Source organism: Podarcis filfolensis, assembly GCF_964270895.1.
Source record: "Podarcis filfolensis genome assembly, chromosome: 1".
In the NCBI taxonomy this organism is placed as follows: Eukaryota; Metazoa; Chordata; class Lepidosauria; order Squamata; family Lacertidae; genus Podarcis; species Podarcis filfolensis.
The window spans coordinates 119,063,011-119,479,058 of NC_139604.1; the positions used below are offsets into that span (position 1 = coordinate 119,063,011).

The following is a 416,048-nucleotide window of genomic DNA, read 5'->3' on the forward strand; positions in this document are numbered from 1 at the left end:
AGGATTCTATTCATCTTTGTTTGTTGTAGACATCCATCTGTCTCAAGAAGTCACTGAAGTGACCTCCCTGGGGTGCAAGCCTTGGCAGTGTGTGCGGAGTTCCTGGGATGCTCAGATAACCTCCCTCTTGGCCTCACTGATGTGGTCCAAAGGGAAGCAGAGCAATACGCTTAGCACCAGCTTGGCTGCAGGAGTTGCCAGGAAGGAGGTGTACAAGGTGCCACCCAACTGTCTTAAAGACTCCACTCTGGATTTGTGTTGGGTTTACTCCTTAGCCCTCTCCTCTCCCGAAGATATCCTGCAACACAGGAGAGGTTTGAAACCAGAGTTTTCCTTCTCCTAAATGGGCTACCTTCCCAGGTTGCCAAGCCCCATCTGCCCCTCATTTCCCTCTACAGCATGTGCAGAAACCACCTTCTTAACTGTTGGACCCACTGTTGGTCTCATCCTCTCAATCTGCCAGAGCCTCTCTTCACATGCAGGGGAAGTCCCTAACTCACCAAGGGTTTAAGGCCTATTGGCTACCCTCACCTGGTTTAGCTGTCCAGTTTAAGCTGTTCTGGGGTGTGGTTGCTGTCACATGCTGACAGCTTCTAGAAGCCACAGGTGAGAGCCAGGTGGAGACCAAAGGTGGATAAACTACCTCAGAAGGAGCACGATGTGTTCCCCATCAGAGGTTCTGTCCCTCCCTTAAAACACCATATACCCCCAATGCATCTTAAAAAGCAGAGACATCACCTTGCCAACAAAGGTCCGTATAAGTTAAAGCTATGGTTTTCCCAGTAGTGATGTATGGAAGTGAGAGCTGGTAGTGATGTATGGAAGTGAGAGCTGGACCATCAAGAAGGCTGATCGCCGAAGAATTGATGCTTTTGAATTATGGTGCTGAAGGAGACTCTTGAGAGTCCCATGGACTGTAAGAAGATCAAACCGATCCATTCTGAAGGAAATCAGCCCTGAGTGCTCACTGGAAGGACAGATCCTGAAGCTGAGGCTCCAATACTTTGGCCACCTCATGAGAAGAGAAGACTCCCTGGAAAAGACCCTGATGTTGGGAAAGACTGAGGGCACAAGGAGAAGGGGATGACAGAGGACGAGATGGTTGGATAGTGTTCTCGAAGCTACCAGCATGAGTTTGACCAAACTGCGGGAGGCAGTGGAAGACAGGAGGGCCTGGCGTGCTCTGGTCCACGGGGTCACGAAGAGTTGGACACTACTAAACAACTAAACAACAACAACAACAACAACAAAACCATGCCAGAGATGTGAAGAGCAAGGTTGAAATCAGTAGGTCCAAGCTATTTGCTAACTGCCTTGTGTATTTAGAAAGGTGGTATACAAATTAAATTAAATGGTCAGGTATGTGGTCCTCTTGCTGTTGGACTCCAACTCCCATCTGCCCCAACCACTATGGCCAATGGTCACATGTAATAGGAACTGCAGTCCAACAATATCTAGGGACCCACAGGCTCTCCATCTCTCCTGTGGCTTTCTCTTGTATCCGATAATCAAGGCAGAAGTAAATCATACTTTATCCTGGAATCTGCAGTGAGTGCCCAGCGCTGCTCAGGAATTTGTAGAAACCAAAACATATTTTGATTTTAAAATGGATAGTATAAATTGTGAGTTTGGGCCCTTCAGGCCCCAAATCGGGCAAAGTCACACCAAGGCCACGTTTCTGCCTGCCATCTTGATTCAAAATGGCACCCGGTGTCCAGGTGTCTGCAAAGACTGCTGCTCCCACTTTGGGAATCCTTGTGCCACGTTTGACAGCAGTATCTCAAGCAGTGGCTGAACTCATAGAGAACAGACAGACAGACCACTTTCCATAATAAATAATAGATAAAAGTAATGGGGTACCTCGGGTTACAGACGCTTCAGGTTACAGACTCCACTAACCCAGAAATAGTACCTCGGGTTAAGAACTTTGCTTCAGGATGAGAACAGAAATCGTGCAGCAGCAGCTAAAGTGGTGCCTCAGGTTAAGAATGGTTTCAGGTTAAGAACGGACCTCCAGAACGAATTAAATTCTTAACTCGAGGTACCACTGTAACAACCATACTAACACTGAACTAGTATGTCTGGGCTTCGCAATTCTGCACTGTGACTTCCCATCTTTTTTTAAAGGCTGACTCCTTTTTGCTATTACTTTCAGCTGTTTTAAAAGAAGACTTGAAAGGAAACACCATATTGAATCACCAGAGTTTTCTTCATCCGTGTTAGACAGCACACACCTATCTTTGTAGCTGTATCCTATTGCAAACTTAGGAGATGCGGAAGAATGACTTTTATGCTCGACCTTTGAGCTGTATTGTTCTAATTCTCAGTTACTGTGATTGCCTTCCGTTGAGGTTGCATTGCACCTGGTTAACCATTTCTTAGTGACCCACCTTTGGACAGGAAAAGGGAATGAAGAAAACATAAGCATTTTTATGGCATTTACTCCCACATGGGGTAGTGACGGCCATCAACTTGCATTGCTTTAAATGAGGACTAGGCAATATCATGGAGGATAAGATCATCAGTGGCTGCTAGCCATTATGGCTATGTCCTACTTCTACTGTTGGAAGCATTATGCCTTGTTGGCTACCAGTTGCTGAGAGCCATAGATGGGAAGAGAGCTGTTGTGGTCAGATTCTGTTTGCGGGAATCCCATGGGCATCTGGTTGGCTCCTGCAAGACAGGATACTGGACTAGATGTGGATACTCAGTCCTCACTGGCTTGGTTGACACATTTTTCAACTTCATCTTTCTTTCTTTCTTCCTTCCTTCCTTCCTTCCTTCCTTCCCCCCAGGGGGAAGAGGGCGGGGGTGCAGACTCCCCCCCCCCGGAAAAAAACACTCCAGTGTCTCCAAGAACCAATTCTTCTTCTAGCAGGGAAAGAAAGGGAGATTCCTGGTTGAGGATTTCCCCCCTTGCTTTGGGAGGTTGGGCTGGGGAGAGAAGTTCCTTTGGACCTGCTCCCAAGCAAGGCGGGCACTCGGGGCTGCTCTCACCCTTTCCTCACTATCCTCCGCACACCCCTCCTCCTCCTCAGTTGGGGCTACTGCACATGGGGAGGTAGGGAAGGTGACCTAGATGATCAGAGGTCTGGAAGCCAAGCCTTATGAGGAACGGTTGAAGGAGCTGGGTATGTTTAGCCTGGATAAGAGCAGACTGATAGGAGATTGCCATCTTCAAATATCTCAAGGGCTGTCACATGGAAGAGGGGAAAAGCTTCTTTTCTCCTGCACTGAAGTAGGGTTGCCATGTCTTGAAGAGCAAGAAAGGGCACAGCCTGAGCTGCTGCCAGCCCAAGCTGGGGAAAGAGGCCCTGCCATGCCCGTGTGCCTCTTTCGCCGGCTCGAGCTGGCAGCAGCTGCAGCGTGCAGAGCAGCCTGCACCTGAGCCAAACAAAAATAAAACATACCTACCCAACCCTGACAGTTCGTTTAAAATGGTTGGGCATGCTGGTCCCCCCCCAAAAAGACATGTCCAAGATTTCCCGGATGTATGGCAACCCTACTCTGGAGGATAGGACTTGAACCAATGGCTTCAAGTTACAAGAAAGGAGATTTTGACTAAATATTCGGGGGGGGGATTCTGACAGTAAGAGCTGTTTGGCAGTGGAATGGTCTCGCTCGGGAGGTTGTGGACTCTCCTTCCTTGGAGGTTTCTAAGCAGCGGTTGGAGGGCCATCTGTCATGGATGCTTTAGCTGCGATTACTGCATTGCAGTGGGATTGGACTCGATGACCTTCAGGGTGCCTTCCAATTCTACGATTCTTTGATTCTATGTTCCGACTGGGTGCTTTGGCATTGTACCAACTCCTAAAATTAAATCCTTTGGTCTTCCGAATGGACCATCATTTGGTCCTTCTGACTCAATCTGATTGCAGGGACTGTATGTTTAAGTAAAGGTTCCTCCTCCTGCATCCCAGCCTGGCTCCTCCCAAACTCAAAAGGGATTTATTGCCAAAGCAACAACTCCAGGACTCCAATCTCCAAGGCAGAGTCATTCAAACTTTGGAGGCTTGGCATTGCAGCTTTCTGGCTCAAGCTCCTGGCTGTCATGGATGAGCCAGAGGTGATCTGGGGCTTGCTGCGCATTTTGCTCGTGGTGGCCCTTCTGGCTTTTGGCCTTTATTGCTGCTACATAAAATCAATCCACATGAAGTATGATCATATCCCTGGCGCCCCAAGGGTGAGGTAAGAGGCTGGTGGGGTTGTGATACTTAATGGGAGATGCCACAGGGAGGGGGCTGCTAATTCTCTTGGACCTTCGTATCGTAATGTACAAATGTGTGTCTTGTGTGTCTTGTGGCCAGACTTTGACAGGAGGAGGGGGCAGGGTTGGCAGGGCATTCCTGCACAGGAGGAAGGAGGTGGTGGTGGGCTTTTCGCCTCAGGTGGCAGAACTTCCTGACCCTGGTGTTGCTGGTTGTAGTATCTGGAATAATAATTTTAAAAATGAACAGGCATGCAAGTTTACGATGTCCCCTTTGTCGCAGTGGGATGGGTCATGGGCTGTTATTTCTGGGATGGGTAATGCATGTTCCTTGGAGATTCGTGTGAATGAATGAACTTTATTACGGTCACAGACCAGGATAAAAAACAACAACATATAAATAAAATAGCAGTTAGGATTTTTTTAAACTGATATATGTTGGAGCAAATAAGGACAAAGAAACAAGCATAGGATAAAACATCTGAATAAAGTTTAAACACGGATAATGGATGGATAAAAACTGATAATTAAAGCAGATAAGAACTAAAAACAAATAAAAACATGCAGTTAAAACAACTGTAAGAGGCTGCAGAGTAGAAGCCTCTGAAATAGATGACACTCACAGCATTAGAAACTGATGTGCAAATATGGTTAAAACAGGCAATTAAAACAATGTACAACAATAAATTTAGAAACAATGTGCAACAATAAACTATCCCAGGGAGTTGACTCAGAGTCACCCATGGAACCGAGTTTGGGGATTTTCATGGCGGACTATTTTGAGTTGAGCGATGGTTCTGCACCTACAGATTTGTACACAGAATCTGGCGACCATCCAGGTCTTCTTCTTATCTTTGCCTAACAGCAAAAGGTCAAATTTTTGCTTTTGCGGGAGGTCGGCGAGCCCCACCAGTAGGGGATCAATGAACTTACTACGTGCCTCTTCGTAAAAGGGACATTTAAAGAACAAGTGTTCTGGGCTTCCTATCTCTCCCAGTGGACAGGTGCAAAGTCTCTGGGCATAGGGGACTTTACTAAAGGCTCCATCCAGGACCGGCGATGGAAGAGCCGTGCTTCTGGCGAGTGTAAAGGCCCTTCTTGCATTTCTAGATACGAGAAAGAAGAGGTATGCTGCTGGTGCGGCTATATATCTCTCAATTTCTCCAATTTTATAGTCGGGGCACCTTGCGCAGTCCTGTTGTCTCTCGGTATCTAATATTCTTTGCCTGACCGTGGCTTTTGCCTGGCCCAAGCCCAGACTTAGAAGGGCTTGAGGGGCAAAACCCAGTTTCTGGAGGGTGTTCAGAACTGCAGTCTGCCAGCCTGACTGGAGTTGATCGCAGAGGATCAGTGGGGCTATCCCTCGGGGGGAGCAGATTCAATGTCAGCCATTTGTAAATTGATGTTAATCAAATGCTAGCCTCCACTCTCATCATCCCCATTTCCAATCTCACCCATGAGTTTGAGACACATCTGGGGACTTGGAGGAGAGCTCTAAGAAGTCTAGATTGAACTCTCTCAAGGGGGGAGAAAGCAGAGGAAGGCGGACCCAAAAAGGAACCATACAGGAGTAGTGCCAAAGTTTTGGCCTTGTATAATTTTAGAGCTGCGGGGACGAAGAAGCCCCCTTGTGCTCTGAAGAATTTAAGAATACAATTTGCGGTTTTTCCCGCTGAGCTCCCGATGGAGTTTATGTGTAGTTTGTTGGTTCCTGAGGCCTGTACCACCATTCCTATATACGTGTAGTTTGTTGCTTGTTCTAATTTATGGCCTTGGAATTCCCAGCTTCTAAGCTTTGGTTTTTTCCCAAAAGCAAGTATCTTGGTCTTTTGATAGTTGAATTGGAGACATTCAGATTCACAGTATGCTGCGAGCTTTCTTAGTGCTCTTTTGAGTCCAATGGGGGTTCTAAATAGAATTACCGCATCATCGGCATATAGCAGGACCGAAATATGCCGATTTGCAAGCTTCGGCGGGTGGAGTTCTGAGCCACTGAGTGAAGATACTAAGTTACTTAGATAGAAATTAAATAGTAGAGGGGCCAATAGGCATCTTTGCCTGACTCCTTTGAAGGTTTTAATAGGGTCCGTTAGGTGTCCTGACTCTAAGAGCCATGTTTGCGTGCAGGCGGACATTTAGCCAGTTGTTCTATATTATAATAGTGGAGGTTCAGCGTCCTCGTACAAAGATTGGAAGAATGAGACCCACAGGCTAGGGGGAATTTGTGAGGTTAAGGGGAAAATAGCTTTATGGGTGCCAGAAGTTACCAGTTTCCAGAATAGTGTCTGATCTTTTGCTTTTGCCGCACTAATTAATTCTAGCCAACATTTTCTGGTATGGGCATTCTTTTGGTGGAGTATTAGGTCTTTATACTCTTTTTTTAGGGCACGGACAGCAAGATAGGCTTGATGTCTAACAGAATTTTCGGCTGTCAGGGCAGCTTTGTAAGCATTTTGCAGGGCTTTCTTTGCCTCAAAGCAGGTGTTATCAAACCAGGGTTTATTTGATGTTATTGGTTTAGTTGGCCTTTTCTCTGTGGTATTAAAAAGATAGGGTTTCAATTGTTGGAGCAGGCTCTCATACTTGGAAACTGGGTCCTCAGGCCTAGGATTATTCCCAAAGCCAGTAAAAATTGTACGGGGTTTTTCAGAGGTTAGAATCTTCTTCAGTTTGGAATCAAGTGCAGGGGTCCATTTGACTCAGCAACCAGGTCGCTCTTATGCGGCGATCTCTGCAGGGTATATATTTGTTCTCAGGAAGGGTGACTTGTTTAACGGAGACACCTGGAGGTGCAAAGAGAAATGGTCCCCCTCTATGATTGGGAGCACTTTTAAATTCAATATTTTTGTTAGCAATTCGCTGTCCACCAACATATAATCAATTGTGCTGGATCTTACCCCAGACATGAATGTATATTCCCCGGGGATGTCACCCCTAGTGCAACCATTTAGGATATGAAGACTTCGCTGCCTAGAGAGTTTGAGGAGGCAGGCTCCAGCAAAATTTGAATGTTGATCCTTTGACTGCCTTGGTAGTTGTAAAGCCTCCAGGCCAAAGTCGTCAGGGTACCCTATTTTTTGCCTGTATTTGGTTTCTAAACTGAGGTCATCAGGACCTAACCTTGCGTTTAGGTCACCCACCAGCAGGACCTTTGCTCCCAGACAGTTTGTTATCACTAACCTAACGTAAGAGTCCAGTCTATTCCAGATGCCCTCAATATCGGGGTTTTTTTGCTTGTTGGGGGGATATAAGCATTGATAATTAGTAAACTGCAGTTTCCCCGGGATATGAGAAGGGCCGTTGCTAGGTGGTCTAGGGGGGACAGCTCATTACAGGTGGCGTTTAGGTAGAGTGAGATTAGGATGCATAATCCCCCCTTGAGCCTCCCTGGTCCTCTGCCTGCAACCGCTCCCACTGCATATGTATAGTATCCTTCCAATGATGGGTTTTCAGCCGCCCACGTCTCTTGGAGAGCGATGATGTTAAAGTTTTGATGCTAGAAGGGAATGTCTGTAGAGTGGGAGAGGCATCTGGACCAGCCTGCAACATTCCAGGAGATGATGTTTAGGGCAGCAGTTGATTCTTGGGTTTTTAGATTCCAGGCACTCATAGCTGTTTTCTGCTGCTGATTCCTCAGGTCCTTTGAATTTGGCTCGATTGAGCCGCAATGTGGAGGAATGGGGAAGCCTTTTGAGGGAAAGACTAATTTGGGGGTATTAATTTGACCTTATTTCATTCCTCTGCATGAATAGCTTCTAGGATTCCCAGGCAGTCCATGAAGATTGAGCCAATTCCTGGCGCTGGCACCACTAGTTTGACTTGTTGTGTTTTGGATTGGGCTATTGGAGGGGGTGCAGGAGAGCCCATTTCTTCTGGAGACAGATATCAACAAGTTGTCCATTCCTCGTTGGTTAAAGGCTTTGATTTGCAATTGATGTAATTAAATTCCATGGGAGGAGGCGGGGACTTCCTTATGGTCGAAAGTCTTTCAATTAGTGCATCCTGGGAAAGTAGGATCTGCTTGAGGTAGGTTGTTAGGAGTTGTTCATCCTTTGAGGAGAAATCCTTTTCTAGCTTATTTGGCGAGGGCGGGGTTTTGTACAACCTGCCAGATTGTTTAAGATTGCCAGCCTCTGGGTAGAGCAGCTTACCGTTTCCGACACTGTTGGATTCTGCAGTGCTGGTTTTGGTTTTTGATCTGGCTGGCCTATGTGCTCCTAGAAGTGGTAAAGGGTCTTCGATGTTTTCGAAGAAACGGTGCACAAGCAAGCCAGCCCTCAGGAAATTGTCTTTATTTGAAAGGGTCTGTTTAGTTGAGAGCCCGTCCTTAAAAGTCACTATAGCCCTATTTGGGGCCGTATCATGAGGGAGGAATTTTACCTTGATGATATTTTCTGCTGTCACGAGGCCCCTGGTGACTATTCCGATTTTTTCGGGAATATTTACTTTTCTTTGAGCATATGATGGGTGTCCTCTATTTGTGGGAAGTATTGTGAAGGCAAGTTTGTGATTATTTAACGTTAGCTTCCAACAAGTCTGCGTTGTTTTATCTTGATCCTTTCTTGTTATGTTAGGGTACACGGGATTTCTTTGCGATGTCAAGAGAAGGCTTGGTTGCATGGGAGCCAGAATTTCCTTTGGTTTTCCTATTTCCCCACTAGAGGGCGGTGTGTGATCCGCTGGGGCGTGGGGCTTTTCCTCAGAGTGCTTTGTTGGCATGCATGAGTTTGTGATTTTCTTTTGGGTTGTAGGAGCAGAGTTCTTTGTTGTTGTATTCTCCAGCAGCTTAAAGAATTTCTGGAAATTCATTTTTTTAGTCCGGCAGATCGGCGTTCCCTTTTGGCCTCTCAATTTGATGTTTTTGGTCTTCTTCATTTTTTGTGTTGAGCATTTTCTCTTTAAAGGTCGGTTTCTTGGGAGCAAGGGACCCTCCCTCCTGCACTGAATTGTTTCTGTTTGTTTTTTTTGTAATCGAGTCCCGGTTTAGTTTCACCTCCATTAGTCCTAGTCCCAGATGTCATGTGAGGGAAAGCGACCTCATGGTTCTTAATCAATTCAGTTAGGGTGGTAAGCAGGTTCATTTATTTTTTTTAAATAATTTTTTTATTAATTTTCCACATATATCAAAACACAACACAACTGACAATACACAAACAAACAAACATACAAACACGTATAATTTCATAACCTCTTTTTCTTAAACCTTATTTCAACGACTTCCCCATACCTCCCTTTTCTGCATCCCTATTTTAAACTTTTCCAGCAACCCCTAATTTCAATTACTTATAATTCACTTTCTTTAATCCTTTTTCTCTTACTCAATTATTTGTCACTGCAATTCTGTTTTAGGTGGTAAGCAGGTTCAAGCTTTCCGAAAGGAAATTTTTAATTGGCTCAAGTTCTTTGCTTATCTGTGTGAAATGAGTTTTGAGTAACTCTTTGAACATCCCTGACAAGTAGAAGATAAGGTTGTCCGGGTACTGTACCCTTAAGCTGTTTGGCCATTTGTCTGTCTCAGTCGGCTCAGTCAGGGAAGGGCACCTTAAATTCTCTCCTGATAGGGAGGGGAGGCTTGTTTGACATGGCTTCTAGGTTTTCCAGGAATAGCTCCTGTTCTAAACTTGCTTCAAGTCCCTCTTTGGCTAGCTCAGCTTGTTTTAGTTCTGTTGCCAGGTCCACTCCCTCACCTCCAACGTTAGATTTTTCCTCCCTTCCATTCCAGGTGTGGTCAATAGACCATTCATGAGAATGGAGGTTTCCAGGATTATTTGCTTGATCAGCCTTGGGATGGAAGTAGGTTGAAATTTTGGCCTGTTTTTTCTTTGGGGGAGTTGTTACAGGTTGTGTGGGTGAAATCCCCAGTTCTTTGCAACATTGTCTTGTAAGTACCATCTTTGTACTCAGAAATAAATGGGGCTATTTTATCCAGTCCACAGCTTTATGGGCTTTTCAAGGGAGGTGGTTCAAAGTTGATTTAAGTAGCTTTAAAAGGGAGGGGAGGTTTAAAAGTCCACCCGACAGCTCCCGGAGTCTTTTACTGGTAAAAGTAGGCAGATATTTTCATAGGTTGAGGCTTTTTATCAGGGTAATTTGATCATTAGAGCTTCTACTCATGCAGCAGAGACTCAGTTGAGGCTTGATCCGGCGCCATCTTCCCCCCACCAATTGGTGTGTGAAATCACATAGGCACTCCTGAATTGATTTCAATGCAAAATACTGTATGATGTTCTTCATATGGTTTCATATCCTGTTTCTTTTTTTAAAAAAAATGCAGCTTTTTTCTTGGACATGGGCCACTCATTTGGAAAATGGTTAAAAACCAGGAGCCATTGGGTGATCTCTTTCTGCAGTGGTAAGTTACTTTCAATTTTTCAGAGAGCTTGGTATAAGAGGCTATGTACAGGGGTCAGCAACCTTTTTCAGGCGTGGGCCGGACTATATTTTGAAAAAAAAAAAATGAACGAATTCCTATGCCCAACAAATAACCCAGAGATGCATTTTAAATAAAAGCACACATTCTACTCATGTAAAAACACCAGGCAGGCCCCACAAATAACCTAGAGACACATTTTAAATAACAGGACACATTCTACTCATGTAAAAACACGCTGATTCCCGGACCGTCCGTGGGCCGGATTGAGAAGGCGATTGGGCTGCATCTGGCCCCTGGGCCTTAGGTTGCCTACCCCTGGGCTATGAGCTTCAATGCAAATTCAGACCAACAATCTATGTAGCCAAGAACCTTTTCCCCAGCTGGACATGTTAGGGGAAACATAAGTCACTACTCACAGAATGGGAAAGTGAATAGGAAATTGTAATGGTTATAGGGGTTGCTCGTGCATAAGTTGCCGCCACTCCTGGCTAGGTTGCCTGGTTAAACCTTTTCTGTCTGGACAGCCCTTCACTTCGTGGCTGCTTCAGTCGCTAGCAGAATCCGTCAGTGGGCGTTTCTTGAACCTCTTCCAGCATAGAAGTTCTTTGACGCCAAGTCTCCGCCTACTCTCCCTGCGCGGAAGTCTTCTGCGCAGGGTGGGTGTGGGCAGCGGAGGACCCGTGCTCTCCCCGCTGGTCTCCGGCGAGGAGTCCTGGAGCCCTCTCACCGATTCCCCCATCTGCCCCCCTTTCTCCCTGGTGTCATGCTGATTTCCTTCCCCAGCCGATGAGCTGCCTCTCTCCCTGCTGGGCCCTTCTCCAGCATCGCTTTGGAGCCTTGCCTCCGCCTCTAGCTCCAATGGCAGTTCCCTGACAGAAATGTAGTCCCAGTCTGTGCAAAACAGAGTGCCCTATGGTTTGCCAGAGTGCCCTATGGTTTGCCATAAAATTGGAGGGATGGGGAATTAAGAAAGGAATGTGCAGCCATCTACACAACTCTTATGTAGCACGAACCCAACCCAATATGTACATTTCCATTAACTCTCTTGAGTAAAGGGAAGGTGGGGTATAAAATCTAGAAATCATCAACTACGTCCTTGAAAGTTTATTTTGCTTGTTAGTAATTTACAAGAGTTTTCTACAGCAAGGGCAAAGTTGAAAATTTCTACTTCCAGTCCATGAATGACTTCAGATATGAAATATTTTCCATATACAGTGGTACCTCTGGATGCGAACGGGATCTGTTCCAGAGCCCCGTTCTCATCCAGAAGCAAACGCAACCTGCATCCGCGCATGCACAGGTCGTGATTCGCAACATTCCATATAACTTGCTGGTTGTTTATCTCTGGCAAGCGTTCCCTTTCCTTTTTAAATACTTTGGGTGACTTTCTCTTCATAGGGCTGAAGAATATGGACCAGTCGTGCGTTTTAATGTACTTCACAAAGCTGTGGTCTTAGTATTAAGCCCCGACGGAGTGAAGGTACTGTCACAATTCTACAACTTCAGAGGTGCAATAGTTTATCTAGGGCTTTTATTCCCTTTGAATGGTTACTGGAGATTCACCTGAATTTTGAGACCTATGGTTTATTTGTGCACATGTGCAGGCTGACCACAGGTGAGGAAGTTCCAAAGCGTAAGCTGCTCTGATAGACACTACATCACCGCTAGGCTTCTAATACCTTTGGCGCTTCCAATAAATCCCATAGCTCTCACTTTTTCCTTAGACCCCCTCCCTCTAAAATGGCCTTCCCCAGCTTTGTGTCCTCCAAATGTTTTGGACTACAGTTCCCATCAGCCCCAGCCAGCATGTCCTGAACATCTGGAGGACACCAAGGTTAAGCACAGAAAACTGGTCCAGGTCCCAACATAATCCGTGATAAGGTCATGGAACAGCCTATAGTCACAGGAAATTCAACAAGGTCATAAAGGAAGTGGTTGCCTTCAGCCACCACCATTAGGCCTAAGGAACCAGAGACTTGTCTTGTTTCTAGCAACTGGAAGGCTCAAGAGGAAGTGCTTATCCATACTGGTCTTCTAACCACAGGTGCTCGTCCTGAAGGAGTTCCAGGGATAGCTTCATCATGACAACTCTGGGTTCATACATGTATACTATGTTCTTGCTCTCGGACCTGGACCTTTTTTGGCACCGCGGTTCTCAAGGACAAGCGGTGGTGGTGACTCCACCTCCTTCTCTGACAGCCCTAGAGGTTCTTCAGCAGGTCCCAGATGGTCCCTCCAGTGGATCCTCAGGATTGGTTTCAGGGGACCCTGCCTGCTCCTCAAGGTCCTTGACCTGTAGGGTATCTTGTTTGTCCCCTGTGGGTTCCATGTCAGGTACCAGATCAAGCATGTCTCCAAGTTGCTTCCCCTACCATGTGGGGCTGACCCATCTGCCAAGCAACATCCTGTGCAAAAGATCCACCAAATTTAAGCAAAGTATTCTGAAATAACTACCCTCAATTGCACCCCCTGTTTTTAAAGGCAGAAGGAAGGTACCCTCCCGCCCCATCCTCAAATTTGAGCCCAGCACACTGATGTTAGAAATCAGTTCTCCTAAATTTAGCACTTGCTATTCTTAGTAATGAGATTAACCGAATTTCAGAAAACTGACCAAAGGATTTAATTTTAGGAGTGCCTGTTGTCATCACAGTACCCAAAAGACCAAGAATATGAACGTACTTGTAATATATTTGGAGAAAGGTGAGTTAATATAAAAGTAAGTTACAATCAATAAGTAAGATGAAATGACAGCCAATTTCCAGCAAATTTGTTGGGTTCTACTGGACAGATGCTACTGCTGTATGGGAATTCCGTTAAAGGAATCCAGGGTGTTACGTACTGAGTTGAATAAGATCCAAAATACAGTAGTGTGATTGGTCCTAGAACAATAGGATCCAGAATGCAGCAGTCTGATTGGTCCTAGAACAATAGGATCCAGAATGCAGCAGTCTGATTGGTCCACAGGAGCCACCCAATCCCGCTCCAGGTGGAAGTGAATCCGCAACCTGATTGGCCTGCAGGAGAATCCCGGAATTAGCCAATCACGTGGGGCCCAGTGTGTTAATAATGTATATAAAGCAGACATTCTGGGGGAACTTCCACTCCTCCTCACCACTATGAGCTGAATAAAGAGCATGAAATCCACTCTCAGCTCCGAGTATATTTCACAGGGGCTTGCCATTCTTTCGTCCGTACCCCTGAATGGGGCTTAGGGCCGCGCAAGCCCCTGGGAGCATGCGGGGAGGGGGGAGGGTCTGGTGCCCGGCTCCATGCTCTCCCCAATATTGTTTTCCCTTACTGGCTTTCACTGGAATCCGGAAGTCAGTTCTGTCCCGGGGTGGGGGGACAGATAGTCGGAACCAACGCCTAAGCAACCACTCACATGTGTGTATTTTAATAAAGTTATGGCCAAAATTATGCCAAAAACCTTAAACAAAAATTATGTGTGAATTGTGAATTATTATGGGGGGGGGCTTGGGGGACCTCCACATGCAACTCCAAGCTGCTACACAGCCTTTTACCTAGTTAGCTGTGGAAGTCTTCCTGAATACGCCATGCAAACCATAGCATAAGCAAGAACAGCCCCAAAGTGGCTCAGAACAGAAATGGTTGACTAGGTACGCAGCATGCTCAGTAGATAGAAACACCATGTGGCTCAAAGGTTAACAACTGACAACCATGTGGCTCAAAGGTTAACAACTGACAAATATTTATGCTGCAGTTTAAGGGTGGATACATAAACTTTTTCCCCACCTGCCTGGCTTCTGGTAACCTGTGATCCCAGAGAGGTGACTTTTGCAGCTGGGTAAAAAGTGAGTGGAGAATGCACTGCCTCTTTCCTCCCCTACAGACGGTGACTTTTAAAGGTGTTTCATGGAGACTGTTTGCAGACCTAGCTGCCCATTATGCATAAGACCAGCCTCAATTTGTGACCCACTAAATTATATGTAGCCCAAGAGATTTCTATGGGGGTCTGCCAGAGCCTTGATAAACTCCCTGTTCTTTTTGACTGCCTGGAGGCTGCATAAAGTAAGGATGTCTGGCACCTTGCATGTCACAATCAGTGGGTGGGTGGTACACATTTGGTTGCAGCCTTTCTCAAACTTGGGTCCCCAGATGTTGTTTGACTACAACCCCTATCATCCCTAGCTACCAGGACCAGTGGTCAGGGATGATGGGAGTTGTAGTACAACAACATCTGGGGACTCAAGATTGAGAAAGGCTGGGTAGGGCACAAGTTGTGCATGCCTGGCAGAGATGTGGACAGACTTGGACAAACAGTGGTACCTCAGTTTTCAGGCGTCTCTGTTGCCGAAAACCCAGAAGTAAATGCTTCCGTTTTCAAACACGCTTCGGAAGTCAAACAGCTTCCACTGTGTGTATCTGTTGTTTTTCACAATTTCCTCTATTGAATTGGCAGACCGTCCTTTGCACCTTGGTTTTTGAACATTTCGGAAGTCGAATGGTCTTCCGGAACGGATTACCTTTGAAAACTGAGATTCCACTGTATTTTGGATCCCTGTCTGGAGAACCGTGAGGTTAGGAGGAATATTTAGCAATGAAAACTTAGTGGGTAGCATTTATTTAAAATGTCAAATTGTACCATATTAAGAAAAGGCAGACATGTGAAAATTAAAGAGGGGGAGTTGATAAAATAAGAGTTTATGTTCACACATCTAAGGCTCAGTTCCGGTAATCCTTCAGAACAAGGTTTGAAATATTGGAAACATGCTGTTAGAATCATGTACTCCCTTCTTTCTTCTTTCATGCACGCCAATCTCTTCCTTTTTCTGGTTTCTTCTAACCACTGTTTACCACGACTTCTGAATCAGGCAAACAATGACCAGAATTTATTCCAAAGCCTGCTTTTGCAAAACCAGCTTCAAATGCATTAGTGTGTATTTTGTCAAGTTCCAACATCATGGCAAACAAAGGTGGGAAACAAAAAATGAAGAAAGAACTCCATGGAAGTCTGTGGCACATTCCTGATTCTCCACACTAGATTAGAATATGACATCTGACATATGCATCTGACATGACATATGCAGGGTATAATGTTTTTCTCAATTTTCCGCAGATTTTTAGGGAATGGCTTAGTAAGTGACCTCGACCATGCCCGCTGGTACAAACAGCGGAGAATTATGGATGTGGCTTTCAGTCGAAGGTAAGGCAGAGAACATAGGCATAGCCTGATGCTATGACCAGTGGTCCATCTTGCTCAGCATTCATCTACAGTGGCTTGCCGCAGTTCTCCAGTGCTTCAGATAGGAGTCGTTCCCACCCTCCCAAGAGGAACCAGAGACTGAATTTGGGGCCTTCTTCATCTACTTTGTGCACAGAAAGTCCTGGATTCAGTCTCTCCAGTTAGGGCTGGAAAAGACTCCCTTGGGACTCAGCTACACAGCTGCAAAACACAGCTGTTCTAAATGTGTTGCGAAGTGCAATATACAAATGTGACGCTAGATGGCGAAAGTGAGCTATGCCAAATTCAATGTATTTTTCAAAACGTTTTTAGAAATCGCATTTTCACAGCGTTTTTTTATATGTGTGTTGATTCCAGCACTGAGAGTCACTGCCATTTGGTGTAGACAGTGCTGAGCCATATGGACCAGAGGTATGACTGGATAAAATGGCTTCATATGTTCCTATGGATTTTATAAAAGAAATTCTGAAGGATTATTATGCATGATCTTATATCTCATTAATATAAGAAATTCAGGTTAGGGACAACCTCCCAGCACAAAAAAATTGGATTGTTGTTGGTGATGGTGGTGGTGTGTTGGGAAAGTCCTAGATTTCTCATTTTGGCAAGCAGCAGCCACTGCCTTAATTGTAGCTCTGTGAACACTTTCCAAAGCTGCACAACTGTTAAACTTGTGAATTGATCTGCATATTCATCAGCTTTTCTTTTTTTAAAAAAAAAATCAAACTGTATTATGAACAAACATAGCAAATTTTAATCCTTTTTCAGAGCAGCTTTCCTCTATTTGCTGTGAGTGTGTGTGTGTATCCATTGAAGAAAAAAATGAGTTTAGTCCATGAAAGGCTAGACATATCATGCTGTGCAGTTTCCAACCTCACTCTCCATCAGTGAAAAATATTGGCAGAAAAAGAGAACCACACCATGTAATAATTCCATGGGATGCCATTCTGCATGGTGAGTGTGAAGTGTGGCGTTAGCAAACCATCGCCAAAGCCAGCAGGTTCCTTTGCACTGATATTAGTGCATGGATTGCCAACACGCCTGGACATTGGAAGGCTGCCCTCCCCCCAAGTCTAATTGCACCAGGGTCACCACTGAGGGGTAACTCTTCCTTCCTCATCTGCAGTTGGCTTCAAAAACCTGGAATTGTTTCTTTGAGCCTAATTGTTGCTGTTTGTGTGTGAGCGAGAGATTGCAGCTTGGTAGAAAAGGTTTGTCGTATGCTGAAGAAATGTGCATTGCCCCTGGCCTTTGAAACTTGAGATGGATATTTTAGGACCCACTATTATTATTGTGATTGTAATTTGTTTTTGACTGTGTTTAATGGATGCTCAATTGTTGTGACCTGCCCCTGGGACCTTCAGGTGAAGGGTGGATAAGTAGTAGTAGTAGTAGTAATTGTCAGATCATGTCTGGGCGGGCAAATGCTCTCTCTGGGCGTCTTCCTGATGAAGCGCAGCCCGGGACCTTCATAAATCTTCAGTCCTGGTGCGCACCAGCGACACATATCTTGAGATATGTGCACACTCAATCAGCAGAGTATAGCAGAAACGATGTGGAGCTTAGGTGTGTGCATTCCAAGTAATTTATTAAGCAATATATACAGGACAAAGCAATCATGGCGTCCCTTCACATCTTCTCCAAAAGAGAGAGAGAAAAGTAAAGTACAAAAGTACAATACAGCGGAAGAGATAAGACTGACTTCTGTTCTCACACTTTCCAATAATAATAATAATAATAATAATAATAATAATAATAATAATAATAATTTGGACAGTTACCTCACTCACTTGATGGGAACCTTCAACGACCAAGCAGACAAGCTTATGGAGCAGCTGGAGGGAAAAGCTGATGGAAAAACTGAAGTTGATATGTTGAGCCTGCTGAGTCGAGTGACCCTGGACATCATTGCAAAGGTACATGCTAGATTAATTTCCTGTTCTTGGACTCCAACTCCCATCATCCCTGATTTTGCTCTGCTGGCTGGGGCAGATGGGAGTTGGAGTCCAGCAACAGTGACCAAGCCACAGATTCCCCATTCCCTGTTTTAAATGTTATGCCTGCTGAGTTCAGCTCCACCACAGAGAATTCCTCTTTATTTCCCATTTTTCTTTTTATTGTTAAAGTACAGATCATGACAATAAATTATCAGGTTTTGTCAAATTAAAGTATAATACTAATGTCATACAGATTATTATTATTAAACCATTTGTAAATAAAATAACTTAAATTACTTACCATAATTACAAAAAACAACAACAGACTAGTTCATGGTTCTTTTAATTTATTTTATTAATTCAAAATGTCTTACGTGCTCTTTATTGTAACAATCCCAGAACAAAGTACATAAGGAGTTTTAAAATATAACACACAAAACACAAAAATACACAACTGCCACATCCACACTGTACGTTTTAAACACTATTATGCTACTTTAAAAGTCATGGCTTCCCCCAAAGAATCTTGGGAACTGTAATTTGTTATGGATTCTAGGAATTCCAACTACTCTCAGGACTCACTTGACAAAGGAAGCCACTACTGTTAAAGCAGTATAATAGTGTCTTAATTGAATTGCGTGTGCAGTAACACTAGTAATTTGAAGGCATTTCCTTGCAGGAGACATTGGGATAGAAGTTTGGAGAAAATCCCTGGAGAATGGTGTGAGGGAGTGGAAAGTGGCTAGCTGGAAGGGCTCCTCCAGCAGAAAACTAGTGTTTGTTGCAACTGCTACTTAATAAAACAACCGTGTTAACTATGGTCTCAGGTTATTGAACCCAAAGGTATTTGTGGACGTGGCCAATCTTAACAAACAGTAAAACAATAGTTAAACAAACTTGCTCCGGCCTGAAAGCTCGATAAACACCTGAACAAACAAGCATAGTTGGCACTGAAAACTAATTACGGTTGGCACAAGCTGCACTGGAAAGAGGAGGGAGCTCCCTAACTGGGGTGCCACCACCGAGAAGGCCCTCTCAAGGATTGCTGCATAACATGTTACAGACAGCTGCGGCACCGCTTTGTAAGCCCCCAAACGGGAACGGAAATGATTCCTGCAAATGGCTCCCAAGGAAGAAGTTCAAGCAGGGGTAGGGAACTGTACCCAATCAGTGGGCAGGATCCATAACTGTCGGTCACCTGAAGCTTAGGGAAGTTTTAAAGGTTTGATGTTTTATTCTGTTTTTAATCTGTTGGGAGCCATCCAGAGTGGCTGGGGAAACTCAGCCAGATGGGCGGGGTTTAAATAATGATGATGATGATGATGATGATGATGATGATGATGATGATGATGTTATGTAAGTGGCAGCGCCCCCAGAGTCACAAGGGTGACTATAAGGCACTCCCACTGCACCAGCCACTCCTGTGCATTAACATGGCAATAGAAGGGTTTCTACAGCAGCTCCTTCCCAGACCCTCAGACTTTTGACCAACCTTCTCATTTTTCTTTTTTTCTTTTTTAATAGATTTTTATTGATTTTACAACATATATTAAAACACAATACAACTAACAATTAACGACACATAAACAAACAAACATATAAACACATATAATTTCTTGACCTCTCTTTCTTGAACCTTGTTTCAACGACTTCCCCATACCTCCCTTTTCTGCATCCCTGTTTTAAACTTTTCCAGCAACCCCTAATTTCAATACTTGTAATTCAGTTTCTAATCTTTTTCCTCTTACCCAATTATTTATCACTGCAATTCCGTTTTACATTACCCATGACATTTTAGCACTCATTAATTTTACAACAGTTCTTAAGATAAACTTTAAATTTCTTCCAATCTTCTTCCACCGTCTCTTTCCTTTGGTCACGGATTCTGCCAGTCATCTCGGCCAGTCCCATATAGTCAATCACCTTCGTCTGCCACTCTTCCAGCATGGGTAGTTCTTGTGTCTTCCAATACTTTGCTGAAAGAACTCTTGCTGCTGTTGTAGCATACATAAAGAACGTCCTATCTTTCCTTGACACCAGTTGGCCTACCATGCCCAGGAGAAAGGCCTCTGGTTTCTTATGAAAAGTACACTTAAGTACCTTCTTAATTTCATTATAGATCATTTCCCAGAAGGCCTTGATCCTTGGGCACGTCCACCAAAGGTGGTAGAAAGTACCTTCAGTTTCCTTACATTTCCAGCATTTATTATTGGGCGTATGATAGATTTTTGCAAGCTTGACTGGGGTCATGTACCACCTATAAATCATTTTCATAATGTTCTCTCTTAAGGCATTGCATGCCGTAAACTTTATACCGGTAGTCCATAACTGTTCCCAGTCAGCAAACATAATGTCATGACCGATGTCTTGTGCCCATTTAATCATAGCTGATTTAACCGTCTCATCCTGTGTATTCCATTTCAACAGCAAGTTATACATTCTTGACAAATTCTTAGTATTGGGTTCCAACAGTTCTGTTTCTAGTTTTGATCTCTCCACCTGGAAACCAATTTTCCTAACCTTCTCATTTTTCTGAATGTTATCAGGTGGCTTTTGGCTTAGAACTGAACACTGTCTATGATGACCAGACGCCTTTTCCATGTGCCATATACATGAGCCTACAAGGACTATCCAAATCCCGCATTCCTTTTTTCAAGGTGAGTGCAGACATTTATTTATTTCCGTGTGAACTTGCCCTGTGCAAAGATTTTGCTTGTAAAGCTTATTCAGGGGGTCTCCAAAATCCTAGAATTACGCCTGTCTTGCAGGAATGTTTGTAACTGGGACTGTCTTGTCTTCAGAGAGGACGGACAAGAATTTGGATTCAGACTATTCGTTGCCCGGGGAAGGAATTTTAAAGACTGGAGAGTAGGATTCTTGGTGGGTGATAATGTGATATTGAGCTCTCCTGTTGAGGGACTGGGCCAAGGGGCAGGGGGCTTTGCAAGCCTCAGTTCAGCACCCCTTATGAGGGGAGAGAGACTTTCTGTTCTTCATCAGGCAACGACACTTCCATCTGCCTTGGCTCACCTAGCCTCTCCCAGACTTTGACTTTGAGAACAGCAGCTGGGAAGAGAGGAGTTCAGGGATATGTTTCAAAAATAGTTTCACAAGTTGTGCTTCTTTGTTTCTCAATTTGATCCTTTTACATGGTTTTGTACATTTTGTGGTATTTTATGCATTGTGATTTGCTGTTACTTCTGCTGATTATAGACTGCTAATTCTTTATTGTGTTCGAAGTGTTTAATTATTATCTGCTGGTGTTTAATTTTACTGTTTGCTATTAGATTCAGATGGATTGTTGAATGTTGCTTTGTTTGATGTAAGTTGTTTATTTTAAAGTTATTGTGACTTTTATACTGGATCAGATGGTTACTATTAATGTTTGATGTTTTATTATGCTTTTATGTCTTGGAACCCGCACAGAGTGGCTTGGCAACCCAGCTAGATGGGCGGGGTATAAATGAAATATTGTTGTTTTTGTTGGAGGGGCAAGGATGTGGTGTGGCAGTGGTCCACAAATATTCCATCATTCTCACCAGGAGGCCAGTGCTTCTGGCAATTGGATGTGAGGTTTGTATTTGGCAACCTTATCCGAGGGTGGGCCGGTCGACGCTACGTCCATCGGAGGGTGGGCCGGAGCGTGTGCGCATGCGCACTCTTCCGAATCAGAGGAGCACATGTGCACACTATTTCCGGTGCTCCTCCTACCCACATGTGCACTGGAAATAGGGTGTGCGCATGCGCGCTTCTCCGTCCCGCACGCGTGCGCACACACTATTTCCAGCGCACATCTGGGTCAGAGGAGTGCCCATGCACATGCGCACAGGCCCCATCAACCCGGATGTCGGTCCCCGCACTGCACCATGCCAGTAAGAGCAGGTGGCGGGGGCAGCAGGGGTCGCCATGGGCCGGTTAGACAAGCCCTGTGGGCCGCTACCGGCCCATGGGCCTTAGGTTGCTGACCCCTGGTATTTGGTGTTGGGGGGCAGAGACAGAATAGGGATCTTGCTGGTATACAATCCACCCCACAGCCCAACCATCTCCCTGACTGAGATCGCAAACACATTCTCTGGTGCAGTATTGCAGATTCCAAGGACATCAGTTCTGGGGCTCTGCGCATTCTGTGCAGCCATTTCGCTGCAGTCAGAATCAGAGGAGCCTGGAGTGTATAGAAATAGTGTATAGAAATTTGTGGACAGCTGGTCAATCCCCAGCCTCTAATGTAGGGTTATGCATATTCTTGCTAACTAGCATGAGAAGGGTTTAAGTCCACAGAGCTGTATTGCTGATAGGCAGTGTTCAGACCATACAAATACTGTTGGTAGAGAGGACTCTGTGTGATGTCATTTCCTCTCCTCTCCTGGAGAGGAAGGAGCATATATTACTTCCTGCCCCCCCCTTCCACCATCATTGGATGCAGACATGTCTCTGCCTGCTGCAATTATATATATATATATATATATATATATATATATATATATATATATATTCAATTTTTCAGAAATATTTTGACATAAATACAATCCAATATTTTCCAACAAATAGATGCTTGTGAAGCTGGTTATACTGTTAAATATAAGTATTTTAGCTGCCTTTGCTGTGAACCAATGCATGATTATAAAGCAAGTAAATCTTATTTTTAAACTTACTGTACAAATTGTTGCCTGATTCTTTCTTAAGTGGGGTAAGAAGGGGGAAGCCAGCTTACTTAATAGCTGGACTTGCTCAAAACAAGGTTTTACAGTCTGATTCCTATGCTTTTCATTTTGCCGCCAAGGATGGGATTCTGAAACTCTGTTTAACCCACACACGTGGGTGCCTGGAGGGATAAATTGCAATCAATATATATCCTCTCCTACCCAAAGGAGTTTGACCGATGTACAAATTCTGGGCTTCTTTTCAGCCAAGCCAGTCCTCAAGGAAGCATGCAAAGAGAAAAACCAAATACCCCACTATTATTAAGCCAGCAAATATATAATGGGCAATTCAAACTTGTTGTCTGTTTTATAGTACATGCCATGGAACAGAAAAGAAGTGAAAGGTGTTCAGGAGAGCATAAGGCTGCTACGTCGTACTGGGAAGGAGTGTATTGAACAGAGGCGTAAGGACATGCAGGATGGAGAAGAGATCCCATTGGATATTCTCACTCAGATACTGAAGGGTGCAGGTAGACTGTGGTCTTTTGTACTTACCACACATGAGTGTGGTCTCCATGTGGACCCCACACGTTCATCTTTAGCCGCACAAAGTGGTTTACAGCCCTTCGTTTCAGCCGAACATGCTAGTTGCAAAAACATCTTAATTAGTCACTATTACTACTACTACTGTGGGTTAAACCACAGAGCCTAGGACTTGCCAATCAGAAGGTCGGTGGTTCGAATCCCTGCGATGGGATGAGCTCCCGTTGCTCGGTCCCTGCTCCTGCCAACCTAGCAGTTCGAAAGCACGTCAAAGTGCAAGTAGATAAATAGGTACCGCTCTGGTGGGAAGGTAAATGGTGTTTCTGTGCGCTGCTCTGGTTTGCCAGAAGCGGTTTAGTCATGCTGGCCACATGACCCGGAAGCTGTACGCCGGTTCCCTCGGCTAATGAAGCGAGATGAGTGCCGCAACCCCAGAGTCGGCCACGACTGGACCTAATGCTCAGGGGTCCCTTTACCTTACTACTACAGTCATACCCCAGGGTAAATGTGCTTCAAGTTAAGTATTTTTGGGTTGCGCTCCATGGCGACCCAGAAGTAATGGAGCGTGTTACCTCCGTGTTTCGCCACGTGCGCATGCGCAGACAGTCAAAATGACGTCACGCGCATGTGCGAAAGAGGCGAAACACGACCCGCGCACGCGCAGGTTGTGTTCACTTCAGGATGTGAATGGGACTCCGGAACAGATTGGGTTCGCATTCTGAGGTACCACTGTACTACTAGTAACTGAGTATGCAGCCTTCTTTGTAATTTCCCTTAGATGTTCCTAAGCAAAAGGGGGATATTTTCTCTGTACTGCAGCTAGTAGTACAAGAAGCAATGACGTTTAATTCTAAAGAACCGAGTTTGGTTTGCTTGTTAGGGAAACCACCATAAACAGATAGCATCAAAATGTGTTACAGAAGGTGATCATCTGGCTGCTTCATCCTAAATTGATGGAAATCTCCAAGTAGACTCATCAACAGCATAATGCAATAAGCTAACTTGGACTTAACTAGCTATGAAAAACCAGGTCCAATACCTTCCCGCCAACTTCTTGCTATTGTTAGAACAGTCCAGAATTTACACTTCTGTCCAGAAAGTTATGTCAGATTTTGCTCTTTGTTTTCCATTACAGCACAGGAAGAGGGCTGCAACGATGAACTGATGTTGGACAATTTTGTCACCTTCTTCGTTGCAGGTTTGTAGGTCTGTTGTTCTTTAGATATAATTAAGAAGATCAGCCACCCAGAACAGACTTCTGGCATGTATAACCAACACAGATAAAAATAGTATTGAGATTAATATCCACACACAGATTTTTTTTTCTGGGGCTAACTGTACCAACTGGATTCATGTCTTGACGTGAATAATAATAATAATACCTATTTCTATCCAGGGTCAGTAGCTGTTGTGCCTGACAAGTTTGTAAGAAGCAACTTTGAAACTTTGCATTGCTTCCAACCTTGGCGAACTGCATTCATGCGTTGAGGGCTGTGCTGCTTTCAGATTCACCACTCACTCAACTTTAGCTTTTTACCAGATGCACTGAAAGTTGGTTTTATTAGCTGGTGGAGGAAGCTGGCCAGCACTGGAGATGTGCTGGTTGCAGAGATGCTTACCTAACCATAGACTACATGGGCTTGGCAGAAATGACGAGCAGAATCCGAAACCAGGGAAGAGAAGCAGCGCAAGAAGAATGGAAAAAATTTAAAGACTATTTAAAGAAATACTACAAAATTAATGAAAGTTAGAATGATGTTGGACTGGAAAGTAAATGGTTACTATTAGCTATGGTTAAGACAAGGAGAATAAGGAAGACTAGTCTAAATTTAAATTAAAATAAGGGAAGATTTGCTGAACAATCGATAAGAATTTGGAATACAGAAAAGGGAGGCATGAGGAAGTCGGGGAAGAAAGGTATAAGAAATTAGGATATGAAATGATACATGTTTTTTGTTCTGTTTTTGTCTTTGTATGTTTATGTATGTTGTGTTTATATGGAAAAAATAAAAATATTATAAAAAAAAAAGAGATGCTTACCTAACCTCCCAGTAGGTGAGTCGTTGCTGCTTACAGGGAGGGGTGAGGTGATGACAAGGTCAGCAAGCTGCAAAAGCACCAGTGGAGCCAATATGGTGCTCCTGCTGGTGGATTTGCACTGTGTTGCTCTGTCCAGTGCCTTGCCCCATCTCTTCCAGGTAAGCAGCAACAGCTCACCTGCCAGGAGGTCAGGTAAGCATCTTCACTCCACCACCCTTGAGCTGCTCACACAGCAGCACACTAAACTATCACTTGGATTCCACCAGGAGACACTGTTCCATCTCCAGAATTCAGCTTTTGGAAAAAGAAAATATAATATATTTCCTAATCTCATATTTTGCTGCTTGTTTCTGTTGGAAATTAAGTTTCTGCCATTATGCACGAGCCACATTAATCTACTATCTTTTATCGGAAGACTAATTCCAATCTATAGTTTGATTCCTAACCACACTCTGTCATGTTCTGTGGTGTAGAGCCAGTGTGGTGTAGTGGTTAAGAGCGGTGGACTTGTAATCTGGTGAACCAGGTTCGCGTCTCCGCTCCTCCACATGCAGCTGTGGGTGACCTTGGGCTAGTCACACTTCTCTGAAGTCTCTCAGCCTCACTCACCTCACAGAGTGTTTGTTGTGGGGGAGGAAGGGAAAAGGAGATTGTTAGCCGCTTTGAGACTCCTTAGGGTAGTGATAAAGCAGATTATCAAATCCAAATTCTTATTCTTTTTTATCCTGCAGGTCACGACACCACTACTACCCAGTTAAGTTTCACCATAATGGAGCTGTCACGAAACCCTGTGGTAGTTGCAAAGTAGGTGAACTGTTTGTCTCTCTACTTGTCCATGCTGGTAGTTTTAGGAAGTGGTAGCTTTTCACTTTTTAGAATATTTGAGACTTTGGAGGCCAGTTCACACAATTTTTTCATTCAGACCAGCACTCACGGCACGTGAACGAATGTAATGTGAGGAAACCGTGGATATAGAGTTGTGGATGTAGAGGTGAAGTACTTAATATCTACTAAAAAGCTGGGGATCTTGACTATATTGGCAAGTACCCAAGTTCAGGTGCATAAGATGTTTGGGTAAAGATATGGTCCTAAGGCATGGCCATAAGGTGTTACATAGTCTATGTACGAATTTGTACAAATGCCCCATGCAGACCAGTGTTCTATTTTTCCGACTGCAAAGGAGCGGATGCCAATGAAATCTTCTGATTTGTAGACTTCAGGCTGAAGTGGATGACATCATTGGTGTGAAGAGAGACATCGCCTATGAAGATCTTGGGAAGCTCCAGTACTTATCTCAGGTACACTTGGAGAAAAAATGCGATGAAAAATTGTATTTAAAAAAGAAAAGGAAGAAAGAGGAAAGGCACAGGTAACCCAACGCTGCTCTCAACCCTTTTGGCTCAGCAGTCACTGGTGAGATTAAGGACTCCTTCTGACGATCTGTTTATTCAGCATTTATCCAGATTTGTCTGAACAAAGCTTATGGGGCAGTTCGGTTTTTATTGAGCATACGTTCCAATTTGTTTACAGGGTGGTTCTATGCCAGTGAGCATTCATCCTGAATTGCTTGCAGGGTGTTTACCTGTCTTCCCGTTAATCATTCATTCCAGACTTTCAATACATTTGTCTGTAACTTTCCAAACCAAAGGTGAGTTCCTGGTCAAAGGCAGCAAGCCCACAGCAGGGCTGTCACATGGCCTCCCTGAGGAGGAGGAGCCACACCCAGGCTTGAGGTCAGTGCCCTGGAGGCTCTAACTTGCACTGACCTCTCCCCATCCTCAGCCTCCCATCCTATTTGTTTCTCCTTTCCTGCCCTGGCAACTGGCAGCAGAAGGAGCAGGGCAGTGTCAGGAAGCCAGCCCACCATGGTACCCACCACCTGAGAGGTGCTGGAGCTATGCTCAGGCTGAAAAAAACAAACCCTGGTTTGAAATGCAGATGTGGCTGTGGTCGTGCAAAAGGCATTTCTTCCAGTTCTCAAGAGTTATAAGAGGCTTTTCTTACTGGTGGGGAACTAAGGCTAAGGGAAATATATTTGCTGAAAACCATCAAGCTGGTTTGAGCATGAGCTGGAGACGAAACTCAAAAGTGATGGTTTCCACCTGAAAGCCCACCCTTCCTCTCTCTCAAATCACCGTGGCTGTTAAGTAAAGAAGTCCCTTTACCAGCATTGTGGAATTGTGGCTCAAGCTGTTGTTATTATCCCAGGTTCTCAAGGAAGCCTTGCGCTTATACTCTCCGGTTCCCACTGTTCCTCGCTGGACATTGAAGGAAACTGTCTTTGAAGGTGTCAGAATTCCAGCAAACACAACTCTGATGGTGAGTCTGTCGAATGGACTGCGGTGAATGGTTCTCTCAGAAATATTGGCCTTTAGCACCAAACCTCCCAGATCCCCCGATGACATGTCTGCGTTAGTTTTTGTTTAAGTAAATCTGGGGCAGTGTTATGTGCCATAGTTATGCGGGAAGAACACAAGGAAGCTGCAGACGTCTAGTAGAAGCAGTCGCAAAACTTAGCATGCTCAGAATCTCAGCTTGAACTTTCCCCCTTTTCTACCTAAAAAACAACAACTTCTAAGCCCTTACAATGGCAAAGATATGCTTAAAACTGGGTGGTCCAGTGGAAATCACAGAAGCCAGAGGGGGTGGCTGAGGTGACTAAGAATTCCAGGCACCAGAAAGCAAGTTTAAGTCTGGGTGCTCTGGGTAGTCTTGTGTCCTTGCCCACATGCCTACCAAATCCATATTTTTTTCGGTTGGCATTCGTCTGTCTCAAGATACAATGGAGTGCGCCTCAAGGGGTGAAGCCAAACTGCTGCGTTAGTAGCACAAAAGTGACCTCCCTGGGGCCAAAGCCTGGGCAGTGTGTATGGAGGTCCTGGGCTGCCCAGACAAGAAGACTCCCCTCTCAGCCTCACTGATGTGCTGCAAATGATAGCAGATAAATATGTTTAGCATCAGCTTAGCTGCAGGAGTTGCCAGAAGGAGGTACACAAGAGAGCCAGTGTGGTGTAGTGGTTAAGAGGGGTGGACTCGTAATCTGGTGAACTGGGTTCGCTTCCCCACTCCTCCACATGCAGCTTCTGGGTGACCTTGGGCTAGTCACACTTCTTTGAAGTCTCTCAGCCCCACTCACCTCACAGAGTGTTTGTTGTGGGGGAGGAAGGGAAAGGAGATTGTTGGCCGCTTTGAGACTCCTTAAAGGGAGAGAAAGGAGTCCTATCTCCTCTTCTACAAGGCACCATCCAACCGACTTAGGGACTCCAGATTTGTGTAGGGTTTAATCTTTAGCCTTTTCTTCTCCCTAAGATATCCCACAAGGCAGTGGAAGTTTAGGAGCAGAGTTTTCCTTCTCCTAGATGGGCTACCTTCCCAGGTTGACAAGCCGCAATTGCTCCTAACTTCCCTCTACAGCAGATTATTATATGTGGAATCAAATCAAATGATTATACAGTGGTACCTCTGGCTACGTACTTAATTCGTTCTGGAGGTCCGTTCTCAACCTGAAACTGTTCTTAACCTGAAGCACCACTTTAGCTAATGGGGCCTCCTGCTGCCGCCGCACAGTTTCTGTTCTCATCCTGCAGCAAAGTTCTTAACCCGAGGTACTATTTCTGGGTTAGCGGAGTCTGTAACCTGAAGCGCCTGTAACCTGAAGCGTATGTAACCCGAAATACCACTGTAATGTATGTCGGCTACACCAGTAAGATGAAACAATAACTGACTGTATTTCTTAGTTTCTGTTATGACGTTTTCACTCTAGCATCCGTCTTAGAACCATTCCTAAAAAATAAAAATAACAGGCCTTAAGCATCTACATACAAATTTTATAAAGAAACACTTTTGCCTTTGGGCCGCTAGGTGGCAACCACATAAACATATCTTTATAATAAAGAATATGATCTCAAATCCTCACCAAGCGTTTCATTCCGAAAAGTAATATAAAAGCCCCCACTCAATTTCAATAAGCATGTTCTCGAACAAGATGCTTTTCCTTGATTGGGTACAATATGTTGACTAATAAATTATGGCACGTCCCATATTCTAAAAACAACAGCGCTATTAAGATAGAAGATGTGAGGATTCTTTCCCCCAGTAAACAGGTGTTGACATATCAGCTGAGATCCAAAGGACAAGGATCATTTCTGTATCCACATTGTAAACACGTTTTCAACAAAATTAAGAGTATATTTATCAGATTCATTTCTAATTCGTAACCTGAGATTTCTTTAATGCATTCCACCACTGAACACCAGGCATTTTGAATTTTATGGTACTTTTGAAAAATATTTAAATATTTTTACTTACTTAATTAATACACCCCGCCCCTCATCTGAAGATCACAGGGTGGTTTACAACATAAAAATACAAAATGAAAACACAAAATACATAAATAGTCTTGCATGTGGGTGCTTTAGTTTAGAGGTGCTCAGATGCCATTGGAGGATGAATGCAAGATCTAAATAATTCCCTTTCAGATTCATAGATATCAGTGTTTTGTTTTATCTCCAAACATTTGCTTTCTGCTTTCTCCAACACACACCTGTGACTGTTTCAGCCATGTGTCAAACAGCCTAACAGCACCATGAGTTCAATTTTATATTAGGGATTGAATTAAATTTAAAAACATTTCCAGCTAATGCTGATATAAATGTAGTAGATGTGACTTCAGGGTGTGTGGAGGAACGGCCAGGAAGTGATAACATCATTTCATTAAAACCCTGTGATATGAGGTTGTGATGTGCAGCTGCCTCTTGCTGTGAATGACAAATGTTTTTGCAGCTTGCTTTGCATTTACAAGTGCAAATGACTGTCTCCTCTCTTGCCAGTTTAGTCAATATGTCATGGGACGCATGAAAAGGTTTTTCAAAGACCCGTTTATCTTCAATCCTGACCGGTTTAGCAAAGACCAAACAATGTAAGTTTCTGTTGCTGCATTTTTAGGGAAATTGTGCTAAACGTTCTTTCATTTGTTTGCTTTGGGCTGTATCCAACAGATGTATCCTGTCAGTTCAAGGAATTTCACTTTTTTGCAGTGGGACTAGGTTTAGTGGATGCACAGAGGGAGAAGAAGCAGGGAAAGTTGGTTGGTACAATTAGAAATCCTTGTTTTGAGAGGGCACAGTATTTAATGCTATGCTGGATACAACTCTCTAATACAATGCATATTGTCTAGTCAATGTTAGAAACTTGGTAAATGTTGACATTTACTGGTAATTCTTAGGATTTTAGGAGACAAGCTGGAAAATGTAAAAACAAATTGTAACATGAAGCTCATTTGAATGGTCTGTATGGATAACATATTGGGAATACAAATGACTTTGGAACATGCAGTTGAAGTGGCCAGTTGGCATTAAATTTACTCCTAAATTGAAAGGTATCTTTTGACATTTCCTCCTGGATTTATTAATAGAGGATTACCAGCAAATGTCAATATTCACACAATTCTGATGCTATGATAACTTGGTTCCCAGAAGAAAAATTGACTGCTTTTTTACTTTAATGGTAGCTTGGTCTGCAGAAATTAACATGTGGAGCTTTTCACAACATAGAGTATTATCAATCGGTCTCTGTGTTAAGCTACTTTTAAGCACACAGGAACCCAAGACGCTGCCTGGGCAAGACATATAATGTAGGAATACAAGTGAATAGTAAAGAAAACCTGCACAAGCGACGCTGACACAAAACCCCACACATACACTAAGTAGAATACAGTGGTACGTCGGGTTAAGAACTTAATTCATTCTGGATGTCCGTTCTTAACCTGAAACTGTTCTTAACCTGAAGCACCACTTTAGCTAATGGGGCCTCCTGCTGCTGCCGCGCCGCCGCTGCGCGATTTCTGTTCTCATCCTGAAGCAAAGTTCTTAAGCCGAGGTACTATTTCTGGGTTAGCGGAGTCTGTAACCTGAAGCATCTGTAACCTGAAGCGTATGTAACCCGAGGTACCACTGTAGAAGCATTGCCACCCCACCTCACTCACCATCCCCCCTCCACCTCTTTCCCCCTTTTCTTCCTAATGTAACACTAATGTGTCAACAAATGAAACTGATCTGTAGAAAGTGTAACTTGAAGAAAGTGTACTTTTGTAAACCAAGACATCTTTAATAAAAAATGTGTTAAAAAAGGGGGAAAGGGGGGGCAAAGAAATGGAAAAAGGAAGCTATAAAAATGATTACAGTGGTACCTCGGGATGCGAACGGGATCTGTTCCGGAGCCCTGTTCGCATCCTGAATAGAACGCAAGACGCGACGGCACGTCTGTGCGTGTGCGGGTCGCGTTTTGCCGCTTCCGCGCGTGACGTCATTTCGAGCGTCTGCGCATGTGCATGCGCGAGCGGCGAAACCCGGAAGTAACGGACTCCATTACTTCTGGGTTGCCACGGAGCACAACCCGAAAGCGCTCAACCTGAAGCACATTCAACCCGAGGTATGACTGTACCATTGTTGTACCGAAAGAGTGGATCAGGTACACTCCTAAGCAGGTGGAGTGAGTTCAAGGTTGCAACGAAGCCATTGCTAAGGACGCTGTCTATGCAAAGCAATTTCAATAACTCTTATCTTGAGATTCCTGCATTGCAATTCTATGATTTTCTCTTTCTCTATTATTTTTTTAGACCATACTTTACCTACTTCCCATTTTCCCTGGGAGGTCATACCTGTATCGGGCAGCTATTTTCACAGGTAAGGCAGTGGCCATTAGGATTTCCAAGTCCCCGCTTAAGTGGCACCTGTCCTTTTAAAAAGCCCATCTTGGAGGTCTCTAAGCAGAGGTTAGATGGCCATCTGTCATGGATGCTTTAGCACTGCAGGGGGGCTGGACTAGATGACCCTCGGGGTCCCTTCCAACTCTACAATATTCTGTGATTCTACCTTGCTGATCCAGGAGCCTGGGCAAAAGGACTGGTGGAACAGCAGGGTGGGGTGTGTAATAGCTTCAGGGATGGTGCGCCATAGCCGAGTCTTCCCCAGCTGTGGGTTCTCCAATATTATATTTATTTAAAATATATAGATCTCGCAGTCAGGCTCTGGGCCTCGGCAAGGCAGAACTCAGGCTTCATTCAGAGTGAGGTTTAGGCCATGTTCACATCATACAATTAAAGTGCTATGATATCACTGTAAACATGAACGGCTTCCCTCAAAGAAACTATAATTAGTTAAGAGTTCCTTGCCAAGAGGACTTGATTGTTAGACTATAGTTCTTTGTTATAGTTCTGTAGACTATAGTTCTTTGTGAGGGCCATAAAGGTCTCAGTAGCAGAATGATGGTTGGAAATTATATATAGATTTTTTTTAAAAGTCTGTATCACTTATGGACCTGTATTTTTAGATGAGTCAAATAAAAACAAATCCAAACTATTAATTTTTTTCAGCGCTCTCGATTTCTTAGACCGCTAGATTTTTATTTCTTTATTTAATGGCTGAATCTAATCCTGTAGTTTGAACAAGCCTAGAATAAGCATTTGCACTTATCTGGAGATAGTGTTCAACTGCGTCAAAATGGCAAGAGCCAGTTTACCATTCATTCATTCATTCATTCATTGTTTTTATCACAGATGGAGGCTAAAGTGGTGATGGCCAAATTTCTCCAGAGGTTTGAATTCCAGCTGGTCCCACCTCAGAGCTTTAAAATTATGGAGACAGCATCGCTGAAGCCATTAGATGGCTTAGTATGCAGACTGAGACCACGACGCCACCTTCGCTGTGAAAGGGATTAAATAACCGGCAGTAGGACATTGTCATTTGCAGCTTGAATTCCTACTGGAACCCGCTTAAAAGTTCCATTTCCCGGCGGGTTGGAGGAGGAGAGAGCTCATTTTGGAGTTGGGGCCATTTTGCAATCATAGTTGATGGGTTTTTAAAAAAAATTATTTAATCATTTTTTCAATACAAACAACTGCAAAAGACACTACAACAAATAGCATAATAACAATAACACAATTTGACAATTCAGATTTAAATACACTGATATACCTATGACTGCACCTTTTAAACAATATTTTCCCACCTCTCTCTCCTCCCCCCACTTCCCACCACTATCATAGTTGATTTGTGTTTATGTGTGTTTGCCTAAAGCAGGCATCCCCAACCTTTGGCCCTCCAGATGTTTTGGACTACAATTCCCATCATCCCTGACCACTGGTGCTGTTAGCTAGGGATCATGGGAGTTGTAGGCCAAAACATCTGGAGGGCCGCAGGTTGGGGATGCCTGGCCTAAAGGGTTATCTGTTGGGGGCTTTGCGGTGTTTGTCATCATAATTGACTTGTACAGGTTTGCCTATTAAGAGGTCTATGATTGTAGGGAGATATTTGTAAGACGTAAGGTAAGGTCTAGTACACAGCAGCAGTGAGAGAGGGCTGGGACGATGGGGTGTATCCCGTGCTGAATAATAATAATAATAATAATAATAATAATAATAATAGTAATAATAATAATTTTATTATTTATATGCCGCCTATCTGACTGGGTTGCCCCAGCCACCCTGAGCGGCTCCCAAGAAAATATTAAAAACACAATGCAACATCAACCATTAAAAACTTCCCTAAACAGGGCTGCCTTCAGATGTTTCCTAAAAGTCAAATAGTTGTTTGTCTGTTTGGCATCTGATGGGAGGGTGTTCTGCAGGTACAGTGCCACTGCCAAGAAGGCCCTCTGCCTGGTTCCCTGTAGCTTCACTTTTCGCAGTGAGGGAACCGCCAGAAGGACCTCGAAGTGGACCTCAGTGTCCGGGCTGAATGATGGAGGTGGAGACACTCCTTCAGGCCAGCACCAGGACTATGGATTGCGCTTGGAAATATACTGGGAGCCAATGTAGATCCTTTAGGACCAGTGATTGGTTGAGGGTGAAGTGTGACAGAACAGGTGGGGGGGACAGGAAAAGGGGGGGAGGATGCTAGGTCTGCATGAGGAATAGGGTTATAAACCACAAAATATCCAAGCACTGTTATGGAAAGCAAAACATGTAAGAATGTGTCATAACCAGCTTTTTACTATAATAATAAAGTTTTGTTTGTTCAAACCATGTCTCATATTTGGCCAAAGTATTCATGTCTATATGGTGGCAGCAAAATACCGATACGTAGTTAGAAGATGGATCAAGGTATTAAAGCCTAGAGCAGGCTTCCTCAACCTCGGCCCTCCAGATGTTTTTGGCCTACAACTCCCATGATCCCTAGGTAGCAGGACCAGTGGTCAGGGATTATGGGAATTGTAATCTCAAAGCATCTGGAGGGCCGACTTTGAGGAAGACTGGCCTAGAGCTTAGAACTCCATAACGCAAATTGGAACCCGGGGCAGGGGATCAGAGAACCTTTACCAAGGAAAAGTGATTTTTGATTTAAATTAAAGTATCTTCTTACTCCTAAATGGTAGGCTTGGACAGGGGAGTGTACATCAGGCTTCCTGATGATAGTGGCGCCGTGCAATGCCACATCTAAAAATTGACAACCCATGTGGATTATTATTATTATTACAGTGGACGCTCGGGTTGCGAACATGATCCGTGCAGAAGGCACATTCGCAACCTGCAGCATTTGCAACCTGCAGTGCTGCGTCTGCGCATGCGAGGGTTGCGATTCGGCACTTCTGCGCATGCACAAAGTGCGATTTAGCACTTCTGCGCATGCGCGACTGCCGAAACCCGGAAGTAACCCGTTCCGGTACTTCCGGGTTTCAGTGGGTCCATAACCCAAAAAAACGCAACCTGAAGTGTCTGTAACCCGAGATATGACTGTATTGCAAATTCATGTGGAAATGTTGAGAACTTAATTCCCCCCCCCCATTTTTTTTTAGTGATTTTCCAGATTTCTCACACAGAAATTTAAGGTCAGAAACATGGGTCAAGAAATATAATTATGGCATGCTAATCACAGTGGCTTTTACATTTTTATGCGCCTAACGGAACTCCTGGAACTTTCCACTGCAGATACTTTTACTGCTGAAGATACAATCTGCTCTCTCTCTTTGCCATGTGATCAAAGCTTCTGAGAAACCTTTCTCAGTTTTCAGCTAGACCTCAGAAAGCATCCAGAAATGCAGCCCTGACCACAGTTTAAGATCTTACCCTAGTGATTCCATGCTTCCGAACGCAACAGTTTCTTTCCGTGGTTAACTGTATAGTGGTACCTCTGGTTATATACACTTCAGGTTACATACGCTTCAGGTTACAGACTCCGCTAACCCAGAAGTAGTACCTCAGGTTAAGAACTTTGCTTCAGGATGAGAACAGAAATCGCACGGTGGCAGCAGGAGGCCCCATTAGCTAAAGTGGTGCTTCAGGTTAAGAACGGACCCCCGGAACGAATTAAGTACTTAACCTGAGGTACCACTGTATATTGTGAATGAATCATTCAGCTCCATTTTTCTTCTTCTGTGCACGTGTGGCATGTCCTATGAAGGAAACCACTAGCATATTGGGCTCTGCATTGGCAGGGTTTCAGGCAGGAGACATTCCCAGCCCTACGTAGAGACCCCTGGAATCGAACCCAGGAACCTGCATATAAGCAGATACTAAACTACTAAGCCCAAATTCTGATGCCTGGATAGGAAGTTATCTTGGTTAGAGCGTGATGCTGTTAACGCCGAGGGATTAGGTTCGATCCCCCCGCCTATTCCTGCGTTGCAGCGGGGTTGGACTAGATGATGCTCAGGGGTCCCTTCCAACTCTACCATTCTAGGAGAATCCCTCTGTTTTCTTCGCCTCCCGATTGGAGAAATGAGGCTCTCCAGGGGAGCTAGGCGGCGGCTTGCTGCAGCAGACACGCCTCTGGGGAGGAACCTGACCCGGTTTCCCACGCGAGGCAGAATCGAAACGCGGCACTGGACGGTCGCCTGTTCGGAGGTTGGGTCATGCGCTGCTGCCCGGGCTCCGCTCTGCCGGCGAGGTCCGGGGCGCTCCTCGCGCTCCTGGCCGCCCCTGCTCTGCTCGCTTTGGCCCTCGTTGTCTCGGGCCCTTGGCAGCTGCTGGAGTCCCCAATGCCCCCGAGCCTGATGCGGGAGCTGGAGCAGCGGGAGGCGGATCTGCGGCTCTTGGCTGCGTCCGCCCGGGCGGCTTGCGCCTTTTCTCCCGCCGCGGGCGCGCTGGGTTGCGCGGAGCTGAGCGGCGCGACGGGCGTGCGCTTGGTGGGCTCCGGGATCACCAAGCTGGTGCAGAGGGCTGCCCTGCCCCGCGGAGGAGGCCACGAGGTCGCCCTGAAGTCCGTGCACGCGGCCGGCCGCGACGTGAGCCGCTGCGCGCAACGCTACGCGCACCCGAGCGGCTGCTACCGCCTGGCCGCTTACAAGCTGCTCAAGGAGATGGTTCTGCTGCAGAGCTTGGAGCATCCCGGCGTCGTCAAGGCACGTAGCACCGGGCTTGGGCAGGCAGGGGAAGGCCGACCTCATCGGGAACTCCGCAGGATGGAATAATCTGGGGGAGTAGCCCGGCGCGCGCCTTCGTGGAGCGATCCTATCTTGTTAGGATTGCAACCCGCATTGCAGGGGGTTGGAGTAGTTGACCCACGGGGTCCCTTCCAATTTATGATTCTATGCTATGAATCTTCACTGAAATCAGTTTGCACTGGGATTAAGGCTGCTTTCCTGTGCGCACTTTCCGGCGAGGAAGCCCCACCGAGCAGAATGGAAACTGCTTCTGAGGAAGCGAATAGTAGATTGTGGCAGGGGCCTAAGTGGAAATCGTACTTTAAACTCCCCACCGCCGTAATATCACTTGCGGTGGGTGACCTGTGATAACTTACTGGGAAGGAAACGTCAGTCTGTGCATGCTTAACTGTACTGTTATTTATTGTCCACGTGGCCCAGGACTTGAACTGTCACACTAAGAAATGTTATGGGACTGGGTGCTGCTCTAGCCTCAAACTTAACTGCACATTCCTTGGCATGTTTACTCGGATGCAATTGCCATTCTGTTCAATGGGGCTTACTCGCAGATTTACATGGCAGCAAATCCCAAGTTCTGTGCATCTTACTTTCAAGGGTTGTAGCTTGAATACATGGGTTCAATCATATTTTGCTGCAATGCTTTGCACTATTTCTGCATTTATTTATTTACATATTTATTTCATTCCTACACCACCTTTGTCTCCCAAGGGTCACAATGTGGTGTACATGACTCTCCTCCCCATTTCATGTCATCGTCACAACAATCCTATGAGGTAGGTTAGGTCAGTGTTTCCCAACCTTGGGTCCCCAGCTGTTTTTTTGGACTACAATTCCCATCATCCCTAGCTAGCAAGACCAGCAGTCATGGATGATGGGAACTGTAGTCCGGAAACAGCTGGAGACCAAAGTTTGGGAAATACTGGGTTAGGCTAAGAGTTGGTGACCGGCCCAAGGAGCTTCATGGCTTGAGTGGTGATTCGAACCCTGCTTCTCCCAGGTCCCAGTCCAACACTCTTTGACCATTACGCCTTTAAATTGATTGCAACTGGATCCTAAATAGTTTGATCTTATATAGAACGAAGCAGTGTATACTTTTTAATTTTTTAAAAAATGTGTTTAATTAGAAGAAGTGTTTTTTTGCTTTCCTCTAAGGCAGGCATGGCCAAACTTGGCTCTCCAGCAGTTTTGGGACTACAACTCCCATCATCCCTAGCTAACAGGACCAGTGGTCAGGGATGATGGGAACTGTAGTCGCAAAGTGGCTGGAGGGCCAGGTTTGGCCACCGCTGCTCTAAGCAAAAGCGATTGTGATTGCAGTCTAAGCTGATGTAATTCCAAGTATTTCTGCCAGCTGAGTTTTGGAGTTGTTAAGTAGTGTTTCTCCCATCAAAGCACCTATACTGGCTTCAGCTGCTGTTGAAGGGTGTGTTCTCTCTTTTAAGTGAGATAAGCCTGTGATAATTGCTTATGGAGGTTATGAAGACTATGTTGCCTCCTGTGATCTGCCGCTTCCCTTGTTCCTCCTTAGTGCTCCACTTCCTGGTTGTTTCTTCGCCAATTTGTACTTCATTAAAGAGGAACAAACCTTCCCATGAATTACTGTCTTGAAATGTCTAGACTTAGATTGCCTTTCTTCCGGGCCACTTTCCTCTTTCTCCCAGGGTAAGTAGAAGGCAGATCTGGATCTGCTGACAGATCTCTGTGTGCATTGGAGTAGATCACCAAAGCTACTTGACTCCTAATAGTTGAACAATAATGTTGTTCAACTGCACACTTAATGGCTTCTCTTGGATTTGCAGGAGTTGACAGAGGGAAAATCCTTCTGAAACAGTGGTTCCCAAACCACCACCGCTTGAAAATTGCCGAAGATCTCGGCGGACCTCTTAATGGGTTTTCTGCCTGTTATAATGACATCTGGTAACGCGTTTTGTTAAGTACAGCACGATTTTGAATGGCGTTTCCCACAATTTTTATTTTATTGTGTTCCAATCCTGTAGAATATCAAACACAATAAGAAAGAATGAAATGCAATATGAGAAGTTAAAAGAAGCAATGGAAACACAATTAAAAATCAAGAGGAATATTTAATGTGCTGCACCCGCCATTCGTAGCGGCTGCTGTTCTTCACAGACACACCATTGACCACACCACCAAATGACGCTCACCACTCGTGGTCCATGGACCACAGTTTGGGAACACCTATTTCATACTCTTCAAACCTTAGTAGTAGTTGCCAACTTACGGAATTCAGTTGATGATCACTAGCTGCAATCCTAAACCCATTTACCTGGGAATAAGCCCCACTGACTTGGTTAGGCTTGCAGCCTTAAATGGCGTTGTGTATTCCTCCAGCCTTTCTGCCCAAAGAGATATTTGCCTAAAAGAAAGGGTGGGGACAGCGAAACTCTTACGGGGAAAATGGGAAATGTTTAATCACAAACATACCTTAGATAAGTGAAGCTCTTACATCTGCATCCTGTAAACTCTTTCTTGGTTCAATTATTGTTAATGACCTGACAGAGCTCATTAGGGGGCGGGGAGGGAAAAGCCATAGAAAAGGTACCGGTACCTCTTTGGAATTGAAATTAGTCTTGGCTAGGTTAATGGTAAATAAACATCAATGGGAATGCACTGTTCTTTGGGCAGTATAAACATTCAACTTCAAAATGCAGACTAATTAATGTTATGGTTTCCTATCCAGTACTATCAGCATGCTTGAAACCACAACCACATAGGAATATTCCCACTGTGGAATCTCCTAAGATCTGTTGAGGGTGTCCCTCCAACCCACTGCAAAGATCTGCATTGCCAGTTCTGCAAAACACACACAGATCTTATCTTTCATTCAGCTGATTTCAGCATATAATGGCAATCTGTGCATTTCCTCTTTTGACAGTTGCGTGGTCAGTGCTATGATCCTAGCTTAGTTCCTGAAATGAAGGTGGTCACCGTTTTGGAGTTGGGTGTTCCCCTGGAGATGATTCAACTTCTGCAGACCCCCTGGGAGGAGAGATTTAAAGTAAGAAAACAAAAACAAAGAGAGCTCATTTCATTCAAAGACCTTAGGACTCTGGCTGAGGGTGGATGGAATTGATACTGATCATCTTCTCTGTTTGCTGATGAAACTTGCTCTGGTATTATTATTTTTTTAATTGCAATTCACCTGTATCCCACATCACTGATGATGGTCTTAAAGGTAAAGGTAAAGTCTTAAAAAGTCTCAAATAGTTTGATAAAATGAACCTGGGAATGGCTGTTTGACCTTAAACTATAATGCAAGAAAATGACCTTCACCCAGATTTGCTATTAAACCAACCCTCCCCTCACTGACCAGAGTAAAAGTGTCCTTTTACTCCTTATAGGAAGCTGCAGTGTGTGGACTATTTGTCCATTTAGCTTCAGTATTACCTACTCTGACTGGCAACAGCTCTCCAGGATCTTGGGCAGAGACATTGTACAGAATAAGATGGGGGAAGAAGAAGAGGGGGAGAAGGGGGAGAGGGGGTTGGGGTGGTAATTTTTAATACGTTTGTGGGGTTTTATGCCAGTGTCACTTGAGTAGGTTCTCTACTCATTTATGTTATATGTATATGTATATACACACATACACAAATAATAATAATAACAACAACAACAATAATAAATTTTATTTATACCCCGCCCTCCCCGGTCAGAGCTGGGTTCTAGGTGGCTGACACCAATAAAATCACAGTAATAACATAATGGGGGGGGACCCAATTTAAAATACAGGTTAAAATGCAGCCTCATTTTAAAAGTAGCCGATAGATCAAGACCATAAGGGGAGGGAAACATAAGGGTCAGACTGAGTCCAAACCACAGGCCAGGTGTAACAGCTCTGCCTTGCAGGCCCTGCAGAAAGATGTCAAGTCCCGCAGGGCCCTAGTCTCTTGTGGCAGAGCGTTCCACCAAGTCGGGGCCAGTACTGAAAAGGCCCTGGCCCTAGTTGAGACCAATCTAACCACCTTGTGACTTGGGACCTCCAAAATGTTGTCATTTGTGGACCTTAAGGTCCTCCGCGGGGCATACCAGGAGAGGTATCTTTCTTGGTAGTGAGAAAGGTTGGGGAGGTAGGGCGTGGTTGGGCATCTTTAGGTGGCTTCAGTGTTTGTGGGGTCTGGTGTCATGACCATCAGGCCATCTGCGAAGAGCCCTGATTTATAGGTTTTGCCTTTTATTACCACTCCCTTGAAGTCAGGGGCTGCCCGGATTTGGATTGCTAGGGGTTCAAGGGCCAGGAAGAATAGAAAGGGGGAAGAATGGGCACTCTTGTTTTGTGCCTCTTCGTATTGCTATGGTATTAGAGTCCGTACCATTGACCCTACATTTTGCTGAAGCTTGGGAGTAAATTTGTTTAAGGGTTTGTAGGAAGTTGGGGCCAAATTCCATGTTGGTTAATACTGCTAAGAGGAATTCCCATTCTAAACAATCAAAGGCTTTAAGGGTGTCCAGGGACATAATCATCAGTGGGAGTTTGGTTGTTTTTGCTGTGTTCGATCAGGACTTAGTGATTTCCTGATGTGGCCAGGGAGATAAAGGTAAAGGGACCCCTGACCATTAGGTCCAGTCGTTACCGACTCTGAGGTTGCGGCGCTCATCTCGCTTTATTGCTCAAGGGAGCCGGCGTACAGCTTCCAGGTCATGTGCCCAGCATGACGAAGCTGCTTCTGGCGAACCAGAGCAGCGCATGGAAACGCCGTTTACCTTCCCGCCAGAGTGGTACCTATTTATCTACTTGCACTTTGACGTCCTTCGAACTGCTAGGTTGACAGGAGCAGGGACCGAGCAACGGGAGCTCACCCCGCCGCGGGGATTCAGACTGCCGACCTTCTGATTGGCAAGTCCTAGGCTCTGTGGTTTAACCCACAGCGCCACCCACGTCCCGAAGGAGATAGATTTTATGAAATAAATAATGTTAGCCATCCCTTTTCCATTTATTCGGATGCTCCCAACCAATAAAAGTGTATTCACCTTCTCTTTCAGCTTTGCCTGGAGCTGGCTGAGCTGCTCCATTACTTGGCCAAGTCACCTCTGGGTTCCCTGGCCCTCCTGGATTTCCAGCCCAGGCAGTTTGTCATGGTGAACGGGGTCCTCAAAGTCGCAGACCTGGATGACGTGAGCACTGAGGAGTTGTCCTGCGAAGGGGATGGGGGCTGCACCCTGGAATTCCCCACCAAAAGCTTCTCTCTCAGGTGTTCTGCGCAGGGGAAGTGTGAAGGAATAAATGAGAAAAGGAACCTCTTCAATGCTTACCGGTACGTGGGGTGATTTTATTTTACTTTTAAATGCCCCCCAAAACCAGCATCCTGAATTTCACAGTGCTGCTATGTTTTAACGATTGTGTGATTTGTGCCTTCTTTTTATTGAGAATCCACTTTGGACAACTCCTTTTAGGAGGCAAAAAGTTAGGGTTAATAGCATTTAATTGCATGTAATTATTTAACTGCTAAAGCATGACTCGAACGAAAGAGCCGTATCCACATGTACCAAAGTTTCTGTGTGCTCATCAAGGCATCTCCTAACTTCCCACCCAATTGCAAACAAATGTGTGTGGGGAACTCCTAGGGGACTTTACAACCTCTTTCTCCCATGACTGCCTTTACTAGGAAGCAACATGCAGAGGTTGCATCAGGCAGATGAGTCTAGAAATGCCACTTTCATTCATAAGAATGAGTGAGACAAAAGAGAATAAAAGGCTACACTCCCAATAAGGCCTGCTTCCGAGTTTAAAGTAGGTGGAGCTCAGCACACAAAGGAAGGCTTCGGAGCTCCATTCTTCTGGGACTGGATTTAACCAGGAATCAGTGCAAAGCAAAAAATTATACACTGGTACCTTGGGTTACAGACGCTTCAGGTTACAGACTCCGCTAACCCGGAAGTAGTACCTCGGGTTAAGAACTTTGCTTCAGGATGAGAACAGAAATCGTTCTCCGGCGGCGCGGCAGCAGCAGGAGGTCCCATTAGCTAAAGTGGTGCTTCAGGTTAAGAACAGTTTCAGGTTAAGAACGGACCTCCAGAACGAATTAAGTACTTAACCTGAGGTACCACTGTATGGTCATTTGTGGGTCATTTATTTTTCCATGAGAGGCAGAGGCTGAGCCCCAAACTACCCAACCCAGTGAATGACTGAGGCAGATTAAGATAAATGTACCAGTTACACTAAAGCCATCTATTGTAGTGCACAAATGTCCAGTAATAATAAATTAATAATTTTTATTTATACCCCGCCCTCCCCGGCCAGAGTCAGGCTCAGGGCTGCTCACAGCAGTAAAATTACAATAAAAACATAATAGGGGTGGGAGAAAGCAATTTAAAACACAGCTTAAAATACAATTTAAAATGCAGCCTCATTTTAATAGTAGGCCATAGATCAAAACCGTAAGGGGAGGGAAACATAAGGATCAGACTGAGTCCAAACCAAAGGTCAGGCAGAACAGCTCTGTCTTGCAGGCCCTGCGGAAAGATGTCAACTCCCGCAGGGCCCTAGTCTCTTGTGACAGAGCGTTCCACCAAGTCGGGGCCAGTACTGAAAAGGCCCTGGCCCTAGTTGAGACCAATCTAACCACTTGCGACTTGGGACCTCCAAAGTGTTGTCATTTGTGGACCTTAAGGTCCTCCGTTGGGCATACCAGGAGAGGTGGTCCTGTAGGTACGTGGGTCCTAGGCCGCAGTAATCAGGGTCTGGATGCTTCCCTCTGCTCAGGGACTCAAGGCTTTCCGAGCCAGCAGGCACCAGGCTTTGCAGCTGCTGACCATCACATGAGCACCAGCATTTGCAAAAACCACTTTTGGTAAGGAGTCGTGCTTGCATCTGCCCCACAAGTAACATCATACGTGATGTTGGTTGTTGGACAGGTGGTGTCAGGGACTGGCTAGATGACAAGGAACAGTGGGAGGTACCAGCTGGGGAAGCCACAGAGGAGGAAGGCTCAGAGTCCAGGGGTTGTTGGTGGGACGCTAAGGAGAGGTCAAGGGGAGAAGCAGGAGAGGAATGGTTGAATGGTGAAGCGACAGGCTTTAGTGAGCATGGGGAGCCTGTGACAGGCAGCAGCTTAGACTCAGAGGCTGAAGGGGGGGGCAAAGAGGCTGCAGGAAAATCCCAGGTGTTTGCCTGTCCTACTGCAACAAGCTGCCCTCCCAAGCACACACAGGGCGATGCGTAGGGCAAAGCAGAGATTACAGGTACCCTGATGTCATTTGAGGCTGCTTGGGAAACCTAGAGGAAGTAGAAGGCAGGGACAATCACTCCTGGCAACAGCTCTAGAGGAGCAAGTCCAGTCAGGAGGTATTGATGAGTTTCACGATGCCAAACTCTGCACCTCGTGTGCTGACCTGCCTCTGAACCAGCTTTGACAGGTGGGCATGACTTGGCCAAAAACAGCCTCATAGGCCACATGGGGAAGCCTATGTTGGCCAATTGCCAAGGAAACAGGGGCAATTGGCAGGCCCCCAGCTGGCTCCAGCCCACCGGCCGGTGCGCCAGACGTACTCTGGTCCTTGGTCCAGCATAGATCTGCGGCCCAAACTTCAGAAGACTGAGCACGCTATTCAGCACAGAAAACGCCGCGCAAACAGAAGTGGCACGAGAGGCTGTGTGAGCATATTTACAAGCAGGTTTATTCAGCATAGATCAGGACAAAAGGAAACATGTCTGATCTCCTTCGTATCCAAAGCAAAACAGCAAAGCTATACACAAACGGAAATTCCCAGCATACTGTGCTGGAATGTAAACAGACATGTGACATGCAACAATTCCACATGTCTGTCCCTTAAGGCGGAACGGAATTCTCAACAGCCTAGTGGACCTAATGGAAGTTCCCTATGCCTGCCATAGCACTTCCGTGTTACTACACTGTGTATCTGCCTCCATCTCCCCAGACAGGGTACAATTGGAAGAGGCTAATTTTGTCTATTGCTGCTGGAAGAGGGCATGTGCTAGTCAGAAGCTCCATATGGCCAGCACCTGAGAAACAGTGTAAATCTGAAGAGCAGATTTCAGCAGATTCGAAGGGAAGTGAACCTTAAGTCAAGGACTAAATTTGATCAGTCAGACAACCTGATTCTGTTCTGCCAGAGGTTAGTTCGTGTTCCACTACAGTAACCAGATGCAGGAGAGGACGGTGATCCTGCAACTTCAATATTTTCCATGCAAGCTGCATCTGCTGTAATTGCTTCTTCAGTGCAGCTATTATATTTGCAGGGGCCTCACCCTCTGCAATTATTAGAGGTACATCTGGCCAGCCTAGGAATTTTTTTGCTTGCTTTCAGGTCATAAACCAAGTCTTCAACAATGGGAGAGATGAGATTCAAAACGTGTAGGATTTTAACAACACATGACTCTTAATTGCCTTGTGCTGTAGAAATAGTTACACATGGAAGATCTTTGACACAGAATTTTAATATTTTAAAATAGATGTATTTATCTGCAGATATTTCTTCACTTATCTCCTGCCACATACTGCACCCTTCGCTTTGCAACCCATTCTGAAGGATATCCTAAATGCCACAGGTACATTCTAATGGGAATTGGGTTTTTTTTAAAAAAAAGTTTTAAGTAAGAGCTGCTCTTAATCGCCTTCCTTCTTTAAATCATTCCCCCTCCCCTCTTCTGTAATTGTAGGTGATTTGCGATACGGAACAAATGAAACCCTGAGAGCTTTTCAGAGAGTTTTGCATTTATACAAGTCCGGACTTTATCTGCAGAAAAAGCCTTCTCAATTGAAAGGTACATTATTTTGCACAATATACTCTTACGGGCTTTACATAATGGTTGGATCTCAGTGGGGGAACAGCAGTTCAGTGGGGTGCCAGCACAACTCACATTCCTTGCCTGTGGGGTGGGGCGGAGTTGCTTGGTGATTGGCATTGTCCTCTAAGAGAAGGACAGTATGTTCCGGGCTGCCTTTCTGTTGAGATGAGATTCGCAGCTGATCTGCTAGGGTAGAGCACTAAGAAAGACACTGTTTCCTCTTTCTCCCGCTGATTGCCAAATCCGAAATATCTCTCCAGCTGCGTACATAATCGTATCATCTTGTCTCTTCCCCTTTCCAAGACTACATTGCCTTAAAGGGCTTCCACAGCAGGGATACGGAGGACTACAAGTGCTGGCCATCCTATCGCCACTTGGGGTGCATGCTCTCTGTTCACAACGAAGAGGAAGCTGCTGCCATTTGCAATTCCCATCCTCAGTGCCAACATTTCTTCATCACTCTGCAGACAACGTGGACAGGTGAGAGGAAGTGACATAATATTGCTAACAAGCGCCAATCATCTCCCCCACCCCAACTTCTTCTTTAAAAAAAAGAATAAAAAGAAAAATGCCATAATTATTCTAGAACACAGGATCCAGTAACCTGTTCTAGGTGACACATTCAAGATTCACTTAAAATACAGGTAAGCTTCCTTGCAGTTCCCTTTAAGTTACCTGTTATACCTTCTTCGGTGTTTGTGCAGTTGTTCAAATTAAAGCTCTGCCTGTCCTCGTTGTTTTATTTATTTTTTTAATTTGCAGGCTGCTTTTCCGTGTGAATATGATGAAAGCAGCTCACAGCAGTGCTAAGCAGTGGATCATTACAGCAGCAATAAAATACTAAATAATTTTGAAACATAAAGGGGCGACTCTACAGATAACTCCATTTTAAAGCTTATATTGGGTTATTTTTTTCTTCGCATACCTCTAATCCAGAGTTGCATCTCTTTCCAATTACCGTACTTTTCTCTCTATAACACGCAGATTTTTTCTCCTAAAAAGTAAGGGGAAATGTCTGTGCGTGTTATTGAGTGAATGTATGGTGCCTGGAGCCGACCCTCCCGAGCGCAGAGGCAAAAATCAGGCAAAAATCCAATCGTGCACGTCAGGGAGAAGGGAGCTCCGTGAGAGAGGAAGCTGTTGCTTTCCTGCATTCTGCCTCAAGGTCTTACTGCCCACCCTTTTCTGTTTCGGTTGCTATTTGCTCAAACGGAACAAATAGCAGGCAAATCCCCTCCCCTCCAGGCAAGCAGAGGGGAAAGGAAAGGATCCTCCTTCCTTCTAATTCCTCTCCGTGCTCCGGTGCTGCTGCGTTTTAGGGACTCGCAGGCAGCCGGAAAACATGCAGGTGGGAGAGAGAGGGGGGGGGCTGGCTTGGGTGGGTGTGGGGGGGAAAACTTTTGCCTTCCTTTCCTCCCTCCCATTAAACCCCTCTCCTGCATTCTTAGCCAGCTGCTTCTCTGCACACCCCTCTCGTGCTCCTTGTCCCTTCTGTGTTTTTCCTTCCCTCCCCACTTAAAACGTGGTTACAAAGCACGGATCCACATGGATCCTCAAGATCTTTGCATTGGGTCACCCCAAATTCACCATCAGATCACATTACATGTCCATGGCTACAGCCTGCACCAAAAAAATCACGCACCCACTGTTGCCTGGGGCCGCAGTGGTGCAAAAACGTGGTTACAAAGCACAGATCCACAGGGATTCTCAGGATTTTTGCATTGGGCTACCCCAAACTCACCATCAGATCATATGTCTGTGGCCACAGCATGAGGCACAAAAATGATACATCCACTGTTTCATTCAGAATTTTCCCCCCTTGTTTTCCTCCTCTAAAAACAATGTGCGTGTTATGGTCAGGTGTGTGTTATAGAGCGAAAAATACGGTATTTTTGATCCGGATCTTCATCGTTAAACAGCTTCTATATCTTCCAACCAGTGACAGGGTGAAGTAATCCGCTTGTTATGCATCGGCTCTTGTCTGAATACCTCGGGGGTATTTCGAGATGAAAGAGCACTGCTCTTTTAATTACAACAATGATATTTAGGATATTCTTTTTATCTACCTATATCCCCAGACCAACATATTTTCCCAAATGCCCTGTAATTAGCACTGATTATAGCCTTTCATTGAAGGCAGCTAGTGGGTGCGTGTGCAACCAGGCAGATATATCTTATACCATCAATTATCCTGTTTTAGCTGACACATCTGCAGCCATCTAAGCTATTACCCTTAATGTGAATAATGAAGGATGCAGATTGAAGCAAACCAGCCATCCATTGTAGTTAAGGATAGAGGGGGGAACAGCTACTGTTTGCAAGTCTCCGAAGTGTGGAATGCCCCACTCCCAATTTTACGTGCCCCTACTTCTTGTTGTTGTTTAGTCATTTAGTCGTGTCCGACTCTTCGTGACCCCGTGGACCAGAGCACGCCAGGCACTCCTGTCTTCCACTGCCTCCCGCAGTTTGGTCAAACTCATGTTTGTAGCTTCGAGAACACTGTCCAACCATCTCGTCCTCTGTTGTCCCCTTCTCCTTGTGCCCTCCATCTTTCCCAACATGAGGGTCTTTTCCAGGGAGTCTTCTCTTCTCATGAGGTGGCCAAAGTATTGGAGCCTCAGCTTCAGGATCTGTCCTTCCAGTGAGCACTCAGGGCTGATTTCCTTCAGAATGGATAGGTTTGATCTTCTTGCAGTCCATGGGACTCTCAAGAGTCTCCTCCAGCACTATAATTCAAAGGCATCAATTCTTCGGCGATCAGCCTTCCCTACTAGCTCTTCCTTTTGGATGCCCCCCCATGCATACAGTACAAATAGCTGTGGGCAAGGAGCTTGCACAATGAGGGCTTTGGATCTTATGGACGTATTTGCATAGAATCATAGAGTTGAATGGGACCGCAAGGGTCATCTAGTCCAACCCTCTGCAATGCAGGAATCTCTGCTCAAGCAATCCATGGCCACCCAACCTCTGTTTATAAACCTCCAAGGAAAGAGAATCTACCACCTACCAAGAGAAACCATTCCATTTCTGAACAGCTGTTACTGTCCGAAAGTTTTTCCAAATGTTTAGTTGGAATCTCCTTTCTTGTAACTTGAAGCCATTGGTTCGGGTCCTAGCCTCCAGAGCAGGAGGGGGGGAAAGCTTGTTCCATCTTCCATGTGACAGCCCTTAAGATATTTACCTTTTTTACCACTTTTCCAGGCTAAGCGTACCCAGCTCCTTCAACCATTCCTCATAAGGCCTGGTTTCCAGACCCTTGATCATCTTGGTTGTCCTCCTCTGCACACGTTCCATGCACATAATAATAATAATAATAATAATAATAATAATAATTTATTATTTGTACCCCGCCCATCTGGCTGGGTTTCCCCAGCCACTCTGGGCGGCTTCCATAGAAACTAAAAATACACTAAAATATCACACATTAAAAACTTCCCTGAACAGGGCTGCCTTAAGATGTCTTCTGAATGTCAGGTAGTTATTTATCGCTTTGACATCTGATGGGAGGGCGTTCCACAAGGCGGGCGCCACTACCGAGAAGGCCCTCTGCCTGGTTCCCTGTAGCTTTGCTTCTCGCAATGAGGGAACCGCCAGAAGGCCCTCGGCGCTGGACCTCAGCGTCCGGGCACAATGATGGGGGTGGAGACGCTCCTTCAGGGAAAACATCCTTCCCTGCAGTTGTTCACCCTGTGCGCATAAATGCTAGGAGACTGAGAACACAGCACAGCCCTGCTCACCTGTTGGGTATTACCTGGGAGTGGAACACCTGAGTATATTGATTGATTCAATTTATATCCAGCCCTTCCTCCCCCAAGGAGCCCAAGGCAACCAATATATACAATTTAAAAGCAGAAATGGAGCAAAAAAATAATAATAAAAGGCATTCTAAAGCAATTACACTAAAAAAAATGCTTCCACCCAATGATCTCGAGGTTGCCAGGAACAGTATTCTTCAGCCACCAAATGCCTGGGAAAACAGGAGTGTTTTCAAACTCCTCTTGAAAGTTAGTAATGATGGAGACAGTGCATTTCATCATGGTGGGCATTCCACAACTAGGGAAACACCACTGCGAAGGCTTTCAGCACCACCAACAAGACCTCGCCTGCTGAACGTAGGGTCTGAGATGGTTGGGTGCTTCAATCCCAAGCCATTTAGGGCTTTCTATGTCAGTACTTGTACCTTGAATTGGTCCCAATAGTTCACTGACAGCCAGTCCAGTGCTTTCAGAGCTATAGTCCTATCAGGCTGCCCCACTCATCAAGCTAACAGGTGCATTCTATGCTAACTATAGATAGCTGCCACTTTGAGATTTGTCACTGATGGTGGTGATCTATACCAGGGGTCAGCAAAATTTTTCAGCAGGGGGCCGGTCCACTGTCCCTCGGACCTTGTGGGGGGCCAGACTATATTTTGCAGGGGGAAATGAATTCCTATGCCCCACAAATAACTCAGAGATGCATTTTAAATAAAAGCACCCATTCTACTCATGTAAAAACACCAGGCAGGCTCCACAAATAACCCAGAGATGCATTTTAAATAAAAGGACACATTCTACTCATGTAAAAACACGCTGATTCCTGGACCGTCCACGGGCAGGATTTAGAAGGCGATTGGGCTGGATCCGGCTCCCAGGTCTTAGCTTGCCTACCCATGAGCTATACAGTCAATATGGAACACACCTTGATGAGGACAGGTTCCAGTCGCCATGGGAGAGGATTGCAGCGAATGCGACATGGACATTGGCTTGTCATAGTAGAGGCTGCGGGAGATGTTCCAGGAATTCCTTACATCTTAGATTGGATGTCTTGTTTTCTCTTTCTGGGATGCTTTTACATTTCCAGTGTTATCATTTTACCTCAGCCCATGCTGCAACTTTTACAGATCTTGATTTGTTCTCCCACCCCCCAACCCCCTCTCAAAATTATTTTCTCCTTCAGGAAGGCCACTTGCTTTGTTTCGAAGCAACTTGACCGAATTAATTCCAGGCGGCAACAGAGTGGTTTATGTTAAGCGATCTGCAACGTCAAAGACAAGCCTCTTACAAGGAGACTGGGAGAATACAGAGCTCTCGGACAAGGAATAATCTCTGGGACTAACTTCATCCACTCAAGAGCTGATGATGTGCTTCATTTCTGCTTCTGGATCTTTCTCTGGGACTTCTCAAGTTAATGGGTGGTGTTTGAATGATCAAAGCAAACCTTCCTTTTTCGTAAGGTGGAATAACCTGGACAAGTTGTTTACATGGTCCCATGCACAATGGTCAGAAATGTGCACAACTTGATTTAAAGCACCACTAAAACCTTTTAATGGATTGGCAGCAGCTGTGTCAGCCAAGCAGTAGTTGCTACCATGAAAATACCTTGTTGTGCCAGCTCTATGTGGTTGTATCAGTCCAGCTGGGAACAGGCATAGATGGAAGCAGGCTGTTATGCACACAGTTCCTGTCCCAGATAACAGTTTTTGTTCCCAACAGACCGGCAAGTAGGTAAATCCATCCTCATGGTCCCCTCTGAAATGACTGATCAGCACTGTTCAGCTCTTTTAGGTTTCCTGGCTGCCATCTTCTTCTGGATGTAGGGATCATTGCAGACTCAGGGTGTGTCCAAGTGTCTTAAAGTTTATTTACAAGTATACAGGTCCACCTAGGCTCAAACACTCCCAGCAGCAAATTCTACTGTTTCACAACAGATTTCCTGCGAGAAAGCTCAACTCCCAGTGCTTTCCAGAACTCAAAAGTCTGCAAAATTCTCCCTGTCTTCCTCTCCATCTGAAATTCCTAAATCTAGTGTGTCCTTTTTCGCAGACACACATATGCAGATCTAGATTACATCAAGGGAGAGGTATGCCTTCTGCCAAGATGTCTGTGCCCTGACATTCTTGACTAGTTATGAACTATTGATCTCTTAATTTCCCTGACAAGAAATGCCTGTCTTAAAGGAATGTTACAGTAGCCTTTGTGACTCCATTAACTTCCCAACACATGCATACACACCCCTTTCTTAAATACAACAGTATATCTGACAAATGATTGTTTCACTATAGCCAGTAAAGAGGAAAGAAAAAGGGACATGTATTTCATTTTTGGATACAGAGTCTCTGCTGGTGGTTCTGGTTTGACGTACAGCTTTTATTTTTAAGTATCAACCTTGAAGGTTTTTTCAGTGTTACTTTCAGTGAAAGAAATCCTGCTGAGCAAAATGTTCAAACTAATTATGTATAAAAAGCATGTTTTATATAAAGGGTTTGCTTTTTTCTTCCCTCTGAAAACAGATTACAATTCGTTTCCTTTTTTAATGGTTATCATATCTTATGTTAAAAAGCTACTATGAAGTGTTGGCCAAAAGCCTATCCTCACAAGTTATTGGCTGACTTGCCATGATGTCATGGAATGTCCATGAACATTCTGACTTCTTAAGAAATAAATCAGGTCTGTTTCACTTGTTAGTGTCTCAGGTCAGGGATTTGTACATCCTGACTATCTACACACCAAGGATGGAATGAAGGTAGATCAGGATCATTTGGTAGAACACTAGTCTTAATTTCCCTTGGCTGCTGAAGAGCAGTCTAAAATGTGTCATGGCTGCCAGAGAGCCGCTCCCTGCCAGGTGGCCCAAATCCTTGACCTGTGCGAGACTTTGCAGGAGGTAAGCAATAATTTTGGACTCTTTGAGTAGTTTAACAATGGCATCAACAAAATGAGTCTCTACCTTAAGTAATACTACTGAAAAATGAAGAAAACTTGGGGTAGCCGGAAGAGGATCATAAACTCTATTCAGTTCTGGTACATGAAACAATTCCCATGCTCAGATTTCTTTAATTCTAAACCCGTCCCTTTTGCACAATGTTCTAGTAAAACAAAATTTTAAAAGCCTGAAGTGTATCCATCTCCTGCTGAAGTCAAAGGGACCTCCCTCTGAGTGAACAGAAATAGGCTTATACTGTAAGGAAAGCAAAGTGCTTAGCTGTTGTCGGCATTGAAAGCAGCCTGAAATGATTGTGGGCACATTTCGGTGGTTGCTATGCTTTCACATGCAGAATGGTTCCTTGCAATACCGGTCAAGCGTAGGGGTGTCCATGTAGCCTTTGTAAGGTGGGTGAGACGTCCGGATGCTTGCTTGGAATGAGGAGGAAATTGAACACATTGCCATCTTCTAACCACCCCATTTTTCAGGCAAAAAGAACACTGGCAACATGGCATAAAAACACAATCATACCATATGCGATAATGCCGGCAATGAACTACTTCATGAGAGTTTAAAGCTAAATTATAATATTACTGGAGCAGGCACATACACACTACAAAATGCAGAGAACAGGAATATAATTATCCTCCACAGCATGGTCCCACAACCAATTATATCAGCCATGGAGCAATACTTAAAGTATAAGTCATACAGAGTAGACCCATTGAAATCAATGGGCTTGAATGTTATGGCCAGCTTAAGACTTTAGCTTTCAGTGGGTCTAATGTAAGCAACGGGCTTGAGCCACATTTCAACCATACATTTAAAGCACTATGACACAGCTTTAAACTACCATGGCTACCCTCAATGAATTCTGAGAGCTGAGTGTCGCAGAGCTACAGTTCCCAATGTGGTTTAACGATCAGTCCCTCTTCATAGGGGAATTGCATAAAGGAATCTGTGAGGGGGAATAGGGGGTCTCCTAGCAACCTACAGCTCCCAGAATTCTGTGGGGGAAGCCATGACTGTGGTGCCATAGTGCTTAAATGTATGGTATGAATGTGGCCTTAGCTAAAGATTTTAGCGTTTACATCGTTCTTTCAGAGCAGCGCAAGCATTTGGAGGTTTGGGGCTGAATATACACCTTATTCAGCCTTATTCGGGACACGGGTGGTACTGTGGGTTAAACCACAGAGCCTAGGACTTGCCGATCAGAAGGTCGGCAGTTCGAATCCCCGCGACGGAGTGAGCTCCCGTTGTTCGGTCCCTGCTCCTGCCAACCTAGCAGTTTGAAAGCACGTCAAAGTGCAGGTAGATAAATAGGTACTGCTCCGGCGGGAAGGTAAACGGCATTTCCGTGCACTGCTCTGGTTCGCCAGAAGCGGCTTACTCATGCTGGCCACATGACCCAGAAGCTGTATGCGGACAAACGCCTGCTCCCTTGGCCAATAAAGCGAGATGAGCACCGCAACCCCAAAGTCGGTCATGACTGGACCTAATGGTCAGGGGTCCCTTTACCTTTACCTTTATACACCTTACATGCCCCAATGTTCTCATCTCCACTCCTCTGTGGTGGTGAGAAAGTACAGATGTTCCTACCCAAATGGGTGGGAAAAATCAGCTGGGGGTGATTTTGATAAGCAATAACAGGACCCGCTCAAAGCTGCTTTCTCTTCGGCCGAATGTCTTAATTTGGCAATCCAGAGGCAACCGCCGGTGACTTCATGGCTGAGGCAAACTTTGAACCAAGAACTTTGCAGCTCACAGTTAAGACAGGCCCACCTACGCTCTTTTCACAGTGGCCAGCCACTTTTAACCCCAGATGCTGTGTTGACCTGTCCGCATGACTATAGGAGTAGGGGAAACTTTTTCAAGAAATTCATCTGGAAAGGTCTTAAGATGGCATCCTGTGGAGTTACATAGCTATGAAGGTTTCAGCAATGCCTTGTTTGGACAGAGCGCTTAAATATTTGCCACTGTGCTGATGGCTAATGCAGCTGAGAGAACTTTTGCTGATAAGGCCTCATTAACACTCAGCCGGGGGTCTTATCCCTTGCCATTGTTATGCAGTTGGCCTCAACTCAAATGCACAGCAGAAACCACTTTTCCTGGAGAAGAATCCATTAATGGCTATAGCCTATTTAACACAAGGATGATCCTTAGACTTAGATGGAAGAGGAGAGATTCTACCAGGGCTCAGCGCCTTTTGGCCTTTGTGATTCTGACTACTGCAGGTTATGAAGAGATAATGAATTATCTTCCACACCTTTCAGTCCTGGGAGATAAAAGAACAACAACATGCTTCTCAAAAGAGAAAGAGAAAATGGAAGGTCAGTTCCTGGCTTCTTATCAGTCAAACTGAGGAGATGAAGCCTAACCTAAGTCCTAAGCAAGTTTGTGAAGTAATATGTTCCACAGATTTCAGGAAATATTCCTCCATGTAAATATGTCCTGAAGGCCTCTGTTTTCGAAGCTCAGTTTTGTAGTTGTTTTGCATTCAAAGGTGAAATTTAACAATATTTTCTAGACCTAACTTCATCAACATTATCACTTTTAATTTGTATACAGTCTTTCTATCTTACAATACTCAAGGCGCTTTACAAGTTGAAGAAACAAAGAGTGTACACCTTAATCTAATGCAATACAAAAATGTAATAATAAAACATAGCTTTAAAATAAACAACCTACATCAAATCAAGTAACATTTAACAATCATTAGAATAATATAGAATAATAATATCAGCATATAAAAATTAAACAGAAATCCACTCTTAACAATTACCATAAATAATTTCAAAACTACAATCAATAAAACAACAGCAAGCCACAGTGCATAAAATCAAAATATCTATTAGCTTTTTTTTTTTAAGTAAGATGTGTTGGTGCATGAGAAAACTCTTAACACCCATGTTAGGTTTTTCTTTAGGCCAACCAAAATGTCACAAAATAGCATTCAAGTTTTTGAGTCCTGTAGATTATTCATTTAAAAAAAAAATATCTATCCCTTTTCCCCTTCTCCCATCTTCTCTGTCCCATCTCTTTCCAACTTCTCCCCTACTCTGTTTTGCACAGCCTCTCATTCTTAAAACGGGAACAAACTTGTGGCCCTGCAGATAGATGATGTTGTGACTTCAAGTCCCATCAACTCCAGCTAGCATAGCCAATGGTCATGGGGGTGATGGGATCTGTAGTCCAACAACATTGGGAGGGCCGCAGGTTCTCCACCATTGTCTTAAAAACAACAGCCCCTCAAGTAAGACAGTGAAAAGAGTAATGGTGGTAACCAGTGGAGTGAGCCAGTTTATGTTGGGGTACCGGCCAGCTGTGGGTCTCACACTATCAGACTAATGATGTAGGGAACAGAGTTATTTTACATATCACAATTAAGAAGCTAGTGGTGGTTTTGTCTTTCGAATAACCTTGTTGCTTGGCTCCAACATGACACAACGGCTGGAGTCAGTTTTCTCTCCATGCTATCAACTTATCAGCTGTCCCAAGAGCCACCTTTGGAGATGAGTTTAGCATGGTGTTTGGAAACCACAGGGGACCAGCTGCAATGGAAACCATGTGTGGCTGGAAGAACAGTATTTCTATACAAAGTGCATCTTTGGAAAGATGTTGCTATTAGAAGAAAAAGAATGGAGGGCTTTTAGGCAGCGGGGGCGGGGGGAACGACATGTTATTAAAACCAGTTTCCAAAAAAAATTAGTTCCAGATTACAGCAACAGAGATAAAGCAACACCAGCAAACAAAATACTGTGTGCTCCTAAACCCACGGAACTCTAAAAAGAAAAGGACAAGAACAGATTTAAAAGTATTTACGCTCTGGGGTCACAGAGATAAGTAAAATCAAGGTATTTAGAGGCAAGGTCCTCTATGATTGATTGATTGATTGTCCTGTTCAGCTTTACTGGAGAGGGTGGAGGATCAGCCAACCCCAAAACCAGGCTGCTGACTAGTCTCATGAACACACAGCCCCTAGCAGTGCCATTACATAATTTTGGACTCTGGATTTATACAAACACACACCCCCTATTCAGTCTTTCAATCAGTCGTGAGGAACCTTTGACCCTCCAGATGTTTCCCAATGACAACTCCCATTGGCCCCAGCAAGCATGGCCAGTAGCAAGGAATGATGGGAGTTTGAGTTCAGGAACATCTGGAGCGCCAGAGGTTCCCCTCACCTGCTTTAGATGAGCATTACTGTACTTGCTTCTGTTACCGGAAAAATCCGAGGGCTCCCTTGGACAAAAAGTAAAGACACCAACCAGAGTAAATTGAAGCAAATCAGCAGCCTGTAGGCTTGGTCTTTATTGAAGAAAGACTGTCGCGACAGGGTGCTCCCCTCACTTGCAGGTGAGAGGAAAGACCCAGAAAGATGGTGTGCAAGACCTTATAAAAACTTTTGAAATTCCCACCCTGTAGGTCAAGCCCACCCCCAGAAACATCATGCATACATTACAGAAAGGAGGGGTTGAGGGAGGAGTTGTGGTGGTAACCTGAGTGTCCTGTCACCTGGCTGATTCCCTTCTCTCCCCCTCCCCACGAGTCACTTCCAGGAGACAAAGGGGAGTTGGCAGTTTCCTGCCCCCAGAGGGAAGATCTGATCATTGTCCTTTGTTTCAGTCCATGCTGAATCCACTCCCATATGCAAGTTCTTTGTGATCTTGATTGTCTTCTGTCTAGGACCATCAGGGTTGGCATAGCAACTGGGCAGGGCTCCTGTGGATGTGCTGGGATGGTGAAGGGATTATGGCTGGCCTGTATCAAACCTTCCCCATTTTGTAGTCCTTCCTTCATGGAGTAAAATAAAAGTGGAACAGTGCAAATCCGATGTATGGTTGATTTTCTATGAATTTATAACAGAAGCGTAGCGTATGTAGTGTGTGAGTGTGAGCGTGTGTGAAGTTTGTACAAACTGAATGATGGGGGGGGGGGTTTCCTGCTACACTTCAAAATGTGGCATGCCAGGCTTCATGCTCATTTTGCTGAATGGGTCCCAGGACCTCTGCCGAAGAACTTTGGCCTACTAGCAGTCACTCACTACTCTCCCCGTCCTCCACATCTCTTGGGAGTAGCTATGCCTGCACAGTTACCAAAGCTCAGTTGCTCAGTGCCAGCACTGCCATTCTGGCTCCCCAATCTCGACATAAGAGCCAGGCCTACCAGGTCAATTGACAAACTGGATACCAGGTCAACTGGCAATGAGACAGCTTCTGATTTGAGATTCAGTGGCTGGGGCCCAGTGGATCAGGGTGGAGCCCTAGGATAGACCCACTAGCACCTGGTAGATCAGGGGAAGAGCCAAACTGGCCTGGTGAAAACGGGAGCAGAGTGTAAAACAAAAGTTCTCATCTGAGCAGAGAATCACCACCACCCACAGTTCCGACTGCTCACTCTGAAATTGCACTTCTTTTCTTGGAGATGTTGAAAGGATGCTGGAACTCTTAAGGCCTGGTATAATGCTTGTTGGAAGCAAGCCTCCTTATTTCTTACCCGAAGTACCATTTTGGACTCACAGCTGTCCATGGAGGCACAGGTCAATTCTGTATCCAGGGCAGCTGTCCACCAACTCCATCTGGTACTCAGGCTGAAACCCTACCTGTCCGTGGACTGTCTTGCCAGAGTGGTGCATGCTCTGGTTATCTCCCGCTTGGACTACTGCAATGCGCTCTATGTGGGGCTACCTTTGAAGGTGACCCGGAAACTACAACTAATCCAGAATGCGGCAGCTAGAGTGGTGACTGGGGGCGGCCACCGAGACCACATAACACTGGTCTTGAAAGACCTACATTGGCTCCCAGTACGTTTCTGAGCACAATTCAAAGTGTTGATGTTGACCTTTAAAGCCCTAAACAGCTTCGGTCCTGTATACCTGAAGGAGCGTCTCCACCCCCATCGTTCTGCCCGCACGCTGAGGTCCAGCACTGAGGGCCTTCTGGCGGTTCCCTCATTGCGAGAAATGAGGTTACAGGGAAGCAGGCAGAGGGCCTTCTCAGTAGTGGCGCCCGCCCTGTGGAACGCCCTCCCATCAGATGTCAAAGCGATAAACAACTACCTGACATTCAGAAGACATCTTAAGGCAGCCCTGTTCAGGGAAGTTTTTAATGTGTGACATTTTAGTGTATTTTTGGTCTCTGTGGAAGCCGCCCAGAGTGGCTGGGGAAACCCAGCCAGATGGGCGGGGTACAAATAATAAATTATTATTATTATTATTATTATTATTATTATTATTATTATTATTACCTCTCTGGGTCCTGCACTGACAAAAAGTGAGCTTTAGAGGTCCCCGTGAAAGCACAAGGGACTCTGATATATGTGAATGTATTCCCAATAATTCCATCGCTAATGCCATATAATGTTCTTATGGAGCAATTCATGTGTACCATTCTTTTCTACTCCTCCATGGCTGTGGCCCAGCTTCCTCCCACCCTTAGATAGGGCAACATTTTGGATTACAGTCTTAAATCTGCAGAACTCCCCCTCCTGCCCACCGTAAGGCAGTTTAAAATGGGCCTAATTACTTTTTCTTTCCCTTCACCCTCCCTTTTGCTTAGCGTCTGGCCAAGCTGGAGAGCTTGGAGAAACTTGTTCACTACTTTGAGATGTTTTGGTTGGTCCAAGAAAGTTATTACACTGCTGTGATTTAAAAGTCAGTACAAAATAATAATAATAATAATAATAATAATAATAATAATAATAATAATATGAACTTTTATGTTGTTGTTGTTGCTTAGTCATTTAGTCATGTCCGACTCTTCGTGACCCCATGGACCAGAGCACGCCAGGCACTTCTGTCCTCCACTGGCTCCCGCAGTTTGGTCAAACTCATACTGGTAGCTTCGAGAACACTATCCAACCATCTCATCCTCTGTCATCCCCTTCTCCTTGTGCCCTCCATCTTTCCCAACATCAGGGTCTTTTCCAGGGAGTCTTCTCTTCTCATGAGGTGGCCAAAGTATTGGAGCCTCGGCTTCACGATCTATCCTTCCAGTGTTTAATTTTTTAAAAAATGCTCCTGTCAAGTGTACAAGCTTTTGAAGGTATTTCTACTCATTTCTTTCTCCCTTTTAGTACAGAAGCCAATGAAACATACGGTAATCACAACCCCACTCTCTCTTATGCTGCATTTGCCATGGTTATGCTATTCTTGTTTTCTTCCATCCTTTTTTAGATCTGTGCCTGCCTTTAACCAAAGCCTGTAGTCTGGGACCCAATATCCCATATAACCATAAATGTTAAATCGTTTTCGATCTCTCCCCTCCCATCCTACTCTGAAGCCACTGAGCCAAACAATAAACAACAAAGATAAGTGATCGTTCCCATTAGTGCGACCTGCCTTAGGTCATCATGACCCAACAGTGAACAAGCAATGCATAAGCCAATTATTGCTTTGTGGGAGGACAGATGTAGTCACTTCGCATCTCTGAATCATCCAAACTTCCCCTTTGATACCAGTTTCTTCGGGATGTTTTGATCTACTGTGAGCTCTCTCCAGGGGCACCATTTTAGGAGCTGAAACATGGCTGGTCCAAACCAGCTCTTCAGAACTCTCAGCCTTTCTGGGGGTCAACAACTTTAGTGCTGGGTGTACAGTAGAAACTTTGAGGTCCTCCCTTCCTCCCCCCTCCCCCCGGGCAATGATGCTCAGACAGAGAAAACAAAGCTCCTTCCTTTTCTTCTTTGAAGATCAGAGAGAAAGTTTAGGAGCAGCCTGGAGATGGTTTATGGAGTTCAAAGTACAGTACCTAGTTATTAAAATGTGATTAAAGCTTTTCTGTCTCTTTAAATGCATAAATATGCAGATGAAAGGAGGCACGTGGTTTGGCAGGTAACAATCCTCTCTGTAGCCTACCCCCCCCCCAGCTTAATTATACCTTGCCAGAGCGGCTGCTTTCATAGCGATGAAAATGATTTAAGAGTTAGGGAAAAGCAGAGAAAGTGTGGTGTGGTCTATGTCTTAGAAGGGGCTTTCTGCTGCCTTATAAACTGCCTGTCAGCCTGGCCTGGCCTGGCCTGGCCTGGCTGTGAATCTGCCCATACAAGCTGGAGAGAAAGTGGATATGTTTTTCCAGCCATAGGGCTTGCATGCATTACGAGTAAAGTCTCTTTCTTCGGCCCCCACTCCCCAACCCCATCCGCTTACTAGAAATTGTGCCACAAGGTATTTTGCCAAGGCAAGCTAACCTACTTCCTATAGCAAACTAATCATGGAATTGTAGAGTTGGAAGGCACCAAGAGGATCATGCTGGGAACACCAAACTTTCCAAATGTACTGGATACGTGCAGGGGGGCCCTACAGGCCATGCAGTCCAGCAATTTGGCTTGATGTAGGAAATCTAGATCTCAAGCATGCTCAACAAATATCTGTCCATACTCAGCGGTTCAGCTGTTGCTTAAAGAACCCCATTGTTCAACCACTCTTCCAAGAAAGATTTTCCTAATGTTCATAAGACTATAGCCTGCTGGATCAGAATACCAGTTGCTGGAAACACTAGAACATGTGGACATCCAATGAATCTGAAAATATTGGAAGATTAAGGATAAAGGTAAAGGTAAAGGGACCCCTGACCATTAGGTCCAGTCGTGGCCGACTCGGGTTGCGGCGCTCATCTCGATTTATTGGCCGAGGGAGTCGGCCTACAGCTTCCGGGTCATGTGGCCAGCATGACTAAGCCGCTTCTGGCGAACCAGAGCAGCACACGGAAACGTCGTTTACCTTCCTGCCGGAGCAGTACCTATTTATCTACTTGCACTTTAACGTGCTTTCAAACTGCTAGGTTGGCAGGAGCTGGGACCGAGCAATGGGAGCTCACCCCGTTGTGGGGATTTGAACCGCTGACCTTCTGATCGGCAAGTCCTAGGCTCTGTGGTTTAACCCACAGCGCCATCCGCATCCCTAAGATTAAGGATAGATGAAAGCAAATACTTCACACAGCGCATAGTTAAACTACAGAATTCACACTTGAGTTTCATCCATGCTGCACCAGAGAGATGGTTAATACCAGTAACCTCCCTCCCTGAAACCACGGCAGTTCGTGGATCAAAAGCTTTCGTTTGATTTCTCCCCCATCTATGATTGGTGTGGGACTTTCTGTGCGATAATACCGAGCTCATTTCGTAAGGTTGATTGATGTTACGCTAGGGAGTTGTCAAGGCATGCCTGAACTGACTTTTTTCAGAAATGGGGTTGAAAGAACAGAGGCAAATAATCAGGACAAGGGATGAAGATCTTAGCATTACCAAGCTTACTAAAAACCAACAAATTGCTGGGTCCAGATGGCATCCTTAAAAAAACCTCAGATCTGAAATTGCTGAAGTTCCTTGGACCCTTCAGTCTTCATCTAAGGTTCTTCCCCAGATCCCTCTTCCAAGGAAATATTTGGAGGGTGGCAACAAGGGTCAGGATCAGCCCCAGTCAGCATGGTGATTAAGCCTGGATGAGGGGAGATAAGGTCCAGAAATACCTGGAGAACATCACGTTCGCTAACTTTGCCTTATGCTATCCTATTTTTTCTAGTTACAAGGCAGCCTTGCATTGCTCCACAGTGACATCCAAGCAGGTGCAAGGCAAATATTGTGGCAATGAGAATGAAGGATGGTACATGGTTGACAATATGCTCTGGTTATCTCCAGCTTGGATTACTGTAATGTGCTCTGTGTGGGGCTACCTTTGAAGGTGACTTGAAAACTATGACTAATCCAAAACACAGCAGCTAGACTGGTGACTGGGAGTGGCCGCTGAGACCATATAACACCGGTCCTAAATGATCTTCACTGGCTCCCAGTGCATTTCCAAGCACAATTCAAAGTGTTGGTACAGACCTTTAAAGTCCTACATGGCCTCGGCCCAGTATACCTGAAGGAGCATCTCCACCTCCATCATTCAACCTGGACCCTGAGGTCCAGTTCCAAGGGTCTTCTGGTGGTTTCCTCCCTGTGATAAATAAAGTTACAGGGAACCAGGCAGAGGGCCTTCTCTGCAGTGGCACCCTCCCTGTGGAATGCCCTCACATCAGATGTCAGGGAGATAAAGAATTACACAACTTTTAGAAACATCTGAAGGCAGCCCTGCTCGGGGAAGTTTTTAATGTATGACATTTTATTATTTTTTATATTTTGCTGGAAGCTGCCCAGAGTGGCTAGGGAAACCCAGCCAAATGAGTGGGGTATAAACAATAAAACAACAACAACAACAACAACATTTTATTTTAGTTTCTTGGGATCATCGAACCATTCAGCATTTATCAGCAGGCTGGAAGCTTATTAGTTATTAAGGTGATGGGCTCTGTATAGATGTGTAAACTGTATAGATGTAAAAACTGCATCTGAGAAGGGATGGCCTCCTGTCAGCAAATGACATGTATCATTAACACTGCTTGAGGAAGTACTCTCTCTGACTGATTTGCTTGCCCCAAGATCAGTCTTCAGCTCTGCAGCTTGTGCACCAGTGATGTGATCAAACAGCATTATCTGGGACTAAATTAGAGCGCCACACTGTCTTCATTAATCCAAATTAACCGGGTTTGATCAGCCTGTCACTACTTAATTTGTGAGAGAGAGAGACTTGGGAACATACAGCTGCTCGTAACATAGACTACATTATTAAAAGAGGGCAAACACAAACCTGAAATAATAATAATAATAATAATAATAATAATAATAATAATAATTTATTTATACGCTGCCCATCTGGCTGGGTTTCTCCAGCCATTCTGGATGGCTTCCAACAAAATATTAAAATACAGTGGTCTGTTAAACATTAAAAGCTTCCCTAAACAGTGCTGCCTTCAGATGTCTTCTAAAGGTCTGGTAGTTGTTTTTCTCTTTGACATCTGGTGGGAGGGCGTTCCACAGGGCGGGCGCCACTACCGAGAAGGCCCTCTGCCCGGTTCCCTGTAACTTGGCTTCTCGCAGGGAGGGAACCGCCAAAAGGCCCTCAGCGCTGGACCACAGTGTCCGGGCAGAACGATGGGGGTGGAGACGCTCCTTCAGGTAACTAAAGGGTGAATGTCCTCCTCTGCATGTGGCAGGCTGGCGATGGTGGTTGTGGGACAGGGCAGGGGGAGTCGTTGGTCATAAAAGGGTTGTTCCTACCTAAAGCCTGTGCGTGCATGGTTTGTGATCTGAATTTTCCTTGTTAACAAAGACCAGTTTATAATTGTGAAACCCAGCCAATGCTATGCTCCAAACAAACCATGCAAAACCTACCTACCGTATTTTTCGCTCGATAACACGCACCTGACCATAACACGCACATAGTTTTTAGAGGAGGAAAACAAGAAAAAAAAATTCTGAATGAAACAGTGGATGTATGATTTTTGTGCTTCATGCTGCGGCCACAGACATGTGATTTGACGGTGAGTTTGGGGTAGCCCAATGCAAAGATCCCGAGGATCCATGTGGATCCATGCTTTGTAACCACGTTTTTGCACCATTGCAGCCCCAGGCAACAGTGGGTGCGTGATTTTTTTGGTGCAGGCTGTAGCCATGGACATGCTATGTGATCTGAGGGTGAATTTGGGGTGACCCAATGCAAAGATCCTGAGGATCCATCTGGATCCATGCTTTGTAACCACGTTTTTGCACCATTGCAGCCCCAGGCAACAGTGGGTGTGTGATTTTTTTTGGTGCAGGCTGTAGCCATGGACATGCTATGTGATCTGATGGTGAATTTGGGGTGACCCAATGCAAAGATCCTGAGGATCCATGTGGATCCGTGCTTTGTAACCATGTTTTTGCAGCATTGCAGCCCTGTTTTTGCATCAGATCATTGCTATGTGATCTGATGGTGAATTTGGGGTGACTCAATGCAAAGATCCTGAGGATCCATGTGGATCCGTGATTGGAACCACGTTTTAAGTAGGGAGGGAAGGAAAAACATAGAAGCGACAAGGAGAGGGGTGTGCAGAGAAGCAGCTGGCTAAGAATGCAGGAGAGGGGTTTTACCGGAGGGAGGAAAGGAAGGCAAAAGTCCCCCCCCCCACAAGCCAACCAGCTCTCTCTCCCCCCCCCCCCCAACCTGCATGTTGCCTTCGAGTCCCAGACGCACGGAGAGGAATCTGTTTTCCACTCTGCTTGCCTGGAGGGGAGGGGTTTTCTCTGCTCTTTGTTCCGTCTGAGCAAACACAGTAAGGAAACAGAAGCGGGTGGGCAGTAAGACCCTGAGGCAGAATGCAGGAAAGCCGCAGCTTCCTCTTTCCTCCCTTCTCCGGACGATTTGATATTTGCCTGCTTTTTGCCTTCACTCACGCTTCTCAGCTCCAGGGACCACACATTCGCTCTATAACACGCACAGACATTTCCCCTTACTTTTTAGGAGAAAAAATCTGCGTGTAATAGAGGGAAAAATACGGTACCTATTAATTTAATTCCATTTATACCCCACCTTTCTTGCAACATGGAACCCAAGGCTGCATACATTATTATTATACAGTCACTCATCCAGGGACTGACCAGATCCAGACCTGCTTAGCTTTGACAAAGCGATGGTCTCGCGTGCCTTCAGACCATACATTGCTGCTTCTTTGACTATTCAGGTTGCTGCTGTTTTTGCTCCTGTGTTCCAGTTTAAACTGATTTCAATGTGATCTAAAGCTTGCTTCCTTTCCCACTCACAAATCAGCGCTGTTTCCCCACGTTTTTACTTCACTTGGCAGAAATGTGTGCTAAGGAGTTGCTGCAAACGGAATCCCTGATCCTTGAGCAGAGTAGAGATGAATTTGCTCTCCACCACAAAAACAAGTGACAAAGCTTTACTGCAGAACAGTCTTTAAAAAGTTACAAATAAACGTTACAAAATACAAATACGCATTGCTCTTAAACAAACAAGCGATGCTGCCTTCCTTTTAAGTACTTAATACAGTCCAAGAACCTTTCCTCTCTTTGGTCCTAGAGAGCAAAATCCTACTTGTTTATCATTGCAACTCAGGTTTCCAGGTTTCCATATACAGTGGTACCTCGGGTTACATACGCTTCAGGTTACATACGCTTCAGGTTACCCACTCCACTAACCCAGAAATAGTGCTTCAGGTTAAGAACTTTGCTTCAGGATAAGAACAGAAATCGGGCTCCAGTGGCGCGGCGGCAGCAGGAGGCCCCATTAGCTAAAGTGGTGCTTCAGGTTAAGAACAGTTTCAGGTTAAGAACGGACCTCCGGAACGAATTAAGTACTTAACCCGAGGTACCACTGTATCTTTAAATGCAATGCAGCCTGCCTAGTCACACCTAAGTTTTGCTCAGTTTCACTCAAAGTGTTTGGGATATGGATAAAATGAGTAATATGGGAAGTAGAATGCTTTTTTAAAAAAGCAACAAAACATAGACCTCCGCCCCCCCCCCCATTACATGATTTATTTTTATTTAAGATGCTGCAGCAAAGGAACATTGTTTCTGGCTCCCAGCTGCATAAGGACAGTTTTGGAGTGACACACTATGCTGAATAATAATAATAATAATAATAATAATAATAATTATTATTATTATTATTATTATTATTATTATTAATCTAAACCCTGCCCATCTGGTTTCCCCAGCCACTCTGGGCAGCTTCCAACAAAATATAAAAAACACAATATACATACAGTTGACTATATGTAAAGTCTTGATTCATAGCCAATGGGTACATGATTTTGATTTATCCTTTTTTTCCATACTGTATCTTTTGTTATTCTGTAAAGAAAAGAAAATTATATCTATATTTTTATCTATATTAAAGGGAATGCTTATGCAACAATAAATTTGTTAGTAATTTTAGAGGTAACAATATTATTCACTGCTGCCAACAGACTAATCTGAACATTCAAAGTGGTCCTGCATTTCTTCCAAGGAAGTTTCAAAACCGATTTTGGCTAATACTAGTCTGATTAGCCTTGCTGAGAAAAGAAGCTATTTCCTCTACTGCCACCTGGTGTATTTAGGGGGAACTTCCCCACCAGAAAATATGGTAAGCATGTGTACTGTAGTCAAAACAAAAAAAAAAATTTCCTTCCAGTAGCACCTTAAAGACATGCACACGAAAGCTCATACCAAGAACTAACTTAGTTGGTCTTTAAGGTGCTACTGGAAGGAAAAAAAATTTTTTGTTTTGACTATGGCAGACCAACACGGCTACCTATCTGTAATGTGTACTGTAGTTTGTTTGATTTGATGCAACACATTAAAGGGAGCAGTTTTGTTTTGTTTTTGTTTTTTAAATGTGATTGAGCTTCTAAAGAAAACTTCAAGGATTTGGCAAAGGCTGCACAGTGTTCCATAATCTGCTACGGTTTCATTTCCAGGTTTTCATGTGGGACAGCTTGTCCCCTATACAAATAGGGATGTAGCTCAATGATTAGGGTTGCTATACGTCCGGGATCTCAAAGGCGGAGTTGACGTCAATTGAAAAATCGTGGCTTTTTGGCATTTTTAGGTTTTCCTTTTTTTAAAAAAGTTCAACAACCTTTGGGGTGTCCTGGTTTTGAAATATGGCAACCCTATCAATGATACAGGGACGCGGGTGGCGCTGTGGGTTAAATCACAGAGCCTAGGACTTGCCGATCAGAAGGTCAGTGGTTCGAATCCCCACGATGGGGTGAGCTCTCGTTGCTCGGTCCCTGCTCCTGCCAACTTAGCAGTTCGAAAGCACATCAAAGTGCAAGTAGAAAAATAGGTACCGCTCCAGCGGGAAGATAAACAGCATTTCCGTGTGCTGCTCTGGTTCGCCAGAAGCGGCTTAGTCATGCTGGCCACATGACCCGGAAGCTGTACACTGGCTCCCTCGGCCAATAAAGCGAGATGAGCGCCGCGACCCCAGAGTCGGCCACGACTGGACCTAATGGTCAGGGGTCCCTTTACCTTTACCTATCAGTGATACAACCAGACAGCTCCAGGATTCACCTGGAACATAGGAAGGTATTTCTTATCTAGCCTAATATCTAGCTCTAACCAGCAGACCCCTCCACCTCAGGCCCAGTTGCCTGGGTTCTTGGATGCATCCTGATCACCTCCAGGGAAGGTGAGGGCAGTACATGAAAGCACCTGCCTGGATCGGGGCCTGGCTGAGAGCCAGGAAAGAGTGCATCTCCCAGCTCCTTTGTGGCTTTACTACTTCTTCTTTAGCGATCACTCGTAGCCGAGTAAGATTGCCTTCCATAAACGCGGTTTTAACAATGAGTCCGTAAGTGATTGTGGAGGTCAGTTCTGGATCCACACATCCTTCCACAGTGGGGACATTGGTTTCCAGGCAGGAGTTGATCACGGTGTGGATTTGCCAAGCGTGCCTTCCTCTTAGCACATTTCTCCCTTGCGTCATGGGTTCGAGTGCCTTCAAAGCACATGACACCTTTGGTAAAGGCTGTTCTCCAACTGGAGCTCTCACAGGCCAGTGTTTCCCAATTGTTGGTGTTTATACTACATTTTTAAAGATTTGCCTTGAGGCAGTCTTTAAACCTCTTTTGTTGACCACCAGCATTACGCTTTCCATTTTTAAGTTCGGAATAGAGTAGTTGCTCTGGAAGGCGATCATCAGGCATCTGCACAACATGACCAGTCCAACGAAGTTGATGTTGAAGAATCATTGCTTCAACACTGGTGATCTTTGCTTCTTCCAGTACACTGGTATTATTTCGCCTGTCTTCCCAAGTGATGTGTAAAAATTTTCGGAGACACTGTTGATTGAATCTTTTGAGGAGTTGGAGATGGCTTTTATAAGTGGTTCGTGTTTCACAAGCATATAGTAGGGTTGGTAGTACAATAGCTTTGTAAACAAGCATTTTGGTTTCCCTGCGAATGTCCCGGTCCTCAAACACTCTGCACTTCAATCGGGAGAAAGCCTCACTCCCAGAGCTCAGGCGATGCTGGATTTCGGCATTAATGTCGACCCTTGTGGAAAGATAACTGCCCAGGTAGGAAAAGTGAATGACATTTTCCAACGTTACACCACTGAGTTAAGCCTTCCTGACTCAAGGAAGGAGACAGCTCCCATTTCTTTGTCTCTCCCTTTACCCATCATTGAGCCTCACCAGATGCGCTTTTTATGTTTCATTCGTTATGATTTGCGCTCACTCCCGCTTTCAGTACTGCTGGTGGCCTGCAGAAGATTTGCGGATGGTGCCACTGTTTCATTATTTCCAACATCCCATAACAACAGCATTCTATAGCCACTGAGTATGCTCAGTCTTTGCTGCACTGTTACAAGTGCCACAGAATACCTGTTACGCCTTGGTAAGAACTCAGTCGTCTCGTGTTCAGTGTAGCAGCGCCTGCACTTTGGAACTCCCGGCCTCTTGAGATCAAGCAGGTGCCTTCGCTGTACTGTTTTTTGGCGCCTGCTAGAAACGTCCTTTTGGTGAAATTGACTGGCAGCTTCGCTTGCCCACGGAGCCCACACGCTTCCGCCTGCGTGTCTCTGTTCCCTCTGGGCAGCTCCAAACTGCAGTGTAGCAGAGCTTAGCACAGCGACAGAAGCAGAACCGATAATTGCCGTGTGTGCAGTAAATCAGTCAGACGCTCGGTGTCCTTCCTTATCTTACAAATAGCTTTATTCTCGTACAAAAACAACAAATCATAACTTTCCCGGCGACAGAGCGCTCATTTTGGCTGCTCTATGTTCCAGCACTAAGCTCACTCCCAGCTGGCGACAACAAAGGTCCGTATAGTTAAAGCTATGGTTTTCCCAGTAGTGATGTATGGAAGTGAGAGCTGGGCTATAAAGAAGGCTGATCGCCAAAGAATGGATGCTTTTGAATTATGGTGCTGGAGGAGACTCCTGAGAGTCCCATGGACTGCAAAAAGATCAAACCTATCCATTCTTAAGGAAATCAGCCCTGAGTGCTCACTGGAAGGACAGATCATGAAGCTGAGGCTCCAGTACTTTGGCCACCTCATGAGAAGAGAAGACTCCCTGGAAAAGACCCTGATGTTGGGAAAGATGGAGGGCACAAGGAGAAGGGGACGATAGAGGACGAGATGGTTGGATAGTGTTCTCGAAGCTAACAGCATGAGTTTGACTAAACTGCGGGAGGCAGTGGAAGACAGGAGTGCCTGGTGTGCTCTGGTCCATGGGGTCACGAAGAGTCGGACACGACTAAACGACTAAACAACAACAACAAAGAAACGTCCTTGCTTAGATGAGTGTACCCAGATGCTTAGAAAGTTGAGGTAATCTTAATCTGTTTTAGCATTTTAACTTTTGTACGTTTTAAAGTTTGTTTGCAAATTTTTCTTGATTTTCTTGTTTATGTAATCCGCTTTGAGGTTTGGGGTGGTTTTTTTGTTTTACAATCAAGCAACATATAAATTTCGTGAAATAAATTAATGAATAAATAAAAACCGGACCCTTTCCTCCCCCCACTGTCACCTGCTATTTTGTTTTTGTACTGCTTCAAACTTAAAAGCTTTCCTGAGCCTAATGATAATTCCCTTTTGGACACAGGTGATCATTTTGACTACTGAACAACTGGCACTAGCAGAAATTAATGTGCTGTTAGTATGATAATGATTACAGTAACATATCCTGATATTTTACAAACAGAAAAAACCCCGAATTAGATAGAAGGAATTCGGTGCCCTTTTTGGACCATCTTTGTGACATCAAATATTCATGTTTTTTTGCCACAGGATATGCAAATACTTGCCTTGAGGGAACAGGGTATTCCTACCAATAATTTAACACCACAAATTAACTGCTTCGCTTTCCTGATGTATCTTTTCCCCCCCGTCTCCCCAGACTCAATTTGTTCCACAACCTCTGATACCCTAACCAAGATCTATATCCCTGTGCATTTTGGGGAGACTCCTTGTGTATCCTGAAGCGTGATCTTTAATTATCCACATCACCATGCCATCCTGCAGCGCTGGAAATGTTATGCATGAGGGAAAAGGCAAGGCCTCTCTAGGAATAGGAATATTCATTTCATTGTAGGACAGTGTAATTATTCTTGCCATCAAAGGAGGGAGAGACTAATAAGAAGCTGGAGGGGTGATTCATCTCCCCTCCACTCCGTGGCTTCAAAGGCAACTTTTCAAAAGCATAATTAAACAGCTTGAGCGCTAAACCCGCCTTTCGGTTTTTATTTTTTATTTTATATAAAAAAGCTAATTTCTTTCTAATAGGGAGACATAAAGTAGACGGTAATCTCCCAGCACAGCCATACACACTTTCCTGTAATGAGCTAATGGAACATAGTTTCAATCTCCTCTTAAAAGTGCATTGACTTTCCTTTTGGCAAATCAGTGGTTGATTTGTTTGTGGGTTAATGATGTCTTCCTTTTAATTGCAGCAGTGGTTCAGACCACTGTCTTTGCATGGGACAGTTCATTACCGATGAAGAGGTTTGGCTTGAGAAGCGTGTAAATGAAAACTTACCTGGAACTGCAGCTGCAGTTTCATTTTGGGTCCTAACAGCTGTGCACTGATGCAACAAATGGCTGCTTCTAGCCAGCGATGGTTATTAGCACCCCTGTTGTAATAAAAGCCTTTCCAGGTGGTTTCTCATAGGAGTGTGCAACGAAGGGCAGGAATTGTCAAAGGAGCCCTTAATCGCAACCCAAAAGCACTCAAACCAGTTTAAAACAGTTGAAATCATTCTCTGTCTGCCTTGAAATGATTCAGTTGTGAAGAGCTGTATTTAATGATCAAATAAATCCGTCACATGCGGTGCCGGATTTACGTATAAGCTGAACAAGCTAGAGCTTTGGGCCCCACTCTCTTGGGGGCCCTCAAAAAATGTAAAGGAAAAAAAAACCTGGATGTACATTTCCAAAATATAAGATAAAAAATAAATAAAATAAAACCAACAGACAGCAACAGTGTTTTGTGTTGTGTAGGCTCCTGTGATGTAAAGTAATGGGCCCCGCCTGCTAGCCTGCTCCCTAAAATACCACTGGTTTGCTTATTTCTATATATAGGATGCCTACATTCTGCATGTGCAAATGGCTTTAGATTATGTCCATAAATTACCATATAGCATATATTCAACACAAAACACAGTGACAATTTGTTGTTGACAAAGGACAGCTGGACATATAAAGGGCCCCATTACCTTCAGTAGCTTAGGGCCTCATCAAACCTAAATCTGGCCCTGGTCACATGGTGTCAGAAGTGCTGGATGAAGAACGTGACACTCTCATCACCAACTCCACTGGGCCAGCCCTACCGTTAGGTCAAGTGCGGTAGCTGCCTTCAGCAGCAGATGCTGAGTGGCAGGAAGCGGAAGCAAAGTATCGGGAGGACAGAGCTTGTGTCTCCCATGGGTCCTGCCCTATATCCACTACTGCCTACCAGCTGACACTGCCCTGTTGGCAGTGCTGAAGTAAGATCCAGCTGCTAGTTCTGTATGTGAAATGAAGGTGGCGCGCGCCATCTTGTCCTTCACCTCAGGCAGCAACATATCTTGAGCGTCAACACTGTAGGTGCCCCCTGAAGGGAAACAACAGCTTGTAAAGTTCTCAGAATGGAAGAACCCCACTCCTCAATTGAATCAAAGTTATTCCAGAATAAGAACGGAGAGGAAATAGAGAGTCTGTGTTTGCCTTTATAAAGAAACAGCCTCTGGAAGAACACTGAGGGGATTTTGGGGGCTGAGACATTAAAGGGGTAGAGGCTTTGAAAAATATGAATGTTAACAGCTTTCTGGTTACTTTCGGGTGTGAAGTTCTTGGCTGCTTTTACTTAAACATCTTTGTTTTTTAAAATGCTATGTTGTAGTTATATTTTGGGCCGGATTCAACTAAATACTGTAGCTGTCCTAGCAGGAGCCAGGGCAAAATGGCTAGACCCATTTTGCTCCTGCTGCCACGCAAAATTGACCTAGGGGAAGGGAGATTGGGAGAATAGAAAGGGGGGGGGGACTGTATCATCTTTGCTCCCCTACCGCCGCTTTAGAACTGTAGCTCCTCAGTCTGCATCACAAACTGCTTTTGAGGGTTACCGATATTTTCAGACATAGTTTGTCATGTCGCAGAAGGGCAGATGGGCTGCTCTGCTACAAAAATAAAATAAAATCCACTAGGCATGCAGACTTATTCACGCAGTCCTCTGAAGTGCGGCTTAGGCTTGCAAATGTAACAGTGCGCAGGGAGGGTAAATCAAATGAGTGCCTTTATGATGAAGCGCATGTCTTCTTCTCCTTACACGAGAGACTCATTATCACAGTTAGACGTTTTCCTTCTGCAGTCAGAACTAGGCCAGCTAATTTTGATCGCGCTGCTATATCCTGCCTTTGGACAGAAAAGGCAGCTCTGGGGACCTGCGTGTTGAAGATGTGGAACACAAGCATACTTATATAGAATAAGAAGCAGAGGGGTTCTTTAAAGCTCTGGCCTCAGTCAGTACTCTTCACCAGAGCTCCTTGAAACATCACTCTAATACCAATTAGATTCTTCACCTTTGGGCCTTTGGGCACTCCAGAGAGAGAGAGAGAGAGAGAGAGAGAGAGAGAGAGAGAGAGATGAAGGAAGGGAAGGAGCTCTTCTTCCAATAGCCAGTAGGCAACTAGGCAGTCTAGGGCCCTATACAGCTCAGGACCAGGTTACTTGAGAGACCGCCTTACCCGTCGTAGCTGGGTGCTGCGATCTTTGGGAAAGTTTCTCCTGCAAGTTCCAAAGAGCGCAGAAGCCCAGCTCCTCCAAATGTTCCTATTTTCCAGGGACAATCCTAGATATACAGAAGCTGTCCCAGTTTCTGTCCCACTTTTCCTCATCAGAGAAATGTTGAAGAATACGGAGTTTTGCGTGTCGAGGCCCCCAGGGCCACCCCAATAACTCACACATCACACAGAATTTTTGTTTAAGATTTTTGGCATAATTTTGGCCACAACTTTATTAAAATACAAATTTGTGAATGGTTGCTTAGGCATTGGTTGCGACTATCTGCCCCCACCATGGGGGACAGACTGACATTCCGCACGATGCGAAAGTCAGAATAGGGGAATACACTTGGGGGTAGCGACGGAGCAGGGAACCTGCCCTCACCCCAAATGCAACCAGGAGCCCATTGCTATGGCCCGAGCCCCCTTGACAGAGTGGACAAGCAATAGTTAGCCCCTGATTCCTTTAACGGAACCCCTTGCAGCAGCAGCATTAGAGGGGCAGGCACAGCCAATCCATGCCCCTCAACCAACCAAACCATAAACCAATGCCTAACCGCAACCTTACAAGTTGTGACGATTTGCTACGCAGTAGGCAAAAACCAAATGGCCCCAGCCAATCAGCCAGATGGACAAAATTCCTACCGGGCCCCTGCCCCAAAGCAGACGACCCCATGACAGGCGTAGCAAGGTCAAAGCGAGCAACCCTATTCTAGGGAGGGGGGGACGGGCAATCCGATGCATGGGCGAAAAGAGGAAGCCCTAGCCTCGTGCAAGAAGTTTTAGCATTTCTGGCTGTCAATCAACAAATGGCAACATTAACTTCTTCCCAACAACAAGGGAAGCCCCAATCGCATCAGTGGCCAACGGTCAATTAGCCCGCCCCCAACTTTGGAGTGTCCTGGCGGCCCCAACCGCAACACGCACTCTCCGTGATGGAGAACACGCTATGTCACCTATGACCCAAGGAGATAAGTAATGATGCAACCTTTAGAAGACATCTGAAGGCAGCCCTGTATAGGGAAGTTTTTCTTACGTTTAATGTTTTATATATGTTGGAAACTGCCCAGAATGGCTGGGGCAACCCAGTCAGATGAGCAGCATATAATAAATTTTAAAAATGTTGTTGTTGTTGTTGAATAGGATGTTCCTGTTTTCATCAGAGAAATGCTGGAGGGTGTAGAAGCCTTATCTGCAGTAACTCAAAGCTCCAGCACTCTTTGGCTTTTGGCTTTTTTTTAAAGCACTGGTTGCATGTGCCATCTAATTTAAACCCATATTGTGTTTGGGTTCAGGGTTTGAATTCTGCATATTCCTAGATCAACTAGATGACCCTCAGGGTCTCTTCCATCTCTATGATTCTTTTACAGTGGTACCTCAGGTTACAGACGCTTCAGTTTACCGACTCCGCTAACCCAGAAATAGTACCTCAGGTTAAGAACTTTGCTTCAGGATGAGAACAGAAATCGCGTGGCAGCGGTGCAGCGGCAGAGGGAGGCCCCATTAGCTAAAGTGGTGCTTCAGGTTAAGCACAGTTTCAGGTTAAGAACGGACCTCCAGAACGAATTAAGTTCTTAACCTGAGGTACCACTGTACCATTTACTCAAGGGTGTTCAGTTTTGGAAAAAGAAAATAGAGGCAGTTACCTGCATAGTCCAACAGAGGGCAGTAATATATACTTGTGTGCACACAATAAATAGACTTTTATAATAATCCTTAAGAGACAGAGAAGGGGGAGGATTGAGGATTTTTAAAAGATACGGAAATCTGTAAGGATTGGCCTTACAGGTTCTCGAGACTATTTGTATAACTGCCTAGGGAGCTGGTGTCTGCTCCAGGGATGCACACACTCCAAAAGTAGAAATATAAAAAGCTCCCTTCTGCGGCACAAGAAAACTATTGGTCTACCTCTACCACGCAGAGGCTCTCCAGGGTCTCAGACAGGATTATTTCCCAGGACTCTCTTGAGATGAGGCCTGTCCCTGCTAAAATACTGTGATTATTCTTGTATGCTGTGGCGGTGGCTAGAACCCTGAATGCGAAAAATTGGGGGAAAAGAAATAATTCCAATAAAACAAGAATGGCAAGATAAATTATTTAGTTATGTTGAACTGGCAAGATTGACAGTGATCAGAGGTTATAGCAAACAAAAATTTCAAAAAGATTGGAAGAAATATAGCGATTACCAGAAAAAAGCAATGCCCGCAAATTACTACTTGGGACTTGTTTTAATTAACTTTTGCAAATGGATTTATGCTTAGAATAAAATATTTAAATAGAAATATAAAGAGAGTTAGTAAGAAGATAAACGGAAGCAGAAGCGTAGAGGATGAAGGAAGTCATCAAAGAAAATGGATCTGAAATTTGGTTAAAATATACAGTATTGTGCATTAGAGAAATTTTTAGGTATGCTTTTGTTTTTGTCATGGTTCTTTTTGTTAATATTGTTATTTCTTTTCTGTTTTTCCATTTCTTTTTCCATTTTTATTTCTTGTATAATGTATGTCTGTGTGTTATGTTTGTTTGTCTGCGCATAAAATAAATAAATAAATAAATAATACCTTGACTATTTTGCTACTATTTTTTTCCCTATTGGAGAGCTGCTGGGGCAAGCATTTTGGATTGCTAGATAGAATTAATCTCCCCTCTCCTCCCCTTTCATGTGCTGTCCTGGGTGTTCTCCCATTCCTCCCTCCACCAAGCCAATTTCAAGGGCAAGGGGCACGGGGGGGGGAGAGAGAAGGGGAGAACCCCATTGCACAAGCAGTAGTCCTTGCACAGGGTTTCTGCCAACAGAACCACTTAGTTGAATAGTCTCCTAAAGATTGTCATACCTAAGGACGCAGGTGGCGCTGTGGGTTAAACCACAGAGCCTAGGACTTGCCGATCAGAAGGTCGGCAGTTCGAATCCCTGCAACAGGGTGAGCTCCCATCGCTCTATCCCTGCTCCTGCCAACCTAGCAGTTCGAAAGCACGTCAAAGTGCAAGTAGATAAATAGGTACCGCTCCGGCGGGAAGGTAAACAGCGTTTCCGTGCGCTGCTCTGGTTCGCCAGAAGCGGCTTAGTCATGCTGGCCATATGACCTGTATGCCGGCTCCCTCAGCCAATAAAGCAAGGTGAGCGCCGCAACCCCAGAGCCGGTCACAACTGGACCTAATGGTCAGGGGTCCCCTTTACCCTTTTACCCCTTTACCCTTTACCTAGGAGTGCCCCTGAGGAAGATGTCCGAAATGTGTTTTTCTCAATAAACAAAGTCCTGTGCACTTAAAAACTTCACCACCACTCTTCTCCACATCCCTGCTGTGCTAATACTATTGTACATATTTATTTACAACGTTTGTATACCGCTGACAAACTATCTCTGGCCGATGACAATGTAAAATCCACAAAAGGTTTTTAAAGGAAGCAAAATGCCACAACCACAGCTGCAACAATACATATATGCTAGCCGGTTTTGCGGTTGAGCAACAATCTCTGGTGTTGGCTCCTGCCTGAGAGAGGATTTCTCCTTCGTGTGATCTGAGATGATCATCTGCCCAGAGGTTTGAATTAGCCACAGTTGAGCATTACAAGGCAAAGCAAAGGGAGTCTGCATCAGACTCACAATATAAATTTGTCTGGGTTGTATTAATGTAATTTTCGTGTAACATCTCCCCTTTCTGCTACATAAACACACACACACACACACATCTTTTTAGCAGCACTTAGGATAATGTGGAAGTTTTGTTGTTGTACTGTAAGGTGAAAGTCAACACAAATATTAATTGCAGTTCCATTTAACAGATTTGCATTGAACCAAGCAGTCGCCCAGCTTCATCCCTCCCTGACTCAAATGAAAAATGAATTAACACAACAAGAAAGGCCATTTCAAAGAAATGCTTTCAATCTTGACTCCCTATGGAATCAGCAGCTTGTTATCCTTTAATTGCACTGTTGTTGTTGTTATTATTATTATTATTAAATAATTTTTATTAACTGGCCAATCACATCAAATTAAATCACATCACATAAATTCCAAATTACAAAGCCAAATTTTTAAATTTTGTTGGGGGAACCCATACTTCAAGATCCAAAGGGGGATTCAGATCATCTTCTTATTACTGCGTTAATGTCCAAATCAGTCCCAATCAGTCCAAACAAAATTCATAATTCTATCCAGTCTTATCTTGGTGTTTCCACATCATATCTTGGTTGTTATTATTATTATTATTCCACCCACCTACCCACACAACTGATACAAGCGCATCATAGTGAGGCATCCATATAAGAAAACACAAGATCTGCCATGAGGACTTAGACAAATGGTCCATTCAGATCTGCATCTTGTCACTCAGGGATTAACTATGCTATTCTGTGCATGCTAATGGCCAATGGCATTCTTAAGGGAAAGCACTTATATTGTAGGAGGGAGGGTTTAAAAGTGAACTAGCAGTGGATGGTCCATGGGGTCACGAAGAGTCGGACACGACTAAACGACTAAACAACAACAAGCAGTGGATGGAGGGGATGCTTAACCCTTTCCCTGCCTTCTGTGTTTCCTCTCAAAATCTTCCTAGTGGCTTTCTCCTCCTCTTCCCGGAGAGCTTCAGACAGATGCTTTGCCCTCTAAATGTGGGTGCAGATATATTTATTTATTTGCAGATTTATAAACTGCCCCACAACCAAAATCTACCGTACACACAAAAGCAGCTTGCTTGCGCTAGCTTTGTGGCAGGTGGATTACTGTTGCTTGCTGCCTTTAAATATAACAGCTGAAAGTGAGATCTTTACTTGCTGGAGTCCAGAGGATGCACAGAAGAGCCTTGAAGGGCTATGCGTGACTTCTAAGCTGCATCTTCCCAGGTTTTGTTTACAGAGTGAAGCGCAGCAACAGCAGGAAGAATGGGAGGAAGGAAATTGCCTTAATATAAAGGAAACCCTGGCCTTCTAAAAAGATCAGCTCTTTGTATTCCTATATTAGCAGAATGCCCCTGATTTGATGCCCTCTTACCATTTGCTTTATTTCTGAGGCAGACCATCTCAGAAAAGGTTTAATCTCAATATGGTGTGATGGTTAAAGTGTTGTCTTAAGACCCAGGAGACCAGGGTTCACATCTCTTCTCCGTCTTTAATCCCTGCTCAGTCTTGAAGACGGTCTTAAAAGAGGTAGACAGATTCATGGAGAGTAAGGCTGGCTGGGTCCAGAAGGCTCTCCTTATGCTCTCTGGATGATATTGGGCCAGTCATTTTTTTTAAATAATTTTTTTATTAGTTTTTTGACATATCATTTTCAACAGTAATTAAACATACTTTAACACCAGTGTGTTAACACCAGTGTGTTTACTTTAACACCAATGTGGTGTAGTGGTTAAGAGCAGTGGACTCGTAATCTGGTGAACCGGGTTTGATTCCCTGCTCCTCCACCTGCAGCTGCTGGGTGACCTTGGGCCAGTCACACTTCTTTGAAGTCTCTCAGCCCCACTCACCTCACAGAGTGTTTGTTGTGGGGAAGGAAGGGAAAGGAGATTGTTAGCCGCTTTGAGACTCCTTCAGGTAGTGATAAAGCGGGATATCAAATCCAAACTCTTCTTCTTCTACTACTTTCATATCTTATACCATTTTTTTGACTTCCATCAATCACATCTGAAAATTTTCCAATCTATTCACTAAATATACATTTCTTACTTCCACAATTACATTTAACTCACAACTGATATCTCTATTCTTTCTCTACTTTGCAATGTTTCATACATTTCTCCTTACAAAACTTCTTGTAGTCCTACTAGCGTAATTTGTTGATTATAGTTGCTCCTCAAATGATTCATATATTTCTTCCAATCTTCTGTGAATCTCTGGTCCCGCAGGTTTTTAATCCTTCCTGTCATTTTATCTAATTCTGCGTAATCCATTAATTTTGTTTGCCATTCTTCTTTCGTCGGAATATCTTCTTTCTCCTGGAGCTGGAAAGGGGTTAGTTTTACCTCCGGTTTGCTAGTAAAACTGAATTACTGTGCCGCGAAATGATGCAAAGCTGAATTTCTGTGTTGCGAAATGATGCATATCTAAAAAGTGTGTCACCAACATGAAAAGTTTGGAAAGCTCTGCCCTAGAATATTAGTACAGTGGTATCTCAGTTTTTGAGCGTCTCGGAAGCCGATGGTTTCGGTTTTCGAACACCGAAAACCCAGAAGTAAATGCTTCCGTTTTTGAACGCACTTTGGAAGTCGAATGCTGTGTTTCCCCCCAAAATTTCTCCATTGACTTTGCCAACTGCACTTTGCACCTCAGTTGTCGAACGTTTCAGAATAAGAACGGTCTTTCAGAACGGATTGCATTCAACAACCGAGGGACCACTGTAAAAAACTCTGATGCAAGCCTGATATCTTGGGACTTGGAACTCTTGCAAGCAATGTTTTTTTCCCTTCCTTTCTCCAACTCTCAATCTAACTGGTAGTATCTTCCGGGATGTGATCGTCAGCCCAATCCTCCCTGCCTCCTGTTGTCCCTCTAAGGTTTAACAAAAGCAGGGACAGGAGACAGGCTCTGAGCAAAATAAGTAATAATAATAATGAGGACAGACTGTTTGGTGCCAATGGGGTAATGTGCAGGATAATTAAGAGGTATAGTGGCTGTCCAGGCTGTTAAGAGGCAGGTAGCCACTTCGCAACACTGAGCTTGATTAATAATGCCCGTTTGACCTTCTCCTCCATTGTGGGTTTTTACAGTTGCCATCAGTTAATTGTATTGAATGCTCACTGCTGGGACCCCACATGAAATGGATTCTAAATTCATTCAGCTTTACTGAGGCTGTCACTTCATTAGCGACTGGGCAGTTTTAGGACTTTTTTTAAAGCAGAAATGTGGAGGGGGGGATGGGTAAAGGCTTGGGTTAAATTAGCATTGGGTACCTTACAGGCTTTTATTATTCCTGTACGTTAAAAACAAACAAAAAAACCTTGTGATTATTGCAATTCAGTATCAACACATTGAAGAATGTGGGGGGGGGGGATTCTTTGTTATTTGGGAGCATAAAGTTAACTTGCTGAATAAAACTGCTTTTTTAAAAAATAATAATGACAATAACATTAAGTTCAGCGGGTTGTATATTGACTTGTTTGATTTGGTGCCATAGATCATCGTTCTAATTCAGTAGACTACTGCTGCCTCCCCTGATAGGAACTCCACTTCATGTTACTCCATGGTGTGCTGTGTTCCTATTAGTAATACAAATTTTAATTTCTCAGCTTTGAGCCCATAATGCACGGGTGCTGCATCTTGCCTCCTTTCTATTACAGAATGGAAATCCTCACTCAATCATCAGCAATTAGCTCCTGAAACACTCGTGGTCTATAGCCAACAGCTATGGCTTAAGACAGCTGAAAGCATAACACTGCCTTTCCTTAATTCCTCTAGGGAATCGCTTGCTCTTGAGCCCTTCATCAGTTAACCTTGCAGATCCAAGCCGTCTTGGGAGGTTATTGATTCTTTTCCTGGCCTCAGCTCCCTGCCCACTCAGGCTGCTTTGCGGAACATTTGGCAAAGGTAAGCAAGAAGCCCTGCAGAGTTGCAGTGGGGGCTGGCGTCTATAGGCAGGACAGAAGGCAAGGGGCACCATCTTTGGTGGAGCCCAACGACGTCCAGAGCCAGAGCCAATGATGTTGTTGTCGTTTAGTCGTTCAGTCGTGTCCGACTCTTCGTGACCCCATGGACCAGAGCACACCAGGCACTCCTGTCTTCCACTGCCTCCCACATTTTGGTCAAACTCATGTTTGTAGCTTCAAGAACACTGTCCAACCATCTCGTCCTCTGTCATCCCCTTCTCCTTGTGCCCTCCATCTTTCCCAACATCAGGGTTTTTTCCAGGGAGTCTTCTCTTCTCATGAGGTGGCCAAAGTATTGGAGTCTCAGCTTCACGATCTGTCCTTCCAGTGAGCACTCAGGGCTGATTTCCCTCAGAATGGATAGGTTTGATCTTCTTGCAGTCCATGGGACTCTCAAGAGTCTCCTCCAGCACCGTAATTCAAAAGCATCAATTCTTCGGCGATCAGCCTTCTTTATGGTCCAGCTCTCACTTCCATACATCACTACTGGGAAAACCATAGCTTTAACTATACGGACCTTTGTTGGCAAGGTGATGTCTCTGCTTTTTAAGATGCTGTCTAGGTTTGTCATTGGTTTTCTCCCAAGAAGCAGGCATCTTTTAATTTCGTGACTGCTGTCACCAATGCTAGGATTAGTTGCCTTGAGCCAATGATAGGTTGAGGCAACTAACCCTAGCATTTCCTCCCTGCTCCTCGTTGCTGAGTTCTGCAAGAGCAACGCTGAGACCAAGGAGGAGGGTGCTGATGGGCAGTGCTGTCCTCTAAACAAGTTACAAGTAAATGGGCAAGTGGGGGCTGACTGACCATAGATTGAGCTTGGTGGGGGCAGTGCCCCATTCGCCCCAATGGGCCAGTCTCCACTGCAGACCTCGTTCCCATTGGGAATTTGTGATCTTACATGAAGCATCTGTTGGAGTGCCTGACGTCATTGCTGTTTGGGGGTGAAGGGCTGTAGCTGCCTCCATGGATCCATCTCTCTGCTCAGCCAGGACTAAAAGATATTCACTGCTGTATTCGCTGCTTACCATAACAGACATATTGCAGAATATGTCAATCCGGACAAGGAGGGCAGATAAATGGGACAATCTATCTGAAGGTGGTTAAATATTATACATCATAGCAGATGCACTAAAAACCCCTGGGTGCTCATGACACTGGTCACTTGTGAATCCTTTGACTGCCTTGAATGGCCTCACCTGATGAACCTGCTTGTGGACACACTGCTAAATCCTATTTCTCAATTAAATAGCCCTATGAAGGCAGTGGTTTGGGTCAATCATGTTCATTCTGATTCTTTTCTTCTCTGATGGGGCACAAAGCAGGGTTTCGCCATTGCCCCTATTTTATTTGTCGTCTCCCTTGAACCCATGTTATTTGCTATATGCAACAGTCTGCTTTTGCAATGTTATATATATATATATATATATATATATATATATATATATATATATATTGGCAAGCAGCACACTAATAACAGACAACATAATCTCAGTCTATCAAAAGCCTGGGGGTAAAGATAGATCTTCCCCTGGTGCTGAAAATATGTAAATGAAAGTGCCAGGCAGGCCTTGCTGGGGAGCACATTCCACAAATGGGGAGCCACTACTGAAACATCCCTCTCCCTTGTTATTGCCCACTAAGCCTCCTTCAGAGAGGGGACCAGGAGAAGGGTCTCAGGTGATGATCTAAGGGAGCAGGTATGTTCATATAGGGAGAGGCATTCCAGAAGATATTGGGGTCATGAGCTGTAAAGTACTGCATATGTCAAGACCAGCAGTGATCCAGCTGTGGTTATGGGGAACACACATGGTAGAAGCCTGGTGGACAAAGAAACAGAAAACAAAGAAAACACAATGGTTGTGTGAATTGTTCACTGATGGTTTTTAATTTGGGCCACCCACCACTGTGCCTTATGCTTAACGAAGTTCAAAAGGACAGGTCCTTGTCCCAATCCGTGGATCAGTTTTAATTGTATAAGGAAATCTGGCATACTAGTCCCTTGCTCAATGGATCTATGTTTGTTGTATAAAAGTCAAATAACATAGGTGAGCTTTCACTCAGCGGCAAACAATTAGCATCATTCAACTCATATGTGGGAGCAGCAGTTATAATCGCTAAAAAAAGGCCTCGCTTCAATGGGAAAGTAAACTCCCCTTTTGAAGTCCAGCCTGCATTGATGCTTCAGTCTGTATGATGTAATTCCACATCAGACAGAACAATGAACCGTAGATAAATAAATAAATGCCCCCACACCTCTCAGCTGATTCACTTGTTCCTTTTCAAAAGAAAAACCCACTTCTAAGCCTTAGATCTTAGTTTATTTCGCAGCATATAAACCCACTTAGAAAAGCATGAAACATTTTATTTGTGATCCAGCCATATGACTGGTGAGATATAGCCATTCCTCGAGGTGGCTAGGATTTCTCCTGTTCCTTCCTTTGAACTGGCACAGTTAAACCCCGCACTACTGAATTGTTGTCATGGGGGCGGGGGTAGAGATGAAAGATTATCTTCCCTTAAGCAGGAGACATCAGAGGAATGGATGCAAAATAGTCCCATGTCTTATTCTTAAGCTATGAGCTTGGTCCTGAAAAGCAAAACTGAGAATGTGCCCCCACCCCACCCTAGCCCCTCTAGCATATCTAATGCCCTGATTTTGCAGTAGCAAAACAACAGTCAGCTCCCTTTCTGCTTCTGGTGGGATATTTGTTATGCTTTCAGATTCTTAAGACAACAGTTCAAAAATAAAGTGAGGGCACGATCCCCTAAGCACAGCCCCCACCCCAAGCAACCTTCCTTTTATGTTGGTGGATAGAAACAGTATTCAGCAGGTAAATGATATTTTTTCTCCATTTATAATCTTTCTAGTTCGTAGCAGGAAACAGAATTTGCACCAGCTTGCCTTGTGTCTTTTTAGACTGGTAGCAAACTCAAGGGCATGGAAAGGAGGGATACAAGCATTTAAACTGATGAATCAAATGTCACAGGAATGATCTATTGGATCAGACCAAATTTTGCACTTCTTGCAGGTCATTAAATACAGGCATTCCCCAAACCCCACTTACATGTGATCGACTCACGTGTGACTGTGATTCAAATCTGGAGGAGACCCTCCCTGGAGCCTGAAGAGGACATCATTGAGGGCAGAGCAAGCCCCAAAGAGATCACAAGTGCAGCAGGGCTTTGTTCAGGTCGGGGCGAACGAAGGCGTCGTGACACCCGGGGCAGGGCGTCGCTACATAGGGCGCATGTGCGGTGTTGCTACGTACGATGCATGCGCTGTACATAGCGCCACCACACATGTGCTGTACACAGCGGTTTGCCAGCAGTGCAGTGCTGTACGGACGGTGCCGGGATCCTTTGCTCACAGCTGCAGCTGCGAACGGAGGATCCCCCACATGCGGCTGCTGCGGCGCCTTCTTGTCACCCCCCCAGATGTGGAACCCGGGCGCACCCCCTCCCCCGTTGCGACGCCAATGGTTTAGGCTGATCAGCTTCCCCACCCAGATTGCGGGGTAGCGCAGCAGCAGCTTTCCTGCATGTCCTTCAGCCTCCTGCCGGCCCCACAATTCTAGTTGTGGATATTTTTGGATACAGTATTATAGGTCTAGATTGGAGAGAGAGTGTGTTTAAAGGATGATTAGAAGGTGTTCCCCACTTAAGCGATTTTCACGTATGCATGTGGGGCACTGGAACGTAACCACCATGTAATTGGGGTGATGTAAGAATGAAAGGACTTTAAGAGGTAAGGGAATGGGTGCTTTGCTTAGAGCAGAGCTTTCCAAACTTTGGTGACACACTTTTTAGACATGCATCATTAGTAAACCGGAGGTTAAACTAACCCCTATCCAACCCCAGGAGGAGCGTGGGGAGCGTTCGTGCGACACACCGACACACTGCAGCCAACACACTAATGTGTTGCAACACACAGTTTGGAAAGTTCTGCTTAGAGAGCAAGCTATTTGCTGCACATGCTTTTACATATACAGTGGTACCTCGGGTTAAGAACTTAATTTGTTCCAGAGGTCCGTTCTTAACCTGAAATGGTTCTTAACATGAGGCGTGCTTTCGCTAATGGGGCTTCCTGCTGCCGCTGCACCACTGGCATGCAATTTCCGTTCTTATCCTGGGGCAAAGTTCTTAACCTGAAGCAACCACTTCCTGGTTAGCAGAGTTTGTAACCCGAAGCATCTGTAACCTGAAGCGTCTGTAACCCGAGGTACCACTGTATTAACAACCGCCTAGGAATGGTATGTTAACTACTCTTGTTCTTTATATCTCTGAGCGCTCCTTATAGTAAAGTAAAGGTAAAGGGACCCCTGACCATTAGGTCCAGTCATGACCAACTCTAGGGTTGCAGCGCTCATCTCGCTTTATTGGCCGAGGGAGCCGGCGTACAGCTCCCGGGTCATGTGGCCAGCATGACTAAGCCGCTTCTGGCGAACCAGAGCAGCGCACGGAAATGCTGTTTACCTTCCTGCCAGAGTAGTACCTATTTATCTACTTGCACTTTGACGTGCTTTTGAACTGCTAGGTTGCCAGGAGCAAGGACCAAGCAACGGGAGCTCACCCCATCGCGGGGATTCGAACCGCCGACCTTCTGATCAGCAAGCCCTAGGCTCAGTGGTTTAACTCACAGCGCCACCCAAGTCCCTTATAAGCTCATATAAATAGAAAAAGACCCAAGCACATGCCATTTTTTATATCCCTCTCCACTTTCTTTTGATTTGCTATCTGGTCTAGCGACTCCCAGCAGAGCTAACATCTTCTTCTCCCTTGACCTGGGAAAGAAGTAGCAGTGCGGGGGGGGGCAGGGGAAGTGGGGGAGCAACTGAACTTGCATAAATCAGAAAGGATATATATATATATATATATATATATATATATATATATATATATCACTTTAAGCATGTGGTGTTTCTGATTGGGCCAGATAGTGGCTCCTACAGAGCTGCACATTTGAGCGCATACTTCAATCAAACAGAAAATTACACACGCAAGACTTCATTAACAAAAGCAATCACTCTGGGTGCCCTCTGTTGGGAAAGATAAATGCAGGCTGAGCGAGAACAATTCATCCCTCGTTCTAGGTCAGTGAAGTACGATTACTCCCAGGCACAATATTACTCCAGCTTTCAAATGAGAGCCAAGGATGTGGTGCAGTCCATCAGTGCAAATCTTGCATCGAACTTACATTAGTATAATTGCTTTAGGCAGCTCTGTTACCTTAGGCAGGGCGGAAGGAAAGGACCACGTGATGGTATGTAATGATGATACTGCCGCTATACCCCTGACTCCTTTTCTTTAAACCAGGAACCCCCCAGACTTTTACAAGAAAGGAAATTCCGACTATAAACATCAGGAAGAACTTGTTTCCTGTTTGGCACTGGAACGGACTCCCTTGGGAAGTTGTGGACTCTCCTTCCTTGGAGGTTTTTAAGCAGAGGTTGGATAGCCACCTGTCATGGATGCTTTCGCTGAGATTCCTTCATTGCAGGGGGTTGGACGAGATTATAATAATAATAATTTATTATTTATACCCCGCCCATCTGGCTGGGTTTGCCCAGCCACTCTGGGTGGCTTCCAACAGAATATTAAAATAACAACAATATATTAAACATTAAAAGCTTCCCTAAACAGGGCTGCCTTCAGATGTCTTCTAAAAGTCTGGTAGTTGTTTTTCTCTTTGACATCTGATGGGAGGGCGTTCCACAGGGTGGGTGCCACCACCAAGAAGGCCTGGTTCCCTGTAACCTCACTTCTCACAGTGAGGGAACCGCCAGAAGGCCCTCGGCACTGGACCTCAGTGTCCGGGCTGAACGATGGGGGTTGAGACGCTCCTTCAGGTATACAGTGGTACCTTCAGGTTACATACGCTTCAGGTTACAGACTCCGCTAACCCAGAAATAGTGCTTCAGGTTAGGAACTTTGCTTCAGGATGAGAACAAAAATTGTGCTCTGGCAGCGCGGCGGCAGCAGGAGGCCCCATTAGCTAAAGTGGTGCTTCAGGTTAAGAACAGTTTCGGGTTAAGTACGGACCTCCGGAACGAATTAAGTACTTAACCCGAGGTACCACTGTACTGGACCGAGGCCGTTTAGGGCTTTAAAGGTCAGCACCAACACTTTGACACTTGGGGTCCCTTACAACACTACGATTCTATGATTCTTTGAAAGTTATGTCCACACATATTGAGACCCCATGCAGTGAAGGGTTTTGGAACGATATCCTATGTCTGATGGGTCTTCTGCCATAAAGATGCCGCAATGACAATTTACTCATGAGTAGCCCGCTGACCTGGATGGCTTATCTGGACTGTTTGACAGTGTGTCTTCCACAGTCCCTGCTGCTTTGGAAGGTTCCATGTGGATCTCATTTTCAGCTGCAAGGTGGAGCTGGTAGCCTGAAGGTGGCTCTTCTCCGTCACTTCATGTCACCAGTGTAGCCAATTAGCAATAGACGGCATGCTTCTCTGCACCACATTTAACTAGCTTAGGGGATCTGATGCTGCAAAATTCAGCGGTGATCACTGGCTTAGATGACTTTAAAAGGAAATCAAACAAATTCATGGAGCACTTGTTGCTGGGGTTTTTTAGCCAGGATAGCTAAATGGAACCTACATATTCAGAGGCAGAGCATTTCTGAATACTAATTACTGGGGCTGGAGTTTGGCAATTGCCTCCATGTTCTGCTTGTATGCTTCCCAAAAATAATCTGCCTGGCCCTTAGCTGACAAGGTTTTCCCACACCTATGAACACTGAAGTGGGGGGGGGGGGAGAGAGAGAGAGACCTACTTTCAGTTTCTCTCAAGTACATGAATATTAGTCACATGTTATGCAACAAGGAATGCCCTGGAAACAAGACCCAGTTACAAGCTTCTCCACATCATAATTATTTCAGTGGGCACTTGAGCCTGGATTCCCACCGTAGTTCTTAAAAGCCTTTTTCATAAATATTCCATGGCCTTTTCGAGCCTGTAATGTGCCACAGTGACATTAAAGAGGAAGCTGTTCGAAGGGGAGGGATGTCAACAAATTTATCCACCAATAGCGTGCTCTTTTGGCACAAAAGCACATTCTTATCTTTACATCCCATAATGAGAAGGCAGAGCCAGAACTGGTTGCTGTGTAAACTCCTTGGGTACAGTTGAGAAGAAGAGAGAGAAAAAGAGAGAGAGAAAGAATTATTTCTCTTTGGCTAACATTTCTTCTGCGTGCCCTGACGGAGGAACGAGTTCTGCATTGGTGCTATTATTTTTCCCTGCGGTTTTTCCCCCTGAGAAGCATTAAAGGAAACTTCTTTTCACATGATGTCAGACTGCGAAGGGATAGCTGTGGGTAAGTGCCAGAATTATATTTACCACACTGTCCTGAAGTCTAGTTCACAGCCTCAGCTTTCAAAGGAGGCGGATGAGAAAAGCAGAACAATTGTAAGCCAAATGTTCACCCCTGTCAGTTCAGGCACAGCAAGGCTGCAAACAGTCAGAGTGTTTTAGTCTGATTTCCCCCTCCAAAACCAGCCAGGTTCTTGCATAGCTGTTGTTGGACATTTGCTGCAGAGGTTATGTGGGGTTTTAAAAATGTTTTTCTTTGCTTGAAGCTTTAAATAATAGATCTATTAAGGTTCTTATCTGATGTATTTTTAAAAAATCTAACTTCGTGCTTCTGGGGGAGGAATGCTATTAATAATTATATATGTATGAAAGGATATTGGGTGACAAACTGGTGAGAGCATGCAAAGTGACTAATTCTGTCAAAATGGCAGTGTCCAAATCTGTCCTTTAGAGCACTTGGAGAGGAATGTCTGGGAATGGGACCAGAAATAAGCATCCTGTTGTAACTTACTTGTGTCACTTCCTAACTGCAAAAGGGCGACAGAAATGGAGGTGGAAAGCAATAAATATTAATCCAATGTTGGGGCGGGAGACATAACTTCACTTCAGTTTCAAAACAAGCATAGCAAAGCTAAGCCCATTCCCTTGCCGCACTCCAGATCCAACAGTACAAGTTTTTATCCTTTTCCACGTAGCATAGTTTAAAGCGATCGCGGAACCGTTTTGTTTTGTGGACATGTCATGGAGCAATGCCCACTTTTGGAATACCAATTTGGGAGGCTAAGGAAGAGCGACTTTTCCCAGGCCACCCAATTTCCTTCATGGCTTAGCAGAGATTTGAACCGAGACCTGCCAAACACTTTGGTCCCCTGCACCATGAATATCCTCCAACATTTCTCTGATGAAATTAGGGATGTCTCATTCCATAATGATCATTTTACTTTTTATACCCCACACATCTTACTGGGTTGCCCTGGCTACTCTAGGCAGCTTCCAACATATGTAAAAACATAATAAAACATTAAAAAAACCTTCCCTATACAGGATTGCCTTCAGAAGGCTTGGGGGTCAGCTAACTCCATACCCTCCAACATGTCTCCAATGAAAATAGGTATGTCGTAAGTAAAAGCAGGACATCTATGTCCCCTTCACAATTTTCAGCCACGGCTGAAGAGGGCTAGTTCTGAATGAACTGAAAGCAGAGTTCTCACAGCTAGTAACTACAGAGGTTTAAAAAATTACAACTTGTGCTTAAGGCAAGTGGTGTTGGGGCTTGTTTTTTTTTGCCACCAGGTTTTTTGATTTTGTAGGTAAATTGACCAAACAGTTTGATTTGTTTGCTTGTTTTTATGACTGTGTGCCTTAATATGGTATCTTGTCTACTGCTCTGCAAATGTAAACAAGATGATCAAGAGCTCTGCAAGATGATCAAGAGCTCTCTTTGCAAATAAATGTGTGGCTGCAGAAACTGACTTAATGTGAGAACAAATTATTCTGTGCTCCGAACGTGTATTTCTGTATTGTAGAATCCACCTGGTTTCGTCTTATATGTATGGTGTCAGCAATCCTTTGCATTAGGGAAGAAGAGGGGAGAGGAGTATTTTTGCTTGCCTTATCAAAAGGCATGCTGTGCCGCTAGTAACCAGAGCAGGTTGCTTGGCCAGCAGAACAGGCCTCGGTTTTAGAATCTGGAAACGTGTTTGCTTGCTAAGCATAGCGAGTCATATCAAGGAAGTGGGAGAGGACAGGGACATGGGATTCAGATGACAGAGACAATATTTAATGCACAGCTAATATGAATGAATCTACAGTGATGGCTGTTCATTAAGTTATATTCCCCCCGTTGCAAAAGAAAATGGCTTTGAATGTAATTTCTTGCAGACAGAATGTGATATGACTGTTTTACTGCAGCATCACAATCTGGTTAAACCACTGACTATTCAGTTGATGCCAATCACATCTTGCTTCCCGGGGCCAATATCTTTGAGCGGACCAATTTTCATCATGGTCAAAGGGTTAAATATTCTCTCCCTGTGTGCCACAGGTGCGAATCCCACCCACCATCCCCACACAGTGGCTATTTAAAATTTCAAAGAAAGTGTGCCAACTGTTTTCACGTTAATTACCGTTAATATCAAGTTTGCCTGTCAGTATGGTACCTTATTGTACGGCTTCTAATTTCTATGCAAGGCCACAATACGTATTTTGTCTAACTGTTCTCTGTTTCCCCATGGAAGGAAAGGCAAGCTTGCTCCATGTTTATTGGAAATATCCTAAGATAGTGACATACTGGAAACGACAAAGGTTTGACCTAGGTAATATATATGAGGGGTTAAAAATTACTGCTACTGTTTTCTTTTTCTTTCTTTCTTTCTTTCTTTCGTTCTTTCTTTCTTTCTTTCTTTCTTTCTTTCTTTCTTTTAAACAACCATATTTTCTCATGTATAACAGATCCCCATGTATAAGATGACCCCTATTTTTTGGGACCACAACAAAAAAAAATTGGGAGATTGCCCAGAGTTGTTGAGCTTTTTTGGGGGGGTGGGTCACTGCATTGCTGCATTTTTTTGCAAATTATTTCTAAGGAAAAAATAAAAATATTGTCTTATACACAGAAAAATATGGTAGTACCAGAAGATTTCTAAATGTTGATCTAACAGCAGGTAGACGCACAATCTATGACTGAGTGACTGTGAAAGGTTTGGGATATGGTGTACATGGTGAAGAGTAACAGCAACAAACCACAGTTGATCATTACATGCATGAGTTGCAGCTAGCCGCAGGGCCATGTGTTTCCCCTTCCTCTTCCCCTTTCCTTTGTACTTGGAGGGAGGAAATCAGTAGCTTCCATTTGCAATCTGAAACAAACCACAGTTTGCTGTTCTATCTGAAAATGGTAAACTGCGGCTAGTGCGAACCATTGCTCACAAACCAGGATATTAATCAAAAATAAACACAGTAAAATCTGGAGGAGCAGAGTGCCGATATTTAAAGCATTCATATGTCACTGTGTGAGATGTACTAGTTCCTTGGAGCAAATGGGAGTTCGGGCTTTCTGTAGATGGGTGTTTGCTCCGATTCAGCAGTAAAGAGCAGGTTTTCACAGGGAAAGCAATGTGTGTGTGGCTGCTGTGAGTGCTGGAAGGAAGACTGCTCCTTGCTGCAAGACCCATTTCCACCTGGCCTAGGGGGCAGGGCCCACACTCGCATTGAACAACCAAAAGAGGCTCTGGGAGGCCAGAGGGACGTTGCTGGAACAACCCCTGTGTTGGGGCAACTTGCTAAAATGTTTCAAAATGTTTTAAACAGTTTTAATTTTGGTTTCTCCGTTTTGCTTTTGTTGAGTTGGAGTTGGTTAAATGTTTAGCTTGGGTTGGCATTTCTTTTAATTTGGGTATAATTGTAAATTGTTTGTTGTTGGTGTTGTTAGTTTCTATTGACTTATTAGTTTATTTATAGTCTGTATACTTTGTTTTTTAATGTTTGGTGTTTTATTATTATTTTTTTATAAGCTGTAAGCCACCCAGAGTGCCAGGGGAAACCCAGTCAGATGGGCTGGATATAAATGATAAAATTATGATTATGATTACTTGTTTTTCTTGGGGCAGACCTGTGCCTAGAAAGCGAGGGCAAAAGGTATGGATAAGCCTGTAGAATAAGCAGACACCATCATTTCTGTGCTGTGTGCAGCCTACAGAAGTATGGAGTCTGGGAACAGCTGCATAATTGTTCTTGCTAGATTGGGTAGGAGGGAAATGAAGGCAGGATACGGGGAGTTCTTCTGCCTATGACCTCCTCTTGAGTTACAGTAGCTAGATGTAAATTGGCCAATATTTCTTTCCCACAAGAAGCCTTAATTATACACAGCTCTTCAGATCTTAGCAGGCAACTTCACCAGTTTGAAAATGCTGGGCTTGTCCTCCTTCCTTTGAATGGAAAATTAAATGTGTTGCGGGATGAGATGACAAGAGCAGAAAATAAAGGGGGCAGAGAAGTGCATGCTGGGACTTAAAAAAACAAGCACCAGGGGGAGGCATATAATTATCATTAAATGCAATGCAAAAATTGTACGTAAATAATTTTTAAAACACATAAACAAAGTCACCAAATGCAAATCAGGAAACCAGTCGCATTAAATAGAGGGAATCCATGTGCTCGAAATGAATACTCTTAGCCAGTGCTTCCCCCCCCCTAAAAAAATGTTTAGGGGTACTGATTGATTGATTGACTGTATTTCTATGCCGCTTTTCAGTCAAATGAATCTCAAAGCGGCTTACAACCAACAAATAACCATAACATAATAAAACATAATAGCACATCATGAATACAGCATACATCGTATACAATAATTAACAGATCAATAAAACAGTTGCAATAAAAAAATAATTTAGAAAAACTTAACAAAACAGCAACTAAAAAATAAGCTAAACCTCACAGTTACGGCAAGTCACATGATTAATAAATCGATGCGGCATTTAGAATCTATAAAATATTAAAAACATTAACAAATTAGCGGCTTAAAAATATAAGCTAAGGACTAAGTTCATTCACACAATCTCTGCACCCCCATGACTCATACCCTCTCCCCTTTAAAACAAAATAAAACTATACAGCAAATCAACAAGACAATAAATTGAAATAATAAGAATTACATTTATACTAAAACTAAACTAATCCCCAGCCCTAACAAATGTCCATCCCACGCACAACAGCGCAAAAAAACAAAACAAGAAAAACATTTAAAACACCATAGATCAGGGGTCAGCAAACGTTTTCAGCAGGGGGCTGGTCCACTGTCCCTCAAACCTTGTGGGGGGGGCGGGACTATATTTTTTGGGGGGGAATGATGCAAGAGCCCCACTGGCTGCTTACCTGTGTCTTGCTAGCGGCAGGGGCTGGTGGCGGTGGAGGGATGATGAGCGGCGTGTGAAGGGGCTCCGGAGAGGGGCTACTTAAAATGGCGGCCGCTTGAGCGCTGCTGTTGCTGGCACCAACAAAGCCCAGCCCCCTTCCTCCTCTAGGCAGGGCAGGGAGAAGCCAGGAGGAGGGAGGGAGGGAGGCAGCGCCGCTGCCATGTGAGGGAGAGGAAGGAAGAGGGAAAGAACGTGCACGCTGACGATCCACACAGCGATTCCTGGACCGTCTACAGGCCGGATCCAGAAGCATAGCTGTCAACTTTTCCCTTTTCTTGTGAGGAATCCTATTTGGAATAAGGGAATTTCCCTTTTAAAAAGGGAAATGTTGACAGCTATGTCCAGAAGGCAACTGGGCCTGATCCGGCCCATGGGCCTTAGCTTGCCGACCCATGCCATAGATTAACAAGTATTTTAAACATTTAAAAACATTTTTGACATGCTCAGAGTAAGTGTGGGCCCCAACCCTTAGGCCAGGTGGCAATAGGCCTTGAAGCAGGGAACAGCTTTCCCTCCACCTTGACCAGCTGTCCGTATTCATTCAGCTGCTGCTTATGAATGTCAGGTTGCTGGAACATCATCAATCTGCCATTGAATTCTGAAAGAATCTGTGGCTGCCAACCTGGCTATTATTTCTGAGATCTGGCTGGATGAAGCTGAGAATCCCGAATCCACCCAGCTGGCTCCAGTTTCCTGCTTGGCAGGGGGTTGGACTCAATGGCCCTTGTGGTCTCTTCCAACTCTATGATTCTATGATTCAGTCAGGTGTTTAGCTTTGAACCAGCCTATGGAGGAAATCTGGTCAGTGCAGAAAAGATGTAGCATTTAGTATTTTCTCCCCTAGATCTCATGGAGCCATGATTCTCTCTGGTAGGTGGTGTTTTGGAAGAAGTGTCTCCTCTGGTTACTGAAGGAGGATCTTCAGGGTCCAAGCTGTCCTTCAAATCTACTTGTTCATCTGCGAGAACCTCTTCCAAATCACAACTCTGCTGCTTGAGGGTCAATATTCATTATTGGCTGTTCTTTATTTTTTTTTGGCCCTATCAGCATAGTGAAGGGTATTCAAAGTATCTTCGAAGTTCAAAGCTGCTGGGCTCACACATGCAAACATCAAGGTGTGGTTATTGCCTCCCAAGGAATCTTGCAAAAGGCGTGTTAACTTGCAGCCCCTATCATTGCCCTTATTGATTTCCTCCTCAAGAGCGCTGATGACATTCCCCAGGCATAGGAATGCTTCCTTGATGCTAATCCCTTCCCGCAGTCCAACACCTACTGCTTTGGTCTTGCTTTGCCTTTCTGAACCAGCAAGGTCTACGAAGTGCAGCTTGGAATGCAAAATGGTGTTTACTACTCCACATTTTCTGCTCAATGGTCACGGTGAAGATGGTGCGGGAGCGTGATGACAGAGTGTTCATGGCCATGGCAGCCACCGTTTGGGAGTTGTTCCCCTGCTCCGGGTGCTGGGTGATTTCTTTAGCAGGATTCACCACGTACTCAGCCCCACAACGTTAATAATAATAAATAATAATAATAATAATAATAATAATAATAATAATAATAATAATAAATTATTTATACCCCACCCATCTAGCTGGATTTCCCCAGCTACTCTCATCATCATCATCATTTGTATGCCGCCTTTCCACAGTTAAAACAATGCTCGGCAGCTTACAATATGAAAAGATTTACATAATTACAAACATAGCAAAGTAGTCATAAAAATAAATAAAACTACATAACCAAACCAAACAATTTCCACATAAAAATAAAGACACAAAATCAGCAACAGCAGATTAAAATCAGATTAAAAAATTAAAATAAAGATTAAAATCAGCAACAGCAGCAACTCCCAGTAAAACTTTCCCCAAAATACCCCAGTCCTCCTGGGCAGCAGCAGCTATTAAGATCCTGTCAAACCTCGCCCTAGGCCAGGCTTCCTCAACCTCGGCCCTCCAGATGCTTTGAGACTACAATTCCCATCATTCCTGACCGCTGGTCCTGCTAGCTAGGGATCATGGGAGTTGTAAGCCAAAAACATCTGGAGGGCCGAGGTTGAGGAAGCCTGCCCTAGGCCAGGTGGAGAGAGGCAGGAGCGGGGCCCTCAGGCACTCAAGCAGGCGAGTCTTCCTGGGTGGCAGCAGCAGTCCTTATGAGGCCCATCAGGCCCTGCCCTTGGCCAGGTGGAGAGAGGCAGGATGTCTCTCCTGGGATCTTCATGGATGCTGACTGAAGTTGTCTTCTTTTGTGTTGGTGCCAAGAGGTCTAAGATGAGATGACCCTGGCCTCTTCCTTTGACATTTTATAATGTTATATTCAATTACTCCTTCAGGTACTCTCATTTTCCTACTCATATTGAAATACTGCCCCTCAACGAGGCCAAACTTAGTTTCACAAAATGTTTAGGCGTATGCGTCCCCCCAGAAAAAACGCACGGCTCTTATCCATACAGCAGCCTTCACCAGCCTGGTACCTTCCAGGTGTTTGGGAACCATAACTCCCATCAACACCAGCCAGCATGCCGAGGCTGCCAGAGAGAGAGAAAATACAGCTGTACTTGGGTTTTCGAACAGCTTTGCTCTCGAACGTTTTGGCTTCTGAACGCCGCAAACTTGGAAGCGACTGTTCCGGTTTGCGACCTATTTTTGGAAGCCGAACGTCCGATGGGGCTTCCACGGCTTCCAATTAGCAATTGGGGAGCAATTGGGGAGGTGCCTGTATTATTAACTCTTGTCGCTTTACTCATGAAAGTGACCCAAACTGACTTACAACAGAAACACTAAAACCAAACACAACAAACATATCCTCTACCAATAGGTGCTCTACCAACAAGCCTTGAATATTACAAGGGACTGAAACTATCCAGGGTCTGTGATCTTCCCGAGTTTCAAAAATGGCACACAACTGCACACTCTGGAACTTTCACAGGCAGGCAACTTAAAGAAAGCAGGGCAAGCGTAATGTGATCGTAGCTGTGTAAAGCGACCAGACAAAAACATGCTGCAGTGCTCTGAATCAGCTGCGAGCGAGAGGGAAATGCTGTGCTACTGGGCATATCTCAGATGTCCTCATTACCTCGATGAGGCACTGTGACAAGGTCAACCCAAAGCAGACATGGATGCAGCTTGGTCTTTTAGCCCCAAGTCACTGACTCCAGTAATGAAAGTAGATTATATGGCTTTTTGAACTGCCCTACAGTTGTACCAGTACTCTGAGCTGAGTGAGGCATGCGGATGAGAAGTTTGGCCGGCGTTGTATTGTGTTTCCCCTGCATTCTGTATGTATCCTGATTTTGGGATCATTTTCCCCAGCTGGTTTCCAATTGGTGATCCAGTTGGCACATACCCGTCAACTGTCCAGGACATCCCGATTCCGGGGGCCATGCGCTCAAAAACACACAAGATCATGGCAGGACGTGTGTGTTGCATGAGATCGCGGTGCCCAAAAATGTGTGGTTTGGGGCACCAGGTCACAGGTCACAGGTTCACATTTGGGCAAGCCATTTCCCTTCATATAATGCATTGTTGTACAGTGGTACCTTGGGTTACATACGCTTCAGGGTACAGACGCTTCAGGTTACAGACTCCGCTAACCCAGAAATAGTACCTCGGGTTAAGAACTTTGCTTCAGGATGACAACAGAAATCGTGCAGTGGCGGCACGGCAGCAGCAGGAGGCCCCATTAGCTAAAGTGGTGCTTCAGGTTAAGAACAGTTTCAGGTTAAGAATGGACCTCCGGAACAAATTAAGTACTTAACCCGAGGTACCTTTGTATGCTGTTTCCCCTAATATGTTTATTTATTTCATAACATTCATACACCACTTGATTTATATTTTAAAAAAACAACAACACCTCAAAGCGGTTTACGGGAAAAAAATAAAACAACAAAATCAAGAAAAAATTAGAGCCCTACTTTAAAGCATACAAAACTTAGAACACTAAAACAGATTGAAATTGCCTCAGCTTTTATATGCACATGTTAACGTGTGTGGGTTTTTTGTACACATTCTTTGACTGGTGTTCACTGCACTGCAAAATGCAGAGAAACACGCCTTTTGCAGGATGGCTGCATTTCGATTCGCTTATTGTTTCAGAAAATGCGAATTATGTAGCTTTCCCTTTAAATGCGAACTGAACTGCGTATCTTCCCCATCCGTATCTGTGGGTAAAGAGAACTCTAAAGTCCATTCCCCAAGAGACACCTGTACCAACAGATTTTAAGTGCAAAAGCCATTTCCATCTCTTTGAGAAGACTGGGGTTTGCTTTGGCTTCTTTCCACAGTAGCAATTATATCGACATACTTGCACTATCCATTAGCAGAAAGTACATGGATGTTCCGACATCCCTACATGTAGATAAAAGCAAAACACTTCAATTATCTAAGTGCTTTCCCTAGTGTGTATTATTTTCCTTTTGTAAAGCAGTGGCTCTCAATTCCTATAGGGGCTTAGCTGATTTTGACGCATTCAGCATTTTGATTAGAAAACGTGCTCCCAGTGTAATCACCCCGATTCTTACTTACAGCCCCTTTGACTCCGGAATAAATCTGTGAAGTTGAGCAAAGGGTCTTCAAGTGTTGTAGCCTTACTCCTTCCCAAACCTGGTGCCCTCCAGATGCTGGAGACTACAGCTCCCATCAACTACTGGAACTGATGGGAGTTGTGGTCCAGAGGGCACCAGGTTGGCACTAGGCATGCTTACGGAATTCAGTCTTTGGGAACGTTGTTGTGAATTGAGCTAAGCTGCAGCCACACGCACACCATACATTCTTTTGGGGGAGCTGTGGCTGTTTAAGGTGGTATGAGGGGGATTTGAACACTCACAGGTTCCCTAAAGAATTCTGGGGGTTTTAGTTCTTCAGAGACCCTGATTCCCCTCACAGAGCTACAGTTGCTAGAGTTGTTTCTTCCTAGGGAACTCTGACAATTGCAGCTCCATACCCTTCATGTGTCCTTATTTTTCCCGGGACATAGGGGCCTCCTAACAACTCTCTCTGCCCTTTTAACAAACTACAGCTCCCAGGATTCTTTAGTGGAAGCCATAACTGTTTAAAGCAGTATCATAGCGCTTTATTGGTTTTCCCAGTAGTGATGTATGGAAGTGAGAGCTGGACCATAAAGAAGGCTGATCGCCGAAGAATTGATGCTTTTGAATTATGGTGCTGGAGGAGACTCCTGAGAGTCCCATGGTCTGCAAGAAGATCCAAACTATCCATTCTTAAGCAAATCAGCCCTGAGTGCTCACTGGAAGGACAGATCCTGAAGCTGAGGCTCCAATATTTTGGCCACCTCATGAGAAGAAAAGACTCCCTGGAAAAGACCCTGATGTTGGGAAAGATAGAGGGCACAAGGAGAAGGGGACGACAGAGGACGAGATGGTTGGACAGTGTTCTCGAAGCTACCAGCATGAGTTTGACCAAACTGCGGGAGGCAGTGGAAGACAGGAGTGCCTGGCATGCTCTGGTCCATGGGGTCACGAAGAGTCGGACACGACTAAACGACTAAACAACAACAGCGCTTTAAATGTAGGGTGTGAATGTGGCCTGCATCTCTCAGACTAAAGTGCGGATCGAAACTCAATGTGCAGATTGGAACTTATTATTCTGAGATAAAATTGCATTTAAAAACACATAATTGTGGATTTTTTTAAAAAAAGAATGCAGATCATTGCAGAAATGAGATTGAATGACATATGGGAAAGTGGCACATACTGAAGTAAGTCATTGTTCATCTGTACACGACACACATAAAGAGCCAAGAAAATGAATGATGAAGAGAACCTTTGCTTGGCATGTTGCTAAATGCTTGTTTGTGAACGGTGCCTTTTTCTTTCTTTTTTGCTGTGGTATTGATGAATTCAGATGTGACGAGATTAATATTGTTGGAGAGGGCCCTGCAGTTGAGCTACGGGAATGTCTCTACATTCATTTAATGGCCTTTTGCTGAGAAACTGAATTGCCTTTTCTAGCTCTGATGCAAGTAGGGCATAGATCTTAGGGTGGTTTACAACACAAAATCACAACAGAAAAAAACACAAAATACATAAACCTGATGTTTAGCCCTATATTAAGCAATATTTAAATAATTTGCAAATTTAATAAACCAAAGCCACCACCTATTGTTAGAAGAAAAGGTTGTACAGTGGTAACTCGGGTTAAGTACTTAATTCGTTCTGGAGGTCTGTTCTTAACCTGAAACTGTTCTTAACCTGAAGCACCAATTTAGCTAATGGGGCCTCCTGCTGCCGCCGCGCCACCAAACCACGATTTCTGTTCTCATCCTGAAGCAAAGTTCTTAACCTGAAGCACTATTTCAAGGTTAGTGAAGTCTGTAACCTGAAGCGTCTGTAACCTGAAGTGTATGTAACCTGAGGTACCACTGTATATAATGCTGACTTTTCATTTCTATTTTAGCAACACCACAGAGCCAAAATTATCTTAAAGAACTAGAAGGAGGTCCTTAATCTCACCTCTTACTGATTAAAATTTGCCATCATCAATAAGCAGTAGGTTCAGCTGAACAGTTTTAGTTGATTAGTTGATTCCAAAGCTCTGTAGTTGATTTAATCTGCTCATCAAAGTGATTAACCCTTGCACGCCACAATAGCTTCATGAAAATTATTCCAAGTCATGCAAAGATCTTTTATCAGAAGTCAAGGGACATGATAAACCTAATTCTCATTTTTAAAAAAGGATTGTTGGAAATTCTTAGCTCTCACCATGTTCCAGAGATGTTATCCATTTATTCACAGCAACATTTCAGATATGCTCTCGGTCTGGTCTATAGAGGTGACCCCTGCTCCTCATAGGTCAATTCCTCTATGTGCTGCATATTAAACCATCATTTAGCACAACAGGGGAGGAAGGGAGAAGAAGCTGTTTGTATCAGCCTCCTAGGTTTGAAACAAAACTACAAGTTCTATATCTTGCATCAACCCCACCACTAGTAAGCACCTGTGTTACAGATGATTCATTGGATCCCAGTTTGACTATCATAAGCGAGGTGGCAGGATAACAGCTGAATACTATTAAAAGCATAGATCAGGCTTTCCCAAACCTCTGAGCTCATTGACCCTCTAATAAACTTATCAAGCTGTCATCAACCCCACCCAACCCCAGTTCTTGGGAATGTGAGTCAACAAACATCAATGTATAATCAACATTTATCAAGCAACAATCCTTGGAGGTTTTCCAAAAGGCAGCTTGTTTTGATATCTTTGCATCTTTGGAAGAGAGAAAGAGGAGTGTTAGCATTATTCTTTGGCACAGTAGGAAATAATTGTTCTAAAAAGCAAGATGCGCCCTTTATTTCCGAGGCACGTAGTTCTCAGTTAATTTTTTTGTGCGATGCCTTATAAGCTTCTTTCCCTTCACCTGGCCCTTTTTAAAAACACTCTTTTGACCCCTAGGTCTTTATTCATCTCCTGCACAGTCCCATCTACCCCACAGGGGAGGGGCAATATCAACCACTTTGGGAAACAGATGTTTAATATATACTAAATCACTTCCTTCCCTTGCCACACCTCAGCAAATCCTGTGAATCAAAGGCAGTCCAAAGCGGTGCGTTAAATTAGCAGGAATTTGATGTGACAACAACCCCCTAGGCAGCAGGCCTGAAGATGATGAAAAGCAGGTAAGAGTCTCTGGCAAAAGAATGTGGATGTGTAGGAATAACATTATCCAAATGGGCTCACAAGCGATGCAAGAGAGTGGTCCTGCTGAGACACATGAATGAGAGCATGTCAGAAGTGTCCCCTTGCTGTGCACAGAACATTTTCAAGAGCACCCCCGCAATCCATGGACGTTGCAAGCAACAATAGATCACAAAGCGCCTGGATTCATGGAATGCAACCTACATCTGCGGCAGGAGGCCATTAGAGTAAAGAAAAGAAAAGAAAAAGATAGACGCCCCCTCCCCATAAGTAAAACATTTCCATGTTTCAGCCTTATTGAAGATTTTCAAGCCCTGGGTGCTCAAAGAGATAACGCTGCGGGAACTCTTTCTCTCTCTCTCTCTTTTAAAGAGGGGGGGATCTTCACTCTGTCTGAGATATTATGTTAGAACAAGGGAGCTTTTTGTCAGACCGAGATCTGAGCTGAGCTACTTGATAAATTAAATTACCCTGTCCTGAGAATGGAGAGGGAATATGGGGCTAGAATCTGCTGGAGCATTTTGCCATAGAAGACTGAGATGGTGAAATATACTCAGAGTCGCAAAGTGATTTCATGCTCTTTATTCAGCTCATAGTGGTGAGGAGGAATGAATGAAAGTCCCCTCAAAGTATCTGCTTTATATACATTATTTACACAATGGGCTACACATGATTGGCTAATTCCGGAATTCTACTGTAAGCCAATCAGGTTGTGGATTCACTTCTATCTGGAGCATGATTGGGTGGTTCCTGCCAACCAATCATACTGCTGCATTGTTCTAGGACCAATCAGACTGCTGCATTCTGAATCCTATTGTTCTAGGACCAATCAGACTGCTGCCTTTTGGATCCTATTGTTCTAGGACCAATCAGACTGCTGCAGTTTGGATCCTATTCAACTCAGTACATAACAGATGGTATGCTTTGTACCGGCTCTGCTGCTACTGTGGTAAAGTCAGATCCAGGCGAATGTGTTAGTCCTCTGAAATCACACCCAGAGGGGTGGTAAAAACAGTATTTATTAGGATGATAGTTACAGTAAACCAGCACTCATGGGGATCATACCGCGTATAATGTTCGTAGTAAAGGTAAAGGTAAAGGGACGCCTGACCGTTAGAACCAGTCGCGGATGACTCTGGGGTTGTGGCGCTCATCTCGCTTTATTGGCCGAGGGAGCCATGTGGCCAGCATGACTAAGCTGCTTCTGGCAAACCAGAGCAGCGCACGGAAACGCCGTTTACCTTCCCGCCGGAGCGGTACCTATTTATCTACTTGCACTTTGACGTGCTTTCGAACTGCTAGGTTGGCAGGAGCAGGGACCGAGCAACGGGAGCTCACCCTGTCGCAGGGATTCGAACCGCCAACCTTCTGATCGGCATTCCCTCCCACCCCATCCTCCTACCTTTGATATTTGTTGAGCACCCTGCCTGAGGAAGAGTTCTGCGTAACTCAGAACCTTGCACGCCACATTGTGTCTTTCGCCCTGGGATCACTAGACATAAGATGGGCCAGAAAATAAATAAATAACAGGCTCAGAGCCAAGACTGGTCATAATAGAGATATTGTTTTACTCTTCTTGTGAATTCTGCCTCATCTCCGTGGGTGTTTCTGCTGACTCTTTTGCTGTTAAATAGGTTGGGCACTTGCTCTGGGCAAGTGGAGGAGGAGGGGATGGTAGGTGGAACGATCACATGAGACCTTTTGGCTGCATTGCCCTTGAGTTTAGGAGACACAACTGCAGTTGCATTTGATGGTCTTATGTAAAACGTACAGTCAAATCTCGGTTCCCAAACGCCTCCGTTTTGGAACGCTTTAGCTCCCGAACGCCGAAAACCCAGAAGTAAGTGTTCTGATTTTTTAACGTTTTTCGGAAGCCGGCTATCAGACACAGCTTCCGCTTGAGTGCAGGAAGCTCCTGCAACCAATCAGAAGCAGCGCCTCAGTTGTCGGAACATTCCGGAAGCCGAACGGGCTTCCAGAACAATACATTTTGACTATTAATGTAAAAATGTGGCTATGGGCCCTTTGGCAATGAAGGAGGGTGCCTGTGTAAAGAGAGCTGTAGCAAGAATAATCTTAAAATAAAACTGGTTAGCAAATGGGAAGGACAGGGTAGGAATTTGTTTAACAAATGTGGTAATTTATTTAATGAATGAATTTATTTATTCCCATGATCATGGGTGAAATCCAACGATGTCCATCCACCCGTGAAATAGACTCTGTTGGCAGTAACAGATTCCCCCAGCATCCCCAAGTTTGCTCCAGGGGATAGGAGAGCCACCAGAGTCTATGCACCTGAACCCGCCAAGGAACTGAAGCTACCACTCCCCATTGCAAGTACAATACAGGCAAACGCAATGCCTCCAGGACCACTTCTCCCCATATAAACTGTGCTGCACTCTGTGTTCATCTTCTGAGGCCCTTGGTGCGCCTTCTCCATGTGGGGTCCAGAAGGTGGCAAAACGAGAACGGGCCTTTTCTGCAGTGGCTCCCCATTTGTGAAATGCTCTCCCCAGGGAGGTTCGCCAGGCGCCTTCTTAATAGATCTTTAGGCACCAGGAGAAAATGTTCCTCTTCAACTAGGCCTTTGGCTGATTAATATTCTACAGACTTTTAAATGTATTTGTTGGAAGGGGGGGTTATTGTTTTAATTTTTTACTTGTGTTTTTAACATTGTATTTTATTCTGTGAACTCTTTTCTTCTTTCTCCTCTTAATTTTAGCATTACTGGATTGTGGTCAGAAATAGTTTTTATTAAGGTGATTTCAGTTAAAAGAAATAAAGTGATACGGGGCGGGGGGGGGAGAGAAGGAAAAGTGAGAGGAAGAAAAACGACAGCTAAGATACATATAAAAATGAAAACATACCAAAAAAAGCAATATGCAGTGGTACCTCGGGTTAAGTACTTAATTTGTTCTGGAGGTCCGTTCTTAACCTGAAACTGTTCTTAACCTGAAGCACCACTTTAGCTAATGGGGCCTCCCGCTGCTGCCGTGCCACCACCGCACGATTTCTGTTCTCATCCTGAAGCAAAGCTCTTAACCCAAGGTAATATTTCTGGGTTAGCGGAGTCTGTAACCTGAAGCGTATGTAACCTGAAGTGTATGTAACCTGAAGGTACCACTGTACGACATTCCCATACATTCTTTTATAAATTGGTATAGTGTTATTGTCCTAGCGCTTATATAAATGCTAATAGCCTACTACATTTTGTATAAACTCATTCCAAATGTTACGGAGTTTGCACCTGTAAGCAGTGATGTCATATTGTCAGTCCATTGATTGAAGGGTTATCGTATCCTTATTTTTCCAATATCTCGATATCAAATCTCTTGGCCACCATTAGCGCATGGAAAATCCATTTCCGTTGTCCCGTTGATAATTTCCATACTGCAGATATATACAGTTCAATAAAATATTTTCCGCTGAAAGATTTAACCTTTTCTGCACAGTCATAGTTACACAATCCAGCACTTTCTCCCAAAACCTGTTAAGTAAAAGAACACTGTACAGACATGTGTTTCAGAGAGGCATTGTCCTTGCCACATCTCCAACACTGAGCTGCCTTAGGTAACCCTTAGCTAATCCTGCCTCCACTCCATGGCTGTTTCTGCTGACTCATTTGCTATTAAATAGGTTGGACACATGCTTCCTGAATTTACAGCAGTTTGTCCATGCTCTAAACACATCATTATACATATCCATCCACTCCTATTTCATTTCAGCTTATCTCCAGAGAAGCCTGCCTCAAATTCGCATAGATTTGAGTCTAAACAGGACCATGTCTGAGTACGAATGTTTGCTTCTTCTTCTTTTTAAAAGGGAATCTTTTTGAGTTACCAACATCAGAACTAATCCATCATGGGCAGTGGCCCATAATAATGAATAGAGGCAAGATCAGTACATCTGTCAATTCCAAGGGTTCCCCAAGTAAGCTCTTTTTGCTATTAATAGCAGACCAGCAAATACATTTGTGCTCGTATAGCTTTAACAATCAGGTTTGGAATATGATCTTCGGAAATATACAACAGTATATATTGGCACTATTTAATAACCCCACAGGGTATTTATTTATTTCATTCGCTTATCAGAAAGCGCCCCAAAGTGAGCTCACAATGAAAAACATCAACAATAGATACATATATAAAAACAATTTAAAGTCCAATACAGATGAAGGGTTGCATAAAAAAATCTCCAATTTAATTGGCATATTGGAAAAGGAAGAACTTAAGATAGGCACCAAAACGATAATAGAGATGGTGCCAGTTTGATTTGTAATGGAAGGGAGTTCCAGTGGGTTTGTGCCACCATACTAAAGGCCCAATTCCTAAATTGAACAGAATGGACTTCCTGGTATGACGCTGTTTTCAGGAAGCCCTCTTCTGCAGTATGCAGTGATTGGCTACAAACCCGACAACTGTCCCGGAAAAAACAGGACATCCCATTTTTTCCTGTGAGAGCATGGCAGCCATTTTGGACAGCTTGCTCTCACACAATTTTGGATTGAGATCTCACCCCAGAAAAACATTTCCCCTCCAGATCCATGATCTTCACACTGTGCCCTAAAATGTGCATTTTTGGGGTGCTGTTCCTAAAAAAGCACTTTTTCTAGGTCTGCGATCTTGCGTGTGTCATGTGACTCGAATGGGATTGTAGACCTGGAAGATGACATCCTGGATTTGGGCCGTGAAATATACTCAGAGTCGAGTGTGAATTTCATGCTCTTTATTCAGCTCATAGTAACAATGAATGAAACTTTCCCCAAAACATCTAGCAATATATACATGATTTACACAATGGGCCCTGTGTGATTGGCTAATTCCAGGCTGCTCCCATAGGCTAATCAGGTTGTAGATTCACTTGCTCCAGAAGCCTGAATGGCTGCTCCTTTAGGCCAATCAGGTTGCTGATTCACTTCATCCAGGAGCCTGATTGGCTGCTCCTGCAGGCCAATCAGGTCGCTGATTCACTTCCACCTGGAGCTGGATTGGGCGGCTCCTGCGGACCGATCAGACTTCTGCATTCTGGATCCTATTGTTCTAGGATTCAGCTCAGTACATAACAGGTCGCCATTGTGTTGGACGGTATGTGGTTAGGTATATCAGGAGCAAGATGATATTTAGAGGGCCCATTGGTCAGATACATCATGGTGGGTCATGGCTCTTTATATCTCTCCGTAGCTGGTACTTGTGTGCTTTATTTGGCCACTAGATGTCTCTGCATGTTACATGGAGCATCAAATCGGGGTAAGGTGAGTTGATGGAGATCTAGATATGTGGCAAACAGCTGAATGCTTGTTCTTCATACAGTTGTTGCGTTTCAGCAAGCAATGTTTCGTTTCTCAGTTGCACGGGCATTCCGCATAGCAGTCTGTCAATTTATACTGAAGACGAGCCATTACTCATTCTTCATCCTCGTCTCTTTATGGTTCTTTAGCTCATCAAGCTGTAACGTTCTGTAATGCAATACAATTTATGAATGGACAAAACGTACAGTGGTATGTCTTTGTACACAGAAGCTTAATAGTAATACTGCTGATTGTGGAAGCCAGACTGAGCTGTCTGGACATTCATGTGGAGTGAGCAGGAAAAAAATAGCTTTGAGCTGTGAGTGAATACGATAGGAAATATTTCTACTCATTATAGTCTTTCTCGACTATTAACTCAGCTACTAAAAGAGCTCATGTTTCGCTAACTGTATATTCCAAACCTATAATCCCATCAAGGGATCTGGTGACAACTGAGGAAAAACAACAGCAACACCAAACCACAATTGTGAAATGAAAGTGGGTTCTTTATTTCACTAGTATATCCCAAGAGGGAAATAGAGTCCTCTAATTATGCTCATTTATTGTATTTAATTTTATGGGGGGGAGAACTCTCATTCGGTCTAATTTCCAAGCTCTGCCAGAGATGGGTTCAAAGGTCCACCAGGAACTTTATATCAGAACAGGCTTCGTACAAAAATGACAAGGGAAACAGTATAATAAGGGCACATTTGGAGCAACGTGCCTAAATAGAGAGGCAGAGAAGTAGAGAGGCATGACAGATTTCTGTCATGTTTGAACTCAGTTCCTTCTCTGGGGAAGGTTGTGTGCCCACTGCTCCTTTAAAGCACATTTGAAACACATTCTTTTCCACAAAGAATTGTGGCCCTGTATTTTAGCCCTCACAGAATTATAATTCCCAGCAATGCTTAACAAACTAGTGCTCAGAATTCTCCAAGCCTTCCTTTTAAGTGGCTTCTGTGAAATGAGAGTGGTGTGGTTATCTTGTATATTTTTCACATTATTGTGGAATATCTGTTATCAGATACAAACAGCATCAGTGTGTCTATGTGCGTAATCTCCATAATCAGGACCAGCAAGATATGGCAAGCATCAGGTCATCAGAGATGGCTGTGTCTCCAGTTTTGTGTTATGCCATGATGCCCCACAGCAGCCATTTTGTGTAATACCACGCCCCCCTCCCCGGGGCCACCATTTTATGACTGGCGGTGAAGTGTAGGTGGGTTCAGGCATGACCCAAGACCGAGATTCAGCTAACAAAAGGACTATTGGAACATCAGGAACAAGAACGACAAACAGGGGCACTTGGCTCAGTATATATAGCTTAAGCCAGCCCAGGCAAATCACACGCCGCCTGTGATAGGTCACCTTAATATTGCAATTAGCGAATCACAACACTGGCCCTAGCTCAGCAGGGATTGGCTGCCTGCCAGCAACTAACAATGTCATTGGAGGGTTTAAGAATTCTCTCAGTCTTTTGTGATGCAGGTGAAGTTCCTGAGCTCCAGGAGGCCTGAAGGCCTAGGACTGCATTGCATGCATACAGCCAGGCTTTGGCCTACAATGCTTGCATACATAACAGGCGGACCCAGCACTCTCCCAAAATTCAAAATGTGCCCACTAGTCCGAAATGTTTGGTGACCCCAGTGCAGTGTGTACACTACCAAAGTAATTGCAAATGGTCTTGCTATTCCATAAGTTTCCATTTTACGGAGACATAGCCCAATACACAAAGTATCTGTGGTTTTCAAACCTGGCTCTCATTGGTACACTTTGGAGCCTTTGCTAAAAACAAAGTAGATCTGACAAGCTGGAAGCCAGTCCACCACTGATGTAGATGTCCAAAATAAAAACCCCATTCATATGTTACTAATGGTGGTGGTCTTCACATAATGAAAGAAATAGATGGCTGTCCTTTCTCTCTTCTCCACATGCACTTCAACAACATGTGAACTGGACTCTCAAATGTACAGAGAGCCCATTCATGTAATGTATCTCTCCCACCCCCCACCTTTTTGAGAATAAGGCATCTCTTTAACAAATTGGGTATTTGCGCTGCCCAAGCATCAAAGGGAAGATGTTCTTTGAAGTGAAAGGCATGTTGCATTAAGTCTCAGTGAACTGACTGTGCACTGTCCCATTAAACAGTAAACCACTTCAAGCGGTATCAGGGTTGCCATACATCCAGAATTTCCCAGACATAGCCAGGATTCGGCCATCGGAAACCGTGTCCAGGTGGGAATCGCTGAGATGTCCAGGTTCAGGAGAATCCGGACGTATGGCAAGCCACGTCGGAAGTGTAGATTTTGCCAAAAGCTCAACAACTTTTGTGTCGGATTTCCACCTTTCCAAATATGGCAACCCGAATATACATTTTGTTAAATTAATCCCAGCCTCCATAACCCTGCCGCCACCACCATGTATTCCCATGAGCTATGAGAAATCCTGCTTCAGGCCTGTATTAGGGGCCGTGCCAGAGATCTGTCTAGAAGGCTGTTAATAAGCCTGTCATTTTACTACCAGCACCTGAGTAGTTTCTCAGCCAGTAGCCAAGGTTTGGCAGAGAACAAAGAGAGGAGCGGTGTGTGTGTGTGTCATTCTCCCCCATGTGGGACTCACTGCCTTGCCAAAGCCCACAAAACAATGGCTGATGTAGAGGAAATGGTGGCTGGGTGCAGTGCCTCCAAATAGCCATTTTCCTTGTAGAAACACCAATCAACCACATCACATGGGAGGACCACTGCTCTGTTTCTCAACAGGACCACATCACTTGTTCCTAACCTGGTCTCCAATTCATATGTATGCAACATTTGCATATGCAAAGGAGGTGCTCTGCCTCTGATCTATGGCCTTGCCCTGTTGCCTTAACCCCTTGGCTCCTACCAATGGACTTCCGATATGGATCTTAACCCCCAACTTGCTGACTGCTCTTTTTTAAAATAATAATAATAATAATTGTATTTGTTTTCGCTTGTTCGATGTATTTTATTTGATTAGGCTTTCAAATTGTATTCAGCATCCACAGTTAATGCAGTTAATACATTTTTTATCTTAAACAAATCTGCTTCTAAAGCGTTTTGACAAGCAGAGCTTTCAAAGAATTGTGAGGATGCCAAACATTTCAGATAGAATGTCTGGGAATGGCAACCTTCAATTAAGAGTCTGTGTTGGAGAGACATGCCCTAAGATGGATATAACAGAGGGATGCAGATTCCTGGTCACTTTGAAATAGCTACTGACCTAAATTGAGTTAGGAATCTGGTTTTTTGTTTTGTTTTTAAAGAAATCTCACCAGAATGAGTCATGAAAATTCATATTGGTTTTTGTAAGGATTTCAGTTGTATTGTGATATTATTCAGGACATGTCCCTTTGTATCCTGACAGCGTCCTTTTAATCCCCTCTTTATAAGCCTGTTACAAGCTTCTGAGTATTACCAGACTGATTACAATTAGGAACATAGGATACTGCCCTATACTAATAGCTCAGTATTGTCCACACTGACTGGGAGCAGCTGGCCAGGGTTTTAGACTGAGGTCTCTCCCAATCCTATCTAGAGGTTCCAAAGATTGAACCTTCTGCATGTGTGTGTGCACCCTCCTTTGCCCCACTCCCAATTAACTTCCGTCTCCAGGACATTCCAGATAAACATCAGGAAGAACTTTCTGATGGTAAGAGCTGTTCAACAGTGGAACCGACTCCCTCGGGAGGTTGTGGACTCTCCTTCACTGGAGGTTGTTACGCAGAGATTGGATGGCTATCTGTCATGGATGATAGATAGATAGATGATAGATAATTTATTACGGTCAAAGACCAGCTTGCACAACACAATAAAAACAGCGTTCATAAAGATAAAAATATACAATCAGAGCAGATTGCAGCAATAGTTCATGTGTTAAAATTGAGATATATACATACACCCGTACAACAGAGATTTGGGCTACCATAAAAATTTACCCTGAGGCGCCCCAAAGGGTGACTTCAGCATTTCCCTAGTAAGCTGTTGTATTCTAGAGGATGATCTGTGCCTACAAATCTGGGCACAGAATCTGGCTACCAGCTAGGTCTTCTTGTGATCTTTGCCTAAGAGGAGAGAATTAAGTTTAAAATTAAGTCTGAAAGATCAGCGAGCCTCTTCAGCAAAGGATCAATGGTGTCTCTACGAATCTCAACATGAAAAGGACATTTAAAAAATATATGTTTGGGGCTTCCTATTTCCCCTAATGGTGGGCAGGTGCAAAGTCTCTGTGCGTACAGGACTCTTCTATAGGAGCCTTCCAGAACCGGTGAGGGCAAGGCGGACCTTCTAGCAAGAGTGAAAGCCCTTCTTGTGTTTCTGGATGCGAGGAAATAGAGAGATGTTGCTGGAGCGATGAATGCTTTAGTTTCCCGCATTGCAGGGGGTTGGACTAGATGATCTTCAGGGTCTCTTTCTGAAGAGCCCCATGGGTGCACTCCAGTACTTGTGGCGTTCCCATTGTAACTGAAGCTCCACTTGCAGTATCAAAGGTCACTTCAGGAGGAACCTTCCGACACACTCATTCTGAACCAGCTTTTCAGGGAACAGTTCAATGGGCTTTTATATGTGGGAAGCTGAGGTGAAAACCAGGGACTTGGAAGCCGCAGAGCAAATGCCATAAGCTTCTTTGCACCTATCCCATGCATTTCTCTATATTTAAAAGCAAGAAGAAAAGGAATTTCTTTACAGAAGGACAAAATAATTCCTTGTGTGAACCTTCCCTTGACAAAACCCCTCTCTCCGCATAGATAACGAAGGGTTGGCCAGGATTTAATTCTCAGCTCTGCGAATTAGTGTAAAGTAGGATAAAATGAAATCGGTCCCATTTCTGACATCCTTGTCATGCCAGACACTGTATATAAATTGGCAGTGTTCATTTCTTGATGCACAATACAGGTGCCTCGCAAGGAAGATGGATTCTATTTCATTTTCCTTTCATTAGCCCTCACAATAGCCGTGGCACCATTTTTCATCACTAGGACATTTCTGCAGTCTGGCTGGCAGAAAAGGACATGAAAATATTGTTTTCCTGCTGCAGTGGGCACACAGCGCATGAGAATAACCCAGGTTTTCCTTTTAATGGCTGGTTACTATACATTAAAGACAGGGATATGCAAATAGTTCAGTAATGAAGGCCAGCTACATGGGCATCCTTTAAACCAGGAGTGGCAAACCTGTAGCCCTCCAGTTAACAAGAACAAGAACAACTTTATTTTTTATACCCTGCCCATCTGGCTGGGTTGCCCCAGCCACTCTGGGCGGCTTCCAACTCATCTAAAAACATAATATAACATCAAACATTAAAAACTTCGTGATACAGGACTGCCTTCAGATGTCTTCCAAAAGTTGTGTAGCGCTTTTATCTCCTTTCCATCTGACAGGTGGGTGTTCCACAGGGCAGGTGCCACTACCGAGAAGTCCTCCTGCCTGGTTCCCTGCAGCTTCACTTCTTGCAGTGAGGGAACCACCAGAAGGCCCTTGGAGCTGGACCTCAGTGTCTGGGCTGGACGATGGGGGTGATGCTCCTTCAGGTATACAGGGCTGAAGTCGTTTAGGGCTTTAACGGTCAGCACCAGCACTTTGAATTGTGCTCGGTAACGTACTGGAAGCCAAGGTAGATCCTTTAGGACTATACTTCCCATCATCCCTGGCAGCTGGCCACCCTGACTAAGGCTGATGGGAGTGGGAGTCCACAACAGCCAGCGATTTAGGCTGGTTTTCACAAGGCCACACACACCAGGAGGGCTGACATTTTGCAGTAAGTGAAGTCATACACTTTACCATCCAAACAAGCCCCACTGCACAAGGTTAATCCCAGAGTCTAAAGTTACCTAACCGTACAATTAGCTATAACATTTGTCCTTTAGGATTGCCAGCTTTTCAACTGGCCACTGTGACTATGCCTTTAGAAGAGTAAGTCAGTGCAGTATTATTATTATTATTATTATTATTATTATTATTATTATTACTATAATATATTTGTATACTGCTCTATACCCATAGCTATAAGTGGACGACCATACTTTTATTAATCAGCGGGCATACTTTTAATCTAGCCCTTCAAAAAAGTCGTAACTAAGCATAGCTACCCACTTTGAATGCAGCAATTCCCCCATCCTTGTACTGACCTTTCGCTTGTATGTAGTGAGAACAAGAGCAATACATATAGGGATTCCAAAGGTGAAAACCCTGGCACTGGCGTTCATTGTTGGTGCCTCTGGCTTTTGCATCAGGGTGCCAGGATACACCATCACTGTGAACAGGTATGTACTGTAAAATAAAAGACCCCATTGTGAAACTTCCCTCTGCACTGGTGAACATGATACCGCTCTTTCAAATTACCTCACTGAGCCAGCCCCACTATTATAGATTGTAGAGGCTTAATCACCCACCGTTATAGAGGGACAAAGCTTCCTTTCTTAAAGCTTTTTATCCACATGAAATGTTCTGACTCACATCACCTCATGAGGTTCCGATTGCTCAGGGGAAAAACCAGCCCACCGTCTTTCTCTCCTCCCTCACCCTGTTCTCATCTCTGCTTTCAGCCAAAGGATATGCAAGGCATTATTCATTCCAGCTGACTCCATTTAGGCTAAAGTCACATCAGCTTAAGATTTACTCGCTGCTAATTTTGCTAAATGTGCCTTTACTGAAAGATCATAGAGATAATGCTCACATGGTCAGAATTAACCACAGAAACCCCCCACACTTAAAGCAGACATTTGCAGTTCATACTGGCAAACCTGAACATCTGCAACAGTCATTGCTTGAGTTCCCTGCCCCACCTTGTGTTTTAGCTAAATTCACAGTTAGATTATGATTCACACACCCCCAAACTTCCCTTAGGGCATCAGGCTCATCCCCTACTGGATAACATGCAGTTGCACCAGGGCTGGCCCAAGGCATTTTGGCACCTGAGGCAAACCACAATATGGCACCCACCGTCCCCACCAGGGAAGAAGGAGTGAGTGAAGATCTACATCAGGAACAAGGGGGCAATAAATATCTACATCTGGATCTGCTGCCCTTGTGAATCCTGCCACCCAAGGCAGTCACCTCACCTTACCTCATGGGTGGGCCAGCCCAGGGTTGCACCTTGGTAAATGCCTCCCCTCTCCAGGAAAATTCAGAGCTCTTCTGACTGGGTTTATTGAAAGAGATAAATTGCCTGTAACTGAGGACACTTCAAAACTGTCACTGTTATCGTAGAATCTTCGAGTTGGAAGGGTACCCAAGAGTTATCTAGTCCAACTAAATCAGAAACTCAACTAAAGCATCCATAACAGGTGGCCATCCAACCTCTGCTTAAAAACCTCCAAGGAAGGAGAGTCCACAACCTCCTGAAGGAGACTGTTGTCAAAAAGTTCTTCCTGGTGTTTATCTGGAATGTCCTGGAGACGGAAGTTAATTGGGAGTGGGCAAAGGAGGGTGCACACACACATGCAGAAGGTTCAGTCTCTGGTCCAGGTCCAACCCTCCAGAGCAGGAGAAATCAAACTTGCTCCATCTTCCATTTGACAGCCCTTTAGATAATTGAAAGTGGCTATCATATCTCCTCTCAGTCTCACCTTATCCAGGCTAAGCATACCCAACTCCCACTACTGATTATCATCTTGGGCTTCCTCCACTACACACATTCCAGCTTGCCAATATCTTTCTTAAATTGTGGGGACCCGAACTGGACACAGCACTCCCAAATGTGGGTCTGTGTCTGGCTCTGGGTGCCACAGGATACTGACAGGTAGGGTTCAGGTGGGATTCAACCACATACTGTCAAATTCAGGTTGTGTCGTTAATGCTGAACTGGTGCTCTTGGACAACAAACCATTTCACTGCAAATCATACTTTTCACGATAAGAAAGTGATAGGGAAAATGCACTTGAAAGTGTGAGATGACACCCGATGCACAATTGTGTAAGCTCCCCACAAACAAATAGGAATGAATGCTCCATAAATAGCCAACGTCATCTAAGGTCCCTGCAAACTTTGCGCGAACAAATCAGGATGAATGCTCACCAAACAGGTCATCCGGAAGCGACTTGCATCACCATTGCTGCAAAATTGCTGAAGAAGAAGAAATAGAAAAAGAAGATAAGGTGTAGGAGGAAGAAGGAATTTTAATTTAAATGCATTCAAAGATTTTACCATTGTGGTTTTTGTTTTGTTTTTTCTGGGTAAATAGAAAAATGAATGCAGCATTTCTGTGTTCCTGAAATATTAAGGGCCACATTATAGGTTTTGATCAGACTTGGTTATGCACGCAACTTTCTGAAAGATAAGCCTGATAATTAGATCTGGGAATCCAGCCTTTGCTCCTGTGATCACAGTTGAGCAACTTCCAACAAAATGCACATGAAACCTTCCAAAAAGCTCTTTCCGATAGCATACTGAGCACAGTCGTTCCGTTGCAACTGGCTGGCCCTCAAAAAATGATATAATTCCTCTTGCATTGTAAACATTACTTACACCCCCTCATGCTGGATGGAACACAGTTCCCTCTTGTAAAAAAAATGGCAATGACTAAGATCTTACTCATCTGTTATAATAACTAGCCGTTTTCGTGTGTAACCAGTTCGCTTTAATGGCCTAGTGATATAAACAATGTCAATGTAAGAGGAGGTAACGTGGAAGAATAACGTAGAAGCAACTTCTGTGGACGCAGAATATCCCTCCTGCTCGCAGTTGTTACTTCTGTGCTGTTCTATAGGTTCTTTCCCACAAAGACATGCTACTCACACAAACCACTTGCATGATTTACCTTGTTATAATGCACAGTAGTGCTACTGCAATGTGCTTTATGTGGGGCTGCCCTTGAAGATAGTCTGGAGAACCGTAGGCTAGCACAAAGTGCCTTTGCTAGGTTCGTGAGTGAGGCAGCCCAATGGAATGTGCTGGAAAGTGTTGCACTGGCTGCTAGTGAGCTCCCAGGCAATTCAAGTCATTAGCACTTGTCCACAAAGCCCTAAGCAGCTTGACACCCAAGTACCTAAAAGAGCACCTCTCCCAGTATCTCTTTCCCCCATACGGTTTTATTAAAGCTGCTTCTTAATACAATAAGATAAAAGAAGCTAATCTAAAAAAAAAGCAGGGAATGCAAGAGAAGAGAAAACACAGTCTCCTCTCTCCAAGGTTCACCGTTGTTTCACAGAGAAAGTGGTAGACCTTCCCAGCTCCTCTCACTTGAGAGCTTTCCTTTCCTCTCCCTGTCTTTCACCCTGGGAGGTCTTCTCTTCCCTGCTTCTCACTCAGGGTCCTTCCATCCCGGTCGGTGGTGCTGTGGGCTAAACCACCAAGCCTCTTGGGCTTGCCGATCAGAAGGTTGGCGGTTCGAAACCCCACGACGGTGGTGAGCTCCCATTGCTTTGTCCAGCTGCTGCCAACCTAGCAGTTCGAAAGCACACCAGTGCAAGTAGATGAATAGGTAACACTGTGGCAGGAAGCTAAACGGTGTTTCCATGTGCTCTGGTTTCCGTCACAGTGTTCTGTTGCTCCATATGCCATTTAGTCATGCTGGCCACATGACCCGGAAAGCTGTCTGTGGACAAACACTGGCTCCCTCAGCCTGAAAGCGAGATGAGCGCCGCACCCCATAGTCACCTTTGACTAGACGTAACTGTCCAGGGGTCCTTTACCTTTACAATGTAATCCTTGGACCCCAATAATGGCCCAGAGGAAAGGAAAGGGAAAGGGAAAAAGGGAAAAAGGGAAAGGGAAAGGGAAAGGGAAATAAAACAAAAAGGACTTCAAATTTCTGTCTGTCAAGGACTTTACCCAGTATCAAACATCATGGGCCTTATGATCATCAGAGGATGCATTGTTGGTGTTGCCGCCACTGGTTTTGTGAAAGGGAAGATTTAACTCTTCCATGTGCACTGGTTCTTAATCCTGATCCACCCCCTAAAGCTACTGTTTACTCCTCCGAGGGAAAACATACAGTGAAATACTTAAAGGCCTGTCTACACAAAAAAAGGTCTTCAAGAGATGTCTGAAAGTTAGAAGCAAGGGTGCCTTGTGAATCTCTGCTGGAAGAGCACACCTGACTTCTGGGTTGGAGGCAGCTGGGTTTCTGATGCATATTGGAAAACTGACAGCACTCCTTTGGACGATCCCAGAGATCAATCTTGGATGTCAGGTATCTGGGACTCACATTTTTCAGGGCACCCTGAACCTGGGCTGGTAGGATATGGGCAGCCAGTGCTTGCCATTTGATAATAAAGTCCTGGGATGACACAGGAAAAGTGGCATTGCAAAACTGTTCCCCCAAAAGCATTTATAAATTGACCCTCATCTGAGTAAGCAAGCAACAGCATAACTTTTAATCCATTTGGAGTGTTAGGCACCTGCTACCCGCTGCTTTCGCTCTCTCTTTTTTTTAGTCACCTGGATGGTCTAAAGTGGCAGCTTTGGAAGGGTGGGAATGGAAAAACCTGACCTTGCTCATTTGTTTTCATACATCAAACTATATGCAAAGTCAAAACCACTGTTGCCTAAAAATAAAATAAAATTAAAACCCAAGGTGTGGCAGGTAACCCAGCCTGTGTTAACATGAGCTGGAATTCAGTTTTATGCTAGGCGTTGTAGAACACAAACATATTGGGTCAACGTTTTAGATGTCTGTGACAACCGAGGGTCTTCCCACATTGCAAATTTGTGTTGTGCTGTGTCCTGTTGGCGTTGGGGTGGTGGAAATGCTCTGCGGCAGGGGGGAATGGGGGTGGTTGAGGAGGGTCAGTTGGGGGTGTGGAGTGAGAACGTCTCTATTTCGTCTGAGGAATGTTGAGAGTATGGTATAGATATGCCCAGGAATCAGTCCTTGGTGAGTGCTGGTGAGATCTGCGAAATCTAATGTACGCTGCATTGTACTCTGCTAAATGAGTATCTTTGAATGCCTGGAAAGGTTATGCCTTTTGAAGCTTTTAAGTTCAGGGAAAAGACAAGTAAGGTGGACACATGACAGAGGTGTATAAAATTGCACACAGGCTGTAGAAAAGAGAGTAGACAGAAAAACTCATGCACAAGGCTAGATCTTGGAGTCATCAGGTGAAGATCAGGACAGACGAAAGGAAGTTAAGGTCACATCTATACCATTCATTTCAAGCACATTTAATGCACAGGACTCCCCCCGTCCCCGTCATGGAAATGTAGTTTAACCCTCACTGAGCTACAATTCCCAGCACACTGAGCAAACTACAGTTCCCAGGATTTTTTGGTGGGAAGCCATGTGCTTTAAATGTGCTTCAAATGTATGGTGTTGTTGTGTCCTAGCGCTTCACACCGTGCATTGCAAAACTATGTAATTCTCTACCCTAAGACATGGTCCCAGCCACCTAGTTAGGCAGCTTTGAAAGAGGATTAGGCAAACCATACCTACTTGCACTGATAGGCAAAGCTGTGCATCTTTCCAGTCAGTACCACAGCAGTTTCCAAAGTTTTCACGTAGGCGGGAGGCAGCCAACGAAACGTCCTTCAGCCTGCAAATTGGTTTACTGCAGGCCTGGAATGTGTAGGGGAACTCTCCATTTCCAATGACCTTGGCATGGTAAGCTGCTTCTTACGACATCACCTTAATGCCATGGCTTAAAGGAGGCTCAGTTAATTTAGAGAAAGAGTGTGTGTGTGTGTTTTCAGCCCCACTGTCATTGCAACCTTTACATAAGTATAAAGCAGGAAAACGAGCCGGCCGTCTCTCATGCAAAGTTCTTTGAATACTGGGCACCCGCTGCCCCCAACCTCTGAAGCGTTGGGGACGAACATGAAATCTATTCCAGAAGAGCCGTTGCAGATGGATCACATTGGACCTTCTGACAGCTTGGCAGGTCTCTTCTTCTTTCTCTTAGTTATTCTGTATTGCATCTCTTCGTGGATTTGTTGCTAAGTCTGTTCATTTTGGGCTGGATGTTGGTTAAGGGGACTTTGGTCACTGGGCTAGGGATATTACATTGCAAGTTCAATTCCATTTCCTTGTTTCCACTGTTGGAATACAGAGTGGGAAAGAGAGAGAGGAAGGATCCGTTCCAAGTTAATATTATGTACTCCAGGAATGCATTTCGGACCCCCTGCCCACCGCAATGCATGAAAATATTTTGTCAGAATGGGTCACCCGTGCAACTTAACCCAAGGGTGATTTCATGAACTGGGACTATTTTGGACTTCCAGTGTGGCACATAGGGTCATCCCCAAGATAGCTATGTGAACAAAAACTTTATTTGAAATCACTTGATATGCAAGCATCCAAAATAACCCTCCCCTTGGCAGCAAAACCATTACGTCAGAAGAGCAGGCAGGGTGGGAAAGGGAATCAGAAAGAGGAGAAGCAGATATTTAGTAAAGTTGGTTTAATCTTTGCCATTGTGTTGAGGCGACAAAGCCGTTTCTCTTAAGTATTATCGTTTCAGAAGAAGGAACTCTTTTTTAGCTTGTACTGAAGGCAAGAAGAAGCTTTTCTGCTCCTTCAGGATAATTAGAAAAGCTGGACAGGTGGCTGTAGGGAAAAAAAGCCTGTAAATCCGAGCCAAGCTGTAATGGCATTAATGGCTTAATTCTGCCTAATAAGAAGGGTTTGCTTCAGCCACTGGTAGGGCTGTAAACAGCTGTACTTTTGAGTGGTAATGAGAAAAACAAAGCATTGGTTGTAGCTTTTTATTTTATTTTTAATGTGTCTCATTTCTGTTTATTGTATTAAGAGTGCAAAGCAAGAAACGTGTGTGTGTGTGTGTGGTTTCAGCAGCTAGTGAAGGAAATCTAATCTAGAGTCTTAGCCTCATTGAAAGGCCATAAAGGCTGGGTTTCGTGCTGTGACTAATCCATGCAAATTAAATAGCTCCATTGTCTTTCCCCATAAACTTATACTTGGAAAGGTAAAGCCTGACGATGAATTCTATATATAGAAGCAGATTTAGGAGGAGATGTGCACATGTTATCTGGCTGCCTTGCTGTTGATATGTATGAAATGCTAGCCGGGCTGTCCTTTCAAATACTGAGGGGAGCTGACTCTGACATTATTATCTAGTGCTATTAATTTAGATTAATGCCCCCAAAGGTTTAGAGTGGCTGATATTTCTGTATCTCATTTATCCCACTGTGGCATCTGCTACTGAATGGCTATAGCCACGGCGGCTCTGCTCTCCATCCAATGTGAGAAGTGGAATGTCTCTGAATACCAGTTGCTGAGAATCAGAAGCATAAAAGGTGAAGGTAAAGGGACCCCTGAGCATTAGGTCCAGTCGTGACCGACTCTGGGGTTGCGGCACTCATCTCGCTTTATTGGCCGAGGGAGCCGGCGTACAGCTTCCGGGTCATGTGGCCAGCATGTCTAAGCTGCTTCTGGCGAACCAGAGCAGTGCACGGAAACGCCATTTACCTTCCCGCCGGAGTGGTACCTATTTATCTACTTGCACTTTGACGTGCTTTCAAACTGCTAGGTTGGCAGGAGCAGGGACCGAGCAACGGGAGCTCGGCAAGTCCTAGGCTCTGTGGTTTAACCCACAGCACCACCCAATCAGAAGCATAGAGAGCACTAAAATTCTGCTTGCAGGTTTCCCATAGGCACCTGGTTGGCGATTGTGAAAACAAGATGTCGGACACTTCTGTTGCTCCATGCCACTCCTGGTACTTCACCCCTGAAAGGCTGCGCACAAGAGGATGTGGACCTCAGGCTGATGAAAATTCTTTGCCCCATGGCTAGCAGGATACAATACCTGGAGGAGAGGCACAGAGGGCATAGAATGTATTTTTGGCATGTTATTTACCCTAAATTAATGCATACCTAGTACAGTGGTACCTCAGGTTACATACGCTTCAGGTTACATACGCTTCAGGTTACAGACTCTGTTAACCCAGAAATAGTGCTTCAGGTTAAGAACTTTGCTTCAGGGAGAGAACAGAAATCGTGCTCTGGCGGCGCGGCAGCAGCGGGAGGCCCCATTAGCTAAAGTGGTGCTTCAGGTTAAGAACAGTTTCAGGTTAAGAACGGACTTCCGGAACGAATTACCGGTAAGTACTTAACCTGAGGTACCACTGTACATGTATTTATGCGCACAATTATTGGCTAGAGAACCGCATTGCAAAATTTCGGGAAGTGGTAATTTCGAAGGATGGCTTTGTTTTGGTTCACATGCTGCGAGTTAATTAGGTGAGCCTTTCGGCGTGAACAAAATTGAATTTCTCTCCCCACCCCTGGTAGCGAGAACTGAGGTGACTAAGGGCAGTAATTCAGAGAGGTAGAGCCTCATTTTGTGAGTGTCTCACCTGAGTCAAGAGTGAGCAGCGGGAAGGACTTTTGGACAAGGGGCCAGATAGGAACTGCGAGCAGGGCTTCCTCATTGCTAATGTACAACTTCATAAATGTTCGTGCTGATTGTGCAGGTGAGATCCTTGCAGCTTTTCTGACTGCCTTCTGTTTACAGCATGAACTAGAAACTCTGGGCACAATCCCTTCCAAGCAGTGCTTTTTTTCCTGGGGGGACGCAGGGGTACGCATACCCCTAAACATTTTGTGAATCTAAGTTTGGCCTCATTGAGGGGCGGTATTTCAACATGAGTAGGAAAATGAGAGTACCCCTAAACATTTTTTTTAAAGAAGAAAAAGCACTGCTTCCAAGACTATTTTGCAAGGAATTCTACGGCATTTCTCTAAGACAGCATCTCACATACTGCTGACTCAAAACAATATACTGTCTGAGTTGTTTTAAAAAAACACCAGCAACTCATTTGTCAGCAAATCCTGCCTGCGTTTTAGAGTTCATAACAAAAATCCCGAACCAAATGGGTTTTGCTGTAATTTATTGTCTTTAACAATGTTGCAAAAATGCTTTACAAATTAACCCTGTGTATAAGCCAACCTAGCGGTTCAAAAGCATGTCAAAGTGCAAATAGATAAATAGGTACTGCTCCGGTGGGAAGGTAAACGGCGTTTCCGTGCACTGCTCTGGTTCACCAGAAGCGGCTTAGTCATGCTGGCCACATGACCCGGAAGCTGTACGCTGATTCCCTCGGCCAATAAAGCGAGATGAGCGTGCAACCCCAGAGTCGATCACGACTGGACCTAATGGTCAGGGGTCCCTTTACCTTTACATAAGCCAGGGTTTGTATGTGATAATTTTGCATCAAAAAGCATATTATAATTATAATTTATTATTTATTATTTATTATTTATACCCCGCCCATCTGGCTGGGTTTCCCCAGCCACTCTGGGTAGCTTCCAACAGAATATTAAAATAACAACAACCTATTAAACATTAAAAGCTTCCCTAAACAGGGCTGCCTTCAGATGTCTTCTAAAAGTCTGGTAGCTGTTTTTCTCTTTGACATCTGGTGGAAGGGCGTTCCACAGGGTGGGTGCCACTACCGAGAAGGCCCTCTGCCTGGTTCCCTGTAACTTGGCTTCTTGCAGCAAGGGAACTGCCAGAAGGCCCTCAGTGCTGGACCTCAGTGTCCGGGCAGAACAATGGGGGTGGAGACGCTCCTTCAGGTATGGGTGGCCCTCTGCAATAACCACAAGTAGATTGGTGCATCCTTGCAATTACCGTATTTTTTGCACCATAACACTCACTTTTTTCCTCCCAGAAAGTAAGGGGAAATGTCTGTGCGTGTTATGGAGGGAATGCCTATGGGTGGCATGCCTATGGATTTTCCTTCTCTAAAAACTATGTGCGTGTTATGGTCGGGTGCGTGTTATAGAGCGGAAAATACGGTAACTAATAAAACAGGAGCGGTTGAAACTGGGACCTTCTGCATGCGAAGCAGGTGCTCTGTCCGTGAGCTATGGTCCTTCTGGCAATGTTTCATTGAAGCAGTTACTCAGGAACCAGGTTCGCATCTCCGCTCCTCTACATGCAATTGCTGGGTGACCTTGGGCCAGTCACACTTCTTTGAAGTCTCTCAGCCCCACTCACCTCACAGAGTGTTTGTTGTGGGGGAGGAAGGGAAAGGAGAATGTTAGCCGCTTTGAGACTCCTTCGGGTAGTGATAAAGCAGGATACCAAATCCAAACTCTTCTTCTTCTTCTTTACGTTTTGGCTTTTTTGGCAATGCACATCACCCCAAGGAAAAGGATACCAGTTTGCATCGAAATTGCGTACGCTCATTTTTAGATGCAAATTTGGAAAGAATTGCTCCCATTTAATACATTCACCCTAACAAGGAATAATATGACCAGGTGACCTATACAACCAAGTGCGTTAACGCCATCAGATTCCTGCGGAGATCTGCTCAGTTCTTCTTTGCTCCCTGCCCTCCCTCAGCCCCCAGTCTCACCCAACCTGTCAATCTGCTGTTCTTTGCACAGACTCCTTGCCTACATCCTCTCCAGCTGGGGCGGGGGGGGGGGATGGGGATAAGAAGGAAAAGGCCCCTTTCTCCAAAATGGCTTTCCTCTTCCAGAAGAAGTCTCTCCTCCTCATTCAGCGAAAGATGGTCTGCAATTAGTTGCTACTACATTAATTGCAAGGGACGCGGGTGGCGCTGTGGGTTAAACCACAGAGCCTAGGACTTGCCGATCAGAAGGTCAGCGGTTCGAATCCCCATGACGGGGTGAGCTCCCGTTGCTCGGTCCCTGCTCCTGCCAACCTAGCAGTTCGAAAGCACATCAAAGTGCAAGTGGATAAATAGGTACCGCTCCGGCGGGAAGGTAAACGGTGTTTCCGTGTGCTGCTCTGGTTCGCCAGAAGAGGCTTAGTCATGCTGGCCACTTGACCCGGAAGCTGTACGCCGGCTCCCTTGGCCAATAAAGCAAGATGAGCACCGCAACCCCAGAGTCGGCCACGACTGGACCTAATTGTCAGGGGTCCCTTTACCTTTTTACATTAATTGCTGTGACAATAGGATGTGCCTGAGTGAAAACTTCTTGGCAGGTTCAGGCCCAACCACCGTCTCTCAAACCAAGGAGATGCAAGGCATCCAGAGAGATCATAGAAATATGACTTCTATTGAGGGCTCAGCCGGACTTCCTTTTGCACTACACTTTCCAGGTTCTGTGTTCAAGCAGCGTTCTCTTTTTTTGCCCCACCGTTTTCCCCAGGAAAACCCACGGTTTACTGCTGAATGGGAGCAAACAGCAATTGGGCTTTCCGTGGATGGCCATTTATTCTGATTCAGCGGTGAACAGCAGGTTTTCCTGGGGACAGTGGCGGGACAAAAATAATAATGAAAGCTCGGACACAGATCTGGAAACTGTGCCTGGAATGTCTGGTGCACAAGGAAGTCTGGACAAACCCAGAGTCAGAGCCCAGAATCCCAGCCCTACCTGGAGATGCCAGGCATTGAATTTGGGACCTTCTGCATGCCAAGCAGGTGTTCTACCACTGACCTATGACCCTTCAGGGGATTCCGCACCAACTCCTGAAAATTGCACGAATGCTTTTTGTGTGTGTATGTTGTGTGTCTCAAGGCCATGATGTATTTTCCTGCTGTGGAATTACATCTCCCTTACATGTCCCCAATAAAGGTAAAGGTAAAGGGATCCCTGACCATTAGGTCCAGTCTTGACCGACTCTGGGGTTGCGGCACTCATCTCGCTTTATTGGCCAAGGGAGTCGGCATACAGCTTCCGGGTCATGTGACCAGCATGACTAAGCCGCTTCTGGCGAACCAGAGCAGCGCACGGAAACGCCGTTTACCTTCCCGCCGGAGTGGTACCTATTTATCTACTTGCACTTTGACTGCTTTCGAACTGCTAGGTTGGCAGGAGCAGGGACCGAGCAACGGGAGCTCACCCCGTCACGGGGATTCGAACCGCCGACCTTCTGATCGGCAAGTCCTAGGCTCTGTGGTTTAACCCACAGCGCCACCCGTGTCCCACATGTCCCCAATACTGCCTGGTAAAAGAAATGCATGGCATGTTATACCCAACATTTCTCCAAACCTTGCAAGTGATGGCCAATGAACTGGAGTGGGAATGGTGGAAATGATGAGCAGAATGATTTCACAGGGCATGTTTCTTTTACAAGACATTACCAGGGAGGCGCGAAGGGGACATGTTGGTTGGCAGTAGCTGTTCGGTTGGGCCCTTGCACAGCCTGAAATTAGTGCTTGAACTCTGAGATACACATAAAAATAAACATAGTCACTGATTTCCACTTTGCATTTGTTCTGCATTTGTTAAATATAAGGAGAAAAACTGAAATGATCGAAGAACAATGTGTCCAGGTCTGGGCTGTAATGGGATTTTCCAGAAAATCACGATTCCCAGAAGGTTTCCGTTTGTTCTGTTTTTCAACATATGGCCAGGGCTAATTTTTAATAACAGTCACAGCTGTAAGCAGATCCTTAGCAGGCAGCGGGTTGGATATTACTGTGTGCGCATGTGTATATTGAATGTTATCAAATTCCTCTCAATGCTATCATCATCTAGCACATCAATATTTTCACCACCCATACTTCTAAACATTAGCCCTCAACAGTGCTATCTCTCAACATCCTTGCCAAGCAGTGATTATTATGAATATGCATAAATCTCTTTCCTCATGCATTATTCACAAGGCATTCAAATATTTTAAGAAGTAGGCCAACCCACTGTGAATGCGAAATACAGAGGGAGGGTGGCAAGTGTGGAAAACCAGCTTTTCAGAGGGGAGTTTATCTAAATCTACACCCCCTCTCTTCAGTGCAATAATTGCTCACATGAAAAGCATTGCCTATTTCTTCCTCCTCTTCTGCTGCAAATGGACTTCTCTGATCCCTAGGATGCAGATCTTCCCAGTACAGGACTAATTTTTCACACACGGCGCTTTGGCTCTTTGAATATCAGTTGCTATGTTGTTTCTACAACAAGCAGTAATTGCAAAGGGTAAGATAAGCTACCTGAGTACAACCGCTGCCCTTGGTTATAACAGAGATGTGAGCTTGAATTGTCTTCCATTAATTGGCACCTTTGTGCCTAGAGTATTGTGCTCCAGGCATTCTACCAACACTAGAAAGGGTATGCATGTACATGGCTGCCAGTAGCTACCTGATTTCCCAATTCAACACAAATAATAAAGCAAAGCCATTTTCGTTTGCCAGGGAAAAGTTCAGTGACAACACAGCACAGTCCTAACCATGCCTACTCAGAAGTAAGTCCTAATTAAATCAATGGGGCTTACTTCGAGGTAAGTGGGGTTGTTGTTGTTTAGTCGTGTCTGACTCTTCGTGACCCCATGGACCAGAGCATGCAAGGTACTCCTGTCTTCCACTGCCTGCCGTAGTTTGGTCAAACTCATGTTAGTAGCTTTGAGAACACTGTCCAACCATCTTGCCCTCTGTCATTCCCTTATCCTTTTGCCTTCCATCTTTCCCAACATCAGGGTCTTTTCCAGGGAGTCGTCTCTTCTCATGAGGTGGCCAAAATATTGGAGCCTCAGCTTCAGGATCTGCCCTTCCAGTGAGCATTCAGGGCTGATTTCCTTCAGAATGGAGAGGTTTGATCTTCTTGCAGTCCATGGGACTCTCAAGAGTCTCCTCCAGCACCATAATTTAAAAGCATCAGTTCTTCTGCAATCAGCCTTCTGGGGTTAGGTTTGCAGCTTTAAAAACAATGGGACAGCCCTGGATTCCACCAGAACTTTATTTACCATGAATATGGTAATTCAGATGAATGAAAATGAGCTTTCTTGTGACAATTACATTCTCCAGCTAATTGACTCCAAGAGATTGCCTGGGAATATATAGGGGGGGCGGGGGAGGGAGATGACTGGCTATTTTGCATTCTGCATTGTGAGATTATCTGGATCCTAAAATACTTTGGGAGCATTTGTGGAAATTTGATTCGCAGGGTGCAGTGATCCAACGGAGGCATCTCAGTTTAAATGAAAGAATGCTGTCTTTGAAAATTAAACTTCTCGTAAATATCAGCATTAATTTGAGAGAAGGAATAGGTAGAGAATCCTGTTGAACTGGACACTTTTTCTGTGGTGTACTTATTTCTCTGAATGATTTATACAGTGGCATGGATTCTTTGGGTTAATCCACAGAGGCTGGCAGGAGGAAAGCCTGGCCTTAGGCAGGGAGTGGCGTTTGGTTATATTTGACCCATTCCCAACATATCCCAGCTCAAAAAAAACAGGGGAACTCCTACCAATTTATTATGAAATGTTTGAAATAAAAATAAAGCACAACTGCCCTTCATCGGACTGAAAACAGTTCACACATGCTATAAATACATGTTTAATATTCTCCCTCAAACCAATACCAACCTTAAGAACAAAAGAAAAGGCAAGCCAAAAACATAAAATTGAGGAAGAGTGGAAGCCGTTCCCACTAAAATTCCATCTATTATTTTGTTTACTTATAATTAATTGTATGAACATGAAGAGAGATGTCTAACCCCCCTAAAAAAAAAGAAGAAGACAGAATTATAGGCAAAAACAACAGCAAAGCCACTGATGGTTTTTTATATTCAGAATACTGTAAATCCATAATCTATATTTGGGACTTATTTCCTGATCCTGTTACGCTGAACAAAGTTTTATCCATTTCCTCATAAATATGTTCTCTCTCTCTCTCTCCTTCTCTACTTCTCATATAATAAGCTGTTTTTACCATTGTAGCAAATTCCCAGACCTTCTCCTACCATTCTCTGATAGGAGGCAAATACCCGCTTGCCTCCACTTTTTTCTTTTTTGCATATATTATCCTAGCAGCTGTTACCCATACAGGATGCTAACTCTCTATGCTCTCTCCTAAATTCCATCTAAAATTGTCATGCTGTTTTTTTTTAATGGGCTTACTTTATCACACATTTTTCATTGCGCATGTTTATTTTTATAGCGTTTGAAGGAACAGTTTCATTGTCTGCTTTAATCATGGGTGTTTGTATGTATTTTTGTCATTGGATTTTACACTTGTAAACTGCTTAGAATCCACTTTGGCAACTGAGTTGTATACTAGATAGATAGACAGATAGATAAATAGATAGATAGATGATAGATGATAGATAGATAGATAGATGATAGATAGATAGATAGATAGATAGATAGATAGATAGATAGATGATAGATAGATGATAGATAGATGATAGATAGATATAGATAGATGATAGATAGATAGATAGATAGATAGATAGATAGATAGATGATAGATAGATAGATAGATGATAGATAGATGATAGATAGATAGATAGATAGATAGATGATAGATAGATAGATAGATGATAGATAGATAGATAGATGGATGGATGGATGGCAGGCATATGCAAAAATAGCATGGAATGCTGAATTGAATGTTTCTCCTTGGGGAGAAATTCTTCAGCTAGGATCTTAAACTAGGAAAGGATTGATCCTGGTCTGAGATCCTAGTTAGTAAACCATAATTAAATCACACTTTCCCATTTTGGATATAAAAAGGAGCCATGGCTTATTATAACGGAAATTGCTGCACTGAAGTGAAGCTCCCTGAGACCTCCAGGTATAGGGCAATATATATATTCAACAAACAACAACAACAACAACAACAACAACAACGGGAGCATGTGGACCCAAAGCTCATTCACACCATTGTTTAGCAAGCCAGGATGGTTATGTCCAACAGTGGGCGTTGTGTTCAATTAAACATTGTTATTGGTGGGGATGTATTCTTATAGACACTGCTACATCTAAATTAATTATTTTAATTTTAAGTGGGACTCTTAAGTACTGTTCTGATAGAACCCTAAGGTTCAATAGAAACAGTGCTGTAAACACGAGTCTAATGAACCATTAGCTAAATAGCCTCCAAGGTAGACCCCGGGAAACTGTGGTTACAGGACAAGATGAGAGTGTGTCTCTATCCCTTTCCCCTTTTCCTATCACCCCATTGCTGTGAATGTAAATTATTGTAAGAAATCAAATAAATCTTAATTGTAAACTTGAAACTATTCTAACCTTCCGCCCCTGCACAGCTGGTAGCTATTTCTGTTTCAGCATGAAAGTAGAAGCACTGGTTACATTCTTATCTGGAGAGAAATTGTAAGTGTTTGTAACCTGTGCAGCAAGCAGAACAAATTCACTGTTTATTTTGTGATGGGTGGTGCAATATAAGTTTAAAATAGCCCCCCCCCCCAACAGTAGGTGACTTGACTGCATGATTTAGTCAAGGAAGAGCTGTTAGTTTCACGATGTAACCTCAAAACACCCCCTCTGTGGTTTGAACGCGCAACCACAATCCATGTATTGAACAGAATGCAGTTCAAAGCAAAACAGTTGGATCTAGTAAAAATCAGGGTTGGTTTTTGGTTGTGGGGGGGCTATAATTGACTTGCTTCCTGTTGAGATGCCAATGGGCACATTGCAAGGATGCCCCCAAATCGGCATCCATTATTTATGAGTCGGCAAGGCAAAATACAGTATTTTAAAAGATTAATGAAGCTCCCAGTTTGCACTAGAGTTTCGTGTTGCCGGGCAACAGTCCTGACGGCTGGTCATTTTGAGTTGGAGGAATACTTGTATAATCATATTGATGCCAAAGGGGCTCCGTTGTACCTTCTGCCACCAAACCCCATGGGAGGTGGGATCAGACAGCTTCCCTTGGCGACAGGCTCATGAAAAGGCCACACCAGGGAGTGCGGAACTTAAGCTGGAAAAGCAGTGGGGGGGGGGGAGTACGACTCAGCCTCACCCATGGGATATGAACCAAAAAAAGAGAAGAGACAGTTGCGCCATTCCAGTGCAGGAAGTGTTTCTTGGGTGAGAGAGGAGGCCAAACACAAAAATAAAGCACGGTTTTGATTGTAGGAGATTGTACTTTGTTGTTGTTGTTTAGTCGTTTAGTCGTGTCCGACTCTTTGTGACCCCATGGACCAGAGCACGCCAGGCACTCCTGTCTTCCACTGCCTCCCGCAGTTTGGTCAAACTCATGCTGGTAGCTCGAGAACACTATCCAAGCATCTCGTCCTCTGTCGTCCCCTTCTCGTTGTGCCTTCCATCTTTCCCAACATCAGGGTCTTTTCCAGGGAGTCTTCTCTTCTCATGAGGTGGCCAAAGTATTGGAGCCTCAGCTTCACGATCTGTCCTTCCAGTGAGCACTCAGGGCTGATTTCCTTAAGAATGGATAGGTTTGACCTTCTTGCAATCCATGGGACTCTCAAGAGTCTCCTCCAGCACCATAATTCAAAAGCATCAATTCTTTGGCAATCAGCCTTCTTTATGGTCCTTCTTTATTGTACTTAAAGAAGTACAAAAACGATGCAGAGGAGATCGATTAAAGGTGAACCTAGACAGTGCTCATCTGAGCATCCTTTTCATTGCAGATCTACATATCCTCTGTCATGGAAACCAGAAAGTGGTACTTAATTAAATGGATACACCAAAGTTGAGAAACCTTCTCAATGTCGTTCCCAGCATTCCTGGCCATTGGCCATTCTAGTTGCATTGGAGACCAGCAACATCTAGAGGTTCCCCACTTCTGACATGCCCCTTTATCTAAAGTGCCAGACCTACAGCACACAGACTTGCGTGTAAGATCCATAGGGCTGGCTCCAGAAAAACACATTTGGGGAGAAAACAGGTGACCAAAACTGTTGCTTGGGGAGCATGGGTGTGGAACAAATGGAGTAGTGGGCAATATATTGGTGGAGTTAATTCTGGGAGTCCCATTGAACACTTTTGATTATAGGTGCACAGAACTGGGAAGCACGTGTTCAGGGTTCAACTGAAGTCGCTAGAGGATGAGAAGAACGGGCCTGCGCTCAAATCTCTCTACCTTCCTTCTGTCTGTGCCCTTTGTAGCACACCCATGACACCACAGAAAGAATAACGGGTTATTTGGTTTATTAGCCATTTCCTGCAAAGAAGTCTCTCAGTGACCAGGGGAAAGGTTAAGAGCCATAAGGGCATTGCAGGATGTCAAAAATGCTTGTTCAGTGATGGCACAACCCCACCAATCTGCTATTCCCCACCTGCCTGCCTTCTGTCTTATAAGCAGTGAGTGTATGGCTATACCTGCCATTAGCAGTGATGAGATTCTTTTAGCCCTCCTGATAGTTTTTGGCTGGGTTATATGCCTGCTTTTCCTGCTCTTGTTATATTTGTGTATGTTCTAATTGTTGGTTTTAGCTGTTTGGGTGTGGGGTTCCTCCCCCCCACCCACCCCCACTTCCTAAGTTGCCTTGGGTGCCTTGGGACTAGGTGACTGTTATTTTCTAAGAGATCACTTTCTAATATTGGGTCTCCCCGAGTTTAACTTCCAGCACCCCCAGTTAAAAGGATCTCAGTGGGGTCTCAGGGCTGGGAAACACCTCTTCCTGAGACCTTGCAGAATCACTGTCAGTCAGAGAGGAGACAGTCCTAAGCCAGAATGGCTATTGGCCTGATTTAATATAAGACAGTGTGGTAAGAGTGGCAAGAGTGTTGGACTAGGACCAGGGAGTTGTTGTTGTTGTTTAGTCATTTAGTTGTGTCCGACTCTTCGTGACCCCATGGACCAGAGCACGCCAGGCACTCCTGTCTTCCACTGCCTCCCGCAGTTCCGTCAAATTCATGTCGATAGTTTCGTGAACACTGTCCAACCATCTTGTCCTCTGTCGTCTCCTTCTCCTTGTGCCCTCCATCTTTCCCAACATCAGGGTCCTTTCCGGGGAGTCTTCTCTTCTCATGAGGTGGCCAAAGTATTGGAGCCTCAGCTTCAGGATCTGTCCTTCCAGTGAGCACTCAGGGCTGATTTCCTTCAGAATGAATAGGTTTGATCTTCTTGCAGTCCACGGGACTCTCAAGAGTCTCCTCCAGCACCATAATTCAAAAGCATCAGTTCTTGGCAATCAGCCTTCTTTATGGTCCAGCTCTCACTGCCATACATCACTAAGAAAACCATAGCTTTAACTATACAGATTTTTATCAGCAAGGTGATGTCTCTGCTTTTTAAGATGCTGTCTAGGTTTGTCACTGCTTTTCTCCCAAGAAGCAGGTGTCTTTTAATTTCGTGACTGCAGTGATCATGGAGCCCAAGAAGGTAAAATCTGTCACTGCCTCCATTTCTTCATCTTCTATTTGCCAGGATGTGATGGGGCCAGTGGCCATGATCTTAGTTTTTTTTATGTTGGGCTTTAGACCATATTTTGCACCCTCCTCTTTCACTCTCATTAAGAGGTTCTTTAATTCCTTCTCACTTTCTGCCATCAAAGTTTTGTGATCTAGGACCAGGGAGATCAGGGTTCAAATCCTTGTTCAGCCATTGAACTCATTGGGTGACCTTGGGCCAGACACTCAGTCTCAGCTTAATCTACTTTACAGGGTTGTTGTCGTTGGGAGGAGGAGACTATGCATGTCACCTTGAACTCCTTAAAGGAAAGGTGGTATAAAAATGAAATAGAATAAATAAATGAAATAAAAGGCAGCTGGACTAGGATATCGGCCGTCTCTGAATTTGTGCATTGCTGCTGAAACATGCTGGTGTACAATTTGCCCAATGAGACTTTGAATGCTCTTTCTGTTCTTTCTGAATCATAGCCTCATAATTCCTATACATCACAATATTTCCCCATTGCCATAGTGACTGCTTGGTAGAAAGGCAAAAAACTTTGAGTTGTGGCAGGGTTTCAGCGCACCCAATACCACCCCCCTCCCAAAGACTGAAGCTTGGCTCGCATTATTTGTTTACATCATCAAGCTATTTATTGCTTCCATCACCTTCCTCAATGAGATCATTTAGTTAAGATGATGTTCTTTATTGGAGTAGCCTCAGCAAATTACAGAAGCATCTGTTTCTTTGGGGGAGGGGGGGATTTCTCTTAGTTGCTGGAACAAAACTAGCCAAAGAAAATTTTGTCACCCGAGGAAATAACCTTGCTTCAATACACTGCATTTAATATTATTATTTTTTTTTGCGGTTATGGTTTTCCCTCTTCTCCCTTGTCCTTTTCTTAAAAACAACAACTCCACAGACAAATAATGAAGGTGACGTATGCAGCTAAATATACAGAAATGAGAAAACAATATTAACAGATAGCAGGAATGACATGAAGCAATATGATGGTGCACGATCACACTGTTTTTCTTGTATTTATGAGTTTTGGCTGGCTTGATCACTGTGAATGTGTGGTCAGGGACAAAACTAAAATGTTAATTTTCACCTGCAGGGGGTAGGATCTGAAACAAATTATCTGCAAGGGAGGGGGCATGTGAAACACAGTAGTTTGGGGTTTGAATGGACAGAGAAAAATAGAACAGGAGAACTGAGAGTTATAGCTGGACTTAGCAGAAACCGAAGGTACAGACTTTCATAGGTCTCTGGAAATCTATTTGCTGTCTTTTTTTCTTTCCTTTTTAAAAGAAAACTGGTTTATTCCAATAGGCTCTCCTCGTTAATATTTGCAAATCTAGCAAATACTTCAAAGGGACCGTAAGTCCCCAGTGTTTTCATCCTGAAGAAACTAAAGAACAATTAATTAATATGTTATAATTATTATCATCATCATCATTGAGTCATTAATCATCTCAGGGGAGCACATGAAAAACAGCAGTTTGGGCTTTGAATGGACAGAGAAAGATAGAACAGAACTGAACTTGCATCTAGATTTAGTGGAAACTGAAGGTGCAGATTTCTGGGGGGTTTGTCTGCTTTCCTTTTTTGAAAGGAAACTGGTTTATTCCAATAGGCTCTGCTCGTTTATACTGGTAAACCTAGCAAATGCTTTGAAGCAAAGTCTCCAGTGTTTTCATCCTAAAGAAACTATTATTATTATTATTATTATTATTATTACACATAACACTTAATTAAATAATAATAATAATAATAATAATAATAATTCATTGTTGTCATCATTTATTTAGTAGTAACTTTCTATACAAGAGGGACGCGGGTGGCGCTGTGGGTTAAATCACAGAGCCCAGGACTTGCCGATCAGAAGGTTGGCGGTTCGAATCCCCGCAACGGGGTGAGCTCCCGTTGCTCAGTCCCTGCACCTGCTAACCTAGCAGTTTGAAAGCACATTAGAGTGCAAGTAGATAAATAGGTACCGCTTGGGCAGGAAGGTAAACGGTGTTTCCATGCAACTGCCTTAAGGGTGATATAGGAAAAGGTAGAGAGGAAAGACTGGATGAAATCTGAAATGTTTCCCAAAGGGGTTCAGTTTTTGCAAGTGTTCCAAGTATTCACCACCCGCTCCCCCAAGGCCCCAAACAAGTCAAGATGGCAACAGTGGGTGACCCCCAAAATCAAGCCCAAGAATCCCTGGCAGGAAACTGATGTAATGCACATCATTTCCACAGAGGGAAAAGTGTCCTGGGGCAGAGGAAAGTACAGATGGAGCCAGAACCCTACACAATCGAGACAAGCACAACGTTGCCAGCAGTCTACCTTGATCCTGCTCACAAGCATTCGGGCAGGCGTGCTCCTACCTGCCAACGTCCCTCTTTGAATGCTTGCAATGATGTCATTATAAATAATTGCTCAGAAATAGCTGCTTGTATCCTCATCTTTGACTTTACCTGTTCCAAGGCTTCCTTTGAAGGTATAATCATTTTCATGCCTGACGGCTTCATATTCAGCTTCAATTCTCTTCAGGCTTTTTTTTTGCTTCAGCGGCTGCTTGTTTTACGCGCCCTCCCACCTCCTCAACCTGGGTTCTTGGCATTTCTGCCACTGCCGTCTAGGAATTTAATGCATAGTCTCTGCTGTCTTACTCTCTGTCTCCTTCCCTCCCTCCTTACACTGAGCTGGTTTGCTTGCCGATTTGTATTTATAATGCTTGCATTCATACTTCTCTGGAATCAATTCCAGAGGATCACAGCGGTTCTTCCCGACACCTGTTTGCAGATGATTATCCGCACTTGTGAAACATAGATGAGCAGGATATTTTCGGTAAACTTCCTAATTTGGTTGCAGCCAAAGAGACAAGCGAAAGGTAGATGAGCTTGTTCTGCCGCCCAATTGTATCTTTTCCCTACAACGTCACACACTGTGACAATTGCAAATTGCGACTCACATTGGCCCTTTGTAATCATAAGACTTTACTTTATTCCTCAGTCTTGGATGGCAGCCAAGGGAAATGTAAAGCAGCAGAACTGTGAAACATGCCATTCACTGGAGTCTTCTGATGGGTGACCTCTTTGATACCCAGTGGTTGGTGAGCTGGGATGAGTGTCAAATTGGCACCATCCCCTCGGCTGGAAAAAAAAGGGCCTTTGCTTATTAAGCTGCTGATTTATGCTTCTGTTCATTGATGCACTGTTTGTTTGGTGCTAATTGTGTTGAGGCTAAGAAAACAATGGCCATTCTTCTGTGTTTGAAAATAGCATACGAAGGAACAAGAGACACTAGGAATGGGTCTGGGGCAGAACTAAAATTCAGGCCATTAGGAGCCCTTACCGCTTGTTCCAGGCTCACACCAGTTTTGTGTGCGAGAAAGATGGAACGCCAGGAGAACACAGGAATAAACAACCCGCGTATTAGGGGTCACATTGGAAGGGCCTAAAATAGTCACTGCCTGTATACCCTAATGAAAAGAAAATATGTCATACAGGAGTTTTGTGCAGTGTTTTTTTAAAAAACCTGACTGAAGTTTAGTTCATTATTTAAAATGTCTCCTTACTAAGAATAACGCCCGCTGCACCGGTGACAGAAGCTTTTGCAAATTCCCCACTGTCCCGCTACGTTGATTCTGCTACCACCACCCCGGTTTACAAAGCAAATCCCTGATTATGCAGCAAGCAATATCCCGAAGAATGCAAACGTTTATTGTTAGCAAACACAAAAAGACCACTGTTCTTGGTTCTGCTTCAGTGGTTGTCAGGCAGATATCAGAAAGTCGGACACTTGCAGAGTTCAGAATTGTCGTCGTTGATAGAGCTGAGCAGTTGTATACAGGCAGACCTTGTTTTATTATGCTTGGCATTATTGCACTTCACAGGTATTGCTCCTTACAAGGATGTGGGTGCAACTGCAGACAGGCCAGCCACTTCCAAGGGAAGGAAGCCCCCTGCAAGTGACACCCCTCTTCTGGCCATGGGAGAGCAGCTGGCTAGGGCTGGAGCTGGGGTTTTCCTCTCCTGCCCCTGCAGGCAGGGGGACCTGGCTTAATTGATGCAGGATTTCCCAAACTGGGGTCTCCAGCTGTTTTGGGGCTACAATTCCCATCATCCCTGACCACTGGTCCTGCTAGCTAGGGATGGAAACCCTGTACTACAGTGCAGTGTACACATAACTTTTATATGCACTGGGAAACAGCAACAACAACAACAACAACAACGTGTGATTCGCTTTATTGCAATTTTTGTTTTATTGTGGTGGTCTGGAACTGAACCCAAATATCTCCAAGGTCTGCCTGTATACCCTTCTCTGCCTTCTGCTCTGCCTACCTCCCGGTTTAACTAGGAAATTTTCCAGAACTAATTTCAGAATGGGAGCATATGCTGTTCACTGTAGTTTTCAGTTTGCGTCCTTTCCCCCACCCTCAGAGGTTCTCACCAGAAGGAGCACATATAATGCAATCTTAACTGTGTCTACTCACAAGTAAGTCCTCTTGAATTCATTGGGGTTAGGACAGCAGCCTTAGGTGCATCGCTAATAAACATCCAGACAAAAATGAATCCTGGTAGGATTACAGGAGCTGCTTCTTTTTGTGTGTGTTGTTTTAATTAATGCACCTGTGTTTCCACGTGTAAGAAATCTGTATGGAAGAAAGAGGTGATCATTGCAGATATTTTTGGCAGCTCAGCTATTACAACCATAATCGCCCCCTCATCTTACTTAATCCGAGATTTCCAGCTTGGAGGAGGGACGATGTCCACCTCCTTGCAAACCATCACCATAGCTGGAACCAGATGAAAGGAAGAAAGTGAGGAATCCATGGAGTGTTTCAGGGCTCAAGCTGGGGGAATAGATTTGGCTTTGAGCCAAGCCACTTCTCTCTCATTCTTATTTCGGAAGCCACTCAGCTTATTTCCGAGCCAACCTGTCAGAAACCAGGGTTCAGACTCACTGGACCAAATCCGATGATTCTTTAAAAAGTGGACAAACGAACAAGGAGACAAATTAGGATGGGAGAAACTTTCTTTGAAATTTTTGTTAATTCTCTAGTAGAAGATGGAACGGCTTCATTTCATACTTTGAATCCAGGTTCCTTGATAGAAATTCGGTATCCATGGGTGGAAAAGCTCATCATACCATTAAAATAAAAGAGCAAAGAGCAGTGTGGTTGTATATGCATGGATCAGAAGAGCACATGCGGCTGAAGCTTTCTTTGTTGATGGTGACACAGCAGTCCCCACCGCTGAAACAAACTGCTGCTCAATTCCCAAACGCCTCTTTGGCAGCAAAACCAGCTGTGGGACCAACATGAAACGAAGCTTTGGCTTGCGTGCACATATTGCTTGGATTTTGGCCAAATTTGAGAAGACAGAACACCCCTTTGCCACATGTTAACCAACCTGGCTGCGCAAACAAAAGGCGGACAGAAATACATGAGAGGGTTAACTAATCCACATTAATTCGCCCTGCGAATGCATCCTGATGTGCGGAAGACTAATTGTAAGCCATGCTTATAATTGCAAAGGTATAAAAGAAGATGGTGGGCTTTGTGGCACTGTTAATTGCAAATAAGTGAATCCTTAAGGTGGGGCGCTTCAGCCGCTGTACCAGCACAACCCTAGAAAAGATGGCATGATGCAAGGACAGGTAGGTTTCCCCAGCTTCCCAGGCGGGTACAAAGTGGCACAAATATCTAGGGTTCAAATGCTAGTGAGGAGAGGGAACTCGGTAAAAAATTTCAGGTGAAAATGATTAAAATCAAGGAAGGCAAAAAGCTGCTTCACACTGAGCTATACCATTGATTCACTCAGCTCAGTACTGTATTGTTTACACCAAGGTGAGGAACTTTTTCTCAGTTTGCATTTCTTAGTACAGTGGTACCTCGGGTTACGTACTTAATTTGTTCCGGAGGTCCGTTCTGAACCTGAAACTGTTCTTAACCTGAAGCACCACTTTAGCTAATGGGGCCTCCTGCTGCTGCCGTGCTGCTGCTGCGCAATTTCTGTTCTCATCCTGAAGCAAAGTTCTTAACCCGAGGTACTATTTCTGGGTTAGCGGAGTCTGTAACCTGAAACATATGTAACCCGAGGTACCACTGTACAGAAAGTATTGATCTGATGTGTAGAGATCTTTCCTATTCCAATTAATTCAAGAGGGTTCTGGATGCTTCTCTGTATGAAGGAAACAAGCAGAAGGTTCATGGTGTTTGGGTTATTCCTTCAGAGAAGCTGATTACAGCTGGTTTAAGCTGGTTCTGTTATCTCTTCGGTCAAGGTCATGGTGACTATAAAAGTAGGGCCAGAAGGAGCCTGGGCTTCACTCACTTTCCTCCTTCCTTCCTTCCTTCCTTCCTTCCTTCTGGTGTGGTGTTCTGCAAACAGTATGCTTAGTGTTAAGGTTTTGTTTTATTTTATTATAAGTACCGTAATTGTAAGTTTAAGTTAAGTCTGCTGCAACTGCATTTCCTATGGACAGTGCCAATCCTGAACATATTGGATTTGTGACCATTATGCTCATTTGCCTTCAGTAGCAGTAAAGCTCTGCTGGATGAAATACAATTGCCTCTGGTCTATTTTTGGGGAATCCTGCAGCAAGTTTAAGTTTTTACTCTGCTAACTATACATCGGAGTACTGCTCTGAATCATATCGACTAGAATTCCATGAGGGAAGGACCTCATTCCCTCATGGGCAAGCATCCAAGGCCCACATGCAATGAGTGGATGGAGCCAGAGTCACATCTGTTCCCTTAAAAGCAAGCAGCATGGCCTTGGACACTGTCTCCATTCCATACCCAACGTGTCATACATTGTGTCAGAACACTGGTCTCAAGTCTCCATCCTGAGTGTAGGTTAGACCTATACTCCATCAACATCAACTGCTCCATAAACTTCAACTTACCACAAATGCCCGACAGGAGGGAACCAGCAGTAAATCACCCTGAGCAAGTTGGAGTTAACTCTTTCCTAGCAAAAACAGGATCAGCACAGGACTGTTAGGCCTAAGGAGCACAGCAACTCATCTCCAGTAGGTCTTGCCCCCACGAAGCAGTTGCTGAGACCGAAGGCCCCTGTCTCCTGACAGTTGCCTAATTCCCTCCACCCTAGGGCTTTCCCCAAGCAATCTGAGACTGTGTCTTCATGAAGTTAACTTCTCCTCCACCTGCCCTCTTCATCCCTCTCCTGGTTCTGGGAGAGCAGCAGGGAGGGGAGCTTGTTGCAGCAGCAGGAGGAGACATTTGTGACTCTTCACCAGCCAGACCCATATCTGCCTCTTGGCCTCTCTCCTCTCCAGCCTCCGCTTCTGCCTCTGATTCTGGACGTCTCTCTGCCACAGACTTCCTCAGTTTACTAAACCCTGTTACCTCTTCAGCTTCTGACACCTCCTCTTCCCAATCTTCTCCCTCTGACTGCTCATCCTTCTCCCACCACCAGTCCCCTGGCTCTGAGCCTTCTTCCCTTGGGGGTTCCCCATCTGGTTCCTCCCACCATTCCTCTGCATCCAACCAGTCCAAAGAGATGGCCCTTTCTTCACTTATACAACAGAATGCACATTGCTTTGAGGGTGAGCCATGATGAAGGCAGCTAGCTCTACCCTTGTTGTAGGTAAAAGGTAAAGGTAAAGGACCTCTGGACAGTTGAGTTCAGTCAAAGGCGACTATGAGGTTGCGGTGCTCATCTTACTTTCAGGCCAAGGGAGCCAGCGTTTGTCCACAGACAGCTTTCTGGGTCATGTGGCCAGCATGACCAAACAGCTTCTGGCACAACGGAACACCGTGATGGAAACCAGAGTGCATGGAAATGCCATTTACCTTCCCGCTGCAGCAGTACCTATTTATCTACTTGCACTGGTGTGCTTTCGAACTGATAGGCTGGCAGGAGCTGGGACAGAGCAAGGGGAGCTCACCCCATCGTGGGGATTCAAACCGCCAACCTTCTGATCGGCAAGCCCAAGAGGCTCAGTGGTTTAGACCACAGCGCCACCCGTGTCTCTCACCCCTGTTGTGTACTATTCTAAGCTCTCTAGAGGGAAGAAAAATATATAAATAATATTTAAATTGTGAATATGATGAAATTATGCTCAAATTATTTTTTAAAAAGTGCTCACACTGTTGCATTTTCTCACAGCTAACCAAGAAAATATTGGTTTCTTTCCTTCTTGCTTTGACAGTGCCTCTGCTTCATTCGGTTCAGCTTGCTTTTTCTTTGCTTTAACCACAAGCCACGGAAATGTCGAGCCAAAGTTGCCACATTAAATAATGCATAAATCCAAGCAATTATGGAGAAGAATCATAAGCAGCAACTTTTAAATGCACATAGCAACGGATTTAAAAGAAAGAACATTCTTTTAGAGGCTGTTCCTCAATTATAATCCACTACATGCAAGTCATAATGGATTTACTGTTGTTTCACAATTGCCTCGGCAAAAATTGCCTCAGCTGTGTCCATGGGAAGTTTTACCTGCAGGCAAAGAGAAGTGGAACAGCTAATAGCAGAAAGGACGGCATCTCATTGACACCAAGGGAATAGAAAGATAAGGCCTCAAGGTCCATTTACCTTGTCGTGTTTTCTGTGTGGCACAACAGCCGTGATTCATTTTGTGGTACAAGGCTGACATCATCCATTTTCCTGTGGTTGCTCTTGAGACATTCCTTAATCCTGTGACAATGTTGTGGGTTGCCTTGATGGATGTTTCTGCCCACAGAAAGAGTCTCAAATATTCTGATTTCTCCAGTGTAGCTGGGAGCAGTTTAGAAGTTCTCCAACATAGCTGGAAATGCTTTGATGAAGTATCTGTACAATTCTTGTTAAGTGCTTGTACATTTCCAAGCACAATTCAAAGTGTTGGTGCTGACCTTTATAGGCCTCGGCCCAGTATACCTGAAGGAGCATCTCTACCCCCATCATTCTGCCTGGACACTGAGGTCCAGTGCTGAGGGCCTTCTGGCGGTTCCCTCACAGTGAGAAGTGAGATTACAGGGAACCAAGCAGAGGGCCTTCTTGGTAGTGGCGCCCGCCCTGTGGAATGCCCTCCCACCAGATATCAAGGAAATAAACAACTATCTGACTTTTAGAAGACATCTGAAGGCAGCCCTGTTTAGGGAAGTTTTTAATGTTTGATGTTTTATCGCTTTATTATTATTATTATTATTATTATTATTCTGTTGGGAGCCCCCCAGAGTGGCTGGGGAAACCCAGCCAGATGGGCAGGGTATAAATAATAAATTATTATTATATTATTATTATTACTAAGCAAAAACAGACATGCAAAAATCCGGATCTCTTTCTCAGGGGTGGGGAACCAATGGCTCTCCAGATGTTGTTGTACTCCCCAATGCCGATCGGCCCCAGCTAGCCAGACCAGTGGTCAGAGAAGATGGGAGATGCAATCCAAGAACATCAGGAGTATTATAGGGTCCCCGTCCTTAGCTGATGTTCACTGACTATGGTTAGCCCTGGTGCATTGCAAGTAAACACAATTCTGAATTCTAAGTTTCCGTGAGAAAATAACCCTCATACTACAATACCAACGGTCCCTCATTCTTCAACACAAATGATAGCTTGCTCTCACCGGGTGGATAATTTACAGCATATAAATGTACCCACGCGGTATTATTTATTGGCACTGATTGCTAATTTAACCAAACGTGCAGCTGTTCCCCGGAGATGGCCCTATTTACCTTAATTGCATTGTGCCCTAATGAGAAAATTATTTTACAATAACCTCAGGAAGCTGCAAAGTGGCACACGCTGGCTAGTCATAACCCTTTATATTGAGCTTGTGGGGCCTGCTTGCCAGGTGGGCAGAGAAATCCTGCGCTCACATTAGTCCAGGGGTAGAGATATGGGGAACGCCAAAGTCTGATCAGCCCTAGAAGGGGATGGGGGGGGGAAATACCCCACCAGCAGCAGAAGATATTAGCAAAGTGCTATAAAAACAACACGCACACCTTTAGAATCTCTGGAAACACAGTCAGGGACTGTAATAGCACCCGCTTGCTGCCCTCACACAGAAGGAAGCCTCTCTATTAAAAATGCCCAAAGTGGAGAACAACATTTAAAAAATGAATGCAATGAAAGAGAAACTGCAGAACCAGACAAAAAGAGCCAGGTCTCCCCATATATGGTGTTAACTGATGATTTCCCCCAAAGAATACTGGGAAGTATAGTTTGTTAAGGGTGCTGGGGAAAGTAGCTCTATTAAGGTAAACTACATTTCATAGGATTATTGGGGGGATAATGTGGTTTAAATGTATGGCATGTGTACAGCCTAAGCATAACTAAAATGAATACATATTCACACTGCTACATCTGGTTCCCTCACCTTCCTGTGTTGTCTCCGTGCTAAGTTTTAGACCAGGCATAGGCAAACTCGGCCCTCCAGATGTTTTGGGACTATAATTCCCATCATCCCTGACCACTGGTCCTGTTAGCTAGGGATGATGGGAGTTGTAGTCCCAAAACATCTGGAGGGCTGAGTTTGCCTATGCCTGTGGGGACCTGTTCTTTTGTACTTTGGTGAAGTGCCTGTTGATGGTGCCAGCTTTCGTATGCTTACGTGTCGCTGGTGAGACTATTCCATAATTGCGGCACTGCCGCTGTCAAATCCTTACTGTGCATTTTGAATGGGTGGCACTCAGAACAGCACTTCCTTGGCTGATCTCCGAGTCCAGCTTTGAGTTAACTTGCTGTCAAGAGTTCATAAAGGAGCCTGGCTTGAATACATTAAAATATATATTTGGCAGTTCCCACAGGTCCTCCCTTACTTACAGGAATGGTTGCATTTTATCAGATAGGCAGTGGAGCACCAGGTATGTAGATATATTGCCATATGCCTTTGTATCTAATTTGTTTCAGAGTAGCTATGGTAATAATGAAAGATATGAATCTAACTCGGAATGAATTACTTTGAAAACGCTGAATAAAAGTACAGCTCGTCTGAGGCACTTGCTCTAGACAGACTGTTTTTAAGTTGAACGCTCAAGGAAATGCTTGCTGAGCCTAGTTGTGTTTACTCTGAAGTAAGTCCAGTGTTCAAGTAAGTGTGGACAGGAGCACAGCAATTTGACATCCCCTTACTCAACTCTCTTTGAACTCAGTGGAGCTAATTTCTGTGTAAACATGTATAGGGCTGGGTGGGTTCGGTCTGTTTCCCATGCTGCTAAAGGCTAGTGATGAAATTTACGGCTAGGGAAATTTTATTTAAAAGGAAACCTACCTAATTCAAAAGGCTGATTTTGATTCATTGGAAAGATAACACTATGGCCCCCTTTGATCAATGGATAGAACATATGATAACCCTTGCAACATATGAACGGATTGCTTTTAGATGCAGATCGTGTATGGATAAATAGAACAATATTTGGTATGCATTTATAAAAAATATAATGACTTGTTAATCATTTTATACTTTTCAAAATGATAATATTGCTCATATACCCATATTTCGTATTGTAGTACAGTTTTTTATATATGAATATTTTAAAAACCCCATCCAATTCACACTGTCCAAAACACAATGCAAACTGAAACATGTGAGTCCTTCGGCGTATGAAGCTCTCCAAATTTTGGACTGCAGTTCTGCAATCAAGTAAGGTGTACAAAAATGCACGTACAAAAATGTGTGCATATAATGTATCTATAAATAAAAATAACATCCTATGCAAAAATGCAGTACAGTGGTACCTCTGGTTACAGACTTAATTCGTTCCAGAGGTCCATTCTTAAGCTGAAACCATTCTTATCCTGAGGCGCGCTTTCGCTAATGGGACCTCCCGCTGTGCGCACGCCTATGGCGCATGATTTCCATTCGCATCCTGGGGCAAAGTTTGCAACCAGGAGCAGCTACTTGCGGGTTAGTGGAGCTCATAACCTGAACTGCTCATAACCAGAGGTAGCACGGTATATTAAGGGAAACCAGCACTGAAATGCTGATAAATTTCCATGAGGACTTAAAAAAGAAAAAGAAAACTTATGTTTGAATGTGGAGAACTAAAAGATCGAAAGGAGGAGAAATTGTGAGAAACTGAGATTGACAGATTAATCCACCCTGTCTGAGATTAGCCCAGCTCAAAAGTTAGTGATTCGTAATCAATTCTGGATTTGAGCTGCAAACTTCATAAAGTTTACTACTGTGTAGATAGGGCCCATAAGGTCACCACTTCCTGCATGTCTTCCTCCCCACCCCTTACAAATGGACCTTGAGCTGCTTTGGAGGCCCTAGCAGAAAAGCATAGCTATCATATCATAAACTGTAGTTTCTTTCTACCTGGGACGCTCAAGCTCTTCAGGACGGAGTGAAGTGGGAAAGACCTGTCATGCCAACCAGTTAAGCTGAATCAAACTTGGAAATCCATGTGATAACAGGTACCGTAGCCAAACAGTTCTTGGGTACAGTATATCTTCTCCCATTGAGCTACGAGTAGCTTTTAGGGGGTGATTTATATTGGGGAAATAGCACGGGGGGGGGGGGGAGATTCGTCCTGCACTGCAGTCCTGAGCCAATCCTCCCCAGCTCCTACTGCTTTTATCTTTTGGAATCCAGCCTGCCTTGAGGGACTTCTTTCCTTCTTGTGTCTCAGCCTGGCTTCCAACCTGGGTATGCATATAAATTTTCACAAACCGCATTTTCATCTAAAATATTGCAAGGCAGCACACAACTTTAAAAAAACCCAGTCAAAAACATACTTTAAAAACCAAGAATGTCAGATACATCCGTAAAAGCCAATGGGCAAGGAATCTCAGGTTTGAAAGGCCTGTCTGAATAATAGTTCCCAGAAGATGTCAAAAAGCGAGCGGGAGCGGCCCCTACTGAACCTCTATTGGCAAGGAGTTCCACAGGACAGGGCCTGCTACTCTGGTGAAGGCCAGATGAACCTCGGGGGCATGTGGGATCACCACAAGTGCCCCATCACTGAGAATGCTTCAGTGCAGGGTTGGGGAGCCTGTAAGCTTCAAAATGTTCTTGGATTACTGCTGCCATCGTCCTTGACCACTGGTCATGCTGGCTGGGGCTAATGGGAGTTGGAGTCCAACAACATCTGGAGGGCCACAGATTCCACACACCTGCTTTAGTGGTCAGGTTGGGTGTTCTTTATAAGTCAGCAGGACCACCACCCTCCTCCCGGTGATTCTTTTAGTCCTCTCGATGGCTACATCATGCGCCCTGCCCAGTGATATCATTGATAATTTTGTTGTTGTTGTTTAGTCGTTTAGTCGTGTCCGACTCTTCGTGGACCAGAGCACGCCAGGCACTCCTGTCTTCCACTGCCTCCCACAGTTTGGTCAAACTCATGCTGGTAGCTTCAAGAAGACTATCTAACCATCTCGTCCCCTGTCGTCCCCTTCTCCTTGTGCCCTCCATCTTTCCCAACATCAGGGTCTTTTCCAGGGTCTTCTCTTCTCATGAGGTGGCCAAAGTATTGAAGTCTCAGCTTCAGGATCTGTCCTTCCAGTGAGCACTCAGGGCTGATTTCCTTAAGAATGGATAGGTTTGATCTTCTTGCAGTCCATGGGACTCTCAAGAGTCTCCTCCAGCACCATAATTCAAAAGCATCAATTCTTTGGCAATCAGCCTTCTTTATGGTCCAGCTTTCACACTGATAATTTTAGCAGCTGCCAAAATTGGTGGGAGAATTGGGATTTTAAAACAAAACACAAAACAACACCGTACCTAAATGCAGGCATATGAGCCACCCAGACTTGTTTGATTTTTGGTTTCAAATGGATTTTGTTGCGGGAAACTTGTTATGAATGACATGATGAAGATGTTTGTTGCATTGACTTCCAGGTATTTAAGCATTTTAAAAGATGTAATTTGCACTTGCAGCTTCATAACGGCGCACAGTGGAACTCCTTGCTCTTGAACTAAAATTACATATTTGTCGCAATTTCGTGTTACAATGCCTGTGGGGGATCCCAGAGATATGAATTACCATGCTTTTGATGTGGAAATGCTAAAGTGTATCTTTTGATACGCAGTACATAGTAGTTTTGTTAATCAGTCATCTTGCAACAAGGTTAGGGATAATGAGGGAATATGGGGAACAGCACACTCAATATCCAAATGCTCTTAACACCGAATTATGAAGGGGGTGGGGTGGGAGAAAAAATCCCTTTGCCTTAAAATCAGAATCAATTATGCGCTCGCATTAAGCTATGGAGACAATTCTTAATCATATTGTACCAGACTTTGCAGAAGCTCTTTGAATGGATAGAGAGGGCCTGGGCATTGTTTGCATTCTGATCCTTCGCGCTGAAAAAGTTTTAAGCTATGACATTTAACTGCTTATGTGTATACCTCAGAGGTTTCGACAAGACATGTTCATATTGGTCTATTCATAAGGCTTTCAACATACCATAGTTACAAAGCAGAGTTTCTCAGAATGGTTTTCCTCAGAGGTACAGTGGTACCTCGGGTTAAGAACTTAATTCGTTCTGGAGGTCCGTTCTTAACCTGAAACTGTCCTTAACCTGAGGTACCACTTTAGCTAATGGGGCCTCCCACTGCCACTGCGCCACCGCCGTGCGATTTCTGTTCTCATCCTGAAGCAAAGTTCTTAACCTGAGGTACTATTTCTGGGTTAGCAGAGTCCGTAACCTGAAGCATCTGTAACCTGAAGCGTCTGTAACCCAAGGTACCACTGTAATGTCACATTTTCTATAATTCCAAGGCATATGTTTACAGTCAGGTGGCTTCCAATTCTCTCTACCTCCTCACCCCCACTTAACTAATTTGGGCTTGTACAAATCTATCAGCTATGTCATTTACTGAACAATGGGTTACCCAAGGCTGTTTCAGTGATCTTTCCCTAGTTCTGAAAGATCCATTAAAGATGCTTTCAGATCTATCATACTGCTGTGCGCACTTGTGAGCAAATCATTTCTTCTTCTTCTCCTTCTTCTCCTTCTTCTTCTTCTTCTTCTTCTTCTTCTTTTCATTTTGTGCTTCACTAGCCTAACAAGATTGTAATGCATCAAGCAATTCATGCAATGCAATTATCCGACTGTTTCCCCTTTCCCTAGCCTTTGGTCCCTGAATATAATAGCATCATGGACCTGCATTCAGAGACTTAAACCTAAATCATCCTGGCCCAAACCATGGCACTGATTTGTGCAATGCACAGAAGTTCTCCTCTACGGAAGATTTCTGAAATAATTGGCTAAATCCCCACCACCACACACACATTGGCCAATGGTATAAGCCTTTAAGTGAACACTGTTATTCTGTAGTTGTTGTTTTTAAGGTGGCCAGCTGAAAGTCCACAGGCCAAATCTGACCCTGGAGACAATTCTATCTGGTGACCTTATCAAATTTGAATCAAGGTACAGTGAAAGAAAAAAGACTCGTGGAAAACAGAAAAAAAGGTTTCAAAAGTTCTAAGCAATAGAGGTTCTCCCCATTTACAGTGCAATTATTTACATTTCTACTTTGCCTCTCACTGAGTTCAATGTGATTTACTCCCCGGTAAGTGTGTTAAGGATTGCAACCTTAATGTCACCATTTCATTTTGCATGCAATATCTCCTATATGAGTCTTTTTTTAACCTTTGGCCCTCAGATGTTCCAGGACTACAACTCCCATAATCTCTCCATTAATACACTTATCAGACCTGAATTTGTTAGCTTCTGTAAGGAAGTTGCATCATGTGCCTTCAAACCACTCACTGAGCCCACATGAAAGCCAAACATTTGTGAGATACCACCCAATTCTAGTTCCAAACCTGTTCTGGTGTATAGATTATTAGCCCCTGAGAATACAAGTCAGCTACATCTTCTCCTCCAGTCTGAGCTGATCCTGTGTTGCACCATTCCGCCTCTCCTACTTTTCAGAATATGATGAAAAAAGCCTGTTTATTAGCAAAACTGCTGTAACCCTGGAATTCTACTGTGCTTGATCTCGGCAAGAGGGCATCTTTTACTAAAATGGTAATGTTTCTCAATGCAATGATTCATTAACCTCTCGCTGCAGTAGGATCTCCACTGGTACACACAGAAATTGTTTTGTCATCAAAATCAGACATGATAATGAGATTTTCATGGATTTATTCAAAAAGTGTTTGACATCTTAATGAAGTATAGATTACACGTGCATTGACATCTCACCAAGAGTGCTGTAATTATATTAAATCTTACTCTACTTAGTGGGAAATTATCCTACTTAACCATTTTGCAAGCAATAGAAAAATATCACCCCAATTCAGCTCTAGCAGTTTTAAAAAGATTTGTGTACATCGTACCAGGATGTGAACAGGGATGTGTGTTCAGATGTGCATTCCATTGAAATAAATTAAGTGAAGGCATCCACGTTCGAAAGCTCATTCAATTTGCACCTGTGGTTTCAGCGCCAGCCAGGTAGGCACCTTTTGCACAGATACCTCCTTAGCTGCACTGGGGAGATATTTAAAACCAGAAGGCCAAAATGAGCAGCTTTGTTTTCCATTAAGAGATTGATGACTGTGTATTAGAAGCAACAGAAGAAATTACAGCCCCTAACATCCTTGCAGTATGTATCATTTTATAACTACCCTGTCATACTTTAGCTTTTGTCATCTATGGCCGGCATCCAAACCATGTCACTGAGCAAATCTGCAGAACTGTGAATTATGCCTTTTTGTTAAGATGACATTGCTTTGACAAAAAGTTGTATGAACGACTTTTATTGGATTGTCAAATGAACGCTGGGGAAATTGGGGAGCACTTGTTTGTTCTTGCAAGTACTGCAGTCTGCAAAGCTCAGAAAGCTGGACTGAATAAGCAGCGATTTAAAATACAGTAAATATCACATTCACTTGTACACTTTCTGTCCTAATCCTGAATATTTGTGCCAGCAAATCTTCCAGCATCTCTGGCATAATGTTTTAGCAGTGCCAAGGCAACATCTTATTTTGCAAAAGCATCCTGGCACTGTTTTGGTGTAGCAGTTCACTCTAAAAACATATTTGCTGAAGTTAGGGTTGCAAGCTCTGGTGTGCGGGGTCAAGGAGCAGAGTCACTGCAAAGCTGAGAAGGGAAGCTGGGGGTCCAGGGGGTGGAGCTGGACCTAATAGGATGGGCTGTTGCTGGAGCACAACCTGGAGGGTCAGGGAAAAGCCAGTATGAGTGTGAGAGTTTATTGCAGGCGCAGGAGGAACTTTGAGCCTCTCTTGTGCTATTAAAGCCACATGTGACTATTGTTAATGCAGGCTGGAATGCACAAATAAATCTAATGCACATTGTCACCTATGTTTGTTTTGCATTCATGTTACAGATAAAGTGAAAGGCTCAAAACAGCTTATGGGTGAAAATGCTCAGAGTCTTGAGACGAAGGGTTTCACTTCCAGGGTAATCGCCACTGCCTCTCTGTTGTTGTCATGCTTGTGCAAGATGGAATATTTCTTCTATAAATCAGCCAGCTGGTCTCTATCTGCATGCAGCTGTTTGTTTCCCAAATGGCCTACCTTCCTCCTCTGAGAAACTAGGGTATTGCTTGCTTCCCTGCTTCACCAGGTGTCTTTCAGGACAAATAGTTCACAAACTGCCATAATAATAAAGTGATGATACATTTTTGAGCGCTTTGGACTTTTAGAAGTTGGAAGACAAAGCTGTGAGCTCCTGAGAGGCATCCGAAGGTTGTGGGTTCACACTTCACTGTATTCATAGATTATTTCTGAGTAGCTATGGTTAAGATTGCATGTGCATTGCCCCTAGATGTGCAACTGCTTTGGTTTTTGCCTAGTCGTAGTCTGTGTAACATAGGGAGGAACTTTTTATTATTATAAAGAAACCCAGACCTTCTGCCAGTGCTTTTACATGAGATCTCAGTAGTCTGTAGTTGCATTTAGACATTTCCAAGAACAAATCTAGCCTGCTCCCGGTCTTGCATCTTTCCCCCCTCCCTCTCCAATGTAGCAGTGAGACAGGAAGTTTCCAGTTTAGACTAACAGTAGTTTAGCATGCCATCAAAGCCCTAAACGGTGGCTAATTTTAACTACAGCTAGTAAGAACAAGCTACCGTCATAACCTAAGGTTTGATGTTGGCGTCTCCACTAACCATAGTTAAGATTAATCAGTTAGTCTGAGTTCAGATAAAATGGTTATAAAAAATAGAAGCGACTTCTTGCAGCTATATCAGAGGAATGCACAAACCTTGGCAAGTTTTCTGCACTCAAACAAATTCTGTGTATGTCAGTAACAGCCCAAAAGCTATTTGAACAGAAACTAGTTTCCTACTAGCACAAATTATCCAGGGCATAATAGACTACAGATATATTATGTTTGTTAATCAGCTTCCTGTGCTACTACTGTATAGTCTTCTTTGGGAGTTCATATAACATGATCCCTATTGCAATAGGGAATCCCTGCACGGAGATTCCCTGCATAATTTAGAACTCTGCACAGTCAGGAGGATCCAGAGGAGGAGATTGATGGGGCCAAATGATCCTGATCTTCCTTTTATGCAACAGGAATTGTGTGAGCTAAAAGCACCTGAACAGGGCATGTTTTCATGGGAAATGTGAAGGAAGAAAAGCTGTTTCTGCATTTCACATATAAAGGCACAAGGGTTTTCTCACCCACAGTTACGTTTGATATTTTGGAGACTCTTGCTTTAAATAAGAAATGTTAGGGATTGCTGTACTTTGCTTGTACAGCTCCAAGTCTCTCATCAAAATTGAAGCAAGCATTCTTGGCTGCATCGTCTCTTTTCATTAAAAACATTGCCTGAGGGCTGTAATCCAACCCTGGGACTAAGCCCAGTTTTAGGTCACTTATGCTGGCCTAAGTGTGTTGTTGATTCAGCACCACAGTGCCTTCCAAGTATGGTGACTGCACGGTATCTTCTGATGAGATAAAACTAAGACAAAGTCAGTAGTTCATTTTGTCATATACTAGAGACATGAGGACTCAAGCTGTACCCTCTGATGCAGAACCTTGTCCTTCAACCTTAGGGACATTGGTGCCCATTAAGTAAAGGTAAAGGGACCCCTGACCATTAGGTCCAGTTGTGACCGACTCTGGGGTTGCGGCGCTCATCTCGCTTTATTGGCCGAGGGAGCTGGCGTACAGCTTCCGGGTCATGTGGCCAGCATGACTAAGCCGCTTCTGGCAAACCAGAGCAGCGCATGGAAACGCCTATTTATCTACTTGCACTTTGACGTGCTTTAAAACTGCTAGGTTGGCAGGAGCAGGGACCGAGCAATGGGAGCTCACCCCGTTGTGGGGATCTGAACCGCCGACCTGCTGATCAGCAAATCCTAGGCTCTGTGGTTTAACCCACAGCGCCACCTGCGTCCCGCCCATTAGTAAGAGGAAAAGGTTTAGCACGTGCTCAGAAGCTATCTTTCTTACGCCATATGTTCCAGGACTGATATGTATCATTCAAAACAGGGCATGGCGTTTGCTATGCCTAAGCTATATAGCTCATCTGAACTTCATAACAGAACCACACCTTTCTGCTTTACATTACTGTGGAATTAAACTTCCATCCTTTCGTTTCTCTGTCCACATTCTTGTGGACTAGAACCCGCACTCCACAGACCCGTTGTACATTGAAAGAGTAAAATAGCTTCACCGGTTTAACTACCACTCTTGCATCAAAAGGTGTGGTTCAAGTGTGTGTCCTGATATCGAATAAACCTTAAGGCTGAGATGCAATGCTGCACACACTTACCTGGGAGGAAGCCCCACTGAATTACATGGGTTTATTGCTGGATAAATGTACCACACATGTGCTTAAACTGTGTACACGTTGCTGGCTTAAAACGCTGTTATGTCATTCTTTTCCTTACTTCGGATAGAAGCTGGTAATAGGGGAAAGCACATTAAAAAGCAGTATTTTGTAAGAAATGACAGGTTAGATACAGGACAGATATGTATTATGGCTGATATGTACACCACATCGCAAACCACAAATGGGATCTCACTGGATGCAGAATAAACAGGCTTTTGCACACTGACCGAAGCTATGCAGCCCAATCTTATGCATACTGCTTAATGAGGCTTATTGCAATTTTTTAGAGATCCTCTTTCCCCCTTTCCCCTTGTAATAGGCAGAATCAAACTTTGGAAGGGGGAAAAACTCATCAGCAGTACTTTCATCTTTATCTATGGAACAATAAATAAATTGCAGCATTCTTTTCTAAGTGAATAGGCAGTTTTATATTGTCTTGCAAATAAATAACCCACTCCGTTTTTGCTCCCTTTTCTTCAAACTCACGCCTCTGAGTCCACTCCCCTCAGTGGCTGCAGATGTCATTCCCAATATCAACTAAGGCTGTTTGTTAGTCCTAGACACGCCTACTCGGGAGTAAGGCCCATTGAACTCAGCAGGGCTAACTTGCAAATAAACACACTTGAGGTTGGATTGTATATTTGCAACCCTAGACGCGTTTACTTTGGAGGAAGATTCACTGTCTCAGCTGAGGTTTACTTAAGAGTAAATACGCAAGTAATTGATCTCCACCGGCTGAATAGCGTTTTTAAAATCCATGCCAGCCAAGCACTCCTCAACTCCACCCATTCCCCAGATCTATTTGTTTGGCTCTTCCTTCGGCAGATCTCTTTCCTCCTTTCACTTTCCTTCCTACTGGACTTCGCTCGGCCCTTCGGCGCCTCCCCATCCTCTCGCCCCCTTCTTCGCTCCAGATCCTCCCTCCCATGCCTGTATCTTGAAAGCGGGGTTGCAAATCACTTGCCCCGCACGGCTGGCGGGGTCGAAGGGAGGAGCCGCTCGGCTGAGGCTGAGCTCGATCGGGCCAAGGAGGGCGCGGCCAAAAAATGGGCTGTTCCTATTTCCTATAAGGAGGCCAGGATTTCTTTGGGAGGGAAGTCCGTGCATGTTGGAACCTACGTTTGCCGTTCTGGAAGTGCTACTCCTCGACGACATAAGACGTGCGCGTGTGATGATGGTGCGAAAAGGCACTCTGCGCGTGCTTGGGAGCGCGGTTTTCATTTTTCAGCGCGATTTCACGCCCAGCCGCCTCAGAGCAATTAGCGCAGGCTGCAAAGCTGAGTCGAATCCACACGCGGTCAGTACTCGTGGGATTATCGCGCGTCGTCCCTTGCTCTTGGCAGCCCAGGCTGGATCGTGACCCGTCTGGCAAAGTTGGGAAGTGCTTCCAAAGCACAGCTCAGTAGGCTTTCCGGGTAATTCGTGGAAGCCGGGCCCGTTCATACGAGCCCAAGACAGAGCACGTGTCTTGGGCTCGTGTGAACGGGCCCGGCTTCCCCCGCCCTTAATCACAGAGATAGAGAGCTGCCAACCTATTACGACTCCCATCGTCGCTTTCACCCCCGGCGACTTTTACCGGGCAGAGGAAAAGAAAAACGGAGAAAACCTCCTTACCCAGCCACGCTTGCATTTCTCCCCACCAGCTTCCAAAAAACACCGCCTTTTGGCCATTACCGGCCTTACCAATGCCCCCCCCCCCCAAAATCCCATTGTTTGGAGGGAAGCCCTCCTCCGCGCGCGCGCTCGGGGCTCCCTTTCCTTCGGCGTCATTCAAGAGTGATGAATGGGTTGCGCGGGCGAGGCAGCGTCTTCCTCTCCCTAGCGCCACCATGCTCACCTCAAACACCACCTCCCCAAAGGATGCGACCCCAAACCACAACATGGGCGCATCCCCCCCCCAATCAATAAAAATACATAGCAAACTGAGGTTTCCCCCCCCAAAAAAAATCCTGGCTACGCCCTTGCCTCCACAAAAAGGATTCCCACCGCCACCTTTTATTTTAGGTGGTCCCAAATTTCGGAAAGCTCAGTAGGCTGGAGAGAGAAAAAGCGCGTGCTTAAATATATACATATTAAAATTTCAGAGGAAAGCCGGCCGCCTGCCCCATCCTCTCTCCCCTCGCAGTGGAGGAGGAGGAGGAGGAGGAGGAGAAGCGGCGGCGGCGGCGGCGGCGGCCCAAGCCACGGTGGAGTGAATGCGTTGCCGTGGCAACCGGCGGAGGCAGGCGGGCAGGCCCCAGCCGCCTCGGCTTCTCCTCGGCGCGGGGTGTGTGTGTTGTGTATGTGTGGGTGGGCGAGCGAGCGAGCGAGAGGCAGGGAGCGGGAGAGGCGGCAGCGAGAGGCAGGGAGAGCGAGAGAGGAGCCGGGAGAAAAGGAGAAGGGAGGCCGGGGGCTGGGGGGCGACGACCCCTAAGTGGGGGGAAGACAAGGAGGGAGGAGGCGGCGGCTGAGCTGGCTTCAGGATGATGGAGGACGGCTTCTCCAGTTACAGCAGCCTCTATGACACCTCCTCGCTCCTGCAGTTCTGCAACGGTAAGAAAAACGGTGGAAAGGGGGGGGGAGAGAAGTGGGGTTTCTCTCTCAGATGCACACACGCCCAAGGATTTGGGGTGGGGGGGTATGTGTGGCAAAGAAGCCCCCGCCGTCCTGGCTCCGGTATGTTGCCTTGCATGCAAAGTCCTGCTGCTGCTGCCTCCGCCGCCTACTTCTGGCCAAGTAAGGTGGATTGTGTGGGGCGAGAGGAAGAAGCTACCCCACCAGCTCCCCAGTTATCCCAACCCGGGTGAAGCGCGGCGGGGCCTTTGCTCGGCTCGCCTATTCCCCCCCCCCCACGAAACTGGGGGACACGGGAAAAGAGGAAGGGAGGGAAGGACTTGGCTCCTCCAGAGCCACAACCCTGTTTTTGCCTGACAGCACAGCAGAGAAATAGTTTTCTGTTCCTGTGTGTGTGTATGCATGCACATATATATATATATCTTTGCATGCTTGGGAGAAAGCTCATGTCTGCTGTGCAGAACTCCCCCCCCCCTTCTGCTTTGCAGGAATGTGTAGACGTGTGTAGTGGAAGATGCAATACAGAGTTGGAAAAGAAAGTGAAAACTCCCCGTGTTGTGTGTTTGGGAAGGGATTCGTTTCCGCTTCTTCTGGGGTTGTCTTGTAGCGACCACCGCTTTGTGAACCGAAAGGCTTGTCTGGGGCGACCTCTTTTCTGGTTTTTTGCAGACCTTTTGGTTTTGAATGAGCGAGGGAAAAGCCTTCCAAAACCTCGGAGGAATGTGTATTTGCCAAACCATATTTTTCATATGAATCGTTGACGTTTTGTGTAATTCTGGTGATGGGTTCAGTTTGTTTCGAAGGCAGCACAGTGTGGAAGAGGTGTCGTTCCTAGTGAGGCTATTTTCAAAGTAAACAGAAGTCAGCTTTGAGATGGAAGAATGCCTGTTTCTAAGTTCTGTAGATTCTGGCATGTTTCTTTGGGATTATGTTAAGTCAGCTAAATTTACAGTAAACTTTTGCAGTAAAAATTTACAAGACAGGGAGAGTCACTTCCATTGGAGGAATTAATGTCCAGTAACTGGCTCTATATTATTTATGTGGATTGCCAATTAGACAACATCAATGGGATCATTTTTTTAAAAAAAGTAATCACCCTAATAAAATATTCTTACACTGAAGGAAAGCCTCTCTGAACTCAGTGGCAGTTGCCGCTGAGTAGTTCGGGCACTGTTAATTGCAGAGAGCTCTGGACTTGTGACTTTAGAGTTTGTTTCTCTCCCCCCACCCTAAACCATGAACACTAAATAGCAGCAGGTATCTCATAAATCTTAGTAAAATGTAGGTAATTTTTTATTGCTATATATAAATTGTGTGCCTGCTGTCTGGACAAGAAGATATGTGAAATACTGCATTTGTGTAGTATGTTATTAGATTCTATATCTTTCTCGGTGTAAGAAAACAGAGGAGAAGCAGATCTTCTAAGTCAGAGACAAAGGATGAGATTCCATAAATCAAGGTGCAGGCAAGACAGCTCCCTGTATCAATAGCATGGAAGCCCTGTTGCAGAATAAAAATTCTGGAATACATCTCTGTAGATGTGCTTCATGAAGTCTGCTGTTTTCTAAAAACACATTAGCTAATTAGCATTTTTTGATGGATCATTCTCCATGCCTATGGTTTTCCTCTCTCGCAGAGAGCGCAAATAGTCTGATTCACCCATGCCTTCCTCATGTGTGTTTGGTTACAACAGGATTAGCTTGTATGATAAGATGTTGCAGAACTGGACCCACAGGCACTACCCTGAAGAGATTGGATGATAGTGGTACACAGAGTCTGGTCCCTGACAAAACAAATCAGAGGTAATTTGTTACAGGGCTAGTTTAGAAGGAAAGTGGTTGACAGGTGGGAACTTTGGGAAGGTGTTCTAAGTATAGAGAATTGTGTGAAGGACAGTAGAAAGTTGTGAATGCAGAGTTAGGGATTACCCACAAAGCCTCTTGTCCCATTCCATCCCCGCCCTGGAAAATCACACTTTTGAGCAAACAGCAATTTGGGTTTTCTCCAGATTGATGTTTGTTCCGATATAGAGCAAAAGAGCAGGTTTTCCCTGGGAAAAATGTGGGGCAAAGGGGAAACTGCTCAGTGGGAGTGTGGACAAGCCCTTAGCTTCAGAGAGTTTTGTTATTTAGTATGAGGAAACAAGGGATGCTGGTGGCGCTGTGGGTTAAACCACAGAGCCTAGGACTTGCCGATCAGAAGGTCGGTGGTTTGAATCCCCGCGACGGGGTGAGCTCCCGTTGCTCAGTCCCTGCTTCTGCCAACCTAGCAGTTCGAAAGCACATCAAAGTGCAAGTAGATAAATAGGTACCGTTCCGGTGGGAAGGTAAACGGCGTTTCCGTGTGCTGCTCTGGTTTGCCAGAAGCGGCTTAGTCATGCTGGCCACATGACCCGGAAGCTGTACGCCGTCTCCCTCGGCCAATAAAGCGAGATGAGCGTCGCAACCCCAGAGTCGGTCACAACTGGACCTAATGGTCAGGGGACCCTTTACCTTTATGAGGAAACAGATTTGAGTGAAGCTTTTGCAGAGAATGATAACGTTTTTAGAAGCTGATGGAAAACAGCTGAAGGAGAATTCAGAAGGAAGTGAAGCTGAAGGCCCAGTTCAGACATCTCAGTTCAATAAACCATGGTTTATTGGACTAAGAACTATGGTAGCTTTGTGACCAGGTCCCAGGCTTGTGATTTGTTTAACCACAGCTTCCTGTAGTATCTGAACTAGGAAACTATGCATTAAGCACTACTTGTAAACTAGTATATGTGGGGTTATGTGGCAGGAAGAGGAAGGTCAACGGGTGGTGCACAGGCTATAGTTTATCAGACAAAGTTCCTTATATCTGAACTGGTTGTCTGTGGATCAGCAGTAGGACACAGAGAGATGTCGGCAAGTTTTTGTGTTGTGAACAAAAAAGGGAATATGCTTGAGCAATTCAGACTGAGGGAAAGAAAGCCATTAATACATTTTGATGGAGGATATTTTAATAGCAAGAATTATGAGGAAATGGAGAGAAGTTGGCTTTAAATCTTTAATGTTCAACAATCAATTTTCTTCCGTGTAGTGGGGTAATGTAATTGCATTCTTAGTATCATAGGTGGCCTATCCTCATGAGGTGTTTCCCCTAACATCTCAGTCTTGTCTGGCAGGTTTACAAAATACTTCATTCTACAAACCGTCCAGGATGGCAAAGCAAGCCTTTGTTTGTTTGCATTGAGTTCTAAAACGAAGACTCTTGGGAGTGTGTGTCAGGAGGCACAGTTTCCTACCCCCCCCCCCTGGGTTTTCTGTTGCTTTACAATTTTTCATTTGTCACTTAAGTAATCATTGTTCACTGTAGATTTATAAGCAGGATTATTTGACACTACTGTGACTACTCAGCTCTCATATTTTGGGTGGAAGGGGATAGGAAGACTTATTTTAAACCACACCAGCTTAATATTATGAATATTAGGGTGAATGTGGGTGATTCCTAATTGAATGTGCAGGTGAAAAATTACAAAGAGATTTATTGCAAAACAAAAATCCAAGTGGAATCTCGAATACAGACAGAAAACCAGATATATTCACGCTAGTCACCAAATGGCTCTTTAAACAAGGGTTACAGTTAGCAAAGTGGGAGGCCTAGTTGCCATTTTGGGGCCAAATGGCTCAAAAGCCGTATTTTTCAATACAGTACTACTTTTTGGTTCCTCAGATTCATTCTGATTGTGCAGATAAAATATATCCGATAGAATTTCTGCTCTCCCACCTTAAACTAGTAAATCTTGCGTTGTAAATCGACCATCCCTGTTCTTTTGAGAGAGGCACAGGAATGCTGCTGCACATGTATGTCTTGCTTGCCTGCCTTTGCCTGAGAATGCAACAGGTCCTCTGTGTGTCAGCTTTACTTTATAGTACCAGTACTGTGCAGGTGCTTTGCTGATAGTGACAGAGTGTAGCACTGAAAGTCAAGAATGCTGGCCAGAATTTCCACTGGTCATCAGTAATATGCTGTTCCGCTCATTGTGGAAGGAACAGCTGGTTGGGTCTCCTTCAGTAAGAGGGCCATCTCTTCTCTTGGTTGTGAGTCGAGGCCCCGTCCCCCGCTTTATGATGGAATAAGACACATGGACACAAGTATTTTAGGTTAATGGGCTAAAAAAGGCCACAACTTTATTGGTTACAGAATTTGCGTGGTATTGGCTTAGGCATTGGATCTGAACCGACTATACTTGACTCCTGCCCGCTCTGCAGGAAGTCACACAAGGGTTAACAACCTGTAGGGGGAGCTTGTTGATTGCCCTAGCCACCACCTGGGCTTCGGATAGGAACCACGACCACCGGATTCCTGTAACGGAATACCCTTCAAAGGGAGGGGTAGGTGATGGTTACAACCTCTCCTCCAACACACAACACATTTTCCAATGCCTAACCGCCAAACCTTAGAAAGTTGTGATGGTTTGCTATGAGGTAGGCGAAAAACCAAGTGGCTGGTGCCAATCTGCCAAGTGGAAAAAAATCCTACCAGGCCCCTTCAACAGGTGACCAACCCAGGTCCATATCAAGGTCAGGTATTGAATATACGAGAATGGAGGGAGGGAGGGAGATCCGTGCGTGCAGGAAACAAACAGGCTGAGCCACCGTCCTGCGCTCACTTAAGAGCGGCAACCCCCCCCCCCGGTAGCCGTATTGGCTGACTATGGGCATGACGTGGGCCAGGGACTCTCAGTGATGCAGGGGGCTTGTGTGCCAGCCATGCCCCCCTGCAAAGCATGGGAAGCGAGACCCGCTCACAACCCCTCCCCTCGGGGAAGAGGAGAGGCTTTGTCTTTTCAACCTGTGGCAATGAGTGGCAAGCTGCTGGGTAATTTTTTTTAAGTATCAACATTTTGGATCTTGAGGAACTGTCTTCCTCTCTGTACGAGGCAAGAAGATCCAAGATTCGGCATTCATTAAGGGATCATCCGCACTTCCGCTTGCCCCAGTGTTTCTGTCCAGGAAAACCTGCTGTTTACCGCTGAATCAGAGCAAAAGTCAATTTGGTTGGTGTTTGCTCTGATTTACAGTGGTACCTCGGGTTACAAACACCTCGGGTTACAAACACCTCATGTTACAATCACTTCGAGATACAGACTCCGCTAACCCGGAAGTAGTACCACGGGCTAAGAACTTTACCTCAGGATGAGAACAGAAATTGTGTGCCGGCGGCAGCGGGAGGCCCCATTCGCTAAAGTGGTAACTCAGGTTAAGAACAGTCTCAGGTTACGAATTAAGTTCGTAACCAGAGGTACCACTGTGTTTACGGACGGGATCCGTTCCGGAGGCCCGTCCGTAATGTGAAATGCCCGCAACTTGAAGCATTGTGTCTGTGCAGGCGCGCGGCACGATTTGGCGCTCCTGCACATGCGCGATTTAGCGCTTCTGCTCATACACGAGCAGCGAAACCCAGAAGTAACCCTTTCCAGTGCTTCTGGGTTACCCCGAGATGTAACGCAAAAAGACGCAACATGAAGCAGACGGAGCACGAGTTATGACTGTAGTTCTAATGAGCAGGTTTTCTAGGGGAAAGCAGTTACCTCAATGTTTTCTTCTGATGGCTGTATTGAAATAGCAGTGTTAAATGTGCTTCCAGATGGGAACTTAATTTGCAAATAGGCCGTTGAGATACTGCAACAGAATCAGCAAGGCTTTTTCCCCTTTTTATTTATCGGATTTTTCTTGTAAAAGGTCAGCTGAAGTTGGGGAATAATGGGCAGGCATTTTGATGCCAACAACATTGTATGAACACTGTGAAAAACTAGCGTGAGGAGCACTGATCCCACAGTAAACACCCATCTGGAAGCACTCTTGTGTGTTGGTATGCATAAACAATGCAGAGCTGTACATGGGAAAGAGGAAAACTGGAGAGAGAAGTGAAGATAAGTTGGTTGTTGCTGTAGTCAAGCCGTGAAAATGAAGAACATGAGCACAGAGGAGCATTACACCATTTTTTGTAATGACCTATATTTAGTTACTTATTAAAACATTTATGTGCTAGATTTTCTGCCCTTCACCTGGAGTCAATCCATGTATTCTTTACATAGCAAATGGTAAAGAAATATGTTCTTAACCAGAGGAGATGAATACAATCACTGACCAGCAATGCCACATGCAACAAATTCAGAAGTTACCAGAGTCAAATGTATAACTGCAGTACATGTGACAGTGGAACATTGATTAAATACTAAAGAGGGTCCAGGAAACCCAAGTTTTCCAAACGCTCCAAAATAAATGCAACACTGGAAAACGGATACGGTAGCAAGCAATGGTAGCAAGTACTTGAAGGCTTTTTTTCCTGGAATGACTCTTGTCAGGACTAGGCTGGAGATACTTGAATCTAGACCTGGAGCCTGTGGAGAAGCTGGAAGCAGCAGAAAACTGGAAACATCTGGAGTCTGAAGGTCAGCTAGCATTCCTCTGATGAACAAGTAAGGGCAGAAATCCACACTCCTAATATAGGAGATCTTCTCAATCCAGAGCTCTTGGTCTGCTTGCCAGGCACAGGGGCTGATGTTGCACATTTTCTGTAGACTCTTTCTGTACTGGAAGAGATCTCAGGTTTGAGTGCACAGCCTCACTTAATTAGAACAGCCTCTAACCAAGAGGTATCTTGTTTAAGCTCCATAGTCCTTGACAGTCCACAATGAATGGCTGAACACATCGTTTATTTGATAAGGCAAAACCCTCATATGAAGATGCCCCATATGGAAGCAAGAAGTGTGGCCTGGGAACATGCCAGGTATATGCAGAATGGGGTCATGAAAGACAAGACCTGACTCTTGTTTCAAAATAGAAACCACGCAGAGGCAGAGGCACATTTAAACTATTGGAAAAGTTTTGGTCACTTCCGGTACCAGGCCTGTGGGAGACTTTCTGATATCACACCAGGCAAATACATTGGTAAAATTTTGCATTTTTCTGTTGACATTCCTATCCCTTTTCCAAAACATGAATGTTATATAGCCTAAGAGTTGTATTCAGCGTAGCACTAAGAAGATGGTGCTGTCAGCGCAAGCATTTCTGCTTGACCCAACAGAACAATCGCCCCTCTTCTGCCCCTGCCCGCTGTTCTGGGGGTTCTCCCTATCCTCCAGAGAAGATTTGGGGAGAAGGGGAAGTCCCCTTGTGCTACTGGGAGTTGTCGTGATGGCTTCTCCTAGCATAACAGTTTAATTGAATGTAGTCCTAACAGCTTTTTCTTTAAAGTAACCCATCCATCATCGACTATCAGGTTCCACATAGGCAAGTGTGTGTGTGTTTAAAAAACTCAGTTTGTCTTGTGGAAGATTAGATATTTAGATCATTTTGGACTTTGACTTGGAGACGTTTCCTAAAGCTGGTATAACTTAAAATTATTATATACTGCATAGTATATATTCAGTTAACTGCCAGTGTTGCTGAATTATTTAGCGCAGTGGGGATCCAGAAGCTTCTCTCGGCATATAAAGTGGAGTGGAAGACGTGTCTTTATTGTTGGCTGCCAAAAAACTTGTAATTCAGCTTTTTCAGCAAATGTTGGTTTTGATATGGGAGGGGAGGTCTACCGCCCAAGCTGACCAAACACAAGAAATGTCTATTATCGTTGCCTGCTAGATTGTTGTCAGGCATTGCCGGGTTTCTTTTGTTTTTATATGGAAAGATTTCCTTGGTAGGAATCACAAACAGCATATTCTCTCTAAATGTTTACATTTTAGGGCCAAACTAGAGGCAATGCTAAATGCATCACTTGAATTTAAATAGGTAAAAAAATAACTAAAATGGTGTTGGATTGGAAATAAGTGGTATTAGTAACAAAATTAATAAGAATATGCAAAAATGACTTGATAATGGATGAAAATACTGAGTTATAAAATGTTAAGTTATAGAGATAAGATAAATGAAAGAGGGTAAGGATTTGCTGATTTGATTATTTAAATGGGAATACAAGAAGGGGAGGTGTGAGGAAGTCAAAGAAACAAGCAAATGAGTTTTAAGTTATGAAAAATAATTGTTTTTTAATTTTTCTTGTTTTTTCTGTATGTTTACTTATTTTTTATTTTTTTATTTTTTATTTTTTATTATGTGTTTTTGTATATTTGTCTTTGTAAAATCTTAATAAATATTTCTTAAAAAATAAATAAATGCATCACTTGAATTTGCATATTTGGTTGTTTGCGAATGTTTTTTTTTTACAGTTAGTAGCAGTTACAGGATATGGGATCATAGTGAAAATATTGACCTCTTTCTCCCCCATTGAAGTCTGAGGAATCCTTCAGTGTTGTGGCGGAAGAGGACAGGGATAACCAACCCAACCCTGTACACCATAACCCTGATAAAAACCATGTCCTCCCAAGGTTGCTATTAAGTATGAAAAACAAAAGCAAAAAACAAAGATGGAACTTCCAAGTGATGCGTTTAGCATTTTGTCTGGTTTGGTCTTAAGAACAGAATTCCACATACACGATTAAACCAAAGTAAAGTACTTTAATAGACTTGTTGCTTATATGGGGTGGCGAGGTGTGTGTGCTAAAAGCAGGTGTTTAACTCTTCTCTTGAAACTCATAGAAAAATGCTTAAGTCTGGCTACATCACATGTGATAATATTGCTGCATGGCGCCCTAATTTCCAAGCAGTACAAGATTTCCTTTTGGAAATGAGGCACAGCGGAGACCGTGGTATCCTTAATATACATGGTTTATTTACACATATATGCAATATATATATTCACAGAGAGAGAGAGAGACTTTGATAATTTGTTGCCCTGGGCAAGGACAAAATCTGGCCCTCCTTTCTTATTTTCAAGCTCTCCTCCTCCTTCTTGCCTTCTGTTTTGGACTCCATGGGCTTGTCGCCCTGTGCAGGGAAACCGCCTGCATTGCCCTAATTCTGGCTTTGGCTGCAGCCTTGGATTCAATCAGAAATCAAACAGAAATCAGACTCTCTGGCTTTCCAGCTTGCTGCTTTTTGCATCCAGCTTCTTACTCCCTTAACTCCCAGCTCTTCGTTTGTCTTCTAACTAACTCTGCATTGAAGGAGCCCCAAACATTTGTAATCTCTCACAGAGCCCCCTTTCCTTAATGGCCCATCAGGTAGGTGATCATCTGAACACACGAAGGTAGCCTGGCTTAAATAGCCTTTAACACGTACTGGAACCAGAGATTTAGAGGGATCTGGCACCCTCAAACTCTTAACAACATTTTGTGTATTTATATACATGTGTGAGTGTGTTTTCACTTTTGGGTATATTTTGTATAGTTAACTAAAACCCTTATACAGAAAACCCCAATATTTGATGACATACAAATAATTAAATGTTGGGGAGTGGAGGAAACAAGCCCCCCACAGCTAGTGAAATTCATTCATGTCTGTTAAATACTGCAGAAGAAATGTATGTAATGAAGGAATGCTACTACTACTCTAACTCATTCCTACATATTGATTACATTGCATTTAGAGTTCACTGCAGGTTTTTAAGAACAAACATGCTTTTGAGTGCTGTAGGCTAATATCATGCATCAACATGTGTGGGAATTTAATACTTAAGCTATCCTTCCCTCAGAAAACTAGTAGGAAAAAGATAAGCATTTTAGTTATGAATAAAGCAACATTCAGAATTCTAAATTAAACCATTGGATCTTCACTAGGAAATCATACTTTTGGCTGCTATTCAAGGGGCTCTTTAAATATTAATTGTACTTCATTATGACGGTAAGATATTTGTTACTTTCTAATTAAGTATGCCATGCTTCTGCCCCCTTCCCTTTTAAATAGTTTACATAAAAATCATATAGGCTCCACAGTTCACCCTTTCTATAGATTTAAATTTAATAGGGTTTTGTCGTTCTATTTTGATGTAGTCGGTATTTCTTAAGAGTGTGGCATGGGATACTCTCAGGAAAGGTATAAACTACCTTGCATGTCTTATTGGGAATAGGCCTTTCAAGAGCCAGGGCTTAAGGTTCCCCAAAATGCAAGTTGTGCCACCTTGGGAGTAGGAGTAGGTGACAAATTATGCAGCAGCAGGATGTGTAGAAGCTGGTTGGAGGGGGAGAATTAGCATAGTGGTTTTAGATGCGGCATTCAGTTTCTGAGTTGAGAGTTGGGGCATCTGATTTTGAAATGTTTGGGAAACAGTGGGCTAGGTGATATATCTTAAGTTTGATGTTGGCTTATGCACAAAGGTGTGTGCATGTGTATGTATTGCTTTGCTTTTTGGAGGAACAAACAGCAGTGTCTATTCAGAACTACATTTTTGCAAGCGGAAGTAACTAAAATCGTAACTAAAATCGTGTGTGTGTGTGTGTGTGTGTGTGTGTGTGTGTGTGTGTGTGTGTGTATTTGTACTCCTAACTTCTCTGTAGTCCTCCGAACACTGAAATACTTTCCTAAACAGTGGGATTCTTTGGCTCCCAAGGTGGCTTATAGCATTAGATGTGTATCTCAATATGACAAAAATCAAGACCAGCAATTAAAAATAATACATTAAGCCTGCATTTCAATGAGGTCTTTTAACAAACAATTTAAAAGCTGTTAAAGGTTTAGCGGCATAAAAAGACATTTGCTGCCCATCTAAAACCATCAAAGACAGTGTTAGTTGATCTTTCCTTGAGAGAAACCTCTCTAGCTTGGGTGCTGCCATAAAAAACCCCCACATATGTTTCATGTCAATGCCTAGTGTGCCTCTCTTGGCAGCAGAACACACAGCAGGGCTTCTTCTGATTTCCACAACTGATGGGCTGGTTCATATAAGAGGAGGTGGTCCTTCAAGTACCCAGGTCCTAAGCCATTTAGGGTTTCATAGCACCTTTAATTGGGCCTGGACCTAAACATGAAGCCCATGCAGATGGAAGAGGGTGGATGTAATGTGGTCTGAATAGTGAGCATCCAAAGACATTCTTCCCTTTTAAAGGCCTTCTTAATGTGTACATGAGTAACACTAGCCAAATAGCTGCTCTGTGTGGTGAAAAGCAGCTTCAAGAGAGGCTTAGAGCAGAGCCGCAGTAGGGGTGTATGTGTGAACAGAACAAAATGTTTGGATCCAACCCTTTGTATCTATACTATTTATCACTTTCAGCAGTGTGAACTTTGGGTGAAACGAAGCATTATGAGATACATAGCACTACAGCGGAAAATGTCAGCCCTAAAGTAAACTCCCTTCTCTCTAGCATCGGGATAGTAACACTGGATTTCCCTTCCCCCGTGAGTAGAAGTCACTGATGTGAAATGGGCGGTTAAAACATATCTGCCTGCTAACTGATTCCAGAAAGCTGCAGCAGCAACACTAAAGACCCAGATGAGTGCATTTCATGAGCGCTTAAAAACAGGGGCTGCAGACAATATTAGGAGAGACCTCCCCTGCAGAAAAACACCAGGCACCCTTGTTTAGAGAACCATTTTGTCCACACAGTCCATTGTGCCTACTTTCAGTGGTAACTGTTGGCTTCAGTGAGTCGTGGTAGCAGCAATGGGGAACCTATTGCCTTCTAGATGTTGATAGACTCCAGCTCTCATCAAATGCCAACTGTTCCATAACCCTTGAGTTGTAGGATGATACTGAGTATCCTACAAAAAGCCTGAGTTTCCACAGATGCCATAGTTCAGTCTCCTCCGTCTGCCTGTTATTGGGCCTGTGTAGCCATGAGTCCCGTTTTTGAAATGAGGCATCTTGGAATACTGTAAATATTCCACAGGTTTAGCTACTGCAGATATTAGTTTCCCGATGGCTGCTCAAAAAGTTTTCTCGCACTTGTGCTCTTTCTGCCTGCGCTGAACAGCACCGTATGCAGTTAAAATTTATCTTCCTGCTCAAATAGCAGTGGAAGATATTTCTTCTAAACTACCTTTCTTGGAAAGCCTTGATTTTATCTCCATTATATATAAGCTGGGCCTGCTTGTTGAGAGCACAGCCTTTGTTAGTATCACATTTCTGATACATCTTCATGCCCTGCTCAGTTCAGTGACAAGATGGCTTAAAATTGGAAGGTACTGTGGGGATGGATTAATCACCCTGTATTGTCCTGGAGAGAGTCATGCGGAATCTTTCCAGTGAGATCATGGATTAATTAGCAGGGAAAGAAAAGGAGCAGCATGATGAGCATTCCCATTTATACAGAACACTCTTTTGGGAACATATGGTCTTCAGCGATGAGCTAAATGTTAAGAGCGTGTGCTTTATGTCTGTGAAACAAAAGCCAGGAAATACTATTTTTAAAAAATTTGTCTAGGCAGTATTTAAATTGAAAAACTTTTTTTTTTTTAATGAAGACATTCTACAGCTATTGACAGCTTATATGGTGTATCCAGAGATACCTGGCACACCTCTCTAGTGGGTTTTTAAATAAACATGTGTCATTCTCAAACGTTATTTGAAGAATATTTCTTGCTATATTATTTATTGTTTACTAACTTGTGAATTGGCTGCCACTTAGATCTCCCAAGGCAATTTACAGACATACATCATATGACTCTTATCGTTCAGGCCTCAGTCCCAGACATACGTGTTGTTGAACACAGTTGGAATTCATTCCAAGGAAATATGTTGAATTCCTCCCAGCTTTGCTTGGAAATTGTCTTCTGGGGTGCTTAAAAATCTTTCTCCGAAGGAGAGCTTGATTCTAGGACCCATTATTTTTTTCCCCATTTTGGATTATGATCAGAGGATGCTTCCCTACCCATCTGCCATATCTTATCCCCAAAACAACCCTCCTCTTTTCCTGGAGTGGTGTGTGCAAAAAGTGGGGAGGATGTTCTTTCCCCCTGAACATCCTAGTGACTCACTTGTAGCAGTGCAACAGTGTGTCTGGACTTGGTGGCTCATTGGAGACATAGTTCCCTCAAAGGTTCCTGCAGTATGATGATGATGATGATGATGATAATAATAATAATAATAATAATAATAATAATAATAATGGTAATAAATTTATATCCCACCCATATTTGGCTTCCAACCGAATATGAAAAACAGCATTAAACATTCAAAACTTCCATAAACAGGGCTGCCTTCAGATGTCTCTTAAAAGTAAGATAGTTTTTTATTTCCTTGACATCTGATGGGAGGGCGTTCCACAGGGCGGGTGGCACTACCAAGAAGGCCCTCTGCCTGGTTCCCTGTAACCTCACTTCTCACAGCAAGGGAACCGCCAGAAGACCATCAGCGCTGGACCTCAGTGTCCAGGCTGAACAATGGGGGTGGAGACGCTCCCAAAGTATAGTTCTTCGGGGGAGGATTCCTAATGCATGCAAATCTAGGAGGAACGATGCACAAAGGTGAAACTTATGAAGATAAGTACAAGAACAGAAGGGAGGAGAAGGGATAGCGTTAAAATGTATTGGACAGGACTCAGACATAACCTGTATTGCTGTCTCATTGTTTTCAGTAGCTGCTGTCTGGCTTCAGTTCTTATAATAAATTTATTTCTCATTGTAGATCTGCATTTGCGCCGCGCCACCCTTAAAAAAGTAATATGTCTGCTGAGCCACCACCACAGCTTAACTTCGCGCTGGCACAACTTCTGTTCTGGGAATGAAAAATGTTGGATGCATGTGAGCTTCATGCCCACCCAAATATTTAGTATAAAGGGTTGACCTAGCACAAAGTACCGCCCGCCCCCCGTGTTGTCTTTTACCCCAGCCATTTTTGCAGAGGGTGTTGGCGTCAAGGAATTAGGGACGGGGGCTAAATTGACAATGCCGATGTAATTCATTTCAAAGTAAATTTTGAATCTAAACCATGTATGTGGCTTCAGCTTGTGTCTGTATTTTTGCTGTGGACAAGGAGAAGTGAAAGATGCGTTAGGAAGAGTCAAGTGCAGAGGGCTAGAATCACTGGCTGCATAGCTGTTGCACATAAGCTAGGACCACTATTGATGGAATTGCTGAAGTGGGGGGGGGCACCAAATTCATTGACTGGAACTATGTAAAGTCATATTGAATTTAGAAGGATGCTTGCTAAGTTGAGGTTTATGATGTTTTACATCCAGTCTGTGACGGGGTTGTCTGTCCAGTATGCTAATTCTTGTTACTTCCAGCTGAGTTAAAGTACAAGCTTATTAGATCAGTGTAGGCCTTATGTCTCTTCAAGGCATGCTTCATGTCTGTGGAATCTTATATGAATGCCAAAGTGCCTGTTAAATCTTAATTTTGGGATTAATACCTCATACAGCTATATTGCAAAATGATCTGCTGCTGAGCCCCATGGCGGTTTCTAAATGCAATTAGCTTTGGCTGAGGAATTTTCTTTTACTTCACATTTCAATCATTGGGGCCTGTTTTAGTATCAAACCATGATGACTAACTGGTGGTCAGTAAGGTTGCTCCATAATCTTACTATAACTGTTCCTATATAAAAATAGCCATGTTTTAATGTTTTGTTTGCATTTGTATTGAGCTCTTGAACATGTACTGTGTTGACTTTTGACCAAGGTGAAAAATACCTTGCTGTAAAGTTTTTCATTTCATTTTGTCATTTCATGTCATGCTGTAGATTTCCTGCTTTTACACCTTAAAAGAAAGAGAAGTGATGCTGGATTGACTTCTTTGTTACAATCTAGTTCTCCTTTGAAAATAAAAGTTCTGCATAGCAAAGTACGATACAATGAACAAAACTCTGGTTGATTTTGTAGGTTTTTAAGATCTAAAATTTAGCTTGGCTTCTAACAACTTGCTGCAATTGAATCCTAACATTGCTAATAGTGGGGAAATAGTTTGTATGTTTAGTAAAAGTTCTCAAATGACGATGTTTCCTTATATTTCATGACAAATTTCTAAAATAAAACCCCATCTTTCTAAAATATTCTTTTTAGATGACAGTGCCTCTGCTGCTAGCAGCATGGAGGTGACAGACCGCATTGCTTCGCTGGAGCAACGTGTTCAGATGCAGGAAGATGACATCCAGCTGCTCAAGTCTGCTCTGGCAGATGTTGTTAGGCGCTTGAACATTACTGAGGAGCAACAGGCCATGCAGAACAAGAAAGGACCTACCAAAGGTATCGATTTCAAACATTCCCTCTCAAATTCACTCAGACCTGAGCAAATGTTGCAATAATTTTGATATTTTTCGGACCAGTCAAGTATATTGAATCCTTGGAATTATCTGACAGCAGTTTGTGGTCTGAACTTTTCATGGTATACAGTTGATCAAACTTGCAGTTTGATTTTGAAGTGTTTAGTGTATCTGAAGCATGCTCTGGCTAGGAAAGTGTTCCTTTTCCTAAGGTACCCGACAGTGTCATGCATAGTGTATGAAGAGAGCTTGTTCAGCATTCCATATATGGAAAGACCTATGTATTTGTGGCTGCAGCACTCTTGAAGGTTGACCACATCATTTTTCTTCTTTTCTGATGTCTCAGAAGGTGAGGCATGAAATACTGATAATCTAGTATATATCCTGGTACATGCTTTGAAAAATGATTCATTTTCTAGATGAATCAGATCTATGAATGACAGTTCACTTAACAAAATTTTATTAGGTAAACTCTGTTCATTATTACTTTCTGAGGGACATGTTTGGGAGAAGAAACGACTAAGGAGTAAACCTTACACAAATCTTGTACACCTCCTTCTGGCAACTTTTGCCGCTAAGCAGATGTACTGTTCTGCTTTCCTTTGGACCACAACAGCGAGGCCGAAAGGGGTGTCTTGTTGTCTCCATACATACTGCCCAGGCTTGTGCCCCAGAGATTTTCAGTAGGAAAAGTCGGGCAGTTGCTTGAGAAATGAGCTGATCTCATTTACAAGGCTGGGACTGAAGGGGGCATGGCTGCTGTGTCCTTCTCATGCCATCCTGTCAGCCCTGAACCACTTTATGAGGCTGGGATGATCCAAGGACCGCATTGACAAGCTGGGCTTCACCTGCTAGGGCAGGCAGATGGCACAGTACAGCCCCGCTTGGTTCCAATCAGGGTGGCACTCTGGCAGTGATGAGGGTTGGGCTGGTGTGGCAGGCTTTGTTCATCCTCTGCTCCCCACCCACCCTGACGTGCATGTGCACCTGCCTGCCCTGGAATCTGGCAAACCATGCTATGCCACTGTCTAGAGCTGAGGTCTCCTGTGCAGCCCCCAGTCATAGCTGTCAACTTTTCCCTTTTCTTGCGAGGAATCCTATTTGGAATAAGGGAATTTCCCTTAAAAAAAGGGAAACAAAGGAAAGAAGTCAATATGTGTATATGTATGTAATGATTAGATTAGAATGATGACATGGTTATATTTGTAGATGTGTGTTTTGGTTTTTTGTCTTTTTGTTTTTTGTGTTCTTTTTTATTTTGTGTTTTTTCCCCTTGATTGTATTGTTTTATTTTGGATTCAATGCTTGTAATTTTTGTTGTAATTTTGCATTGAAAATTTAAAAAAAATTATTTTAAAAAAGGAAAACATTGACAGCTATGCCTCCAGTGAAGACCCACTCCACTTCCTGCTTTCTGTGCACAGAGCACGTAGGATTGCAGTTTAAAGTTTAGGAAGCAATTTCTAAGGCTACTGACTTATACCCTGATTGTAGACTGAAATAATCCTTATTTCTCATAATGCGGGAGAAGTGTCATAGCCCAATAGTAAAGGTTCTGCTTTGCATGCATAAGGTCCAAGGTTCAGTCGGCAGGTAGGGCTGGGAGAAACTTCTTGGCTGAAACCCTTGAGAGCTGCTGTCAGTCTCTGTAGACAGTACTGGGCTCGATAAACCAGTGGTCTAACTCAATGTGGGCAGCTTCAGCTATGAAGACACACAGAAACATTTGCAAACCCTTTATTTTTTTCATCAGACAGACTGTATACTTGTAATCCTCTATTTGATCATCTCTTTTTCTTTTTTTAACAGCAAGACCCCTTGTACAAACACTGCCTTTAAAGACTACTGTTAATAATGGAACTGTTCTACCAAAGAAACCCAGTGGCTCTCTACCTTCTCCATCAGGAACCAGAAAAGAAATTGTGTCACCAGCAGCAAAAAGGTATTCAGTATCTATCTATCTGGTGTATGTATACTACTGCCTGCCTTCAGCAGCTAAAACTGCTCCTCTGAGTATTTTTTGCTCTCTGGGTGAAACTTTCGAGATAAATTTCTAGATAATTAAGCCAAATTACAATTGGAAACCTTGTAGAAATATCTTCAACTTTATTCATGCTAGATTAATTAATCAGGATTAATGTTGTTGCAAGAATTCTAAAGGAGCGCATAATTAGGCTGTTATTTTCTTTCCTCTGTAATTTGAGGTTAAGAGCAGGAAATGTCTACTTAGGGATTTTGTAATCTATTCTGAAAATGAGTGCCTTTGTTTCTTTACCGAACCAACAAGAGTAGCAAATACGCTTGATAGGTAGCTCCTCCAGTAGTTTTCTTTCTACTGCCAAATTGTATAAAATTACAGTTCCTGTTCTTCCATTACTTTCATTTTCTGAAGTTTGCTTATTTTCATCCATGACAAGCAGTCAGCGAAGTCCCTCGACAGCATAGTGAAATCAAAATCCCAACCCTTTCTTCCCACTGTTCACATGTGTAAGGGTACTTTTTCAAGATCCTTTTGCAATTTCCAAAAGCACATATACTAAATTGGCACGTTGCTTGACTAGCCTCCGCCCAATATTTTAATCTGGAAATGTATATATATTTTTAAATAACGAATGATTTCTTTGAGTGGCAAGTGACTGTAATGTTCTTTGGTTCTTGTGCCAAGCCACTTGGCAATGTGGTCATGTTTTGAGCAGGGCTTCTTTTGGAATGACAGTAAGATATTCATAGATGAAGGATTCTCTGTGGTGGGGGGTGAGGTTAGGGTCTGGTATATTAACCAGAAAGTGAGCCTGCAATGTGCTGTAACAATTGCCCTGATGTAAAACGGGTGTGTGTGATTCCCCACAGGATTCAAGTTTCTTGCCAGCACAAAGGAACATGCATATGCATGTTGGTGCTTCCTTCTCTAATATGGCAGGAAATGGGAGGCAGATTCATAAGGCATGTTGTGTCTGTAAAAGCAGGTGTAGTGTTAACACACTGGACCCTCCCATCCAGTCTAACTTACCATGGGCAACGAAGTCAGATCGAGAATTCATCAGCGTAGTCATCGTGCACCTGCCATACTATGATAGAGCATGTTGCAAAGTCCACGTGAGCATTGATACTCCACAAATGATGAAATAATTTTGGTAACTAATGCAGGCGCAGGCAATGCTTACACTTTCAAATCCACCTGAATCCATTAGGAGTGAGTCTCTCTGTAACCTTGCCATCATCACTTGTTTGGTACATTTTTTTTCTGAGGCTCAGAACACTTTGTTAAAGAGGCAGATATAAGTGTATGCTAAGAACTTTAGAGATGCAGATGGCGCTGTGGGTTAAACCACAGAGCCTAGGACTTGCCGATCAGAAGGTCGGTGGTTCGAATCCCCGCGACGGGGTGAGCTCCCGTTGCTCGGACCCTGCTCCTGCCAACCTAGCAGTTCGAAAGCACGTCAAAGTACAAGTAGATAAATAGGTACCACTCCAGCGGGAAGGTAAACGGCGTTTCCATGCGCTTCACTGGTTCGCCAGAAGCGGCTTAGTCATGCTGGCCACATGACCCAGAAGCTGTACGCCAGCTCCCTCGGCCAATAAAGCGAGATGAGTGCCGCAACCCCAGAGTCGGTCACGACTGGACCTAATGGTCAGGGGTCCCTTTACTTTTACCTTAAGAACTTTAGTTTACAGTAGACTGTAAAATGGTGCCTTCCCATCAGCCCCAGCCAGGAAGGAGAACACCAGTTAAGAAAGGTTGGTTTAGAGCAGGGGTCAGCAAACTTTTTCAGCAGGGGCCCGGTCCACTGTCCCTCAGACTTGGGGGGGCAGACTATATTTTTTGGGGGGGTATGAATGAATTCCTATGCCCCACAAATAACCCAGAGATACATTTTAAATAAAAGGGCACATTCTACTCATGTAAAAACATGCTGATTCCTGGACCGTCCGCGAGCCGGATTTAGAAAGCAGTTGGGCTGGATCCGGCCCCCAGGCCTTAGTTTGCCTACCCATGGTTTAGAGGAATGATAGTAGAATATACAAATGCAAAACATGCATTTCAGAAAACAACAACTTATTTTTAACTTCAGTTTTATTTATGAAGTTGTGTGTTAGCCAATACACTATTCATAATATTTTGTGTGCGCGCAGTGGGATAGGAAATAGCTTCAAATGGTAATAGTAAAACAGAATTATTGACACTAACCTGGACAAATTCCTATAAATATCTACATCCATAAATAGCCTTTTTATATCTTAAAAACAAAGATTGGAAGGAAGAGTATGTTCACCTTGCTCTGACCCTCTGAGCAACAGCGAATGTCGTTTCCCCCTAAAACCTCTTTAAGAGTCAGGGAAGCTTCAGAGACTGCAGATTCAGCCATGGGGTGCAGAGCCAAAGCTAACAGCAACTCCCTGCAGCTTGTACAGATGGTGAAATAAACAAATGCATCCACTTTGCACATTTATAGGGCACACCAAGGGTAAATGCTCTGTGCCTGTTAATTTGTAATATATTACATGGTCCTCCAGAATTAAGACAGCCAAACTCCTTGTGCAAAGTCCTCCACAGTTGAAGCTTTGCTATAGATTGTAACATTGAGAATACTTCCATGTTTTCAATCTTGTCTATCACAAGATTTGGAGATGAGCTCAGTGGTAGAGTACCTTGCTTTAAATACAAAAGGTTCCAGGTTCACTTTTTCCCTGGGAAATACTTCTGGCTAAGGTGATGTTCACACAGCAGTTTAAAGCGTATTTGTGCATATGTGCTTTTTTTTTTTTTTTGCATTGCCCACACAATGTTGTCCTCATCCAAGTGGCAACCTGCTCTTCTCTCCCCCCCCCCCAATTTAATGTGGTAAAGGGGGGGGAGTACATCATAAACTTGCATGCTACTCAGTCGAAGCACATTGTGTGGCAAGCTTCTTCTTTTTTTTCATATGTGGTGACATTTTGCTGAGTGCCATCTGTCACCGCACCCCCTCCTTCTGCTGGCAAGGTGCTCCTTGGTTGGCTAGTGTTGGCCCTGGCACACACTACTTATGTTTTAATCAGCTGTTTTGTACAAGTCTGGCGCGCGCACACACACACATATATATGTGTGTGTGTGTGTGTGTGTAGTAATATATATATATAAACCTTGTATTAAAAACAGCACTGTACACAGGTCCGTGTGCTTGCCTACAATGGACCTCAGGTTTCTGGAATTCTGGGAGGGCGGAAGAGCAGTACAGTGGTACCTCTGGCTGCGAACGGGATCCGTTCCGGAGCCCCCTTCGCAACATGAGCAGAACGCAACCCGTGTCTGCGCGTGCGTGGGCCATTCGCCGCTTCTGCACATGCGCGTGACGTCATTTTGCGCGTCTGCGCATGCACGAGCTGCGAAACCCGGAAGTAACCCTTTCCAGTATTTCCGGGTCACCACGGGACACAACCTGAAAAGATTTTACCTGAAGCAAACGTAACAAGAGGTATGACTGTAATTGAGAAGCAGGGACAACAGCACGCAGTGCAAATGTATCCCATCAAGCGCAGCTTACCTGTGTGGATGGGAAACATTAAGGCAGAGTTCAACTGAAAGCACTTGTGTGGTCAGGCATGCACAAAAGAGCACACAGAAAAGAGCACACAGAAAAATCAGATAAGTGCAACCCAAATGTGCGCTAACAGTCTGGGAGTGTTGACGTTCCGAAACCCTGGAGTGTGGCTGATAGTACTTGTGTATACTGCTGCTGATATAGTAGTAAATAATAGTGAGGTAAACGGATCAACGGTCTGACTGAGTACAAGGCCGCTTCTTATCACAGCTGATATCATATACCGTGTTTTCACTTTTGAATAATTTATCTGAATAGAGGAATGGGGAGTTGAGAAGTGCCCCATGGGTAATAATGACACTTCCTGTCGTTCCTAAATCGTTGGCTCTAGGCAAGTGTTATTAACCTCGGCTTGAATCGATGCGGTGCTTTCATTTAGTCACCTTAGGCAGCGCAAAGGTAACTTGGCTAGAAAACATCATTAAATCAGCAGGGGGTGGTGGGGGAACCCTACAATATTTGGCGTGCTCATGCATTCTATGTGCACGGCAGTTTTTAAGTATTCAGTTCTTATTCAAAGCTATTTAAGTGATTATCGTTACAGGTTATAAATGTTTGCAATCACAACCATGCTTAATTACTCTGGGAGCAAGTGTGTAATGAGACAATGCTAAGCCTGTTTCCTTCTCTCTCTTTTGTGTGCTGTTTGCACACTCTTATGTGCTGTTCTGCGCTCTTAAGCACTTGGGCGTCCCTTCCCTTGTTCCATAGTCTTTTGCAGGGGTAGCCAACATGGTGCTTCCCGGACATTCTTGGACTACAATTCCTACCTTCCCCAGCCATCATGGCCAATATTCAGGGTTGATGGAAATTGTAGCCAACAACAACTGGAGGTCACTTGGCTGACCCACCTGTGGTCTATAACGGGACTAACGAAATGATGCTAAACTGCAGAGTTAATTGCAAAGAGATTACATCTGCGGGCACGTTGGAAATCTGAAAAACAGCTGTGGGTACCATTTCACAGAAGAAAAAGTGGGGGTGCTCAGAACCACTAGCACCGCCACCCCAAAACAGGCAAGGAAAAAACCCCTGCACCCACCACAAGACAAATTAAGTGGGGCGGGGGAGGGGGATTAGGAGGGGCGGGAAGACCAAGATGTCTCTGTTTAATATTTTAGCCTTCATTTTTTATTTCAGCCTCCTTCCAGGTTACTCAGAGTGGCATTTTAGTCTCTTAGCAATCTTGTGGGATGAGTTAACCTAAGAGATAGGGAGCTGATTAGGGTGAGCTTTGTTTGCTGCGTTCGGTTTGAATGTTTTGGGCTTGCACATAGGACATAGATTAGTAGAAATAGAAAATGCAGAATTTATGCATGTCACACAATCCAGCTTTAGAGTGGAAGTGGGGATTGCGGGGCAGGTAACAAAAAGTACATGCAGCCCTCTCTGTGATACATGTCTCTACTGCAGTTTCTTTGCCAGCACCCTACACACCCCATGAGTTTGTTAACCCAGTTGCAGAAAAACGCAAAACTGATCTTATTCTGGTTGCCCAAGTGTGAGGAAGAAAATCGAGGCTCCAACGTGGTGTCTTTACAGTATTCAAAATTATGAGTTTTGTGCTCTGTATCAGGAGTACGCGATTGCATGGGGCAGTCAGGTTGTGCAGTCTTGGGGTACCTGCTACTTTGATTGCACGTAGTTCAGGTTTCCTGAAGCATATGCATGCTCTCTCTCTCTCTCTCACACACACACACCCTAACTAGTATAGCAGCCACTTCCACATGGTGCAGTCCCAAACGTACCCACCACATTCACACACACACACACACATGCATGCACACTCTTCCATGGTTTGGGATCAAACTATGGGGAAGCATCTGCCAGCTGCTGTGACGGAGGGGGAGGAATTTGCATGATTATACTCCTCTTCACTTATTTAGAGTGCAAAATGGGAGGGTGGGAGATGGAACATCATGTATGCCAACTTTTACAGATCCAGCAGGTAGGATATGTAGTTTGAGCCTTCAGCACCCCAAGAAATCACTGGGTGGGTCAAATCTCCCCCGTCAATACCCTCAAGAGTGTGGCATGTGGCTCTTAGGGGAAACTAACAGGAGTATTGCCTAAACTGGGCCAGAAAGGAAAAAGGGACAGCACTGATAACTAGAGTGATCTTAAGGAAATAATATAACTAAAGTATTCAACATAAATATGAAAGAAATTGTTGTCTTCAAAGGAACCCCAAAATGTAAATAATTTCTTATGTATTTATACGAGGACAAAAATGTGTTGGTCCACAGAGGGTCAAACATAAAATCCCCAAAGTCATACAAATACAGCATTTGCCTCCCTCTTACTTGAATAATGCTAAATTCGAGAAGAGATGGTGGTTTATGTTCCTAGAAAACAGCACTGTCAACTGTCCCTTGATATGAACTATACTGATCATACAGAAATTTACTCAAGGTAGGGCAGATTTTCTCTTGGTTACAAAATGTTCCTCTTTTTTTATAAAAAAAAAAAAAACACCATGTCCCTGTGTGCTGTTGATTCTTTAAAAACTTACTCCTGTGTATAGTTGTCCCCTTTTTCATCTCATTTCCCCCGCAGTGACCTGAATTCTATCTTTAGCTGAAATGATTGGAGAGTATTTGCTTCCTTTCTTGCCTGACGTACTGTGAAGATATTTTGAATGTCTGGCATTTCAAATAATTATACACCACCATTCATTATTTCTATGTCTGTCTGTGTGTATAACTTATACTGTCCTTGTCTCTCCCCCAGCCCTTTACTGCTCTAGTATTGAGTTTCCTGTCTGTCCTCCATTGATTACTGCTGGCTGTATTCACCAGTTTTGTTGTTTTGTTTTTTTAACTTTTTAAACCAAAAGATCCTGAGATGTCTACATACAGAAAGCATTGCTTAATGTATAAAAGTGCTTTGCAAACTCTTTGTGGGGCTCTCAGAATCTTTTGCTCAAGGTGCTATGTTTATCGGTTAGCTTGAACAATCAAGGTAGCTGAACAAGGAACTTGTTAAATGATTCAGTTCCTTAATTCTGCTTCACATAATATGCAGGATTGTATATTGATTGCATGAAAAATGTATACGTCTTGTATTTTAACTTTTTTTATATGAATGTTCTCTGTCTGTACATTCTTATTTTTACTGCATTCACTTTTATTCTGCTTTGTTTATGCACTTCTCATTCATGGATTAAGCAGGTCTGTGAGTCTTCTCAATGCATGCAAACTGAAAAAAACTGCTCTAAGGTGAGGGAATTCTTACTAGTATTGTAATATGTCATTTTCGTTCGTCCATCTGTCTCCCATCATTCATAATGAAATTAGCAGTTTGCATTACCAGTAGTATGTATTTGTAGTAATAAGTAAAAGCTTGAGTAGTTAAAAGAAAGAAAAAGGAAGTTCCCATAACCAGCACTTTTCATATTACATTTTAAGGAGTATTAACTTTGTTTCCTCTGTTTCTGTACTAACATTTCTATACTAACGTTTCTTGCTTCTTGGTGAGGATTTCTTTCTGATCCGAATGCCTTTACATGCAAACATTTTATGTGCAATGAAACTGTGCTTGTTAACATAACAATATAAGAATAACCTGCAGGATCAGCCAGTGGCCCATCTAATCCACCATCTTGTTCTCACAATGGCCAACTCGATGCTTGGTGGGAAATCAGTGAGCAGAACATGATCCCAAGAGCACTCTTCCTTCCTGTGGTTTCCAGCAGCTGCTGTTTAGAAACATTGCTGTCTCCATTTGTGGAGGTAGAACAGCAGCCATCATGGCTGGTAGCCATTGATAGCCCTCTCCTACAGGAATTTGTGCTGCTGTTGGCTTTGAAGCCGCTTTGAATCTGTTTGCAGTTTTTTATCCAAGTCCTAGATGCAAATGTATGGGAGGTGTGGCGGCCTAATCGGAAAACCCAAAGGTGCCATTGATGAGCTATCCGACAAGGGCAAAACCCAGGGAAGCTCTCTGACCAATTCTGTAAAGGTTTATCTAGTTTATATAATCTTTATTTATACCATACGTAAGGCCTTCTCAGGGACGCGGGTGGCACTGTGGGTTAAACCACAGAGCCTAGGACTTGCCGATCAGAAGGTCGGCGGTTCGAATCCCTGCAACGGGGTGAGCTCCCGTTGCTCAGTCCCTGCTCCTGCCAACCTAGAAGTTCGAAAGCACCTCAAAGTGCAAGTAGATAAATAGGTACCGCTCCAGCGGGAAGGTAAATGGCGTTTCCATGCGCTGCTCTGGTTCGCCAGAAGCGGCTTAGTCATGCTGGCCACATGACCCGGAAGTTGTACGCCGGCTCCCTCGGCCAATAAAGCGAGATGAGCGCCGCAACCCCAGAGTCAGCCACGACTGGACTTAACAGTCAGGGGTCCCTTTACTTTTACCTTTACCTTTAAGGCCTTCTCAGTTCATTTGTCTGGAAACTTTTGGGTACCTGAAGAGGAATTTGACTACTACCAATCAGTATTGTGAATCGTTTTTGGAACTTCTCCCCATTTTCCAAACCAGTTTGCTAAAGGAAATAACCACTGTTCTCAAAACAGAAATCCAAAGTCCTACTGAGCTTGAAGAGTTTGTTGCATGGGTCACTGCATCGTGGTCTCAGTTGCCCTAATGAGAGCAATCGAAAGTGTTGATATATTTCAGCCAATTCACAATATGACTATGTTTCAGCGAAAAATATTGAACCATGACTGAAATATTTATGACCTTGAACTAAACCCAGTTAAATGACTTACGGCACAAAACATTTAACTTGAGTTTAGTTTCAGGTAAAAATACTTAGAAGCATAGATCCATATGTTATATGTTCTTACGTAACATGCCTGTTGACGTTGTATCGGCATGACTAGGGATGTCACCAAAAATGGCAGAAGTGAGTGCCCCTGTTCCATTGATTGCAAGTAGGTTTCAGGTGAGCTTGATTCAGTCTTCCTTTTAGTTCTAAACATATTAATAATAAACAACAAGACTGAAAGTACAAAACGTTCCAAAAGAGTCAAATCAGTTCTGTTATTTTTACAGACTACCTGTTAATGAAAAAGGCAAATGACCTGTTAAGACATGAAACAAAGTATGAAGGAAACCACTCCCCCCACCTCTATAACTTCCTTTCCTCAAAGAGCCAAGCAACATGTCTCTGGTGATGGGAAAGGTGATGATCAGTCCTCCAGATTGTTTGTGAGGCGTACTTTCTGAAGGTCTGGAACTGTGATAACAGATCCCAGCACCCCCAGTGGGAAAATGATGCCATGTGTATCAGTTTCTGCTGGGGAGAAGACCCTCTACACACTCACACGGATTCTACATTTTCCCCATGGAATTTTGGGGTGCTTGTGCATCCCCGAGAAGGACTGAGACCAGGATGTGGTCCTATATTTGCATTTATGTTTATAAATTATTTTTACTCTTGTTAAAAGTTACGCATCCTGAAACAGTGAAATATAAACCTCTGCATGTTTGCCCATGTTTCTTTCTTTTCTTCTTTTTTTTAAAGGATTAATAATTTCAGCTCACCATAGATTACTGTTTGGGGATTGTACTTCTGAAGAGCTTGACGTGTAGACTCAGACTAACTGTATTATTTTTTATAATTGGGTATGCTTCCTTTTCTATTAGCACTGTCAAAAGAACCAACTCAGCTGAGCGTGTATCTCCTGGAGGCCGAAGGGAAAGCTATGGAGATTCCAAAATCAGCCGCAATCGAGCTGGATCCACAAGCAGTTCATCTAGTGGTAAAAAGAACAGTGAAAGGTAGGGAAAGAGCTCTTGCTATATCCACTTGGCTCTTAAGGCTAGTCACAATGTTTGGTGGTGCTGCAGTTATTAAAATACTATTAAATCCCATGTGCATGGCACTTTACAGACTTGGCAAAAGCAAAAAGGCTGATTCCTTGTCACAAGAAAGTTGCAAACTACATGTTGAAAGTAGGAGGAGACAAAAACGTGGCATGGAATAAGTAGGGACAAATAGGGATGGGGGGAAATCTACTTTGGTTAGGATTTGCATTTCTCATATTTTTGTGATGTAGTTCTCCAGCTTAAAAGAAATGAAATTAAGGAACAAGTGTGCATAATAATATATTAGGGAAATAGCATGTAAAGTGCATTATATCAGGGGAGATTGCTTGCAAAAATGTCCATGTCAGGCAAAATGGCATAGAAAAATGGAGTACATTAGGAGAAATGTGCAATAAATGCTGATGAATTTTCATGAGGACTTTTTAAAAATTGCAAATGTGGATATCTGAACTGGAAAAAAGCAGAAACTGAGAGAACCAAAAACTGATGGATTTGTCCATTCTTAGTGAGAAATGAGGGGTTGGAGAAGGAATGGGAAGGGCAAGGATAACCAGAAGCAAACATAAACAAACACAGAAGAATGCAGTGCGGTGGGGGAGCCTGAATGAGCAGCAGCATTTTGCAGCATGCATAGCCCTGCGCAAACAAGCTGGCACCCCACTCCTGCCATCCTTGCTAGTCTTCCCTCCATCTTCAGGGAAAAGGGAAAGCCTTGCCTTGAGGAAGGGGGAGAGGGTAGCAGCTGATAGAGGGTTCCAGTGAACCCAGGAAAGGCCTGGCAGGCTCCTTTGCTGGTGGCAGATGATGATCTCATTGCATCTTTTTTGTTGTTGATGTTTGTAGCCAAGCAACTATTCTTGTCGAATGCTTGCAAAACCAATTGAATTGTTTTCCCTGAAAGGGCTCGATTGTTTTTCAGGGCAAGCACTTCAGTGCTTTCCCAACCCTAGTTACAGGCACCCAATCAGCAATCTTACGTGGTCTTTCATATTTAGTAGTGAACTTACCCCAGAGAAAATGTTTAGGCCACTGTTCTACAGCAAGAGGTGAAGTCAGATGCTTCAGAGATAGTTTCTGAGGAGGGAGCTGGAGAAAGATAGAAGTGGTACCATGCAGCTGTGTAGAGCTGAGTTCTAGGCATGTGGAGGTGCAGGGGTTGAAATTTAATAATGTAAGAGAGCAGGATATGTCTTGGCAGTTGCAGGGTGGTCCATTTGGAGAAAGGAAAGTCCCAGCCATGGATATCAAAGTGAAACGGGCAGAATTGCAGGCTGGGAAGAGTCCATGAAGAACTTCAGTAATAACAACAAAGTGCTTGCGTTAGATGCAGAAGAGGATGGGAAACCTTTGTTTGGGGTTGAGGAGAAGCGTCACGTGGTCTCTGTGATGAGAAATGTGAATGATTTTGGCAGCAGAGTTTTGAATGGAAGAGAAATCACTAGGAAGTGACAAGGGAAGTCGAGAGAGAACTTCAGTTGTCAAGGCAAGGGAGCGCAAGAGCATGAACCAGAGTTTTAGCTGAAATGATGGCGAGGAAGAAAAATATTTTTACAGTTTTGTGCACAGATGAGCAACATGACTTGGTATGATTTATAAGTTGTATTCGGTCATTCAGGGCCATGAGACTATAATCACACGAGGGAGGAGAGGAGGGCTGTGGAATTTGCCCTGCATGTGCCCGTCGCTCTTTTCGGTGAGCTGCAGACATGCTCCCCAGGGCTGAATTAGTGTTAGGGAGCGGAAAGGATGGAGGTTAAATTTGATTCAGTTCACATTTAAAGGTGAATGTACCTAATATGCACTTTCCAAATGAATATGTGAACCAAAACAGCCATTCTTAAAAAAAAAAGCAGTGCTTTTCTCCAGCCAAGAAAGATGTCAAAAATACATGTAAGCTGTACATAGAAAAGCATATGTTCAGTAAAATAGCATGTATTGTATTTGTGAAAATTGCTATGAAAAGAAGTTTAGATTTGACAAAATTGCATACAAAAACATGCATGTTAGGAGAAATTCACACTTAAAATGCTGGTGACATTTCATGATTTGTTTATTTTCAGTTGCACTGAGGTGGAAATGTTGAGGAGCAACGTTACGATTGGGAAAATGAGAAACTGAGAGGCACTGAAATTGCCAGATTTTTCCATCCCTAGGGAGGGGCCAGAGTGGGACACCGGGGATGGACGGGCATAGGACAAACATGTACAGCTCCATTCTCTTGCCTCATTCAATTATAGTTGCATTAATTTGAACGGTGCAGGGGGGCGGCTGGGTACACTTTGCATGGAGGGCAAAGCTGGCCAGGGGCCCTGCCTTAGTCATGCCAAGAATGCCCCATGCCTCCCAGCCATCCGGGGATTCCCACCCTGGGCCTCAGACAAGCTGTGCACGGGCCTGCCAGAATCAAAAACAAAGCCAGTACTTCATCCCTGCTGAACTGAATGGATGGCAATTTTGTTTTATTTGAGATGGATGGTCATGAAGGAGAGGGGGGCTTGGGAGGAAAGGTGGGCATGCAAGTCTTGTTAAAAGGATGTTTCTTGATTATTTTCACAGCAAGCCTAAGGAACCAATGTTCAGTGCAGGTAATTGTTTTGCGTTCTTTATTCTTATGTAAATGGTGTTTTCATGATGATACAGTGGTGCCTCGCAAGACGAAAAGAATCCGTTCCGCGAGTCTCTTCGTCTTGCGGTTTTATCGTCTTGCGAAGCAAGCCCATTAGCGGATTAGCGCTATTAGCGGCTTAGCGGGCTTAGCGATCAGCTGTTAAGCGGCTTAGCGGATCAGCTGTTAAGCGGCTTAGCGGCTTAGGGATCAGCTGATAAGCGGCTTAGCGGCTTGGGAAAAAGGGGGGGGGGGAGGAAAAAAACCCCGCAGGAACTCGCAAGACATTTTCATCTTGCGAAGCAAGCCCATAGGAAATTCGTTTTGCGAAGCACCTCCAAAACGGAAAACCCATTCGTCTAGCGGGTTTTCCATCTTGCGAGGCATCCGTCTTGCGGGGCACCACTGTATAACCTTTTTCTAAACATGGTTTGAATGTTTGTAGCTAGCTAGGCTTTCTACTGAGTTAACTGGTCAACAGAACTGTCAACAGAACTCTGACTGTTAATTTCCTAAAACACGGCCTAGTCCTACTTTACAGTGATTAACAAATGGTAATAAACAGTTTCACATTTTCTGGAAATGAACTTGATATGCTGGTTTTATCAGGTAATACTTTTCTTTTAATTTTATCTTTTTCAAGAAGCGTATGCAGTGTCCTTAATTCAGTAATTAATGATGAATTTGGGGGGGTTCATTTGGGATTCAGAGTAGCATCAAACATTTACTTGTGCCTCAGTTTTAATGATCCTCACTTTAGCATCTATTGGAGGGAAGGTGAAATACAAATATAACAAGTATATAAATCAAAAAGGTCTGCAGGTGTTGTTGTTTTTTGTAGGCAGGTTAATCCTCCCTTCCAATCCAGGCACACGGGAAAAAGCCTCATTTCCAGTTACACACCTGCCACACTTGACGAGAAGCAGCACACAGCAATATTTCTGATTTGTGACCTCTCACCCGACAAAACCAAAGCTCATAGGAGAAAATGGGGTTGAGGTGGAAAGGACAGTGTTAGAGCATGTGAATACTTTCCTTGAATCAAGCAGCATCATTCCCTAAATCAATGACAATGCCTTTTTTCTACTTCTTAGGAGCCAATATTGGGGGAGGGCATACTTGTTAACATACTTCCCTGTGTTTCCTATCTATTCTGCTTTTAAAAAGAGTACATGCTACTATTGTTGTATAGAAAGATTGGCCATTAAATGCATTCATTCTGTTGAGAGTAGCTACTAAGCCCCACACTAATGATCATTTTACTACATCCAACATGTGGTAAAATCTTCCTTACCTCTTGGCACAGTGAAGTAGATGTCTTTATATGAAGTCCTGATTATCTCAACTGTGAGCATCACATCTGCCGTTGCAAATAGAATAAGCAATAATACCCACAGTCCTCCACTTTCAGCCTCTCTTGCAAGAATGGTTGCATGATGATGTGGTTCAGGCAAACCATGGTTTATTGTGATACCTGAACCAGTACCATCCAAGAAACCATGTTTTGCAAGTGGCCTCCAGGCAAGAAGCATGGTTTGAAGCTGGTCGGCAAACTACAATTTGGGGAAAATATTCTGGGTTAAAAGAAAAATAGTTTGGGATATTCCTTCGCGTCCCCGTCCTCCCCAGCTACTATTTGGAATAGCATCCTGATATTGTTCTGGATGGTAGGAGATGATGGAAACCAAGTAAACCCATGGCTGGTCTGTACATCTCAAACACAACTTGTCATTTGCAGTCTAAATTGCAGTTAGTGCAAACAGCAACATGTGAATCAATCTAGGGTCATCCTGTTCACTGGTTGTCTGTGGAAGATTCAGACCGCTTGCATGAACCAAAAATGGTATTCCCTGAACAGGACATCAAAGAGGACGGTTGGGGAGTCCATAGAGCAGGGGTTTAGGTGAGCCTGACTGTTCTTGAATGCATCTTTATCTAGCCCTTCTATCTCTGTCTCTGTAACCACAAGGGAAGCGCCGTGTGACACATTGTAAAGGTAGGTAGGCCTCACTTCTGAAACCTCATAGCTCTCTAAGCAATCTTATTAACAGAGCCAAAGGAGTTTGTCTCCATTGAGGCAACATGTTTCTTCTACTGCTACAACGCTAAACAAGTTCGGTTTCTTCTGACCAAAGTTCTTGCAGGGCGCCTACTGGGTTGTAAGCCTTGTAGAATTTAATCCAAATGGATTTTCGCTTTGATTTTTAGTTGATCTGGTCAAATAAATGGCCAAGGAAAGAGACAAATGTTAGAGAGCTATATGGCAACACATGAATGTACCATTGTGTGATAATAGTTGCTTGGCACTTCAGCTGAGAAGCCATGTGATAGAGCCTGCACTATATAGTTTGTTTGGTTAGTCTCCTAATGTGTGCCTAAATAAGCATTTAGAGTGGCATTGCAGTGCTTGCTCACTTCCTTAATTGTCCCTGGTAAATCATAGACTTAACCTGAATTGCCAACGCGCATACAGCAGTGGCTAACAGATATTTCAGTGCTGTTAACGTATTAGGTTGTCTCCAGTTGTGTCCCTCTGCTTATGCAAAGACTGTTAGGTCCATTAGAGTCTTCTATGAATGGAAACAGGTGACAAGAAGCAATTTTTACTGATTTCCCCCCTTCTCTCTGCAGCTCCTTGCAAATCTGCGCTAGAGGGTTTGGGGAACTCCTCCAAACAGAGTGGGAGGTGGGCCGCAGGCCAAAGGGGAAATTGGTGAAAATCACCTCCCTCCTCCTTCCATTCATGGAAGCTTCCATTGGAGCAAAGAGCCTTCCATGAGCAGAGGGATACGGTTGGATATATATGAATGCCAAATTAGGGTTATTGAATGTATGATATTGGAAGTGCTTGCTGATAATTAACATTTAACCAAGTTTTAATCGATGCACAATTGTTTTCATTGTAGCTTGTGTAAACAGATTTGTGTTGCATTTGTACAAATGGTTTATTCCTAACTCCTCATTAATCCGCATCTCCTAAAAATTATGTGAGGCTAAGTTCTTAATCATGGTTGCTTCTATTCTCGTGGTTCATATTGTTCAACAAGCCGCATGTAACTAATTTTGCAGTCTCTCATGGAAGCAACTTGAGGCGTTGCTAGTTTCAACCTTTCTGCTCAGTTCTGTTTCCCAGCTGTTCCTGCAGTAGTATAAGAATACTGCAGGTGCTTTATCCAGCCTTGCTTTTAACAATTTAACAGTCTTTCACCTTTTTATATAGTGGCTTCACTTCCATTAGCCAGTATCTTCTCTTGCAGTCTGTTATTCTAAGACACTTGCCGTCTGTTGTTCTTTCTGTGTCTTTGAATACTAAAGCAAAAAAGGCTACATAAATATTTTAAGTGATGGTGGGCATGCCACTGTCTGAATTAGCCTATCAGTATCTATGTCTGCTGCCACACACCTGTTATGAACGGGTGGTCTGGACAATAAGTTTGGGTAGATGTTTGCCTGGAAAGGATTATTAATCATTCCTGGCGTGTGACTGATAGCAAGGTTGTTTTGAGTTAATTGTGTGTTCTGTGGACAAGAGTTTAGTACCGTACCTTGGTATTCGACCAGCTTAGTTCTCGAACGTTTTGGCTTCTGAATGACGCAAATCTGGAAGTGACTGTTCTGGTTTGCAAACTATTTTTGGAAGCCAAATGTCCAATGGGGCTTCCGATTGGCTGCAGGAGCTTCCTGCAGCCAATCAGAAGCCGCACTTTGGTTTCCAAACGTTTTGGAAGTCGAATGGACTTCCAGAACGGATTCCGTTCGACTTCCAAGGTACGACTGTACCCTGATTCTAAATGCTTGTACCCATAATGTGTAATGTAGTGATCTAGTGCTACAGTGATTGCTGCTTACCCATCTAAGCATTTACTTGCTTACATGGTAAATGTTAGGTTAGCACAGGTTCCCCAAAGGCAGCTGTCTCACAATGCTTGGATGCAATTAGTGGTTGTGTGCTTACGCTAACACATTTCAGAAGAACAATATGCTAGTAAGCATTAATTTAAAACCCACTCCTCACATTAGGTGGGTGCCATGCAAATGTAGTGCTGCCAGTGCCTGAGAACTTGGAAGCAGGGCATATACTACTACTCCTTCTTCCCAGTGCCAAGGCCCCCCCCCAAAAAAAATCTCCTGTTGGCACTAGGGAAGGAGTAGTCAAAGTGATGCCCTCCAGATCTTTTGGACAGCAATTCCCATTAGCCCCAGGAAGCACAGCCAGTAATAGTGTGTCATGGGAGTTGTAGTCCCAAACATCTTGTGTTTAAAACCCGATGAAGATAACCATGGTTCTTCTCACCTGGCTTCCTGATTAAGAGTGGAAGCCAGGTGAGCAGAATCAGGGTTGTCATGGTTTAGATGGGGGTTGAGGACCTCCATAAATTCACAGCATCCTGATTGTGCTTTGGAGATTGGCAGCATTCCATCAGCATTGGACTTTAACATTGGCTACCCGCATTATTTTCTGATAAGTGATCTTTTGAGCTTTTGATGTGTGCTACATAGTCCATGTTTAAGGACAGATGTGCTTAGTTTTGTTGTTGTAGGCCTAGAAATGTAGCTACCTGTAACTTTCCTGTACAGCTCAGGAACTGTCAAGTGTCCAGCTATTCATTGTGTACTTTGTTTTTCTATGTGCAGCTGTAAAGTACTGTAGCAACTTTTCATGCTTTGAAAGAATCCCTAGCAATATGTGCAAAGTACAGCTTTGTTAAGCTTGCAGTTATGTGTTCGCTTCAACGCGTTTTGTTGTTCTTCCTTAAAAAAAAGAGAAAAGAATTAGAAGGTGTCTAGTTAAGCTTCGGTTACATTCCATATGTGCATTGCGGGTTTTAAAAAAACACTAACCACTGCAACAACTGTTAAATTGTTATTGGCAAATAAGCTTATAACATGATATTGTTGTTCTGTGAATTCTGATTAAAACTACAATGACAACACATAAATTACCGTATTTTTCGCTCTATAAGACGCACCGGATCACAAGACGCACCTAGTTTTTGGAGGAGGAAAACAAGAAAAAAAATATTCTGAATCTCAGAAGAATATTCTGAATCTCAGAAGAATCTCAGCAAGAGGTATCGCTACGCAGTGAAAGCAGCAATCCCTCTTGCTGTTCTGGCTTCTGGGATAGCTGCGCAGCCTGCATTCGCTCCATAAGATGCACACACATTTCCCCTTACTTTTTAGGAGGGAAAAAGTGAGTCTTATAGAGCAAAAAATACGGTATGTTTGTCTACTAAAACAAAGCCCTCCTCCTTTAAACACTGGCTCTTTTTTTTAAAAAAATGGTGTTTGAAAATCCTTAGCAATGCTTTTAGTAGACCTAAAATTCTCTCACTGATTTACATAATGTTATTGCTTCTGCCCTTCCATTTTCTCTGTGCCCACAATTATTCCGTCTAGTAACTCTGCTGATGTCATTGACTCCAAAACTGCCCGATTTGGATGAGAACAAGGCTGGATCCCTTGATCTGCCGATGGAGCAACAGGAGGCAGCAAGTTCTGAACCTCGAAAAGCTTCACCAGCTGTTCGCAAGAAACCTCCTTTGGCTTTGCCATTTCCTAAAAGTCCTAGTCAGACTATCATGACATTTCCTAGATCACCTAGCTTTTTAAGCCCCATGAAGTCCCCAAGTCAGTACTTCCAGATCTGTTATTAAAGTTCCTCTGGCTTCATACTTCACTTAAAGCACCGTCGACTAGAGCATTTCTGGTGTTCAGGGTGTTTACTTAATGTCAGCAGAGTTCAGATCTGTCATTCTTTTATGTTTCTCTCTCCTTTCTCTGTGCTGTCATTGTTGCTGCTTCTGTTTTAAAGCTTAGCCTTCTTCTTTCTTACATGTACTTCAGCACAGATCTTTTACTAATTGCCTGTCCTCGTTGTGCTTCCAGTGTATCTCTAACAATATAAACCGAGTGCAAAGTTTGTCTTTACACTAAGATGCCATGAATGTTAAAAATTGTAGATGCTGAAACCCAGATGTGTAAATATCCAATAAAAATAAATAAAAGAATTTCATGTGGCATATTTTTTTTTTTTATTATTATTTTTGGTGTTAATTGTAATCTTTGGAGCTTCTTCTTCAGTATTGTAAAGAGATTTAAAGCAGAAGGGGACTTGGTGTGTATAACTGATTATTTCAAATTTTGCTAGCCAGGGTGGGGTGGGGAACATCATCCCCCCCAAAATGTAACTTCAACGTGTCATTAGGCAACATATTAGTGGGCTGGGATAGAAGAATGTTGAAGTACATGACTAATGGTGTATGTGTGTAATTCTTTCTGTCTTTTGACCTTTTTGTAGAGGAAGGATACGTTAAAATGTTTCTGCGTGGACGCCCTGTTACCATGTTCATGCCCAAAGATCAAGTGGAATCTTACAGTCTGGAAGCAAAAGCAGAACTACCAGCCAAGAGGCTAAAACTGGAATGGGTGTATCCTTTGCTTATGGCTGCATGTTAAACGTAGAAACTGCTCATTTCTTGGGTTCGGTTGTGTGTTGTTGTTTTTTTGTAATGTATCTTGGAAGGTTATTAAACATAGCGGGCATCTGGGATTTTTTTTGGAAGCAATTACCATTTCACTGATAAAACAATCAAATGAGTATTAATAATATGAAACTTCTGCTGCACATCTTTATCCCATTAAGCAGCTCCAGGAAGGCTTCAGCTGAATGTAGCCTGAAGGTTTATGTTTAAAACCAGTTAATTATCACACGGTTAAATTAGGCACATTGCAGAAAAGTAGGGCGCTATGGTTACTAATTATAATGTACTTAAACAGCTTTTCTCTTTTACTGGCATATCAAAGGGTATTTATATGTCTGCAGTTTTTAAGGAACAGAATTCTTAGAAAATACATTGTTATGTACTGAATTAAATAGGATTCAAACTGCAGCAGTCTGATTGGTCCTAGAACAATAGGATTCAGAATGCAGCAGTCTGATTGGTCCTAGAACAATGCAGCAGTATGATTGGTTGGCAGGAACCACCCAATCATGCTCCAGATAGAAGTGAATCCACAACCTGATTGGCTTACAGTAGAATTCCGGAATTAGCCAATCATGTGCAGCCCATTGTGTAAATAATGTATATAAAGCAGATACTTTGAGGGGACTTTCATTCCTTCCTCCTCACCACTACGAGCTGAATAAAGAGCATGAAATCACTTTGCGACTCTGAGTATATTTCATACATCATGATTTTGAGCACATCCATTTAGGCTGTATAAATACCGTCATTGCTTGGTCATATGCTACACAGAAAGACAGTTTATGCTGGTTCTCTTTTTATTTACTCCTAGAATTATTTTTCAGATTCTTTCTTAAGCACACTAGTCACTGTTGGCCAGTCTTTTGAAGACAAATCAGAAGTACTGTACAGGGCCTCTGTCTGTCTGTCTGTCTATCAATTTATCCATCCAAAGTTCATCTTGGCCTTCAATAAGCAAGAAACCATGTATGACAAAGCATGCTGCTGCATGATTTTAAATGTTAAATAGCATCATGTGCCAAATAGTACCATTTAACATATAGATTAATTCCCACGATTAGATTAGATCTGCCCATGATTGGCACTGGTGGTTGGAGAATGAGATTCACTGCTTCTGTATTGTTGTAGGCTCCTTCAGTTGCATCATTTAAATTATTTCAAGGCAAATCTGTACAACAGACCGAATACAGGGGAAGGCAGGTGAACTGTACATTGCAAAAGTCCTAAAGGGGAGGTATACTCATCTGTGTTGTGGTTTGGGTGATAAGTCTATAGGTACACTGTGCTAGCATTTCCCGAGGGGGTGGGCTTATACCTTCTTGCTTTGTGGCTGTGGAGTTGTCCCCAATGAAGAACAGCAGCAGGGTATTCCAGGTCTGAACTGCTTAAAGGTGAGGAGATCAGTTCACTGGGAAGGTCCCAGTCTCTTGTTTGAAATGGAGGTTGTCCTACCTGCAGGCTTGATGGGGGAGGGGGGAATCCTGTTTCAAATGGCGAGCTCTCCTTCTGCCACTTGAAACCAAACCCACCTCAACCAACATGGAGGGCTCCCAGGCAGCATACCTGATGTTGTACATCATGTCTGCTGAGATACAGCACAGAACATCTGAAAGGAAAGCCCATCGCTCCCCAAAAAAGAAATCTGCCTCCACCAGATTCACCAGGAAATGGAACAACGGTTAGTGAACTGCGTTCAGCATCTGGTGCAAATAAACTAGCGCAGTCATAGAGCCTTACAGTATGGACCCAAATTACCACATCAAATGGCGCTTGCAATTTTTGAACGGCCGCTTGCAAACTATTATGATCTTAACTAAGATGTCAGCTATGGCTACAGGGGTCGGGACTGCCGTAGTAACCTGTACCTCCTTCCGACGGGCGAAACCGTGTATTTCATTGCGTCTGTTGTTGTGTTGTACAATGTTGAAGAGCAACTGCAGCGGCATTACACCGCTCACAATGACGATGTTAAGTGGTAAGCTGTATAGGGCATCGATACCTTGGCAATAAAACAAGGTGGAAGAATTGGAACTATATAGCGTGTCCCATTTCTCATAAAGCAGGGGTGGGCAGAAAGTAGATTGGGATCTACTGGCAGATCTCTAGGTGGTTTGCAGAAATCTACAACAGTTTCTAACCCCTTAATAGTCTTAATAATGGCAGCAACTTAAAAGCCCTGCCCGTCCAGTTAGATTCCTTGTGATAGGACTTGAGAGTTTGGTTCTGGTACGGATCACAAATTGCTGGGCTGGGCATTTGTTCAAAGGTCCCATATTCTTTAATTCTTAGCATATGGCCATCTCGCTGAAGCACCATTTTGCACCTGGCTCTGGCTGGTAGATTTTGGTGTTCCAGTAAAAACAGAGTAGCCTGAAGTTTGCCCACGTCTTGTAAATACAGTCGTACCTTGGTTGACGAACGCCTTGGCACTCGTTTGGGCTTCTGAACGCCGCAAACCTGGAAGTGAGTGTTCTGGTTTGTGAACGTTCTTTGCAAGCCGAACGTCCGACGCAGCTTCTGCGGCTTCCGGTTGAGTGCAGGAAGCTCCTGCAGCCAATCAGAAGCCGCGCCTTGGTTGTCAAACCTTTTCAGAAGTCGAACGGGCGTCCAGAACAGATTCCATTTGACAGCCAAGGTACGACTATAATGTACAGCAGCAGAGCCAAATTTTAGGGGGGGCCAGACACAATACCCACATGGGCCTCCACCTGGTGATGTTGGTGATACTGGCACCTGCCTTGTCTTAATTTTCCAACAATGCAGTGCCTAGGTAGGAATGAGAGCACAAAAGTTAAGCCATTCATACTCCTTCCATTACTCATGGAACTGATGTTGTAATGAATGGGAGATTCCTGGCTAACAGCCCACAGTTGTAACTACTACCACCCTGGAGCTGGAGAGCAGGAAAGAATCACATTCTGGCTCCATGAGAAAGAAGACCTAGGATCACTATGAGGCTGCACTACTGCCTTCTAGGAATCAAGGCAAAAAGGAGACCAGCCTAACCTCATCCAGGGGCCAGAGAAGGAGCAGCTTCAGGGAACTCACTTCTTGCTTTCTTCCCTGAAATAACACACTGCTCTAACTCCTGTTGCCTTGCTGTTTTCTTAGTTTTAGATTTTATGATTTATGTGGAAATGGTTTTCCATTTGGTTATGTATGGCACTTTTTGATGTTTTATTTATTGCTCATGGCTTTTGCTATGTTGATAATTATGTAAATCTTGTCATGTTGTAAGCTTGAGCATTGTTTTAACTATGGAAATATGGCATACAAATAAAATGTTGGAATACAAATGATGGCATACAACTATGGCATACAAATGAAATGATGATGATGATGATGTTACAGATGTTGCAGAAGCATGGGGAGCCCCCCTTATCTTTTTAGTTTATAAGTCTGGTGCATGGCTTTTCCCCTTTCTTTTTCTTTGGGCCACTTTGGGAGACAGGCATCTGAAAAGCAGGACAACAATATAGGGTTGCAGCCAATTATTTTATTTTATTTTATTTTATTTTATTTTATTTATTTTATTTTATTTTATTTTATTTTATTTATTTTATTTTATTTTATTTTATTTTATTTTATTTTATTTTATTTTATTTATTTATTTATTTACTTATTTATTTATTTATTTATTTATTTCCCCCCACCCATCTGATTGGATTGCCCCAGCCACTCTGGGCAGCTTCCAACAGATATAAAAACAACTAACTTTTACTCAGAACTAGACCCATTCAAATTAATGGCCACAACTCACTTAAGTCAATAATTTCAAAAGGGAGTTGAAAGCGACCCATAGTAAATAATACCCCACATCAGTTCTCATCACCAGCTTTGCATGATTACAAGAAATGGAACAAGGAGCACTGATGCAGGCATAAATCTAGTCCTCAATAGTTCGTGCATTTAGTGTTAATATTGATTTGGTTATTGCAAGAGATTGCAGGTTGGGGACAGTGCAACTTTGAGCATTTGTCATGGGAATTAAATTATCAAATTTAAATAGTTTATGAAAAGCATGTGCAAAATACTGTAATTGTTTGCACCCTTCAGTGTCTTGCGATACTTGTCTTCACACATTAGACATGGCAAGGGCTGAAATGAGAATGTTTCCGTATGCATTGCAATAAATGTTTGGGAAACCATCCAGTCCAGGGTGTTCAGAATTCTTTTAGCTTGCATTGTGAGCAGTGTTTGTAATATGAGATTTGACAAAGGTTTTTTCCCTCCCTCCTTCAGCCTAGCTGTCCATCCTGACAGGATCACCATAGCAACTGGTCAGGTTGCAGGAACATCTAAGGATGGGAAAGTAAGTCGGCCTATTGATCATGTTCAGAATTTTGCTTGTTAGAAATCTGTTGTTTTTATGCTAACGTACTAATGTGCTAATATATTAATACTAATCAGGAGCAGGTGTGTTAAAAGTAAACCTCCAGGATTATATGTTGAAAGGAACTAGAGCTCCAATGTAGTGGAAATGATAGAAGAAATGATGTTAGTAGGGATATATAAATGAGGATGAGTTTGGTTCCTAGTTCAGTTTCCTTTCCAACCTAAAGCCATGTCATTCTTGGGTGCTTCGTGCTTGAGTATGCATTGATTGTGAAGTTTTGATTTGGATTCTTCATACAACACGGTCTGCTGGATGCATGTATGTAAATCTGGGGCAGCTGAATGTTTATTTTGTGTCCAAAACCCAATTCCTGTTGCATATAGCAGTTTCTGGTGTCAATCAATATCATTCCTGAGAACTTGCCACTTGAGAGCACGATGCGTCAAAATGAAGCCTTGAGTCAGATGTGGTGCTGTTTTACTTTGTTGGGCAATGTCTACCAGTTCTGTTGGTAAATGATTCACGGTAGTGACCTGGTCTTATTTTGAAGTGTTGTCTCAGTTTGAATGCCCTCCTTAAAGAAACACACTTTGCATTTTTTTCTTTAGCGCTCTGTTAAAACTTTCTCATTTGTCCCAGCATTTCAGATAATAACATTTACGAGAACTGCTTTTGTTCCTCAATTTTATGCTATTCATTCATTCATTCATTCATTCTGTTGCATTTTTAAAAATATTGCACCTGTGTTGTACAAATTGTTCTTTCACTTTAGTACAAACACTCTTCTGATGAAGGGTGGTTATTTATTCAGGCTGCCTCTGCACTTTTGAAACAAATAGGAAACTAGAAACTGCGAATAAGGCACCAGGAACTACTTCAGGATCATAAAATGTAAGGGCAGAATGAATGACATAAAAAAGCTGAACGCTTTGGAGAAAAGCATGAGCTTGATAGAGGAAATGTAATAAGAATACAAGGCCTTTCTAGCAATCCAGCTTCCTGTCTGTGTAGTGGGAAGCTTGCAAGGCTGTGGCAAACTTGCAAGCAGAACCCGAGTAAAGTGATACCTCGGGTTAAGTACTTAATTCGTTCCAGAGGTCCGTTCTTAACCTGAAACTGTTCTTAACCTGAAGCACCACTTTCGCTAATGGGGCCTCCTGCCGCCGGAGCCCGATTTCTGTTCTCATCCTGAAGCAAAGTTCTTAACCCGAGGTAATATTTCTGGGTTAGCGGCGTCTGTAACCTGAAGCGTATGTAACCCAAGGTACCACTGTACTTATAACTGTCAGGCATAAATGTCACCATTTGATGGTACTAAAATATAGAATCTCCTTTTCCATTAGCTTTCTAGTTATGATGGTTGTATACAACTCCAGGATCTGAGGCAGCATAGCCCCTGAATGCCAGTCACTGTGGGTGGAGCATCCAGAGAGAATCTTGCTGCCTGTCATTTCCCCATAGGCATCTGGTTGGCCACAGTAGGAAACAGAATGTTGCGCTAGATATGCCTTTGTTCTAATCTAGCAGGGCTCTTCTTACGCCCTTGCTAAAAACACTAAAACAAATATTACAGTTACCGTGGTTGTAATGGAAAGTGGGAAAGGATCTGTATGAAAGACTATCGACCTTAGCCATTTTTAATAAGAATATTTATTATTACTATTAAATACTTGAACTAGTAAGGTTCACTGGTTGCAGCTCTTTCTTTTTTTTATTGCTCATTAACGACTGCAGATAATGGAAATGCAATTCTTATTTTCTTGTTTATTTCAACGTGTTAAACCTCAAGTATAAAGTGATTTCTTTAAATCTTCCAAAGGATTCTCCCTGCAGAGATCTTTATTGATAAAAAGACCAAGAACAACTCTGGCTAATCCTTTTAGTATTTATTCAGACTTTGCGTGAATAGATTTTCTTGCTTATAGACAGAACTGCCTCTCTGCAACTTGGGACTGCAATCATCAATAGGCAAATACTGTCTGTCAGTTGGCCATGGCTTTTGCTATTTTAAAGATTTGCAAAGATTGCTCTCTAGCGTTCTAACTCTGCATTGCAGACGTTATATAATCCTGTCAAACTCCATTAGCTGTCATTGAAGGGAGCACCAAATGCAAGTTGGATAGGCTGTGCATTAGTTATAAATTGGAAGCGTTATAAGACCTGTCTGTTTCATCTGACTTTTAGAGGGCAGAGTGAAACTGTCAGAAGGTTAAATCTTTTTGTAATGTATTGGACCATTTTGGAAGTTTTGTATGGTTTTGTAGTTGAATCATACTCCTCACTTCTGGGAACAGCAAGCATGCCCCTTGCCCCCAATAATTCCAGGATGGGATCTCAAAAATGCTTCACGTGTACATAGGGAATTGATCTTTCCAGATTTTTCCCGGTATGACTTGACCTAATCCACATTTCCTAGACTAGTGTGCAGGTTGAACCACAGCTTTCTATTGGGTTTTGTACCTCTTTGTATGCTGTGACACAGTTCTTGGCTAAAAAATTATCAAAACACATTCAAAAATTATATATTTTAAGAGAAAATTAGAAAGGAGTAGAAACAGAATGGAAGGAACTTACACTTGCAAAAGTGACATGGACTAGAAATAGAGTAAAATGCCCATCTGCATATCATTGTCTCAGTAACCCCGACAACCACACTATACGTTAGACCACTATTACCCCTATATTGCAGATGAGAGGCAGAGGTTGAAAGAGAATTGGACCTTTTCTCCTGTATGTATGTGTTTCCATGAACGGAAGATGTTAAATATGGCTAAGATGCATTTGCAGGTATTTTCACATACTCTGATTATACAGTGGTACCTCAGGTTAAGTACTTAATTCGTTCCGGAGGTCTGTACTTAACCTGAAACTGTTCTTAACCTGAAGCACCACTTTAGCTAATGGGGCCTCCTGCTGCCTCCGCGCCGCCAGAGCACGATTTCTGTTCTCATCCTGAAGCAAAGTTCTTAACCCGAGGTACTATTTCTGGGTTAGCAGAGTCTGTAACCTGAAGCGTATGTAACCCGAGGTACCACTGTATTCAGATTCCTGCCCCACCCCACCCCCAAATCTAACTGCAGCTGTTGCTTATTGTTTGTTCCATTTCTGCAGCAACTCCTGCCCCATGTCCGCATTTGGGACTCTGTTACTCTGAACACGCTGCATGTCATTGGGATGGGGTTCTTTGACCGGGCTGTCACTTGCATTGCATTTTCCAAATCGGTAAGTGATATCTCTTTATGTATTGTTGATGCGCTTTTTGCTGTATTTACAGTTCTAAAATCTGTTGTCATAACTCAATGGGACAGCTTCCTCTGTAAGCAAATGCTATTCACTTCTGTGTTAGGTTGTCCCCAGTGGAATGCACCAAATATTATTTTACTGGATTCTAGTTTTGCTGAGATAGTTTTGCTTCAGTGAAATCTTTTTCTTAGGCAAGAAGGGTTTAAACAAACAAACAAACAAAAAAGAAATTCCCAAACATTTTTACTTCTTCTACAAGTGGAATTTTGATTTGTTTGCTGCAGATCTGTCTGTCTGAATTTGTGACCAAGAAGTCTGCTCATTCCTCCCCTTTCTCCCCTTAAAGTTTAGGGCCAAATTAGTTGTAATAAAACAGCAGAGGGCCTTCTTGTGATGCCCTCCCATCAGATGTCAAAGAGATAACCAATTGCATGACTTTCTGAAGACATCTGAAGGCAGCCCTGTATTAATAAGATTTTAATGCTTGATGTTTTGTTGTGTTTTTATGTTGGAAGCCACCCAGAGTAGCTGGGGCAACCCAGTCCGATGGGTTGGTTATAAATTTGTTGTTGTTGTTGTTGTTGTTGTTGTTGTTGTATTTTTGCTAAACAATTTTTTGTATATTTTCCTCAAACCTGCCAATAACACATCTTCTGTGTGGATGATGCTGTTTTGGTTTCATAAGGACTGGCTCGTAGAGAACTGCCTTTCCAATTAGAATCTGTGGTGATATTAAATCACTTTTTGGTGCATTCCTCCAGTGAGATATTTCATGTTCTATTTCAGAATGGAGGGAGTAACCTTTGTTCAGTGGATGACTCCAACGACCATGTGCTTTCAGTGTGGGACTGGCAGAGAGAAGAAAAGCTAGCAGATGTCAAGGTATTTTGCAGTGAGATTGCTTTTATGCTACTTGAGACCCACCAGGTTTGTTCCCTCGCTCCTACCCCATTGGTGCCATATTCAGTGTAACATCTTGTAAGAATTGCTGCTAGCCTCCAGTGTGGTCCAGCAGCCTCCCCTTATGTTCTTATTTGGCCTATATCTATACAGATTAATGTATTGCAAGGCACTTAACATCCCTCTGCAGCATATGAACTGACTATTGATGCTCTTAATGTTGTCTGTGGGCATTTTGACATGTCTGGTTTTTTTTGCAAATGTTGAAATAATTTTTCCCTCCTTCTAGTGCTCTAACGAAGCCGTATTTGCCGCTGATTTTCACCCTACAGACACTAATATAATAGTTACTTGTGGGAAATCACATCTTTATTTTTGGACGCTTGAAGGCAGTTCTCTCATTAAAAAGCAAGGCTTATTTGAGGTAAGAAGTGCTTATGTTCATGGGGGTTACATACGGAAGTTACATAGAGGAAGCCTATAGCCAAAGAATGGGCTGGCTGGTTCAAATCAATGTATGAACTTCACCCATCTTTCTCCCAGTGTTGTATCTCTGGTCTTGTTGTCCTCCTAGTGTCACCAGGTCACAGTGCTGAAGGAGAAGCTGCCCATGGCAGGATTTATCCAACAGGGTGTAGACCAGGGTTTCCCAAACTTGGGTCTCCAGCTGTTTTTGGACTACAGTTCCCATCATCCCTGACCACTGGTCCTGCTAGCTCAGGATGATGGGAGTTGTAGTCCAAAAACAGCTGGAGACTCAAATATGAGTTGTTGCTCTCCGTTCTTGGGTAAAAGCATCACGTTACCTACTATTGCAAATATGACTCTGATTCATCACACTTGCTCTTCCTTCTTCTAGTCAAAACTTGTATATCTTTCCAGCATCTTAGAATATTGGCTGTGATGTTATCTTTATGGTGCACAACCCAATATATACCCAAGATCTCCATAGAGCCAGTTCCACAGGTCCAGTGATACTTTGTGGCTTGTGTTTCTCAAACAGCTGCAGACTGCTACCATTGCTGTATTGCAAACTACCGTATTTTTCCATCTGTAAGACGCCCCCTATTTTGGGGGACTCAGATTTAAGAAAATGGGGAGAGATGTATCCATGTATAAGACGCCCCCTAATTTTTGACATTATTTTTTAGGGGGGAAACCTAGTCTTACACATGGAAAAATATGGTATTTGTCAAACTGAGAGTTCAAAAGCCACATGATTTTTAAAAGCGTTCAAAGGGAAGTGCTGAAGATCCACTGGTCATTTGCATGACTTTGGGTCTACCTATAGTTGACTGTTGAGTCCAGGCCAAGCATGTGGAATGTGATTTCTTTCCCCCATATTTTTAGGGTCACAATCTGGAATGTCACTACAACAAAACCTTACATTCCACAACCAGGTATTTTAAATGCAGTTTTGATTTAAAGGGATTTCTTCAGAAAGGAAGATAGCTTTGAATCCATTATTGAACAGGTGTATTATGGCATGGATAAGGCATATGTGCAATGTATTCTATTTAATATAGTTCAAGAATTTGTAAACATATGTTGATATAATCTGTAAAACTTGCAATCTCTTGAGTGTTACTTATTTCTCTTGATTTTTATCTTGTGGTAAGCATGCGGTTTTGAAATTATCTAAATTGAATAAATAAAAATATATCATAAATATGTTATTCCCCTGTGATTATTATAAATATATCAAATCTCTTACCATACAGAAACAAGAAAAGCCAAAATTTGTTTTGTGTGTGACGTTTTCTGAAAACGGTGATACGATTACTGGCGACTCAAGCGGAAATATCTTAGTATGGGGGAAAGGTAAGAAGAGTAAGCTTATAAAACAGTAAATGACTACGTATGACAGAGATTTAACAGTTATTTCTTCTGGATTTATGCAAGTGCTTATTTAATTTTCCCTGGAAATAAAATGAAATAGAATTTATTCAGAATCAATTGGGGGAGGGGTATATTCTGTGAGCGCTATTGCCCCTGCAAAAAGTATGCTACTTCTTAGTAATGGAAGGTTTGAGTGGAGCGAAAAATGTTTCCCTTTCTGAGGGAGGGAAGGAAGCACTGCCCTGACTCGAAAGCCATCTTGTGAAGTGGTTCTGGCTACGTGGCCTAATAATTACATCATGCTGGCTATGGGATTCCTGATTAGCTGGGATTATGTTGTCAGCCTTTTGATGGTGATTGGCAAAAATGGCGTTAAAATACCTGCCAAGAGGGGGTAGCGAACAGGCATGAAAAAAACAAGATGTGCAAGGAGCATTTCAGTCCCCCGGAAGCAGAAAATAATCACCTGCAAAACATTTGACATGGTCCTAGATTGATAGCAGACACCTTGCATGTTTCAATCTTTACTACAAATATGGTTTAACAAATTAAACAGCTGATTAAGTTCTGTGGCTACATTTAAGAAATAAGCGCCAAGACTCACTGCAGCCACAAATATCTACTGGCCAACTTAAACCTGTTGGTTTAGACGAAAGGTATCTTTCAGTTTCCACAATATTACTTATTTACTTACGTTTCTGTGGTTTATATACGGCCGTTTGCACAAGCCCCCAGGTTGGTTTACAACCAAATAAGAAAATCTTTATTAAAATACATAAAGGATATAAAACATTACAGTTCTTAAAATGCATAGCATAACAACTTTAAATAGCAGCTAATCCAATTATCTAATCAGGTCTTTCCTCCTCCAGACACCCTCTGAAAAAGGTGTGTCTTAAGCAGCTGCCTTAAACTACAGGGTGAGACCAGATGAACTTCAGTAGGGAGGGAGTTTCATATGTGACAAAACAGGCTTGCCATAATAAATAAATAACTGAATCACCAAATAAGATATACTGCTTGGTTAATAACTTGTTTTCTTCCCATATCTAGGTACCAACAGAATAAGCTCTGCAGTTCAAGGAGCCCACGAAGGTGGCATTTTTGCACTTTGTATGTTGCGAGACGGAACGCTTGTGTCTGGAGGTGGAAAAGACAGAAAGCTAATATCTTGGAATGGGAATTACCAAAAACTTCACAAAACAGAGGTGATGTCATCAATCCTTCAAAAGCGACATCTTAGCATTTCCTGTTTGAGAAGAGAATTGTTTTGCAGCTCGAATCCTGAAAAAGCTTTTCCCCACCCTGTCAACTTTTAAAAGACATCACTGTTTCTCATGGCTAATGCCTGTGTCCTCAGACTAAGAATATGAATATCAGAAGGGTCATACAATGCATAGATTTTGAATACATAGATACAGATCCCAGACATTTGCCCAGCATAGTTCTCTACCTTGAAATACATAACATTGCTTGAATCATGAGAGGGAAAGGAAACAAGAAAACCCTTCAATGCAACCTCTCCTTCTTGTTAACCTCACCAAGTTGATACCTTTATTTTTCTCTGCCTGCCTTCACTAAACAGCCCTGGACTGTAACTGGTCTCACATACTTCCAATACTTGGTAGAGTGGTATGGTACTTGAGTAGAAAGAATAATAGAGCCCCAAACTATCCCCAACAAAAAATACCCAATTACGCTTTTACTGAATAGTTTCGTAGAATAAGAAATTAAGCAGGTTTTGAGCAAATGGTTTTAAGTTACTCATAAGAGCAAATTGAAAAACCAGGTAGAGGAAAAAACTCACCCAACCTTGCGTATTCTGGACTGTTCCCTTAAATCAGCCGATATTTATCAGTTTGCACCCTTCCTGGTCATCTACTGGTTTCTTCCTTCCATAGTTCCCAACTGTGCTTTCTTTTTAGTATTCCAGCTCTCTTACAGCATTTAAGCCCCTTTTCTCTCTTTTGCAGCTCTTCAGGTGTCTGACTCCACAACCTTCTGTCTACCCCATTTTCTAGCTTATCTTAATACAAGCTAGGCTGTGTACACTCTCACCATTTTTATCAAAGATTCATAGGAACATGTATTATACTGAGCCCAGGCTATTGGTCCATCTGGTTCATTGTCAACACTTACCGACAGCAGATCTGCAGGGTTCCAGCCTGTCTGGAGATTCTGGGGATTGAACCCTAGGACATCCTGTATGCAACGCTGATGCTCTACCGTGGAGCTACAGCCATTCCCTGATTGCATCCAGCGTGCTCCAAACACTGGTTAGGGGAAGCAGTGTACACACAACTTCCGCCACCACCCATGCCTGTCCTGTTGTTTCTTACAGAATGCTGTGGTTTCCCCAACCTCAAACCAGCTTCGATCCAAATTGAGAAAAGGGGCAACCTGTCGTGTTTCAAGCTCATAATGTGTATGCAGCTTTAGCCAGTCTGTATTGTTTCAACCATGGGTCTCGCAACAGAGAACAAGGTGTAAAAAAAATAAATAGTAATGACAGCAAAGCAGAATATTGGCCTGGGGGGTGGGTAGCTCTGTGGGTAGAGCACGGGACGCTTAATCTCAGGGTCATAAACTCAAGCCCCATGTTAGGCAAAAGAATCAAGCTTTGCAGGGAGTTGGACTAGATGACCCTCATGGTCCCTTCCAACTCTATGATTCTGTGAAGAGGAACAAGGAGCAGGAACTGATGGCAAGCCCGCTGCTGAGTGACTCAAGTGTTCAGATGGATTACTGAATAAAAATGAAAACCACTACTTTTTTGCAACACTAGCATAAGACACTTCCCTTAATTGTCTCATTGGAGGAGGGAATGACACAACAACAAATCGTGCAAAGAAAACAATAGATATATTTTGTGGAATTGTAGAACTGGAAGGTACCCCGAAGGTCATCCCTTGTGATGCAGGAATCTCAGCTAATGTATCAATGACAGATAGCCATCCAACCTCTGCTTAAAAACCTCCAATGAGAGTCCACCACCTTCCGAGGACAGCACTGTAGAAAATGTACACTTGAGGGGGGAAACTACATGCCAGCTTGATTAACCAATATGCTTTTGAATTTTGAAAATAGATTCCAGAGCAATTTGGGCCAATAAGAACAATAGCAGAAGGGAAAGGTGACGTCGTGTTAATCGGCACCACTCGGAATTTTGTTCTACAAGGTTCCCTCTCGGGAGACTTTTCTCCCATTACCCAGGTAAGTACTTCTTTGAGCCCATTCCTTCTTAAGACCAAAGTTTTTGAAAGACAAAATCATAGTGTTCATTTTTTAAAAATCTGAATTATAAGAGGTTCCTTGATCTCTACTCCGGAGGAGCTGAGAGCTTGCTGAATGCGTAATTGCTGCTGTCACATGACATACGAAAGGGGAGCTGGACAGGACGCTGTCCCTCAAAGCTTACGAACTCAGTTTGGGTAGTAGAGAAGGAAAGGGGAGAGGAGAAGGGCAATGGGGCAAATATCAATAAGCGAAGTTACATCCGCAAAGGTTTCATTTCAGTTGCGGGTGAAAATATAAGAGTTAAGCAAAGCTATTAATGAAAAAGAGGGGAACCAGAAGTGGGATTTGAAGGAAGAGGGAGAAGGATTCTATATGTCCCGTCCCCCATTATTACCAATAAAATATTAGAGAAACTCACAGTGTTCTGTTGTTCATGTTCTGATGAAACATTGCTGTATTTATTAAGGGTCATACTGATGAGCTTTGGGGACTAACAGCCCATCCTTCCAAACCTCAGTTCTTCACTTGTGGGCAAGACAAACACATTACACTCTGGGATGCCATCAGTCACCGTCCGATCTGGAACAAAATTATAGAGGTATGATATCCTTTTTTCATAACCCCACCACCACCTTTAACAACCACAGTGGCAGTGTTCAGACATCAAGGTAAACTGTTGTTAACGGTTTACTGTGCACAAGCTGATCGCGCACGCCCCCTTCACTTCTTCTATTTTGCTAGTACTGGAGAGCAACATCTCAGTTCCTGATTTAGTTTAACCTCTGAAGCAGGGATCGTGGATGCTTTAGCTTGGATGTAACAGGAAGTCAGAGCTTGGGGGAGAAACAAACCATTAACAGTGTTTTAGCATGGCAAGGATACAGTTTTGCCTACAAAACCTACAAATGGGGATTTATACTGGTCCTTGAATGAGTAAAGGTAAAGGGACCCCTGACCATTAGGTCCAGTCGTGACCGACTCTGGGGTCGCGGCGCTCATCTCACTTTATTGGCCAAGGGAGCTGGTGTACAGCTTCCGGGTCATGTGGCCAGCACGACTAAGCCACTTCTGGCAAACCAGAGCAGCGCACGGAAACGCCGTTTACCTTCCCACCGGAGCAGTACCTATTTATCTACTTGCACTTTGACGTGCTTTCAAACTGCTAGGTTGGCAGGAGCAGGGACCGAGCAACGGGAGCTCACCCCGTCGCGGGGATTCGAACCGCCAACCTTCTGATCAGCAAGTCCTAGGCTCTGTGGCTTAACCCATACTGATTGACAAAAACTAAATAAGACTGATCTAAACTTGTAGAAAAGGTACTCTGATATTAAGGTCCTTTGGGAGAAGTGGAAATGGAATTAATGTTGCGGTATTGCTTAGGCTTGTCCATTCCCATTTAAGAGCTTACATCTTGCTTTTTGAACTTACTCTTCAGAATGCAGAATTATATTGGTTTTATACCAAGTTAATAGTCCTGACTTCCTCCAAAGAATCCTGAGAATGGTAGCTTGCTGATAATTTTCTATCACAAGCCTCTACTGCACCTTCTCACAGTTCGCTTAGCAAAGGGAATCTGTAGCTGAGCTGCCCCCTCAGCAATGTCGCTTGGTGTTAGAAAGACTGGAACGAGGTGGCTCATTTGTTTTCCCCAGCAATAATGGCTTCTGCCCCTGTCTGCTTGCGTAGTCTACTTGACCGCTTGGAGCAATAGCCAAACGCAGTTCAAGCAAATATCACATTACTGGCAGTGAGTCTGATGACACGGATGAGTTTTTATTTCAAGAATGGTATGCTTCAACTTGAGAGACTCTTAACATTTGAAATCCCATCCAGTGCAGCACTGTACAGGCATTCCGCCAAGCTGGATATACCTGCTGAGCCTTGGTCGTTTCTGAAGTTACATTTCAGCCCGCTAATGGTAAATTTCAGTTTGGCAAATCTCAGTTTATGCTGGTGAGGGTGACCTTCCATAGTCTATGAGGAATCAACTGCTTTTGCAGATGAGAAATTATCTGATCAATTATGGTTTGGTGCCTGGATGATAATAAATAGGTCTGCTCCAAAACTGATCTGTCTTGCACTGGGACAAAGCTGGGAATAATATTTCTGTTGTGAAATAATGGTGGTCATTAGGTATGGTGTTGTATCTCATGCTCACAGAACAAGCTCATTCCTCACTGGGCTGTTTTGAGGGTGGGGGCTGCCCCTGAAGTTTGTTTGTTTTCCTCCTGAACATATTTTGCACTTCTGTAAACCTTGGGGTTCCTGTGCATCTGCTGATCATATATACTTTAAATATTAAGTGGGCATGTTTTGGAGATAACCCAGCACATAAACACTGTCAGTACACTGATGGAACAACAATATAACAGAATAAAAGCTCTCAACTCTCAAGGTGTTGGGGGACAGAGCCATGGACATTGCAAGGATTCTTGTTTGGGGACGCAGGACTTTGTTGGGGGGCAGGACCGACATGTTCAGTCAGTTAAGTATTTCTATTGTTTTACTTGATGTTGGGGGGGGGGCAGCTGGTCCCCCTGGCCCCCCTTGGCTATGCTCATGAGCAGAGCTGGTGAGCGTGTTCCTAGTCCCCGCCATGTGAGTCTGACAAGAGGGCAGTTGAAGTCACTGGGTTTAAACAGGCTTACTCTGTCACACATTGTGGCCGTACATTTTCAAAGTGGAAAAATGCACTTCTCTTGTAGTGAATGGACATATACACAAGCAGGAAGAGATTAATATTTATTAACTCTTATTTCCCATTCCTCTTGATTATCACTTGTACCTCTCAGGTTGAGTTCACCTCTTACTCTATAAGAATAAATGCGCATTGACCGCTTTGTGAGCATGGTGCTGATGAAGGCAAATACAGTGGTACCTCAGGTTACATACGCTTCAGGTTACAGACTCCGCTAACCCAGAAATAGTGCTTCAGGTTAAGAACTTTGCTTCAGGATGAGAACAGAAATCGTGCTCCGGCAGCACGGGAGCAGCAGGAGGCCCCATTAGCTAAAGTGGTGCTTCAGGTTAAGAACAGACCTCTGGAACGAATTAAGTACTTAACCCTGAGGTACCACTGTACTTAATTTGCTCTGAGCAGCAGAAGCCAGTTTTGTGTGGCGGTCGGCCTGTTCTTTGTTAGGCATCACTTCACCTGAACATGAAAACTAGCACCTTCAGGAGCTACTGAGGTAGATTCCCATGTTCTCTCCCAAGCACTACTAGGGGTTCCCAAGACCTGCAGAGGTGGCTTTGTCTTAGATCCCTCCTAAGTATATTTCTGAAACCCAGGCACCTCCACTGCAGTCTGCTTCCCAAGTCAGTCACTTTTAAAAAGAAGGAAGCATTTCTTTTCTTAAATGGCAGATTTCCTGAATATGTTCTCATTTTTGAAAACAGTTCTACTACTATTACTATCACCAATAATGACCATAATATTCTGGTCGCTTTATGCAAAAGGATCTTAAGCGAATTAACAAAAGCAAAGCAATGAAATCAATTAAAATACACTACACTTTGTTGTTATTTCTAACAATTAAGATCTCCTGCCAGCCCTTCTCCATAACCTTCACCCAGGGCAGGTAACAACAACTAAAACAGTGCAATTTAAAACAAACTAAAGCCACCCAACTATTAGCCAAGGGCTCTTCATCCCAATGTATTACATATTGTGTATATTTCATATACACAGGCAGAGAGCCTTCTCGGTAGTGGCGCCCTCCCTGTGGAACGCCCTCCCTTCAGATATCAAAGAGATAAAGAATTACACAACTTTTAGAAGACATCATCATCATTATAATTGTTATTTATTTATTTATGTGTTTTTATTCATTTGGGCGATTTCTGTAGCACTTAATATCTGAAAATATCTCTGAGTGGTGTACAGAAAACTAAAACAGCAACAGCAAAATAGTACAAAAATGCAAGTTGGTAATGAATAAATACTAAGGCTAAATTCCTTCTTCCGACACATTTCCCCACTCAACATCTCTCAGTCTCCTGGCTCTCACCCTCAGGCTGTCCGCAGCTGTGTCCCACCAGCTGCATTGCACACACCCAGTTTCAGGCTACAGCAGGTTGGAAATTTTGTGAATTTACCAGGGGCTCCCAAATTGGACTCTCTTCCACTCTCAGTTCTTTCTCTGGCCTCTGCACAGGTCTCCTCACCCAGCTGCTTTTATATATATATCATGGATGCCACATCTGTGTATTTCTTTATATATCTAAAATATATTACATAAACCATTTCTGAGTGTGTGTTAAAAATATACATTGTACAATAATAATATTTCTTTACACCACCATATTTCGGTTTTAAAAAGTAGGTTAGGTTTTTGTTCAGATTCCCCATCCCAGAGGCAAAACAGCCTTTGGCATTTGACTTGGTAACACTGAGGCTCAGCTTCTGAATATAGCAAGGGTACAGACCATGCCTACTGTTGCATAAGGACATTGACAAACTGGAACGTGTCCAGAGGAGGGCAACCAAAATGGTCAAAGGCCTGGAAACGATGCCTTATGAGGAACGGCTAAGGGAGCTAGGCATGTTTAGCCTGGAGAAGAGGAGGTTAAGGGTTGATATGATAGCCATGTTCAAATATATAAAAGGATGTCACATAGAGGAGGGAGAAAGGTTGTTTTCTGCTGCTCCAGAGAAGCGGACACGGAGCAATGGATCCAAGCTACAAGAAAGAAGATTCCACCTAAACATTAGGAAGAACTTCCTGACAGTAAGAGCTGTTCGACAGTGGAATTTGCTGCCAAGGAGTGTGGTGGAGTCTCCTTCTTTGGAGGTCTTTAAGCAGAGGCTTGACAACCATATGTCAGGAGTGCTCTGATGGTGTTTCCTGCTTGGCAGGGGGTTGGACTCGATGGCCCTTGTGGTCTCTTCCAACTCTATGATTCTATGATAAGCCCCATTCCTTTCAAAGAGGACTCACAGGTGAAGTGCCTAGTACAGTGAGCTCTTTGAAACTTAACCATTCCAATGTGCATTATTGTTACAGATTGCTATAACTGTTGCTGTAAATATGCAATTTCTTTGAAACTTCGTAGGATCCAGCACAGTCTTCTGGTTTCCATCCTTCAGGGTCCGTGGTTGCAGTAGGAACCCTAACTGGAAGGTAAGAATAAGAAGAGCAGGGGCACTTGCTTTGGGTATAGTGGGCATTCGTAAACCCTGGATACGTATTCATATAACCCCCTCATGCAGTCGTGCAATGAAACTTTTCAAAGGGGAACAGTGAGAGCCAGATGCGCCAGCTTGCGAGCCAGATGGGACAGTGTCGCATGTGTGAACACCACGCCTCTCTTGCTAAACCAGGCAAAAGCTTCCTGGGCTTTGGGAAGGAGGCGCCAGGCTTTAATATTTTAATAATCTAATTTACCGGGAACATTTAGGGGACTAGCTTAGTTCCCCTAATCCACTGACTGCACACCACTGCCCTCATGGGGACAGCCTTCATAATTTTTCATCCGAAAAGTTCTCCTCTTCCTAATGTCCACCCACTACTTGAAGTGTTTTATTTCCTGGTGAAATATGCAAAGGATGGAGCAGAATGACTCAGAAACTGAGTTCCCATCGTCAAAGTCCACTTCCTGTCTGCCCCGTCTCCCTGGCGTCTTTCTTTCCAAAGGACCACATAAAACCAGTGATGTGGGTTTTCTGGGAAATTTTCCCATACAAATCTCCATAATTTGAAGAGGGTTCTTTGCATAAGACGTTTGCGATGCTTTGGAGAGTAATCTAGTATAGCATGCTTATGCTACATGTTTTTAGCAAGCAAGGCTAAAACTGCCAAGCTTCCCTAATATTGCATTTGGAAATTGACATATGCTCATTATATGAAGCACTGGAGACTTTTCCACCCCATTGGGTCTTAGTACAAGGTGCAAAGTGGTTTGCATTTGTAAAAGGCAAATATTCCACACCAGCAAAATATTTCCCATGCGTCAGATGTTGTTAATCCTGACTGTCTCAAAGCAGTAATGAGCTACGGTTTAGTAACATTTGATAATATATTGTGATGCTATAATGATGAAAACACTTCTCGTTTATCTTCTGCTTAATATTTGTCACAAACAAAGCCTTCTCGCCTTTCATTGTTCAGTTTCTGGTCCCCACACAAAGCTACTGTTCGGAAATGGAGAATGGTTTGGTGGGGGCAGTGGGCTAAGGGGTGGCATGATCAAGGTTTATAAAAGATGCACATGGTTTGCAGAAAGACAAGTTTTTCTCGCTTTTCATAATACTTGGAACTTGAGTTTGTTCAGTAAAATGTATGCACAATGGATTCAGGACAGGTATGGTGCTTGCTTATCCCATCATCCCTATCTCTGCCCACTCTAGCCTTCCTGCATAATTATTATTATTATTATTATTATTATTATTATTATTATTATTATTATTATTTATTTATACCCTGCCCATCTGGTTGGCTTCCCCAGCCACTCTGGGTGGCTTCCAACCAAATATTAAACTACAGTAATACATCAAACATTAAAAGCTTCACTAAACAGGGCTGCCTTCAGATGTCTTCTAAAAGTTTGGTAGTTGTTGTTCTCTTTGACATCTGGTGGGAGGGCGTTCCACAGGACAGGTGCCACTACCAAGAAGGCCCCCTGCCTGGTTCCCTGTAACTTGGCTTCTCGCAGTGAGAAAACCACCAGAAGGCCCTTGGCGCTGGACCTCAGTGTCCGGGTAGAATGATGGGGGTGAAGATGCTCCTTCAGATATACTGGACCGAGGCCATTTAGGACTTTAAAGGTCAGCACCAACACTTTGAATTGTGCTCGGAAATGTACTGGGAGCCAATGTAGGTCTTTCAAGACCGGTGTTATATGGTCTAGGTGGCCGCTCCCAATCACCAGTCTAGCTGCTGCATTCTGGATTAGTTGTAGTTTCTGGGTCACCTTCAAAGGTAGCCCTACGTAGAGGGCATTGCAGTAGTCCAAGCGAGAGATAACCAGAGCATGCACCACTCTGGTGAGGCAGTCTGCAGGCAGATAGGGTCTCAGCCTACGTACCAGATGGAGCTGGTAAACAGCTGCCCTGGACACAGAATTGACCTGTGCCTCCATGGACAGCTGTGAGTCCAAAATGACTCCCAGGCTGCGCACCTGGTCCTTCAGGGGCACAGTTATCCCATTCAGGACCAGGGAGTCCTCCACACCCGCCCGCATTGAAAGGGGCTTCTGCTGTTCAGCTGAACATGCTTAAATGCCTCTCGTTCGTTGGAAATTGTGAATTAGATCAGAATCAGAGATGGACCCTTTGTCTTATCCAGCAGGGTTGTTGCTATGTTTCTTTGTACTGGGATCCCTGACTGCCCCACTTCACCCCCTTGCCAGTTCTATCTTATACGGCTTGTTGACTTTTCCTTCCACTGTTTTCAACAGGTGGTTTGTGTTTGACACCGAAACAAAAGATTTGGTCACCGTACATACAGACGGAAATGAACAGCTCTCCACAATGCGTTACTCACCAGGTTTGGCATTCTTTGTTCAGCTGTTTGAACAAAAAAAGGGGGGGCACTGAATACTGTATAAAAAAGTGTTTGTCAATCCCTAAATATCACAGTCTTATATTTTATGCTTTTGCTGTCAGCGTATTTAATCAGTGGAGATAAAAAGGTGCATAGCTTAATGATGGATTCATTTTTAAATCTTCTCTTTCTTGAATAGAAAAATTGAAGCCTACTTTGGGCCAGCTCAAGTGACCTGTGGTTCCCTTAATTTGCCAATTTACAGGAACAGTTTTTAATATGGCAAAGGTGCCATGAGTTGACCTTTTCAGTCAGCTCGCTTAATTTTAGTGTGGTGCCAGGATGCAGCTCATGCATTGTGTTTAAGAATACATTTGAAAAGCATGTGAATCGTGTAGCGTGTCACAGTGTCAATGTACAGAATGAGAAATTTGTTTAAGGCTTCAGGGAAAAGTATTCCATCTTGTGCTATATTGTATGTTATTGTCACCAAAAGTATAAATTTATATTCTGCCTAATCGCCCTGACAGGGTCCTTAACACAAAATATGAATTAAAACTCCCATGTGTAAAACAGATCAAAACCCCAATTAAATAAATTTCATGGCTAATATTAGCAAAAAATAATAATCATAAAATGGCGGCATAGAACAAATTAATAATGTATTTAATGGGTTTTTTTAAAAAAATTGTGATCCACCTTGGAATTTTCTATGATAGGCAGTATTGAAACACTTTAATTAATTAATTAATTAATTAATTAATTAATTAATACATTAGTCACCTCAGCCCACTATTTGAAAGGCTTCCTGAAACAGCTTATATAGAGAATCCCACAACACAGATTCTGCCACTGAAAGAGTCCTGCTTTTTATAGATACTGGTATAAAGGCCAGGCTGTGGCACCTGAAACAGGGCTTTCTCAAATTCTTTCTTTTAACCCCATGTGGAGAGGTACATACGTGAAAGGGCAGCCTTGCCACTATCCTGGTCCATGTATTCCCCCCCCCAAATATCCTATAAAATTCATGTAAATACAAACATTTCAAGTGTTCCTTAAAATGCACTTGGTTGGGACCAGAAAGAGGACGTTTCTGTGGCTGGGCCTAGGCTCTGAAATTGCCTCCCAAGAGTGATATGCCACTCCTCTTTAAAGATCTTCTAGGATCTAGTGGAAACCTTATTTTAAGAAGGCTTTCCACTTGTAGATAGGTGTCTTACAATACTGGTTTTAACCAACCTCACCCAATCTGGTAACCCAAAATATCCAGAGGCCACAACTCCCATCCAACACAGTATGAGGCAATAGGAACTGTAGTCCAAACTTACTAATAATAACTTCTGATGCCACTAATACTGTATTGTTGATTTTCTAATGCTGCATATAGTATTTTAAATATTTTGGTAGCTGATGTTTTAGATTATTAATCTTTTGTTATTAGACTTTTGTGAGGAAATGTAGGGTGCGGATGTTTTCAGTCGGGGATAGGAAACGTGGTCCTTCAGAGGTTCTTGGATTCCAGCTTGCAATTCTGCAGCTGGAAGTTCAGAGCAGTAGCATTAAATACAGCAACATCTCTAGGTCCACAGGTTCTCCATCCCTGTTTTGAATAAATAAACAAATGAAGTAGTTTTGCATTTAATCTTATTACTGAAATTCTAGTCCAAGGGGCGTTGCTTCTTCCTAATCAGTGTGATTTCAGCCTTATGATAAAATATGTATTCTCTTTGTTTTGCAGATGGCAACTTCTTGGCAATAGGTTCTCATGACAATTGCATTTATATATACAGTGTTAATGACAATGGGAGGAAATACAGTAGAATTGGCAAATGCTCAGTAAGTGATCACATAATTGTTTAAAAATCATCTCCAGCCTTTCCTTTTTTTAAAAAAAAGATGTTTAACATTCTCTTCGTGATCTAATTTATTATCCCTAAAGGTTCGGAAATGGTAACAACCCTTTCAAAACATTTATAAAATAACTTTAACAATATTCTTTAGACACACTGCTCATTCTCCAATGCTAAATATTTATGCAAGCATAATTATTTCCAAAACTTGCACAATATATTCTTGTGGAAGACTATTGCGTGAGAAGTTTGGTAATATTGAAGACATCTTTTTAAATTTAAAAAAACAAAACAAAACAAAACAAAACAACAACAACAACAACAACAACAACAACAACAAAAATACACCATCTGGAAATGGATTTTGCCCTCCACCCAAAAGGATTGAGGTGGGAGAGAGTTGAGGAATACAGCATGGAAAAATTCTATCAAGGACCACACATTGGTCTGGATAGGAAACAGAAAAATACCTACAAAAGCCTAAGGCTAAAAAAGGGAGTGTGTGCAGCTCACATGCCATTCAGACAGATAGAAAAATCAGTTCTGGATGACCTGTTTGCAACATAAAACTCCTGTCTGGAAGCACCCTTCGTTGTTTTAGCTGCAAGCAGCTATCTCTCTGAGAGATGTGAACTGGTCTCAATTCCGTTCTAGTAAAATCACTAGCAACTGAGAGGTTGAACCTTTGACGCTTACCTACGGAGGCTTTCTTATTCAATATACCGTATTTTTCGCTCTATAAGATGCACCAGACCACAAGGCGCACCTAGTTTTTGGAGGAGGAAAACAAGGAAAAAAATATTCTGAATCTCAGAAGCCAGAACAGCAAGAGGGATCGCTGTGCAGTGAAAGTAGCCATCCCTCTTGCTGTTCTGGCTTCTGGGATAGCTGCGCAGCCTGCATTCGCTCCATAAGACGCACACACATTTCCCCTTACTTTTTAGGAGGGAAAAAGTGAGCCTTATAGAGCAAAAAATACGGTACTTAGTTTACAGTCAAGATGTCTACAAGGTGGATCTATATAACAGGCAGATAAAACCTTTCTTTGACATTGATAGAGAGTCTAGAAGCTCCCAGTTCCCCTGACAATTCCACCAGTGGAAGGATAGGTTGTTAGGGTTGTAAAAGGTAAAGGGACCCCTGACCATTAGGTCCAGTCGTGGCCAACTCTGGGGTTGCGGCGCTCATCTCACTTTATTGGCCGAGGGAGCCGTATCTAAATACTGATGCCTATTACCTTTTTGTGCTTTGATCTGTAGCTCAGACAGCATTTGAGCCACTACATCCTTCCCTCTGGTTATATTCCATGTGAACTGAACTTTGGGAGGCATGTGCCACTATTTTCTCCCAGCCCAAAGAGCACCTGGAACGTTGGACTGGAGCCTATGGTTCCAATATGGTGACCTGGGTTGCTACCAAACACAGGTCACCCACTGCTTTGAATGTAAACAAAGCTTCAGTATGCCTTTCCATGCAGCTTTTTAGATGTGCTCCAGTGTAATTCTATTAGGGGATGTTATGTCGCTGGAATTAATATAATGCATCTCTCTCCACAGGGTCATTCCAGCTTCATTACTCACTTGGACTGGTCTGTTAATTCTCAGTACCTTGTGTCTAATTCAGGGGACTATGAAATCCTATACTGTGAGTAACAAATAGTATTCTGCCCTTGGTACAGGGTTCATGCTTGGCTGCTAATAGATTCCTAATATGAATCACAAATCACTGCAGAGCAGACATTCGTTTTTGTCTCTTAAGTTTCTTTACTGTACAAGTTAATAATCGCTGTCACCCCCCCTCTTTCTCTCTCTTGTGCCCCTCCCCTTATTTTATAGGGGTTCCGTCAGCTTGTAAACAAGTAGTAAGTGTTGAGACCACTAGAGATATAGAATGGGTTACTTACACCTGTACTTTAGGATTCCATGTTTTTGGTAAGTATATAATAATAATAATAATATGTTATTGTTTGTACCATGCCCATCTGGCTGGGTTCCCCCAGCCACTCTGGGCGACTTCCAGCAAAATATTAAAAAATAATTAAATGTCAGACATTAAAAACTTCCTGATACAGAGCTGCCTTCAGATGTTTTCTAAAAGTTGTGTAATTCTTTATATCCCTGACATCTGATGGGAGGGCATTCCACAGGGAGGGCGCCACTGCCGAGAAGGCCCTCTGCCTGGTTCATTCCAAACATTTCAGTAAAGAAGTTCTCACTCTTGTTTCAGGTGTGTGGCCAGAAGGTTCAGATGGCACAGATATCAATGCTGTCTGCCGCTCGCAGGGGAGGAAACTGTTATCGACCGGTGATGACTTTGGCAAAGTACACCTCTTCTCTTATCCATGTTCACAGTTTAGGGTAAGGTACCAGCCACGTTATCCTTGCAGTTGTAAAAAGGATTATTTTGTAAATAGCCATCAAGTAAAAGGATTAATTGTTGTAATTTGTTTTTCTTGATGTTATTGCTGCTAACCATTTTATTGGAGATTTGAGGGGAAAGTTAATCTATAATAAAACATATAATCATCATAATTAAAACTTTCATGCAAGTTAACCTGAAGATTATTGACAAATTGCTTCTGATATACTGTATTTTTCCGTGTATTGGATGCCCCCATGTATGGGACGCCTCCTATTTTTGGGCACCCCAAATGAGGAAAATGGGGGAAATTGCCCTGACTTGTTGAAATTTGGGGGTGGGGGAGGATTGCCCAGAGGCTAACAGCCCCACGCATCTAACAGGCCACCTATCAGCTGTTCCCTCGCGGCAAATTTTTTTTTGGGGGGAAGAGTGGTGAAGCTTTTTCTTCAATTACTTTTAGCACTTCTCGCCTTTCCTGCAAAGCCTCCGTATAGTATTCTGCTTGCCTCCTCCCACTCTGCCCGCCCTACAGCTGGGAGGGAGGCTGTCGGCAGTACGTTTTTGCCGTGTGGTATCTTCGCGTGGCTCCATTTGTGCGCGTGCGGCACGACGTTACATAGGAGGAGCGCGGTGATTGAAGTAATATCCCCCCTCTGCGCCTTTAACATCAGCGAAACATCGCGCCTTATGCTCCTTCTGTGTAACGTTGCACCGCCGCACACAAATGGAGCCGTGCAAAGATGCCATACAGAAAAAACAGACCACACACGCAGCCTCCCCCATGCAGCCTCTGCCTGTAGGGTGGGCAGAGTGGGAGGAGGCAAGCAGACTGAGAATACTCCAAAGGGCATTGCTAGAGCAAGTTCCGTATTTATTTATATATTTAATTGCTATATTCCGTAGATAAGACGACCCACATTTTTAGACCTAAAAAATGGGGTGAATAATAATAATAATAATAATAATAATAATAATAATAATAATAATAATTAAATAATAAATAAATAAATAAAAATATTATTTATACCCCACCCATCTGGCTGAGTCTCCCCAGCCACTCTGGGCGGCTCCCAATCAAATGTTAAAAACGGTACAGCATTAAATATTAAAAACTTCCCTAAACAAGGCTGCCTTCAGATGTCTTTTAAAGATAGGATAACTGCTTATTTCCTTCACATCTGAAGGGAGGGTGTTCCACAGGGCGGGCGCCACTACCGAGAAGGCCCTCTGTCTGGTTCCCTGTAACATCACATCTCGCAATGAGGGAACCGCCAGAAGGCCCTCGGAGCTGGATCTCAGTGTCCGGGCTGAATGATGGGAGTGGAGACGCTCCTTCAGGTATACAGGGCCAAGGCCGTTTAGGGCTTTAAAAGTCAGCACCAACACTTTGAATTGTGCTCAGAAATGTACTGGGAGCCAATGCAGAAGACACCCTTGTCTTATAGATGGAAAAATACGGTACATGCCCCCCCTAACCAACTAAGCCCAATAAGACATTATCACTTCATGTGCCTGCTGCAAACAGCTGGATAAAATCTGTGAGCACCTTGTCAAAAACAGCACGGATTGCTGCCTGTACCGCCCCCAGTTAGACCACACAAAATGAGTGTTGTCCAAAGTGTCTTTGTTGGGAAGTGCAGTTAACAAACACAAGACAAATAGCTTTCTCTCCCCCCCCCCCCATATCGTGGTTTGATTGATTGAAGCAATGTGACATTACTTCTTTGTCACCTGGCATACAGCTATTGGTTACCGTAACTTCTTGTGTTGTCAGTGTTTAGACTTCCATTGCTAATGACCCTCTCTTTTCACAATGTCTTCCAGGCTCCAAGTCACGTGTATGGTGGACACAGTAGTCATGTAACCAACGTCGATTTTCTATATGAAGATACTCATCTCATTTCCACAGGTGGAAAAGATACCAGTATTATGCAGTGGCGAGTCATTTAGAGTAAACCCTGTATGAACGTACATGTGTAACCAAGGACTGGCTGTGAACCTAAGTTCTGTACGCACTGTATATGTAAGAGTTAACAAATGGTTGCCGTCTAGCCTAGTCACTGTGACTTTTAAGTTTCAAATCCTTACAAACCTCAGGAAAGCTAAGTTCTTGGCTGGCTGCCATACTTATTTCAGTAATTCATAAAGTATCACTTAAAAAGAAAAAACAGCAACAGCAGCAACACATCATTACTGCTCTTTTTGTTGTACAACATGTGAAGCAGTACAAGTCTAAAATGAAGTATTGACTTGGATGCTTATGCAATATATATGAACAGGACTTTTCTATTAAATAGTCACAAAAAAGCTTATTGTAATATTACATATATGTGCTTCACAGTTTCATTATTTATACTTTGTGCTGTCTAGCTGCGTAGTTAGAATATCTATAGTCGGAAAACTGATGGCATTCCCATAGATGGCAGCGGCAAAGAATTTGTATGGAAAGCTTAACCCAAGCTCGACAAAACAGAGTGAACACGCCACTCAGCGTGGCTGTTCCGTGGCAGTCATTTTAATGGGACTTGCGTAAGTTTGTCATATGAAATGAAACAGATGTTTCACTCAGCAGTACTCTTTCTGGGTTTTCTGGCTCCCATAGTAAAGAACTTGTTTAAATAATGTGAATGTTGGAATAGTCATTAACTTGCAATTTTTCCTGGCATAGCAAAATATTAAAAGTTCAAGGATACAATCTAGCAAAAGTTGGTTAAGACTTGACTTCCATAGAAAAACTGGAATGGGGTTTACTTGTAATCAACTTGAGTCTTAACTGGTTTCAGTGGAATAAGCATTTGCTAGATTGTACCAAGATATTTTCTCTCTCTCTTTGAAATCAAGCAATTTTAACTTGAATATCTCAGCAGGGATTACAGCTTCAGGTAATCTGTTTTCAAGGTGGAAGCTTTTCTCACATATATGTTCACAATTCCTTACTGAAAAATAACGAACCAATATGGCCACATCTCCGTTATTCAATTGATAGATAGTGAACCCTAATCTGTATATTGATCAGCATGAATGCAACTACCTTATACACGTGTAAAAAAATAAACAAATTAGCAATTCATAAGAAATAGTAAAGCATTCTAAGCTTTACTTGCCTGTTGCTTATGGATATTGTATATTCGTATTTTAAGGTCAAGTAGACAAAAATATAAAGGGATCCTTTGAACTGTACCACTAGCCTGCAGAGGAGAGATGGGGAAGTAAACACAAATAACTGCTAAGAAGACCAGCTGGACCGCACAAGCAACCCAAGTCTTCTCTTGGGGCTGCAGTGTTTTTAGGACTATCAACAAAGTAATGTGCAGGTCATGACATGTGTGCCCCAGGAGCCTTTGCAGTGTGGCAGAGGGTGCCTAACTTCAGATCATGTGCTGGTCATAAGAGTTGGATCTGCAATGGAGGGTGTGACCACAGCATCCCTGAGAGATGCCTGTCCACCTTTTGCTTGGATACTTCCAGCGAAGGAGAGGCCACCCACCTCCTGAGGCCATAGTTCCACCCTTGAGCAACTCTTGCTGTTAGGAAATTTCTCCTAACGATCAGCCAAAATCTGCTTTCCCGCAATTTCCACCCGTCGGTTCTAGTCCTTTCCTCTGGCGAAGCAGATAGCAAGCTTGCTCCATCTTCTGATGCAGCCATTTGGGACAGCAAAACGTGGGGGGGTGCCCATCACCGCAGTGCATAAGTTCCACCATACCCCCCCTGTGTGTTTTGCATGGACCAATATTTATAGTATGAAATAAATTGTGTTTTGCAATGAAGTAAGAGAGGAGGTGGCATAAAATAGTTAAGAAGGCCTTATTCGTTTTGATTGTGACACAGACTGAAAAATTATTGTTTACATTGGGGAATGTATCTAAAGACTTTAAACGAGCAGCGTTGTTGTAAGCAAGCTCTGTAAAGCTCAATAGGAAAGTGTTTTTTTTCTTTTTCTTATAAAGGATAGGAACATGTGAATTAATTGAGCTCTGAAGCACGGGTTGTTGAGAGTTATTTCGATGAAGATTTAATAAGTTTTTGAAGCTTTTTTTATTACATCTTCAACCTGCTACACTGAAAGTGCAGGACACCAATAAACATCATGTATCAAGAAAAATTGTTCCGATTCATTTATATCGCACGACTCAGCATGGATTAAATTCTGCACTGAAGCTGTGATATGCCGCAGCAACAGCAAGAACAACATTTCCTTTGTGTTTTCAATTACAAATTGGGATAAAATTTTCTGAAAACATCTTCAGATTTACCATCACGGATTATATTTTCAAATTCCTGTTCAATCCTTGATTTTGACAAGAAGCAAATTTTTTTCTTGAATAATTTTTATTTGGTTTTACAAATCTGTTCACATTCACATTCATCCCTAGTAAAAAATAAAACAAAACAAAAAAAAAAATTCACAAGATTCTTCAGAATCTGAAGACTTCCCTTCTTCCCTCTGTGGGTTCTTTAACTTTCAGACTGCATATTATAAATCCATCCAGTTTACTGTCCTCCATTGTATCCAAAATCTATGTATCATGGCAAGAGTTATTTAAAACCTGCTAAAGAGTTCAAGTGTTTACAGTGGTCTTTCAAATATAATATAAATTTGTCCCAATCTTTATTGAAGTTTTGATCCTCCTGGTTTCTGGTTTCGCCGGTTAATCTTGCCATCTATGCATAGTCCGATAGTTTTGTCTGCCAATCCATCCTGGTAGGTCTCTTATCTTTCCAGCTCTGGGCAAGAAGCATTCTAGCAGCCATAGTAGCATACATAAACAGTCTTTTCAATTCTTTCAGTATCTCTGCCCCTACAATTCCTAACAAAAAGGCTTCTGGTTTTTTAACAAAGGTTATTTTAAACATTTTCTTCAATTCATAATATATCATTTCCCAGAATTTCTTTATCACTTTACAATTCCACCACATATGATAAAAGGTGCCTTCCTTTTCCTTACATTTCCAACAAACATTTGAGCTTGTCCTATACATTTTTGTTAGTTTGGTCGGGGTTAAATGCCAGCGATACATCATTTTCATATAATTTTCTTTTAATGTATAGCACACTGTAAATTCCAAATCTTCTCTTCATAATTTTTCCCATGCTGTATAAACAAGTTTTTTAAATAACCAGTTCTGCTAAAAACACAAACAATTCTCACATATTACACACACACACACACACACACACACACACAACCAGCACATAGTACTGGATACAGGAATATAACTGTATAAATATAACTTACATATTCATAAAAAAAATGCTGCAGAATTACAGAGTATTTTTAGGTCTTTAATTTTGAAAGCAGTTTTGCATATAATTAGTTGGGGTTTTTGAAAACAAAACAACAATGCATGAGCGTAAGTGAATGCTCAATGCAGGAACTATTGCAGTGTGACCAAGGAAAGAAAAACAGAGACAAACTCTCAGAAAAATGCTAGAAATGTTTGTTTGTTTTTAATGTGCATTTGGAAAAATGCAATTTTCTAAAGAAAGCAGGCACATTAAAAATGCCTTTTGATACTACATTTTCCCTTGGCTTCTAAACGGTAATTACAGAGTATCTAGGCAAATCTCAGTCAGGAGTTGGAGAGCGCAGGCAACACCACCAAATGGGCACTCAAAAAAGATTACTTGACGCCATTAAAAGAACCTGGGTCTTCAGACAACCTTTGAGACCAGGTAACCTACCGTATTTTTCGCCCTATAGGACACACTTTTTCCCCTCCAAAAATGAAGGGGAAATGTGTGTGCGTCCTATGGGGCGAATGCAGGCTTTCCCGGGCTTCCTGCAGCTCTGCGCCAGCCTCCGGATCCCAGCGCGAAGCCGCGCGGGGCTCCGGAGGGTGGCGCAGAGCTGCCTGCGCTCCAGCGCTTCCTGCAGCTCTGCACCACCCTCCGGATCCCGGCGCGAAGCCACGCGGGGCTCCGGAGGGTGGCGCAGAGCTGCCTGCATTCCGAAGCCTGGTGCGCGCTGAAGAGCGCACCTGGGCTTCGCGCACCTCTCCGCAAGCCTGGGGAGACCGGCGTGGCTCCCTAGGCTTGCGGATAGCAGGCTGTTCCGGGGGCTGGGGTCAGGGGAAGCTCGGGCTTCCCCCGCGCCTGCCCTGTGCCTGGGGGGGAAATATATTTTTTTTCTTTATTTCCCCCCCCCCCCAAAAAAAAAAATAGGTGCGTCCTATGGGGCGGTGCGTCCTATGGGGCGAAAAATACGGTAGTTATTATCAAATGGCACTGGTCTTTTCCTTTAGTGTGTATGGTTTTGTTTGTTATACAGTGGTACCTCGGGTTACAAACACTTCGGGTTACAGACTCCGCTAACCCGGAAGTAGTACCTCGTGTTAAGAACTTTACCTCAGGATGAGAACAGAAATTTCTTGCCAGCGGCGCTGCGGCAGCGGGAGGCCCCATTAGCTAAAGTGGTGTCTCAGGTTAAGAACAGTTTCAGGTTAAGAACGGACCTCCAGAACGAATTAAGCTCATAACTAGAGGTACCACTGTATTTCTTTTGCATTAATGTTTTGCTTCCAACTTGAGTCTCTCTTTTATAAGGCAAAAGTGAGGTACAAGCATTTAAATGAATTAAAGTGCAGTGACTTTCCTCCCAGGACTGAAGGCCCCCCCTCCCGAATAGCCAGACTCGAGAGAGTGATTCTGAGAGCAGTGGTAGTCTTGGCACTGTGCCTAGTGAACTGCCAAGTGGAAACTTTTAATATTCCAAGTTGTTTTTTTTAAAAAAAGAAAGATTAAAAAGATGGATTTCTCCGTTTCCTCCCAGCTTCTGTATTCCAGTACTATATCAATTACTGGCATGTTTCTGTATTATTTTAACAACCTTTTTATATAAAAAAAGAATAAAACCATTTCCAGAGGAGGAGGAGGAAGATTTTGGATTTGATATCTCGCTTTATCACTACTCAAAGGAGTCTCAAAGCAGCTAACAATCTCCTTTCCCTTCCTCCCCCACAACAAACACTCTGGGAGGTGAGTGGGGCTGAGAGACTTCAGAGAAGTGTGACTAGCCCAAGGTCACCCAGCAGCTGCATATGGAGGAGCGGGGAAGCGAACCCGGTTCACCAGATTACGAATCTACCGCTCTTAACCACTACACCACACTGGCTTTCCAGAGAAGGAGTAATAGTGCTCAAGCATGCAGCAAAGAGGGCACAGGTCTGTTCCTTAAAGCTCTGAATCCAAGCACTATTTTTTTTTGTCCTGGAGTTTTCCCCACAGAAACCCACTCTTCAGCTAATCCAGAATGCGGCAGCAAGACTGGTGACTGGGATTGTCTGCCGAGACCATATAACGCTGGTGCTGAAAGACCTACATTGGCTCCCAGTACGTTTCCGAGCACAATTCAAAGTGTTGGTGCTGACCTTTTAAGCCCTAAATGGCTTCGGCCCAGTATACCTGAAGGAGCGTCTCCACCCGCATTGTTCAGCCCAGACACTGAGATCCAGCTCCGAGAGCCTTCTTGCAGTTCCCTCACTGCAAGAGGTTGCTGGGGACCAGGCAGAGGGCCTTCTCGGTTGTTGCGCCCTCCCATCAGATGTCAAGGAAATAGACAACTACGCGACTTTTAGAAGACATCTGAAGGCAGCCCTTTTTAGGGAAGTTTTTAATGTTTGAAGTTTTATTCTGTTTTTCAGGTTTTGTTGAAAGCTGCTCAGAGTGGTTGGGAAAACCCAGCCAGATAGGCAGAATAGAAATAATAAATTTATTATTATTATTGTTATTATTATTATTTTATTACACTCAATCGGCGCAAACAACAATTCACGTTTTCCCCCAGAATTGTCGATTGTTCCAATTCAGCTTTAAAGAGTGGGTTTTCGTGGGGAAAGCTCCGAAGCAAAAACCAGAGTGCTTGGATAAGGAGCTTTAAAGCACGGACCATGCCTGGAAAGCACATAGGTAAAGTGGATAAGCCCAGAGCGTGGTTTGCCTTTTCACCACTCGCTGTTTACCCACTTCAGATCTCCCTACCCCAGAATGTGGACAAATGCAAATGCTTCTCATTGGATCGAGAAAATTGACAAAGGGTTGGCAGTGCCCATCATTCAAGCAAGCTAGCCCAACAACCCCTCCACCCTGAAGTTAGGGATCGGAAATAACAGGGGGGTGGGATCATGTACAACATGGTTGCATATACCCGACAAGAAATATAATTGTTGGGAAATCCATATTCCATTGGAAATAGCCATTGCCTGCCTGAAAGTGTGAAGTCTTAACAGTGAAGAGAATCTTCCCTCACTCGTAAGTTGGTTCTGTATTGCGTTATGTGGCTTCCCATCCTATCCTTCCTTTTAGGATTAGTTTCACCCTTACTGATGAGGGTAGCCTGTATCTGTTTGGCTTTTTTAAGGGAAAGGGCCATAACTCAATGGTGGAGAATTTGGTTGGCATGCAGAAGGCCCAAGGTTCATAGAACCATAGAACTGTAGCATTGGAAGGGAGTCTGAGTGTTGTCTCGATTTACCCCCCTGGAATACTGGAATGTCAGTTAATTGATTTTCCAAAACAAAGAGAAATAAAACATACACTCTTACATTCAACATTTTTGTGTCTTCTTATTTACCATGCGCATTATCGCGCCCGGACTTCCTTCCTTCCCTACATCGGCTTTCACAATTAACATCCTCTCTTACAGATTCTTATTTACACTCTGTCCACGTCACAAGATTTATATTAACCCTGCTACAGTCTTTAAGCTTCTACAATTATTTCGTAGGTACTCAACAAATTTACTCCACTCCTCTTCGAACTTTGTTACTTTTTGGTTCTGAATCTTATAGGTCATTTTCGCCAATTCTACGTATTCAAGCATTTTCGTCTGCGACGCCATTAAAGTTGGGATTTCCTGGGTTTTCCATTTTTGAGCCACTAGGATCCTAGTGGTGGTTGTGGTGTACATAAATAATTTATGGTCCTCTTTTCTTAATTCATCCCTAGCAAAAAAGCCTCTGTTGTTTTTTTTTTTTTTTTTGGAAAATGTATTTTAAAAGTTTTTTCATTTCGTTATAAATCATGTCCCAGAATTTTTTCATTTTTTTACATGTCCACCACATGTGAAAAAAATCACCATCTTTTAATCTACACTTCCAACAAGCTTTGCTACTCACTCTATACATTTTTGCTACTTTAACCGGAGTGATATACCACCGGTACATCATTTTCATTAAATTTCATTAAATTATAACACGCCGTAAACCTCGCACCTTCATCAGTTAAAGCACCCATGACAGATGCCATCCAACCTCTGCTTAAATATCTTCAAGGAAGGTTCGATCCCTGGGAGACACCGTGGGTGCTGAGGTGGATAGGCCAGCAGAATGATTTGGCTTGGTATAAGGCAGTTTCCTGAGTTCCTTCGTAATGGCAACTTGTCTACTGGACAGTCGACATGCATGTATAAGTAGAAAAGCCATTAACATTTCACCTTCTGAAATAAATAGCAGTAACAGCATGCATACGTTCAGTCCTGAGGAAACATTCCAGAAGCTTTGGAACAACGTCAAAATTGGCCGAATGACCTTGCAGACTGGAAGTTGGCTGGTGGCTATTCAGATTCCTGCATGCGGTGACCTAGCAGCAAAGATAGGCACTAACTCTTGTTGAGTCTTGGCAAGGATTTTATTTTCTCTAGATTAGAATGTGCAGGACCACTCTCTTTTCTAAAGGAGCTGCAGGATTGCTTTCAAAAACATGCTTTTGGTCCAAGTAAGTTTTCTCAGAAGAACATCTCTCGTGAAACTCTGCCGAAGAAGAAGAAGAAGAGTTTGGATTTGATATCCCGCTTTATCACTACCCGAAGGAGTCTCAAAGCGGCTAACATTCTCCTTTCCCTTCCTCCCCCACAACAAACACTCTGTGAGGTGAGTGGGGCTGAGAGACTTCAGAGAAGTGTGACTAGCCCAAGGTCGCCCAGCAGCTGCATGTGGAGGAGCGGAGACCCGAACCCGGTTCCCCAGATTACGAGACTACCGCTCTTAACCACTACACCACACTGGCTCCACACTGAACCTGTGTGTATGAGCAAAGTATGCCCCAAACACTCTACTCCACAAAAGTTAATGCTATAATAAACTCGCTGGTCTTTTAAGTTGCCACAGGGCTATTTGAAGTTTCCCAACCAGACAGTGACTGGTGTCATACTCCTGCCGATACTTATTTTATTTGGATGTATTTATTGAAAAATATTAACCACCCTTCAACAAAAGGTTCCAGGAGGCGTGCAAGAAAGACGTTCACAAAATATGGTGCGCCAAAGTGAATAAAAGGAATTCACGCAACGTACGTGTTTATTTAAATCGAACAAACATTTGAATACTAGGGGCTGTGCTCCGCACCCCACTTGCCATCATTAAACCACTAGTACTTCCCTAGACAGCATCTTAAAAAGCAGACACATCACCTTGCCAACAAAGGTCCGTATAGTTAAAGCCATGGTTTTCCCAGTAGTGATGTATGGAAGTGACAGCTTCCATAAAGAAGGCTGATCGCCGAATAATTGATGCTTTTGAATTATGGTGCTGGAGGAGACTCTTGAGAGTCCCATGGACTGCAAGAAGATCAAACCGATCCATTTTGAAGGAAATCAGCCCTGAGTGCTCACTGGAAGGACAGATCGTGAAGCTGAGGCTCCAATACTTTGGCCACCTCATGAGAAGAGAAGACTCCCTGGAAAAGACCCTGATGTTGGGAAAGATGGAGGGCACAAGGAGAAGGGGACGACAGAGGACGAGATGGTTGGATAGTGTTCTCGAAGCTACTAACATGAGTTTGTCCAAACTGTGGGAGGCAGTGGAAGACAGGAGTGCCTGGCATGCTCTGGTCCATGGGGTCACGAAGAGTCGGACACGACTAAACGACTAAACAACAACAACACTTCCCTATCGCACCCTATGCAACTATTGAGCTTCCCTTTTCTTTTTTCCAACTACATTTCTGAAGCCATTTTTCTGCAATGTCACTTTGTACCCATTTTCACCTTCAATCGCATATGCATGCCTCCCCCCTCCTTTTTGTGATTCCCCCTTGCATGGAGACACCCCCACCCCGCTATTCTGCACCTTCCTCCTTCCATACATTGTAACTATTAAGCACTCGTTTCACCTTTTGACCAATTATGAAGCCGCCACACACACACACCCATCCCTTGACCCCTGTTGGACCCCTGCTTTCATCTTCACCCCCCATTTCCATGCTGCTGCCTCTCCTCTCATATTCTGCAGTTCTGCCCTTTTGCACAGACAACCATTATTACAATCTATGTTATTTGGAAGATGTAGAGAATCTAAATAGCAAACCTGCCAGTTTGCTTGTTCAGTTGGAGATGGTTAAGTTCCGCTGATGGATGTTGTTCCATGCTCACCCAAATAGTTTGATGCTCCCCCAAGCATAATTCTCATTCAGAAATGGAGGCAGCCCTTGGCCAGCAGGGGTGAGGTGCCTAAAATAGGGATCTCAATATAAAGAAAACCCATAGAGAAAAATTAGGGTTCCCTTCCCATTTGGGGAGCTGTCAGTTCTCCGATCCAGATATTTCCAAAGGTGGCAAATTATGGACAGGATTAAACTAACAAGTCCCATCAGCAGTAGTGTTGCACATGGAAGGAGAGGAGGATAATTCCATCTGTCTAGCTAAAATGCTTGCACTAACGAAATAATAAATATAATAATAGTAAATATAATAAATATAATAAAAAAATATAATAATAATAATTTATACCCTGCCCATCTGGCTGGGTTTCCCCAGCTACTCTGGGCTGCTTCCAACAAAATATTTAAATACAGTGATCTGTTAAACATTAAAAGCTTCCCTAAACAGGGCTGCCTGCAGTTGTTCTGGTAGTTGTTCTTCTCTTTGACATCTGGTGGGAGGGTGTTCCACAGGGCGGGTGCCATTACCGAGAAGGCCCTCTGCCTGGTTCCCTGTAACTTGGCTTCTCGCAGTGAGGGAACTGCCGGAAGGCCCTTGGAGCTGGACCTCAGTGTCCAGGAGAACGATGGGGGTGGAGATGCTCCTTCAGGTAAAACGACCAGAAGAGCACGACATTGATTTCCTCCTTTTGGCTGAAACTCCACAAACATGGGATGACTTCAATGCATTGGCATATATGTATTATGATCGATCAATTTTTTACGCATGCAAAGACTGACCTTGTACATAGCCTATGGATGATGCTGTAACTTCATCCTGGGGCAAGTGATGGTGGAAACGATATCTAACGCCAGCTCATAGTGGTATGCACTTGTAAATCCTGAGTTGATTTGCCGAAGAGGGAAGAAGTGCCCAACTAATACACCTACTGACTACCTCCGCTGAGCATTGACAAAGCAAAAGAAAGACTTATCAATGTGGCACATTTTGTCATGTCCTCTTACCTCCACACTTACACAATGGGGACAAGAGAATTGCCTTGCTGGCTCAGACTATGGTCCATTGAGTCTCGCATTCCTTTTCAAAAAAATGGCTGGCGCGAAGCCTTTTGGTGCTCAAGAGCAGGGCATGAAGGTGACAAGTACAGTTGCTGTTTGTCCTCTGTATCTGCACAGCTAAGTCCCATTTAACTATTATGGCTAAGAGCCAATAGGAATATAAGGCCAGTCGTAAATTCATGCTAATACAAGATGACATCGTTCCCTACGGTGGCATTTTCACTGCAAGGAAGAGGCACTTGTGGGATTCTCTGCCCCGGGTGCCAAAATAAATTGGCTGTCCTTGGGTAGCAAAAGTGACCTATTGCATGAGGTGGTGTGTGCTTGTCTAATGCGTGAGTGGTGAATTTGGGCTCGGGCTTGGTAGTGGGAGGTGGAAATTTGCTCCTCCGCCTCAGGCAGCAAAATGTCTTCAGCTGACGTTGCAACAAGACTCCAAGTCCAGCGTCCAGTATTTTCACCTTAAGATGGCAATGGCTAACCTATGTCCCTCCCGATGTTGTCCAGCTCCTCCAGCTCCCATCAGCCCCAGCTAGCATAGCCTGTCATGGGAGCTGGAGTCCAGGAACATCTGCAGGGCTACAGGTTATGCACTCCTAGTTTAAAATAGGGAAAGGGAGGACCACTGTCTGAGACTTTGCGGAGTCTGAGAAGACAATGCAGCGGGACTACCAAGTTCTCAATCACCACCACTCAAGGCAACTGGAATTGCATTGCTCAATGCAGTGGCAGACCTTGTGTCGTAGTCCTGTGCTGTTAGCCAAAGCAGAGCTCAGCGGAGGGAGAAGCCAGCCAACCAGCCAAGTCTCAAGGAGGGTACTTGCCTGGTGGCAGAGTCTGTACACAAGGTCCAGTCCAGTCCTAAGGTCATGAGTATCTCAGTTCACGTAGTCAGACGATCCGGGGGGGGGGGGGGTCAAGAAAGCCGAGGGTCCAAGGTCATAAGAAGCAAGAAGCAGTGAGATCTGGTCAGGAGCAATGAATGTTGTTTCCAGCAACCGACTGAGGCAGGAAACCCTGCTTAAGAAAGCTGGAGTCAACTGGTTCTCATCAGGAGCAAGAAGGCTGATCAGCAGCAGGTGGAGTGTCACTTCGCCTTCTGCTCCTTCAGGCTGCTACTCAGCAGGTGAAGCTGACTCCTGGCCCATGACTTTGGGGTCTCAAAGTTCAGCAGTGCCCTGTGTGACACCAAAATTTATCACCTTTGCAACCAAACTGGTCACAGTCACCTAAATCTGCCTCTGTTCAGTGCCACAGGGGTCACTGCTGACATTATCAGGCTTTTTTTTGTTGGGAGTCATTCTGTAAAGATGTTTGTACCTTTAAGAACTGTTTCTGTGAGCTTTGGGCAGATTGGGCACAGCTGGTCATGACTACAAAAGCAGGAAAAGTTGCAGTTTGGATTTGGCCGCAAGAAAAAATACCCACAAGCTTTGCTGTTTGTTGTTTTGAAATAAAACCTTTATTTAATTTGGTTTTACACTGGTCTCGTGGTGTCATAGCTTCTGTCATCTGCCACCAGAGGAAAAAAAACCCTCTAACGTTTTTATTTTGGGCATCTCAACCACAATCCTCCTTCCCAAAATATCTCCTCCCTTTTCAGATAAGTGTGTTTAGGTGACAGGTGTGGCTGATCCATGACCCAGGAGGCACATGCAGTGCCCCCTGCAAGTCCAGAGAGAATAATAGTCAATGGAGAAGAATGAATGGACAATGGATGAATGAAGGGAAGAGTTTGGGTGCATGAGAGAATGGATGATGATGATGAATGAGGAATGAAGGACAAGGAAGGGGACAAATAGGATGTTCCACCCATTTTTCACTTTGCCCCACCCAACATTATGTGGTGTGTTGCCTCCACCAGTTCTCCCCAAGGGACTGTAGCCTTCAACTCTGAAAATGCTGCCCACACATGAATTAGGACTTTAGGCTTAAATGGATAATAATCAGGGACCTTTGAGTGACCCAAGACAAGACAGTCAATAAGGAGGAGTGCCTACAATTGTCCTAGAAATTCTTTGTAATTCTCAGGATAATAGTTCTGGGCTAACAAGCCTGAATTAAGAACATCTATGAACTTTTCTTAAACATGCCTGTTTAAAAACCTGAAAGGTTTAAGAAATGAGAAGGTTCCTGTCAATCAGCATTGGCACCTTTGTGATGTCGAAACAGAGTGAATGTGTTTTGGGAAAAGATATTCTTTGGCATCCATCTCTTAGGAAGTTTCTGCGAGTGGGCATTTCGGAGACCACCCCAAGGTCATCTTAACAGAGCAAATACTGGGTTGCCCAGATGGGAATGTGTCCCTTGAGCTGGAAAATGTCCCCCACCCCAGTCTGAGGGCCCGGGACAAAAATTACTCCAAGAAATTGGTTTGTGTTTGTTTTTGTCACTGGGGTGTTTTGTTCTTGTCTTGGCAATGTTAATGTATTGGAATAAAAAAGTATATTTTTCCCCAAACAGAAACTGATCCAGAGAAGCAGGCTTCTTCTGAGATATCCCTTGCTTGGTTTTGAGACCTTTCATTGCTCCTAGGGCACTTCCAAACACCAGTTTATTGTGGTACTGGTCCTTCTGTAGCCTGCAAGTTCCCAGCCTCTCCAACATCTCCATGACGTCACCCTCACCAAAGCGCCGCCCTGCATTACCCCCTCCCCTTTAATCCGGATTAACTGCTTCCAGCTTTTATTATTATTATCGGATTTTCCTGAGAAACGGCAAATCCGGGTAAAATCGAGGGGCGGCATGTGATGGCATTTTGATGAGGACGACGTCATACAGACGCTGTGCAATATGTCCATGCGTTGCGCAGAGCAGAGTCCACAATAAACTGCCCCGTTACATTGCAAATACATTGCAACCACCCCAAAAGGATTTTGGGGGTGTTTTTTTTTGTTAAAATAATAAAAATAAATCTGGATTAGTGATCATAAAGGAGCCCCAGCCCTCCCCCGCATGCGCGTGAATTTCCAGATTAGGGTCATAGGCAGTGGCTTTCTTTTTTTCCATTTCAAAAAATTGTTTTTTCCACCAAAAAGGCTAAATCGGGATAAAGGCGAGGAAGAGGGAAAGGGCTGCAATGTCGATGCCAAGGCGTCTGGTGCGCGCACGAGGAGCCCCCCGTTCCCACCCCCAATATCCTGCAAGAATCCACGACCGCTCCGAGTACGGAGGCGCGCCTCGCTTGGTGGTGGCGCACGCGCGCTTCGCCGCGCCCGGGCTTTGCATGGCCGCCTCGCGTGTGCGCTTTTCTTCCCCGCCCGCTCTGTGCGCGTGCCTGGACGGGCTCGCCAGGTCGGCGATGCCTCTGCGAGAGCCGTAGCGGCGGCAGGCAGGCAGGCAGGCAGGCAGACAGACGGGCGGAAGTGTCTGTCAGCAGCAGCGGGCAGCCGAGCCCCGCGGGCTTTGTGCGCTTCCTCCTCCACCTCCTCGCCGTCGCCTCCCTCCCTCCCGCCCCACGCCCACCACCCTCGCCTCGCCACATCCCGGGAAAGCGGAGCGGGAGGAGGAGGATGGCCGGGCCCCTGGACCGCTTGCCCGGCGCCGTGGAGAAGCTCCCCGGCAGCTAGCGCCCTTGGCCGGCGGGGACGAAGATGCCATTGCGCGCCAGCCGCAGGCCGCCAGGAGCAGCAGCAGCAGCAGCAGGGCGACTGAGCAGCGGATGCAGCGACGCCAAAGCCCGCCGGGCTCCCTCCTCCTCCTTCTCCCGGGCGCCGCTCCTCCATTGAGCATCTGACAGCCCGCAGTAGCGCGAGACGCCGCCGCCGCCGCTTTTGCAGCCGCCGCCGCCGCCGCCGCGCTGCCGAGCCCGGGGCCCGGGCAAGAGCTTCCCGCTGCGCAGTGGGAGCTGGCGGGGAGACGCCGGCCAGAGGCGGCTGCGCAGAGCTCGACTGCGGGGAAAATGAGGTGAGTCAGCCGAGCTGCGGCTGCCCCGTCCTTCTTTCTCCTCCTCCTCCTCCTCCTGCTGCTGCTGCTGCTGCTGCGCGCCGAGCGCCCTCCTTCCCTCCCTCCCGGATGCTGCCGGGAGAAGGCGAAGGGAGAGAGGCGCGCTCGGGCAGGCAGGCAGGCAGGGACCCCTCACCTGGCAGCAGGCGGGCAGGTGCAGGCAGCGCCTCGTGAGGAGAAGAACTGGCGGGCTTGGGGCAGAGACGCGCCCCGGCGCCGGGATAGGCTGGGCATGGGCTGCCTGCCTCGCTTCCTCAGGCCTAGCAGCTGCTTTCGTTGGAGCCCCAGCACCTACCTTCCTCCCCCCCTCCATACCTAGGAGGGGAGGGGAGTTGCCTGTGCCCCTTAACCGCTGCGGTCTGCAGCTCCGAGCAACCTTTCTTAAAAAAAAAAAAACCCCTTTGTGGCAGGTTTGCTGTGGCACAAGGGTCAGCTTCCTAAGGGAGGACTTTTCCTCGTCTGTCAGAATTTATGCCTCGGTTGGGTGCCAGGAGATGATCAACTTTTGGGGTGTTTCGTTGTGACAGGCAAACATGGCTTTGCCTCTGGGATCTGCCACATATCCTGCTGATCTCTGTTCTGCCGTGGGAAGCTGGTTTCTGTGGATGAAGCTGCTGTGAAAGACACAAGAGTGAGCTAGACACCAGCTGCCGTTGCCTCCCTCACAGTTGGCAACCCTAAAACTGAGATGATGGGATAATATCCAGGGAGGGAGCCTCTGAGCACATGCAGAGTGCCTTGTCCTCAGCATAGAGGCCTGATTCATGTGGTGCATGTCTTTCTGGCTTGCCCACTGCAGGAATTAGCGATGCCATAATTCGCAAAGTGCTGGATGTTGCCCGAGCCGTGCTTGGAGTAGTCCCACTAATCTCAGTGGGTCTACTTTAAGCACGACTAAGTCTGGGTCCAACTTAAAGTCTGGAGGCAGCAGAGAGGCATGTCTTGTTTCTTCAAACGATAGAGGTTTCACACTGTGTTGGAATCATAACCTGCCCTACAAAGTCGAGTCGGTTGTAGGTGGTAAGAACCAGCCACTTGGGCACCTGAGATTAAGGTGTGAGAGAGAGAGAGACGAGGGTGGCACACTTCCAGGTGTGATTCAGCATCAGTGCTTCTCTTGGAAATGTAAGCAGAGCTGTTCTGGCAGTGTGCATCTCCATCCTTCCTCCATTGAAAAAAAAACCTAAGCGTCACTGCGCCTCCCAGTCTTTCACCAGAATGGATCCCATGCTGGTGGGTGGTGTGTTTTAGACACGATTGGCTGTCATTCCTTCAGCCTTTTGACAGATTGCACGCTCTGCATCCTGGCAAGTGGTTGTGGGGTTTTGTTTTTACATCTCATTTCTGCCCCAGCCCTTGTTTCTGCTGTCATGTGCAGCTTCCGCGAATGTAACACAACGCCTTAATTTCTGTGCTGGAAAAAGCAGCAATTTGCTTCTAGGTGCCTGTGCTATGTACTCTTGAGTATCCCCAGGAAAAGAAAAAGCACTGGGGAAAAGTACTCTGTGTGTGTGTGTGTGTGTGTGTGTGTGTGTGTGTGTGTTGTGGCCTTTGTTGCTAAGTGTCCATGTCTCTGCATATGTATATAGATTGCCATCCTAGTCCGCAAATAAATTTGGTGCCTTTCCAAGTAACGCGAGGTCTTCTACCGAGGTGTATGTGTGTGCATATAGGTGTGCTAGCTCTCCCAATTCATGCAGAGGGAGAGGGAATGGGCATCAGTATGCCAAATGACTACGTAGTGCATCATGTGGAGAAACACAGAGAAAGGTGCATAGCAACAGAGATGGAGGAAACGCGCAACTCCCCTCCATTGGCAAGAATGTGGGTGTGTTCATTCCTTCCGTTGCTGCAGCCTTGCATACCCTGTGCTTGGGTGTGCTTGTGTGTTCAGAGGTTTCTTGCTTTATCTCCATGGTGTGATGTTTGTCTACGTCTTTTATTTGTTTACAGGCGATGTGTTGGATGGGGGGGGGCCTTAATCTCTCCCCTCCCCTCCCCTTTTTATAAAAACGTGTGTGTTGGATCCATCCTTGCCCAGTTGATTCTCACTCCTTTCCTTGCCCCTTCCACCTCTGTATTCAGTTCTGCTTTCTGTGCCTGTAGGATGCAGATGTTGGCTAGGCATATATTTGTGGTATCTGCCTCTCTGCGTGTATTTTCTAAGGGAGACAAGGGGAATGGGAGTTCTCTAATAAACACCTCTTGGTTTCTTCTGGGGATGCAGGAAACAAAAACACTCCTGGGATCTTCTTCCTTTATTACAGTGTGGTTGTCTTGGTGTAGTTAGAGATACTGCAGCTTGTGTGATGGGAACACACTGTCCCCCACCCCTTTTTTTTGCCAGTGACTTTGGAAAAGATCCAGGAACAGAGTTCTGGCTGAGGCTACTGGTTTAGCAGTGCAAATTCTGTGCAGATGGTATAATTGCTCTTGTGTGCGTGGCATTTCATTATTTATATGACAACCAGTTGGGGAGAGATCAGAATAACTTGGGAAGGAAAGAGCCTATCTTTACGTAACCTTTGTCTCTCTGAGGTAACTTCTTCTCCCAATTCAGAGGACCACAATAACAGAACCACTCATATTTACAGTGGCTGGGTCATGTTATGCTGAGATAATTATTCAATGTCAGAGAATTTTGCTTCTTCCTCTTAAGGGCAGGTTATTTATTAGGGAGGAATTGGGCATCCTGGAAAAAAACGAGATTGTCTCCCAGTCTTTCACCAGGATAAATTGATAAAATGCTAGTGGGTGATGTTTTGGGGGTTGTTGCCCCCCCACCCATAATTGACTGTCATTACTTAAACCGATATGGCAGATTATGTCAGGGGTTATAAAAAGCTGCAGACAACACATCAAAATAGCTCACCACCAGCATGGCGCTGTATGTGCCTGTGCACATTTTGTCTCCTGCTAATCCTTGACACTTAACATGCTATTTGGTGCGTTTCTTAACGCTCCAGTTTTACCCATGCCTTTTAGGGTTGTGGTCAGTAGAACCCTGTGTTACAGTGAACTAAAAAACGACCAATCTTGATTACAGCCAATTTAAGGATGTTTGTTTGTGCTCGGGACTTGAGGTCTCTTTCTGTTATACGCTGTCCTATTTAGTTAAACCATGTTTAAGCTCAGTTCAGACATCACATCAGAGATGTGGTTGAGGAACCTTAATTATGGATTCATGTGTTGTGTGAAATAGACAAACTATGGTTTGTGATTAACTGCAGAACCAGAATTGGAAACCATGGTTTGAAGCGGCTTTGGAAACCATGGTTTGTGCTAACTGGCCTGTTGTTATTTATGAATCGACCAACCGTAGCTCTTGCCGCTGTTTCCCCCCCAGAGCCTGTTGCACCTTGGAGAGCAGGATTGGACGTATGAAACAGAGTACAGAGACAGTTGAAAACCAAAGCCAGCAAGCTACTCTGAGCCATATTTTGCCTGCTGTGCACTTGAAAGCTTTGAAAGCATGGTTTGGCCTCTTTAGTATGGTTAGTGTGATAGCTCTATGGTATTAGGACTTCTATGCACAAGTATTTGGGATGGAGGCTTAAAAAGCTACAAAAAAGAGATAGAAATAGCTGGCTTGTGCTCAACCATCATAGCCGCTTCCTAATGACCAAACTGCACTGTTCGTCCTCTGTTGTCAAGGTCCATTGTGCCTGCCATAAAAAAGTGGTAGAACTTCAGGCAAGCAAGGTTATTCTACTTTTTCTGGTGGGTTCTGCACAAATGGATGTTTTGCACTGAAATTTCCTTGGGATCATTTCCCCTCCAGTTGTCTGCTTGTGAAACTTTAACCAAAACTTTGGGGCAGAGAGGGAGGGAAGTGGACATTGCACAACTAGATGTTCTATCAAATAAGTCGGCGATGTTATGAGCACAGTGAAGAAGAAAGATAATCAATGAGGGTGGGAAGCAAGCAAAATGAGGTGCCAAGTGGGAAGAAGCTTCTTGGGATGGGATTAGCTCTCTGCTGTGTACACACCACAAACAGTTCACTTCTAATCCGGAAGCACATCTCAAAAGTACACAGCCAGCTAACAGACCTTAACTTTCTCCAAATTGGAACAGGCTCAAAATAGTTCTGAGGTGGCTCAGGACTTCATGGCTGCCATGACTTTCCTAACATGCCATTGGCCCACATTGGACCTTGTTTTCACAACTGGGCAGGAAGAGGGTGATCCAAAAGTGGGGGAGGGGGTGTTGACACCAGTCCCTTGCCATAGTCAGATGCTGAGATTCAGGCTTTCAGCCCCTTTTCTCCTCTGCAGAGTCAGGGGACATGTTAGGATGGTCTGCCCTTAGAGGCTGATGGAGCCAATGGGTTTCCAATGGTTCTGGAGGATTTTCTGGCTGCTATCACTGGTGCTCCTGTTGAAGCTCTGGCTGACTTCTGGAACATCCAAATGGCTAAGGCTGTTGACCCTGTGCCTGAGTGCCTGCTACTGCTTGGCCCTCTGGTATACTCCAGAATTTAGGAAACAAGATGGGAGACGGCTTGAACATGAGTGGAGGAAAACTGCAGTTGAACATTGGTGGGTTCTCATCAAGCAGTGGCAGTAAAGGCATCCAAGAAGGCACAAATTGGGGCTTAGGCCCAGTTTTTGTACAGAAACTGCTTTGATCACCCTGTAGGATGACCTGTATTGGAAAAGAGAGACAGGGGAAATGCATCCTTGTTCATTCTCCTTGATCTCTGAGCCCTTTATGTCCAAATGCCATTTTCCCTGATGGGCTGTGCGTATTTAGTGGAAATATGTTCTTTTTCTTTTAAATACTCTGCTTTTCTTATGGGGTAAAGCGCCATCAGTGTTCAAAACTCCCATCGTTCTAGGCACATTTTGCGACAGGGAATTTCTTTAGCGCGAGCAGTTTCCGAGCTCTGTGCCTAAGATTTCAGATTTAAAACTGCAGAGTGGAAGGAAAGGATGAGCTTTTTCTGCCTCCCCACTTCCAGCTACTCTCTGAAGACTGGAGAAGAGACCCTCTTAGGAATATTAGGGGGTTGGGCAGGGGAAAGACTAGACCATGTGAAAAATGAACATAATATTTTAGCTGCAGTTCATTCATTTTCTGCTTTGTATTCTTGTTATAAAAAGCGCACCTAGACATTCAATTGTTGTACCCATAATCTAGGTTTAAGGTGCCATTTAGCTCCTAGCTTTCAGATTTCAGCTTCTAACACTGAGGGCCAGGTTATATATGGAAATGTAGTACATTGAAAGGTCCGTTGACTCTGAGTTTAAGCAATGAGTTTGCCTTATTGAACATTGGGATGCCTCCTGCACTTTTGCACACTACCTGTACTACCCTGGTGTGATCCCTGTCCCACGATTGACTTATTTCATAAGCAGTGCCTGCCCGGGTCAGATTAAGTCCCAACAGGTTGCTGCTTGCCTTGAATCCCAGGCCAGTTGCTTGTCCTCCTCCGCTGTTACAGAATGTCTTGTGCACAGCATCCAGCCCACTGCTAATTTATTTACCTCTGTTCTTGAGCTGCAAGAGCTTTATACACCAAGGCGGTACAGTATTTGGGAAGGGAATGTCCTGCCCGTTTAAATCTGCAGCCAAAGTGTTGCCCTGATCCTCCTGCCTACCAAATGTGGTACGGCTGCAAATACCCAAGAATTTATGCAAGATACTAAAAAGCAGTGGTGGTAGTAAATTAAACCGAAAGAAGAGAGAAGCAATGCATGAGCAAATATTGTTTACTGTAGCCAATCCAGAATTGACCAGATTGCAAATGCTCTTGATGCATTTGGCCAATTTATTTGGGCTTTCTTTGGGGGGGGGTAGGAGACAGAGAGAGAACACCTCTTGGATATACATGCCTGCTTCTAGAAAGCATGCTTGCCAGTACAGAGTTTCGTTCATTCTGCTTTCTCTGTTGTATGCTGCAACAGCGTCAAGAACAGACTGTAAACCTAATTCAGCTTGTAAAAAATCAGAGAGATGGGGGTGTCTTTACATTTCAAGCCTGGTTTAGCTGAATTATGGAGCAATAGTATGCAATCCTATGGGGTTTACTCTCAGAGAAGTTAGCAACAAACTTGAGTCTCATTAACTTTTGGTGGGCTAGTTTGCATTTGGGCCTTCATCTGACTTTGTAGAGCTTGAAAACATATAAGAACAGGCATAGACAAACTCGGTCCTCCAGATGTTTTGGGACTACAACTCCCATCATCCCTGACCACTGGTCCTATTAGCTAGGGATGATGGGGGTTGTAGTCCCAAAACATCTGGAGGGCCGAGTTTGCCTATGCCTGTACAAGAAGTATTAAATTGGTGCTGATGTAAGTCAGAGGAGACTGATGGATATTACAGCCTAGTTTATGTTACCTTTTCCCCATCACAAAACTCCTTCCATGTGCTTGATTGCATAACTACTTTCAATGCCAACACCATCAGCCGTCTTGATGAAGCCACTGGATTATCCTAGCTAGCTACCCACATGACACAAACATCCATATGGAGCATTATAATCTACCTTATACAGGCCATGGCATTTATTCATCTAGCCCAGGACAGAATTGCCTGTTCTTACTGGCAGTGGCTTTCCAGGTTTTTGCAGACCAAAAGTCTTCCACATCACCAGTTACCTGCTTCCAGGAATTGAATTTGGGATGGTTTGCATTCAAAGCAGGCACTCAGCTACTGAGTTATGGCCCTTCCTCCACTGATACGGCATAGGAGCCATGCATGACTTTGCAGCAGCAACTATATTGCAGAAATATTGTATGATTTGGGCCTGAGAACGTTAAAGGTGCAATATTCGGTATTTACCCTTTTGACCTGGGAGGAGAATGTGAGATAAATCTCAAAAGTCTTTACTTGATGATATGGGATCAATTGTGCAATTGGTTTTTATACCTGCAAACTGCTTAGAAGCCTGTTTTTGCATTAAGTGGCATGTAGCTCCAGGGTTGTGGGAGGTCAAAGACCTGCTTCTATTTCTGCAGCAGGGTCCGTACCTCCAGCCCCCTAGAGCTGCCCAATCAGCATGAAAGGGGAAATTGTTTAGCCTCTGAGAATATGTATCCTCACCCTTTGTGCTGATTGGAGCCAATCAGAGCGTAAGGAGGTGAGTCGGCCACTGTGGATTGGATCCTAGGGTCACTCTGCAGAAAGTGCATGGGAAGAAGTTTGAGGATGAGTTTTTTCTGCATGCTCCAAAGCTAAGCATGTAAGAACGTTGAAAATACATGTTAATTTCAGTTTCAAGAGAATAGTGTGCAAGTTCTGTAACACCATGGAATACCAAGGAGAATAAAAAAGTCACGCCAGATAAAGATATTGGCACACTCCAAATCATTTGTCCGTGTACGTGCACAGAAAACAATAGATCTGAAATCAGTGCTGAGAACTGCATTGGTTTTTGCAATGCATCCCTAATTATTGTCGAATAATCTTAGAAGACTGTAGAATCTTAGAAAGGTGTGTGCTGGGGAGCGATGACTATGGCTAGCAAGACAGGAGCCTGCACTTCTGCATTTGTCATGACGCTACTGGTGGAATGTAAATTATTAATAATATGGAAGAAATGTTTACAAGCTGGGTATAGGTTAATCCTTCTGTGGCTGCCTTCTGATGCATAGTTAGGCACACCTGATTTTTCTCTAGTTGGCAGAATTTAAGGAAGCATTATTGGGCTTAGGGTTAACAGCCCCTCGATGCCTCATTTGTATTACAATTTCAAACTGGCTGCCCTGCAGAACTAGGTATTAAAATAATAGTAATCATCATCATCAGCAACTATTATAAAAGCTACCATTGAGGGGCAGCATCAAGCTTTTTTTTCAAAAAAAAAAAACCCCACACCAAAAACCAATGGTTTTTACAGTGATAACACACAAGAGAGAAAGAGTACAAGCAAACAGCATAAGCAGATAAACAATTGCCTCCAAATTTAAAAGCATTGTGATAACAAGGTGGCTGTGTTTTGGTTGTGGAAAGCTGTTCACAGGAAGAAGATTATGCATTTGATCCCAGAGACCTTGTAACTGACAGCAGGATCCTTCCCTTTGATCAGAACTGAGCTATACAACTGAAAGCAGTAATGAAGTCAGCTAATGCTGTGGCATTAATACTAGAGATTAAAACACTGGCTTGGCTTTAGCACACAGGGATTTAATGAAAGCCAAGGGAATATTTCCCTTATGTTGCATTTAGACCTGCAGGAGAGCAGGTTTCAGCAGAGGACATCTTCTACAGCTGAGAGCTAGGAAAGGGAAACCATTTTTTAAAAATTTGAGTGTTGTCTTGTCAGTTTTTAACTGGGCACTGAGAAGCATTGAAGGACGCATTTATGTGCTGGGCAACAGTACTGCAGATGCAATTCAGGGCAAGTAAATATAAACTTAAGGGGGGAAACCCACACTGGGGCAAAATGATGATAATAATAAAGCCCCAAAGCACATAATACACTAATGGGCTTTAAATAGGCTTCAGTTTTCCAGGAAAGAGATATGGAAATCCCAGTGCAAAGTTCACTAAAAATATGAAATATGTACTGTGGCAATGTAAACAGTCATTTCAGTTTTAGGACTTCTTAAGAAACAGATTGGAAATCAGTAGAACACACATTTTAGAATTAGTACGTTTCTACTCAGAAGTGTGTTCATTATGTTAAATTGCCCTTACAGCCTAGTAAATGTGTTTTAGGATTGCAGCCTTTTCATATACAGTTGTACCTTGGAAGTCAAACCCCTTGTGAGTTGAACGTTTTGGCTCCTGAACGCCGCAAACATGGAAGTGAGTGTCCGGTTTGTGAACGTTCTTTGGGACCCGAATGTCTGACGCAGGTTCCACAGCTTCCGATTGGCTGCAGGAGCTTCCTGCAGCCTATCAAAAGTCACGCCTTGGTTTCTGAACATTTTGGAAGTCGAACGGACTTCCGGTATGGCTTGTGTTCGACTTCCGAGATATGACTGTGTGTGACACTTTAGATCAGCCTTTCTCAACCTTGGGTCCCTGTATGTTGTTGGACTACAACTCCCATCATCCTTAGCTAAGCAGGGCCAGTGGTCTGGGATGATGGGAGTTGTAGTCCGACAACATCTGGCCCCCCAAAGTCGAGAAATACTGCTTTAGAGAGTACCAAAAGGAAAATGAAAATAACAGTTTAAAACGGTATTATACCACTTTATAGTGCGGATGGGACCTAACTGAACAGGCCAAAGTCCACTCCCTGCTTTAAGGGATGATGTGGGCTCCCTATTACTGTAGTAATGATCAGAAATTTCCCCTCCCACCACTGATCTGATCAGTTAGAATCTAATGTTCCTTCTTTGAATAAAGGTTTGACGAGAATGGTAGGTTAGGCTTGAATTCCTTGTGGAATGATCAAAGGAACTGTGATCAAATTGGAACTCTATTCTACATATGTCACCTGCAGAACAGGGAATTTTTGATTACTGGTGCCCTAAATATGGCATAATGCATTTGCTGAGAAGGCTCTTGCTGTTGCCTCCGAGCTTTAAGATGGAACATCTGTGGAAGGAAAAGCAACAGCAGAGCAATACAACAGATATACATTATGCGCTTGCTTGTGTCAGTGTACCTGGTGAGTTTTGTTGAATCAATAAGAATACAGAACGAGCACACCAAAGCCCGCAGGGACACGTTTTTAGTAAAGAAGCAATTCACTACAAATGAATGAGAACTGGAGTAGGGAAACTCACTGGTAAATTGTGTTACCTTTGCTTATAAAAATAAATGGCGATGAACACATTTGCTCCAGCTGTTCCTATTCAATATCTTTATTTCATAAATTTCATATACTGCTTGATTGTAAAAAGCCATTTACAAAAGGAATAGAACAATAAAATTATCAGTAAAAACAGTTAAAAACAACATGGGGGGGAATCAATCTCACTGATAAACTAAAAACAAATCAAATTCCTGCATTTCGGGGGGTTAGGCTAGATGACCCCTTGGGGACCCCTTCCAAATCTGCAGTTCTGTAATTTCATGATTCTGAAATGCACACCAGCATTCTGCCTACTGGGGCAGGCTTGTCTAAACAAAAAATGGTTTTGACATGCGTCAGAAAGGGTACAGTGAAATTGCCTGCCTGGTGTCAGTAGACAGGGAGTTCCAAAATGTGAATGCCCGCCACGTTCGAAGACTGATTTCTTACAAATGCAGGATGAGAATTATGTGGCACTTGTAACAGTGCCTGTTCCTCAGAGGAAAGCGGTTGAGTGGGTGCAGTGGCATAGCGTGGGTTGCCAGTGCCCGGGGCCGCGTGAAGGGGAGTGGGTGGGTTGGAGGGAAATGGAAAACTGATGGCATCTGCATCACCCAGGAGATCACAGAGATAAGAAAAGAAGAGTTGTTCCCTTGTCTGCAGAGGTCGCTTCCTGGTTCACATGGAGAAGCCGTTTTCAGCAGAGCCCAGCGACAGAAGTGCACAACTGTATTGAGGCAGCACCGGGTGTTGAAATTTCGCACCCCTAACAATTTTGCAACTGCCCCATGGGCCCACGCTATGCCACTGAGTGGCTGTATAAGGAGTAAGGCAATTCTGCAGGTGAAATATACATACTTAGAGTCGAGAGTGGATTTCATGCTCTTTATTCAGCTCATAGTGGTGAGGAATGCCAGTTCCCCCAAAATGCCTGCTTTATATACATTATTTACACAATGGGCCCCACGTGATTGGCTAATTCTGGGATTCTCCTGTAGGCCAATCAGGTTTCAGATTCACTTCCACCTGGAGCTGAATTGGGTGGCTCCTGCAGACCGATCAGACTGCTGCATTCTGGATCCTATTGTTCTAGGACCAATCAGACTGCTGCATTCTGAATCCTATTGTTCTAGGACCAATCAGTCTGCTGCATTTTGGATTCTATTCAACTCAGTACATAACAGCAGGTAAACTGGTCCCAAGTTGTTCAGGGCTTTATTGTAATAGTAGTGCCTTCAGCTTGGCCCAGTGCTAAATTTGCAACCAGTGCAAGTCACTGAGCACAGGTGTTATATGCCGGCAAAGTCTCGCTCCTGTCAGCAATTGTGCTGGAGCATTGTGGGCTAACCGCAGTTTCCGGGTCAAGCACAAGGGAAGCCCCACATAGAACACATTGCAGCAGTCGAAGCTTGGCGTTATCTGCACCATGCTCTAACCAACTCAGCTATCCTCCATTGTGTATACACTGACCGGTGCCTCAGGTGGGTCTTTCCCAACCCTACCTGGCGATGGCAGGTATTGAACCTGGGGCCTTCTGTATGCAAAAGCACTTTCTCTTGCCACATGAGCTACAGCAGACAAAAGGAGTACGGGGCCAGAATTGTGAGACGATAGGTCAGGCCCTGACTCAAATGGGAATAAATGGAAGCTCTGGTCAGATGCAGATTAGATTCCATCAATACGCACCTGTGGCTGCTTATGAAGGCATTCTGGAAACTGCAGTTGATCCTGAAAATAGTAGCAAGGATGTTAAACAGTATTCACGGACAGATAAGATGTCTTACTAGTACTGGAAGGACTTCGCTGGCTACCAGTTTGTTTCCAGTTATAGTCCAGTTTATTATTATTACTGTTAATTTATTAATGGCCTTCTAAACCACCACCTCAAGGTGATTTACACATAAGATAATTAAACACAGTTAAAAACACAAAAACAACAAATACAATTTTTTTTTAGAAACCCTAACGGAAGTGGACACTTCTGGTAAAGACTCATTTATCCACCTGGGACAGGGTTTCCCAAACTTGGGTCTCCATCTGTTTTTGGACTATAACTCCCATCATCCCTAGCTAGCAGGACCCAGTGGTCAGAGATGAAGGGAAATGTAGTCCAAAAACTGCATGAGGCCCAAGTTTGGGAAACGCTGAACTGGGGAAAACGTGCTGGAGCAAAGATGTCTTCACTTGTTTCTGGAAAGTGCAGATAATGAGAGCCTCAACAGGAATGCTGTTCCATAGCACATGGGAAGCCACACTAAAAGCCCTGCTCTGAGCTGCTTCTGAGATCCTTGGAACTTGGCAAGCATAGGAGCCAACTCCTAGGGGGTGAGGGTTTCTTTGGACCCCCAATAAAATATTTGACGGGCATTGCCATTCAGATGGTGTGCGTGCACTGCATCATGTGACCTCTCAAGTGTTGGCACTAACCTGTGAAACCCCCAAAGTCTGGGACTGGCTTACCTGGAGGACCCACCCTGTTATTAAGATTTTGACCAGTGGCTTTGCTGAGGAATGATGTAAAACATAGGTGGGCAAACTAAGGCCCGGGGGCCAGATCCGGCCCAATCGCCTTCTAAATCCAGCCTCCAGACGATCCAGGAATCAGTGTGTTTTTACATGAGTAGAATGTGTCCTTTTATTGAAAATGCACCTCTGGGTTATTTGTGGGGCATAGGAAATCATTCACCCCCCCCAAATATAGTATGGCCCCCCACAAGGTCTGAGGGACAGTGGACTGGCCCCCTGCTGAAAAAGTTTTCTGACCCCTGATGTAAAAGAAGACAGAATGATGGCAGCCTAGAAGGAAGCTTTGCTTTAAAAGTGTTTTTTTTTTTGTGGGTGGGAGTTTTTTTGTTTTTGTTTTTGCTGCATACTCCTGTCCACTTAAGAGGGCAATTCACTTGAGCGCGCGCGCGCGCACACACACACACACACACGTAAAGTTCTTCATTTCTCTGCAGGGCCGGGGCACCGTCTTCCCAGTTTTAAAAATACCAGTAGATCATATATTTCTAAACAGTTAGATTTTTTCACCCCATGAGGCGATGACAGTTTGTAGGGCTTTAAAGGGATGTTGTTTTAAAAAATAAAAATAAATTCCCTCTATGGAAAGTGGTTCCAGTCTTGGCTGCCTTTGCTGCGAAATATTTTGGCTTCCCAAGACAAAAAAAAAAGGGGGGGTTTGAAAGCCTCTTCAGTGTTTGTAGAGATCTGATGTCTATAGTTTTCCTAGGATGTCTTTCTAATTATGGTCTGGCAACGGGATCTGAGGAGTCAAAAGCAGACACAGAGTTAAGCTGGAAACTCTGAGTGTCTCGCTTCTAACTTGAAAGTGTGTGTGTGTCGTATGAATTTCTGACGGAAATGTCACCTTAGAGACTCCTTCGCCTGCAAAGGCCACACGCATTCCAAGAGCAGCAAAAAAGTGGTTTTAGGGTTAACACTTGAAGTGCCTGTGCCGTTCTTAGCTGTAGGAGGCTGCCTTAGCCCTTCTAGTTTAGCATTTTAAAATCTTAATAGCTAGAATGTTCGAAAATGAGACTTTGTGTATTGCTTGGAACTCCATATTGTGCACCAGACTGTACGATTGCATGGTAGCTCTACAGAAATGTGGGCTATAATTTGGCAGCATCTGAGTTTCTCTCTCCCCACAACCGCCAGCCACCCCAGTGACTCACATGAATGAATAAAGCAAGGCTTACCCAGTTTCCATGTGGTTTTCTGGGTCTGCCGTTAAAGTACTGGATAATAAAGAACTGGACGGTGAATGTTTGTAACCTTCCAACATCCCCAAAGGCGCACTCCTCCGCCGTCTCCCGAGACACACGGATGCCAACCAACAACGAATGATTATATTGCACGTAATATTATTTATGTGCATCTTTTTTTTAATTGTTGGGGCACAGTTGTGGCAAAAGCAGGAGGGAGAAATATACAGGTTGTATTAAGCAGGCCAAAATGCACATCCAGTTGGCACGTTTAAAAACCTAGGCAACCCAAAATGGCGGTGGAGCCTGTTAGCTATCAGCTGGGCACAGTTGATGTTTATGTATTAAGTCATCTTATTTCAGTGTCAACGTGTTTAAAAACCAGCAGAACAAAATATAGACAACATGAAGAAGGGTGGGTGTGGGCAGAGACACATACATGATCTTACATTTTCTCGGTATGTCACATTAGCGGTTTGTTTGCGGTGTTGTTCAAGGAGGGTGTGGGAGTGCAATGTGCATTTTCATTTTGTTTCATTTCTCCATTCCCTTTTATTACTAGAACCAGCATTTGCTGATCAAGAATTTAGGATCCTTCCTCTTATTATCAGTACAGTGGTACCTCAGGTTACATACGCTTCAGGTTACAGACTCCGCTAACCCAGAAATAGTGCTTCAGGTTAAGAACTTTGCTTCAGGATAAGAACAGAAATCGTGCTCTGGCGGCGCGGCGGCAGCAGGAGGCCCCATTAGCTAAAGTGGTGCTTCAGGTTAAGAACAGTTTCAGGTTAAGTACGGACCTCCGGAACGAATTAAGAACTTAACCTGAGGTACCACTGTATCATTTATTATTTAGTAATTTTGTATACCGCCCTTCGTCCGCAGACCTCGGGGCGGCTCACAATATAAAGCAAACTTCTTAGCTGCTGCTGCTACTGCTGTAGCGATCAATTTCTGCTTCGGATTAATGATCTGATATGGAGGACGGGGCGGGGATGGCGGGACTGTTAACTACGGCCCAGATTTTATTCATTGTCACGGTGTGTGATAAGGTGAAACCTGAGAAACAGTGCAGCATACTAATTGATACCAATAAATTAATCAAACTAATCAAAACATCCAGCATACTAATTGATTTTGAAGGATCTTCAAGTTTAATTTTGAGACCTCAGGGGAAATTATCCCATTACTTTCCATTCATCTTTAATTACCATGCAGGAATATAAAAATGATAGGAGGACAATGAGGTTTTGGGGCTTCACAGGAACACGGGAAGCTGAGTCGGCATTGATCCATCTAGCTTAGTATTGCCTACACTGACTGGCAGCTGCTTTCTGGGGTTTCAGAGAAGGGTCTGTCCCAGTTCTACCTGGAGGTGCCAGGGATTAATCTTTTGCAAACTTTTTGTGTGTACAGCTATGGCTTACAAATAAAATTATGCATGTATATATGTAGCCATCCTTGCGTACCGATTAGACACAAAGGCTGCTAAAAATTACGTTAGGAAATCATTTTACTGATCTTTATTCATGTGGACGATATGGTGTTGCATAATCTGCACATGCTAGGGAGCACTTTAATAATAATTAATGACTATAAATTACACTATTAACCTTCTGTGGGTTGGAGACTATGCTTGCTTTGGATGCAAGGCTCCTTTTGGTCTCACTGCGGAGACGTGAGGTTGAAATTTAAAATTTAAATGTTCCTTAGAATGTTCATGCAGCCAGACTTTTCTTATACAAGAAAGGTCCTTTCTGCTCCAGCTATTCAAGAGATGGCGCAGATTAGTTGACAGGACCAAGACTGTTGCATTTATCTGTTTCGTGCTCGCAGATACAGTCTTCTACACTGGGTGTGGGAATAGGCACTATAGTTCTGTGGCAAGTAGAGCTGAAATTAATTTACTCCATTAGATCTGCCTCAGTGAATTTTGACAGCAAGTGCATTCTATGGGTGGATGTATATTTGGAAAATATTTGACACTGAACTTGCAGTAGGAGTCAACATATGACAAATTTCATTTGTGGCAATTAGTGTTTGACAATCTGGCCTGTGAATGCAACAAGGCCAACCTCTAGTAGTGTCTCTTTTTTTGTAAATGTTTTCTTATTTTTAGAACTTGTAGCTTCTTTTTAGAACTAAGAACTGGTATGTGAGATTGCTTCGTTCCTCCTCCCTCCCAGTCTATTTTCCTTTCGTGTCATGTCTTTTTAGATTATAATTCCAAGGGCAGAGGCTACCTTTTCTTTTAGCGATTTTTGATCTGATTTTTGAGCCTTTTCCAGCTGAGGGGTGGGATAAAATTTCTTAAACAACCAACCAAACAGAACATCACCTGAATTTCTAGAGAACTAAGGGAATTTTTCACCTCCAAAGCATCAGCCTATGAACACATCTTGTAATTATTCGGGATTAGTCACTCCATGTGAGCAAATTTGGGGAACGCCTAATTTTGTAACCTTAGCTCTGGGGCATAGCAGAAGGTTCTTGGTGCCAAGCCAGTTGCTTCTCTTAGAACCGGCTTTCCAATTCCACTGGCTGAAGTAAAGTGCTAATTTTCTTTTATACCTTTTGAGTTGGTCATACGCTCTGAGAAAACATATCTGAGCAGAAAAAATGACTTCTGTGAAAAATGAATAGGCTATTAATGATGAACTTCCCTGTTCCCCAAAAGCTGGGATGGGCAACCTGCCACGTCCCAGGTCTAGTTGGACTCCGACTCCCATCAGCCCTATCCAGCTTGGGCAATGTTCAGGGATGATGGGAGTTGTAGTCCAACAAAACCCCTGGAGGGCCGCTGGTTCCCACCCCTCTTTAAAATGAATGAAAAAGTAACAAAACACATACAATTGTTATTCGATCTCAAGATTTCTTGGTTTGGGAGCCTTTACAGTTAAAAAAATGAATGATATTCGTAGTGTAGACATGCGCTCGGAAGACTTTAAATGAACATTAGCAGAAGGTGTGGCAAGAATCCTGGGTGGTGACCTCTGTTGGGCCAAATTTTGTCCCTAACGTGCTTCAGAGTAAATAAGTGAGATATTGTTTTCAATCAGCTTTTACTTATTTGTTTGGAAATAACCTGGAAATGCTGTTCTCGGTGCTCCCTCCTCCCTTCCCCTCTCTTATCTTACAATACATCGCCCTTTCTAATTGTCCTGTCATTCAAAATGGCTTCTTTTCCCCCACCCCCAGGCCCTCCTGCCGCTTGCGCTAATGTCATTTTTTTTAGTAGCAAGCCTTGCTCATGTTTCGGTGCAATTTCCCTTTTGTTCCCATGACCCCATGTTGTCTTCTGACCTAGAATGTTCCGCATTGCTCCTTGCTCGGCGGTTCAAGCATCGCCGCTAACACGCTTCGATTCCCGAGGCCTTCCAACTTCCCTCAGCCTTACTCCTCTCATTGTTATTTTCGAAACGTGGCTTCGTTGTTTTGAACTTTTTCTCAAGTCACGCCATCTCTTCTGCTGTATTCCACAATAATACCTTGACACGCTAAGAGCCAGAATAAGCTCTAGCGACATTCAAAAATGGCGATTTCTAGGTGGTGACGTGGAAGCGAAAGTGTGTTGTTGAGCAAGACTTCTATTTCTTCAAGTGTCTAGCTGCTTTAACAAGTGGGTTCAACTTCCCTGGTGTGAGGAAAACAGGAACCTGGCTATTACCAAGGTGATACCATTGGTCCATCTAGTTTAGTACTGTCTACACTGACTGGCAGAAGCACTGCAGGTTTTTAGTCAGGGATATTTTCCAGACTTCGCTGGAGATGCCAGGCGCAGAACCTGGGACCTTGTGCATGTGAAACATGTGCTCTATCCCTGAGCTACGAGCCTTTTTCACAGATAATGGTTTGCAACATTTGCATATCCTAGCCTTGCTGGAATCTGTCTGTCTTGGGAGACAATGGAGGAGTGCGCCTTTGGGCGAGAAGTCAAACTGTTGGTAGGTGTGACTGTTGAGACCGATGCAGGAGAGACATGTTTTGTTGCAGCTGGGGCAGGTGAAGTGGTCCAGTTCTTCTGATGCTCTACAGTGGTACCTCGGGTTACATACGCTTCAGGTTACATACGCTTCAGGTTACAGACTCCGCTAACCCAGAAATAGTGCTTCAGGTTAAGAACTTTGCTTCAGGATGAAAAAAGAAATCGTGCTCCGGCGGTGCAGCGGCAGCAGGAGGCCCCATTAGCTAAAGCGGTGCTTCAGGTTAAGAACAGTTTCAGGTTAAGTACGGACCTCCGGAACGAATTAAGTACTTAACCCGAGGTACCACTGTATGTCCTATTGATTAAAATCAGCAGGAGTTAAAATACGCTCAGTGTGGACTGCAGCGTGCCCTTAGTTTGCAGGGGGTGTAATGGGTGCAAACTGTTGAAACACCAGCACCACCTTCCACCCTGTCTTGCTTCTTGTTCTGTGAATAAATTCATTGTCCACATTTAGAATAAAATAAAAACCGTCCATCAAAATCAGATACGTTAACTGTCGTGCATGCCAGGTTCTCTACGGATGGCCCTGATTGGGCTTGAATAATAAAGATATCAGCCTGTATTCTTGGAGTAATGCTGCATTAATCAGACTTGCTGGAATGATCACATGGTATTTTATCGCCTTTCCCTGCGAGCTGCTGCTTGTCAGCAGCTGGTTGAGCTGCAGGCTGCAGGCCAGTATCTGCAGCCTCGTTTCTCCCAGAAGCTTCCCAGCACACAGCTCTCAGTTATGTCTTCAGCTTGACCAACTGAATGTTTCTCCTGCGCCTTACGGAGGGGATTTTGCAGACCTCAGATGCCTGTGCATTATTCTTTCCTGGGCCATGTATGCATTTGAAGAATTCAGGTAGGCTCTGTGTAACAGCACGACCGGCTCTTTTCTGTCTTTTTTTTGTTCTTGCAGGAATTTTGCTGTGTAATGTCAGGCTGCTTGTACGGCCGCAAAAAGAAAAAAGGGCTTCTGAGTTGTAAAAGGGGGGCTTTTGCCTCCGTGTAAGAATCGTAGCCCTTCTCCAGTGCCTGGGAGGTGGGTGTGTCAAGGATGAGCTGCAGGTAAACAATAGCTAACTGCATGATGAAGTGCAGAGATGAGTAATAGCTTCTAATCTAATGCCTCATTCGGATTTTTTTTTTTAAATCGCTTTTGCAGCCTGAAACTGCCAAGTATAACCTAGAGTCATAAACATAAAAACATGCTCTTCTGCTGGGAAAAATGAAAAGTATTTTGTTGTTGTTGCTGTTTTTAGCTCATGGCAGATGCTTCTCTTCTGGTTTTTATTCATTTATTCTTAAAGGATAGTTAATTTTGTGTGGGCTGAAATATAGATGCTTGGATGGAGCATGTATGGAATTAGGCTGGGGAGCTGTTGCTCAGTACATACGGTATGTCTGCTACTTGTGGTTTCGTAGCTGCAGTATTTCAGCAAAACCACTTGGTGAAAATAGAATGCTCTAGATATCAGTAGAGGTGTTGTATTTTTGGTGAGATTTTAATAGGTGCAGAAAGATAATATTTTTTATTAGTGGTATTAAATGCTGTGTTCTACATAATTCTTTTTTGAGAAATGGAAGGGGGGGAGGGCTTTGGTAAGTCGTTTCTAACTATTTTCCTTTGCAGCCCTGCAGATTTTTAAAAAATGCATATGAAACACAGTGAATCCTAGGCTTGTTTTTACCTGCAACAAAACAATACAGGGATATGTTCAATTTTCTGACCTTCATTGGCCTTTCACTTTGTGGTTGCAAATAAGAAGGACGCTCACCCACTTTTTCTTCTTCTTCTTCTTTCAAAGCTAATTGGTGAAGATCATAGTGGGGGTGGGTATCATTAGCCGCTGCTCTTGTTGTGCAGATGCCTTCATTATAATGTTATTTCAATAGTCGCATACTGCAAAAAGCTAACTTGAACCTTATTTGCATGGGAGGTGGGATTTGATTAACTGAAGACATCATCCAGCTGAATGAGAGGAGGGGGTTTGCTCCTCGCAGGCACTGGTGTTAAAAGCACTGTTTTCCTGCTAAAACACATTTTAATGTCAGGCATGTCATTGTCACTGTCATGTTCGTGTTCATTTGGCTGAGGTGTCCCTGATAGCAAAAAGGATGATTAACAGCATTTTGTTCTTGATTGGTCTGGAAAAGTGAGCGGTCGTTTTCTGCACAGTGCAGGGTGGGTGGGTGGGGGGAATAAGAGAATTTGTGCTATTTTTGAAACATAGGATAATACTGTTTTGGGAGCAGGAGGAGGAGGAGGAGGATTTTGGCAGAAGCCAGTGCAGTGCTGTGTTATAACTGCAGTTTGTAGCATTGTTAAGAAAATGCTTGCAAACCTTGAAGAGGCCAATTACTGTCACCAAGTTAAGCTGCAAAATGTAGACGAGGCAGCAAGCCTCGCGTCCTTTTGTCTTAGTCATTCTGTGCAGATGGGAGAGCAAATGATGCAAAAGTGATTTTCTTAATGATTTTGCGATCAGGTTGTCACGCAGATACAAGGTTCGTTTTGATACACCGACTTGCAAAGGGCATGGGGGCACACTGCTTTCCATTGACAGCTTCTGTTCATCTCAAAGGCATTTCACTCGAGGCAAGCTTGAACTTAGTAGCCTTGAAGTAACATGCATGTCATGCTTTTGGATTGTGGCTTTTGGGTTCCTTGCATTATCCTTTGTTAGGGAGGTTTCTTTTGGAAAACAGTGCCTACTTTTCCTAGTCACCGTGCTTGGCATGTAGAGCTGTTGCTATGGCACTCCCTGAAAAAAAGCAGATTTGTTACTCAGGCGCGCTGTTGATTCTGTTAACATGGTGGAACTTCTTAAGCCACGCAGAATTCTTCACGCGGAATCGGAAGGTAACAGTTAATCTATCAAAGCAAGTGCAGATGGTTATGAAGGGAAATGTTTCTAGTCATTTCACATAAACAGCAGCCCACTATGAAAAGCACATGAAAAACACGGAACAGCAGCCAACTATAGATTTTAACAACCATTGATGAACTAGGGGACTTCCAAATTATTAGCCTTTTACACCTGAGCTCCAAAGCCAAAACTCCATTAACTGGATTCTAACTGTTGCACTTTGAGGGGCAGGTACAAAACAGACCACATAAACCTTCCAACTGGCCTGGTTTGTATTCCTGCCGCCTCAAGCAACAGGGTAGTATCCAGTGCCAAACCTACTCAGGGTAGACCCATTGAAATTAATAGACATGGAACAGTTTCTTTCCTTTAGTTTTGGTGGGTCTTCTAACCTACTCAGAGTAGATCCATTGAAATTAATAGGGGATGGAGCTACGGGTCCCCTGTGAGGGAAGGTGAGTAGATGGCATGATAGAAGGGAATAAAATTATGCATTGTGTGAAGAAAGTAGATAGACAAAAAGTTTGTATTCAGTTAACTTCTACTCAGAGAAGACCCACCAAAACTAAAGGAAAGAAACTGTCCACTAGATCTCTCCTGGACATCCAATGAAGAAGCTGAATGTTGGGAGATTCGGGACAGACAAAATAAAGTTACTTCTTCACGCAGCGCGAAGTCAAGCTTATGTTGCTCCCCAAAGAGCAATGGCCACCAAATTAGATTTCTTTATAAGAGGATTGGAGAAATTCATGGAGGAGAAGGCTTTCAATGGCTACTAAGCCTGGTGCGTTCTTTCACTATTGGAGGTAGTATATTTCTGAATGCCAGTTGCTGAAAACAGCAGAAGGGAAGAGAGCAGTCACACTCAGGTCCTGTTTGCAGGCTTCTCTTGGGCATCTGACTGAGAACAGCATGCTGGACTAGACAGGGCCTGATCCAGCAGGGCTCTCCTTCTTATGTTCCCTTCTCTGAAGTTCTTCCCATTTAGGGACGTTCTGACGTTTGCGACAGTTCTAAAGCATTCGCAAGGCAACAGAGCTGTCCCCTTTCCGACTATAACAATAGCGAGCTTGGGAATTTAAGGAGTTAAACTCGTTGGCATTTGATGGTGTCAGCGAAGGAGAGATAGCAAAAAGTGTTTTAAAAATAAATGGTGTCTGGGGTTTTGCAGATGTGGGTGCTATTTTTGAACAGTGTTTGCTAGACAATATTGTCTCGGGCTCTGCCAGCCCAGCATTGGCACTGCAGTTGGTGCAGTGCATAAAAAAACATTGTAGGGAATATTGAAAAACCGTGCCGTCTACAAGTTGGTAGAATGCAGTATAACGTTTTGAAACCTGTTCGAGCTGCAATCGGAATGTGGTTCATTCCCTCCTTACAAGTGTTACTTCTGGCACCTTCTATTATTGCAGTGTATTTTCCAATATTTCCAGCGCTTTCATTTTTCAATATCATTATTACTATTGCAAATAAGGGCATGTCCCTGCTTGACAGCTTTTAGGCACACAAAATTAGCAGACCAATCATATATTTTCACCATTCGTCCTAAGGAAAAAAATTTTTGTGTAAGTGAAAGCAAGCGAAGCATTGCACAAGGAACAGAGTGAGTATTGCGCTGCATAGGAAACACTTGAGCTGTATGGTGTCAGCGCTTGATGCATCTAAGAAGGGGCCTTGCTCCTGCAGACTATGTGGATCGTTTGGCAAGATCAGGAGCTCATGCAGCATATATATGTGTGTGTGTATATTTGGCTTACATGACCTTATTCCTTTCTGGTAGGGTAGAGTATATCGAATTTTGAACCTTAGGAAAAGACAGTGCAGCCTCTTCCTTCCTGCCCAGTGGCAACCCAGTATATTGTAAATTACCCTGAGATCCTTGGATGAAGGGTGGTATAGAAATTCAATCAATCAATCAATCAATCAATAATACTGTCGTCGTTGGGCTGCATGTGGCTGCATGAGTTTCATAGGCAGGGACCGGTTGGATATTAGATTTCATAAGCTACCACATTTCATCTTGTTTTGTGAACATTTACTCTTTATTTTACTTTTGCCTTCAGTGGCCGTGGAACTTGAATGCTCCAGCATATATCCAACCTTTTTCAAAATGGTGAAAAAGAAGTTGGAGCACCCCATTCCCTCCTTGACATTTTGTAAACCTTTTTTTTTCTAATATAAAAAAAATTCTTTTGCTAGTCCTTGGTAGTAGTTGCTGCCTCCTGATATGGAAAACCAGTATTAATGTGCCCATGTACACCTATTTGTAAAAAGTTGGGGTGAACAGCCAGACTCTCGCACGAAAGCCAGGCTATTCCCCATCTGCCAATTATGTTGTGAACGGATATTACTGTGTTTATATTCAAATGAGACATAGTCAAATGCCACATTAAGGATAACTATGACTAGGAAGCTTTGTGTTTTCTGGAGTTGCAGGGAGGTTTTGAATGCAGAAAAATAGTCCTGGAAACACATAGGAATGTTGCTTTAGCAAGTTCATAAAATATATTCAGAATCTTGGACTGGAGGACCTTTGAAATCCTACTTTCTGTACAGTGGAACCTTGGTTCTCGAACTTAATCTTTTTTTTTAATAGATTTTTTATTAAGAATTTAAACAAAACATATTATCTTAAAACATATCATCCTTTATTTTTTCCCCATTTCCTCCCTCCCCCTCCCTCCCATAAAACAACCCCCCCTCCCCACCCCCCACCCCTGACTTCCCTCAGTTCCAATCACTGGTTTCTATAATTGCAATTCTCTGCATGTTACAAATTTGTATAGATCCTTAATTTGTCTAGCTGTTTGTTATCAATAAAAAGTTTGTGAGTGTTTATTCAAAACCTGCCAAGGAGTCCAATTCACTTTGCTGCGTCTTTAAGTACTTTGTAAAAGGTTCCCATTCATCTTTAAAGTCACAGTTATCCTTGGCCCGTAGGTTATGTGTCAATTTTGCCAATTTTACATAGTCCATCAATTTCTCTTGCCATAATTCTTTAGTCAGAGTTTCCTCAGTCTTCCATCCTTGTTCTCGAACTTAATCTGTTCCGGGAGTCCGTTCGACTCCTGAAATTGTTCAAAAACCAAGGTGTGGCTTCTGATTGGCTGCAGGAGCTTCCTGTATTCAATCAGAAGCCGTGTAGGATGTTCAGCTTCCGAAAAACATTCACACACTGGAACATTTATTTCTGGGTTTGCAGTGTTCAGGAGCTGATTTGTTCGGGAGCCAAGCTGTTCAGGAACTAAGGTCCCACTGTATTGGGTACAGAGACTGATAGTTGTTGGTGAGGACAAAGTTTGAAAAAGCTACTGTGGAGCGCGCACAGCAGAACAATGAACTAGATTTCACACAACCTTTTGCACATGGGAGTAAACTGAGACTAAGCCATACATTAGAAGAACAAGGTAGAGACAAGGAGCACTTAAACAAGGCTGTGTACACATTACTATTTGCTATGGCTCCAGTGTACTCCTACCACTGGTATTTGAAGCTGAGTACACATGATATTAGTTGCAATCCATATGTATTCTGTAGTTTCTTGAGAAGCACTGCTATACTTTGATGTGTTTCCCCTCAAACCAGCTTCCATCTGATTTGGGAACATTCGAGACAGCTGTTGCGAATGCGCAGATGATAGCTTCATTGAATGAGGAAACAAAATCAGGTAATGCACATGGAATGAAGACATTCCTGCCCTCCTATCTGGTGTGCACAACAGCATAAAAAAGCGACTTTAAGCACAACAGCAGGAAACATACGATAGCCAGTGAATTTTCAGAGTTCACGACAGAAATTCAGAGCATATTGAATGAATATAATACAAGTCAACTTGAACAAAGGGAATGCATACAATACCAGTCACATCTAAAATCAAAGTTGTAATTAACTTTTTTCGGGTGACTATGCTTAGGAAGCAAATGTATTTTCGCACACAGCTTTTTGGGCATGCTAAAATTAGTCAGTTTTTAGTCCTTTTATTTCTAAGCAAAGCAAAGGAAGTGTATGTAGGCTTGCCACTAGTTCCTTGAAAAGGTGTATTTTAAAACCATAATCGTGTAATTGTAGAGTTGGAAGGGACCCCAAGGGTTTTCTAATCTAACCTCTTGCAGTGCCAGAATCTCAGCTAGATTGTATGGCTATCCAACCTCTGCTTAAAAACCTCCAAGGAAGGAGAGTCCACCAATACATACCTACACAACAACAACAACAACAACAACAACACCCTGCAAATACAACCTAAAACCAGTGAAACAGCAGCATAAAACCACATAAAAGCAGAAAATAAGAGAATTCAAACTCATAAAACAGGGTCTGATCTAATAGGTCAAGGAAAGCCTGGGCAAAAAGCTGTGTTCGCATACAACATCTACAACATGTTATTAGTGCAATAGAGATGATGATGATGATATTTTATTTTATTTCATTTTATTTGTACCCAGCTCATCTGTACCCTGCCCCAGCCACTCTGGGGTCTTAATGTCACACTCTTTGATAAGGCTTGCTGCCAAGTAAGCGTGCATAGGATTACAGCCTAGCAAAACTTTACTGAATTACCCCCTCCAAACAAGTATGTTAGTTTGGACTACTTTGGACTATTTTTCTAAAGAAAGAGACAAAGAAAGTATAAATAGAGATTTATTAAGCCATGTAGCATTAAGATGACATATTGTATTTTAGTTTTGTTTACCAAATGTAAGTCAAATAATCATGTGGCACAAGATCAGTTTGGGGGAGGGGGGAGAAATCCCAGGATCTTTTTGCGGGGAAATTTATGCAATTCAAAATTGTACAGAAAGCTCACCAGTGGAAACAAATAAGGTGAGATGAACAAGTTTAGAGTTCAAATATTCAACTGTCATTTGATGCCCTTCTGCAAAGTGAGGTACAGTGGATGTCTCTGGGACAAAAGGCCTTGTGGGGGCTTTTTTTGGGGGGGGGTCTTCCTGGCAGTGAAGTATTTTCAGGCTGTGGACTACCTTGATTGACCTCACCTGGCCAGTGGTTCCTCCTAGACAGCAATGCTTCTTGTTTGGGCTGCTCATTCTTGCCTACAGATGCTTATCTGCTCATTCTTGCCTACAGATGGGGACGAGGTTTGATTCCTAATAATAATAACAATAATAATAATAATAATAATAATAATAATAATAAATAATTTATTCTTTACACCCCGCCCATCTGGCTGAGTTTCCCCAGCCACTCTGGGCAGCTCCGAATCAAGTGTTAAAAACAATACAGCATTAAATATGAAAAACTTCCCTAAACAGGGCTGCCTTCAGATGTCTTTTAAAGATAAGATAGTTACTTATTTCCTTCACATCTGAAGGGAGGGAGTTCCACAGGGTGGGTGCCACTACCGAGAAGGCCCTCTGTCTGGTTCCCTGGTTTACTGGATTTATGTTTGTGTTTCTCTCTCATACACCAGGAATGCCATTTTTTTTTTTTAGCAGCTCCTAAGTCAAATTTGCTACTCCGTTATCCTGAGCTTCAATTCTGCGCACGGTTACGTTTATGTAAATAGCTGGTCAAAATGTGTGTAGCTGTGTGAATGATGTCCTTGACTTAGCTGCTAAATCGTGTATCTGTAGGTGCCTTTGAAAAGCCCAGAGTTTGCTTTTTGCGAAACTCAGTATCTTATCTGTATGTAAACATTGAAATCTGCAGGGTGCTTGAGGGTGTCTTCAGACTGTCTTTTGTTTGTGGGAGAGATCTGAGCACGTAGTGGATCTTTAGAATTGCTCAATTAAAGTGGATTAAAGTGCTCGGGTTGCCCTAGTACATCCCATTTTTAAAAAAACACAGATTTTTATGCATTGAAAAGTGGAATGAGCAAGTGCTTAATGGGAAGATGTGCAAACGCCTCACGAGAAAATCAAGACAAGTGCACGATGAGTGTTCATTGTTCTGTAAAGCTGCATGCGCCCTAGACATTTGAAGCACATTATTCCCCCCAAAGAATCCTGGGAACCCTAGGGGTGTGTTTTTTAGGTTGTTGGAAATTGTAGGTCTATAAGGGATAAACTACAGGGACCAGGGTACTTTGAATATGCATTCCTGTAAATACATTGGGATGAATGTTCAGCAAAGACTAGACATAGTCTAACCACTGCAAAAACATTGTGCAAGCAAATCGGAATAAATGCTGAATATACAGGTTGTCTGGAAGAGCCGGAAACAGCATGAAAGTCCCAAATGCTGCAGTGCTTGCAGGGGTTCCCTCCCCCTTGCCTACAAGCTTGCTTTGCCCTTTCCCTCATCTCAGAGCACGTCAAGTTTGTAGTGACGAAGCAAGGCAGACTGAGAGTTCATCCCTAAGTGCACGCTTAACTTAGCATACAAAAGTCACAGCTGTTTTCAGAATTGGTGTTTTTTTTTTTAATCAGGAAGTGAATGGCTATTTAGGACTTCTAAGTTTTAAGATCCATTTGCTGTTTCCCTTTCTGTCTTTCTGAATACAGGCGATGATTATAGTGGCGATCAAAGTAATGTGCATGCATTTGAAACAAGGCAAAGCCCGTGCCAAGGAAAGCCATTTCCAGTCCCTGAGAACAATCTAGTTTAAGTGGACTGACATGCACACTGGTGAGCTCAGTGACCTTGTAACCAGGAATGGCATCTATGCATGCAAGCAAAGGCTTCGGAACTCTTGGGAGCACATACAAGCATGTACCAATTATGCCAAATGACAACAGCATCGCTGCTTGTGCTTTGGGAACAAAGGATGCAGCCACAGCGTTATCATGTTCCAGCGCAAGCAAGGCAGAACCTCTGAGTCTGGCCAAGGACACAGACATTTACAACCGCAGGAAATGGGGACAAAGGGCAGCCTTGTTTGGAAGAAATCCAACATCTAGCCTGAGCAACACAGGTACTGAATAGCAAAGAAGGGAGGAAAAAAAACCTTTCTTAGATTGGGAAGGGATATCGGTTCAAGCGCTAAGATGAGATTTCAAGGAACTAATTTGCAGTAATGCACTCATTGATCTCAGCTGGCTTAAATCCAATAAAATTGATGGATTTTTAAGGCAGTTTCACTTCCTAAAGTGCCCCCCCTGACCTGCTGCTTCAAATTCATCCATTTATTGTGAGTGCAATCAAAATCTTTGGTCAAATACTTGGCCTGTTCCCAGAGCGGTGACCACACATTTATTTATTTAGTATCATCGTTCATTTGTTGTGCTTCTAGACCTAGCCTGTCTTTTTTCAGCAGACCATTAGTCTTTCCAGCTACTGGGACATGGCCTGATCTGAGGCAGGTTGCAACAGCGGCACTCCCGCTATAAAAATATTTAGTAAAGAGAAAGAAAGAAAACAGAATGGGGTCCCCAAATGCATATCTGGGTTAAAGGTGTGAAAAAACTACTGTTCTAGACCATCCTTCATCTTGTAGGATCCGAGGACCTTGTAAGGATGAAAAGACTCAAAACAAACATAAATGAATAATAATAATAATAATAATAATAATAATAATAATAATAATAATAATAATGACAGCTTTCTTATTTATACTCCCGTCTGGCTGGGTTTCTCCAGTCACTTTGGGAAAGATTAGCTAACCACCCTAAAACCAATTTGTGTGTATGTTTGTGTGTGTGTGTGTACACACACACACACACACACACACATCCAAAACTAACTGCTAGATGTGGCTGCATTCACAAAACAAGTTACGGATCCTTGCAGTCCTGCTTAGATAATACGAAAGAACCTTGTCCGAATTGCCTGGTTGGAGTCTAGAATGATGGGGAAAGAATGTGACCGTCATTATGATTACATCATCTGTGTGCAGAGCTCAGTAGGTCCCTGCCCTGAGGAGCTTACAAGCCTAAAACTCATGAAGCTTCCTTGCTTTTCCATCTGGGGAGACCCTCGTGCTGCTGAGTCTGCAAACTGCCACCTGAAAGAAGCAAAGCTAAGACCGTTGTGAAAATAGCAAAGATTCAAAAGTCTGATCCTGCTTTAAACTCGAATAAATGAACAGGTATATGTTAAATCTCTTCATCTGAGAGGTTATTCCCAGGAGAAGATTGTAGTGAGCACCAGAGCCATTGGCTTGACAACAGTTGTTCAGGGTACTCTAATGTGAGGAGCAGAACGCCAAGCAGTGGTAATAGGCCATTCAGAAAGCCTTCCCAATTGTGTGGATGAGCCTTTGGCGAAGCGTGGCTTGTTCTTGCTTACTGGAGAGTTCATAATGTGATAAATCACAGCAGATGGGATTACTAGAATGTTTAACTACTGAAAGGCCACAGTGAGGGATAAATGTCTTTATTGTGACAGATGAGGCGTTTTGCCTTCATAAAAGCAAGCGAAATATGGACTGTTGTTTGGCGATTCCAACATCTGTGAGACAGCGTGGAGATTGCACATTGCGCCATCTGTGTGACTGCACAGAGTGGTCGGTATTAGGCGGAGAGCTATAAGTGTGTGTATAGATATGCATCTACATATGTTCTGGAAAGTTGCCTGCCTGCCTGTCTTCTGTGCATTTCTTGCCTGAATTGGGTGTCTCTGTGTGCAGAAACCTCTGACTTACATGGCTGGATTGTATACAAACGTTAGAGTCGCATCCAGCGCTCTGTACACTTTTTCCTCTGGCTCTGCTCACTTTCGGCTTAGGCCTTGCCCATCAGTGCTGTGAGGCCCCTGGAAGGTTGCCCATGAGGGAATCTGATCCTCTTCCTGAAAAAAAGATTTGCAGCCCCCAATGTACAGTGTTTAAAAAGGTAAAGGTACCCCTGACTGTTAGGTCCAGTGGCAGGTGACTCTGGGCTTGCATGCTCATCTCGCTCTATAGGCCAAGGGAGCCAGCGTTTGTCCGCAGACAGCATGACTAAGCCACTTCTGGTGAACCAGAGCAGCGCATGGAAACACTGTTTACCTAAATAGCGGTACCTATTTATCTACTTGCACTTTGACGTGCTTTCGAACTGCTAGGTGGGCAGAAGCTGGGACCGAGCAATGGGAGCTCACCCCGTCGCGGGGATTCGAACTGCTGGCCTTCCGATCGGCAAGCCCTAGGCTCTGTAGTTTAGATTATAGTGTTTAGCTGGCTGTGATTGCAGATAGCACTTTATTTTATATTTTTTGTTGTGTCTGCTGTATGCGCTGCTTTTTGCTCTCTCTTTTTTGGAATTATCTGACTTCTAGATGGTTCTTTGCATTGGGTTTATATGCGAGCCACCTTGGACATTTGCCTGAGGGGAAAAGACAGAATATCGTTTTTTTTAAAAAAATGAAATAATTGAAGGCAATATGCAACCTTTACCTGTGCATTAAATGATCTGGCCTCAAGGCACACATCTGCATAGTCTGCTAGTTGGTAATAAGGTAAAGCGTTGTGAGGAATACCTGCTCAAAGCCTTGGACTTTTAAATGGATCCGAAAGGAGAATCGCAAACAGTTCTTCTATTCACCATACAGAAGTCGGGGACATGGCAGGAATGAAGAACGAGGCCTCGCTTGTCAGTAGTTATGTGGCTGCCATCATCCTGTGTGTGTGCCTTTATTTTTATTTTATTTATTAAATGTGTATACTGCCCTTCACCCCTGCATCTCAGAGTGGTTCACAAAAACAAAAATACAATACAAAAAACACAAAATTCATAATAAAAATAAGAAAAATGAAGCAATACCCCTACCTTCCCATAACACATTTAAAAGGGTATATAGGATGTTAATCAATCAAAGGCCTGGTTAAAGAGGAATGTTTTTGCCTGGTGTATAATGGAGGCATCAGCCGGACCCCCCTGAGGAGAGCATTCTACAAATGGGTCGTTCCATATCAAGTGATCCATTTTTTTTACCTCATGCCATCCAGTTTTCTTAATATAGGATATAAATATATTACTATTTAAAGTTCAGGCTAGCTTTATATTCCAGAATTTGCCAGGCATGATTGCCAGGCCATTCTTGGCCATTGCCTCTCCTTGCCTCTCGGGTCTATCTTTGCTGCCTGTTTAAAATTTGAATGCCCTTCCTCCCCTAGGTTTAGTGTCTCTGCGAATTTCAAAGAAGTCCATTGCAAGGATACGTTGCCTAGATAACATTTTGAATTTGGATATTAAGGTGAATTGACACACACGCACACAGAGCTACCTTTACCTGTATCTCCTGGGGTAGGCTCCTGGGGGATGACTGTGGATTCGAAGAACATCATTCACGACAGTTTTGCACACAGATGGATTGCAGAAATCTTGCTTTAAACTGCTTGCAGATTTCCCACAGGCATCTAGATGGCCACTGTAAGAATAGCATCCTGGGCTAGAGGGGTCATGTCAGGGACTGGGCAGAGGAGAAGTGATGGAGACCTCCTTCCCAGCCTGACCCTTCCAGAGAAGGAGACAGTTCAGAATTACAACAGGGGTTTGAGGGAGGTCACGGCTCAGAGGAAGATGAGGGGAGAAGTTGGGAAATAATGGGAGAGGAGGAGGCTGACATGTTATCACTAGAAAGCATTCCAGATCCACCATCTCCCAGAACCCAGTGAGCCTTAAAAGTAGGAGAGCAAAAATATTCTGAAAGGCTGCATTTCTAAGCCTCTCTCTGTGACTATTGAATAAAAGACCGTTGGTAAGAACTTTCCCTTGTCTTGCACCTTCCTGGCAACCTGCTGTGGGGCTCAGTTCTTCTGCTGCCTGGCAGGTCATTGGTCTGATCCTGCACGTTCTTCTTACGTTCTTAATGGAAAGGGGGAAGCTTCTAACAAGTGAGGGAGATTCCTACTGTTTCTTGCCTTCTGCAAAAGGACAGTGCAAAGTGACATGATGGGACTGTTGTGCTGGACATGGAGGAAGGTGTGTTAAACCAGAGAGAAGCAGTCATAATTGGCCATCAGTTGACTGGATTTGTAGATCCCTGGTGAACTGAGGAGGGTGGTGCTGTGGTCTAAACCACAGAGCCTAGGGCTTGCCGATCAGAAGGTTAGCAGTTCGAATCCCCACAACGGGGTAAGCTCCTGTTGTTTGGTCCCAGCTCCTGCCCACCTAGCAGTTCAAAAGCACGTCAGGTGCAAGTAAATAAATAGGTACCGCTCCGGCGGGAAGGTAAACAGCGTTTCCGTGCACTGCGCTGGTTCGCCAGAAGCGGCTTAGTCATGCTGGCCACATGACCCGGAAGCTGTCTGCAGACAAACGCCGGCTCCCTCAGCCTATAGAGCGAAATGAGCACACAACCCCAGAGTCATCCGCGACTGGACCTAACGGTCAGGGGTACCTCTACCTCTAAGCATGGGATACTGGCTAACCGGGACTTGCAAGGATGATGCCCGCCTGAAATCTGAAAGATACTTTTGAGCATAAACTGCCTCCAGATTGTTATTAAAACCTCAAAAATACCTTTGTGCCTCGGATATCAAAATAAAAAAAAATCATTCCAGTAGCACCTTAGAGACCAACTAAGTTTGTTATTAGTAAGAGCTTTCGTGTGCATGCAACGTCATGGCTACCTACCTATAACCAGAACTACGGATATCCAAAGTCAGGGAATGTTGTTTCCCCTTCCCCCCTTTTCATAATATATTGCTATCTTTCTTTTTGTTATGTATAACTTTTATTTATATTACTTATATAGTTCCCCACGGCTGGTGGAACAAAATTTGACAGGTGGGCAGGGCCTCCTACAGTCTGTCCACTGACATCATAGAGTTGTCTGCTCCTTCTCCTTCTAACCAGTCATCGTTGTCCCACCACCAAACCCCTGGGCTCTGAGCCTTCCTTCCCTCGGGTTTCCCCAGCTGCTCCCTCCCTCCACTTCTGTGCATCCCACCCAGTCCATGACATCCTGGTGGGCCAAATTTGGCCTAGCCATCATAAGTTTCCCACCCCTGCGTTGGAACATGTTCGACTCTCTGTGTTTCATGGTAGAAGTGTTGTCAGGGGCAGTGGCGTAGCGTGGGTTGTCAGCACCCGGGGCAAGGCAAGTAATTTGAGATAGCTACGCCACTGGTCAGGGGTGTCAGGAAAGGAGGAGGAGGAGAGACACAAAGATGGGAAAATTTAGGGGAGAGACAGATGTGAATTTTTTCGAATAAAACTATTAATGAAAAGATTTTGGAAACCTTGCAGTAGGCCTCGGAGGAGAAGACCTTATCTTAAGTTCACAGGTTGATCGTCACCTGGTTTGACGATATATTGTCCATAGAATAAATTTCGTAATGACCTAGATCAAACTGCCATCTGCATATTTTATTATGCACCATGCCTTGCAGGCACACATAGCTCAAGTCATTCTTTCTGACTGAGTAAATTTTGCTCTCTTCATGGGTGTAAGTTTGTTTTCCCTGCTCAGTGAATATTAATGAGATTATATGTATTAATCAGAGGTATGTAAATTGTTCTTATATAAAAATGCACCCTTTCTTTCAGTTTGGGAATATATTAGGGAAGGGCTGCTTCAGGGTTGTTTTTTTAATCCACTAAGATATGCAAGAAAATTCACTAGAAAACAACATTTTTATCATGCAGGAGAGGAATGTCTGTTTATGGAACTTAGTTCTGAACATTTCACTGACTTTCAAATAAAGGCCTGTGTTCTTTAAATCTTCCTTTACTTTTCAACAGGATTTGAAAAACAAGTTGGCCTATTTTATTTCAAAATAAAATCAGCAATTTTATATCCTATTCATTGGGGGGGGGGGAATTACATGTTAAAATACCTATCAAATTGATATTTCTGGTTAGGTTTGCCTAAGTCAGAAAACCTTTTAGCAGGTTCTGAGAACATTAAAGGTACGTACCTAATATCCATGAGCAGGGAGTTCCACAAGTTAAGTGCCCCACTAAGGAACCAGCTTGTAGAGCATGAGACTCTTAATCTCAGGGTCAAGGGTTCAGGCCTCACATTGGGCAAAAAGATGCACGCATTGCAGAGGGTTGGACTACTAGATTATCCTTGTGGGCCTTTCCAACTCTACAAATCGATCATTCTATTAATGGCACTTGTAATTTTTTTAAAAAGTTTTTATTTATACTTTTCAAGTTTATACATTTCATTAGTTTTACAATCAATTTAACATTTCAAAGTTTGACTTCCTCCCCTCCCCCTCTTTCTGTGGTTCCTTAAATTTATTTTTTAATATCTTCTGCACATCCAAATTCATTTAATTTGCTCATTTAATTATCTACTTTAAATATATACTCTTATGAAACTGCAGGTTATTACAATAATCCTGCCATTGTTTTTATTTGTTTGCAATTTCTCCATATTCAATAAACCATGTCCATTTTTTTATAAAAAGTTTGTTATCATGATTTCTTATTCTTCCGGTAAGTTTAGCCATTTCTGCATAAGTTGTGTTTTTTTTTTTATCCATTCTTCCTTTTCTGGGACTTCTTTCCACTTTTGGGCAAGTAGCATTCTTGCTGCTGTAGTAGCATACATAAATAAATTTCTATACAATTTAGATAGTTCTGTCCCTGTAATTCCCAAAAGGCACTTGTAAGATTGGCAGTTCTTTGGATCAAAAGGGTTGAGTGGGGATTTTTAGGGCAAAGTGATCCTTCAAGCAAACTGGTCCCAAGGTCTTAAAGGCTTTACTGTATATACTAATAGTAACTCCTTGGATTTGGCTGGGTAAAGAAGTCTTCTATCAGAGAATGGTTCAGTAGTCATCCTGGGCACAGGACCAAAATCAGGACTCTCTGGTCTATAGCTCTTCTGCTTTAAATCGGTCCAGGATAGCCTGCCTTGTGTTACAGCTGTGTAGGATGACTCATCCTCTAATATGTGGGCCATTCTGCCATCCTAGTTAGGGAGAGACATAAATGCATGATGTAAGCATCTGACCATAATAGTCCTAACCTGTAAAGAAGATTACCTGTGAGTATCAGCGATGTGTGTTTATATTTGTAGGCATAGATGGGGATCTCGCCACCCCATCCCACCCCCAACTCTCAAACTTCTCTCAAAATGATTCCTGGATATTGCTCAAATCAAACGTTAAAAGCTGTGGAAGTCTCCACTCACTGTTTGAGAGTGCTGCTACGAAGCACAACCAAACTGCTAGCAGATAATCTTTTGTGTGTGTTCCTAATCCAGCCGGCTATTTTTATCAGTTGTCTTCTGGGGTCCTTAAGAAACTAGTGCAGGAGGCTAGCCTCCTGACCCATGACTTAATTAACAAGCTATTTCCAGCCATTAGAGTGTGCAAATCATGTCTCCGCACCCTCCAGGCCACTGTTTTGATTTCCCAGCCCCCAGCCTCAGGAGCACCCAGCTTTTAAAGTATTTTGCTGAATCAGAGCCTTGTCCAGCACATGTATAAATCTGGCCAAGTAAGTGCTCTGCTAAATGGGACCTGATGGCTTAAATCAGGCTTGAATAGGACGTGATTTCTGATTACCTACTACAGAGTTGCCGGAGAATGCTAGCCTGATTGATGCTGCTGTTTATAAGAAGAAGAGATCACTGTGTATTTATGTGCTTGCTGGGTAGGCATAATTAAATATATCTAAGCCAAATGATGCACAAGACTCAAGTACCTTGGCACCGTGAGATGCCATGTTTTAAATGATCCGCGTTCAACAATTGCATTGAGCATTATCGTTCTCTGTTTTTCCTGTTTTTTACCGTTTTGGTCACTTACGATGAACTGAAAAGAAACATTTGTTGAAATTGCTGGCCAGGGCTTACGGAAAGACAAGCGACCTTGTCCTGTTGAGTTTATTTCAAGGTGAAAACTTGAATGCTCACTTTAAACCATTAATTGTATATTTACTGGTAGCGGCCTGGTTGGTGTTTGCCAGATTTTGGAAGCAACTGGCCACTGTTATGACATTGTACCCAAAAGTGTGGCAGATTTCTTTAAATGAAAAACTTACAAATAAGCTAAAAGGGGCAAGGGGAAAAGAGGGAAAGCCACAAACAGATTCATTGAAGAATGGTACTGTTTTTTTGCACACATAAACAAGACAGTCAACAGAGGACTTCCTACAGCATATAAAATCTTTTGGCTGGTGTGATTCCTGAAATTGTACTATTTTTCTTTTATTGTGTTGGGCTCTTTCTTCTCCTTTGGTGTGCTGTGTGACATGGTTCCATTCTGCACTGCATCATTGTTATTAAGGGGGAGGCTTTCTTTTGTTGTATATGGACTGTTGATTCACCCATAAGAAGAAAAGCAATCAAATATATATATATATATTTTAAGAAAGGAAGTTGAGCAGATTAATTGTGGCTGCAGTCTTATGCACACTTAGCTTGGAAATAAGTTCTGCTGAACCCAGCAAAACATACTTGGAAAGATAGAATTATAGAATAGGAAGGGACCTCAAGAGTTAACCAGTCCCACAACCTGCAATGCAGGAATCTCAGCCAGATTGCACATGACAGATGGCTATCCATCCTCTACTTAGACACCTCCAAGGAAGGAGAGTCTACAACCTCCTGAGGGAGTCCATTTCCTGAACAACTCTTCCCTTCAGAAAGTTCTTCCTGATGTTTAGTCAGAATCTCCTTTCTTGAAACTTGAATCAGGCCCTAGCCTCTGGAGCAGGAGAAAACAAGGTTGCTCCTTGCTCCATGTGACATCCCTTTAGGTATTCAAAGATGGCTATCATATCTCCTCTTCTCTCTACCCAGGCTTTTGTTGTTGTTTAGTCGTTTAGTCGTGTCCGTCTCTTCATGACCCCATGGACCAGAGCATGCCAGGTACTCCTGTCTTCCAATGCCTCCCAAAGTTTGGTCAAACTCATGCTGGTAGCTTCGAGAACACTGTCCAACCGTCTCGTCCTCTGTCGTCCCCTTCTCCTTGTGCCCTCCATCTTTCCCAACATCAGGGTCTTTTCCAGGGAGTCTTCTCTTCTCATGAGGTGGCCAAAGTATTGGAGCCTCAGCTTCAGGACCTGTCCTTCCAGTGAGCACTCAGGGCTGATTTCCTTAAGAATGGATAGGTTTGATCTTCTTGCAGTCCATGAGACTCTCAAGAGTCTCCTCCAGCACCATAATTCAAACATACTCAATTCCCTCAACTGTTCCTTCTTTAAGTAGACACATATAGAATTGATCTGTAAACCGCTGAACGTTGCATCTTACTGTGTGGGACAAATTCATACAGTCCACGAATGCATAGCTTGCTGCTGTACATATAAGAACAGAAGGAGTTCTGCTGGCTCAGACCAAAAGCCTGTCTAGTCCAGCTTTCTGGTTCTCACAACAGCCAACTCTGGGAAGATCTGGGTGTGTCAACCACAGCCAAGCAATACTTAACTGATTGCTCCATCATTAGACCAGCACGTGATTTAGCATCTTTCCACAAATCATTCTAATGTGGCATTGGTATAGTGCCTGGAAGGAGATTCTGGGTCAACTGTTTCATCATGGGAATATCAGAATCCAAGCTGATGCAAAAAAAGAAAGAAAAGAAAAGCCCAAACCCAAATTAAAACAAATAAAACAAACCCCAGGTCAACCAAGAAAGGTTTTTTTTGTCTGTTGCTTAGTTCTGAATTGGCAGAAGACGGGGACTGGGTCTGAGCAAGGCCGTCTAGGTAAAAGATAAAACATCTATGTGCTACTCTGTAGTTCTTGGCTGATGCCAATCAAGAGTTGTTCGCAACAGACTCCCTCTGGTGGCATGTTGGCCATGGACAGCAGTTATTTTTATTCTTGTCAAAATTTCATCTCCCGCTTTTCACCATCTAGGTCTCAAAGTGGCTTGCAGTGATTTTAAAGAATGTAAAATCATAAATTGCAAAAAAAACAACAACAACAAAACCAACAACCAGAAATTTAAACAAAAAACATGGAGACCTGAAGGGCTTAGCTCAGTTGGCAGAGCATGAGACTCTTAATCACAGGGTCATGGGACTTGACTGAGACAGCCTTGTAGTGGCAGGGAGTTCCACAGCATTTCCATGACACCTGCATTGCTGCAATGGTGCGCAGGATCCTGACAAATTCTGCAGCCGGTCACAGCACATTCGGTACATATATAAACTAGGGATGGTGCAATAAATCAGCTGGAGCAGCTCGCAGATGCAGGAATGTGACACGGCTCTCTCTACAAGACTGAGCTAGGGTGTTATTTTTTAACGTTTTGTCAATGCTGGTGCCCACTTCTGAGGGGGAAAGTTTAACTGGACAGGCTCAGGATTCCCAGCCACATATACATGGGGGTCTTAAAGATGCACATGCCCAACGCATTTGTTACACACACACACACACACACACACACACACACACACTTACACAGTTCACTGTGGAAAAATACCAGTGTGACACCCAGGTTACCCAACTTGGGAGGAGTGGGGCTTGAGGGTGCTATAAATCCAAGTCCTGGCTGATGTCCTGGTTTTCCATCCCTGCAGGGTACTTCGGGGTGTGGTGGAGCAGGCATGCAAGTAGATTAATAGGACAGAGCAGGAGACATACCTTCTGTTCCCCATACCCTGGGGTCCCTGTTCTTTCCAATTTTAGTGTTTGCCATGATCATGATTAGGCTAACAGGATATCGAAACCTTTCCAGCCCCCAGTCATTATGTAATGTAGTGGTAGCCAATGTGGTGTCATCCACATGTTGTTGGGCTGCCGTTCTTATCAGCTCCAGTCTGAGGTAGCCCAAAGGTAATTGGGGTTGTGTGAATCAACCTCCATGTGCTCACCAAGTTTCAGGTGTGTCAGATGTTGGACCCTGTGTGCAGAGAAACACCATTTGTGGCCTTCCAGAACAGGGTTCCCCAAAACTTGGTTCTACAGCTGTTTTGGGACTACAATTCCCATCAACCCTTACTGTACACAGTCTGATTTTGTATGGATCAAGGAGTTTTTAGCCTCTTCCACTTCTCTAAAAGCTCTGCAAGAAGCAGTTTCTTTCAATTTGCTCTTTTTTTAATGTGCAGTTCCTCACAAGCCAAGATGCAGCTGCCTTTCTGATTATATTCCAGAGATAGCTTTTGCTGGGATAAGCATGTGTAGAAATGGCTCTTTCATGCTTCAGATGCTGTTGCTTGTAGGAATAATATACAAAATTAGTTGGTGAGTCACAGCATCTCCAAACTGAACCTTGCACTCCAGAAACCAGTCCCTCGCAGCCTTGCAGCAAGATGATCTTGCAGGCGAATCGCTTAGGTTTCAAAAACCGTCCACCTAGTGAGTGATTTGCCCAGGGATTTATTGGAGCCACAGTCATGTGACCAAAAAATAAATAAATGACTAAAGGCAGTTATAGAAGTTTCTGGGAATTGCAGGAGGGCAGAATGCTTTTGTGCTCATGCCAAGCTTGCAGACTTCCTGCAGACATCAGGTTAAGGTAAAGGTAAAGGGACCCCTGACCATTAGGTCCAGTCGTGACCGACTCTGGGGTTGCAGCGCTCATCTCGCTTTATTGGCCGAGGGAGCCGGCGTACAGCTTCCGGGTTATGTGGCCAGCATGACTAAGCCGCTTCTGACGAACCAGAGCAGCGCACGGAAACGCCGTTTACCTTCCCGCTAAAAAGTACTTGCACTATCTACTTGCACTTTGACGTGCTTTCGAACAGCTAGGTTGGCAGGAGCAGGGACCGAGCAACGGGAGCTCACCGCATCGCAGGGATTCAAACCGCCGACCTTCTGATCGGCAAGTCCTAGGCTCTGTGGTTTAACCCACAGTGCCACCCGCGTCCCTAGACATCAGGTTAGCCACTGTGAGAACAGGATGCTGGGCTAAATAGCCCATTGGTCTGATCCAGCAGGCTCATATTATGTCCTTATGGTTTCTTTGAAGAAAATTGCAATGATCTTGGCCATGAATTGGTGATCTTGACCATTGGAAGATCCAGGACAGGTATTTTTAAAAAGTACTTCTTTACACAGTCCATAGTTAAAACTGTGCAACTTGCTCCACAGGAGTGGAGGCAGTGATGGCCACCAAATTTAGAAGGCTTTCAAAGAGGATGAGACAAATTAATGGAGGATGCAGCTCATGATGGCTACTCCAACACTAACTGTTGGAGGCAGCAAAGCTTCTGAATGCCAGTTTCTGGAAACCGCAGGAGAGGAGAGCCCTCTTGCGCTCGGGTTTCCCCACAGGAATCTGGTTGGCCACTGTAAAAACAGGATGCTGGACTAGATGGGCTATTGGCCGGATCCAGCAGGCTCTTCTTACATTCTTAATGCAAAATGGGGGGCAGTCATGAGCAACAGAAAACCACAACAGCGATAACTTTTGACCAGGATACCGGACACATTAGATCCACGTATTCTAAAGTTGTTAGTTACTTATTAATGGATGAATGTGCTACCCTTTGTTACTTGCGCTTTGAAGACAACATGGTGCATTTGGGTGGGTGTCATCCTGCTAAGATCGTGCCCTGCTTGCTTGGCACATCCAGGCTAGTGTCTGAACAGACCCTACACATATCTGTATATGTGCACGCTTGTCTAGATGCAGGATCTGTTCAGTTTTATATCTGAACAGGAGCTGTGTAGGTAGGGGTGGGGCCATTGGGCATGATCCAGCCCACCCCATGTTCCAGTCTGTGGGTTGTATGCAAAGCAGTACTAGGTGGCCGTTCCATCAGTGTAAGGATTTCAGCTTGTGCAGCGTATTATTCTCCCCCTCTCCTCTCATCTTATATGCTCCCTAAATCTGTTCTAGGGGTTCCCTTCTGGAGGAGACTTGGGGAGGAGGGAGGGAAGTCCTGTTACACAAGTGGAAATCCTTGCGAATACCACCCTATATGCCATTTTGCCTGAAAACACCCTTTGCTTCAAAGTTGGTGCTTCATCCTGGGTTTAATTTCCTAGATGTGTGCGGAAATGTATAATTAAGAATACATTCCTGAAATGTTGTAGCTTGTAGAATGCTGACAGATTAATATTTCATAGCTGACTCCACTCATTTGGATCAGGGGAGAGGGGGAGAAATCTGTTATCTGGGGTTGTGTTTTTCTGGCGGAGAGTGGGGTTGGTTCAACAGCTGCAGCAGCTGCAAAATTGTGAATCAAAGGGGAAGCAGAAGCATGAGACCAGCGGCCTGAGATAAGTGTGAATTACAGAAATGAAATTTGGATGCATTCTGAAACTCAGAAGCAACAAAGGGATATATATGTGTTCACGCATTCTGCATGACTGACTAGCTGCAGATTCTTTACAGTGGTGCTGTTAAGGCTCTGTTAAATGAATTTCACGCTGGGCTTAACCAAACCTGGCAAAAGAGATTTGCAGTTAGTTTGCCTTAGTGGTGCCACTCCCCCAAGTGAAATGATGAAATCTGACATTAAGCAATTTCAAGCAGTGTTGGGAATTATTGAGTCCTGGGCCACTTTGCCAATAGTAAACGGACCATTTATGTTTATCTGTTTGTATAACCTTTTTCTGCCTCCTCCCCTGCTCCAAATGCATACTGAGGAGCAGCGAGGGCCAAACTAGTTATAGAATTACAGCATTGTAGAGTTGGAAGGGACTCCTGAGGGTCATCTAGTCCAACCCCCTGCCATTGCATTGCTTAGGGCTGCAATTCAGAGGTAGAGCGCATGCTTCGAGTACAGGTGGTCCCAGGTTCAAACACAGGAATCCCCCAGGTAATGTCCCAGGAAACTGCTGGCAGTCAGTATATAGACAGTACTCTTACTTGGAACAAAGCAGCTGCCTATATTCCTAACAGACTGCACTGTGGAGGACCCTTAATTGTGGCTGCTGTGGCTGCCTTCTCCTCTGCATTACTTGCATGTTAGGGGGTGTGCATCATGATGGACATTACCACAGTTTGATCTCTGTGAGTTGACTCCTTCGTTGTCCATGTCACATGTAGGCAGGTGCACAGTTCCTGTTTATTGGGCAGTGGCAGAGCTTCCATGGGTGCTGGGCACCTGGACATATTGTTTCATGCACCTCAGTCCCTGAGCAGTGGGAGACTAATGAGGTTTCAGTGATTACACCAGATTTAGTTTCCTTAGAATGGAGGTCAATGGAGACTTTGTTCACACTTCTGTATGAATTGAGCATAAGATGGAAGGGCTCGCAGCATCAACACTCCAACACAGGCATAGGCAAACTCGGCCCTCCAGATGTTTGGGGACTACAACTCCCACCATCCCTAACCACTGGTCCTGTTAGCTAGGGATGGCGGGAGTTGTAGTCCGAAAACATCTGGAGGGCCGAGTTTGCCTATGCCTGCTCTAGCAGATCTTGCTTCCCCATTAGGTTTCCCGGGGAAACCCCCCTCCCCAAAGCTATGGGATTCGGCCCAGAGAGGAAGTCAAGCCTCTCTGTCCATCTTCTAGCCCAGTTATAAGCTCACCTACAAAACTAGCCCCCCCTCGACCTATAGGATGACCTGGTATCCCACCAGGTGAGGGGTGGGGAAATGTCTACCCCTTCCTGGGGAGCTCCATCACTTAGTTGTTGCTATGGCAACATGGCCCTGCTGTTGAAGTAAGTTATGCGGAATGTGGTGCTTAGGCCATTAGCCTAACAAAGAAAGTGGTCTGACCGCTTCAGCGGCTTCTTCTGCTAGATTGCAAGCTTCATGGATACAGAAACACAGAATTGCTGCATGAAATTGGCCTCTCTTTACCTCTGAAAATGACAGTGCCTGTCAAACTGGATCCAGGCATGTGCAGAGGCTTCGCTTTAACTTTCTGGAGAAGGTTTGCCCTCCTACCCTTTTCAATTCTAGCATTTTCAGCCCCGGAACGAGAATTCAGCGCTGCGGCAAAGGTCATCTCCATCACCGCATTTCTTGTTCTGTCCTTAGCCAGACAGTGTTAAAACTAAACCCACAGAATGTCTGACAGTGCAGACAAATGGGAGAAAACAGGCTCGGCAGATTAAGATAAGATGCATAATTTTGCATGTGCAATGTTCAAGATGCTCAAGTCTCAAAAGTGGGTATGATGATCTACAATACAAGTCTCTTTATTTCCCTCCCTCCTTCCCTGGTTGTTGGCTTGTGGTTCTGAAATATTTTAAGATAGTTCCGGTTGGAGTGGATGACCTTGGTCAGTTCCAGGCAACCTGTTAACTGAGTGTCCATCCAGATTCGTTTGTAGGAAGGTGTTCATTGAGCATTACTTCCAATTTGTTTCTGGGGAGGTTAGATGGTGTGTTGCGTTGAAGCAGTCATCACCCCACGCTTTCCAGTGCGTTTTCGTGTCACTTTCCTTATCGCAGAGTCCAGATTTGGGTGGAAGAGCAGATTTGTTGCGCAAGGGCTCCAAATTAACCTGTAAGTGGTTTCTGGCACGTGACTGAATTCCACCTGAAAATGGTGACAATCTGGAACCACCCCAAAACAGAGCTCTTTCCCAGCACAACCTATAGATCACCAGCATTGAACCTGTAATGTGGAAAGTGTGTACTGAGCTGACATTATTCTCACTGGAAGGAAACCTCATCGTTGTGACAAAAAAGCATATATGCATGTGTTTTCATTTGCAAAAAGTGAAGTTACATGGAACCAGGCAGAGGGCCTTCTCAGAAGTGGCACCCTCCCTGTGGAACGCCCTCCCATCAGATGTCAAGGAGATAAAGAACTACACAACTTTCAGAAGACATCTGAAGGTAGCCCCATATTGGGAAGTTTTAAATGTTTGGGATTTTACTATGTTTTTATATGTGCTGTAAGCCACCCAGAATGGCTGGGAAAACCCAGCCAGATGGGCGGGGTATAAATAATACAATTGTTGTTGTTTCCTTTTTATATCATAGCTATACCCTGCTTTATCAGCAATACTGGATCCTAAAACATTTTATAATTAAATACATGGGTAAAATCATAACAGGGATATGTATAGACCGTGGTGAATATATGCATTTCCGTAATATATTCTGGGATGAGAGGGTTTTTTTGGGGGTGGGGGCATGTTGTTGCAGAAATTTGTTTTCCTTGCTGTTGGATAATTAGTAGTACCGCCTTGTAAAATTGTGTGTTAGCGGTGCTTTACTAGTATTTGTGTCCCAGTGCAATGTTTGACATCAGTTCCAATAAATGGTTTGCAAATTGTCTTAATCTTGGCTGCTTTTAAAGACTCTAAGCATGTTCGAAAAGTGCACAATTATGGGACAGGTGGACACAAAAATGCATAATGTCGCCTTGGGTGACAGGCAATACATGCCCACGTGGTCTGCAAATCATTCCCCTGCAGCCATTGGTAGAAATAAGGCCTGATGTCTGGAATGTCATTGAGGATTCTGATATGCTAACCTTTCAGCCTTGCAGCTACAGTGTTAGCATGCAGTTCATATTCTGCAGCAGAAGTTAAAGGTTGATTTGCCCGGTATGAAATTCTCACATGAGACACAGAGAAGCTCTGTGGCCAAACTAGACATGTGCCTAAAGACATTGCAGGCAGACAGAATTACTGCTTTTCTTCAACTTATCATCCAGGCGGGAAGGGGAGCCTGAATCTTATTCTGAAGGAAACATCGGAATGGGAGGTTTAGCCCTTTTATTGCTGCACTGAGATTGGAATGGAGATCAGACCGCTCTTGTCAGGCTTCGGGGCAGCCAAGAATCATATACAATGGTATCTCGGGTTACAGACGCTTCAGGTTACAGACTCCGCTAGCCCGGAAGTAGTACCTCGGGTTAAGAACTTTGCTTCAGGATGAGAACAGAAATTGCACAGTGGCGGCACGGTGGCAGCGGGAGGCCCCATTAGCTAAAGTGATACCTCAGGTTAAGAACAGTTTCAGGTCAAGAACGGACCTTCAGAACGAATTAAGTTCTTAACCTGAGGTACCACTGTAAACAAGAAGAGCTCTTACCAAGTCTTTTATTCAGTATTCACAGTGAGAGACTTAGAAAAGGTTCCTCTATTTCAGTAACAGCATTGCTGTAAAGTCCCACCCCCTCTCTCCTATTATACGTCATCCCTTCGTTGACTGATCCGTGCTTTCTGCCTCTGAGCTTTCTGTTCTCCTACTCTCAATGCCCGCCGGGTCCTGGGAAGGGAGGGTCAGGAATGCTTTCTAAAGACACGAGTTTGTCAGCTGTCTCCCCCCTGGTGCTTCTTCCTGCTGCCCCTCTCCCAATATTTCCCAGCTTCTCCCCACTGCAGCCTCGGAACTGTGACCTTCTGCAAACCACTGTTCTAAATCTATACTGTCCTCTTCTCAGGAAGGTTCAGGATGGGGGTGGAATCTCCACGATTCCTCCTCAGTCCAGTCCCTAACACGCACGCACAATCACACACCACAGCTTGGTGGTGGTAAGGGAAGCCCCCCTTGACACCAACAGGGACTTAACCCGTTTTCCAGTCTCACTGTGACACTCAAAAAGACAAGGCTCCCTTTTCCACCCGCTGCCATCAGAGCAAATGTAGGGCTCACGTACCCCGGTAATAAGGAAAGAAAAAAACAAGATGTGCATAGTACAGGCATGGGTGAACTTCTCCGTGAGTGAGATGCAGATTTGAGGAACCAAGGAAAGGGTGGTTAAGGAAGATACGGGATGCAGACTTAGAACTGGGTATCTCGAAGGGAATGATGGGTAGTGGGAGCATAAAGGAATAAAGAAGCACAAGAAAAAATAAGATTACAGGTAAACCTCGCCATTCATTTAAAGCACTTTGCTTCCCCCGGATAATCTTGAGAACTGTTGTTCATTAGAGGTGCTGTGAATTGTAGCTCTGTGAGGGGAGAACTACAGTTCCCAGGATTCTTGGGAATGTTCTTTAAATGCATGTTGTGGGTGTGCCCAGAGTCTAAGCTGTTTGGCACTGGCAGGAAACAGATAAGCCTGCAAGGGGGGGGGGTAGGCTTCCTCTTCCTGTAGAGCGGCAAAAAAAAACACCTTTAGAAAATCTGGAAAAGGGCTGCATTCATATAACCAAGGAGAGAGCCCATGTGTCCTCGCCTGTGGCAGAGAAATCTGTTATGGAGCTTTCGTGCTTGCAAACAGTTTGGCTGTTAACCGCGCATGAAAAATGTTTTCGTGCAAACTGGCTCCGGCTCTCTTCGTGTCGCCATGTAGTGATTTATGCCTGGATAAAGTGGCTGTAAAACTCTACTTAATTAAAGTGCCAGCATTTAACAGTCACAACACAGTGGCAGAAACGACAAGGTCGAGGGAGAAGTTGATCTTTGCGACCCAGAGTTGTCCTCTTGCCAGGCAGTTAGAATGAAGGTCCTTGAAATGTGCTTCTCTTTCCTGCCCTAAAACATGTGGTTCTCTCTGCCTTTTTAAGTCTCTTTAAATGTGTGCATCCCATTCTTTCTCAAAAGCTTAAGGCAAGTCATACGCAGAAGCCTACATCATAAGGGAACACAGGAGGCTTTATAGCTAGTCAGATCTTGAGCCCATCTGGCTCAATATAGTTGACACTGGCCAGAGAGTCTTATCAGTATCCGCAGAGACAGTCTGCAGCCATGCCTTTATTGTGTGTTGCTGCTGCTATTAGTGCTCTATCTTAAGTTGCAAAACACATTGATTAAAATTAGTATATCAAGTGGGAAATGGAATTAATATTGGGTACAAGCTGACCCGAAAGGCCGTAGTTTCGTAAAGTGTGCATCTACAGAACAAGCCATCTGCCTGTTTTTTAAAAAAGAAATCGGGGTTTCCGTAAGTACGTTGAATGCATAAAGGCCACAGCATGCAATGCCAGCGATGCTGTGATTGTTAGAGGCACTGACAGCCTCCCCTCCAGCTATTAACATTGTCTCCTTTCAACAACGTAAATGTCAAAATGTCTGCTAGCCTAATTAGAGCAGTAGGTCAACCAGCACTTTCTCTTGTGTAGCAACCTGGGCCGTTAGCTACATTAAAAAGGACCACCTTGGCTTAATCTTTATTTTCTCCATGTTTTGGTGTAGAAACCCAGCAGGATTATTTTCCCATATGACCTCATGGATTATTATTATTAATTTATTTTAAATGCATTTGCATTCATATGTGTTTGCATGCAAAGACAGTGAGAGTTTCACAGGGGACAAATCTGCAAAAAGACAGCGGCTTTTTGTTACAAATTATGTGCAAGAATGAAAGGGTTTATCCTACATGGAAGCAATTTGCTCCCACAAAGGAAAAGGCATATTTCAAAATAGAGGGGTAAGCCAGTCTCCTGTTTTCCAGGCTAAACATACCCAGCTCCTTCAACCGTTCTTCATAAGGCTTGGTTTCCAGATCCTTGGTCATCTTGGTCGCCCTCTTCTGCACACATTCCAACATGTCAATGTCCTTCTTAAATTGTGGTGCCCAGGGTTTAACAATACTTGAAATAATAATACTTAAAAATATTTAAAATACCGTATTTTTCTGTGTATAAGACAATGCTTTTTGCTAGAAAAATTTAGGCAAAAATTGGATGTCGTCTTATACATGGATAGTGAATGCAGGGGGGGACGTGCGATTAATGGCAGCAGCAAGCAGGAGATTGGCAGCGGCGATTGGGCGTGTGATTGGTGGCTGTGGCACGGCCTGCTGGCGATTGGCTGTGGCTGCGGCAATTGGGCAGGCGATTGGCGGCTGCAGCAAGGGGGCGGGTGGGCTGTTGGTGGTGGCGAGTGGGCAGACAATTGGTGTTTGCGGCAAAGTGTGTGATCGCCACTGGTGGGCAGGCGGGTGAGTGATTGGCGGAAGTGACCTCCCCCAACCCCCCAAAAAGCTAAACAATGTAATTTCTTAATTTTGGGTTTAAAACAATAGGGGTCGTCTTATACATGGGGGCGGCTTATACATGAAAAAATACAGTAAGTAAAAATATCAAAAGCCTTTTGGAATGAAGGATGTTATGATTTAGTATGTTTACTTTATAGACTAAACCAGTTTCCCTGGCAAAGAGTGAAATTAGGTATGTCTTTAAAAACAAACAAAACTCCCTGCAATGTATTGGTGGCAAGTAATATTCCATCATTCTTTTTTGATGCTTATAGGTCAGATGCACTATGACTTTTTCTAATAAGACCTGGAGACAGAAACTGAAGTAACAGCCTTATGATTCCTCAGTGGTTCCTTTGCCTTGCTTGGGAGAGTCGTAATGTTTTGGTGCTTGAGTAATGTCTGAGAGTCTTCCCTAGCTAGACGACAAATAGAAGTTCACTCTTTGCTGTGCAGTGGCGCTGAAATGGGCTAAAATGCACTTAACTGTGGTGTGAGGCAAGCTGTTTTGTTTGCACGCTTCTCCGCTGTCCCACAAGAGTGTTCCGAAATGGAGTCATTTTCTGGTGAGGGTGGGTTAAGTAAATAACGACCATCGTCCGGGTGTAAGAAAACAGTGAACCCTAACCCACAATGGGCTGACATGGGCAAGTAAGGGAAAGAGGGAAACATTAAAGACGGAAGACAAAAAGACCTGCAGCAAAAAGATAAATAAAAACGCTGACGTGTGTTAGGAAAGCCCCCCGTTTTTCCATCTCCAGTGCTCCATAACCCAATTCTGCTGCCTGTCATGGGACTGCAAACTGGATTTGGAAAAGGATCTTGGAGGTCAGTGTTTCATCTATTAAGCCGTTAACTGCCCAAAACTGTGTATGCAGCACATGACTGGCAGGAGGAAGGGGTGTGGGCTTTCTTTGATTCTTTTATACTGTTTGTACTGCAGGGAGATGGTTTTGCTCAGACCAAAAGAGCAGGAGAACATCTCTCAGATGATAACAAACCAATTATATTTGACACGTTCAGTGCATGAGGTTGAACGGCAAATTAATTAAGGCTTCAGTTTGGGTTGAATTTCCAGGGGCTGGGATGTTCCTCAGCTAACTGAATTACCCTTTTAGGTAAGATGGCAATGACTATGGTGATTTAATGCCTTTGTGATTTCCGTCAATCTTCCTGAGGCCTGCTTTTGAGCAAGCAGGATAATCAAAGTTTGCCATTGGATGGTGCATTGCTTCTGATTGGGTCTCCGAAATGTCATCAGCTGAACTCAGAAAGCTGCTACCCCCTCCCCCTGCTAGCAGATGGGATGTTTTTAAGTATTATCTTCAAAAGCTGAAATGCGGGCTGTAAGCTTTACTGATGGGGAGCAGGAAGTCTGTATCAACACCTGATTGCCTTTGGAGTGTTCTTTCGTCACAGCAGATGAATGCTTTCTAGTTTAGTTTCTGAAGGGAAGGTAGAACTCTGAATTGAAGCAATGGGGAGGCAGTGGGAGGGGATGTTGTTGTTTAGTTGTTTAGTCGTGTCCAACTCTTCGTGACCCCATCGACAAGAGCACACCAGGCACTCCTGTCTTCCACTGCCTCCCGCAGTTTGGTCAAACTCATGCTGGTAGCTTCTAGAACACTGTCCAACCATCTCGTCCTCTGTCGTCCCCTTCTCCTTGTGCCCTCAATCTTTCCCAACATCAGGGTCTTTTCCAGGGAGTCTTCTCTTCTCATGATGTGGCCAAAGTATTGGAGCCTCAGCTTCAGGATCTGTCCTTCCAGTGAGCACTCAGGGCTGATTTCGTTCAGAATGGATAGGTTTGATCTTCTTGCAGTCCATGGAACTCTCAAGAGTCTCCTCCAGCACCATAATTCAAAAGCATCAATTCTTCGGCAATCAGCCTTCTTTATGCTCCAGCTGTCACTTCCATACATCACTACTGAGAAACCCATAGCTTTAACTATACGGACCTTTGTCGGCAAGGTGGTAGGGGATGGTCAGCAATAATTCCCCAGCTCCACCTTGCCTTTGAAATGGAAGCTCACCTGAGCCCCCTTTTTCTGAATCTAGCCTTTTAGTTGCCCCTGGAAAAGGAAGCAGGAAGGTGCTGGCAGGCAGGTCAAAAGTTCATGTTGAGAACTCTGCGGCTGGTCAAATCCCCATTCAGGCATGAAGCTCACTGGGTGACCTTGGGCCGGTCACCATCTCTCAGCCTAACCTACCCCACAGCGTAGTTGTGAGGATGAAATGGGGAGGAGGAGAACCATGGACACCATCTTGAGATCATTGGAAGATAAAGGTGGCATATCAAAGAATCGTAGAGTTGGAAGAGACCCCAAGCTTGAAGTAATCCTTGAGATCCTACTTCATCCTAACTTTTTCATAAAGGTTAATGTACTTCAGCAGCTGTGAAAAGATTTATCTCATGGATCACTTTTTTGTATTTTAGTTTCAGTACTGGGATAACAAGAGTGAACTTCAGCTCTCTCAGAACTGCATGCTGTTTCATTTTGAGCTCTCAGAAACTATGGATGGGAGCAAAATAAAATAGAATAAAAGTCAAGCATTTTAAAGTATTATTGATTTTAGTGGAAGAGTTAAGTGAAGTCAGTGGTACTTAAAAGTACTCAAATCCTGAGTGGACCGTGCCTCTCCGTTTGTGTAAAGGCATCAAGTGTTTACAGGAAAATTAAGCTCTGTAGAGATGACCAATTAAAAATAAAAGTAGTGTTGTACCAAGGCATGTTAGCAAACATTATAAGCCTTATTTTCCAACATCTTATTTGCCTGTAATTCTAAACTATATCCGGACTCTTTTGCTCAGGTCTCTGCTTGCCAGCTATAGCCAACAAAAAATCCCATCATTCTGTGTCTACCGAGTGTTTACAAGATGTCCTGGAGGAAGCATTTGGGTTGGTATTCAAAGCACAACTTCAGGACTTATCAAACAAAGTATAATGTATGGCACCTATTTGCCAAAATATCAGGTGACTTTGCAACAGTCAGCTGACCTGCAGAAGTGTAACAGACGGCTTCGGGTCTAGCCCAAGATATATAAATGAGCCCAAACTAAGGTGTTCTAACGAAACCACTGGGCTTAAACCTCCAATTGGAGCCAACTGCTTTCAAGGAAGACCATCTCTGCGGAAAGTTTCTCACAATTTAAGGATAATTCTCCACTTCAAACTAGTATCATGAACAACAATCCATACGTTTCTGGTTCAAGATCAGCTGTCCTCTCTTTGCCCCTGTGATTGAAAGAGCTGATAGCAAGTCTGATTTTGTATTAGGCGTCAACAGTGTTATTATAACACTTTAACTCAGTGGGTGCCTGAAAATGCTCTCTCAATAAATGGTGGTATTTATAATGAGCCCAGACCCCATGCTGAGCAGCAATGAAACAATTTATAGGCCATATGGAGAGCAATAATCTGCCACTTTCACGCACACAACGAAGTCTCCCGAAGCAGAGTCAACTTGCTGCACATCCACCGATTAGCCAACGCATAGCAAATGCCAAGTCACAGTTGCGGCACTATGTGGAAATGCATTTGACCTCTTCCAAAATGGCTAAAATATTTTGTTTAAAAGCATGAAAGGACTGGGGGGGTGCTTGAGACATTCTACAACATATATAAAATAAACATTTCCATACGGCCCGTCTCAAGTCCAAGAACAAGACAGGTTTGTGACAGCAGCGGTGCAAGAAATGAGCCAGGCAGATTTTGGAAATTACAGTGAGAGAGAAAGCAGTAAGACTGGCCTCTGTGGAAGATAAAAAGGCCTGAGATGAAGGCAGTCCTTTTTCGTCTGTTTATCCCTGTATTCACCATTTTTGGGGAAGTGGGTGGAGATGGATCAAGCCAGGGTGTTGGCAGCATAGCTAGATCAAAAGGGGAAAAGTTTGGGCAGGATTTTGATAGGAAAAATTACAACACACAGTTAACTCATCAGGCAGACAGTGGACCCCTTCAGACTGGTGATTTTTTTTTTTTTTTTGCAGGCAACACGTCGTGGCACAATAATAGTGCATTAAAGGTGAATTTATACCGGACTGTCTGCTTTATGAGTTGTCCATAGGGAAGGTCTTGTATTATAGCACAACCCTGCCGCCACCCCCAAAAAACTTCAGTAGACTAAGAAGTTACAAGATTTCAGCAGGAAGTTTATGGGGCATGCATTGTTGTTGGAAAGAAAGCAGTATGCCCACCTCAAAAGGCTTGTAGGTAAAAATAGTATTGAAAGCAGGATCTACTATATCTGCCCTGGTACTGCAATGAGATCATCAGGTGGCAGCTGGTAATGATCTTGAAGAACGTTCTAACTGACAGGCAGGGTGGCCTCATAAACACTGACACAAAAGATAAAGAGATTTGCATACAATCCACATATGTAAACATGCAAATTTAGAAACGATTACTATAATTCCTGTACAAATACAACATGTCTCATCATATAGGGGAAGACTGAAACTAGGTGACCTGTCCAGGTGCTAAGTGTTAATGGGCAACATCCAGACTATCATTATTTTGTGGGAGGGATCCAGGAGTATACCAGAACTTTATGTGTGAGCAGCTGAAGTAGATTAAAGTGCTCTGTTTCCAGGGTGCAACAAATCCACTTATAAAAGCCAGATGTTTTGTTGTTAGGATAGTGCTGGAGAAATGCAACACCAAAGAGAGAGGTGGTTTTGTTCTCCCTGATCTACAGTTATATTTCGAAGCATCATGTTTATGCTGGTTGAAAGATTGGATTTTACTAAAGAACAGCCAGACCTCTTAGACCTCTCTAAGATGCCTGACCCTGGGATGATTGAACTGGATTGCTATAGTGGTTACTGTGAGGTAAGGAATCAGGAACAGATACCCTATAGGAAGAGGTTAACCTCTTTTTAATATTACTAGTACCCCCAGAAGTTAAAGTAAAGTTATGCCTCTATTTCTGCTTTTAAAAAAATGTTTTTTCCAAAAATGTGCTATATAAAAAGATGAAGAAATTTATCTTCCTGGTTATTTGAAAAAACCTGACATGTATTTAAAGGGAAAATAATATCATAGGTGCAGAACTACCATAAAAACCATAAAGTACAATTTAAGCACTAAATTTAGAATAATGGCAGAGCTATAGCTAGAGGCTGTTGCCACTTACCCCTAGGGAAGTCATCTGACTCTGTCTAACTGCAGTGCCGACCCAGCTGTGAAAACTGAAACTTTTGATATTTTTTCTCTTTTGATGTCAACTGCTTATTGCATTGTTAATAAACTTATTGCAGTGGACAAAAAAGTACCTCAGAGCCTAGCTTAAATACCAAGGAAGTTTTGATTTGGGAGTGGTGTGCCTCATTTAAAGTCAATTGGGAGAAAATGCAAATGGCTGACTCTAGCAAGTTTTAACAAATTTATCGTGAGACAGTTTTCATGCCCCATCCTTAATGTTGGTATGCAACTGTTTGCAGTTTTATTCAGCTTGTTCTCATGCTGGATCCAAGGGCTCCAGTAATCTGTATACATGCTGTCATGATTGTTTAAAGAAAAGGTTAAAAGAGCAAAACCTAAATAGCATACATTAATTAAAACAAACATTTTAAAGACAGGAGCTAATGTAAACCAGCCAACTATTTTCCACCCAAGCTGCAGTTGGTGCTTGTCAAACTCAGCCTTGGTTTGCAAACACCAAGGACCATTCTCTGAATAGTCATCTTTTGTGTACATATTTCTTACAGAACGGTCTAATGATGTCGTTGTCAGCTCATTGCTGCAGTTTTTTCTGTGTTGCCTTCCTGTGGGTTTCTTTTGGGGAAGGGAACCTGATTTGTGGCAGCTTTTTTGTAACAAAATACAATAGCACAAATACAATGCAAGCCTTTTAAGGGCTTGTTTGCTCTTTCCATGTAGGTTCACCCCATTTAAGGAATGTCATGGGTGGAGAAGGTTAGCAAATTGCAGTTACTCCAGTGTCAGTTTCTGTTCATGCCAGGGGAGTCAACAATTATTTAATTCCTACTTTTCATTCCATTAGTTATCTTCCTTTCTTTTTCTTAGTAGCATAGCACTACTTTATTATTTCTTAGAAAGTGAGACGCAGCCAGCAAGTAAATCCCGCCCCCTGCAGAACAGAAACTGACATTGGGACAATTGAGGGGCTCCAGTGTGAAAGTAAACTTGGAAGGGCCAACTGGACTTTCTCGATTGATTCTCAAATGAAGAGACAGGTGATCATGGAGGAGCTTTCTGAACCACTGGGTCAAAAGCTAAGGGAAAGTACGGACTGTGATTTTAAGATCTGGCAGTGATTTAGGAAAGTCCCTTTCACCTCAAGCTACTCGGCTCAGCGAGACAGAACAAAAATATTTGCAGCTGTAAATTAGGTCATTTTTTACATTTCACTTCTCTTTAGCACAGTTCTAAGTGCAGCACTTCCCCCCACCCCACCCAGCCTCTGCCTTGCAGATTTCAAGTATAACAACAGGAAGAGTTTATAAGGCTGCCATGCGGTAACTGAAAGGAGATAGAACATCTCAGGTTGCTGAAGAAGTAAACGGTTGAGAGGTCTGGATCCTAGTTTCAGTTTGCTGTGTGTGCCTGGTCTTGCTGTTTATCTATCAGAGTTTCCCACACTTGGGTTTCCAGCAGTTTTTGGACTACAATTCCCATCATCCCTCATCTTTGTAGCCCAGCACAGTCTTCTTTCACTGGCAGTGGCTCCCTGGCACCTCGGTGTAGAGCAGTGATGGCCAAACTTGGCCCTTCAGCAGATTTTGAACTACAACTCCCATCATCCCTAGCTAACAGTGGTCAGGGATGATGGGAATTGTAGTCCCAAAACAGCTGGAGGGCCAAGTTTGGCCATCAGTGGTGTAGAGGTTCCTTTCGCATCGCCTGCTCTCTGATTCTTCTAACTCAGGTGTGAAGAATCTGTTGCCCTCCAGGTGTTGCAGAACTACAATCCCTTGCCATTGGCCATGATCGCTGGGGCCAATGGGAGTTGTAGTACAGGAGCAGCTGGAGAGCTGAAGGATCTCCACACCTGTCCTAACTGGGTTGAACCTGGGACCTTCTTCACGCAACAGCTGAGCTATAGCCCCTAGTCCTGGGCGAAATATTTTGGCCAGTGATCCTAAATGGAAAGGTCCTGAAAGTTGTTTTCGCTATCTTATGGGGAATGGGAGAAATTTTAATATTTAAATGTGTTTTGGAGGGGAGAGGGTTATTAGTTTGTTCTTGTTTTTATTCTGTATTTTGTGGGGGGGGGGGTTTAATCTTGTGTCTTTAGGTTATGAACCACCCTGAGGTCTATGGATGGAAGGCAGTACTGTATACAAATTTAATAAATAATAGTAATATTTTAGAGGGGTGTTCCCATATTAGAGGAAGTGTCGGAGGGTCTCACACTCTTTCCTTGCCTACAAAGCAGTCTTGCTGCTGCTTTAGGAGTGGCAGCAAGGAAGCACTGTGGTAGCAGAATGGGCCGTTGGGAATACCTGCTACACCATGATGTAACATCATTCCTAGTGATGTTAAATTCTCGAGAATAATCTTTTGGTGGATATTCTCGAGAATAGTCTCGATTAATGAGAATATAAAGCATATTTGTTACCAATGAGCAATAGTGCTGAAGTGCTTAGAGAAGCTCTGCCACTTTTTGAAGCTGCAGCAAGGCTGCGTTGTTGTTGTTTTTAAAGTGAAAAACTGTGCTACTGTGTGTCTGTGTATTTTTGGCCCTGCATAAATAGCATTCCCAGCGTGGATGCTATTTCTGGACCCTTACCTTGCGCCACAGGTGGATGCAGTGAATGTTTTCACAAGTGCTCTGTCAAGCACGGTAAAAGCATTATACAGTGGTACCTCAGGTTAAGAACTTAATTCGTTCTGGAGATCCGTTCTTAACCTGAAACTGTTCTTAACCTGAGGTACCACTTTAGCTAATGGGGCCTCTCGTCGCCTCCGCGCAATTTCTGTTCTCATCCTGAAGCAAAGTTCTTAACCCGAGGTACTATTTCTGGGTTAGCAGAGTCAGTAACCAGAAGCGTCTGTAACCTGAAGCGTCTGTAACTCGAGGTACCATTGTACTGTCTGCATGTATGTGAACATTGTTCGTGTGAGACAGGGTTTTTTTTTTTAAATGGTACTTGATGCCTGAGCTTGGAAGCCCAAGCTATGACTCCTGAGAAGTAAGCAAGCCTTTTCATTTTTGCCTTGCTGTCAAATGTTACTCGGTTTGGGGTGTGCTGCCCTTCCTCTTTGTTTCCTTGCTGTTTTCAGCTGGAACTTGCATTTGTCTTATGCTCACCCAGGGTGGGGGAATAAGGAGAAGGTGAACTCTCTTTACAACGCCTCCCTGGTAACTTGTGCCAGTGTGTGACATAAGGGGTTAATTCTGTTTTTGGTCCAGACTGATTGGCTGGAGGTTCGAGTCAGTTGGGATTCAGTAGTCGGTGATGAAGACATTTGGGATTTGACATTTGGAAGAATTGGAAAGTAAACTGGTTCCAGGGGGCGCCAGCTCCTGGGGGCCGAGCCCTTTCCGGGTCCCCTATATTTTGGGGGTAGGGGCCAGGGAAGCCCATGTTCCAAAACCACGGTGCTGAAGAATGGAGCCCAGCATGGTGTCAGAGCATCCTCCCATCAGTGGCAGTGCTAAGAGGAGGTGGAGGAGAAGCCCCCAGCCATTTAGGCATGTGGCTGCCACTTTTGGCTCCGCCCCAGCTCCGCCCAACATCCTGACATCACATACACAGTGTTCCCCCCCCCCCATTGCCTCCACAAGCTGGTGCCTCTGACTGGTTCTGATTGAGTTTCCCTCTTATGAAGACCTGATCTAAGAGCGACAGTGCTCTCAGTTTAATAATAATAATAATAATAATAATAATAATAATAATAATAATTTTTATTTATACCCTGCCCTCCCCAGCCAAGACCGGGCTCAGGGTGGCTAACACCAGATATAAAATAATTGATTAAGATACAACTTAAAAACAAGATTAAAATACAACATTAAAATGCAGCCTTGTTTCAATAGAAACTCAAATCAAAAACTTTTTGGGATGAAAACGTCATATCTTCACCAATAATAATAATAATTTATTATTTATACCCTGCCCATCTGGCTGGGTTTCCCCAGCCACTCTGGGCGGCTTCCAAAAAAACACTAAAATACAATAACCTATTAAACATTAAAAGCTTCCCTAAACCAAGGCCAACTATTCAGACTGGTCCTACTTGGGCCAGAAAAAAGCCAGGGAAGTCCCCAAATAGGATTTGTCCTCCTGTCATACACTGTTTTGTTCTGTTTACCCTCTCTCTGAAGTATTACCAGTTTCCTTATTCTCTGGACTCCCGTCTGTTTTATTCTAGTCTTGGCTAACCACTTGCGCGTAAGACAACTGCAGGTTCCTGCTCAAAACGACAGGAAAACAAAGAGGTAGAGTCACACTTGCGCTAGCGCAATTCAAAAGTGTGGCCAACCCACTGTATGGATTTTCTGTTCTTTGCGCATGCCGTTCCATTGATCTGTTGAACACAGGAGTCTCTGGGTGGGCTTCATAATTATGGCCTAGAGAGCAAGATTGGCAGGCATGGAGTGAGTGTGAAGGTTTTTTTCCTGCAGCAATATAATAAATGTGGATTGCTCATCTTTCACCACACCGCTAGAGTGGCAGAAATGAAAGTATCAGAGCTTAACTGATAAATGGGAAACTGGAAAGGTGCTGGGGTGGGAGGGAATAGTAGAATCATGGAATTATAAGAATTGGAAAGGACCCCAAAGGTTATCTAATCCAACCTCCTGCAGTGCTGGACTCTCAACTAACCCCACCCATCTGACTGGGTTGTTAAGACATCAACTCAAATTTAACAACACACTTAAAGAGATGGTGTGTACAGTCATACCTTGGGTTACAGATGCTTCAGGTTGCGTTTTTTCAGGTTGCGGACTGCCAAAACCCGGAAGTACCAGAACGGGTTACTTCTGGGTTTCGGTGATAGAGCATGCGCAGAAGTGCTAAAATGTGGTTTGCGCATGCACAGAAGCGCTGAATCGCAACCTGCGCATGCACAGACGTGCCGTTGCGGGTTGCGTATGTGCATCCCACACAGATCACGTTCACAACCCGAGCGTCCACTGTATATGTGTATACAGTGGTACCTCGGGTTAAGAACTTAATTCATTCTGAAGGTCCGTTTTTAGCCTGAAACTGTTCTTAACCTGAAGCACCACTTTAGCTAATGGGGCATCCCCCTGCCGCCGCCACGCAATTTCTGTTCTCATCCTGAAGCAAAGTTCTTAACCTGAGGTGCTATTTCTGGGTTAGTGGAGTCTGTAACCTGAAGCGTATGTAACCCGAGGTACCACTGTATGTGCAAAAACAAAATGAGGGCTGGTTTGTGCCTCAATTCTAAAAGATGTGGACTCTGTGTGGGTGTGGCAGAATTCTGTGTGGATGCCCAGGAAAAAAAGCTTAGAATGAAGTATGGTGCAGAATCCAGCTTCCTTTAAAATCTATGCATTCGGTTTTGCTTTTTTAAAAATAAAATTAAAAAAATCAGGTCTCTGGGTCTTATGACAGTGTTTGCATGTGCCCTGGCAGTGCCTGCTGAAATCTCAGCAGCTAGAAATTGGCCGACCCAAATTACCAGTGGTTTCCTTGCCAGCATTGCTCCTTGTCCCTTCCCAAACCAGTACAAATTACTGCAGCTTGCACATATTGCAGAATCCAGCTTAATTTCTGTGACCCTACGCATCTTGGAGAATGCTGGCAAGTGATGTCCATATTGAGTTCCATTGATGAGTGCTTTTATTGGGGAACTTAAATATATATCCTCAACACTATCAGTGAGGGTGGAACTATTTGTGCCCTCGAATTTGGGCTATTTTGGGCTTCTTCTTTTTTCCACACTGGCCTTTCTGCTGAACAATAAATTTTGCTAAGAAAAAATATCAAGCCAAAAACGCAGAGTTGCTTCCTGCACACATACGCTCTCTATTTTGGTAAAGCTTCCTTTTCCTGTTTGGTTACAAGACCTAGTGTAAACTTTCAAGTTAAACTGCTCGGCTTACTTCATGTTCTGCTTTGTGTAACGTGGTGAAGTTACAAGGGCGACATGTTTTAATGCAACAGTTGTGCTGGACAGATCGCTAGTACTGTTCTCCCCAAAACATAATACCAAGTTATTTCTGTGATGGCAGCGAGGTAAGTGCTTGGCAACTTTACTGGGAATGTATTGCACTGATTCACTGGAGAACAATAGTCCTCTTTTATATGAAGCATAGGGATTCATATCTGGTAGAGAGTAAAAAATGAGTGGGGTTCATTTGATGCAAAGGTGTGTGTGTGTGCAAATAATGACACACATGAGATTGAGATCTCCAAAAAACTGATTTGTTGGAACAGCGGTATAACTGCTTCGTTTTATGTCTGCATTTGTGAATTTCAGTTGGAATCCATTACAGATATGATCTCTTCTACCTCAGTCTTTTTCAACACACAATGCAGGGCTGAATGGCCTTCTGTTTAAGTGTATATGTTTTCTCTAACTTCATTATCTGTTTTGCCAAATGCTGTTATTGCTTTGGATTTGGAAAATGCACAGAACTGTTAACGAACTTTACAAAGTTACAAACCATATAGCCTTCTGTTCTGAATTAAAAAACGCAATCGAAGTGGAAGGGACTAAACTTGCTGATCTGGTTAATCAAGTAAATTTACAAACCTGGAGAAGTGGCTTATTTCCATGTGAAAGTTTATTCTTGGCTCTGATCCACGAGCGAGTTTATTCATGACACTGATTTGAATGATCTGTCTACATCTTTTCAAGCTTTAAGATCAATTTCAAATTGTGTGTAGCATAATTAAGAGTTGAAACTAAAGCAGTAAATTTGACTAAAAACTTCCTTAATTGGTTAGTGTACTGTGGGAAAGCTCTCTTTGACAGTAGCAGCTGGTGTTTCCAGCAGCTGCTGCAGTTACCCATTTGTTCACCTTCCCACGGACAGGGCCTCCCACCTTCTTGGATTTGGGTAGTAGAGAGGAACAAGGAAATTACAGGTACAAATTTCATTGTACCTTCTTCCTCTTGTTCCAATTGCATGAAGAAGCCAGGTGCTTTCCAAGGAAGGAGCATGGTGGTGCTAAGACCAGTTTTGAAGCAGGGCCATGTGACTGTTGGAATTGGTAGCTGCTACAGTCATCTGAGGGCTTCCCACCATAAGGAGTCTCCAGTTCTGGGCACCACAATTTAAGAAGGATATTGACAAGCTGGAACGTGTGCAGAGGAGGGCAACCAAGATGGATAAAGGGTGTGGAAACCAGTGGCGTAGCGTGGCTTGTCAGCACCCGGGGCAAGGCAAGTAATTTGTGCCCCTTAACCCATGGATTTGCGCCCCCTAACCCGTGGATTTGCGCCCCCTAACCCTAACCCCCAGATGTTGCGCCCGGTGCGGCCGGCCCCCCCTGCACCCCCCACGCTACGCCACTGGTGGAAACCAAGCCTTATGAGGAATGGTTGAGGGAGCTGGGTATGTTTAGCCTGGTAAATAGTAGACTGAGAAGAGATATGATAGCCATCTTCAAATATCTCAAGGGCTGTCACATGGAAGAGGGAGCAAGCTTGTTTTCTCCTGCTGTGATTCACCAAACAGATTGCCCGGAGGAGCCCACAAAATCTGATGAAGGAATCATAGAATCGTAGAGTTGGAGGGGACCCCGAGAGTCATCTAGTCCAACTCCCTGTAATGCAGGAATCTCAACTAAAGCATCCAGGACAGATGACCATCCAACCTCTGCTTAAAAACATCCAATTTGAATGCATTGGTTTGGGCCCTAGTCTCTGTAGCAGGATAGAATCATAGAATCATAGAGTTGGAAGAGACCACAAGGGCCATCGAGTCCAACCCCCTGCCAAGCAGGAAACACCATCAGAGCACTCCTGACATATGGTTGTCAAGCCTCTGCTTAAAGACCTACAAAGAAGGAGACTCCACCACACTCCTTGGCAGCAAATTCCACTGTCGAACAGCTCTTACTGTCAGGAAGTTCTTCCTAATGTTTAGGTGGAATCTTCTTTCTTGTAGTTTGGATCCATTGCTCCGTGTCCGCTTCTCTGGAGCAGCAGAAAACAACCTTTCTCCCTCCTCTATGTGACATGGAAGCTTGCTCCATCCTCCATGTTTTGGTTCACCACATTTCTGCATCAGTATGATTTATTTATTTATCTATTTATTTATTTTGAATTCCTCACGGAAATTCAACAGGATTTTAGTAGTCATTTATCCTGACATGCACCGTTTGTATGCAATTTTAGCTATTGTACACATTTTTTGCAAGCAGTTCCCCCTCACTGTAATGCATTTTTGTTGTCACCAAAATACGCTTTTAAGAATTATTATTATTTATTAAATTTATGCACTGTCCCCTAAAGTCTGCATTAAATTCGGAGAACTGCAAATTTTGAAGGACGGCTGTGTTTCAGCTTGCGTATTGTTTTGCCGTGTATTTTAAGAGACTTGAGTGAAGTAAAGTATGAACTGAACCGAATTATTCCGCCTTCCTCAGCTACGAAGGAAGAAATTGAGGAAGTATGCCCTGAGAATACGAGGGCAGCACACGGAGATTCTCAAGGGCTTTATGTGTGCAGTCGCTCAAAATGTCGTAACGGTTGAGTTTCCATTTATATAACACTTCATATAATTCAGATAGCAAGGGTTGTGAAGCTGATCACGGTTACCCCATAGGAGATGCCAGGAAGGAAATGGAAATTTACTAAGAAATTGTAATTTACGCAGGTTCAGTTGAGTGTATGATGGAGGTGAAATCTGAACCCAGGGCCCTTTGATTTATAGCTTAAGCTCACAAATAAACATTTCAGTACAGTGGTACCTCGGGTTACGTACTTAATTCGTTCCGGAGGTCTGTTCTTAACCTGAAACTGTTCTTAACCTGAAGCACCACTTTAGCTAATGGGGCCTCCTGCTGCTGCCGTGCCGCCAGAGCACGATTTCTGTTCTCATCCTGAAGCAAAGTTATTAACCTGAGGTATTATTTCTGGGTTAGTGGAGTCTGTAACCTGAAGCGTATGTAACCAAGGTACCACTGTAATGTTGTTTCAGTGGTAAGGGGGGCAGGGCTCTTTTTGGGGTAAATTTGTGGTTTTACGTTTGTTCTTATCTTCCTTTAGGATGATGATGATGGTTATTATTATTTTGCTTTGTAGAGGAAATGTGAGATATTTCATGTATCTTGTGTTGGCATGTTGATTTTTTTTCTGGTTTTCAGTGTTTGTGTTTTGTTTTTGTCAAGTCACTTTGAGACTTCCATTTACTGTAAACAGTGACTGGCGAATGAAATAAATAATATAAATACTTGAAATAAACAAGATAACTGGTGTGAATGCAAAAGGAGAGCTCTTTCCCTTTGTGCCCATGGTGGCTGTGTGGGGTTGCTGCTGTTTGCCAGATGTTTTTATGCTTGCGCGTAAATTGTTCAATGGCAGAGGATGCAGGTATACTAGGAAATAAAATGTATTTAAAAAATACTGAGAGGTGGAAGATGGAAGGTGGTCTTTCTATTAAAGTATTTCTTCTCCCCTTTCATACTCTCCTGCACAATGTCTCTGTTTTTCTGGCACCCTTCATGGGCCGAAGATTCATTGTTGTATTGCTTGGCTTTTTTTCTTTTAGTACTTCCAAATTTTCACTGTCTTCTGGTGGGATTCTGTTACATGCTGACAAATGCAGGTTGCACACTAATAGTTGATCGGGAGGTCTTGTGCAACAAAAAAAGTTCCCCAAATGAATGGAGTTTTCCCAGTAAGAGAAGTCACAAAGTAAATGCACTGGAAAGTGCACGCTTGCTTTGACACAATATCACCCAACCTCCTCACAAACTGGAATGTTGTTGTTGTTTAGTCGTTTAGTCGTGTCCGACTCTTTGTGACCCCATGGACCAGAGCACGCCAGGCACTCCTGTCTTCCACTGCCTCCCACAGTTTGGTCAAACTCATGCTGGTAGCTTCGAGAACACTGTCCAACCATCTCGTCCTCTGTCATCCCTTTCTCCTTGTGCCCTCAATCTTTCCCAACATCAGGGTCTTTTCCAGGGAGTCTTCTCTTCTCATGAGGTGGCCAAAGTATTGGAGCATCAGCTTCAGGATCTGTCCTTCCAGTGAGCACTCAGAGCTGATTTCCTTAAGAATGGAATGAATATTCATTAAATAGCCAGTGTCCTCTAAACTCGCTTCAAACAGATTGTGGAATGCCTTCCTCAGGAGGGCTCACCTGGCACCTTCATTACATATGTAATAGGCACCAGGTGAAAACATTTCTCTCCAACCAGGCTGATTAACATTCTATGACTTATTAAGTGTGTTTGTGGGAGGTTTGTGGGATTATTGACTTATTTTTGTTTTATTATGCATTTTGTATTTTGTTTCTGTTGTGAACTGCCCTGGGACAAAGGGTTGTATACATTTTTATTTCATTTTAAAAAAAAAATAAGAATAGCAGATCAGAATAAAAGCTCAATAAATAGGAAGTGCTCTTTCTGCTTCTTACCTGGGGAATACTTTTTGGTTCCCCTCTCTCCTTTGCTTGCTGGTGGCCTGTTAAGATAATGAGAATTTGTGTGCTGGATTAATCTCCTTTTACGCTTTCCCGAGGAAGGCCTGAAGGGCACCAACACCAAGACCTTTGTGGCACCAATTAAGGCTTTCCTCTTGTCTCACCCCCAGACATGGCTTCCTCTGTGCACAAAATGTCCAGCCCCTGTTGGAGGATTTGTCGTGCCAAATCACAATCCTGGATTTGCATGATGTCAGGGCGGGATAGAGGGAGAAAAGGAGAAAACGGGTTGCACAACGCCAGCGGCCATAGCATGGTAGTGAGAAGGCAGGGACACTCACTAGTGGTGGTTTGTTTTGTTTTTTTTTTAAATAAATTTTTATTAGAGTTTTACAGAAAAGAAAAGTAGAAATTCTCAAAATAAGAAACCATAAGTTACAGAAAAAAGAAACACAAAAAAAATACAGAGAAAAAATCACAACTAATTAAGAAAGATTAAATTTAAACAAAGAAAAAAATAAAACAATTCCATTTTTCCCAATGACCTCAGATTCATATGCTTATGTTCTTGACCTCCTCACGCCTCCCCCCTTTTGTATTCCCATTTAGATATTTAATTCAGCAAATTCTTACCCTTTTTCAAATATTTAAGCTTTATACCATAACATATTCTATATCAATATTTTCAACCAATTATCAATGCCTTTTTTGCATAATCTTATTAACTTTTATCACTAATTACCACTTATTACCAATCCAAGCACAGTTTTAGCATTCATTAATTTTATAGTATTTCTGAAGATAGTATTTCTCACTAGTGGTGGTTTGAAACCACAGAAGTTTGAGGAAAGCAGGGATGGAGGAAATGAGGTTTTAAGCGATGGCAGAAGTCTGAGTAAACTGCCTTTATGTTATTGGCATCTGTCTTTCTCAGGAGACAATGAAGAGGTGCACCTTTGGGGGATGAAGTCAAACTGTTGGAGAATCTCATGCTCTACCAACCAAGTTAAATTGTTGACTATACTTGTTAATAAGTGGAAACACATTTCGCCCTCTCCAAAGATTAGCGTCATGTTAGGTACACTTAAAGAACCCCCTTAAATGTTCCCTACAACCGCAGCTGCTACTTTCATGAATATATATAATACATAGAGTCGTACCTTGGTTATCAACCGCTTAGTTGCTGAACAAATCGGCTCCCGAACGCCACAAATCCGGAAGTGAGTGTTCTGGTTTGCGAATGTTTTTCAGAAGCCAAACTTCCGAAGCGGCTTCTACTTGAGTGCAGGAAGCTCCTGCAGCCAATCAGAAGCTGTGCCTTGGTTTTCGAACGGTTTCGGGAGTCGAACGGACTCCCGGAACGGATTAAGGTCAAGAACCAAGGTTCCACTGTATGTTCATTTCACGTTCGATCTATTTGGAGTGAGCGGTTTGTGGCAACAGACCTGTGGCCTCTTCGTGTGCTCTCACACGAACCTGTTAAGGGTAAGCAGAGCAGGGCGACCACATATGTCCTGTGCAAAATACCATGTCTTTTTTTTTCTTTTCACAAATGGCTAAAACTGGTTGAGGTTTACTGTGGCTCTTTTTACTGGCCTTTTCAAGCGCAGGAGATGTGTCATAGGCCTGTGACTTCCTCTAGGCTTGGAAGAAACAACAAGAAGCGATGTGAAAATATGATCTTGTTATTTCGTCCACTCGCATTGGTTAACCGATAGAAAGTAGACCTGCTAGGTCTGAGTCCTCACTATAGTGGTGTGGAAAGAACCCACATTTTCAGCTGCCTCTTCCTGAACTGCAGGATTTCCTGGTTATGCTTCACTGTGGATTGCCCCTGTTGTGATAAGTGAAGTCCTGTGGTCCAATGTGTGTTCGCCTTGGAAGTGAAGACACTTCATTGTTGCAGTTACGCAGTTTTCCATGCACCTGCTGACACGACTTGTGTGGCTGGAGTGAACCCAAATGTCAAACCATCCTAGCCCCTTCAGCACTGCAGAGCTGGCTGCACTGCCTTCATATATCTCTCTCTCAGCTTTTAAAATGCCAGCACTATTTTCAGAAAGAAAGCAATATCAGCAACACAGGCAGTTTCTGTGGAGGACTTCCATGTTTCCCCACTTTGCCTTGTGGCATTTAAAGAACTACTGACCCTTTTAAAACGCAGAGATGTTCATGCAGCCACCATAGTACTGTAGCGACTGCCTCTGGGCTTCTCGAACCCCATCATTCTGCCCGGACACTGAGGTCCAGCTCTGAGGGCCTTCTGGCGGTTCCCTCACTGTGAGAAGTGAAGTTACAGGGAACCAGGCAGAGGGCCTTCCCGGTAGTGGCACCCACCTGTGGAACGCCCTCCCACCAGATGTCAAAGAAATAAACAACTATCCGGCTTTTAGAAGATATCTGAAGGCAGCCCTGTTTAGGGAAGCTTTTAATATTTGAGGAATCCTTGTTTCTTAATATTCTGCTGGAAGCAGCCCAGAGTGGCTGGGGAAACGCAGCCAGATGGGCAGGGTATAAATTTTATATATATATCTGTGCACTCGTAACTCAAAGAAGGAGCTTCCCCTTGCAACGTGTGGGTAACGCTTGCCGTTCTTCCTCCCCGAACACCCACCCTTCAGATTCTAGCAAGGGTAGGGAGATGCACAAATACTTAGGGGACCTTAAAATGTAGTTAGCCACTCACTCAGAAACCTTGCACGTGCAGAAGGGCTGTGTCTCTTTGGCAGAGCACATGATTTGCATGCAAAATGTCACAGGTTCGATCCCCAGCTGGTGGGGCCGGGAAAATCCCGTCTAAAACCCTGGAGAGCTGCTACCAATCAGTGTAGACAATACTGAGTTAGATGGGCTGATGGTATAAAGCAGCTTCCTCTGTTCCTTATTCCTATTTCTGGCCCTCTGTGGTTTGTTAAATCAGTCTCTTCAGTTCAGTATGTTAGGAAATAATGTGTCTTAAATATGAAGCCGGGAACTTGACTTATTGCGAAAGTGCTCAGAGGCTGTGTGTCCAATGTGACGGCTAATATTAGCTGCAGCTACAACAGGTTTTCTAGGATCGTCAGCTGATTAAAGAATTTATCCTGCGCCCTTTTTTACTGATTGGCCACTCATTTGTGAACCAAGTAAAGTTGAATAAATGCACAGGTTACTAAAACTTCATTACAGGTGCCGTTATAAAACATTGAAGGAAATATCGGCTGGGGAGGGCGGGATATAAATAAAATTTATTATTATTATTATATGATAACATTTCAATTAATAAACCAACGTTATTCCTTTTTTAGAGGGAAGGATAAGCTTTACAATCTTTTCCTCATTCATTCCCTGCTGTAAAGCCAAAATAGTCTCAGATAATAAATGAGCACACTAACTTGCATCACCACCATTTATTTATATTTGATTAAAAGGACCTTCCCTGTTTATTCTGCTACATGTATTTTAAAAAATAAAATAAATAGAATTTTCAGTTATACATTTCCCCCAGTAAATTATCCACCAGTGAAATAGTACATTCATCAACTTCCCTTCTCCTCCTTTTAATTTTCTCATTATTACTCCATATTCTATTCCAACCATCTAATTCCCCCCCCCCTTTACATATTAGATTATACTGTTGCATTTACCTTAATCCTGCTAGGATTTTCACTTGCTTGCAGTAATTTTCCAAGTATTCCACAAATATTTTCCATTCCTCTTTATAAACTCTGTCTTCTTGTTCACTTATTCGGCTGGTTAGACCTGCTAACTCTGCATACTCCCAACATTTTAAGCTGCCATTCTGCCTTCTTTGGGACTATCTCACCCTCCATTTTTGGGCTAACAAAATCCGAGCTACTGTAGTTGCGTACATAAATATTCTGCAACATGTTATTGGTGCAGTAATAGTGCATTAGTAGTTAATTTATATGCACAATTGTTAGGGATTTATTTTTATTTATTTTGTTATTTATTATTGTTATTTATTATTTATTATTTTATTATTTCACCACAGTTATAGCCTGCTCCATTGTATTGAAAACATTAAGATTAAAACATTGAAGACAGTTATGGTGAGAAATTTAGTGCAGCAATTTCTGGAACACCACAGATGTCCCCGTCCCTGTCTTTAGACCATTGGCCCATCTGGCCCCAGCATATATTCCACTGTGACTGGCAAGAGATTCTCCAGAGTGCCAAGTAGAGATCTACCTTTCCCAGTCCTTCCACCCAAGATCTTTGTTGCTGGAAATACCAGCATCTGAACCTGCATTCAAAACAGCGCAGTACTGCTGAGCTACTGCCAAACGTGAGGTTATGGTCTTTGCATGATGGATTCTACTTTGGTCCTTAATAATTTAGAGAATAAGAGGCACCACAGTCCCATCTCCTGCATCAGCTTGACTGGAAAGACTATGAGCTACAGCACTCTTCCACAGCTGTGACTCATTTATCACCAGATGTGCCAGCAGATGTATGGCCTCTGCTTAAACCAGCAACGCTACATCTCTTCCTCCTCTATAATGCCAGGGACTACAAAAATGCATTGCCTTGCATCATTGTACTCCAAGAATTTCCCTGCCTGCTCCTCAACTTCATTGGGGTTCAGGAAACCCGGAATTTAATGATGTAAAATGACATTGCAAAAAACTCAGGCATCCCTGGCAGAAGGAGTCAGGCTGCTGTTTTGTTTTGTTTTTTGCAGCAGTCCTATGTCTGTTGTAGCATCTCGTTCTGGCCTCTGGGTTGGAAGAGATTATTGTGCGCCAAGTGTTTCCATGTGTTCTTAGGGACTGCCTTACCCGTTCATTCCATCCCTCTCCATTAATCACACAGCACACTACAGTATCCCTATTGTTAGGATGCCGTGTTTGGGATTGTTCCAGTGGAAAACGTTACTGCAGCCATTGTTTTTGCCCATTTTGAAGCTTTGGGAGAGAAATGTGTTCTGAAAGCCCTTGTCAGCGTTTACTAAAGATGCCGTAGGTTTTCCTAGTGCAATTGCCTAGGTTCCCACCTTGCATATAAAAGAAACAAAAGCTGAATATTATTTTGAACAGGTCAGATCAAGGGTCTATTTGGTCCAGAATCCTCTTTCCAACAGTAGTTATTTCAGTTTGGAGGGCCACCTGGACTAAGTTGGTGCAAGTGTTCATTCAGTGCTCGTGACAACGCTGATAATGTCATGTGCTTTGGGGGCGCTATGCCACCCAATGGGAGTATAATTACACACGAACAGGAAGGTCTGTAGCTCAGTGGTAGAGCATCTGCTTTGCCATCAAAAGGTCTTAGGTTCAGTCCCCAGCACCTCCAGGTTGGCTAGGAGAGACTCTGTCCGAACCCCTGGAGAGTCATTGCTGTGGGTTAAACCACAGAGCCTAGGACTTGCTGATCAGAAGGTTGGCGGTTCGAATCCCTGCGACGGGGTGAACTCCCGTTGCTCGGTCCCTGCTCCTGCCAACCTAGCAGTTCGAAAGCACATCAAGTGCAAGTAGATAAATAGGTACCGCTCTGGCGGGAAGGTAAACGGTGTTTCCGTGCGCTGCTCTGGTTCTCCAGAAGCGGCTTAGTCCTGCTGGCCACATGACCCGGAAGCTGTACGCCAGCTCCCTCGGCCAATAAAGTGAGATGAGCGCCACAACCCCAGAGTCGGCCACAACTGGACCTAATGGTCAGGGGTCCCTTTACCTTTATAGAAAAGATCAAGCTAGATAGGCAAATGATCTGACTACCACATTTCATGGCAGGATGCTACTACTGCTGAGTCCTTAAAGGGAGGACTTGCATGGAACTCACTAGCATCAATGCGAGTATGAAGGAGACTTTGAAACTGGGTTGTGTGGCTTTGCATGGGACTTGACCAAGGCTTCTTGCAGAGATGAAATAGGAGAAGGCACATCTTGCATTTTCAGAGTACTGATCCGATCTGAAACCATTCCTACCCTGAGCAAACCAGGGTCCTGGGCGGAAAGTACAGTTTTGCAAATTTGAACCCAGGAACCCAGCTGGCAGATCCTCCACACAAGTAAGCTTGCTCCTACCTTGAGAAATGAGTTGTCATTAACAAAAAAAATTGATAAGGATAAACGCATTGAGGAAGAGTTTGGATTTGATATCCCACTTTATCACTACCTGAAGGAGTCTCAAAGCGGCTAACATTCTCCTTTCCCTTCCTCCCCCACAACAAACACTCTGTGAGGTGAGTGGGGCTGAGAGACTTCAGAGAAGTGTGACTAGCCCACGGTTACCCAGCAGTTTCATGTGGAGGAGCGGAGACGCGAACGCGGTTCACCAGATTACGAGTCCACCGCTCTTAACCACTACGCTACACATTCATATGTTGCACATTGAAGTTTATTTTTAAAAAGGAAGCTGGCCCACCTCGAACTATAGTTGGAAAGAGAATATTGATTGCTGAGTTTCAGTTCTACTAATATGCATGCCTGTCATTTCAGCTGAAGGGCGCAGTGTCTTCTCTTATAGACATATATTAGTTTTCAGCCTGACAAGGGGATTGTCCAGACCTCACCTTGAAACTAGTCAGGTTCAGCAGTTGTGCAAGCTAAGTGCTTCTTATTTGGTACATGAGAATGCACACTTTGCCCTTCCTGGGTATATGTAATGAATGTTATTGCCTTTTTTCCCATCGAGTGTTGCAGGTCTAGCCTGCCAAAATTGAATGGTAGGGATAAGTTTTTGAATTACACGTTCTTGATTATAGCCTTAGCAGCATTTACCAGGACGATGGTCAATTGCTCAGAAATCTTACTAATTTTATTTTTTTTATCTTCCTGATATAACACTGCAGCAGTATGAGAATTCTTCCGCTGTTCTGAACCAATTCCAGAGGGAAGGGGATGATGGCTTCTGGTCTCAGCCTGTGGAAAATGCACGGCTGCCTGCATATGGCTTGTGGAAGGGATGTCTCCTGTGGGTTGCAGAGTAAATGCTGCTGATTTGCAGCAGCTGCGTTAGAAAGATAACGCTCCCCTGCCAAAAAGAGAAAAGGCACTTCTGTTGCAGTCGGGCTTTAGAAGCTCTCCCTGTGTAGCAATCCGGAGAACTCTTTTAACGTTATGCTTCCCCGATTGTGGAAGCAGCTCGGGTTATAAGCCCTTTAAAATGAGCTAGGCATTGTGCTGCTGCTGCGGCTGCTCCTGTCTTTAGTGAAAGTATGAAACGGCCTAAGCAGATCATGCCGGCACAACTTAAAAGGTTTGCTATGCTTGAGCTGCTTCCAGGGGCTTGCACAGGCCCACCCAATCTTCTGCTCTGATTATTTACTACTGCTTCCTAGCACAAAGTGGCCTGATTGGTGTATCATCGCTTTGGTGGCATGGATAGCCAGTGAAAACCACATCTGCAGAGCCAGAACTCCACATTGCAGTGCGTCAGTTATATGGTTGGGTTGGTTCATTCCCATGCTGCCAGCCCTAATAAAGATCCAAAAGGGAACCCTAAAGCCGAATTGTGGGTTCTTCCAGACAACCTGCTTGTTTAGCATTCGTCTTAGTTTGCTTGCAAAAGGTTACACTAAGTTTGGTCTCTGTTGAGCATTTGTTCTGGTTTGCTTGCAGGGAGGTCATACGACAATTAGCATTCATCCTGAATTATACATCCTCCCATTAATCATTTTCCCACCCCATACTTTTCCATTCAATTCCCTGTCACTTCCTAACCTCAAAAAGTCTAGAGGGTTTTTTGGGATTGATCTATTGCCCCAGAGAGGGACGCGGGTGGCGCTGTGGTTTAAACCACAGAGCCTAGGACTTGCCGATCAGAAGGTCGGCTGTTCGAATCCCCGCGACGGCGTGAGCTCCTGTTGCTCGGTCCCTGCTGCTGCCAACCTAGCAGTTCGAAAACACGTCAAAGTGCAAGTAGATAAATAGGTACCGCTCCAACGGGAAGGTAAACGGCGTTTCCGTGCGCTGCTCTGGTTTTGCCAGAAGCGGCTTGGCTTAGTCATGCTGGCCACATGACCTGTGAAGCTGTACGCCGGCTCCCTCGGCCAATAAAGCGAGATGAGCGCCACAACCCCAGAGTCGGTCACGACTGGACCTAATGGTCAGGGGTCCCTTTACTTTTACCTTTATTGCCCCAGAGTGCTATAATCCACTTTAATTTCACAAAGCTACATATCCTGTACTGTATTCATTTTGGTCCCTCCCACAAAATACTGACATTGTGGAAGCAACCAAAGTGTTATGGTTATAGGTACCCAGGTGCGCTGGACATCCTGTACTTGGGTGGGGGCAGTTTTCAAGTGTGGAAATAGTAAACCTTAGCTTCTTGCATCAAGGTTTTTTTTTTTTTTAAATCTCTCTGGGCTTCCCCCTGAAATTTTGGCCACATGGATGCTGTTGCTGTTGAGTATAAGCAAGGAGGCCCTCTGAGATGCTCTGTTCAACCACCAGAAATCTTCCTGGACTGACCTGTGCCCACAACTGGTTGGTGCTGTAGTCTGTGTAATATAAGGCAATTAGGAGCATGAAGAAACTCTACTCCATACAGTGTCTGTGTTGTCGTTGGTTATAGTTTGCATAGTGGGAATATTGTCATTTGTTACAAAAGCACCCCGTGTCTCATAATGCAGGTTACACTATGGATTGTAAAGCAGTGGTGTTTCACTGGGTCAGCTGCAAGCTGTGAAATGCTAAACAAGTCCTCTGTCTACTGCTTCAACACCCTATTACTGAGACACTTCTCTCGGACCAGCTCAGCTAGGAGGAAGTGGCCTGGATCGTGGTGATGGTGGAAAACAGTGGGCTGATGAATAGTCACGACTAGGGAAGCAGCAAAAATTTGCTTCCGTGCAGTTGAATCTCTGAATTTTGCAATGCACTTCTCAAACCAAGTATTGTGTACAGAAATGCATCTGTTGGGGTAAAGTGTGCATAAAAAATGTATATATTATTGAAAATAACATACAGAAATTGTTGCCTTGCAAAAATGTGTATGTTAGACAAAATTGCATAGAAACACAGACACCCATACGTGAAATCTGCCGTAAAATGCTCGTGAAGCTTCATGAGGACTTAAAAAATGCAGACTGCTGTGGAAATATGAAGAACTGAATTTAAGATTGGAAAAAGGAGAGACTACCAGGTTTGACATATTAACTCACCCATATACACACAACCTCTTGCTTACCATTTTGGAGTCATTCCCACCACACTTTTTAAATTTTATTAAAATGCAAAATCAAGCATACAACAAAATCATAACCAAAAACAGGTATGACATATCAAAGCAGACCACTTCTTTAAAAGTGTTGACTGCATCCACTTTCTAAATCATGGGTCTGCATCCACAAGATCTAGATTGGTCCTAAGTTAGGGAGTGATACGCCAACAGCATGGTTCTGGGAAGATTTTGCAAAATAAATGACTCCTCCTTCACACTGAAAGGCAGCAGAATTGAAATGCTCTTTACAAAAGCTTGTTTTAGTGTTTATGAAACTGGCAAAAACACACTCATCCTGTCTGCTTTTGATGTCCTGCCCACACACTAATTTGGGTTGTGAAATTATTATTTTTAATGGAACATTAGCTGGTTTAATGCGCGCAAATGGGTTCTTATTGTTCCTTTGCATTCTACATTTAAATGCTTTATAATGCAATACTTCAAAACATAAATTATGAAGTTTGTAAAATATCACCATATCTCATGTCTTTGCTGCTTTGAATTTGCCAAAGACAGCCAATATTAGAACATTACACAGGGCCTTCGTAGAACTAAGATTCCAACAGATTTCCCTCAGCATATTTAGAGAGGAGATATCAGGGAATTCCCCATATGGATCGCAAATATATGAATGCAATAAGGGTAGAAGACATTACATACTATCTGCTGATTTGCCCCCTGTATACAACGCCCAGAGGAAAATCTATGCAGTGGTACCTCGGGTTAAGTACTTAATTCGTTCCGGAGGTCCATTCTTAACCTGAAACTGTTCTTAACCTGAAGCACCACTTTAGCTAATGGGGCCTGCTGTTGCCACGCCACCAGAGCATGATTTCTGTTCTCATCCTGAAGCAAAGTTCTTAACCCGAGGTACTATTTCTGGGTTAGCGGAGTCTGTAACCTGAAGCGTATGTAACCTGAAGCATATGTAACTCGAGGTACCACTGTATTGCCTGTTCTTAATTGCCATCCAGGTCGATCCTCACAGGAAGTGACAGTTGAACTTCTTGCGGATAAATATTTATACATTACACACCAGGTAGCCCAATTTTCAATGGCAGCCAAGAAGCTCCGTTTTAGCTATGTGAATGCACTGCAATTTAAATTTTAATGTTGTAAATTTCTTTTATGCTGTAAACTGCTACAGGTTACGTTGTATGATTTTAGAAGTTTTCCTTTTATTCTCTGTCGTCCGTTGTGTAGGCCTTTGGCTATCTACAGTGAAATGGACTGGTATTGATTTAGAACATTAGAACAAATAGCTATTATGGGACTACAAAATATACCGTTGTGCTAGGGTGTTACTTCTGTACTTTACTTAGCAGCCGTAAAACTCTTCCCAGAATCTGTAAGAACCAGATTGGAGGCCCTTCTTGAAACTGGGGGATTTTCTCCAACCCAGTAGAGTGACCCAGTACCAAGGACTTGAGTTGGAGATGTGATAATGGCCAGCAGTGCTTCTACATGGCAGTTCCTGCAGAGAAACTGCAAGCAGCATGGGCAAATTGAATGCCATTAGCAGAAGCCAATACAGCAGGACATTTAAAAACACACACACACACATTTAAATGTACTAAGTTGGGGAGACGGGCCCATGTCCTAGTGGAAACACGTTTCTGCATGCATATGACCACAGGTTCAATAACAACCGCCTCCAGTAAAATGATATTTGGTAGCATGCTGGACCCTGCATCTATCTGTCTGGGGTCTTAGAAAGTCTCTGGTGGTGAGAGTAGGTAATACTGGACGAACAGGATCAAGGGCCTGAAACTTTATAAGGCATATCCATATGTGCATGGATATAGAATCACAAAAATAACAAAGCTTCTTATCATTTGCTCAGCATCTTGTAATTGTGAGAGTGGGCAAATCCTATTAAGTGGCCATCTACACAAAGCGGTTTTCATCATGCAATGTAAGTCAGTGTTGTAGCAGTACTGTCCAAAGATAGCTGAGCAAGTACTGGAATGATCAACTACGAGCATAAAAAGCTTCTTTACATGAAGTTGGACAATTGGTCCAACTAATCTAGTATTATCTGCATCAAGAGCTGTTCGACAATGGAATGGACTCCCTTGGGATTTTGTGGACTCAACGTACTTCATTGGAGGTTTTAAGCAGATGTTGGATGGCCATCTGTCCTGGATGCTTTAGTTGAGATTCTTGCATTGCTGTGGGTAGGCTGAGATGGCTCTCAGGGTCCCTTCCAGCTCTACAATTCTATGATTCTATGATTCTTATAAGGAAGGAGATCCTATCCTTTCAACTGTTGTTAGACTCCAGCTCCCATCTGCTCAAGCCAATGTACCCAAGGGTCAGGCATGATCAGAGTTGGAATCCAGTGACATCCATAGGGCCATAGGTTCCCCATCCCTGATTTACATCAACTAGTTTCATACAAGGGGATGCGGGTGGCGCTGTGGTCTAAACCACTGAGCCTAGGGCTTGCTGATCAGAAGGTCGGCGGTTCGAATCCCCACGACAGAGTGAGCTCCTGTTGTTCGGTCCCAGCTCCTGCCCACCTAGCGGTTCAAAAGCACATCAAAGTGCAAGTAGATAAATAGGTACCGCTCCAGCGGGAAGGTAAACAGCATTTCCGTGCGCTGCTCTGGTTTGCCAGAAGCGGCTTAGTCATTCATGTTGGCCACATGACCTGGAAGCTGTCTGCGGACAAATGCCAGCTCCCTCGGGCTATAGAGCGAGATGAGTGCTGCAACCCCAGAGTTGTCCGGGACTGGACTTAACTTTCAGGGGTACCTTTACCTTTACCTTTAATTTCATACAAAGATTCAGACAGAAGCTTTTCCCAGCTGTACCTGCATGTGGTCTGTCACTGAACAGCAGCCCCTGTCCCCACAGCAAACAGCTGTAGCACTCTGGAATATAAAATGTTTTAATAAAATGTCAAAGTAGTATTGTTATTTCTCTATCTCTCGGACTATAAGATGTGTCACGGATCCTATGCCTTCCATTGCCTTTTGTTAATGCTTTTCATTTGCTTTCTTTGCAGTGAACAGAGTATTTGCCAAGCCCGGGCGTCAGTTATGGTCTACGACGATACCAGTAAGAAATGGGTGCCAATAAAGCCCGGCCAACAAGGCTTCAGCCGAATCAACATCTACCACAACACTGCCAGTAACACATTTAGAGTAGTCGGAGTTAAACTACAAGATCAGCAAGTGAGTAACTGTGGCTTCTTGCAATTTCCTGTCTGTATGTTTTAAAATAAAAACCAATAAGCAGGGCCTGTGGTTTTGTGCTTTAAAAAAACAACCCCCAAACCGATAGATGATAGATATAGATAGATAGATAGATGATAGATAGATAGATGATAGATAAATAGTCCCGCCTTGAAGCCTGTAGCCAGAATACATTATGTACGCTGAGCGTAGATTTACAGAAGTCTGCAAAAATCCAAATTATCTTTCCAAAGGCTGAAAAAACCTATGAAAACAAAAAGGAAACTATTTTTTCTGAAGGAGGAAAGGATGATGAGTATTATCACAGAATACCTACTCATTGGCTAACACTGGGGTGGCGGACACATGATAGCACATTCCTCCTACCTCCAAATCCTGAAATACCCCTCCCAGAGCTACAATTCTCAGCACCTTTAAACTCTAGTTTCCATGATAATTGGGGGTCTGGAATGTGCTGTATGGTATGTATGCAGGCTTAAACTGCACTGGATTTTTTATTTTAAAAAATGCCCAGATGGCTACACTGTGTGCTTTCCACTTATCTCTCATCAGCTTGTGGTAAATAACACAGACTGTGTAACATTCCACTTTTCTGTCCCCTCTGAGGGTTTGGTGAGTGGCTGGAAAGAGCGCCCACCCCAAATCTTTCTATTTGTATAAGAGAGACGAAATCAGTATTTTAAAAGCCAGAGAAGTGTCTTCATCTGATTACAGTAGAATGAAGGGAGAGCTTTGGGGCTTTAAATTGAAACCGCTGAGTGTGTATTTTTAAATCTGCCGTTTCATTGGCTCCGACTACTTAAGCCCCCCGGTTCTGATAATCTTACATGTGTGACCTCATCATAGTTCACGAGCTTTGTATATTTGCGGTGGCTCCCAATTTTTATTGTAGACTATATGACTCGAATGGGTGGATGCAATTTGCCACGGTCAACGTTGTAATTACGGGCGAAGCGGAATAGGCGCCATTTTAATGAGGTTCTACTCAGAACATCCTGGTATTCGGAAATGAGGTTCACAACTACTACAAAGAGTGTGCCCCCCCCCCCCCGATGCAGGGAGCCTGTTCTGCATATTTATTTATTTATTTGTTTGTTTCATAAAATTTATACACCTCTTGATTGTAGAAAAAAACTGTACATTAGGTTCCTGAGGAATATGGAACCTAGAGCATAGAACAGACTCCTCACTTCCGGCCTTCTGGAACCAATACATGGGGTGTAGCTCAGGCCCAGAATAAGCAAGGAATGGTTAAGCAAAATCTGGGGGTGCTTCACAAATGATTAAACTGACAAATAATTTTAGGGAGAGTTTTCTTTGTATTTATAATGCTTATCCTGTTAAATGTGTCTACTTACAACATTTTTAACGTGTGTGTATCGCTTAAATATGAGTAAAACACAGTTTTTTATTCATGTTTAACTTTTATTTGTTTATTAGATTTATATACCGCCCTTCATCAAAAGAACTCAGGGGGGGTTCACGAGATAAAAACACAAGATTAAAAACGCAAATAAATAGTTAAAAGGAAAACAAGAAAACAGTAGCCCCCTCCCTCTCACAAACACATTTAAAAGGCTGAAGGATGTTAATCAGCCAGAGGCCCAGTTGAAGAGGAATATTTTCTCCTGGTGCCTTAAAATGTATAATGAAGGCGGCAGCCGAACCTCCCTGAGGAGAGTGTTCCCCAAATGGGGAGCCACTTCAGAAAGGGCCTCAGGGGATGAACACAGAGTCTGGGTCAGTTTATATGGGGAGAGGTGGTCCTCAAGGCCCCGTTAAGCAATAACAAAAAAACTATTTACATGGGCAATAGCGTGGAGAGAGAAAACAGCCTCCCCACTTCATGGAAGATGGCTAGGCCGGGGCAACAGGGGTGTGATGAAGGAAATGGCAGCCCCCCACATCACCCCCCCCAATTAGAATTGTATGAGGGCCTTAATGTGCGATTAGAGTGAGGGATAAAACTAAATTTCATGATGTCTTTTGTTGTTGTTGTTGCTCTCTGATATAAAAGCATATGAGGTATTAATACGAGGAAGGGGGTGAGGAGACAGGTCCCTCCCCTGCAACTGCTTTTACGTAACACCGATGGACGAGGTTTCTAAAAGAAAGAAGAAGACACCGTGGTCCTTTCCCCTCCTGCAGCAGTCACTGATTTTCTCCCTTCCTTCCATTCTTTCTTGTCCCCTTTAGTATTCATCTTCCCCACTTTATATTTCAGGTAGTGATCAATTATTCAATTGTGAAAGGACTAAAGTACAACCAGGCGACGCCAACATTCCATCAGTGGCGCGATGCGCGGCAGGTCTATGGGCTGAACTTTGCCAGCAAGGAGGAGGCGACCACGTTCTCAAACGCCATGCTGTTTGCCCTGAATATCATGAACTCTCTGCAAGATGGAGGTAAGGAAGGCTGGCAGTCATCTGCCTCCCTTTTCCTCTTCTTTCTTACCTGTCTGCCTTCTTGCCATGACAGTGCTTTGCTGGACATATTTTTGTTTTTTTGCTGCGTTCTTAGCGCAGGATCTATTTTCCGCTCCAAAGCAAGTAAGGGTAGAGAAGATGGGTGCCTTGGTTTTTAGAGTACATATTAAAAGGTGCATTCCGCCCCGTTTTGGGGCATGCTCTTGTAAGATTCTGGAAGATTTCAGGGTTGCACAGCCCGAATGGCTTAAAACCAGCTGTGGAAGTTGCGCACACTTCCGTTATGCAATTGTGGTACAGTTTGCAGTGCTGGGAGTAAAGTCAGTCTCGCCGTGTGAATGGCAAAGCCAAGTGGCTGCTCTTTGCCCAAACATAAAGGGGAAACTTCAGGCTGCCATTGAAACAATAATCAAGGAATTTACTCCTTTCACGGACAAAAGCAGGGCTGTGGGACAGTTATGGCAGCCTGCCAACCTCTTTCATGTTATATTTCTCTTCGGGGTTCATATGAAATGACTTGGTTATTGCCTTTGACATGTGTGCTCCAGAGCTGTAAAGCCATTGCACAAACTTTTATTACAATGTCTGACCACCCGAGATGGAGGTCCGTTTGTGCGGCAAAAAAAGAAAAACACTTCTGGGCAATAGAATTCTGCTGTCCCCAGTATAAGAGGCTATAAGATGACACACACACCCAGTTTTGCAGGGCTGATGTGCAGTTATATATGAACAGCACGGAAGACTTCACATCTTGGCTAACCACTTCAGCTGCAGCCAAAAACAGCATCTTTGGACACTTGGAGTCAAAGAGATTCTTGCTGTGAACGTGATCTTTAAGCTGTTCCATTTTCCCAATAAAAACTGCACATACCTCTGGCAGCTGTTTCATCCACAGGGGGGAAATACCTCCTGTGTGGAAAACTGCAACCTGGGCTGGCAGTTTTAGTTAGTAAAACAGTACAGAGGGAAAGTATAAAATGCCCTGTCCTTCACTGCTGCAAGGATATTTGTTGCAATTCATTTTTTTTTAATGCACACAACACTGGGAGATGCAGTAATGGTCCTTGTTACTTGAAAAGCTGAATGCAAGGTTTGGGTGACTCAAGTACAGCTGTGTGTCTTCTGGTGCTGATTGTAGGGTGATTTATTTACAAAGGAGCAGTCTGATCATAATTAGTGTTGGGGAGAAATGTGGTTAAGTTCATACCTTACTTAAGTAACGATTCCTAAAGCAACAGATAAATGAGTAGGCTGCCATCCTTTGAAATTTGCATTTTTCTGAATTTTGCAGTGCAGTTCTCTAGCCAAGCTATGCGCACAAGAATGCACATTTGTATATATGTAAATGTATATATTGGTGAAAGTAGCATACAAAAGTGCATGATATTAAGGAAAATGTCTTGCAAAAAAATACAGATATTGGGCAAAATAACATACATAAAATTGTATATTAGGAGAAATTCACATTAGGAGAATTTCAGTAAGGACTTTGAAAAAATGCAAAGGTGTGGAGAAATATGGAGAACTAAAATGAGGAGCAGCGAGCAACTGGAATTGACATCTCTAATCATAGTATTTATTGCTTAATTTATTTCGAGTTGCTTTCCAGGGTGCCTTGTTTGTCTTCTTTCTCATGACATTTCAGTAGTTAATTCTGAAAACTAAAATTGAGCTTGCTTGCTCTCTCTCTCTCTTTAGATACGTAATTTGCTGGTATTCTGTGACTGCTTAACAGCATGAAAAATGCAAAACTTAGATAGATATTAGCCTAAAAATTTTAAGCATGCTAATTTGGAAGCCAAGCCCCAATTAAATCAGTAGGACCCAGGTTGAAGTAAACTTGTTTAGGTCTGTAGCTTTATGAACCTCATGAAAGTTTATATGTTAAAGCCAAGGCTCAGGTTTCCCCAAGTCTATTTACACTTGGCTGCAAACATTGACCCGGCTGCCTCCCACAGTGGAAGAGCCTATGTACACTATGTGGCTTCTAGTAACATGACCCTGTAAGCCCCAAAGTCTTACATTCTGGACATCGGCATATGCTCTTAAATGCTATGTAGACTGTATTAAAAGTTCTGTATCATGTGTTCAGGTGATTGGCTGCGGGAGGTTTGTGCCACAGGCATAAGAAGACTGGTTTCCAGTTGAATGGCAGAAGGTTAACTCAGGTAGCTGCAGTTAAGTTCCCACGTCTCCTCCATAGGCTTCGGAGAGGATCCCATATCATATGTGCCAGCCACTTACAGTGCAATGCTGGCACACTGCCCATTCTGTCCTTGCAAGAACCCTACGAGATGGTAGATTTGAGAGGGATCGGCTGGTCCAAGCAGTGCCATATCTAACCATAGCTGTTCTTGGTGCACATCATAGATATTGTGTGCCTCCTGTTGCCGTTGGTGTATAAACTATGAGCAGTAAAACTAAAAATGAAGTTTGAAGGACAGTCTCGTTTTTTTAATGGGTAATCACAATATGCATAAACTCTTTAAATGTTCCTCTTCAAGCAGGCCTTTGCCTGATTGACATCCCATGCCCTTTTAAATGTGTTTTGGGAGGGGGAATTATTGGTTTGTTGTTCTTACTTTGTTATTAATTTTGTGGTTTTTATATTGTAATTTTGTGTTCTGAACCATCCTGAGATCTACAGATGAAGGGTGGTATACAAATTTAATCAATCAATCAAAATAACAGTGTTATAGAAATAGGGAGGGGTCCCCCTAAACACTAGGAACAAATAAATACTAGGATTTTGATTGGGATATGGATTAAAAAAACTAACTGCAGAGCTGTGCTAGACAGGGAATTCCTGGCTGGCTGAGGGAAGAGCAGACTGTTGGCATTACAATAGAGAGCCATTGAGGGTCGTCAACAAGGCAACAAGGAACTTCTTGTCTCAGGTGTGACCAGAGACTGGAGATTTGGAAGGCTGCCAGGGTCACTGCTCTGGCGGAGAGCAAGGTGCTTCTGGGAAGAAGGAGAATGAAGTAGGGGGGAGATCCATCTTAGAGAGGGAGACAAAAGGGTCTCCTGCACTGCTATGGACCATGCAGTAAGATCTGGACTTCCTCCATGCAAACTGAAGGTGTAAATAGGCGAATAAATCCTGTTTCTTAAAACACGACAGTTTCAGCCATGTCTTCTATTCTCCAAAGGGAGACAGACCCTGTGTGTGTGCCTGTGGCCCCATGCACTGTGGCCACAGTTTGGCGTAGAGAGAGGTCAGGTACTGGTCTTTTGCGATGATGATGATGATGATGATATATATGATACGATAATCTTTATTGTCATCGTCCCATACAGAACAACGAAATTGAAAAAATCTACATCAGACATTCAAAAACCAACAAGCCTGCTATCCCAGCTATCCTAGCCTGTTTAACCCCCTAAAAACTCTGATACCCCATAATTAAATACAATATACTCCCATAGAGAATACCTTACACTGCGTTTAAAACCAAAATCACATTTGGATAGAAACTGTTTCTCAGGCGGCTAGTCCTAGTCTTTATAACCCTGTACTGTACCTTCTTCCAGAAGGCAGAAGCTGAAAAAAATCATTTCCGGGGTGCGCACTATCCTGCACTATCTCTGCAGCTTTCTTATGACCTGGAAGCATAGATTTGATCCAGGGTGGGAAGAGTGCACCCAGATTATTCTCTCTGCAGTCTTTACAACCCTAGACAGCATTGCTTTTTCCCTGACCGTGCAGCTCCCAAACCGCACACACAGACTATAAGTTAATGCACTCTCAACAGTACAATGGTAAATTGCCATCCACAGGTCCTTTGAGAGATTATTTTTCTGGAGGATTCTCGGAAATATAACCTCTGCTGTGCTCTCTTCATCGGGTCTTTGCTGTCTTCTCCCCAGGTTAGGTCATCTCTCAACTCCATTCCCGGAAATTGAAACACTGAGATATGTTGTACAATGAAAACCATAATGTTTGTTTAACATCAATGATAGCAGCTAGTCAGACACAACACAGAGAGATTTGGTGCCTTAGCTACACCCCTGGGTCCAGGGTCACCAGCCATGACAGAGAAGGGATTTGAATTTTGGCTTCCAAGTCTGATACACCACATTGGACTCTTCATGAACTCCCCCAAACATGGAAGTTTATATAGTTAGGACTGTGAGCTTGGAAGTACCTGATTTGAATATCATCCCAGTTATGAACTCACCAGTTAGCATGCCACCGCTGTCTGAATTAGTTCCCACCATCTATATTTTGGGAGGGGGGGGAGATATTCATGGTCTGACATACATTGTCATCATCACTGTTTCTATTTATTAGTCTCCTGCTACGTAAGGAGTCTCTAAATGACGTGATTTTTACAAGCTAGAGATAGATAATTTCACTTATAAAAAAGAAACTCTACCATGGCTATTGCTTTCAAAATAATTATTGTCTTTTGAAAGGAGGAAGGCGCTTAACAGCTCTTTGTTCTCAAACCAGAGTGTATTTTCAGAGCGCCGTAAGCCTCTTTGTGAGGGCAGCGTGCCCTGAAAGGCAGGTTTAAGAATCTTTTTAATAAATAAACAAACTGCAGGCAAGTTATAATTTAGGAACAGACAGTTTGCCCCCTAAAATTCTCTACAAGGAAAGTTTCCAGAAGCATAGCCGTACTTGAGTCTGTTACAACAAAACCTAAAAGGGATCTAGTTGCATGTTAAAAGGTTTATTCTGGCATCTTGCTTTTGTAGACAGTCCTCAACTGGCAGATGTAACAGCACAGAAACAAGCATGTCCACACAGACACGTATTTTATATGAGAGAAAAGCCATCTCAGAACTTGTAGTCCTCCTCCTGCCTGTATCCCATCATTACTGAATTTGAAGCCTAGGGAATGTAGTTTCTTAAGGGTGCTAGGAATTCTGGTTCTCTGATGGGTAATTCTGGTTCATGATATTGAGGTGAGGGTGGAGAAATTTGCTCAAAATGTACTTAAAATGTATGGTCTGTGTGCACAGTCAAAGATAAGACAAAGTTTTTACTTTGTTACGTTGAATGTGAATTCCAGATAGGAGTTTCATTACGGGTCCTTATTGTGATTCTCAAAACCAGTTCCTTTGAGTTAAATACAAAGTTCTTTCACAAATGCATAGACATACATCTCTCTCTCTCCCCCCCCCCAATTTTCCTAGAAAAGAGGAGTGAGTGCTGTCTAAAAGAAATGGAAAGACAACCTACAAAGTAAGCCGTAATGTTGGCAGTTCAAACAGAACACTGGAGAAAAAGTAAACATATCAAATTGGTGTCTTGAGTTTCTTGGAATATTCTTGGGTGTCCTATTTTTAACATTGGTTTGTTTCATAAAACTGGCTTGTCCACCCATAATGTTTAGGCATTTGCGAGGCCTACAGTAGTTCAGTCAAGTCTTTGGCATCATCACTCTGCCTGCTTACTTAACTCAAACACCCACTTGTATGACCTAAATTGATCAGTTGGGTGGACTGGGGTAGCGGGAGGAATTCTTAGCACTCGGCGTGCTTTCAATAGAGCCTGTTTGTTTTAACTGCAGAGGAACTTTTTGGAAACAGCGTGTGCTTAGGGTGACACGCCAGCCTTAAATTTAGAATGCTAAAAGAGGGCAGCGCTGCGCAGTTTTTTCAGTGACTGAAAACGTCTCTGTCAGTTTTTAGCTTTTTTAAATTACAGGCATCATAGGCTTACAATTTCTCCAAATAAATAGCCACGCAATGGGAATGCCTTAAATTAGTTTGTTGTACCGTGGATATGCTATCTTTTTATTTTTATTTTCCACCTCAGAACAAAGTCTGTGTTTTGTTAGCTCATGTCCAACATGAAACAATTTAGGCTGTACAAATAAAGCTTACCGTAAGTTAAAGCAACATAATCATTTTCCCCTGCTTGTGAGCTTCCCATTGCGACATCTGGTTTGCCACTGTGAGAACAGGATGCTTGAGTAGATAATCCAGCTGGCATGATCCAGCAGAGCTCTTCTGATGTTCCTATCTAAGGGTCTTCTTGTTAGACAATTTTACTGGGTTTTCTTGCTGGCCTGTACTGAGGGCAGGGGGAGAGACTGTAATAAAGCCTAGGGCTTGTTTTTCTTTCCCACAGAACACAGTGTAATGTTATGGCATTCAACCTCGAGGTCACAAAAATCCTAAGGAAAAGGCCCTGGTTTTTTTCCTTGTCGCTATTTTGTGGGTGAAGGGGATTAAGACACATATCATGAATTTTAAAGGTAAAGGGACCCCTGACCATTAAGGTCCAGTCGCAGACGACTCTGGAGTTGCAGCGCTCATCTCGCTCTACTGGCTGAGGGAGCCGGCGTACAGCTTCTGGGTCATGTGGCTAGCATGACTAAGCCACTTCTGGCGAACCAGAGCAGCGCACGGAAACGCCGTTTACCTTCCCGCCGGAGCGGTACCTATTTATCTACTTGCACTTTGACGTGCTTTCAAACTGCTAGGTTGGCAGGAGCAGGGACCGAGCAACGGGAGCTCACCCCATTGTGGGGATTCGAACCGCCGTCCTTCTGATCGGCAAGTCCTAGGCTCTGTGGTTTAACCCACAGCGCCACCTGCGTCCCTACCATGAATTTAGGTTTGCACAATTAATGCAGATTGAAGTGGATTAGTACTGCAAATCCACTTTTAAAAAATAAAATAAACAGACTTTTTGCAGTTAGGAAAGTGACAAGGAAATCCTTTTTAAAAAACTGCAGGTTGAAAGAATGATTAATGGGGTGGTGAGTAAATCAGAAAAGATTGTTCAGTAAAGACCAGATATAGTTTAAACCTGTAAACTTTGCAAAAGCAAATTAGGGTGAATGCTCAAGAAACACATTAAGTGGTCAAACTTAATTATAATTTATAATTTATAATTTATAATTTATAATTTATAATTTATAATTTATAATTTATAATTTATAATTTATAATTTATAATTTATAATTTATAATTTATAATTTATAATTTATAATTTATATAAAATTTATAAATTATAAATTATAAATGATTGTTTTATGTAGGGTTGACAGTGGTCAAAACTCCAGGTAGTCTCTCCATTTTTATTTGAGCTACAGTGATGTCTCTCTCTCTCTGTATCTATCAATCTGCAGCATTGTCCTAAATAGAACATCTTTTTGATGTGAATCTAGAAACCCCAAGACCAATTTCCACCCCCATGATATCACCGTTTCTTTTTTTTTGCATTAACCATTCATTGAGAGGCATATGGAAATGTTACAATGCAGAGTGCGATCTAGAGACACCCTGTATTAGGCAGGCGTCAGGAGTTTGACTTAAGAATATAAGAGCCTTGCTCTATCACAACTTCTACAATTATAACAGCAATCAAAGTGAATTCCCTTTAATGGCACTAATATCCCAATAACTGTACGAAAGTAGAGGGGATTTATTATTTTTTTGGCTCTGCCTTACTTATTTTTAATTGCAAACTTTCCACTTAATTTCTTAGAATTCAGAAGAGATCTGGGTGGAATTGACTAGACCAGAGTATCTTTTGGTCTAGTTAATTTCAGCCATAACACAAGCCGTGCTTATCAGTCGTGCTGGTTCCACTTTTGAAGGTCTTACTTTAGCTTTTCCTTGAAGTGCTAAGGCAGTCTGCAAAACAAGACGTTGTGGTGAAACACAGGAAATAAACGTACGCAGCACAGGCAAAGCCCAGCTATGCAACATTGCCTCCAAGTGTCTGAAAAGCTTTAATATTTGCACAGTATTTAGTGGCAGTTTGGATGCAATTAAGACAGGATGAAAGAGTAGTATTTCGCGAAAAGATCAAAACACTTATTAGCTGATGTCAGGAGCCAAATGATCACAAGCCAAGAAATTAGGGACATCAGAGGTTTTGTTTTTAAGCAACTGATTAATTCTGGCTTACTTTATTTATGATAGTTCTCTTTTTGGCAGTATTTACAAGTAGGCACCGTAACCAGTAATACTAGAGAATCGTGGCAGGAAATGAAATTTATATATATATTAAAAAGAGGGTAGCATGGAAGGGTACAGCACAAAAGGAAAGAGAAATAAGGAAACCGAGAAACACAGACTCACACAAAACCCAAGAGATACATGCAACAAAATGTTGCAGAATGTTAAAATATCAGGTTCAGCGTTCATCTTGCTGTGCTGAAATGTTTCTTGAATTTGAGTGGACAGATTCTCTTCCAGTTGTCTTTAGGGGTATGTGGCAGGGAATATTTACTTATTTTTATTACATAAAATTCATTATACCTCTTTATTGTAAGGAACCTTAAAGCAGTTTACAAAAAGACCAAATTATTATTATTATTATTATTAATAATAATAATAATAATAATAATAATAGTAAAAACAATTAAAAGCAACTATTAAAATATTCAAAAAAGATAAAAATTGATAAACTGAAAACCAAATACAAGTCCACATTCTACTTATCTGGGCAAGCGAGTCTAAACAAAAATGTTTTTAGCAGGTGCCAAAAAGAGTACAATGAAGAAGGTTCCTGCTTGGTATCAATAGGCAGGGAGTTCCAAAGTTTAGGTACTGGCACACAAAAAATATTACAATACAGAATGGGTATTATGGGACACCTGTAACGGATCCACAGATCAAATGTGGTCAAGTGGATATATATGGGATTAAGGTGATCACAACACATAATCTAGAACAGGGGTCAGCAAACTTACCGCGCCTTGGGCTGGTGTATCCAGCACCAATTGCGGGGCGGGCCAGAAGGCGGGGGAGCATGTGCCCATACGTGTGCACACATGCTATTTCCAGTGCACTTCCGGGTCGGAGGAGCACCAGAAATAGCTTATGCGCATGTGCATGGGCCTCCTCTGACCCGGATGTGTACCAGAAATAACACTTGCGCATGCGCAATAATGCTTACACAAGCTATTTTCGGTGCTCCTCCAACCCGGAAGTGGGCAGCCGCACAGTGCAGCGCCGGTAAGAGCGGGTGGCGGGGGTCTCCATGGGCCGGATAAACGAGTCCTTCGGGCCTTATCCGGCCCACAAGCCTTAGTTTGGGGACCCCTGATCTAGAATGTTCACTGTTCCTGTTTAGAAATGCAAAAGGAAAATAATTGTCACTTTGAAGCACATTTTTAAAAAATGCAATAGCTTTTAGGGAAGCTTCTTGAAGTTTTCTCCACACTGACAAAAATATTCTTCAGAAACCAAGGTTTTGTCTGTTTTTCTAAGAGAGAGGGAGAGAATTAAAAGGGCTTGAGTAAAGCCAGTGGAGAGAATAGATTAGTGTTGCCTTGAGATTGTCAGCATTGTGTGGGGGGATTTGATTGTATGCTGGAAATTTAGGTTTGTGGATTAAATAACTCTGGCACAACAAATCTTTAAAAAATTGACTCTTCATGTTGGGAAATTGACGGGGGAATGCACTAAAAGTGTAGGACAAGCGATTGATGGGAAGACTGCTACTGACCCAAATTTTGAAGACTGTGCATTAGTTAGGAGACTTTAAAGAACTCCACACAAATGAATCAGAATGAATGCTCCTTGTTGTATAATGTCTCCACAAATAGCTCAGCTGGTAGACCACAAGGCACTTAATTTCAGGGTTGTGGGTTTGAACCCCATGTCGGGCAAAAGTTCCCTGCATTTCAAGGGGTTGGACTGGATGACCCCTGTGTTCCTTCCAGCTCTGTGATTCTCTGAAATTAGAATGAAGAACAGGCATTGTATAACTTCCATGCGTATTAAGGTTGTCAGCTCAGACATTCTCCCCAGAGGGCTGTGTAAGACCAACGGTTTCAAATGTCACTGAGAGGTCAAGGAGAACAAACAGGGACACACACAAACACACACCTGTCCCAACATAGGTCATAATACAGGGCGACCAAGGCAGCCTTACTCCCCCACACCAGGCCTGAAATGGATCTAGAAAATCAGTCTCATCCAGGAGTGTTTGGAATTGCACCTTAATATAATTCCATGTGTGACTCTCCATTACACCTTGCAACAGAAAGCTTGAAAGCTCCTTCTTTATAGTTACCTTTAGCCACGTACACATCGCCCTAATATCCCCCCACCCCAAAAGGGCACAGGTTTGCATAGAATTAGCATATGCTGATTTAACTATTGTTGTTGTTGTTGTTGTTTAGTCGATTAGAATCATAGAATCATAGAGTTGGAAGAGACCACAAGGGCCATCGAGTCCAACCCCCTGCCAAGCAGGAAACACCATCAGAGCACTCCTGACATATGATTGTCAAGCCTCTGCTTAAAGACCTCCAAAGAAGGAGACTCCACCACACTCCTTGGCAGCAAATTCCACTGTCGAACAGCTCTTACTGTCAGGAAGTTCTTCCTAATGTTTAGGTGGATTAGTCGTGTCCGACTCTTCATGACCCCATGGACCAGAGCATGCCAGGCACTCCTGTCTTCCACTGCCTCCCACAGTTTGGTCAAACTCATTCTGGTAGCTTCGAGAACACTGTCCAACCATCTCGTCCTCTGTCGTCCCCTTCTCCTTGTGCCCTCCATCTTTCCCAACATCAGAGTTTTTTCTAGAGAATCTCTTCTCATGAGGTGGCCAAAGTATTTGAGCTTCAGCTTCAGAATCTGCCCTTCCAGTGAGCACTCAGGGCTGATTTCCTTAAGAATGGATAGGTTTGATCTTTTTGCAGTCCATGGGACTCTCAAGAGTCTCCTCCGTGAATTTAGAAATAAATACTGTAATTTAAATAGAAACATGGCGCATCTTGCAATAATTGGGAAGGCAGTGTGTCTACTCAGTCTGTACTCCAAGTGTAAACTGTTGATGGGCAACTTCAAGGTCCAATTGCTCGCCCTTGTTAGAGTTCCTGATCCCTGGACAGGACAGGACAGCCCTTCAAATAGAGGAGTGTCCTCTGCAAAGCTGGGCAACATGGCCACCCTAAATTCAGTAGTCTTTCTCTCTTACTTTAGTAGCACATTCAGAAGGGGTGGCAGAATCATCTTTTGGGTTCTAGTTCCTGAAACCCATTTGGAAGAGTCGCTCTTTCAAAGCATGTAGCACATTCAGGAATGAATGAATAGCAGGCCTCCCTGGCTGTTATCTGCAGTTTAATCTGATCTGCTGAGTTTCTGAGTTACATCTTTGGCTCAGCCTGTGGGAAGCTCGCTTGTGCATTCATCAGATGTGTAATTTCCTTCAGCCTAAGAGGGATTGTTCTCACTAATAGGCTTGATTTTCAAATCCACTTCAGTTTTATCTGGGCTTCCTATTGGCCTGATTTCAACAGCAGCACTTTGATAATCAATATCTTCTGTTGCTCTCTAGGAAGAGATGACTTCATTCCATTTAGGCACGAGAATGAGTCGAAAATAATAAATGATAATGCCCTCCCCCTTTTTACCCCCTTTTGGTTTACTTTCCTTTTGTCTCTGTGCATGAATCAGTGGCTTTCTGCCCCTTATTTGTTCCTATAATTGAAATTTCCTGACTTTCGGTAGGTTGAATTAGTTCTTGTTACTGCTTCTGTAAGTTGACATGATACCTACCACTGTGCCCTGGTGGGGAGGGGAGAGAACCCCACTTTAAAACTAGGTTTCCCATAGTGGTTGGGGAGCAGGTTGTGACCATACACCCTGCAAACCAATTCTTTCTTTGCTAAAGAGATATAACAATCCAGGTTCTCAGAACAATCTGCTATTGAATGCTGAGTGCTAACACACCTGAATGCCGGAATTTGATGCAAGCCATACATTATTCAGCTGCTAATGGCTTGATATGTTGTTGTTGTTGTTGTTGTTTAAAAAGCATGAAAATTTGTACAATAATAGTTGTTCAGCTCAGCGGCATACATGTACAGTGGTACCTTGGGTTAAGTACTTAATTCATTCTGGAGGTCCGTACTTAACCTGAAACTGTTCTTAACCTGAAGCACCACTTTAGCTAATGGGGCCTGCTGCCGCGCTACCGGACCACGATTTCTGTTCTCAACCTGAAGCAAAGTTCTTAACCTGAAGCACTATTTCTGGGTTAGCGGAGTCTGTAACCTGAAGCGTATGTAACCTGAAGCGTATGTAACCTGAAGTACCACTGTACAATGGCAAGTTATGTTGCTGAAATAGGATCTGGAATACGTTTAGCCAGTATTCAGTTGATGAAAGTTGTCTATTTTAGAATCTTAGGTGCCAGCAAGACAAACTGACCTGTCATGAATGCATTTTTTGGCTATCATTTGACAACCCTGTTACTGACTTCTGCCAGGCTGGAACTTGTGACTCAGGAATGAAAAGCTTCCTGCCCTATTGCTCATCGGCACAAATCTGGCTAGTGCTATTGCTTTCGGTATGGTGGTGTGTGTGTTTGGTATAGCATGCACATTCGCAAAGACAGGGCCCGTGTATATCTATTGCAACAATTAGGATGGAACAAATGAAGCAATTGTCCACCAAATGGGCAGAATTAAAACATGCTTAGCTCTCTTGTACTGAAAGCAATGGGATATGAATGTGTTTCATATTTTCCTGGATCTTGCCTGTTGTTTTTTTCCTAACTGCTGCTTTTATTCCATTCTAGCTAAAGCAATATTTGCTTTACTGGCTGTTATGTTGATTGGGGATGCGTAAGCGGTACTTAATTAATCATTTACATTAGTCTTAAAGCACATGATTTCCCCCCCCCCCAAATAATCCTTTGAACCTGGCGCAGTACCACAGTTCCCAGGATCCTTTAGGGAAAGCTATGCGCTTTAAATGCGCTATAAATGCCCTACTTACTATGGTGGAACAACTGCTTTGTGAAATGAACCCTCGGTATGTATAGCCTAGTGAATGACGTTGCTAGTTAAGCGAAGTTGAATAAATGCACCCAGGCCTTTAAAATGACCTTTGCTAACATGATAACCTTTGGATGTTTTGGGCCACAGCTCTCATGGTTGGAAATGGCTGCTTCAAAGGGCGGACCTTTAAGTGAGTGTGGCAGAATATGTGCAGAAAATGCAGGTGCTCTTCATAGTTGTAACTATACGTGCAATAGGCAATGCCGTTAATGTATCTGGGGTTTAAATGTGAGGGATGCCACATTTGGATAGGGCATCTACACACTAAAGTGTGAAGTCTTGCCACCACCCTATATAATTACAGTGATACCTCGGGTTACAGACGCTTCAGGTTACAGACTCCGCTAACCCAGAAATAGTACCTTGGGTTAAGAACTTTGCTTCAGGATGAGAACAGAAATCACACGGCGGCAGTGTGGCAGCAGAGGGAGGCCCATTAGCTAAAGTGGTACCTCAGGTTAAGAACAGTTTCAGGTTAAGAACAGACCTCTAGAACGAATTAAGTTCTTAACCCAAGGTACCACTGTATAGTGAATTCGTCTGAGCAGGGACATATATATATCTAAAACAGCACCATCCATGCACAAGAGGGGAGGTGTCAGCAGACTGCGAGGAAAATCTTTGGAGGGGAGACCGCCAAAATAGCACAATGAGGATTGGGCAGGTTCATCAGCCATGAAGTGCTGACGGACTATTGGAGTGTCCATTGTTGGCTGGAACCCTGAGCAGGAGCACTTCATGTTGCAACATTTTGCTGCATGCCCCACAGGTGCGCATCGAAAGCGCACCTGGATGAACTGACTGGAGTGCCTCATTAAAAAGTATATATTTCACTCTCTCTGTGTGTACACACAAACACACATGTGTATGTACATATAACAGCATCCGGCTGTTAAACCAGATCGAACCCACTCAGGGAAAGCTGGGAGCAGGAGCATTGGGGGGGGGTTTGGACTAGATGAGCCTCAAGATCCCTCCCAAGTCTATGATTCCTGCAACGCTGTTTCCTTGTAATTTCTTCATATTTTTGAAGCACATTGCCCCAAGTATTTTCTGACGAAGGGTAATTAGTTATGAAATTATTCGGTCTTACTGGTGCGAAGATGCCTGCAGAGAACCATCCTCAAAAAGAATTTGCACAGAGGGGACAGAATACGGTCATTGCTGAATCACACACACAGAATACAAGCATTGACTGAATCACACACACACCCCAGCATTTGCTTAAAACAACAACAACAACTTTGAGACTGGGTTCTGGAATTACTCCAGCAGGAGCATGGAAGCCAAGCTCCTTCCTGCCCCATTGAGATAATATGGGGTGCCCTGGGACCAACCATGGGGGTTTGTACTCAAATGGGGAAGAGCCATGGCATTGGTTTCTCACCTGTGGCATGAAGGCTCTTGTCTTACACAAGCAATTGGCTCTCCAATGGCTCTCGCACCATCAAGAAGGATATTAAGAACCTCTCAAAGGCTAGGATCTAGTGAGGCCAATTCACATGCAGAAACACACGCTCAAAGCGCTATGTTACCATTTTAAATGGTCACGGCTGTTGCAAGATTCTCAGTTGCAGCCTGGAAACTGAGAAGAATGTTCATCAAAAAGTCTGATAAGCAATTTAATATAGAAACTTGTTTGTGCAGGTCTGTATTTTTAGATAGATAGATAGATAGATAGATAGATAGATAGATATAGATAGATAGATAGATGATAGATAGATGATAGATAGATAGATAGATAGATAGATAGATAGATAGATAGATAGATGATAGATATTCTGCACAGCAAGGCATAGAATATTTTTATCTCCTTTTTTCATTGGAATGACCGGGATGGCCGCAACGACAAATAAACTTTGAATTGAATTGTAACAGTCATGGCTTGGAGCTGTCGTTTGTTAAGGACGCTGAGAATTGTAGCACACCCCTTTAAGCTCCTGCAGGCTCCGGCAATTGATTCCTCTTCACAAAGAATTCTGGAAATACTGTATCTCTGTGAGGAAAAAGGGGGGGGGGGTCTCCTAAAAACTCTCAGCACCCTTAGCAAACTACAGGCCCCAGAATTCTTTGAGGGAAGCTGCGGCTGTTTATAGTGGTATCGTCACAGTGCTTTGTTTTTTTTAAAAAAATAAATTTTTATTGATTTTCCAACATATATTAAAACACAATACAACTGACAACACATAAACAAACAAACATATAAACACGTATAATTTCATAACCTCTTTTTCTTAAACCTTGTTTCAACGACTTCCCCATACCTCCCTTTTCTGCATCCCTGTTTTAAACTTTTCCAGCAACCCCTATGTGCTTTGAATGTATGATATGAACGTACCCATGGCAGGCATTGTTAGTTTGTGCCAGCATGTTTTCATGCAAAAACCAGGCGTTTTCAAAGCTCTATTGATGCGTTTCCTCATGCACTCTGATTGATTTTGGAAGAGTCTTCTATCAATGACTCCGTGTGGATTTTATAATTTCCCTCTCTGCTGGTGAATTACACATAATATTACGCCAGAGAGAGACAGTTTTAATAATAAAACACTAATTGAAGAGTGGCTGCGATAGATTTCAGAATTTCTGCGCAGCCTCCCCTTCCAGCATCTGTTCATTTGGGACTCTTGTTTCCTTCTGCAGATTAATTGAGATTAATCTCATTAGAGAATTGGCCAGGAAAATAAGTGCCTGGGCAGAAGAGAGACCTTGGCAGCCAAAGCCAGGCTCTCAAGAATGTGCTACAGATTCCCAATTCTTGCTTCCAGATTTGGCAGTCGTTCGATTCCTTATGGCTTCCCTGATCCGCCCTATAATAAAAAGCTAGTGTTTTCTTTTTTTAACTTTGAAAAGTTTAACAGTCCTTTTTTTTTTTTGCAGGTAAAAAAACACCCCTACCACCACTTAATTGAAACTAGCTGTATATAATTACTGTTGTTGTTGTTGCTGCTGCTGCTGTTATTATTATTATTATTATTTGAAAAAGTTTGACACATGTTCTCCCCTCCCTAACCTAATTCCGCTTCTCAAAACAGGACCTCAGAACTCTGCAGTATTTCACATTGACAAGTGACATGTGATGCCGGTTGACGGGTCTCGAAGACCCATCTCCTGTTTCAGTCCCTTCAAACTCTGCCTAATCTAAGACATATATGGTTCAGGGAGGCATGTGTCTGTTTTCTCCTGCCCCCGCGGCTCTGATTGGAGGGCTTTTTAGGTCCAGAATATCCCAAGGAGTCTTTAGGGTTATTGGCTGTGTTTCAGGTTTACTCTTCTCTCTCTCCCCCCTCCCCCACCGTTTCGGAGGTGGTTGTCCCCCCCCCCCCCGCCCCTTACCCGAGGGATTTCCCTTGTTATGCTGCAGACTTGATTCTGTGGCCTCTCAGCTGCAAAGCCCCTCTTCCGGATGTGTCATTTGGATATAGTATCCCCTATGCCTAATGCAGGAATCAATCAGACGTCGTTGCTTAAACGACCCACGCTCTCCATGCCGCAACGCGGGAAGTAACTCAGTTCTGCTAACATGCCAGTCCGGCGGACTCGGCACGGTCATCTGAAAGGAGTGAGCTGGGCCACCATCAGCCTCAGCACTCGGTGTAAGTACAGCTTTATGTGGGTTGAAAACATTGCAAGTCATGCAAGGCCCCCCCGTCAAAGCACTGCGTTGGTGTGCGAAGGCTGCAACGACTCGGCACTTTTTGTGGGGGGGTGCTTCCTTGGGGAAATGACATTAATGAAATCTTGCTGTGGCAGTCCTCGTGGACTCCCCCCTCCCCCCAAAAGAATTCTTACTTTCTGCATAGCTAACAACGGTTTTGATTAGCAATGACAAGGTCCAAGCTAACGTCCCCGTCGGAGAATCGCCCTTGTACAATGAGAACTGTAATAATAAGCAACGCTTCACTTAAAAAAAAAAACATTTTGGGGGGAGGGGAGGGGGAGACCAGATTGGGTTTGATTTTATACCCTGCTTTTCTATTAAAACGGCACCCAGACCTGAAATAAGAGCAAATAATAATTGTTGGGTTATCGTGCATTACCTTTGGTATAGATTTTGCTCAAGGTGCGATATGCATCTTCTTGGAAAATCCCCTCTGGGGTTTTAGCAGATATGGAATGCAACTTAAAACAACTATGGAAAAAAAGGGGGGGGCAAGTAAGAAAACCAGGAAAGATGGGAAAGAGAGGGACAGGGAGTAACTGAGATTTGGGGGCTGGATATTTGTGTACTCCTAAACATGGTTACTGATGAGGGATACTCTAAAAATGACTTGCTCATTTTTAAAAACTCCTTCATGTACAAAAGTGTTGGGAATATTGTAGGGAGCATAGAGTATCCGTATAAAGGTGCAATCCTTACACGGCAGTAAATCCTAGTGAACTTGTTGCGGCTTGTTTCTGAGTAGGCATGCCTGGGATTGCAGTGTAAGTCACCTTATTGCGCAGATATTTTTCTGAGAAGCTTGCTAGGGTGAGACTCGAGTGCTGAAGGGCTCCTTGCTCCTGCTCTTGCAGAAATAAAGTACGGCGAACTCGGTGGAGTCGTTTCAGAGTTACAGCCCTGTGAAGCAGAGATGACTTCTTGAGACTAATTTGGATTGTAAATTATCCCCACCCCAATCCACAGAGGAGTAACAGGAGTAAAGCCTGAAGTAACCGTGACAGAGCTGTTTTCTCTTTGCCTGCTGCAAACTCCTTGTTATGCGTGCCCTGCTTTAAAAAGACAGAGATTCTCTCACCCCACCCCACTGCCCCATGGTGCAAGTCAGCTGACCCCTTTAGTAGTCTGCGGCTTTTCAGAATAGTCATGCCACATGATAAACTCTATGGAGCGCCTGGTGGCCTGAATGAGTCCCATAGGAATTGGAAGGCACATTTCTCTAGTGTGCTGGTTTCATTCTCACCCCCACCTCCCAGAGTCTGTCGTTCTGTGTTGACCGTAAGAGAACGATGGAATGCATCAGACCTGGAGAAGAGAGCACACGTTTGATCTTAATAAGCTGCCTTTCCATGGGATGAGGGTGTTCGTTGGACACAAAGCAGACAAACAGGAAGTACTTCTTCACAGGGCACGTAGTTAAACTATGGAATTGGTCCCCACAAGATGTGGCTGTTGACACCAACAGCTTTAAAAGGGAATTAGGCAAATCCATGGAGGGTTAGGCTATCAATAGCTGTATACTACCACAGAGGTCCTCCTGCCAACCTAGCAATTCGAAAGCTTGTCAAAGTGCAAGTAGATAAATAGGTACCACTCCGGCAGGAAGGTAAACGCCGTTTCCGTGCACTGCTCTGGTTTGCCAGAAGCGGCTTAGTCATGCTGGCCACATGACCCGGAAGCTATATGCTGGCTCCCTCAGCTAATAAAGCGAGATGAGCTCTGCAACCCCAGAGTCAGCCACGACTGGACCTAATGGTCAGGGCTCCCTTTACCTTTACCACAGAGGTCAGGAGCCTCTGAATACCCATCTCCAGGGAGAGGGGGAAATAGTGGGAGAGGAGCAACAACAACAGCAACAACAGCAACAACAACAATCTGTGCTTCAACCTAAGGTCCCAGGGCAGGTTACAACAATTAAAACACAATGTTGAAAACAGTTCAAAACAACCTACAATCACAGAAATCAGGTGGGTCCTAAACATAATACATCACTAGTATCAAAAGCCAGGTGTGTCTTTGGCATCCGCTGAAAGCGGTTCAATGAAGGTACCCGGTGCACCTCTGTGGGGAGGGTGTTCTGCAACTGAGGGGCTGCCACAGAGTAGGCCATCTCCTCAGCAACCTACCTACCTACACACACACACACACACCAGTTTCCGAGGGCAGTGGAGCAACCAATAGGGCCCCCTCTGCTGATATCAACACCTGAGAGGGGTCTGTAGGGAAGGAGGCAATCTTTCAGATACTTCGGATACTCTCTGCACGCTTCTCATGTATATTTGTATATATTAAGCTGTATAGAGATGGTCTACATAAATAAACAGCATCAGCATCAGGTTGACCACCCCCACAGTAAAGGCTCATCTGCTAAGGCAAATGGGGCACTTCCTACCAACTCCATCCAGCCAGTCTCCACCTACCTGCCTTCCTACCTGCAACCAGTCTAGGGAGGGTGGCTTCCTCCTCTTCTGTCTCTCCATGTTGCCCTTGTAGAACTTAGCAGGGAGGACGATAGGTGGCAAAACTAGAATTAGTTGCCTCTGCCTGTTGTTGGCTGTGGCAACACCTACTGTTGGTCTTTCTGCCTTCTCCCTTGACAGTAGCAGTAGTAGTAGCAGTAATAATAATAATAATAATAATAATAATAATAATTATTATTATTATTATTATTATTATTATTATTATTATTATTATTTATATGCCACCCATCTGGCTGGGTTGCCCTGGCCACTCTGGCCAGCTCCCAACAAATTACAAAACTACAGTAAAACATCAGACAGTGGGCACCAGCCCCACCAAACCACTGTGAGAAACCGGATACCTCACTACATGGACTCTTGGTCTGATGCAGCACAGCTCTTTTAATATTATGTTTAGTTTTAAACATGTGGTGTACAGTGGTACCTTGGGTTAAGAACTTAATTTGTTCTGGAGGTCCATCCTTAACCTGAAACTGTTTTTAACCTGAGGTACCACTTTAGCTAATGGGGCCTCCCGCTGTTTCTGCGCCGCCGCCACATGATTTCTCTTCTCATCCTGAAGCAAAATTCCTAACCCGAGGTACTATTTCTGGGTTAGCGGAGTCTGTAACCTGAAGCGTCTGTAACCTGAAGCATCTGTAACCCCAAGGTACCACTGTAGTAACTGAGAGCATGGGTTGTAAACTGGAAGTCCTGGTTCAAACCTAATTTTACAGATAATTACACTAGGTGGCTGTTGTCAAGCCACGGTTCTTTTGCGCTTGCCCCCTCCGCTCATCTGGGTCACACTTAGAATACTTGTATTGTAAGGATCATAGGTCAGTGGCTTTGCATGCAGGTGGCACTGTGGTCTAAACCACTGAGCCTCTTGGGCTTGCCGATCAGAAGGTCAGCAGTTCGAATCCCCGTTGCTCTGTCCCAGCTCCTGCCAACCTAGCAGTTTGAAAGCACACCAGTGCAAATAGATAAACAGGTATTCCTGCGGCGGGAAGGTAAATGGTGTTTCCGTGCGCTCTGGTTTCCGTCGCGGTGTTCTGTTGCTCCATAAGCAGTTTAGTCATGCTGGCCACATGACCCTGAAAGCTGTCTGTGGACAAACGCCGGCTCCCTCGGCCTGAAAGCGAGATGAGCGCCGCAACCCCATAGTTGCCTTTGACTGTACTTAAGCGTCCAGGGGTCCTTTGCCTTTTACTTGCATGCGGATAATGCCAGGTTCAATCCTCAGTATCTCCAGGCAGGGTTGGGAAAGTCTCCTGTCAGTTGGACAAATGTTGAACTGAAGTGGGCTGCTTCTGACAGATGTGGGACTTGTCTGAACAGAAGCAGGAACTCTCCAAACGAGGAACCCCCAACGTGATTCAAAATGATTCAGATGCAAGAGAAAAACTGCAGACAGTGCACCTGCACAAACTGAAACATACATTTACTAAACATAAAACATGGGCATTAATTTCCATCCATGCATTTAATTTCACATCTAATTTGACTTGGCCCTTTAAGGAGGCAGATATGGGAAACAAGAAGAACGAGGAGAAAGGGATATGGATGAGCAAGACTGAGAAATGTGACTTGTCTGTTGAGTAATTATTTGAAAGGCTGGGTGAAATGACTGCTTCCAAATACTTTGCACGTTAATTGGTATCAAGCATATCGGACTTGACATGATTTTCTTTTATACTTTTTGTTGTGGTCAGCATTATTCAGAGGCCAACAACTGCATTAATTTAGTAAACAGTCTTTGTTTTGGGCAAATGCTTCGCTTCTTTATCTCATTCCTCTTGACTATTATCTGTGCGCCTTAACAATACTCCTCCAAAAAGAGAAGAGAGTATTAGAATAGACTGAAAACATTCACCCAATTGTGTTCTGAAATCTAGTGACAGACGTAGCTTATCGGAGCAAACACAAGGCTCTATTATTAGCAAAAAAAATATTAATTAACCCTCAGAGAAGGTAGAACTGAACAAGAAATTTCTTGGCTGGCATTTTCCTAAGTAGTTTGCCCCAACAGTTAACATGCTAAATTTAAAGACAGCATTGTGTCCCGTAGGGATTGGCTAATGTTTTGATACAGGCAGCCTTGCACTAAGTTTAACTCTCTTGTTATTGGCTTCTCACAGCCTCCGTTGGACAGAAGTGTCTGTGAAGAGAACTTGCATGACAAAATTTCACAAAATGGCAGTGTGATCTCAACTGAGCAGCTTGAAGTTCATAAGAATATAATGGGAAAGAAAACGCTTTTGTGTTGGGTAATGGCTAGCACCTTGTCCTCCATAAAAGGCTGTATCAATTGCTTTAGAAGCAGTGTGTATGTATATGTGTGTGTGTGTGTGTGTGTGTGTGTATATATATATATATATATATATATATATATATATTCCAGAGTGGCTGGGGCAGCCCAGTCAGATGGGCAGGATACTACTACTACTACTACTACTAACAACAACAACAACAACAACAATAGGTAAAGTCACCAAAATGGAAGAAGTATACATAACTCAATAATATGTCTGGGTGGGCTTGATGAAATAATAATAATAATGATGATGATGATGATGATTTTAGCAAGCATCTAAAACAATATTGACCAGTCTCTTCTAATATAAAGAGAAGCCTGCCCAACTAAGTGAAAAAAAATGTATTGGGCAGTATGTTTATTTATTTTATTAAATTTATATACCTGCTTCATCTGAGGATTGCAGGGTGGTTTGCAGTATAAAAATACATAAAATAGTAACAGACAAAACAATACACCCCTCCCATAGAGGCCTGAGAGAGGAGGGATGTTTTTGCCTGGCGCCTAAAGATACCGTATTTAATGAAGGTGCCAGGCGAGCTTCCCTGTGGAGAGCAGTCCACAATCAGGGAGCCACTGCAGAAAAGCCCCGCTCTTGCCTTTCCACCCTCTGGACCTCTTGTGGAGGAGGCACATGAAGAAGGGCCTCAGATGATGATTGCCTCAGAGGATGGGTACTGGTTCATATGGCGAGCTGTTTAAAGCTTTATAGGTCAAAACCAGCACTTTGAATTGGGCCCAGAAACTAATTGGCAGCCAGTGCAGTTGGGCCAGAATTAGTGTTGTATGCTCAAATTGTCTTGCCCAGGTACCCCGTTTGGTACGCATGCGCACAACAGAAACCTCCTTTCCCTATGTGCCTCCCGTACCCTCCCCCCAAACTGCTTCAGAGGCTTAGGGGAATCCCCAGAAGAGGTTTAGTGGGTGCGGGAGAGGAGAGGGGGAGGAAAAGTTCTGTTGCTTAGCCAAAAGTCCTTGCAGTGATGGAACAAGTTAATGGAAAAACCCCTCTGCTTTCCAGTTCTGTTGCACCTCTATAGCACATTCAGAGGCAACAGCAAACAGCTTGCTTCAGCATGAGACCTCTGTGGTTGTGTTAACACCAGCATGTGAACTACCAGCACAACTGCACATATTTTTTACCAGAAAGGACCCACAAGCTCATCCACTAATGGGTGAGACTACCATTTTCTCTAGTGACTGCCCCGTACTGAAACTCCCAGCACAGAGATCACTTCTCTGTACCAGATTCCAGTATAAACAGTTGTGTAGTTTATGCGTTAGAGAGCTGGACTAGGGCCTGGGAGACCAGCGTTCTAATCTGCACTCAGCCATGAAGCTCATTGGGTGACCATGGGCCATTCAACATCTCTTAGCCTAGCCTACCTCATAAGGTTGTTCTGAGGATAAAATGGGGAACGGGGAAATGAGGAATGCCACCTTGAGCTCCTTGGAGTGAAAGGTAGATATAAATCACATAAATAAACCTGATCAGGTATGGGGGAACCTTTGGCTCTCCAGATGTTGGACTCTGCCAGCATTCCCTGTGGTCAGGGGTGATGGAAGTTGCAGCCTAAAACATCTGGAAGGCCACAGGATCCCTATCCCTGATCTGGACCAAAAAATCAGTAAAGATGTTGGCTCAGGTTAACAACCCTATAATGCAAAGTGTTGGTGCTGACCTTGAAAGCCCTAAACGGCCTCAAAGGCCCAATATACCTGAAGGAACGTCTCCACCGCCATCGTTCTGCCCAGACACTGAGGTCCAGCACCAAGGGCCTTCTGGCAGTTCCCTCCCTGCAAGAAGTGAGGCTACAGGGAACCAGGCAAAGGGCCTTCTCAGTAGTGGTGCCCACCCTGTGGAATGCCCTCCCATCAGAAGTCAAAGAAAACTTCCTGAGGGCATCACCTTCACATATAAGGACAGAAGTTTAGGGAAGTTTTTAATGACTGATGTTTTAATGTATTTTTAATCTTTTGTTGGAAGCCGCCCCGAGTGGCTAGGGAATAATTTATTATTATTATTATTATTATTATTATTATTATTATTATTATTATTATTACTTCTCTTTAGTATAAATGGTTCAATTGGCAGGGGAGTGTTGCACTTCAGTGCATTTTATCTGCCACTTGATGTCTGCTTAAAACTTCTCTCAGCTAAACATCTGGACAGTGAGATTTATCAAAATCCATGTGTGCAAAAACGGCTTCGCGGTCAATTTTAGGTCAATCTGCGTTCCAGATTCCGATAAGTCGGTCAAGGAATCACCTGCTTGAAGCGCAGAGCTCAGCACTTCCTCCAATGCAATTCCTCAAAGATCAAAAGAACCTTGGGAGCGGTTGCTGTGTTTGAAGATTAGGCATTGCTCAAATGATATAAGACAGTTAATTATTTAGTTCCATAACTCTGTGGGTAATGTGATCTAAGGCCTTAATTTGAAGATTGTTTTAGGTTTCTTCTTCTTCTCCCCCTCCCCGTCTGCGCCCGCCCTCCCCCCCAATAGTAACCAGAAGGAAATGCTTTAATTTGTAAGGCAGATGAAATGAATAGAGAGGGAAAAGTAAGGCTCCTGGCCCAGTTTCTTCTTCTAAATTGCACAGAATATTTTCTTCTCCTCTCTCCTTCCAATCTTCCTTTGAAATGTCAGGTTTTTAAAAATGAAATTCAGTGGAGTGGGTAGGAAAATACAGAGGAGTGAGAGAGGATGTAAGAAGCCTGGAGATTTTAAAAGACATTTTTAGGCCATCCTGTCGACCCAGCAATTGACAAGACAGCTCTGCTTTTCCAAAGCCTCCTGACTTGACGACTGCAGTTTAGCAAGCAGACAGAAGCTCTCCTTTTCTCCCACACGCCAATTGCTGTTTGCAGCCAGGTGATGGGGGCTGAATTTCAGGTCATTTGATAAGTAGGACAGTCAGCCATGTGTTGAGGTTCGTCTTGGGTGATGGGTGGACGGAAGGAAGTGCACAAAGTCAACACAACACAGATGCACTCAAAGAGTTCGGGCATCGAGCTGGGGGTCAACTCGCCTTGTGGCTTTGCCACTCTTTTGCTGACTTCCCTGCCCTGGGCCCTTCCCACGCCTGTTTAACATGGTTGCTTGGGAACAACCAACACTCACTTTTGAATGCAAAAAAGCAACCTAGGACATCGGGACTTATCTGAGGCAGCTGCTCGGTCCCCCTGCTAATGATGCACTGAAAGGGCAAGAGCAATTAAAGCAATCAGCACACCGCTTCTGAAGCCTCCTTGTCGTCACTCGGTCACAGCAGGTGCTGGTGAATGAGAAAGAAAGAGGGGGTGCTGAGAGGAGGGAGGGGAAAGGGAGCTGGAGAAGTCTGAATGTTTGCTGCAACCTTTTCCAACTTTCTCTTTCCCTCATTAACTTCTACAGAATGTACATTGGGACTGCGCTGTCTGCACTGCAGCTTCAGCAACAACTGCTGTTCTCCCTTCCCACCCCCCATGCTGAGAATAAAAGGGATTTCCTTGTATTGGCAGCACACATACAAACAAACACTGCTTTCCTGTATCAGGCTGGCAGCTATACAGTGGTACCTCGGGTTAAGTACTTAATTCGTTCCTGAGGTCCATACTTAACCTGAAACTGTTCTTAACCTGAAGCACCACTTTAGCCAATGGGGCCTCCTGCTGCCGCCGTGCCGCCGGAGCACAATTTCTGTTCTCATCCGGAAGCAAAGTTCTTAACCTGAAGCACTATTTCGGGGTTAGCGGAGTCTGTAACCTGAAGCGCATGTAACCTGAAGCGTATGTAACCCAAGGTACCACTGTATGGGCACAACTAAAAAAACTATTTTGCGTTTTCATCTTATATTTTTATGCTGTGAACCACCCTGGACTCTATGGATGAAGGACAGTATACAAATTTAATTAAAATGAAATAAAATACAGCAATCTCACAGGTAGGGAATTATGGGGATAGGTTTTCCCCCTGGTATTTTTGCCATAGCATTTGTAGTTTTGAGACGTAATGCTTCCTAGCATTAAGGCGTCATTCTTCACTGTTTCATTGAGAGATGTTGTTAAGATGGTGAATGGCCCCTTTCCCATTCCTCTCAAGACAGATTGAGGCGTGCAGATCCCTCTCGCCTTAATCTTGTGGTTGGCACCCTATTAGCCTCTTTGCCCCGAAACTTGATTTAGGGCACAGGAAGGAGGCAGGTGCTGGTAGTGGCAGCAGTGGACACTCCCTAGAGCATCTTTTCTCACCAGAGAAGAGACTGGACCTTGTAGGGCAGGCATAGGCAAACTCAGCCCTCCAGATGTTTTGGGACTACAACCCCCATTATCCCTAGCTAACAGGACCAGTGGTCAGGGATGATGGGAACTGTAGTCTCAAAACATCTGGAGGGCCAAGTTTGCCTATGCCTGTTGTAGGGCTTTCTCCTTGGTGGAAACAAAATGCACAGCACCAGGGATTCCCAGTCCCATTCCCGAAGGGAACAACGCTCTGCTGGGATTGTGTGTGTGAGTGGGAATGCCTGCGGTCACTTGCATCCTTCCCATGCCGCAAGATAACGTACTGGGTCCTTGGGGAAAGTGATGGGGGCAGCAGCAGCAGGAGGAGGCTGAGTTCTGGACCTTATTTTTACCGCAGTGCTTGTAAAATGCGAATCTCTGTTGTGATCTTTCAGCATTAAATTACTTCGGGGAGATTCAGCAGTGGTTTGCTGTAATCTCCCTCTGAATGCTTTGGAAAGGCTGTGTGTGCGTGTCATTCTGAAGCACAGTGTTAACTACTCCTGCGCTTCCAGGCAGAAAAGGATGGGGAGAGCACCCTTTCAGGGGAAGCTCCAGCTATATTTCATTCCACCGGACCAATGCAAACAGGAGACTGCGGTAGGGAACATAGGCAGCTGTCTTCTATAGAGTCACACCATTGGTCAGTACTCTCCAGGCCTTCAGAGAGGGTTCTCTCCCAGCACTACCTGGAAAGGGGGGTTTCGAACATGGGGCTTTCTGCATTCAAGACCCCTGAGCTACAGCCATCAGTAGACAAGTACATATCCTGTAATGTAGGAAATGGCAGCGAGTGCTTCTGAGTCAATCACACACAGGGGAAGAGTCGTGTGCTTTGCAGAAGGTCTTCAGCTCTAGCCCATGGTGTCTGTGTTTAAAAGGATCACGTAGCAGGTGATTCCTTCACCTGATCAGGTAGCAGGTCAAAGACCTCTGCCGGAGACGATGGAGAGCTGCTGCAAGTCAGAGGTACAGGGCTAGGTAGACAAATTGTTTGAACTGATACGAGGCTGTTTCCTATGTACCTTCCAGCTGGTAAGAGATGGAGAGGGCAGCAAAATACCTAGGGAAGAGATTGTGCAGCTCCAGCATCGGCTCCTGGGGAGGCGGCTGTTGGCTAGCCATGGGAAGTTTCATTGGCATTCATACTGATGCAGACGCGCAGTATTTGCGGTGATCCAGTGGCAGAGCCTTCAAGTTGTTTCCACCACAGCAAAAACTAGAGGAGGATATCCAAAGGAACTGTGGAATGCTAGTTTTATTCTTCTTTTCTTTTCTTTTTTAAAGAACTCTGCTCCAGACTATTTAAAGAAATATTTCAATATGATGAATCCGCAAGCGGGATTTGAACTATGAACAACAGTAATGATTAGAGATCATTGTATTATGGTTATGGTTTATATTAAAGATTGAAGATAGGGTGCTGCAATGAGATGAATTAAACACACACACACACACACACAACACCCCATGGAAAATGGGATGGGAAGTCGATAAAGCAAAAGAAAAAAATATTTTGTATTTGAATTTTAAGTGAAATTTGTGGAAATTCAATATAATAACTTTTTGTATTGAAGAACTCTGCTCTTGAGATTTACAGCTCTGTAGTTTTGTACTGTAGCCCCTGTCAGGGAACTGCCATCGGCTCAGAGGTGAGAGATAGAGGGGGAGTTGCGTTACGGGGAGCCTCCGAAAATCTTGCGAAGCAGTTCCTTTTCCGGCGAGGAGGAAAGCCCCACCTCCAGTGGAGACGAGGTTCAAGGACCAGAGGATGCTAGTGCGAGCCTTAACACCACGCCCAAGCAAGCCGGAGGGGAGGGAAGCACACCCCTGCCCTCGCCCATCATGCGCAGTAGCTTGAGGCGCAGGGAGGAGCAGAAAAGGCTGGGGGTGACAAAACTTTTATGTTGGGGGAGGTACAAGAACAGACCACTCCCGGATTCTGCTAGCGATTGAGCCAGACATGAACTTATGACGCTCTTTGCTGTAAATAGTTTGCACCAAAATAAAGCCTGTAAAAGACAGGTCGGAGTCCTGCCTGGCTACTCTCGAGCAATCACAACAGCATCTGACTGCCCCCTTAAAAACCTATGCATTATCGTGGTCTTTTTGCATGCATAGCCACAGAGTGGCAGCCTTTTCCTCTCTGCTGATATTTGACCACTGCTGGTCTAAGGAGAGCCCTGGGGAATTTTGAAGGCTGCTGCTGCATCGGACTATTCTACTCCCTACAGTATTTATAGATGGCAGGCGGCCTCCCCACATTACCTCCGTGGCTGTCAGGTTTCCTCCCGTGCCATTTCAGCCATCTTCATTCTTGCCTTCGAGACGGTGTGTTGCATTAGAGAACCCTGCAAACATCCCTGATAGGCCAGGAAGGCTGCCTCCGGTTAAATAATTAAAAGCCGAGGCCCAGTCGGCTGCTGTGCGGAGGGATCGATTACACCCCATGTAACCTGGCCCACTGCGGGGTGCTAGAAATGCCCAGGGCCATGGAAGAGTTGCATTGGAGTTTGTCCTAAACAAAAGGCGCCGCCATACTATGGTTAACAGGGAATGGATTTGCCACTGCTTCTGCCTCTGTCAGTGTGACTGCATCCTCCTGTTCAGGATGTCTTGTAGGTGATGGAAAACTTCCACTTCTTCTCTCTTCTGTGCCTTGAGGGTCTTAAAGTGCTGCTGCTGCAAAAGGGAAGAGTGAGAGACATTGCAGACCCCTTCCTCTCCCCCCCCGCCCCACTCCCAATTCTGTACGTTAAGACAGTGTCAGGCTTTGAAATGAAAACTTCCCTTTCGGAATCCCTCCCTGTTGGGAGATACGTTTCCTGCCATAACGTTACCTCCGATTTCTCCCGTCTCTTTGTTTTCCAGTGGATGGTGGTTGAACTGCAGAGAGGTTCAGATGAATTAATACCGGGAGGTGTGGGAGGAGTGAACTCAGCAAGTTCTGGGAATCCTGATTAAAATGAGAGTTGTTGGTCGTTGTTGGTTTTTAAAAAAGTAACCAGATTAAATTATTAACTCTAAAGCTCTGTATCTTTGATTGCCATGTTGTGTTATATTTGCTGTGCATCTGCTGTTTTATTAACTGCTACTCTTACTGATGAGCTCTTACCGATTAACTCACTGTACGTCATATTTTTCAAATGCATCTTAAAATACGTGTTTTTCTTCATGTATCATTTAAAGCACAGAAGTGTTGGTGTGCAAATGTGTATAATAGAGCCTCAGCAGGTGTGTGTGTGTGTGTGTGTGTGTGTGTGTGTGTGTGTGTGTGTTTAATGAAAAACTGCTTTGCGAAACTGCTATTTTGAGAAGAGGCAAGGTGCTGTTCTTGTGCTTAACCCTTTTCCTGCTCACCGTGTTTTGCTTAAATTCCACTTCCTGCTGCCTCCCCTTCCACTACAGAATTCTGGAATAATATTGACTCTTGCAAATATATGTCAGAAAGCCTGAGGTCTTGGGGGGGGGCAGTTTTGGGAATGGTTTTTAGCAGAAACCTGCCCTGCATGTACACACTATTATTCCTCCGCTAAAGACTGCAATCTCTCAAGGCTACTTTTCATGTAAAAAAAACCTGTTGCCAGTTGCCAGAAATTAATAATAGAGATTAGGGATGGGCTACATCAGTGGCTCTTAGACTGTGGTCCAGAACCTTAGTTGCCCCAAGAACACGATGAAAATAATAAGATAATGCTGAAGTCTTGGTGCTTCCTTGCAACTTTTCATCATTGCAAGCAGTCCAGTTTTTTGGTGTGCATTTTAAAAATGAAATGGAAGTACAAGTAGATGAAGGAGAAATTCGGACAAAATCCACAGCTGTAGTTGCGATCTACACCTGTGGAGGTGGCGCCAGATACAAAAGAGCACAGGGCTCCTGCGCCTTAACTAGTTCTGTAGAAGAAGGGATTTCAGCAGGTCTAGATTTCCATGTTCAATCTCTAAATTTCTTGCTCGCCTCTTCTTTGGGTTTCGCCTCCTGTTTTGGATTTTTGGTTAGTGGTTGATATTGTTACTGTTATTCTCCCTCTCTTTTGCTCACTCACATATGGGGCTTGTGCACCTTTGATAGTGACTTCTTCTGAAATGTCCTGCTTTGTACAACTATTAAAGGTGCAAAAGCCCAGTTCTCCGTTCCTCCTCCTAGTCCATCTCCTGTTTGCATTATTACAAGCACGAAAGAATGTTTCATTCCCCCTCTCATGGACTACTTGTTCTTTCCAAACAATCACCATGGAAGAGGATGCTGGGAAAGCTTATGAATTAAGACATAGAGGCAAATAGACACCGGGCCTTTGGCTAATTAAACAATCTATGGCTTTTTAAACTGTGTTTGGAGGGGGTGCTGGTTTTGTTTGTTATTATGGCATGCATTTTTGTGTTTTAATATTGTAAATCGCCCTGTGGTCTTTGGATGAAGTGCGGTACAGAAATCTAATAAATAATGATAATGATAACATACAGATCTGTCCTGGCACTTTCTATAGCCTAGAATCCTCAGTACTGGTGTAATTTCATTTTCATTATCTAGGATATCAGCTGTTGTTAGGGTTTAAAAAAAAACACAATTTTCCAAATTTAGAGAAGCTAGCAAGTTACCTTGTTGTTGTTGTCATTGTCATTGGTGTTTGATCTTAATTACTTTTCCCTGTTGCATGTTTTTTAATTTATTTATTTGTGGTTGCGTTTCCCCTTCGCTTTCCTCTAGAGAGCTCAAGGCAGTGTAACCCATTTCGTTCCACCCCTGCACTTCTCACAACAGCTCTGTAAAGTAGACCAGGTAGAGAGACAGGGTCTGGCCCAAGGCCACCCAGTGAAACTCATGGCTTAGTGGGTGTTTGAATCCAGGCCTTCCCCAGATCTCTTCTGAGACACTAACCAGTACACTTCACTGCCTCTCATGTGGCTCAAGTTGCTTATAAAGACATTTGTTAATTGCTTGTCCTACAGAATCTCTCTTGTGGTGCTTTCTGGATGTGGTGCCTTATAAGGAGGTTGATAATGTTAGGGCATGTTGAGTTTTTCAGCTTTCAAATTCCAAAAATGAGGGCTGCTAAAAAGTTGTCACATGCCTTGGGAATTAAAATATATTTTGCTTAGATTAATATAATCCAGTTTTGTGTGTGTGTGTGTGTGTGTGTGTGTGTGTGTGTAAAATTGAATAGAAAGCATTAAAAATGATTGCCAAGTACTTGCAGTTGTATTATATATTAATACTATTTATTATTGTTATTTGGCATTTTCAGAAGGTAACGTTAAAATCGTTCGGTTTTCCGAAAGCAGTTTATTTGCTTCTTCGCCAAACGTAGACTTGCCATTCTAAATTTTGTCCGGTCGCAAAAAATAATAGCAGATCTGTATTCCTCACCCCCCCAAAAAAACACCTCACTGAAGAAATTCGCAAAAAAAACCCAAGAAGTTTCTTCCCCTAAAATGGCATGCCCCAAATTGATGTGTGATACTTTGTTGGGGAAGTCAGGTTCTGCATCAGTGGTTGGAGTTGCCCTAGGTGAGCTTTCTCCCAGCTCTGGGTCCCCAGAATTTGTTGGACTACAATTCCCATCATCCATGACCATTTTCTGAGGACTCAAGGTTGGAGAAAGCTGCTGCGGATGCGGACATTTCTGTGGTTTACTGACAGTTGCTGAATAAAGCCATCAGTTGCTACCTGAGCGAAGAGGCTTTGGAGTGGAACAGGGTTAGATTACACTTCTACAATGCTTTTCAAGTCAGTGTGATTAGCATAGCCTCTCATAGCGTCTTGGGGAGGCGGACAGGCATTCTTCAGAGGCAGGTGCAGACCTCACAGGGTAGCATTACACTGTTTTGTCCAGAAATGGGTCCCCTGATAATTTGATACTCTCTTTGGTTTTATTCTTACTAGTTATGGAGCTTCCCTAGCCTAAAGGACAACCAGCACTTCATAAGTTTAACCCTTCGGGTTTTAAATTGAAGACTGCATAGGGATGAAGTTGTGGGGCTAGTTGTCCCCTCCTGTTACAGAGACTCAGGTGGCCTCAACTAGACATTGAACACTGAGTGTCATTGGTCCCATGCTTTGAACCCTCTTCCAGCAGAGATTCAGCAGGCATCTTTGCTTTTAACTTTCAGGCTTCTCTTGAAGACAACAGGCCTATGTAACTGTTTAGATTCTCTTGATTAGCCAGCCACCTTAATATTTATTTATTTATTACTGCATTTTAGATTTTGCTGTATGCAGTTGTTACACTGCCATGTGATATTGTATGAATTGGTGGTATATAAGTACTTTTTAAATAAAATAAAATAACCGTTCTCTTCTTCAAGCTAAATTTGTGGAACACAGCACGGAAATATCATAATATATATTAAGATCCTGACCAAGAAACGATCACGATATCTAAAGCCTTATTGTTGAAGAGGAAGAAGGATGCATTCATTGGACAGAGGTGGATGGATTTGGGTGTGGCTGTGAGCCAAAAAGGTGATTCAAGATTTTGGAACATGGTCCATTCAGGTATACATGTTTCCAGGCTTCACCTGGAAGCCCAAATCCCTGCTGCTGTCATTTGGCTACAGTATTTTGAGGGCATCTTCCTACACCTGTGGAGGAAGGTTCCTTCCATAATACTAAGGAAAGACGCATCACACACATCCCTCCCTAGATCACCCTCACATTATCCCTCCTGCACAGGTAACCCAGACAAGCAACAAGCAAAGGAGATGAAAGGGTAGGCCAAGTAAACTGGGTCTCACCAAGGTGACTTATAAATAGGGTTTCAACATCACAAACGTCATGATATAGTGACACAACTTTTCAAGTGGGTATTATTTTCTTTCCGCTGGTTTAAATGAGTTCTAAACATCCCCAGAGTTGCATTTCTTTCATATGCGATTTGGGGAGGTGGGGGCAACGTGGTTACATTAATCTGTTTTTGCATGTAATGTATAGTTAGCCCCTTATTTCTTCGCTTCAAGCTTCTTCATTTCAACTCGGCGGGCCTTGCATCCACTTTCCTTGGTGGGTATTTTTGAACCAGAGCGTCACAAAGCAGCATTCTGCATCACAATTCAAACAGGGGGTGTGCGTAAAGGTAAAGTGACCCCTGACCATTAGGTCCAGTCGTGACCGACTCTGGGTGCTCATCTCGCTTTATTGGCCGAGGGAGCCGGCGTACAGCTTCCGGGTCATGTGGTCAGCATGACTAAGCCGCTTCTGGTGAACCAGAGCAGCTCACAGCTGGAGCGGTACCTATTTTTCTACTTGCACTTTGACGTGCTTTCGAACTGCTAGGTTGGCAGGAGCAGGGACCGAGCAACGGGAGCTCACCCCGTCACGGGGATTCGAACCCCCGACCTTCCAATCGGCAAGTCCTAGGCTCTGTGGTTTGACCCACAGTGCCACCCGCGTCACATAGTGAAATGCGCATAGTGAACTGTTAATTCAGTTGCACTTTTTTGGACTGTTCTCTTTGCCCTCTCTCTATGCGTTAGGAGTCAGAGCCTTTTCACAGTGACCTGAGAAGCCCAGAGTATTTTGATGGGTGTAATGAAGTTTCAACAGCTCTTTAATGTGGGGAAGGGGGTTTGCTGAGCATCTTGATGCTGCTTGGCTAGGTTCCAGCAACAGGTGGCAGGCTCATTAGCCTGTATTCCGCTGCAGCATAATTGATCAGCTGCTAAATTACTTATGTCTGGCTCTGGGCACTTCATCTACCATAAGCAAACAGGTGATTCCCAGGTTATTCCAGTTTGACTCTTCCGTAAATCAGGAGAGACACTGTAATGGAGAAAGTTCGAGTCACTTAATACTTTTTCCTTTATTTAATCCCACCCGACTTCAAAGTGGCCCGCGCGGTCATTGCCCCCCTCTTACTCTCACAACAACCCTGTGAGGGAGGGAGGTGGGACTGATACATACCTACTGACCCAAGGTCTTCCATTGAACCCCATGGTTGAGTGCAGGTTTGAACTCGAAGGTGTCGATCAAATTCCGACACATGAGAAGCCAAAGTCCTGGAGACCAAGTCCTGTGAGGAAAGGGTGAAGGAGGTGGGTATCTTTAGCCTGGAGAAGAGGCGATATGATAGCCATCTTAAAATATTTACAGGGCTGTCACATACAGAGGATGGAGCAAATTTGTTCCGAGTTGCTCCGGGGATGGGGGGGGGGCGGTAGGGCCTGAGCCAGTAGAGTCAACGTAAAAGGAATGGGATTTCGACGAAAGGAAAGAACATCCTGATAGTATGAGCTGTACAACAGTGGAACAAACTGCCTTGGAAGGTGGTGAGCTCTTCTTTGCTAGAGGGTTTTAAGGAGAGGGGATGCTGTAGCGACGAATTTCCTGCATCGACTGGGGTTGTTTTTATTCATTTATTCATTACATTTACATACCTCCTATCATCTGAGGACCACAGTCCAAGGGTTGGCCTTCTGGGTCATTTCCAGCTCTGTGATTCTGTGAAGGGAAAATAATGGAACAGTACAGAGTGCAGGCCCCACCCCCCCATTTTTGGGGTCTACTCGGACACTGAGGTCCAGTGCCGAGGGCCTTCTGGCGGTTCCCTCACTGTGAGAAGCCAAGTTACAGGGAACCAGGCAGAGGGCCTTCTCGGTAGTGGCACCCGCCCTGTGGAACACCCTCCCACCAGATGTCAAAAAGAAAAATAACTACCAGACTTTCAGAAGACATCTGAAGGCAGCCCTGTTTAGGGAAGCTTTTAATGTTTGATGAATTACTGTATTTTAATATTTTGTTGGGAGCTGCCCATAGTGGCTGGGGAAGCCCAGCCAGATGGGTGGGGTATAAATAATAAATATTATTATTATTATTATTATTATTATTATTATTATTATTATTATTCATTTCCTATTTGTACTCTTCCTATCCCCAGTCCCACTAAAGAGATCTGCATCCGTATCCATTACCAGATCACATTGGCAGCTGTCAGACCATGGTTTTTATCTAACTTGATATTCTCTGCAGCGACTGGCCACAGCTCTCCATTGCCCAAGTACTTGCAGTTATATTTATTATATTCTCTTTATTACTAATATTAATATAGAATATAACTGCAAGTACTTGACAATCATTTTCTAAGCAATTTTATTTATTATCATTTTATTATTATGCAGTTATGTATCAATATTTATTTATTTATTATTATTAAGCATTAGCTGACATTTTCAGAAGGGTAAAATTAAAATACTTTGGTTTTCCAAAAGCAGTTTATGTGCCTCTTCATCAAACATAGACTTAAATGTTGTCCAATTATCCAATTACAAAAAAAAAAACCAATAGCAGATTTGAATTCCTCACACCAAAAAACATATTTTTTCAGACCCTTCACTGAAGAAATTTGCAGACATTACATTTCACCCCCTAAAATGACACACCCTAACAGCATCTGATTTGCCCCCTACTCTTGGCCCAGTAAGTGATACCCCCCCTCCAGCCTGAAGGCTCTTTCCACATATGGTTCTTCTTACTTAGATCAGGACCATTGAGCTAACTTGGGGAACAGCTTCCAGCACCCCTCTCCTCAAATCGAGATGCACCTTGCTTCAAGAGAGGGGTTGCAGTGGACCTTCTGTGACAGGAGTTGATCTCTGAGGGAGGGCAATAATTTTCAGGTGTCACTCCCTGCAGGTCTTTACTGCAAGAGGGCCTTGGCCCTTGTAATTTAAAGGATCTTTGGCAGGTGGGCTGGGAGGTGCTTGCTTGAGGATGCAAGTTGTCTCAGCCCTAGCTGAGTGCCTGCACATTTCCGTCCACTGCCAACGTTTGAAAGCAGCTTGAAAAATATCGCTGAAATGTAGCCCTCAGCCCTGGTGGTTCTGGTTGGAAATCCCTAAGGGTTTTCCTGCATGCCTCAGTGGGTCCCCATCAGCCCTTTGCAAAGAACATAAGGCCCATCTAGTCCAGCATCTTGTTCTCACAGTGGCCAACCAGATGCCTGTGGGAAGCCTGCAAGAGGGATCTGAGTTCAACAGCCTACTGTCCTCCTGTGGTTTCCAGCATTCAATACTCCTCTTCTTTGGTGATCACTCGTAGCCAAGTAAGATTGTCTTCCATGAACACTGTCTTAACAGTGAGTCTGTAGTGACTGTGGAGGCCAGTTCTGGATCCACACGTCCTTCCAAGGTGGGGACATAGGTTTCCGGGCGGGAGTTGATTGTGGTGAGGGCTTGCCAAGCGTGCCTTTCTCTTAGTGCGTTTCTCCCTTTCATCCTGAGTTCGAGCGTCTTCAAAGTCTGTGACACCTTTGCTGGAGGCTATTCTCCAACTGGAGTGCTCACAGGCCAGTGTTTCCCAGTTGTCTGTGTTCACACTACATTTTTTTTATATATTTGCCTTGAGAGAGTCTTTAAACCTCTTTTGTTGACCACCAGCATTACGCTTTCCATTTTTAACTGCCTCCTCCATTATGGTTAGAAACTGTGGAAAAGAAATAGCCTCCACGAATTTGTCTAATCTTTTAAAGCCATCTAGGTTGGCAGCCATCAGATTCATTGGATGTTCCCTTGTTCTCTGCCCACCTAGGTTCTCTGGAGCGGGGGCGGGGGGGATGTTCTGGCTAATTGTCATCAACTGGAAAGGGGAGGCAAAACTTAATATAGTATGTTTCCGATATCGTTCCCAAAAATACACTGAAAGCTGAGTCATAGGATGCTTGTGCAAAATGCAGGGGGTTTGTTACAAAGCCAACACTTGAAGGTATTAGCAAAGCAATTCATGAATGAATTGCTGCAAAGACTGAACTGCGGAAAATGGTATATCCTCACAGAAATGTCCACACATGTGGTGAAAGCTCTTGGCCAGTTCCCCAAACCTGTCACCTGTAACTGGTGATGTTCCAGCTCGAGAAGAAATCTTTAAAGGGGAGGGCCCAAAAAACCAATAAACCATATTGCTTGTTGTTATTTAGATGAAATTTGTGTAGATTTCTGTTTTGTTAAAAAGAGACCCGCCATTAGGTCAGGCACGCATGCATGCGACTGGGCTCTGATGACTTTACAAAAATGAAGGGTGTGTGGAGGGATTCGAATGGAGAACTACCAGAGGGACATGGGAATCTCATAACCTCTGCGCAAATCACCTCCACCCAGGTGCCACCTTCTACCCAACAGAGTTCTTAAGCAATTTTTCCTTTGGTATATTTCCCCTTAAATATGTTTGCCTTTGGATGGACATCCAATGAACTGAACATTGGAAGATTCAGGACAGATAACAGAACGTTCTTCTTCATGCAGCCCATAGTTAAACTGTGGAACTCACTGCAGCAGGAGGCAGTGATGGCCACATGAAATTCATGGAGGATGAATACCAGTGGCTGGAAACCACAGGAGTGGAGAGTTCTGCTCTTGTGCTAATGTTCCACTTGCTGGTTTCCCACAGGTATCTAGTTGGCCACTGTGAGAACAGGATGCTGGGCTGGATATGCTATTGGACTGCTCCTCTTCTTACATTCTTAAATTGCTCAAGGAAGGCAATTTGGAGCAGAAAAAAGTGGTGATGGTCTGGCTAAGTGCCCTCTCCTTCCTACATTGCTTCTCTGCTATAAATTATCTCCTCCTGATAATGCCATTGGGGCTCAGTTGCAACACACATTTATGTGTGACGTGCCACCAGTCCCTGAAGAAAGCGACTGCTCTGCCTCATGCAGGTCGTGCGCATGAGAAATTGGGCTGCTGCTGAAAATAATTCCATGTTCTGAATTTGTGCATGAGGTTTGGCAGAGCATAAATGCGAAGCTGAACTTCAGAAAGCCAGAGCAGGGCAGCTCTCTGCAGCCGACCAATTGTAAGAACGCAATAACTTTCTAATTAGCCAGTGTTTACAAGCAATTTGTAGCACTTTGGTCTGCCATGACACCATCTGCATCACAATGCATTTTGTTTGGTTTTGTTTCTGCTTAGCTGTAATAAGGAGAGAGACTTCGCCCTCTGTTATAAGGCGGGCGTAGCTCGCTGAGCATCTGCCTTTGCATGCAGAAGATCCCAAGTTAAGTTTCTGGCATGTCCCAAGTAGGGCTGGGAGAGACTCCTGCCTGAAATCCTTGACAGGTATAGATGGGCATCCCTGTGCTCCAAGGGTCTTTGAAAACTGCATGATTCCATCACCACCACCACCTCCTGCATCATTGTGAGGATTCTCACAATCTTTCCAATATCAATATTATCGTGTGGTGTGCAGAGCATTTGTGGAGAGAAAGCCTGTATATTGCCACCATAGAAATATGGCTTTAATAATAATAATAATAATAATAATAATAATAATAATAATAAAAAATTTTATTTATACCCCGCCCTCCCCGGCCAGAGGCAGCTAACACCAGTAAAATTACAATAAAAACATAATAGCGGAGGGGAAAAAACACAATTTAAAATACAGGCTAAAAATACAATTTAAATGCAGCCTCATTTTAATAATAGCCCATAGATCAAAACCATAAGGAAAGGAAAACATCAGGGTCAGACTGAGTCCAAACCAAAGGCCAGGTGGAACAGCTCTGTCTTGCAGGCCCTGCGGAAAGATGTCAAGTCCCGCAGGGCCCTAGTCTCTTGTGACAGAGTGTTCCACCAAGTCGGGGCCAGTACTGAAAAGGCCCTGGCCCTATCTCTTTACATTCTGAGCGTTCAGAGATCTCAGGAGTGGAAATAAATCTGCCTCCTGGCTTACCTAGCCTCTGCGGCATGGGCAGCTAGGGTTTGCTTTCTTTGTGTTCTGCCCCATAACTCAGCCCGTTTAATTTCTCCATGGGATTTATTGCGAGCCATCGAGCCAGCTGCCCTCCTCCTGGAGCCTCCCGTTTATCTGGGTTCCATTTCTTGATGTGTGATGGACTCTTGGGTGTTAACATGGGATTCTAGGCCTTTTTCTTAGGCTCTAGAATATGTGTATTTGGGGCAGGGGAAATGACAGGCTTCACCCATGCAGTAGATGCATCCATTGGCACATCTTCAAAATATGGCTAAATGCATATTGTGATTTATTTATTTTTTAGGTCCCTACGTGTGTAAAAAACACACCTATGAGTACAGGCAAGTGTAGCAGTGTACCAGCAAACAAGTGAATATTTTTTGGGGAGCATGGAGACACAAACCCTCTCCCTGTGATGCCCCTCTCACATGTCCATTGAACACACAAGGTTTAAGGAGAGAGGATGTTGGAATCCATTGCACAGCAAACAAACAGGCACCAGGCTTGTAAAATACTGACTGGTAGCTGCTGGTTTTATGGACCTGTGTTTCTGGTTTTGAATTGCTGCTGAGGGGATGCACAAACCTGTAAATTTTGCTTTCTTTCAGTTTCACATTTTTCTAGCCTTAACTAAAGTTCTCCACTGTTCTTCATCAGCTTGCATTTAAAAAAAACGCACAAAAAAAACCTCAGGAAATTTTGGCTGCAGTTTAGTGTTCATTTCTCTCACTGTGCACATTTTTCTATGACCTTCTGGCTAATGTAATGCATTTTGTCAGTTATGTTCACTAATACATGCGTTTTTGTGCACACTTGCCGCATATACATGCATTATTTGTACACGTTATTGGTTGGAGAACTTCATTGCAATATTTGGAGAAGTGATATGTTTTGGCTCACTTGCTTTTTCTGTAAGTGTGAATTAAGTAGGTTCGCGTTAAAATGACGGGCCAAACTGAATTTCTCCTCCAATTCTTGGGAATGCAAATAAATTGCAGGGGAAGTGATATGGAAGGAAGAATCAGTGGGTGATGGCACATGTAAAACACCTACCTTCCTTTCCCCAGACGCAAGTTTCCCCGTCTCTTCATTTGCCTTACAAGGGGAACATAAGATTGAGAGTCTTGTGTTTTCCTTTTGGAAGTTTGAGAGTGTTGGGCTGTTGATGAAAATTGCTGCTGAGATTAATTACCGTATTCTTCACTCCATAAGACGCACCTAGTTTTTAGAGGGGGAAAGCAAGAAAAAATATATTCTGCGCAGAGCATGTAAGCAGCTCTCGCTTTTCTTGCTTTAAAGCAAGCAAAGTGAGAGCCGCTTACATGGCTTCTGTCCTGCTTTGCACAGCTCTCACTTTGCTTGCCCATCCCTCCTCCTGCCTCACTGTAAAGTGAGGCTACGCTGGAGCAAGAAGAGGAGGAGGAGACACCGGGACAGGTGCTTTGCTTGCTTTACAGCGAGGAGGGAGGAGGGATGGGCAAGCAAAGTGAGAGCTGCGCAAAGCAGGACAGAAGCCATGTAAGCGGCTCTCGCTTTGCCTGCTCCCGTCCGTCCCTCCTCCCGCTTTGCTGTGAAGCCAGCAGAGCAAGAGGCCCTGCGCAGCTCTCGCTGAAGCCAGCAGAGCAAGAGTGGTAGCTGCTCAGCGCCTCTTGCTCTGCTGGCTTCACAGCGAGCGACGGATGGGAGCCATGGCTCCGGCTGCAGAGGCATCCCTCAGCTCGTGACTGCAGCGGTAGCCAAGGGATCCTTCTGCTGCCCAGTGCATTCACTCCCTAAGACGCACAGACATTTCCCCTTACTTTTTAGGAGGAAAAAAGTGTATCTTGTGGAGCGAAAAATACGGTAATAGTTCTGCATTAGGTCTCCCTTTATCACAGGTGTCTTACTCCATAATACTTACCTTTGTGCTGGCGCCTGATAATGTCTGGTTCCTGTATGTCCTGCGTTGCCTTTCAAGTCATCAACAGAAAACAAAATCAAGGTCCATTGGCATTGACACTTCACTTTGTCATGGCTGGTCAATGAGTGCTGCTTCAATGGCCTTAAATAATCTCCTTCAGATACCATACGACATATTCTTACTGCCTTTGCAATGATTACTGTGTTGTTTCATCTTCTAGGTCCAACAACCCAACGCCAGGTTCAAAATGGACCTTCTCCAGATGAAATGGAGGTTCAGAGACGGTAAGGAGCAAAAACAAATAATCTGCAAAGCACTGTAATTTTTTTAAGCAAATACCAACTGTTGCTAATATAATTGAGCCTGTCAAAACACCAGGGCATTCTTTCAGAAACTGCGTTACTGTACAGGCCAGTTGTCGCTATGAAACATGATGCAATAAATGGAATTGTTATCCCATCAAAGTGGGTGGTTATTTTAGCCTCTGCTTCTATGTTTGCATCCTGATCTGTTAAAACCAATCAGTGTATTTGCAACCCGTGAGATTCCCTGTGTTGATAAAATATGTTTTGCCCATCAGGATTGTAGTACTCTGGGCTCCATCAGTTCTGTTCTGTACTATAAGACACTATAGGAAAGACTCTTCAGTATGATCAAGATATGTGTGAGACAGATCTGCACTCCAATCACTCCAATCACTGCTTTCACTTTTATTTTTCTGGGAAGCCTCATCCCTTACCTCTTTATTATTTATTGATTAGATTTATATCCTGTGCTTCCTCCCAGAGGAGCCCAGGGTGGCAAACCCATCAAAAACAATTATTTTGAAATATTCAAAAAATCATTCAAAATCCATTCTAAAACATTCTAAAAACATTTTCCGAACTGGCAATTTCAGGGTTGCCAGGAACAGTTTCTTTCAGCCATCAAACACCTGGGTAAAGAGGATTTTTTAAAAAAAGAAGAAAAAAAAAGAAAAATCCTTCTGAGAGTCAGTAATGAGGGAGATGGATGCACCTCACCAGGGAGGGCATTCCACAAATGGGGAACTACCACTGAAAAGGCCTTGTCATCGGCCATTGCCGGCTGGGAAGCCCCCGGAAGTGACACCAACAACAAGGCCCTTAGTGGTGCATAGGGCTGTTTCTACAGAAAGTGGGGGTGGAGGTGGTCTCAGAGACCACACGGCATATATGCAATTTATAATGTGGATCTTCCAGTTTGAGCTTGTGACGATTATCATGGTACTTTTGCTTAGGTGATGGGTGGCAGCAGGGTTAGTGAAGTTCCTTGCATGATCAGTTTGGCCCATCGCAAAATGTGCTGGAGTGAATCAACAAAGCTGACATCCATTCCTAAGCCATCTTCACAATGTTTTGCTCAGTTATGTTTGTGTGTTTATTTTCTTAAGCTTCTTAAGCAAGCTTAAGGTGCTGGGCCTCTAATTATCAAGAGGATCACATTATGTAGAGAACATCCTGCTGGCTACATCTACCGTAGTGATTATTTCAGACCGTTGTGTATGGTTCCGTTTCCTGAAATGGCGTGTGATCCCCTTATTGGCCGCTCCCCAAGATCCCAAATGACCCAAGTGAAATACTTTATCAATCAAAATCAGGACCATTTAGAGGCATGGGTGGTTTTTCCCAGTTTTCATGCCATTTGTGACAATTAAGTCTGCATTTTCTCAGTTACTGGACCTTCCAAAGTTCAGGACTGAAGCGACCATGGGATATTTCCAGAAACTCTTCTGAACTATCCTTGAGGGGAGATGTGTGCAAGTTACCATGATATGTGGGCAAGGTATTCACAGATCAGGGCAATGCTTGCATTCGCAGCAGCGTCTTTGACTTCACAAACCAGAGCATGTTGTAGACAAGTGCAATGACTGGACACCTGTCTCTCACTATTCCTATCACTTTTGGTGAAGAGATCGTGAGTTCCATTCAGCCAGAAATTTCATCCAAATAAGGGACCTCTGGCTTCATGTTGGCCGCCAAAACTGATAATAAGCCACGTTGAAGATCCCACAGGGATTAGCCTGGTTAGAGTGGCACTTGCCACAACCGGTCCTTTAAGAGGCAGAGATACTGCACTCAACTGGTCCAGACAGGAGCAGGGTAGATGCCAGCTACTACCACTATGGACGTCAGAGAATTCTGATGGAAACCGGACTGGAAATTGCCAATGTGTTCATTTTGCATCCCGTGCCCGGAACTTAAAACCATCCAGCAAATAAAATCAGTAGTCTCTGTTGTTGTTTTTAGCAGTGATATGTAAATTAGAACCATAGAGTTTTAGAGTTGGAAGGGACCCCGAGGGACATCTAGTCCAACCCCCTGCGATGCAGGAATCATTTTGCCCAACAGGGTGCTTGAACCCGCAGCCCTGAGATTGAGAACCTCATGCTCTACCAACTGAGCTTTTTTGATTATGTTTCTCCCACATTCGCCTTGTGTTTGCTTGCATTGAAGTAAATGGTGTGGAATAATTAATTGCATAAAATTCTGCCATGGCGGGCAGCGAGACTAATAACATTGGGGGGGAGCAATGTCTAAATTGGATTTACAGTGCAGCTCTACGCATGTGTACTCAGAAGTAAGGCTTATTTCCAGGTAGAGGGGTATAGAGGGGGATGCAGTTCAGCAGGGCTTACTTCTGAGTAGCCATGCAAAGCATTGCTTTGTTAGTGCATTGCTCATATGTTAGCTCAAACAAGTGTGCTACCAAAGAGCACAAATTATAACTGCGAGCAGCAAATCTCCAAGGCAGTTTTGATCTAAAAGGCCCTCTGGTGGGAATTCCTCAAAACTACATGCTCCTTTAAAAGGCTATGGTTCCATCGCATGAGAATGATGCTGGCATACCTGCTACTTTTCCAGCTCTGAAGCAAATTGTAAAAGGATGTGAAGGAAATAGTTCCTGAGGAATAGTCCTTTTTGGGGGGGCGGGGATGGAGGGGACCAAGCTATATATTCTTGCTATACCTGGACTGCAGAAGCAGATATATGTTCCACAAAAAAGGTGTTGCTTCCTATACCTGAGATCCACTTATGGAGGAATATTTTGGGAAATATGATTAGGAAACGATTACATTTGGGGCTAATATTATTTATTTATGTTGCTGAAAGCCATTTCACACAGATAGTTAGCCATCGCATTTTTGCCAACAACTGCTCTCGTATTTTCAGATGAAAAATCAGAAAGACAGATCATAGACAGGGATCTTGAATACGGGATCCTAACTAAGCAGTTTCTGGCTTCTCCAAGAGCATGGTAATACAGTGGACACTCGGGTTGCGAACGTGATCCATGCAGGATGCACGTTTGCAACCCGCAGCGGCACGTGTGGGTTGCGATTCAGCACTTACGTGCATGCACAAAGCACGATTCAGTCTTCTGCGCATGCGTGACCGCCGAATCCCGGAAGTAACCCGTTCTGGTACTTCCAGGTTTCGGTGGTCCGCAGTCCAAAAAAATGCAACCTGAAGCGTCTGTAACCCGAAGTAGGACTGTAGTTTTTCTGTCCCTTAGGGGAGAAGGAAATGAAGTACAAATACTAGGTCCTTAGAAGTAGGGCTTAAGCAAACAACCACCCCCAGCTGCAATATGCTGTTGCTCTTGAGCCAGAAAGCCAAATGGCACTGCAGGTATTAAATCCTAATAGGTAACAATTTATCCCATAAAACCAGCCTTCACTAGGGATCTTAGGCCTATAATACCCAGTTCAGCAAAGGTTGAGCTTGCTGGCATGCCATTGAAATCCGATTGAAACCTGTTGAATTTAAAGCATGCTTCACTTTCCCCTAGATTACATCACGTTTCCATGAGGGGTACTGTGAGTAGAAACAGCTTTCTACTTGTATACCCTACTAAGAGTAACAAAAGGTGCACCTACCTGGAGAGGAACCTTGTCAAAGACTGCCCTGCAGCCTGTTCCAGCTTGACTGTCCCCTCTCTGCCACAGGGCTATTCAAATTTCCCTGAGGGAAGGATCCAACTTTTTAAAAAGTAGATACAATATTGTTCATTGCAGTTCTTTTTTAAAATGCAGTTTAGGGTTTCCGCTGAATAAATCCTCCTTGCGATGATTTGTATGCTCAGTGCTGGCTATAAATACCTTGTAGCCTTGTACCTGGCATTGCATGGAAAACCTAAGAAAACAACAATAACACAACAAAAAATTCAATGCGGTTTTGAAAGGTTCAGTCCGCCATTTTGATTCAAAATGGTGCCCAACATAGAGAGAAACCTACTCCTTGAAATCAGCCGCCATCATGCAAAATTGGGTTACAGTCTCTTAAAAGGTGTTCCACATATAGTAAACAGGCAAACAACATTCCAGAATTACATAGTAATTATATTTATTACATAGTAGATTGTAATAAATGAACAGTGCTGCAAGAAAGCTGTTTTGTGGGCATCATCCCTCCCCCCCCCCAACAAACCATACCCAGTGCAAACAAAGTCAAAGTGTCTGGTCAAATGCACATTAGGAACTAAAACTTGATTTGTTTTTCCTTATTCCCTTTTGTTTTAGGCAAGCCATGGAGCAGCAACAGCGCCAGGAATCTCTGGAAAGAAGAACCTCTACCACAGGCACGTATCCGGCTTTTGTAAGCAACTCGGGCCTCGCCTTTCCCCTGCTTGCCTCCTTTAACTTTCACCTGCTCCCTGGAAACGGTTTGGCCTGTTGAGTATTGCTGCAATTATCCTGTGGCTTGAAAACATTTCAGTCAGACACGGGAGGTACAAAGAGGGATGGCAACAGCGCAAGTGCAGCTGACGTCGAAACTTAGCTCATTGTGCTCTGGGATTTGGTTGCTCTTCGTTTTTCTGCAAGGTGTTTTCACACCGCAGGATTAGAAATCTTCTTCGGCTTAAATGGCATGGGATGCAAAAGGAAAGCCTGGAGTGGCTATGTTTTGTTCCGTCTTCTATGTTATAGCAAACAGGCATGGCCCAGATGAAGGCCAGTGCTTTGTGGCGTGTTGGTGTTTAACTGTCCTGGCTTTGTTTAGGCATCCTTAAAACCTATACCTGTACTAATCTCTATTAAGTTTTGGCTTTGTTTTGATTTGTTTTTGATTTAATTCCTCCTTCCCCCCCGTCCCTAGTCTTTCTAACCATGGTGCCATCTGTCGTTCCTCAGTTCCAACCCATCTTAATTCTTTCTCCTCCCTCCCCCCTTTTCCTTTTCTGTTATTTTTAGTTTCCACCCTTCAGATAAAAGTGTCTTCTTCCCCCTTCCACTGCCAGTCTCCTCCTCCTGACTACAGTAACTACAATGCTTCCACTTCCACGGGTGCTGTCCCGCCTCCACCTCCTTACGCCAAAGTTATCTCGTCGGCATCTTCTCCTCTCCCTGACCCTCTGGGCAAAGCCTCTTTCAAACCCCCTCAGGGGCCCAGGGAACCCCCTCTGCACTGCCACCGACATTCTGCCTCAGAGTTCTCTCCATCTCCAGCTTCCTCCATCCCTCCGGCCTGGCCAGGCTACAGGACTGTGACACGAAGCACCAAGCACATCTCTTTATCCCCGCCACCTGCCCCGGCTTCCCATTACCCCTTCGCCCCTCCTCAGCCCACCAGGCGCTCCTCTCTCTCCTATTCCCCTCAGCCTCCCTCCCCACCCGTGACCCTGACGCCCCCCGTACAAAAGGGCCTGTTCCTGCAGCCCCATATTCCAGTGGTCCTCCCTGTCCTCCCTGCCCAAAACGGCAGGATGCGGGGGCCCACAGATACCGTGGTCCAAGACACCTCCGCAAACGTACCTCAGCTAGGTCTGAACGGCCACCGCGACGGACATTTTGCCACGCAAATTCCTCCGAGCTCCTCTAGGACCCAGGTAAAGAGAACAGACGAGTCCTATTTCTCGTACTTGGAAGCCGTGCCTGTTTCGCATCTGCCTGTCATAGCCGACCCAGCGGGGTCTTACATCCAGGCTTTCCCCCGGCCCTCCCAACATTCGCCTCATTCTCCACACCAGCTCTATCCATCCATGTCACACTTTGTTCCTTATTACGCCGCTGTATCTGAGGTGAATTTGTCCAAGAAGAACCTTCCTTACATGACTTCATCAACCATTTCCCACTTCAGTAAGTACTTGGTTTGAAAGAATTGCATTTATTTATATTTAGGCGACACTTTTAGGTTTTAAGCAATAGGTTATAAGCCCCAATTTTTTGACCAGACTTTCAAGAGCATGCTTAAGTGCCTGCGGAAGGTGCAGGACAGAGGTGGCAAAAACCTGGAACTCTCTAGGTGTTGTTTGATTCTCATTGGGCCCAGTTAGCATGAGTCTGACCAAACTGCGGGAGGCAGTGGAAGACAGGAGTGCCTGGCGTGTTCTGGTCCATGGGGTCACGAAGAGTCGGACACGACTAAACAACTAAACAAAAACAAGCATGATCTGCAGTCAGGAATTATGGGAATAGGGAGTCCCATCAACATCTGGAGGGTATAGGCTCCCCAATAAAGATGTTATATCCCAGAGAACTACATACATAACTAGTATAGTGTAGAACCTTTTTCAGGCCAGAGACAAAAAACTAAAATTCGCAAAAGAATTTTTTTAAAGCACATTCAGTGAGAGAACAGGGAGTGCTGACATAAGGGAGGCAGACCGCGCCCCCTCCCCAGTTAGCATATGTTAATTCAGTGGTTCTCGAAGTTTTTCCTCTGTGGCAGAATAAAATCGCACCACCCTGATTTTTTTTATTGAAAGGAAATACGTTGGAAAACAAAAAGCAGCAACTCCTAGCAGTGGCTGATTAGAACACAGAACACAACTATTTTATAATGTAGCCATGGGGCATCCAGAAAGTAATAAGACAATGAAGCTACATAAAAACAGTTATCATTCTTGCACGCTTGATGCTCCTGCTTTCATTTTGAAAAGATATCTATCCATATTCTGCAAATAAAAAATGTTTTGATACTATACTACACTGAAATGTAGAAATGTTTCTTTGATTGGCCTTGAATCTTCCTGCCGCAATTGCCACACTCTCCTGCCACCACACCTTTTGAGAACCACTGTGTTAACGGATTGCCTGTACAAAAGTCTCGTAGGCTGAGGGGGGACTTTAGTGTGATGTGCCAGCGGAGAGCACAAGCCATAATCAACAAAGTTTGCGGTTCAACTCTTAGCTTTGCTTAGAAGTAGCTAGGTGGCCTCAGGCAAGCCACCATCTGCATTATACAGCTAACAGTACTGACCTCCCTTACAAGGTTGGTGTAGGAATTACTGAGGTGACTGAGCATTTTGAACAGCCTAAAGCAATCTATAAATGCTACGTAGTGGCTCTGTTTAGCTTAGGGCTCTGGGTCTGCAGCAGCCCCTTTTATGCCACAGAAAAGGGGCTACTGAGATATTGAGGGGAGGTGGGCAGTTTGAGTTGCAGAATTGGAAGGGAAGTCTTCTTTTCCTAGAGGGCAGGGAAGGCAAAGCACATCTGAAGGAGTGCTTTCATTTGTGGTGATGCTCTGTTTCAGTTCTGTGCTTGTCATCTGAGGCACTTTCTTTATGTCCCCCCATCCCAGAGAGGTTTGGAGGGTGGCAACAAAAGAACAGGCCTTTTCTGTGGTGGCTCCCTGATTGTGGAATGCTCTCCCCAGAGAGGCTCTCCTGGCACCATCATCACATGTCTTTGGGTGCCAGGCAAAAACATTCCTCTTTATCCAGGCCTTTGGCTATTAAATAATCTATGGCCTGTGAAAGTGTGGGGGCTGTTATTATGATGACTATTTTATTATTAGGCTGTCTGTCAGTATGCTTCTTTTTATTTTATTTTTTATCATTGACGTTCTGTGATGTGTTTTTAATGTTGTACACCGCCCTGAGATCTTTTGATAAAGGGAGGTATATAAATTGAGTAGATAATAATAATAATTCTCATAAAAGAAGCAACATGCTGCAAGGGGTATGCATAAGGTAGCTTCACAGGCAGCCTGACTAAAAAGCTAAACTCAGTTGGGGGGGAATAAAGAGAGCAGGAGTTTTCATTTGGAGAATTCTGAAATCCGCCGAGTTGTAGATCTACGTCGCTTTTTCATTGTGGGCTTGAACAGAAGCTACGGACTGGAAGACAACCCCAAATTAAGAGGAATATCAAACACTTTGGTGGTTTTAGAGAGCAATGTGATTTAAGTGACAGAAACAAAGCTGTAGACAGGTAGAAATTAACCCAATTGTATGATAAGGAATTCTAGGGGAGGGGGAGGCAGAGAATGCACACATGAGTGATGGGAGAGTCTCTGGCTGAGTAAAAGAACTTCTGAGAGCAAGATTAGTCAGCGGCTGCATTAGCTCATCATAATAAGACCTGATGGAGACCCCTGCTGGTTGTTCTATGACCAATTGATTGTCAAAGGTCAGCACAGAATTGGCTCTTCTCAGAGGCAGCACCTGTTCATTTCATCATCATCATCATCATCATCATCATCATCATCATCATCATCATATTTATACCATGCCCACCTGGCTGGGTTTCCCCAGCCACTCTGGGCAGCTCCCAATAGAATATTAAAAACATGATAAAACACCAAATATTGGGAGGGTGTTTCACAGGGCAGGTGCCACCACCAAGAAGGCCCTCTGCCTGGTTCCCTGTAGCTTCACTTCTCTCAGTGAGGGAACCGCCAGAAGGCCCTCGGAGCTGGACCTCAGTGTCTGGGCTGAACGATGGGGGTGGAGACGCTCTTTCTTAATACAAGCCCTGAGGACTCAGACTATAGGCACAGAATGAGATTGTTTATGGGTCAGCACAAAAATGCATAGGGAAATGAAAGTAGTCACCAGTGCTTTGCTTCGGGGGGGGGAGGTGCTGGTACTCTGGGTGGCTGCCCTGGGTGCAAAATTTCCCATGGGCCAGGGAAAACAATTACATGTAGAACCACTACATGTTTACCGGAAGGAACTTCATTAAGATCTTGCTATATAGTTCTTACATGATGCCTGTTAAGTAAATGGCCATACCTTTTCTCTGTACTCACAGTACCTGACTGTGCATGCCTTATTTTCACCATGGGTCCTACTGTCCAACATTCTGCCAGGATATGGGGTCGTGGGCTTTGGGAAGGAGGCAGTGCATCTCCAGGATTCTGTCAGAGCCTTGCACTTCCTTCCCCAAACCTGGGGAGCATTTGCCCAGCTCAGGGAAGGAGGCGTGATGCTCTGGGAGCACCTGAGAGCCTTCCTGCCTCCTTCTCCTTCGAAAAGGTGCCGGTACTGCGTACCGTTGCGTACAGCCAGAAAACACTGGTAATCACAAGAAGAAGCTGAAGGGTGGGCTTTTATCTCCAAGCCATAATGCAGCACCCACCTCCCCCAGGTAATTCATGAGATGGAGACAGTATTCATTTTTAAACACCTATAAATGAGTGTTTGCCCAAACTTTCATGGAAACTTTGCCCAACCTTAACTTTTTAATTCTTTGTTTTTGTACACTATTCTGTTTTAGTTGTGACATAGATAGATGATAGATAGATAGATAGTTTTGCTTTTATCTTGGGTTTCTAATCTAGTTATTCATAAACTTTTACTGAATGCCCATTCTTAATTGGTTTATGTCAAGGAACAGTCAAGGATTTTTTTAAAAAAAAATTATATGAAGTGGTATACTTTTTAAAAATAAATAACATCTTTCTAAGTGTCTCAACCTGGTGGCCGGGAAGCAATTTTGATTTGCCAAAGATGACAGAACGGGTGGATGTTTACAAGTTTGGAATAATGTAAAGTTAAGTGTGATGCTGGGACATTTTTGCATATACGTTAGAACATAAAAATGTATCGACCCCAAATATCTGTCCAGTTGTGTCTTTTTCGCAGTGGCCAAGTTCAGTTGTGGCCCAGGGTGAAATGCAGAAACCTCTCAAGGCTACAAATATCTAAACAAGAGAACAGGTTTAGCTGCCTATAAAATCTGTGGAATCTACTTTATTGGGAGAGTTTTGTGTGAATGTATCTTTCAGTGATTTATGTCTAGATCAAGGATTCCCAAACTATGGTCCGCAGGTGATGCGTATGTTGATTTGTTGTTGACGAGGGGAGTTGGGGCACATCCATCTCATGAAATATTCATATTGAATTTTTTAAATAATATTTTATTGCTTCTTTTATTTTGTATATTCTACTTTATTGCAATACCATTTGAATGACCCAAAGCATGGCAGACGCCTGGAATCTGAACCCTGGGGAAAGAGTTGCCGACTGGTGTCTAAGGGATGGGGAGAGAGAAGATCAGTGGTGTATTGGCCTAGGTCATGGTGGGTTGAAGACCCCCTTACTATTTCTGCAGCAGGGTCCCTATCTCCAGCATCCTAGAACCACCCAATCAGCATGAAAGGGGAGCTTTTTAGCCCTTATATGTTCAAAAGCTAAGTGTTCGGAGCACTGAAAAGACGACGTGCTTCAGTTTTACGAGAATGGTGTGCAAGTTCTATTACATATGATGGAAAACACAACTTAAGTCACTCTGAAAGAAGATATTGGAGTGGTCCAAATCATTTGTCCAAGAGATCTGTGCATGAAGAGTAATAGACAAATAGTGTAGTGGTTAAGAGCTGTGGACTTGTAATCTGGTGAACCGGGTTCGCTTCCCCGCTCCTCCACATGCAGCTGCTGGACGACCTTGGGCTAGTCACACTTCTCTGAAGTCTCTCAGCCTCACTCACCTCACAGAGTGTTTGTTGTGGGGGAGAAAGGGAAAGGAGAATGTTAGCCGCTTTGAGACTCCTTAAGGGGAGTGAAAGGCAGGATATCAAGTCCAAACTCTAATAATAATAGTAATAGTAATAGTAATAATAATAATTGCACAGAAAATAGTAGCTCTGGCTGAAAGGCAACGCACAGAGATCTACACTGATTGTTGTGATAAATCCCTGATTATTATATTGTATAATTATAAGGTTATTGTAAGGGGGGGTGTCTTTGAGTGGGCTTTGGCTGTGACTATCTTGAAGGTCCGCTGCATTTGCCCCTGTAGAAGATCTGTGAATATTTGCTTGCTCAGGACCCAAACTATTCCCCAAGGGGCCTGATAGTGGCGGCAGCAGTGAGTTTTTGACATTTAACACACAGTGGTACCTCGGGATGCGAACGGGATCCGTTCCAGAGCCCCATTCGCATCCCGAATGGAACGCAAGATGCAATGGCACGTCTGCGCCTGCGCGGGTCATGTTTCACTGCTTCCGCGCATGCGCATGACGTCATTTTAAGCGTATGCGCATGAGTGAGCGGCGAAACCCGGAAGTAATGCGCTCCGTTACTTCCGGGTTGCCGCGGAGCGCAACTCGAACGTGCTCAACCCCCGAAGCACATTCAACTTGAGGTATACTGTTTGTATACTGTTTGCTTGGTGGATCATGGGAACCTGAGAAATTTGGTGTCTCCTGTCTACTTTGACATGAGCAACGATTAAGGAAAGGGGACAATAAGTGTGCAGGGTGGAGTACCATGTGATTCCTGAATTATTGTTCTTTTATGTTCCAGGCCCCGTCCTTCCACCAGGCCACCCCTCGGCTGGGATACCCACTTCCTCTGGTGGTCCACCTCCGCCTCCTCCCCCGCCTCCTCCCCCTTCGGGCACTGTGCCACCCCCGCCGCCCCCGTTGCCAGCAGGCGGTGGAGGGTCCGGCACTGACGACGGGTCCGTGTCGGGACTAGCGGCAGCTCTGGCTGGTGCCAAACTAAGGAGAGTACAACGGGTAAGGAATGAGGGCTGCTGCTGCTGCTGCTGCTGGCGGCGGTGGCCGTGGTGGCATAGAGTTTAGACCGGGAACTCAATTTCAAATCCTAGCTCTGCTGAAGCAAGTTGCTCACTGCCCCTCTCTCTCAGCTTTAGCCTTCCATCTTAGGGCAGATATTATAGGGGCACCCTCCCACTTGCCAAGGCATAATCCTGACACAAAATATGCAGCACTCACACCCTACCAGCACATACACATGACACTAAATTCTTTAGTGTTCCAGTTGGGTTGTTGTTGTCATCCATCTGTCTCAAGAGACAATGGAGTGCACCTCTGTGGGTAAAGTCAAACTACTGTGTTAGTGGCACTGAAGTGACTTCCCCAGGACACAAGCCTGGGGAGTGTGTGTGGAGTTCTTGGGCTGCCCAGATGACAAGACCTCCCTCTCGGCCTCACTGATGTGGTCCAATGGAAAGCAGGGCAATGTGTTTAGTATCAGCTGGGCTGCAGGAGTTGCTGGAAAGAGGCATAAAAGGCTCCATTCAACCGTCTTAGAGACTCCACTCTGGATTTGCCAATCAGAAGGTCGGCGGTTCGAATCCCCACGACGGGGTGAGCTCCCATTGCTCGGTCCCTGCTCCTGCCAACCTAGCAGTTCGAAAGCACGTCAAAGTGCAAGTAGATAAATAGGTACCCTCTGGTGGGAAGGTAAATGGCATTTCCGTGCGCTGCTCTGGTTCTCCAGAAGCAGCTTAGTCATGGCTGGCCACATGATCTGGAAGCTGTACGCTGGCTCCCTCGGCCAATAAAGCAAGATGAGCACTGTAACCCCAGAGTCGGCCACGACGGGACCTAATGGTCAGGGGTCCCTTTACCTTTTTAACTCCTGAGCCTTTTCTTCTCCCGAAGATGTCCCACCAGGCAGCAGAGGTTTAGAATCAGAGTTTTCTTTCTTCTGGCTGTGCTAACTTCCCAGTTTGGCAAGCCCTGTCTGCCCCAAGATGGGTATTGCCCTTGTTAATACTTCACGGTGGAGTTTAGAACCCAGTCCTGGAGGAGTGTTAGCATGGACATCTTGTTCTGAGTGAATGAGGCTGCCTACCCAACTCAGCAAGCATAGCTCTGGATTAGATGGCTGGCCGCTCTCAAGTCACATGATGTGTGTGCAGGCAATAGCACATTTAGGTTTTTCTGCCCCTGTGTCCCTCAGCAACTCCCAGGCCAATAGGTAAGCCCATTTTTAAAAGATAAACTCAGTACAGTGAATGCATGTGTGTCGTATTCACACTGCAGATTGCTGCTGTTCCATGGAAGTAATTTATGCTTCTCTCGGTAAGGCTTGTGTTCACGTGATGTGGTTACAACGACTGAATTCAGTCGTCAGTCTCTATAAAATAGACACACATCATTGTATCATATCACTTCATAGGTGTTCAAGTACACACCAGTGCAGCGAACAAATCTTCCTTTAAAAATAATAATGATAATAAGATAATATGAACATTTGTGTCCTGCAAACAACTAATTAGTAAAGCAACACACACACACACACACAAAATTCACAGATGGCCTCCTATTATGTTTCAGCCACTAGTTGTCTTGACAGCGACAGCTGCCCTTAGTGCCTTGGATTTTTTTTGTCGCCTTTCTCTGCTTAGACAGCGAAATTGGACCCCCTTAGTGCCCAGATCTAAAATGCTGGTTTCTGTCTTAAAAGCCAGAGGATGCCTCAGGAGGTTCTAGTCCCAGTGGTGCTTCCAAGGGCGATGCCAATAGGACGAGTAGTGGTGGAGGCGGACTAATGGAAGAAATGAATAAACTACTGGCGAAAAGGTTGGTGGTTCTCACTCCTGCCTACAGTAATTGAGGGGTGGGATGTTGTGTATTATCTGTGAGTAACACTGGCTCTTATCTAATTCCCCCACCCCCAAACTGTTCCAAGAATCTTAGCGAGGAGGGAGAGGTAGATTTGGCCCACTATAGGTCGCATTAACCTAGTTGCTAATCTCTAATTTAGGGAGACCAGGGCGAATGTCCTTGGAGGTTTTCAAGCCAAGGAGCTGCCCAAATTCCACAGCGGGGGCGGGGCGGGGGATTAGAATGTACATTGGGATCTACCAGTAGATCCCTGGGTGATCTGTAGTAGTAGATTGGCAAGAGTTTATGACTCTCAGTTGTTTAACCATTGCAACAACACAGCTTTTCTCACCTCAGAGATGGTGCTGAAGTGAAGAACACTAACCAGGAGTGGACTTTTGTGTGAAAATACTGTGAGGGTCGGTTCAATGCTGATCCTATAAACCAACATCTAGGCTCAGAATTTGGCCAGGCACCATGTTCACACAGATAGTTAATCTACAGCATAGTTTTCAAAACTTGGGTCTCCAGCTGTTTTTTTGGACTACAACTCCCATCATCCCTAGCTAGCAGGACCAATGGTCAGGGATAGTGGGAACTGTAGTCTAAAAACAGCTGGAGACCCAAGTTTGGGATACCCTGCTCTATGGGATTCGCTCCCAAATAATATGTGATGATGGCCAACAACTTGGGTGAATTGAAAGAGGATTGCAGCAATTCAAGGAGAAGGTTTCCAGTTGCTACCAGCTACAATGTTCTACCTCCACTCTTGAAAGGGATATGCCTCTGAAATCCAGTTGCTGGGAATCACAAGTGGGGAGAACTAGTGGGCTTCTCATCGGCATCTGGTTGGATGCTGAACTAGATCAGCAATTGACCTGACCCAACAGAGCTCTTCTGGTGCTCTTTGTGTTCTTAATTCCAACCGTATGTCTTCTGCACTTGACTCTGGTTGGTAGATCTTGGGGTTCTAGTAAAAACAACCACCAAAGTAACTCTGACAAGCCTTCCCAGTTCTGCTTCACTATTGCTTTCCGCATTGCCTCTGGAAATATAACTACGGTTGCCATGTTTCATAGGGATTACTTGTTGTCTAGTACAGATTCTTTTCTCTGCCTTCTGTGCACACACACATAAATTCAACTAAGTAAGGTAAGGGGGTGGGGAGTATGAACTCGCTGGTTCTCTGAATTCTGTGGTCTGTGAATATTTATCCGAGGAACTAGTTTATAGTCTCACCCTTCACTCTGTCCTAAGGAGGAAAGCAGCATCACAGTCGGACAAGCCAGCTGACAAAAAAGAAGAGGAAAGCCAAAACGTAAGTGGAACACCGCCTCACACTGTGGAGTTTGCAGTAGTGAAAAATGTCTCCCAAACCAGCTGGTGTAAGAAGGCATTGTTTTCCATTCCTCTGTGCATTTGTCGCTTGCAACTCCGTTTCTTTTCTGCTGCGAGTTCGCCTTCTGCACAAAATGAAGTTTTCAATCTCAAAACGAAGTTTTCAATCTGCAGTCAAATGAAGCGATTTCAGCTGCCTAAGAGTGACTGGCCACCATGCAGAGGTCCTCTTTCCACACATGTTGACATCATGACTTGATGGCGTGCCATTACTCTCAGGGACAGGCGGGGGGTAAAGTAATTTCTGTGTAATTTACAAACATTGTTTTCAGCTCGCTTTTAATATCGAGGAAATTTAACGTGGAATACGTACACGTACACGAAATTGCTTTCTTTAAAAAACAAAGGAAAACAGGCGTTTGGCTCTCGGACCACCGTGTATTAAAATTTGTAAGAGAGCGAGAATCTCGCAGTGTGTGGGTTTCGAAGTGAGCTGCAGCTTCGATATCTGCTTTGGTCCAGGCAGATCAAATTAGGTGTGTCCACTTCAAAATCCCAATTCGCCAGATCCCTCTGCAATCTCTGAGCTTGAGCTGCATAAACCAGCACTGAACTCGCACACGGACTGATTTGCCGAACAATGGTTTATGGCTTAATGTTTTGTCTGAACACAGTCTTGCACACAAACATATATGGAGCTGTGTAAAACACTCCTATATTACGTCCTATGCGAAGGGAATGAGATGGGTTCCTTTGGGAAGAATGCTCTGTAATACAAAAGAAGTGAAGCCCAGTTCTGTTGTATTTTGCAGGCGGGGAAGAAACCCTCTGATCTTTAGAAGTAGGACAGAATATATAATGGCCACCAGCCATGAATACAAATACGAACATTATTTATTTCTGTAGCTGAGGCCATTGCAAAATACATAAAGCAGAATGAAATATATTACACAGTTAAAATAATTAGTAAAACAAGGCGTTCTGTTTGCTCCCACGAATAATTAAACTTATCCCCAGGAACCTTTCTTAAACTGACACTATAATAGCACAGCAGGCCACTTTTTCAAAGGTGTAGAGGGATCTGTCCCCTAATAAAAAGTTAATCAGATACCCAACCAAACTGTCAACTGGGAGATTTAAATCCTTGAACAAGAATGCTCTGAGGTCCTTGCAGATTGGGCAAACCAGTAAGTAGTGGGGCAAATCTTCAGGGACGTAACCTCCATGTGGGCAAACTCTTTGTAAGGCATCCTGCAATGGCAGTCTTCAACTATGCCAGAGTCCGTAGACTGGAAGGTCGGTGGTTCAAATCCCCACAATGGAGTGAGCTTCCGTTGCTTGGTCCCAGCTCCTGCCAACCTAGCAGTTCAAAAGCATGCCAGTTCAAGTAGATAAATAGTTACCGCTATGGCAGGGAGGTAAACGGCCTTTCCGTGTGCTCTTCCTTCCATCACGATGTTCTGTTGCACCAGAAGCAGTTTAGTCATGCTGGCTACATGACCTGGAAAGCTGTCTGTGGACAAACGCTGGCTCCCTTGGCCTGAAGTGAGATGAGCGCCACAACACCATAGTCGCCTTTGACTGGACTTAACCGTCCAGGGGTCCTTTCCCTTTTCTCTTTTTCTACCTCCTCTGTCGGAGGCAGTATGCCTCTGAATACCTGTTGCTGGAAGTCGTAGCTGTGGAGAGTGTTGTTCTGCTGAGGTTCTGCTTATGAGTTTCCCATGGGCATTTGATTGGCCACTGGCACGAGAAGATGCTGGACTGCCTGCGCCTTTGGTCTGAGATCCATCAGGGCCCTGCTTATCTTCTATGTTCTTTTACAGAAAAAAAGTTGCTCCTAACATAGCAGTCGCAGGAAAGTACGAGTTCTTCTGAAACGTTAATCCGAAGCTTTGTTTGCTTGTTTTCTAGGAGGAGGCTAGCACCTCTCCTTCCCCCGGTACGCGAGGCCCTGTTCAGCAGCAAAATTCCTCAGGTATTCCGTTCCGTTACGCGCTTCTCTCCCTTTGAAAGCAGTCAGCAAGTAGGTCAGTGGTGGAGCCTGACTTCACCATCCTGGTACTGAACAAACAGCCCATGGAGAGGACTGGGGGCTGCATAAAAACACAGAAGTTGCAGGAAGCCTAGAGGATTCTGGGTGGTCTCTCTGGCGGGGGGGGGGGGAGTCCCAGGTTCAATAGATAAATCTTTTTCTTTCTTTTTAAAATGTCAAGTGTTTTACTTCTCAGCCAGTCATGAATAGCAATTTAGCAACATTTTTTTGCAAATCATCACTGATGAACATCTTACAACTTGAAAGCCTCTTCTGAAAGATTCAGTAAAAATACGCAGATTTATTTATTTTTCTTGCTCATTCTGGGGTAACATAATATTGATCTATGGAATCATTTGTATATCACAGGAACTTAAATACAACCAATCTCCATCAATAGATAAATCTTGCTTTGTTTCCAGATGCAAGCTTAATGCTACAAACGAGTTACTGGCATATCATTGCCCCAGCCACTCTGGGCAGCTACCAACATATACAGAGACTTAATAAAACACTAAGCATTAAGAACTTCCCTATACAGGGCTGTTGTTTGTTTGTTGTTACGATAATGATGGGGAAGAGGGGGAAAGCACCACAAAGCCAAGCTCTCTCTTGTTCACTTTGCATGGGTTTCTTTTTTAAGCAGATGCTGGAAAGAAGCCTTGGGAGAGAAGCAACTCTGTGGAAAAACCTGTCACTGCGCTACTCTCTAGGTGAGCTGCGGAGTCTCCCTTTGTGGGTCCACCAGCATGCATTGGAATGTGCGCATGCTGCAGCTGCATGCGCTCATGTCATATCCTCTCTCACCATAGAAATCCATCAGTGGGGAGGAGTCCTGAACCAAAGAGCCCCATTCAGTTCCAACCATCCTTTAGGTATTGAAAAACTGCTCTGGCTCCTCTATCTTGTCTTTGCGAACTCACGCAAATCCTTTCGTTCGTCAGCTAACTTCCTGCCTTCCTTCATGCAACTTGCCACTATGTCTGCTTCCCTGCCGTTGAGCAAACGTTGGTCTCGACGACTTTTGCATAGAGACAAAGCTCTCCCCCAAAATACTACGGTGCTAGTTTGCACAATTCTGCAAAGCGTGCTAAGCTATACGTTATGTAGCCCTCTGACGATGCAGTACATTTTTTGAGAGCCAAACGACGCATTGTATTGAATGCATAGTTTGGCATTGTGTGATGTTACAAGAAGAAGAGAAGAAGAAGAGGAGGAGGAAGAAGAAGAAAGCAAAACCTTAAATAGCAGCCCAGGGGTAGTGGTGGTCTCATCAGAATCAGGTTTGTGGAATGGTTTGTTTTAGCTCTGTCCTCCTGTGTCTTCTTGCTGATGAAAATTCTGCCCCAAGGCTGCAATTTGTCACAGGAGTGTGGAGCTGTCCCCGCATGCTAGTCTTAAAGGGGACTATAACACCACAAGCGGCGACTTCAATTCCTTGCCAAAGAGCAGCTTCCAGGAGCAATTTTTTCTTGGGATCATTTTATTTGTTTGTTTATTCTACCGTATGTTTTTCAAAGAGGTTTTCGTGGGGTGGGGGGGGAATAGGAAACATATACCGTATTTTCCACTCTATAAGAGGCACCAGACCATAAGATGCACCTAGTTTTTGGAAGAGGAAAACAAGAAAAAAAATATTCTGAATCCCATAAGCCAGGACAGCAAGCGGGATTGCTGCGCAGCGATCCTGCTTGCTGTCCTGGCTTATGGGATAGCCGCGCACAGCCTCTCCCAGGCAAGGGGAGCCTTCATCCCTTTAAAGAGCACGCCTGCATTCGCTCCATAAGACGCACACACATTTCCCCTTACTTTTTAGGAGGGGAAAAGTGCGTCTTATAGAGCAAAAAATACAGTAATATACAAAATTTAAAATATAGAGTAATAGATTATTAGTGCAAAATTCACGGTGCAAAGCCCTCATGAAATAAAGCTGTGTTAAGCTGGCTAGCATGGTGCTGCAAGAAGGAAAGGGTTTGGATGTAACACTAAGCCTGCTAGCCTGTGGTTTGTTTCCAGCTCCAGGAACAAAGGAGCAAAGTGGGGACTGCTTCAGTCTTCAGGCAGCTCATGCACAAGCTAATTTTCCTAAGCATGGCTTAGGGTGACTATTACACCCAAGCATGGCCAGTGTGCGGCTTTATGAGTGTGTGGCTTCATCTTCGGCTGAAGGGCGCTATCCAAATTTCAATAATAATAATAATAATAATATCATCACATCCTGCAAAAACTGGCCACATAGTTTGGCCTTCCTTTTTGCACCTGGCAACTTGTAAAACCATTCTTTCTGCACTGCACAGTGTTGGCCACATGAGGTCCTCCTGCCTCAAGCTCTACAACAAGTAGTGCCCAAATGCTTAAGAAGTGGCCGTTGTGTGTAGATGACGGCGCTCTTTTCTGTTGGCACGTCAAGCCACGTATGACTGAAAAGCACTTTTATGGGGGGGGGCGTGGGGAAACAAGGGCATGTATGCCTGGGAGAGGAGAAAGTATTAAAACCGCTTTCTGGGTTGTGTTTTCAAACGTGGCATGGTCAATCATTAACAGCAGTGAAAGGGCTCTGCTGTAAAGTAGTCATAGAAACTATCTGGATTAGCATTACAGATTTTTTTAAAAAAATAATAATAAAATCCTCACGTACCCTGATGCATTTCAGCAAACTCCTCCCCCTTTTCCAGTGCGTTCTCCTCTTGGGAACGGACGTCTTTCGGGTGACGCACGGTGGATGCTTCTTAGCGCTGCTTGCTTAGCAAGATCATGCTGGCTGCGGAGTGCTTCCCGGTGATGCAAGAGGGAGCGCGGGAGGGTCAAAGCAATTAACCCCTCGTGAGCTCCTTCCACCTGCTTTTATGCACCTCTTTGTGCGAGGAAGAATGGCCAGCATCATGGCCAGTGGCTTTAGAAAACGTTGGGGAATGTCCCTCTATGTTTTATTTTGTTCCTCTCTTTTTCTAGGATGAAACCTGCAAGCAGCAGCAATGACGTGGCCATGGACACCTTAGATTTTGATCGCATGAAACAAGTGAGTTGGGAGTTTTGCACACAGAAATAATAATAATAATAATAATAATAATAATAATAATAATAATAATAATAATAATTTATTTATACCCCGCTCATCTGGCTGAGTTTCCCCAGCCACTCTGGGCGTCTTCCAATCGAGTGTTAAAAACAGTACAGCATTAAATATTAAAAACTTCCCTAAACAGGGCTGCCTTCAGATGTCTTTTAAAGATAGCTGCTTATTTCCTTCACATCTGAAGGGAGGGCGTTCCACGGGGCGGGCGCCACTACTGAGAAGGCCCTCTGTCTGGTTCCCTGTAACCTCACTTCTCGCAGTGAGGGAACTGCCAGAAGGCCCTCGGCGCTGGATCTGGTTGCAGATAAGAGCAGTTTTTCATTTATTCTTTGGGTTACAGCTTCTTGCTGTAAATAAGAACATAGGAAGTAGCCTTGTTATACCAGGTTAGGCCTGTTGCCCAGTACAGTGGTACCTCGGTTTAAGAACAGCCCTATTCGGTTTACAAACTCCGCAAAACCGGAAGTAGTGTCCCGGTTTGCGAACTTTACCTCGGTCTAAAAACGGAAGCCGAACGGTGGAAGGGCACTGGCGGCAGGAGGCTGCATTAGGGAAAGGGTGCCTCAGTTTAAGAACGGTTTTGGTTTAAGAACGGACTTCCTGAACGGATTAAGTTCGTAAACTGAGGTACCACTGTATTGGCGACTCTTATCGGTAGCAGTTCTGTTTATTCCTGGGCAGACGTAGAACCTGCAGCCTTACTCCAAAGTTTATGCTAGGTGCTATGCCAACACTTTCACCAAAATAAACTATGGGAAACAAGTACACGTCCACACATGGCTGCTTCAAAGTCAGTGACTGATAAAAACAATTCTGCAGCTCATGCAGGCGATCTCATGCAACATAGAAGAAGGAGTTTAGATTTGATATCCCGCTTTATCACTACCCTAAGGAGTCTCAAAGCGGCTCACAATCTCCTTTCCCTTCCTCCCCCACAACAGACACCCTGTGGGGTGGGTGGGGCTGAGAGACCTCAAAGAAGTGTGACTAGCCCAAGGTCACCCAGCAGCCACATGTGGAGGAGCGGGGAATCGAACCCGGTTCACCAGATTACGAGTCTACCGCTCTTAACCACTACACCACACTGGCTCTCATAGGGACCAGTTAAGTGCTTTGTTAGTAGAAGTTCCATTTATATCAGTGCAAAGGACTTTTCTTTCTTTCTTTCTTTCTTTCTTTCTTTCTTTCTTTCTTAGGACATTTTAATTTTTTAATTTTTTCTTGTCTTTCAAGGAAATATTGGAGGAAGTTGTAAAAGAATTACACAAAGTAAAAGAAGAGATAATCGATGGTAAGAAGCGAGGAGGGGTGGTTGGGCATGAAATGCATTTCTCGCATTGGCCAAGGGTGGAATTGCAGAGTTGGAAGGTACCTCAAAGGTCACCTAACCCAATGCAGGAAGCCCATTGCTACAGCCTCCCTAATAGGTGCCCATCCATCCTCTGCTTACAAACTTGCCCATCACTTTCTGAGAGTCCACCTCCACCTGAGGTTGTCTGTTCCACTGTTGAACGGCTTAATCAGTAATCCAGGTATGTGAGCATTATAGAACTGTAGAATTGGAAGGGAACCCTGAGGATCATCTAGTCCAGGAGTCGGCAACCTAAGGCCCATGGGCCAAGCCGCCCGCTTGGTCAGCTCCCGTGCGCCGTGCTGAACCAGCACAGAGCAAGGACCGCCTTCCGTGACGCTGGGCAGCTTCCCATTGGCTGCAGGAAGCTCCTGCAACCAATAGGAAGCTGTGCACGCCTTCTCTGCGCTAGAAGGAGTGTTTGCACATGTGTGCGCGCTCCGACCCACCGTGGCGTCTGCGGGACCATGAACTGGCCCAAGCCGCAAAAACTTTGCTGAGCCCTGATCTAGTCCAAGCCCTTACAGTGTAAGAATATGCAGCTGCCCCATACAGGGATCGAACCTGCCACCTTGGCGTTATCAGCACCATGCCCTAACCAACTGAGCTATCAAACTCTCTAGTATGCTGAGATGCCTTTGCTTAAACATGGAGTGTATGTATAAGACACGTTGATAATTTCTTTTATTGCATGACGCTCAAGCCAGCCCGTTCACCTTCCCGCATCCAGTCCTGGGAACTGGGAGTGGGGGTGAAAACACTGCGAATTACCTCTTAGGACAGGCATAGCCAGCATGGTGCCCTCTGGTTGCTGTGGATGACAACTCCAATATCCCTGACCGTCGGCTATATTGGCTGAGGATGATGGGATTTGTGGTCCGTATCCGAAGGGCGCCACGTTGACTACCCCGTATCTGCAATTCCTAGCCCAGTACCCACAAATATTATTCCCATGGAGAAGGAAATACGATTAAGTCTCCCCAGAGAGACACCTGGAATAGTCTTTTTTCTGCCACTCGGTCTGGAACATTTGTGAATCCTGTGCCACAGAGAAAGGTCAGCAGAGCCTCATGTCTCATAAAAATCCAGTTTTGCACCCGTGTTTATATTTGCTCTCGCTGCCACATCAGCCCTGCCTTACACACACAACTGAACAGCCTTGCCTTGGCATCCTTCCAGGGCAACCCTTGCCGCTCGATATGTTGCTGAAGCCAGGGGTGGCTTACCTGCGACTCTCCCATCATCCCATCTGCTGTGAGCCAGATGTGGGCAGTCTGTGATGCTGTTGGACTCCATCTCCCATCAGCCCCTGCCAGCCAGCCAGGGCAGTGGTCAGAGGTGCTGGGAGTTTGTAGAAAATTGTAGAGTTCGAAGGGATATACCACCAAGGGTCATCTAGTCCAACCCCCTGGCAATGCAGAGCCGTGGTCCGGCAACATCTGGAGGGGCCACAGGTAAGCCAGCCCTGAACCAAGCAGCAAGGGAAGGATGGTGTACATACTGCCTTCATACATTTAAAGCAAAACACACACCCAAAATGAATAGCTGGAACTGTAGTTTAAGGGTGCTGGGAATTGTAGCTCTGTTGGGGGTAAGCTGCAGCTCCCAAGGTGCTTCAAGTGTATGGTGTGCGGATCTGTACCGTCCTTCTCTTGCTGCTGCTGCCACCACCGCATTTGTAATCTTAACCACTTCCCAAAATACAGTCAGTGGTCTTTAGCTTAGGTGTGAAGCTATGGCAGTATAGTGCCTTGACCGTAAGCTCCGGCTTATTCCCTTTTTTTATTGTTTCCTCTTTTTTCCAGCCATCAGGCAAGAGTTGAGTAGAATCAGCACGACATAATGGCCATGGAACCATCTAGAAGCCACATAGGATGTGAAAGGCAACTGGATCATTTCCGAGCATCAAAAGACCATGCAAGATGGTGAAAGAGGACACCGGGCTCTGTCTTTTGTCCTTAAATCCTTTTTATTAGCAGACTCAGCAGACTTTGAGGCTTGCTGCTGCCTTGGATTTGCTTCATTTAAAAAGAGAGAGAGAAGTCTTAAAATCTTAAAAAAAGAAAATATTAAAATTTAAATTTCTGGATTTTTTAAAATTTCATCTGACAATGCACATCAGAGTTGGTCAGCCTTTTTTGTATTTTGTATTTGCTTATTTAAATGTATGACTTTTTTTTTAGTATATAGTAGGTAAGGAAACACGTGAACCATTCGCTTTTACTAGATGACTTCAGAGTAATTTTACTGGTAGACTGCAATGTAAATGAAGACCTTTTTTTTTTTTTTGCCAACAAAACCTTATTTGTGGCATCGCCTGAAGAGGCCGAACGATGCCCAGCTGTCAGACAGCAAGTCCCTGGTCTCAGAGCTATCACAATATTACAGCGGTACATCATTGCTTCACAGTATCTGTGTTCATATTGGTAATAAACTGTTCATTGTCCATGTGGCATTGCTTGGCTTTTCTTTCATCCCTCTGCAGCACACTTTGTGCTTCTTAGCAAAATCAGGGGTAACCGTACCCTGGAACTAATCTGGCTCCCCCAGAGCATTTTGTTTCTGGTCCCTGGTGGTGCTAGAAAAATGGGGTGTTGTAAGAAGTACACTTGTTTACACTTTGATGTTGCGATGGCCCAAACTGACCATGCAAGGAACTTCACTAACCCTGCTGCCTCCCATCACCTAAGCAAAGTACCATCATAATCATCACAAACTGGAAGATCCACATTATAAATGGCATATATGCCGTGTGGTCTCTGAAACCACCCCCACTTTGTGTAGAAACAGCCCTATGCACCACTAAGGGCCTTGTTGCTGGTGTCACCTCTGGGGGCTTCCCAACCATCAATGACCCATGACGGGGCCTTTTCAGTGGTAGTTCCCCATTTGTGGAATGTTTCCCAAACTTGGGCCTCCAACTGTTTGTGGACTACAACTCCCATCGTCGCTAGTTGGCAGGACCGGTGGTCACAGATGATGGGAACTGTAGTCCAAAAAGAGCTGGAGTTTGGGAAACCCTGATTTAATCCAACCCTCTGCAATGCAGGACTCTTTTGCCCAGCATGGGGCTCAAACCCACAACCCTGAGATTAAGAGCCTTATGCTCTACTGAGCTGTCCCTGCTTGATAATTACAATGATCCCCAGGACTGCTGGAGTCTGTGTTATCCAGGGGAACGATCATATGATGCATCTTCAATCTTTTCCCATATATTTGCATGGTGGTAGCACTCCCTCTTGCAACCCACCTTGGATCAGACTGTGACCCACTAGTGAGTCCTGGTTCTGCCACTGTTGTCCTTGGACATGCTCCCCTAACTCTCCAGTCCTTTCCGGAGGGGCAGGCAGAGAACATGAGGTCTCTGAAGAGAAACATTTTGATCCTGATATTCTAGCATCTTCAGGGGCTGGCAGAAGAGCGGGAGACTTCTCAGCTGGACGGCTACTCTTGTGTGTCTGTCCAGATGTCTCCCTGTTTGTTGTGAGAAGGAAAGTGTCTCACCTCTTCATTGAAACAACCCTGGAATATAAACGTTGAGCTCACAGATCCCACTGTTCCTAACCATGTCTGATGAGCAATGTAGTTCAAAGCATCAGGAAACCAGGGTGAGCCAGGCTGTCAAACAGCCTAAGGTAAAGGTAAAGGGTCCCCTGACCATTAGGTCCAGTCGTTGCCGACTCTGGGGTTGCGGCGCTCATCTCGCTATACTGGCTGAGGGAGCCAGGGTACAGCTTCCGAGTCATGTGGCCAGCATGACTAAGCCGCTTCTGGCAAACCAGAGCAGCGCACGAAAAACGCCGTTTACCTTCCCGCCAGAGTGGTACCTATTTATCTACTTGCACTTTGATGTGCTTTCGAACTGCTAGGTTGACAGAAGCAGGGACTGAGCAATGGGAGCTCACCCCGCCATGGGGATTCGAACCACCAACCTTCTGATCAGCAAGTCCTAGGCTCTGTGGTTCAACCCACAGCGCCACCTGCGTCCCTATGTCAAACAGCCTAGTAGATAATAAAAGAAAAAGGTCTGTTAATTTTTTTAAAACTATATTATACATTTTCAGGTGCTTCCCACTGGCTTCATTGTAATATTTCTTCATATCGAAGTTACAAAAACTCCTTGGGTGTCAGAAATATAACATCAGCTCTTATGTGGTTACTGGGTACGCTCTGTTCAGAGAACAGACTCGTTTATGTTTGTTTGGATGGGGGAAGTATACAGGGTGCAAAGGTCCATTAAGCTTATAAAGGGAGAAAGGGCAGAGTCCGCAGCTATCGAGAGTCTGATGCCAGCTTGCATACTCTCTTCACCCTTGAATAAGGACCGATGGAGTCATCAAAAATGAAGTCCCAGAGAACTCGAACCCAAGACTGGTGCTGAGGCAGGGTGTCATAATATTCTGCTGCTATCTTCTTTACCTGCAAGAGCAAAAGAAAATTTTTACCCAGTGTTCTTTTATCTGTGAAACATCTATCTTAGAATGCATTTGGACATGAGGTTTCTAATGCTGCTTTAAAGTGGCAGTACCTGCTGTGTTATGAAACTCTGGCCTTTGACCAAGAGTGCAGTGTCACCCTAAATTTCATTCACACCAGTGAGTGTGGTGTGACATAACAGCTGACACTCGTGGATGTGTTGCCACCCTTTATGCACATGCGCACTTCTGTTCTCCCATGATTTACCCATTGAAACGGCAGGAAAGAACTGCATTCCAAAAAACCAAAAAACACCCCACCCTTGAATTTTGACACATGCAAACCGAGCACAAAACTCCTGTGTTTTTCTGAGTTAGCAGGCTTGCAAGGTGGTCCCCCCCCCCCCCGGAAGCAGTTAACGTGGAAATGTGTGCTAAATTTCTGCAGTGGCTTTTACGTGGCATGACAGATGATATAAAAATGTTAAAATTGCCGTGTAAGAAAACGTCCAGAAAACGGAATAGAGTGCTGTCTGAATGCAGGCTAATAGAATTTATGCCAAGAGTAAACCCAATGAACAAATGAAAGTGACCCAGATTACTTTTGAGAGCGAAGAGATTTTTCATGGTTCATACATCTTGGAATTCAAATCCCATTGCAGTCGGTCGAGGGGAGAAGGGAAGAGGGAAGGAAAAAGTCCTGTTGGATCCCTCATCCTTTGGCCTCGAGGAGCTAGCAGGGCTCTGAATGTGGCAGAGCAAGAATCTCCCTCACGCCATGGCAGCATTGCAACCTAACCTGAGCATTCATTTGACAGAACCGGGGCAGTCAGATAATTTAGATGATTAATTCTGTTTTCTAGACTGGGAATAGCCAGCTGGCAGCTTGAAGGCCTGTTGGCTGGCAGAAGCCCTACCAGTTTTAAGGTGTGCTAAGAAAAAATAAAATGCTTTTTTTAAAAAGCTCCATTGTTTCTGTCTTTCCCAGTCCCAGCACAGATTTTTGACCTTCACTTGACAGCTTCCAAGTTAAAATGTAAGCCAAAGTTGCAGGAATCTGTGACTGTCCAGGTAGGACATAATGCAGCTTGCTGGATTTGTACTATGTTTTCTTGCCGATCCGGAACGTGGGTGGCGCTGTGGGTTAAACCATAGAGCCTAGGACTTGCTGATCAGAAGGTCAGCAGTTCGAATCCCCGTGACGGGGTGAGCTCCTGTTGCTCGGTCCCTGCTTCTGCCAACCTAGCAGTTCGAAAGCAAGTCAAAGTGCAAGTAGATAAATAGGTACCGCTCTGGCGGGAAGGTAAACAGTGTTTCTGTGCACTGCTCTGGTTCGCCAGAAGTGGCTTAGTCATGCTGGCCACAGGACCCAGAAGCTGTATGCTGGCTCCCTCGGCCAATAAAGCGAGATGAGCACTGCAAGAGTCGGTCAGGACTGGACCTAATGGTCAGGGGTCCCTTTACCTTTACCTTCTTGCTGATCCAGACCTAGGACAGCCTGCCCCAGACTACAACTTCCATCAGTCCCATCTGCCATGGGCCTTGTCTTCCACACTCCCCTCCCCCTTGTCCCATGCTTCATAGCAATGGAGCAAACATCTGCAGGAAGCCCAGTTGTTGTTCACTCCAGTTCAGTGCTAAGCCATGGGTTTTCCTGGAGGAAAGCAGCAGGGCAAACTGAAGTGTGCCTGAGCCCATGGCGGGTGAGTCAGAGAGGATGGGAGTTCTAGGCCAAAACATCTGGTGGGCGCCAGGTTGAGAAAGGCTGCCCCAAGTCTAACCGCAGTTGGGAGCAGTTGCACACCACCCGCCAGCCCCATGGCTAATTCTGTGAGCAAGCAGACAGAAAGTGGGGAGAGCAGATCAGAAAGTCCCAGGTTTGAACCCCTGCTTCTCCAGGTAGGTGGTGGGAGAGTTCCCTGCCTGGAAACCCAGATAGCTGCTGCCAGTCAGTGTAGACAGCACTGAGCAGACTAAGGCAAGCTCCCTGTTGCAGGCAGGTCCATGGGTCAGTCTAGCAATGGCTGCTGCCATCGGATTGGAACATCCCTTAGCAGAAGAAGCGTGCCTCCAAACAGAAGACGCAGTGGATGGTCACATACGCTCCTAGATGCTTTCTGCATAAGCTTCCATGTACTTTGATGCAATCCTAGAAATTTGGGGAACCTAAGGCGGTCTCCAGCTCCCGTCAGCCCCAGCCGGTGTGGCCAATGGCCAAGGACGAGGGGCGGTCCACAGCTGCCCCATTCTGCACTGCTACACAAGTGTCGGTGTGATTCAGGATCCGTTCCGGTTTTGGATGGTTGGTTAGGAGTGAAATTAGAAGGAATGAATCACGCGGAAACAGGGAGGGGGGTGTTTTATAGCAGGAAAGGCGTAGAGAACTCAAACTGGCTAGTGGGCTGGATCTTCCTTCCTGCCAAGTCCCTCACTTTGTGGGCCAACTTTGAAAGCTGGATAAGTCCCATCTACCTGCTTATCACCTGACACCGGGCGATAACTTCAAAGGAGAGAGTTCTGGGGCTGGCTTTCTGCATCCATCAGAGGACTGGCACAGAGACCCTTCCCTTCTGAAGACCATTGGTAAGACATTTGAAAACTATGGAGCGTCACAGAGGCAAAACTATGTACAACAATAACAAGAAGCTTCCTTTCCTTTTGTCACCTTAACAGTCAATGATATACATTTGCCACCCAATTACTGCATTTCATAAAATCACAGAATTGTAGAGTTGGAAGGGGCCATGAGGGTCGACTAGTCCAGGCCCTGCAAAGCAGGAATCCTTTGCCCAACGTTGGGGTCAAAACCACAACCCTGAGATTAAGAGTGTCATGCTCTATCAACGGAGCTATCTCAGTGCCCCATCAGGAACAAGCAGGAAGCAGACCATGCCAAGGAAACAGTGATACGGCTATTACTGGCTTCGAACGGGTTATAAAGCTTGTTCTGGAACTCTGCAATTAAGAAAAATCACTGGGATGGCAGAATTCGACTTGTCTATCTACATTTGTGTGCAGCGACTGTCATTGCACAAGCCAGTTGGATTTGTCACTCCGGAAAGGCACTCATTTAATAAGTTACTTATTTGTCCCCAGGGCAATAACCTGCCTGAAAGTATGACAAGCCCTATTGTATTGCTTGGGGGGGTGGGGGGAGCCGATCGCACCACATTCCACAAAGTAGCTGATAAGACTGGGCTCTGTTGGGAATATGTGCGCAGGAAAAGGGAAGGGGCCAGCTTCTGAGCTAAAGAATTGAACGCACGACTGCAGTTCATATACCCGGATTTGTGTCTTTTTAAACATACATCGGGGGGGGGGTGCGTGTCAACTGGGACCACGGCACATGGGGATGACAGGTTACTTTTTTTATTTTTAAAAAAATCTTTCCTCCTGTATCGCAGTCCCAATGAAAATCTCCTTTCCCAAAGCAGCTTTTCTTGCAGATATTAGCTTTTGGGTGTAGGGAACCTAATGCAAGCCACAGAACTCCCTGCATGCCACAGAACTGGGTGTGTGCGTGTGTATGTCCAACTAAGTTAAGAATCAAAATCAGTCGTGCTCACATATTTGCATGAAGTCTATTTAATGAGTTGAACAAACGTTGGATCGGTAGCCCTTTTTTAACAAAAGCCAGCTACCTAAAAAAACCCCACCTTGCTGTGCTTATGGGGGAAACATTGGTCACACTAAGGTCTGTGTTTGTTTTTCCTTTTCCTTTTCCCCTCCTCAACTGCTATTTAAACAGACGCAGAAACAAAATGGAACACTGCTACACAGACATACAAGAAGTATGAGCATGCATTTGGCCTATCATCCACCTTGACCCTTAGTCTCTTACAGCAAAAAAAGCAAAAACAAAAGGGAGTCTAGAGATGTATTGTGCCTTCTGAAGACGGCAACACACCTTTGTAAAAGTGTTGCTCAACCACGTTTTCTTTCCCAGCCTATACTTTTTATCCACTTTTTCCACAACATGCAAAATCTTATAAACCTCCATCATGTCCTGATCAAATTTGCAGATGACACCAAACTGGGAAGGGTGGCTAACACCCCAGAGGACAGGATCACACTTCAAAACGACCTTGACAGATTAGAGAACTGGGCCAAAACAAACAAGATGAATTTTAACAGGGAGAAATGTAAAGTATTGCACTTGGGCAAAAAAAATGAGAGGCACAAATACAAGATGGGTGACACCTGGCTTGAGAGCAGTACATGTGAAAAGGATCTAGGAGTCTTGGTTGACCACAAACTTGACATGAGCCAACAGTGTGACGCGGCAGCTAAAAAAGCCAATGCAATTCTGGGCTGCATCAATAGGAGTATAGCATCTAGATCAAGGGAAGTAATAGTGCCACTGTATTCTGCTCTGGTCAGACCTCACCTGGAGTACTGTGTCCAGTTCTGGGCACCACAGTCCAAGAAGGACACTGACAAACTGGAACGTGTCCAGAGGAGGGCAACCAAAATGGTCAAAGGCCTGGAAACGATGCCTTATGAGGAACGGCTAAGGGAGCTGGGCATGTTTAGCCTGGAGAAGAGGAGGTTAAGGGGTGATATGATAGCCATGTTCAAATATATAAAAGGATGTCACATAGAGGAGGGAGAAAGGTTGTTTTCTGCTGCTCCAGAGAAGCCGACACGGAGCAATGGATCCAAACTACAAGAAAGAAGATTCCACCTAAACATTAGGAAGATCTTCCTGACAGTAAGAGCTGTTCGACAGTGGAATTTGCTGCCAAGGAGTGTGGTGGAGTCTCCTTCTTTGGAGGTCTTTAAGCAGAGGCTTGACAACCATATGTCAGGAGTGCTCTGATGATGTTTCCTGCTTGGCAGGGGGTTGGACTCGATGGCCCTTGTGGTCTCTTCCAACTCTATGATTCTATGATTCTATGATTCTATGTCACCTCTTGTTTGCTTTTTCCCTAAACCCTGCAACCTTTCTCCTTAGAGGAGTTGCGCTTTTCTGGACCCTGATGATAAATGACACTTAACTGGTTACACACTGTTATTGTTTTGCTGTGCTTTTATTTCATGAACGTTTGCTTATATATACTACTAAACTTAATAAAAAAAGATCTGGGAAAAAGCAGCACAGAGTGTCTTGAGGTTGCATCTATTTGCCAGTACAATAGTACCTCGGGTTACAGACGCTTCAGGTTACAGACGCTTCAGGTTACAGACTCTGCTAACCCAGAAATAGTACCTCAGGTTAAGAACTTTGCTTCAGGATGAGAACAGAAATTACGCAGCGGCGGCAGCGGGAGGCCCCATTAGCTAAAGTGGTACCTCAGGTTAAGAACAGTTTCAGGTTAAGAACGGACCTCCAGAACAAATTAAGTTCTTAATCCGAGGTACCACTGTACAGTGGTACCTCTGGTTGCGAACGGGATCTGTTCCGGAGGCCCATTCGCAACATGAAAAGAACGCAACCTGCAGCAGCGCATCTGCGCACGCGCAGGTCGCGATTCTCCGCTTCTGCGCATGCACATGACGTCATTTTGTGCCTCTGCACATGCACAAGCGGAGAAACCCAGAAGTAACCCTTTCCGGTACTTCTGGGTCGCCGCAGGATGTAACCTAAAAGAACGTAACATGAAGAGGACGTAAAATGAGGTATGACTGTAATAACATAAAGGTAAAGGTAAAGGGAGCCCTGACCACTAGGTCCAGTCATGAACAACTCTGGGCTCATCTCGCTCTATAGGCCGAGGGAGCCGGCGTTTGTCCGCAGACAGTTTCCAGGTCATGTGGCCAGCATGACTAAGCCGCTTCTGGCGAACCAGAGCAGCGCACGGAAACACCGTTTACCTTCCTGCCAGAGCAGTACCTATTTATCTACTTGCACTTTGACGTGCTTTTGAACTGCTAGGTTGGCAGGAGCTGGGACTGAGCAATGGGAGCTCACCCAGTCGCAGGGATTTGAACTGCCGATTGGCAAGTCCTAGGCCTATAATTCTCCTCACTGCCCTCAGATTCCTATGAAAGCATCTTTCCTAAGGCTTAGAAGGTATTATTTTCATCTAGAGTCGTGTTTTCCAAACTTAGTTCTCCAGGTGGTTTTGGACTACAATCGCCCTGTATCGGGAAGTTTTTGATGTTTGAGGTTTTATTATGTTTTTATATGTGCTGTAAGCTGCCCAGAGTAGCTGCTATCATCATCATCATCCCACCATCCCTGACCACTCGTTTTGCTAGCTAGGGAAGATGGGGGTTGTAGTCCAAAAACAGCTGAAGACCCAAGTTTGGGAAACACTGATCTAGAGTGTGCTTGGGTTTAAGCCAGCTACAAAATAGTGTCTGCATTCACTTACTTTATGCTGTATATTTAAATACCATTATTCCCACTGCATCCCCCCGAGCAGCGATGACATTAAGGTGCAGGTATGAGCAGGGAGGCTCCCAAACGCAACAAGGCTGGCTTATCGCATTTTGAAGTTAATGCATGCTACTGTCTAAATAGATGCCTTCCTACCAGGTCGTTAAGTCCGGAGTCTAAAATTACCTAACTGCACCACCTCTAATTTCAGGATTCAGGAGCCACTTTTCTTTCATAAGCTGCATATGTAAACTAGCTTTACAACCTTTGGCTCGTCCAGATGTTGCTGAACCACAACTCCCATCATCCCTTGCCACTGGCCATGCTTGCTTGGAGCCGAAGGGTGTTGCATTTCAGCAACACCCAGAGAGCCAAACCTGTTTGCAAGAGTCAAAAACTCTAGAGCTTACCATTGGCAGCTTAGATCCAGGAACGCTGGGGAAATCATGGTGCTCCATATGATAGCCCACGTTAAAGGTGATCCAGTTGAGGGGTCCGTAGTAGGAATACGTTTCATAACCTTTCAGGAACATATAGTGTTCTGCTATGAAGTGCCCCGAAAAAGGGTGCAAGCCCATGCAAAGCAATGTCCCTGATATTAAATAAACAACAGGCTTCAAACCCCACAGGTAGTAGATGATCAAGTCGACAGAGAACTGGGCCAAAGCGTTAAGTATTTCCATCTCGGTAATTGTTTTGGGGTTGATGTAGAGCGGTCTCAAGGCATAGAAAAGGGGCTGGAAGACAAGCCAGATCATCTTCCGAAAGGGAGTGCAGAAGAACCAGCCCTCAAAGTCCGTGGGGATGTCCACATCCAACGAGTCTCCGCCAAGGTATCGGTGGTGGTCTATGTGGTACTTCTTGAAGGAGGCCGAGTAGGGGAGTCCAATGGGCAAGTTGGCAAAGACGGCAAACCACCGGTTCCATTTGATTTGCTTGTTGCCAAAGGCCACGTTGTGGGAGATGTCGTGGATGGCCAGGGTCATGGAGTGGTTGATGCAGCCCCCGAAAGCATAGGCCCAGAAGAAGATCCACTTCCAGGAAAGGTCTCTCACAAGGTAGCAGGCCAGAAGCTGGGTGAACACCATCCCCGTCACTATCCATTTCAAGTAGGGATCTGGCCCCATGAGAGACTTGATGGCTGGGTACTTCGCTGAGGAGGAAAAAAAACGTTAGGACAAATGTAGCCCAAACTGCCTGGCATCCAATCGTGGAATTGTGGTGCCAACTAGACAAATCGCTCTGCCCCTAATATCCATCAGGCTACCTACCCGACATAAACCAGGCCTCCACGAAGGTCTGGCCCACCCATTAGGCAAGGTGAGGCGACTGCCTCAGGCGGTAGGATCCACAGAGGCAGCAGATCTGGCCTCCAAGGAATACATTGCCCGCTGCTGCCACCACGGTGGCAGCAATGGCTGTGGTGTATTCCTTGGAGGCTGGACTTCTTGTCTCCCCAGCAAACACCCCACCACCCTCCATTCTGCCAGTACAGCATCCTCACAGTGAATAGGAGCTGCTGGTCTCCTCCCACCCATAGGGAAGAAATGGTGGGGGCTGCCCTGCCTGGTGTGGTTCAGAACAGGCCTCTTTCTCCCCAAGCTTCTGGTGAATGGTAGCTAAGCAATGTTTTCAAACAGACAAGTGAACCGTATTTTTCGCTCTATAAGACGCACCAGACCACAAGACGCACCTGGTTTTTGGAGGAGGAAAACAAGGGGGAAAAAATATTCTGAATCTCAGAAGCCAGAACAGCAAGAGGGATCGCTGCGCAGTGAAAGCAGCAATCCCTCTTGCTGTTCTGGCTTCTGGGATAGCTGCGCAGCCTGCATTCGGTCCATAAGACGCACACACATTTCCCCTAACTTTTTAGGAGGGAAAAAGTAAGTCTTAAAGAGCAAAAAATATGGTAGATGTTGACAGGATGGGATGGGAAGGGGAGAACCCAGCAGCTCCCCATCCCTCCTCTGCAGCTCCCTGCATGGAAGGGGGACTGGTAGCAGAAGAAACCTGCAAGAATTAGAGACAGATGTGCAGTGCAGTGGTGGGAATCAGAAAAGTTGTTGCCTGGACTCCCTCTAGTGGCATCCAAGAATAGAGCAGTGGAGGATAAAATCCCACATAGCCAAGAGTTCTCTGCACATTTCATTCTCAGCATCAAGCTAGCCCTTCTATTTTCTCAATAAGCCTCCCTGTAGCTGGTTTTCCTGTCTCTTTGGCTGCCAGGACTGAATTGACACCATTCCATTCAGCTGCTGGCCCATCAAGTTCAGACCCTCCAAATTCCCCTATTTTCCAGGGACGTCTCTGATTTAGAGAAGCCATCCCAGTTTCTGATCTGACCCCAGGATGTCTCACTTTTCCTTAGGATGTCCCTGTTTTCATTGGAGAAATGTTGGAGGGTATGGAGTTATCTGACCCCTGAGCCATCTGAAGGGAAGTTTTTTTTAATGTTTAACGTTTTATTATGTTTTTACATGTGTTGGAAGCTACCCAGAATGGCTGGGACAACCCAGTAAGATGTGTGGGGTATAAATAGTAAAATAATCATTATGGAATGGGAGGTCCCTATTTTCATCGGAGAAATGTTGGAGGGTATGCAAGTTACAATTAGTGCTCCTTTCCCTGGTCCAGACCTCCTCACAGGGTATATTGGCACCCAGAGTGCAGTCCCAGCATTTAAAAAATAAATAAAACAATTGTGGATTCTGAGTTACTGAAGTGAAACTTGAATTGCAGGCTAGCTACACTTGCTGCAAATAAAATAATGGCCTAGTTTGTCATAAGGCAGGTTCTTGTGTCCCATGGAGGTTCTGTACAGCCAGCATGTTTTTATCTGCTATAATCACCTGAGGTCCTTCTCCGTGTGCCCCATCCATGGGAGGACCAGAGGGTGGGAACACGAAAAGGGGCCTTTTCAGTGGTGGTTCCCTGCTTGCAGAACACTCTCCCCAGGAAACCTGCTTGGTGCCATTGTTGTCTGCCTTTAGCTGCCAGGCAAAAACAAACCTATTTAGTCAGGTTTTGAGTTTCTAATTGAGAGGGTAGTGGGACTTTGTGGTGTTCAATTGGGGTAGGTAGGACTTATTTCCTTTAGATATGCTTCCAGAGGAGTATTTAATTTTTGCTCATTGTTGTTGTTTTTTTTATACCTGATTTTAATGTCTTTGTTAGTTCCATTTTTAAGGTGTACGCTGCTTTGAGGGTAAAAATGTGACTAATAATTAACAGCAACAAGATACGGAGTCTTAGCAGTGTGGCCTGCATGAGGGGTGGGGGGTGAGTGGGAGAAATTGAAATTGCATGAGGACTGAAAAGCAGATCCCATCATCGCCATGTGAACCTCGTTTACCATTTTGAACGGTGAACGCACACACTGCTGAACTGAATGTGAGTTCGTGCATCGTGCCCCAACCTCATTTCCCCTTTTTTAAAGAACTGGATGAGTCGGTAAATCAGTTGCCATCCTTTCCCAGACATCAAAAGCTGCATTGTTGCCAGGATCAATTTACAAAGCCTCCATTCTGGGTCTAAACAGCACCCAGTGCAAAAAATATTATTGTCTGTTTCACTAATATTATTCACAAGTTGCCTCAAGGTACTTGTGTAGCACAATCAACAAGCCTACATATATGATACCATACCATACCGTACAATATGGTATCTTTCTTGTCATTGTCCCATACAGAACAATGAAATGGAAAAATCTACATAAGACTCTCAAAAACCCCTAAAAACTCCGAAACCCCATTTTAAAATACAATATACTCCTATAGAGACTCCTTATACTGCGTTTAAAACTAATTAATTATAATAATTAATGCTGATTAATGATATGATAATATTAATTAATATTAATATGCTAATTAATGATAATATTAAATGTGATGATGATAATAATCCATTGTGACAATATACTTGTTGCATTAAAGGCATGCCTCTTGAGGAAAAGGTGATATGGAAAATTCCTTACAATCGTCATTTTTTTTGTTTTTAAAAAAGAAATGATTATTATTTCATTGCATTCCCTGTGGTTTGAGTTGACTTTACTTATCTCTCTTTACTTTGCTTGCTCACATGAGCCAATTACTCTTCAGGTGAGGCTTGCAAGCTTTAAAAGTAGTTGGCTGCATCCTGGGACAAAAGCAAAGGGGCAGAGTGCCTGCAATAAATGTCTGATTCTTTCTTTTCCGTTCTTGCCTTTTGGCTCGTTGTGATTATAAAAGCATCGAAGTGTTAGTGCAGGGTGTGGCCACTGATCCTTCTGTTGAAATGGAGCAACCAGTGTCCGAGAGGCCGTGCTGTTAAACCTAACGAAATTAGTTGCCTCACATCCTCTGACCACTGCTGCTGCATTTTTGCACACGCAATTCAAATGGTAGTGAAATCTTTAGTCAAATGGAGTCCCTTAAGAGAACAGGTGAGGGACCTTTGGGGCTCAGCTCTGCCCACAATGATAGCAGGAGATCAATGGGGCATGACAGCACCACACCCAAACAGGGCTTGCTTGCACAGAACCCTTTGTGGTGCTTTAAAGTGGAAAATCTGCTTTGCCTTACACAGGTGGGGCAGCTGGGGGGAGGCTGGGGGAAGTGACCATGCAGGCTAAATTTGAAGATTCAGTTTGGCTGCAGGTTTCCCATCCCTGCTTAAGAGAATAGTAGTTGGTTTTAATTATTCTTATTTCGAATGGTTTAAATCATTCTTTTTGTAAGAAGCTTTGAGGTTGTTGTTGTTGTTTACAATGAAACCTTATATAAATTCAAATAAATAAATAAAATGCCAAGTTTTCCAAGCCTTGATTTACAAAGGACATGCATCAGCCTGATTCTGGTTTTATTGTTTTCCCCTGACATTTCTGGTTCCCTTCCCACCCCCACCCCCATTTTTATTTTTTATTTTGACAAAGTAATAATCATAAATAAGAATAAAAATGTGCACTCCACCACCGAGACCATTCCATTGCAACGATCCAACCTCCCAAAATTTCAACACCTCTTGCGAAGGTTTGACCCCTTTCCGTTGTAACAGTACAAATTCCTTCCATATCTCTTCAAAATAATTTCTCTTGTGTATTCCCTATCTTACCTCAACGGAACAGAAATTACTGGGTTAAAGCTGACTGAAAGTCCAAAGGTAGCATTATTGTCAATTTACAACGGGGTGGAAGGTTTGCAGGCCATGAAGGACATGCTCACATATTTTATTGACAGCTGCAGGAATCATGATAGCTAGGAAGTGGAAGGGGCAAGCAGAATATAAAATGGAAGAATGGTATAAAGGGGTGTGGGATATAGGCTATTAATGATAAATTAACATGAGCCTGATTCTGTTTTGGTAAATGACACGGAACATATTTTTTCAAAGACCGGCTCTTCAGAAATGTCTGGCATGTCTAAATTACAGTGGTACCTTGGGTTACATATGCTTCAGGTTACAGACACTTCAGGTTACAGACTCCGCTAACCCAGAAATAGTGCTTCAGATTAAGAACTTTGCTTCAGGATGAGAACAGAAATTGTGCTCCGGCGGCGCGGCAGCAGCAGGAGGCCCCATTAGCTAAAGTGGTGCTTCAGGTTAAGAACAGTTTCAGGTTAAGTACGGACCTCCGGAATGAATTAAGTACTTAACCCGAGGTACCACTGTATCTGTGTGTACTGCCCTCCCCCTTTTCTCCCACCTCTTCCCCCCCCAATCTCATAATGCCTATGACAGCCACGTCTCTCACACAAAGCAGCTGACCTACAGGAAGGACTCTGTGAACTGAAAACAGAAACGTTATATGTAGCTTTGTTATCCATGAAAATCTTTCAATAATTTTTTTTTAAATAATAATCATAAAAATATATCTGTATATATGTGCATGCGCATATACATGCATGTGTGTCTATGCAGTGTGGAGTGGTCCTTCCAGCCATCCATGCCCTACTCCAGCATACTCCATTAGATTCCTCCACCCACCTGGTTTTCCATTTTCCCCAGCCAGGCAATAATCAGTCAGTCTTCCCTGGCCACTGAAAATAGCCAATACTCATTAGGCTGTTTGGAGTGTGCATTTCATTTCCCAGCTGCCCTAGCCATCTGCCTGAATCTAAGAGAATGAGGGAGGTGCATTGATCTGACCTGCACCAGAACCAGGGGTGACCCCCAAACCAGCTAAGGGGGCAGCTTGATGTAGTTTTTAGCACTTCCGAATGACCACTGCCGGGTGACATTTGATTGCAGGGGAGTTCATGATGCGAAGTCCACCTGGGAGAAAACCACGCTTAAGGCTCCACTGCCTGGGCTCAGAGATATGTGCTAGCAGTTGTTGAGCCCAGCCTGTCTACTCTGACTGGCAGCACCTCTCCAAGCCCTCACAGACAGGACGGATCTAGGAACTAATAGCCGGGGAAACACCAAGATTTACAGAGTTTAAGAGGGAAATGCTAAGAGGGATGCCCCCAAAACAGCCCAATGAGGACAGTGACCTTGGAATGCTAACTGCAGGTGGGACATGAAAATGGAATAGAGCATCTTGGAACTGAGTATGGCTGGCAGACTGGAACTCGGAACATTCTGTTGCAGGTCCCAAGAGATAGTGCAAGATTACCTGACGCAATCAAACGATGGGTGCAGCCTTAAAGGACTCATTCCTCATTTTTTGTTTTGGTATGTTGCTTTGAGTTTTCTTTCCTGGGGGAAAGCGACCAATAAATATAATAAGGTAAAGGTAAAGGGACCCCTGACCATTAGGTCCAGTCGTGGCCGACTCTGGGGTTGCGGTGCTTTATCTTGCTTTATTGGCCGAGGGAGCCGGCGTACAGCTTCCAGGCCATGTGGCCAGCATGACTAAGCCGCTTCTGGCAAACCAGAGCAGCGCACGGAAACACCGTTTACCTTCCCGCCAGAGCGGTAACTATTTATCTACTTGCACTTTGACGTGCTTTTGAACTGCTAGGTGGGCAGGAGCAGGGACCGAGCAACGGGAGCTCACCCCATCGCAGGGATTCGAACCTCCGACCTTTTGATCGGCAAGTCCTAGGCTCTGTGGTTTAACCCACAGCGCCACCCGCGTCCCAATAAATATAATAAGCATCATAATTGCTCATTATTTAATTTCGCCAGCAGGGACACAGTCCATCACATAGGAGCCAACTTCTGGGGCTGTGCTGAGTCATGTATTTGCTTATGTAGGGTGGAAGTGACCTGGGTCCTCCCCCCAAATATTTTATTCAAGTTGGCACCCCTGATCCTGTACATGGCTACTGAGAAGTCTCTGAGTCCAATGGGGCTTACTCCCAGGTAAGGATTGCAGTGCAATGCGAATTAGGATGATATCTTTAAATCACCGAGGGCTGGTTTGAACCCAAGTCACCCCATTTCTAAAACTAGTCCCCTAGATACGGATCGCTGTACCGTAAACATGCAAAAAAGAGTTGAAAATGCAAAACTGGCCCTCGGGTTAGGACACAGCAGAATAAAATGGCCCCTGCCGGGGGGGGGGGGCAGATAACAAAGTGTGTTTTGCATAGTGTACCGTGTTGCAATTTCCCATGTCATGTTATGGGAATTGATAAAGGAAGGAAAGTATGGCAGAGGTTGGGCAATTTTTCACTGCACCCACAGGCTATAAGAAAAAAAAAGTACACCTATTTAGCTATGGGTGTGGTGCTGGCTGGGCAGGACTTTGAATAGCTACAGAACCTGACCTGAAGACTAACGAAGTCAGGTGCAGTGATCAGATTTGTCACTGCCTCCCATGATAATCTGACTCAACAGCCAACTGAACTGTGTACAGGGTTCTACTCTGACCTCCCTGGAGGAGGAAAGGTATGGGACACACAGATACATAGACACACACATATACATATGTGCACACAACAAGAACAAAAAAAATTATGCCTCCATCCTTATTTCACAAGGAAAGTGTCTCTGAATGTTACCAGAACTGTCTCTCAGTAACCAAATTGGAGAAAACAAAAAATATTTTTTCCTTCCAGTAGCACCTTAAAGACCAACTAAGTTAGTTCTTGGTATGAGCTTTCGTGTGCATGTACACTTCTTCAGATACACTGAAACAGAAGTTGCCAGATCCTTCTATATAGTGAGAAGGTGGGGAGGGGTATTACTCAGAAGGGTGGTGGGAATGGGTGATTGGCAGATAGCTGTGATGAGCCTGTTGATCATCTGCCAATCACCCATTCCCACCACCCTTCTGAGTAATACCCCTCCCCACCTTCTCACTATATAGAAGGATCTGGCAACTTCTGTTTCAGTGTATCTGAAGAAGTGTGCATGCACACGAAAGCTCATACCAAGAACTAACTTAGTTGGTCTTTAAGGTGCTACTGGAAGGAAAAAAAATTTTTTGTTTTGACTATGGCAGACCAACACGGCTACCTATCTGTAACTCAAATTGGAGAAGTGGTTTCAGAGGCAACATTTTGTGCTTTCCAGGAACATTTTCAAAAAGGAGCGCTGGCTGTCAGAAACTGGATGGGGAGACTATGGGGAAATAGGGGGTGAGGGGGCGCACCCCAACCTGGGAATTCCCTTCCTTCCTTCCTTAGGTTTCCATGACAAGCAAGAATTATCCAGGTGAGTCCCCCCCCCCCCCCCGCCCGCCCATTGCGCACAAATGCATGAAGAGAAAAGGCTTCACCCGTAGGATTTCTGCTTGTCACACAGCAGCCCCTTTCCAGGGGGAAAGTTTGCAACCTGAAGCGTGGCAGAGAGGGGGGGGGGGAGAGAGAGAGACATTTCGCTATGCCGTGTATTTCTGGATCTATAAGGAAACGCGAGAAAGAGAAGTGGAGAAGACGATGCAAACTGGACATGACAGGAAAGGCTGCCTGCCTAAGGCGTTGTCGGAGCCAGGATTTGCCCCCATCAAAGCCCTCCTTTCCGCGCCAGGACCCTGGAACTGTTCGGAAAGCAACAGCAACGAAAAGAGAACCCGCAAGCATGTGCAGAGTTCATTATCTTCACACACAGCCAGCCCTTCGAGCAACACACATGGGTGTAGCCAGGATTTATGTGGGGTGGTGGTGGGCAGAACCGACGTATCTGAGAAGAGGTTGCTATATATTTTTATTTATCTACTTTGTTTGGAGGGGGCAGCTGCCCCCCTGTCCCCGGCCACCCTCCCCTGGGATTAAAAGGCAAAGCGATTTTGACAGAGGGCCTGATCCTGGCGGAGAATTAACCCCTAACGCCGTCCGTTTTTAGGAGGAAAGAGGTCTGGAGCAAGAAAGCAGAGGGTGGTGGGAAAACGAGGCGGGCAATGACCTCCCATGGGGATCCCCAGGATGGCTCACCTAAGATCTCTTTCCTTCGCTGCGTGTGGGGCTGCTCCGTGTACACCCACTCGAAATCCTCGCGGGTAACCCTGTTGCCCATCGCTGTCGCTGCCGCTGCACCTGCCTGCTCGACGGCCAAGCGCGGGGGCTTTTATCTCCTCGGTCCACCTGAGGGGCGGGGCCAAGAGGCGGCTCCGCCCCCTTCGCCAACTCGCCTGCCTCGTTCGCCTCGTGGTGATGCGGGATAGAAGCGGCCGCGGACTGGAGCGCGCTCGCTGCGCATCAGGCGCGCCACGAGGAGCGCCGGGGCCCGCGGCAGCTTATGCGCGGCAAGCGGATTTGGGAAGCCTTAAAAATAATTTTTAAAGGCTTTTCCACGATTTTCAGCTGGGAATGTGCAATCTGCGGGCTTCCTGTAGCGCGGGCCTCCCTGACCTAGATCCAATCTTTATTGCAAGCTTGATGGGATTTGCGCACTGCGCGCGCATGGATAGGATTGATGGATTTTGATTTTCGGTTATATTTGTCCTGCTTTGAAGCATTTGCTTTTTGCATCTCGGTTGTCTCCGGATCTGGGGAATGTGCAATAATGACGTTAGCTTTTGAGAAGCTCCCCGGTGTGCATTGGTTAAAGGATCAGATGCTACATAGGTGCGGGTGGGGGAGAATGTTGCAAGGAATCCTCTATTTGAAGTGTTTAGGGGCCTTGCGAATGAGAAAGGTGGGGGAAGAACCTCTCTGGGCGGCTTTCAGCATATATAAAAACATTGTAAGGAGTGCCAAAGCGTCATTTTGCTAGGCTTCTTCCATGATTTGAAAACCATAAATGAAAAGAAACTTACATCAAGTAAAAAATGAATAAGGTAAGCTGAGTCTGGCATCACTTTTTATGTTCAGTTAGGAATATGGAGAGCCAATTATGTAGTATAGAGACCTGATTATACAATGTGGTAGAATAAATGTGTATGCAATGCCTTTTCCCCCGTTACAGATGATAAAATGTCCCTGCAGTAATCTGGCAGCAGATAAGGTTTAAAGTTTTTGACCTTTTAGTAGACAAATCTGTTCACATTTTCCCAATAGATGAGCAGCTAAAGGACCACCAAAGGCACAAAGCCTATCCCAAAATTATTTTAGATTTTAATTATTATATGTTAATTCATTATATTTATTTTTATATTTACAATTCTAAAATTTTGGAATGCCACTAAATAAAAGAACCTCTGGCATGCATACGTAGGCATGATTTAAGTTAGTCCTCAACATGTATAAGAATCACTCAAGGAACATAAATTATCAGGACTAAAATGTTGTGAGACACTTGCCTTCTGAGTCATGTTGGATTGCGACAGGTTGTTGAAGATAAAAGCACTCTTTTCCTAAACATTTTCAAGGGGTTCTTATGTTCACTGGGGCATACTCTCAGGTAAATGGGGCTAGTATTGCGATCTGTGCTGACTCTACCTGCCCTTGGTTTGTATTCTGCCTACCATAGGCTAACGTGTCCTTTGCCTTATGAGCCCCAGCTGCCACAGGGAAGTGTGGATGCAGCGTTTTCCTGTGGATCAAAGAATCACAGAATTGTATAGTTGGAAGGGACCCCAATGGTCATCTAATCCAGCCCCCCTTGCAATTCTGGAATCTCAACAAAAGCATCTATGATGGCCAGCCAACCTCTGCTTAAAGACCTCCAAGGAAGGAGAGTCCACAACCTCCAGAGGGAATCCGTCCCACTGTTGAATAGCTCTTACTCTCAGAAAGTTCTTCCTGAGGTTTAGTCGGACTCTCCTTTCATGTAACTTGAATCCATTGGTTTGGGTCCTACCCTCTAGAGCAGCAGAAAATAAGGTTGCTCCATCCTCCATGGGACAGCCCTTGAGATATTCCATATCTCCTCTGAGTCTCCTCTTTTCCAGGCTAAACATCCTCAACCGTAGTGATACTGCCGTGTTTCGTTGTCATAGTGCTGACACAGCACTTCACATTTCATTTAGATCAAGGCTAGGGGCCCTCAGACCTGGGAGCCAACTGTGGCCTCCAGTCCTTGTTATCTGGCCCCCAGAACCATTCCCAGACAACACCCCCTTTCCCCAATCCATTCCCCTCACCAGCCATACTTCATACTCTCCTTGAAGGTCCTTGCCTGTCTGGAATGTGCCCTTGGACTCTTGCTTTTCCACATGGCAGATAGAGAGGGGTGTGTGTAGAAAGGGAGAGGGTGTTCTGTACAATGGGAAACTTTGCATCAATTGCTTCACTCACATGGGCCTTGGGCCCCACCCACCCATGGGCTGCAGAAGATTCCCTTCCCCTGATTCAGATGTTAAAAAGTGTGTTTAAACTGAACCTTGAGGCAACTGATAGTTCATTCAGTCGCAGGAGCCAAACACTGATCTTCAGCACCAACTTCTTTGCGGAAGGGACCAGACGCATGGGTAGGCAAACTAAGTCCCGGGGGCCAAATCAAGACCAATCAGCTTTTAAATCCAGCCCGCGGACAGTCCAGGAATCAGCATGTTTTTACATGAGTGGAATGTGTGCTTTTATTTAAAATGCATCTCTGGGTTATTTGTGGGGCATAGGAATTCGTTCATTCCCCCCAAAATATATATATATAGTCCGGTCCTCCAGAAGGTCTGGGGGACAGTGGACTGTCCCCCTGCTGAAAAAGTTTGCTGACCCCTGGACCAGAGGATGCCCAGGTGGGTGCTACTCTGTCATAACTCTTGAGAGAAAGAAGGGGGTGGGGTGGCAGTGGCGTAGTGTGGGGGGTGCAGGGGGGGCCGGCCGCACCGGGCGCAACATCTGGGGGTTAGGGTTAGGGGGCGCAAATCCATGGGTTAGGGGGCGCAAATTACTTGCCTTGCCCCGGGTGCTGACAACCCACGCTACGCCACTGGGGGGTGGGGATCCTGCAGACCTCTTGAAGTTGTTGGACTCCAACTCCCATAAGCCTCAGTGGCACAGGATGGGGGTGGTGTCCAGCAGTATCTGAAGGGCCTCCCGTTGGCTGCCCCTGCTCTGAAAATATAACCATGGTTGGGTATATTGTAGGGTTGCCATATGTTTGGAATTTCCCGGACATAGCTGGGATTCGGCCATCGCAAAAAGTGGAATTCGCAGAAATGTCTGGGAAAAGCTCAACAACTTTTGTGTTGGGATTTTCACTTTTTGAAATACGGCAACCCTACCTTGTTGAAATAAATGCAATTCAGCAGAATCTGTAGGAGGAAACGTAATTCCATTTCATTTTCAATTTGCTGAACCGCTTGGCTCTGACCTCCGATTATGAATTAACAACATTCCCAAAGAAAATGTATGATTTCAAGATTACATGGGTAAGAGCGCCCACTACAGCAGCCATGGATTACAACAGGAGGCTATCCAGCGCAGACATTTCCTACGCTTTTGCATACACACAGTCAGAAGTACAGGATACAATTCCAAGGAAGGCTTTAGTCTTTTTGGATCTATCATTCCCTGAAATCTAAGAACAGCACTAGCATTGAAGAAAGAAATATATGAAAGGGAATTGGCCAATATACGAAGTATTATTAAAAGAGGAAGGAAATAAACTGAAACTAAAAAACTTCGAAGAAATTAGGGAACATCTGTCAGGTTGGTTACAATAACACCAACTTCACGAGGCATTTAAACTAGACAAAAGAAATGGTTTTGCGATGGAACCCTCCAGATTGGAAAAAGTGTTGATATTTTCACCCCTCCCATTGCAAGAATCTCCTGATCTGATGTTTTGAGAAAAGAGGGGGCAGAAACTGCTCTTCTACTCTTCCTCTCCTGCCTGCCTGCCTGACTTTGTGTGTGGAGAGTCTTATCTATGTAGTGCCTAGATGGCTGAGTGGGAGATGCAACATTCATGCAAGCCAGTAGTTCTTTAGTTTGTAGTGGCTATTAGAAATAAAAGGAGTTATGCTTCACAGCTAGCTTCCGCGTTATTTATACTCTGCATGTCTGGTGCTCACAATGCACAGTTGTGAGTCCAGTGCACTGGGACCTGTTTTCCAGGATTGGAAGGTTTCTGAAAGTGCTCCAGTCGCCTAGCCCAGTCGTGGCAAAACCAGTTATTGAGTCCAATCACTGGACATAAGTTTAAAGGCATACTGTCAAAAAGAACTGATCAACTCTAAAGTAAAAACTCTCTCCAGAATGTACCGACTCCTCCTTGACTTCCCGGTCAAGGAAGTAAAATCTGTAATGGTCAAGTGGGCTCAAGATTTTGGCTATAGTATCCCAATGAATGCCTGGGAAAATCTATGGAAGGTTAATATGAAGTTCACAGCATGCTACACCTTGAAAGAAAATCTTATGAAGATGCAATTCCGCTGGTACTTAACACCACTAAAATTATCTAAAATGTATAAGAACATTTCAAGTGAATGCTGGAGATGTGGGGATGCGGAAGGCTCAATGTGTAAGAAAATAAAGGAATTTTGGGATGTAATTTATAATGAGCTCAAGAGAATGATTAAGGTATCCTTCATAAAAAACCTGGAAGCTTTCCTCCTGAGGATACTATGCCCAGACATACCTAAAAATGCGAGAGAAATATTCTTGTATGCCATGGTAGCTACAAAAATATTAATCACTACAAACTGGAAAGGAGATAAAATTCCGACAAAGGAGATAAAATTCCGATGAAGCTGGAGTGGCAATGTAAACTGTTGGAATATGCCGAGTTGGCAAAAATGACAGAAAAACTGAGAGGTCATACTGATCAAACATTTATTAGGAAATGGGACATGTACAAAAATATCTTAAGGATTACTGTAATAACATGATGTCAGTGGTAGGCCTTGAATGACTTCTGTGGTATGATGGATAATTGTAAGAGAATATAATATTGATGAAAATTAACAAAGGAAATTAAAATAAGTAGTGTACTACATAGACTAAGTGGTAGATGCATGACAGGGTGGCGAGAAGTCGTTAGAAACCCAAGAAGAACATATTGTGATGTGATATTACCATTTTATTTTCTTTCTTCTGGATAACCATTTTGTTTGTTATTCCTTTTTAATGTCAATAAAGCATTTTTTTAAAAAAAGAAAAGGAAGAAATCTAAGAGAGGCAGTTGCCAACCTGCCTTCAACACAATTCCACAGATTCTGTGCAGTAAGGAAATGTTATTCTGGATGCTGTGCACTGATAATGAGATGAAACTGGGAAATGCCTTTCCCCCTTTCCAACTCAGTTCTGCTGCCCAGTACACCCCCATACTGTGGCTATTATTTGTCACTTAATACAAAAATAGTATCTAGGCAACTTACAAGCAGAATAAAATACACACTGAAAAACATAGCATTTATCAGCATATCTGGAGGATATTCCCCATCTATTCAAGGGGCTCTACCAACAGTGTTTTTAGTTTGCAGCCTAGTTTGGAATGTTCTTGTTGTCCCAAACACAGTTTCAGGATTGCATGTGGATAAGTTCCTAACCTCCTTCTCTAGGCACGGAAGCCTGGTCCTGTCACTTACTCCATCTGTGCGCTGGCAACGTGGCTGTCAAATTCCAGGGACAATTAAAAGTTGTTAACATTAAATGCACTGGGACCTATGTATCTTAGTACAGGAATGATCAGAAGGTTTATCATAGTATACTGGTTAATATTTTGTGGGATAAGGCTATCAGTGGCTATTGGCCATAATGGTCACTCTCCAGGGTTGCTTCTGAATATCAGTTGCTGGGAATCACAAATGGGGAGAATGCTGTTGCATTCATATAGTCATTGAAATGTACAGCTGGAAAGGACCCCTAGGGTCATCAAGTCCAACCCCCTGCAAGCAGGAATCACAGCCAAAGAATCTCTGACTGATGGCCATCCAACATGTTTAAACACCTCCAATGAAGCAGTCCACCACCTTCATATCCTGCTGAAGGCAGTTGATCGATCCGTTTGCATAAGATGCTGAATGAAATGGGCCTTTGGTCTGATCCAGGAGGGCTCTTACAAACCACCTGGCAGACTCCCAAGGAACTCCCTGAATCCTGACTCTGCCCTGAGACACCCCAAAGATTGATATTGCCCTTCACTTTGAACTGACATTTGCTTCAATGAATGCTTTGGAGAGATCAAAATGTGCTGCGATTTTCAAATGGTTGTTTCTTTAACCCTCCAACAAAGTCAAAGGATTGCTACAGGAGAATACAAAGAATGGCAAAGGAAGTTGAGCGTGGAAGTCGCGCCTTATTAACGATGTCTATTCTCTTTCATGACATCACCTTTCCTCGTACTTTATACGCGGCAGAAGAACTATATTGTCTCAGCATCAGTTCTTTTTCTTCTGCCTATTGTGATGTTTTACAGCCTTCATGTTTTGCATCTCTTTTAGTGGGTAGTTCTCTAGTCCAGATGGATGGCAGGCTGCCTGCTCTTGATGGGGTTATTCTCCCTCTCAAGGAGCGGGTACACAGCTTCAGGGTACTTCTGGATCCTTGCTGTTGCTTGAGGCTCAGATGGCCTCAGTGCAGCAGAGTGCCTTCCATCAGCTTCAGATGGTGGCCCAGCTGTGCCCCATCTGGACAAGGATAGTCCAACATATGTTGTCTATCACTAAAGCATAGTGCATTTTCCCTAATAATCCAATGACATTTAGTCAATTTGGTCACTCTGCATTCAGTGCTATCCACTCTAAGCCTGCCCTGAACACTATCTTAGCATCAGTGGGACTTCCTTTGCAAACAGACCAGAGGCTGTTTATTGAAATCCATTAGCCATCATTAACTGTACATTTAGTTTGTTGCCAGTTTGACCTTGGCACGCTCCTGCATTTATAAGCTCACCTTCATTTCTCTAGCTAGCACAAGCTAAAAGTAAGCTGTGATGGCAGGACAATTCTCACTTCTCCATATCTAAGTTAACCAGTGTGAATGCACAACACTCCACAACACTCAGTCTCCACAGCACACCTTCTGCCACAAAAAGATTTTCCTAATTTAAATCATCCTCACCCTGACACATTTCATTTATAATTTGGAAGGAAGATTGAAAGATACATTTGAAAAGTATGCTTGTTTCACATAAAAGTTCCATGAGTTGTGTGTGCAATATTTAAACAAGAAAATAAAGTACTTTAAAAGAAAGTCCCCCATGTTCACTGAGATTTTCTACAAGGTACGCTAAGTAGTGTCCCTGAAATGTTTTAAATGTTAGGAAACATTACTCTGGATCTCATAGGGGGAAAATAGTTAAATATTCTAAAGTATGAATATATAACCTCAAAATACAGGACTTCCAACTCCCATCAGCCAGCAAGATCAGGGGTGATGGGAGTCAAGTCCAGCAGCAGCTGGAGGGTATTAAATTATAAACTATTACATTTTACACAACAGCACACATTAATTGAATTCACGCTAACATAACCATTAATATTGTAATCCAAATAAACACAAGTGGAAGAGGGAAAGCAACCATTTCTGCACCCATTCTTGAGTGCAAAGTTTATTTATTCAAAGCATTTACACCTTACCCTTCAACCAGAAAAGCTTCCTAGAGCAGTTTACAAATCAATGAAAACTACGCAGTCCATTTCCTCAGGTGCTGAATCCCAAAAAGCCAAGACGCAGAAAAGAAAAGCACTCTTTAAGCACAATTTACTGGAGCACTTTTACAAGCACCACCGAAACCAGCCTCCAAATATTATATGCATTCGTCCTTCACCTTGTCCCAGGCGTCCCCCGTTTGCATAGGATCGCGAGGCACGTTGCCCTGAGCTGTAAAATCATGTTAGACAAGAGGCACCTCTCCAGAAATGCCTGCGGGGCAGCGGCAGCTCAGTTCCCAAAGGGAAAATAAAGGCAGCGACGTCTCTTCAGACGATGCGCCGAGCATCCAATTGCCAGAACGGCAACCAGTTTGCTTCCCAAAACGGAGCGATCGCGGCCAGCCAAATCTGCAGTCTCCCGGAGAGAGGAGCGGTGTCGTTTCAGCTGCTGGCGGTTTGGGGAGGCGACGAAGAGCTCCGCATCTTCTGGTCCTTTTCGGAGGGCCCTTAAGGGAGGCGGCGGCAGGATTCGGGTTAGCAAAGCGAAGCGGCGAGAGGGAAGCCACGGCGAGGCGGCATTTTGCTCCCCTTGCCTCCAAGGTGGGGGAAATCCTCCGCCCGATGGAGAGGGCAGGAGGCAGTCTCCCCACCCTCCCGTTCCTCTTTTCAAAACTGTCCCCGGGATGGCGACACGTTCCCACCCGCCACGGGCGCTCTGAGGGAACCGACCCCGACCCCTCAAAAAAGAGAGAGGCGCCGAAGTTGCCGCTGCCGCGCCAACCGGCCCAGCAAACCGGAACCAGCCAATGACAGTCGCGAGCAGCTCTCTCCAGAGAAGTGGGCGGGGCCGCAGAAAGCAACGGCCGACCCACCCGAGAGAAGCTTCGTCAGAAGCCAACGGCAAGCTGACTGGAACCCAAGAGGGAGATGATGGAGGAGGAGGAGCGGGTGGGTGGGCGTGGCTCCGCGGCTGAGCTCCTTCGCGATAGGCTGTGCGCCGAGAAGGGGGGAAGCGAGGGGCGGCGGAAGACCAACCGGCCTGTTTGGCCGTTGGTGAGTGAGGCGTGGTTTGGGTGGTGGGCGGAGCCCTGAGGTCGAGCTTCGCCCGGCGATTGGCCCCCCGGCCGCGAGCGGGGGGCGTGTCCCGTCGGCAGCCGCGGCCTCCCCCGGGCCTGGATGGCGGGCGAGGGAGGCTCGGGGCGCCTGTCTCTCGCAGCGGCGGAAGTCTCGCGAGGCGGCGCGGGCGGGATTTGGCGGCGGCGGCGGAGGCTGCTGCCTGCTTGCTTCCCACCCTCCTCCCTCCCTCCCAGCGAGGAGCTGGTGTTTGTGTGGAAGGGGGAGGAGGCGGCCGCGGAGGAGGAGGAGGAGAGGGAGAAGGAAGGCGAGCGAGAGGAGCCTGAGCCCCGCCGGCGTCGGGCGGACGAGCGGAGCCGAGGCCCGTCGCTAGGCTCGGGGCCGCCGCCGCTGCGCCCGCCGCCATGGCCTCGGGAGACACCTTGTACATCGCCACGGACGGCTCGGAGATGCCGGCCGAGATCGTGGAGCTGCACGAGATCGAGGTGGAGACCATCCCGGTGGAGACCATCGAGACCACCGTGGTGGGCGGCGAGGAGGAGGAGGAGGAGGACGACGACGACGAGTGCTGCGAGGACTGCGGCCCTCACCACCCGCCCCACCGCCGGCACCACCACCACCACCATCACCACCACCCGCCCATGATCGCCCTGCAGCCGCTCGTCACCGACGGCGACCCCAGCGGAGGCGGCGTGGGCGCCGGGGGCGGCCAGCTCCACCTGCACCACCACCCGCACCACCAGGAGGTGATCCTGGTGCAGACCCGCGAGGAGGTGGTCGGCGGAGACGACTCGGACGGCTTGCGGGCAGACGACGGCTTCGAGGACCAGATCCTCATCCCCGTGCCGGCCCCGGCCGGAGAGGACGAGTACATCGAGCAGACTCTGGTCACCGTCGCGGCCGCGGGGAGCAAGGGCGGCTCGGGAGGGGGAGGCTCCTCTTCGGGCGGCGGCCGGGTGAAGAAAGGCGGCGGCGGCGGCAGCAGCGGGAAGAAGAGCAGCAAGAAGAGTTACCTGGCCGGGGGAGGAGGCGGTGGTGGCGGCGCGGCCGAAGGGGGCGGCGGCGGCAGGAAATGGGAGCAGAAGCAGGTGCAGATCAAGACCCTGGAGGGGGAGTTCTCGGTCACCATGTGGGCCTCGGGTAAGTGGAGCGGCCGGGCGGGGCTCGGCACCTTGCGCGGGGAGGCCCCCAGGGTCCGGGGAGCCCTTCTCCGGGCCCGGCGGGCACTTTCCCCCCGTTTTGTTTTGAAGGGAGGCCATGTTTGGATGTGTGTGATGGGCGCCGCCATGTTCATCTCGCCAGGGCAAGTATGGCGGCTTCCCCCGAAAAGATGGCGGGGTCTGCGCTTGCCTCTGCCTGATTGCCCGGCTCCCTCCGGCGGGGGGGAAAAGGGAAAGAAAGATGGCGGCGGCCCCGCCAAGATGGCGGCCGAGAGGAAGAGAGAGAGAGAGAGGAGGGGAGGCGAGGCGGCGCGCCTGCCTGCCTGTCCGCGCGCGCGCGCTCTCCTTCCTTCCCCTCCCCCCCCCCTACATCTCCTCTCGTTCTCTGAGTGACTCCTGGACTAGGCCGCAATGGCGTAGTTTCTGCAGTAGGGGGAGGGAGGCGGGGCAGGCACGCGGCGGCGCGGGCCGAGCTCGGCGGCCCCTTCCCTCCCCTCTTCCAGCCTCTCGAGCCGCCTCGTTTCCGTCCCCGTCTCCCCCTGTTGCCTCCTCATTCTCTACCCCGTGACAGACTCGGGGCGACATTTAAACGTTCCCTTTCCCCCTCAGCCTCCTCGCTGGGCTTTTCCCTTCGTCGTCTTTTCAACCTTCTTTCCTTCCTCCACAAGAAAACGGATAAGCCGTTCCCTTCCCTTCTCGCGCCCCGCCTCATGTCCGTTTCCTTTCCCCAACCAGCCGCCTCGACTTCGTAGCGCTTGCCTGACTGGTTCCTCCTCATTTCTCCCCTTCCTCCTGGGATTTTGGCTAAGTCCCCCTCTCCTCCCCATAAAAACTCCCGAATCAATTCCGACAAGAGGTCTGTTCAGGAAGCGCGGCTTTCAGTTTTACTGCCAGTAAGTCGGGGAAGCGCCCTAGTTGCCGCCTCCTTCCAACACCAGAACCGAGTCCCTTTTACACGAAACACCTTTCCCAAACTGAGCCTGTTTTCACGGTTCCTAGAATCCTGAGTGTGCTTAAAAGTCTCTTTAGCTGACATCTAGCGGGGTTTTTAATAACTTGAGGGGTCTGAGGGAGGCCTAAAATTAGGCGCCTGGATCACTGACATCTGCTCTGGAGGAAGGAGGTGGATCCTCTCTGACCCTGGAAGCTGGATCTCTGGCAGAAGACCAGCAGAGAGAGTGCCTTTTGACTTAAGAGGTGCTGCCGCCTCTTCTCATTACACAGCAGGTGTGTGAAATTGACACTGCCGGCCTCCAGATCCAGGATATGTTGTTTCAAGGGAATTAACCTCTGCAGTAAACAGTTCTTGCGGTTCCTGCCTGTATATATGGGTTAATAGTAAAGGGTACCAGCTGTAGGAAACTTAAGGGTTTTAGAGTTCCCAAATGTTTTTTTCAAGTTAAATAGAGTGTTAATGAATGGAGAACCTACTACCATTAATCCTTTATTTTTAAGTGTCCTAATCCATAGAATTGCAGAGTTGGAAGGGGCTGTGAGGGTCATCTAGACCAACCCCCTGCATTGCAGGAATGTTTCACCCAAGAGTCTCATGCTCTAATGAGTGAGCTATCCCAGGTTATACGCAAGTAGATCTCTTGAAGTATCGCCTACAGAAACATAAAAATGGGTATGAATTTGGCTCCTGGTGTTTTACAATATATGCCTGCTTGGCTGATTAGAACACAGTTCATGCAGATTTCAGTGTGTTAAGTGAAAGAAACATAAATATTTGCTGAATTAGTTTTGAGTTTCTGCCTTATTACTGCATTGATAATACATAGTTTTAGAAAGTCCTGGTGTTAAAAGGGCAACTTTGTATATTAATAATAGCAGCACAACATAATCCCCAGGACAGAGTAATTGTTTTAATCATTAATAAAATAAACACTGCCAGCCAGGAGCACAATCCAGAATCTATGACTATACAGTCTACATAACATTTGTGCTGTACTAATTTTGTACATGATATTTTTTCATTGAGTAAATATATCATTACATTGCTTAGAGACCAGTGACAGATGTGTTTGGTGTGCTCTCTGTAAATCAGTGGTGTCAAAACTTCTTTCAAAGAGGGCCAGATTTGATGAAGGGCTATGTTTGTTGAGTTTTTTTAGGATTGAAGTTGTTGAGGGTTTTTTAGGATTTTATCCCAGGAAATAAACTGCCACAGGGGCCGGATTAGGCCCCCAAAACAGACTTTGAGCATGCCTACTGTAAATCCAAACTACTAAACACAATCACTTAATTTAGAACTAAGGCTTGTAATTCTTAGGAAGCAACTCACATTAGATTATGTGGAACATCATAGCTCAATCCTGTGTGCTGTCTAAAAACTATCCCAGAACAGATTTTATTCAGTGTTTTTAAAATTTCCAGTCCCCTTCACTATTGGTTATCTTGTCCTCTGATACTTCAGAGAAACTGAGCAAGTGGCATTCTGTGACAATCTAAAATGATATTTTCATAGCCATATCACTTTATTGACCATGCTGATAAATTTTCAAGTAATTGAGTTTCATAAGTGGTTCACGGAATCTGATATGTTAAATGGATAATTTCTGCAGTGACATACCCATGCTTTCTTAGAAGCAAGTACTACTGATATAAATGGGGCTTACTTTCTAGTGCAGATTGTAGTCCTATATGCTTTGTGCTTATGTTAAGCAGCTTTATCAAATATTACATGATGCAGAAGCTATTGCCAGAGGTGCCAAAAGTCAAAGATCAATTAGCTGCATTGAGCTGTGGATTTTCAGGCATCTAGTAAGGTGTCTGAAGCTACTGATGTTGATGGCCTAAATGAACTCTGTTAGTTATGGGCTCAATTCTCTCTGTTTCTGAATCAAAATCAGTGCATTAATCCAGGCTTGTTTTGACCTTGTATAAATAATGCAATAGCCTTTTCTGCTGAAATGTAATATGTATATACACCCATTATTTTCTGTGGTGCTCTGAAGCCTTGATAGCTCTTGAAGTCCATCAGCCTGCTTATATAATTTAATTGAGTACCTGCCCTGTTTGATCACAATATTGTGCTTGCTCCTTTTAGGCACTTTACAGACCACTAGTTCAAGGTGTGCTTAACAGAAGTAGCATAATTGAATTCTCCATATATGCCATACACTCTTAACAGTGGGATATATCTGAAATAATATAGTATGATGATTAAACACAAAAAGGCTCAGGTCAAACTTTTAACAGTTTGTACAAAGTTAGAAGAATTTTTCATGCTATCTTTCAGCCACCTCTTTACCTAGTATTATATCGTCTTTGTGCTATTATTATTCTCCTCTTTTGGATTCTCCCAAGTTCTGAACAGGAGTGCTATGCATCCCTCAGTTTTGGGACTGGCTACCCAGAATATTCCTTTAGCCTTGTTTAAGGGAAATTTAATGCCCTCCTGCAGAAATAATTGTTGTAGGAAAGTTTAACACTTCTGCCAGTTCTGAATTTGAATGTTATTGAATAGGGTAGAATTTGAGGAGGATGTGTTCAGTTACAGTACTATACATTAAATGGCACTCCCTTTCAGATGCTCAAATAGTTGAACTGGTTAAACTTCATAAACTTCTCAGATGCCGTCTTCTGAAATCTTTAATGCATCTTTTTACATATCCTGTGTTTTATGGTATGGAAACCAAGTTTTGGTAACCAGTTCAACTTGCTCCATAATTGCATTTATGCTGTGCCTTATCTGAACTTGTGACAGTGGAGGTCAAAAACAGTTCTTAGGCATTCTCTTCCCCCCTTTTCATGCACGTGGAAAGCCTAATAGTTTCTAGCATAATATCCTGAATTACTAAAAAAATTGTGTTAATACACCAAATACCATGTACTTGCTCTCAAGTGACTTTTAATTTTGAAGTTTGGGGTTGAGTAGAGTTGCTTCTTAAGCAATTTAATAACTTGCAGCTTTCAAATTAAGGGAAGTCCTTCTGTTGTCCTTCTGGGTAATTAGTTACATTCCAGGGTCCCATTATAGCACAATGCTATTTCTCAAACCATTAAGAAATCCCTCTCAGTTAGTAAGCGGGAAACTATTGCATGGCTATTGCAGTGACCCTTGTCAGATAGCATCTTCTAAACTAGGGGTGGATAGGTTGTGGCCCTGTATACTCTGTTGGACTCCATCTCCCATCATCCCTGACTATTGACCATGTTCTCGGGACTGATGAGAGCTAGAGTCCCAACAACTTACGGGGGCCACAGGTTCCCCCAGTCCTATGTGCCATTCCTTTTTCACAAGCGTAGTACATCTATGCCACTCCAGAATGTTTCAATGCTCTTCTGAACTAGGCATTACTTCCACATAGAAATCTAGATATCATTGAGAAGCATTTTAGCCTAGTTTCTCTCTCCCACCCCATTGTATAGTTTTCAGCAAACTGAAGCAATACAGGCGTATCTCATTAATAACAATTCACTGCAGTAAGATCTAGGTCATAATGCCCGGAAGTAGAAATGTAAGTTTAGATCCTAGTTATTAGAAATTCAGCATGTATCTGCATAATACGATGTCTTTAGCCACAACACCTGTGGCCACTGGCATCCTATCATGTTACGTTTAAGCCCCAAATCGTCCACTGATGCCCTTGACTATGCTTCTGAAACTTGACTGCATCCATCAGTGCTACTGGATTTTTTCTGCTCTGTTATCTTTTGGTTGGTCAAGCCAGTTTGGGGTGTTGTTATGTACAGAAGGTAAATGAACCAGATGTTCACCAGAACAGAGAATGGCTATAACTCATTTGGTTTCCCAAATTTGGAAGTGGTCACTATGTGAACAGAATGCTGGACTGGATAGGTGTTTGGTCTGATCCAACAGTGTTCTTCTTAAATTCTTGCATTCCCCATGCTAGTGCCAGTAATCTGTTCTGCATGATAATATACACATATTATTGCTCAAACTGTGCATACAGCTTGCTTCTGCTAGGTTAGATGATCTGTCAAGTTAGGGTCCTAGAACCATACACTGTGAAACCTAAGAACAAAACAACAGCAGCTCTTTAATCTCCATTCTTTGAAGGTATAATCATCCATCCTCAGATCCATTGAGGATTATTGAGGGTTCCTTTACCAGGGAGTATTCAACTCATCCAAGTCCAATAGTTCAGCATACTTGAAAACACTTAATACATATATTTCTTTTAAAAAAAATTTCAGAATGTAAAATGATTTTCCCAGTTAACAGCAATGATTCATCCTAAGCACATAATTGGGGACATGAGCAAATAAGATTTATGGTGAAAGTTCAGAAGCACTGACATGCATGCAGGACCAGCATTATATCCGATCTCATTTCATCGTCTTCTTTACTGTGCCTTGCAATCTTACTTGCTGCTGGTTATCTTTGCTTCTTTCTCCCATGGCTCCTTCTAGTTGTCTGTCATGTTACTTAAATCCTTATTCTTTAACCAGACTTACCATCTCTATTCATAAGCTCAGATCCACCTTTCTAGAGCATTGATCACATTTGAATGCCAGAAGTGTAAAAAAATTAAAAACTTATATAGGAATTATTGAGATTTTGACACTATTCAGGAGGAAGGAATTCCTGAGAATCCTTCATTGAACTACTACTTGAAAATTATATTTAGAGTTAGTGGTGGCATTCACAAAGAACGAAAGAACTGTATAGGTCAGGGATCAGCGACCTTTTTCAGCTGTGGGCCAGTCCACCGTCCCTCAGACCATGTGGTGGGCTGGACTATATTTTCTTTTGGGGGTGTCTGTGAAATGAACAAATTCCTATGCCCCACAAATAACCCAGAGATGCATTTTAAATAAAAGCACACATTCTACTCATGTAAAAACACGCTGATTCATGGACCGTCCGTGGGCCGGATTGAGAAGGCGATTGGGCCGTATCTGGCCCCCGGGCCTTAGTTTGGTGTTTCACTAGGAAGAATTTTCAAGGGTGAGCTATTCTTGATACCTCTCCTTGTTAGCTTATGTGGAAACTAAAATAATGGGATCAATTTATGAATTTCCCCCTTTGCAGCAGACATTTGACAAATTAGCATATGGCTTATTCATTTCTTACATGCAAATATTATTTTTGGATAGTGTTTGGGGTAGAGCTATTTACTATTCTTTCTTACAGGGAGTTTAAATTAGCTAATTTCTTCTTCAGTGGAGACAGTAATTCTTGCATAGATCTGCCCTCCCACTTGCAAGGTCATTGAAATTAGCGTCCTATATCCTGAGTGGAGAGAGTTCCTATGTAGTTTCTGGTCCTTCCCATCTTGGTGCATTCCGTGCACAGTTTCTGGGAGCCCTAGGAGAGGAAGAGGTTGCTCCTCTAGGAGAGCAATTGGTATTGGTAGTGATGGAGGGGAGCACCCAGATGGCCCGACCACCCTGTCAGGGTGGCTCTGCTAGGTTGGTGCTAACCCTCATAGGCAGGAAGGACAGATCAAAATGGGTGTAAGCCAGCGGATCTTTAGGCTACCCCACCCTCTGATTCTGGATAGTGGATCTGTCCACCTGGGGCTACAGAAGTGGATTAGCTAGTGCATAGTACAGGAGCTGCCATGCCACCTTCTGAGGGGAGGGTTCAAAGGGTGGAATAGGATCTACCACCCGCTGCACCATTTGAAAAGTTTGCAGTGCTTATCTAGGGCCCTTGTCTGGTCTTTGATAGCTGCAATAGCAGAAGGGACAGAGCCGTCGCTGGGCAGCTTTAACTAGCAGGCTTTCCTTCTCCCCAGACACCTTTGCAAGCCTTCGCCCATGTCAACAGACATCAGGACCGAAAGCCTGACGCACACATTGATAAGATGTGAAGGCTTTTTGCCAGATTCTGATGCTTCCCCTGAAGAAGTGGGTGTCTACAGCAGCCACAGCACAAATTAGTTTCGAGATACAGATGATCTGCCCAGCGTTCAAGAGCAGGCACAAATATGTACTTGTTTGGACAGACCATGTTATTTCAACAACTCGCAATAGCAGGCAGGGATCACAAGACCTTGTTCACTGCTGCAGGAAGCACTGTACCTGCCGTGCAATCTCCATGATCAATCCTCCTGTCTCATTCAGTTCTCATTCGTTTCCAAACCTGCACAGCAATTCTGGGATCCTTGGAGATGCTTGGAACTTCTTGTTGGTTCTCAGCTGCTCTTTGGCAAATGGAGCTGTCAAGGAAGTAGGACAGCAGAGAGGACAAAAAGGCATTCTGGGTTGGGAGTGGCTACTGTGGATCTTTAGGATCCTCCCAATCCCCCATCGCACCCTCTCACTGGAAGCAGTGGGAAGGAAAGGGTTTTAAAAGGACAAGCAGCCATTAAAGGAAAAATGGGGGGGGGGAATCACTTGCCCCTTTCTGTCCTGCCTGTAGGACAAAGGGGCTTCCTCCACCACAGTCTCTCTCTCTCTCCCTTTGCCCTTAGGATTGCTTTGTTTGTGCTGTGCTTTTGGTAGTTTAAAAAAGGAAGAAAATGAATTGATAATGAAATATAGAAACTGTCAAACACCTTATAATAAGCTATGGCAACAGATTTTGATTACCCAAAATGCTCAGTTAGCATATGTGCCCTGCCTGCTGTTCATATCTTTGTTGGGTTGTGGATTATTTTTCTAGCAAGGAATTGGCAGTTGAAGAATTCAGTTCTTTAGAATTAAAAATTCCGATTTCCTCTTTATTTAAGAGGGAATTATTATTAAAAGAAAATGGAAGTTAATTGCCACCTTATTGATTATGCTGTTGCTAAATTAAGCTGAAATTGGCAGAGTTGCCAGTGTATATATTTATAGTTACAACTCATCATACATTGAATTTAGCATTGTATTCATTTGAAATAGGAAATAATTGCATGTTCTATAAAGCTAGTGCTTAGTACTGGGGTGGAGGGCAGAGGGTTCCGTAAAGTACAGATTTGTAAGCAAATGACCATTTGCTAATGCATTTTATTATCTTTTTGACCCTGCATATGGAAATAGCTTGAGGGATGTTTGCTAGCGCTAAGGGTGGGGGAGGTTGTGCTAAGGTACAAGCCTAGCCAACGGTGGTGTCCTTCGAGGATGTTAAATCAAAATTCAGTTTGCTCTAATCATTTCAGATGACAAAAAAGACATTGACCATGAGACTGTGGTGGAAGAGCAGATCATTGGTGAGAACTCCCCTCCAGACTACTCTGAATACATGACAGGAAAGAAGCTACCACCTGGAGGAATACCTGGCATCGATCTTTCCGACCCTAAACAGCTGGCTGAATTTGCAAGGTAAGTGGTAAGAGAATTGTTTTTCTAGTAAAAACATTATTCCATTATTCTCATTCATAATTATCAGATACTGAGAAATGATCTTTCTGGCATAAGAGTTCAGTCACTGAGATAGGAATTGTGAGTGTGAGGATACCCTTTATTGTGTAGCTTAAAGCCTCCCAGTTCATGCCACAGTGAGAGCAGGTCACGCTGGTGGGTTACCCCCTCAGGATCTTGATCTTACAGGCATTTTCTTTAGTCACCCTTGACCAGCTTCCATCACTCCGTGGTTTTTCATAGAGACTGTCGTAATTGCTGTGAAATTTCTTCAGAGTTCTCTCTCTGATTAGGTCATTCTGGAATAAATTCTCTGGCTTGCCTGCCATATTCCTCAAGTTTCCAGATTCCTGTTTCAAAGTCCATTCTCTATTCCATCTTGCCTCCAGCCTTCCCCCTCTGGGCTCCATATCCTTAAATGTGCAGAGATAGGACCAGTCTCTTCTCACTTCCTAACCCTGTTCCTTAGAGGTTTTATTCCCAGCCAAAATAACAGCTTCCCCTCCCTCACAGAAGTTGAACTGTAAATTGTTTAGTTTCCTGGACAGTGGAATATTTCATGCCATCACACCAGCTCAGCCAGTCAGTTTGAGACTTTGCCATCACAACTGCAATACGATACAGTTGGTTTATGTCAGAAGATTGCTTTGTTAATACAAAGCAAATAAGAATATATTTCCTTTTCACTGATCAATGCTGTTGTGCTTTTCTTTGCAAGAATGAAGCCAAGAAAAATCAAAGAAGATGATGCTCCAAGAACGATAGCCTGTCCTCATAAAGTGAGTAAAATATTATGATTGCTGATAGCCTGATAGTCAACAAAATGCTTTTTAACTTCAGAGTTCATGCTTATAAAGACTGCTTCTCTGTTCCTTTTAAAAATTAAAGTATGAGGAAAGTTGCATACATTTTGTATTGTATTAAAGTATTGTTTCTGCTGATGGGAAGTAGAAGGGCCATGGCAACTAGGAAAAAGGGAAAGCAGCTCATGTATTTAAAAAAATAAAAAAACTGAAAATGACTTGGCAAAAAATGTGAAGAGGCTGAATGTGTTTTAGTAGAGCGCCTGGAAATTCTAGCTGTAATACAGTCCACTGATGGGCCTTTGTATTCTCTCGAAGGGCTGCACAAAGATGTTCAGGGACAACTCTGCCATGCGGAAGCATCTGCACACTCACGGGCCTCGAGTACACGTCTGTGCGGAATGCGGCAAGGCCTTTGTGGAGAGCTCAAAACTAAAGAGGCACCAGCTAGTTCATACTGGAGAGAAGCCCTTTCAGGTAACTTTTTTCCCCCAAAATACTTTTGGTAGACATTTATGCTGCATGTAGAGATCATTCTGAGGCTCAAAAAACCCGAAGGTACCTGTTCTCAGATAAAATTAGGTAACACCAGTCAAAGGGCTGGAAATAATCTAAATGTGTGGACAGAGAGTAATTCAAGCAACTGCCCAACAGGCGTTTCACACTAAATCTTTTCCTATCCTGTCTTGTTGGGTCATTCATGATGCTATCTTTCCATAGTTACCAGGAGGTTTGAGATCAGGTCTTATAACAAGCAGCAGACTTAATAGCTGCTAGGCAAAATATACCTAGCAAAATGTAATTACATTCACTCACTCACCACCCCCCCCCCCCAAAGCATTTCATTTGCTGGCTGCACACTTCATCATTGTCAGAGACTTAATTATTGGAGCACTTGCAAGCTGTTGATGTAGATGGAGTGCGATATATTGAGAACTGTTTCTCCCTTTCCTGACATGCTGCATTTTCCCACTACAGGCCAGGCCTCAGAGGTTATATAGGTGTGGGATGTCTTTCACTGATAAGTCATACTGTCTAGTTTGCCAGCTCAAGATGTACAAACTGGACAACATCATAAACAAATTGTATGTGTGTTTTTTCTCCTTGAGGTTTTTAGAATGTGCTTGTATGCAAACTTTTGTAATAGGAGCAATAAACAGAAATCTAGACAGTGGAGAAATTCTGTTCCTGTTGTGAAAGCTGGCGCTCTTAGAACTGTTGTTTTACCTCTCAGTAGTAGTAGTTTGCCATGGCTGTTATTCACCGTACTTTATATAAAGCAATCAAGAATTGACTTTTGCCATGTTGTTGAAGACATGCCTCTTCATCAAATGTTCCTCAGCCTTTCGTTGGCAAAAATCGTGCAAGAGGGCTATGAATGAAGCCGTGCATAGAAACAAGTGCATAGAAACAAGATAGTGAATGCCAACTTTGATTTCAGTGGATAAAGTGATCATTGTCTTTATCCTCCAGAGACGTACTTTGCTTGTTATGCCTGCTGAACTGTTCAGATAACACAGGCATTGCACCATAGCATTTATAGGAAGGAATGGGTGAGTTCTTCATGTCCATGGGATTCCTAAGTTCTTGGCTGGGAAGCCTGCCATTTGCAGTAATTTTTTTAATGTAACGTCGTGGTTAATTGGTGTACATTTATAATGTATTTTCCTGGGGAAATGTGGATTAAAGAGTAAAGGTGGTGCTTGAAGGATACCAAGAACTGCTTATAGGCTAATGTGATGTTACCTGGACTACTACTTAACTGCTTTAGAAATGTAAAGCTTTTTCTTGAGATATCTTACTGCTAGTAAATTCATGTCACGAGGTATAGAATCATACTTTGTATGATTGTATGCATTGTAGAGTTGGAAGGGATCCTGAGGGTCATCTAGTCCTAACTCCTTCAACCATTCCTCATAAGGCTTGGCTTCTAGACCCTTGATCATCTTAGTTGCCCTCCTCTGCACATGTTCCAGCTTGTCAACATCCTTCTTAAATTGTGTTGCTCAGAATTGGACACAGTACTCCAGGTGTGGACTAGCCAAGGCAGAATAGAGCAGTACTATTACTTCCCTTGATCTGGATACTACACTTCGGTTGATGCAGCCTAGAATAGCATTAGCTTTTTTTGCTGCTGCATCACACAGTTGACTCATGTTAAGCTTGTCTACTAATAGTCCTAGATCTTTTTCACAGGTACTCCAGGCAAGCCAGGTGTCCACCATCCTATATCTGTACAGTTGGTTCTTCCGGCCTAAGTGTAAAACCTTACCTATGTTCCTATTGAAATTCACTGTTAGTTTCGGCTCAGTTTTCCAATCTGTTAAAGGTCTGATTGAATCACTATTCTGTCTTCAGTGGCATTGGCTACCCCTCCCAGTTTGGTGGCATCTGCAGATTTGATGCGCATCCCCTCAATTCCTTCACCCAAGTCATTTATAAAGAGGTTGGAACAACAATGGCCCAGGACATAACCCTGTGGCGTCCCGCTTGTTACCTTTTCCCAAGGTGACGGGAAACTATTAGTGATCACTCTTTGTATTCAGTCAGTCAACCAGCAACAAATATGATCCTGTGTATGGAAGTCCATGGGTTTGAGTTTCAGCTTCATTCTGAATATTGTATGTTTGTATTGCATTTTTAAAATGATTGCCCACTGCCTTGTGACTACTATGAGAGACTGTATTGAAATGATGACTAGAAAGTGCCAGCGTGCCATGAGCAAACTAATAATAGTTTCATGTTCACAGTATTTGAGGCAAAAATATTAGTCTTACTGAGACATGCTCCTAATGCCCTGTGTTTTCATTCCACAGTGCACGTTTGAAGGTTGTGGCAAACGCTTTTCACTGGACTTCAATTTGCGCACACATGTGCGAATTCATACTGGAGACAGGCCCTATGTGTGCCCTTTTGATGGCTGTAATAAGAAGTTCGCTCAGTCAACTAACCTGAAATCTCACATCTTAACACATGCTAAGGCCAAAAACAACCAGTGAAACTCTGCAAGAAGAAAGCTCTTGGACTCAAAGCATCTTACTTTACAGGAGAATGGTTGAAAATGAATAAGCCTCCCCTTTGTATATTGTTTCTAGGAAAGAATTTAAAAAAAACAAACAAAAAAAGAACCCTACATGCCTAAAGGACTTGTTTTTGATAAAGTGGCAAAATAAACTTTAAGGGTGCATTGCTGCAATGCTCGATTTTGCTCTATAATTTGGGTTTCGAGAGTACGGTGTTTTTGTAAAGCGTGGCCCCACCTGGAGGAGGCAAGACAGTTCATGGACTTGCATCAAAGACAGTTCTTTCTACAACAGTGCTAAAATTGGACTTTTCACATTGTTATAAATATGAAGCTCACCTGTTGCTTACAATTTTTTAATTTTGTATTTTCCAAGTGTGCATATTGTACACTTTTTGGGGATATGCTTAGTAATGCTATGTGTGATTTTTTTCTGGAGGTTGATAACTTTGCTTGCAGTAGATTTTCTTTAAAAGAATGGGCAGTTACATGCATACTTCAAAAGTATTTTCCTGTAAAGAGAAAAAAAAGTTATATAGGTTTTGTTTGCTATCTTAATTTTTTTGGTTGTATTCTTTGATGTTAACACATTTTGTATAATTGTATCGTATAGCTGTAATGAAATCATGTAGTAACAAATATTAGATGTGATTTAATAGTGTTAATCAACTTAAACCCATTTTAGTCACTTTTTTTGGGGAAAATACTGCCAGATGCTGATGTTCCGTGTACTTTCTCTTTGCCTGTTCAGTTAAGGAAAGTGGTGCTCAGTTGTAGAATGTATTGTACAGGCACTGACCTTTTAACAACACCTGATATGTACATCCCGTGTAATAGAGTGGGCAAAAAAATAAAACAGTGGTCCTGAAGAAAGAATATGGCAGAAAACAATCTGTAAGCACAGCCTATTTTTCTTCTGTTGTCCAGGACAAATTATAGTTCTTTAACGTCCCAGAAATTGGATGCTAAATAAAACTCAAGTTACCTTAACTACCCCCTCCCCTGCATTCAATTAGATTTTTAATGTAAGTGGTGTATCTTCATCATAACACTAAACCCCCAACCTGAATAACACTAAGCAGTTGTGGAGATTTTGATCTCTCTGGATCATATGGAGCCTCCCATTGGGCGCTGCAGCTTTGACAGTGAAGTTTAGCTTTTGTTTTTTACATTCAGCAAGCGGTGGAGCAGGACAACCTATAGACCTCTGCTGCCTTGGTCTGATAAGGTAAGGTGATGACAGCTGCACCCATTAGTGGGGTGAGTCGTGCATGTGAATTGAAACACCAGAATGCTGAAGTAACCTGTCCTTGGCCGGGGGAGATGGTTCTTACCTTTGAGAATCTATAGAGCAGGTTGCATATTTTTTGTTGAACAGAGCTGTGTTGTATAGTTGCTGTCATTTTTCCTTCTTGGTGTCCAATAGCTGCCCTAAGTACCAAAACAGCAACAAGCTTAACTCGGATTCTGAGCCGAGAAAAGGGTGGCTTCTGCATCAGTGATGTGAATTTAAATGATACAGCCTATTTTGTTTGACTCTGTAATGCATTACTGTTGTACAATAATTCTGCATAACCTAATCAAGGGACAATGGCAAGAAGCTGTGCAGGGCACCCAAGCCCCACCCCTGATCAATGGAAATTTTAGTAGCTTTTTAGGGCACTACCCATGCTCACAAGAATATGATGGGATTCATCCTGCACAAGGACTTCTCCTGGCACAGCAGAGTCGTCCCCCCCCCCCCGGCACGCTGCATGTTGGCTAAGGGCGTCGGGACACTCTTCAGGACCTTGTATGTTCAGGAGGGGGGCAGACCAAGCCATCTGCTTAGCTCTACATTGAATTCCTCTACTTTCAACCTTAAGGGCTAGGAACTGAGGGCTAGAAATGAGTTTATTGGCAAGCTGAAATCTGAACCCTGTACCGTGTGCTGCAACTTCTGTTTTACACTTCTGCAGAATTGTAGCAGCTTGTATAACCGCTTAAGAGATTTTTAAAATATTAAGCGGTTTATAAATACTTTTAAATAAACACAACCCTGGTTGTACAGAAACGTCATTGCTGCAATGAATCTGCAATTATTAACGAAGATCTAGCTTGCAACAGGACAGAGAATGGGAATATTGCTGCCAGTGTGCTCCCCGTGTCTGATTTTATATTCGAACTGGATGGGAAGTGGGAATACAATTTTCATGTGTCAGCGACGCAACAAGAATAGCATAAACTTTATTGTTTCCAAAATGTAAATATCTTGGGCTTCAGTTCTTAATACGGGGAATGGGGACTAAGGTACCTGCTCAAGACTGAATGATTCCCATCTTGAAGCATCCCTTCTGCAGTAGTTTTGATAAGGAATGGGATCTTGTGTTTCTGGAGAAACTTGCCCACCAATTAAATGCATCTCGGGGCCATGTCAAGCCAAGCCTTAGTTTTGTTTCTGTCTTGCAATAAAGTATCATCTGTCTTAACTCTGCTTACACTAACGTAAGCCAGCATTGGTAGACAAGTGTTTCCGTTTATGGGCTCAACCTAAAAAAATCCTTTTCTCTTACACTTTGCTGTGTAGCACTTGCAATTGTGTATGCCTCTGTAGAACCATATTTATGCCTAGCATAACATCAGGTTCTCTGTAAACAATGACAAATTCATGTACTACTTTCTGTACTGCATAGTTAACTGTACATGGTAACGCCATCTTATGTGTGAAAAGCGGCTTCTAAACTTGCTAAAGCTGATTAAATTTCAGTTTATTTTTTAAAAGGGAAGCAAGAGGAAGATGAAGGCAAGGGGAATATTTGCTAGTGTTCCTTTCTCACCGTCTTGGTGTGCTGGTGTTTTTGAAGAGTCGTGAGGATGAGTGCTCTTGTTGCAGATCTCTCCTATAACTTAAGAGCGGGAGATGCTGATAGCTGTCCGTGCAGATGGGGAGCTGGTGGGAGTTTGGCGTCCCAACAATCTGCACAGCCACAGGTTTAGCCACCCCTGTGTGAGAGATGCAAGGATGCTACTTCATCATGGGACGTGCCCCTTACAGGATGCATCTGAAGAATACATGCAGGTCCCACTTTCTGAACACAACGCGTTTCCAGGAAATTATTTGTTAGGCAAGCGTTTGCATATAATGAGCTGATGGTTTCCACTGTTTCCTGTGAACAAATCACAGATTAGAAATGTTCACAATCTCCCTCCCTCCCTGAAATGGCTGCCGCTGACCAGCAAAACAGAAATAAGTAAGGAAGTGAGCAAATTCTGATTGTTTGGATATCTGAATCCGCTGTCTGTGTAGCAAGGTTTGGGTATGATTCCTGGTGTTCGGCTAGCAGATTTTGGATAACTAGTGTTCTGAGAGCGGCACCTGCATGTATATTTAATTCCTAAAAAAGAATTTAGTCTCTGAATTCCAGCTTGGGCAATGTCCACTTGCATAAGTGGTACTTCCTCTCATCCTCCATGTGCCCTCTTGTCCTTGAGACAAGTTAAAGCCTTAGAAGCGTCTCCCAAACTTGGTTCTCGAGTTGTTTTTGGACTACAATTCCTATCATCCCTGACCACTAGCCCTAGCTAGGGATGATGGGAGTTGTAGTCCAGAGACAACTGGAGAACCAAGTTTGGGAGACGCTTCTAAGGCTTTAACTTCACCTTTAGAAATACCAAGCACCTTTTGCTGCATGTCTGAATCTTCATTTAAAAAATACTGCCCAAGTGTAGCTGCAGAGTGCTGAACCTGAATAGGTATTTCAGTGGTGGGGAACTAGTAGATTCCCTGTGCTGGACTCTCAACTTCCATCAGCCCCACCAATATACCAAATTATGAGAGACTGGTAGGAGTTTTAGTCCTGCAACGTCTGGAGAACCTCAGGTTCCCCACCTTTGATGTAGCGTAACCCTGAAATCTCTATGTGGGATAAGAAGCTACAGTTAGAACTGGATATGGAACAACTGATTGGTTCAAAATTGGGAAAGGAGTACGACAAGGCTGTATATTGTCTCCCTGGTTATTTAACTTATATGCAGAATTCATCATGCGAAAGGCTGGGCTGGATGAATCCCTAGCCGGAATTAAGATTGCTGGAAGAAATATCAACAACCTCAGATATGCAGATGACACAACCTTGATGGCAGAAAGTGAGGAGGAATTAAAGAACCTTTTATTGAGGGTAAAAGAGGAGAGCGCAAAATATGGTCTGAAGCTCAACATCAAAAAAACGAAGATCATGGCCACTGGTCCCATCACCTCCTGGCAAATAGAAGGAGAAGAAATGGAGGCAGTGAGAGATTTTACTTTCTTGGGCTCCATGATCACTGCAGATGGTGACAGCAGCCACGAAATTAAGAGACGCCTGCTTCTTGGGAGGAAAGCAATGACCAACCTAGACAGCATCTTAAAAAGTAGACATCACCTTGCCAACAAAGGTCCGTATAGTTAAAGCTATGGTTTTCCCAGTAGTGATGTATGGAAGTGAGAGCTGGACCATAAAGAAGGCTGATCGTCGAAGAATTGATGCTTTTGAATTACGGTGCTGGAGGAGACTCTTGAGAGTCCCATGGACTGCAAGAAGATCAAACCTATCCATTCTTAAGGAAATCAGCCCTGAGTGCTCACTGGAAGGACAGATCATGAAGCTGAGGCTCCAATACTTTGGCCGCCTCATGAGAAGAGAAGACTCCCTGGAAAAGACCCTGATGTTGAGAAAGATTGATGGTTGGACAGTGTTCTCGAAGCTACGAACATGCTGTGGTCCATGGGGTCACGAAGAGTCAGACACGACTAAATGACTAAACAACAACAACTATTAGTGTTATCAAAGAACCTGAATATTTGTCAGCAAACTAAACAGTCCTGCTATTGCTACTAGCACATGCATAGGCAAACTTGGCCCCCCAGATGTTTTGGGACTACAACTCCCATCATCCTTGGCTAACAGGACCAGTGGTCAGGGATGATGGGAGTTGTAGTCCCGAAACATCTGGAGGGCCGAGTTTGCCTATGCCTGTACTAGCACCTCACTTTTGGTATATATGACTGAACCTGACAGTCAGTGAGCTGGATGAGTTGTAGCAGCAAGTAGGCATTTTACTTGTGCTGTAGGAACAGGAATGGAATCTGCTAATCACAGTTGCTGGGTTCCCATTACCACCGTTCATTGAGGACAATTCTAAGCTGCTCAGTTGGTGCCATTTTAGACATTGGAGGCAGGTCCCTATCATAACTGCTGTTCCCTTTGTAAGGTGGAACGGTCAAGCCCTCTTCCAGCATCGAGGGCAGGGTGGATGGGATGAGTGTACTGGTTCCATCCCAAAGTTGCCATTCTGGTTGCCTTCCACCTTCTGAAGGAGGAAGCCCCAACGAGTACAGAAAGCTCTCTACAGATTTCCTTTGGAACCCTGAAAAATCAAGGACGCAAAAGACAGGAAGCCTCCATGATCATAGGATGCTCCCTACAGACGATCACTTTTTGTGTGGGAATAAGACGCGGGTGGTGCTGTGGGTTAAACCACAGAGCCTAGGACTTGCCGATCAGAAGGTCGGTGGTTTGAATCCTGTGATGGGGTGAGCTCCCATTGCTTGGTCCCTGCTCCTGCCAACCTAGCAGTTCGAAAGCACGTCAAAATGCAAGTAGATAAATAGGTACCACTCCGGCGGGAAGGTAAACGGCGTTTCCGTGCGCTGCTCTGGTTCACCAGAAGCGGCTTAGTCATGCTGGCCACATGACCCGGAAGCTGTACGCCGGCTCCCTCAGCCAGTAAAGCGAGATGAGCGCCGCAACCCCAGACTGGACCTAATGGTCAGGGGTCCCTTTACCTTTAAGAGCACATTTATCCCCCATGACTCCTTGCATGGTTACTGAAATTGTGGGCAGGAGATTATCCTTGAAAGCTAGCATTGTAAATCAGTTCTACATTACTGAAACAGCAGCTGCATTTGCCACAGTGACCAGAAAATTGCAAGTATGCTTTATGATTAATTTTGATATCTGAGTTGAATTTTATATATGGTAAGTTCTGTGGCTATGGATCTCGAATGGTTTTAAAATACGATGCTAATGCACCTTTTGTAAATGTGATGTAAACGGGTGTGGGGTTTGCAAAGGACTTTGCTTATTGCAACACAGTATTTCTTCATCACTCCATTTACTTGGATCGTAAACTTGCATGGAAGGGACACGCAACTCTCCTTCCATTTCTGGAATTGCAAAAAATAAGAGCCAAGGGAACAACACGGCAGCAGTTTCCAACAGGTAACCTCCTGCCCTTGAAAATAACAGCACTTTCCTATGAGAAAAGCACCACAATTGCTTCTTTCAAGTACTTACTGTTTCAACCAACTCCCAATTCTGATTTGCTTTGT

General features: G+C 44.1%; 6 protein-coding genes and 3 long non-coding RNA genes across 46 annotated transcripts; 6 read left to right on the forward strand and 3 right to left on the reverse strand.

Annotated features, from left to right (window-relative positions):
• The first annotated feature begins 4,000 nt into the window (after positions 1-4,000).
• LOC310763668 (cholesterol 24-hydroxylase-like) lies at positions 4,001-33,962 on the forward strand. The gene is made up of 15 exons (XM_083616217.1): positions 4,001-4,188; positions 10,482-10,559; positions 11,979-12,060; positions 13,210-13,280; positions 15,658-15,744; positions 17,561-17,699; positions 20,267-20,377; positions 22,734-22,890; positions 24,039-24,101; positions 25,675-25,747; positions 26,157-26,241; positions 27,152-27,262; positions 29,773-29,861; positions 31,560-31,626; positions 32,499-33,962. Exons 1-15 carry the CDS (start codon positions 4,052-4,054, stop codon positions 32,658-32,660), a joined length of 1,512 nt encoding a protein of 503 aa, XP_083472343.1. The 5' UTR covers positions 4,001-4,051; the 3' UTR covers positions 32,661-33,962.
• Positions 33,963-35,615: 1,653 nt separating this feature from the next.
• LOC310764033 (extracellular tyrosine-protein kinase PKDCC-like) lies at positions 35,616-51,329 on the forward strand. 2 transcript variants are annotated; one of them, XM_083617122.1, is made up of 7 exons: positions 35,616-36,280; positions 39,219-39,341; positions 41,324-41,595; positions 44,770-44,849; positions 44,961-45,065; positions 45,393-45,569; positions 50,028-51,329. In XM_083617122.1, the coding sequence occupies exons 1-7, from the start codon at positions 35,792-35,794 to the stop codon at positions 50,171-50,173; spliced, it is 1,392 nt and encodes a 463-aa protein (XP_083473248.1). In that variant the 5' UTR covers positions 35,616-35,791; the 3' UTR covers positions 50,174-51,329. The 2 variants fall into 2 exon arrangements, with proteins under 2 accessions (XP_083473248.1, XP_083473249.1); XM_083617123.1 differs by lacking the exon at positions 39,219-39,341 and having other exon boundaries at positions 50,028-51,316.
• A 4,663-nt stretch (positions 51,330-55,992) lies between these two features.
• LOC310767028 lies at positions 55,993-56,602 on the forward strand. The gene is made up of 2 exons (XR_014550585.1): positions 55,993-56,129; positions 56,400-56,602. It is a non-coding gene; the product is annotated as an uncharacterized lncRNA (long non-coding RNA).
• Positions 56,603-86,853: 30,251 nt separating this feature from the next.
• Positions 86,854-217,095, forward strand: EML1 (EMAP like 1). Of its 7 annotated transcripts, none has more exons than XM_083612467.1 (24): positions 87,029-87,257; positions 167,085-167,267; positions 169,094-169,226; positions 176,037-176,084; positions 178,465-178,599; positions 181,204-181,232; positions 183,222-183,248; positions 187,554-187,683; positions 189,566-189,715; positions 191,983-192,052; positions 195,188-195,298; positions 196,106-196,201; positions 196,509-196,643; positions 197,941-198,040; positions 199,112-199,266; positions 201,146-201,271; positions 201,762-201,893; positions 206,351-206,418; positions 208,694-208,782; positions 210,518-210,615; positions 212,186-212,273; positions 212,465-212,560; positions 212,856-212,986; positions 214,815-217,095. In XM_083612467.1, exons 1-24 carry the CDS (start codon positions 87,227-87,229, stop codon positions 214,938-214,940), a joined length of 2,487 nt encoding a protein of 828 aa, XP_083468593.1. In that variant the 5' UTR covers positions 87,029-87,226; the 3' UTR covers positions 214,941-217,095. The 7 variants fall into 7 exon arrangements, with proteins under 7 accessions (XP_083468597.1, XP_083468596.1, XP_083468593.1 ...); XM_083612465.1 differs by lacking the exon at positions 87,029-87,257 and adding an exon at positions 152,032-152,266; XM_083612470.1 differs by lacking the exon at positions 176,037-176,084 and having other exon boundaries at positions 87,019-87,257.
• Positions 132,181-151,873, reverse strand: LOC310766601. Its single transcript, XR_014550276.1, has 4 exons — positions 151,727-151,873; positions 149,675-149,804; positions 134,511-134,669; positions 132,181-133,167 (listed from the first exon to the last, which is right to left on the reverse strand). It is a non-coding gene; the product is annotated as an uncharacterized lncRNA (long non-coding RNA).
• An 11,513-nt stretch (positions 217,096-228,608) lies between the features above and the next one.
• EVL (Enah/Vasp-like) lies at positions 228,609-370,304 on the forward strand. 28 transcript variants are annotated; one of them, XM_083613073.1, is made up of 16 exons: positions 276,201-276,228; positions 276,898-276,964; positions 303,849-304,017; positions 306,263-306,443; positions 346,732-346,795; positions 351,052-351,110; positions 351,724-352,608; positions 358,005-358,219; positions 359,919-360,034; positions 361,316-361,376; positions 363,311-363,374; positions 364,075-364,144; positions 364,244-364,306; positions 366,384-366,450; positions 367,741-367,798; positions 369,664-370,304. In XM_083613073.1, exons 1-16 carry the CDS (start codon positions 276,216-276,218, stop codon positions 369,699-369,701), a joined length of 2,190 nt encoding a protein of 729 aa, XP_083469199.1. In that variant the 5' UTR covers positions 276,201-276,215; the 3' UTR covers positions 369,702-370,304. The 28 variants fall into 28 exon arrangements, with proteins under 28 accessions (XP_083469201.1, XP_083469175.1, XP_083469176.1 ...); XM_083613075.1 differs by lacking the exons at positions 276,201-276,228; positions 276,898-276,964 and adding an exon at positions 228,609-229,332; XM_083613048.1 differs by lacking the exons at positions 276,201-276,228; positions 276,898-276,964 and adding an exon at positions 247,345-247,607.
• LOC310766415 lies at positions 339,369-366,377 on the reverse strand. Of its 2 annotated transcripts, none has more exons than XR_014550137.1 (6): positions 366,070-366,377; positions 350,410-350,665; positions 345,665-345,706; positions 340,303-340,366; positions 339,830-339,938; positions 339,369-339,688 (listed from the first exon to the last, which is right to left on the reverse strand). It is a non-coding gene; the product is annotated as an uncharacterized lncRNA (long non-coding RNA). The 2 variants fall into 2 exon arrangements; XR_014550138.1 differs by having other exon boundaries at positions 345,665-345,829.
• Positions 369,809-388,019, reverse strand: DEGS2 (delta 4-desaturase, sphingolipid 2). Of its 2 annotated transcripts, XR_014549374.1 has the most exons (4): positions 387,895-388,019; positions 379,006-379,748; positions 371,861-372,277; positions 369,809-371,488 (listed from the first exon to the last, which is right to left on the reverse strand). XR_014549374.1 is itself a non-coding variant. In XM_083619322.1 (3 exons), exons 1-3 carry the CDS (start codon positions 387,974-387,976, stop codon positions 372,131-372,133), a joined length of 972 nt encoding a protein of 323 aa, XP_083475448.1. In that variant the 5' UTR covers positions 387,977-388,019; the 3' UTR covers positions 369,809-372,130. The 2 variants fall into 2 exon arrangements, 1 of the variants encoding a protein (XP_083475448.1); XM_083619322.1 differs by having other exon boundaries at positions 369,809-372,277.
• A 7,831-nt stretch (positions 388,020-395,850) lies between these two features.
• YY1 (YY1 transcription factor) lies at positions 395,851-411,757 on the forward strand. Of its 2 annotated transcripts, none has more exons than XM_083617646.1 (5): positions 395,851-397,595; positions 405,685-405,835; positions 406,593-406,653; positions 406,996-407,154; positions 409,494-411,757. In XM_083617646.1, the coding sequence occupies exons 1-5, from the start codon at positions 396,860-396,862 to the stop codon at positions 409,674-409,676; spliced, it is 1,290 nt and encodes a 429-aa protein (XP_083473772.1). In that variant the 5' UTR covers positions 395,851-396,859; the 3' UTR covers positions 409,677-411,757. The 2 variants fall into 2 exon arrangements, with proteins under 2 accessions (XP_083473772.1, XP_083473771.1); XM_083617645.1 differs by having other exon boundaries at positions 396,517-397,595; positions 405,673-405,835.
• Positions 411,758-416,048: the final 4,291 nt, after the last annotated feature.

Excerpts from the sequence above, each read along its gene's own strand:
- LOC310763668 (XM_083616217.1), top strand. The coding sequence starts at position 4,052 with ATGGATGAGCCAGAGGTGATCTGGGGCTTGCTGCGCATTTTGCTCGTG. Across the intron at positions 4,189-10,481 it reads CCTGGCGCCCCAAGGGTGAG|CTTTTTTCTTGGACATGGGC; the intron begins GTAAGAGGCTGG and ends AAAAAAATGCAG. Across the intron at positions 31,627-32,498 it reads TCGGGCAGCTATTTTCACAG|ATGGAGGCTAAAGTGGTGAT; the intron begins GTAAGGCAGTGG and ends TTTTTATCACAG.
- LOC310764033 (XM_083617122.1), top strand. The coding sequence starts at position 35,792 with ATGCGCTGCTGCCCGGGCTCCGCTCTGCCGGCGAGGTCCGGGGCGCTC. Across the intron at positions 36,281-39,218 it reads AGCATCCCGGCGTCGTCAAG|TTGCGTGGTCAGTGCTATGA; the intron begins GCACGTAGCACC and ends CTCTTTTGACAG. Across the intron at positions 45,570-50,027 it reads TCTGCAGACAACGTGGACAG|GAAGGCCACTTGCTTTGTTT; the intron begins GTGAGAGGAAGT and ends TTTCTCCTTCAG.
- EML1 (XM_083612465.1), top strand. The coding sequence starts at position 152,197 with ATGATGGAGGACGGCTTCTCCAGTTACAGCAGCCTCTATGACACCTCC. Across the intron at positions 169,227-176,036 it reads GTGTCACCAGCAGCAAAAAG|GTCTGTGAGTCTTCTCAATG; the intron begins GTATTCAGTATC and ends TGGATTAAGCAG. Across the intron at positions 195,299-196,105 it reads GCATTGCATTTTCCAAATCG|AATGGAGGGAGTAACCTTTG; the intron begins GTAAGTGATATC and ends GTTCTATTTCAG.
- EVL (XM_083613048.1), top strand. The coding sequence starts at position 247,360 with ATGATCACATGGTATTTTATCGCCTTTCCCTGCGAGCTGCTGCTTGTC. Across the intron at positions 306,444-346,731 it reads GAACTCTCTGCAAGATGGAG|GTCCAACAACCCAACGCCAG; the intron begins GTAAGGAAGGCT and ends TTCATCTTCTAG. Across the intron at positions 364,307-366,383 it reads CAGTTCCAACCATCCTTTAG|GATGAAACCTGCAAGCAGCA; the intron begins GTATTGAAAAAC and ends CTCTTTTTCTAG.
- DEGS2 (XM_083619322.1), bottom strand. The coding sequence starts at position 387,976 with ATGGGCAACAGGGTTACCCGCGAGGATTTCGAGTGGGTGTACACGGAG. Across the intron at positions 379,749-387,894 it reads GCGAAGGAAAGAGATCTTAG|CGAAGTACCCAGCCATCAAG; the intron begins GTGAGCCATCCT and ends TTTCCTCCTCAG. Across the intron at positions 372,278-379,005 it reads CTGGATCTAAGCTGCCAATG|GTAAAGAAGATAGCAGCAGA; the intron begins GTAAGCTCTAGA and ends TTGCTCTTGCAG.
- YY1 (XM_083617645.1), top strand. The coding sequence starts at position 396,860 with ATGGCCTCGGGAGACACCTTGTACATCGCCACGGACGGCTCGGAGATG. Across the intron at positions 397,596-405,672 it reads GGTCACCATGTGGGCCTCGG|ATGACAAAAAAGACATTGAC; the intron begins GTAAGTGGAGCG and ends TAATCATTTCAG. Across the intron at positions 407,155-409,493 it reads CTGGAGAGAAGCCCTTTCAG|TGCACGTTTGAAGGTTGTGG; the intron begins GTAACTTTTTTC and ends TTCATTCCACAG.